The 576,716-nt window shown below is 44.7% G+C and overlaps 2 protein-coding genes across 5 annotated transcripts; one reads left to right on the forward strand and one right to left on the reverse strand.

The window, feature by feature from the left end:
• The first annotated feature begins 5,432 nt into the window (after positions 1–5,432).
• On the forward strand, positions 5,433–41,619 carry Gmpr (guanosine monophosphate reductase). Of its 2 annotated transcripts, none has more exons than XM_057786908.1 (9): positions 5,433–5,683; positions 12,640–12,759; positions 15,199–15,282; positions 18,875–19,048; positions 26,134–26,215; positions 28,791–28,897; positions 35,975–36,017; positions 38,469–38,628; positions 41,102–41,619. In XM_057786908.1, exons 1-9 carry the CDS (start codon positions 5,597–5,599, stop codon positions 41,280–41,282), a joined length of 1,038 nt encoding a protein of 345 aa, XP_057642891.1. In that variant the 5' UTR covers positions 5,433–5,596; the 3' UTR covers positions 41,283–41,619. The 2 variants fall into 2 exon arrangements, with proteins under 2 accessions (XP_057642891.1, XP_057642892.1); XM_057786909.1 differs by lacking the exon at positions 5,433–5,683 and adding an exon at positions 6,990–7,023.
• A 3,372-nt stretch (positions 41,620–44,991) lies between these two features.
• Atxn1 (ataxin 1) lies at positions 44,992–429,532 on the reverse strand. 3 transcript variants are annotated; one of them, XM_057786904.1, is made up of 8 exons: positions 429,378–429,532; positions 421,204–421,334; positions 322,084–322,205; positions 268,283–268,411; positions 216,015–216,078; positions 184,504–184,627; positions 64,202–66,209; positions 44,992–52,647 (listed from the first exon to the last, which is right to left on the reverse strand). In XM_057786904.1, exons 7-8 carry the CDS (start codon positions 66,044–66,046, stop codon positions 52,117–52,119), a joined length of 2,376 nt encoding a protein of 791 aa, XP_057642887.1. In that variant the 5' UTR covers positions 66,047–66,209; positions 184,504–184,627; positions 216,015–216,078; positions 268,283–268,411; positions 322,084–322,205; positions 421,204–421,334; positions 429,378–429,532; the 3' UTR covers positions 44,992–52,116. The 3 variants fall into 3 exon arrangements, with proteins under 3 accessions (XP_057642887.1, XP_057642888.1, XP_057642889.1); XM_057786905.1 differs by lacking the exon at positions 429,378–429,532 and adding an exon at positions 428,191–428,361; XM_057786906.1 differs by lacking the exon at positions 322,084–322,205.
• Between the last annotated feature and the right edge of the window lie 147,184 nt (positions 429,533–576,716).

Consider the following 576,716-nt stretch of genomic DNA (forward strand, 5'->3'; position numbering starts at 1 on the left):
ACCTCTGGAAGCTGAGATATCGTATGATGTCCCGTGACATAAGTCAGGGCACAAAGCTGTCCCTGACTTAGCTCTGACCTGCCCAGTTCCCTGTTTGACTTGGATGAGTTTTATAAGCCTGGGTTTTCATATCTGTATATATGATACTGATGATGACCAGGATGTTAACGGCATAGGGTTTTGTGAGGGTGAGCCAAGAAAATAGAATAAAACTCTTTGCAAGGTGCCTGTCACTCAGAGGAAGGAGCTGGTGTTAAATACGTGCCTTTGGTCCCTTGGCAGAAGTTTTGATTCATTCACAAAAGTAGCAATCTGGGCATTCTGAGGGTTTTTTTTTTACTTACTATTTAATTATAATTAATATTATAACTACTATTAATATACATTTTAAAATTTGTTTTTTGTTTAGGTTATTGCTTAAAAATTTTATTTAGGGAATGGCAGGATAGCTCAGTGGGTAGGTATACTTGCTGCCAGTCCTGAAGACCTGACTTCAATCCCAAAGCAGATTGTTCTCTGGCCTCCATTTGTACCCACCCCACTATCCCCACATACATAAAATAAATGTGATTTTAGCCAAACAGTGTTGGTGAATGCCTTAAATCCCAATACTTGGGAGGTAGAGACAGGCAGATCTCTGTGAGTTCGAGGCCAGCCTGGTCTACAGAGCAAGTTGCAGGACAGGCTCCAAAGCTACACAGGGAAACCCTGTCTTGAAAAATAAAAATAAAAAAATAAAATAAATGTGTTTTTTTAAAAAATCTTATTTAGCAAAAAGATAAGGCAAATGCAATGAAATACGGTTTCTTCCTAACATATGTGGCTCCAGCTGCTCAGTCAGTATTTATAAAAGTTAATAAATGACCCTGGACAGCCGCCTTGCTGGGAGTTTCCTGTCTTATCAAGCATAACGATCACTGAGAATCTGACAATATGCAAATTTTACTTCAGTAACTCTGGGTGGGGTCCAGGCTTTGGAACCTGTATTTTGTGTAAGTCTATAGAGAAGCTGACTCTGCCGGCCAGATAACGAACATGCTGGAGTCTGTAAAGCATTGAGGACACAGATAGAAGCAGAGTCCCTGATGGCCTGTGTCAGGGTTCTCTTCCTGGGAAGTATATGTCTAGATCCAGCTTGGTAAACCAATAAAAGACATTACTGGCCTTACATCCAGGAGTTTGGGTGACTCAAAATCAGCTGGATTGCCGGGTGGTGGTGGCGCACGCCTTTAATCCCAGCACTCGGGAGGCAGAGGCAGGCGGATCTCTGTGAGTTCGACCAGCCTGGTCTACAAGAGCCAGTTCCAGGACAGGCTCCAAAACCACAGAGAAACCCTGTCTCGAAAAACCAAAAAAAAAAAAAAAAAATCAGCTGGATTGTTGAAAAATTCCAGCCCAGAGCAGGCAAACTCAGAAGAGCCCCATGGCTCCTGTGGGACTTGCAGACAGCTATGGCACTGGGGTCCCCTTCTCCCCAGCAATTGCATGTAGCCTAAGTAACTTGGGGAGGGACCCTGACAGTCTTGTTTGTTTCCTGAGCCCCTAAACCTCTTCTCTCCAGAAGAGACTATTTCAGTCTGAAAGAATTATCTATATAACTGTGTGGGAAAGAATTAGAACCCATACAGAGTTTTTAAAGGAACAAAGAATATTCCAGAAGGAAAAGACAAGGCTTGACCTCTGTGGACGTTTGTCTTTTCAGTACCAGAGAGTACCTGAGGACAGACCCCCAGGACTTTCCTTTAAGACAGTGACCGTGACAATGAACACAAAGCACATTTGCTTTTTTGGTTTTTGTTTGTTTCGCTGGCCGACTTCCACAGTTTGTAAAAGGCCCTAAATATTTTATTGGCTGGCCCCAGTGTGGTCATTTTCATTCTCTTTGATAAGCTTGATTTCCTTCCATGAAAATGTGTGATCTTGGGGCTGGAGAGATGGCTCAGCGCTTAAGAGCATTGCCTGCTCTTCTAAAGGTCCTAAGTTCAATTCCCAGCAACCACATGGTGGCTCACAACCATCTGTAATGACGTCTGGTGCCCTCTTCTGGCCTTCAGGCATACACGCAGAAAGAATATTGTATATATATATATTATATATATAGTGTGATCTTCCTGGGGGGGCAAGATAATGAGAGCACGTGGGGTGGGCTAAGACCTCGATCATTTGTGGACACCTGTGTTAAGGCGACTATTGGGCAGCAGGGTTTTTATGGTGAGCTGGGCCACATGCTAGTTCCCAGAGAATGGGTGAGCCTGCAGAGAACAGGAAGGAAATGAAAGTGGTCCTGAGGCAGGCTAGAAAGACAGGGGAAATTATGGAAGCGGGGAAGGGAAAGGGAGCTGCTCACCCTGGAGTCTGGCTGAAGTCTCCTACCGTGTTGAGAATCAAAAATTCCAGCAGGGTGAACATTTGTTGTGGTTGTTCGGATGAGAGTGGCCCCCACAGGCTCATAAATTTCAATGCTTGGCCCCCAGTTGGAGGAACTGTTTGGGAAGGATTAGGGCCTTGGGCTTTGTTGGAGGAGGTGTGTCACTGGGGTTGGGCTCTGAGGTTTCAAATGATTCTGTTCCCAGTCTCTCTCTCTCACCTTCACCCCTCCACCCCACCTCTCCCTGCCTTGTGCTTGTGGATCAAGATCTAAGCTCTCAGTTACTGCTCCAGAGCCATGCCTTCCTGTGACCCTGCCTTGGTGGTCACGGACTCACCCTCTGACCTGTGACCCTGCCTTGGTGGTCACGGACTCACCCTCTGAAACGGTAAGCCCCAGATAAACTGTTTTCTTCTATAAGTTGCTTTGGTCACAGTGTCTTATTACAGCAACAGAAAAGAAACTCAGGATATTTCTTTAAATTGCTTTTTCTTTTCCAGCTGTGAACCTGCAATTTTCTAGGAATAACTCCTTCAGCCGCATTTCTGGTAAAAGGACACATACTGAAACAGGTTTTAGTTTTGTCTTATCAGACTGTAATCACACCCAAGGTACCCTATAACGTCACTCATTCAAAACATGGAAAAGGGAGGAGTTTCTTAGCTCCCTTTTGAGATGTCAGTCTAGCCACCAAAATGGGATATATGGTTAATGCTAAGACTTAATTGGGGCTGCTGCAAGGGACAGCGTGGTACTGTGCCTCTGTTCCTGCTATTGCTGACAAGTCCCGCCAGGTGCAGTTAGCAATCGAGGCTCTACACTATAAGGAACATGTAACTCCAAATAGCCGGTAAGGTTTTGTCCACGTGGCGCAAGCTGGAGGCACCTGGGAAGCCTCAGCTGAGGAATTGCCTCGATCAGATTGTTCTGTGAACAAGTCTGTGGGACATCTTCTTGATTGATGATTGATGTGGGAGGGCACAGACCACTGTGGGCAGGTGGCCTGGGCATAAGAAGCTAGCTGAGCTTCTCTATGGAGAGCAAGCTGGCAAAGGGAATGCCTCCCACAGTATCTATTTCAGTAACTGCCTTGGCTTTCCTGATAAGGGGCTGTAACCTGTGGGTAAAATAAACCCTGTCTCCACCACATTGCTCTCAGTCAGGGTGTTTTATCACAGCAATATAAAGTAACTAAGACAGCTAAAATTTGTCAAATAATTAATTGTATTTCTTTTTTTTTTGAAACAGGGTCTCTCCATAAAGCCCTGGTTGTCCTGGAACTCACTATATAGACCGCTATGTAGATCAGGCAGGCCTCACAGATATCTGTGATCTGCCTGCCTCTTTCTTCAGAGTACTGGGCTTAAAGGCTCGCTCCACCACCCTGCGCTAACGTTACTTTTCACCCTATGAAAACACTCAAGTTAGACTCCCTCAAGGTCACCCAACTGGAACGTAGCCAAGTTTTCAAACTAGGTAGAGGCCCCAAGACACTTCATTTACGTAAGTCTCATTTTTCTTTTTTTCTGCTCCCTCTTTCATTTCTCTGCTCCAGCTGGAACACCGGGCACGCACTTCGTCACTGAGTTACACTGCCCCGGCCCTCTGTTTTGCTAAACTCCCAGTGGCTTCTTCAGCACACTCGAGGCCTGACTCAACACGTGGTGGGCACACTGGGTATGAAATTAGGAAAGCCAAAATCCTTAACCTTTTTGTGAGTGTGCAGTAAAGAAACCGCTGAGGTGATGGGATGGCTGCCCCGTGGTTCCAGAGAAGGTTCTCGTCTTTGTCACTGTCCAATTGCTGTGAAGAGACACCTCTCATAAAAGGGTCATCAGGACAGACAGTATGGGCAGATGGGATGACACTGGGCCTGGCGTGGGCTTCAGAAACAAACCCAGTGGCCCACTTCCTCCAACAAAGCACACACATTTTAATCCTGATCCATTCAAAGGATTCCATTCTGGGTTACTAAACCTTCAGATGTATGAGCCAATGGGAGCTTTTCTTTTTCAAACCACCACAGTTTTTATTGCACATGGTGTGTGTGGGGGGGGGGGGGGAGTGAGACCAGCCAGAGGGGCATCTGAAAGAGAAAGAAAAAAGCAGACTGGCTAGGGCTAGGACTATGGAGGGGGGGGGTAAGAAATAACAGGGGGGAAAGAGAGACAGAGAGAGGGGGGGGGAGAGAGGGAAAGAGAAGAGAGAAGAGCAGCAAAAAATGCTGGGAGAGTCCTGCCCATGTTGCCTAGGAAAGAGGATGGATTAGCTGGGATGCAGCATAGTGGAGGAGGAGCTGGGAAGATGAGAAGAACCTGAAGGCTCTCGTGGGCGTCTTGGCACTCATAAGAAGTGCATGTTACTAGGGGCTGGAGCCACCTGGAGGTTAACTTATCACAGGTATACACCAAAGGAAGTGACCCTTTCTCGGGGTTTCCCCGAGGAATGCTGCATGTAAGTTTTGATTTATCTTTTTGTTTACCCTGCCAGAGTTCAGGGGGCGCTGAGCTCAGACTGTCATTTTCGACTAAGTCAGTGGGCCTGCTCTTTTTTTTTTTCCCCGCGGAGAGGGGATTGGGAGTTCCCATTGGACCTGACATTTTTGCCGTGGATAAAGGTCAGATTCTACAGCCAGGCTTGGTGACTCACGTCTTTAATCCCAGCACTCACTCAGAAGGCAGCACCACGGAGGCAAAGGCAGGCAGAACTCTATGATTTTGAGGCCATCCTGGTTTACATACTATGCCCCCCTCCCCCGGTTTCTCCTTTGGTCCCCTCAATCAGTCAGACTAGGGTACACTCTAGGGAACGGGAGATTTTGGCTCCTGTCTTCCTCTAATTCGCACGCATCTCGCAGCTCAGCCCCGGCCCAGAGAGAGGTTTTAGGGTCCTGCCGGGCAGAGTCCAGGTTCAGCTAGGTTCAGGCAGAAGGAGCTGGTTGAGCTTAGGCAGAGGGAGCTGGGCCCGGGGGAGGGGCTCAGCCAGGAGACCAGGCTATGGGCGGAGCTTAGAGGACGGGGCGGGGCGCGCCCCAGGGGCGCCTGGCTCGTGGAATAGTGCCGGGGGCTCGGAGCACACGGGCATAAGAACACCGCATACGTACCAGGCTTGCGGAGCACCGGTCTGCGCACAGCCATCCCGGCGCCGCTGTACGCACGCGCCCCGCAGCTCCTGGCTGACGCCGGCATCAGCCTCCGCCGCAGGAAGCCACCGCACACCGCCAGCACCATGCCCCGCATAGATGCAGACCTTAAACTCGACTTCAAGGATGTTCTGCTGCGACCTAAGCGGAGCAGCCTCAAGAGCCGAGCCGAGGTGGGGGCCGCTGGCATGCCGCCTTCGGGCTGGCAAGGGGAAAGTGGGTGCAGGGGATGGCACAGGGTGCCTCATTTGTGCCAGAGGCAGAGGTGTCACACCCTCTCCCCGCTCTGAGAAAGGGGAAGGCCAGTCGGTTTTCTATTACACCTGAACTGTCTTTAGGGTCAGTGACAAGGGGACTAGTTTGGGCCTGGAATTATAAATGCGTCTGTCTACCGTTGGTGGGCTTGGGGAAGTTCACACTGAGACTCAACCGCAGAGCAGCTAAGATCAACCAATCAAGTAGCCGGTGACTTTAGAAGGCATGGCTCTCAGGAGGGGCTTTCAGGGAGGAGAGGAAACGGTGAGGCTAGGATGGAAAGGAAAAGAAACTCAACTGCAGACTCTCGGGATTCGGAGCAGTGTCCCCTGGTGCTGGGACCTGGCTCTGCTGATTTAGCATTAGGTCCTGTGGTGGAATGTTGTGAACCGACAGAACAAAACAAAACAATAAAAACCGGGCGCCCCAGCACTCAAGTTTAAGATTTTTTTTTTTTTTTTTTTTTTTTTTTTTTTTGAGTTTAAATGGTCTTGCTGGTGCTGGGCTTGGGGACCTGCTTCTTGGTGTCACTCTGCGGTACCAGACAATCTGCAGTCCCAGCCCGGAGTGAGGCAAATTGACGCGCTGGGGTGAGGGTCATTCGGGCCATTTGGGAGTTAGCTGTGCGATAATAAGAGGAAAGCTTGGAAACAGGTGGAGCCGGGAGACTGCCGAGGTCAGACCTTAAAGGATACATAGTTTTCTGGAAAGGTGGAGCCAGTTGGAGAAGTATTGTTCCTGGACAGTGGCTTAGCCACTCTCAGGGGGGTGGGAAGAGGAGAGGAGGAACAACCTGAAAGGACCGGGTTTGAGTTTGGGTAAACACGGTGGAGCTAAGCCAGTTAGCCCGCCCCATCCCTCTTACTTCGCAAACAAGACCATAAATAAATCCCCTCAGCAAACAACTCGTTCAGGTGCCCAGGCTGGACTGCCATGCCTGCAGCTGCCAGCTGAGGGTTGCTACCGAATTAGGTCCGCCTCCTGCGCTAGCCAATGAACAAGTAGAACCAAGTGACTTTCCCTAAGCAGGGTCATAGGCTGCTTGGAACCAGAATTGCTCTAGACAGGAAGTGGTGGTGGTGGTGGTGTGTGTGTGTGTTGGGGGGGAGGGGGCAATGGACCCTTATCCACCCAGATTAGATGCCCCTGGGCCTGTCCTTCATCGTGTACTTTCAGGTGCCAAAGAACCAGGCAAGCCTTTGGAACAAAAATAACACTAGAGAAAACACCTGGACTGTTTTAGAGAACCTGGTAGCCAGTAAGTAACTAAACTCAGACCAGGGTGAATAATCTGGCGGCCTCAATGCTTGTTTGTTTTCTTAATGTTTGTTTAAAATTTATTTAGGTGTGAGCCACTTATTTATAAATAGATATTTATCGGCACAAAGCGAGGATCTATGCATTTTCTGAACTAGGAAGACTCTTGAGGAGAAGGTACAATATTAATATTTATGTGAACGGTATGATGTCATGCCTCACTTGGTTTTATAATTTGTGCTGATTGCGACTCTTAATGTCCACGCATGGATTGAATCTTGCAATCTGTGTATACCCGTCGCAGTGAGGTCTGGTGCCCTTGAGGATTGTCCTCACACTGTAGCTTTTGTGAGGAAGTGTTAAGTGGTGTGGCTCTTCCAGTTGTCTGTGGGCTAGCCTCCTGGGGCTGAGCACTCTTGCCTGGTGGATGAGCTCACCTAATGCGACCTGCCTGCCTGGCACTGCTCAAGGAACCACCTTAGCCTCTCTAATGTTCCATCTCGGTGTTTCTTTTGTTGTCTTGTAATTAAGCGCCACGGGATGGGTTGATTGCGTTAAGACTTTTGGATTTATCCGATACACATGGGGTTTGTGTCTTTCCGTGGGACCCAGTCCTGGCTTTAACACCCGAGCCCAGTTCTTAAAATTTTTGCTTGTGTGTACATGTTCATGTATGTGTGTGCAGACACATGTGCGTGCACTGTCCACCTTTTTTAAAATCATTTTTTATTTTTTAAAAAGATCTTGATGCAGGGTTTTTCATTGGCCTGAAACTTGCCAAGCAGTCTAGTCTGGCCAATAAGCTCCAAGTATCTCTGTTGGTTTCCACCCCCCTCTCCCCTCCCCACACCTGCCCTGGGGGTTACACGTGTGCTGCTATACCCAATTTTTTCTCTTGGGTTCTGGGGATCGAACTTGGATCCTCATGCTTGTATGGCCCGCATTTTAAAGGTTGAACCATTGCCCCAGCCAACAAGAGAATTTTGCTTGCTTTTGTTTTTAACATATTAATGTGGAATTTGAAAGCTGGATATTGGAGAGTATTCGCAGCAGAGAACCACCCTCTTGTCCTAAGACAGGGCAAATGCAAACGCCCTCCCACCTGCTAACAGCTCCATAGTGACTGCTAGACCATTAAGGAGAGATGGGGCTGGTGGTCCCCATCTGTAACAGTCTGACCCACAGGGAATAGAGAACAGGGCAGGGAGGAGAGAATATACAGAAGAAAGGAGGTTCCAGTTTTAGTCTGAGTTCTGTCACTATTTATTTTATTGCCTTGACACTGTGTCCTGGGACTGCTATAACACAGCATTACAGAAGAGGCCACTTGGTCAAGAGGCTTTATCTCCCAGCTGGGCACACTGGAAGTCCCCCAACCAAGGTGTGTCTATGCGGTAGGTTTCTCTGGAAAGCTGTTTATGAGATGGAGCGAGCATCTGCCCCACGCATTTCCCCAGCTCCTTCTGGGTTGCTGGTCACTTCTGGCTCTCCTTGGCATGTAGATGTCCCATCTAACCCTCAACCAACGTCACCTCTGTAAGCTGTCCTCCTTCAGTGCGTTTGTGTCCAAGTGTTCCCCTTTTGAGAAGAACCATTCCACACCCCACGTGACCTCATCTCAACTTGGCCACTTGCAGAGATCCTATTTCCAAATAAGGTTCCGTTCACAGGTACCAGCGTTAGGACTTCGGTGTCATTTTGGGGGAGCCACAATTCAACCCATAACTGCCTATGTAAACTTAGCTTTGTGGAATTAGAAGATTCGCCCAGATTTGTTCTTAGTCATGAATGCAGCAGATTCTCCTAGGGAGACACTCCAAAATATACAGTTTCCAACACAGAGGCTTTGATGGATGCAGCTTGGGGCAGTCTTGACATGTTTGCCGAGCTCATCAAGAGGGCTTTCTCTGTGGGAAGCACTGCCTTGACTAATGATGCGTTCTTCACTCAGAGACTGTGGCTCACACTGGTGCTGAGCTGTGTGTGCTATCTGATGCAGAAGCTGCCTGGGCCACATCAGCATCCAGAAGGCCCATTCCAGGTGTCAGCGCACTGGACGCCCCTCCCCATGAGATTTCAATCTGATCCTGTGGCCTTTGTGGACTGCTTCCCAGAATGTCTTCCCAAAGTACCCTTTGTTACCCCAAGCCAAGTGACAGTTGTTTCTGGCCATGCCTTGGTTGGTGTCTCTGGAGCTTAACATACAGGCATTGCCTTGTGTGTCCTTAAGGAATTGGGAAGGAAGTGTGGGTGGGAGGCAGGGCCGGTTCCCTGTGCTATCGTATATTGGTCCCTTCCTGTCCTGTCCAGGAGTGACTGTTTTTGTTAGGGTAGTGGCAGAGGTTAGCACATATTTCCTGAAGTGACTCCCGAAGCTTGACTCCTCTACACTGAACTGCTCAGATAGGTGGTGGTGTGTACTTTAGACCTGCAGAATGCTGGGTAATGATCAGATTGACTCACCCAAAAGGACAGAAGCTATTTTGAGGGTGAGGGAGGGGAGTTTGCTACGTTCTGAGTGGGGCTTTGGAGGTGCTGTATCTGGGGCATTCAGCCGCTGTGGTGGAGTAAAGGCCGGGGAAGCTGGAGGATAGCATTTATCTCTCTGAGCGAGTGGACTGTCTTGGGTGTGTGTGTGTTGGGTAGATAAGGTTAGGGCAGATACTTTCATTTCTCATTCTTAGAACTCAGTATTGGGAAGGTTCTGCCTTGTGTCATTTTTGGGGGAGAGAGGTTTGTTGGCAGAGCCTGGCATATGCTAAATACAAGTTCTGTTGCTGAACTCCCCACTTCCAGCCCCAAGAACCTGCCTTGTGAAGATAGGCAGCGAAGGGTTCATTGTCAAAGCTTCCCTTTTCTGTGAAGTGTGTGTGTGTGTGTGATGTAGATAGGTTTTGGTGTGCCAAGAAAAAGCCATTGCGATCTCATGGGGACAGAGGCTCTTTCCTCCAGTGCATCTTGGGAAGAATTACAAGAGTATTTGAGACCAGGAATTCTGATTGTTTTCAGTTTGGGCAAAGAGCGGGAAGGGCAGTTAATAGTGCAGAGTTGCCAGGAGGGGCCGCCCTCAGTCATCCTGCAGGGTGTCAGCAGGACCTGCTTTCCTACTGAGGACATTCTTGAAGGGGTGAACACTGCCTGGGAGGTTCATGGACTTACAACGTCTCGCTTCCTCTCGCTGACTGCTGTTTAGGGCCAGCACAGTCCTTTTATGACATCTGCTAGCCAGGAAGCCTTCCGGACTTGGAGAAGCAGGAAAACAAATAAGGCTAACGGCTCAGGGTACAGCACAGTGTGCTTCCACTTAATTCAGACTGTAAAGTGTAAGTTGGAAGGAATGGAACGAAAGAAACATTTAGGGAATACTGGTTGAAGATGGCAATTGCTGGTCCTCAGGCAACCAGGGTCCATGTAGAACTAAATTATTTTAGAAGCCTAAAGTTCAAGTTTCTCCTTTTCAGTTCACTTTGGCCACACACCTACCTCCAGGGTCCAGGTCCAGTCAAAGGAATGAATGATGCAGAATATTTCAAACAATAGATTTATTAACCCACAGTGCATGTGTGGGGTGTGTGTGTGTGTGTGTGTGTGTGCACAGACATATATGGAGTTCAGAGGACAATCTTAGGTGGTGGACCCTTAGGGTCCTTCTGTCTTTTTGTTTGAGACAAAGTCTGGGAATTGACTAAGTTTATCAGACTAGGCTGGCTTAAGAGCTTTAAGGAATCCACCGGTTCCACCTCCCATCTCCTCATGGCTGGGGATCCTGAGGCTCTCATGCTGACTGAGGCATCTCTACCCAAATTCCTCCTGATGTGACAGAGATTGGCGATAGCACCCTAGGGTGACAGTGAGTGGGCGGGGGGGATGGGCTTTGCTGGGGAAACTGGAACCAGGAGTATACACAGAGAGATCTGAAGGGGCCACAGCTGCCCTGCAGAAGCTGCCCAAAGGAGAGGGGGTTCTGGATCTCACCTTACCCTTGTCCTCCAGTATCCTCCAGTTTCTCGTTTGGTATCCACTGGTCAAACCCAGGCAGACATAAATTTGAGCAATGGAGTCTCTGGAATGGCCACTCTGATAATCTCAAGCATAAGATTGTCCCAGGTCACAGCAGGAATTCTGACTCTAACAGCTTTTTTGTTCATTTTTGTTTATTGAGACAGTTTCTCTGTGTAAAAGTCCTAGAGCTAGCTCTGTAGACCAGGCTGGCCTCAGACTCAGAGATCCGCCTGCCTCTGCCTCCCGAGTGCTGGGATTTCAGGCGTGCGCCACCACCGCCTGATTTCTGCCAGTTTTTTTTTTTTTTTTTCCGCGAGGACCCAGCTCTGGCACACCATCCTGCTAAGCCCACAGTCCTGGCTGAACATCAGAGTGGGTTCCTGACAGCTCATAGTCATGTGCGCACTGAAATTGGAGTTCCAGGAGAGTTGGTGGGCCCTCCCTGCAGCTGTCTGCACGTCAGAGGATCAAGTGTTTCTATGCAGAAACATATGGCTGCATTGTATCTCCTCCTGGCTCTCGTAATTACCAACCAGCTGCTGGAGCCTGAAAGGCGAAGGGATTAAGGGTTTGTGGCTCAGTGCTGGTAAAATTTGGAGTGTGGCTCTAGGTGAACGGTGAAATGGGAAGGGCCTGGCAGGAGTAGGAAGCAAGGTCACTGATGTTTGGGAAGAGTGGATGGATCTCCCTAGAAGAGGAATGGGCCCTTCTGCGGGCTTTTTTTTTTATTACTCTTTGGTGGCCTGCCAGCCAGCTTGTAAACATTTGGAGACTTATTCTTACTTATGAATGCCTGACCTTAACTTGTTTCTTGTTGGCTCTTCTTAAGTTATCCTGTCTACCTTTTGCCTCTGGGCTTTTACCTTTCTTTATTCTGTATACCTTTCTTCTTGCTCCATGGCTGGTTATGTGGCAGGGTGGCTGGACCCTGGCATCCTCCGGTCCTTCTCCTTTTCTCTTTCTTCCCTCTTCTCTTGAGCCTAGACTCCTCCTCCTAATTATTCTCTCTACAGCCCCACCTATCCTTTCTCCTGCCTAGCTATTGGCCATTTAGCTCTTTATTAGACCAGTCAGGTGTTTTAGACAGGCAAAGTAACACAGCTTCACAGAGTTAAACAAATGCAACATAGAAGAATGCAACAACGCATCCTTGTGTATCATTAAACAAATATTCCACAGTATAAACAAATCTAACACATCTTCAACTATTATATCCCAACACCCTCCAGTGCTTGGAAGTGGAGGAAAATAATAATGTGTCTATGTGCTCTTGGGGCCAGAGTGAGACAAGATGAGGAAGAAAGATGGCGGAGATACTGGGAGGCTGCTGAAGGAAAGATCTCACATAGGTCTTGGGATTCATAGAATATCTGGTGACTTATTTGGGTGTGTGGGGGCAGTGGGTATAGCCACTGCTTTTGTATGTGGGTATAGCCTGCTGCTTGGTTTTCTTGGGGGCTGACCTGTCCTTGGAACACCGGGCCAGAGCCCTAAGAGAATCTAGGGGCTGAGGGACAGATCCATCCTTGGTGTCCTCCCCACCCACTCTGAACACTGGGAATCCTGATGTGTTACATAAAGAGCTTACTCTCATTTCTTTCCCTTTTGCCTACAGGTGGATCTTGAGCGAACCTTTACATTTCGAAACTCAAAGCAGACCTACTCAGGGATTCCCATCATTGTGGCCAACATGGACACTGTGGGGACATTTGAGATGGCTGTGGTAATGTCACAGGTAGGAACTCAGCTACATCACTACATCCTCAGCTTTTTGGCTGTGTGTGCGTCAGGTGCCTGGAGTCATTCCTTGCTGAGTCTGATTGTTACAAGGGACATGTCTTTCCTGCTTCTGTAGTCAGAAGATAGGCCACGTATAAACTCTGTCCTCTGTGAAATGGTCTAGCTGTACCTCTGTCTCCTCTGTGAAGATACCTATGATGGTTTTAGAAATTAGGCTTTCAAAAGGAACTTAGGCAGCAGGATGAATGCCATATTGGAGAGGGCCATCCCCTTAAAACAAAGAGGGCCACTTTGCATGTAGCAGGTAATGCATTGTGTTGGGGGGTGCTTTTGTTTATGCTGTAATGTATCTCAGATCTTACCATAACTCCATGGGGGTGGCTCCTTCTGTAGATGAGGAAATTGAGGCAGACAGAGAAAGAGGGGGGACATCTCGTCCCAGGGCCTTCAGTCAAGTAGAGAGGCAGGACATCACCCCAAAGTGAGTTCACAATCTGCCAGACACATCTCTAAAATGATGGACCCCAAGGCAAGTTTAGGGTGTCTTTTGACGAGTGTCTTGGCCTCAGGAGAAATGGAGGGACCACCAGTCGTGGTATTTGCTGCCTCACAGAGCTGTGTGTTGGGGGTGAGAACCTTCCACTTCGGAGACCGGATTGTCTCCTGATGATGAGCGTGGAGATGTGTATCTGTTTCTGCTCGACATGTCTGCCAAGTGCAGAGATAAATGCAATTAGTCGGAAAAGCGTCTCCCTGTGGGTGGCAGGTCTGACTGCGGGAGGCGCTGGATTCCTTATCAAGCAGCGACGAGGAGGGAAGAGAGTCTCAAATTATAAACTCAGAAAGTGGAGGTGGAGGTCATCCACCTAACTGAGGATGTCATGTGACTGTCAGCTCTGGCAGAGAGGGGTCTGAGGCGAATGAATTAATTGCTAAAGGGATGCGGTGTTTTTCCCTCCCAATCCTTGTTTGTCTCATTAACAACTGCTTATAATGATGTTCCATGCATCCTGTGGCGGGAGCAAGTGTCCTGAAGGTCCATGTGTTAAAGGGATTTTCCCAGAGTGGTGCTTTTCTGGGGAGTAGAGCCCTCAAGAGATGGGGTCTGGCAGGAAGTCTTTAGGTCATTAGAGGAGTGGCCTTGAAAGGGAGTGTGGGTCCCCATTGTCTTCCTCTCTCGCCCTTCCTCCCTGACTGGGGATAAGGTGAATGGTTTTGGTCTGCTCTGTACTCCCACCATTATATGCTGGTATACCACAGCCCCAAGAGCAACAGACCCTTCGACAGAGCAAGCCAAAATGAAACTTTCCTCTGTGGAAGTTGATTCTCTCCGGTGCCTGGCTATAGTTATCGTTGATAGCAATTAACAGTATAAATGGGTGTGGCGCTCAGGGAGCAACACCTAAGTCTGGGTTGTCTGTGCGCTTGAGTGGTATCTGTGAATAACCTGGAGCTTGCCGTGCCCCTCCCACTTCCACTGGGAGGTTCTCCGGGAATGCCATCGCCTGCATTGGCAGAGGTCGCCGTGTGTGGGTTCTCTGAGTTTTCTATTTTTAGGATCCGCAGACAGTGTGAATTAAGGGAGTCAGACAATTTCAGAGTGAGGCATTGGAGGTGTGGGGTGACTCAGAAGTCAGAGAGGAAGCCTCAGAGGAGGGACATTTGATGTTGACTGCTAAATGAATTATTTCTTCCTCCTCTGCCCTATGCCCCTCGTCTTGCCCTATAGCTCTGACTGGTCTTCCGTTGCCACCAGACTTCCAATCTCAGCCTTCAGGGCACTGAGTGCTAGAGTTTTAGGTGTGGCCCCCTTACCCAGCTTTGCTATATATTTCTTAACTTAAGTCCCATTTCTCTAACAATAATTCTGTTCAAAGCTGTTCTGAGAATTCCATAGTGTCACCAAAGCATTGGCCCCATGGTAGTCAAGTCTGGTTCAATAGCCAAAGATGTAGGATTATCATTTACAGATCCCCCTCCCTTCCTAGCTTTCAGCAAAAAGCATTTAGGCTGTGTATTGGAGGAGGTTTTGGGTATAGGGCAAGGTCCTTTGTTTGGCTGAGCTGAAGCTTGCATTAGGATGGTCACTCTCCTGGGCTGGGGGGCCGCCTACATACATGTTCTTGACCTGCCTTGGGTGTGGGCAAAAACTAGGTGGGCCAGCTGGGTGGGAAAGCTCCTTTATTCTTGCCTCTTGGCAGACTTTTCCTGGCTGAACACACATTGTCTAAATCCTATCGGAGCCGGAGACCATTTCTGTGATTCCTTGTTTCGCCGCATGCACCTTGGTTTGCTTGCTGGCTGCTAGGAACACATTCAGAGCAAATTAGGCCTGAATGGCAGCCGCAGATGGTTTTGTCTGGGGCTTATCTCGCAGGCAGGTGGAGGGCCTCCTTTCCCTGGCTCCTTCCTGACAAGCCGTCTTGTTTCCTAGCACGCCATGTTTACAGCCGTTCACAAGCATTACTCCTTGGAAGACTGGAGACGTTTTGCAGAAAGCCACCCCGAATGCCTGCAGGTATGATGACACATTTAGTGACAAGGGCTGAGGGGAAGAAAAGTCTTCCCTGATGTCAAAAGTATTTGGAGGCTGGTGGGTCGCTGCCAGAGCGTTGCTGAGGAAACCTGCCTCGTGGGGTCTTAGCAAATACCAGGATTGCCCTGTGAGGGCAACTTCGCCTTTAAATGCATCCGTCACCACAGCCTGGGGAAGGCCTTGCTTCCTGTCAGGGGTTTCCAGGTGAATCCAATCTAAGTGCTTTTTCCTGGCTACAGACAAGGGGTCCTAATTGTAACTGCCTTTTATTTCGATACTCCATATCCCTGCCAGGATGGCTGTCATTAGAATATGAGTTATGATGATGTGGAGAAGTTGGAGTGCTCATGTGTAGTTGGCAGGCATGTACGTGCTGAGGCTGCCTTCTCAATGACCTAAAAACTCCTAGTGCTGGGTAGTTTAATGTCAGCTTCACACAAGCTAAGTCATCTGAGAGGAGGGAACGTCAATTAAGGAAATCAGGCTGTAGGCAAGCCTGTAGGACATGCTCTTAAGTAGTGATTGATGGGAGGGTCCAGCCCATTATGGGTGGTGCCATTCCTGGGCTGGTGGTCCTAGGTTCTCTTGGAAAGCTGGCTGAGCAAGCCAGGAGAAGCAAAGCTGTAAGCAGCACTCCTCCATGGCCTCTGCATCAGCTCCTGCCTCCAGGTTCCTGCCCTGCTTGAGTTCCTGCCCTGACTTCCTTCGAAGCAGAAGCCAGATAAGCCCTTTCATCTCTCAGTTGCTTTGGTCATGGCAATTCATCACAGCAATAGTAACCCTGACTACAACATTCAAGAGAGTCAGCATGAGTTACCATGTGACCCAGCGGTTCTGTTTCTAGAAGAAATGAAACCATGTATTCACACATAGACTTTTCATGAATGCTCATGATATTTACAATAGCCCAAAAGTAGGAGATGTAAACTAAGCAACTGAAATGTGTTGTTGATGAACAAATAAATGAAATATGGTCTCTCAATACGATAAGCTGTTATTCAGCCACAGAAGGCAATGAAGTACTGACTTATATTCAAGTGCGAACAAACCTTGAACATTTTGCTAAGTGCAAACCAAACACAAAAACCAACAAGAATGATTTCATTGATGCTGAGTGCCCATGGTGGGCGAATACTCAGAGACATGGTTATTTGGGCCTGGTAGCAGGAGGAAGGAATTAAAAGAGTAATGCCTAAGGTTCCTCTGGAGCCAGGCCTGGTGCTATAGCCTTTAATCTCGGCTACTTAAGAGGCTGAGGCAGGAGAAACTCAAGGTCAGGGGCAGCCTGGGCAACTTAGTAAGACCTGTCTCTGTAATAAGGAGAAGGAAGCTTGAGATGCGGTTCAGTCAGAATTTATCTGTAAGGATTCAAAAGTATATGACACCCTAGATTCAGTACCTGTTAAAAAAATTAAAATCCTTTTTGAAACCAGTAAAATGTTCTATAATAATGGTATCACTGAATATGCTAAAAATCATTGTGCACTCATGAAAATGTCTTAGTTTAAGGTTTCTTTTGGCTGTGAGAAAGCATCTTGACCAGCAGCTTGTGGAGGAATGGGTTTATTCTATCTTACAGAATGTGCATTGTGTCCTCTGTCATCTAAGGAAGTCAGTGTTGGAGCTCAAGACAGGCAGGCACTGAAGCGGAGGCCACGGAAGAGTACTGCTCACTGGCTTAGAATTTGTCTCTCTTATATCACCCAGGCCTACCAGCCCAGTGGTGGCACTGCCTAGAGTGAGCTGGGCCCTCCTGTGTCAACTGTCAATCAAGAAAATGTACCTCTGGCTTGCCTATAGGCCAGTCCGGTGAGGGCATTATTTCAACTGAGATTCCCGCTTCCGAAATGACTGTAGCGTGTGTCAAGTTGACATAAAATTAGCCAGTCTAGGTGACTTCCATGCTAGGGTTGCTATGCCTCAGTAGCCCTGCTCCTCTAAGAAAATGGGTGTTTTAAAATGATATCTATAAGCCGTCCCATAACATGACTGAGTTCCTATCCAGTGCATTCTGCTGGTTCTAAGCCAAATCCAGCAGTGAGGTCTGGGCCCGCCTCGTTGTGGGCAGATCATTTATGATGAGATAATGATTTTGAGTACTGGCATGGCTGCTGCTGCTGCTGCTGCTGTCACTATGATTTAATTAGGTGTGGGCTTCCACTACAAAAACGTTAGCTTAGGAGATAAAATAATTCTGGTTCGATATAAAGTTTTTCATTTTGCTATGTTGTTCAGAGTATCTCTCCATAGTCTTTGCATATGCCAAAGTCCTTGGTTGCTCAAGTTCTGCAGATAAATCTACATATAGCCTATACATATTCTTCTATAGGTTTAAATCACTTCTATATGACTTGTAATGGCCCATACAGTGCAAATGCTATGTAGCTAAGTATGGCATCCTACTGCTTAATAACAACAAAACAGCGAAAATCCCACATCAACCTGGGTGTAGTTTTTAAGAAAGACTTATTTTTATGTGTGTTTGCTTGCATGTGTCTGTGTGCATTACATGTAAGCCTAGTACCAACAGAGGCCAGAGGAAGGTGTTGGATCCTCTGGAACTGGTGTTACATATGGTTGTAAGCCTTCTTGTGGGATGCTGGGAACCAAACCTGGGTCCTCTGTAAGAGCAGCAAGCACTCGAAACCACTGAACTGTCTCTCCATGCCCTGGTTTTATTTACTTGTTTAAGACATGATGTTTTAGTTTCCCCCTCTATTTCTGTGATGACATACTCTGTCAAAAGCAACTTAAGGGAGCATTTAATGTGGCCCACAGTTCAAGGGTACAGACTGTCAGGCTAGGGAGGTCGAGGTGGCAGGAACTTGGAGCAGCGAGTCACATGTATTCACAGTCAGGAAGCCTAGAGTGATGAATGCTTGCTGCTGCTCGGCTCCCTTGCTCCATTTACATATATCCCAGGATGCCACAGGCCTCCCACCTCAAGTACTGCTCACAAGGTAATCTCCTAAAGGCATGCTCAAGAGGCCTGACTCCCAGGTCATTCTAGAATCTCAAGTTGACAATACTAACAATCATTTAGTATATGGTGTAGCTCAGACTGCCCTTGAGCTCAGTCGGTAGAAGAGAATTGCCTACAGCCCACTTCCAGCTGAGGCATATTCCATATCTAGCCACGTATGTCCTTAAACTGCAAATGTTGTTCTCACTTGTTCTTTCTGAAAATGTCCCATGGTGCCCTTCTGTAAGGTTTCCTCCTAGGATACGTTTGCATCAGTAGCTGCACAGCACAAAGTTCTACACAGCAAGCTTGAGAAAACGAAAGAGTAGAAGCTGAGGACAAGGTCTTGAATATTTCCGAATGTGTTTGCTGGGAGGTTTTGTTGCTGAGTCCCAGCTTCAGGGATGGGTGTAAGTCAAGGGTGGGCAGGAAAACCGGAAGTTTTGGTTGACCATGTAAGGAGCAGGTCTCCTTTTACCTCTGCTGCTGTTTGTTACTTGAACACAGCCTCTGTGTTTGCTCAGGGTAAACATCGAGGGTTGCTGGATGGAGAAGGGTCTTTCTTTGAATACAGCCATTCATGATCACTTTCTCTGCTTCACTATGCCGTAGCATGTAGCCGTGAGCTCGGGCAGTGGGCAGAATGATCTGGAGAAGATGAGCCGCATCTTGGAAGCTGTGCCGCAGGTGAAGTTCATCTGCCTGGATGTGGCCAATGGGTATTCGGAACACTTTGTGGAGTTCGTGAAACTGGTCCGATCCAAATTTCCTGAACACACCATCATGGTAGGTTTGATGGGAGATCCTCAAGGAAGCCAGGAGATGCCGTGTGCTAGGGGCGGGGCCTGTGCCTTTGCATAGCTTTTGTTGCTAGAGTAGTTGCTAATCCCCATGAAATGGAAGACCTGAAGAACCATCTTTCCTTTGAAAAAAGAATAGAGTCCTGATTAACATCATGGGTGTTGGCTCCTTAGTTTTGATAAACGGCACCTATTGTCTGTTACCAGTTGTGACCTGTAAAAAAGAGGGGGATCTTCACCACCCCTTGATAGAACGTATTTATTTTAAAATTGGAAGCACATGCCAGGCTTTCAGTTCAACATGTTGTCTTCCACCCCACCCATGCTCGTCAGTAGAAAGCTGTGGCACTAGGGCTAGACTCGGTGACCGTAATTTTATGAGAATCAATTAATGATGGTAGCTTGGCGGAGATGGCGTTATATCGAAGACCTTTGACTTTTCCATATTTTCCCAACTCTTAGTACCTTTACTCACTCAAGCTGTGTTGATTCTTTTAGGGCTAAAAGCAGGTGGAGATCACTAGAGTTACAAGTTTTTCCCCCTAAAGTCCAACTGTATTTATACCCGTCTTTCCTGGTCTTCATCAGTAGGGTATGTGGAAATGACCAGTGCCTGGTTTATCCCTGATACCTCTGTCTTTTCAAGCCCGTTTGCCTCATGTTTTCCTGTCAGGAAGTTGATAGAGAGGTATCATTTCTGCTGGTGGAGTTCAGTGTGTCTTTAGGGGCCTTTCTTTGCTAAGTTGCTTCTGGCCATGGTGTTTTATCACAACAACAGAAGATTAATACAGAAATCACCTCATTGGAAGAAAAATGGGTCAGGGTCAAGGTATCCCTTCAAAGACACGCCCTTGATGACATACTTTCTTCAGTGTGGTCTGTTTTTTATGTAGCCTGCCTCCCTGTGAACCCATTAGTGAATTAATTCACTAGTGAAGTCGGTACCCTCTTGATCCAGTCACCTCTCGGCAGTACCTCCAGCTAAGGACTGAGTCTTCAACACCTGAACCCCTTAGGGAGCCCCTTCATACCCTTGCTGGTACTTCCTGAGACAGACTTCCTAATGATCAAGCTTCCAGGAGCATCTTTCTCTGAGTCTTTGACTCGGATTCCTGACCTAGCTCCTCTTAGGTCTTACCCTCTCTTGAGACAGACTTCTCTACATCTTCTGCAGACTTTGCTGAGCTAGTAAGCCAGCCACTGTGTGGGAGTCTGTGAGCTGCTTCAGCAAATGACCTGAGAAGGAGGTCATCAAACCTTGGATTTAAAACCAAGAAAACTAGGGGCTACAGGTAGCCTACTGCTCTGGGTTGGGACTGAGCTCAGGTCTATGGTATCTGATACCATCTCCATCAGATCTGTGGGATCTGACACTATCTCCAGGTACCATCTGAACACTTAAATTGTAGGATGTTCTGCTGGGAATTCTTTAAGGCTTGGGAGGACACCCATGTGTTTGTTGCATGCAAGAGTAAGAGTTGAGCTTTCCCCTACATCCACAAGTACTCAGCCTATTTTAGGGAGATGCCAGGTTCCTCTCCTATTTCCAACATCTTGGTACAGACTAGGAACAGTTATCTCACATTTATTACAGACCAGGATCTTAAACTCTGATTTGTGAGGCTGGAGAGATGGCTGAGCACTCTTCCAGAGGACCTGGTTTCAAATCTCAGCACCCACCCACATGCAACTCAACACTGTGTCTAACTCCAAGACCTGTCATTCTCACACAGATGTACCTGCAGGCAAAGCATATACAATAAAAGATAATAAATTTAAAAACCAAAAAGCTTAGATTTGTTCTATGGTTTGGGGATTTATAATCAATGCTGCATTAACAAACAAAACTGCTTTTGAAAGGAAGCCCTGAAGGGAGAGCCCATCCGCTACGCTGCACGTTTAAACTTGGTGACATCCCCTTGTCCTTGTTAACCCGCCACCGCAGTATGGGGTGAAAGGTACACTAGTTGGGGAGACTGACTTTGGGCCTGCACTGGAGCATGGTGAAGTTGCTGTCCCTTCCTGTGCCCCAGTACCACTTGCGCACACCTGGCGCCCCTGCCCTAGCCTTTGTGGTACCTTTCTTCCAGGCCACTTGAAAGAGGGAAGAGAAACCTGCAATTCCAGAAGGACAGAAGCCCCGATCCCCAACGGGGATGTGGTGACCGTGAATAGCACTTGACAGTAAACTTAACTTTTCTGATGCCAGGTCAGACATAGAGAAATCTCAACATGTATTTGTTGGAGATTTGGTGCCCTTCGTGGCTTCCATGAGACAGGGAGAGAAGGAAGGACCCAAGGCTGCTGTGATCCGGAGGGGTCTGCAGGGGCCTGGAAGAGTCTGGAGGGGTGGGATCTACCTCCCCTGTTTTAGTTGCTCTGCAAACATGGAGGGTTAACAGCTGAGAGGCTGTTTCCCTTTACTGCCCTCATGGCATGCAGGTTGCTTACAGAGGATTAATGGGAAATGACGCAGGCTTAAGGAGGTGGCTTAGTGGTTGGTTCTGTTTCACATTTGAGGTAACTTTATAAATTATGAACAGTGCGTAAACAGGGACATTTAATAGGGAGTTATAAGCCCTATTTCAGTGACCTTACATCCAGAGGCCCCCACTCCTCACCTTAGGTTTTCCATAGTGACTGCTTCCCGCTTGGCAGCTGTCTGGTATTGGCACCTACGCATGTCTAAACAACACCGCTTGAGTCAGTCTGGTTCAAGTTTTCTATGAATGGCCAGGCCGTCTGTGTCATCTTTGGCCCCATAGTGTATTTGACACCCTCCCTGCTGTTTTCTTTGCTGGGTCTGTGATTGCCGAGACTGAAGGCCATAACTACTGCCTAGCGGCCCTTCTGGCTCCAGACTCCTGTCTCCATCTGAGAACTAGTCTATTAAACTCTCCAGTCCAGCGTCCTGTCTGACTCCATTCCGATTGCTGTCAAAATACCATACACTGGGTGACTGATAAACAGTGGAGACTTACTGGACATCCAGGACCAAGGTCTGCCACTGTCTGGTGACTCTGCTCCTGAATAGGTGATTTGTAGGTAATAGCCTAATTGCAGAAACGTCCACATGTGCTCCCTTGGTCCTCTTGAGGGAGCAGTCATCCCATTTATGAGAGCACCTTCTTGAAGGCCGCATCCCTTCAACATAGTGTCCTGAGGCTTAGGTTTCAGGATATGGCATTCAAGGGGACACAAGACATTCAGACCACAGCATTCCTGAAGTCCAAGGGCTCATGACCTGAGCCCTACAGGAAGGAGTGCTTGCCATGCAAGCATAGCGACCTGAGTTTGAGTCCCAGAAACTATGTAGAAAAAGAAAACAAAAATGGGTACATGTGACCTCAGTGCTGGGGAGGTAGAGACAGGCGAGTCCCTGGAGCTCCCTGGTAAGCCAGCCTAGCTGAATGGGAGCGTATTGGGTAAAAATAGAGATGCCCCCATCATGAAAAATAAGGTGGATAGTGTCATGAGGTTGACCTCTGGCCCTCGCCCTCACACTTAGGCACACACATGTGCGTTCTCACATACACACATACAAACACACAAAAATAAAGATAGGCCCCATTTCTCAAGATGTTGCAAGCTTAAAATGGCGGGCTGGTGGTGAGGGCCGCACTTGGTCTGTTTGCAGACTGAGGTGGACTGTGTGCCAGGCTCAAGAACAACGACCAGGGGAGACTGAGAGGACAGGAAGGATTGGGGGATGGGAAACAGGGAAAGCCCTTGCTGCAAGTGCACAGCCGGGGTTGCCAAGAGGGAGCCAGGCAGAAAGGGGTGGGTAGTAAGTTCCCAGAAGCCTCTAGGCAACCTCCAGCAGCAGGGCCTCTGCAGTGCCTGCTGGCTGGCCAGGAGGTGTTTCGTGGCTCTGCTTGGTTTCCACAGCAATGAACTGAAGACTTTGGCAAGGTAGATGTTTATTCCTAAGCTATTCACTGCCTGCACTGACCCCTGGAATCCACCGTTCATTTGGAAACCTCCAGTTGATGCTCATGCCTTTGGCTCTCTGTGGTTTGGAAAATGTTAATTTCTCTTCTCAGGCTTTCAGAGGCACTCTGGGGAGGAATTAGCATTTGCCCGGTGTTCTTGAGCTGAAGGGTACTAGGTGAATGCTGAGTGTTTTTAGAATCATTGCACAAGCAGGCGATTCCTGGCCTTGCACCAGGCCAGGGCTCCTTGCCTTGCTGTTCACCCCTGGCCAACTGGGGAAGGGAAGGCAAAGGAGCTGGCTGAGGGGAGGGGCTAACTATTCCTCTGTATTTTCCTGCTCAACATTCTAGATGCTCTTAATTGGGTTAATACAGACTCGGCATGTCTATTTTCTTTTCCTCTTTTTTCTTTTTTGATTTCGTTTTTTTGGCATTGAACCTGTGGTTTCATATGCTTAGACAGGGATGTTTTTATTCTGCCCCCCTCTCCCCTCAGCCCTGGATGGAACCCAGGGCTTTAAAAATACTAGATGAATGTTATACTAAGTTATACCCCCAGCCATCTTTGTTAATATTTATTTAGAGACAGGACCTCACTAAGCTGTCTCCACTAGCCCTAAATTTGTGATCCTATTGCATTGTCTTCCTACATTGGTTGGATTATAGGCATGTGCCACCAGGCCTGGGCATCCTAGGGCCTTGAAGCTGGAAGTTGCCTTGCTTCCCTGGGTCTATTAATCGGCTTTCCAACAAAAAACCTGAGAAAAAGTGAGGTTTGTTTTGGTTTCGGGTTTCAGAAATTGCAGGTCATGGTCACGTAGCTCTGGAGTTTCTGGGTCTGTGTCGAGGTGAACATCATGACAGGGTGTATTTGGTGGAGTAAAACCACATACCTCATAGGGAAACAGACTCGGGGATGAAGGTGCTAGGGATGAGACACACCCTAAGGACATGTCCTCAGCATGTCACTTCATCTAACCAGGCTCGGGTCTCCTGAAGTTCCCACCTCCTCCCCTCCCAAGAACTTGGGAAGTTAGGAATTCATCAATGGATGAATCTATTGATACAGTAGCACCCTCAATTCCAAGTCCCACCCGCCAATACTGCTGCATTGTAGACCTAGCATTTGTCTATGAGCTTTCGGGATATTTTGGATATCTCATGACCCTGGGGTAGTGGGGGTGCCTGACCGGAATGGCTTCCTGCCCGTCTCTGTGCCTCAGATCATGGCACATAGTCCAGGAAGTGAGCAGGCATTAAACTATCACAGTCACGGGGCGTATCATGCTTCCAATGGACTGTTACACTCTCAAGCCTGTATCCACTCCCTACACAAGGTGCTTTGTACTGACATAAAGCACACTCAATGACCCTGACTAGCCCCTCCCTGCCCATGACCAAGGGGCCACCTATGCAGAACTGGAAACTTCATGTGAAAGCCCGATTGTTATTTCTATTTCTGATATGGTCTTGTCTTCTTTTGTCTGAACTAAGTCTCGGTGATGTCCTGATGATCCATTGCTGTGGGAGAGATTCACAGTTTTTCACTTTGTGAAGGACACATCTTGGTGGCTAACTCTTTGGTCATGCTTGTGATGGTTTCATTGAGAGAGAATCTCGGAGCTCATGGAACAAGGGACGTACCCTCTTTTGTGGTCTCAATTTTTTTCCAGGAAACCTGCACTAAAAAAGACATCTCACCAGTAGTGAGAGCGTATGTGATATTTTCTTAGTATTTTATGTCTATAACCACTGATTTGATATATGAAAATCAGGCTCACACTGGCACATTAATTTTCGTTATTACTGAAGTTGAGTACACTCCCTGATTAGATCAGCGTTTTTTCTTATGGCGCTTCTGAGTTCTGCATATGTTCCAGCCGGTCATCCTTTGTCACAGCTACACGTGCTTTTCTCTAGCTGGCTCTTTGTTGGATCATCTACTCTCGTGCATTTCGTTTTTGGGTAGATGGTTCTAATTCTGTCTTTACACTCCCCAGCTGAGTTTACAGGAAAACAGCGCTACCTTTAACCCTGTCCCAGTTCCTCCTTCTGTGACATCTGCCATGCTGGGGCTTCCATTCAAGCTGGCCTCGTCACCTCTTTCTCACCTTCTTCTGTGAAGTTCAAGTTATTTTGTTTAAGTTTTAAAAAAAAAATGATGATTTCCCTCAGGGAGTTAATTTAGCGAAAGGCCACTTGGGCTTTGGGAGTACAACGAGCAAGGCTGCATTTTTGCAACATGGGACTTTGCCCGCTTGTGAACATCCAGTCAGGGCATGTTGCCAGGCATCCTGAGTACCAGCTGAAGACGCCATGGGGGCAGTGAGTTGTAATGAAAGGCCTATTTTTGCTCCCTCAAGCTCCTGCAGTCGGAGAGCTTGTACTATTTCCAGCGCAGATGCATTCTCGCGCTTGATGGATTCCGCCACTTCCTGGCTTGCGGGTCTATTCTTAGGGCCGAGGCTTCACTCCATTTGTAGACAGAGCCTGTGCCAGTGGCATATGGCCCAGCAGGGCCTGCCTGCCCTTTTCTACCTTTTCTACCAAGGTGGGAACCCCAGCCCTAGGGCCAGACACTCGGGTGTTTTCTCAATCGCGAGAAGGTCCGTTTTCTAACCGTGACTTTCTGGGTTCTGTAGAGATTCTCCAGGGCTTTCACAGATGCCAAAGTAGCTTATGCCCATTGCTAAGGGGGTTTTGATCAGCTGACTGTGTTTCATTGCTAATGGATTTGGGGTTCCCTAGAAGATTTTGATCTGACCAGTGTTGAGATGTTCCTTAAGCCTGGCCTGAACACTCTCAGATTTCCTGTTTCTAAAAATTCTGCTTTCCTGTAGCTTCGTATATCATTAGTTCACCGAGATGACTTCCCCAGAAGGGATCTCCTGGTATCAGCTTCTGTGTCGGAATTTACTCAAAGAGAAAGCCAGGAACATACTCACCGATTCTCAGACTTAAATCACCTTCAAAATTGGATGTGGTCTTTTCTTTTCGTCTCCTGGGACCCTGGTAGCCTTAATACACACATACCCTTGGGTCAGGAGTGGAACTTCCCACTGACCACCCCACGATGCCTGTACCCCACCCTCCCTCCAAGAGTCATTTCCTGTGATGGAGAACTGTGTTCTTGTCACAGGCAGGAAACGTGGTGACAGGAGAGATGGTGGAGGAGCTCATTCTCTCTGGAGCAGATATCATCAAAGTGGGAGTTGGACCGGGTAAGACCTGTTGATCTCAAGAGGGCTGTCTTTGGGGAACAGGGGACTGGGTAAGACCTGTTGACTGCAAGAGGTATCTGACTTATGGAATCACAGGAGGGCTGTCTACGGGGAGCAGGGGACTGGGTTAGACTGGTTGATCCCAGGAGGGCTGTCTATGGGAAGCAGGCTACTGAGGCTTGGGCTTCTGGAGGTGGCTACATGGGAACCATGAAAGGCACCCAGGGGCTCAGGGAACATTCTGTGGAAGATCACTGAGTGTCTCCATGAAGCAGTGTCCCCGAGCTGCTCCCTGATGACCTTCTCCATGAGCAGGCATGTGCTGTGGGATAATCTTTTTGTACACTGTGAAGACGTGTCTCTGTTTTACCTCATAATTAATAAAAAGCCTCCGTGTCATTTTTCGGGAGCTGACGGTCCAGAGAAAGTCCAGAACAGGCATGTAGCTGAGTTTTGAGGCCCTGCTTTAGCTTTCTTGTGTGGAAGAGCAGGCTGTGCAGATCCCTGAAGAGGAAGGTCTGGGTAGGGAATACATGAGGACTGTGGACGAACAAGGATGACTGGGCTCATGTGAGTGTTGGAAGGACCCCAAACATTGTAGACAGGCTCGTGACTAAGCATCGACATTTGAACATGACCTGTGGCCCACATTGACTCCCCACCTGATAACTAATCCACCTCTTAGACACTAGGGCCACCCGCAGGGCCTCTTGAACGAAGGAACCAACTAAAGTCATTTCAGCCTTCACCTGTGAGTAGCTGTTTCTCCTGGGCCTGGCTGGCATTTGTCTTCCTGTTTCCCACACCCAAGCATGCATTCTCACCGCCATGTTTTAAAATTCTGCCCTGGACACCATTATTACCCAGACACTAGCATTGGAGAGAAGAAAAAAAGAGAAGATAGACACTTTATCTGAGACTAAAAATAACAGCAGATACACTGCCCCCCCACTAAAAATAACAGCAGATACATTGCCCCCCCCACTAAAAATAACAACCTTCTACCTCCAAAAGACAATCTTAAAAAGAAAGCAGAGAGGAAGCTCCTGTAAGGGGCATGTGGGTGAGTGCTGCCATAGGCGGATGACCTCTTGTGCTGTGACCTAGCGCGTGTCAGTGTATATATTGAAAACCAGCCCCGTCTGCTCACAAAGTGTGCGGGCTTCTAACCTTCAGGAAGACTTCAAGCCCGACTGTTTTCCTGTGGTTTTCCTCACTGCATAACTTTCTGAGCAAGATAAACAGTCCCCGTCTGCCCCTCCAGCAGCACAGGGAGACCCCACAAGACATGCCGCAGGAGGTGAGCAAGCTGCAGAGCAGGAGGGTGGTGGTGACTCACTCAGTCTTGAGTCCCTGCATTCTTTCCATGCTATTTATAGCGCTCTCAGGCATGAGACTCCTTCTCCGTGTCCGGTTAGCCGAGAGGGTGAAATCTCCACAGCTTACTATCCAGCAGAGAAAACCGTCCCGGCACTCCTACACAAATAATAATTGAAGCGGGCTTCTCAAAAGACAATGCAATACGCAGCTTCCCTGGGGCAGTGACATTTCAGATGAAGTCTGACATATGAAAAAGGGTTGCCTGGACAGCAGGGAATGTTAGGTGGGCGGTGGAGGGGAGAGAGAAGAGAAGGAAGGAAGGGAGAGGAGGGGACAGGGAGGGGAGGGGAGGGAAAAACTCAAGAGTACAGAGAACCCCTGAGGTGAGAAGAACCTTGTTGAAAAGTCAGTGGTAAGCGCACAGGGAAAGGGGGCAGATAAGATGAGAGGCGGGTAGGGCACAGAGGTGGGTACTCACTTGCTTTGGGGATGAGATGAGATTAAAGTGGAAACAGGCGACATAGGATCAGGATATTGGTGTTCTCCTGGACCCAAGAGAACACAACCAGGACTGAATGGGACATCGGGACAGGAAGAGGCAAGGGAGAAGGATATCCGTGTGTTGGCATGACTACTGAAAGCCAAGCTGACCTCAGGTCTAGGCTGAGTGGGGACTCAGGCCAAGGAGATGAATGGAAGCTGGACTATGTTTGGCCCAGGTTTGAATAAATAGAAACCCTCCCGAGGGTTTGTAAAGATCAGGCCCAGGGACAAGCCCTTCTTCTCCCTAATACAAATGTGCTCCGTGATAGCCACACCAGGTAGATGTTGGATTTCCAGCCTCTTGGGCTGAGCAGTGGAGTGTGGAGAGTGGCTTGGAGAAGGCTGGGAGGATTCCCAGTGGGCTCTGGAAGTGGAATCTGTGTATGTGGAAGAGTAAAGGATGTAAGGAGGAGAGAGAGGAAGCTAGAGCCAGTGTTCCTCCATTGCAGGGGAGTAGACATTGCAGCAGAAGGGGCACTGAGGGTCATGTGAGAGATGATGACTAGGACATTGGCCAAGGACAGTGATGAAGACTTGAGGGGCGCAGGTGGCCAGTGCTGTGCTCCATAGTGAGACCTTGTAACTACAAGCACTTATCCGGCAAGCATGCTCACGGCTTCACTGGGGCAGGGTAATATGACGGTGAAGCATCATTTTATGTTGTGTTCTACTCATCCGAACCATCCCTGCATCCACCTCTCCTTCCGTGCAGGTTCTGTGTGCACTACCCGAACCAAGACAGGAGTGGGCTACCCCCAGCTGAGTGCCGTAATAGAGTGTGCTGACTCTGCCCATGGCCTCAAGGGGCACATCATCTCTGTAAGTATTAGGAGGGTCTGGAAGCTGTGGGGACCATGGGGAGAACATGACTGTGGCCCTGGCCCTCGGGGGCCATGCTGTCTTCAAAGAACCTTTTTCCAAATACTGTCACATTCTACATGTGTTAGGGATTTGGATGTCAAGATGAATTTGCATGGGGCTGACATAGGTCATCATATTTCAGATCCGGGAGTTGGGAAATGCTTTGGGAAGTGATATGAAAGGGGGGTGGTTTGTTCCAGATAAAATGGTATAAGGGAGCTGAAGAACATTTACAAAACAAGAGGACATTTAAAAAAGACCTCAAAGTCACCGTTTTGGAGTGGTGACCTGGGAGGGGGCAGAAGAATGTGTCACAAATTCCAGGGCAACTGTGGGCAAGAACTCTGGGAAACATGTGAAAAGCTGGATTTCTTCCGAGGATCATAGGAAGTCATTGAAGATGTCAGTGCGGAGGGCAAGTGGCTTGTCTTATAGCAGCTATTGGGCTCCTTTGGGAAGGATTGGGAAGGGACAGATGGGGGAGGTATCTAACTGGGAAGGTGTGATTCAGACTGGAGGTGACCAAGCTGTCCACTAAGGGCTGGGCAGAAAGTCTGCAGAGCCACACCCCAACGCGAAGGGTGTTTAGGGAATGGAACTAAGTCTTGGTAGTGGAGTTGGTATTTGTGGGGCTGGTAAAGGAGGAAGAGTCCGATTCTGCTGCATGGGCTGGTTCATAAGAATGAGAAAAAAATTCACTTTGTGTTTGTGGGTTCATGTTGATTTTTGAGGGACATGACAGGCACTGAGGAGGATTCATGGGATGGAGACCTGGCAGCTGAAGAGCCCATTGGTCTTGGGAATCTATGAATGGCTAAGGAAGCAGGAGGGTGAGCAGATGAGAGGCAGACCTCAGACCTTGCATCAGGGGCATCTGACAGGAGGAGCAAGTGAGCTGAGGTCGGTGGGTGCTTCCACCTCCGGTCACTTGTGGAGGGCATGGGAACGAAGGAGTTGAGCACGGCGCCAGCGTTCTGACAGAGCTCCTGAACAATGATGTTGCTCACCATCATTAGCCATCAAGTGTTACTAAGGACTGAGTGATTGAAAGACAAGGTGCGGTGGGTCCTTCCTTCTGTGCACCTACTCCACACCATTCCCTGAACCACCTTGCCCTGAACCACCATGCCGATCACTGGTGACAGGTATGGGAGCTGAGCTGCTCACTCTGGGCTCATGTTGTGGTGGACCATGGCACCTGCTTGTGGAGCCGAGATGGGTGGATGAGTGGATGAATAGATGATGTTGTTTTTGGTATTCTCAAGCAGTGGAGTCCAGCTCTTCTGTGGAGCACACATTTATTGACGTAGCATGTAAAACACTGACAGCATCATAAATCTGCATTTGTGAGCAAGGGCCTTTAATCTAGCTGGAGCCACCAGGGAATACCAGGCTCTAGTCTGCCCATGACTCCAAGTCCCTGTCCGGAGCTAGCTGTGAGGATGTTTCCAAGAAGCTTGTGTTTATACCTACCCATTCCTGGACTCTATAAAGTTAACTCTTCCCGAGGTTAGCCCTGTTGACTTTTCCAGGGGAGATGGGAATGAGCATCTGTTTATACCAGATTAGGTACAGACTCCAGAACAGAGAAATGATCCCATCCAAAGCCAGCTTGGTGAGCCAGTGGTTATGGGGCTTGCTTACAAGGATGTGGTTGAGGAGGATGTGTGTGTCAGAAACAGCTGCATCACTGCCAAGTGCCACCCGAATGTGAGTGACCGCCTCCCAAATGTGACTTGATGTGGCTGCAGTCCCGAGTGCAGTCAAACCTCCTAGCTCCTTTATAATCCAAAACCACATGCAGCTGGGCAGGAAGGCGTGAGTGGCTGGGCTTTCCCTCTCATCAGACCCTCCCCACCCCTTCTTTCTAGGAGGACTTGGCCTGATCTTGTAAGGGTCACACGGTCAGGTCATCACAGTTGCTCCAATGTTGCGACGTTAAGGACTGCCTTCTAGCAGAAGGATAGCCCCAAAGCCTCAGGTGTGATTGTAAGTCTCCATTACCAGTGATCATTGCCATCAGGGGTCACATGTTTTGACCTCACATCACATACAGGTCCTGAATGTCTCCTGCTGGCAATTGGGAGGAGGTTATGCCTTGTTAGTGAGTCTGTCTTAGGATTTCTATGGCTGTGATAGAACACCACGAGCAAAGGAACTTGGGGAGGAAAGGGTTTATTTCAGCTTCCAGGTCCACATCACAGTTCATCACCGAGGGAAGTCAGGGCAGGAGCTGATGCAGAGGCCATGAAGGAGCGCTGCTGACTGGCTCCTCATAGTTTGCTCAGCCTCTTTCTTATACCATCCAGGGCCAGCGACACAGGGGTGGCACCACCTACAGTGAGTTGGGCCTACCCACATTAAAAACCAATCAAGAAAATGCGCTACTGGCCTATATACAGGCAGATCTTAGGGGGACATTTTTTTCAATTGATAGTCCCTCTTCTCAGATGAGTGTAGCTCAGTCGTTCTCAACCTTCCTAAGGCTATGACCCTTTACTATATACAGTTCCTCATGTTGTGGTGACCCCGACTATGATTATTTCATTACTGCTTCATAACTGAAATTTTGCTACTATTATGAATTGTAATATTAACATCTAATATGGAGGATATCTAATAGATGATCCCATGGGGGTCGTGACCCACATGTTGAATATCATTGCAAGGTTGACATAGACCTAACCAGGACAAGGTTTTACTATAGGCTTGTGCAGACACCATCCTTATGTCTAAGAACTTCAAACTTCCCAAAGATTGGAGTATGGTGGGGTAGACATACACGTGCCTCCCAGGTGACTAAAGGGAGGTCACCCAGCTTCTGTGCATAGCATCACATCATAGTTAGCCTAACTCCGCCATTCTGCAAGGCAGTGACAGCTTGTTAGAAAGTCTTGGGCCCTACCCCAGACCTGAGCAACTAAATCAAGAGCTCAGAAGGTGAGTAAAGGATCCCTCTAGATCCTCCTCCACCTGTCCTTGACCTTGAGAACCACTGGTTTCTACAGAGGAGAGTAGGCCTCACTGCATAGTTCCAGAGCCAGGTCCTACTTGGAGTACTGGGAGCCACTTCTGTGTAGATTAGCAGTAGTGACAGCCCAGGCCTGCAGTACTGTAGCTATGTGAAGTGTGTACCTAGTAGCCTAGCCCTGTGGGGTCTGTTCAGCAGGCAGTGGAACCAACAGGCCAGGCTTCAAGTGTTTCTGTCATGGCCCACACGGGAGGAGGCAGGGAGAAGGACTCCTGATCCAGTCATGATACTTCAGGTACAAGCAAAGCTCAAGGTGTGACCAGTTAATTGTCTACTTGCATCACCATTTAGAAAGATCTAACCAAATCTATTAAATAATTAAATTTTGGGAGGCTTGGCGAATTCACCAATAAATTAGTACTTAACTCAGGAAAGTCTGAGGAATGCCAAATAAGCACAAAGAAGAAAACTAGGATCATTAGGAAGCCTGTCTTAAGGGGTTGTTTCTAATCTCATTTCTCCACTGTTACAGCTGTGGGGTGCTAGGGGTGTCAATCAGTCTCTCAGCTGTGTGGTCTTAGCAGAGCCACGGTTTCTCAGATGTTTAGTCCTAGGAGAGCCACTGTCCCTCAGCTCTGTGGTCCTAGGAGAGCCACTGAAATTCTGTCTTGTTTCTCTACCCAGTTCAAGATACCAACCTTAGAATCTTGACTTTGAGGAACTGAGTAAGTTCAGAGTAGCTTTCGACCAAGGAAAGTACTTGAGTCCTTAGTCATCATCTGTGCCCCCCCATCCGGTCCCCTGCTTGCTCTCACCATCCTTTATTTCAGAGGCCTGAGCCATGTGTGTGCTTGGGTGCGCGTGTTGCATAGGAGGTCAGAGGACAGCCGTGAGTCACAGCTCCCAGGCACTTTGTTTGGTCAGCTGTCTGGTGAGTTTCTCCAGGCTTTATCTATGGCGGTGCTGAGGGAGTATGTGTGCTGTTGCACCCAGCTTTTATACCTGAGTTCTGGGTCTTCAAACTTAGGAACCAAATGCCTCACCAACTGGGTAACTGCCTCAGTCCCTGAGCCATTCTTTTTAAGCAGAATAGGCCCACTGAAAACTTATGAACCAAATCACTTACATCCCACGATGCCTTTGTCCTTAAATATCATGTTAACCATGCTGAAAGACAAAACAAGAAACACTTGTCAGTTACTGCTTTGCAGATTTTCCCAGGGCTAGCTCTTTCTACAGTCTTCTGGCAACACACTGTCACCATGTGAAGGTGGGTACGTGTCTTAGATGGCAGGAGAGCGCCCCATGTTCAGTCTTCCTAGAGCACGGTGGGATTCTTTGAACAGGCTTGGGATTACCTGTAAAGTGTGGAAGGTGCCAGTTTCATCTCCTTGACACATGGCGTGAATTTGCACTGCACTCGGTTCTTCTTGTAGTCTGGCCTATTGGATGTGCATCACCCATTTTGTGTGTGTACCAGCAGTGTGTGAACAGATAACACTGAGTACGATTCTCTCTGTGGTGTTTTGCAACCATGTTAACCGAGGACTTTGGTCAACTTGGATATAGGCTCGTTTTTTTTTTTTTTTTTTTTAATTGTTTTGCTTCCATGTATCTATGCACCATGTCTGCCTGGTTACTGTGGAGGCCAGAAGAGGGCATCAGATCCCGCAGAACCAAAGGTACAGACAGTTGGAAACCACTGTGTGGGTTCTGGGAATTGAACCCAGGTCCTCTGGCAGAGCAGTTAGCTGAGCTCTCTCCAGCCTGAGGCATTTGAGGGCTCAGGAACACAGGTCTTCTGAGTCAGGCTACAGCACTGACCACAATCCTGTGGAATTATCAGGCACTCACATGAGAAGTTCTAGTGTAGCCCCAAGCTACTCGAATGAGCAGAGTATTCTAAAGTCACATTGCTGGAGACCTGTGCTAATGGAGGCGTGAGGTCATGTAATCCGATTATGATTAGAAATCCTGTGCACAGCTGGTTTTAAGTTTTGTTTATTTTGGGTATCTACACATCTGTGCACATGTGTAGAGGACACTTTTGGGGAGTTTCTCGTTGCTGTCGCTAGGCTGCTCCCAGGTTAGCTGAACTTCTCAGCCTGACTCTTGTGTTGGGATCACAGGGAACACCACTACACCCTGTTTTTTGTACGGGTTGCGGAGACTGGACTTGAACTTCGGTCATCAGGTTGGCATGACTCTTATCCCTGTCTGCCGAACCACCTCTCCTGTTCCAGTTCCTAGGGCTGGTTTTGATTCAAGATAAAACTCTAGAAAATGAACGGGGTAAGCAAGGGACACATGGAAAGCAAACATTTGGAAGGGACGAGGACCAAGCATAGCAGAGCTTGGATACAATCACGTGATTGCAGAGCCACAGCTGTGTTGTGGGAATCCATTCAGCCGGTTAACTTTTGGGGGACCAGTCCTTAGGGCGTGGTCTGAGGTGCTAGTGTCCACTGATAAGCTGCAAGAGAAAGCCTGCTCACTCTTGCTCTGGCACTGGCTTAGTGTGAGGGAAGACCCAGGAAGGCAGAGACGGCACGGGATCAACAGCGGCTTCTGTCTTTTCTCTGTATTTGTAAGTTCATCTTTTTCTATTACAAACCCTTAACACATCAGTTTTATTTACCTCAGTGATTATGCAATACAGCTATATCCATGTTGTCATATGGGGGGCTTGTTCAGAGAGTCTGCCTCTCAAATAGTCGGGCCTTATGGGAGCCACTCAAGAACAACACACTTGACTGAACAAATTACCGTTAGAAAACATTTGGAAAGACACAAACCAGGTCTCCCCATTGATCAGTACTGCAAGAAAAACAGTGGGACTGGAAGCATTTTTTGTGTTTTTTGATGATTTCCTATAGCCTTAGATGGCCCTGAACTCAATCTTCCTGCTTCCACCTCCTGAGCACTGGGATCGAAGACAGTGCACCAGCATGGTTGGCTAAGCAGCAGGGTCTGAATCCTTCTCCTTGGAGTGTAGGGACCAATGAAGGGATAGAGAAAGAATGATGAACAGAGGGGCATGGGGCAGGCTCCAAAGCTACAGAGAACCCTGTCTTGAAAAACCAAAAGAAAAAAAAGTGCCTTGCCTCAGTTGAGCAGTTGTCCCTCAACTTGAAATGTGTGGTTCTGCCTTGCAAACTGCTACCCAGGTTACCCCCACGTTTGCATACTGTTTTCTTCCTAACCCAAGCATCCAGCTCCACATGGCTGGCTCTTATCTTCTGGAGCTGGGCCTTTCCTTGGAGGACCATGATGAGTCTTGTGCCTCCATCCCTGTCCTTTATCCCGCCTGTCCTCATCTCTTTCTCTTTGCTTCCTGGGCTGTCCTTCCGTGTTTTCCTGACACCCCAGAGCACCATCACCCTCCTATGTATCATCCAGGCTCTGTTGGAGCTATCAGGTATCAGCCTGCGCATTTGGAGTCTGTTCATAAGGAAACATATGAGAGCCACATCTTAGGAATTTAAAACTGGGTTGCAGCTGATTCCCACTGCCCAGGAGGACAGCCTGTGTTGTGTGGGCAGAGTAGATGTTGGCAGTGAGCTCTTATTTAAGGACATGATGGACTGGAGACACAAGGCAGCTGAGAAGATAAAGAAGCCAGGTCTATGCCCTTTTCTCAGCTCTTAAAATAATCTGGCACTCAGACTAAATAAATCTCACCTTTCACCAGGCAGGGAGGGAGGAGTGGCTTCTGAGTGGGAAGGAGCAGGGACCGTGGGGTGGCTGGGCACGTTATGTAACGGTCTAGCAGAAGACAGTGGTTAGTCTGCCACACTTGGTTTTCCTCCCCAGATAAGGGTGCTTGAGCCCAGATGGAGGAGGGGCTGGCATGCCAGTCTCTAACCATCCGAGGAAGGATGTGGTTGGGGAGCTGAAATGCCAAGGGTAGTACCTTAGTTAGAAAGTCATCCTCCAGGCTGTTGGGCCATCTGCTTGGCTAGGGGTGGAAGGTGGCTCCTGGTCACTTCATTCTCATGGGTGAGGCAGGGTCTGGCTTGTCCCCTGTCCCCACCTTACTGATCCTCTCCTTCCTTTCTTTGAAGGATGGAGGCTGTACATGTCCAGGAGATGTCGCCAAAGCCTTTGGTAAGTGCCAGGGACAGCCCTGTTAGTGGAGGAGAGAGGGAAGGAGGGGCTCTGGGCAGCCCAGAAGAACCAGATGGAAGAGGGAACCCCTGAGGGGCTTCTGGGCTTATTGGGAGTTTTCTTTGCCTGGATTTCATTCCCATCTAACAAAATCCTGGTTCAGTTTTGGTTCGGGTCTGTAGCTGAGCAAGCTGGGTGTTCAGAATGGGGATCTGTGGTGAAGGCATGCCAGCCGGGAGCGGGTCAAATTGTGATGCTTTCATTGAGAATGAGAACGCCCAGGGCACCGGTGGCCCTGTGCAGTACTTGGTCTGTTGTGAAGAGACCACCAGGCAGTTTTGGCCCAACCTGAAGCAGCACCCCACTGACTGAGTCCCCACCTCATCCTGGCTGGACTCAGTCTTGGCAGGAGGCTGGTCAGCCTGCTTCCCACTAGAGGGCAGCAGTGCCCACTGTAACCCAACAGGGCTCATAGGGCCTCTGGGGTCCTGGTTTTTGCTCCACACTGTCCAATATCTCAACAAAAAGAGACAGGGTGGTAAAAGAGGACTTCCGAGCCCTGTACTGGCTGCTTAACTTTCCAGAACTAGCTGCCCAGCTCTGAAATGTTAAGTGGTACACTACACCATACATACGCACGCACACATGCCGGAAACTGTCTTAGTGATAAAAACAAAAGTTCTCTTTTTAATACTTGGATGTGCGTAGGTACCTGCACATGGATGCCAGGGGACACCTTATTGGAGCCGGTCTCTCCTTCCACCATGTGGATCTGGGGGATCAAACTCAGGTGTTTAGGCTCGGCAGCAAGTGCCTTAACCTGATGAGCCATCTCACCAGCCCCTATTCTGTCTTTAGAGAGAGTTCCTGTTGGCAGGGTTTCTTAGCAACCCCACGTATATCCTAAAAAACTCAAGTGCCCCTATGTCAGCTGTGAAGGAAACATAAACCTCTATTTCATCTTGCCTGGCTTATGGTCCAGAGGACAGAGGCCCCAGGAAAGAATGACATGGTCATAGTCCTACAATTCAGGGCAGAGAGGACTCCAGCTTTCTTGGTCATATCCTTAAGCATCACTTAGTGTGTGTGCCTTCCTTCTGGGACTTCCCAGGGACCTTAGAGGGAGCTGAACACATTTAAAAAGCCCCTTCCTTCAGAAAGGACCTTGTTCCTGACCCTGGATCTGGCCCTTTGCTCGGCTCTCCTCCGACATTCTCCCTGCTCTGTTGAAGTGCAGCCCTGCATGCCCTGAGAAGTGGGAGGGACCTTAGCTAGGAAAGGCCAATCGGAAAGCCAGTGGAATGCTGAGAAATAGAACTCCCCAGGAACCATTTAACAGTTGTGCTTAATGGAACTGTGCTCACAGTGCCGCTGCTGACTCCCTTCATCTGGAGGGCTGACCAGATCAGCCCTCCCACTGTCCCCTTAAAACCACAGCAGGGGGCTGTGGTCATCATCAGTGTCTGGGAGCTGCTGACAGTACCCTGTGGAGTCCATGCTGTGCCTACTTACCAGGGGCCAGCCCCACTCAGCATCCCTTTATAAGGGATGAAACTGAGTGGGCTGACTCCGTGCATATCCCAGGGGTAGGGCATTCCTTATAAGTGACATCAAGGCTGCTTCTCACCTGCCATTGATAACGGAGTGCTGAATAATAAAGGGGGAAGGCGCATGTCAATCAGTTTAGTTCAAGATTCCTCAGTGACTCAGGGAGAGGCATGATGGACGTTAATTTGGTTTGTGGCCGAGGAGGTTGGGATGCCCAAGAGCACAGCGTTGGCACTTGCCTGGTCCCTAGAGTGGACCTCCTTGCTGTCCCACAGCCTGATGGAGGGTATCACACGAGGGAAGAGCAAGTGTGTTTTGCAGAGCTACTGAGATCTTCATGGCTGTGGATAACTGATGACTTCCCAGAGGCCTCACTTCAGAATCCACCCTCTTAGGAAACTGGGGGTGGGGAGTTAGTTTGTGATACGTGAACTCAACTAGTGCATCATATTTGATATCCGTAGTTACCCAAGAGCAGCATATAAAGGTCACTTAAAATTCTGTTGAATTGTTTTTGGTTTGAGATGGAGTCTCATCTAGCTTAGGCTAGCGATGTAGCCAAGGCTGACCTTGAAAAATCTCCCCCTTCTGTCTCCACTTTCCAAGTGCTGGGATTATCATCAGCATGCCCTGCCTTGCCTGGTTTACACAGTGCAGTGCTCAGTGCTGGGATCAAACCCGGGGCCTCCTGAATGATAGGCAAGCGCACTGCCAACTGAGTGGCATCCCCAGAGCTGCAGTGATTGTACTGAATTCAAGTCAGACAATGCACTAAGACACATGTGATGTTTCAGGCTTTGGTGGACCTAAAGGAGAAAGACCTGTTTGGAAGGTGTCATAGCCAGTCACTAATACCTTCAAGCGCTGACTGTCTTGTCCTCTTGTCCATTCCTTGGTATGTAGGAGCAGGCGCAGACTTTGTCATGCTGGGAGGCATGTTTTCAGGCCACACCGAGTGTGCAGGAGAGGTGATCGAGAGGAACGGGCAGAAGCTGAAACTCTTCTACGGCATGAGCTCTGACACAGCCATGAAGAGACATGCGGGGGGAGTCGCTGAGTACAGGTATGGCTGCCACGTGGCGCAGGCTGCGTCCACCAGTCTGGCTGGCTACTCTGTGTAATAGTCCCGTTAAGTGGGGGGAGGGGTGCTAGAAAACACCCCCAACATCTTTGTATGCTGCACCAACTTCCATCCTACCAGCATTTGTGAAAGCAAGCGTGGGAAAGTTGGAGGTGTGATTCTAGGTCTGGGAGGGGCACATGGCTGAATGGGAGGGAGTATTGCCTTGTCCTGAAAGACTCCACTGAGAGGCAGCGGCAGTGGTGTGGGATGTTCTGGAGTATGGGAAGCTAACTGCAGTTGCCATTCCCCCTCCCCCGTCATATACAGCGCCCGGGAGAAGTGGAGCACACTCCTTACTGTTGCTTCCTGTCCCCTCCCTCCATGGTACCTGGACATTTGGCCAAAAATCTTTTTGTCTAACCAGCAGTTACCTTCCAAGGGCCATGTGGAGTCTGTGCTGGGCCGAGATGAACCTGAGCCACCCTCTGAAGTACACTTCCCCCTCTCCTAGCTGTTGCGGAAAGTTCTCGAAAGAGCAGATAGGGGAAGGCAGGGCAGGCTGCAACAATACAGATGCCAGGAGCTGAGGGAGAAGCCATCGAGGGGCAGGGCATTCAGGAAGTTCCTCAGGATGAAAGTGCCATAGAAACACCGAGCCTCGGTTCTGGAAGCGAATCCAGACCTTAGAGTTCTTCATTTAGAACGCTGCAGGACCTCCATCCACAGTTAGCCTGAGCATCACAAGCTTAGCCTACTCCTGTCTTTCTGGCACTCACCGTGACCGACCGTCCCATGAGACGACTCCCTCCTCTGACCCCACGGTTAACTATTGCCTGGTTATTAGTGCTGGGCTAGCTGCTTATGTGCGTCTTACAGATGAGCAGATTTTGGGGTCCAACTGTGAATTACTCACAAAAGATGTCACCTTAGCAAAGGGGAAAGAATCTGGGAAGGTCATGCAGTGTCTGAGAAGAACGCGGTGGCAGCTGTTATGGGCACGTGTCTGTCTCAGGTCACAGAGTTCTGAGATCTGAACCATCTTGGATGTGTCAGTGACTCTGGTTTCTTGAGCTTTCTGCTCTGTAGCAGCCACCAAGAAGCCCATCATCCAACCAATGGTTTAAGGTGCCAGAGTTCACGGAAGGTATTGGGAGTACAGATGCTAAGATAGGTTTTTGAATTCTAGACAGTCAGTTTCAGGCTGATTTTCCATTTTTCTAGTTAATGACTAGGCACAGAACGTTCAAGAATTTGGGTACTTGTTGGGATTTGCCTGGTCCGCGCCCTCTGTGATGCTGCCACGAAAACATGGGCAGACTGCATCTCCATTTTGCAGGACCAAGGTCTGACTTGTGGTACAAGCAGTTTCCTGGTGGCCTTGGGATGATGTCATTTGATGTTTGTATGTTTAAGTCCAGCCTAAATGACAAAGCCCTGCTCTCAGACTGTGGAGATGCTACCCGAAGTTCTGGGGGTTCCCCATTCACAATGCTCTCCCCTGGCTCTGAGCAGCCGGTGTGGTGATACATGGGAGCAAACGGAGCTGGTGGGCGCTAGAACCCGGCAAAGGACAGGTAGGCTGTAGGGGGTGCGGTCACTCCATCTTCAGGGCAAGACTTTTTATATGTCCTAGGCAGACCTGTGTTGTCCATGGTGAGGACATTTAGCATACACAGGGCTGGTGCTGAGAACAGAAAACCTCTGTGCTTTTTCTATCAGTGAAAAGGGATGGATGGAGCCGACCTAGTGGGTCTGTTTGCCCCAGGGAGGAATTCGGATATTGGCTGTTTGGTGGTCGGTTCCAACAGGAACCATAACAGCAGAGAGGCATTGCTAAGGAGAATGTCACTCCTGGGGACAGTGGGGGCAGGTGTCTCCATCTTTGTCTCATATTGCTGACCAAGAATCTCTTTGGTGAGTAGAGAAGTTCCTCTAGACTTTGAGGAATACACCATCTGCTAGGGACTTGGTAGGGATGGCAGAGCGGGGTCAAACACCATCCTGTGGATATACCATCGCTGTTGGCCTCAAACTCACCGAAGCTGTTGTCACTTGGATCAGACTTGCACCATGTGGGGGAAGACCTCGTGACACCCCACCTGTCTCCAAGGAGCTATAGCCAATGGTTGCTGGGGGGAGGGGCAGTCATTTTCTTCAGCGGTGTGACCACTGGTAAGGTGCCTGTGCTCTACTAAATACCCTCAACCTGGAAGGAAGGATTAAATTCAGGGGGTCACAAGCAGATCAATAAAACAACATGAAAACAGGGAGCCCTGGTGAGAAAAGAGAGGGGCTTTGGTGGGCACAGGAACAGGATAAGAGAAGATAATGGGGAGTGAAAATGACCAAAATACATCATCGGCATGTATGACGTTGTTAACAAAATAGAAGCTATAGTGGGTATAATTCTACATGGGTGATTAAAGGAAAACGAACCGGATTAACCCTTCTCCCCCTCTCCTCCCCCCTCCAGGGCCTCTGAGGGCAAGACTGTGGAAGTGCCTTACAAAGGGGATGTGGAAAACACAATTCTGGATATCCTCGGAGGACTGCGGTCTACTTGTACCTATGTAGGGGCTGCCAAACTCAAAGAGCTCAGCAGGAGGGCGACATTCATCAGGGTGACCCAGCAGCACAACACAGTGTTTGGCTAACCTCAGGGATGCAGAGATGTTGAGCTGAGTGGAAACCACCTCCCACCGTGCTTCTCCCGTCCTCCTCTTGTCTGTCCCAGCGGGCTGGCTGCGCTTCATGGTAGAACAGTGCCACCGCTGATGCCAACATCAAGTCCTTGTCCTGATCTTGCACCCAGAGGCCTTGGGGCTTGCCCTGCTGCGTGTGTGGACCCCAGAAGCAGGGTGCTTGTGGGGTCCTGGGCCAGCACCTAGAACTCATTGCCTCCTCGTTTCAACCAACCTTTGTACCCTATCCTTCCACCTTTTCTTTCTAAAGGACAATGGTTTCACTTTTAATAGAATGCTGTGGTCTTGATTGAGTGCTGGAGTTTGCATATTCAGGAGCATAGTTGTGTAGAGTCGCTAGAGTTGGGAAAGCCTCCCCAGTCAGGTAAGTGACCCTCAATTGTTAACACACAAGGCACCTGGCTGGGGAAAAGGTGTGGCATGAGCCTAAGCAACTCACACCCCACCTACTGCCTCCAGCTTTTGTTGCTAAAAAGAAAATAACGCAATGGGCAGGGTCAATGGACATGAAGAATCCTGCCCATGCTCCCGCTGAAGTCCTTCTTGGGAAGAGCTATTGTCTCCCTACCTGTTTGGAGCTGCTTGTAGCTAGCAAGCCTGTCCTGTCTTAGATTCTTGTATAGTTTTGTCATAGACTGAGACCCCTAAGTCCTAACCTGAAGGCTAGCCCCTCTTCTTTAAATAATTTAAGTGCATTGGTGTGAGGGTGTCAGATCCCCTAGAACTGGAGTTACAGACAGTTGTGAGCTGCCATGTGGATGCTGGGAATTGAACCCGGGGCCTCTGGAAGAGCATCCAGGAAGGATCTAGCTATTAGCCCAGGTTGACCCCAAACTTGCCATCCTCCTGCTTCAGCCCAGCCAGGCTGGCCCCTCTCCAAGAGCTTACAAACCATCCTGAAGTCCTACAGATATTTTATGAGACTGAAGAATTCTTGCTGAAAACCAAGTGCTCTGTAACCTAAAGGGACTTAAAGTGGGAGTTAGAGGAAGTCCCTTGTACTGATGCTGCCGAGGAAGAAGCAGGTAGCTCTGCAGCAGAGTGGTCGTTATTGGTTGGTAAGAGGGACTCTGTCTAGGGAAAAGGCTCCTCTTAGCCCCGAGAGCTGTCCTGCACTGTGTCAGAGCACTGATATCCATGGAGGTCAGGTTGTTTTGCTAACAAGGCCCATCAGCAGGCGCAGGAATGTTTTCTTGGAAAAGGCAAGTGTGACATGAGTGGGTAAGGACTGATCTTGCTGAGCGAGGGCTAGTTAATTGCCCGGTGTCAACACTACCGGATGCTGTAGGGAAGATCCAATCACACCAGTACATGGGGGATTGCCAGCCCACTTCTAGACTGGTATTTTTAAGGCTGTAAAGTTTGGGAGGTTTGCATTCTGAACCCTTCTCCAACTCCTGCTCCCAAGGCCAGAAGAGTTCTTATATCTGTAGAAATGTAAATGGTTGTACTCAGGAGGACTCTGTGATGGATGTGTTCACTACTTTTTTTTTCATCTCAATGACCTGGAAGAAGCAGCCTAGGGGAGAAAGGATTTTTTTTTTTTCTAGCATTTCTTCTAGCTCAAAGTTCAAGTGATACTGACCACCATGGTGGGCAAGGATGGGAGTGGCTGGCAACTGTGACCAGCAACACAGGCTGCTTGCTTACAAAGCAGGAAATCAGATTACTGACTACTCATGCTCCATCTGTTTCCCCCCTACACCTCCTTTATCCAGTCCAGGTCCCCAGCCCATGGTATGGTGTCTTCCCTTCTCAGTGAAGCCTTTCTGGAAACACCCTCACAGAGTGAGTGTATCTCCTTGGTGACTGTAAACAGACAGGTCGACAAGATTAACCGCCACGAAGTTGTTGCACCAGAGGCTATGCAATGCCAAGGACATGTGGCACTTGTCTAGAGGACTCTACTTCCTTTCTGTCCCACCTGGGTCAAGGGGCCACCTCGCTGGAGCACGAGTTTCATCTTTTAGCCCTGAAGTCAGTTTAATGAGCCTAGAATAAGTGAGAAGAAAAGGAACGTTTAAGTCCATTAAAATGGACTTAATGCAGCTGTAAGGAAGGTCTGCTGGACCTGTGCCTTTCTCCAAACCTCCAGTGTTGTAATGAGCTATATATCACCTGTGTTAACATTGCAGCATGTGCCACTGTGGGGGACATTGCTCTGAGGGTGCCATGCCATGTGTCCAGCATGCTCCCGCCCTGGGCTTCTGTTTTCTTCCCCCGCAGCAACCAGGCTGCTCATCTCTGTTCTCTATAAGCCTTGTTGCAGACTAATGGCCTTACACATCCAGAGGCTGGCCCCACTGCCATCTGGTTTTAGGCAGATGATGGCCAAGTTCTTGTAAAGCTCCAGATACCCAGGATCATCTTGGAGCAGAGGCCTCAGCAAAAGAACACACATTCCTTTTGCTGTAGCGGGTCCATGATGTAATGGGCCTAGAGGACTCACTATTTGAACATCATTCAGCTCAGGCACCTCCTACAACATGGACAGAGAAGTCCTGTTGCCCATGCATGTATGGGACTTCGTGCAATGGACTGAGAGGGATGGTGGCTATAAGAGCATGAGGCTGCCTGCTCACATCCCTGTAGACAGGGAAGCAGAGCAATCAATGTTGGCATTTACCTCCTAGGTGATAGATATCGGGGAGTATCTTCTTTGGAAAGGCAAGCACAACCCTGGAGTAGGGAAGCAGGAACGTGGTACTTATGGTCTCAGACTAGTGCAACGCTTCTTCGAGTTTCGAGGCATGCCTCAGTAACACAGCAAGCTGTGTGTTTTTCCTATTCAGCCTTTTGGGTTCTCCTAGCCACAAGCAGTCTGTTGTTATCATCTAATCAAGTGAGCAGAGGGCTTGCCTGCACCATACACCAGAGGAACAGCTCTTCTGGTCTGGTCCCTTGAGGCTTCCTGGCATGATAGTACCCCCTCCACCACCACACACTAAAATACAGTATGGATAACCCCAAATCCTTGTTTTGGGGGCTACATGCGGCTATGTGGTCTGGTTTGCTGGGATGAGTCCTAATTGGATAGGTCAAAGATATAACCAAGAAGAAAGTCGAAGCAAAGAGTTCCCATTCTTCCCCAGCCACGTGAGAACTCTGACCTATTTCTGGCATTCTTTCTCCCCGGTGTGAGCTCAGATTTCAATCAGAAGAAGTCCATAGGCGCGAGTGTAGATGGGAGCAGGACAGGACATACCTGGGAGTGGCTGCTCCTGGAGGCATGACTTGCCTAGGCAACCGCTGAGCCACATCTTTCCAAAACCGAGCCCAACACCAACCTGTGCACGGTCTTCTCGAGACAACCATGGAAGTGGCTTCTTGTGCCAGAAGACTTGCTCCACACGTTTCCATGAGGCACGCACCATGGGGGAAACATACTCAACTCCAGGTCACTTACCAGTTGGAGCAAAGCTGCAGAGCCTGCATTGATAATGCCACAGAAGGTGCAAAGGTGCCGGTCATTTGAGAAGAAAAACCTAGAATGGTGAGCAGATAGGAGATGCAGATTAGGGACATCCACGCCTCACATGACTGCCCGCCACCGGTCTCCCCAGGGTGAACTGAGGTGACAGGGCAGAGGCAGTGAGGAGGAACCCACAGTTTTCTCAGCCACAGTTTTTGTTAGGGACCCAAGAGAAGACAAAGACCCAGGTTTGCAATTGGCACTGTTATTTTATTATTAGTACGAGTATTATACAATAAACTTGTACTGGTATACAGACGATTTATTTAAAACAATTTTGTTCAAATTTTGAATCAAACATTGTTTTATTATAATAATGAAATAATTTCTACCTAGAAAACCTGCAAGCACCATCAAAGAAAGGGACCATAAAATTCAATAAACAGACTCGAGTGTATCCTACAAATAGACACACCACGATTAGAAAATAGAATATGAATTCTTCCATTTTTTTAATATTTGTTTTAAAAAAGCTAGTGCAAGTACAACATTTTACACTGGAATTACAGAGAATGCACGCATATGGAAAAGTTCTCCTGTCACAATAAAAGCTCTTAACTATGTATGCACTTAAAAGTTTCTTTTCAATAAGGTGCAAAAAACTTTTTCCCTAGTTCTCCACATGGTAGTACCCTCAGCCCAAGTTTTGGTGTCTGTTTCCCCTTGGCCTGTGGGAGGCAGATGAATGGAAATTGGAGGGTTTGGGAACCTGATGTGAAAACCTTCGCTGGTTCAGATCTCAGGTTCTTTAGGGCCAGGACTCTACTGGTTAGAGATGAAGACTGTCTTATTGAAAGGCCACCACAAATACTGACAGGACTCCGCTGCGACCCCTTTCAGTCAGCACCGCCCAGGATTACACTTGAGCGTGCAGGTGGGGGAGGGGCAGTAGTCACAGTAGGACCAGGACCCTGGTGGGTTGTCAGGGATATGCCTCACTGACTCAACATTTCATCCCATTCTTGGTCTAGAGAATAACTTCAGAGTAGGTGACATGGGTAAGAACCAAGAGAAACCTAGGCACCATCCGTCTTGGTAACGGATCTTTCAAGACAACAGTTCTAAGCCAGTGTCACCTTAGCTGGGTAGTCTAGGGGACAGTGCGTTATCTTGGTAAGGGTTACTGTAAACAGTGCTTCTTCCCACACAGGCCTTCAGAACGCCCATCCAGACAGCAAAGGAACAAGAAAACATTGAGTGGATGGCATCTCCAAGTGTTCTGCAGCTCAACAGTGTTAGGGAAGCTCTTATAGACTGATTTGTGTAGATGCTACCTAATGTCCAAACTCATGGCATGGGAATACAGGCGAAGCTCCTTTATGCAAGAGTCGGGATGCAAAGAGCTGAAGCTACTGTCCCCTCTTCTGCCTCTGTCAAGGAGAATGTCAGCTACAAGAACTTACACAGTACAGGAGGGGACCCAACCCCAAACTTAAGAACCAAAGCTAGGGTCTGTTTACTGCCCCTAAACTGTCCGATTTGAAGCACCCAGCTCAACTGTTGAACAGGAATCTAACTCTGACAAACCTCTCTGCCTTTCCTCTGGCCTCTGCTTGAGAAACATCCAAATGAAAGCCAGGCATTCAAATTGGAATTGATGTTTTTACCCCCATGTAAATGAGGCATGGGGTGGGAGGCAGAAGGAAAGCTCCTTTTCTTTTTGTCCCTATGTGAGTCCTGTCTTACTGGGAAGGAGGATCGCTTATAGAAACACTTCATGTTCAGGATTATATTCTTTGGGTTTATAGGAACAGGAAGTGCTGAAAATGTCAGACATCATCCAAAGAAAAGAAGTTGCAATGGCTTAAGAAGGGAACTTAGAGAAGTACTTCCGGCCTAGGAATGGACAGTATCCTCAAATAGTGGAATACAATTGCCCATTCTTCACACAAGAACCGCATGTAACAAAAACAGAACAGTAAGCATAGGTATAGTATAGTTGAAGAGCCTCTGACGTCGTAATTCTTCCAGGCCATAACCATACAAATTGGATCATCAAGACGACAAATTCCTATATACAAGAAAAATAAAACCCCAAAACATGTAACTTTCATCCCTCCTCTGTTTTGTCTTTTTTTTTTTTTACACACAAAATATGAAACTCACGGTTTCAACAGATCTGTCTCTTTCAAACACTGAATGAATCATCTCAACATTCATTTTTCTTTTGTGCAATTAAAAAAAATTATCTGTACTCCCCAAAGTGAGTGCCTCAAAAAAAAAAAAAAAACTACCATCCCCCACCCCCTTTGGCTGCTCAAATTAGGTGTACTTCAAAGAAAGAAAAAAGAAAAAACTTCTCACAAGGTATAGTGCTACAAGAAAAAAAGCCTATCAGTAAGTAAGGTAACGTTTGAAGCGAGGTCATCTATGTGAGAGGAATCTCAGCTCCAGAGTAGAAGATGTGCAAACTGTTTGGAGTTGCCATAGGAACAGAAACACAGCACTGTCCATGGAAAAGGGAGGAACCCAACACAACAGGTCATATGCATGTGCTTTATAAAAAAGTAGATTCTCTATAGTTATTATTCCATTTGTCTTTAAATTCTCTATTTCAGAAATTCTGGGTTCAAAACACAACCATGGAAGCAAAGGCCTTTGCTCCACTTTTAGAAAATAAAGTATAATTCTCTTGCCTTTCATCTCAACCACCAAAGAAACTGGATTGGGCCTTGGAGACCAAGGCCCTGCATTCCCCTGATGTCCAAGGGGACCGACTAGGAAATTTTGGAAGGGCAGAGGGTTTCCAGGAGAGAACAGACCAGTTTGTTGAGCGGCTTGTGGCTCAGGAAACAGTTGCCATGCCAACCAACACAGCTCAAAAAGTCTGGCTTTCTATCCAAAGAGCTCTGCCTCCTCACCCATGCCTGAAATAGGTGTTAGTGTCTTCAAAAGCATCTACAAAACAGGTTTCCTTAGTAGTCACAGATGTTAAAGGGTATTGTCAATTGTTTCCTTAAAAAAAAAAAAAGAAAAAAAACCCCAAAGCTACAACAAAAACAGATTTTGGCAACGTATTTCAGTAAAGATCAAACTATGTGCAAAGAGTGGATTTTCTGATCACTAGTAGCTACTGTTCATCTTGAACGCGCAGCATTATATTGCAATCTGTGCAGTAGCCAAGGAGCAATCCACACGATGCGGGGAAATCCAAACATTCCTTGAAATTGTACAACCCTACTCCAGAGCAGTCCAAAGTGCTGTTGCTGAACACGTCCGTGTTCCACACACACACCAGCCCCATCCCTGAGTAAGAGGTGTGAAAGGTTCCGCAGAGTTCCTTGCAGGGGAGCAGGAAGGACGCTGCCACTTCCTGATGGGGGTAAGGGGAGGAGGGGAGGAACCCAACAAGCTCACCTAACAGAAAACATACAAGGTCAGAATTCAGAGTTAAGGACGTTCTGCTGCCGCCACCACCATAAAAAATCAGGTCATCGCAAACTGAGCTGGAAGAATTGAGAAAAGCAAAATGTGACCAACATAGACAACTATCCTGCAAGCCCCGACCCCCCAAAAAAATGCAATTTGGATTTCCACTTCTAAAAAGATTTGAGGTAAGTGGCATCCATGGCCTTCTCTTTCCAACCCCTACCCCACCCCTGCTGACCCCAAGGTGGCCCAGACAAACTGAAATAATTCTAAAGTTAAACATCCTAAGGAACAGTCATTTTATATATTTAGAAATCCCTATAAAGAGAGGTTTTTGTTTGTTGGTTTCTTATTAGCAATATTACTATGTTTTCTTGTCGCCCTGACTAATTTCTTGGTGATTGTGTGTTCCACTGTAAACGCAAAAGGCCTGCTGTTATTTGTTTAAAAAAATGGAAAGCAGGAAGAGAGAATGAAAGACAACTGTTGGTAAAATATTGCAAAGAGGACAGGTACAGAGGCGCGTAGCTGATCCTTGTACGCCGATGGCACAGCCGTGACTGTGCTTCCTACACGGAAGGGTGACCGCAGCTGCTTCAGGAGTCTGGCGGGCCCCACCCGTGTCTGCAAACCAGAGGTGGCTCCTGCCTCTGAGTGCTCTTCCTATTTGAGGAGAAAGCTGTCACAAGGAAATGGTGGCTGTGGTTGCCAGGTGGTCCCCTCCAAAGCCACTGGTGGGCATGCTCAGAACACACGCACATTTGCACATAGGCAGTAAGTTGTTGGCGCTCAAAGGCAGAGAGCAAAGTCTCAAGGACCCGGAAGAGACTGAAAAGCGGGCTGATTGCAGCCCACACTGCTCCAGAGCGTGTTCTAGGAACCATCTGCCTCCTTGGCGCATTCCAGGTTCACTACAGAGTGAAGGGCCTTCGCAGAGTGCAGAGCGATGGGCCTTCTCAGCGAGCGCTTCCCTCCGGTCTCCTGGGATGGATGGCGCTATGTCCTGGTAACAGATACAGCTCCCCTACCCTAGTACTCTGTATCCACATTAAGGGAAAGCAAGCAGGCTCGCCTCTCCTGGCTCCTTCCCCCAGCGTTTCTCTGGTCAGCAAGGGGGAAGGAAGGTCGACCCACAGAACAAGGAAAAAGCCCAAAGGGAATGAACTTTAACTAGATAGCTCACTATTGGCACACAAAGTATTGCACATGCTAAGAGAATGAGAGAGTGAAGCAGGACAAATGCTTTAGAAGGACCAATGATTTTTAAAGTTCCTATACCTGAAATAGAACCACAAAAGTTATGATATTCCTATTGCTCTGAACTGTGTGTTTACCTATTTTAGTGTCGGTTTAGTGAATACAGTCAGTTCAATCCCCGAAGTAAGCCAGAAAGTGATGTGTTTTCTGAGCTGTTGTAATTAGTGCCACACAGCACCCCTGTGGCGGCCTCCTGTCCTTCTTACCATCAAAGATTAAAACAAGACAAACAATAAAAAAGAAAAGGAAAAAAAACCCTAATAAGTGCAAGTGCCCTGAGCAGAATATATGGAAGATTAAGCAAGGTCTCTGAAAAGAAACATTAAAAAAAAAAAAAAAATCACAGCAGCACTAACTAAGCAATGTGACTGCAAGAATGGCCTGCCCAGCTCTGCTAGGTGCTGGGAGGGTAATGAAGTTTAGGGAGAGGCCAGCTATTCTGAACTTACTCAAAGGTTTTTGGTACATCCCAGAAAAAAAACAAACAAACAAACAAAAAAAAAACCATCAGTCGCAATGAGAGCCTCTGTGTGAGTGCAGACTGGATAGCCAACATTTGGGTTGTATAAGGGAAAAGAGGTCTCTTTTCTTTCTAATTTGAGAACTAGAAGAAGTCCTTTTTGTTTTTTAATCATTAAAAGAAAAGCCAAATAAGTACTTACTTGGGTTAGTTGCAACCAAGTAAGAATATTTAAAAACTTCTATTTATAAAACATGGTTTAAAGCACTTTAAGACACACTCAGAACCTGCAAATGATATTTTGATCTCTGGGAACAAAAACTGTGACTTCATGAAACATCCTTTCTGGGTTTTTGTACCAAACATTAAATCTTGGTTTGATTTCAAATAGAAAAAAAAAATCATTCTGAAAAATAATATTAACACTTTTCCCCCAGAAATAAACAAAAACCCCACTTGCTCACATATATAAAATGTCTATATGGGAAACTCTCAGTGATTCTGAAAAAAACTCTCAGACCTGGCTTCTCATGACAGATGTGGCAGGTGACAAAATGACCCTGAAAGGAACAGAACCTTCTAAGAATGGCCTAGGGTCTAGGCAGGTTAGAAAGTAATTTTGCTACATTTATTTATGCTCATTCGACACCCCCCAACCTTTCCCACAACGTTATTGGATAAAAACTGCAGGAATATCACACAAACTAAAATCTCAAGATGTGCAAATCGCAAAGTTCTTTAGGAGCTCACCCTAAAAACACTGGACAAAAACGAGTGTCTTTTCCTCCCTGTGTTTTCCCAGTTTCTCTGCCAACTCTGCATGTGCTTTTAGCTCTTTCTCCAACACCAAAGTGACAAGTGCCTGCCGTAGTACTTGGTGGTCATCTCCTGTCACGTACTAGTTCATAATTCACATTCTTCCCTTTACACCAGACGGGAGCTTTTCTGGCTCGTGGGCAGTCCTGCAGAGCTGAAAAGTAGTTACAGTGTCGAAAAAAAAAAAAATCAAAAGCAACTTAGGTTTGTCTTTTCTTGCCAAAGAGTTTCAAGTTAGATACAGTACTCTCGCTGACTGACAGACCAAGGTGTTTGGTTAAGAAAAGTCTGCACACAGCACTTTTGACAGCTGAATAGTAACAGGTGTGCGTCTTCCAGATCTAATTCTCCACGTCACACTGGGATTGAAAAAAAAAGAAAGTGGCACCGGAGTTGTCCATAGTCATGAACTAGAAACAGTACTAGACCTAAAAGACGGAGAAGAAGCTGCCCGGCTCAGCTCCGAGAGCTGCCTGGCTCTCTTCGGAGAGGAGCTCGCATTTTCTTCCTGGGAGCAAAAGTCAATGCAAATAACCTGATTGGTTTTCCTAACACTGCACAGAAACCAGTGTGGGGTACTCCTTCTGTCCCCCAGCCCCACTGCCACCCCCTGACCAGGGGTGACCTGAGCAAGGACTTCCCTGCCCACCATGACACCTGGTGACGTCACTGAGTCACTGGACTGGTAAAGCAGAAATGAAATCCCACATGTGGCAGCTGCTTTAAAAAAAAAAAAAAAACAAAAAAACTCAGTGCAGTCAGGCCCCATGGGGGGAAATATTTATATATATATATATATAGGATTAAAAGTTGCTTTTTATTGTAAAATATGTTGGAGAGAACCACGTTCTTTGAAACTAGTTTCCTATCTGTCATCTGACGCCTCCCCATGATGCCCTGAAGCTGGGTTCCCGAGGATGACTTTGCATGTAGGAAACCCAGGTCCCCCAAACCCATGCCGAGAGTGAGCAAGCATGAGAAAGGGAGGCATAGAAAAAGAGACCGTCACTTGCCACCATGGCACCCATGCACCCCTTTCACAGGGACACACCCAGACACCCTTGCAGGTCACTTCCCACTCTTGAAACCAGTGAGAACTGATGCCCCTTGGCTCTGTGCTGCTGGAGAAGGCAGGTGCCAATCAAGCCACATTCAGGGCCACCTAGGATGCCCGGAAGCTCCATGGCCACGGTTCTAACCACCCTTTACCCTGCCAGCTCCTCAACAGACACTCACAGACAATGCAAACGCACCAGTCTCCTGCGACACACCTGTGTGACTCTAATGACAAGGTTAGAACACAAACCTAAAGTAATAGGGTAACATGTAAATACTGTGTTATTTAGCCTACAGTACAGTAATTGGGATACAGACAGCAAGGGAGGCCCAGGCCTCCGCTGCCGGCACGGTCTCTACTTGCCCACATTAGATCGGCCTTCGATGCAGATTTTAACCTCCTGAGGAATGAGCGAAGGCTTGGGAAGAGTCAAAGGTGGCTCGTCCTCCGACTTCTCCAGTTTGCGGGTCTCCGGGGCTGACCACCTCCTCTTCCTTGTGGCTGTGGGCTTGCTCGGTTCTATTTTGGTGAGGAAGGGTGCTGCAGGCAATCCAATCTTTTCTGGAAACTTCAGTTCACCATTCTCAGAGAGCACCTGGGTGCCTCCCTGATTGATTCCGTTTTCTTGCTCAGCATATCTGTGTCTGCTGCCAACCAGACTGTCCGTCTTTGCGTGCTTCAGCAGGACGCTGGCAGGGTCCACAGGCTGGCCCCTTTTAACAGAGCCATTCTTCAGGTTCTTGAGGGTGAGCGAGATGCAGACATCCCCAACTGAGAGTTTGGAGCACGGCAGATCGAAGAGCTGGCTGGTTCGCTCAGGACAGCAGGAAGACCAGCCCTGTCCAAACACAAAAAAAGGATACTCTACCAAAACTTCAACACTGACCTGTGGAGACAGAAGAGGAGGGAGAGAGAAGGAAGGAGATATTAGAAAATGGTTTGTGTGTGGGTTTTGCATGCACCCACACATTGGTGTGAGGGTGTGTGAAGGCGTGTGCACAGAGGCCAGAGTTCCTCAGACACTCACTTTTTCCTTTCGATGCTTTGTCTTGATTAAGTTCTCTTTAAAAAAATCTCTCTCTCACACACGCACATACACACACACCCACACACAACTCCCCATTTTCCCCTTCTAACCTTTCAAACTTCATGTCTTTTTAAAATCTATAACCCACTAAGACTATGTAGCATCCCCTCTATGTGCACATCCCCTGCACATAGGAAACCCACCAGTGGCCACACCCTCGATGATTCCTCCCACCACAGCAGCCGCCTGCTACCACTACCAACAACAAAAAGGTCAAAGTGCTGAGAGCAAGGGACTGAGCGGTCGGCCTTAGTCTATGTTAAGCTCCACTCCCCAAGGTTCAGGACACATCATGGTGGAGGAGGAAAGAATGTCGGAGTCGGAGGCGGGGAGGAGTGCTGGGAAATGCTAGCTTCTAGACAGGATGTTGTGATTGTAGCTGTCCACCTTTGGTTTGGTTTTGTTCTTTTGAGACGGGGTCTCTCAAAGGCCTGGAACACATCAGCGAGCCTTGAAGAACCTATTTCTGCCTCCCAGCCTCTGTCAGTATTGGGATGACAGGGGCAGGCTTCCATACTCACATAGGCCTGGGGATCACACTCAAGTCCTTGGGCTTACATGGGAAGTACTTTACCAACCAAGCCATCTCCCTAGGCCCCACTGAGGGTTTTATCTAACACAAACACTCAAGGGCCAGATGAGAATGAAAAATAAGTTTCTGTATAGCAGCCTCTCACACCTGCAGCCGTAGCCTGAAACAGGGGTGCTGACTGCTACAGCGGCTGAACTCAGCGTACTCAGACCTGGGCAGACAAGTGTAAAGTCCATTTATCAGTGAAACTATTTTACTAAATACCTGCTCTGTAGAGGGTCTGTTAAACCATTCCTGACCTACAGCCATGACAAAATACCCACTGAAGAGTTCAATTATAAGACTCGCAGGAGCCTCGGAAGCCCAGCTGTATTCATGCTAAATACTGGTCAGACTAAGATGCTAATGAGCTCCACGATGAGGGTGTGAACCTGTGTCTATTATTTGTCAAATACTCCGACTTTGCAAAAGCATTCTTTCATGCTTACAACATACTAGCAAGATGAGTAGCAGCATTTCAGCTTTTAATTTTGTAAGTAGTAAAATCATTTTCCTTATAGTATAGCAATTAGCCAGTGGAATTGAGAGTGAATCTAGATTTTAGACCAGACCCCATCCCCACAACCAACATTCCCTTTCCTCTCTGCCTCCTGATCTCGCCCTACATGAACAGTGACATTACAATATGGTAAAGAGGTGACTTAACATTTCCGTTAGAGCAGTTTCGGCTCACTGTGAGTGTGCAGTGAGCGTGTACGAGGTGTGAGAGACTGTGAAAGAGGGCTTGTATAAAGCAGAGGTCCTCGCCTTCTGGGAGACGGGCATCTTCTCAGGAGCTTATAGGCTAGATACTGGTTACTCGGTTATCTGAACATACAGCCATTTGGGTGTCTCATCAGCAGCTCAACCTCAATTATGAGAGAAACACTTTTTGCTGCTGCCTCCCTTGTTCCCTCCCATCCCTTCAAGTTGTTCAGCTCAGATCCCTGGAAATCACAGTTTCTTCTTCATCATCTTGTCCTGCCCACATCCAAGTCACAGATAAACTACCACTTCCTCCTCTAAACGCCTAGGTAACTTCTCATGACGCTCACCGCCTGAGTTTTGGCCAAGCCCAGCATGTCACGTGGAGAAAAATGTCACCGGAACGAGCCCCACAGGACTCATCTGCCACCACATCTCACCTTTTCACAGCAACCTTGCCTTCTGTCTGTGTGTGTTTCTTTAACTCCAAAGACACATGCATCCTGCCCAGTCTGTGCACTGCACTCCCTACGTTTGGGGTCCTTTTTAACTTGCTGCCTGCCCATCTCCTCAGATATTCTGTGCCGCACAGTGGCCACCCATCCCTAGCTTCCTTCCTACAGACACTGCGTCTTCCTCACAACACTTACACTTTGATGCACCCTTTTCGTACCCTTTCTTCTAGAGTCTGTTACTTGTTCCCCTACACTCCTGCCGCTATTCCCAGAGTCTAGGAAACTTTTGAAGAGATGCCTGTCTTCTAATGGAAAACACTGCAGTAGTAGAGGTGGCCAGGAGAAAGAACTGTTTAAGACAATGGACAAACTTCACTTTTCTTTTTAAAACTTATTTTAAATCACAGCCTTCACAGTGGTCCTTCCTTCAGGGTCTACGTCTGCCCCATTGGCATCTTTGTGAACTGGGTCATAGCTGTCCCTCTCAAAGTTCTTCTGCAAGCTGCTGAACTGGCCATAACTTCATGGGATGATGCTTTAATTCCCCTCCTGCTTTCCTTCTCCATCGTATCAAGGATGAGAACATTTTCTATGATGGTCTTGATTAAGCCCCTAAATACAGCAAGTCCCTTTTAGGGATTACCTCTCACTTTTAGGGGTTGATCACCCTCTACCCTCTCACCTCGCTTTCTCCGGTTCCATTCAGAACAAACACACCTACTTCATTTCTACAACCTCCTAAACCAACTCCACTGAAGACAACTCCTCCAGGTCCCCCTTCTGGATGGAGGAAGCCAGACATGGAAGCAATGAGGCCTCACTTCCAGGTTCATAGTCATGTGCCACCTTCATATTGCAGCTAAGGACTAGCTTTTACATTACATTTAGCTCTGCTATGTGAAAAACAACATAATATTCCCATAACAACTTAGTCAACAACTGCCGTATCTAAACACGATGCACACACATATAGTTAGGCTGTTTGATTGCATATTTCAATCTTAGATTAGTGCTGCATCCATACAAACACATATGGACATCTCACCAAAAGCCGGGCAGAAAGAAAACAAAACGTCTGTTGTTTAAGCGTGCCTCTCCTTCCTTCCCGAGACTCCCTGCTTTCCCAACTGCGAAGGGCTTCTGCTTTGCCAAGAGTTCCTCCCTCGCCCGAAGTTAGCACCATCTCTTAAATACAGCTTCTGCCTGGAGCTAGAAGCCATTGCGTTTCTCAGAAGTTGCTTTTTAGTAAAGGAAGTCTTGTTTGGGGGTCAGATTACTGAGCTGGGAACTCCTGATTGCTTGTGAAGTGAAATTATAGATTTTTTGTCACTGGTAGGTTCATTCTGCTCTTTTCCTCGGGGAAGGATTTGCAGGACTATGTTTCCAACGGGAAGTAAACCAGAGAACTCCACAGTTCTGCCGATGAAGGGGCAGAGAGGGAGCTACTGACTTCAGTTTTTGAAAATCACTAATAAAAATCATCCAGCTCCTCGGTGAAGTGCGAAGGGATCTGCGAACATTCTTTTTAAAGCATCTAGTCACACGACTTAGCCTTGGGCGAAAGCAATTTAGGATTGCTCAGGAAACCCACAGCCTCACATTCGGATACCTTCAAACACAAACCCTAAACCACAGATCAGGGCACGGCTCCCAGAACTCTCCAAAGGGAAGGCCCCATTAGGAGGCTCGTGGTTGGTCAAAATGGACACACAGCTGATGCTGAAGCATTCTGCACTGGTTGGCTTACACAATTTCTACCCCATGTGTCTTAACATAGGCTGGAGAGGTAGCTTGGTGATAGAGTTACCAAGTCATCAAGGTAGCTTGCTGAGCATGTATCAGGCCCTGAATGCAATCCCTAGTAAAGACAGACAGACACATGTGAATACAAATACACACACACACACAGACAGAGAGGGAGAGAGAATTAATCTATTTTTGTAGCCCACACATGCAATTCTCACTGTTGTGAAACTGCAGCAGGAGGCTCACAGCCTAGAATACACAGTGATGCCAAACTTCAAAAAACAGAACCACCATAGGAAGGTATCATGTTTAGCACTGAAACAAAAAACAAGAGTGGTCGAAGCCTCAGAAATGCATGGAGGAGCCGGGCGGTGGCGGCGCACGCCTTTAATCCCAGCACTTGGGAGGCAGAGACAGGTGGATTTCTGTGAGTTCGAGACCAGCCTGGTCTACAAGAGCTAGTTCCGGGACAGGCTCCAAAACCACAGAGAAACCCTGTCTCGAAAAAACCAAAAAAAAAAAAAAGAAATGCATGGAGGAAAACCTCAGAGGCACCTTGCTAAGTGAAAGAAGCCAGTCTGACAGGCAGCATCCTGCATAATCCCAACTGTGAGCCACTCTGGATAGGGACAAAACTAGGGACAGTAAAGACGGGTGGTTCTTAGTGCTCTGAGATGTGACACTGGGATATGGGTAAACAGGTAACGTATAAAGGATTTTTACAGGAGTAATCTCTTCTGGGTGGTACTGGAACGCTGGCTACAGGGCCCGTGTGCATTTACTAGAACTCACAGAAGGTACAGTGCAGAGTAAACTCTAATGTGAATTGTGGCTGTAGTCAACAATGGCCTGCTCATACTGGCTCAGTTGCAATAAATTTAGCACACAGTGCGAGCGTTTGTGTGTGTGTTTTTAATTGGGGCCTAGAAATATGGCTCAAAGGTTAAGAGCATGTATTGTTCTTCCAGAGGGCCTGAGTTCGATTCCCAGCACCCATGCCAGGTGGCTCACTTAGCAGCTATAACGTTAGTTCCAGGGACAGTCAATGCTCCTTCTGGCTTCTATGGGTATTGCGTTCACATGTATAAACTCATATATAAGACACACACATATACACATAATTAAAATAAATAAAATGCCAAATTTACTTTTACAACTATCTATCTCTCTATCTCTCTATCTCTCTATCTCTCTCTCTCTCTCTCTCTATCTCTCTATCTCTCTATCTATCTATCATGTGTATGTGTATATGTGGTGGTATGTGCAGAAGTCAGAGGACAACTTGGGGGAGTTGATTCTCTCCTTTTACCCTGTGAATTAGGGGGTTGAACTCACTGTGCCAGGCTGGGTGTTAAGTGCCTTTACATGCTGAGCTATCTTACCCATCCTCATTATAAGGTTGTAACAACAAAAAAAAAGTGTGAAAAGTGTGTTTTACCACACTTGACTTTCTAGGGATCAAGTTCAGGTGTGCTTGACTGTGCTATCTCCCAGCCTCTAAATAGAACACTCTACACAATAAAGTCTTGGCACTCAGGAGTCTGAGGCAGGGGGACGGTCCAGAGTTCAAGGACAATCTTGATGACTCCTTAAGACAAAATGAAATAAAGCTAAGTCATAATAACTATGGTCTAAAGCAACCTGTAATCAAGAATAAGACCATCAAGTAGAGGACACTTATATTCCATAAAAGTTGAAGAGCCACACATTTCCTCTCTTTTATTTTTGAGATGGCTCTTGCTATGATGCCCGGGCTCCTCTCAAACTTCCAGGCTCAAGCAATCGTCCTTCCCAGGTAGCTAGGACTACAGTCCAGAGCCACATGAGTCAAAAGACACATTCAAATAAGTGTGGTGACGTGGTTTCCTAGGGGAAGCCTGCTGATATCAGAACTGAGTAGTGAGATATTGCCTATCTACAACTGGTCCATAGACCTGGTGCATGGTCTTCACTGAGGCCACTGAGCATAGATGAATTTTTTTTTCTATTAGACGGAACAGTAGATATTGTTGAGTAGTTAAGGGACTGACTATTCGTTCTTATTTGCTGCTTGCAGGAGAGCCTGGACTATTTTTAGGATCCAGTTAATCCACTAAGACAGTGCTGCCAGTGACTCACAGTCCACAGCAGCCAAACTGAGAAAGAGCGGAATAAAGAAAAGCCATCAGGGCACACACAGTGAGCACAGCAGTGTAGCCCACCATAGGAACATGTGCACTCAAACTGGGAGAAGAAAACGGCAGTGAATATTAAGGAGCCAGCCGCCAAGGAAGCAAGGGAAGCAGTCAGCTCAGGAGGACCTGGGAAGTGACAGATGGCCCTAATAACATGGAGCTTAGCATCAAGGAGAGCAAAGGCCAGAGGGAAGTGGCAGGCTAGAGCACTTTACAGACAGAACACTCTATGAAGGCGCCGCTGAGCACATCCTGGGTACTCCTGAGAAACGCTGACGTCTAGGAGCATGGGACAGAGACAGGCAGGCTGCTTTCCCAATGGGACACTGCAGGACAGAAGTCAAAGGCACCCACTGGGGCGCTCTTGTGTGGTGCCACGTCTAGTAATGACACTGTTGACAACTTCTCACAGGTCCTTTATGGGTGCTCAAGCTGATGCGGAGGGCTGGGCCCCCACTCCTCGCTCATGTCCAGCTCCTACGGATGGGTGGATGCCCATGCAGGTTAGCTTGCGTCTATTTAGACTGCCTAGCAGAAGTGGGAATAATGGACTTCCTCTGCTCGGGAGCAGACACCAAGGCAGGCTCAGGGTGCCTTGCTGTGTCCACTGAGAAAGCCAGCTTTCTGACTGGGGTTGGGGAGATGGCCTTTCTTTCCATCCATTCCTGTTTAGAGCATCATATGATGCTGCATTTTCTTTTCGTAAGCAAACCTCCTCTTTCTCAGGGTTAAAGTCGCCTACAACACAGACAACATTGCGCCACAGGCCACCCAGGCTAGATGGTGGAGGGTGGGGTCAGACTGAGTCTTTTTTTATAGAGGTGCCTGTTAATGCATTTTCCCAGCAGATAACCTGCTTCCTAACCAACCACGCCATAATGTTCCTTTCCTTTTCCTTTTCTAAGACCCATGCATTACTCTGCATCCCACAGTTGAGACGTGTCCAAGGCTTATGGCTTCATACTTGAAGAACAGTACGTGGGTTACATTTGGGAGTGAACCCAAACGAAGCAATTGTTGTCCAGTGGGACTCCCAGGCTGAACCAAAGCACAGTTGGAGCAGTAACCCTGTCCCTGCCTTTGTGGGATGTGCTACCCATCCTAAAAGAGGAAAGAGGCTTGCTTCCCTCAGCAAACATGGTGAGAGGCAGCAATGCTTATAGCTTTCCTCATAATACCCACCCTCTCCAAGGGCAGAACAGTGCAGGGCACAGCAAAGCCACCGAGATGGTGGGTGATGCACAAGAACAGGGCTATCCTTCTGTCCTACTCGCTGATGGCCATGTCAGAGGAGCAGCAGGCAGCAACTGAAGTTCAAGGCAGCCCACCAGGAGGCGGCTCTCTGATGGGTCAGTCTCGGTTAGGCAATCTCTGACACCACAGACACCGGAATGAATGTGTTTTGCTTCTTTTGTGTCTTTACATGTTTGCTGCTGCTGTGTGCTTTCTCAGGTATCTGGCATGGTACAAATTGGTACCTGTAATGTAGTGTGTTTATTTCCTGGAAACACCCCATTCTACTGGGCATTTTTACCTGCGATTATAAAGATGTTTCCTCCCTAAGCTGTATTGTCTAATTGATAATAATAATGTTAGCTTATATAGTTTTGATGAATAATAATAAAAACAAGGAAATGCTACACATCAGGGGGTCTATGGGTTTCATCTAAGGAGCTGTATAGGCCAAAGCTCAAGTTAATGATTAAGGAAAACAATTGAGTCCCAGGAGACAGGCTGGCTCAGCTATTAGTGCTGAAAGATGCAGTCACAGGCTTCGGTGTACATCTTAGCCGAAACAAGACCTTACAATAACTTCAGGGTTGATAATACTTTTAGGATGAGAAACCCTAGAAAACAATCTAAAGTTCACAAGGACACATAGCTGAGTTAAAAATAAATAGAAAACAGCACAATTGTTACTCGCTGACATAGTTTCCTTGCTAGGGTTGGTTTTTGATCAAAGATGGTGATTCATTTCTTGTACCTATTCCTGCCCTCAATCTTCTGATATAAAAAATTTTTGATGTGTGGGTTATGCCCCCTAAAGGTTTAAAGTATGGCTGTTTCTTTTTCATATGTAAAAGTTTAGGTTTGTAATTTCTTTAAGATTCCTTATAAGATTACCTTTCAAGATAAGTAATAAAGTAATTAATTGGCCCTTTCTTTGTAACTGCAAAATGCAGCCCACCAATAAAAGACCTAACTGAGAAGAGCACTTTGTTTGCCCACACGGTTAAACTATAACAAGTTGTTTGGTTATGAATGTATGGGGGTTCTTGGGAATAATTTTTCACCTGTAAAAAATGTTTAATCATGTAAGGGACATGGAAAACATGCTGTTTTTATTTTACTGTTTGTTTTGTATTCATTGTAATCATTCACTTGAAAAACAGAATGTAACCACATTGTGGTTTTATATTGCCTGAAAGATAAGAAGCATATAAGCTGTAAGGGAAAGAATAGAGATAGGGTTAGAAAGACTTAAAATGGGCTACAAGAAAAACACCAAGAACGAAAGAGTTAGAAAGAAAACATCAAGAATGAGAGAAGGAATAGAGAATGCAAAAGAACAAAGAAAAGGTTTGAAGGAAACCATTAAGAGAGTGTGAGTTTTCTTCTCCTTAAGCCCCTCAGATAGAAAAGTCTAGTATACGACAACCCCATGTGTTCATTTTGAGTCCTGTGCTGTCTGGAGGCTGCCCCCAGGCAGTGGTAACTGCTACCTCATGTGAACATCAGACAGAGACAACACTGGAGGCATCTTTCCACAAGAGCAGTTAGGATTCAGCCTTCTTAAAATAGTCACCAAGGGCCTGGGGACTGACTTAGTGGGTGAGGGCACTTGCCATGCAAACAGCATGACCTGAGTTTGAGTCCCTAGCACCCACATAAAAACCCAGGGTGACTGTGTGTGCCTGTAACTCCAGCATTGGAGAGCAGACAGATTTCTGAGGCTTGGTGGCCAGCCAGCCTGGCCTAAAGGTAAGAGTCCCTATTTAAAGGTAGTAAGACAGGGAGGTAGAGAGGTAGACACCCAACATACTTCTCTGCCTCCTCATTGGGTCATTGGGCTTTGGCACCTACACACTTAAACACTCAACACACATAAACATACAGTCACCAACACAGATCCCTGCCTCAGTTCCTACTCTATGTATGTGTTGGTTAGCTGGAAGTCAGTAAGAGCTTCCCTGAATAAACTTTTAACTTTTGGTTACTGAACCAAATAAAAACAATCAAGTTTGTTCTGGAATATAGAAAAGTAAAGGCTTAAAACAAAAACAAACAAACAAACAAAAATAGCCAAGGAGGGTGAAAAGGTAAAGAAAGCTTTAGCAGTTCAATTCTTGGTGACATTTGAGGAACTAGAATCCAACACACACACACCATAGACACACGCACACACATATATATCCCAAAGACAAACATGCACACATATACATACACATATATCATAGACACACATATACACAACCCATAGACATACTCACACACTACTGAAAAACCAAAAACGGTGAAAACCCAAACAAAGCCCTACAAGCTCTAAGACTGTCCCTATGCAGCATCATTAGGCTAGCCTATTTTAGAGAAGAGAGAATATCAGCTGGGGGTTGGGGGGAGTGGGAAAAGTAACTTGGTCCCCACAAATGCACAGCTGGACTTCCAGCTGCAGAGACCTGGGCATCTGCTCAGGCTAGGGAGAAAGGTCCTTTGAGAGCTGCCCAAGAGGGAGGGCAGCCCTTGTAAGCTCAATTAAGTCTGCTGCCCTTCTCACTCCCTTACCAGGTTCCCCTGCTCTCTTCCCCTCCTCTGACTCTGTGATTCAAAACCTGTCCCTTGTGCTTGCCAGCAAGCATTGCTTGTGGAGCCCTGCCTCTGTGATGACGTCAGCCAGCCGCTGACAGGCTGATAGGCTTCTAGAATAAAGCCACAAATCACTGGTTGGGTCTGAGCCTTGCACTTTTATTTCAATGGCCTGAAACCCAAGCAGTTTCTTTAGCAGACCTCAGGCCTCTTGTCTGGCTTTGCAACAGCACTTTCCACCCCAGGAGAAAAGTGAACGTTTTGTCTGCTTTGTCATGCGGCTAGAACCTCTGCTGTCAGGCTGTGGGGAGGAGAGAGAGCAGGGTCTGACCTCACAGGGAAGCCAGTCTCTTCAGGGCTTGTGCATTAATTTTGCAGAGTTCTGAGCAGGAACAAACACACAGAGATTGTTGCCCCTCCAGACTGGGGAGGGTTGTGGGCTTACATTTTGGGCTTGTTGGTGTGTTTGGTCCTGGATGAACAATCCCTGGGTTACAGTGGCTGAATTTATTCTCTAACTGAAAGATGCTGCTAGGAAGAGAGTATTATTTTCAAAACTGTGCTGGGCCGGGCGGTGGTGGCGCACGCCTTTAATCCCAGCACTCGGGAGGCAGAGGCAGGTGGATCTCTGTGAGTTCGAGACCAGCCTGGTCTACAAGAGCTAGTTCCAGGACAGGCTCCAAAGCCACAGAGAAACCCTGTCTCGAAAAACCAAAAAAAAAAAAAAAAAAAAAAAAAAAACTGTGCTGGGAATATAGAGGTCAGTGGTCGAGTGACCACTAGCATGTGTGAGGCCCCCAGGTTCAATGACCAACAATGAAACAAGTAAACCAGTATTTTGCCTGATTCCACTTGTCATAATCACATTCTAAGGGCTAAAACTATGAGGAAGAACACATTTTGGCCTATTTACATGGTTCGCCTAGGGCCTGAGAGTCCTTTCTGCTGGCGTCACTTCACCTTGGAAGTGAGCAACGGCACATATAACACTTTAAATAAGCACACTATTATCTTCTCAGAATCAGAACTTTCTGGAAAACTTTCTTGCCCCAAATACTGAACGACCGTGGTCTCTATCCACAAAGACCATGCTAGGGAAGCAGGGTTTCAGGGAAGCAGGGCCCGTGACCTTGAGCCAGATCCCACATCTGGTTTGTCAGGGGCTGTGCCTAGACGGAGACAAGCCTGGCTGACCTCCCAGCCATGTGGTCAGTAAAACTGCCATTCCATATAAATAGGCCCTGGATTAAATGCTGGAAGATGATTTCAGAGTCTGGAAAGGAGACTGAGATGTAGCTCGATGGGTAGAGAGTCTTTGCCTAGCTAGCATGAGGCCCTGGGTTGAATTTTCAATACCGAATTAAACTGGGCACAGTGGCATATGCCTGTAACCCCCGAACTCTGGAGACAGAGGCAGGAGGACCAGAAGCTCCCAGGCACCTTTAGCTACTGTGGAGGTGAGGACACACTGGGTATCTGTGCTTTCCTACTATGTGACTTTTGGCACACGGTCTAGCTCACATGGTATTAAACTAACCCACCCCCTAAAGCCCCAATGACCAGAACCGCGCCCCATGCTGTCCTCAGGACCCATCACAATATCTGAGGTGGCTCTCTCTTCAGGAAGTTCTCCTTCAGCTCTGTAGGGTCTCTCTCTCTCTCCAGAGAGCTCCAGCATGGCTGCCTATAGCCATGATGCCCTGGCTTCCCTAACAAAGATCATCTTGAGGGTGAATCATGTTTCCTGGCTCCTGAATCACTACAAGAACCCCCCCCCCCCCCGCCATAGTACCAGCTACCAATGGGAACCCTACCTGTGAAAAGCAACCACCTTGCCAGGAGATGACAGAATCTGGGGGGTAGGGCCCCCCACCTCTATGACCCTCGGTGAGGGTTACCTGGGCTCGATGTTCACCAACAGCAAATTGTATCACGGCCACACCGGGACTGTGACTATCCTCAATCCTCTCCACCGTGCTGGAGTCGATCTTGAGGTCATTGCTAATCTCTGCACTCTGGATGAAGTCCTCTGTCTTCAGGTCCTCCACCTTTTTCAGCTCCCCATTGGCCAGTTGGATGATCGAGCCTTTCATGAAATATGGCGGCAGCGTGGGTGGCGCCGTGGCAGGGGACGCCACTGACTGCACCACCGGCAGGTGGATCTGGGCCTGCACCATGGCTGGGTAGGCGGCCTGGGTGACCAGAGCCTCGGGGTTGAAGTTCTCACTCTTGGGCAGGGCGGTGGTGACGAACGTGTGAGGCACTGCAGCAAACTGGGGCGATGATGTGACTATGGCCGAGGCTGCCCCAGGTGTGTCCATGTCAGGGCTGCCCACTGGGATGAGCAGAGGCTGGGTGCCTGGGATCACCAGGTGCTGAGGCAGGCTGCCGGCATAGGTAATTGCTTGCTGCTGGCCACTCAGGTAGCCAATGACAGGAGGTTGAGTCCCAGCATAGAAGGCTGTAGCTGGTAGGCCCACCGGGAGAGGCTCTGACGCACTGTGTGTGGTCTGAATGACCGTGTGGGGAGACAGTGCATAGGACCTGTGGCTGGCCTTCCCTAAATGCAGGCCGCTCTTGTCGTTGAGGGTGGATGGCGAGGCCTCTCGATGTGTGGCCTGCTGCGTCTCCAGGTCGGCTGAGGGGGTGTTGCTGTTGGGCAGGACCATCACAGATCCACGGACCCCAGAGGTATCACGACTGCTGTAGTCTGATGGGCTCGGGTGGACCACCACGTGCCGGGACTCATAGGGATGAGGCACTGACTTGCTGCTTGCCTTGCCTAGGCTCAGCTCCACAGAGGATGGTGCCCCATACCTCCGACTCTTCTCCATCTCCCCATTCAGGACCTCCTTGGCCTGCATAGCCTGCTGCAACCTGCTGCTTTCTGCTTTTTTGGTGGACTCTCTAGGAACAAAGTGGCCTCCAGCGTCGCTGTACTGCACGACCACCTGGGACGAGGGCCCCAGGGTGAGCGTGTGCGGGATCATCGTCTGATGGGGATGGAGGTGGACCGGGATCGGGGGAGGAGATGCTACCCGCCCAGAGCTCTGCGGAGAGCTGGAAATGTGAATGTACTGGTTCTGCTGGGTGGGTGGAGGGGACCCCGGGGTGACCAGCCCCGCAGCAGCCCTGCTGAGGTGCTGCTGCGGTGGGGGCTCAACCTTATGTCCTGGTGCCTGGCTCAGACTGCCCATGTTGGCCAGCAGGGTGGAATAGGCCTCCAGCTGGGAGCGCTGTGATGGAGTGGTGGCCCCTGCAGCTGAGGCCACTGCACTGGTGACCGGGTTGCCCGATGGGGAGATTAGCTGGGAAGGGATAAAGCCAGCATAGGGCCCACTGTATTGAGAGGAGCCAATGAACTGGAAGGTATGTGACAGGTGGGCGTACTGCACGGGAGACACCGGGGTCCCCGATTGAGGAGGCGGGTACACCGTGGGCAGCGTGGTGGCTGTGGGGACTGACCTGGGGGCACTGGGTGGGGAGTAGTCCAACCCTGCGGACAGTGCTTTATGTAAACCCATTCCTTGTAAACCAAGCTCCCCGGAAGTCCCTGCTGGCCCATGCCGCCCACCCCCGTGGCCGCGGCTGCCAGGGGTGCTGGGGAGCCATGCCACACCCTCCACGCAGTGGTTGTCGCTGGGCAGAGCGGTGGCCTTCTCCTCAGAGGGCCGGCTGGTGGCGGGGATCTCACGTTTCTTGGGAGGCAGGCATTCATTGCTCCGCTCTTGGTTGGATTTCATTTTTCGCCGTCCCCCCTCCACGGTGGCTGTTTCACTGGCTGGCTGGCTCGGATTTCAGTCTGATAAACAGAGAGTAGCATGGGATTTCTGTAGGGGATCCAGGCCCTTCATGAGGAATCATCTCCCCGTGGGGTTGCTCGGCTGGCAGTAGCAGCTCCGGATTCTGAGAAGGGGAACGGACCAGGAGTGGGGGGTGCAGGGTGGGGTGGGGGAATAAGGACAGGAAAGACAGAAGAGAGGAAGAAGAAAAGAGAAACATCAGCTCCGTGGGGAAAACTCCATCAAGCCAAACCAACCAACCAGTCAACCCACTCACCAACCAAAAAACTTATTACCAACAAGGCTAGGTGATTGATAGACCAACTGTTAAAATAGATAAAATATTAGCTAGGCTAATGAGCTAATAAGAATCAAGCTATAAGTAAGTTTAAGTGTGAACTTTTCTTAAACATTTGTTTGCTTATAATTTATCTGTGTGTGCACACGCATATGTGCGAGTTTATGTACATATGTGCCAGTGCCCACAGAGGCCAGAAGATGGCATTGGATCCCCTGGCACTGGAGGTATGGGCTGTTGTAAACCACCATGAGGATGCTGGGACCTGACCTGGGTCCCCTACAAGAACAGTACGCTTGACCTTGACCACTAGCCATCTCTTACCCAGATGTACTTTCCCTTTCTTTTTTTTAAAAATGACTTATTTATTTGCATTGGTGTTTGCCTACATGTGCATCTGTGTAAGGGTGTTGGATCCCCTGGAACTGGAATTACAGACAGTTGTGAGCCACAATTTGGGTGCTTGGAATTGAACCCAGGTCTTCTGGAAGAGCAGCCACTGCCCCCCACCCCTCCGAGTCATCTCTCCAGCTAAGATGTACTTTCTTAATAAAATAGAGTAGGCAACTCAAACATTACTCCACACCTCACACCTTTCCTCTTCCATCCCTTCCTTTTCCTTTGGAGGGTAGATAATTTTTCTTTTTTTCTCTCTCTCTCTCTCTCTTTTTTTTTTTTTCCAGACATGGCCTCTTGTTGCTCTGGCTGGCCTCAAATTGGCTGTGTAATGGAGGCTGGCCTTGAATTCACGATGTTCTTGTCTCAGTCTCCCAAGGCCTGGGATCACAGGTTTCTGGCACTCTGCCTGTGTTTTGGTAGAGGATGCATTTTGTAAATTTCTTCCGCAAAATGGTTGGTGCTATTCCTTATCACCTGAGAAACTATCTCAGTCAAATGAGATCCCAAGAGCCGAGATTTGGGAAGACACAGATTGGGAATAGAGATGCCTGATGGGTCTTCAGGCTATTTCTCCATCTCCAGTTGCCAGAACCAATATTCTTAAGATTTCATCTGGTGTCAGGCTGCACTCAACCTATGGTGGTGTCCCCTTTCCTAACAGGGCCTCCCATACACACATCCACGTACTCCAACTCAACAGTAGCAGCCCAAAATAATTCTGCTCACTGTAAGTCTCAAGAGAATTCCAAGTACAGTACTCTCTCCTATTAAGAGCACAGAGCATCATTTACACCCAGTGTTTATAAAGCCATTGCAAGGACAGCATAAAATCAAACCCCAAAGTATCAAAAGTGTTGCTACTTTTTTGCTGTCTGAAACACGGGTCCTCTGCAAAGAGCCACAGTACTCTTCACCACGGAGCTATCTCTCTAGCCCGGTTCCCACTTTCTTATAACAGCAGGCTAGGGAACATAATCATAGCTGAGAGAACTCAGAGAACTGTTCATGCGGCCTCTGCTGGCGGCACAGGTGCACTGCCCCATAAAACGCCCCAGGATTTCATTAGGGACGTGCATGCAAGAGTGATATGTCAGAATCGGAAATGAGAGCATTTGCATACAGTAGTAGGCCCAGCCAGCTAGGGAATAGGTTAATTAGCTCAAGGCAGCTTGCGGGAAGAAAACGCAGGGGGCATGAAAGTCCTTTCCAAGCCAAGTAAAATGTCAAACACATCCAAGAAGTGCTATTAGCAACAGGCAAACAGAAAGCTGTCTGAGTTATTGACTGCAGTATGCGAACCCAGCAGCTCCTATGAAGAGGTTCTCAGAGGTACAGGGGTTTATTTATTCTGCCTGTTTGATAGAGGCTGGCTGTTCAGCCCCGAACACTAACTGGGCTGAGCTTCTGCTAATGAACTAACAAGATGCATCAAATATCTATTTTTAGTACTGAGGATCAAGCCCAGCACCTTGTCAATGCCAGGCAGGCACTCTACCACTTAGCTCTAACTCCTGGTACCATGTATCGATGTTGACAAATTCAAATTTATTCTGAAAAATTATCCACCGATAAACAGTAGCACCTACGCTAGAGATTGGCTTTGTAAAACAAGGAGGGAACAAGATAGATTTAGGAGCGTCTCAGGCTGAACTGACCCAAATCTTAACCCATAATTGTCTTTTTTTTATATTTGCAAATTTTATAATTTAATATATTTATTATTGTTATTGTTATTATTTTGTGTGGGGGGGCACATGCCACAGCACACATGTGGCAATTAATGGAACTGGTTTCCTCTTTTCATTGTATGGGTCCTCGGGAATTGAACTTAGGTTGTCAGGCTTGGTGGCTTTGCTTTATCCACGGAGCTATATTTCTACTTAGAATAATAGTTTTTAACCAAGTGTTAAAAACTATTATTTTAATGGGGGAATCTTGCTATGTTGTCTGGGCTCGAGATCTTCCTGACCAAGGCTCCCAAGTTGTCACCAGTCTTAGCATTCTCCTAAATGTGGGATGTTTATCAGGCACCAGGGAAGACAGGACTCTCTAAAGTCTGGTCCTTTAGCTCTCTGTACTGTCTGCATCTTCCAGAGTGGGCCTGGATCCTGCTGGATTTTTACTAAGCCACTAGGGGGCACCATACCATGCTACTGTGTAATGAGGTTCACTGTGACATTTTCATTACATATATATTATATTTTGTTCAATTTCCCCTCTGTCCTTCTGTCCCTTCTTCTTACTGTCTCCTTCTTACCCTAAAATATTAACACTTTCTTCACACACACACACACACACACACACACATACACACACACACTTCTCTCATACAATCTATACAGAAACAGGACTCAAATTTGTAGGTATATCCAACTGTTTGACATTGTGACACAGCATTGTCATCTACACAGTCCATGCTTCAGAACTGCTCAATGAGACTTTTTCCCCCAACAAAATTTCATCTTCTCCCCCTCCCCAAAAAAAATCTAAAGATGTTTCAAATAAGCTTAAATATCAGCCACATTCATAGGTATAGGGGGCAGACTTGGTCTGCAGTTTTGACATGCCTTTATACAGGACTCAACCATGTTTTTGCCCCAATATGGCTCCGTTTTCTCTCTACTCTCCTGGTTGAGAAGTGACAGAAGAGGAACCTTCTGGGCTGGAGATGTGAGGATAGACGGCCACGGATTTTAAGACCTGGAAATAAGAAGCTGGTGCTCAGACTAGAAGGCACTTCTAGAATTTGACACAGATGCTTCTAAAAATACGTTTCAAGGGCGTCCTTGAAAGGGTGAGTGGAGAGGCTGTCCCTAGATTCTCAGCTTGAGTAAGCTGTAGGCCCTGGGTTGTACACATAGGAGGAAATGCAGACGGCTCGTCAGGGTTGGATGCAGAACACTTGTTGGCCTAAACACTTTGGATAAGGGTACTAAACTATACCAGGAAGTGAAGCACTTGACGTTAATGGCAGAGGCCACTAGGACACAGCGAGAATGCCTGAGGTTCTCACTCACCAATACCTTGCCCATCTGACTATGTCACCAGAGGAAACTCTAAGCTGGCAGGCGACCTTCAGTTTGGTGAACTTCAGAAAAGAAGCCCAACTCCAGCTTCCCTGGAGGACCCAGGAAGGAGACAGCAGTCATAATTAGATGTCTTCAGGGCCGATGGAGCAGGCTTGTCTCAAAGGAGAGCATCACTCATTCACTAAACACTATGTCATCTTCAGGCTGTTCAGAGAACCTTCGCTGCTCGGTGTCGGCATGGGGCCCAGGACAGGGCTCCGCTCTCTTCTCAGTTCTGCTCTGCTCAACATTTTATTAGTGTTTTGGTTATGGTCTTTAGAGGTAGCAGAAGGCTGCTGGAAGGGATATTTAGTATGTTGTGATTAATATGCAAATCTATCCTCAGAGGCTGGAAGTGATGGCATAGAACCAAGAAAATTAAGATTAATGAGAATAGAAATAAATGCCTGCCCTTGGTTTTAATAGCTCAATTAGCTTAGTTGGAGAGCTCTGGCTTAAGAAGAGTTTAAAGAAAGGAGTCTAGGATTTTTTTTTTTTTTTTTTTGAGAAAGGATCTCAGGGAGCCCAGAGTGGACCTCAAATATGCAATGTTGTTGACGGTGTCTTTAAATTTCTGATTCTCCTGCCTCCTCTGATTTCTGAGTGCTGAGATTACAGGTGTGTGCCACCATACCAGGTTTAAAACTCCCTAGCCCGGTGGTCTTGTATGGCTCACTCAATCGCCAGGAGCACTGCAGTGACATCGGTGTGATGGCAAAGGGTGGTCTCCACCCCCTGTGTGATAAAAGGAAAAAAATGCATAGAAATAAGTAGGGGTGAGGATGTTCAAGGAAGCCTTGCACTATATGATAGCTTTATCACTATATATTTATCACTATTTATATTTATAGTAATATATTTATCACTATAGCTTTTGTGATAAATGTCATGGGTCGGGTGACAAAAGAAGAGATATCAGGCTGTCGTTCATAGGCAAGCAACAGGGGTGCTGGTGTTCCAGACCCAGCACCCAAGCTCAGTGGGATTCAGGCCACAAGAGAGTTGAGACAGCACCTCCTGCCCCAGTGGGACACTAAGAATTGTGAGTACCAATGCTAGGCGAGCTCTGCATGTGTCAGAAAGAGCAGACTCAATTCAAGTGTGCCGGCACACACCTGTAAACTCAGCACTGTAAAAACAGAGGCTGCAGAACTGTCTTAAAACAACAGCAAAACCCTAAGACAACCAAAGAACCTGAAAGGACAAGAAGCCCTAAGTTTCGGTTTGCATCCTGCAGACTCCCCCTTCTCTGGCAGCAGCTGCACACCGCAGTGGCCTGGTTTGAGGGAAAGATGGGCTGGGAGGCACAACACAGACAGTTGCAGTCCCCAGGTCAATGCAAAGCAGAAAAAAGGCAGTGTGTGTGTGTGTGTGTGTGTGTGTATTCGAAGGCTTTTTCCCCCTTGTAATGATATGACTAAATTTAACACTTAGCATGACTAAAACATTTAAAACCTCAAAACAGCACAAGTCTCATTTGGGGTCACAGAGGCTATGGTCCGGGCAGAGTGGTTCTCTGATTAAAAGCCTTTAGGATAGCCAGCCATGGGGAGGGGTGGGGCCCTCAGGTGCTCTGGCTGTTTCGTCTTCTCTGTTTTCTTTTTGAGACTATAATTAAAACGTTTCTCTCTTCCTTTGCCTCCCTTGAAACCCCCTATATACTCCTCCTTGCTCTCTTTCAAATGCACATCCTCTTTTTTCATCAACAGTTATTGCATATGTATATCTGTATGTAAAATACATACATATTGCTAAAGATAACCTGCTCAGTCTGTGTGATGTTACATGTACGTATGTTTTCAGGGCTGACCATCTGATATAGGATATCTGATTGGTGTGCCGACTGCCTTGCCTTGATGTCCCTGAGTGGCAGGTGGCTAAGTCTTGCCCCACTTGTCCCCACTTGTCCTCCTGTGGGCCGTACTATTTACTATTATGTGTCAGCATGATGGAGGGACAGCCTTCATTAAGGCTTGGGTGAAGCTATCCTTAGGCTGCTGGCTTTTTTTCCCATGCCATTTTGGTCCATGTGGTGACAGAGGGCACTGGGAGTGTCTGGAAACATCTCAACAACTGTCATGTGACACGGGTCCAGCACACTTGTTCCTGCCTCTCGGGAGCCCAGGAACATGAGTCTGCACCAGGATGGAGGGGACGAGGCTGACATCTGGCCTGAGACATCCTTAGAAGCTGCTCCCATGGAGAATGTGGCTGCAGCTAGCTCAGTGTGCTCTGGCTGCCTGCCCACCCTGGAATTCCTGGAAAGGCTCAAGACAGGAAAATGACCATCTGGATCCAAACAGGTCCCAGGAGAACTGGAGGTTTTGAGAAAGGCTGGAAATGCCTTTCTGTCAGGACCTTCCCTGGTTTCAGTGCCAACACAAAACCCCTTCAGCTTGCCAATGTCCTCTGTACCGGAACAGCTTCCCAAGGTGCCTGCGTGGCTGGGGATGGACCACTTGGGCTGGGTGGCTGGGAATAGCTGTGGGGACCTTCAGGGTTCTCCCGTTGATGAGGAAGGACCCGAGCAGTTGCTCAGGAATAGGCTGTGGTGTAAAAACAAGGACATGGCAGACTGCGGGGTAAGGTCAAGGAGGAAAGGGCAGATTCTAACCCTAGTTTTACTCCCATTTGCATACATAATCTTTTTTTTTTCTTTTCGACTGAATGTATTTTTTGTTTGACTTGAAATTGTGCATACACCTGGTTTAAGGAGATAATCATTTAGCCAACATAGAATCTTATAATTTCTCTGTTGATAGAATAGGGAGAAATTAATTTTCCTGCCCCGCATAGTGCACGTGCTCAATCAATAGTAACCATCATAAAGAGAATCTCACAGAAATTTCCTCACTGTTTCCCAGCAATCACCCATAGTTATCTGTTGCCCGTGTCTCCTGGTCCTGTGATGATATCAATCTGACTCTTTCAAAATGCCCATCCTTCCAAACATCTGGGCCCTTACTTTTCTCATGTCTGCATAGCTGTTTAAAATTTATTGCCTTTCTTTGCTTAACAGATGGGACCTTATTTACAATTATTCACAACACAGGAGTCCATTCACACGAGAAAGCGAGAGTGATTCTACAGAGAGAAGGCTCAGGAGGACCGGATGGGAAGCACAAACACAGCGTTTCTTGGCAAGGGTTAAGCTCAAAGTTCCTGTCCCTACTCTGCTGGCTCTTCAATACTTTTTGGATGAGTAATTCCCAAAAGGCACTGCGGGGAGATGGAGACTCTTCTTCCCTCCCCCAGGGAAGGCTGCCAGCAGACTACTTACTCATACTCTCAGGGTTCCTTTGCACACCAGGAAGCTGAATACCGGAACAGCTACATCCTGCATCCTACACTATGGGCCACCAGGGGCTGGTCTTCCTGGAGTTAGGAGAGACCAACTTCTAGCAGAAGAGGATGTGAAAATCCCCATCAAGTTGGAGGAATGTCTTTTGGGAGGGTCTTAAAGTATCCTTTGCTCTTGATGTGAAACTTCCAGGCAGTTCTTAAGTTCATCTGCCATCTCTTAAGGGCATCTCACACTGCTTTCCCTTCTGTGTGGTTGTACAGTCTCTATGGTTCGCGTGCAACCTCAAGGTTCCCATTTCAGAAATGCAGCCTCTAAAGCAAAAGTGTCGTGTGATAGGATTTTTATGGTCAATGGGGAGGGCCCTGCCCTAATGAATGATTGTTGACATTATTGCAGGTATGGGTTAGTTAAGACAGGTGTGGGTGGGTTCATCAGCCAGCTTGCTGAGGAACTGACATCCACCATCCACTTAGTACAACCAATGCACCTAGAAATCTTCCACAGCCATGATGCACTGGCTATACCAATTGTCCCATACTCCAGTGACTCCATTTCTCTATAACACCTACGATGGCTAATCTTCAATGTCAACTTACTGGATCCGGGATTACCTAGGAGACACACTTTTCTCTGTGTGTGCTTCCAGAGAGGCTTGGCTGAGGAAAGAGAACCCGGGCCAAAAGTGGGCAGTCTCAAGATGAGAAGGAAAAGGGAGAGAAGGTGAGTTAAGCACCAGCATTCGTCTGGCTCAGCTTCCTGAGTGTGGACACATAACCAGCAGCCCTTGACCCTCCTGCCCCCACTACTAGCACTCCCCTGCCTTCCTTCCCATGGTGGACTGTGCTCCCAGGAGATGAGGCGGAACCACCTCTTTCTTCCTTCAGTTGCCTTTGTCAGGCGTTTCTGTCACACAACAGGAGACGTAACTAGGATGCTACCTACAAACAATCCAAGGACATCAACTCAAACAGATACTGGAGCCCAATGTTCATGGCAGCTTTGTTTATAATAGCCAGGATCAGTGTGTCAGCCCACATGTCTACCAACAGAGGGACAGACGGACAGTGGGATACACCTATAAGCCATTACTACCATCCAGTCCTCATTCTTGTCAGAGGATTGACATTCTGATATACACTGCAGCACAATGAAACCGGAGCCATCATGCCAACGGGAAGGAGCTACACCCATAAGAACACCATCTGAGTCTGCTTGTATGAAATGCCCAATACCAGGTAGCAGTAAAATTCAGTAGGGTCTGCAGAGAAGGCTCAGAGAAAGCTCAGGGTATAGGATCGCAGTCTGGAATGATGGTGGATAGACTGCCAGCATGGCAATACTTAATTAATGCCCCTCAGCTGTATACTCTGATAGTTAAAAGAATACAAGTTATTTTGTACATATTTTAATCATTAAACAGGACACATCATAGTTGTGATATTTTGTGCAAAAAAAAATGGTAATTGTTTTTAAATGACACAGCAACTTGCTCCTCCACCTCAGTTCTGCAGAGCCACCAGGTTCCCAGAATACCTGCCAGAGTTTTTCTATACCTCACCTGAACTTTGGGTGTACCATTAACCCCTTAAAACTACAACACCGGGCTGGTGAGATGGCTCAGTGGTGAAGGTGCATGCAGTACAAACATGGTGGCCAAGTCTCATCCTGGAAACCTATGTAAAAAAATCCAAGGGAGGAACTGACTCCAGGAAGTTGTCTTCTGACCTTCATATGCTTTCTGCGGCATATGTGTCCCCACATCCCACATACATGTCACACACACACACTCACTCACTAGTAGAGTCCAGTTGCTGGAGACTTAACAACGCATTCAGACCTCAACTAGGTGGCCACTGGCCATTTCTCCATGCATTTGCCACAGAGGGTCCCCTGCCTACGACATTCTTCAGGGACAGTTCCTACGCTCTTGGCAGATGTATTTCCACCTGGGCCATCCTTGGTTCTGGCTGCTCACTGCACTGTAAATTCTGCCTCAGGCACCAACCAAACGCTATGACTCCTTTCTTGTGGGTGGCCTGTTTTATCTTCTCTGGCAGGCGGGTGGGTTTGTAGGCTCTGGACGTGATGCTGCAGGTACTGGAAGACAACCTGAGCTCACGACGGGAGGACGCAGGACACTGCACCTGTGAAGAATCTGCTTTGGAAATTCTCTTTCTACCACAGACAGCAAGAGAAATAATGACCCCCCAAGACTCCCCAGATCAGGCAGTGCGGTAGACTGCCTGGAAGTGCTGTTGCTAGGGTCCTGCCATCCAGGAAGGCCTGACACCATCGTGCCCCCTTAGTACCAATCTTCAGGAACCGCTTCCGAAGCCTTTGGATTTATGGGAAGGAACAAGCTGTTACAAAGACAGCAGTTTTATCGAAAACCAGCCCAAATCAAGTGGAGAAAGGACAGCTGTAAAGATCAGCCAAGGTAAGAATTCTCGCTGAAACAAATGCTTGTTTTAGCATCAGGGGTGGGGTGGGGGGAGGCTGACTCACACTTGTGTGAATGGACGGCTGCGTTCTGACCCTCAGAAGATGAATGGTTCATTTTGAAAAGCCCAGCAAGTGCAAAAACCTACTTTCTACCTCTGTTCATTTCAGAGCGAGGCTGCAGAGTGGCGTCTGCAATGCCTGGGTCGTTCCCAATCAACCAGCAAAACCGACAATGGGCTGGCCTGCTACCTGCAGCTGTTTTCAATCAGAAAGCAGAGCAATTATGGCAGCCTCTCCCAGGGCTCACATGCAGGGCCACACGAAGCCAGGGGAACATTAAGGATGTTTGAACCAGCTCCCAGAAATCTACAATGTCGGCCTGCCAAACACTCGTCTTCTCCCTGGCTGGGCATCGGTAACTCCATTCGGTATTCGTTCAACAGTCAGAAATCTACATTTCTTCCAGGATGAATGTCGGTGTCCTCTGATCTAGCACACTGCCACACTGACTGTGGCACAGGAGATGGCCGAGCAGTTTTTCAATATTAGGTCTCATGGAAGAAGGGGATGCCCCACCCTGAAACCCTTAGCTATGCAGGGAAAGGGTGGTGGGAAGGTAGAGCCCGTCAGAGCCCAGAGGAAGAATTGCTTTGCTGAATCATTTGAAACTTGATTTTGAAACCATACTGTGTCAGCCTGAGGAACATGATGGTGGGCTGAAATACATGGCTAGCTTTGTGTTACCTAAGACCTGGGCTAGCTTCCTAAGCTGCTGGCCTTTGGCAATCGGTGACGTTAGGAGAATCATTCAGTTTTGTGAGCTTGAAGAAAACAGAGATGGGGTTGGAGAGATGGCTCAATATTTAAGAGCACTGGCTGCAGAGGACCTGTTCGGTCTCTACCATCTGGTTATAGTGAATAGCTCACATGCGTTAACTCCAGTCAGAGGTTCTGACGCCCTCTCTGGCCTCTGTGGACACCTGAATGTATGCGGTACACACACAGACAAGCAGACATGCACAATACACATTTAAAAAAATAATAAGATAAAAGATGGGCTGAGGAATTACTTAGCCAGCAAAGTGCTTGCCTTGCAAGCATGGAGACCTGAGTCTGATCTCCCAGAATTCATAGTAAAATCCTGGTGTGGTATCACATGCCTATAATCCCAGCACTAGGCAGGCAGAGGGAGGTGGGTCCTTGGGGTTCACTGGTCAGTAGGCCTAATCTACTTGGTGATTTCCAGGGCAATGAGATACTCTGCCTAAAAAAACAAGGTAGATGGCACTGGGGAAACACAGGCCCATGCACATACACACAAAGCACACAAGAGAAACACACGGAATGAGCACAGAGATAGTCATAAGCCCAAGCCTGTGAGCTGTTAGAATTCTGTGGGATGAAGCAATGCCCAGCACACAAATGGGATTTTCTGGCTATAGACTGCCTTCAGTGATCAAACATCCCAGCATTGTCACTGAGGAGGGAAGACGCTTAGGGTCAAGACCGTGTGAGCTGTTATCCTGGCTGTCTTGATCCACCTGGTGCCTGTTAGCTCATGTCTAGGTGCCTCAGTTTTCTCATCTCTAAAGTGGGAACAATACCAGTGCTAGCTTGCTGCAGCACACATAGGAGAGAGATACCAGCCAAGGTTGGAGTGTGGCAAGCCCAAGGAGGCCTTCTTTCACTCAGTTCCTGTTTTCATCTGTGTGAAAATGTCCCCATTGTCCCTTTAAGTTTTTCCCAAGGTAAAAAGGTACATCGTAGGTACCGGTCAACTCCAGATGATGCTGGGTGGAACGTTCTCTAATTACAAGGTTCCTTCCTGCCTCACCTCCTGTAATGAGGCACCTCAGAGATCCTCAGTTCAGAAGCACCCAGGTCTTCTGAACCATCTCATAGCAAACACTCCATGTGCCTATGTGTCTAGCCACATACACATACTCACATACACTCACATACAGATACACACATACATATACTCACATACAGATACATACATATACTCACATATAGATACACAGATATATATATATACTTACTGATACATACATATACACACATACATACATATACTCACATACATACATATACTCACATACATACATATACTCACATACGTACATATACTCACATACGTACATATACTCACATACGTACATATACAACACATACATATACTCACATACAGATACACAATACAGATACACAATACAGATACATACATATACTCACAGATACACACATATACTCACATACAGATATACACATACATATTTACTCACATACAGATACATACATATACTCACATACATATATAATCTCACAGATATACACATATATACATATACTCACAGATACATACATATACTCACATACAGATATATACATACATATAATCACGTACAGATACACACATACATACATATACTCACAGATACACACATACATATACTCACATACAGGTACACACACTCACATACAGATACACATATACTCACATACAGATACATAATACATACACTCACATACAGATACACACATATATACATATACTCACATACAGGTACACACACTCACATACAGATACACATATACATATACTCACATACAGATACATACATAATACATATACTCACATACAGATACACAATACATACATACACTCAGATACACATATACATACATATACTCACATACAGATACATACATTCACACAGATGCACACATACATACACTCACAGATACACACATACATATACCCACATATACACACACATGCAAACATATACTCTGCATCTCAAACTGGAATAAAACTTTGTATAACAAATACTCAGTTGCATCTGTATTCAAACACAAAATTCTAATGCGTCCATATTTTAAACCTGATTTTGTCTATACCATTACTCATTTCTGGGGGATAATTGGAAGCTTTTGGACTTATTTGACCACAGACCACAGTTTTGACACTATTACTCATGAAAAAGTAAGGCTAGCCTTTTCCTCTCTTTTCGGCTTTGGTATTGCCCACGGTCTTCTTGGAATCTCCACAAAGTGTTAGACAAGCCCAGAGTCTGGCCAGCTATCGACTGTGGTTAAAGCCTAAGAGCAAATGAAAGCTAACGGAGGATGATGCTGTGATCCAATGAGTGCAATGTGAACAGTCAATAGGGCTCAACAAATGGAAACGTAAAAAGCAACAAGTTCTGTTCACAAGGCTCATTTCCTTTATCAGTCCTGCGACCTTGGGAAACACACGGATTGGCTCATCTTGTGTTGCTATCATATACCTGATGTAGGCTACTTTTGAAAAAAAAGAGGCTCATTCAGCTCACAGCTTTGGAGGCTGAAGTCTAAGGCTAGACAGTCCCATTGATTCTGGCTGTGGTGAAGTCTTAGCAGGGGAGTGGTTTCTGGTGGGCTTGCAGCTGAGAGTTTTGGCGTGGAAGGAGACCCTATATAAGCTGCCCTGGCACAAAAAGCAGGTGAGCAATCTGGGCATTCTTGGCATTATCTGTGTCTCTGTGTGTGTTTCAATCTCTAGTCCCTTGCCCGACTTGCAAACTATACCATAGCACATAGAACAGTTGTTGCATTACAGCTCTTGTAGGCCAGGCTGGCCTGATACTCACAGAGATCTGCCTGTCTGGGATTAAAGGCATGTACCACCACTGCCCGGCCAAGACAAGCTCTTATTCCTGCAGTCCCAGTCCCTAGGACTGACCCAGGCTTGCTTCGGTTTGCTGAGGGCAGAATCCAGCTATGGTGGTTACTCAGAGGCTCCTATGCTTTGCCACACTGAGCGTCTCTGAACTGGGGTGCTAAGTAATGGTAATTCAATCATATGGAAATTTCAGTGGTAATTCGCTGTCACCTTCCCAGTCTCTCTGCGCTAAGAACACCTACTCCTGGCGGCAGGTGACTCATCCGCCACTTTTCTAGCATGCTCTTCTAAGTTAAGACACAACAAAACAGCAGTGTGTCCCTGATGCATGGACTTGGTAGGGGAGGAAAAGCTTCAACGTGGTAAGGGATAATGTTTCTTTTCCTTTTGCATCTTCTTTCCACAAAGGGCTGAACACTTCCCCCGCCCCGCTGGACCGGCCACTTGAACCGCCCTCTCTGCCTATTGGCTGTAACCACACAGAGCTGCTCCAATCACTGACTTTTGAAACTTCAGAGGAAAGGCCAGATCTGGGTGTTCCACGGACAAGGACTATTCCTAGTTCTGTGTGTGCACGTATGCAAGTGCACATGTATGTGGGCATGCACGCACATATGTGCAGAGCGTAGGACAACCCCAGCTCTTCCCTGCCTTGTTTCATTTTCCCTCTTATAGGATTTCCCACTGCCTCTGGAACTCACCCAGTAAGCCAGGCTAGCTGGCCAGTGAGCTCTAGGGATCCGCCTGTCCTCACCTCTCCGGTGTCTGCTACCATGGCCAAGTTTTTCTTTTCTTTTCCTTTTTTTTCTTTTGTTTCTCTGTGTAGCCCTGGCTGTCCTGGAACTCATTCTGTAGGCCAGCCCCACCTCAAACTCAGAGATCTGTCTGACCCTGCCTCGCGAGTGCTGGGATTAAAGATGAACACCACCACGACTAGCCAACTTTTTGCTTTTTAATGTCACATTTTAGTTACTTTTTCCTGTTGCAGCGATACTATCGAAAAAGGCAACGTCAGGGAGAAGGGCTTATTTTGACTCACAGGCAAAGGTTACAGGCTGGAGGACTATAACCTGGCAAGTGGAGTGTGAGGGAGTCTGTCACCTTGCATCCAGTCAGAAACCAGTGACTGCTGTGCCCAGAACCCAAGCGCAGGGAACGATGCCGCCCAGGTGTGAGTTGGTCTTCCCATCTCAGTTAACTTAGTCAAGGTAATGTCACACAAGCATCCCCATGTCCTTGTCTTTGGGTGATTCTAGATCCTTCCGAGTTGGTAGTCAATGTGAACCATCACAAGCAGGTTCTGAGGACAGAACTCAGGTGCGCATACTACCAGCCTCTCAGTCCTTCGCTTCCCCCTTGAAACCTAATCATTTCCAGAAGGCTCTGGACTCATCATCAGAAAGACCTCCACAAGTCAGACGCATTATCTAGAGTATTCCTCTCACTGACATTGGCACAGTTTAGCAAAACAGGTTTGAAATGCCTGTCTCTGAAGTCGTGGGGTCAATCCCCAGAAGCGACTTGCTTCTCTTCTTCCCATCTCTATTTCCTGTCCACATTGTGCAGACCGGACAGGTTTCAGACAGATGTCTTAGTGACTAAATCAGCACAGGCCATGGGTGTCTTCCTCTTTCCAACTCACACCGTGACTTAGAAAGCTCAAAGGGAAAGTTTTTCTGACCTCACTTGGCTCAAAGTGGGAGAGGAATTCATTGCTCTCTCTCACAGTGAGGTTTCAAAGCACAGGAGAAATGGACAAGGCTTTATGTCATTCTGGGCATAAGCTTATTGCTTTTGGTCATGTCTTGGCAGTAGTGATATAGTCTGTCCATTCGTGAATAAAAGTTTGAGAGGCTACAGTCAAGGCACAAATAGCTGAGAGGCTGTCGGTACTTCCCCCGCAGAATTTTAAAAGTTTTCCTCGAAGAGAAGTAGATTAAACGGCAGTCTCTCTGTTCCGCGTGTTGTAAACCAAAAGGATGGACAATCCTGGGGCTAAGAGATCTCCAGGATAAGTGAGATGACACCAGGACAATGGCCCAGCATTCTTCACAGGAAGACATCTTGTACGGAAACTTCCTTGGACTATTTGGTATTTTATTTGTATGAGTGTTTTGCCTGAATGTATGTATGCATACCACATGTGTGCCTGAGGAGGTCAAAAGAGGGTGCTGGATACCCCGGAATCGGAGCCACTTTGTAGGTTCTGGGAACTGGATCTGAGCTCACGGCCAGAGGGGTAAGTGCTGATAACCACTGTGCCATCTCTGCAGCCCCACGACCTGAGGTTTTAATTCCCAGCATTCTAACTGCTTACCAGCTTCCTTTGGATTAGATTTCTCTCCCACAGTGACTCAAGACATCAAGTTAATTTTCAAATATGACATCTGTCAGACTTTTTTTCAAGATAAGTCTTGAACAGACCAAATTTTGATTGTAATTTAGAAAAGAAGGAGAACTTTTGGATGTATATATGAAAACAAAGATCATGGAATTATATATGTGCATGTATATGTATTTATGCATATATAATTCACAGAAAGATGACACAGAGGATGTGAATGACAGGAAGAAAGAGTATAAAGCAGAAATCGATCTGAGCACAGCACCCCTTCTGTCTTTCCACCTGCCATTTTTGACCGTTTTTTCCCCAAGTCAGGGTTTACTCTAGCCTGGTTGGCCTCAAATTCAACATGTACCTGAGGCTGGTCTTGAATTCCTGATTTTTCTGCCTCCACCTCCAAAGTGCTGGGATTCCAGGCATGTGGCATCATTTAAAGACTGATTTGTTTATGGTTTTACAGGTATATGTGTGTGCCTGTAGGTGTGTAGGCACATCAAGTCAAAAGAGGGCATCCGGTCCTCTGGAACTGGAGTTGCAGGCAGTGGTGAGCCACCACTTGAGTGCTGGGAGCTGAGCCTAGGTCCTCTGCAGGAGCAGTCAGCGCTGTTAGCTGTCCCAGCATTTTGAAATACTAGTTTCAACCCAATGTGAAGAAACCTAAATCTCTTTGGAATTTATGCAAATCTTACAGAAATTCAGCTTTATTTATAGCTATTCCATTTATAAAATGAAGCATCCTATAAATGAGACCCAAGTCCAGAGAGATGATGTTTATTGCGAAGGGGCTACGGCTTGGAAGTGTTTTGAGTAAATGAATCATCGGGTCTAGACTCACTCTTTCCCACTCCCAGTTCACTCTGTGCTCTGTGCAGAGGAAGGCTAGAGTCAAACCAGCTTCAGAGGAGTTGAGACTTGGGCTGTGACAGTGAATGGGGAAGAGAGGTAGAAAGAACTAGCAAGGCAGAGGGGATGGGAGAAGGAAGCTGGGGTAAACCATGGCACCGGAGCGTCCACGTAGGGATGAGAAGGGCACAGCTATCATAGATACATAAAATGGAAAGGATGCGGTTTTGAGGAAGAGATGCCAATGAAGTTTAGGACTTCAGGGCCTGGGAAGATAGCTCACTTTGTCAAGTGCTTGCTGCACAACCATGAGGAGCTAAGCTGAGATCCCCAGAATTTGCAAGAAAACCAACCAACCAACCAGGAATGGTGGCTCTCCCATACAAGCTCCGGTAAGGCAGAGGGGTAAGAGAATCCTCAGTGCTCTGGTGCCAGCCAATCTAGCCTAATCAGTGAGGCCCAGGCTCTAACAAGAAACCTGCTTCAGAAAACAAGGTGGGCATCTCTCGACAAAGAACACTCAAGGCTGTCCTACCTCCACATGTATATATATATATACACACACACACACACAGGATGGCAGAGGTTTTTTTTAAAAAAATGTAAACCATTTATTTACTTATTTATGTGTGTATGTATATATGTATGTTTGTGTGCATGTATGTATGTATGTATGCCTGTGCATGCCATGGGTACATGTAGAGATCAGATGACAACTTTTGGGAGTGTACCCTTTCTATCCAAGTGGGTCCCCGGGATTGAACTTGGATTGTCTTGCTTGGCTGAGCCATCTCTCCAGCTGAACTTGTTTAGCTTCTGGAAGCTTTCAGTAAAGTTAGTGTCAGCACTTTTGTCTGGGGGATGGAGAGGTTCGTGAAGGGTTCACGATACAGACAGCAGCACTGGACCCAGGAGGGAAATGGAGGTGAGGTAGGAGAGACATCCCCGTGAAAGGCAACAAAAAGAAATCTACACCCCTGATGTAACTTTGGTTAGGACAGGAAAAGGGAAAAAAAAAACCCTAGGAAAAAAACCAAGGCACTGGCTACATTACATGCAGCATTAATGCATTACATGAAGAAAACAGTAACTAAGATAAGACGCTTACTAGACCCAGTGGTTCCCAACCTCCCCTGCACAGCCTCTGTGAGGTTCTGGGCCAGAATGTACATTGTTGATCACTGGATTGAGCTGTCTGGCTCGGATGACATCAGAGGATAGTTCCACAAGTCCTGCTTAGAACGGAGGGGTGGGATCTTATGGTGTCTTAGATGTGTTTTCCTGCCTCCAGGCTCAGTGCATACTTGTGTATTAGTGATGTCTAATTCTCCATTTGCATATGTCGACAAGAAATAATAGACTCCCATCTCATATTCAGCATTTGCAAATCCCCTGCCTGAGATTACATTGCTGATCCTCCTGCATCATCACACGAATGCTGGAATAAACATGCAGGCTTTATGTGAGTTCCCCAAGAGCCAGGGAACATGACCGTGTCTCGGTCTAAGCCGATTAAACCTCTCGACTTGTTTACTCCCTCTTCAACTGGTTAAGTCGAGGATTCATTTGAGAAAGCACTTAGCTCATATCAACTTCCCTGGTGGTAGCACACTTGGTGAGAAAAGGAAACCTCATAAGGTCATACGAATTATTAATAGTGTATTTGTCCCTCTGTATCCATGGTTTTAAATCCTTAGACATAATCACAGAAAATATCTGTGTGTGGGCATATACCCGTTTTCATGTATGCATGTGCACACTCAGGTCCACATGTTTATGTGTGCACATGTACACTGATGTCAGAGGAAAAGCTTAGGTGTTGTTCCTCTGGTACCACCTGCTTTTAAATTTGCTCTGAGATAAAAGGTCTCTCATTGGCCAAGTCGACTAAGCTTGCTGACTCGGGAGCCCTGGTGATCCACATGCCCCTGCCTTCCCAGCACTGAGATTAAAGCCCTCATGTTTGCACTACCAGCACTTTATCAAGCTATCTTCTTTGGTCCCCAAATAGTTTCTACTAAAATATGTGTATGTATGTCCATGTACATACAATGCAATCTAACAAGCACTAACACAGTTTTTATATGTTCAGGTATTGGAAGCCACCTACATGATATAAGACACGTGGAAGGAACATTCAGACGTTAGGTTGCATGTAAACAACACGGGTTTTTTTTTCGAGGGACTCAAGACAGCCCTACCTACCTCCGATGTCCCTGTACAACCCCAGGGCCCCCCACGAACTACATTCTAAGAATGAATACAGAGCTAGGCATTCGAAGGCACAGCATGTTTGAAAGGCAAGTAGAATCTGTGCTAGGTTTTATATAGGCGTTTGTAGCGAGAGGCATCAGCAACTGTCATAGACCCCATAGGAGCAGAGTTGGGCGGGAGGTGTGGGGAGGGAAGGATGGTAGAACTTCATGTATCATTCACGTTCTGTTTTGAAACAGGATCCAGAAGGGATACTGTACCATTTGGCATCCATGATTTTGGTTCCGGCACATGGCTAATTATTTCTACAGCGCCTGTGATCTTTTTTAAAAACAAACATGTTTTGTGCATACACACCCACTTTTAAAAATATGCCTTTCATCCTCCCTTCCTAGAGCCCTAAGTACTTGATGGATTGTCTTGAGGGCAAGTCCTCTGGAAGGAAATGTAGATTATATGCTAAAAATGTAACTTGCCACTAAAACTTGTATAAATAAATCACAGGAAAGAATGGCGCAGCATTTGGAGTATAAACAAAGTGTCTCAATTTCACATGCATATCTCTCTTTAAAAATATTTGGTAATAAATCTTAGGCCCGTAAATATACCCTGCCATCTATCTTCCTAAAGATCGCTGATGCTCCCATAGTTTCTGACTGCCACGCCCACAGATCAGCTGACTAGTTTGAATGCACTGCACCAATCCCTATATTTGATGTTTTGGTGACAGCAACCTTGAGAGATGGCAACCTTGAGTGAGGGCTTCTGGTCCTACAGGCGCTGTGTTCCCATAGCCTCAGGCATCATTAGATCTAAAGACCTTCTTGAAGCTGTGCTATGAAGCATAATGATTTGGCACGTGGTTGGTTTTCACCCATGAATCTAGGAGGTTCCAGGGGGCCTGCCTGGTCTGGTGTGTAAAGGACCTTGGTTTTCCTGGTTGGCTAGCCAAGATTGCAACAAGGTGTCTCACCACACCAGTGGGTTGTCTGTCACTGGCTCCTGCATCAATGCTGAAGTTCAACTCACCCAAGGCAAAAATCTGCAACAGAGAGACTACTCCTGCCTCCCCTTCATGGTACCCAGTCTGTGATGGAGGAGAAATAGGGTGCTTGGCTCTTTTCATGAGAAGATGGTTTTAGATGTCCAACATGGAGGAACCAGATGCAAACACCTAGAACTTCCTGCTTGAAAAGCAAACAGCTCATCTCTACTCATTAAAGGAGCTGTGTTATCCATTTTAGAGCAGGGGATTACTGGGAAGTGACCCAGAGAATATGGTGACATCTTGACACCCACACATCCCCTTCTTATCCCCACACCCCTTTCGCTGCTGCGACCACTGCCACTACGACCATCAAGCTCTCCCCATTCCATTATCACCCACTCCCGTCACAGGGAAACAAAGGAGACACGTTACCATGGTTCTGGATGCTGGAGGCACCATGGAGATGCTGCCGCCAGCTCTGTAGATAGATGGAAGGTCATGTTGGGCCAAGAAACACTTTTGAAGCCGATCAGGCAAAGCTAAATTTGCAGATCATTTTTCTGTCAGAGCATAATGTGAAAATCTTCCTCTTATTTGTACTACAGAAGGCTCTCTCTTCATATAGATTTAAGATCCAGTTTACATCCAGGCTTAAATTACAATACTTAATGTGGTATACTCACTCAATGCAATCTGCCAGCTTCTCGTTGCTAAACCTTTGCTGACCGCCCCCTATGCATTACAGGCAAACAGTAGGAAAAACAAAGAGCTAACACCTATAAGCACGTACAGCCTACTTACACGCACATCTCATTTGTGTTAGCTTTTGCAACTGCAACAGAGATATCAGAGATCATCAGTTGAAAATGAGAACAGGTTTATATTGGCTTGACACCTGCGGACTTTCCATAGCGCCATCCCGGTGAACATTCTGTCTGCCTGCCGTTGTTTTATCGGATTAAGCCAGATGACCCACAGACACAAATACCAGTCTAAACTCCTTTGTACACTTCCTTGCTCTCCCCGCCCCTTCTGCCTACTTCACTCCTAGAAGAGCTTCCTTGGAGCAATGGATGCTTACGAGATATTGGCTGGTTGGTTACAGTTTCCAAAGCCACAGGTAGAAAGACTTGGAAAACAGAATCAATGTTATACTCTGGACGAGAGTTAGGTCTCCATTCACTCCAGCCCCCAAGCCTGGTTCAGTGCCACATCCATATGTGGGAGGTGCACATGGAATATCTATCCTACAAACAATGATGTGCTACAGTATCTTCCAGTAATGGCTCAGTGTCTAGCCTTTGCTGACTGGGGTTTTCTGCTGCCTGCTCTGTTCGAAAGACACGAAACAAAATAGGGATTGATTCAGGGTTCTATTAGGAGTAAATACAGTGTGAGGTGGGACTTGGGTCACAGTATAAGTAAGTAGAAGTTGAGGCTCTTTAACACCAATTGATCTTGTCGGCCTGATCTAACCACAGGAGAAGTCGGGCTTTTCCTCCAAGCATTGATGAGCTCCCTCTGGGAGTTTTGAAGTGGAGGATTAGTGAGGCAGCCTGCCTTCTGCTTTCACCTTCACAACCCGCAGGGTTCTAATGCATCCTCCAACTTTACCCCTTTTCTGCCTCTCGAACACTCTTGTCCGTTCTAGACTTGTTCACTGTGCAATGACGTGGGGTGTGATGGCGGAGCTCAGGAGAAGGTTATGAACACTGTACCCCACCTGGGAGTAGGGAGGATTATGCTTGTTGCTTTCATCAGGGGGCTTGCTGAGATGACCACCTCACCTACCTAACTGGTGAATATCAGATCATGACGCCTTTGTTAAGTGGCTTTGAGTCCAATCCTGACCTGAGATTGCTGCCAGAAGTCACTCAGAACTCTAGAAAGTTATGAGAGCAGGTGCCAGCTTGTATCTCTTAAGCTCAGGACTTACAAGGGTCTGGTTACATAAGCTTGCCTGCTGAAGTCTGTGAATAGTAGAGACCCTGAAGGATACTTAAAGAGTAAACCCCCCCCCAACGGATTTCTTAATTTTATAGTTTATTTTGAGATAAAGGCTCACTACGTAGTACGTGCTAGTCTTGAGCTTGAGCTCCTCCTGCCCCAGCCTTTTGGGATTAGGTGTGTGGCACCGCATCCAGCCTGCTTTTTCATCTCTCTGTATCTGTCTTTTCCTCCTTCCCCCATCTCTCCCTCTGCAGTGCTGGGGGATTAAATCCAGGGCCTCATACCTGCTAGGTGAGTGATTATTCTATAACTTAGTCACATCTGCAGACGTCTCTGCCTATTACATTTTAGTTATGCTAAATATTAGCATTTGGGAAATAAATAAAACCAAGACCAGAACTTAACATCCAAAATGCTTCATTTATACCAACAAAGTCCCCAAGCTGAATTGCCTATTTTGACTAAGTGTGGGGCACCATTGCTAAAGCGATTTCATATCATAATTCTACACATTTTCAGCATGAAAGAATAAGGCATTAATAAAGACCATGGTGGCACATGTCTACAACCCCAGCACTCAGGAGGACGAGGCAGGAGTATTTTGAGTTTCATGCTAGACACAGATACATGAAATATTGTCTTTAAAAAATCAGAGTTCTCAGCTTTCCTGACGCTACAGCCCTTTAATACGGTTTCTCTTGTTGTAGTAACCCCTCAACCATAGAATTACTTTTGTTGTTACTTCATAACTGTAATCTTGCTACTGTTATGAATCATAATGTAAATATCTGTGTTTTCTGATGACCTTAGGCGATCCCTGTTGAAAGGGTCATTTCTCAATCTGTGAGGTTGAAACTCACAGTATGAGAAACACTGAGATAGAGCCTAGGGATGTAGCTCAATGAGAGAGCGTTTGCCTAGCTAGGGATCCAGGTTATCTCTACAGAAAAGCATAGGCATAAGGAGAAATGCCACATTGCTCTTTAATATAATAAAGTAATAAAAGTAGATTTAACTCCATTTTATTAAACTAAAAGTGACCCATTCATTTTGATGATTCAACAAAGATTTCTGGGTCAGGCCCAACAGCTGGTTTGTGGGTGTCTGAAGCAGAATGTGATCTGCTGGCCATCCCTACAGGTCCCCACAGGTCTCCACTGTGTTGCCCAAGCTGGCCTCAAATACTAGAGCCTGAGCAATCCTCCTGCCTCAGCCTCTGGGGTCTGCCAGGTTGCTACTATGCTTAGTGTTGGTCTGCTATTTAATCAATTTGTAACACAAGGGGTGTGTTCAAACTTGAAAACCGTTTAGAGTGTTTAAGACAACGGGAACCAGCCAGCAATGCCTTGGTTTTCCAGAACAACATTTTCTTTCCCTTCCCAGCTTTAGGAACCTGCCATTGCTCATTTACACAGAGTTATCTGTGACGACCATGACATGTTAAGCACACCTACTGATGTCCCCGCATGTCACGGATCTATTTAGAGACCCTCTATATATTTTATCCCCATCAATGTGGCATTTTCTTTTCTGTTTACTTCTTTCATCTCCCATGTTTCAACTTCTTCTGACCTCATCTTAGCTCAGGGATTATGCTTCTATCTGTAGCTCAGTCTTGGTCAGACCAACAGTCTGATGGCTACGTTTTATTACCAACAAGGTCTCTTATATATGGCAAAGGGACCTAGGTGGCAAGCTCTCTGGGCATGGCTGCCTGTGACGGGTGTAATACCATCAGTGCCTTCCTGACCACTTGAACTCCTGGCGGTGAGCTGGATACTGGCAGTCTCCTAGGATACTGGCATCACTCTGTAAACACCATATTAATTCAGGACCCACCTTCCAGCTCAACCCTAGTTTTGCTGGCCTATCCAGCTGACCCCTTAGCTATAACAAGGAACAGACATGCAGTTAAAATATAACAAAAGGGATCTGTGGATTTTTGTCAGTTGCTCAAGAATGTTGGAGACTCTTAAAAATATACACATATGAAAGAAAACAGACCCAGACCTCCTGTGAGCCGATGTGTAATATTCATGAACATCTCGCAGAAGACGTTGGCTCATAACAGACAAATCCTGGGTTTAATTGGCCCCTAAACTGGGGACCTTAAAAATCTACAAATGTGTGATTCTTTCTTCCTCTTTGTTACTCAAAACAATCTTTTACAGAGCCCAGGTTAAAGGTTTCTAACTTTTACCTTCCCTGCCCATGTCTTTCCTAACAGACAAAGCCCTGTGGCCTAATACACAGGGCCACAGATGCCAGCCTCAGTGACCCCAAGGAAGCTTTAACAAGTCCATGTAACTTCAATGCAAGTGTACACGCCCTATCTTACAATGGTTCAGCAGAGTTAGGTGCTGTGCACATGGTTCCAGAGAGGAGGGGAAGATGAGAGGAGGGGCTAGCAGCTAGAAACTGTGGAGTTAGTAGATGAATATTTCTTATGCTTTGCAATAAAAATTGCTCACACACATATAAAATCAACCTGAGAATCCTAATCTAGGCGTGAAAATACATCATAAGTTTAAACAAAAAGTAATGTAAATGTAGACATGTAAATGTTGAGGGGCTAGGCTAATTGGTGAAGTGCTTGCCTTGGAAGCACAAGGACCAGAGTTTGATCCCTAGGACCCACATTATAAACAAACAAAAAACATCAAAACACCCCAAGTATGGTGGTGCACATTGGTCATCCCAATACCAGGGAAGCAAAGACAGATGGATCTCTAGGGCTTGCTGGCCTACTTAGAGAGCTCCAGTGAGTGATGCTGTCTGAAACATTCAAAACATGAGAATGGTCAAGGTGGATTTCTGATCTCTGTAGGCAAGCACGCATGCATACACATACACACACACACACACACACACACACACACACACACCAGAGGGAGAGGGAGGGAGACAGAGTGACAGAGAGAAAGAGACACAGACTCCCCCCTCCCCGCCCAAACACACACACACATACACACACAGAGAGAGAGAGAGAGAGAGAGAGAGCGCGAGAGAGAGCTGGAAGCTCCTGATTTGAACCCATTCAAGCTCAATTGATGAGGCTACATTTTCTCAGAAATAAGGGATCAAGCTTATCCTTACTTGCCACACTATTCATTCTGTCTTTCCTTCTGAGCAGACGCCTGGAGTTGTATCCTCTCTTATAGCTAAGTATGTTGTAATTAAATTCTGGCGGATACAGTGAAAGCTGAAAATGAAGGACGGAATCTTTGGGAAGGCTGATTGACAAGGGGGCCAGGCCCATCTGCCTTTCTCCTTTCCGGAACGCTAAGGTAAGGGCTGGACAGTTGCGCTGTCTGTGTAACGGACAAACAAAGGCAGGAGACAGGCCCCTGAGCCTACGCAGATGCCCTCAGCCTGCCTACCTCTGTTTCTTGTATGTGAGGGCAAAGTAAATGTCTGTTCTATTCCTCCCCCACCCAGGTGCATGCCTGCGATCTCAGCATTTGGGAAGCAGAGTCAGAAGTACAATAAGTTCAAGGGTCTTAGCAACCCTGATGTTTTCCTTCTAACTCAGGCTGAAGGACACTGTAGCAAGAGCTGGAGGTATCTGGATCCACAGAGGAAGCAGGGAAGAGGTACAGGGGCAGGAGGGAGAGAGAGTCCAGGCTGGCTTCGAACCCCTTATGAAGTCCCTGCTTCCTAACCCTTCTTGCTGTAACATGGAACCGAATCAGCTTCTGTCAGACCTTTAAAGTCCCAGCAGACTTCATCTTTACAGATAAGGATACTAACGACTAAAGATGGACTTTGATAATGTCTCAACCGGGGAAGCACTGTTGGCAAATTATTCTTTTGCTTAATCTCCTTCTCAAGAGTAGATGGCAGAGCCTCTGTTCATGCCTTTCAATACCTGCTAAATGAATGCCGTTTGGTATTTCTCATCTGTGAGTTTCTGAACCTCTAAGGTCTTCCAGTTGGCACATCTAATCCCATGCCACACATATGCAAGGAATAAGCTATTAGATAATAAAAAAGGTAATGAATAGACCCGAGAAAATTTTCCTTCCCGCCAAGCTCCTTGGCTTTCACATGACTTTGTCTGCAGTCTCAGTACATAAATTTATGAAGCTCTATTAATTTGCACTGATGTTTTAGGAAGTGCTAAATAGGGATTTTTTTTTTCAAATTTGGGCAGTGATTCTGTGTTGGAATGTTCAAAGGTGTCTTTACTTCAGCATGTGTGTGAGAGAAACAGAACACTGAAGCCATCAAGCACACCCTAGATGTGCTTCTGTGAGCTCCCAGACACCCTAGAAACTGATGTAAATGAGCGAACCTGACAGCACACTTATTAAAACTAATTAATGGGAACATGTAAATTAGCTTTCTTTCCCTGGTGTCCCTCTGCCTTCACTCCCACAAACCTCCCGTAGTCATCCAGCAGCTGGAAGCTTTGCCTGCCTTTCTAGTATCAAGGCTGAGGTATTAATGTCCCCAAAACTCTCATGTTGAAAGGTTTTCCCTGAGCTGATAACATGATTGAGCAGCATTAGAAGCTTTAGAGGGTGGAGCCTAATGAGAGGAAGTCATGTCATTAGAGGGCGTGTCCTTAAGGGATTAATGGGACTCCCATCCCTCTCACTTCCTGGCTGCCATGAAGTGAGCAGGTTTGATTGATAACAACCTCCTCAGTTACATATTGCCTCACCATGGTCCCAAAGCTATGGGACCAAATGGCCATTGGGTTGATTTTCTTGAAGTACCTTGTCTGAGAGATAGAAGTCTAACCCAGTGACATTAAGAGACCTACTTGTCCTTTTTGGTTTGCTCTGTTTAAGACAGGGTTTCTTATTGCCCAAGTTGGTGTTGGACTTCCTGTCATGTCCTGGAGCTCTGCATCCTCCTAGTGCTAAGGAGGAAACCGAGGGCATTATGTGCACCAGACAAGAACTCTACCAACTCAGGCTCACCAACCTTATTTTCTAAAACTTCTCTTTGTTGGTCTTCATTACGACAATGGAGGGATGGGCAGATGTAGCTGTTCCATTCACCCTCCAGTGACTGCAGTTTAACCCACTCAGACAAGCAGACCTCATGTATGACAGAGGTCCAGAGGTCCTTTCCATTCTGCTATTATGCCCCAGAAGTCTGGAAGATAACTGTTAAACAAAGGGGCTGAGACTTGGAGCAGTAGAGGGGTAGCTTTATACCAAGAGATCAGGGTTGACTTGTAGCATCTACATAACCCACTACTTTTCTCTTGGATCCTGGCAAACATGTACACATGTTTAAAGACATTCAGAAAGGGGCTATTGTAATGGTCTGTCCTGTCCCTTTAAGAGACAAGGTCTGCCCACTCCCTCCCCAAATCCACCTTGGCAATGGATCTTCCAGCCTGTGAGCTTCTTCTCTTTCTGTCTCTCTCCCCTGAGGTAGCTTCTTTTCTCCTCCCCCCCTCTTTCTCTCTCTGCTTCTTTCTCCTTGTCCTCCCTTCACCCTCCCTTTCCCCTCTGCACTTCCATCTTAGACTCCCAGTACATCAACCCAATCACATAACCTTCGACCTACAGTCTGTTCTACCTTTGGGTTGTGCTTGGGTAAGTTGGCCTAGAGATTGAGGGAGTGGTCCTCCAATGGCTGGTCTAGCCTAAAATCCATGCCTGTAGAATATGCCCATCCCAACACTACCTAGAGCACCAGGACCCACAGGTGGGCAGACCTGAGATGGAACAGAACATGGCAGGAGAGGGAAATGTCAATGTAATGGTACCTAATGATATTCTGCTAGACCCATAGACTGTCGCCCTGCCTAACTCATCAGAGAGGCTTCATCTAGCAACGGAAGGAAACAGATGCAGACTCAGAGCCAAACATTAGGTAGAGTTCAGGGAATCCTGCAGAAAACGGGGAGAAAGGATTGTAGGAGACAGAGGGATCAAGGACACCACAAGAAAACCCAGAGAATCAACTATCCTGGGTTCATAGGGGCTCACAGAGTCCGAACCAACAACCAGAAAGCCTGAATGGGACTGACCTAGGCCTTCTGCATATATGTGACAGTTGTGTCGCTTCATCTGCTTGTAGGACTCCTAACAGTGGGAACAGGGACTGCTTCTGACTCCTTTACCAGCTTTTGGGACCTTACTCCTCATACTAGGTCACCTTGCCCAGCCTTAATACATGGGAGGTAGTTAGTCTTACTGCAGTTTGATATGCCATGTTTTGTCGGTACTCATGGAAGACCTGTCTTTTCCTGAACAGAAACAGAAGAGGAGTGGATTGAGGGGTGGGAACAGAGGGATTGGGGTGAGAGAGGACCCGGGAGGAGAAGAGGGAGGGGAAACTGTGGCCAGGATATAAACTAACTAATTAAATAATAAAAAACGTTAAAAGTTGGTTTTAACAGTCAAATGCAAAATAATGTTGGGATATAATAACAACATTGGCATATAAATTAATAGAACTAAATCTTCTGAGTTGCCAAATGCTGATTGAACTAAGTAACTAAACATCAAAGCAGGAGCCAGGCCCTGAGGTCTGATGGTGGGCAGACAGGATACCTACTCTTCCCTCCCCCACGAGCCCAGGGCTGGGAGCTTACACTTAAATTCAGGGCCTCGGAAATCAGGGAAAGGCAAAGCATTCTAGCAGAGCTGAGCTCCATTTGCTTTCACAGCATCTAGAGTGGTTTTTGCAAGGCAAATGAATGGTGTAGACCATACTCTAAGAATAGCATTTAATTTACTTACAGGAAGGAACATCCTAATTGCTTTAAAAATACCCAACTGCACGCAAATATTTTTGTTAATTAAAGATGAGTATCTGCTCAAACACCTATAGGCACTCCATGTGAGCTAAGGCACGGCAGCCATCAAAAACCAATGTGGCCACATTACTTCTGTGCTTTACATTTCCCTTTTGAGATGGGGTCTCTTGTAGTCCTGGCTGGTCCCTGACCTTTGTGCTGCTGATCCTACTGTTTTCAGTTTTGGACTGCTGGGATTACAGGTGTCTGTCACCCTGCAGGCCTTTGTGTACTGCTGGGATTGGAACTCAGGGCTATGTGCATGCTGGGTAAGTAGTTTACCAGTGGGGCTTCATCCCTAGCCCTCCCATGCTCTGCCATAGTCGGACCAGGCTCTCTCCTGCCTGTGAGTGAGGAAATGCTACATACCACAGGGAATATTAGGGTCTTCAGTGGTGGTTTAACTGGTATGGGTTCTGCTTCAGCTGGCTGGGTAACGAGTCCATGAGAGCTGAACACTAAAACACTAGTCTGCTTCTTGAGAAATATAAAATGGTATTTGAGCCAAGCTAATAAGTATTTTAATTTAAATTAATCCCATGGGTCTTGAAAGGACTTTGCTCATTTCTTTGAGGTCTTTCTCTATTCGACCGTGTGATATTATAAAATTTCAGTAATATATTGACGAGTTGATAAAACCGAGAGTAAATGTGAGAAAATAAGTCAGTTGTCTCTAGAGAATACTGTTGATACATACTGTTTAAACCACATCTCAGTTATAAAGGCAGAAGGAGTAATAGGAAAACAGGAGACAGAGCAACTAAATTAATTCTAAGTAGGGAGTCCATGCCAGGAGGACAGGTTGGAACCATCCTGCCTGGAATGAACACACTCTATAGATATGTTCGAGTCCTCTGCAGCTAGTTGAGGACTGAGACAGTGGATCCCAATAAAATTAGAATGTCCTCGGGCATCTCCTGCAGGAGTGGTGAAATGGCTGAAGCCCTGGAGGCAGCCAGAGGAGGAACTTGTCTCCCAGAGAAAGACAAGCTTGCTGGAGACACTGACCTTGTAAGTCCAGTCAAAGGGCTGAGGCCATGGTGGGTTGACTGTTTAGTAACACAACCTCCAAGTTTCGATTTAAACCCTGTCATCATGTCAGGAGCCTGACAAAGATGGAGCTGGAGGTGGGCAGTCACCAAATCTTTTTGGCCCCCCTTCCAGTGTGGGCACGGTGGATAAGTCTTTTTCTGTTTTTTCCTCTTAGTTTGGCTCCTTTAATTGGCTTGGTGAGGACAGTTCACCGATATAATGAGAAAGAAATGGAAGAAGGAAGGAGGAGAATGGCTTGCAGGCACAACAGATGTATGAATTGGGAAGAAAACTGTCAACTGAGTGAGGGTCTCCAGGCCTGAAGTGCAGTGACACGCCCCAGGGTCCCCAGCACAGCCAGCCTAATGAAGTGGGTTCCATCCACAAACAGCTGGCGGCAGCAACCATGGCAGAAATGTCAGGGTGTGGGTGTTTAATCAGATGACTCCTTCAGGTTGGTATGCTGAACTGGACATGGTGACAGTTAACGTTGGCTGTCTAGTTGATCGGGTCCTATTAACTAAGAGAAATCTACCTCTGGGTGGGTCTGTAGGGGTGTGCCTTTGCTATCCCATCACTGGGGAGGTGGAGAAGACATCCACCCTAGACAGAATGCCACCTTCAGGGCTGCACAGATGCGTACAAGTCCAGGGAGAGGCGGTGTGCTCGCTTTGCCGCCTGCCTTTACTCCTTCTTCTGTTCTACCACCGCTGCGGCCCTGCTTCTGCCTTTGGCCAGAATTCAGCTTCTTGGCCTTCTAATGCAGATTCAAGACTAGAGGCTCTTCAAGGATCTTTTGGACTTTTCAGTGCCAGTTTGGGACTGCTGATCCAGGCTTCTCAGACTCTCCAGAGTACAGGCAGCCATTGTTGGATTGCCTGGCCCGATGGCACAAGCCATCCTGGTGAAGCTGCTTTACAATATCCATTTATTCTATTGTTTGTGCTCCTGTAGAGGACTCTGAGCGATGCAGCTATCTGAAAATGTGGCCGTAACAAAGAGAGAGCAGGAGACATCTACGTGGCTACGTGGCAGAGGGAGTGCATGGACTGGGGGCATGAGGGTGAACAAGAGGCTCCACATGGGTCCTTGGGAAATTCTTCCTTTAGGAGGGTCAGGACATTGTCCAGTCAGTGCATAACTCTCATGTAGGTTCACTCTGTTCCCTGGAGTCTGTGACTGCTTGATGCTGTGTCATTAGGCCCTCCCTTCCAAAGGAATGAAAATTTCTGGCCTATAAATTTCTCTGTGTATAGAATCTTTACTTGTTGAATATTTTATCTGTTCCCGGTAGGGTTAAAAGGCAGTAATTTGCTGCCGAATTAAAGATAAAGACAAGCAGATCTTTTGATCTGTCCCAGCCACACTTCTTGGTGAGGGAAATGAGGCTATCCCAGGAGCAGTTTGGTGGTCCTGTCTTTACCAAGGCAACAGCATCATACCTGGGTTAATCTTCTTGGTCCTTTCTACTTCTGTATGAACCTTGTAGCCCTCTTCCTATTGCCAATAGCACAATGGCTATAGAGCAGCATATTCTATGGATGTATGGAAAGCTGACATGTGTTACATGAAGCACCCCTAGAGTAAATCACATGATCACACATGCATCACCTTTTAAAAATGAAGCAACCCCTCCATAAGCAAATTTTTTAGCATCTGCTATATCTATTTAGAATTTTGGTAGAAGCTTTTAGTTTAGGGGGGAAAATTATACCAAAGCTGGATGTGGAGGCTCAAGTCTGTAATTCCAACACTCAGGAGACCATTGCAAGAACATTGCTCTGAGTTCAAGGCCAACCTACAGAATCACGCGCTGTTAAAAAACAACGTGGGGAAATATCTCAGTTGGTAAAGTGTTTCTAATGCAAGTGTTAGGACCTGAGTTCAAGACCCAGAACACCCCCCACAAAAGCCAAGCATGGTGGTTCACACTTGTGGTCCCAGCACTGGGGGAACAAAAACAGACAGCCTGGCTTCCTTGACGAACGTCAGTGCAGTGAGAGAGCCTGCCTCCGCAAACAAGGTGAAAGACAGTTGAACAGCAAACAGCAGCCACAGCTGGCCTCTGGCCGCCACATGCCTGCGCTTATGTACCTGAACATGTACACCTGTGCACATCACACACCCCCCCACACACACACACCTTCAGACAAGAAAACAGGAGGCCGATGTAGTGGCCCTTACCTGTGATCCCAACATGTAGGAGGCAGAGGCAGGAGGATCACATCGAATTTGCATCTAGTCTGTACAACATGATTTTCCTTAGCTAGTGAGGGTTGCAATGTGAAACCTTCCTCAAGTAAGTAAATACCCCCCAAAACAAACCCTTCCAAAATAAACAATAAATACCCCCCAAAACAAACCCCTCCAAAATAAATAATACCCCCAAAACAAACCCCTCCAAAATAATACCCCCTAAAACAAATCCCTCCAAAATAAACAATAAATAAATACATTAAATTACACACACACACAAAGTTTATGATCCAATGGAAAAAAAACAAAATTGTACCATAAATTTAAAAAAAAGTGAGGGAACAAGACCATATTTAGTTATGTGTAAAATCGTATAGTATGCTCAATTAGCAAGCTGGATGGTTTATTAGAAATGAAAGTAGCTTAATAACTTAAAAAAAACTATAAAGCCATCCATAGTTCAAGCCAGTTTAAGCATCAAATCTGGTTTCCCACAACTGATTAACCTGAACATGGTTTAGTATAACACTAATCCTTTAATTTAACAATCTATAAATGCCCTCCATAACAAGTTCCTCAGCGCCCCTTCTTAGATTCGTAACGATGAGCCACATCGCCCACGCAATCCAGCATCCGTGTTAATGAGCACCTCTGGACCTTAACAGAATAGCTCTGGTCCGCGTGAGCATCAATTAGAGAGGCAGCATCTCCAAAGGTGGAAGTGGGCGATATATCTGCCGCGGCATTGCTGCCCCGGTCCACGGGGCTGAAAGGACACCTGTGGGGCCAGAGGGCTTTGCGGGCTAAGTGTGCACCCTTGGGAGCAGCAGCTCCTGGCCCTGTCTGACATGGAGCTAAGCAGAGGCCTAGGATGAAAGGAGGAAATGCCAGTACTTAATTATGACTGCAATGCTATTGGAGAGGAAATGCCAGAGGCACAGAAGTGTCTCAGAGGGACGGGGTACCTCCAGTGTAGCCTGTGTGCTTGCTGGTATTTTTCCAAGGACAAGCGTAGGGTATGGGGGGTCAACCTGAGCCCCTGACAATGTCTAATTTTGCAGCGGAGCAAAAAAAAAAAAAAAAAGAATTGTCCCGACCTACCTCGCTGCAGCAGCTGATCCCTGCTAACTTGTCTTCAGAGCTCAGCTTGGGCTGACAGAGAAAAGACGCCCACGCCCACTCACACACATAGACACCCTGGGATTCTGAGAGAAAAGAATGAGAGAGGCAGCTGCTGGATAGAGCCAACACTTCCTGCCTCTCTCCAGTTCAACAGAGCCTAGCTGAGTTCAGGCCCCATCCGCACATTAAAGGGAGAGCACCGAGTAAGAGGAAGGAGGCTGTGGTGTTACAGGGGGCAGGGGCAGGGAGTACAGTCAGAAAGACTGTATTATTGCTAGGCAGCTTCGGTTACCTTTCTTATCGCTGAGACAAAACATCAGACATTAGACATAGTTGAGGGGAAGGTGAAGGTATCCCCTCAACTGTGGGCCAAAGGTGGCAGCTGTAGAGTCAAGAAACTAGTCAGGTTGTGCTATCAAGAAGCAGAGAGCAGCAAGGGAGTGAGGGGTGGAGGGGATGGGGTGGTGTGTGGGGGGAGGCATATGCCTTTAAGCCCAGCATTCAGAGGTAGAGGCAGGTGGATCTCTGTGAGCTTGAGGTCAGCCTGGTCTACAGAGCAAGTTCCAGGACAGGCTCCAAAGCTACCCAGAGAAACTCTGTCTTGAAAAAACAAAAACAAACAAAAAAGAAGCAGAGCGCAGGGCCTCAGACAGCAGGGCGATAGGGCTCACGTTTCTGGGGTCATAGACTGAACTAGTAATCACGTGCCGAAATGGGAGGACTTCTGGCCTGAATTCTGGCCTAACTTCTGGTCTTTTATAAACGGGAGCTGGGTTAATTCCACTGATGGTAACACTACCTACCGCTCTCCTGTGCAACTGACATCAGGGTTCTCTCTGACCCCCAATTCCATTGTCTGTATCTACCAAGACTTCTTTGAGACTGCAGACAGTCTTAGCTATTTGTACTGGAAGACACCCTTCGAGTGCAAGTCTGGAGCCACCATACTTCCTGTTGCCACAGAAAAGAGATGATTGAACACGGGCAAGAGTGAGTAGGAAGCCCAGTTGTAATTGATTAGCTGTTCAATTAGCTACAGATGTTCCCTAAGGGTTTTCTTCAGAAACATCACCCCCTTTCCCACTATCGAGAACCCCTGGCGCTGGTGTCTCCCAGCTCCACAGCCTGCGCCTGCAGGAGAGCACATGGCATGCTAATAGCTCTCACTTATTCTTAGATTTTCTGCATGGTTACATAAGCCCACAAACGGGGAAAATGTAAATGATTCAAGAAGATATTCTTCATGGGGTTCTCATAAAATCTTCAATATCTCAAGACTGAAGAAGAACCCTCCTGGCAAGATACAATCAATTTTCATGCTTCATTAGGAGAGGAAAAAAAAAAAAGTCTTTTGACAATGGTAAAAGAAAATGGCTGTGGGGCCAAGAGGGGAAAATTACACTCTGCACTAAGCCAGAGCCCAGGGCACCCTGAACTAAAGTCTTTCTTTGTGTCCACGGCATATCTGAAATGAGAAGAAACGCTCTTTTGGGGTCTGTAGGGGTTGTATTAGCACCATGGTGTGCACCCACAGAATTATACCTAGAAGATCTTGCTATCAATCAGATTCAGGGTTGGTTTGTTTGGATTTCTCTTGCCTTTTTCTTTTTAAACAGTCCTGATCCATATCCCTGGCTCGTCTTGAACTTAACCAGGAGCCTAGGTTGACCTCAAACTTATGGTTTTCCTTCCTGCTTAGACCTTCCAAGTGTTCAGATGACAAACTGAACCTTCAAGCCTGAAAACCTGTGTTGTTTTTGTTTTTCTTTTTTGCATTTTGTTGTTTGTTTTTGAAATGAATTTTGATGGCTTGTAGCTTAAATGAAAGAAGGACTAAAAAACCACGGCAGTGGCTATGAGGCAACCCTGGCTGTGGTCGAGAGAAGGTGGTAGAAGCGAGTAAAAGATTAGAGACAGACCGTGCTCACACTGATGGCAGAAAGGATATTGTGTCAGCTCCAGAGTCACCTTTTAATTAAAAAAATTATCACATTTCAAAGATAGTTTCTCTTTCTAAGAACTTAGACTACAAGAAAAATCAACGTCTTAAACACATAACTTACATTTTCCTCCTGAAACTGAATAGTTGTGAGAGCTCTTAAAAACTGTTGATACCCGATTATACTTTTTGGTGTCAAAAATACCCCACTCCAGGATGGTTGAATTTCAAAGCCTTGTCATCTATAGGTGCACACACTCAAGGAAGTTTGTGTGTGAAAAGATCTGCTGCTCTTTGTAAAAGACGAGAAGCATGTGCCAAAAGATATTCAGAAGGACCCAGGGACCTCATCTGACAACTCTTTCACTCAGCACTTTGGAGCCACTGTCCTGTGGAGGTCGACAAGGTGAGGGTCAGCCTGGTCTACATAGCAAGTTCTAGGCCAGCCAGAGCTGCATAGCAAAATGCTGTCTCGAAATAAACATTTTAAGAACTACAAAAACTACTCATCCTTCCATCCATTCAAATAACAGCTTCTAGCATGCTTTTAGTATCCTCAAAAATTACATTAGAAGATCCCTGTAGCTTTAATGGGAAAAAAAAAATCCAAAGAAGTCCTACTTGTTTGGTTACTTTTCTATTGCGGTGACAAAACACCATGATCTATGACCTGGAGCAACTTACAGAAGGAAGAGCTTATTGTGGCTCATGGTTCCAGAGGGATACGAATCCACCATAGAAGGAAGACAAGGCAGCAGGGGAGGGAAACATGCACATGCTGGAAGGAGCAGGAAGCTAAGAGAATGAACACGCCCTGACCGCAAGCACAAAGCAGAGACAGTGCATTAGAAGTGGCAGGGGGGGCTTTAAACTCTAAAAGCCCATCCCCAGTGACTTCCTTCCTTCAGCAAGGCCATGCCTCTTAAACCTCTTCAAACAGTGCCGCTAACTTGGGGCGGGCTTTTTCATTTAAACCATAGCACTGTAATTTACCGTTTCTATTAGCAGACAACACTCCATCATTATCTCTGTCTGCTGCATTCTAAATTCGACCTCCACCCCAGTTCTAATCCCCAAGGGTACAGCACTGAGTTAGATCATGGAACTGGAGACCAGAGGCGTGGGATCAGTTCCTAGATAAAAGAGGCCCCATGGGGCTCTCTCGCCCCTTGTACCATCTGAACAGAGTGAGGAGGTGACATCTATGAACCAGGAAGGGACCTCATTAGACACCAGGCCTATTGCTGCCTTAGACTTCCATGAGACACACACTTCCTGTTATTTTTAAGCTGCTCAGGCTGTCATTCATTATCACAGCACAAATGGACAGACACACCATTTAAAGCTAAAACTAAGTCAGCGACAGTAGCTGGAATACATTCCGCTGGACCAAACAAGACCTACCCCTCTAAAGTCTAGACAACAGCTTCTGATAGATCATGTGACTCCAGTGTTCACCACACTGTCAGTGTGGTTCCTGATGGTGACTCAGGCGTTGCTCTTCCTACTGGCAAAGACCCAGGCCAGCCTTTCTGGGTGAATAAGACAGTTTGTGGAGAGGCTGTCTGCTTCCTCCCTCTGTTCCCTTCATCATGGAGCATGCACACAGAACAGGTTATACAAGACATAGCAGAAGCTACAGGGGCAGTGCTGAGCAGGCCTGACGGAGACCATGGCTTTCAGGAGACAGATATGCCAATGGAACCTTCATGCTACACAGGCAGAGATCTGAGCAGAACAAATATCCCTATGTGTGTGTATTAGGATCTGGCAAAGAGGGAGGCTGCTGTGGGGGGGGACAGTCCAGCACGAAGAAACCCGGAACTGAGCTGACCCTTGAGAGACGAGCAGGTACCAGCGGCTGAAGGGAAGCATTCTGAGGAATGCCGAGGAGCGTGTGTAAAACAATGAGTACGAATATGTGGGGTGGCCAGAGAATAGCGAGTGGCTTCCCGTGGCCTGAGCTCTTGCTGCAGCATTAGAACAAAATTGGATATAACATAATACACATGGAACGTGACCAGTAAGTCAGCCCTATTTTCTGAATTTGCACACCTTCTGCCTCCTCCATGCTATGCAGAACAATGCTGAGTTCCTTCTAGCGTCTTCCAACAGCTATGGGGCGTGCTCTCTGACCTTCTCACACACATGTTCCTTACTCTTACAAGCTAGGAACAGCTGTTCAGACTGTCCTCCCTCTTTCTGCCTGTCTAAGATAGCCTCATTCTCCAAAGCTCAGGCCAAGCTCTAACTCCAATGAATGCCCACTTGCCCAGCACTTCATTGACCGATCCTATTTCAGACATCACTTTCCACTATAGGAGCACCTGTGCTAATACAGAACCCTCACCCACACGGCAGTTCCTCACCTGTCACCCCCTTATGCTTCCTTCAGTAATCCTCTGAGATAAGCAAAAGGGCCCCCTTTCAGGTTAGTAAACTGAGGCTCAGATCAGGGAAGGTAAGTCCCCAACGTCACAGAACATGAGCCTATGGAGTCAGAACTGGGACTGGAATCTATCGAATCTGTCAGCAGTACTCTTTCAGTTTGGAGTCTCTATGCTTACTAAATAAATTCTTTTATAATGCAAGCAACTTGGAAGAACGATCTGAGGTCGATTCTATTTATTTGCGTCCTCTACGACACCTAAGAGCAGTGATATTATAGAATAAAACAGGCGCTCGTTCAGTCAGTCAACAACTCTGCACCAAACACTGAGTAAGTGCAGGCCAGGTTCTCCACAGGGAATTGGGAAAACGGAAGCCAGTGACTCAGATGGGACTCAGGATCATGTCAGCCACACAAAGAGGTTGTTACAACACAGTAGGCAAGGGCTCCATAAACAAAGCAGAAATGCTGGATGAAGAAAGAAGAGGCAACACCAACTTTGCCCATCAGTGTGCGGGGAGCCTCCAGATGTGCCATTCTTGACACAGGCAAGGGGAAGGAAGAGACAGGGGCCATCACTGGACTGCAGACCCCAGCTGCTCCTTCCCTGAAATCAGGCCATGCCTCCCTGGTCCTCTGGTTCTACATTCTGAAGCTCTACCAGGGACTTAAACGTTGTGCTGTCCTTCCTTAAATTAACCCTGCTTCACTGGGCAAGCAACTTTGATATTTACCTCCAAGCTGGCTTTTAGTCATGGTTAGGCTGCTCCAGCGGTGGGAAAAAGTTATGAAGTTAAGGACTTTCTCTGAAGGCAGTCTTTTGTGTCCCTTCAGGTCCTCTGTCCTGGTGCACACGCTAACTATCTTCTATTGCTCTTTCTCTTTAAGCAGTCTTCCCAATGGTCTCATATGTTTGTAATGCTCTTTCCCGTCAAGCTCCAACCATGCCTCATCCCTGCCTAACTGCTGCGAGATTCTCTCTCCTACTGAGGTTCATTCTGGGGGTATCTGGTCTCGGCTTCCTTTGACCGGGGCTGCCCAACTCTGTCTTTTTGTTATCACAGCCATAATGATGAAAGTGGGTGGGTATGGAAGGTGCTGGGTTGGGTACAGGATTTACTTCAAAGGAAGTCTACAACAGGGTGGGGTGGTGCTTCTTTGACTCCTTTCAGGATGTTACATAGGTGTGATGAATGTCACACTGATGATCAGCAGTGATCTGCCCTGTGGGAATAAGGTTCCAGAAACCAGGCAAGTATCTTTTAGAACAGAAGCCAAGAGAAGGGGAGGGACCTTTAAATCATGCCAGGGTATATGCTGTATTTGTTCACTAGACACAGTTTTATTGTTGTTTTGCTTTTTAAGATTTATTTTACATGCATGAATGTTTTGTTGGTATGTACATGGGTACACCATATAAATGCCTGGTGCCTTTGGAAGTCAGGAGAGAACATTGGATCCTCTGGAACTGGAGTTACAGTGATACTGGGAATTGAACCTAAGTCTTCTGCAAGAGCAACAAGGGTTCTAAACCATGGAGCCATTTCTCCAGCTCTTATTCACAAGCTTTTGTAGTGTCTACTCTAGGCTGTGTGAATAACAAGATCCAAGTTTAGCAATCCTTAACCATCCCCATTCTGTATGCATTTGATCCCAGGCTCTTGGAGCTAATATCCCTGTGGGTCTCTGTGTTTGGACTCATTTAGGGAGCTAGTAAAGAGCCGACACCCACGTGATGTTTTGGAGAGGCTCCTCTACCTGAAAGTGCCAGGCCTACTTCACATGTCAAATCCATTGTAGAGCGGGAGGAAGGGGCGGCTGAGCCACGCGAGGGCTCCTCGGTGGGTGGAGAAGTCTGTCTGGCTCATTGTCTTTCCTGCTCACACACATTCAAATGTTCACAGGCTCGTGGGCCATAAATAGTTCCTGGGGGAGTAGGAGATTACATCATATCCTCTAAGGGCTCTTGTTACCTGAAGTCATCTCTCCAGATAGGTCCATGGCTGAATGCACAGCTGCTAGGCACTTGCGTACTTCCCAGAATGGTTGGTCACTTAGGGGGCATTATTTAAGCATACCTCAAAGTGTATATGTAAACACATTACCCTGTGGTGCTGTCAAATGTGACCGCATTTGGAAGTGGAGTGATTTCAGATACAATCAGCTAAGATGAGGTTGCAACGTAGAAGTGTATGTCTCTAATCCAACGTGTCTGGCATCCTTATGAAAAGGAGAAATGCAGATATAGACACATGCCATGAGAGTAGCATGCGATCCAGAATGCTGCAGCTACAAGCCTGGAAACTTCTGGAAGTTAGGAGAGAAGGCTAGGGTGTATCTTTCCCTAACATCTTCAGAGGGAGCTTGACCTTGCTGACATGGTGATCTCTGCCTCCTGGCTTCTCTAATGGTGAGCCAGTTTCTGCTGTTTAAGCCACTTATGTTGAGGTGTTTGACATGGAAGCCCTAGTGATCTATTTTGGTGATGTGATGTCATTTTCCTGTGAAGGGATGGCCTGGAAGGTAGTTATGATGCAATGACAGCAATGGAGTTCAAGCTCTCTTCATCGCCTGTGGCTGCTCATTTAAACTGCACAATTCCCATGGCAAGCTAAGAAATGGAAAGAGCGTGCTCCAGTGCCCCAGGCTATCCCTCTTCCAGAATGGACCACTGTGCCAACCTGTTTATCTGCATTCTCTGCTAACTCGCAGGCAACCCAGGCATCCTCCCAACCATCACTGAGCATGTCAGCATATTGAGTCCTATTCTGCATGCCCAGGTGGATCAAAGGGTTTTAGGCATCTTATTGAATTTTCTCAATGATTCTTTGGTAGTGCAGGTTACATGGGAAACTTCAAACCCTTCCCAAACCCTTTCACTTCCAGAAAGCTGCATCTATTCTTATTCTGCCTGAGGCATATGCCTTTTCTGAATTCTCTCTACATCCATGTCAACATTCCAAAAACACACTTCCTTTGATAGTTCACACATGAGCCCACGGTTGGAGTGGGGAGAATCAAGACACAATTGTGATTAAAAATCTGAACACAGATTTCTCTGAAAACATTATCTGGCCTTCTTTGGGGTGTTGTGATCATGAGACACGGCCTTGAGAAAGTGGCACAAAAGGGACATAGACTGCAGTGTGTGACATCCCTTCATGCCCATTCCCACTTTCTTTCCTAAGATTCCACCTGTTATCCAGGTAGGGGCGCACGCCTTTAATTCCAGCACTTGCGAGGAAGAGGCAGGCGGATCTCTGTGAGTTCAAGACCAGCCTGGTCTACAAGAGCTAGTTCCAGGACAGGCTCGAAAGCTACAGAGAAACCCTGTCTCAAAAAAACAAAAACAAACAACGAAACAAAAAAGATCCCACCTGTTTAATAAGTTTCCAGTGCTCCGCCTGATATATATTAGAGGCACCACCAAATAGATCTGAAAGACAGTTACCAGTATGCAGAAACAGGAGAACAGAGTAAAACTCCTAGAGTTCCATGGATGGGAATTGAAGTCTGGCTCAGTGAAACCATAGGGAGACAGTCAAGGTCGGCTCCTTGAAGGCGAAGGCGACAGCCATATTGAATTTTGAAAAACACACAGGAATTGCTATATGAAACCGGGAAGAAAATAGCTCTAGATAGAGGATGGAGATTATGTGGAGGCATGTGGAGTCACAGAAGGGGACTGCCACATTTAAGGAAGCACAAACATGGTGTAAGGAGGGAAGGAAGTGAGTAAGTAGAGGCCCCCTCCGCCCAAGATGTCTCTCAAAGGCCATGGAGATTCTGCAGGGTTAAACGGGGCCATGTTCCCATTTAAAAGGTGGCTGAGCTCACGGGGAGGAGGAAGGGCGGGAAGTCAGGAAGGTTGCTAGGATGTATTGAGTTAGCATGAGGCATGGCCCAGGATAGGGCACTAAGGACAGTAAAGAAACAGCAGAGGGGCACTCTGGTCATACCAGGGCTACGGAGGGTTGAAGGCAGGTTCAGGGGGAGCAGGCTGTGTATGTCTGTCTTGGTTGAGACATGCAGATCTCTTCTCATTCCTCCCCTCCTCTTCCCTGTTCTCTCCCTACCTCTATTCTTCCTTTTATGCATGTGTTTGCTCACATATTTGCACAAGAATGAACACATGTATGCTCAAGAGTGTGCATGCTTGCCTGTGTGTGTACCTAAGGTCAATGCCGAGTGTTTTCTTCAATCGCTTCTCCACTTCCTTTCCTGAGGCATTTTTCCATTGAATCCAGAGCCCACCGATTCAGGCTGACCATCCATCTCCAGCGACTGGCTAGTCTCCGCCTCCCCAGGAGTGGGCTTTTAGGTGTGCACCATGCCCGGCCTTTCACATGTGCCCTGGGGATCTGAACTCTACACACACTCTACTAGCTGAGACATCTCTCCAGGCACAGCACAGCTCCTCTCTAACTCAGCGCTTTTACTTCCCGTTGTGCCTCTGGGACGGAGTTAAGAATCGTCCAGTCGAGGCTGCAGCTATTCCATTACTGCCTGTACCCTGCAGGGACCTGATTCATTCTAGCTGATGTGGCGACAGAGACACACAAAAATAACTTTCCCCATCTGACAACATATCAACATTTTCTGATTCCAGGTTTGGCGCACTCGTCTGCTGCTGCGAAAGAGAAGAAATAGCTTGTAACTTATTCAAGGAATAAGATAAGTGCCAGCATTTCTCTGATAATGTGCTAATCTCAAACACATTTTCTGCCCTGATACAAGGCTGTGGGGCATCCATCTGATTAATGCCACCAATCACTCTAGCATCTCTGGGTGTATGCCTCTGTCCTCTTCTTCACCTTCTAGGCCATGGATCCCCAACAAGATAAAGAACTCCTAAGCAGCGAGACAGATGCCTGAGGTCCTGGAAATCCAAGGGGGTAATGCTTACCCACAACACACGTTTCCAGGCACTAGAGCAGCAGCCTGCAGTACTACAGTCTGCGAAGGAGGCACAATTCAGAAATCCATGCAAAACTAATTGAGGGCAGGTTGCTCTACCAGGGCCCATCAATCACTCAGCGCTGCCATTCTGCCCCCGGTGCGATGACAGCATGTCAGCTGCTTCCAACGCTATCTACATCGGGGTCTGCGCACTGCGCTTGCTGCTGTTTGGAGATGGCTAGATAGTGGTGACAGCCTGTTAACCATGAAAAATGGGAGCTCAGGACTGGAGGGGGCTGAGTGCATCCGAATGTACTTGCAAAGGCACAAGACTGTTAGCACAGTTGTGTTGAGGACTCGAACATTTCCTCACAGATCAGACGAAGTTGTCAACCTCGGAACTTTTACATAAGAGAGAGAAGGAGGGCTGGGATGCAGGGCTGGTAGAGTATCTGCCTAGCAGGCAGGCTTCATGAAGCATTTGGGTTCAAACCTCAGCACCACATAAACCCGACAAGGTAGCATATGCAGGAAAACAAGCATGCTGCCTTACAAGTTCCCAAAAGAAGAAGTGAGAGTTGAACCCAGGACCCTCTGCCTCCCAAGTCCATGGACATGATCAGTAAGCAATGATAATGGTTTCCATTGTGGACAAAACCTAAAGCCTACTCTGCCCTGGGCGCATGAAGATCCAGAAGGGCTGGACTTAGCCTCAATCACTAGGAGAGTCTCATAAACATAAGGGTCTTGGTAGGATGCTGCCTCTTGCAGTCCTGAGAAGCATGCTTTCAGAGGGCATAGTGCCTGGCTACCAAAATGTATGTGGCTACCTTCTTGCCAGGATCTCTGTTCCTAAGATACACAACAGTGCTGAGAATACTTCTCTACCTAAAAATGCACTAAGGACTGAGGCTCTCCCTTCAGTAAGGCGATTGCCTTACAAACATGAGAACATGAGTTTGCTGGATACCCAGAATCCAGGAAAAAGCCAGCCATGGTGACACGCACTCTTAACTCGAACAGTCACAGGATAGATGGAGGATACAGGTAGATCCCGGGACTTTCCTCATGAGCTAGCCTAGCTAGCTTGGCACAGTTCCAGGCCAATGAGCAAGCCCACCTCAAACTAAAGGTGGAAGGGATGTGAGAAATGACACCAAGGCTGTCGTCTACATACATGCACCATGTGCTAATGTGCATTTGTACCCGAACATACCACACATATCACTCACATACACACACACACATACACACGCGCTCGCCTGAACAGCACTCACTAAAGTCCGCCTACCTCCACACGGATCTGTGGAGGCCATGGAGGAATGTGCTTTGCAAGGAAGTATGGAGGAAGAGATGCTAGTTCACATTAAAGACATTAAATCGGCTGATTCATCTTTTAAAGGAACTGTTTGTTGTCATAGCTGGGAACTTCACCAGTGGTTTTTGTTCAGCCTTTTATAGACCATATCAAAGAGGTGGCAGAATTTGATGGCAATCAGAGAAGCTGACTTTTGGAGAGGTTCTGGGTTCTAATTACAGTCTAACTAGTAGACAGCTTCACGACTGTCGGTAGCTCATTTTGCCATTCTATGCCACTATTTAAGAGTTAAAACTTCTTTTAAAAATTGTGTGTATGTGGCACATGAGTGTGGGTGCCTATAGAGGCCAAAGGGGGGCAGCAATCCCCTAAAACTGGAGTGATAGGTGGTTGTGAGCTTCTTGACATGGGTTCTAGGAACTAAGGTCTTCTGGAAGAGCTGTAGGTGCTCTTAACTGTTATGGTGCTCTCCTTCCAGCCCCATGGGCTAAAGTTTTAAGCCCAGGATCGTTTGCATCTGAAAGCATCTGCATCTCCTTCGTGGAGAGGGTCACAAAGGCAAATGAAATGATGCTACATATTCCACTTAGCTTTGCGCACCTGATTGGACTCAATATATCCTCATGACTGTCTTTGGATAGGACAGAGATTTTTCTATCCCACTTTGACACCTGGTCAATGCCGTCCATATACTAAACTACCTTGCATCCTTCTCTTTTCCTGTCTACATGACAAAGACAACAGCAAGCATACAGACCAGACGACTTCCTCATAAAACAGCTCCAGCAGCAACCGATAAGCCAACTAGCTGTAAATGGCGGGCGTTGTGTGCTTGGCATTTACATAGACCCGCTTCCCAATTTCCTTTGACTTCCTTCTACTTTGAGAGCCCTTAATTTTCTTGTCTCTATTAGCCTGGTGAAACTCCTGCATGAATGGAGGGGAGGCAGCAGCAGTCTGGGTTTCTGAGCTTGTCTGAAATCCTTTCACAACAGGGAAGACACCTCAGATAACGAGCGAGTGTGTCACACACCTTCTGTTCAGTTTCCATCAGGAGAAACAAGACGCGAAGGGGCCACGGGAAGGCGGTCAATGGGAAATGTCAACTGAACATTCCCAAGCCTGACAACTAACTCGGGTACTGTCGGCGGTGGGTTCATACCGCTGCCACAAACTGTGCGAGCCGTTCCTTCCCAACACAGGTGTCGTTTATAGTTGCAACTTGGTACTGAAGACTGAGCATGCTCACCTGAAAACTCTCCCATCCTCACTGCACTACAGCAACACTTTTCCCCCGCTATTCATTTGCCAAAGATAGATTTCCTTGCTGCAAGGTATGCATACAGATTAACCTGCTGGCTTTTTACAGACGAGGATGGCAAGGCTTGTTCAAGGTGATGTAAAGTGTGAGCACCTGGTGGGGGCTTCCAGGCCTTCCATTAGTGCTTGGTCTCAGTCCATACTAGCTACACCTGGCACTCTTGAGTGCCCTGACCCACAGCCACAAGCTTGCCTCACTGTCCAAGGGCTTCTGGCAATGGTAGATCTTCCCTCTGGACTCTGGTGGTCTCATCACTGTCTTCAATATCTGTTGCCCGGTCTCCTTCCTGACCAGATTGTTACCCATCATGCTCTGAAGTTTAGACTCAGAAAGCTGAGACCTCCGTCTTTAGCTTCCTGTTTAGCGTAGTTTCCACTACTTCATTTTTGCTGTATGTGTGCACATGAGAGAGAGAGAGAGAAAGGGAGGGGGGAAGGAGAGACAAGGGAGGAAAGGGGAGGGAGGAAGAGACTGAGGGAAAAGGTGAGAAGAACAGAAGGGGAGAAGGAGGGAAGGAGAGAGAATTTCTCTTATAGACTGAGTTGCTTTTTATATGACAAGAAGTTAGAAATATAATGATATCATGAAACCCCTAACTGCCCATCTCTCTGAAGCAGATGTGCCCAGGTCTTCTACCCAGCTCAGAATGCAGTCAGATAGACCTCTGGAACATGTCCTAGCTCCATGAGCAAGTTAACCCTCTGCCTCCTCACATGCCTGCATCATCCACAGGAACAGAGGGATGGTAGAGTCAAGGAACAAAAGTTCTGTCTCTCTTTCTCTCTCAGAAACGCACACATGCACACACACACACACACACACACACAGAGAGAGAGAGAGAGAGAGAGAGAGAGAGAGAGAGAGAGAGAGAGAACAACAATGGAGCATTGGAAAGTACCCCAGATAGGAAGCTATGGTTATAGTTTGATATGAATGTCCCCAAAGACTCATGTGTTAAATGCTTGGTCCCTACTACAGGACATTATTATAGGTGGTAGAACCTTTCTAAGACAGAACCTAGATAAAGGAAGTCAGATTACTGAGGCATGCCCTTGAGGGGGAAATTGAGACTCCAGGTCTTTCCTGTCTATTAGCTCCCAACTATCTTGAGATGCTCAGGTGTCCTCCTACCATCAAGGGCTGAACTGCTCAGGCCCAAAGCAAGAGGACCAGTTGGCCATGGACTGAAATCACAAGCCAACCAAACCTTTCCTTCTGCCACACTGACTGTCTTGGGTATCTTGTCAGAGTCACAGAAAACTGACCCTCAAAGAGGGACAGGCTGTAGTTCTGACCTCTGTCCCCTAACTGCATCCGAGAGACAGCATGCTGCCTCTGATCAATGGTCGGCTCCTCCCTTCCAACAGGAAAATAATTACACAAGTCTTTGGAAACAAAGAAATGCATATCAAAGCCATTCACGACAGATTCCAATTTTCTTTAGGAGACACTTCTCTGTGGCGCACACCAGGCCAGGGCTCTCTGCCAGCCAGACAGTGGGAATGCTGTCCGCTATTCCTGGGCAAGGCCATGCCGCACAATCACCAGGCACTTTTAAGGAAACACATATTCCCACATAGCACCAAGTTCCAAGGAAATTTGTATTTTCTGGGTCCAGGGCATAGTAAATGGTATCTAAAAACCCAACAACCAAACAACCAACCATGCCCCCAGGGGATCCCATTCAATTAGGTTTGGGAATTGCTCTTTAAAAAGAACACGGTTCTCCATGTTAGAGGAGATCTAAGGGTAAGTATGATTTGTGAGACTAGCATCCATTTTGCTGCAGCCTTTCAAACTCTACCAGAACCTTCGCTGGCAAGAAGAGAGAATTTCTCAGGAAGCGAGTTAGCACTGGAAGACACTGGAAGGTTCAGGGCATTGACTGTGTCTTGGACGACAGGCTTACAGCAGACTTGGCAGAGCGGTCTGTGGCAGCGATGACTGAACCCCTCCCTGTTCCCAGGATTGGTGACTGCTCTGAAATGTTTTCAGTAGGAGGAGACAGACGGAGGGGAGAGTAGAAGACTCTCTATCCTGAAGGAGAACCAGACTTATTCCCAGAGGAGACCATGAGCATGCTGGGAAGAGGCCTTGGACAGTGGTAGAAATGGGACTAGCTAGTAATCACCAATGGCATTGTTGATTTCTTCCCAAATGGCTATTCACTGTTGGGGACATTTCAGTACGGCCAGCAGAGAAGCGGCATGAGGGGGAGGGCTCTCCCCCTCCTAGGCCCACAGACCCTGAAGCAGACAAGTCCTTCCCATCCTGTGGTCCTGAGCTGGAACCCAGACGGGTAAACCAGATGAGCCTTCCTGTCCAAGCCCGAGCTTGGGAGCAGCTGTAAACCAAGTAACTTCCACTCATTTTTAAGCTGGCCTAAGTTTTCCTTCTCCTTGAAAGAAGGACCCTACATCTGCCATGGTATTAATGATCATTTTTAGCTTACTAGTTGAGTAGGCCATTTTTTAACCCACTCACTATCTCTAAAGTCATAAGTTAATGGTTTCCATAGTGTGGTCCTTGGATCAGCATCCTGTGAGCTAACATGGAAACTGGCTATGAGTCCAGATTCTCAGCACTCATTCCAGGCCTGATAAAGACACTTGGGCGTGGAGCCCAGTAGTCTGCATTAACAGGTCCCCTGGTGATGCTGATATGCTATGCTATAATGTCCCACAGTGCCCAGAGGATGTTCTGGGTTTGCTTTCTCTTGCTGTGATAAGCATGACCAAAAGCAACTCGGGGTGGAAAAGGGTTTGTCATCATCTGACTGGTTAAAGTTCATCAAGGAAGCCAGTGCCGGAGCTTGAAACCTGGAAGAAACCTGGATACAGTAACTGAAGGAATGGCCATGGAGGACTGTGGCTTATCAGCTGGCTCTTTCATGACTTGCTCAAAACCACAAAACCACATGCCCAGGCATGGCGCTGTCTACAGTGGGCTGGGCCCTCCCACACCAATTGTTAATCAAAAAATCCCCCACAGTCTCGATTACAGGCCAATTTTATGGCGGCATCTTCTCAATTCAGGTCCTCTTTCCAGATGACCCTAGCCTGTGTCAAGCTGACAAAAACCTCCTAGCTCTGATGCGAGGATGTTGTCCCATAAAGTTACCACTCACCAGAATCTTCAAAATCTTAAATATTTTCTTTATGAGCATTATGAGGAAGCTTATAACCAATATTATACTGATTTTAATGAAGACTACTTCCTTAAAATAACTAAAAGATCAACTATTCTTATAATACAAAGCAACACATAACTTATAAGTAAAATGGCAGCATCATTGTGTGGGCTTTCATTTAAGAGTCTCACACTTTACTGACTGAGCTAGCCGGGTGTCTGAGCTTTCATTTTAAATGAGACATGATGAAATTTTTTATCTGAAGATATTTTTTCCTGATCCACAATATATGACCAGAATGGGCTTAAGACACTGCTAAAAATGCACTATTTGGATTGTTTAGGTGAGTGGGCTTTAAAACAGGTCTTAAAAACACTTTAGCCAAGTGATGGTGGCGCACACCTTCAATCCCAGCACTGTACTTGGGAGGCAGAGGCAGGCAGATCTCTGAGTTCAAGGCCAGTGTGGTCTACAAATCAAGTTCAAGGACAGTTACGCAGAGAGACCCTGTCTCAAAAACCTTACAACAACAACAACAGCCCACCTTTAACCACGTGTCATATATTTTTAATGTGGGAGTCTAACAGGGAACCATCCCTTCCCTGTAATTCAGTCTGCCCTTCTCAACTCTTAACCTCTGTTTGGCCCCAATATCATGGGTTAATAAGTCTCTGTGTGGTCTTAGACATTTATTTCTTTGACTTAAACCACTTCTGAAGTATTGTTTTGTTTGTCTTTCGGGCCCTTTGACAATTTTGATTATAAAGATTGCCTGAAACTTGGCTTTGGTCTGGGTTCCCAAATAAAAGGTTTCTGAAACTCTCTATTCCTGAAATGAGGCTGCCAGTCAGACACCAGCCAGCCCATAGGTCATTTGTGATTACAAAAGTGGCCACAGGCCACGGACAGGTCTCTCTCCCAGCATCTGAATCCTGAATGCTCTACTGTGGCAATCCTGTGTTCCTCATTTTCTCTTGAACCTTTCAGAAAGAAAGAAAATAAAATCTTTTCTTTTAAAAAGCATTTTATCAAGTCCTCTAATGACCAATGAAGACATCGAATGAGCCTATGAAAAAAATCAGCTTTATCTACAGCTTCGCCATCTTCGCAGAGATGGAACAAAGCCCCCGAAGTTAGCTCCACACACCACTTTTCAGTAATCATTTCCTCATCCAAAGAAATACAGGGGAGAATGTGAAACCTCAAGCGTGTAACTTATCCAAGATCCACAGAATAAAAGACCATTCAGGACGGCCTTTCCCACGCTGGCTCTCAGGGGTGGTCCTGGGGCTGCTGATTCATGGTATGATTTTGTACATTTATGGTGCCAAAGGGAAACAGTGGCATACTGAAGGTAGCTCGCATCGGTCTGTGAGAACTGACTGTTAAATTCACAACCTGAATGCCAAACACAGCTATTACCCAAAACTAAGCTGTATAAATCTCTAACTAAATAAGTTATACTACAGCTTATCAGTTCCTGATCATTTTTACTCTACTTTGCTGTTATGTATTCAGTTGAAATTAATGTGTATAGTTGTATACACACACATACAACACATAGACAGACACACACATTAGTACTGTCCCATTGAGAGAAGTCAATTCAGAGAAATCAACTGATGTTTTATATATATATTTAATATTAACATATATTCATATTCTAATATGCATAATTAATTATATATAAATGTTTATATATAAAATAAGTTGATTTCTATTTATATGCATAAATAGAAATATTATTAACCGATAATATATATAAAACATCCCTGCTGTCCCCAAGCCAATCACTAAGCTTCTATCAGCACACCAGAGGCATCCATCCTAAATTTTTTTAGGGAGGAATCATAGAGCTAGTCAACTTCCCGTGACTATAGATCACATATCATTAAGCCATGCTGAACCAATCATGTCTACCTAATTGATCAATTGCTGATTCACACGCCCCCCCCCATTATCTGCTACTAAAATCAGTCTGACTCAGAAAAGTGTGTGCTGGCAAGAACGCTGACAAAAATACTATCTCTGAGGGAGAAAAAATAATTACTTGGCCCACAGAATCTGATGGATTACCTCATTCAGTTCTGGTAACTGCTGTTGAGTTTCCTTATTCTTCCTCAACAGATGAGGACCGGAAGGGGAGGTGCTTTGTCCAAAGCCACATGGCCGGAGAGCTGCCGAGTCAGGTTGAAATCTGAAGGCCAAGCCTTGTGTTCTTTAGCCTCCACCATAGATTACTGTTTTAGACAATCTGCTTTTAAAGTATTGATTTATTTATTTAGTTATTGTTTTAGAAGACCATCATCTAGGCTCATTTTTCTTCCTTCTTTGGTCAGCAATGCAGCCAATTCTGATGTAGCCACATCTACATTTACAGAGAGCAACCCAGCTATCTCTGCTCCTCCCTGGCCATGGGCAGAAATTATGTTCATACTGATGCAACATTTTAATATATCAGACCCTAATACTCCATCCCAGTTCCTAAGGATGCAGTAGGTATTTGGGCAGATAGGGAGAGTTAAGCACTCCACCTCAGTTCCTAAGGATGCTGTAGGTGTTTGGGCATATAGAGAAGTTAAGCGCTCCACCTCAGTTCCTAAGGATGCTGTAGGTATTTGGCATATAGAGAAAGTTATGCATTCTGGGTCTAAGTTTTTCCTGATCCAAAGAGAAACATCTAAGCTATTGAAAATAAGTTAGTAGTCACAGTGTAAAATTAAGACAGGTTTTTGACCCAAGTATTAAAAAGGTAGGTAGTTGGCACTCTGTCCTGTGCCTTCCGTCTCTACAGACTGCACATCTCTAGATTCAGTCCATCACAGATCCCTCAGGAGACCTACCCTGACCTGCAAAGAATTCCTTCTTGACGTTATTCCCTAATCAATACAATGTGACAACCATTTATATAGCCTTACACTGGAGATGGTTGGATGTGTGGAGACTGTATACAAATACCATGTCACTTATTTAAGGGATTGTGGCTTCTATTGGTTTTAGTACACATAAGGGACCATAGATATAGCCATAGATATAACTAATACTGAAGGGCAAACATAGGGATGCACACAGACAAATGTGCATGAGTGTGTATATGTGTGTGTGTGTATGGTACACATTCTCCATGAAGAAAAAACAGGTTGCACACACATTTATCAGAATACACACACACACACATGTATATACATTGAGTTTTGTTTTTTTAATATATATACTCTCCCTGAGGTGGGGAAACAAGTTATACACATATGAAGGGACATGTTGTATACACACATAAACACATATACATATATACACACATGTCTTATGTGCTTTATTTTATATACACATTCTCCATCAGGTGGGAAAATAAGGCACATACATGTAGGAACATGTGTTTTACGTTTGTGACTAGGTTGTACTTTTCCTCCTCTGGGATTCAGCAGACCCCCCACACACACACAAAAAAAAGAAAACCATGTAAAAACCCCTCATTGACCTTTGTCAGATATGTACCATTTTATCCCTGCAGCATGACTACAATGGTTTTATGACTTAACCCCAGGAAAAATGCAAAGAATGCTTGGCCGGACATGTGTTTTCTCAGTACAAACAGAGCAACGCTGTGACCTGCAGAACTTGGAGATGCCTTTTCAACGTGATGCATTTTTGTTGGAGGGAGAGACGAGAATCTGTTAGGATGCTGGTTTTCTTTGGCTCGAGGAGAAGGTCCCACTGATTGAGGGATGCCAGCTCTGTGGCCGGGGATCAACTGAGAGGACAAATGAGAGTGCTCCTACACAAAACGGGCTTTAGTCCCAAGACCCTAGCCGGGGTTAAGCCCATGAGACACCTTCTCAATATGCTAAGCAGAAATAACTGTAACCAGTGACAGAAAAGAAACCCATCTGTCCCCTGCTGAGGAATTTTGGGATGTGTCATGTGACTGATCTCAGAGCTGGGAAGTTTTTTTGGGAGACCCTGAAAGGAAAGTAAGCCACATCAGTGAAGAGCTGCTGAGGAATTCGTAGCGGTCACCAGTGCCTAGCTGAGACTCTTACCTTCAGATTAAAGGACAGCACTTCTCTCTGACCTCAGAATTCTGGTGGGTGTGCGGTGACATTTAAACTGATACTGGGTTACTTGGACAACATGTTCTTGGGAAGAATGTTCCCTGATGTTCTATTACAATTTTACATTACTGGGTCTGATTGCCAGTCTCCATGGGGACATCTTAAAAGTAATAAGGCTGTCAAATTACAACTGAGCAAATACTGTCTCTGCATTCTAAAGACAAAGTAAAGCTGGGGTATCTCTCTCTCTCTCTCTCTCTCTCTCTCTCTCTCTCTCTCTCTCTCTCTCTCTCACACACACACACACACACACACACACACACATACACACCATTAGTTACCATTTCTGCCTCATCGTTTGGGAAGATGTGAGGTAGAGCTGGTGATAGGGGGTCACGTTCAATGGTGTGCTTCTCACCCCAGGGGAAGTTTTGTTCTTTAAGGGAAATTTGGCCATACTTCAGTTTTGATGATCATGACAGCCAGATGCTACCGTTATCTAGCTGAAGGGTAAACATGCCCCTTTCTCTCCATCTCTTTGCCTTCAACAAAGAAGTATTGCTTCCAAATGTCAACGGTACTGCTGTGAGATTTTCTGCTCTAAAGGGAGGCAGAAATCACTCAGCCCAGCAGACCATTCCAGTGACATGCAAACTGGAGGCAGGACTCTTTGATGACAGACAGCCTCACAACGGTCCCGGTCCTCTTTGCCACAGCCTGTGCACCTGCCTCGTAACTGACCACCGGTCACTTTGCCAGGGATTTGGTGAGTGATGACTGACCTCAGGCCCTGTGCAGATAGGTAGAAAAGTGACTTCTTAAAAGGATACCAACTGACCCCAAACAGGTTCAACTGTCCTTCTGTCTGTCCCCCTGTCCTCCTCAGGTCTCCTGACTGTCTTCTCACTGGGCAGAGCTAGTACAAAGTATTTGTCTTCTCTTTCCCACCTCTCCTCAGAACATTCTCCCCAAGCCAGGCTTTAACCTGGCTCACGGCAGAAAGCACCTGGCCTATTAGGGTGTGGATGGCTCCAGGCCACCTCCTCGATCTGCATTCACGAGGCCTTTCTTTCCTGGCATAGATGGCCATGCCTGAACCACAGTTACTTGGTCTTGGTTTTTTAAATGTCATTTCCATGCTATTATCTGGCTTCATAGATGTTCTGGGTAGGTAGCCTCCCTCTCTCTTCCTCTCTCAGCTATGGAATTCCTCAGTGAATGCGTGCTACAAGGTTGTGAGGGTCAGAGCTTAGAGCTGTGCTTACGCATGCCTTTTGCCAAGACCCCAAGGAAGACTTGGAAAGGTGTCACTGGACTTCTCTGTTCTCTCCCGAATATGGCCACATTGAATAAATCTGCTTTTCACTATTGATTGTGCCTTTAATTGGCCTAATGAGTGTGGATGGCCGAGCCCAGCTGGTTAGGGCTGCCAGGGCTCAGGCTCTGACTCAGGCCATTGTGGTAGCGCATGCAGATGGACATTTCACACAAGGGCTCCTGGGCCACTTGACCCTTTCCTTACGGTCCCTTTTCTTCTCCTTTTACAACACGCATTCATTCGTCTACCATTAGTGGAGTGTCTCTTTGTCTCTTTTATACCTGATTCTGGGCTAAAGATTTTAAAAAGAATGTATTTCCTTGTTCTCAGAGAGCTTAGCATCTAGAAAAGTGCAAGTTTTTATATTGGCACTATAAATAGCTCCGTGGGGACCAGCATGCAGTCCCATAGGGTAGAGAAAGTTCCAGGAAAGTCAGGGGTTAGGTTTTCTTTTTTTTTTCTGGATGAGTAACTATTCTAGAAATCTAACTTTCAAACTAGACTCTAACGTTGAAAGTCTTCCCAGCCCAGGTGTGATTAAACAATGGTGTGGGATTGAGAAAGCCACTGTGTCTAGAAGGAAAGCTGCTGCCTGAAGCTCTAAGCCACACAGGACTTAGCTCCTTCCTCTTCTGTCTGCAGCAGGATCTCAGGAAGCCTAAAACTTGGGTACCACAGGACATGAAAATAACTGTTAAGTAATCAAGGAATGCATCGGTCGCTGCGCAGGAAGCTTACTTCATTAACAGTGAACTCTTGTGCGCGGGCGCCGATTCTCCTTTTATTAGCCGTGTGCAACATGTCATTCTTTGGAAGGCTGTTCTCTTCCTCCCAGCTGGTGAGGATGCTGGCTGAACTCTGTTCAGCGCTTAACACTTTACATACCGGCGTTAATCATCAGCCAGACTGCTTCCAGGATGCAACATTGGCATTTCCCAAAGCCCTCAGGAGAAGAAAGAGAATCTCTGGGAGCTTGGGGAGGGGTGCCCTCTAAACGCTTTAGTGACCAGTCCATTTCCTTCTCATCCAACTCTCGATGGAGCTTTATGACCTATAGACAAGTGTACAGCAGTGGTATGGTTTTATGCTTTTCTTCCCTAAGACATTTGACAAAAATGAGAGACGACTGGCTTATAGTAATTTTCTGGTTAACGACACACACACAGTCCACAGGGCAGGAACAACAGAAGGGCCAAGGCAGAGAGTGCATCAAATACCACTTACGAGGTCCTCCCCGTGGCTCAGAATCAGACCTATGCACACCAAGGCTTGGCGGGAACAATTCGGACAGCTGTCTCCCCTTCCAAGGGAGAATCGCAGTTTCCACTCGCAATCTGCAGGGACAGGGAAAGGCTGACGTCCCAGCCCACTCGTGCTGCACTGAGGCATGATGGGAAGACGAGGGCAACTTGGGGAGCACAGGAAAGAAAGGAAGCCTGGAGTCTGGCTGAAGTTTCTCGATAGCTGAGAGTTAAGAATCGCAGCACAGTTAACATTTATTGTGAAGCCTGCCTACATGCCAGACAACACTCCTTTTATGTGGAGATATTCCTTCGATGCTTGTGACCTATGTTTTTTTTCCAAGAAGCCTGTATGCCTATCTACTACAACCCCTTTCTCCATTAGCACCATGTTGAACCTATGTTAAAAATTGCTTCTGAGGCCACTCTAGCTCTCTTCATACCGACCTGTCCTGAAATTTGCTTCTAAAGCATAGTCAAGAATCCAGGCTTCATGCAAGTGCAGGTCTCTGAAAAAACTACAGGGGGCAGTGTGGAGCTGCATCTATCTCAGTCCCAGTTCCCGAGCTTCCCCCAGCACTGACATCATCGAGAACAGTGGATAGGGCCTCAGGAGTCCTAAACTGAATGAAATCAGGTGTGGGAGTCACTTTTGTGGCCCACGAGGCATTAGTTTTCCTCTGTAGAAGTGTCACAAGCCTCAATAATACTCGCTGGTCATCCAAATGTGGGAGATGGTGTTAGCCCAGTCTGAGTCCAAATTTGTATATTTAGAATTGAAAAGAACAAACTCAACTCTTAAATAATGCTTTGGAGTTTGAATATCTGTGGATGATACACGTGCATCCCCTGGCATCAAAGGGAAATAATTTATGAAACTCTCCCCAATTATATTCATCTCTAGATTACTTATAACACTCAATACAGTGAAAACACTATGAAAATTGTTGTTATATTAATTTCAGAATATCAAAAACAGTCTACATATGCTCAGTGCGAAGTTCTAACAGTAGCGGCTGAATTTTTAATACGGGGTCCACAAATATGGAAGGTGAGGAGATGGAGGGTCCGCTAGGTAGACATCTATCCGTGTGCAATGTGTGCATATGTACACGTGTGCCTATATCTGAACATATGTATTATATATGCGTATACACATGGACATACACAGGCACACATATAGACCACAGAAGACCGAGACGCTAGCATGAATCAGCTTCTGTTGGAGTTCAGCTTTAGCAGAGTAACTTAGACCTTGAATATGTAGTCGCCTTAACACCAAAAACAGAAGCCCTGTGATGCCGCCTCATTTGACAGCTGGTCAGAGGTGCCCATCAGAAACATCAGGCTCTTGCAGTTTCTGAGCAGACAGAGTTGTCAATCTCTTCAAGGTAAGCACTCACCTTCTGACTGTCTGTCCGTCCGTCCGTCTGTCCATCCATCCATCTTTTTTTTTTTCCAACCCAGCCCAGGCTGGCCTCAAACTCAAGAGATCCCCCTGCCTCAGGCTCTTTGGTACTATGATTAAATGGATGCCCCACCACACCCAGCTGTTTGTTTATATTTTTGAGACAGAGTCTCAAGTAGTCTAGACTGGCCTTGAACTCTTGATTTTTGCATCCACCTCTAAAGCCTTAGGATTACAGGTCTGTGCCACCGCTGAGCAACTTTTATACCACAGTCATTGCAGTGTTACTCCTCGGTGTGCCACTTTCACTGTTTCTTCGGCCTTTTCCATTCCCTCAATCCTTGTCTTAAGACAAGGACCAACCATAGGGAGTGGAGGGTTCTCTAGGTCATAGAGACACATGTGAAATTTCTGGATTTTACTCACAGTTGTGGAAGCAAAGGTAACAAGAGAAAACATTTTCCCCTTACATTCTTATAGGAAATTCTTGTGATGTTTCTTAACTTTAAATATGACAACATAGAGACACTGGGGGGAGCCCTAAACACCCATCAATGGAAACAGTACTGAAAATATATGTTCAAAAATCAAATACAGAAACTAAACTACTGCTTGGGGGAACTGTATCTTTTATTGGCCAGTTTGGATTCTAAGTAGTAGAGCCAAGGGGATCAAGGTAAGTGTTGCATACAGGGCAGTGGTGGTGGAGCAAAAAAAAAAAAAAAAAAAACACAGAACAACGACAACAAAACATCCTTAACTCGGAGCTCCTTCAGCCCCAAAGGAAGCTGATTCTTCTTGGCTCTCACACATGACCTTTGCAGAATAGGACCTGGAACACCTTTCTTGGGGAGTCATCAGAGTTTTCTTAAGCAGAAGGATTCGTGAGACAGAGTAAAGAAACAACAGACACAGAATCAGACTAAATGAACCTTGTTCAAACTGAGCACGTCACACTAAAAAGTGCTTGGCCCCCAAGAAATGATCAGCCTTCCTGTATCAAAGGTACCTAGCTGTGTCCTGTCATAGAGTCCCTACTGAAGCATAGACAGCCTGCAGGAGGAGACCTTGTGACATGCTCAGTCAGAGGACGTTTTGACTCTTGGGAACTGTCATGCTCACTTTTCTGCTTCTCTTTCAAGCCTAAACAGGCCCAGCCTTCTTTAGCCTTAGCGAATGGCCTGCTCTGGTCCCAGCCCAGCTCTCACATGGACAGGCAGTTTCTGCATCACTTCCTTGCCAGGTCACTCTTCCCTCATTCTTGGCTCACCTCTCTACTGCAGGAGGCTGACTGTGCGCAGGCATCATGGTTTGAGGGTTATCTTTCTGCTTCCTGCTGCACTCAGATCTGAGGAGGTAAGAGGTGTTAATTTCACAGCGCCACTACCATGGGGTCCCCTGCCACCATGCACCTTCCGCTGGGATGGACTTAACTCCCTGACACTGTGAGTCATAACAAGCCTTTCCTTTCGTAAGTCGTTTCTTGTCAGGTAGTTGGTCATGACAATAAGTAACGAATAACATGAGAAAACATTTAATTTTCTAGCCCAGTAACTCCCTTGAATCAGTTCACTGTGCTACCATGCACCGGATGAGAGCTGTGATCTAGGTTACAATGTTAAACTTCCTCCAGGAGTTGTAACAGAGGCAGACTGGTAAAACAGGAAGCATTTACCTTGAGACAAAGCCTTTTTCATTACATACCCTGTATTTTTCAGGCTAACCGGTCCATGAATTTACAGTCTCCCCGTCTTTGTCCTTCATTTCTCCATGGGACTGCCGGGATTATAGACACTTACGCATACTGTAACTGTACTTGCAGACTAGACAGTTCTTGCGATTACAAAGTCTCCTGTCTCTGTCCATTTCTCCATGGGACTGCCAGGATTAAAGAAGCTTACATACACTATACCTGTCCTTGGCTTCCACATGGGTTTTGGGGACCTGAATTCAGGCTGTCAGGCTTGTATGGCAAATGTTTTAGCCACTGAGCCATCTCCTCAGGCCTGATCGTCTACTCCTCTTGTGGACAGCTTGTTGTATACTTAATGCTTGGGACTTGGCTGGGCATCATGACTGTCATGTGCAAAATACAGCTAAAGTCCATTATGGAGCTCACGGAATCAGTGCCCAAATAAAGATATTCTATACAACGAGAAATAAGGCAAGTCAGAACAGAGTGAGGTGCTGGAATTAGGAGGTGTGCTTTGACGGGAGCAGCATCTCCTCTGTCCTGCTTCATCAGAGGACTGTGTCGCCTGTCCCCTAGGATCAGCTTCTCCTGCTCTGTGCTCACTGCAGAGGGAAGATGATTATCGTATTTCTAATCTGCTTTTTCTTGCTTCCACTGCAGTCACTGGTGTTCACAGTGGGGCCTGCTTAATAAAAGCTGGTAGCCAGGGTTGGAGAGATGGCTCAGTAGGCAAAGTACTTGCTGTTTAAGCATGTGTACCTGAGTTCAATTCCCCAGCATCTATGTAAAAAGCCAGTGCAGGTCTATAAAGCCCGGCATTGGGAGTAGCAGGGTAGAAAGCTCCTGATAGCTCACTGACCAGTTGGTTTGGCTGAAGTGCTGACTTGACTCAGTGAGACCTTGTCTCAACAAATAAAAGTGCAGAATGATGGAAGAAGACATCTGATTTTGACCTCTGGCCTCTATGTTCAAATGCACAGGCAAGTACACACACACACACACACACAGCCAAATATGTAAAATGGCCACAACAGATACACATATTCTATGATTTAGTCAACTAGACGGGCTCACAATGAGCCCGATTCTTCAACTGATTAAACATCCCTCAGCCATTTCATAGAACAGAAAAGGTCATTATAATCAAACGGGATCAATATTTGCTGCTAAGGAATAAATGACTCTCACTTGCTTTGACATTTCTCCAAGTCGAGCACAGCTCTTGATCTTGATCTGTGCGGGAAGGCGCCCTGTTAACAGAAGGGTGCGTTTGTCCCGTCTGGAGAAAGCACAGCAACAATAAAAGGAGCGTTTTGTTTGTTTGTTTTAAAGCAAAGTCATTATTGGTATAGGCATCTATTTTTTTCATTCTTAGTAGAAATTTGACTGGTGGTTTATAAGTTAACAGTGAGAGTTATAGAAAGTCAAGTAATTTGAAAAGTTGGTGCATCTACTTCTACGATGATCTTAAGAAAAACGTAAAGACTCTCAAGTGTGCCGAGTCCAGCCTTTCTGCTCCTTCCCTTCACATATGCTGTTGCTCTGCTTTTTATTATTTTTTTAAATACAAGTATGAAGTTTTGCCAAAGTTTCCTGAAATTCTGCTCCCCCTGCTGGCCACTCCTGGAAGCTGCCTGAGCTGACAAGATGCTGGATGTTCAAGTTAAAGCAAGGGACAACTTTATGCTGGTTGTAAAGCTTGCTGTTAGCACATAAACACAAACACTTCAAGGCTGGGATGGGACTCACTAATGGTGCTTGGTCTCCAAATATGGGAGTCACCGCTAAAAGCATATGATGAATCATGGATGTGGGTGGCTGAGAGGACCCAGGGCCAGCCTTTGCCCTAGTATCTCACTTTCTGTGACCCTGGGCAAGTTATAACTGTCACTGGCACGGCGTTGCCCTTATGGTTACCTCCAAATTTGAAATACTGACTCTACCATGAACTTAATTGACATCTCTTCCCTGAAGGGATTTATAATCTATTTGGTGATAACAGACAAGCCACCATAAGCCAATTAGAGAAGCCACGCGCTGAAAGCCTTCCTGAAAGAGGAACCTGATGTGACCTGTGGAGAGGTGGGCAGGAGGGAAGGAACATTCTTCCCGATGCCTGCAATGGGAGATCTGAGCAATACTTACCTCATCGGCGGTGGTGCACTTTCCCTCATGGTTCAGTATTTTAGAGAATATAATTTTTTACCAGCAAGCCACCTAAATATGTGTGAGGATGAACCCTGATTTCCTTCTGTTTTTTGTTTTGTCTTCTTGAGACAGGGTTTCTGTATAGTCCTGGTTACCCTGGAACTTGCTCTGTAGACCAGGTTGGCCTCAAACTCAGAGATCTACTTGCCTCTGCCCCCCCAAGTGCTGGGATTATAGGTGTGTGCCACCACACCCAGCTTCTGTTTATGTCTTTGTGTGGTATTAAGAGGTCACAATCCAAAGATGTCAAACATGGTAAATAGGTCCTCCTTTACTGAATTGTTCTTTATTATTATTTTCTAAACTTCTCACTGTTCAAATCGTGAATCTTTAGCAAACAGAGAGTTTATTAAAGTCCGATATGTTCAGGTCCTGATTTGAATGAAGTCTCTTATCTGTGCAAAAGTGTGTCTTTCAAGTGGGCATGACTGTTGTTAAAAATGGGAAGTACTGAGAAAGAAGAAGCTAAATGGTTGTTGGGTGAGATTAGCTATCAATTTACTCTCTTGCAGGAAATGCCATATTATATCATCAATAGCAACATACAACTCATTTCCAGGCATTACTGACTGTAGTGGTCATCTGTCATACTTATTAACAGCACAATATTGATACTGAAGTAAATTCAGTGATTTTCAATAAGTTAGTAAGTACTGCATGCAACAATTGGAAACTCAAGTTCCTTATTAATAGGCACTACTCAATGGAAGGAAGTTTACAAAGAATCGTGGTAACTATTTTCTGAATTCTACTATGCATCCTCTCGAGGGTAAAGAACATTATTGCAGGTTAAAGTAGGATTTAAGATTGGGCAAGGCCAGAAGAGAATGAGAAGTGAGTCAAAGACCCTTGACGATGCATAAAGATAATGCAATCCTGCCGATAACTAACTGGGTAAGAGAGGCAAGCCTCTGCAATGAGCAAGCTTTGTCTGTATGGAGGGGACCAAGTTTCCGGTCATTCAAAGCCCTGTCGAGATATGGCTCAGGCCTCTCTACGTCAACAAATGACCTGAGGTAACACTGTCATTTTCCCCATTGTATTTATGTTGTCCTCACACAGGTCCTTTAGAAGACCGTTGGTTCTTGAGGTCGACTTGAAGGCAATAAATAATTTCTTCGTTTTTAGGTATCTTGCTCACACAAGGCACCTAAGGTATATTCGCTGGATACGGGACTAAATGTGTGAAATAGAGTTTGGCTGTATCAGGGGCATAAAATGAATCTTGTAGGGAAATCCTGAGATTAGTAAGATTAATCTGTAATTAGATTAATATAACCATCAATCCCAAGCCTAGGGAAATGAGTCAACTGGCAAAGTTCTTATTGTGCAAGGATGAGAACCAAGTTCAAATTCCATGTAAAAGCCATCAGACACAGCGGCCTGCCTGCAGTCCCAGCTGCCCTAGAGATGGAGACAGTATACCCTTGGCTCAAGCTGGGTACCCAGATTAGCCAAACATTGATCTTTGTGCTCAACGAGACCATACTTCTTCAGTAAATAAGATGGAAAGTGGTCAAGAAAGATACCTGGTGTTAATCTTGAGCCTCCATACAAATGTGTGTGTATGCGCGTGCGCGCGCGCACACACACACACACACACAGATACAGACAGAGAGATAGACAGACAGACACAGACACATAAACACACACATGCTCATGAGTCTACACATATGCAGACATGCATACACACATACATAAAAGTAATATCTTTTAAAAATGTTGATCTCTTGAATTGCACACTATAAGAATATGAGCTCTATTAATAGCAGAGACTCTTGTAGGGGCATCTAGCCTTTTGACACGTGACACAGGTTGTGGTCCACACATGTACTAGGTCACCATTATAGAAATTCTGATCCACAAGCTTGAACACCCGAAACCTCCCTTTACTGGGCATGTTCTCAGGCACCCAGCTCACAGCAAACGTCCCCAAGCTCAAAAGTAGGAAACTGAACTGGAAATGAGTGTAGTCTTGACTGAGTCTATTAACATTAATTCATCTACTGCTTTAGCTGCTTGGGGATAACTGCTGGCAACCTTTGCTGTCTTATCTTGGATGCCCACGCAGCTAGGAGGCACAACCTTTTTTTTTTTTTTTTTTTTTTTTTGTCTTTTTCACTCAGAATTATCCTAAAACAAAACATAACAAAAATCCCCCAAAGAGCTAAACTAACTTAGAATGTCTGTACACTTCGGTCTATGGCAACATTTTCCACCTTGCAGAAATGTCACTCCCAGGGTCCTTTCACCTAAACAAACAACCAAAATAGCAACAGAAACAACAAACAAAACAAAACAAACCAGACCTCAGTGGTGTTGACTTTAGCCCCATCTCTCAAGGCCCTACTTAAATCTCTAAGAAATCTATACCCTAGGAAATCTGATGGATGTGTAAAACCTAAGCACAGCTCAATACCGTTAAAACAGAAGCCCTTGACACATAAAGCTTAAACCTTCAATTTTCCCCTGGCCCCATACATATACAGGGTAATAAAGCCCCAGATTTCCCAAAAGTCACGAGCTTGGCAAGGGAACATAACATCCCTGGAGTGGCAGTCCAGAGAGAGTGTGTGCCTCAGCCATTCTGTGAGACCCGGCTTCTCTGCTGGGAGCTAAAGGCGTCATGAAAGTGGATGATGGCAGAACCCTGGAGAGCTGGTGGCACTCGGGGTATCCGCAACCAGGTGTGGAGAGGCACCAAGCCAGACATCCTGACTTTGAGGCGCTGCCCTGGGGACTGTCAGTAGGGAAGTCCTGGGGCTCTCTGGCACCAGGGTGGCAAGGTTTCTACCTATTTACGGTAATAGATGAGCCAAGCCATCTCAGGCACGAGGAGCCGGGCAGGCGAGCAGCATCTGGTGACATCTTATATAAATGTGGTAATCATTGTGCTATGTGTTTTCTCCTTGATTCTCACGCCACCCCACAAGCAGAAATGATTACTTCATTTAGAAGCAAACTGAAGCTCAAAAAAAAAAAAATAAATAAAAAGACTTTTCCTCAAAATGGTAAGGAGATAGATTACAGATTCAAGACTCAAACCTGGGCCTGTCTGGATTTTAACCCATTCTTAGCACACATCATAATGCCTTCCAAAAAGGCAAAAGGCAAAACTGTTTTTAGGCCTGAAGAAGAAGATGAGGCTTCTGATCCAATCTTTGCATTCTAGGGGTGGGCTCTAAAATATATCTTAGTTGGACCCTCTGATACCATGGGGTCATGTCTGTATGGCCCAAACCATCATTTCCTGAAGTCTGTCTAGTACCTACACAACAGTGATGCTACAGTCCCTAATAGATGCTTCGTGAAGGGGTCGAGAAATATGAGTTGGTGTATGTGAGAATAAATGCTCAAGTGGATGAAAGCTAAGGCGACCGGGCTCATCCTTCGACTGGATCGCAATGTTGTTTTTTTACCCCCATCACTGTAATTTCATACCTGAGAAAATTAACTTCAACACAAGCAAATGTTTTAGTTGTCCTTGCTCTGAAGGTTCCGGTTAAAGATTAAGTGGTCTTAATAATTTAGGCTCCGGTGATGGTGGCATAAGGCATGTGGCAGAACAAACCACATACATCCTACTAACCCAGGAAGCAGAGAGGAAGAAGAGGTTCTCTGGTCCCCCTTCAAGGGCATACCCATAGTGCTCTTGGAACCCCTTTTGGATAGCACTACCTTCTGAACCAAACAGCTGGCATCTTCATTAGTTCAGCCATGATGCTGGCCAAAGATCATGACAACTGGTCTTGTTGGCTGCTGACGCTGACATTCCCTTAAAGAATGAGAGATGGGGAGGGTCACTGAACCCTTACCTGAGTTCAGCTGTTCCTCTCAGCCAGCTGTAATTGCCTTAATGGCATGTGATCTTGTAGAGGGAGGACTAGCATACAAAGGCTGGGTAAAGCTAAGGGAAGGGTTCTATCTGCACAGCTACGCATGAGGAAGTCCTATGTATGGGGAAGCCCTCCTCCATGCTGGGGGAAGGCTTTCCGTGCAGCTGCTTTGGAGGTCACCCAGCTCCCTCACACATGCTGTGTAAGTAAGCCTAGTACACTCATTGATTTCCCAGGGAGGCCTTTGGTGGAACTAAACTTTGCTTCTCACTAGGACCCAAATGAAGAGGGGGTAGATATCGCATATCCTTCCCTAGGAAGAAATTCTCTAAACCACCTCCCATTAGACCGCATCTCCGACAGGTTCCATTGCTTCGTAACACTGTGACCTTAGGGATAAAGCCTTTTATACCTACAGTTCTGGGAAACGTGCCTCCCAAGCCACCGCACCCATACTGACACCATTGGTCAATGCCAGCCTTAAAAAAAAAAAAAGAACCAGGAGGACACAGCAAATGCTAAGTTTTGAGACACTTGACATGATATTTTGGTATCTGAAGAAACAGCCTTGGTATGGGGTGGGTCTGAGCTTCTTTAGGGGCAGTGGCTCACCTAACAGGATGCTAAAAATCTGAACCCAGTCTAAAGGCAAAGATTCTGTCGGAAAGAGACAGTTCAGAGGAACAGCTACGAAAGTGGGCTTGTCTGGGCCACTGAGGGTTACTTCTCATTTCTATGGTGCAGGTTTAAAATCAAAACGTTCTCGAAGTCAGAAGCAGCAAACATTGCGGCGCTTTCCGTTTTGAAAATGAAACATTGATTGTTTGTAGAAGAGATGCTTAATTTGGGCGATAAGGAGAGAATTCCTTTCTCCTGCCTAAAGGAGCTAATTAAAAAGTGTGGAGGCAGTGATTATGTACTTAGAAGTATTGGCTAGGCCCTTCCTGTTCCACGGGCAGCTAATTACATGGCCAGCTCTCATTTACTCAACGTGTTAGACACTTGGTTCAGAACTGCGCTTCTGCCTTCCTGGCTCTCACCGTTCAGGGACTCTGGTCAATTCCTTGGTGATAAGACATCATACGATCAGCTCCATGAGGAGAGAGAGGTTACATGGCACACTGGTCACCATTAAAATCCGCTGTGACTCATTTTGGTCCTATCCCTGTAGCTCTTCGAGGCTGGCCTTCACGCCTACCACTCAGACTTCACTGCAAGCTATTATAAGGGAGCTAAACATAAAACATTGCCTGCATAATGAAACACTAATCCCAAAAGTGTGGCGCCCACGACACACACAAATGCTAGACAGAAGATAACCGAATGTCTAGACTTATTCAAACCTGCTCTGAGCCGTTCAGATTTGTACTCACTGTTCTCGCAGCCCAAGAAGCAGACGCTAGCTTGCAAACAGACCTGCACAACGGAGCAACAACAAGCTAACCCTCTGGGACCTCTTCACCCAGGTCTTTCTGAGTTTATCTATCCGCACACAGTAGCAGCCTCTAAAGTCAACACCAGCTTTCTAAAAATATACACCATTTGAAACACCCACAAGAAAATCCTTTGCCCTTCCTTCGATTCAATACGTTGGTGGGCTGCAATTTTTCTAGGGGATCCCACTCTCCAGGCTTTTCAAATTAAGTTAACAAGGTGGTATACTTTAAGGATCTGTGGATTTGTGTCTATGGCTATCGGCTAAATCATAGCTATGCGGTTCTAAAACAAACATTAGTTATAATTAGCTGAGGAGCTCTAGGTTCCCCCTCCACGGATTAACCAACAGTAGATCAAAATTATTTTGGAAAAAAAATCTAGAATCTTCCACAAAAAGCAAAACTTGAGTTTTCCTTATGCTGAGTACTGTGTCAAATCCACAAGGCTGCAGTGATATGCAAAGACAGTTAGGGAGCATTTTACGTAATCTGCATAAAATATAGCAGAAACTAGGCGGAGGCTACATTCAACGAGTACACCCCTCTTATTTTAGTGACTTGATCCACCTCAGATTTTGGTATTTATAAGTGGACATAGCTCCCCTACTCCAAGGATGTCAAAAGACAATTGTACTCCGTGGCAGGCTTTGCACAAGGAACTGTAACCTTACCCCATTTAGTTTCTATGACAACTCTCTGACATATCCAGCTCCTAGTAATGAGACCAACTACGTGCCGCGTAACCTCGGCTTCTATAGTAGATTTAGTTTAAAACATAGGAGATTGAATGAGAGAGTAGTATTAATATTATTCTGTAAAACAAGTGTCGGTTATGATTTCACCCATGAGCAACTGCTCAAGGTTTTCTCCAGGTGGTAGGAGACAAAGCTTGATACAAAGCCTGGAAGCAGTGGAGACCAGGAGTCAGAAGTGAGTCTTGAGTCTTGGAGCCCGCTTACCCAGGCTTGGGAAAGCATGCGGATGCCTCATGCCACAATTTGACATATCCAATGCTCCCGTGCTGGAGTAAATTAAGGAGCATTTTTATGGCCGGGAGGCGAGTTATAGCAAAAGCATATGCCTGACCTCACTTGCTCTGTCGATGCCAGGTTTCGTGTGTGAAGAAAGAGGTTCTGAGGGCTCCCTGCACTTCTGTTGGAGGCAAAAAATCTCAAGGCAGGGACACAAAGAGAAAATATTTAACTTTCTTTTTCTTCTTTTAAAATGGGCGACGGGAAAGGGAACTATAGGAGAGTGGAGGCAAAGGTCACAGGAAGATTGTTTCATTTATCCGTGACAACTGCCGTCAGTTCTCCCCACAAACCTTTTTGCCTGCAGTGTGCCCTACAGCCAATGTTTTCTGGTTTCTGTGGAATATTGTTGATGAATTTTAAAAATAAGTCAGTTTATATTGATTTGATTATGGTGAGGACTTGAAGTAACAGAGCTTATTTTCTGGACAAACTTCATAGTTTCATGTAAAATGACTTTTTCCTACACTGTCTAAATTGGAGAGATTTTGCTAGCTCAGTAACGAATACTGCATCTTGCATCTCCTTTCCCCCTTCTCATCTCCCTGGGGCCTTTTGAAGAAAAAAATGATTTGCAGTAACCATGGAGCACGCAATGGGGCAACCTATAATATATAAGAACAATATGTACTTTATAGGGTTGTGGTAGGGGATATCTAACAAGAACATCTAAAGAAAACACTAAACACACTCTAGAGTGTCTGGCATGCGTTCAACATACATAAATGTCAACTATAATTATTAATCCTCTTAGGTCATGAACCTAAAGCAATTTCCAACTTAGCTTGCTGGGATACCCATGTGATCCCAGCACACAATCGAGCCGTCCTTATCCCATCCCAGTTCACTGTATTGTACCTGGGTGTCCTCTCTTTCTCCCTACAGTCCAGCTATGTACATACACATTGGAATTCCTCTACTACACCATTTTCATTATCACCAGATAGCCAGTAGAATGTGGCTCACTCCTCACAATATGCAGCCTTTCATTAGTATCTATTGGACAAATACATGGATACAAGCAATACCTGTGCAAATGAGTAAATATATGATGGGATGGAATACATCCTAGAGTGGACCAGCTAGGGTATAAGAGATGCCTTCTCTACCGGGGATGTTTGTGTGTGGCATTGTGAAGATGCTGCCAGGGATCAGACCTAGGGCATTGAACATGCCAGACAAGCACCTCCGAGCCACACTCCCAGCCCTTACTATGTATTATTTTTTGTCATCTTTCCTGGAAGTAAATATGCATCCTTTTGTAAGACCCTAGTTATTTCTCTATACTTCTTTTTAAGGGTAAACTGTTAGAGGTCCAATTTATCTTGATTAATCTCTACTAATAGAAGTCTATGAACCAACCTTGGGTTCCACCCATGCTGTATACCAACAGATCATATCATGTAATGTCGGTGGATCCCAGAATAGAAACATTTCTAGGATTCCAAGGAGACTTTTGGTCACAAAGGCAAGGCTAACAGCAAGATTAATTCTAGCATTTGTATTTAATGGACAGCGAAAGGGAGGCACACTCCATTATGTTCCTACCCCAATGAGCAGAGAAAGGAAATCACAGTTTCTATAGGATACTCTGCTTTGCAACGTTTGAATATTACAACTGTCTACCAAACAATTGGTGGATGTCTGCTGGGCTTGAATAAGGAAGCCAGGATGTGTTCTCAAAGAAGGTGAATCAAAAATGATCAATGTGAAGGCTGGAGAGATAGCTCAATGGTTTAGAGCACTAACTGCATTTGCAGAAGACCCAAGTTCAGTTCCCAGCACCCACATTCCCAGTTCACAACTGACTGTGACTCCAGTTCTAGGGGATCCAATGACCTCTTTTACATTCTGTGGGTATTGATGACCAAGTACATGGTGCACATGTATACATTCTGGCAAGAGCTCTTGTAGATGAAGCTGACCTCAAACTCAGAGATCTGCCTGCCTCTGCCTCCCAAGTGCTGGGATAAAAGGTGTGTGCCACCACTGCACAGCTAAAAATTCATTTTTTATTAAAATAGAATTATATCACTTACCCCCCATTCCTTTTCTTCCCTACAGCCCCTCCCAGGTGCCCTTCCTCCAATGCCTACCATGCCCACTCCCCACCAGATCGATAGCTTCTTTTTCTTTATTATTGTTATGTGTGTGTATGTGTGTGTCTGCACAAATATATAAATAAAACTGCCGAGCCTGTTTTGTTGCTTGTGTGCATTATGGTTCAGGGCTGACCTCTTTGTGTTAGATAACCAATAAGGGGCTCTCATGCCTGAGACAGGCCATTTCTCCCTCTCCTAGCGGTCATTAGCTGCCCATAATCCTCAGTCTAGGGTTGGGACCCTGTGAAATTCTCTCCCTTCCATGTTAGCATGTCTATTAATGTTGCCTTTGTTCCAGTCTTGTTAATGGAGCCATCTCTAGGAAAGACTGCTTCGCAGCAGACTTCCTGGTGTTTTGACTCTTCCAGTCCTTCCATGGGGGCAGGCTTGGGCAGCTTGAGGACTTATTCTACTTGCGGGATGTTCTCTCTTCTTCATGCTTATGGTTTAAGATGTGAGCCCTCAGCCTGTTGCTCCAGCGTCTGCCATTCCTGTAGCTTGCTACCATTGCTTCCCTAGCATCACAGCCTCTCTCTGGAACCATGGGCTCAAATACACTTTTTTCTTCCACCAGTTTCTATGGTCTCAGTCTTTGATAACAGCAACAGAAAATGGAGACTCTTGCAGCACACGCTGAGCTCGAACTCACTCTGTAGCTGAGGATGAACTAGGGCTTCTGATCTTCCCTGCCCCTGCCTCACAAATGCTATGATTACAGGCAGGTGCCCCCATGCCTGGTTTGTGCAGTGCTGAGGCCCAATGCCCCACTGCTTTGAACACAGCAAGGCAAGCACTCTATCAACTCAGTTCCATCCCCGGCCCCAGGACAACAATTTTTTAAAACAAACTCTAGTATGTAGCTACTGTCTTCTTCCTTTAAGAGGTGGAAGATAGAGGGACTGATGAGGTAGCTCAGTGGGTTAAGGAGCTTACTACTAACCCTGGCAACCTGAGTTTGATCCCTAGGGCCCATATGGCAGGAAGAGAGTGCCAACTCCCTCACATTGCCCTTGGATGGCGACATGCACACCATGACACCATGTCATGGACCTGCAAGCGCACACACACACACACACACAAAATAAACAAACAAACAAATGTATCTTAATAAAAAAAGATTGAGGATGGAGGGGGCACAACTCGAAACATTTGCATATTCTTATTAAATATAGCTCAGATACTCTTCAATATAGAGTATCAGAAGGATCGACCTGAAGTGAAGCTGGTGTTCTGTATGTCTATACAGCCTGCGTAGAACCAAACTTCCAGAAACAATCAGATTCCTCTGCCTAAAATGGATAAAAGTCAGAATCAAATAATCTACATTTCATAGTATCCTGAAGCCAACTCTCATTTGTATTCACTGTGACAAGGCTCTACTTTCAGATATGAAGTAATTATTAGAAAGTGAGAAAACAGACATTACTTTGGGGAAGCTGGGAGACGGCTTTATAGTTTAAGTTGTCACTAGATAGAATGGCCCATAAAATAATGAGGGGGACTATTTCTTTACAACAGAACATATAAAATCTGCTCCAGTCTCCCCATCTCTCCGTCTCTATCTGTCCCTCTTCCTGTTCCTCCCTCCCTCATAATCTAATCAAATATTTAAAGCCACTAAGACACAAAAGTCCCCTCCAGTTTCACATCAGATTTCCCCTTGTGACAGTGGCTTACATGTGATGTTCACATTTCCTGGCTCAGGCAGGAAACACACTCTGCTTGTGTGTTAGCACTCTCCTTTTTGAGTCACACACGAAGCCCTAAGGTTAGTGGCTGGAGCACAGTAGATGCCAACTGAGGCTTAGCTTTTTCTTGACTTCTTAGATCCCTCCAACCCAAGATGCCCTCGCCTTTCTGTTTGAGGTTTTTCTCCAAAGCGGTGAGAGATGTGAGCTCACACGCATCTCAGAGTGAGGCTGTTTAAACCAAGACCAACCCCACTCAACCATCCAGGGTCACTTTGACAGTGCGAGGATACTGAACAGAGTCAAGAAGCATTTGTCCCCTCCCACTTTGGACCAACGATGACTAAAACATATCATTCTTAGATAGTGGGTTGCTTCAGCCCTGAGACTGGGAGCTGGAAATAAATGTAAATCTGGCTTTTTAGGCTTGAGTCTTTGCTGTTCCTGTGAATGGGCATTTAAAAAATATTTTAAATGTAGAATTAAACACTGGGCTGCCTCCTACTCCGCAGCGTTAGACCCAGGCTCAAGAGTGAGGGCGAAGACACAGGGACCCGGCGTCCCATTTGTTTGTGGGATGATGTACGTGCACACACATTTACACTTGTGGGAGGTAAGTGCAATTTCAGATAGGTGTACAGAGGGGAGTGTACAAGTGTATGTGCAGGATGAGAACACATACACACAAATATATATATATATATATAAAACATGCAAGCACAGAGAGATACATATATACACAAACATGAGGAATAGGTGCGTACACACATGGGGGCACGAGGGCACACACATGTATATGGTTATGAGTATTTTGTATGATTAGAACAAGTGTATATTTGTAGCGTACATGTGTACAAATATGTAGGCTTAATGTGCAACATATGAACATGCAGGGGTGAATATATACACATATGCACACATGAGAGAATATACACATGCATTCATGTATGCAATTGTGAATGTATTCTTATGCGTGTGGTTGAGTATGCAGCATACACATTTACAAGGTTTGAGAATATATGGGAAAGGGCAGGAATGTATATAGAAGCACATTTGGGGACCGTGGGGGGCTGTGTTCTTACAGAGTAGCTGAATACATGCAGGAACATTCCTGAATACTAAGTGGGTAGCAATCAGGACAACCTCAACTCTGACAAATGAAAATCAGGCCCAGTGAAGTCCCAAACAGATGTTTTTCTGTGAAAGTAAACACAGAAAACAATGCAGGTGGGCGGAATTCAACATTTAAGCCCATTTCATAGCTACTGCATTTTTTTTCCCTAACACACTGATCTAGCACCTAATATGCGAATATGCTAATACCAGTTGCAAAGACAGTTCTGAGAAGGAGGCTCAACTTCTGATGTCAGTATGGTGTGTACTTTGCCTTTGTCTGCTGCCAAGGGTGTCTGGAGCATCCTTTTCTGCTTCTGAGTTAGAACACGGCAGCTTTGGTGTACTGCTGAGGGCTGTCCTTTTGAAGTTCCAGAGACAGTTGGGTAGACTGCCTCAGTAAATACCAGCTGCTCTGATAGTTTAGCAACAGGACTATGTGAAGGCTTCCACCAACCCAGTTCCCAGAGGGCGATGATGGCGTGGAACCTATAGTAAGTGTGGCTCACTAAAGATTGTGCTTTCTTCTTTTCTGCCTGTCATGGTGTCATAGGAACTCCCATCCCTATCACCTCTGTGGCTTTCAAAGCCTTTGTCTGAAGAGTATATTCATTCCTGTGGCAGTTTTAGCTGTTTTTAGGTACCTTACTGCTTTTTCTCTTGACCAAAATTTGTGCTTTCTTGAAGATACTTAGACAACAAGCCTTTGGATACTCTCTGACGCTGGAAATTTTGTGATGGCGGATCCTATCCCACGCCTGCAGGAACATTTCTCTAAGGGGTTGACTGGTAGCCAGAAGAAGAAGTCCTGCCCATGGCTTAGGAACTCAACCACAAGCCTGGAATCCAGCCAGTCAGGTGTCATGTCTCTTATTATGAAGACCCTTTGGCTAGTCCTTTCTCCCAGGACAGTCTCACAGGTGGGTTAAATGTTTTCCCCAACAGACTTCCAGCAAGCCCATGGGCTCCACTGTCCAAAGTCTCTTATCTGTGTTACCTCTGTCACCTCTACCACTGCTGAAAACGTGGTCTAATTTTAGCTAGGCATTTTCACAGGTCAGAAGGCAAATAAGAATGCTGCCAATTTATTACTGAAAAGTATTTTCAATATGATGACTTGAAAAACCATGTTGCCCAAGATGGTTGCTCTGAGTCAGGACAAGGAATTCTGGAGACAGAATTACAAAATTCAGTTGAATAGAAAGTCAGCCGGGAAATGTTTGTAACCACACGCCAACCTCTAGAGATTGCAATTTGCTTGTTAGCCCTCATTCTGTACATCAAAGAGCTACATCTGGCCCGTGCCTGCTCAAGAGTGAGCTGAGTGGTCTTGAAAACCTTGTAATTTTACATCAGGCTATCTCCTACTACTTCAGTGTGCACCATCCTGCCTGGCTTTGACTAAGCAAGAGCTCATCACCCATCAGTCACGGCTCCTGCTGTTCTGAAGATGCAAACGAGACGAGGGAAGGTGCAGCCACATCTCATCCGTTCCCTTCAGCCACTGCTCTGCACACCTCCCTGACACTGCTGAGGAACTCAAGGTTCTCGTCAGTCACTCAACCAACTAACCATCCCGAACCGGATCCTCGCCAGGGCACAGGGATGTTGTTCTGGGGGGTTACTAACTAACCCCAAACACCCGAACTACCAAGGGGATTTAGGAATATTCTAGCCGGAGAGAATAGTAGTATGTATCCGCCCCCCACAGGACCCAATGTAAGGTTGAGGTACATGTGAAAATTTGTGTTCTCTTCCTGAATTCCTGACTACAATATTGCTCCTGAGGAAGGTGGAGACCCAGAGAGAATAATTTAAGGTGAGTAGGGCCTCATCTGGTCTATAAGCTCTCAAATGTGCCAGCTCAGGATAACAGGGCAGGAGAGGAGGCAGGTGATGCCTTATGACTGTACAGGCGTTCAATAGAGAGGATTCCAAACGAGAACACGGCTTGAACTGCAATGGGGAAGCTAACGGAAACCATCCCCCTGAGAGCATGCTTGAGGACAAACACCTACTGTGATAATCTGATAATAATGTGTTTTCGTGAATCATTTGTCTTCCATTTCTCTAAGTGCTGAGGATGAAACCCAGGCCTTCACACATACGAGGCAAATGCTCTCACCCTAAGTGCAGCCCAGGCTTTAATTTCTGTTTGAAGAGTCTTACTAAGTATACCAGGGCTGGCCTTAATCTCATTCTGTGGTCCAGGCAGGCTGTGCACCTGCGATCCCCCTGTCTCAGTCTAAGTAGTTGGGACTACAGGCCTGTGCCACCAGCTCCAATGGAGTCATGTTTCTTAACACAGCAGACCTAAGCAGTGGCTACCCAGCCAGACTCCTTGTCTAGACGAGCCTTGCGAGCATGCTCATTCCCGAGGCCACTGGCTACGCAGACAGCAGCTTTATAAGAACGTTATGCAAAGATACCTCCCCAAATAAATTGACATTCTTTGCATCACCTGATCCTCCAGGCAACCCAGGAGGAGCCGGGTGATACCAAGGTAAAATCAGGACAGGGGAAAGCAGTCTGTCTTAAGCGGGTAGAAAGCAGATGGCAGAGTGCAGCCTGCAACCCTGAACCGCAGCTCTGTTTCTTTTGCCATAGTTACTGCAGTGCCATCCACATGGCAGTGGGATCAGAGCTATGATTTCAAACGGAAGGAGGGCAATGGTGCTTAAGTCGGGTGCGTGCATGTATCTGGAGTGGAGCCAGCACACGCAGCATTTGGTGACGTGCAACTACAAGGTTGGAAAGTTACAGGAAAAGAGACTTTTTTTTTTTATACTGTGGGAAACCCTGCTGAGAGTCTCACTTTACTCTCTCAATTTGTCCTGGGCCACACCAGCAAAGCCTTGGCATTTAATAGTCGTATTTGCTCAACTTACTTGGCGGCACTGCCAGTATTTGCGCTGCCGGGCACAGTCATTCAGAGAAGTTCCTGTCTCATAACACAGTGGCCTTGACTGTGGGAACCAGAGTGGGGTTCTCTGTCTTGTCCCTAGCTGTGTTAGTCATTTCTACTTCAGTGTGATCACACAGCCCGATAGGCACAACTTGGGTGCGGAGGTGTTTGCTTTGGCTCATAGTTTTAGAGGTTTTCCACCGTGGTAGGATGGCATGGAGGTCACTGTGGCCCAAGGAGTGACTGCTCAGATCACAGTGGAGCAGGAAGCGGAGACTGAGAGAAGGAGTGGCAGGAATAACACACCCCGAAGGGCCCCCACGAGCCTACTTTTCCTGCTAGGCCCCAGCTACTAGTGTTTCTACAACTTTCCCAACTACTATCAATCAGTTGAGGACCAAGTGTGCGGAGCATATCCAAAGCCTACCTCCATTCTCCTTTCCATCCAGAATGGTGATTTGACGAGGAAGCTTCTGGAAGATATGGCTAGCAAGGGCTCTAACAAGGAAGCTCTGTTTGTGACCTCTGGATGGATCAGAAGCCAAGATGAAGAGAAGGGAGAAGAGGGGTTAGGGAAAAGAGGATGTACTGGGATCCGGGACTCTGAAGGAAACCTCTGGGATGGGCCTCTCAGCATCTTCAGGAGGGTTCAGAACAACTCTGGCCACTGCTAGAAACAGCCCCACTGAGAGAACAGACCTTCCGGGTCCATCTGATGGCACAAGGCCTGTGCTGGTGACACTGGAGCTTATATCAAGGAACCCATATGAATAGTTTCAGTCACCCTTGCAGACTGTTCTAGAAGGTTCCCATTGCACACACTCAGCTAATCCCAGGGTTATTTCCCAGCTGCCCCCTTTTCTCTTCTAAAATGTTACCCCATAAGGTCTCCAAATTCTTTTAGGAGGTATTGACTTCAGAGTTCTGTGAAACCGAGTGAAACAAATATCCTTGAATGTTTTATATTTCAAAATCCACCTGTAAACACTAATTTTGCATATGGGGAGAAGAGGGTCCCCATTTCATATCATAAAGCCAAGATGTTCACCCAAAGTATGAATCAGAAGTCAAGGCTTAGTAAGAGTCATTTGGAAGGGCTATGGAGGACAGGGTCCCATAGAGCCTTACTCAGCAGCTGGTCCCATGGTGCCTTAGTTGACTATGAGCACAGTTGTAACCTCCAAGTTCTCCACCTGGAGCAGACAACCCTCCGTTGCAGCATGAGTGGGTGTGTGAGGGGGTGGGGGAGGCATAGTCTGTGCACTGTATCAGAATAGTGACAGTAGATTTTGACGTCACAGCCAGCCTGGTATGAACCCCTATCTGCCACAAGCATATGGCACTAGCCAGGCCGGAGCCAATCATAAGGAAAGGCCCCATGGCATATTTGCCCACAATGCTAATGCAGACAGGACTTGGGGAGAGTGCCAGACAAGGCACTCATCCATGACTTCACCCTGGAAGAGGGATCATTTGGAGCCAAAGAAAATCTGCAGATCTATTGAAGACGGAGAAAGGATTATTGTAGAATGCTAAGGAAGGAGTTCCTTAGGGAGAAAGCAGTAGATTCTGGCATTTGCTTTGACAAGGCTTCTCAACAAAAAAAGGGTCACATGCAAGGGAATTGTGGGACAGTACAGAGGGGAGAGAGTGTGAAGCCAGTCAGGCTCACGAGAACAAGAAATCATAGTTACAGACCTTATGGAAGAGCTGCTGGTTGGTTAACTACCCTGGCCAAAGGCAAATGCTTATTGGATCGGTTTTCTAAAGGAGACACAGCTCTTCCACAGACAGATGGAGGACACATCTCTAGGAGGAGGCTATGTTGTTCATGTGTGAAGTGGTCATAGCCAAAGAGTCACAGCGCCAAGCCATGTATGTAAGCAGACACCACCTGGCATGCATGTGGTGGTGGTGGTGTGTGTGTGTGTGTGTATGTATGTATGTATGTGTGTGTGTGTTAGAAAAGCATCAGCAGCAAGTTGTTGCATTGAAAATTCAAGGCCATTCAATCACATGAGCCTTCACAATCCATCCCATCTCTCCCCGTCTCTTCTACCCAACACCTCCCGACAGAGATCAGAATAACCAAAAGCAGGAACTTTGCAGATGGCTCAGTTGGTAAAGCACTTGTGCCAGCATGGGGATCTGAATTCACATTCCTGGCACTCACATACAGAGATTGGCATGATGAAACCCCAGCACTGGGGAGGAGGAGAGAGGAAGATCCCTGGGCCTTGTTACCCAGACAGACTAGCTAAGCTCCAGGTTCAGTGTAGAGACCATGCCTCAAAAACTAAGAGGAGAATGATTGAGGAAGACACCCAGTGTCATACTCTGGCCTCCACATGGATACCACACCCACAAATGGCCAGAAGTTACCTACTTGCAGAGGTCTAAGTCAGAGCAAGCTCTTCTGGGGCCCCTATAAATCTTGCCTCTGTACACAGTCACTGTGAATGAACTAGGTTGTCCTGGGGTGAGGCATGAGTTTTGCCCAAGTGCCCAGTACAGACCCAGAAGTGGAACTGTGCACAGACAGAGAGAGCTCTCCCTAGCATACATGTGGCAGACACAGTCCCTGCCAAGAATGCTCTTTTTACATCAAGGTAAAGCAAGCTTTTCAACCTCATGATAGTGATATTTTGAGTGGAGCAGTTCTCTGTGGTGGGGTGTCCGTCCTGCAAGTCCAGGATGCTCTTATCGGGGCTCATTAGCCATCTGTGTTGAGCTCACTCCACAGCCATGACAAGCGAAAATGTCTCCAGGCACTGCTAAGGGCCCACTGTGGGTGGTGGCAAAATTCTGACCCGTGACAGAGAATCAGACAAGTTTTAATTGTGTTATCTGTTTCCAAATGGAAAACTGCCTTTGTATGCATTTTGTATGTGTGCATCTGCATGTGTGAGATACAGACAAAGCATGCTGCCTTGCAAGTTCTTTGCAACCAAGTCATGAAGGCTCTGACTTTATTCTCAGCACAGAACATTGTAATGGTCAATATGTAGCACTGGCTGTTTTACGGGCTCAACCACAAGACTGTGTTCAGGAATTTGCAGAACTATGGCCCATGGTGAAATTTTCCCGGTAAGAGGAAAATCAAGTTCATTTCTGTATCCATTTTTGTTGCCTAATTATGTACAATTTACTATACTAATGAAAAGCAATTGCAAAGATAAATTTATAAGCCCAACATTTCTTCTTGAAAGATATTATCTGTTTTTTTTCTTTTTCTTTTTAATTGATTGATTGAATGACAGGGTTTCTCTTTGTGGAGGTCAGAGGCCAGCCTTGAGTGACAGTCCTTAGTTGCTGTCCAAATTTCTGTGTTTTTTGTTTGTTTTGTTTTTGTTTTTTTTGATACAAGGTCTCTTATTGGCCTGGAATTTGCAAAGCAGGCCAGCAAGCCCCAAAGGTCTGCCTCATCCTTGCCTCCCCAGCCCTGGGATTACAGATGCCTTGTGGTGGTCACGTCTGCTGCGGATCCAGACTCAGGGCTTTCTTCACTGGCTTAACAATCTCCCCAGTCCCCTCCCTCTTGCACCTTGCATGGATGCTCACACATACCCACTCTGTCACCTTCCCCTACACTCTACCACAGAAATCCAGGATCCGGTACCCTGGTTACTGATTTCTCACGCATACATTCTTGCATTCTGCTGTAAATGCTCCTCAGGTTTGGGCAGCACATCAAAGGATCCATTGTTGCTGCATTCTGTTCTGACTCCAGGGCTTAGGACTCTAGAAGCTGAGCTGAAACTCTCTGGCAGGCGCTGCTGAGAAACAGCACTGCACACAGATGCATGCTGTATGATTGAGCCGAGCTAACCTTTTGCACCCTGAAGAGAAAGCAGACATTGAAAGACTATTGAATTACATCCCACAGGGCCCAGTAGTTTTGCAACACTCTGATTTAGAAATGCATGGAAAATTCCTCACAGACTTCCAGCAATAAGGGCGAGGCTTTGCTGTATACTGAATGATTTAGTGGACCTGAGTAAACAGATCTTCACATCAGCAAATCTACCTGATGGGGAGTTTAGTGATTAAGGCTGGGTCTTTTCTTTTGGGGGAAGGGTATTGGTTAACTAGCCCAGGCTTCGTGCACGCTGGGCAATGATTTACCACTGAGTTATAGCTATAGTACTCTCTTGCTTCTTATTTTGAGGCAGTGCCTCTCTAAGCTGTTTAGGTTCGTCTTGAACTCTAGCCCAAACTAACCTTGAACTTGTGGTCTTCCTGTATCCACCCTGAGTGGCAGGGATTACAAATCTACACCACCGGGTCTTGCTGGACTAGGTTTTTTCCCCCTATACATAAACTAGCCTTAAAAAGATAAGTAAAACATGACCTCAGCTCTCATGGAATACCTGAGCTGGTACTTACACGGTTGTAAAAACTTTACAATTGTTCAGTCCTCACTAGAGTTTTGTGTGGTGACTGTTTTCTCATGTATATTGTATTGTGTTTATGCATGTGTGTAGGCATGCATGGGTAAACATGTGTGGGTAAATGTGTACATGTGTACATCTGGCTGTGGCTACTGGTCAATATTGGATATCTTCTTTGGTGACTCTCCACTTTGTATATTGAAACGCTAGGCCTCTCACACGAACCCAGAGCTTGCTTATTGGGCTGGTCTGACTAGCTGACATCCTCAGGGAATCCCATCTCCGCTTCTACCCCACTGGGACTACAGGCAGGTCACGACATTCACCCACACTTAAGTGGTTTCTGGGGATCCCAGCTCCAGTTCAGGCTTGAGTGGCAAACTCTTTGCTCAGCTCCAACACTGCTCTTTTCATTTTTACATACAGAGTTGGGAGTTGAACCCATGCATGGGAGGCAGACACTCCACCAGCTGAACTACATTCCCCAGGCTTTGTAATGTTTTACAAAGGGGAAATAGTCACAGAAGACAGGTACCCACTCCACATGCAGAGCTTGTGAGAAGGAGGGGATCTTTTGGCAGCTGGTTCGTACCAGGTAATAAACTGTCTTATAAAAGGATGCCTTCTTCTATTACACTGCCATTCAACCACCGCCACCACCAGATAGGCTGGGATAAGTGCTAAGACAACAGATAATTGTGACTCATCACGTGTCTGGAATGCTAAGATACGTGGAAGAGGTGTGTACCTGAGAAACGAACCTGGAAGCTGATGACAGGATGGGTCAGAAGAAAGGGACATGGCTGTGCACATCTGGGCATGTTAGAACTATTAGGGACAAAGACAAAGCTGGCACACAGGCTGCCAATAGAAAAGACAGAGAAGGGGGGCTGAGTGCTGGCAGAGGTCCCCTGAAAGGTAACCTATGGGCTGAGGGTATCTCTTATCCCATAAAAATTCAAGTGTTAGGAACTTAATCCCCAAATACATGCATTAATAATAGTTCACATCTTTGGGAAGTGATTATAAGTAGATGAAGTCATGAGAATGGGGGACTACTCAAAGTGTCATTAGTGGCTTTTGATGAGTGTGCGTGTGTGCCTGCCTGTATGTGGGCATTCATAGAGTACAGAGGACACTACTGGGTGTCCTATCACTCTTCACCATACTTAGCTTTTTATACAGATTCCGGGGATTTGAACTCAGGTCTTCAGGCTTGTACAACAGGCATTCTTACCCACTAAGCCATCTCCTCAGCCACATGTTCCATCTCTATCCTATCATGATACAGCAGAAGGCCTTCCCCTGATGTTGAGCAGAGGCCAGGGCCATACCCTTGGATTTCCTGGTCTCCAGAACAAGGCCAGATAAGTGTCTTTATAAATTACCTGGTTTGGGGCATTTTGCTATGGCAACAGAAGTTGGCTTAGGTTACTTGGATGCCCGCTGCTGCATTTGTTCCAGCTGGAGAGAGCAAAGCCAGTTCTAAGGAGCTGCAGACTGAGCTGCAGCTATTGGGAACCCCCTACTTCTTTCAAACTCCTCCTCTTTACAGAGTGTTAAGACCCTACATTTCTCACCAGCCACATAAAATCCACAAAGAAAATTGACAGTAGTCAATAACAGCGTCTTCAGAGTCACTTTAACATGAGAAAGAATCGATAGCATCAGAGTTTCCTCTAACAATAAATGACAGGAGTGTAGATATCAGAAGGGTGGCAGATAACCAGGTCCCAGATCTGTAAATTTCTAGCTGGAGGCTCATTTCTAGAACATCACAGTCGTAGGGCTATGAGCTTTCAATATTTACTATGCTTGTAAAATCACAAGGTGCTTTGGAGGAGGTACAATTTGGTTCACCGGGAGGTGTTATCACTTAGTATTTTTGTCTTGGGTGTTGAGACAAAACAACGAAACTATAAGGGGATGTGCCTTCTGTCAAATCACTGGGACCCAGAAGTCCTGTTCTTTTTGTACACGTTTAAAGGAAACAGCTGGTGGGTGAAGCAGGCCAGGTTCTTCCAGGAATGTCTTAAGATGCTTACCACTGAATGTGATCCTCCAGACGGCTGCAGTCACTGGAATATCAATCCCTCTGATTTTCCCCAACAACCACCAAAAAGGATACAGAAAGAGAGAAGAGGGGCTGTAGATAGCTCAATGGGTAAAGCGCAAGGCATTGAGGTATAGCCCCAGAATCCCCATGCTTAAACCAGGCATGCGGCAGTGTTTTGTGTTTGGAACCCTAGTGCTGGTGAAATGGATCTCTGGGGTTCACTGACCAGCTAGCCTAGCCCCAGATCCCAGTGTCTCAAAAAAGCAAGGTGGACAGATCTTGAAGAATGAAACCTGAGTTGACCTCTTGCTTTTGTGAACACACACACACGAGTAAGGAGAAAAAAACCACAACTTATCATGACCACTACTTACCATCAGCCCAGCGTGCAGAATACAAGCTGATGGTTATTGCGTGTATTAGTACCAAGTGAGGTTCTGTATACACAGACTTTCTCCAGATGTGGTTCTGAAACAACGGCTTTCTCCTTCAATAACTTGTCTTGCTTTGTATTGTTCCTTAAACAGATGTCTATAATTTTTTGCATATAGCTCAGCCACAGAAGGCATTCTCCCACTTCCATTTTGGGGGGAAAGATGTACCACCGATGGAAAGGGGAAGGGAAGGCCTGACCTTTTCATCCTTTCTGGGGTGAATGCTAGGGGCAAGAGGGGCCTGTGTATGAGCAAGATTCTCTGCCCTATCTTGCCACGTGCATTTCATCTAGCTCTTTCCTGAGTCATTTCGGTAGGATTTGGGAGTAGCAGAACACTCAGGGTTTATGGAGGTTGTTGGGATAACACACTATCAAAAGCCGCTCTCTAAAAAAGGACTATTTATAGAAAAAAAAGAGGTGGGAGAAATGGATACATTCAAGATTTTTTTCCCCTTTTATTTTCTTGGCAGTCTTTACAACTCCGAACAGCAGAACCGTCTCCTGTTCCTGTGACCTTCCCTGAGGCAGCTGAGTGTAGCTTTGTTTCCTGGGGACCAGGGTCTGTCTGTGACGATGTGGGTGTTTGGGGGAAGTGGAGTGGGCATGGGAATGGGGAGGTAGATATCAGAGGGCTGGTGAGACAGACTGCAGTATGCTGGACTTTTAAGACAGAGAAACAGCTGGCTGGAGGGACATGGAGAGAGAAGAGCAAAGGAAGAAAAAATATATATACATCTCTTTTTATTGCAATTTCGCCAATTGGGAGAACATTCTGCTGGGGGGGATGTCTGCCAAGGACTTCTAATTCAGTTTGTTCCACCCATTTTATTTTTAAACCTGAGTGCAGATTTTATTCCTGGGATGTTACAGGACCAGTGTGGGCAGGAATGGGCAAACCGACTTCAGAAATCTTTACAAGTTGAAAGGGACCCTCTGAAAGTCTCCCAGTGCACTTCAGGGCTGACCTGCATTTCCTTTCCCTTAAGTGGAATGCTACCTTGGGGTAACAAAGGAGAGCATGGTTAAAGTCTGGGGGGCTGAGAGGTGACCCCACTCTCAGGCATCATCGTACACACACTCCCTCTGCTAAAGTCTACTCTTGAGTTTTGACTAAAGACCAAGAGTCAAATCTCCCAGGTTTAATCTTCACAGCTACTAAGCATCCTCACATATGGATGAGACAGTAAGGCAGGGAATCACTGGGTTCAAATCTAGTTTTTTTGTTTTGTTTTGTTTTTCGAGACAGGGTTTCTCTGTAGCATTGGTGCCTGTCCCGGAACTAGCTCTTGTAGACCAGGCTGGCCTCGAATTCACAGAGATCCGCCTGCCTCTGCCTCCCGAGTGCCGAGATTAAAGGCGTGCGCCACCACTGCCCGGCATCAAATCTAGGTTTTGACAATGTCAAAATCCCTCGTCGTCCTATGCAACTGCTCATGTTCACTGGGTCGGCCACTAGCCATACAAGCAAACAATTAAACAACTTAAACACTAGGCTACTATCTGTTGTTATAACATGCTGAGCAAAAGTAGATTCCTTGGCTTGCATCTTAGGGTAGACAAGGGTTGTTTACTGGGAAAACAGGGGACCAGTTTATGGGCAGGATTTACAGTGGGAGCACTGGGGTATCAAGGTGGTGGTGAAACTGATGTGTGGATGTACATGTATGTGTGCTATATATGTATGTGTTCATGTGTGTATGCTTGTGTTCAGAGGCCAGACGTCTACATGACATGTCTTCCTCAGTCACTCTTCACCCTATTTTTTGAGAAAAGGCCTTTCATTGGTCTGGAATTTACCTGTTGGCTAGTCTGGCTAGCCAGCAAGCTCTATGGACCCTCCTGACTCTGCCTTCCTAGACCTGGGTTATAAGTGCACGTTACTGTACTCTGCTTTCAATGCAGATGCTTGGGTCCAAACTCAGGTTCTCCTGCTTGCATAGCTAACGCTTTGCTGACTGAGCTATCTCCCAGCCCTAGTGGATGTATATTTCATTGTTGCCATTATTGTGTGTGCACTGGGAAGGGAGCCCAGAGCCTTGCAGATGCCCAACCAGGACTCCTCTGCAGACCTACCGTCAGCTCAGTACACTTTTCCTGATTTGAGCTGCATAAGATTGTGCTGAAAGGTTCCCCCCCTCTTCCAAAAGTACTTACTTCCAAAATCATTTTCCTCTGCTTCTATTTATTACTGCATTTTGCTCAGTGGTTCTGAGAAACCGCACAGAAAATCACCATGTTACACTTGCTAAATTGACCCTGCAGGGCTCTGCCACTAGTACATGCATCATCCCAAGAGAGGGGAAAAAGCGAGTGTGCCAGGCTCACGCTGAGAATATCATCACGAAACCAACAAAGATATGCAAAGTCTGTCTCTCCCATAGTTCATTTGCATGGTGTTTCTTTGGCTTTGCCGAACCTCAAACTAAAATATCAATTTTCTTTTCTCTCCTAAAGCTTATTAGCTTCATGGGCCTTACAGCTTGGAAAGCAAACAGGCTTAATAGTTAAAACATTTAAACTAGACAATTAAAAGATGGAAGGGAGAGGAAAAAAAGAGACTGTGATGTAGATCAATCATGCAAATATACTTGGGCTGTTAAAATATGTTTTCCAAGTTTGGAAAGAGGTGGCGGTGAAGGGGAGGGGGAGCTCATACATGTCTGTGCACACATAAGCACCACCGCAAATGTGCTTAACCTATTTCTGTTTTCTTTCTGTCTTTTTCTCCCCTCTTAGCAATCTAGAAAAAGAAGCGTTCTGCTTACAAACGACGAAGGGCCTGAACTTAGTCACCGAGTGCACATTTACAGTGACGTCTGAATGGAAGCTCGCCAGTGCCCGGGCTGGCATTCAAACATTCCACAACTTTCAATGTATTTTCATCTCTCAAATGAATGTTTTTAAACTCTCTGGATTTTTTTTTTTTTTTATTCCTGAGGCACGACACAGTTCAATCCTCACCTCTTAGTTCAGAGCAAATCCGTAGCAAACAGTCTGCTGGAGAGAAGAATAAAGGAGTCCCTTCACTGTGTGACCCTGAGCTTTGTCTCCGGCATCGATACAATGGACGTGTATGATAGGCTTTGTACCAAAATATTTCCCATTGTGTATCAGATTTAGGAACTTGGTAAGAACAGCAGATGGGAAAGAAACCTATTAAAAGCCCCTAACTATTGAAATATTGATTTTGTAAGCAGCAGATCATACCTTAAGGGTACACTTTCTGGAATAAGTGTGAGAAGTCTTGTATTTCAGGTGACAATCCAATCCAGCCCCACAGCTATTAGACATTGGGCCAGCAGCTCCGTTCAAGGCTGCTGGCAATCCCCTCCTTCTGAATACATCTTTGTCAGCACAATTATAGATATCCCCCCATTTACCTGGACCCCAGGAGAAAGAACTGTTCAGTGATAAATTTCCACAGGGTTGGCTTCATGGCATGTGGGTGAAGCATTGCAGAATGCTTAGGAGATTTCAGAGCTGGAAAAAGCCAGAACGCTGTACCTACAGGGAGAGGTGTTCCCCCCCAGGTTAAGCACGTCCTTGTCATGCGTGGAACGGGGTGAAGCTCTGGTAAACAGGCTTCTGAAAACTTTAAAACTGCTAGGGCTGCAGCACACCGATACCTTGATGGGGTCAGTGGTACGGCCCGTCTACACAACCATTCTCTATTAAAGCCCTCTCCTGTTGACTAATAATGAGGCACAGCAGTGAGAATCAAGGTGTGTTTGGTGGCAAGAAACTGAATAAAAGTAAGAGAAGTGCCCCAAATCAACGCAGGAACGGTAAAGACAGAGTCAGCCCGCAGACTGAGGTCTCCACAGCTCTCCCTGGTATCCCCTGCAGAACCCTGGTACGCTACTCATCTGGTGGCTCCAAGCCTCCCTTTCCCCATCTGCTGAGTCAGCATCATCACATGTCCTCAGGCCTCTGAATCAGAAGCTTTTGACAAGCACTCAGCAAACACGGATGCCAGACTATTAGCTCACCGTTCCGTAGGCCCACATCAGATGGAGACCAACGAAACCCCAAATTAATTTGCTACCATATGCCACGGGTTACAGATTCCAACAGTCTTCAAAAGTTGGCATTGGTTATAACGTCGGGACCATCCTTTCCCATGTATAGGAGCATGTGCACACATCACAGAGACCCAGCTAAGTCTTAATTATCCAGACAAAGATGATTTGAGAGTCTCATCGTCTCTCACTTCCGCTGTCGTCCATTTTATAGCCACTCTGGAGATTCCTCCATAACCCATGACAGGGAGTGACATGGAACACAAAGTACCCTTTCCTTATTGCCATTGTCCCATTTACCTGCACTCCCGCATCCCTCACAGGCCAGGACTTCCCAGCTTGAGCCAATTTGTCCTCATAGGTGGATGTAAATATTTGTGTATATATTGCATAATTGGGAAACAGTGTGTCCGAAGAAATGGATTTCATCTCTCCTCAACTTCTGAAACTTTACTTGCCACAAAGAAATCTTTGAAAGGTGTTTATTTCAACATTTATGAACTTTACTTTTAAAAATATAGAATAAACTTCACCTTTCCTTTTTTATAAAAGATTAAATATGTATGATCGCCTTGCCTACATGTATGTCTGTGGACCACGTGCCTGCTTGGCACACAGAAGAGGGCATCCGATCTCCTGAAACTGGAGTTGCAGCTGGTTGTGAGCTGCCGTGTGGGTGCTGGGAATCAAATCTGGGGCTGCCGGAAGAGCGGCCTGCCTGGGCTCCTCACTGCTGAGGCATCTCTGCAGTCCCTCATCTTGTCTCTGATGACTGAGTCTATTCTGAGGCTATTTACTCGTTAGGGTCCACTGCTCTGCGGTCCAGTGCACTTTATCTGCTCCACAGTTGTTTGATTTTTTTATTTTAATAAACCCAAATGTAATTTTATTAAAATTTACATCAAATCCAATGAAGGGAGAAATACAAATATAAAATATTAGAAATGATAAGGCAAATTCAGAGGATTATTAGATTATGAGATAAAAATTCATACATTTATATTAACGAATACATACAAATCTATATTCACTGAAAATTCACTCCCAAACAGAAAAATCCACTCCCACCAATGAACACAGAAGAATTAAAATGACTACAGATTGTAAATGGCCCTCACAATCTCATAGGGAGTGGCACTGTTAGGAGGTGTGGCTTTGTTGGAGCGGGTATAACCGTGTTGGAGGAAGTGTATCACTGTAGGGACCGGCTTTGAGGTTTCCTGTGCTCAGGATACTGCCCAGTGTCTCCATTGACTTCCTGTTTCCTGGATGATGTAGGACTCTCAGTCTGCCTGCACACTGCCATGCTCCCCATCATGACGATAATAGACTGAACCTCTAAATTGTAAGTCACCCCAATTAAGTGCTTTCCTTATAAGAGTTGCCATGGTCACGGTGTCTCTACAAAGCGATAGAACCCTAAGACACAGATTGACTCCTTTTTTATTGAAAATAGATTCTATTCTTATACAGTGCATCCTGATCATGTTTCCCCTCTCACTCTTCCTCCTAGTTCCACTCCCCTCTGGATCCACTCCCTTTCTGTCTCTCATTAGAAAAGAAGAGGAATCTAAGAAATAACAACCAATCACGTATATTGTGTTACATATATATGTGTATACACACACGCACGCACGCACACACACATATATGAAGCAAACACTTTCATATTGAAGTTGGACAGGGCAACCCAACAGGAGAAAAAGAGTCCCACAAGCAGCCAATAGAGTCCGAGACCCACTCAATCTCATAGTTAGGAGTCCTATTAACAAATACTAAGCTGAAAGCTCTAATATTGATGCAGAAAATCTGGTATAGAGCCCTAAAGGCCCGTGCTTTCTGCTTCAGTCTCTGGGAGCTCATAGGTGCCTTGCTGAGTTGATTCAGAAGGCCGTGTTCTCCATCTCTGACTCTTACAATCTTTCCTCTCTTCTTCCATAGGATTTCCTGAGCTCTGAGAGGAGAGATTTGATGGAGACTTAGACTCTTTCTCTGCATAATGTCTAGATGTGGGTCTATGTCATCTGTTCCCATCTGCTGCCGGAGGAAGTCTCTCTTAATGACTATGAGTATAGCAGAATATTAGTCATCATTTTATTGATTTTATTCTTTTTTATTTTACATTTTTTATTCATTTTACATACCAACCACAGTTCCCCCTCCCTTTTCTCCCACTCCCTCCCCACTTTTTCCTCAACCTATCCCCCATCCACTTCTTCTAAGGGTAAGGTCTCCCATGGGGATTCAAAAAGTCTGGCATATTAAATTGAGGCAAGACCAAGCACCCACCACCTCGCCCATGCATCAAGCCTGAGCAAGGCTTCCCACCATAGGAAACGGGCTTGAAAAAGCCAGCTCATGCGCCAGTGATAGATCCTGGTCCCACTGCCAGGGTTTTTAAACGCTGGTTTATTATGTGTATGTCATGGCACACATGAGGAGGTCAGAGGACAACTTACAGCCATCCCTGCTCTCCTTCTACCATGTGGGGCTTGGGAATTGAACTCGGGTCATCAGGCTTGGCTGCAAGCACCCTTACTCTCTAAGCCATCTCACCGGCCCCAGAGTTATTTTTTATTCTCCCTAGATCCCAGTCTGTCATCTGATGCATTCCGTTTGGTTTATCCACTGAAGTCACACACTCATTAGTTAGGCATTGTGTTGCTAGGAGTGAAACATTGAGGGCAGAAAACAAATTGTTCTTCATACTCAGCGAGCTTCCACTTTAGTCCAGGCAAAACTTGGGGCACGCATGTGTGAAATGTATTCTAAGACCACAGAGGATACCCAGCTTCAACTCCACCTATACTATGTATTTTTCATATACATGCACAGCTACGATAAGGTTTAACTTACAAATTATGTGCAGTAGGAGATCAGCAACTCATAATAAAATAGGATAATTGTTATACTATAATAAAAGTTATATAACTATGGTCTTTCTCTTTTGAAAGAGTGAAGATAAATATTAATCTATATTGCATTTGTACATAGGTAACTATGGAAACGAAAACATGTTCTGGCCCATAGGATGCTATGAATTCTAGTCATTTCTTCCTGAAGGCACGGGCTGTCTCTCTGTGTTTGCTAGAATTTGCCATAACCCAGGAAGTTGGTGACAGATGGTGTAATAGAAGCTTCCTGTAAGTTGAAACACTCTCTACAGACCAGAGCCAAGGTAGGGAGTGCCATGCAATTATGGCCATGCCACTAAGGTCATATGACCTTTGGTTAGGGACCAGAAACTTAATGTCTGACATCTGGATAACAAAGAAATTAGCGATCCTGTTTGAAAGACTTAAGCAGAAATGAAAAGTTCTGGGGCGGGGAGATGGCTCCGAGTCTAAGAGCACAGATTGCTTCTGCAGAGGACCAGGGACTGATTCCCAGGACCTGTGTCAGATGGTTTACAAATGTTTGGAACTCCAGCTTCAGAAGATCTGATGCCTTTGGCCTCTGAGGTCACCTGTATTCACACAAACATTCACACACACACACACACACATTAAAATTAAAAAATAAAACTTAAGGAAATGAAAATTTTTAAAAATGTATTTATTTTTATTTTATGTGCATTTATGTGAAGATGTTAGATCCCCTGGAACTGGAGTCGCAGACAGTGGTGTGCTGCCATGTAGGTGCTGGGGATTAAACTTGGATCCTCTGGAAGAGCATTCAATACTATTAACCACTGAGCCATCTCTCCAGGCCCGGAAATAAAAATTCTTGTGTGTTCTGTCTTTGATTTATCTGTCCGAAATATTGCAGGTATGGCACATTATATGATGCTGATATGGGGCACAGCACATAGCATCACCCGCTAAGCCAGATGTTCTGACAACAAGGAAGGTAAAGGCGATGCCCGCTCTCACCCATGGACAGTCATGTTTAGTTAGAATTGCAAAATTCTACAATTCACCGTCATGGCTCCACAGCGGGCAGCAAAACTGCCCCCTTTCATGACAATGAACATAGGGTTCGATGACTAGCCTCCTTACTGTGTATATTTTATCTAAGCGAGTCACACTTCGAAGTCCAGCCAGGAGGGACTAGCGAGATGGGACAGCAGTTAATAGTGCCTATTGCTCAGTGAGAAGAGACGACCGAAGCTCAGATCTCAGTGCTCGCAATGGGTGACTCATGAACACCTGTTGCCCCAGCTCCAAGGGTCCTCTGAGCCTTCTGACATGTACCTACGTACACACATACATACACAATAGGATACATCCACAATAAAGTATGTGCTGTTTAAAAGTCCAGTAAGGTTTATCTCAGAGAAATACTTATGAAATAGATGGAAATTTAATGATGGTACTTCTTAGGTTAGTAGGCAATCATTGAATTCATAAAGTCACTGAGTGCAGAAGGAAATAGAGGCTGGTGGTCCAGTCACCTGAGCCCCTCCCGCTTTGTACAGGGAAGGCGTCCAGCTAACATGGGATGGATGGTGATTTCGAAGCAGGAAGAAGCAATTCAAGGTTCTAGTCTGGAGGCTCGTGTCAGCTGGGAATCAGATCTACAGCCATTCCCAACACTCAGCAAGGAAAGCTGCCCATTGGGGACACTCAGAAGTTTCCCTTTCACGGCTGGTCCTCTGCAGATTCCAAATTAAACTACCCAGGACACAAGACTCTTGGGCAAAAGGGCCTAAAAGAATCATAACCATGTAACCATAAGCTGTGTATCTGCTGACCCTGCCTTCTGTGGCATGAGGGACCTCAAAGATTTGGAAAAGGACAACAGAAAAAGTTGACCAGTTCCTTATTTATTTATTATGCATACAATATTCTGTCTGTGTGTATGTCTGCAGGCCAGAAGAGGGGACCAGACCTCATTACAGATAGATGGTTGTGAGCCACCATGTGGTTGCCGGGAATTGAACTCAGGACCTTTGGAAGAGCAGGCAATGCTCTTAACCACTGAGTCATCTCTCCAGCCCCGACCAGTCCCTTTTTTGTCTCACCAAAGATAACAACAGAAAACAAGACGATCAGTGACTACGGACAACTACATTTTAGAAGTTACAAGATCAATTTTCAGCACTAGAGATGGCCCTGCAGTTCCTTGGGATGAAAAACATGTGGGGATGTAGGGGCCCTGACTTGTCCAAGATACAACAACACATACCAGAATGACCCCGGCTGCCATTTAGAGTTCATAGTCCAACCCAAATCTATGAGAAGACAAATGTATAATTTTCTCTTCTGTTGTTTTTATACTATATTAATTTAGAAAAGCTATGCTTTTTTGTTTGTTTGGAGATAGAGTCACTGCATGGTTGTATGGCCGAGGCTAGGCTGGAAGTCCTGGGCCCCAGGGCCTTCCAATAACCCCTGAAGTGCTAGAGCGTTACACATATGCCACCGTGTCCAGCTGGAAGTGCTTAAATGGAGAAGTAATGACTAGCAGTTGAGTGCTTTGTTTTCTTGAAGCACATTGTCCTTTTCCTGTTTTGTTTTCCCTAATAAAATATTTACTAAAAATATATGATTGAAACCAAACTTTTCACATTTGCAAGTATTTCCACTTGAATTCAGAAGGAATGGCATTTAGGGAAAGAAAACAGCTTCCCAGACCCTATTACAGGCTTTAAGCAGTGACGGGGGATGCTGGGGTACCCTTGCCAAAGGTGGAGCAGATTGCTAATTTCCCCCACTCTCCGCCCTCCTCTCAGATGAAGACATTAATGATGACGGCAGTGGCAGGAACCCAGAAACTCTGGTCACATGATCTAAAGCACCGTGGATGACAATGACACCAAAGCAGAAAGACGTGAGTGTGTGATCCATGACCCAGGAGACAGGAATGGGGACAACTGAGCGGTTTGTGGCTACAGTCAGGAGAAAGGTATCAGCGACCACGTGGAGGAAAGGGAGAGGGTACCAAAAGGCTTGGGGCCAAAGAGTCCCCCAAATCATCAGTGGTTGGTGGACAGGTTAGTGAGCAGTTTTAAGGACAGCAGCAACAAACTGGCAAATGGTCCAGGGGAAATCATCCGATGAGCCACGTGAGAGTGTTCAGGTGGACTCTTAGTCTACTTTGTACTGTTTAAACATGGCAGCAGACGCTAGATCAGGCTTAAGAACAGAGATTTATTTATTACGTCTCTTCAGGGGAAATCCCATTGCCAAGGAAACTCCTGTCTGGAGAGGAGGGAAGAGGAGAAGCAGTGAGGACATTATCAGATGACAATAGCAAACCTACGCGCCACATAACAGCCTTGTGATGGTCAGTGTTCATTGTTGACCTGACTGGACTTGGAATCATCCAGAAGACACTTTTATGGGCGTGTTCGTGAGGGTGGGCATTTGCAGAGAGCTTAACTGAGGAAGGAAAACCCACCCTGAAAGTAGGTGGCGCCATTCCATGGCTAGGGTTCCAGAGTGGGTAAAAAGGAGCTGTGGACTAGCATTCTCTTCCTGACTGCGGATGCAATGAGACCCGCTGCCTCTCACATCTGCTCCCCCAGCCTCCCTGCCATGATGGACTGGGACCCAAAGTAGACCCTTCCTTCCTTTAGTTGCTCTTGTCGGGGATTTGTCATAGCAACAAACAGGGCAGCAATAAAAGCATGAATCTACTCATGAGAGCGGAACCTTCATGGACTAATTACCTCTTAAAGATCCCACTAGCTAGCTGGACGGTGGTGGTGTACGCCTTTAATCCCAGTACTCAGAAGGTAGAGACAGGAGGATCTCTGTGGGTTCAAGGCCAGCCTGGTCTACAGAGCAAGTTCCAGGACAGGCTCCAAAGCTATGGAGAAACCCTGTCTCGAAAAACAAAACAAAAACAAACATCCTACTTCTCCATACCGTTGCACTGGTAATTACATTTCTGACATTTGAACTTTGGGGGACCCATTCACGAACCATATAGCAAGTTGAGGTGATGCACATAAACTCTCAAAACCAAAAATCTAAGTTTGCACACATAATAGAACTACTCTTAGGAGAAACTTTTTATTTTATGTGAATTCACGAGTGCCTACATATATGTGTATTGTGTGCATGCCTGATACCCATGGAAGCCAGAAGAGAACACTGAGGCCATTGGAGCTGGAATAACTGGTGGTTGGGAGCTGCCATGTGGGTGCTGGGAACTGAATTCAGGTCCTCTCCAAGCACAGCAAGTGCTCTTAACTGCTGAGCCATTCCTGGAGCACATGGAATAACTTTGGAGAGGAGAATCAAATTGTACATGATGATGATGTTATCATCAAAGGAAGGGAGGGGCAAGTTGAAAGGAGAAGCAGAGAAACAGGGGAGAACAAAGTATGAATCTTGCTCCATACCTTCACCGAAGTAACAAAGCAAGGAGCTGTGGAGTCCTGGAGCTGAAAATGGTTTCTCTGGTTCATCTGCCCCACCCCCTTCAAAGAACACAGGAAAATTCATTTAACTTAAGAATGAGTAACAAAACAGGACCATGGTCAATTTCAGTGCAGGGGAAAAAAGCTTCAGACTAACATTCTCACCACGAAGTCATGCCCACAACACAGATGGAAACTTTAATACTTCAAAAGAGCTCAGCGGAATTGAGAAAGTAGGAGCTAGGAAGGGACAGCCAACGGATTGGGGAGGCTTGGAAGTGACTGGAGAAACTCAAGATTTAGATCAAGGGAAGCAAAGCCATTGGCATAAGACTTTAAGGAAAAGAAGAAATAGAAATGATTTAAAAGAGTGAACACAAGACCAAAGTACCCTGGGGGCATTAGAGAATAGAAGGGAAAAATGATTTCATGATCAAAAAGAAACGAGGAAGGAGAAAGAAAATTTTAAGAGAAGCCTCTGAAAGATTAAATCAGGAAGAGAAAAACAAAACAGCCTTAAAGAGCCTGGAACAAACTGCAAGTCCAGAAAACAGACTGTCAAGGACCAGAAGGGAAGCTGGGTGTGGAGGTGAGTGTCTGTGATCACAGCACTTGGGAAGTGGAGTGCATCCTCAGCTTTATCTTGAGTTCAAGGGCATCCTCAGCTTTATCTTGAGTTCAAGGCCAGCCTGTGAGACTGTTTTTTAACATCAAAGACAACTAGGATTATACTAAAAGAACTCAGGGCTCCACTGACTAGGTTCCTAATGGCCAGAGCTAACATGGTTTTAAGAGTATGAAGAATAGTCCCTGCTAGGGATTCATCTGTGAGTTCACAAGAAGACTTTTAAATCACTGTGACCCAAGACAACACAATGAACCAGAGGAATGGCAAATAACAGGGAAAAAACATCAAGCATTTGTACAAAACCTGAAGCATTGACTAAACAAAGTTAAGATGGAAGGGCATTTCTTTTCATGAATTATGAATCCCACAAATAAATAAGGAACAACAGAATGTGGTTATAACCATTGTGTAACCCCTCTGCAGTTTGTGGATGTGGATCAAGGTCTCAGTGCAAAAGAAGTCACCAATAAACATTACCTCCTGTGGCAAAGACACATGCCAACCATTACCGAGACAAAGGCAGGCAAGGGAAGGAAATAAGACAAAGCTTCTAGAACTCTTAAGAAATAGCAGAGGATGAAGAAACCATCGGAACGTGGCTAGCAACACCACGTGGATGCAATTCACCAGAATCCAGATGGAGGGAAACTCATCAGATGAATAGTCTGGTTTCTCAACAGAGAGAAAAAGACAGCTGCATACAAAGATGGAGGTGGTAACAGAAGCACACAAGAGGCTTAGGAGATGGGAATGACGTTCATTTGGTTCCTTATTCAAAGAAATACCTGTGTGTGTGTGAGATATTGTTACATATTGTGTGTGCACGTGTTCATATATGTGTGGGTACATGTGTGTAGGTACGTGTGTGTGTGTGGAGGGAGTATGGGAAAAGGGAGGATAGCCTCAGGTGATGTCCCCCCCACCTTTGAGGCAGGATCTTTGACTAGCCTTAACAGGCTAGATAGGCTGGTCGGTGAACACCAGGGCTTAGCTGATATCCACCATCTCAAGTTGGAGTTACAGATGCACACCAGCATGGCTAGTTTTTTTGTTTTTTTGTTTTTTTTTTTTTTTCAGTGTGGCTTCTGTAGCTTGAACTCAGGTCCTTGTGATCTGTCAGCACTTCGCAAACAAAGCCATCTCCTCCCCAGCCCCATTCTTATTTTTATTATTATCTTTCTAACACGAAAGAAGATATTGTAGCTTTGTATCAGAGATACATCTTTGTCATTTAAGCACTAAAATATCTATAGGTGGCATGCTGCTTGAATTTAATTCAGAATGACCTCGATGCAGGCTTGGGGCAGATGGAACAATGCTGACTGGGAGGCGGCGAGGGTCAGCGGCGTGCATCTTCCAGCTCTGTGTTTGGACTTATTTCATGTGTGGTGTAAACACACGGCTCACGTTGTTCGGGATTCAGTCGTGTTTCTCAAATGTACATTCCCACAGCTGTCACCGGGGTATTTGTTAAAACTCACAGTCCCATTGTCAGCCTGCTTGGGCTACTTATTAAAATTAAAAGTCTGCTCAGCCTGCGTTTCTGAATCAGAATTGCTGGGAATGGAGCCTAGAAAACTCCATTTTATTTTAAATGCACTCCACAGGTGGGGCTTTTACACATGCTGTTTTGCTTTCTTCGGCATACAATAAATAATATCCACTTTTCAAAGTGTTTTAAACAATCTAACCCCAAATGTGTTTGCCCTACAATAGCCTAAATTATTCTCCACATGTTATTGTTTCCTTTCAGAAAAATACATCCTCACAGGCCATCTATCAGTAATTGTCATAAGTTTATTACAGGGAATCAGATGTGGCAACAGGGCAGTAAGCCCAGCTTGGGCTGTATATATAGAGACCCTGTATGAAAACCCAAACAAAAATTTTATTGTGGGAGCAGGGAATCCAAACATATTGTATAAAGCTTTCTGGGTACCTGCGGCTCACAAACAGTATCTGCATGAGATTACAGAAAATGCCTCTTGCATGGAAGGCGAGCCTGATGACAGAGAAGGTATATACTCTCCATGTCTGTCTGTTCAACAAACAATTCATGTGATCCCAGCACTTGAACAGGAGAGGCAGGATAACCAGGGCTTCCTGGTCAAGGGCATACTTATTTCTACTGTATCATTACCAGCCAGTGGTTTATAGGGGACTCAGTTTCCCCAGTTATCAAATCTAACTTACCAAGATGATGGACAACAAGACCCCAGCACCTATAACAGAGGTGCTGGTTGGAGACTTGTCAGAAGGGAACAGTTCTGGCGCCCAGTGCAAGCTTTGCCAAGGCGCTGGTCACATACTCACACCTCTTACATATAAGACTTCTAATTCCATCTGTATGAAAGTATGCAGCTTTTATACTTGTTTAAAACTCCCAGAAGACTCAGAGCCTCTGCAATTTTAAATTGAATTTTCACGACTAGCTGTCATTTCTAAAAAGCCCCGATTTTTTTTTCACATAGTAGAAAATTGCTTAATGCAGAAGTTAGTATATAAAAGTTCCTGCCCAAGTGTAGAGTGCAGGGTCAGAGACATTCCTGTGATTTTGAGATCTGGATCAGGACCAATCCATGCCCACTTAAATTCTTTTGCAGATCCTGCTGTGCTTGTGGCATTGCTTGTGCATGCGCTTGGGCTGTGTGTTAAACACGGCTGGTTCTCGTCAGGGCTGGAAAGGCGCTATGGACTCTGACGCCAACTTTCCAATGTCTCCACCTCTGACTTAACTGCCTTTACCTGTGACTTTTCAGCCACCCCGGAGATGCACAAAATGTGCTCACTTAGGTTCCGGCTCACGCAGTTTTCTCTGGTTACCACGTCAAAAAGTTCACACCTCGGTGGAGTGTGGTAGCATATGCCTTTAATTCCCCACACCTGGGAGATGGAGGTAGGCAGATCTCCACGTGTTAGAGGCCAGCCTGCTCTGAGCAGTGTGTTCTAGACTAGCAAGACCCTATCTTAGGAAAAAGAAGTGCTGTCTTCCTTTTCCTCTTGACACCTTGATTCATATCCACTGACTTTACATGGTCTGAAGACGCCAACACAGATGATGCCGCCAGTCTGATCCTTATTTATACACATCTTCATGCTTGTATAAAGATTCTTGAAGGAGGGAAGGGAGGCAAGAGACTTGATTCAGTGCCCACAGGGGTCCCACCAAGACAGCAATAAGTATTTGTTGAATGACTACAAGTCTCCCAAAATACCCATCAAGGATAGGAGTCAGGGTCTCTATTCAGTGATGATCCTGCCATCAACCCCTGAAAACCACCAGGCTAGGTCCTGGCCCAAGCGGAAAGCTTGCACCAGCCCCATGTCTGGGAGTCCAGTTCAGGTTATCTTCAGCCGCCCTGGTGGGCATGATTTGAAAGCATTCTTGCTTGCAGGAAGGGTTTCCTATATTCCATTCTGATGGCAAGTCTCTTGTTCTCTAATATTCACGAACTGACTTGTGTTATCTATGTCCTTCTGCTTCCCAAGCTATGTAGTCACCTGAGAAGTCCATGTGAGCTTCCACACTAACACCATGGTGACCAGCGATGGCCTTACAGCCAGGTTTGCTCAGATCATAACGCTTCCAAGCCATGGTCTCAGTTGCACAGAGCTGACACACCAGAACGACTGTAGCTCTGTTCCCCATTTCTCCCCCTTTATAAAATCTATGTTCATTTCTACAAACTGTCACCCTGAGTCCCTTCCCACAATACCACCATGTCCCACTCAATCACAGACTGAGGCAGCCCCCATGCTGGCCGTCAGTGGGTTTGCATGTCTAAAAATAACTCCATGTGTGGCATAAACTGGCACGACTAAATTGAATCGCTGGCATTGAGCTGCAAAGCTACCCTGCCAAAGGCAGCCAGGCATTGGTGGAGAGAACTGAAGGCCAGAACTACCCGTGCGGGGCCCAGTAAAGCAACTTGGAGAAATGATACAGATACTGAGGCCTCTTTGGCCTCTGAGCTTTTCTTTCTTAGGACATTCATGAGCATTTACTAATGTTATAATCTGAATGTTTTCTGTGTCTATGACTTATACAAGAATCTATGATGTCTCCCCTAAACTGTAGGCTTGACAATTAACAAGTGAAAATTCTTGCACCATATTAAGGATTTTGACTGACTTTTTGGGGAACATTTTCCTTCTCTTCCTTGTGTTTAGGTCCATAAGATGTAAGTAAGGGGAAAGTACAAGGTGCACCACCCGTCACTTTTCTAGAAAATCAAAACCCCCTGCTATTATCTGGAACTCCCCATTTCGCGAAAGCAAGGGTTTTTTTCCCTGTCAAGAAATTGCAACATTAAAATGACAGCAGAAGGAAAGAAATTGAGAGTTGAAGATTGTAAAGGCCACAGTTCCGTCTATGAAACTGATTTCAGATCTCTCTGCTCACCACAAGACTCATTGTCCCCCCCACATACAAATAAATAAACCGGCATTATATGTTGACATCTAACATACATTATACCAACCACATTGTCTTTTATCAATTTTGTCGTGTTGAAGTTTAGCAGAAGACTGCTTGTCAAAGGAGCCGAGGCTAAAAATATTTGTGAGCCACCAAGCAAGGCAACGGGTGATATCTGTACCCATGGGTGATCGCCATGCAGCTATATGATGTGGAAATACAAGAAATAAGTGAAAAGATAGGCCAAGCACAGTGGCTCGTACCTGTCATTCTACCATTTGGGGAGCCGTGGCAGGGCGGCTGTGAGTTTGGAGTCTGCTTGGGTGCCATAGCCTGGGCTATGGGGTCAGACCCTGTTTTAGAAAAAAAGAAGGAAGAAAAGAAGGAAGGAAGAGATGGAGGGAGGAAGGAAGGAAAGAAGGAAGGAAAAAAGAGGGAGGAAGGGAGGGAGGAAGGGAGGGAGGTAGGGAGGGAGGTAGGGAAGGAGGGAAGGAGGAAATTCATTTCTTAACCAAATTTATCTTGCAGAACTGTCTGCCACAACACCAGTTTTGTATGAAGACAGCACACTAATGACTCTGTTGACTTCCCGCTCATTTCCCCCTTATGTTTTGGGTCAAATAGGCTAAAACTGGCCTCAATATTGAGACAACAGATTTCCAGGTGATAGCAGGACTTGATAAACAGTTTCATCATCCCATCACAACAAGGCTCGACTTCCTTCCCATCTAGTTCTCTGCCTCGAAGGAAGAGGAAGGTTCCATAGTGCAGAAGATACAGGTCTATTACCCAGAGAGAGAGAGAGATGCTCACTCAGCCCTTTTACCACTAACATGTAAACAAATTGCTTCCATTCCAGCAAGCTCATCTGCTTCATGGAGATGCTAAGAGATTGTCAAGATTCCTTAATAGTTCACTAAAAACCTGAACATACAAAACTCTCCTAGCACCCCATGAGAGATAGTCAATAGATGCCCCATCCATTGCGGGTCCTGCAGACATGCTGGCCAGGCTCTTCCACTGCTAAGGACCAAACTCCCACCGCTGGGGATGGAGTTTGTGCTGAGCCCCTTTCTTACCATCACAAGACACCTACCCTGTCCTCTTTGAGCTCCAGGTTGGTGCCCCTATGTCGCAGCCATCCTTCAAGAGAGGATCAAAAGAACACAAGTGATAAAAGAATGGGCTGCAAGACACCCAGACTCTTCCCAGGCCTGATCCTCTGGAAAGCGAAATGGTGTTTGAGCCGATTGCAAGGTATGGATCATCAGACCCTCGGTAAGTGTTCTTTTCTGTGGCTCCCAGGCAATTTTTCCAGAGCATTAAATGGGAGTACCTTGTTCTCACATTGCAAAGCGAGCACTTGCCACACTTCAGCTGTACAAATTACATAGGATTGAAAATAGTATAGCTGAAAGAAACGTGAGGTTTGCAATTAGAGTTCATGCTCCCTCCTTCTCCATCATCCCCCCCCCTCCCGGGCAAATGGGAACAAGCTGAACAGCAATGTGGTTGTTTAAAAGGTCAAAAGGTTGCCACCCCCTACCATTCTATCTTTAGCCTCACTACGCTGCCTAGGATGTAAAAGATACAAATATGGGCTTCCTATATGTACAGAGCCAATTTCCAGCCAGTCCTGATGAAACAGGTCTGTGACCTGAAGCTCTTAGGCTGAGATGGGCTTGTTAGTTTAAGCCCTGCCTGGGTTATAGGGTGAGTTCAAGGCCAGTTTGGGTAGTTAGTGAGTCACGGTCTCAAAATTAAACTGAAAAATGACTACAATTTTATTGGTGTTTCTGTTTGTCTGTCTAGATACTTGGTTTTGAACCTTCCTAATGCTGTGAATTTTTAATATAGTTCCTCATGTTGTGGTGACCCCCAACCATAAAATTATTTTCATTGCTACTTCATAATTGTAATTTTGCTATTGTTATGAATTATAATGCAAATATGTGTTTTCTGATGGTCTTAGGTAAACCCCGTGAAAGGGTGATTTGATCCCAAAGGGGTCAAGACCCACAGGTTGGGAAGCACTGGACTGGAGGCAGAAAGTGGTAGCGCATGCATAAGGCCCCAGGATCAATCTCCAGTGAACAGGGAGGAAGAGGAGGAAATCAAAGTGAGGGAAACATTCTGGGTAGCACCATCCTGTTTCCGAAGGCATCCATGGGGCACCCCCCTTAGGAAAGCCCCAGTATCCAGCCACTTAGATTCCCCTTTCTCTCCCCGTTAACTCACAAGGCTGTAATGTGACTAAGACATGGGATGGAAGCTTCCATAGCAAGCAACATTCAACTACACCCCAGGGAGAAGTTTTAGACTTTGGTGGAGAAGGAAGAGGCAAGCAACAGAGCTAAGGCTGACCTGCTGAGGGCAAGGGTTACGTGCTCTCCTTGTGCTGGGTGCTGGTGCTCTCTAGATGCAAGGATGACTAGCTTACAAAATGGTGCAGATTCCAAAAGGGTTGTATCTTACAGGGAAGTGAGCTTTTCTCAGCTTTGTAGTTGGAGCAAGAATAGATTCGGGAGGCAGGCATAATGGGATAGTTTCCAAAGTCCCACCCCATGTGCCGTAATTATGTCTGTGTCTGTTGTCAGGGGGTCAGGTGGGATATCATCGCAGCACTTGTGCAAGGCCTGGGTTCTATCTCCAGAGCTATATGAAACAAACAATAAGTAAATTATAGCATATGGATATATAGCAGGAAGCCAAATGGAAGGGTGCAAAAAGGGGCAACATTGCTAATCCTCCTACTATCCCCACCAGCATAAGTTTAAAAAATTTACTACATTTTAATATGTAGGTGTCTGTGCGTGCGTGTGTGTGTGTAATGCACATGTGAGTGCACACACTTGCCAAAATGTGTGACAGTCAGATGGCAGTTTGCAGTAGTCGAGTCTCTCTTTCCGCTGTGTGGGTTCTGGCACTGAACTCAGGTCATCTATCTTGGTAGTTATCTTTACCCACTGAGACATCTCAATAGGTTCTGGCACAAGATTTTAAAAACATCTGTTCCTGTCAAAAGGATGGCATCAGGGTCAGGAGATGCTCAGTGGCTAAGTGCTTGCCGCACAAGAATGAGAACCAGAGAGTTTAAAGGGCCAGCGCCCATTAAAACCCAAGCATGGTTGAGTGTGCCTGGGACTCCAGGGCTGAAGTCACAGTGGGTGGAGACAGGAGCCATAAGGAAAAATAATCAATAGAGACAGTAAAAAAAAAAAAATCACAGGTTTAAAGATCAGGACGGGGGATGCAGAGGTGGACCATAAAGGGTTTTCCAGTAGTGAAATTCCTCTCAATGAGATAGCAGTAGAGGAGGCATGCCTTTGCACATCTGTTGAAACCACACAGCAGAAAATGAACAGATCCAAAGGTAAGCTGTGGCTTTTAGTATCAGCAGATAGGTATGGCTTCACTCATTACAACAAGAATATGCCGTAGGACTTTAATAAGGGGGGATGCTGCACGTCCTGGGAGAGGGAAGCCCGGGCTGTGGAACTCTTGGTACTTTCCAATCCACTTCCCTATAAATCTGAAATCATTCTAAAATTGTTTTTAAACTTATTGATTTAAAAAAACCCAATAGAACAACAACAAAAATAACCTGCGTTGTTAGTTGTTTCGAGTTTTTGTCCTCCCAGCTACAAGACAAAGTCAAGTGGAATTAAGCATTGATCAAGAAAGAGGCCATAACGATGAGTCCTCGCCAGGTGTAAAGATGAGAGGGGCAGGGGTTCCTGGCCATGCAATGGGAGTGTGATTCAGAGACAAGGGCCTGGACAGGTAGCATGTCCTAGGAAGTGAGGTCAGGGACACACAGCTTGACTGGCAGACAAGAGCTCCAAGAACTGACGGTACAACAGGCATGTCAAAGGAAGGCTGTGATCAGGAGTCTAAGGGGGACTCTTTAAAGGTGAGTGAGGTCATTCTAGACAACTGGGAAGGTGTGCGATGGAATCCAGACTGTTCAAACTGTGCCAAGGCCAGCGAGACAGAGAGATACCTCAGAAGCCGAGAGCCACCAGCACCAAGCGAAGGTACAGCAGGTACAGGGGGCGCTCTGGGAAAGTGACATTTCCAGGAAAAGGGATGATGGGCCAGGCATGGTGGCACAGACCTGTAATCTCAGCACCTGGGTCGTGGACACAGGAAGACCAAGTGCTTAAAGCTAGCCTAGGCTACACAATGAGCTTGAGATCAGCCTGGGCTACATAAGACCTGTCACAACCAAACAAATGAGGTATGAAAACAGATGGAATATGGCAATTCTTAAAAGTTACAAGTCTGAAGAAAGAACCCAGTTGTTAGGCCATCAGAGGGGTTCTCTAGGTTTTGTACCATTTAAGTTTCTCATTGGGTTACAACTGGAAGGTACCATACAATAGAAACCAGCAGAGCACAGAACATTGGTAAGGTGTTGGGAGAACACACACCACGAGCAAAGCTGAAAAACCTTCACTTTTATATCCAAATGCTGGAACACAAGCCACCACCAAGATTTTAAAGGCCACTTGTCAGCATCGTTGACATCTTTCAGTGTGAGGAAAGAAGGCCCAGGGAAGAGCACTGAGTGGAGTCCCATGTCGGCAAAGTTCTATGAACTCATTCGTTCATGGGCTCACGGAGAACATTCTGCACCAAATGGTGTGACTCAGGCCTGCAATACCAGCATGCAGAAAACAGAGTCAGGGGGATCTCCGTGAGTACAAGGTCAATGTGGGCTATACAGAGTTCCAGGTTGGTTTGGTTTACAGAGTGAGATCCTGCCTGCACAACAAAAAGGGAAGAGAAAGAGAGAGTGAGGGGAGAGAGGGAGAGAGAGAGAGAGAGAGAGAGAGAGAGAGAGAGAGAGAGAGAGAGAGAGAGAAAGAAGCAGGAGAGAGAGAGAGAGAAGCAGGAGAGAGAGAGAGAAGCAGGAGAGAGAGAGAGAAGCAGGAGAGAGAGAGAGAGAGAGAGAGAGAGAGAGAGAGAGAGAGAGAGAGAAGCAGGAGAGAGAGAGAGAGAAGCAGGAGAGAGAGAGAGAGAAGCAGGAGAGAGAGAGAAGCAGAAGAGAGAGAGAGAAGCAGGAGAGAGAGAGAGAGAAGCAGGAGAGAGAGAGAGAGAAGCAGGAGAGAGAGAGAAGCAAGAGAGAGAGGGGGGGAATAAGAGAGGAGATTGGGAGGGAAAGGGAAAGGAGAGCAGGGGAGAAGGGTGGCAAGTGGAGGGAGAAGAAAGGAAGAAAAGGGAAGGAGTGGAAAGAGGGAAGAAAATGAGGGAGAGGGAGTAAGAAGGAAAATAAGGGGGAGAGGGAAAAGAAATGGAGGGAGGGAGAGTCAAGAGAAACTGAGCAGGGCAGGAGGAACCTTCCAGGAGGAAGTGCACTCACATGCTAACAGTGTTGACTGTTTACTGCAGAAAACCTGGTGGCTCATTTCTAGCCCTGGTTTGCATTCCTCTAATTCCTCTTCAAGCTGTTCTGAAGTCTCCATGTGAAAGTCCGATTTCTTTGCAGGAGAACAATTTCTTTCCATCTCTACAACTCAAGTTTCCAGTAGTTTCCCCCTTGTTAGGAACAGGCTAGCTAGTGCCTGAGACCAAAGCCAAAGCCTGCCTTAGATCAGCGTGATGCAGCCTCTCATTACAGAAATGACTTCAGCAGCCGCATCCTGATGCAGAATGGGGAAAAGGCATGGAAATTCCAAACAGCTAAAGTCATCTGAAGGAAGGCACGGCTGGAACAGAAACAAAACAACCCAAGGCGAAATGTCTTGGTTAGAGAGACCAACCCCTAACACATTGCTAACCCCTATGCTCCCTGCTTCCAGGGAGATTTCTTGGTTGGTCTATTATCTAAAACATTAAATAATAGTATTCTGTCTACAAATTCCATTAAATGCACAGCTATATAGAAACGCCTCATGATGTAAACTATTCACAAAGATAATGACGTAGCATGGATTGGAGGAACTGTACACCCAGGGCCTATCTAGATGGGAGAGCAGTCCAGCTGTCTGTGTCAGGTTCTAATGCTCGATGGTATTAATCCAGCACAAAAGGCATGGTGGTCCCTGGGGTAGGGGAAGGCAGGATGGAAAAATGCTGGTCTATCAACTTCCCCCTGTAACAACCTCACCTTACAACCTGCTTCAGCCCACGGTCACCTGCTTCTAGTTCCCCCTTTTTATTAGCATAGATTCCCTTCAGCTGTTTACCATAGTTCCCCACAGCACCCCAGAACTCTCAAGTGTTATGGTTTTGCCCAGAATATGAGAAGGCCACAAGAAAAACCTTAAAAGCAGTTACTTTAAATGCTATTACTGTTTAACAACGCTGTCCAAACTGTTTAGTTGGGGAAGCAGTTGAGCTATTGCCACAAAAAGGGAGAAAGGATAGTCTGAGGAGTCCACTTATCCCTACTTTTCCTGTCTGTATAAAACATGAATGTACTCTTGGTAAAAGCGTTCAGCGTCTGCTTCCATCAACTGTCCAGTGAATATTCTGCTGCTCTTTTTTACCTTTTAAACAGGGGATTATAGCAACGATCATAAGAATGGCAGTTAAAGTAACAATAAAAGGAAGAAAATCTTGTCTGCAATTAGCCATTGCGGTAGCATCACTGAGCTGGAGGCTCACATGATAACTCAGCTCAGGACAGGTTGCTACCTCAGAAGGGAACTTACTGTCAATTGTTCTCACAGTGATGTCTGTTTCCAAGGCAGCCACTGCACTGGGGGATTGATGAGCAGCCACCAATCTAGTCCCTGGGCTATGAGCTTCTAGAAGATCATCAGGTACCCAATCACAAGCCAGCACGAAGCATTCCCTCCTCGTTCCAAGTGAGCATCCAGAAATGGTGAGCCTGATCATGGGGGCACTGACACATAGAACAATTCTGAGACTCTTCAGGGCCACAGAGAATGTTTTCTGACTTGTCACCTTCCTTTGGGACAGAAGATCACAAGCTGACCCAGTCATGCTTCTCCTGAATGGAGACAGCAAAAATGAGAGTCGATCTACACTCCTTCCGCGTGTCCCCATGCCCAGCTGCCAGGAAGCTTCTGTTCTATCAGGAGAGGCAAATTATAAACAAGTCTGATGCTGTGGGGGTATTTTCAGCCCCAGGGAGCAAGCTACCAGAACTAGAAGAGAGCAGAGGAAGCATTTAAGCTGGGTGCCACTAAACTCACTCACAACATGGTGCTCATTTCTCATCTGCGGCCTCTGTCCCAGAAGCATTTGCATTTTAATAGGAAACAAAAGATTCTGCCATATATTTGAGGACTGAATGCTGTCAGGAGCTTTTGAGGCAGCAGGCAGGGGGGGTCTGCAAAGGAGAAACTTCAAATAACTTCACTAGGTAGAAGGTCTGTCTGCTGTTCTGTCTCTAAAATTGATGTGTGCCTCCTTTAGCATCTGTGTCTTAAAAAAACACAAGACAGAAAGTTGATGAGGGGCCATGCATTACCAGGCTCACTGCAACATTGTTCACGGTAACACAAGGATGGAAGTACTTAGGTGTCCACGTAGGGATGCGGGGTCCAGGTGTCCACCTAGGGATGCGGGGTCCAGGTGTCCACCTAGGGATGTGGGGTCCAGGTGTCCACCTAGGGATGTGGGGTCCAGGTGTCCACCTAGGGATGTGGGGTCCAGGTGTCCACCTAGGGATGTGGGGTTCAGGTGTCTACCTAGGGATGTGGGGTTCAGGTGTCTACCTAGGGATGTGTGGTCCAGGTGTCCATCTAGGGATGTGGGGTTCAGGTGTCTACCTAGGGATGTGTGGTCCAGGTGTCCATCTAGGGATGTGGAGTCCAGATTTCTATATATGGATGTGGGGTCCAGGTGTCCATCTAGGGATGTGGTGTCCAGGTGTCTATATACGGATGTGGGGTCCAGGTGTCCATCTAGGGGTGTATGGTTAAGTAGAATGTGTTTAGCTATACAATGGAATACTATTTAACCTTAAAAAGGAACCTCCACCATGTTGCAACATAGGTAGAACTTGAGAACACTGTGCTACGTGAAACACACCAGTCACAGAAGGATAAATACTGAATGAGTATAATCACAGGAGGGACTTAGAGTGATCAAACTTATAAAGGCAGGAAGTGGCTGCAAGGGACTTGGAAAGGGGAGGACAGGAAGCTATTGCTGTATGGGTCCTGGTTCAGGAAGACTTTTATAAACTTTCAATTATTATTTTACATATTTGTGCGTGCCCACGCGCCATGATGCCTGTCTGAGGGTAACAGAACATGCAGGAATCAGTTCTCTCCTTCCACCACATGGGTCGCAGGGACCCAACTCAGGTTGTCAGACTTGGTGACAGACATGTTTACCCACTGAGCCAACTTGATGACCCCAGGTTCAGTTTTCAAGGAGAAAGGAGGTCTGTCCATGGACGGGTGGATGGAAGGACACACAAGTGGCTGGAAGGAAGGATTGCCACCAATGCCACGGAACTGGAGACTTAAAACGGCAGAGATAGAAACTTTCTGTAATGTGGATTCTATCACAATCTAAGACTGAGAAGGGCCAGACGTGACTAGAGGGGAGGAAGGCCATGTCCACTGAAAGGTCACTGGGGATGCCCTGAAATCAAACCTCTTTACTTTGAAACTTTCCCTCCTTCATAGACGACCTCTGGATACAAGCCTGGCTCTGTTTTCTCATCCTTGCATGCTCCCTTCTCTGTGAAAGACTCCTCGCAAGGGAACAGAATTGATAACTAAAAACTTGAAAGGGGGCTTGTCAGAGGAGAAACACATTTTCCACCGAGTAATCTAACCACAATGACATAATTTAATCACAGAAACTAATTTCGAGTTTTCAGTTTCATAAACAGAACTGTGAATAATTTAAGGGCAAGAATGAATAAATAACATAAATGGCATGGAGTCTGGAGTGTCTGTGTTGAGAGGTTAGGTTTAAAGATAAAATGTAGACAGGCAGGGAACTGCAGGCTACAGTTTCAGTAGTTGGAAGGTAGAGGCAAGAGGATCAAGAGCTCAGGGTCATCCTAGTGAGTTAGAGTCTAGCCCAGGCTACATGAGAGTATCTCAAAAAAAAATGAGCAAACAAAAATATCCAGGAAATATAATTCACTAATGATTTAAGAGGGGAAACAAGCAGACTAGATGGAGCAGATGTCAAGGTTAAAGAAAATCACAGCTCATAACTGTGCTGTTATGCCCAGATTGTAGAGCAAGACTAGAAAGCCTGCTGAATGCAAATTGTCTTGTTTACTGGAGTGCTCTCACCTGCAGCCAAAAGGGCTTCAGCAGAGCGTGTCGGGGGTATGTATGTGTGTGTGTATGTACATGGGTATGCGTGAGAGGGAGAATTTATTGTTGTCATAGCCAGAGAATTTGCATTGAAAGGGCATGCGAGCCACACGACTCTCACCAGGGCAGCTTGCTTCCTTTATAAGACAGGCAGAATCCTTAATGGGTGTTCATCGGTCTCACACCATCTGTCGGATTATGATGACGGCCCCATACACTAATCAAGGAGGCAATCGAGTGTGGCTCTGCACAAAATCTCACTCTTTCAGACTTAAATGTGTGACATGTTCTAAGGAGTAGCTGCCAGGAGGTATCTAGCAGGGTCACAGTATGGAAGGAAGTAAGGGCAGGCTAATGAGAAGGACAATTTAGCCAGAGGTGGCTGGATGTAACAATACACAGGTGGCAGAATCCACACACTGGCGCCAGGGCCCATCTTCCAATAGTGAGATTCCATTTCCCTCTGCTTAGCTCTACAGCTTCTGGAACGGATCGTCCGGCCATTAACATCAAATATGAAATGTCTCACAAGGTTATTACAAGTCTGAACAGTGACAGAAACACAGAGGTGGCGGTTTCTCCAGTCCCCTACAATGCCAAACTCATCTCTTCATCTGGCATTGGTTCCACACTGTTCTGGAAGCAAGCAGAGTGAGCATGGCAAACCCTATCTCTCTTTCAGTATAGCATACAATGAGTCAATGTTTATGCATCAGCCTGCTATTAAAGCAAACAAGCAGAACCAGGAATTCCAAGCTATGCCGTGTTTTCCTTTCCAGTTCACTTGAGTGCGAAGCGCGCCAAATTTGGGCACTTGAAATTAGGAGAGGGATTTCCCCCTTATCGCACGGTTCTTTATCAGCCCTCCACACAATGGTTTAACCGAGACTCTGATAAAAATGTTGAAAATGCTTGCTGTGTTGCTCAGCAGTAAACCACACCCAGGGGCTCTTCACTCTCTTGTGGAAGAGGCATCCTTTCTGCAAGAGGCATACAGAGGGGTCGGGCTTTCAGCCACACCCTCCCCCACCCCCAGCAGGCAGAGCAGTACCCCCCCTCCCACCCCGTGCCCATCAGCAGCCATAAGATAAAGGTGCGCCCATCTCACAAGGTGATCTTCCTAAAAGGCTGCTCAAACAAGTAGCAAAACCTGTGGATGTGAGCTAATCGTGTGGCCTGACTGATCCTAGGGGACAACATCAGTGCCTTGGGGCTCCTTTGCTCCTTCACTCTTTCAATTCCTATGTAGTCTCGGTATTTATAGGGGAAAGTGCCTTTCAAAGCACAGAGAGCAGGAACCACAAGTCATTTGCAGGGATCTCCATCCCCTCTTTTTAGGAGGAAACATAAAATCACTAAGAAAACATAGTGGGTTATGTATTTCACGCACACACAGAGGCCCTTCCCATTTTTCTCTGTGACATTTTAAATGCTGAAGTTATAACCCAGAGGACTGAGAAAAAGTCTCATTCCCACCCACCCAGCATCACACAAGTTTCAGGGGGCCAGACTGTACTTATGAAAACCACACGTTCTCTCATGCTCGCTTATTTGAATTTAGTAAAATGAAACACTAATTTCCATTTTTGTGTATTTTAAGTGCTAATGCTGAAAGGTATATTATAGGTCATATTTGGAAATGAGAGGTTAGCATTGGTCCAGTCCAAGGTCAGGGTTAGGAAGCTTTCTGAAGAGTTTTCTGACCACCTGGGGCATATCACCTATTCTGAGTTTGGGAGGGGGTGGGGGAGAGTGTGGGAAAGAAAAGGGTTGTTGGCTGGACTGACCTGTGACATTAATATGGACCGTCACATTCAGAGACCGTCTCTGAGCCAGTACTCTCCTGGGTCCTGTTGACAATCTATAGTCAACAAGAGTCTGGGGAACTTAATGAGAGCTGGTGGCAGGGGTCAAGGCCTTTGCCTGAGCTCAGCTCTTCCCCCAGGATCAGACGTGGACAGGTCCTGAGCCTGTGACTTTCTGCTGTACTCTGAGAATCCCCAAGCTCTTTCTGGTCAGAAGGTTCAAAAGCACTCGTGAGCTCTGCACCACCACTGAGTTGTGCTGGTCCTGTTTGCTCTTAGCCATCCTTGGGACATCTTTCTGGGAATGATCCTAAGTGCTTTTAGGCTTTGTGTTGCTAGGCACCCTATCAATCATGTCAACATCCCCCTTAAAAGCTTTCTGTGGCCATTCTCCCATCTTTAAGATACGCTACAAGCCAGGTGTGATGGCTCAGACCTGAGGTACTAGCACTCACGAGGCAAAGGAAGGAGTCTGGTCTACAGGGTGGAGTAGTGAGCTCTGGGCCAGCCAGGGCTACAGAGGGAGACTGTCTCAAACACACACATATACATACATACAGAATACCCTTAAAACCCCCAGAGCTTCATGAATAGAGGTCTTATGATCTAACCCCCTTTGTCATTTCATACATGCTCTTGTCTAGCCACCCCGAACTGCTGCAGTTTTCCAACACGCCATATTCTCTTAAATACGCTTGGCACGTGTTTCTGTGTGCTTAGAGCCAGAGGTTTGCTGGACCCCCTGGGTTGAACCTACTAAGCAATTTACTATTGGTGGCCAAAGAGAAATTAACACACTCATGTGAGTGAGACTTTCCATCCCTTGCTGCTCTTGGGACCCTGTGGGATTGCAGTACAGAGAGGCTCAGTCTTAGCTGAGCATGGTGCTTCACCGTGTGCCATCCTAGCACTCGAGTAGTTGAGACAGGAGGATTACTATGAGTTATGGGCTACAATGTAAGACCCTGTCTCAGAAAACAAACACACACAAGGAGGAGCAGGAAAAGGAGAGGGGGCAGAAAGGCTGATTAGCTTACTAGAGTATGAGAGATGTCTTAGGGCAGAAACAATCTGTCGAGAGTGATGATAAAAGGTTCCTCGGGCTCTTAAAACTTTCTAGCGATCATTCTAGAGGAACAAACTTAGCCCGGCTAGCACAGAACAGAATAGCCCAAGTGATTCACAGAATTATAATACAAGATGTCATTGTAAGCCACTACACGTTGGAACCACTTGTTACATGGTATATGATAACTGATAAACCCTAGTTTTATGATTAACACCTACTCATCCCTCAGGTCGAGGATGAAGACCTGATCCCAGAAGATACCACACTGATTTGCATCCACAGGATACTGTAGACACGCTGGGAGAACTCTGCTCATGCTATTAAGAGTTGCTTATTTTCTCATTTCCACCCCCACCCCCCAGTGATAGAAAGTTCCTTAGCTGTTGTGGATGCCCTGCTTTTGCAAACAGTCAGTGTTTGCTAGAATAGGACAGAAGAACGCATAGCTCTACCTTCAGGCTTTCTTCTGCCTTCCAGGTCAGAGCAGCAGTTTGAGACATTTTTTTTTCCCTCTGTTGCTACCTAAATCTGGTAACTACATCAAATGTATCATCACGTGTTTCCGTTTCATAGATCCACTCATAGCAATAGCCGCTGGGAATCTCCCTACACTTTATATAGGTGAAACCATTGCATCTTCCTAACTCTGCCTTTCGGTTTTACTAATACTAAAAATTCACCTAAAATTCCAAGGCTCCTCAGCTTAAATACACAGGTAATGACGACAGATCTATCATTCTCGGCTACTGAGATCCCATGGAATCTGATGCTGTAGAGTGGCAATGCCAACTGTCTTTGGAAGACAAGGAAATCAAGCAATGGGAGAGTAGCTTGTCCATGGTCTCAAGAGGGGTGGGAAGAGAACTAACTACCCATTCTTGGCCTGATAGCCCTGTTAGATGGAACTCAGGGGACCCCATGCCCCATTATTTAATTCATATCTATCCATGTGGTCGCTAATGAGAAGCTGAGAAAGAAGAGGCGACAGGCTTTTTCTAAGGTGGCCTCCATCTACCATGTGCAAGCTAGCTTGTGAAGTATGTGAAGTGTGAGGCTCATGAGAGCTAACTTGGCTATCACTGATCTCACCAAATTTCTTTTTAAAAAAGCAACCATCTGGTCCGGCAGATAAAGATGCTTGTTGCTGGGCTGGATAACCTAAGTTTAATCCCTGAAATCCTCATGGTAAAAAAAAAGAATGGATTCCCTCAAGATATCCTGACCTCTATGTACAGAGTGGCATGCGCACAGAGACACAGACACACACACGTGTGCGCACGTGCACAAATGTGATTTAAAAATAAAGAGCTGCCATCAACTCTGGATATTTTAGCCTTCTAGTTGAAATGTCACTCACATTCATTGTATTTCTTGATCATGTCAACACGAGGGAACCGTCTTTATGCTAGTGAGCCATTAGTGATAATGAGTACTTCTTACAAAGTATTCAATTAGGAATTATAGAATCATCCCTTAAAACCACCCCTTCTATAGTGCGAAGATGTACTTAAGAGGTATTATTATTCCAAGTACACAGAGCGTCTTCTATCATGTAAATCATTGAGAATAATAAGCAAGCAGCGCATGCTACATACTGTCTAACAAGCCGGGCTTTGACTTCTCCTTCTGTTGCTTTGAAATGGGGTCTATAGCCCAGTCTGGCCTCAAACCCACTATAGCACCAAGGACCTTGAACTTAAGATCCTCCTTCTTTCACTTCCTCAACCCTGGGATTATAGGCCTGTGCCCCCATATCCAGTTAAGTAGTGCTGGGGATAGAACTCAAGGGTTTTTACATATTAAGAAAGCACTTCACCAACCGAGCTCCCTCAGCCCCTGATTTTATTTCTTATGAAACATGTAACTGAGTTGTTAAAGTGCAAACCACTATCTCTGGGATTTCTTTTTTTCACCAAAATTATCTCTTAGTTCAAGTCCCAGGTCTTATTATTTATCCCTCTTCTGATTGCAGAAAAGGGCATGAGTAGTCATTGAACACACGAAGGATGCTAGACTTGCTAGGCGAGATCTCACCCGTGTCACCATGATGAAGAAAGTCACACACACTTGCCTCAACTTCACTGTGACCATGTAGAGGAACAAGTAACACTGCAACTCGAGAAACAGTATTAATGAAGAGACAGGTGAGGATAGGTTTTCCACATCACTGTGCATCTCAAATGCCTCAGTTAGCCTTCTCCATTTCCTTGGTTCTCCATCTCCTGGCGAGGGCCCACCTCCAGTCTCTTTGTTTAAAAAAAAAAAAAAGACAAACAAAAAAAAAAAAAAAAACGGTGCCTTGACAGCTCTAGGAGAAAATGTCACGTAAACTCACCAGCCAAGCTTGCACAAGAAATGGTTTCAGAACTTCGCAGGACTACTCAGTTTGAGACTTAAAAGCTGGCAAAACCTGGGCTAGAGATGCAGCTCTGTGGTTAAGAGCACTCGCTGCTCTTCCGAGGTTCTTAGTTCAGTTCTCAGCCCATGTCAGGAGGCTCATGACCGCCTCAAACTCCAGTTCTAGGGGATCAGGCACCTTCTGCTGACCTCTGTGGGCACTGCATGCACAGACAGATGTGCAAGCAGGCAGACAGACATACAACGCACACACAAACAATTTTTTTTTTTTTTTTTAAGTAAGCAAGGTCAAATGAGGCTACCAACTTTTAGGATTTCTATGTCTGGTTTCAAGTTAGAAAATAGCAGGAGTCATTTGATGCCAGGTCATTGTGGTATAATGGGCGGAGGGGGAGCTGGTAGAGCAGAACACAAGGTAAGCAGTGTTCGGCTTCAGGGCTGGGCCTGGAGATGAATTACCAGAGCCCTTACACTGGGAGCTTTCAGGCCAGACCAGTCAACAGGAAAAGGAGGCAAGATCAGTGGTTTTGGTGTCCCCTTCACTTTTCCTCCATCTCCTGACCTTTGCTTTGCCCAGCGCTCAGCCACAACTCTGAACACTAGGGCTAATTATCAACCGAATACTAACCCAGTTCACACGAAAAACTGATACTATCAAATGTACTGAGATCCCAAACAGCCCAGCCTCCTGTTCCCACACGTAGCTTGGATGATCCACTAGTTGGCTTGCCAGTCTCCATGGGAAGGTAGCTATGCCAAACCCTGTGGTGTTTGATCTTCAGTAAATGACACTCCCATGATACACCGAGTAAGTGACATCCTCCGCCTGGAGGCTGGCCCAGGTGAAGGAAATGGAAAATCCTCTCTGTGCCAGGTGCCTGCCAGTTCCCTTCTGACCCCCATCATCCCCAGAGGCCACCCACATCCACCACCACTCCCCGAGTTGCCTTTAGGGAGGTGCCAGCCAACAGGTTGCTAAGACAACGGGCATCAAAGCCGAAGCACAGAAATAAATCCCCAGGAGAGTTAGGAACATGAACTGCAAACCCCAATGGCAGCCCTGAGATACCCATGGCTAGTTACTCTGACCCCTAAAGAAGCACTGAAAAGGGGGCAGGAATAGACTTCCTTCAAATTCAAGATAATGACTCTATTCCAAACAAGGAGGACCAGTGGCTAAGCCATAATCCACTGCCGTTCATATGTTTCTTTTATTAGTCCCCTGAGAGTCAAGGGAAGAAAACTGTTCATAAGGACAAGTGGGAGAGCCAGAGGCAGGTAGAGAAATTGAGGTGGCTAAAGAGGGGGAGAAAATATGGTTCCACAACTAAGAAAAAGCATCCTCATTTTGAATGGCAGCATCCTGGTCTTACTGCTCCATTACTTGGAGAAGAAAGAAGAAAAGGCAAAAGAGATTTGAAAACTAGGGCTCTAAGTGATGGGAGAGAAGGACCTTGTGCCCAGCCCTTTGTTCTGCAGGCGTTTTATAGTGCTTAGAGAGGGAAGCAATTCACAGAGCCCCAGGCATGAAGAATGCCTATCACAGTCCCAGAACTTAGCCTTGGAGAAGCTTAAAAAGACAAAACAGAACAACAACAGCAACAAAAAACTTCACCCCTGTGAAAGCAACAAAGACTCCAGAAAGGGAAAAAAAAAATCAGAAAAGAGAAACCAAATAGAAACCTTTAGAAAATGATTTTAGCAAGAGGGTTTTAAGATGGGCAAAATAAAGTGTTCCAAATGTTGGTAAAGATGGCGGACATTCTGAATGAGACAGAGGCATCCTCCAGCCCAGGGACTTATGCTGGAGGCCTAACAGCCAGTTCTGCCAGCATTACCACCAAAGAAGGTAAAAGTTGGCCAAGGGCCTAACGAGCATACTCCAAATAATTTGCCCTAGTTACCAAAACAGAATATTCAGTTAAGCTGAATATGTGGGCACTTGCCTGTAATTTCAGAACTTGGCAGGAAGAGGTAGGAGGATCAGGAGTCAAGATAATTCTTGGCTTTAAAACAGCTTAAGGCCAACCCGGGCTACTGGAGACCCTGTATCGAAACAACAAACATCTGTGAGGAAAGTTCACTATGTGTATGCATCCTACCTCTATTTCAGTTTTGGTGACTGTACTGAAGGCAACTGTTTCAGGAAGACAGGCACAAATAAAGAAACAAAGACTTTAAAAGACTAATTTACTTCAAAATAGGCTTCAAAGAGTGCAGTTTTATGCCTCGCCTAAAGGGGTTCTGTACTAAAAACTGTTTTCCCAGAATCTTGTAATGTAGTGAGAGAAAATTAGCCAGTTCTTTCAATCTGAGATTCTTTGTGTACAGCCCAGTGTACAGCACTGCATCCAGCAGATTTCTGGTCCCACAAGCTTCTAACGAGAACTGCCTGGCTCTGATGGCTCACAAACCCTGACACAAAAGCACCTAACAGAAGACTTATTTTCCAGTGTTTCATCTGTCCTATCCCTTCTTGGGGCACACAGATTTATGTGTTGAGCTTCTTTCCCTGTTGGGAGGTCTAAGTCAGAGGCTCCTGGAAACTTGACTCTGAGTAATTCTGCCCAGCATCCCTTTTGAGCACCCCGGAGCACCTTGGCATATCCATCCCCAATGGGGCTCTTCTGAGATTACCTTCCAAGGACAGTGAACAGAGATGTCTCCATCCTACACCCTGGACTGAGAATTCATCCTGGTTCACAACCTTCTCTTAACAAATAGTAGTCTACACTTTGACAGGATGCACACACTTTACCTGGGCCCCGCTCAGTTAGAAGTCAGAATGGTCAGGTTGCTACTGTTCTTCTTCCCAGCCATTCCTCCCCTCCACCCCCTACCCCACCAAGCACATGAATGTGGCAGAGGTTCACAAACTCTCTTCTTCCCAAGGATTCTGTGTGATGGGTGCTCTTTCCTTTTGTGAAACTGCTGGGGGCAGTGGTGGCTTCGCACTGGGGGAAGAAGGTGCTGAGGAGAGCGAGCCTGTGCCTGTAATGGCCAGACATGGCCCACCAACGCTAGCAGCAATGTTGGAGTCTACTTTCAGAAGCAATAGCCCTCAGAAGGGTCTCAAGAAAGCTTCCTTCTCCAGGGAACATACCAAGGCCATGATCTGGAACTAACGGGATTGCCAGTCAGTGGGGCTTGAGGAAGGTGGAGGAAGAGATTCTGATGAGCAACGACTAACCCTAGTGGAAATCCTTCTGCTCCAGAGCGGGAAGCGCTAGACAGAGCCTCCTCGCCTCTGTCATGTGCAGGCCAATCTGCGATTTCAAACAAGGACTAAACACATGGAGGGAAGTCCACCCCCTAACGAGCTAATAATAAATCCCCCCTTATCTATTTCAGAATGTTTTTTATGACCATCTTATAGAAATTGGTATCACAGATGCAACTCTAGAACTCCAACCTGACAGACACATCGGGAAACCACCTACGTCTCTTCGTAGAATGTACACATGCCATTCTCTTACTCTGGAGATGAGAATCCACAGCCCATATCTCAGTGCTGTTTAAACAGGCTGCGCAGTGTTTACTTCTGTCTGTTTCTTCCCAGGCCTACTCTAAGCAGTGCTCGAGGCAGGTACTCTGGTAAGGGGTCAGATAAACACACAAGCATCTGCACACCTTTATCCCAGCCATCCTCACAGGCAGGGTGATATGTTACCTCCCTAAACTCATTTCTGGTCGCTTCCCCTCAAACACTAAGGAGAAGAAACTGGGTCTTGTATCAGCCAGCCCACCTTGTCTTTCCTCTAAGTGCTGTGTGGGAGCAGAATGCTACCCTTGACCTTCTACACAGGTAACTTCTGGTGCCATGGCCCAGTTCCACACTGGGAATAAAAGGGAACTCAAATGTTTGTGGAATGGCAAAAGAATAAGAGATTAAAAACATCACCATCCATAGGCAGGCAGTGCAGGCTGCTCACAAACAAGAGACCACAAACCACTCAGCTGGGAAAGAGGAGGAAATGGACTTTTGTGAAGAATTTTGCTTTTTAAGTATCAGGAAATCCCCAAGTTCACTGACAGTTACTCTAAAACATGATGTCTTTAAATGCTTTCCTTACCCACATTTATATCGTACATATCACTGAGATTTAGCATCTACTTCTAGGGAAAAAAATAGACTAAAGGGAGCTAGGGAGATGGCTCAGAGGATAAGACAAGGAATCTCCAACACTTACATAAAAAGCCAAGCATGGCCATGAGGATACATGTTATCCTCGAGGTTGTGGTAGGGCCATGAAGGCAGCAGGATCGCTTGGGCTTGCTAGCTGCCAGCATCCATATGTTCAGCTTGTATTTAGCCCATGATTCCAGTTGCAGGGAATTTGATACTTTCTTCTGGCTTCTGAGGACATTTGTACTGATGTACACAAACATGTACATACTTTTAAAATCTTAAAAACTATTATATTTATCTACTCATGTGTGTATGTATGTGGCTGTATATATTTGGGCAAGTATGAGATCAGAAAACAGTGTGAAGGAGTTGGTTCTCTCCTTCGACCATGTAGGGCTTGGGGATTGAACACATACTGTTAGGACAGTTGTGAGTGACTTTATCTGTTAGGCCCTCTTGACATCATAAGACTATACCTGGTGTACTAAAACCAAAGCACCAGAGAACTAGATTGTAGTGAATCATTGATGGTTTATGAGGTCAAGAGGGTAAATGAGGATCTGACCTGTTTCACAGCAGAATGATGTCCTGGTGACACTAGGCACAAATTGCTAGAACTACAGAGACCATCAATCTTGAAATGGGTCTCCAGGGCTGCTGGGGCCCGGGTTACACAGCCGCCAACAATGAATGCAAAATGTAGGTCTCTCGACTCCTCATTTGCCTTTCACTGCCTTCCTCTTGTGCGAGGCATGATGCCTCTCCACCCTCTGAGAGCCAGGTGGAGACACCTCCATGGGTAAAGGCCAGCTGCTAGGAAGAAAGCCGTGGACAGATGGGAGAGGCCCCTAATGAGATACGCAAAGGGGTAAAAGCAATGGGTAATGAGTCTGAGGCAGAGTCTGTAAGAGCTGTCGGGCCCGGGGTTCTTTGCCAATGCTGTTGCAATTACTGCTCACGCTGTACAGCACCCACGCTTAAGTCCATCTGTGTGTAAACACGCATTCCCTGAACATAACCTGTATTCCCCACTTGTCATGTTAAAAGGGTTAAAAGGGCGGAGCGCGGTTAGGAGAGGTGGCTGATACCGTGTTTACAAGTGGAGAGCTTCCCTCCTGTCTCAAGTGATGTGCTTTTGAAAACAAAGTTCTCGGCATGCTTGAGGAGCTCTCTGGAATTTCACATTTTCTTCCTCTCAGCTTCGTCTGTTTACAGAGGGACTTTCAAGTGCCCTTAAAGTTGGCCACATGGCATTTCCAAACGTAGACTTCAGGACCTTTGAGAACCTCACGTAATGCCTCAAGTCTGCCATGAGCCCTTCAGAGCAAAGGTGTGAAAGGAAAACCCACCGTGTTAGGCGCAAAGCCAGCCTTATCACAGTAACTGTTCTCATTTCAACTAAAGTTAGGCCTGAAAATGACTTTCTATAAGACACACACTTCCCGTGAAAACAGCACCTTTAAAAACATCACTATGACAACAAGCTACCTGGTGAGCACACGGGGTTTGCAGTGAAACATACTAACACTTAAAGCCCACAGAGCCCCAAATTGTTTCATGATAGTGACTAAGACTTTCATGGTAAGAGGGTTTTTTTTTTCTTTTTATGAATGTAAATATGCAAGTTTCCTCCCTTGTGTGAACCCTGAGCCAAGCTAGTGGTCCACAGCTAATGAACAAGTACCATACGGCAACCCACGGGTTTATGAAATGCCACTTTCTTTAGTGGTGCTGCCTAGAGTCGTCAATATACTCGACCTTTAATTGTGCAACTAAGAATAGAAGTCATTATCACAGAGCAAGTCACATACCTCCAGAATCGATAGGCCCACACCCACAAATGAAAACACACGAAAATAGCTGCACCTTCCATGAACTACAATGAGCCACCAAGAAAATTTGAATTTAAAGACGTAAATTTTTATATGTGTGTGTGTATGTGCATGTGTCTGTCACATGAGTGTGTCTGCCAAGCCTGATAACGTAAGTGTCCCTGAAGGTCACACAGAAGGAGAATCTGCTCCAAAGCTCTCCCCTGACCCCCACAAGTAACCTCTCCCAACACACACAATCAACGAGCATAATTAAAAAAAAAAAAAACTTAAAAAGGATCAAAATGTGTAATAAATGTGTTACAAAACGTGCAGCTACATATAGGTAATGCTCATACATTTTAGTTGAAGTTGGCTCTTTATTTCCTAAAATGTGAAGATACCATTACTCCTTTTCGCAGAGGTGTGCACTGGCCGCCCAGGACTTTCCTGTGGTCGTCCCCTTTCCTGTCACTCTCCCAGCCACTTTATCAACCCCTGGATACTAAACCTCATCAAGAGCCTTCAGCCGACTTGAAGCCCAGTTTACTAATCTCAGTATCACAGATCAGCACCCCAATAAAGACCTATTATTCAGCCAATTCTGAATCAGAGAAGAACCCCAAATAACTGTATTTCCATACAGGTCTGAGATTTTTCAAGGTCAGAAAAACAAGCAAACAAGCAAAAACCAAAAATCCAATATTCTGCTTAAGAAAAAAATAAACAAGATAAATAATGATGTTAGTTACGCACAGAAATCCAGGTCTTTAATCCTCAGCCTATTTATCATCCTAGATGAACAGCTGCGGACACTCCCCTATACATTTGATACCATCATCTATGCCAGGGACAGCGGCATAGGACCCCTGTATTCCACTTTCATTCCACAAGCTGACCATTAGCAGTGCTCCACGGAAGCCAGGGGAAAGGCAAGTTCACGGTTAACACACACAGAACCTCTGCCGAAAACAAGGACTCCACTGGGTGATCACCCAGGGCACACACTGACAGCCCCTCACACCGGGTTCACCAAGCTGTATAAGGCGAGCCTCTGCAGTGCGTTTTTCACTTACAGCATCCACTGTGCTCTGCTCCCAGGAAGCCTCCCTGAGACTTCACCATGGAAACGTCCCTCAGCTGCTGGGCCACGGGTTCTGGTGTTGTCTTTCTTCCTTTCACAGAGAAGATGAGAAATACCTGGCATGGAGACAGCCCAGAAAAAAAAAAAACAATGATAAATACATCCATCTATCACCCAATTACTTCTGCCAACAACCTGGACATCTGGTCAACCAAAGGGATAGTTCACCAACGACCATTTCCAGGACCTGTTTTCATGGTTTTTGTTTATTTTTACTTTACTAAATTTGATTTTGTTCTTGACCCAGAGAACCAATTGTGGCATAACCAATCTTTCATTTTTCCCCTCTCTCATGAAGTTGAAACCAATTCTAGGAAACTTCAACCCCAGGTGAGACACAAAATTGCTCAAAAGAAACCACTTATTTGCTGGAGTGTGTGGTGTGTGCCTGTAATCCTAGCATTGGGGAGGTAGATGTAAGAGGACTAAGTCTGAGTTACAGGAAACTATCTCAAAAAACCTGAATGAGCAAAGACAGAGAGAGGAAGTCAGAGTGAGAAACCACTGCTAGGGGAATGTCTCCAGGTACAGCACCTGGTTAGCACTCCTGAGTTCCTGGGTTTAATCCCCAGCGCTGGAAAAACACACATGATCCCAAGGAAGTCACTTGACTTTACGCTTTGAAAAGGGAAGCAAGGACTTTACGCTTTGAAAAGGGAAGCAAGGACCGCATTTTCGTACCCGTCTGTGTGGCTGGGAAGATCAGTAAGTGCTCTTGAGAAGCACTTGCAGTTCCCCAGAAGACCGGCACGATATCAAAGGCAGGTGTTATTATTGGTCACAGCCTGGTACTGAGCTCCAAGCCAGAGCATAAAAGCTAGCTTTGGCTGGGCACCAACCATCAGCTCTCTCTGGGGCACTCAAATGTCTACACGACCTCATGGTGCTGTGCTGTGCGAGAAAAGAGGGGCAGAATCAGAGACTCCTGGAATCTCCACGGAGTCATTTTCATGAAGAAAAGAAGGTGCGGGGCAGGAAGGGAAAGCTGGAAGGTGTGCAAGGTAGACTCCAGAGCCAGGCAGGGGTGTGGCTGTTTGAGCCACAGCAAAGGCTCCCCATCAACTCCAGGTCTGTACTGTTTCCTGTACCCAATGTCTGCAGGGCTGAGAAACTTTCCACTTGCCTCTCGCCACTTCTCCCCAGCGACTGTAACACTCACATAGAAAGAGGTGGCAAAAGGACAGAAAAGAACTGGCTCTGGCTGGCTGGCTGCTTTCATGCAAAGGCCTGCTCAAACCCCAGTAGAAGTCTCTAATCCTGGATTTCTTGGTTTTCCCATCTTCCTGGAAGACCCAGGAACAATTGCGTCAGTTTATGCCCTTGTGCCCCTTCGAGGAGCTATGATAGAGGGATAAGAATGAATGTTCACCAGGGGCCCTGAGTGATGACGGAAGCATAGATCACCCACTCCCGTCAGGTTTTTCTTCTCAAAGTCATGCGCACCAGTTGAACACAGGTAGAAATTGTAGTCTTAGCACAGTGGATGTAGAAAGAATTTCAGAGACAGGGAGAGAGAAAAAAAGAGTGGCCCTCTCAAATGATAATAGCAGTGGTGATAATAAAGACAAGAGTGAAATAATATCAAATCTTAGATTTGGAATTGATAACACTCATCAGCAGAACTCAAAATAAATTTTTAAAAAGGGAGAGACAAAATTAGCTCAGAAAGGGGGAAGGAGGTGTCTGTTCTCCCATGATTAATCGTGGCTCCTACAGTGGATCTGGCTTACCAAGTGCTTTCTTATTAATTAGCACATTCAGAGGACAGAATTTCACTTAATGCCACTACATCCAATCAGGGCCAGAACAGTGAACAAGAGAGCCAAGGGTTCTGCCCTTCTCGCACCAAGAGGGACAGAACATGTATAAGATTTGAAACCTAGGCAAGCATCAGGAAGAGACATTAGACACTGTGATTAGGAGTGTGGGGCCCAAGAAGGCTGCTGAGAAGCCAAAGGTGGAATTTAGCACCGGCAAAGCTGGAGGTTCAGCTCAGTGGCAGAGCCCTAGCCTAGAAACAGGCCTCAGGTTTCAGCCAGAGGAAACAAGCTGAGCGTCAATGGGCCTGATCTAGGGCTGCTTAGAGGGAATCCTGTAAGTCTCCTTGATGAAGAAATGGGTAACAACGGTCTCCAGCGACATCAAAGGATGCATTCTTCCCTCTGACTACACCACTTCAGCAAGACAGCGCCCGTAATTTCTGTCAGGGAGACCCATTCCATGTCGGTATTGCATGTGATGTGACAGGGAGGAAGGTCCTTGTTCCCTAAAGTACTGAAGGCCACCCCATCATAGCAGTGAACTGAAAAGCTATCTTGTTGAATGCAGGTCCCAGATGAAGAACATCCACTCAAAAGGGGCTAAGCCTGCAGGATGGTGTATGTCTATAACCTCAGAATTTGGGAAGCTGATTGTAGGAGGTTGATGAGTCCCAGGCCAGCCTGGGTTGCAAGGTAAGCATTAGAATTGCAGGTCAGTCAGGGCCTGTATAAAGTGAGACCCAGTCTCAGACAAAACCAATCCAAACCAAACGACAAAAATGAAAGCCACATAAAAGGGCCCAAACCTTTTGTGATATGCATATTTCTGGGGGAAGGGTTAACAAAAATCAATTTGCTTTAGATTTCAAATTTCCCCTTGACTACAGGGATACATACATACGTACAATGTATATACATATATATGCATATATACTCAGATGTGTGTCTTTGTAATTTTTTAAAAAAATATCTCTTCTCCTGTACTTAATGAGCATTTATGGCCTGCTCCAACAGCACCTACTGCTTTCCCTTCTGATTTGTAAATTGGGACTTTTTTTCTGTCTCAGTGAGGAAGGGAGCATGCGTAGAAAGATGCGAACCATAGGAAAGCTGTGTTCACGGCCACTTTTCCTTGTTCCTATCATCGCATATCTGGCTCAACTTAATTTTTCAGTTAAGAAAAAATCAGGTTTCGTATTCTCCAAACTAACAGTATCCCCAGGTAGGCTCACTCAGGCTATCTGCATGAATGGAGTCACTCTGAAATCCCACCTGAAACAAATTTGGTCAGCTGATCCCCGAGCCTCTTGCCATTTAAGACAGCCAGGATAAAGTGTGATTTTTTTTCCCACCCTACCAGCTCCTCAGAAAAACAAAAATACCAATAATACTCCACCTGCAGGCCTCAGAATATTCATCCCCGATAGTGACGACAGACCTCCGCAAACTCAGAAAGAAGAGAGAATGCCAAAGGCAAGACTCCTTGCAGCCTGCTTGTCCCGTGTCTCACCATCAGAGCTGGGGATGGACGCCAGGCTGGCAATCTCATCCCCCAGCCACAGGATAAAAAGGATACCATGCCAGCGTCTCCTTCCCTTGGATGCTCAAAGCACTTATAGTCTCTACTGCACATTCTGAGCTGAGGTAGTTTTCAAGTCAGCACTCTGGTATATTGTCTTTGTATCCTCCATCCGATTTATTGAAGCCTTGAAGGCTCAAAGACTTTATAAACTTGCTGATTGAGACCTTGCCGTGGCCTTCTTATGCAAGCTTCTAATAGCCGCTCTTGGGAAGAGCTTGAATGGAGAAGAGATGACCCACAGTCCACACCTAATCTAGAAGATTTTAACCCTTCCTGTTAAGTACTTACTCCTCCTCCAGCTATAATTTAACTCCTTCTGTGCTGAGAGTTCTCCCCCCACCCTCCCTTTCTCTAAGTGTAAGTACACTTTAATGCGGGTACGTGCGGAGGCCAGAGGACATCTTTTGGGGGACCTTCACTGGCCTGGAACTCACTAAGTAGGCCAGCTTGGATGCCCATCAGGCCCTGAAGATATACGTGTCTCAGACTCCCCAGTGCTGGGATTACAAGCTAGACTCTGTTTTTTCCTCTTTGACATGGGCTCTTACTGTGTTGCCCTGCCTGGCCTGGAACTTGCCGTGTAGACAACACTGGCCTGGCATTCACAGAGCTCTCACCTGCTTTTCCTCCTCCGTGCTGGGGTTAACATTGTGGACCGCCATGCCTGGTGTAAGCAGCCTTTCCTCTAGTAGACTCGAGAATAAATGTGGGTCCTTGTCCTTAGAAGGCAGGCACCTTACTGAAGGAGCCATCACCCCAGCTCCCCGGACGCCTTCACCTTTCTCTGCTGTCCAAGCACTTGGAGCTCTGACATTTCCCATCCCAATGAAGGTCTTCCACAGAACGGAGGAGGACAGTTACGCTTGGCTTTCTCTTTCTTGCTCATCGAATCCTCCCTTTTTATTCATTCGCGGCCTCTGAACAGCTGCTAGTTCCTTCGCAATTGTTTACCCATGCGCCGCACGTTTTTGCCAGCAGGAGCCTATATCCTTGATTCTCAGAGTTTCCAATGCCCAAGCAGCTGACACCTTATCCTGGGTGGAGTAGACCTGGAGATCCCTGAGGGGATGGAACCCACACCAGACTCTGCTGGAAGCCATCCCTAGTCCTGCTGATTAGGAAAGTCTGGGTGGAAGCCAGAGCGCCTGTAGTCCTCGTGAGTTCCCAGGTGAGGCTGATGCAGCTATTCTGGGGGCCACACTCTGAGACCCGCCCCTCTGAAGGTTTTCCCTTCCCTGGCACAGCCAGATGGAAGTGGATGACTCTTATTCTCTTTAAGACGGCTACCTTGGGAGGAAAGATGATGGCATAGTGCAACCAGATGCCAACTGATCCAAACAAACAAACAAAACCAACTCTATGCACTGTTAATGTACACATAAGATCAGGGAAACCTTTCATAAACTTCCTCCATTTGAGACCTTAATCCATCCTCCTGATAGCTCCATATCTTTCTGGGGTCAACTCTGCCCTGTATCCTTCCTTCTTTCCTTTCGGACTAGAAACACTTTTCCCCGGCCTCCAAGCATGGTGTCATTTATATTTCCTGAAAGACATCCACAGTGCCCTGGAAGGTTTCCAAAAGGCTTGCTTGCGCCTTTATCGGATTTACCAGGGAGCAGGTGGAAAGGCAGTGCGAATCTCCCGTCACTGTTTCCACACCAATATCTTACAGGCTGGGTGGGAGTCTGGTTTCTACAATGATTTTTGCAAACCATCTCTATTCTTTCAAAGGTCATCATTGCATCTGCCTCCCAAATGCAGCAACCTTTCCTTAGTTTTCATCCTAACTAGTTTATGATCGAATAGCCGGTACAGTTCGCTGGTGCTTCTTTCAATTTCCTTTTTGTTATCTGATGGACTAGCATCTCCCCTTCACCCACCACCCCTCCCCTACCTCTTTCATACACCCCTGCCCCATCTGGCACCTAAAGTTCAATTTATCCCTGGAGTTTTCAGTTGGCACGCGTGACTCTTTGCTGGCCCCCACAATTGGCCTGTCTCTGATATACCTACACATCTCCTCTTAGGAACTTTCAATGGAACAGTCCCCCTGATCTGAATGCTGTGAAGGTATTTTACATCTAATTCAGAGCCAAACCTTAAACTATAGATAGGGGTTACACATGGTGGCTAAGACCTTATTGGATAGGCCTTCCAAAGGATGGGGTTTAACATTCGAAGGGACATGTTGGGAGAGGCAAAGCCACATGGTAAACCAAGGAGACCCCAAGAAGCCAAGAATGGCACCCATTGCATAGCCAGCGACAGAACAGGAGTCGGAGCTTAACAACCCCGAGGAAATAATTTCTATAAATGATCACACGAGCTTCGGCAAGGACCCTGGGCTTCAGGTGGGAAAGCAGCTCAAGCAACACTGAAATTTTAGTCTTGAGAAAATGGGAGCAGGGGAGCTAAGGAAGCCATGGATGAGTAAAGACTGAAAGTGGTGCAAGCCATTATCTTTTTCACAAATTGTGTGTAGTCATAGAAATCAATACATACTGTACAATAGATTCTGATGAATGCATGAATCACGTTTAAGTGTTTTTGAGTGTGTGTGTGTTTTAAGTGAGACAGTATCTTATGTAGCCCAGGTCTTGAACTCCTGATCTTCCTGCCTCCACCTCCAAACGCTGGGTTTACAGGAATGTTCTACCATGTCTAGTGGGCACTTTAGCTTTTATTTGTCTACAACTTCTGATTTCTCTGAGACAGCATCACACACTGGAGGTTTGTTTTGCTTCTTTAAAGGCAGAGTCTTGCTTCGTAGCACAGATAACCTGGTCTTTAATACATAGCCTAGTCTGGCCTAGAACTCACAATAATCCTTCTGCCTCAGGCTCTTGAGTGTTGGGACTAAAGGCGTGCCCCACTGGAGTTTCTAAAATTCTGTTACTCGCCAGGCAGTGGTGGCGCACGCCTTTAATCCCAGCACTTGGGAGGCAGAGGCAGGCGGATCTCTGTGAGTTCGAGACCAGCCTGGTCTACAAGAGCTAGTTCCAGGACAGGCTCCAAAACCACAGAGAAACCCTGTCTCGAAAAACAAAATAAAACAAACAAACAAAATAAAATTCTGTTACTCCTCCTTTTCAGTTTATGTTCGTTTTCTGCATTTTACTCTTCTCCTGAGCTATATATCTCCTCCCTGAGAGTCTCAGTCACTGCTACATTGCTGTAAAGAGGCACCATGACCAAGACAATGCTTATGAAAGAAAGCATTTAATTGGGACCTGCTTGCAGTTTCCATTAGTCCATTATCATCACGGCAGAGAGATAGTGGGGAGCAGTAGCTGAGAGCTACAACCTGATCCATAGGGAAAGAGGGGGTGGGCAGGCCTGGCATGGGCTTTTGAAACTTCAAAGTCTACACTCAATGACTTCCTCCAACAAGGCCATACCTACTAGTCCTTATCATTTTTTCAAATTGTTCTACTCTCTGGTGACTAAGCATTCAAGTACACGAGCCTGTGGGCGAGCATTCTTATTCAAACCACCACACGTAGCTGTAAGCTCACTTCTTTTCCCATAATGCTTCCGGTTCACTCTGTAAACCTGTGTGCTAGACACTAGCATCCCTCCCAAGCCATCAAACATGTACGGTGCAAATCAGTTTTGCTCAAAACTTTCCACTCAGCCCTAAATCAGCTCCTACTAAGTTTCTAATTCATGCCAATGGCACTGTTATCCTGTCTTCCTCCCATGGTGTGTTGGCTGTCAGTTCCTAACCCTGTGCCCACTCTGTTCTCACAGTCACCACGCTAGTCCTGACTCCTCTCAGCAGTTCGCATTGCTCTGCATGTCTTCGGGGATTCTCTCACCAAAAGGAGTTACTCTCATGGTTTCAAACTGTCAGAAGTAGCCTGTAGGCAGTGTAGCTTCTCCCTGTCACATGCCATCTGTCATTGGTCCCTACATCTACTGGACTCTTCCAAAATCATTTTATTTGAAGGGCACAGTTTAAGACCAGTTCCCACCCTTTGGCCCAGCCTGGCTTCAAAAATTCATAGGCTCAGCCAGGCGGTGGTGGCGCACGCCTTTAATCCCAGCACTTGGGAGGCAGAGGCAGGCGGATCTCTGTGAGTTCGAGACCAGCCTGGTCTACAAGAGCTAGTTCCAGGACAGGCTCCAAAACCACAGAGAAACCCTGTCTCGAAAAACCAAAAAAAAAAAAAAAAAAAAAAAAAAAAAAAAAAAATTCATAGGCTCACAATCCTCCTGGCTCAGTCTCCCAACACCAGGGTTCTAGATCTGAGCCATCAAGACAGCCCAAATTCCCTGGCTAATGTTTTAAGGACTTCAAAAGGATTCATTTTCTATGTACATGGGGAGTACACAGGTGCCACAGAACGTGTGTATATGGAGATCAGAGGACAACTCTCAGGTGTCAATTCTCTTCTCTACCAGGTGGGTCTTAGGAGTGGAACTCGGGACATCAGGTTTGCTGGCAAGAACCATCACCAGCTGGTCCTTATGACCCACTGTGTTTAGGACTTTTATGAGCTGGTTTATCCTACGTTGTTTCTTCAGTAACGTGTTTTATTTTTTCTTTCTCCCAGTGGTGCTAGGGACAGGACCCAGAGGCTTGCCCATGCTAGACAAGGTTTTGCTGCTGAGCAGCAGCTACACAATCGAGGGTGTGTGCTCTGGGTCAGCCACATGGAATCCTGACGTCGTCTCTGAGAGTCCACCGCTGTTCTGTATATCGGAATGCAAGACATCCATTCCTCGCAAGCCCAGCTTTTCCCCATGCTTCCCTTCATCCTCCTATGCTACCAGTTCTCGATCAGAAGTGCCATGATCTTACACACGAATTCCTGCAGATTTTATTTCATTTCCTTGGAGGCAGTCATCATTTTAGTCCGTCTCTGTCTCCCAAAATAGTTGACATCTTCCTGTGCTGATGATCGTAGTGACTTCCACGAACAAGAGTCTGCACCTGTCTGCTTTTCATAAGTTTTTGAGTGCCTTTTTTTTTCTTAAAGAAATTTTCTTTTAAATCGTGTATATATTTGTGTCTGTGTGTGGCCATGTGGGCATGAGTGCAATTGCCAGGCAGGCCACAAGAGGGCATCAGATTCCCTAAAGCTGGAGTTACAGGCAGTTTTGAGTGGGCAGACTTGAGTGCTAGGAACTGACCCATGGTCTTCTTTACAGGAGAAACACACTTTTTACTGCTGAGCCATCTCACAAGCCTATGGAGGGCTCTGTAAATGCAAAGCTCTCGATAAATTCTTGCTGGCTAACTGGGCATGTTGGCATACACCTGCAATGTCAGCACCCAGGAAATGGAAGCAGGAGGATTGCTGAGTGGTTCAGGTCAGCCTGGTCTACACACATCTCATTACATGAAGGTGAAGCTTTCTGCATGTGTCCAGGTTCTGTGGGTGTGCACGTGTGTGAGTGTGTGCATGTGTGCGAGAGTGTGCATGTGTGAGTGTGTGCATGCGTGTGTGTATGTGCACTGTGCAAGTGTGTGCGTGTGTGTGAGAGTATGTGTGTATGTATGCGTGTGAGTGTTTGTGTGTACATGTGTGCGAGTGTGTGTGTATGTGCGTGTGTATGAGTGTGTGCATGTGTGCACACACATTCTGCCTGTGACTTTTTACTGGTGTGAAGCAAAGTTTGCTATGAAATATAGTGATACATCCAGAGAAAAATGGGTCTGCATGCCAAGAATAAAATGCAAATGAGATATAAATTCAATGGACAAATGCAGGGTATATGGCTGGTTCTTAGTTTATACTCTGAGGAATTACTTTAAGGACAAGACAACTTGTGTTTCTTGCTGAAAATTTACCCCTGGGCTGATTTGCTTCGCTTCCGGTCTCTTGTGGATTGCTTAGGGCCTGCAGAAGGTGGTACTGTGGTCCAGGAGACAACGAATATTGATCTAGAAGTCTGGAGACCACCCTGTGGTCTTGTGTCCTCTGGGTTACAAATCCCCTTTCTAGTGGCCGTGATCACCACACACCTTTTCTCTAGATGACAGTTTTATTCGCTTATTTTAATTTAAAACTTTTGGGTCTCAGATAGCCCAAGCAGACATGTAACTTGCTATATAACCTAGGGTGACTTTGAACTCTTGATCCTCTTGTCTCTACTTCCGAGTATTAAGGGGTTTATGGGCATGACCCACCAGCCCTGGCTTTCTGCAGTGCTGAGGGTGAACTTGTGATTGAAGTACTTGCTCCACAAACTAAACTAAGAGCCAGTCTCTTAAACCCTTTTTCAACCATCTAGGCAGACAGCTGTCTCCTTGCTTCAATATCTCTTCTGATGCAATAAAAAGCAAAGCATTGCAAGACAAAGACAGCATTCAAAACTTTTTGCCCTTTAGAAGAGGCTTAAGAAAATGATTCTGGCTTCAAAACTGAGAATTCAATAGGCTTAACTGTGAGCACCAGGTACCAGGAATGCTACTTGGCGTGGAGCCTCAGGATTACCTGTTGAAACACCAAAGGCAGGAGGACTTTGATGTGGCTTCTTAGGTGCCAGGTAAAGTACTGAGAGATGCAGTTATCCTTTCTATGAATGTGGACTTGAACTTGACACCATATTTGGACCAAATATTCATTGTTGCGAGGACTGGAGGGAGCATGGGGGAGGGGCCCTAAGTGTGAGCGCACACGTTCACAGACCAGTTTGCAGTCATTACACTTGCCACGCAAGCGAAGTGCTGTGTTCTACTCACCATACATTTTTAACTCAAAGAGGCATTGCAGCCACTACTTTCTGAGTCAAGGACCCTGACAAGATGCATTTGTACTTTGTCTGCAGAGTCAAGAAGTCCAGTTAAAAAATCTGCTAATCCTGCTTCATTGAAAGTCCCCAGAAATTTCTTTCTGCAATGAAGGTTCTATAGGTTTCTTGCTTCCTGTTTAAAGCAGAGCCTGGCAGGGTTGTCTTTAACTGCAGCAGCGCTTAGGAGGTGTAGACATGGAGACCTGGAGTTCAAGGCCATTGGCTACATACTGAATTTGAGACTAGCTTAAGCTATATATGACCCTGTCTCAAAAAAAAAAATCTTAAAACCAAGATAAATTAAAGTATTTAAAACCTTTTTAAACAAGTGACATCTGTTTACTAGCAGCTGTTTCCCGAACATGTTCTCAAGCAGGGGCACTGCCCCTGTGGGGATCACAAAAATGACTAACGAGGTTCTCCACCGTCAGGAGTTTATCCTAGCAGCAAGGCTCAGGGGATTCTCTCGCTCACAATGCTTCCCGTATCAAGAAAGGAGACAATCTCTCTCTCTCTCTCTAATTGTTTTGTAGAATAAAGCTCTCAAAAGTTCATTTTTGTTACCTTTTTCAGGCAAAATAAGAGGCCTTTTACAAAAATTCTATTGCTAAAACAATGGAATTCTCCCGGGAATGGCTTCGTTATGGAGACGCAGTGACAGATTCTTTCATGCAGCCAGGCAGAAAAGTGTGCGCTTAGAAAAGACATTCCAAGCACTCAAGTGTGTGTGGGAGGACAGAAGATGCTATTTTTAATTCCGATTGCAGCATTTCTCTCCTGCGGGCCTTTCAGCATAATCATAATCATAATAAGACTGATCTAAAAAGAAAAAAAAAAAGATTTCCATTCCTGCTGACCCCAGCAGAAAAAGAGAAAGAGAGAAAGAAAGTGGAGATTAATACAGGTTCCTTCTGCTCTGAGACTTGGCTGTGGGCTCAGAGATTCCCCCTTCAAAGCGATCAGAACTGAGACTCTGTGCCCCCCATTTCAAAGCATTGATGTTCTGATAGTAACAACCTAAAGCCCTTTCAGTCCATCCACATTTCTGTCCTTGTGACTTTCCCACTGTTTTTTGCAGGAATCTCGTGGGTCTGCTGGGAAGTAGCATGTAAGTTCCTGCATGCCTGAGAATTAACATTTGGTGATCTGAGTGAGCTAGCCTGGTGTAAAGGCCACGTGGGACTCTCACATCTAATTTCAATAAAAAGACACCAAGAGGCACCCAAGTTGACACACATGGAATGTTCTAGGTTGCTGGTAGAATGTGGAGTGATGCATGCAAGGAAGCCAAGACCGGAATGAATAGTTTTGCAAATCTGGGTCACATCGGTAGTTATATATTTAAGGAACTTGAAAACTGTTACCCAGCCTGGGTATATGATATTGAATTTACTATCAAGGTTGAAGGTTTGAGGATACTGAGGGTGTTAGCTCAGTTAGTAGGGTGTTTGCCCAGCATGCACAAGGCCCTGGTTCAATCCCCAGCAGCATGTAAACCGAGTGTGGTGGCACATACCTGTAATCAGCACTTGGCAGGTAACCTAGGAGATAAGACGTTCAAGATCATCTTCAGCTACTTAGCAAGTTTAAAGCCAAACTGTTCTACATGAGGCACTTAAGACACTTAAGATTCCCATTGGTCTACATCCTTGCTTCCTACTGTTTTTCTTACTATCAACACCCTACTGAGTGTGAACTTTGGTTTGATTTTCACTTCCCCAAATATTAAAGATACCCAGTGTCTTTTCATGTATTTCTGGACTATTTCTGTATCCACCTTTTTTTTCAATATAAAAAACTGTTTATTTGATGCTTTTATACATTTTTAAACATTGGGTAATTTATTGATTAATTTCCAAGTTGTAGGAGTTTTCTATGGATTCTACAAACTGACTTTTATCAAGCAAATGCTTCGTACATATTTTCTTCCAGTCTTTGAGTTGTCTTTTGACTTTGTCCTTTGAATTTATTTCAATGAAGTATAATCTATTTCTACTTCTGTTTCTTGCGCAAAGCATCTTAAAAATCTAATGCCAAATCCAAACCCACAAACTCCCTCCATGCTCCTTGTACCGGTCTCTGCAGTCTGAGCTCTTACATTTAAATCATTGATCTACTTTGGACTTTTGGCGCACGGCATGAATGAAGGCTCTAACTCCCTTTTGCATGTATACCATGTGTCTTTTCCAAGTGTTTCAGCTCCATAGGTTGAGAAGAAGTAAGAGCAGTTTTGAGTAGAGAGCGACTACAGTCCTGACTCCTGAGAAGAGTCTTTGGGTATGCATGTACAGACACATATACAAACATGGATATATTTATATACACAGTCACACAAACACACATGTATATGTATAGCAAATTATCTTTAACTCAGGTTTAGCCTATGGTGAGCATATAAATGTTATTTTTATCATCTCACATTTTGAAGCTCTGGCCCATTTCCTGGAACCATGACCCTCCAGTTATGAGCTTTTGGAGCAGCTAACCAGCACTTGGGTGGTTTAATTGCAAGGACTGATATTCTAAGACTATCTTGTAGTCTGAACTAGCTTTGTTTTCTAGTCTTCAAGTCCCCTTGGTTTTGTACTCCATGCCTCTTTAGTGAACTCCCCCTACCTTAGACATCTTGAGACTTGCACACAATTTATCATTCATGCCCATTAAATCTGGTTCTCAAAAGAAAACTCAGTGATCATATTCATATAAAATCATGTATGAGAAAGAGGAACAAAACAAATTGGACATGATGCCCAAGCTCTGTTTAAGAAAAATAAAGTTTAGCCTGTAGAATTTTAAGTTTCATCCACACTCAGCATCAGTATACAACCCTGGCTGCATGTTGTAGTTTCCTGGAGAGGATGAGAAAATGGTACCACCCATGCCATGGGATTTTGAAAAAGCTTTGGGTGGGGGCTCTAATTTGCAGCAAGGTGGAAAATCACAACCGAGAGAAGTCAGTCATGAGAGCTTGCTGCTTCTCTCAAAGGTAAGCCCTTTCGTGCCACCAAACACCACTTAGACGGTCAGAGCCGCCATCTTTGTTGGACACCATCTACAGATGGAAACACCTTTGTCTTTGTAAGTTTTGTTTTGGAAAACTCACAAAACTTGAAGTTACTCTATCACCTCTCATTCAATTTGCCCCCAAACCTTGCAAAAGTCGCTTACTATTTTCCTGTAACAGATGAGGCAAAAAATGAGACCAAGTGAGCAACAGCCCAGATGGCCATGTAACCCAAATGCAGCACATGGTGGGCGCACGTACAATCCTTCCCTGTGTGGTCAGACAATTTGCCACCAAGATTTGTAAAGAGAATAGCAAGGTCACATCGCAAACCCAGCATCTACTCTGTGAAAAGGGGCTGGGCATATTAGGAAGCGCTTCTGCTTACCATGGTGTTACATCCCAACAAACCCATTGAGAATGGAAAAATACCATAAATCTAGTTAACGCACAGAACCTAGGACCATTCGGTCTAGCAGGAGGTAGCCTGCACAGCGTCTGTCATTTCCCTTATTATCATAGGGCTCACTATAACTGAAGGCTCACTATTCATGTCTAGCACTGGGCTTCAAGGGAATATCTGAATTCAGGAAAACACAGTACCACTCCCATAATGTAACAAGGCTTTCAGAGATATAGAGGAAGGGGGAACTCCTTCTGATATGTGATAAAACTAGAACAGTGGGTCATGAAATTCTTATCATGATGTAAAAATAGTAAACACCGAGGAAGCCATCACTACATTTATTCATGAGTCACTCCAATGCTCATATATTGCTATGAAGCCTAATGATTGGGAAATGGCAAGACTAAAAGACACAAGGCAAAAATGCCTAGCCCTTAAAGACATAGGTTCTAGAATAAAGTAAGGCACAGCTTCCACCTTATAGCATCTTATTCTTCAAAGCAGGAGACCTGTTACCAAACTTTTATCCAATATTAAAGCTAAAACTGGCTCAATGTATCAACAGTGGCATTAGGCACTGTGAATGGAGTCAACTCACCCGGTCCTCTTCTTTCAAACTGGTGAGAGCCAACAAATGTGTAGGTGTACATACATGTGTGCGCACACACAAATGGACTACCCTGAACTGAGGGAAATGATATCTCTTCCCTTTAAGAGGTTCAGCATTTTCCTTCAGACATGGAATGGAGGGATGTGATGGAGTGGAAATGGGGTGCTTCAGCGGATATGTGTGATGAAGTGGGCGCCGTGACGGAGTGGAGGAATGTGACTGACTGGTGTCTATGATTCACCGAATAAGGTAACTGGATGAATTTCTATGTATCAGACTTAGTAGCCAGCAAGGAGGGAGGGTTTTCTGGAGGTTCACTTAGGCCAGTATCAGAAGTTGGTTGAAGGGGACAAGTTTTCACACGTGGGAGTTGTTCTTGTTTCTCTCCTAATGGGAGGGGATCTGTCAACTTCTTTCCCCCTACTGAATCAAGACTTTCCTCTTCAAAACCATTCTCTGTGCACTCAGAATTGCTGTACTTTTAAGTTAACTACTTCCTAAAGTGATGTTTAAAAATTGACATCTTCAACCATTACAGGCTCAGAATGTATCTAACTTTGCAAAGTCTCATTGGTTCCTCAAGAGTACTACTTTAAAAACCACACTTGACAGCCAATCTCGTGAACATGATTTGTTCAGAAATCGTGTTCAAATTACTTTATACCAAGACATTTAAGAGAAAAATGTGGTTTTCTTTGTAATAGGCTAAAAATAGCGCTATCCTTTATCTTCAACAGAACATGTACATATGCTGTCTAAGCTGCTACACTTAAACAAATTGGAAAACAGTAGGGTTCTGGCTATGGGCCACACAGAAACAAAACTTGCCCAGAATATCGTCTGAAACATTTAAAAAGTACAATTAACTGTTATTTTCCTCAAGGTTTCAATAGTGCATGTAGAGCTGACAGAGAGTTGGGAATTGTCAGCAAAGCCCAAGACAGCACCTCATGAAATCTGACATGACCGAAAGTGGACAGGAATGCCAGGAAGAAGCTATTTCAGTCCGGTTTTAAGTAAGGAAAAAAATAAATAGAGAGACTGAAGTAAATCATATAGTTTATATACCGAGTACTTCTTTTGGAGTTAAGGCAATATCATATTGAAACTAACCCTTCTGATAAATTTTTGTTAAATATCCATAATCATATTCCTATAATACAACGACATATTTCTATGAAGACCTACTGTGCAAAGCACTATGAGATGAAATGTAGCCATTACTTTGAACTTAGAATATTGATCCCACTGATTTTGTATGTGTGTGTGTAGTACATATCTACATGTGTGTGCAAGCATGAGGAGGCCAGAGAGCAACGTCAAGTGTCTCCCTCTATCTGTGCTCCACCTTAGTTTTTGAGACAGAGTCTTTCACAGAACTTGGGGCTCACCAATTTAGCTAGACCATCTGGTCAGCAGGCTCAGGGATGCTCCTTTTTCTACCTCTCCAAGGCTAGGATTGCAGGTACAGGTATCACCCTGTTTAGGATTACAGGCACACATGTCACCCTGTGTAGGATTACAGGTACACATATCACCCTCTCTAGGACACAGATATACATAGCACCCTGTCTAGCATCTCATGTGGGTGCTAGGGATCCAACTCATGCCCTCAAGCTTGTATGGCAAGCACATATCAACTGATCCACTTTCCTTTCCCCAGAAGTTGACTGGGGCTTGTTGATGTGGCCAGGCTGGCTGGCCCAACCGTCTCTCCAGCACTGGGGTTCCAAGAGGATGCCAATGTGCCTGACTTTTTATGTGGGTGCCAGGAATCAAACTCCGGTCCTCCTGCTTGTGTGACAAGCATTTTATCGACTGAGCTGTCTCCTCCAGCCTCATCACAACCCGTTGAAGTGCACAGTTCAGTGGCCCTAAGCACATTCACAGTGCTGTACAACCATCAACAGCATCTAGTCCAGAACTTCCCACTTGGCAAAATCTCAATTCTTGAACATAAAAGCATTTCAAAAGGTATTCCCAATAAGAATCAGGACGCGTGGTGACCAAACGTTTGCTTCCCTCTGGTCCCGCTCGATGTACATACTGTGCCTTCCACCCACACTTTGGACATCCTTTATCGAGGAATGCGGCAACTGTGGTTGAAATGTGTGGTTAATGAAACTCGCCTACTCCAGCTTCATGATTAGCTAGAAGTTTGGGTTACTCAGAGTGAGTTTTCTGTGTTGTTTTCCTAAATCCTCACTGATCACTGGTCCTGTGGATTATCAGAGTTCAAGCCTTGACCCCTGAGAATTCTTGGGCCTCCCAGAAGGCATTGCCTTTTAAGTAGCAAAACCTGTGTGAAACAGTCTCGTTGGAATGTGGCTGTTTCCTTCCAAATGAAACACTCCCTCCCAGAGGGAGAAGGCCAGCTTAGAAGACCCAGGACTTCGGGAAACCTAGGAGACATATATGGTCCCTTGGTGGGGTCTCATGAGCAGAAATAAGCTCGGGAGAAGACCCTGCTGAATCTGTCTGCGGATTGTGGGGGGACGTAAGTGATATGGCCCTAAGGAGTCATTTCTTACGCTGGGGTAGGCTGGCGTCATTCTTGTTCTGGGAGTCACACCAATGGATTCACTGGCTCACTGAGCTGGACTTGAGCAAAAGTGTATCTTTGGTCACTCACTGCTCACTGTGACCTCTCTGGAGTGCACACTCATTCATTTATTCATGTTTCCCCAGGAAAAGGCGGGCAACAGCTACTTATACAGCACACATAGCTTGTTTACTAGGTCACATGATTCACTCATTTTAGCACCGTGGAAACTAGGATTCCTTTTACATATGACAAACATATAGAAGAGGAGTAATGCCCGCCCACATGTTAGGAAACTGATCATTAAAATTCCAGTCAATCTTATCATGATTGGTGGCCCCAGAAATCAAGGAAGGCTGTCATATAGTTCTTAAGTTTGCTCACAATGATCGTGTCTTTAATCCTATGTAAACATAAAACAAAGAAGGAAAATGACCTGAAAAGGCCAGCAAATTGTTCTGGCAGAGGGAAAGACACAGGCAGAAAGAAGCAGGTGACCTGGACATCAGCAATAGATGTAATAGAAGCTGTTCCCTAAAATTTCTCTGCTGCTACCCATATTCAAAATTTCATAGGGTTAAAAAGCAAAAATCAAGCCAGCCTGTTTCTTCCTGGACCAACTAGTTATGTCCTATAGACCAGGAGAGCGTACTTCCCCGTCTTCAATGATTCAGCTTCAACTTCCCTGATTTTCATTCTATGTCTATCTTCCAGCTGAGATAATCACTTCCTAACTCACAGCAGCATGTGACCCCTGCAGGAAACCTGGGCCACTGAAGAGGGGGCCACGTTTAGCCAGACTCCACTAAAAGAAAGCTTCGGTGCTGAGGATGTAGCTTGGTTGGTAGAACGCATGCGTAAAACCCTGGTTTGATCCCCATCATTGTTCACCTGAGCAACACACACACAAAACCGAAACTGGGATGGTTGAACTAGTCGGTATCACCAGCACTTGGAGATGAAGGCAAGATGATCAGAAATTCAAGATCATCCCCACTTATATAGGGAATTCAAGGCCAACTTAGGCTACGTGAGACCCTGTCTCAAATGGACAAAGTAAATAAATTAAAACAAACTTCTGCCCCTCAGCTGTGCACACGTAGGTTAAAAATCACTCCTCCCTTCCCTGTAAGAAGCACCATGTATAGCCCAAATGCCAGACTTTCTGACTAACCTGGATTAACCAGCTAGCCCCATACACCACACTTGTTTTTAGGTACCTATTGGGTGGAGACTTTGGGCAGAGAGGCTTGGCACCAGTACTAATTTTTGCAGATTTGCTATTATGTCAGGATGTTAATCCAAACCTTAAACAGTTAATATAAAAAAGAAAGCATATAGACAGTTACTTAGGAGGTTAAGCACCCCGGCAGCCTAGTAAGAGATATGTTAAAGGCAGCAATGAGATAATCCGCTTGCAATAAAGAAGAGGGTTGATTAGCATGAACACAAGCCAGACTTTCTGAAAAAGCAGTCTTTGTCCCGACAAGTGAAAAAAAAAAAAAAAAAAAACCCACTCCAGCTGATAATTCCTCAGTATTAATTTCCTGAAATACTGTGCTGGGCGTGACTTGTGGGTATGATTAGGATATTCCTGTTCAATAGGACGCTTAAGGGGAATCTTGTGTAAATCAAGCCAGTTAAGGTTGCCATGATAAAGGTTATGGAGAATACAAGCGTGGTGGGTTTGCTTGTTTACCTTTTATCATCGTTATTTTGCAGTGTTGAGGATTGACCCAGGGCCGTATGCATGTCTAGTGAGTACTCTACTCCTGAGTGATATATATGCCAGCCCCATTTAGCTTGTTTATGTATTTAAGTGTGTGTTGACAGATGTGCAGGTGTATGTGTGTGTGTCTGTATGTTTAAGTTTGGAGGTCAGAGGAAAATTTGGATGGGTGCTGCTCCTCTGGTCCCAACCAACTTGCTTATTCTAAGATAGGGTCTCTCTATTGTTCAGAATTTGCCAAGTAGGCTAAGCTGGCCAGTCAGTGAGTACTAGGAACCAACTTGACTTTGCCTCCCTGGGACTGGGATTCTAAGCATATATCACAACACCTAGTTTTTTTATACACCAGGTCTATGGGAGCAAACAGTCCTCATGCCTATGGAGCAAGCTCTTATTTAGATGCCATTTTGTCAGCCCCCATCCAACTGATATTTGCATTGCTTCCATGCCAGACCAAATGAGTTGTAAAAACCCCTGTATCTGCAAACCCAAGGAATGGCGAACAATGCTACAATAAATAGCCCAGTGTCCCCTTTCCTCCCACAAGACACAGTTAGCTTTCTGCAGTGTCTCTTTTCTCTCCATCCGGCACCCGTTCATCCAGGAGAGACCCAGGCCAAGTGCGCTCTGGTTTCAGCGCTGAACTTGTAGAGAATCTTGGCATGTGGTTTACTAGAAACGAAGTTACACGGGAATGGGAAATCATTCACTGGAAGTCCCCCAAAGTGGGAACCATTCCTAGGGCAGCCTCAGAGATTGGGCCATTGGTGGAGCTTGTTCTCTGCAAAACCACAAGCTGTGACTCCTCACCTGGGTGACACAAAGCAGACAGCATGATTCAAGCTCATTGTCTTATTACACATTAAATCAAAGGGAGCACTTTAGAGGAGAGTCACATGAGGGAGGTCTAATGATCTGTCTCTGGTGGGATCCTATTTAATATGCTTGCATAAGCAAAGCCAAGGGACCTTCACCTCCCTCCTTCACAGTCCTCAGATCGTGTGTAGATCCAGGCACCACATCGTATTTCAGAAAAAAAGACCATCTTTGCTTTAACTCATCTCTTCACTCCTCGTTCAATCACAGTCAAGACATTTGAATTCCCTGGAAAACACAGGCTCCATTTATGTGATGAGTTCAAAGAAATTAACATCATTTCCAGAAGTGTTAGGAGAACTGATCGGTTTGTATGGGTAAATCACTTTGGGATTCCCAGGTCAAAGTCGTGAGATGGGCATTATCTTCATTGTTTCGGCGGAGGCTCCTCGAAGAACCTCGGTTTAGGGAGCCTGATTAGGACTCAGAAGCTGTTAACATCGTGGCAGAGTGGAGGAATCTGTTATACTTCCTTTTACCCAATTCTCAACCGTCCAGGAGAATTGGCTTGTTATCCTCATTATTGAAGGACTTTACTGCATTGAGGCCCCTGTTTATATTTCTCTCCCAAGACAAGATCCTTTGCTAATATATATCTCAATCGGAGATAGGGTAGCAGAAGGTTTTTATTTCCCACATGCAACCACCATAAAACCTTCATCTCCTTAATGTTTTAAGATCTTATAAAGACTATCATGTGATTTCTTGCTCTCGTAAGCATTCCATTTCGACCAACATAATACCGTTTATGGAAACTGTCTCCATTAGGTCTCATATATTTATAAAAGTTACCTAGCTGTACTGCTTATTTTTATTAAAGAAAGAAAATAAGTTTACCTAGTAATTATTTCTGAGAGTATGACTCTCACAATCACAAGTGCTTGATGTCACTATAAATAAAACAGGTATCTTTACAGCGTGCTTTCAAAAGTCACTGGTTAAGATGCACGATGCCTAAAAACATACTCAGTGTAGGCATGGTGAAGAAATTCTTAGTGATACAATTTAGTCTAATGTTATGGAGCAACCCCCTTCACTGACCATGTCTCCTGGAACTTGTGCCTATGCTAATTGTGAGAGGCAGCAACACATATCAGGGATAAATGATGAAGAGATCACTTGTGGCTTGGGAGAAAGTTTTCTTAATACCATCAAACATCAACTCAAAATACATGGTACCTCCAGCCGTTCAGATGGGAATCACGCTGATGTGCTCTGGAATGGGGTTGGGATGACCCTCAAAATGGTTCAAAGGTTGAAAAAAAGTATGGCTTTATAGCTAAGGGCCACAATTACATTGCTTCATATGAAAGTAGAATGAAGGGTGTTTCTAAAAAGGATATGTACGGTTTCAAACACATATATGTGATTAGGAAGTTTAAGTCCCACTTTGTATGTGTACGGCTGTGTATGTGTGTGTCTGTGTGAGAGTATATGTTCATGAGTGCAAGTGCCAGGGGAGGGCAGGGAGGGCAGCAGATCCCCTGGAGCTGGAGTTAAAGGTGACTGTGAGCTGCCCAAGACTGGTCCAAGTTCCTCTGAGAGAACAGAATGGGCTCTTAATTGCTAGGCCATCTCTCTAGACCCATCTACCTTGTTTTCTGAAAGACAATCTCTTTCTAGCCTGGAGCTTAAGCTGGCAGACTGTCAAGCTCCAGGGGTCTACTGGTCTCTGCCTCCCCAGTGCTGGGATTACAACTGTGCACACCCACACTGACACTGTCTACAGAGGTCCCAAGGCTCCAGTTGAAGCTCCCATGCACATACAACAAACACTTCACAGGCTGAGCTGGCAACATGGACACAATACGACACGAGCTTCCTCTTTAAAGCAGCTGTGTAACTAAAGGCAACATGGAGAAGCCTAAAAGTCCTCAGAGGGCACACTCGAGAGCTGGCCACTAGAGGTCATTAACTTGTGACTAAGATGATCTTTACCTCCCTCTTTCAAACAGAAGACACCACGCATGTGAGTGTAAAGGGCAGCCACCCCGTGTTCGCACCCTTTCATAGCCAGGCTAGAGACTCACACCTAAATCACACACTCCTTTGGGTTTTAATACAGCCGATATTTCAGGGGGAGACCTCATACCGCGGTATCTGCAGGACCAGGTGTTGACGTGGACTAATCCTTCAGCACGCTCAATTCTGATCCTTTAGACATCTACAGCCTTCGCCCTCTTTCCTCCCTGAGCACCAAGCTAGAAACAAAACCAAATGAAGGCTCTGCAGCCTCCTCCAGCTCGCCTGCTAGATTTCTCCATTCAAATAGTCAGCGCCTCCGGCGTATAAAGGGTGTTTCCCCCTCAGGAAGCAGGAGAAATAAGAACTAGGTTGAGAAGAACTAAGAACAGGATTTAGGGCTGATGAAGAGACTGATGCTCAGTTCGAAGTCACAACATTCCTTTAGTGGTTGCCTTAGCAACCAGGTGACTTGTCAGGTAGCTTGGCTCCTTCTGTACTCTAGCAGATAATGGCCGGGCTCTGATCCCACCCCGCCCATGTATTTTCCCTTACCCAGACTCTTAATCTTTGCAGGCTTTCCAGAGTTTAATAATGAGGTAGGATATCCTTAGGTAGCCAGGGGCCAAGCTGGCTGCCCTCATCTTCGCCTCACCGTGGGGATCTTCAAAGCCAATGTCCCCTTTCCCATAAAGCATCATGTCTGAGGGGGTCTGTATATAATTGCCAGAAGACACCACATTTGTTCCCATGAGTTGGAGTTACAGAATTCACTCTAAACCACATAAGTAGATGTGAAAATAGACACATCTTAGATGACACCTTCATTCAAAGAAAATAACACATATAAAATTCAAAGCAAAGCCATTATGATGTTTCCAGCACTCTCTGAAGCAGGACCCTACACCCCCAAGGCTACGTTGGCACACCAATTTTTCAAATGCTAAGTGAAAAACAAAAGGATCTGGTGTTTCCAGGGTCTAAACACTTAGGAGATTCTCTTTGATGACTTTTGCTGAGACCAGCTGAGAGCAATAAGCCGCGGTTCATACCCCCTGCTTCCTGGGCAGGAGGCAGAGTCAGAAGCAGCCTACTATACTTTAAAGACAGTGAGGGTGGCGTTAAACTGTGTCTGCCACCCTCACCCTCTGACCAGGGCTGGACACACAGCACCCTCTAGGAATTTGTGCGTGGCTGTGGTGACGTGGACTTTTTGTATTCAAGTTTCTTTTAACCCAGGATCACCCAAAAAATGTGGGTGAAGAGCCCCTAGGACTCATTGTTGAAGCCAAAGGCTTTCGAAGGGAAATATCTATTGGGGTTCTCTTCTTTTTGGAACGGGTTCTCTGATGTTTGGCAATGGCTGGGGAAACACTCGGGACATGCAGAATTCCTTCACACATGACTCCTTCATCTCTGGAGTTGAGAAGACATGTGAAACACGCAGTAACATGTTTAGTCATATTAAACAGGGGATGTTCCCTCCAGCGAAATCCGTCAGGACAGAGATGCGTGTCTCCACTAATGGGAAGTGATCAAAACCCCGTGGTTCTTTGGTTCGTTTACGCCAAAGCCTATCCCAGCTTTCCTTTCTAGGCAAAGTATATCAAACAGGCATTGCTGTTACTTGAGAGTCGAAATGTTTAACGTCTCTAGTACTAGCAAGAACTTATAGGGAGAGAGGAAGAGAACATAAAAGCTGACTTCTGCCTCTTCCCTTCCACACAATACACAACAATCTATAAATAGTTTCACCTGTTTGTTCAAATATACACCTCCTCTTCAGGAATAGAGGCCGCTGAACATCTTGTTGTTTCAAAGGAATTTTACACACACACACACACACAAACACACTAGTCAAGTGGTTTTACGGGTATGCATGAAGGACAGAAATGACCAACAATACCACTTGTCTTCCACATCAAGAAGGGTGCATGCTTTGCTGTTTGTGAAGAACAGAGCCTTCACGAATAGCAGCAGACAGAGTGAGCATGGAGGGCTGACCAACAAGGGCACCAAGGGCATTAAAGGGCAGGAAACAAAGACCTCGCAGCTGTCCTCTCTTCCAGGTGTTCTGAGGCACCTCCTTCAGACCCCATGAAGAGAGAGGGAAAACAGCCTGTAAGGAGGGCTCTTTCCAGACCATTTTCTCACACTCTCTCCTGTATCCAGGGCAAAGAGACTTTGGGGTGCACACACTTAGGATCCCAGGGAACTCAAGCATTTCCTCCAACTCCTTTGTGCCTTGTATTGGTGACAGGTACAACGTTGGCCTCTCTGATTAGACTGTCTTTTGCCACAAGGAAGAGATATCTTTAAAAGTGATATGATTACTCAGCTTCCGAGAAATAAAAATTGAGAATGTATCTATTCCTCTTCTTGACCACCAAATAATACCATGTTTTCTCCTTTCTGCCTGATCAGAACTGGCTCCAACTTGTCAGGCCCAAATGACTGCTAACTAACAGGGAAAAGCATTGCTGACTTGTAAGGTTTCACCAACTAGCAAGACATTGTCAGTCACTCCATAGAGCCATAGGGAGGTCACAGCTGATTAGAGGCCCTAGGGTAGGTCAGATCTCCTAGTGGTGGCCAGAGGGCCCTCCCACCAGTGTACAGACGCAGCAACCTCATTTGGGGTTTTAATTCCTTACTCATATAGAAGCTATCCTATCTCCACTAGAAGACCAGGATGGAGCTGGGACTTTAGACAATTCTGTTGCTGGCTTAAAATCTGGCTCTAGGCCCTAGAGTCCAGGGACTAGATGAAAATGGTCCAGCTGGTAAAGAGCTTGCTATTTAAGCATGAAGACTGGGTTCTAGATGTTCATTACCTGTGGTGTGAGACTATAACCCTGGTTCTGGGGACGTGGGAACAAGAGGATGATGGGGCTTTTTGGCCATCCCAGTCTAGCCAAATCAGTGAGTTCCAGGTTGGGCAAGATTTCTTGTTATCCCCGCAAAATGAGGTAGAGAGCAATTGAAGAAGACACTGACTTAGACCTTTGGTCTTCCACATAGATGTAGATGTACACATTAGATGCACATGCGCACACATGCACACAGACATACAGAGATAGATGGAAAGATAGACAATAGATAGATGACAGATAGATAGATAGATAGATAGATAGACAGACAGACAGATAGATGGCAGAGTTTGACCCTAATCCTTGGGAAGTTTCGGAGGAAGGAGTAAATGGAAAGACTAAGGATGAATCCTGCCTCAGTGCAAGGTGTCTTCAGATTCTTCTAGAGTGCCTCAACTACAAATGACATTGTTATAAATACAGTCTAACAACAACAACAACAACAAGATAGAACAACACTGTGATCAACGATTACATACTATTACATTCATACATCAAATAATTGATAGAGCAGCTCATAGAATTTGAGGGAATAGTTCTCTAGTTTATCACTTTTTTCTCATGTATTTGTGTGTTGTGTGACAGCTTGTACACATATATGCACATGGGTATGCATGTGTGTGGGTATACTTGTGTGCGTGTATGTGGAGGCTGATATTAGTGATCCTCCTTGATCATTCACCACTTTATTGAGCTCATAAATAAAGCTAGTGTACCTTGCCAGCTTGTTCAGCCTTCTGAGCACTAAAATTATAGGTGGACTGTCATACCTACATGACAGTCACACAGATCCTGGGGCTCTGTGCTCTGGACCTTGTGTTGGCACATCAAGCACCTTAACCACTGATACATCTCCTAAACCCATTCATTGATGTTATTTAATGAAGATATTACATAGGACCAGATGAATACATGTAAAGAGGCAGGTTATCGGGGAAGGAAGTGGAGCCTCCATGTCCATTGCGTGCAATGCACTGTTTTTCTTTCTCCCCAGGAAATCTTTGCTTTCCATGTTGACTCAAGCATTGCTCTGCACAAGCGTGGGTCCCCTCATAAAGTCTCCCCAAAAGAACTGAAGGTCCCCAGGATGCATGCAGATGTGTCAGATGACCTGATGGTGGCAGAGGTGGTGCAGTGTGAATGGAACCATGACAACATTCTGGACAACTTAACCTCACTGAATTAAGTTTCTGAAATGAGGATGATTTCTGCCTCATTCAGAAGGCGCAAGGCTCCTTCTAAAGAGAAGCTGGGAACACATAACACAAGAAGTTGAGCCTTGGACTATCTAGACATTGATGTGACCAAGGATGGAGTACAGAGGGCTAGTCCTTTATCAAGGACTTTAATTTTAAACCCAAAATTAACTTGGGTTTAATTTGCCCATGTCCTTATGATCAACGAGTCACCGTGGCTGGCTAATTAACCAACATTAGTACTTTTAGCTTTACTAAGTGTCTTTGAGCCAGGCCTCATTTTACCAAGCTCACAACTGCTATGATTCTTCTAGAAATGAGTGTCAATTCACTCCTATGTTCATCCATTCTGTCACCCTACGCATATTTCTTGAGTACCTACTGTGTGCCAGAGGACCGGCCTGGGACACAGTGAGATATCTCAAAATAGAGATTCAACGCTCAGAACACAGCAGGTGATGAGCGAACCCTCCATGCTCAGCCTTTGAATTGTGTAAACAAGTCTCCAGTTTTCGTCCCTTTCCGGTGGAAGGCCTGTAGATGGTCAGAAGAAGTATCAGCAGCACCCAGAGGACAATCATCCAGGAGCGACACCACTTAAGTGACGTGATATGAGCGAGGAATGAACCTTTGCATTGTGAAGCCACCAGGAGCTTAGGATTGACTGTTTGACACAAAACTGTATCCTTTCCTGACTAATACAATAGCTTCCATTCGCTCCATTATCATGCGTTTGGCAATGAATCTGCGCATGACACCCGGTGACACTTCTGCAATCGACTGCCTTTTATTCCTTTTCAAGCCTTTGATATTACCTGTAATCACGCCTCGCCTCTTCAACTAGTCTAAGGTGTCACGAAGGCTGTGACCTTGGCTATGACTTTCAGAGTTTGTCTCTTAGCCCTCCAACTCTCTTCCCTCCTTTTCCTTCATTTCTCCCCAAATTCAGGGGTGAGCATTGCACAGACCAACAGGCTGCTGTATACCTGTCACGGTTTAAAATACTGAGATGCGGTAGACGAGACTGACAAGGTGTTTGTGGGCGCCGAGCAGAGGATACTAACCGGCCCCCTGAACAAACACAGCAAACACAGGAACTATGAGACTGGGTGAAGGTGGTAGGCTCTCACAGGCAGGGAGGACGAGCTGGTCTGCCTTGATCGATTGGGAGGCAGAGGCTAAAATGTTCACAGAGCCATAGCACCCCACCCCCACCCATCTTATATATTTCCCTGGCCCTTTGCTCCGCCTTTTTCTTCTCCAAGGGTGAGGAGTGAGCTACCTGGCTGAATGGAACCAAATGTGGCCCCAGCCTCCACTAGATGGAAAGCAGATACCACTGGGTAGGGGGCAATCAATGCAAACTTTGACCTCTTTCTTCTTCCCACGGATAGGGCTCTGCAGACTCAAAATGGTTCCCGTTATGAATACGAAGGGCCACAGTAAGGACTGGTCACTAGGAAGGTGGTAAGTCTCTTTGGCACCCACTCTATAACTGTTATTAGCAGCATAAAAATTCTGGCTTCCACCTGTCTTATTTCCATTGACTCACAGCTCGGAAAGAAAACTCCTTTAACTCTTTTAAGATAAAAGTTTTCACATGAAAACCATCTCCTTTCCCAACAGGCCTCAAAACTAAATTAGGAATCGCTATCCTAATCTATCAAGCCTGTCACTTTAATGAAGCCTCTTCAAATCTCTGATTTAATGGCTCCAAAGACAACTGCTAGACTGAGAAATGTGGCCCCAAAGGCAAATGCTGTGACATTGAGTGTTGGGGGTGGGGTGGAAAAAAAAGACTTACCTTTGTGCCAGTGTGAGACACAGGGCAGGCCTTGTGGTCAGTTTCCACAATGGGAAGAGGGGAAGAGTGAAGTCCTTAGATGCTCCTGATTTGTGACTTTATCACCACATTTAAAAATATACACCAAGAATCTCTTAAATGGATATTTTCTTTAAAAGTGTATATGAACACACGGATATAGTTACATACATACATCACAATCTTTGGGTGACAGGATGAGACTATGATGTCATCATGAACAAATGGGATGGGATGGGTACTACCCACCAGGCTCCTTGCATTAGAAAAATTTAGAAAGAAAGCCCATGGGTGTGGGAGAGGAAGAGATGTACTGATTTTAAGATTAAAAGGCTTCCTTTCAGTCTAGAAAGATGCCCAGACATCCTGCAAAGAGATAGTAATCAAAAGAAGAAACGCAGGGTGGGTGGCAAATGGATGGCAGAGGTCTTTGAAGATGCTTTCAGAGGTTAGGGGCGATAGCACACACCTGTGACCCTAGCCCTTGGGAGGCTGACATGGGACATCCTCAGATTTGAAGTCAGTCTGCGCTACTGCAATGGTATTCATTGCTAACTAGGTAGAATATAGAACCATCTGATAGACCTTTGGGTATTCGTGTGGGGCTTTGTCTTGATTAATTGATGTGGGATGACACATCATGACTATAGATAGGACTAGTCCCGGGGCAGAAGATCCTGGGTTGTATAAAGTCAGTGGTTTTCATCCTTCTTAATGCTGAGACCCTTTAATATATTCCTCATGTTCTGCTGACCCCAACCACAATTATTACCATTGCTACTTCATAGCAATAATTTTGCTACTGTTATGACTCTTATTGTAAATATCTGACATATGACCCCTGTGAAAGGGTCGTTTGACCTCCCCAAGTGGTCAACCCACAGATTGATGAGCACTGTATGATGCGAGGGAAGCCAACGGACCATCAGAACGCGTGTGTGTGTGCACTGTCCTCTCTGATTGCAGATGGAAAGGGACCAGCTGCTGCAAGCACACAAGCCCTTGCCTTCCCTGCAGGAGGGACTATGTTTTGAACTGTGAGCTCACTTAAAGCCTTCCTTCCTTCGGTTCCTTTTGTCAGAGTTGTCTATAATGGCGATGGGAAAAGAAAATAGGACAGCTACACAGTAATCCTCACGCCAGCTTGGGCTGTAGTATGAGACACTGCTGCTTCCACAGTTTAGCAGAAGCAGCAGCCTAAACCAGTGTGTTTGCAACAGATGTGAAAGATGAAGAATATCAGAGACATTCAAAAACTCCAAGACCCAAGCAGTGATGGAACAGTTGTCAGGATCTGGGCCCCTAGCAGAACCTTCTGGAAGGAGAGGAATGGGTACCATATTTCTTTGTATAGCCCCACTATTCCTGTAACACAGGTCCACAGCATATGACATGAGCTCTCTGGATCACACATGGCTCTCTGTCAATGCTCACCTTCCAGCCAGGAGGAGTTGACTGTCATATATGGGAATCTCAGGCCTTGCCATGTCCTTATGACAGAGCTATGCTGCCTTAGAAAAGAGGCAACACACAAATTGCATGCTCTCAAGCACTAAGGCTAGGAGGTGCTCAACTCTGCTGAAGAGTGAGATCATGGGCACTGCCTTCCTCTTCACCCAGTTCCAAGCTGGATAAGGATACAGGCAAGTGTTAACAACGGAGCTAGATAACAAGGATGACAAAGTGCAGATTCCCCACACTATCAAGGGCCCCAGGAAGGGAAGAGGCAGAGGGAGATAGGCGGGGAAATGAAGGAGGCATTGCGGCAATCCTGGCTCTGCCAGGGATACACTGGCTGCTGCTGCAAGCATTGTAATTTTTTTTTTTTTTGGCTGCACAGACATGTTGCTATGGAACCAATACATGCCACTGCCATTTGGCCTTTAGCAAATAAGATCTCAGTGCTGGCAAGAGCACTCCAGTGGATTTCCCTTAAAGGGACACCATCTATGTTAAGTGCCATTATAAACTGAGCGCAGCATCGTTCCAGAGCTCCAGCCCTCTACACAGCGAGACAGAAAACTCGGCCACTCATGTTTCACAGGTGGAAGTACAAATGGGACCAGTCCCTGATCTGCTTTGGATTGTTACTTCGGTTTTTTTTTTTCATTCAAAATGTAGTTTTATTTTAGAAAAAAAAACCCAACAAAACAAAATGAAGTAAGCAAGAAAACAAACAGAATCACCTTGGGCAATGAGGAAAAGAGTTTCCAAATGTTGTGTACCACAAATGAATTAAGTATTGTCAGGAGAATTGTTACTATTATGCTTGGTGTTGGGTACATGCCCAGTACACACTACAGTACTGGGGCTACACCACAGCCTCACGCTTCTTCTTAAGTTAAAAATTCCCCCAAACCCCACAAAACTCTCATGGCTTCAGTTTGAATTTACTTTGCCTCTAATTGGCAAAGAACAAGTGGCTTATGATATTTTATTGAATGTCAAGATCAAACTACTGATGATTCCAGCGTAGGATCAAGTCATTGCAAGTGTACTGCATAAGCTCCAGGGGTCCTGCTTCTACAGGGACCTTTCTCCAGTTATTTGTTTGGTCTTTGGCCTTAGATCCTTGTCTACAATTTCATTCTTTACCCAAAGAATAATACAGAGTTTGCCATTTCTCCTCTTAGTTGTCTTTTAAGTTTAGTCTAATCAACAGTATAATTCTACAAAGATCTTTGGATCTTGCAGAGAACAACACACCTTTGTGTCCACCATACATGCATGCATACATACATACATACATACATATGTACATACATACATGCATGCTTGCATACACGTATATGCATTTTCTATGAGTATGTATTGATTGTCAACTTGACAAGATTTAGAACCAACTAGGAGACACACCTCTGAGTATATCTAGGAGAACATCTCCAGAAAGGTTTAACCGAGGAGGGAAGACCCACTTGGAATATGGGGAGTACTGTTTTATATGCTGGGTTCCCAGACTGAATATCAAGGAGACTGAGCTGAGCAATGGTATTCATCTCTCTCTACTTACAGACTGTAAATATGATGTAACCAGCTGCCTCATGCTGGCTCCTAGCTGCAAAACAGAGGTGCCAACAAGTCTCAGCACGTGACAACACGACACTACAAAGGCAGTGGTTTGGAAAGGGCACGAAGGAAGACATGCACTTATGCAGCTATTTCATCTGAGTTGAAATGGTGCCCTCAAAGTGGAGGGAGAGCGATGATACAGGAAGCTCACTAACCTTACAGGACTCACAGGCTCCTCTGCCAGATTAGATAAAGAGCAAAAACCTGCTGGGTGAGAAAGACTTTTCAGGTAGCTGGGCAGGGAGCTCTGTGGATGAAGCTTTTGTTTTGTCACCCACACTGGGGTGACTTTTTAGTGGCAGTGCTCCCAGAATCACCTATGTTTCTCTATCTACCCCTTTTCTTACCTTCCCTAACCCAACAAAGTCACTGGTCCACTTAGCTGCCTTTGTGTGGTGGATTCATTTCTTTGCTAGGTCATTGTTGCTCTCTTGAAGGCGAGTAGACATTTGTTTACATATTCCTAGGCAGAGTCGAGCAAATATGCCAGTGCCAATGAGGACCACATCCAATGGTGTCTGGAGGCACCTACTCTGCCAACCCTGCTTGGTAGCATGACAACTACAAAGCCAAACAACACCACTTCAGCATATACTTTCGGACAGCAGGCCATTATGACTGTATTAGTGCTTTAGTTAAATTAAATTATAGAAATAAATCTATCCTCTTGGAAATAAGCTGTGTGTTAAAAACACTCATCTCTCCTCAGGCCCACCAGCTAAGAGTCAAACACCATTCTCACGCTGTAGGTTCTGCTACTGTCTATGATGTCACAGGACTCTCGGAGCCTACCGGATCCCAGCTATCTCATCTGCACACAGGGACTTCCCCAGATAGCCTGGGAGGTCCCATGGACCATTCACAACCGATTGTTCTTTCTCATGGCACTCACGAGACACAGCCATGTGAATCAGACAGACAGTCTCCCCTTGCCCACGGCCTTATCTCTATGGGCCAGTCACCGAAGGAAAGACACTTTCACCGCTGACCTCTCTGCAAAATGTACAAGTGATATAACAGCCTTGAGGGCAGCTCATGAGAGGGGACTTGGGGACAGCAGGAAGCAACCAAGAAAAAGCTCTGAGAAAAACCTGATTTTCTAGGAGGGACCCAGGCAAACGAATTAGAAGAAAGAAAGAGCATCTTGACTCCAAGTTTGAGAAGACTTCCCCAGCCTGCCTGTTATCAAACGCTTGATCTTGGAACCTCACAGTATCAAACACCATTTTGACATGAACAAAAATAGATGGTACATTTAAAGGCTCACTCACCCTCTGCCAACAGCAGGTTGGTTTCTTCTCAAGAAGAAAGTTTTGGTCTAATTTCTTTGGAAAACTGAAAGAGAGAAAGGGGGGAAAATGGATTTAAAAACAACTGGGGGCCAAGTTGCTGAATCAGCACAGGTCAGTGAGCGGGGAGGACAAGGAGACTCGTGGTCAGTAGATACACATGGTGATATGAAGCTAATGATGTTTTAAAGCAATCATACACAGAAAGTCATGGTATATGTGGTTTATTTAGCATGAGTTATATGACCGTTAGGATAAGGTGCGTACATTGAGGTGTATAGGAAATATTTTGAAGTGGGTCTTTTAAAACGCCCCCACCTTCCTCATTCACTGCATTTTGTCTTTTTCTCCCAAATGCCATACCCTTAAACCTTAACCCACAGCCATCTGTAACTAGGTTTTCATGGGAACACAGACTTGGCAAGATGTGTTGGAAGCTCCTTAAGCCCACTGAGTAACGTCAGGCAGAGACCACAGCATCGCAAGTGCTGACTGGTCCAACCAGCTGCGGGAAAGAACCAAGATGATGCGAGTGTCTGGCCAGAGGAAGGCTGAATGATGGAGACAGATAGGGAGTGGGAGCAGAAGAGTTTCAGCTCCATTCCAGCTCAAGGTTGTTTGGCAAAGTCTCCAGAGACGCTGAACTAACCTCTGTGGGTCTAGAAAGGATGTGAGTCAGAGCTATCCCAGCAGGTTCCACACCATCCCCAAGTGTCTGGAGTTCATCCTAACCTCTTCCTGTTCTTTTCTCAAGAGTCAGCAGATGGTGAGAAAGGCCAAGAAGCCATGAGGCCATGTGGAGAATTTTTACTGAAGGTACCCACCACCCTAAAGGGGTCTCACACTTGGAAAGGCTTGCCTCAGTATGCCTGAGAGAAGTCGGTTCATGTTCAGGTGACACCCACGGCCTGGTGCTGTCAGAAGGTCCCAGGCTAGGCCATCTGAGATGTGACCCTGGCTGCAGAAAAGATCAAGGCCTGACTGAAAAGATGGCCAGAGACAATACAAACAGTGGACTCTGGTACCCACGAGCAACACCTCTGACGAGATCTTTTTTTTTTTTTTTTTTTTTTTTGGTTTTTTGAGACAGGGTTTCTCTGTGGTTTTGGAGCCTGTCCTGGAACTAGCTCTTGTAGACCAGGCTGGTCTCGAACTCACAGAGATCCGCCTGTCTCTGCCTCCCGAGTGCTGGGATTAAAGGCGTGCGCCACCACTGCCCGGCCTCTGACGAGATCTTTAAAAGCTGCATTCACACACAAGGAACCCTTTTATCCTCCAGCCAGAGAAAGAAGTCTACAGGAAGAAAGCTAAGGACCTCCAAAATAAAGTTCAGAGTCAGCCCACGCGTGCTTCTCAGCTTTACCATCCCTAGCTGAGTGATTCCAGCTACTGGAGCCCTCTGAGTTTTCCTCATTTGCCTAATGCCAATGATGCTACCAGCTGCTGCATGCCTCTCTGTGGGTCCTGCTGCAGCATTAGGCATGCAGGGGAGGCAATGAGAAGAACGACCTTGATTACCCTTTAGCACAACACATTCATGTATCTGCAACAGGAGGAGAGGTGGAGAGGGACTTTCAGAATTTGGATGTAAGTAGCTGCACTGCGTTGACTTCCACACCTACCTCCAATCTGATGAGACAAACAAGAACAAAATAAAACTGTCTACTATAAAATAATTACATGATATAGATGGGATGGGGCAAGTAACAGAACTCAGAAAAATTCCCACTAAGAACCAGTAATATTATTTTCACTTCCATGCTACCTAATTCCCTATGCCCACGAATACATATATGTATTTGATAAAGAAACAAACCCATGTGTACATATATAATTTAGTTTAACATGTTTTTAAGGTATTCATATCATTTTGCCAACTGATGGCTTACAGTTGATATACTGAAATCCTCTTTAGTTGTCAATAAATTGATCTACATCTATTTTTTGAAACAGGGTATCAGGTAGCCCAGGCTAGCTTCGAACTTGGTATGTAGACAAGGATGACCTAGAATTAGAGCTCCTTCTGCCTCTACCTCCAGAGCAGCGCTAGGATTATGGGCCATCACACTCAGCTTATTCAGTGCAGGATCAACCCCAGGGGCTCATGGATGCTAGGCTAGCACTCCACCAAGTGAACTACTTAACCCCCTATCAAAAAGTCAGAAAGGACTGTAAGAGTATCACTTTGGAAGAATGAGGCAATAAATATTTATTTGTTGAACATACAGAATCCAGCCATGTATCCATGTTATGAGAAATGACTGCACACCATGACAGCACACGTCTCCCCTCTCTCCTCTGTTTTCAAGACTGGGAATGGCAGATTGCTTAAATATAGTAAGTTTTAACAGCAAAAATTTGTTTGGGTTTGAGTGGGTGAGCTCAGAAGAATACAAACTGGCACATATACCATGGGAAATGAAATCATAGCTCACAATTTCCAGTGAGCAGCTAGAAGATGCTGATAGGGGACTAGAGATGACAGGCAGTTGGGCATGGTTACTAAAGTCGGAAATCCTAAGTCTAATACTAAACAAACATCCCTGTTTCTCGTCCAGTCATGCTGGAGTGGATTTATGATACAGAGAGAAGTGAATTGAATACCACAGAGTTCTGAGTGACCCTAGAAATTAATCCACATTATTTGGAGTTCAAAATCTACGAAAATCACATTGGAAGAAGCCACAAGAAGGTATAAAATGTGGGGCTATTTGTACAGTGCCAGTGTCTTTGGTATAATTTCCTTCTCATAGGGAATAGTTGATTGGATAAAACATATATGAGGTGGTTACATGCGTCACAGGCTACATGATTACCTCCTGTTATCAAGGCTGTGCCATAACTCTAACCATGATCAGTTACATTTCAGACAAAGGACAATTTTGAGAGAGGCTGGGGGAATGAATATAAGCTTACAGATGTCCAAGGGTGTGGAGACATTTCTTCTCCAGTTACAAACGCAGTAAGTCTTTTAAAAGTATTCTGACACTGGAACTATCAGCAGGCAAGACACGGGGATGAGGTCCTAGCAGGGAGAAGGATGCATACACTGAGACACTGAAATAATCTGGAGAAGCACATGAGTATGAAATAAAGTTTTATTTGTGAAACCAGAGTCCACAGGAGATGACAAGAGGAAGCCAATGGACTAAGTCCCCTTGTGTGATGATGAGATGAATGATGGATCATTCATAATGTCTACTGAACAGGTCTAAGAAATGTCATGGTGTTCCTGTGAACGACTTTCCAGGAAGGGTCAACTTGAGGGAAAGACATACCCTGCATGTGGGTGGCACCATCCTATGAGCTGAGTCCTGGATTTAATGACTGACAGGGTTAAAAATGAGAAAGCCAACCAAGGCCCCAGTTTCCCTCCTCTGCTTTCTTATCCACCCAGATATGAACAAGCAGCCTTATACTCCTGCAGCCACAACCAAACCCCTCCTCCCAGTATGCGCCTTGCCTTCCCTACTGCAATGGCTATACTCTCAAACCGTGAGCCAATATAAGCCCTTCTCCTTTAAGTTGCTTCTTGTCAGGTATTTGATCTTGGCAAAGAAAAAAGTGAATAATGTAAGATCTTCCCTCAATGGTTGATTTCAGCTTATGCAATCTGAGCAACAATTCATGGAGGCAGATCCTTCTCTCTGGGAGATCTCCACTCTGCTCAGATATGGAACCCCCAAGAGCCTTTTTCTGACAACACTCACTAGGACTTGCTGTCATGGAAAATATCTGAATTGCTTGCCACACATCTCCAATGGGTACAATCCAGGAGCTGGGAAGACGTCTATAGTGAACTTCTAATAGGGATGGAATTTTGCATTGCTCAATTGCTTTCTCAGGGACAGAGTAGCAGATGGTCAGGACCCACTGTGTATTGTATAGTATGATCCTTTTGTGCATTCAAAGTTGAGTATTACAGAGACTTAGGGTCACCTCCAAAGTGCCCTTCAAATGCTTTGAAAGGTACACAGGATGGATCATGACATATCCTATCTCTGCAGATTCAGCCAAGTAAAGCTGATGTCGAGCCTAAGATGCTCACCCGGTTACCTGTCTCTGACCAACAGGAAACTGCTGGTGTGGTGTGCTCCGCAGCTGGAGTGAGCGCTCAAGGCTGTTGACCTTTGGAAGCACCATCTTGCAAGTACAGTACTCTGGGCCTTAAATGTCCTCTAAAGGCCCTCATGTTGAAGAGTCAGTTTCCAAAATGATGCTACTGGGAAGTTATAAAGTCTTAAGAGCCAAGAACTAGAAAGAAAATCACTGGCACATACCCTAGAAGAGGACTCCAGAACCCCCCTCTTCCTTTTCCCTCACTCCTTTGCTACGAGGTGAGCAGATCAGCTCAGCCATGTCCTCACACCATGATGTTTTGAGTTGCCAAAGGACCCCCCCTTTTGGGTGACTGATCATGGGTTGATACCCTCAAAACTACGAGCCAGCCTAAACCTTCTGTCTTTATAAGTTGCTTATCTTGGATGTATGATATAGTGACAGAAAGTTGACATATTGTCTTATATCCTCTGAGAAAGCATCAGGTTCCTTACTGTTGCCTATTACCATTGGATGAGCAGCTGGTTTCTGTTGACAGTTTAACTCTCCTTTCTAGCCCAAACCAAGTCTTCCAACTAGTAAATTCTATTAACCCATTGCACAGACGAGCAAAGCAAGGCTCAAGAACACGTGACAAAGCTAAGTTTGCCAGTTTCATAAGCAAAGGTGAAAGCTCAGCTCCAAGCTCCCTGCATTATGTGTATGTGTGTGTGTGTGTGTTTTAATAGCCAAGTCTCCACACACTAGCATTCTGACAGACACAAAAAGTAAGAGCCAGCTGTCACTAAGTTGGCAGACAGTCCTTCCTCAGGTAATTATTTTGAGGGTAAGCAAACAACAGCGGCAGGGAACTTACCCAGGGTACTCAGCAAAGAGCCTTCCTTGCCTTAGCAGCCCAGTGGGTGCTAAGCAAGTGCTCTCCAGGCAGAACAACGGGGCCGAAAGTGCTGACAGTTGCATCGGCACAAAATGGAGCCCTGGCAAGGGAGTCTAACAATTACTGTGCATCACTCTGATTATGAGCCACAAGCATGCAATCAACAGCGGAGAGGCGGTCCAAACGATCCCCATCAGCATTTTACTCCAGTCATCAGAGCGAGGCGGATGAGCACACTTTCATCTGACCTAAGCGCAATGCTGAGAACCCAAACACGAAGGATACAGAAGAGCAGTGGCAGTTCGGGAACACTGGCCATGGTGCTGGCCACCTGGCATAATGGATGAATTTTAGTTCATTCAGTTCTTTCAATTCTTACCTCAGGGTAAATAAACAAACACTACTATGTATTTCTCATCTAATAAAGTCATGCATATAGGCAAACAAATTTAAATCATAGAGAGACTGAAGTCTGTTTCTACAGATCCCCTAAGCTATAGGACATGCATGGTCCTAGAAGGACTTTGATAGCTCCTACCAAATTTTGTGAGTCTTTCCTTAAATTATGGCCCAGCTCTATTAGTTTAAGGCTTAAAGTATTTGTGTCTTGATTCCTACTTCCTAGGCACTCAGTGCAGCCCTGGTGCTACATGCCGGACAATCTGCAGGAAGGCAAGCATTTCCACAGCACCGTAAATAAATAGTTGTGTGCATTCAAAGATGACTTTGAGTAAGACAAGTGACTGGCATCTCACAAGGCCACTTCCAAATTATGGAATTTGTCTCAACTGGAAAAGATGATTACAAATAAATGTGGTGATGGTGGAGATCTGTTTTTAGGGAACTGTATCTATCTGTCTGTCTCTCTCCTACAGATGCACACACATACACACACAGACATGGACACACAGATACACATAAACACTCCCATGTGCACAGGTGCACGCACACACACACACACACACACACACACACACACACACACACACCAAGATACAGTTGCTGTCCTACTGACCAAAGGAGTCCATCTTCATAGGCTTCTTGGCCACCAACACTCCATTTCCAATACTGCCATTTAAAACTCAAGCTGGAAATGGTATTTGGGGAGCATTTTTTTAAAGGAACATTAACTAAAAAGCCCATCCATGTAGCCAGCTCTGGGACAGAAATCTTGATTATTACAGTGTCATTGGAGGTCAAGTGTGTGATTCGCTATTCCTGGCATCATATCAGTGCTCAAAAGTTTTGGAAGTTGGGTATTATGAACGTGAGGCTGGGGGAATTAATTGATTGATGACACATGTTTTGAGGAGAGGGGACTGAGAAAGGCTTGTCTCCAACTCGCTGTGGTAAAAGGACTGACCTTGAACTCTTGATCCTCCTTCTCCCACCTCCTTAATTCTGAGATTGTGGGCATGCAGCAACACTGAGAACATATGCTGTGTGCATATGTATGTGTACACATGATCTTGTTATATATTTCTTTTTTTTTTTTTTTTTTTTTTTTTTTTGGTTTTTCGAGACAGGGTTTCTCTGTAGCTTTGGAGCCTGTCCTGGAACTAGCTCTGTAGACCAGGCTGGTCTTGAACTCACAGAGATCCGCCTGCCTCTGCCTCCCAAGTGCTGGGATTAAAGGCGTGCGCCACCACTGCCCAGCGTATATATTTCTTTAACATAAATGACACTCTTGATTTCTCTCTTTAATCTCTCTTACAAATAACTTCTTTTAGCAAGGGAGAGGGTGATGTCATCAGGTTATTAAGTGACAGACATTTGGCCAATGTTGATCAATTAGCAGAAGCCACCAGAGCCCAAGCCCTGGCCTCTGTAGAGCTTGGTAGTGCATTCAGACCCCCCTCACGTTATCTTTGTTGTGTGAATAGATTTCAGCACTTATACTCACCACATTCAACAAGCCCTCAGTACCTCCCTGATCAGTAGACATCTCAGCTAGAGCTCCACTTGTGACAATATTCCCTGTGCCATTCCCATGCCCTTGGGTACTTATTCTGCCTTAGATTCTTATCTTGTCTTAGCTTTTTGAGGACCTTTTCTGTCATTAATCAGTTAATTTCTTTTTACAAATGTTTTAATTAGCACACAGCACAGCCATATCTGATGGGGATGGCAGAAGTCATGGAGCCAGCACAGCTCTTGGGCAAAGATCCAGCAAAGCTGAGCCACATGGTGGCCACCATGTCACCTTTGGGTTTCATCTCCACTTGTTGCATACTTGGGAGACTTTTAATATTTGTACAATTTAGGGGTATTGGATTGATGGAAAACTACTTATGAATCATTTATGTCTTCTCCCAGGAATGCTATGTCCAAGCTTTCCCAAGACAGTCCTGAACATGCTCTTGCTCCTGCTTTAAGGAGATATCCTTGTATATCTGAAGGTTTTCCTTATGCCTTGGAGGTTGTGACACACAGAAAGAAGCCCGAGGTCTCTTTATGAGGCTATGAGACATTTTTTTGAAACATCTGTCCCTGTACTTACTCAGAAGCAAGATAATCAAAACTAGATAAATTTAAAAAGGTCAACAAGATTCGGTGGGCTGGAGGAGTTGGCCACAGATCACACTGCGAACCTCTTCCCACTGTGCACCCAGGAGATTACGTGGCACATACAGCAACAAAGTTAGACTAGCCGGAGCTACCTCTGCCCTACACAGAGACTTATGCTGATGGGCAAAGAATGATGTGGGAAGATGATAAGAGCATTTTACAAAGACATAAAATATAAATATTATACCAGCATTCGAATAATAACCGCAGCATCTTGGGCCTGAGGCTATTTCTTGGGCACTCTCACTCTGACCATTAAGAGTTAATAATACACTGCTTGGAACATGGCAGCAAGCCCGGGATGGCTTGAAGATTGTTTTGGTCAAATGTCCTTGTAGCCAAAGAAGCAACCAGCCTGAGAACAGCTTATCATATGCCTCTAGATTCTTAAAAATTGGGCTATGGAGTTAATGAGTAAAAAGGATAACTCTGTTTATCAATGATGTCGAAACGTAAGGGAAAATGATTAAAAATGGTAACTCTGTTCTGTCATAGTTTATTGATGATGACTAAAAGATGAACAGAAGGAAGGGAAATACATGTCTGAAAACAAAAATGATATGATCTATGTTTTAGACCAACATGAATGGATTCCTACTTACTAAATTCTGTAAAAATAAAGAAGCACCCTGGCTGCCAGGCAGTCAGCTTGCAAAATTCTCCTGACCATCATGGTCCTGGCAAGCACATACTAATTATAAATAAATAATGGGTTTCAATATGATATTTTCAGACATGTTGATAATATATTTTGATAGTTTTCATCTCCTTCTTTATCCTCTCTTGCCCCCTTCTCCACCTGTCAGCCCCCTCCTCTTTTTAAGCTTCTCTCCTACTTTCAAGTCTATTTTAACATTTTGATTTCTTTATTTATTGATTGATTGGTTTTGGTGACCCTGTGAATATCACTGGTGTTGCTTACAGAAGCATGGTTTATGTTTGTTGCTCTTCACTTACGATATAGCGTTTCATTCTGTAGCCCAGGCTTGCCTGGAACTTACTCCCTAGCCCAGGCTGAGTCACCCTTGCACCATGGTTTTAGCTTCAGCCTCCTGAATGCTGAGCTTACAGCCTGAGCTGCAACGCCAGGCTACTTTTCTGTTATTTATTCATGAATTTTTTTTTTCCCAGACAAGGTCTCTCTAAGAAGTCTTGACTTGCCTAGAATTGGCTATGGAAACCAGACTCTGGTCCCCCTGCCCTTGCTGCTGAGTGCTAAGATCTCAGGAATGTGCCATCATGGCTGGTTGGGCCTTTTTAGCTTTAGTGTGAAGATTTTTCTTGAGCTGGGAGTCAATTAGACAATACAGGGAAAACATGCTTCTCTTTTGATTTCAGTATTATGTTGTTATTATCCTTTTATAAAAGTCAATGCTTAGGGCTGGAGGTTCAGCTCATTGGTAGAACACTTGCTCAGTATGTCGGAAAGTCCTGGGTTCAATCCCCTTTAACCACAAAACAAAGATTAAATCTATTCAGGTCATTGTAGGGGTGCGCCGTTGGGTTTAGATACTTGACAAGTTCATTAGCACCCCAAATGCTAAAGTTGTCTTGAGTGTTCTCTTGCTATTCAATCCAGCAATGCATTGTGCTTGCCAACTGCCAGAGGATACAAGTGTTGAATTCTGCCAATATGATGCCATCCAGGGTGAAAGTCAACTCAGGCTTGCCTTAAAGAGAAGGACTCCAGTACACAAGGAATCGTATATTGGAATGATTTCATAACTGGAGTGCAACTACAGCACAGTCAAAAATCATACTTCTGATTTTAATCCAGCCTCTTCTCTCTACCTTGTCACCCTTTACCTGCAGCCCAGTAGAAGTCCGTGCCCTGAAGCTTTCGGCCTCTTCCAGCATGGATGAGGTCCAGCCAGGACGGCAGAAATGCTTCCAGAGTCCAGGGGCTTGTCTTAGAGCTGCCGGGTTGATGCAGACGAAAGGAAGAGTTCACTGTGCCTCCCAAGGCTCCTTATGAACAAGGGGTTTCATGGGCACATTTTTATCTCCTTGGTTACCTCTCTACTTCTTTAGCTCTGGCCAGGAAAAGGAAGGATGGGAAGAAGAAGGGAAGGAGAGAGGAAAAGAGGGAGGCAGAAAGTGAACAGGGAGGCAGAGGGAGGAAGGGAGGAAGGGAGGGAGGGAGGGAGGGAGGGAGGGAGGGAGGGAGGGAGGGAGGGAGGGAGGGAGGGAGGGGGCCAAGACAAAGGAAACTGGTAGACATACTGGAAAGCGGCCACTAGTTCCAAGACCCAAGTATTTCACTCTGAACTTCATACTGACAATATTATAGTCATGGTAATTTAGAGGAAAATTGGAACCTAATGAGAAAAGATAAGACAGGAGCACAGATCAAGGAACTCCTGAAAAATCAGCCCCAAATAGTGCCACCAAGACCTAGGGGTTCTCTGAGCTTATGAATACAAAGCACCTCCCACCTGCGGTGGGGGGGGGCATGTGACGTGATTGCAGTCGTTTCTTCAAAACTACCAGTCACCCTCACAGGGATTTACCTCTAAACAAGGGCATTCTGTAACCAGGGATCCAGCTATATGCTTTTGTCACCTGGGAGGCCTCAAGGTCAGCCACGAGAGTAACCGGATAAGCATGACCTCACCCACTCACTAGAGCACAGTGGTGTCACCAATCGATACAGGAGCACTGCACACCGCAGAGCCTTCTCCGGGGAGTCTCCTGCACAGAGCAGAAACAAATTACACCCTTTGAGGCAGATGACACACGAAGACAGAAGGGCGCTGTCTGCAAAGCGAGTCCCTTTGTTCTGCGTGAGGGGTGCCAATCCCACTCAGGAAAGGGGGTGAGAACTGAATCGTCCACGTGAGGGGAGCGGGGTGGGAGGGGGCTCTCTTGTCTTCCCCTGAAGCTGCCCTCATGCTTCCACTCGAGTGCCTGGGGCTTTGAGCCTCAGCACCCCACAGGCCAGGTGTGGTGGGGTATGCCTGCAATCCTAGCACGTGGGAGGTGAAGACAGGAGAATCAGAAGCTCAAGGGAACTTCCGGCTGCCTAGTTGAGTTTGAGACCGACTCTGTCTCAGAAAAAGAAAATATAGTATAAACATAAGTGACTGCCACACTGATCACTAAGAAACACCCCCATCTTAAAACTTGTCCTACAGCGGTGACCTCCATTATAAAGCAACAACATCACATATTGTAGAGTGCTTCCTATATGGCAGACTCTATTCCATGAATAAATGTGTATTGGCTAAACCTTCACAACACTCTAGGGAAACAGGCTCCATTTTTAATGCCCATTGAACAGACAGGAACACCAAGGCTCAGCAGGTAGAGTAAGCTACACCTGAAGGAGGTGCATGGAGGAGGGGCTGGAGTTGCTTTCACACTCAAGAGTCGAGACACACAATTATTAAATGTCTAGTTAACAGCAGCTGTGACCACCCGCGCAACCTTGGCGGTGAAACTTGCAGCTTTACAAGCTGTGCGTTTCTGTCTCTACTTTGTCAGCAGCTTGAAATAACCACTCTGTGCATGTAACCTCTCTCCCAGTGGAGGCTTCTGCAGAGGTCCATGTGTGCTTGCATGGGTAAACTGTCCGAAGGCCTCTGGAAACCAGCAGCCCTCGGCATGCTTGTGTGCGCTGAAGGAATGAAGGGATGAGGGGCTGCCTCTAATTCACCCCTAAATCATCCCATAAGACAGACTGGGAGCCCCAGAAGGAGATGAGGTTTCAGGAAATCACGTGACACATCGAAGGTCATGCTGCTTTGCATACAAGCTCTCCCATTACATGCCTGTGGTTTTCAAAACTGCAAAACCCATGGCATTCTTTTTTAAAAACCCTTTATATAACTGCAGCATACAACAGCACTAAATAAGAAGTTGCTCTCCTAGAGAGTCTGAGGGGGCCTGAAGCCCAAAAGCTTCTGGGGGAGGGAAAGGATTTGACTGAAGTCACTGGAGACTAGTGACAGATCCTAGGATGCTGCAGCAATGAGAAGTAGCAGAGTGGCCTTGAACCTACCTCCTCTGAGAAGGGAGGGGTAACGCCTTACTGCCTTCCTGACCCAATGGCGTGCACCAGCAGGTAGATAGGCAGCCACCCTCTAGCGATGAACAGACACTTCCAGCCTCCCTGCTCCAGCACTGGTTCCTTTCTAGGATCTGCTCTGCACCTGCTTCTTCCCAGCCCCGAGGAATTTTCCAAGCCACCTCCAGAAACACAACCTTTGGTGACCTGAATTTTCAGCAGCAGCTGGACAGAGGTCAAGGTGTAATCGAAGGTTTTGCCTGCTTCTTAATCGGGACTGGGACATTGAAGTGAGTCCGAGTTCCTTTCTAGGGATGAAAGGAAGGAAGACCGGGAAGAGAGGGCAAGTCTGCAAGGCGGACTGTACCTGAAGCTGCAAAATCCCAGCGGGCACAAAGCCATGGAGGCTAAAGAATGTCCAGAAGTGGGGACTCAGCCCCAAGAGTTTTCAGTCAACCTCTTCACTTACAGGAAATTGTGTCCCACCCAGAAGAAGTCCCTTGGCCATATAGCTGCACAATGGCATGGCTGACGCTAACGGTTTGTGACATCTTATCAGTGAGCATCCAAAACTCCAAGAAGGAGGAGGGTGTGAACCACAGGGGGAACCAAAGAAGGTTCTGGTGATGTCAAGTGATGTGAGACAGTCAAATACTCTGATTGAAACTGAAGTCATATGTGCTTCTATGTAAAACCAGCTCTTAAGGGTCTCTGGGGGGAAATCCATCACCTGGAATCACTTGAAGGCTTGTCAAGAGCTTTAAGGCTCTGCAAGGAGAGGTGTAATACTGAGAGACAGGAAAAGAGGGCTAACCTTTCCTCACAGCCTGAGTTCTGAGTTGCTTTCAGGTGTCTAGCAGGTGAGGAGGGGGGTAGGGAGTGGGTGAGGAGGGAGGGGAGTGGGTGAGGAGGGGGTAGGGTAGTGGGAGCTGCTTCTGGAAGGGAGGCCCCATGCGTGCTCATTAGCATACGCTATCGGCATTCACTCCAGATGAGATTTCATCACAGAAACCTATTTATGCATTCCTTAATATAAATCTAAATTGCTCTCTTCAAATAGCAGAGAGAGCTGCGCTTCAGCAAGGGGAAGAAGTGATGGCACTAAGAGCCGGGCTGCATTTCCAGCTTGTCTTCCATCCAGCCACTCTGTCTTGACAGCCTTAACTTACACACCTCACTGAGCTCATCCCAGGATTCAGAGTAAACAGACTTTCTCTAGAGGGGACACCAAGGAGTACTCAATGCTTGGAACCACTCGGTCGTCATTGGTGGGTCTTTGTGTACTCCCCGCAGATAGATACAGCCTATGACAGCTCGGTTGGTAAAGGGAGTGCCCTGCAAGCGTGAGGTCCTGAATTCAGTCTCCTAGAACACATGTTTCAAAAATAGCTAAGTGCGCTGGTATGTGCTTGTAATGCCAGCACTGGGGAGGCATGGCAGGAGAATCCCTGGGGCTCACTGGCCCACCAGCCTAGCCACTCAGGGTTTCAGGCCAGTGAGAGATAATTAAAAATTAAGATGAGTGATACCCTGAAAAACAACACCAGAGGGTGTCCTGACACTGTTTGATGCATACACACACACACACACACACACAAACACACATGTGCACACATTGGTAAAATGCACATATATACACATGTACATACATACAAACAAACAGGCATGCATGCACATGTACACACATAAAAATATATACATACACAGACATATACACACATACACAGGAATATAATACACACATGTACATACACATAGATGTACAAATAAACACATGCATTCACATGCATCCACATACCCACCCACATACATACATATACACACATGCATACACACATATACACACAGAGACATGCATTCACACATTCACACTTCATGCAGAGAAAGACACCAACAACACCAAGCGGCACAGCTGACACTTTGGAGGCGACACCAGGAGCTGCACAAACTCTTCCTAGGAATAAAGCATTTAAACCCACCACACTCTCAGAGGACTTGGGAACGAAAAAACAGGGAGTTAGAAATATGGGACAAGCAGGGCACATGGAAAGTCCCCAGACCACCATGTCATTCTGTGGGGGAGGAGAGGGCAGGGGGACAGCTAGAGCCCAGTGCCTGTTTCCTGATAGACGATAGCATATGTATCTTTTCCCACATGCGGAAAAAGAGCAGTGACTGTAACCCACGTTCATATGCAGAAGCAATGCTTCATTTCCTTTTCATTTGGAGTAAGACAAGCCCACCCAGCATGTTTAAAATAGTGAAAAGTTTCAACGAAAGCCCCAAAGTGCAATGTCATATCCTAAAACAAGGTCCCATGAGACTTCACAGGAAAGCAAGCCAGGAGAAAAAGAATGATCAATTAATTATGAATAAATCTTCTAGATGAGGCTTGAACCAGAGTCTTGTGGCAAGTTGTAGCTAGGCATTGATTTTGATGTGTCCTGGGCACCACTATTTCAACTGTTAGTTCTCAGATGTTCATGAGTATTTGCTTGCGTAGATGTATGGCTCACATACATGCAGTCTGAGGAAGTCACAGGAGATCACCACATCTCTTGGAACTAGATTTACGGAAGGTTGTGAGCCATCATATGGGCCATGGAAACTGAACCTGGGTCCTTGGCAAGAACAAGTGCTCTTAGCCAGGCAGTGGGGGCGCGTGCCTTCAATCCCAGCACTCTGGAGGCAGAGGCAGGCGGATCTCTGTGAGTTCAAGGCCAGTCTGGTCTACAAGGGCTAGTTCCAGGACAGGATCCAATGTTACAGAGAAACCTTGTCTAGAAAAACCAAAAAGTATAAAACCAAAACAACAACAACAATAACAACAACAAAGCAAGTGTTCTTAACTGTGAAACCATTTCTCCAGCCCCCATTTTATCTTAAATCTTTCTTTTACCTTCTTTTTTTTTTTTTTTTTTGTGGGGAGTGGGCATGCTACCACAGGTACATGGAGGTCAGAGGACAATTTGTAGCAGTCAGTTCTCTCCTTCCATCATGTATGTCTTCAACTGTGAACTCGGGTCATCAGGCTTGGGAGCAAGGGACTTTACCAGCTTAACAATTTCTCTGGTCCTCAACAAGTTTCTCAAACCCCACAACTTTCAGCATAGTCAGAACTTTCTAGAAAGTCTATGTTTTCAAGCATTACTGCCCATTGTTTTTAGAGCTTTGTCCTTGAGTTAAAGCTGGTTGCTGACTCTGGACTTGGAGCTAGAAGCCAATAACTTCCCACAAGATCACTAGAGACCTTGTATGCAGAACCAGAGGACTAGCTTGTGGCATGAAGAATCATAAGGAAATTCTGTTTTCCTGGGTATGGTGGCTCATGCCTGCAGTCCCAGCACTGAGGAGGCTGAGGCAGGAGGATCTAAAGCTTGAAGCCAGCCTGAATTATTGAATGAGACCCTGTTGTGGATTGAATATGAAATGCCTCTTGGACTCACAAGTTTGAATGCTCGCGTGAAGCTGGCACTGCTTTGGGATGCTGTGGGGCTCTAGGAGACTGGTCCTCACTGAAGGAAAAGAATCCCCAGAATCCCCAAGAGCGAGGAGACCTGGAGATTCTACAGTGCCATCCCACCCTGGTCTTCTCTCTACTTCTTGTTTTTTTTTTTGTTGTTGTTTGTTTTGTTTGTTTGTTTGTTTTTAACTAGGTATTTTATCATAGCAACCAGAGAAGTTAGTAGGGACCTTGTTCAGGCAGAGTCGAGGTCGGGGATGGGACAATCAGACCAACAATGTCTTTATTCACTATCAAGTCTGGTGTACTGAAAATGATTAGGGGCATATAGGGTATTAAGGGGCTTTGAACCTTAGCATGCCATGCTGAGTGGGTCACAGAACAGCTTTGGACCTTGCTTCCAAACAGGAGGAGTCGGGAGTCAAAGGCTTGCTCAGGACTTTTGCCTTCTCCAGACCCTGCATCCCACATTCCTCGGTTCCTCATCTTTCCTTTGCCAGCAGGGACTAGTGTCTTAGGAAGACTGTGCCTTTGAACTCTGAGGACTCTGACAATGGCCTTCCTCGCATTGTTCCCACAGTAACCAGAGCCAGCTGTCTAGGCCAGCTAGCCAAATTGTGGCTCAGGAACACACACAACAGGACCGCTGCTCGGAGAACTTCAGCTCCAGGCTCTTCCTTCCCTGGGCGGGCCTCTGTCTGCAGGTCAGCACGCGCCTGGCAAACCACCAGTGAGATCCTGGAGACTTCATGTCTAGAGTGTAGCCACAATCATCTAACACATCCTCACTAATAATGGCGGGAAGATCCAGATACCTTAATATCTCTGAACTTAGGCACATGGCTCTTGGGTGCCACGGAGGTACCCATAGCATGTACACATGAGATTTTCCCAAGCATTTTGGCACCCTTTGATACCATGGGAAGGATAATGGGGCTTGGGGCAGGGTGACCATCTCAGAAGAGAGAATGGGAAACTTGGAAAGAGCCCGCTCTGAGCAGTCAGGATAATGAAGGCTTCCTTTCACCCGCCGCTTAGCTATGCCATCCTAATAAGGGAAGCTCCTTGGGAAGCATTGCTCGTATTTTTAGCTTTTCTAAGGGAGGAAGGAGATTTTGAATGGACAAAATGGAAAGGAATGCAGGGCAAGGGTGTGGGAGCTGGGTGGGGGTGCTGGGGAAAGGGGCGGCAGGGTCAGGAAAAACTCAGACTCGGACAGATAGGCAGTTTCCTACTTTCTTGACAGATGGGCACAGCTGGCCTTCCTGATTGCGTAACCTAATGCTAAAGTCTCTTGGCCCAGACACCAAGCGAAAAAGGAATTGAAGAAGGGAGGTGCTTTCTCTGAGAAGGTGGTCGGTGAACACCTCAGATGTGTGGTTTTTGAGTTTCAGACAGGGTTTGGCTGTGTAGCCCAGGTTAGCCTTGAACTCATTATGATGTTCAAGATGGCCTCAAAAGGCAGCCTCAGCCTCTTGAGTGGTGGGATCACTTGTGTGAGCCACCACACCCAGCTCTCAAGTTCTATTCCTGAGAGAGCAAAGGAGGCCAGGCAGAGAAAGAGCTTGACAACCGAGTTTGATTTGAATGCAGCTCTAACTTTCATATCCTCCAAGAAACACCCTGTCTAGACTTACAGACATCAGAAATCAATAACAGATGAATGGATTCCTCCTAAGTGACCTTATTATGTTCCTAGCAAAGTGAAGATGCTGGCCTAGAAGAAACAAAACAAAACAAAAATTCCCTAATAAACTGAAGAATCCAATGTGTGTATTCCTCAGTTCATGGGGACTGTTAATTGCTGGAACTCTGAGTTCAGACGCCACAGGTCCTTAAGGACCTTTCAAAAACACAAACCACTTCGTCTCAAACCTATCCGCCTGCTAGTTTTTAAAACAAGACTGCAAACTATGCAAGCAAACAATCTTGTGGTGTGGTTGACACAGGCCCAGAGCCGACGAGGGAACACAGAGGCTTAGTTTCCCAACTCCAAAATAGGGCTAAAGGACTTGGTGCCTCAGGAGGAGTCGCTGTGTTTTGTTTAATGGAACTAAATCGGTGCCCATTTAAATTGTGAGCAGGTGGCACTGGGTAGCAAAGACACCCTGAAAATATTCCCATTTAGTGAATGCAGTCGTATGTATAATTAACTGTGGTTTATTTTAAAGTGCGCTCATCTTCGTGTTCTTTTGTGCAACTCAGACTGAATTTGCTATAAAAGTGCAGTCATCCATCATATTATCTGCTAGGATATAAAGATGAGGGATGGTATTGGGGGGCCTCTCAGCATCAATTAATCAGGCTTAGCCCGAAGGGAAGGGGGCTCACTTTCCTTCAGAGGAGCCAGCTGCTGTTTGTGGGCTGGACAGGGGAGTCAGGAGGCCGAGGGGACAGGGAGAACCAGAGGTGCCTTTGAGAAACCCAACGTTTGTTCCTGTGAAATTTCAAAGGCGAGCAAAGCTTCAGAATGGAATGCCAAATATGCCTTAGGCAAGCATCAGTGAAGCGCTGACTCATGACTGACTGTAGGCCTCCAAGTGAATTCCAGGCCCATCACGGAATTCCTCAGCATTTCAGTATGAAGTATACAATTTTTAACTTGCTCAGCATCCTGAGGGCTAACTCAGGTGACCCTAGGCTGTGCTTCCACACCAGGCTGAAGCCTGGTTGAGATCCAGGTCTTCTCGAAGACCCTGTGTTCCCTTCCAAGTCCACCATGTTCTTCTCCAGCCACCTGTCATGTCTCTTTTGTCCCTCTCCCCGGTCTTTGGAATTGAACCATGGTTCTCAATATTAACACAGAAAACAAGGAGAACTGAGGTTGGAAATCCTAGGTTTTGATCTTGCCTTTTTTTTCCTCCTCTTGAGGCTTCACTCTCTCTAGTGTTAAGCAAGGACATGAAATTCCCAGTCTAAGACACAATTCTTGTGTCAGAGTTATAAAAATAGTTGACTTTCAGCTTCCAGCAGATTTTCAAATGTGTTTCTGTGGACTTTACAACAAAGTCCTCAGGAGCCATAAAATGGAGGAAATGAGACACTTTCTGTGAGGTGGGATCCCATGAGTTAATGAGTTAGGGGCATACTAATTATATAACTTTTCTGTGATGACTTTGCATGACAAGTTTATTTTTTACATATAAATTAGAACCAACTATTTCAACATGCTGAACTGGAAGTTTCTTTTTTAAAAAAAAACTCAAATGTTTCTCCTTCAGAGAAAGAACATGCAAACTTAAAAAAAAAAAAAAAGCAGAAACAACATGCCCTCTCTCCTCACAGGCCTGCCAAGCCCCCAACAGAAGCAGGCTTACAATAGATCCCCAAATCCTCTCAAGAAGCATCCAAGCCTGAAGAGAGAACCAGAAAATGAAAGGTTTTGCATAAGTGATTTTTTAAAAAGTATGCTGCTCAACCGTCTCCCTCCACTCCTCAAACACATGATGGGGTAGTCTTAGGGGAACGGATGGAATGAGGTAATTATAACATGAAGAAGCCCCGTTCGAAATAAACCCCAAGGCTTGAGATTAGTCTTTAATTCATTTGCTTTCCAAAGCCAAACCACAGGAAGTATCATCGCTGGTAGTGAACACTGCCAAAAACTGCATACCGCATACAGGCTCCTCTTGTAAAACCCAAGTCCCAGGCCACGGATCAGAGGGGCAAAGTGAGGTACAGAAAATGGCCAGCCAATATGTGTTGATTTCTTTGGAGTTGGAATGAAGGGCCACCAAACTAGGTGGTTTCAACGATGGAAATTTATTGTCTAGCTGTTTTGGGAAACGGAAGTCATAATGAGAAGTCAGCAAGTCTGTTTACTATGCCCTCTCTGGGGGTGGGGAGGACTGCCTGACTGGGAGTGGGGAGAACTGACTGAGAGTGGGGAGCACTGACTGAGAGTGGGGAGCACTGACTGAGAATGGGGAGCACTGACTGAGAATGGGGAGCACTGACTGAGAGTGGGGAACACTGACTGGGAGTGGGGAGCACTGACTGGGAGTGGGGAGCACTGACTGGGAGTGGGGAGCATTGGCTGGGAGTGGGGAGCATTGATTGGGAGGAAGACTCAGTTCCCTGTCTCTTCCTAACTCCTGTGCTTTCCTTGCCATATCCAATGTTCTGAGACCCAGGCCAGCCCGATGCCTTCCTTCATGCAGCATTGTTCCTTATTGGTTTTCTCTGTGTCCAAATTTCCCATTTTAATCAGGACACCACTCATACTACAGGGGCCTCAATTTTACTTGGTGAGATGCCAACACTCTACTTCCAAATGAGACCTCATGCATGCTACAAGGGATGCTAGGGATGCTGGAGACTGGTAATCTGGCATCTTTGGGGGTATAGTTTAGGAAGGGACACCTGTTCACTCAGACTTAATTCAGGAAAGGAAAGTGAAGAAAGTCAAGCCAGCTCCCGTGGAGGTGAATGTTGTCTCATAGAGCATGGCATCGGTGTCCAAGTCATTCACCAGACCTCAGTGGTTGAACTTAAGTCATCTGGATTTATCATGACATCCAGACTCATTGATAGTGGGTCTCTCCTACATCCTTTCCCAATCTTGGCCATGTAACTAACATATAACCTACATGTCAACATGGTCCCCTCTGAACGCAGTCACCTGCTAGTTGTACATTCTCATCATAGATTGAGTTCTGTGATGAAAGGGCTCCCCTTTCCTTAGTATCTCAAGCATTTAGGGCAAGAAAAAAATCCTAAAAAAGCTCGTTTAGAAAAAAGATTCAAAATACATTTTTACCTATGTCTCTGTCTGGCAGTTATTAGCCCACAGTGGGGAGAAGTATGATGTTTATCACAAGCATGAACATTTGTAGTTTTGTTTGTACTTTTTTTTTAATAGACAGAGTTTCATGTAGCTCAGGCTAGCCTTGGACTCTTTATGTAGCTGAGAGTAACCCTAAGCTCCAGTGCCCCTGCTCCATCTCCTGTGTACTAGATGATGGCTAGCTTATGAGGTGCTGGAAATCAAACCTAGGGCTTTGAGAGTGCTAAGTCAGCACTGTACCCACTGAACTACCTCCCCAGCTTCGCTGGTAGTTTAAATCTTTTTAAGAATCCTAACTGCAGAGCGTAAGTACTTGGCTATCCCAACAGACAGCAATGTGGCTGTTTTTATTCAGCAGAGAGGATGCAGAAGCTCAAAAAGGCTAAGTCAGAAATGGCCACACAGCTGCGATCTCCAGACAGAATATAGAGTAGCTCTTTGGATATCCAGCTCTTCACATTGTTGTTTTGTGACAGAGTATCATTATGTAGCCCAGGCTAGCCTGGAACTCATGACCCTCCTACCTCAGGCTTTGGAGGCAAACACCTGACTCAAGGTCTCCATTTTAGGAGAAGTGGAGGAAAAAAAATTACAGAGACAAACTTGGCTGGAGAGGTAGCTCAGTGAAGAGCACTTGCCTAGTAAGATCCAATCTGTTAGGTCAACAAGAAGGACTGGAAGTATTTTTTTTTCTTAACTATAATCAAACATGATAGTAATAATAATCTTATGTTTATATTTTACACTTAAACTTATTTTCCAAAATGTCTTAAGTCTGGGTTTTATTTATCCTTGTAAAAGTAGGATGAGTTTTTCCCAGCTCCGTTTTCTGGATGATAAATTGGAAGGGAAGTTCCTTAACTTTCCCAAATAACTGGCTGAGTTGACAGTGGGGTTGGAGAAAGAACCACCCTAGCTTAATCCTGAAATTGCCATGGCTGTTCCAAGGGGATGGCTCAACACCGTGTCCTTGGAGACAAATAAAACTAGGAAGAAAGCAAAGTAAGTGAAGGAGAAGAAAGAGAAAATTGAGTAAGTTCCTGCATATTTCACTACAGAAAAAGACAGCAACACACATCTCCAACTTGGTTGCTTTTGAGCCCAGCCCAGCATGGGGTGGGGGGCAGCAACCAAGATGTCACAAGATGTCAAGGTGGCCTCCAATGTCCCTGAGAACCGGAAAGAAGCTGTTCTAGGAAACACCCACAAGACTCGCAACCGGTGAAGGCAACTAATATAGTTTTCTACTTCATTATAGGCCCCGGCATTCCCTCTGGTATTCCACAACGGGAGTTCAGAAAGAAGCTTCCGGACGGTCCGTGGAATCTGAGCTACTGCTGGAGGAATATCAGCTTGAGAGAATACATAACAAGCATATTTGTTCCCAGATAGTTTAGAGAGCAAAGTGGCTACGGGAGATGAAGCGGGAAAGCAAGCAGGGGTCAGATGCAGAGGCTAATGAGCGACTTCTAAGTTGTTGCTGGACAATGTTGCTAAAGGCTTGAGCAGAGCAGTGGACTTAACTGCGGCATACTACGTCCAATAACTGGCAACCCCACATGTCTAGCTCTGTGCTAGGTGACCCCTTCAAAGGGACCCTTCCATCAGAGCCAGCACTATGCTGTTTCTGCTGCTGCTGCTCCCAACGCACTCCCCATGTGTTCAACTTCCATTGGTCCTTACATTGAATTCTAGGGAAGGGCAACTTAGCCTGGGCTCTCCTAATGATATGGCTGCTCCATGCACTCCAGATAGCAGAATGTTAAGCCTCTAAAATTCCAGTGAGCCAAAAGCCTTGAGAGGCTGAGTGTTGCCGGTGTAGCTAACGGAGCAAACACCAGGACTTCAAATCTGTTTTGAGATGCTGTATAGTTTCTTTTCTCTTAGTGCATTGTCCTCCAGATGCAAGGATGCCCATTCATGGCATTTTAGAGCTAAATGATGACTGACATCTAGGTATTTATTCCAAAGCAGAAATGATTCAAAGGCTATTTTGATGACTTAGTAAAGATGTACAATAATCAATTTTTCCTTCGGCTTAAAGCATTATCTCTTTTGTGGTATTATTTTACCCCCACCGCCCAAACTGTCTGACATACATTAGTTGTTCCTGGTCTTGTTTAGGGAATTGCAGGGTCATAGTAGCCCTGCCTCGCCTCCAAAGTGAGGGTCTTGTGTCTCTCTAGATATTCCCATCATTCTGCACTTCCCTCCTGCATGATCTAGCTTAATGCATTGCAACTGGATAGCTGTGCTGTCTACTACAGTAACTGAAATGAAGTACAAGGAGCCAGCCAAATGGCTCTGCAGATAAAGGCATTTCCTGCCAAACCTGATGACCTGTGCTTCATCCCCTGGACTTGCATGCTAGAAGGAGAGAACCCAACACCTACAAGTTGTCCTCGATCTCCACACACACAAGGTGGTACCCCCATACATACATACATACATACATACATACATACATACATAATACGTGTATTTATATACACACATATATATATACACATATATTTAATCTATCTATATTTATACATAGGACAAATAAATATAAAGTTCTTATAGGCAGCAAACGTGAATCAGGACCATTTTTATCCTGTTTACTGTAGTATGTAGTACTCTGCTTGCCACACAGTGGGCTCTCAAAAATAACCTCCAAATAGACTGAAAATAAGGATTCTTGGTTCTAAGTTACTGCTCATCACTCTCTGGTCCATGATGGATGCAGTGGCCTCTCATTCCATCTGATACTCTCTCAAAGTTGAAGGATTTCTCTTGGCCCTTTGATGGCCTATGGCCACAGCTACTGATTCTGGTCATTCTAGTTAGGTACGCATCAAAATGATTCTTTCTCTGTTTGGAGGCAGTCAGAACTAAAAAGTTGTGGAGCTTTCAGAGCCAGGGGGCTTAAAAGAGCCATTAGCAAGAAAATTTCCAAAATGTAGGTAGGGCCTCAAACATCTGAGCCTGGGAAGAGCGATTCCCCATAATTTCTACCCGGAAGACGCCACTGGCAGAAACCACGGCAGCCTTGTGGAGCTGGATTTTCCAGATATGCAGAGCTCAAATCTCCAAGAGCTTTACAAAGATAAAGAGCCTTGCACAGCAAATGATACATAGATTACAGTGTGCTTATGCCATGCCTCCGCTCACTTAATCTAATTTAGTAAAAGGCCAGGGGTAACCAGCTCAACACAAGAGGGACCAATTAATGGCCCAGACAAGGGAAGCCCAGAAGAGAGTGATGGCGGAGCCACAGCTTTCGTTCAAGTCCATCAGGGTTCTGTTGATTTTTCTGAGAATCTGCTATACTTGGGGGGAATCTAGAAGGCATCATTACCTTTGCTTAAAGCTCATTTCCTCTCACAAGTCTCTAAACACACACCCCACAGGTGTCATCACTACATATACAAAATGTGAACAGGAGTTTAAATGTTTCCCACCATCAAAACACAACTCAAACAGGAATATAAGCCTACTCCATGATGTGCAGGCCGAGCCATCCTGTATTACATGCTAAAACTCTCCCTACCCTACAGCTCAGCGTCAGCCCTGAGCTGATCACTTCCAACCTGGGCTGGTTAAATTTCACTGCCAACTTGACAGGATTTAGAATTGCCTCGGCATTAAACCTCCATGTAAGCCTGTGAGGGCATCCATCTAAGGGGTTTTACCTAGGAAGGAAGACTACTCTGAATGCGGGTAGTACCATCCCACAGGCTGGCAATCCAGACTGAATGGAAAGGGGCAAGTGGATTGTGCACCAGCATTCACCTCTGGTTGACGCTAGGTGACCAGATGCTTCCCATGCCTGTCGCCATGCTTTCCCCTCCATGATGAACTGTGTCCTCAAACTGGGAGCCAGAGTGAGCCCACCCTACTGCCCTCCCACCCTCCCTTAGGTTTCTTCTGCCAGGTATTTTGTCAAAGCACTGAGAAAAGTAAGTAATACCCTGAGGTATGAAAACTCCTTCCGGCTCCAGCCTCTGAAATTGCCACTCTTTCTGCTTGGACGCTCTTCTCCAACGTATTTTGGTTGCTTGCTCTTCGTGACCAATCATCCCACCCATTTCCTATGGCCACTCCTTCATCTTTGGTCCTGACAAGATGCTCTTCTCATTTGCACATCGTGGAAGTACAAGACCCATGGAATTCTTCCTCCTACTCCCTGCCCTCCCTTCTTGCCCATCTGTGAATCCTTCCTGGGCCTCTATGAGGTTTCAGGCCAGGTACTTTGCCTGCAATCTCCCCAATAAGCACACGTGACAATATTAACTCATAGATAGTGCTCATAGATGAGTAACGAGGCTCTGGAAACTTCTGTACATTGCTCAAGTTCACACAGCCAGCAAGCGGCAGAGCCGGCTGCCTCTAGCTCCAGTCTTCGTGTTTTCCTCTGTGCTACTTTTCTAATCAATAGGATAAAATACTTCACAAAAGCAGCACAAGAAAGAAAGGCTTACAACGGTTCCTAGTTTGGAGGCATTGCCCCTTGTGCTGGCAGGCACGGTGGCAGGAGTGTGGGACAGTTGGTCACAGTGCAGTCACTGTCAGCAAGGAGGGATGAATGCTAACGTTCATCCGGCTTCCTCTCCCTTTTCCATTCATACCAGGAGCCTACTGCATTGATGGTGCCACCCACTTGCAGGCTGGGTTCTCCCTCTTTAGTGAAACCTTTCTGGAAACATGGTCATGGGCACACCCAGGCACGTTCCCATGGCAATCCTCATCTACTCAAATTGACAATGAAGATTAGTCACCACACTCCTCAGTGCACCTTCTAACGTCATACTAAACCCAGCCTTCGGGAAGATTCTCCCTGTGTACCTGCCTAGAGCACAGCAGCCCCTGAAGTGTGGAAAATAAGGTGCCAGAAGGTTTTAATATGAGACCAGGTGGTGAGGGCACAGGTGTGGGAGGCCCGTGACACATTTGCGGTCGGTTGCTTTCCGGGGATTCCTCCTCATTTTAGGTCTGTCATTTAGGTGGTTATTAGTCGTCACCAGACACCTTTTATCAATGTCTCTAATTCACAGACTCAGTCTAAATGCCTTTTGTTTTTAACTACAACACAGCGGGATCTTTATGTTAGACATTTCCAAGAAGCATCAAAGCCTCCGTGGAAGCTGTCTCTCCTTTTATTCTCCAGTTTTGCTAATGCAAGGGACAGGCTGTCCTAGTAATTATTACTAGGCTAATGCCAGGTTCAGCTTAGCACATAAAATACCTCTTCAGTGTAGCTTTCTTTACGAGAGATCAAAACAGTTTTTTAATGGCAACATCAAACAGAATCAACATGTAAACACGTTTCAATAAGAATTCTTTCCTCTCCAGTGATTTCTCAATATTTGGACCTCTTTATTAGTTTCCTGTGCTTCCAAATGGTAACAGAGCCCATTATTTTCTTCTTACCCTCTTCTGAGGCTCTTTATTGTATTCCCTGACAGTGAGTGTGTTGTGCTGTGTTTGTGACAATATTCTAAAACTGTTTAGGTTTGTCACATTCCTTGACTTTGTATGTTAGGAAGGGAAGTGGTGTACGTTTTTTAATACCATGCTATTTTTCCTCACTGCCCCTCCTTTTTTCCTGTTTTCCCTTTGAGAAAGTTTTGCTGAATGCTTTGGCACTACCCATTCCTATCATTTTCCAGTCATTTCACTTGACTGACAAAAGAAAAATGGCATGCGACTACAATACAACCGCAGGCTTTTCCTTTACAGCATTGGTGTCTCACTCCTGACTACAAGTGTAAGAAAGTTTGGACTACTATTTTTTCACCACAGGGGAACCAGCATGGCACGTTTTACCTGTTTGCCAATAATTCTACCAATAATTCTACCAGATCCGGCATTTCCAAAATGCTCTCTATTCATCAGAGGCTGCATGAAAGCCACATGAACAGGAAACGGATTGGTCCCCACAGGCTGGCCTGGTTCCTAATGCAAAGACTCCATTAAAGTCAGGAGCAAAACAAGCACACATGCCCCGAATACTGATATTTAACACTGTTCTTATGGAGTTGGCCTGTTTAAGTACATAGGAGAAAGAAAGAAGGAATATGAAAAAAATTGGGGGAGAGGCAGCAAACTTAACAGTTATCTGCAAATACTAAATGGTTAGAATCTGAGCAAGTCAGATGAACACTTTTGCCAGAGAATTCCGCAGGGGAACTGAACAAAAGTAACAGGAGAGAATCATATCCCGTTTTTAATAACATTTAAAGTACAGACACCTAGGGATACACCTAAAGAGAAATAAGTAAGAATCCGTATAAAGGTGAAACTTCACACATTGGTGATAGACAGAGAAGAGAGAAGAGCTACACAGGGGACAATCTTCCTCAGTTACTGTATAAACTGGATACAATGTTTAAACACCTCTCAGGCAGCTAATCCTGAAGTTTGCAAAAGACAAAGAATGGTCATAAAGATGATGTGAAAAGAAAGACTAGCTTTCTAGGCATTGGAAGATCCCATGTCTCTCAAAGTAAAACAGAACGCACAGGTACCACAGGGGCTGGCAGAATCGACATATCCCAGTAAATCCCCCCAAAGACTGCACCCAGTGCATAATAAAGTTGGCATTACCTTTTCTCAAGGAGAGATGGACTTCCAATGACAAAGAACGGCTATCTGGAAAATACACACGCACACACACACACACACACAGTTGGGTCCCTAGTTCTAAATAAGAACTACATCAAAATAAGAACTGGAGTACAAAGAAGAAAAAGTTCCAATGCAAACCTGACAGCATAAAAATTTGAGGAAGAGCCTGGAATGTGTCATAAAATATTGAGGAAGAGCCTGGAATGTGTTATGCAAAGTGGGAAAAGCCAGTCACATGAGGCGACACACTCTACGGTGGTTCCCTGTGTCTGAATCATCCAGAGCAGGCACAGCCACAGAGATGGAGAACAGAAGAGGAAATCCAAGGCCTGGAGGAGGAGGAAATGGGGAGTGACTGTTTAATGGCTGCAAGGTTTCTGTGGAGGGACAATGAACATGTTCTGCCATTATATTGCGGTAATGGTTGTATAACTGCAAGTAAAAAAGAGAAACCACTAAGTCAGACTAAGGAGTAAGTTATATCCCAACAATGCTATCATTTCAAAAGTACTAATAAGATGAGACAGTTTTAAAAATATAATTACCCGGTGGAGAGGACCTAAATATGTCAAAATTCATAGAGCCGAAAAGAATCTGACAACATAATTGTTAAAGAAAACCCTGCATGAAAGAAACATGAAAAGTCAAGTGAAAAAAACACACACATACAAGACAAACATTCTAATTTTCGAGCTGCTTGGTGCGTTCAAGATCCATAGGCAGGACGAACCCAACAGCCAGCAGAGGAATGGGCCAAGAATCCACATGCGCATTTCTCAGAAGAAACCAAAATACCTCTCAAACATATGGAAATGCACCCAGCATTTACTCTACTCAGAGGAGCCCATAGTAAAATCACAAGAAGTGAGTGATTTTCACCCCTCAAACTGGCAAAGATCACAGAGCTTAACAGCATCATCTACAGCGGACAGACACTCTCAAGCGGACATAGCAGGAGGCTGACTACCAGGCCTGCCAAACTGGAGGTCGATTTGGCAAGGCTGACCAAGATTGAAACTACATATCCTTTTGATCCAATAATACCGCTGGAGTAACTCCTCCTGCAGAGGGGCTTGCTGACACACCCAGAGCTATTGCTTAAGAAGTTATTTGCTTGCAGCATATTTGCGGTAGCAAATGACTTCAAACAATTCAAAACAAATGCACAAATGTAGGAATGAATACGTTCTGACAAAGCCTATACGAAAATATTATTTAGACCCTAAAAAGAGTAAAGCTGCCGTTGTCTTTGTTCTGACTAAGCAGGTTCGAGACTTGTGCAGTGATAGGGGAAAAGAACCCTGGGTAAAAGATGTAAAAAGTTACAGTTCTTTAAAAAGCAAGAAATAAACCTCTCTCTCTCTCTCTCTCTCTCTCTCTCTCTCTCTCTCTCTCTCTCTCTCTGTTGCTAGAGTTGTTTCTCTCCTACATGTGGGTCCCAGGGATTGAACTTGGATCATCAGGTTTAGCAGTACGTGCCTTTACCCTCTGAGACATAGCTCACCAGTCCCAAACCCAGGATCATTGATTACATAGTTATAAAATATCATCCAACATGCCTGCAATAAAATAATAGTGCCTGCCTTTTAGGTAAGAACAGAAATAACAGGGACATTTCTTTTTCCGCAAAAATCTCATGTGCTTTTGCATTTTTATTGATTCAAGGCAAAAGTGTTTCATAAAGAAAGAAGACGAGAACACGTGAAGGACAGTGGGATGAGTGAAGCGAATGGCCTAATTTTGGATAGTTTGCTCTTTTTAATATAGGCACATTTTAAAATGTTTATAGCTTCTCCTCCAGGGCCTCACTTTTGTTCTTGAGACAGGGTCTTATTCTGTAATGGATGTTATACATATAACATATATTAAAGAAAGGGGGGACACACATTTGAGAGGGAGTGATGGTTGAGGGTTGAGGACACGTGAGGGGTTAAGAATGGGAGGGAGAAAAGACGTAATTATATTTTAAATTAAAAAAATAAAAAATAAGAAAGCCTTTTCGCTTTATTCATTGGCCATCGCTGCAATTCTCATTGCAGCACTGGAAAGCCGAGACATGGGGTAATTACACACCGTCCCATGGGAGGAAGGGAGAATTTGATGCAGCTCTAGAAGAATCTACACACATCAGAAATGCAGACAGGGGAAGCAGGAGCAGGAATCTCTGAGGCAAAGGGAATGAAAGGTGCAAAGCTCAGCAGAAGGCTGGGAGAGCCTGTGGTCTGAGGGGTCACAGATAATCACATGTTGCTGGAGCGCAGGCTGCCAGGAGCAAGGCTAGAGAAGGAGCCTGGAGTCATCTGCCAACTGAGCCTCTAGATTCAGAAACTGCCCAGAAGAGAGGAGAGTGCACAGATGGAGCGTGCTTTCCAGGGCCAGAGGGAAGGGAACAGGAGAAGACTTGAGAGGGAAGGAGGGAAGAGGCAGAGAGACGTGAGCATAAAGGCAGGCAAAGATGCTTTCAAGAAAGAGTTAGCAGAAGCACAGCCCAGAGAGCCAGGTGAGAGCCGACTAGGGGCCTGCTGGTTTGGTCCAATCAAGAGCAAATGTGGAAAGTGGGGAGAAGAACCCCCGGAGTTCAGGAGATATACCTCCCAGCTCCTTAAACTGACTTGAGATCCACGTGGGGTGGTGCCTGTGAATGTAGGGGTGGGGGAAATTTGACAGGGGTAAAGGGGTTTCTGAACGCACGATGACAGAACAGGTCAAAAGCAAAGGCTTCATGAACCCAAGGTGTTTCTTTGGGTCATCACCAGGGTTGCGTCCCAGGACTTCACTACACCCTTGCTCTGAACACATTTTGTACAATTTGCAGTGCACGTACCTTAAGGCTACAAAACACCAACACACAATGCCTGAGATACCTCCGCTTAGGTATCCATTGCCCTTATGGATTGCTAAGTTTTTACTATCCATACAAAATGTTGCTCTTACAGAAACGTAATAGTTTCCTTATGGAAAACAAAGGCATCTCATTATTTTCCAACTGCCATGCCTCAGCATGTAAGTATGAAATTAGTTCATCTTTGGGTTGTACCATATAATATTTGATTTTAAAAACTGCGGTTTGAGTTGCTGACTTGAGTTTCATAAGAAAATCATTCATCAGAACATCTAGCAATTTCTTAAATGGCTCTACACATTCTTCTGCCATTTTTAGTGTGTATTGATGCTAAACTGTACTCTAAGCATTAATTTATACACTTAAAATAGAGATCAACTCTAAAACCCTTAAAGATATTCTGCACTTCAAAACTTCAGATACTTAGCCAATATTTCATCCTTTATGTGAAAATGATAAAACACATTTATCTCATTTGTATACAAATTTGCTTTTATCTTTAATCAATGACAAAATTGCATGTGTACCAAAGTATTGTTCTAAAATAAAATTTTATGATGTATCATCAGTAAGGTTTTGATTTGTATACATCTTTTATTTACGTATATACTCAGAGCCACTCTCTCAAGTGACAATGGTCACACTTGGAAATATTTAAGAAGATCTGGAGGGTTTGGTGACCTCAGTGGTAACACTAGTGTGGAGCAATGGGAGAGAGGCTGCACTATTTCAGAACAATTGGAAGTTAAGGAAAGAATAAAGGGACATGGTTTAGGGATGAGGTGTTTAAGGGAAGCCGTTCACTGTGTCTCAAGAGGGGACCAGTGAGTGCTTAAAGAGAAAATCGAGGTGAAAAGATAAGATACTGAAAGTCAAGAGGAAGAGAGAAACATCGTAGAGAAGACATAGGGACAGAGAAGGCGGACTTCAGACAGCCAATGGCTCGGTAAAAGGGAGACGCTATTGCACCCCGAGACTAGTGAACGGGAAGGGAACAAATGGACATCAAAGACTGTGATGTGGAAGCAATGGATTCAGCACTGGGAAGAGAAGAGAGGTGAAGGGTTTTTATCAGAGTTCCCGGGGACTGTAAAAATGAAAGAGAGGTGAGGTTCCTCTCTAGAGAGGGGGGGCGAGAATGTCTTGAAGAGACTGGCTCTGGACTTGAGTCCACGGCAAATGTCACTGATGTCAACCAGAGAAGAACAGATAGGAATGGTGAACAGCTGCGAGAAAGGACTGCATGACTCTGAATTACTAGAAAAGAACAGACACGCTTGACTCCCATGGGATCTGGACCAGCAGAATGACCCTATCCCCACCAGGTGACCTCCATTACTCACACCAGAGGGACCCACTACTCTGCTTTGTCCTTCTCTCCTCTGGAAGGAGACCCTGGGCCCGAGGGCGGGATACAGATATTCTGAATCGCATTCCTCACATTCCATCAACTGCAGTCTTGGTTTTCATAGGCGGAAGAGAAGTCTCTGAGAGTTGGGCGGGCAATGGCCTGGGGTCATGTGATTCCTTGAGAAGCTGCAGAGAGTTTAGGCCTTGCTGAGCACAAGGGATGCTGGTCGCGGTCGAGCTAGTTAGTCTACCTTTCTCCTACAGTGACTCCAGGCTTTCCGTAGCCTTTCTAGACCTCAGGCTCCTCTGAAGAGCGTGGGCAGGCTGAGAAACCGGAACCTCGCCGATCCGTGCTCAGCAGAGCGGCTGGTGCTTAGCCAAAGGTAGGGGAGGCTGTTACTCTTCTACAGCCCCAGGAAATCATTTTGGGGGACATGGGAAAGGCAAGAAGGAGCAGCTGTGAAGCAAATAAGTGTGTAAAATTGAAGGGGGGAGCATTTACTATCTTAATTTATAACTGCTTCAAAGTAGACCACACGGAGAACTGGAAACACGTCTAGATTAGTCCCATGGGGACTGGAGAGATGGCGCAGCAGTTGAGAGCGGTTGTGGCTCTTGCAGAGGACCTGGGTTCCGTTGCCTGTACTCACATAGTGCCTTATAATCATCTATATCATCAGTTCCAGGAGACGCAAGGTCTTCTTCTGGCCCTGAGGTAAGGGGGCACACACATGCCCCCCGTGTGTGAGCGTGCACACAAGCATGCACACTCACACGCACACAGGGAAACGCTCATTTTCATAAAATTAATAATAAATCTAAAACCAGAGAAACCAATCCATGAATGCTTCCACAGAAACGTTAAGAAGTGGAGACAACCTAAATATTTGCCCATCACCTAGTATCTGACTGCACCCGAGAAGGAAGGAGTGACACACGCTGCAGGTAGATTCACCTTGAGAACATTTAGCTGAGGATAAAGAAGGCAGTCACCGGAGTCCACAGAGCACAGAACGACTGCAAGAAGCAAATGTATATATAGCAAAAACAGATTCCTGGCTGCCAGGAACAGAAAGTGGTGGACTGGGAAAAAACGAGAAGGGGCAGTTAATGGGTATAGGGTTTCCCTTTAGGGGTGATGAAAGGTTCTAAAATTTACACCAAGAGTTGTACTGCACTGCACATTTTTTTATGAGCCTGACTGATCCCACCTCTTCCCATTGCCATCTACTGAATACCAAGGAAGAACATTCCCTCTTCCCTAGGAGACGAGATATACAATGTGGGATTCCAGCACTCAAGCACACCCAAAGCCGTGGCTCATCTCCCATTGCGGACAGGACATTCCCAGGTAGACAGGGAATTTGTTTTCTCCTTTCTATTGCTTTTACCAACCTCATTACTACACCTTCTTTCCCCTTATGAGCCTGGCTGTTAAATCAACCTCTGGTGGACAATGGTAAGCAAGCAGCCTAAAGCGGATGAGTCTTTCCTACCCAATTTAAAGCTGAAACTATTGTAGGGCCTTTCTAAAGCACTGATCGCTCACTTGGCTACACCGAGAGGATAGGATGAGTGGAGACAAAACCTAATCTAATAGGTGACGTCATTGTCGTCAGAGAACAAATTACAAGGAGAGTATTGAAGAGCCATTCCTTATGCTCCACCAGGGGTTTGACTTATCTGAGAAACATGCCAATAATTGCATACAAAGCACCTCTGACATGCTATTATCAGCTGAGTTCCAGGAAATCGAACTTCCTCATTAAAGCCAGCGGTGTCTTTATGGGAATGCTGACTTAAAAAAAAAAAAAGCCTACCAATTCATTACTTGAAAAAGTAATTATAATTATAAGCATCAGCAGATTAATAATTCCTACACAAACCGGTGGCTTTTGACCCCAAGAAACAGAAAGGACAATAGAAAGCTTGCAGTTTTTATTGGAAGCTTCCGGAAATTAAATTTGAAAACATTCCTTCAAGAATTTCCAGGTAAAGCATTTGATCACTCGGGGCTCATAACGGTTCTTTGAACGCTAAAGCTGCTTCATAGAGTGCTCAGCACTGGAGACCCCCAAACAGACAATAAAGCATCATGTTTTACAGCAGTTTGTGCTGGTGGTCAGCAGAGTGTCAGCGATAAAACAGAAACTCCAACAGAGGCAAAGCACATTCAGAGGCCATAAAAGAACCCACTGGGCCCAATTTCCATCAAGAGGTGTTGACTCCATTTGATGGGTGTCATCTGCGAGTGAACCGGGGCACCACTACAACTGGCAGCCCTGGGATTTGAGACAGTGGGCGGGGGCGGGGGGGGGCTTCGGAAAGAGAGACGGCAGTCTCCAAGACCAAGGAAATCAACGATTCCACATATCTCTAGATGTTAAAATAGTGATGATGATGACGATGATGATGACGATGATGGTGATGGTGATGATGATGATGAAGGCCTTGGGGCTAGAGAGTTAGCTCAGCAGTTAAGAGTACTAGCTACTCTTGAAGATGATCTGGGTTTGATTCCCAGCACCCACATGGTAGCTCACGACTATCTGTAACTCCTGCCCCAGGGGATTGACTCCTTCTTCTGGGCTCCATAGTCACCAAGAATGTATGTGGTACATAGACATAAATTCAGGGAAAACACCCATAGACACCAAACAATTAAATTTTAAAAAAAATTAAAGAAAAAAATGGCCTGGAAAGGGAAAGTTGTACACTTGAATTTGTTATAAAATATTAATCCACATGGCTTAATGATTTACATATTATTCTTAATATTTCATGTTTTTCTTGTATCTAAATATACAATACAATGCCTGGTTCTGTTTGTGTTTGAGAAGATTAAAAGAAAAGCCAATTCATGGGATTCTGAAGTGGTGCCTCTTTTCTTTTAGATGATGTATGAAGGCCAAACATGCACATCAGTGCAGTTATGTGTGCCAAGCATGAGCATGAAGGCCAAAGGAGGAGAAGGGTGCCATCTTTTCCCCTTGAGACAAGTTCGCTAACTTGGAGCTAGGTTGTTAGCCAGCAAGCCCTAGCAATCCTCCTGTCTCAGCCCAACCCACAGCCCCAGGGTTACAATAACCATGATGACATCCTGCTTTCTACTTGGTGCTTGGATTTGAACTTAGGTCCTTATGCTTATGCAGAAAACATTTGCACCCATTAAGCCATCTCTCCATCTCCCAGAGTTCCCCTTTAATTAATGAATTTTGTTGGCATTTTACACTTTTGGATCACACCTACACTGGGGTTAGTTTCAGCAGCTCTGAAAACATTATAGTCCATGTAGTTAGGAGAATATATAGGCTGTCTCGTATATGTTTTAGCATCCAGTGCTCAGGATAACATAAGCGGATTTCATTATACTACCTCACTTTGAGACAGTGGGGCTCTTCAGCTCATAAAGTCGCTTCGGTTCCTGTTCATGTATATGTATGCTTCTTTGTCTTAAGCCACACCTTCGCAATTCAATTTCTGCAAAACCCTTTGCAGAGGTATTTGCCAATTAATGAACGTTAAACACAAAGGTGACGTGGAATCTATGAAGACAGAGCTGAGAAGATGGTCGCTGAATGGGGATGGAAGAAGGCTGTTGACACTGAAATTATGCTCACAGTTCTGACAGTAACAATGAACCATCAAAAGATACAACAAAACACATCAAATTAGATGCTTCTTGCACAGACTTGCAGTATTGTTTTAAACACAGAAAGGAAAGGCCATTAAATACAACTGCTATTCAGTAGATTTTAACTACAGCAGCTTTATAGTCTGAATCTGCCAGTGCAAGTCAGAATAACAGGCCAAAAAAAAAAAAAATGTTTCTTCCCACTGCAGGGGTGCAGGAGGAGGGAGGAAACAAAGTCCTCTTTGCAACATGGAAGCGCCTCTCTCTGACAGCCTTGCTCCCTGACAAGCTTATTTCATCGCCGGCAATTCTATTTCTACCTTTTCCCAGAACCACATCAGCAACATCTGTGAGTGTACTCTGTCGGCCGCTCTACTAACAATGGGAAGTTTTGATTTGTACTTGGAGAGGAAGTTTCCTAAAGGGAACAACTCCCGAACCGAGGCTCGACACCGTTCTAGTTTACAGCCTGATGCAGGCAAGACTACTTCTCCACACAAGATGATACGTGTCCATGGAGCAGAAGTAAACAAGGTGTGTAAGGTGGAAGTTGGCTCCCAGAGACTCATGAGATGTGTAAAAACCAAGGGAAATGACCCATGACTTATGTCTCTGTGCCAACACACTATGAAATGCTCAGAACTTTTATGTTAATTAGCTGTGCTGCTTTGATGATTTGGACTAATCCTCTTCTATATGTAGAACACACATGCATGCACATACACACGTAAAGAATATAAACTTCAGAGTTCTTTAATCTTTTACAAGCCAACACAGTAACCAACTACCTTGTAAGATTTCCAGCAATATGAGAAACATGCCCTTTTTCTCTTCCTTTTTTTCAATAGAATGCCTTTTTGCTACAGCTTCTCTTTTGCCTGTGTATAAAAGCTGCTCTTAGCTGTAAGTCCTACTAAAGATAAATTGCAAGATAAAATGAAATCACTATTCCAATACATGAGAGCATTTGAAGGCCCTCCAAAAGGGAATGTTTCTCCAAACAGAAAGAGACTATTAAATTTTAAAGGCAAGGCTATCATCATCAAAATGAGGGCAGAGAAAAGTACACATAAGTCAGGTTGACAAGCCCATATTGATAAAGCACAGATAAATGCTATCTCTGAATAACATGCCTGGGACAGGCTGGCCTCGATTTATGAATGAGTCGTGTACAGGAAGTTCATTTGTGAATCAGTTACTTGGAGCTCCAAACTCATTTTGCAGGGAAACCATGCTGTAACTAGTGTTTGCTTTTATAGGAAGGTGATCAAGAGATACTTAGTGCATATGCAGGTGTTCTCCTGTACCAGTAATTCTAAAACACATTGATCCTGTGCACATTGCTCCTGCATGCACTGCTCCTGTGTGTACTGCTCCTGTGTGCACTGCTTTTGTGTGCACTGCTCCTGTGCACACTGCTTCTGTGCATGCTACTTCCGTGCACACTACTCCTGTGTACACTGCTCCTAGGCACACTGATCCTGTACACATGGCTCCTGTGCACACTGCACCTGTGTGCACTGCCTGTGTGCACTGCTCCTTGGCTGATCAGGAAGCTTGAACAAGAAGCCCTTTGTTGGATAACCACTCGTCTGTCTCTGCTTCTTACACAATCTAAATGCTTCCCCCTAGACACATAAAAGAAAAGCATGATGATAATCTTATACAGCGAACCTTCAATCTCTCTCCTCCAGGTCTATTTCCTGTGTTCAGTTGCCTGGCAAATCAAAGGCTAGTCAAGGTTCATATCAGTGAAGACTTACTGCAGTTTTGGTGGTAGACAGATGAGACTTGAGAGATTAAACTGGAGATCTTAAAGAACAGGATGCAAATGATGACGCACCACAGATGATTAGGACTAGGAAAATGGAAGGAATTCCATTGGAACATAGAGAGGGTGACTTAAGAAAAGGACCCAGCTCTTAACAGGAGGAGAAAGAAGAGAAAGAGTGTGAAGAAGAGGAAAATGAGGAGGGAGAGAAAACAAGGAACAAGAGGAGAAAGAAAAGAAGACAAAAAGGAAATGGAGGAGAGGAGGAAGAGGAACAGAGAGGTTCTTGACCAATAGGAGGCCTGGATAACAGATAGGGTTCCCCTCTAAAGCCTGGGTGCTCACAGTGGGGCATCTGTTAGTGGCAGCATTTGGAAAGTTCCTTACCTCTGTAAGTACAGCCACCATGACTACTTGCCCTTCCCTCCTCATACAGAACACTGAGGAAGGGTAGTTCATATAGATGGCTTGAAGGAAGAGGAAGCCTTGCAATATGGACTCTGTGGGCTCCTGGTGTGCCTGGACCAGAGCTGTGATGATCTGAAAATAACCGGCCAGTGGGTGTGAAGGATGCTATGTCAGGAAGTTATGTGGTCTTGACAGATGCGGGTGAGCTGTTCAACAATACAACTTCCCCCGGTTCTTTGATATACAGCTGACATTTCCCAGATTCCTGTGGCTAGCTACATCCATGTGGCCAACTTCTGCCAAATCCATTAACAAATCTCCTACGAGACTATTCATTCTCCCTTCCTCCAGCTTCAAATGCTTCCTTCACTCGTTTATCTTGTTGACTTACTCATTTAGAGACAGTGTCTAGCAATCTATCCCTCACTGGTCTGAAACTCTGTAACGACAAAGCCGGCCTCAAACCTGCAGCTATTCTGCCTCTGTGCTTGGACTGAAGGCACACACCACCACACCTGGGTTCATTTACTTTCAAGAGAAGGAGAGAGACCCAAGAAGGAAAGAAGAGAGCAAAGAAGGGAATATGGAAACTGTCCCCAGGCTTTGGTCCATAAATACGCTGCTTATATCAGCACTGAACTGTCAGAAAGCACAGTGAAAACTCGGAATTGAATTGCAATTTTAAATGGATTTAGTGTAATTCAAAGCAGCTTCTGGTATCTTCCTGCTCCTCCCACTGTGGTTTTCTGGTGTTCCCTGCCCTTATTTTATTGTTTTGTTTTGGTTTATTTTGGTTTGGTTTGGTTTTGGTTTGTTCTTTTGTTTGCTTGTTTGTTTTTTTTTTGGTATGAGTGCTCTCACCCCAGAAGAGGATATCTGATCCCAATACTGATGGTTGTGAGCTACCATGTGGTTGCTGGGATTTGAACTCAGGATCCTGGAACAGCAGCCAGTGCTCCTAACCACTGAGCCATCTCTCCAGCCCCATCATTGTCCCATCTTTAGGAACACCCAAGAGGATACATTCACCGTAATAGCGTGCCCCCATTTGGTGGCTTGGGTGCCATCTCTTTGTCAAAGGATGGGCTCAGAGGCTTTCTGATCCTTACAAGCTGGATGGAGCTACACTGTGAGGCTTCTCCAGCCTCACTAGCAAGGTCTATGGCAATAACTCCAAACCAGTCTCCTCAGCTTCAGCCTCCCCTCCTCTCCCAAGGTAACCCCAAAGCGAACAAGATATCCAGTGTGATGAATGTGCTGTGTTTGTAAGGCTCTCTGAGACACGAGGAAAACTGACAGCCTTCAGGGAACTGTGGAAAGAGCCCGCAGACAAAGTCTTTTCTATAGAAATTTTATAGGGAGCCACTGGCTGCCATTACAGTTTGAAAATATGTTCCCTATGAAAAAATACTGAACTCAATACATTAGTTTAAAAGCACATAAAGGGGCTTTATTCTGCCTGTTTCCATGTATCTGCCTCCACAGGAAGCCTAGAGGCTTGTTTTGCAATTGTCAATGTCCACTCCACAAAAGATGCGAATCCTTTTTACATTGTTCACAAAACATCAATTCATATTGTATCGCACAATGCCAGCTTGGCCACATTTTAAATACACCACAGCCAATTTGCAGCTCATGGTAACATCTCATCATTAAAAGGGTGTTTGATGTTGAAATTTGCATGTTGCAAAGGTTGAACTCAATGTTCAAATCCTAGATGGTATCAGGACTTCTCTAGCTCCGTCTATGGTCTTGACACCCTGAGTGAACCTGATCCAGGAAGCTAAGTAAGGTAAGGTCAGGCTAGGACTTGCATGGGAGAAATTGCACGATTTCTTTTTCCTTTTTTCTTTTCTTTTTTTGAGAGGATTTCTCTGTGTAGCCTTGGTTGCCCTGGAACTCGCTCTGTAGACCCTGCTGGCCTGAACTCACAAATATCTACCTGCCTCTGCCTCCCAAACGATGGGATTAAAGGCGTGCACCACCACACCCAGGGTCTCAAACTCACAGAGGTCCACCTGCCTCTGCCTCCCAAGTGCTGGGATTGAAAGTGTGCATGGTTTCATTTTAAAAATGATTTTTGTTTTCCTAAGTTGTGTATGTGTGTGTGAGTGTGTGTGTGTCTGTGTGTCTGTGTATCTGTGTATGTGGAGATATGTGCATGTGAGGGTAGGTGCCAAGGAGGCCTGAAGAGGGCATTAGATGCCCTGAAGCTGGAGTGTGGGCTATTGGATTTGAACTCAAGTCTTCTTCAAGAGCAATATGTACTTTTAACAGCTGAGTCACCCCTCGCAGACTTCATATTTTTAAGACTATCAAGCAATTTCCAGATAGAGTTAACTGCAGGAGAGGTTAATGTTCTGTTCCATTGTCTGTTGTCAACAAAATGTTTACTTAAGCGTAATGACTAATTGAAATCAAGGAAGGCCAAAAGAATTCAATTGTCACGACACAATATGATGTTGGGAACAGAGCAGAGAATCTCAGTGACTTTCCAAGACCCTCAAAATGGAAACTCAGTCATTGCAACCCAGAATCAAGGTGTTCACAAGGTCAACACACCCCTGACGCCACTCATGACCTGATGCCATTCACAGTGCCCAGCCATTAGTCCTCCAAATGAACTCTAATTGTGTTTAATAACTTCAGCTGCAGTAGCTTCTAGCTTGTCACAGAGATTAAAAATAACAATAATATTGTCATCCTTGAGCTAGCAGGAGAAACTTCTATTACGATTGCCAAAAGCAAAGGGTCAGAGCTCCAGGAAACCTTCCTTAACAACACAGAATGAGGGACATGCCAAAGAGATCAAAAGATGACACAGCTAACCTCATCCCAGACACCATTAACCAGGAATTTAACTTCTAGGGAAACACTATATGAATAAACAAACTGAAGAGTTATCACAATGCCCGAAGTGTAAGAGCCTCAGACTTAAGCCCATGTAAGTTCACATATGTTTTATTTCTTCGATTTCAAAAGCTATGGTTATAGCACTTTAATTTTCATATTTAGTATGTCTTGGGCCCTGAGACTTATATCTCTGTGTTAGAGGAATATAAGTGGGATTTTTCCAAGCAGAGAGGTGATTGATTGCAAGTGTGTGGAAAGTCCAAGAGTAGACTTGACATCTCCATTGGGGGGAAAGAAGTGTCAACTTGAAAGACAGTCTGATACAGCTCATGGCTGTTAAGTAGAATACAACAACCCTCTTCCCTTGCCTTTTATTTTGGAGGCAAGAACCCTGTAGGTCTCCCTCAGTGCCCATCCAGCCTAAACCATGAGCTTTCTCACCCATTTTTTACTAGATGTCTATCATCACTCACATTGCTCATCAGTACTGGCACTCACATATATGCTGAACAAATTAGTCTAATCACACTGGGGTCCTCATGAGGATCAGCCAGGGTTCTTAACTTCTGAGCCTCATCTCCAGCCCCACTTCACTATTTTTAAACATTGGTAGTTTAGAACATGCGTTTTCCTTCCATTTGGCTCTGTCTATATCTCCCCACCCCCAAATAGGGTCACATATATCCCAAGTTGGTCTTGAACTCTCTGTGTAGCTAAGGGTGACCTTGGATTGCTGATTCCCCTGCACCTATCTCCCAATTATTGAAATTATAGGTAGGTGCTATGGTGTTGAGAATTGAACTTAATCCAGTGTTTATGGAAGGTAAACATTTTCTCAACTGAAACACATCCTCAGCCCTGTCTGGTCTTTTCTCTTGATTCCACATTACTAGGGAGTATACAGTAAAGAGCATACATAGGCCCTTTTCTATCCTTCACAACAGTTCAGTGTGTGCTTGCGTGCGTGCGTGTGTGTGTGTGTGTGTGTGTGTGTGTGTGCGTGCGTGTGTGTTTCTCTAGTGGTGTACCTTATCCCGGAGGACCTAGTAATGGAACTGACCGTCAGGATGCCTCTCAGGGAAGGGATACATTTCACATGGTACTGGCTCTGCGTTTGAAACCCTTCCAGTGTGCTTCTCACCCATCTAATCCCCACGTACTCATCGAATTTGCCCCTCACCAGAGCTTCCTTGTGGGAATTACAACCATGGCAGATTCCGAGTGATGCTTTTTCCACTCCTTCAATCCCTTTTTAGAACTGGAATTCTTTTGTAAATAACACTTGCCCTATTTCCCCCACTTTTAGTTTTGTTTAAAAAATTTGTAGCAGTATGGGCTTAGGGACATCTATTTTTTTTCTCTCCACACTATAGTTTAATATGTATTTCATGACAGGTTATTCTGAGCCCCAGCTAGGTTCCTGGCCCCTTTACAGCAGAGGTGACCAAGTTATGTGTCTTTCTATACTGTCCCTTGTGTCTTCAATGATGAACTCATCCAATCATTTATTCCATTAACAAATCCTTTTTTGATTCTTGCCCTCAGTGTTAGAGTCAAAAACCACAAATGAAGTAATTCCTTCCTTGGGTGCTTTGCAGCTTAGTTCACAGACACTCACATGTACACACACAACTGTATAGTGATGGTCCAAATGGGAACACAGTCACCTCCATCTGGAGAAAGTGGCAAGTGCGTGCGAAAGATTTCCTTGAGACCAAATGGTTTTCTGTTCTCGTTATTCTATTGCTCGCTCTATAAAATAAGTGAGTGTGTAAAACACTTGGAGATAAATTAAGCAGCTATTTAGAGATGGATGCTACACAGGCACGTGCCACTGGTGCATCTTAAAGAATTAAGTCCTGACATCAAATGGTCACACTGTAGGAGGATTTAACGTGATAAACACAGATTCTTTACATAGTACCAAGAAAATCGGAAACAGCTAACGTCAAAAAAAAAAAAAAAGTCTGAGTAGCCATTTGTCTTAATCCACTTTCTCCAATTCAATTCCCTAGTTTTTATTCCTTCCCAGGGAATAATGGAGATCAGGTAAGAAGCACCATCCATCAGAGATGGACTCTCTGGGTGTCTCTCCTAATTCAATTTTCCTGTGCTATTTCTACTGTAATCTCCAAACACAGCTGTTTGCTTCCGAGTGTGATAGCTCAGCCCTACAGACATCCCTGGGAATCATAAGCAAACAACAGGGCACATTCTCTGCCACAAATTACACCCTGCAATGTTCTTCACCCCCGAACACTCTGAATTGCAAGCAAGCAGGAACACATCGGAAACCCGGAGCCTTCCTGCAGACTGGAGGAAGACCTACATCCGGGCATTTGAACGTGTTCACACTTCACTCCTACTACTGCTACCAGGAATGCAGACACAAGTTCCCTCTCCTGCATGGTGCCACATCATCCTTGCCATCATAGGCAATGTCACTGTTCTGATCACACCTCCTAATTAATGTCAGCCTGTCTCCCCCATGTTAATGAGAACACAGCACGCCTGTGGGTGCTCACACGCATACACACGTATTCATGACTGCATCCCCAAGACTGCGCCTGCGCACACTGCTCCGTCTCCATATTAGCACCCATTTATAAATAGAGTTTGTTCCGCCCACCCGTGCATGCAAATCTGCGCAGGCAGCATATAATCCAGTTGACTTCATTTCCTGAAAATTTCCAGGAGATTAAGAGGAAAAGCTCAGGAAAAAATAAAACCCAGGTAGATACCTGGTAGAGTCAGTGATCGGGAGGCAGAGGCTAACACGACAAATGGGCCGAGGTATAACGGGAACATGAGGACCCAGCCCACACTGGGAGATGGTGCTCCAAGCTCTACTCTCTGCCTTCCTACAGGGCTTAGAGCCTTACCGGGGACACTCTGGATCTTAGCCCTTCCCCAGCCTGTATCTTCCTACGTTAGAGCTACTGAATGAAGGAGACTCCCTTCCTCCTCAGTCTGTCCGTGGCGGTGTGTTCCTGAGGAAGGACTCACTAGCAAGTCACGTCGCCTAGAGTTCAGTGGAGGGTGAATGACCATTTGTGTAGCTTACCAGAGCCTTCAGAAAAGCTCCACAAACACAATTTCTGGGCCAGAAAAAATGAGGAGTGGAAAGAGAAGTAATTTGTGCATAGTTTATAAATTTTTTACATGATGGGTTTTTTTTTCATGTATGGATGGCTCTCTCTGTTAGTCCTGTATGTGATTACTGTCCATAAGCCTTACTCCACATCATACAAGTATACAGGATTTTTAAAAATAGCATAAACACGGGCCTCTTCAATTCACAAAACATATCTGAACACATTACATTGCTTAATCATCTCGACAACCCTGAGATAAATATGATAATTAAATCTATTTTAAGGTCAACAGGAAAAACAAACAAACAAAAATCCTCAGATTTTAATTGACTACCCTAAGGTCAGAGGGCGAACAAATTACAGAACTAAAATTCTTATTGTTTTGGCTATTTTGGCAATGCTAGAGATTAAACCTAAGGGCCTAATGCACACAAGACAAACATTCGTCCACTGAGCTCAGCTCCAGTCTCTAGGTCTGAAATTCGAAACCAGAATTTCTGATGCCCAATTTCCTTTATTTCCCAATGCATGCATCTCTTCCATTTTTTCTTGATCCACTTTGCCTCCATTTTATCACAGAACCATATTCATAATTTTATGTGAACCTTGTTTATTACCTAAAGATGTGCTTCTACATCAAATGAACCCTAAATTTCTACTGTTCCCCTTTCTGGTGAACTAACACAACCAGGATGCTCTCCTAGCATCTGCAAACACTCTGGCTGGAATCTCCCTTTGAGAAAATGTTGGTCCGACTTCTGATGGTCTGGTCATTTCTCACACCCTCTCCATCTCTCTCCCTCCACACCCCCCTATGCCCATTCCCCCCTGTGCTCAATTCTCAGTACTTGCCGCTTTAGTCCACAGTGTCTACACTCCTGTTCCAGCACTTATCCCAGGCAGCGCATCCATCCCAGAAACTCGAACAGGTTCTGACTTTTCACACAACTACAGGCACCTGCCTGCAGGGCTGGGGAGCTGGGGACTGGACACAGGGCCTCTTATACGTTAAACCTGTGCAGCACCACCGAGCGGCACCCCCAGTCACAGGGTATTTTCAGGAATCGTCTTCCCTGTCATTGTTACTATCAAGGTCCTTGAATTAAGAAAAGGGTTTTCATCCCTGCAGAGCGGGCCCCAACATGCTACCTTCCATTTAGCGCATTGCAATCTACAGATGCGTCACTATGGCAGTCTCCCGCACCGGGGCCAAAGGGGGAGGGGCTTTAAAACAACAGATCTAGGACTGGAGAGGTGATTTGTCTCCCAAGTGTGAGAACCTGAGTTCAGATCCCCAGAAACCACATAAAGCCTAGTGTGGTGCACATTTGTAATCGCGGCGTTCCCGGGGTGGAATGGGAAGCCGGAACAGAATCTGCATCACAGCCCTGGATCGTCTTTCCTGGTGTCGGCAGTGGCAAACAGCAAGACACCATCTCTCCAAAGAGGTGGACGGTAAAGAACAATACCTAGACTTGTCCTCTCACTGCCATCCACACTTAGTGGCATACATATGCTCACACTTAGAAGCACATATGTATGTATGACTTCACAAATTCACACATGCACACATGCACTTAATAAAAATAAATCAACGAGTGCGTTAACTCAGCCTGATAATTAGACCTCTGGGAAAAGAGAAAGAGAGCCCGAGGTGGGAGCTCAACAAGACATCAGATGAGCGCGGGATGTGTCGGGGCTTTCTGGGCTATCTTTTCTAGCGGTAACCTAGGCTGGCACGCATGCGCGTGTGTAGGGGGGGACTGGTATTCAAGTCCGCACTACATCAACAGCGCAGAGTCAGGCTCTGGGGCCGATGCTCTTGCCTTCATGTTGCCCAACTGTGCTCTGCCTGCTGTTTTAATTGGATTATTTTGAAATCTGCTATTTCTGTCTCACTCTTTTTCTCCAAACTGTCATATCAGCCCTGCAGTTTGGCTATGACACAGCTGCCAAATTTCACTCCCGAGACGGCTTCATTGCAACGTCAAGCAAAGTGATGGTCCCTCTGCTCTATCCGGAGACCTGCTGAAGGAGCTAAACATCTGGAAGGGGCTTGCCTCCATGTCTGAACAGACTTTCCACTTCCTGTTCTTTGATGGTGTTTTACCATCATCCCCGGAGGAGCAGGGAGGTCATTAGCTCCACCTGATCACAAAGGAGGACACAAACCAAAGAAACCACTAAAATGTACCAGGACTGGATAGACAGAGACTGTGGCTTTTCATAAGACACTTTCTACATCGACTTCAAAGTCACGGAGCACCAAAGATTGGAGGTGACACTTTTTCAGACGTGGAGGAAGCCTCAGAATGCAACCCACTCATGTTCCAAGTGGGAGCATACAGGCACAGCACCACTGAGCACCTTTGAAAAGCTCTCCTGGTTCTCAAGCCCAAGGGCATTCCACTTGAATCTGGGCTCCTTTGCAGACACAGGGGATGATCACATCTCTGTCAGGGAGGCCAAATTTAGCCCCAGCTTCTAAAGCATGGGATACCAGCAAGGACAATTGCCCTTCATTCAGCTACACTTACTTGTTTTAGACACTCAACCCAATGACCACCAGGAAAAAGAAGTGTGAAGCAAAAAAAATAAAGGGCGTAGCAAAAGCACTAGCAACTGGTGTTTAAAGAGCATTAGCTGTGTGTCGGGCTAGCTAAGACTGTCAATCTTAAGACTGCCAAGTATGCAGTGGCCTGTTTTCTTCACTGTGAAGAGAAGGGAAGGAATGATAGACAATAAAGGGTATTTCTGAGAAGATAAAGGGCCAGACTATCACCGCCAAGTCACAAGAACCCCGCCCCCAGTTTCAACAAACTATTTATTGAAAACCTAAATAAGTAGCAACAATACACTTCTCACTAAACCTAAGGCGATAACACATTTTTATGCTACAGATTTGCTGTTTGCTAATATCAAAGGATACTTTACGCACACACATGCTCATTTTTTTTATTTCACTTTTGCTTTTGTATTGTTTTTAATTGAGATATTCTTATAGTCTAGCCCAGAATCGTCCAGGTTCTCTATGTAGTTCAGGCTGACCCAAAATTCTTCATAATCCTCATGCCTCATCCTCCCAAATGCTGACAGGCCACCATACTGGGTGCCAAGATGCTTTTTACATTCTCTTCAAATCTTATAAAAATTTCAACATATAAACACTTCCTACAGGACATGGATTAAGTGAAAGGGGTAAATGATACTGAGTTCAGACGAGAGTGGTTAAATGGTCAGTATGTTCCTTTCCATCTCTACTGGTGCATCAAAAGCTGGAATTTTTCCCTTTCTGTGACTTAGAAAATATATTTAAAGGTTTCATTTCACTTGATGACATCTAAGAAGAAGAGTAAACATTAAGTCGGAAAAGACCAGAAAAGGGCGCCATGTTGCTTATGCCTCGACTTTCACTGTTTAGTTCTACTGGGAAGAAGCCGTTTCTCAGCACCAGCAGCATCACAGGCGTCCTGGGGTGAAGTCTCTAGAGCATTGGGGTTCCTGTGTGGAAATACACAATGGTGAGCTCTGGAATTAAGCCCTTTCTTAATGGGTTTCCTCTATCAGGTACCAGAAAACCCTGCTGTATTTCGTCCACACTATCACAACTATGTGAATGTCTCTAACACCATAAGATGCATTATTTATAAAACTTATAAAGAATAAAATGCTTCATACAGAAGGCTGGAAATCATTTTAGAAAGTCTAATGTGCTCAAAAACAGCCTTAAAAAGCTGTGCAGACACATAAAACACCATGTACTTTTGAGTCTCTGACCGTACGTGTTTTTCCTTTTGCCAGGAAAAACATCATTAAGTGTCTCAAAATGCTGCCTTCTCCCCAACAATGTATGAATTATGGATACTACCTCCAGATAGAAAGGAATGTAGTCAAAAGGAGGAGAATATGTTTATGATGAGGGATAACATTGAGGGAGATCTCTATTTTAAATATTTAATAAACAACAAAAATGGTCTCCTTTGTCGAAGAAATATATGGACATGTGCATTATAGATCTAAGTAGAAAGTGGGCCTATGTCCCAGAATGCATTTTGTGTTTGTGCGCGCGCACACACACACACACACACACACATACACACATGTGTGCATGCGTCTAGTAGTGAAATCGACAGCTAGACTGGGCTTCTTGAAGAGAGCCCAAACAAAGAAGATTATGTTTTATGCTGGATGCTTGCACCTCATTAAAGACAAGAGGTTGAGGTTGAAGGATAGTGAAAAGGTACCTGTCAATGGAAATCAATTTTAAACCAAAAATGAAGGATCTTTAGCCCATTAAAGGGTAAAGGAAAGGAATCCTTGAGTAGATGTAATTACATAAGAGACTGTTACAAGCGTTCCTCGGGGATGTAGACAAGTCGGGGAGAAGAACCCCAAGCCCATAAATTATGCTGAGAAGGAAGACATTGATCACTAAAATTACCAATATATGACAACTCATTTTGACCTAGAAACTTCATTAATCAGTCATACATGGATGTGTGTGTTTGTGTGTGTGGTGGAATGAATCAGGATTAATACCACTTTTTAAGGTAGTGGATGGACAAAATAGAAAAGAGCTAGGGCTAGAGAAATGGTCCAGTCAGTAAGTACATCATTTACTGAGGAATCATGAGGACATGAGTTTGAATCCCCAGTCCCCACATAGAATCCAGGTGTGGTGGTGTACATCTGCTGTTCCAGTGCTGAGGGGGTGAAGGCAGACAGAACCATGGCCAGACAGTTCAGTGGGAGATGATGTCTCAAAGACAGTGACTTAAGATAGTGATGAAAGAAGATAATGTCCATCAAACTCTAGCCTCTAAACACACACACATGCGCGCGTGCACACACACACACACACAGCTATAGCTCATAAAAGAATAAGATAAATGCATCCTGGTGAAGCAATCACTTTCATTCTTCATTATTAAAGAAAGAAATTAAAAAGAAAATTCTGGAAACACATAATTGACAAATTCTGAAAAGCATCCTGAAACCGCATGCTGTCTCCCTCTTTCCTAGCTGTAACATGAAGCATCCCTTTGCCTTGTGTGTTCAGGTGGTATTTGCTACCCTCTTGTTAGTAACTCAGCAGCCACCTTGGTTTTCAGATCCAGTGTCATGGTTTTGCAGTTGCTTATGTTGAAGAATCCTATTTTACTGAAGCAGGGCAACAAAGCACTCATGTTCATTGTAAGAAATTGTCATAACTTAAATTTTCAGTATGATTGTGCATGATTTATAAGATAACTTTTATCACATATGTGCATATATAGAAAAGATGTAGTATTCATTACCTTCAGAACTATTTGCTTGTGTAGATTGTGCCTTTAAGAATCTCCTGCGAGAATGAGGAAGGACCAGGGTATTAGCATGCACCAAGACAGCTTTCAAGCTTTTAACATGTATACACTCAGAGGAATGAGAAGATCCACTGCCCAGTTTCTCAGTGACATGCACTGTTTAAGTCACTTCCATTGAGAGATAAGTAAATGCACACCACTTATGACCCAGACACGGGTCCCCTGAAGGGAAGTCTCACAGTACACTCCTGTCCCTGTCCCTATCCTCATCACTTTCCTATCTGGAGTTGTAGCCAAAGGCACTCACTCCATCTCCAGTCCCATCTATTCTCCGGTCCTTTCTGCTTCATACCCTCCTCACTCACAGGTCTTCCTTCCGTTTCTCTACCTTCTCACTCTAGAGCCCCCCTTATCAACAAACCAGCTCATGTCTCCGTTCACTCCAGCCACTCGGTATGCTTTTGATAGTACCAACCTTAGTTTTGAAAGCTCCATGAGGGCCAGCCCTTGATCTCTTCCATGTCTACAATGCCTAACACCGTGTGCACAAATCATTTGTCAAATAAGTGAATGTGTGGGGAGTGATTGAAAGAGGATGACTTCCAGTAGGAAGGCACAGTCTTTATTTCTCAAAGTCCAAAAGCCATGGCTTCATTCTGGACTGGCCACACCCTAGGGTACCCTCAGTTCCATGGGAAACTCTGAGAATTAACTTTTCAGCCACACTCTGATGATTGTAAAGATATTCTTCCACAGGGCTATGGGGGGGGAATGGTTTGCATAACGATACCTAAGGACCAGAGAACAGAGGCAGGATGTCAGCTCTGAGTTACCACCTCATTAGAATGATTAAAATAACATTCCCCGCTCCCCTGCCTTTCTAGAGGTATTTATTCTGGCATTTATTTATTCTGCACAGCAGCTCAGGAGTCACAGCTAACGGCTCCTTCTTCCTCCCTCTTTCAGCCTCCATTGATTGTGTCACTGAGGAGACTAAGTGCTATCCAAACACCATAAGTTGCCAACTGTGTGTCAGCTACACACAGCCTTTCTACCTATACACCTAAGGTGCCTCATCTGAGTCTGGCAGAATGCAGCAAACATTTTATAAAGTGTACTTGTCAACACATTATTTTTTGGTCCTCACTCCCTTGAACAAGGCTTTATTTCCTTTTAACCAATATACACATTTGCCTAAAATACATGTTTTGTTGCCTTACGCATCCTCACCATTACCTATGAGAGATTCACTCATGACATTCAAGAGGCAGTCTTCAGCAAAAGAAAAATGCCTTAATTAGGAATTCAGATGTTCCTTTCTGCTAAATGCGAAGCTGGCAGAATGAGACTGGAAATTAAAGCCCTGGTGAATACAATACCAAGACACACAAACCAGCTGTAGAAGACCCAGTGAAAGGCAGTGGCTGAAGCCATCCAAATGGCTCTGTCTTTGTCTCACTTGATGAAAAATCACTTTTGGCCCTCTTTCCTCCCACTTTTCAGTCTTAATATGTGGCTACGGGGTGGAGTGGCTCAGAACCCAGCTTTCCTTTTTTTTTTTCTTTAGGTTTTATATATTTTCACGTTATGTGTATAGGTGTTTTGCCCAAATGTGTATCTCTGTGTAGCAAGTATGTGCAGTGTCTGAGGAGGCCAGAAGAGGGTACCAGATCTCCTGGGATTGGAGTTATATTCTATCCTGAGCTACCATGAGGGTACTGGGAGTTGAACTCAGGTCCGCGGAGGAAAAGCCAGTGCTCAGCTGTTGAACCACCTTTCCACCTTGTCTAGCTTTTCCTTTTGCATCTGTAGGCCAGAGCACATATTGACAAGAACTAAGGGGGAGAAAATTCTTCCCCCACCGTTTCACTCATTCAGTTCATAAAATGAGGCTTGGTTAGTGGGAGGAGAAGGACAAGAGGCAAATGGACCAGTTCACCTTTGGCTCCAGAATGTTAGGCACTCTGCCTATATGGCTCACAAAAGACCTGAAGCCTTCTTAGACTGAGATGCTCTCTATACCATGGTGAGGCAGCCTGGTAGGAATAAGAATCCGTTACACCAGACTAGCCCAAGGCAACCTGACACCACTGATACTTGGGTGTCCTAGCCAGTAGGTGGGGTAGTAACTTTAAATCCTGCAGAAGATGGGTCTTTTCCTTGAAGATATTCAGTGGAGTCTCTCCTGGACAGTAACGACTTGGTACATGCTCATAAACCCATGGAGTTCCTTCAGATACCAAAGGATGAACCAGAGGAAGAAGAGAAAGAATGGAAGAATAATTTCATAAAGTAGTGTTCCATGATGGTTAGCACATATGTTATGTGTGTTTAGTTCTCTCACCTATCACGATCATTTTCTCTGTTAAGGGACTTATTTGTTAGTATGTGTTTCTGTGTAAGTACACGTGTGTGTGCAGGTAAATGTGGGTTTGTACCCACAGACGCCAGCAGAGGGTGTCGTGTGTCTTCTGTCACTCTACACCTGTTCCTTTCAGGCAGGGTCTCTCCCTGAACCCGGGCTTTGCATCTTGACTTGGCTGGAATCCTGTCTCAACTCCTCAGAACTCATACTATAGGCATTTTCTAGAATGCTTGGTTTATTATACAAATTTTGAGATCTGAACATTGGTTCCCATGATGGTGGGACAAGCACTCTTAACTGCTGAGATAACCTCTACAGCCCCCATTTTCTGCAGGGGAGGGGGGCTGTTGTTGTTTCTGCTTTCTTGAGATATGGTCTCATGTGATGCAACCTGACCTTGAATTCCTGATCCTCTTACCACCGCGTGCTGGAATCATAGGGTGTGCCAGCAGACTTGACCCAAAGTCCATCCTTTTTTAGTATCAACACACCCTCCCTCAACACGAGACTTTAAAGAGAATAAGCTTGTCACATACATACAGTCATATGAGTATCACCTCATGCAATGGGCACGATTTTCTCTACATTTTTCAAATGTGAACTTAAAACAGCATCCCTGAGAAAACAGCAGAGCTGTCCTCTGAACCCCAATAGTGGACCTCAGGATGAGAAGTCTCTGTCCTTTAAGGCAACCAACTTCCTGATACATGCATGCTAGATGGACACATACACATTCCTAGTAATGAGAAGTCCATCTTCAGATTGCTTGGCCTGAAGGCTGTTTATGAACTATCTCCGCATAGTTTGTAAGCATTGAAAAACTTCACTTTTCTCTGGAAAATGCTGGCTATTCCGTGATTTCACAATTGTCTAAAAATACTTGGCTGGAAAGAAAGATCTCACAGTTCCCCGGGGCTCTTACAGTCCTCCTTGATTTAGTATTATTTCTCAAATGTCCAAATCTGGCAAGTTTTGAGTGTGCTTCTGTCTGCAGAATTCGAGTTCTAGAAAGCAACATGATCTGCAAGTGAATGTCCCTCTCCTCTGTGAGCACACGTGTGCCCTCACACACCGCACACGGACACACACTGGTCATTTTTCACCATCAATTGGCAAGCACCCTTTCTGCTTCCAGAGCTTTTGGCATCCGGGATTTTGAGGGCAGAGATCCTCTTGCATGTCTCTTCTCGACATAGAACCTACTACCGTGTGACTGGAAAGTAGTTTACAAACATGTACTGAAACTCTTCAAACCTGAAAGCTCTTCTATTCAGTAGTTCACCAATAGGCAATTATCCAGCCATTAACATTGGGAACTGCTACATTACAAGAGCTTTCTGATCATATGAAAGTTAAAAAGTATATAAACAATTCAATTCCAGCTGAAGAGAATCAAGACAATGAGATATCAATGTTTCTGCTTGCTGGGAAATTATATAACCAGGGAATGTTACATTGTAAAAACGATATTGCCACTGAATGATGTTGACTGTCACAAGGAACAAATATTGGATGACGTATATTATATTGTACTACTGCCTGACAGTTGTCTCTACAGCTGAATGTCATCACCAGAGTTAGCCCTTACTCATCATTGTCTTGCCACACATCTTATCAGTCACCTCAAAATAGGCAAAAATTATTTTTTCTCCTAAAAAAGTAAGAAAAACAAAACGGGCTTAACAGAGCTCAGTAGCTAAAGCACTTTTTGTGCACGGATAAAGAATCGGGGTTCAGATCCCCTGACCTACACAAAAGGCAGGTGGGAATGGTAACCCACTTGTGATTCCAACAGAAGGGAGGTTCCCCTGAGCAAGCTGGCCGGCTGCGCTAGTCATATTAGTTCTGGATTCAATTGAGAGACAATGCATGAATACACAAGGTAGAGAGTGATTGCGGGAGAATTCCAACATCAAGTCCTGAGCTCTACATGCACACAAACATGCGCACTGCACTTCTACGTGAGCATGCCTAGACACATGCCTAGACACCATACTTTTACATATATGCGCATAAAAGCAACAATTCGCTTTCATAAAAAGACTCCAAAAAATAAGTAGAAGAATAATTCATAGATATGTATACATATTATTCCTGGGTGTGTGCAAGTGTATGTGTGTGTGCCTGTGTTTGCGTGCACTTGTGTGTGCATGTTCACATGTGGGTCTTCGTGAAGAGCTACTAATGCACACTCCACTAGCATCTTGGGATTTCAAGGCTAAATGGCCATGACTTTGGCCACAGGCTTTAGCCTCACTCACCTGTACCATTTGCTTTCATTACAGTGCAAAGCCACAGGCGGCCGCTCCCTTCCCAGCAGATCTGTCCTTGAAGAGTTTGCTTGAGTAGAAAGAGTGGCAGCAGAGAAATTCAGTGTAAGAGGCCCGGACCTGCGAACAGAAAAACAAGACTGGTGGTGATGCGGTTTCATGGCCCTAATTAACACAATCTGAAGTCACCAAAAAGATAGATACCCCCCCCACACACACACACACCACTATAATTTTTTAAGATAAAAGGGTTTTTTTAATAAAAAGAATTAGATAAACAAATAGGTCTGGACTCTGATATTTCAGGGAAATCCAAGACTGTCAGAAGCTGTCAGGACCAGGCTGAGTCAAAGCTTTCTGATCAAAATTCTTTCTTTTCCTTTAGAGATTTATTGATTTTTATTTAGTGTCTGAGTGTTTTGCCTGCATGTGTGTCTGTGCAGTGTGTGTGTGCCTGGTGCCTGCAGAAGCCAGAAGAGGGCACTGCATACCCTGTGAGCTGGCATACAGGGTGTGTGTGGGAAACCAATCCAAGCTGGCCCTCCCTTCAGACTCTGGTCCACATTTCGGGCAGTCAGCATCCCCAGCTCTGCCTCCCATCTCCGGTTTATTGTAACTTTCCTTCCTACATGCCCTGAGTTCTCACATACCCACCTTGAACTTCCCAAGACTGAAGTGTGTGACTATTGCCGGGGTACCTGTGATATCACTGCACAGAGACCACCTCCTGCCTCACTGGCTCCAAAGGCCACATGTTGCTCAAAAAAAGAACAGTGGGCTGCCAAGGAAAAAGCTTTTCATAATCACGTCTTTGGCAAATGACCCACCGCAGATGCCTTAGTCACTGTTGGGACAATAAATACAGATCTTCTGAGAGGTCACAGAACCTGCTCTGAGGGATTTTCTTTCATCCACGTTGCAAGATTTCTAGGCTTTTCAGCGGGAATGAAGGCAACGCCTCTGTCCTATGCAACCCACTCCACCGAGCTCCTAATGTCAGCCTCTCCTTGTGACCTCTTCCCAGCAATGAACCTGGAGACATCACCGAGGAGCCACAGCCTCCAACCACTTTGGTGTGATCTCCAGACACTCTGAACAGAGATGAAGAGGGCAAGCTCGGTTGTTGTGCAATTGCAGGAGGAGTTAAAGTTACACCCTCAGAGACCACATTTTTAAAGAAACCATGTATGGTTCATGATTATAATCCCAGTACTGGAGAAGTGGAGGCCAACAGCTCCTTGGGGCTTGGTAGCCAAGCAGCCTGCCCTAGTTGGCTACTGCTGCACTAATGGCCACTTTCTCAAAAAACAAGGTTGATAACTTCTGGAGAGCAACCCTGGGAGTTAATCTCTGTCCTCCACAGACACATGCACACATATGTACCCAAACATGTACACATGCAAAAAGAAAGGGATTATCACATGTAATGGGCAGAAAGTGGGAGCAAAAAGGGAGAACTCTGACCCATGCTATAGCTTTAAAAATATTTGCACTGGGGCCGGGCGGTGGTGGCGCACGCCTTTAATCCCAGCACTTGGGAGGCAGAGGCAGGCGGATCTCTGTGAGTTCGAGACCAGCCTGGTCTACAGAGCTAGTTCCAGGACAGGCTCCAAAACCACAGAGAAACCCTGTCTCGAAAAACCAAAAAAAAAAAAAAAAAAAAAAATTTGCACTGCACAAAATTTGAAGCAGTATCACTTTTGAAGCCCAACTCTCAAGACTGCCAGGCCCCTGACCACCCTGATGGTGGGAATATCCCACATATTGCTTCTTCCCTAAAGTATTCTATTGCTTCTCTCACAAATAAACTTTTTCCCTTTGCTTTTTATTCATTGTTCCCTAAAATGTGTGGTTTTAAAGGTTTTTTTTTTTAATTAAAGAAGGTTCTCATATAGCCCAGACTGACCCTAGCTTACGACATGAACATCCCCATCCTTGCCATTGTCAAGCTCCTGCCTCTACCTCCTGAGAGCTGAGAGAACAGGAACACCCCAGAACATCTGGATTATCTGATGCTGGGGATTGAACCCAGAGCTTCATGCCTGTTAGGCAAGAACTCCACCAACTGAGGGACACTTTTGGATTACAAAACGCATTAAGTAATTCTGTCATGTTGCATACGGTCTCTGGGAACTAGAGCCCTACAGTGTTTTTTGCTACGATTGACCAAGTTTGTTTTAGGTGACTTGAGTTGTTTCCACGATATAACATTCCACTGTGTTGCTAAACTGAATCAGTTTGGCTTAAAATTGGCTTTGTACCCGGGTGGTAAAATCTGGCCCAACACAGCCTTTGCACATGGTACAACTATGTCCTAACTTGGCGTATAAACAAGTTATAATATCATCTCAGCATAGAGTATAGGAATAGAACCAAGCAACTAAGTCTCAGCCAATCACAAGTGTCAAAGTTTTAGCCAATCACAGGCTGCCAACTGATCAGACCATGTCTACCGAAGCCCAATGGCAACTGTGGCCAATCAAGTCCTGTCTGCAAGTCACTTCCTTTTCTTCGGCTATAAATATAACCTGTAAGTGTGGTAGGGTGGAGCGTTCCAAACCCTCTTTGTTCTGGAATGCTGCCCAGTTCTAGAACCTTTTTTCCTTGCTTAAGTAAACTTTGTTAAATTTAACTCATGTCAGTTTTTCTTTTAACAGTTTTGCAGTGTGAATATATATATATATACATACACATACATATATATATATATATATATATATATATATATATATATATATATATATATTTTCCTTCTATTGACGGACTTCCACGTTTTTCCAGCTTCCATTTTTTCCCCTTGCTAGAAACATGCTGTGTCTATTAGAGGCAATACGCATAAGCACACATTTCCTGGGGTTCAGCCCAGGAATATATGAATATACACTTTTGCACAATAACATCAGACTGGTTTCCAAAATGAATCTATCAATCTACATTCCTGCCAGCAGTATGTCCCATATGTTTCCAAACTGACCAGTCATTTTAGAATCAAGAAGACGGGTGCCATCTGAAGCTCGTGTATTTGTTTTGCAGAGGGGAAGTTTTAAATACATACTCTCCTCCCCCCCACACACACATTAGTGAGTTTACATTTCATTCACCAGTAACAAATGAGTGACTTGCTGGGGTAGGTTTATTTTCCCACTTTGGAAAGTGACATTAACTAATTACTTGGATTGAAGTGAGAGGGAAAACTTTGAAGGTACCATGTAGGTTTATTTCTCAGCCATTCAATTCCTAAGGTGGTGCCAACGCATATTCTAATAAGCTCAGAAGGATGGCACGGCCGTGGAACCCCAGCACACAGAAGGCAGAGGCAGGGAGATCAGAACTTTAATGACATCTTAGCTTATGTCACAAGTTCCAGGTCAACCTGGGGCATATGGGATGCTATTTTAATGCCCCCAAACAACATCCCCAAAATAAACAAATGAAAGGAATAAAAATCAAAAAATTGCTAAGATGAATGAAGTTCTGGGACCAACACTTCCCACTGGGAATGGGAAACTAAATAAAATGTAAATACACCAGAACGATGAAAACTTGAAGCAGTCTTTTCTGTTCCCGTTGTTGTAAAGAAGCCGAACAGTAAGCCAAACTAGATGAGAAAAACACTTCAGCCTTTATTTTAGAAAAGCAAAAATTAAAGACCCTGTAATTACATTTTTCTGGGCATAGGCTTTGTGAGGAAATCTTCCCTCTGCACAAGACCAAGGTCAGAGCATAAGGCTCCTTTGATGCAGCTTTAAAGAGCGATCCCAGATAGGCTACTTACAGGCTCCCCCAGGGATGTCGTGACCCTGGCTGGGTCTGAGTGTGGAAGTGGTGGGTAAAAAGCTTAGAGAGACAAAAGATGGACTGATGGTCACGAGTCACCAAACCTCTCTCTCTCTCTTTTTTTTTTTTTTTTTTTTATTTTCGAGACAGGGTTTCTCCGTAGCTTTTTTTTTGGTTCCTGTCCTGGAACTACCTCTTGTAGACCAGGCTGGCCTCGAACTCACAGAGATCCGCCTGACTCTGCCTCGCCACTACCACCCAGCCTTTTTTTTTTTTTTTTTTTTTTTTTTTTTTTTTTTAATTTACCAAACCTCTCTTAACAGAAGTCTTTGACTCCCATCAGGGCCCCAGCCAGGAAGCATGGTCAGCATTGACCAGTATCTTTTCCATCACTGAACATACCTTCCTTCCTGTTCTCCATCTACACTGCCATACGGTAAATGGTCTTCCCTGGGGTTTGAGCCCCTTTCTCCACCCTGGTCTCTTTTTAATGGGTACCCTAATCTGGCAGGGAAATGCCTGAAGGGTATGTGGCAACAGGAGAAATGGGTAGTTAAGAATTTTGCAGGAATGGATGTTTCTGGAAAACTGAGTGTTGAGAGAAAATAAGGAAAGCAAGTTATATTATCAAACGGTTTTGCGTTGCCTGCTTGGGATTCCCACCGGTTACAATGGTGTTGCTTCTATGTGGGCTCTCATGCTGTATCATGTTAAGAAAAAGCCTTATTTTTATTGTTGCTTAAAATTCACAAACTAACTAATTAATTTATTGTTTTAGCTTGTGTGCCTATAAGCGGAGTTCAGAGGAGAGTTTGTAGTAGTTGGTTCTCTCCTTCTACCACATGGGTTTCTGGAACCGAACTTCGGTAGCCAGGCTTGGCAAAAGACATGCTCACCTGCTGAGCCATTTTGCTGGACCACAATCTTTATTTTGTTCACACTTCATAGGCTAGTGAGCTGGTGGCCAGGCAGGCATTATCTGGTGAGCTCTTCCTTCCTGGTGAGGGAACGCTTTAATTGCCTTGTTTATTTTTTTTTTATTAAAACTATGATTTTTTAAAAAGCCACCCTGGGGCAGAGGATGTAATTTATTTGGCAGAGTGCTCACCTAACTTATACAAAACTCTGGGTTTAATCCCCAGTACCACTCGAACCAGCCACAGGGATGCACCTGCCGAGTTTCCCAGCACCTGGGAGGTGGAGGCAGGAGGATGAGAAAATCAAGATCATCCATGACTATATAGTGGCCAGCCTGGGATACATGATACCCTGTCTTAAAAGAAATGGAAGAAGAGGAGGAGGAGGAGGAGGAGGAGGAGGAGGAGGAGGAGGAGGAGAAAGGAGGGGAAGGGGGAGGGGGAGAAGAGGAAGAGGAAGAAATGAAAGCCACCTTACCTGAGATCTAGTGTCTGGTACTAGTGTACGCAGCCATGTTGAGGAAGGAGAGTCTGTGATTTTAGGTGAATAGCTAGCTAGCTTTCATGGTCAGCGACATTAAAATTGCCGTACTGAAAAGGAGCCTTGTAACAATGGTATGTGAAGATCCTATTTAAATAAACCTACTTTCAGTGAGTACAAACATCTATTGACAAGTGTCTTTGATGTCTAATGTGATGTTCATCAAGTATGTTTGACTTTTTATACAGTGACGAGACTGTCTTTTGGGGAGAATTTTGGGAGCTTATTGATGTGCTTACTGAGTCCTCCTCTCTCCTCATCTAATCTCAAGGTAAATGAGGACGGAACCCATTTCCTACCCAAAGCACCATTTGGAGACTGCAGCAAATCCACCAGCAACCTTTGTAACAAGAGATCGTTTTGTCAAGGCAATACAGGTCTAAGCATTCTTCAGTAAGGGCTCGACTTTCCACAGGCTCGCCCGGCTCACCCAAAAGCTCTTGCAAGGGAGCTGTCTGAACAAGCTGAGCCACCCAGTCAAGTCTCAGTGACATCAGACTGCCCTCTCCCTGAATGGCTGGCTGCCTTCACCCATCTGTAGGGGCTGGGTGGCAAATCCGTGGCTCTGTGACATCCCACCTCCTACCCCAGTCTTGCCTACAGAAGAAGAGAACAACCTCTCTGGCAGCAGCCTGACAGGCATGGAGCTTGTGTTCTTCTCTGCTAGAGTCAAGGGGAGCAAGTTGGAGCCTACAAGCACCTCCAAGTGGAAGGAAGAGAATTCCCTTAGGCCTTGCAAGAAAGATTGTCAGCTATGTGTGTGTCCAAGGAGAAAGACATACTTAAACATCACGCTCTCCTAAGACTTGCCAAGTATGCACAGATCACCCCCTTTTCCCAGGCATCATTGTGGCAGCAATGCCCATCCGGGAAAACATTATCTTACATGCTTAAAGAATGTTTACTACCTTGGAGAACACTGTAAGTCCGCAACAAACTGCACAGAACCATTCAACACAAGGGGAAGCATGTCCCCGAATGCTACCAGTAGCATTGTGAAGAAGGCCATATGGGTGTTATTTGATTAAGTGGGAAGGGGCACATCTCTGGCCAGGGATGGCAAACAGAAGCTGCTGAATCCTGAGCTGTGCTGGAAGTAGAATTGAGTAGCCTAGGATTGCATAGACACAGTTGAGCTAGGAAGACCTGTTCACGCATGTCCTGGAGGTCATCACAGGTTAGAGGAACTGGGGGCCACAGTGGCATATTTACAAGACCACAGCCTTCCAATGGTTCAGGCTACCTGGAACTCCATAGTGAGATGCTGCCATTGCCTTTCAAGATTCTCCCTTCCTCCTCTCCTCTCCCTTATTTGCTTCTCTCCTTCCCTTTTCTCCTTTCTCTCTTGAGCTTCTTCTTGCAATACCCCCCATCCTGTTTCTCAGAATGGAAAATTCAAATATTCAGAATAAATACACGAGTTCTTTTAAGGGAGGTAGCTGCTGGCTGGTTTGATTCTCAGGCTCATTAGGTATAAAAGGAGACACCGACACGGGCCAAGAAGGTTAGCATCGAGCTGGGTTCAATTATATAAATGAGAGAACATCCATGGTCCTAAGGACTCATGTAGCATTCAGGAAACCCCAAGTTCCATCTCCAGTACCATAGAAACTGTATAAGACAGCACATGGCAAGAATCCCAGCACTGGGAAGTTCAAGATCATCTTTGGCTTCACAGACTGGCCAAGAGATCCTGTCTCAAAATAAAATACTATAATAAAACAAAACAAGCATGCATGGCCAGCCCTGTTCTCATCTAGCCACTCAGACATTGGTTTCCCCTCCCTTGTTACAGAGTAGATTTAAATAGGACATCAGTTAAGGGCTAAACAAAGCCGATGGCTTCCTAAAAGGGCAACAAAATGGGGCCCCAAGATAGTATCAGTTCACAAACAAGGTGGGGTAAGCGCTACTGAATGCCAATATTTGGCTGCAAGGTTATCCTGCAGAGAAACTGGCCTCTCCTCCAGAGCCACACACACAGCCCCTTGCTCTCTGTCCACCTGACAAGGAGAAGGTATCTAGGTGTGTCAGCACGGCTGTGGCAGAGCTGTGCCGTAGGTACAGCTACCGTAGGGGGCGCGGGCAGCAGGCAAAGCTCTGAGGAGCAGATGACTGCTGGGCTGTCCAGGAGACAGCAATGATCGAGTCGCCACACACCTATGCCCAACCAGAGGCCAGAGATTCCAAAGTGTTCACCCGCCTAACAAGACTGACCCAAACACAAAGCCAAAGGTCGGTGACACATTTACACGGCCACACTTCCCTAGCTTTTAACAGCCAGTCATCATGGCCTATCAAGGCTCTAAGCAGGCAATCTCACCAATCACTTGGCAGGAGGGCCCACAGGGGAGGATGGAGTGAAGCGGGAGCGAAAGGCCCTCGTGGTTGGCTGGTGCAGAAATGTGCTCTAACACTCAGAAGACCCAACATGGGGAAAAACTCCTATTTGAAGCTCCCAGGGCCCTGTTATGTCAGAAACAAGCTGAGGGTCCGGAGAGCTAGCTCGGCTGGTAATGCGCTTGGTAGACAATCGTGAGACCCTGAGTTTGCTCTCCATCACCCACAAAAAGCTGAGCATGGTGGCACACAAGCTGGGGTAGCAGGAAAGGGTGGATCCTGAGGGCTCACTGCCAACCAGGTTGGCCTAATCAGCAAGCCCCAGGCACCAATGAGAGACCTTGTCTCAAAAATCAAGCTGTACAGCTCCTGAGGAACAACACCGGAGGTTTGTCTTTGGCTTCTACATACATATACACATGTGCACACATGTGTGAACACACACACACACACAAAAGCTCAATTGATAAAGGACAGCAGGTGTGTTTTAATAATAAACAGAAATGAACATCACAATGAAAGATGGCATTATTTAGATTTATGGGTATGTCCAGATACCAGCCCTTCTCTTCCCCCATGACTTTCCACAGGGGACACATTTTGGGGAATCACTAAACTGACAGTGTTCATTGTTAAATGTCACAGGAGTGGTAAATAAGCAGATTTGCTTTTAGGAGATGTTAGAGGAGCGTGGGAACACATGCCTGTAATCCCTTGGAAGGCTGAGGCAGGAGGACAGCTGAGAGTTTAAGGGCACTTGGAGATGTGTACTAAGACCTGTTTCAAATGCAAAATAACCTTAAAACGAATAACATGTCATACACGGATTATCTTGGATGTGATGGTATGACTTGGTCTTCGTACTTATAAAGTTGTAGTGAATTTGTCATTCTTATTTCCTACCAATCTTGGTTAATAGGGCTGGAGGGAGAAAGAGAGGTCAGTTTGTAAAATATTTACATTGCAAGCATGAGACTCTGTGTTCCATCTCCAGAACCTATGCTTGAAAGATGATTTTAGACCCAAGAGGGATGGTGCCCTTACAACCCCAACACTGGGATGACTCGAAGACTAGCCAGCCTAGACTGATCAGCAACTTTCCACGCCACAGACAGACACTGTCTCCAAAAATGACATGGATGGTGTCCTGAGGAATGCTACCTGAAGTCACCCTCCACACGTATGCACACACACACACACACACACACGCATGCATATGCACAATACTAACAACGTACATATATATATAAACCATGAGTAGCCTTGAGGTGTCTTATGTTGTGTGTCATCGGCAATAAATCTTAGAATGCCAGCTGACTCTTCCTATCCTGTCTACTTTCTTTCTATGTGCACTGTGCCCACCAAGAATGCAATGCAATTTAATATCGAAGCAAAACCACGCAAAAGAACCCAAAGCGGCATACAGTGCTCCCCAAAGACAAAGGAAACGATCCTGGAGTATACACACCACTGATTACGCCACATTAGCACAGATAATTCAAAGTTGCCTGTCTGGTAATATTGAGCAGCAGACACAACTTTTAGAAAATTTCTCCCTGGTATTAGCTATGCTAAAAACCCCCAAGTGAATGTTCCTCCCAAGTCAAATCCATCTCTCCTAAGAGTGGGTATAATGAATGGGTGGCCTAAAAGGAAGGCTTTGAACAGAACGTCTCACTATTGTCTGATTATTCTAAATTTAAAACTCCAACAAAGGCAGGGATTATTCTCCTAGAGGTTTCAAGATTCACGAGAGTTTGCTAATGAAGTTCCTTTAGGAGCACAAATCAAAAAATTGCTATCTGCAAGCTGCCAGCATTTTATGCTTGGGTGGTGTTTTTAAATCAAAGTCACCATTCATTCAACAACAAATGTTTGTCTGGAATAAATGAATGAGAGTAATGGCCTTGAAGTGCTTCACGAGCTTAATCACCTCTAAGCTATGAATCAGGAAACGGCTTCCATCCAGCCTGAATGCACACGCCAATCAGAGTGAAATGGCAGCCGTCGTTCCGAGGGATGAAGTGAGACCTGCAGACTGAAGTCATAGCTTTTGATTCTTATAGATGACCCATCTAGGGGTCTACCGGCCCCTGTATTTGCCTTTCTTTACAATCTCCATACAATTTGGAAGCTGAAAATCTAGGCCAGATGAGATAAGATTAAAGCACACACAAAAAAAATCTTTTGCTTGTTTGTGAGATTACTCTGGGAGGTGAAAGAGGGCCCAACACCCCTCCACCTTAATATGTAAGCAGAATGTTAATAGTCCACCTTAAGGAGGAGGATCAGGGAGCAAATGACTAACCCAGAAGCATCATGACACCAACAGTAAGGAAGACATGTGCCGCAGGACACAGGATGAAAGGTGGGGCAGGATTCCCTGGTGTTTCCGGTTTAACCCTAGTCTTCCAACAATATAGCCAATAGCCATCACCCCATTCCTCCGTTCCCCCCCTCCCCAGTTCCCATTCTAACCTTAGAACAGGATAAAGCCAGAGAACTGGCTTAATACCTACCTATCTGCAACTCAAGGAAAATGCCAGTAGAACGTTGTTTGGTTTTGTGTTTTCAGGTGGAATCTAGTCAGCGAGTGGCAAATCCTTCTCCATTCCAGGGTCCTCAAATTGTTCAGTTTTCCCCAGTCTATGCCAAGGGAGTTAAAGCACTGCTATCCCCATTGGAAAATACCTTGTGTGTGCTCAGCTTTGGCAATGAACAACAGGCCTCCCACGTCTCTATTTGGGCCCCAGTGGATGGATGGGCACTCTTTGTCTTTTGCAGACTAACAGGGAAAGTAAAGTTTACCTAGGATTGCTCCCTCGCCCTTTCCCCAAAGAGGCCTCCTTAAGCCCCAGAAGTCTGTTCCTTAATTTCTCTCCATCTCTGCCTCAAAAAAAAAAAACAAAAAACAAAAACAAACAAACAAAAAAAAACCCTACTTTTAAACTTTGTAATTTTTAAAGCAAAGCATCAAATCCTTCACTTGGCATCAGGCAGCCGTGGCTGTTCTGAGTGGGTAAACACGGAAAGCCGCGCTCTCCCTCCTTTGAAAAAGCCTGTTTCAGAGCATGTCAAAGCCTGTCAGGAAGATGGAAGGACTTAGAAATCGCCGACCGGGTTCATGTTCCAGACAGCGCCCTCTCGAGCGTGCTGCGTTACTCACTTACAAATTAGAAGCGATGTGGATGTGGTGTGATGTGGTTGGTACACTACTTCCGAGATAATGATACATCCTGGCCAGCCGCATGTTCTTAAGGACCACTCTCGGGACACAGAAGAGCCCAAAGGCGGGGAATCATAGCTGGCCAAGGACACACTGACCTCTCTGAGGAGCAGCAGCCCTACTACAGCAGTCCTTGAATGCTTGAGGCATTGGGCCCACCCCAGAGCCATGTGCCCCTACAGGCAGTTCTGAGTATTATCCTTCTGCTAAATTTGGGGCACTAATCCTACCTAAAATCCTAAGGCTCCTGCCATTCTCCTCCCCACCCCTTGCCTGAGGGTGGCTCAACATGGGATACAGTGCCATCCATTCATCCCAGTACCCACTTTGAGCCAGTTACAAATTTTCAAGCAGCAACCGCCAATGATCACACGGTAGGGTATGCAAAGCCTTAATTAACGCTGACTGCCAGAAAGGAGTGGGAAACACATTTCCTTGATCATGGCGTCTCCCCTGCCAGGTAAGGAAAGAAGGAAGGAAGGAACATTGTATAAGGGAGAGCAGGTGTTGAGATAAGCAGGTGACCAAGAAGGGAGAGAGAGAAGGACATGGCTCCCCCAGTCCCTACTATAAGAGGGGTAGTTTGTAAAAACCTAGGGCTGACCCAGGCTTCATTCAGAGGTTGAATATTAAAAACCAAATGTAAATGAGACAGGGGTGGTGGCTCACATCAGTAATCTGAATACTCCCGGAGCTAAAGAGGGAGGAGGATGATTGTGGGTGGTTCAGGGTCAGTCTGGACCACACAGTGAGTTTTAAGTCAGCCTGGGCTAGATTGAGACCCTCCCTACCTCAAAAGGCCTCACCCCCTCTAAAAATCAAATAGACAAGCCATGGCTACAGTTTCGACAGGCAGTGGGAAGGTTTTAAAGAGATCTGAGCATGGCTATTGAGCAATAGGGACCAGAGCAAGCTGTTCCCAGACCTTCTCCAAAGGCAGGGGGTGTCACCGCATGGTAAGACACTTGCATATGTAAGACCCAGGCTTGGGCCCCCAACACTGAAGGAAAAGAGCACATCCTGAAGAGAGAGAGAGAAAACACTAAGAATAGAAACCCTTTGCACCCCACTTGTTACTAACAGGAAAAGTCCAATTCTTAGACATGTGTGTATCATATGTGAGCTGAAATATATGTACATGTGTATGATACATATCGGGGGAAGTAAGAAAAAAATATGCACATACTCTAACTGCAGATCCGGCAAACAAACCAGAGCACAGCAATGAATGTGCTGTATCTGTGTAAGCGTAACAGAAATTAGACTCCCTTACACAAACTGCTCCCACTAAAGCCCAATTACCAGGCGGCATGCTATCAATTAAGTGTTTCATGAACTGTGTGTCCGATTAACTCACTCGTGTCCCTTATTCTCTAGGACAACAATACAGTCTATTTCAAATGTTCATGTTTCCCATCTTACGATTCATATTACTACAGAACCCAGGATATGCAACCGACCTTAGGGAGGAGACTTTTCATGTCACGGCCACAGAAAGGATGACTTTCCCACAGCTGCAGGAAGTCTAATTTCTGATATGGCTGAGCATATAACACATTTGCCCAGGGATGCATGCTCGCACTGTAGCTGGACTTAAAGGCTACTGAGCCTACAGTCCTTCCTCCTTTGTATTAGATTATTTGCTCCCAGTTCAGAAGTGCTCAGTAAGCATGGGGCACAGGGAAGATGCCCCATGGGAAGTGGTGAACTTGGGGAGGCGGTTGCTGTAGCTTTTGATTAGACACCTTGCCAAGGATAGGATTTATAAAAGTATAATCTCTTGGGCTGAGGATGTGACTCGGTCAGTGGAGTGCTTGCCTAGCGAGCACTGGGTTCAAGCCCCCAGCACTGCATGCACTAGGCATGGTGGCATATGCCTGTACTCTCAGTACTTAGGAGGGGGAGCCAGGGAAATCAGAAGTTCAAGGTCATCCTCAGAAAACAAAACGGCACCTACTCTGTCTCTCAGTAAAAAGCCTGGTAGGGAGGCCAGAAGGACACCCAAAGTACAGTCCTAAACAAAACGTCTCCAAAATTGTACCCCTTATTTTTTTTATAATGTGGTCATGACAGTGATATTTATTCAACGTGCCCTGAATTATCTGACATCACATATCCCAGACACCTGATACAGCGGATTGGGTGAGTCACTATTAATAAGAAGTATATGCATTTTTTTTTTACCCTTTACCTAGTACCACCAAGAAAACTTTACCTTTGAGCGCAAGTGATAGGCAGCCAGCAGGCAAAGCTATTCCTAAGAATAGCCATTATTTCATGGGCAATCACCTAGCGAGGCGACACTTACGCACACTATCAAAACAATGTCAGCGTAAAGTGTAACACAAGCCAGAGGAGCCTCTCCATCTTCTACCAGCATCTCGAACACCTGCCAGGGTGCCCTCCTGCCTCAACAACCGAGCTCACCTTCCAGGAGTCAACTCTTGATGTCTGCTGAATGTACAGTCAGGAACAAGGGCACCTTCAGACAGGAGTTCTCGCCCAGCTACGCCTTTCCTCTCTTAAGAAGACTTTTTCTCATTCTTCACTTCAGCCTCTAAACACTAGATCACAGGTGTCAGACTGGTTAGTCACGGGTATGCAGCTCGCAGAACTTGTTTCTGGATCACCCATGCCTCGTTCTAAATGCTCACAGTCTCAGAAGACAGAAGCCACCTGTATCTGGACAACAGACCTCAACCCATGGCAATACTGTTGACGTCCACATGTGTCATCCTGCCAGAGCCATTCTTCACCATATAACGATGCCACTCAATGGGACACTGCCAGGGGAACTGTCCTCAGTTGATGGTGGCATTGTATTAGTTTTATTTTATTGTTCTTATTTTGGTTCTCTGAGATAGGGTCTCTTACAGTCCAGATAGGTCTCAATCTTGCTATATTATATATCTGAGGATGAACTCAATCCCTGATTCCCCTATTGCCACCTCCTAAGTGCTGGAATTACAGTTGTGCCTCACCACTCCTGGCTAGGAAGGCTCTACATCACACCAAAGTGTATGATCTGAAACCACTCTGTGCAGAATAAGAACTACCGACTTCACCTACCAACCAAGCATCTGTTCTAAAACAATCCGGACTTTGCCACAAACACACAAATCGGCATACGCCCTCCCCCGCCCCGACTTACACAAACATGGAATGGACATCATGTACTCTAAACCATCTCTTATTCTAAATCACTTTTGTTGACAATAATTGCCCCTTGACCAGTGAGAAAGGAGAAAGCACAGTACACTGACTAAGCCCTTTCTGGGTTCATTAAGCCTATGACCCTCCCACTGTCTGCATACACTTGACCTCTGTCTTGTTTTTTCGTTTGACTGCATTGTGTTTGGATGTGGAGAGAGCTGCTTTGTTCTTTCTTACTCAAAGCCATGTGATACTATTGTTCTTTGTCTCCTTAAAAATATGTTGTCACTCTTGCTGTCCCCAGGAAGAGAAGGGCCTGAGAGGTTTGCTGAAGCTTCTGGGCTGAAGCAATTATCTGCTGAACAACCAGAACCCAGCTGCAAAGGCCACAAGGAAAAGTGCAAAGGGTGAATCAGGCCACACTTTGAATCATAAACATTATTGCAGGCAGAGCAGTTTGCTGCTGGCTGGCATGCTTTCGCACCTAATTGGGCCGGGTGGCGTGACACTCCTGGGGACCATTTCAGAGTTACAGGTGTGACTTCTGTGCGTAAAAGCTGTGTGTCTAGCAATCTGGACATGAGCCTACCTCCCATAAACTACTTTGCATACTAAATGCTCCGGGGGAGTTCATTATTCAAGAGGGTTGTATTGAGGGTTTTGTGAACTCCCAAGTCTCTGGCGTTGTGTTTCATGAACGCCTCGCTCGCAGCTTTGAGTCCAGCCTCTAACGGTATTTCAGAACCCCAAAGATATAAGAAACAATTTTGCTGCATAGCCCAGAGAAGTAACCACACAAAAGGCAAGGGCAGAAATGCAACTCTTGATTCTCTGTCTTAAAGAGGAGAATAAAAAGAATGCCATCCCCATCTGGAAGAGTGGAGGCTGGCGGAGAGGAAGGTTGAGAAGCAAGAGGGATTCTGGGCCATCAGTATTTGAGTGGCTCAAGTTTGAGAATCGAGTCTAAGTACTAAGCACTTAGTACTGGGGCTATCTCGGAGGATGGGAGTGACTTTTTAAATAGTAGGGTTGTGTGTCAAAGGAATGAATTCACAGCTCCTCAGGCAGCAAGCCATGACGCCTTGAGCTGAATCAGAAGGCTGTCTCTTGTATGGTGATCTCACCCAACAGAGAAGGTCAAAGGTGGCCCAGTACCCCAGCTTCCCCCTGGACTGTCTGGCTGTTGGTTCCTGCACAGGCCTTAGTACCAAGCCTCCACTTGAGACCAAGAGATGTGGTCTAATCATCACTTGAAGGTACAGAGATCATTTGAGAATGAATTGCACGCCAAGGAATCCTTCTCATTGCTTAGTCATAAGTGCATCCAGAACAGGTCACATGGGGACACGTACACGTTGGTGACAAAGGAACAATTCCAAGAAATGAAGAGGGTGGTTCCTGAAAGGTCTTATGACTCAAGGAGATCGTCTGAGTTTTTGAAACTGAAGGAGAAGAAAGCTCAGACTCCGACATGAACAGCAAGCCAAGAGAGCAAAGGCAAACTGACTGGATCACAGAATCAGAGCGGGAAGACAAAGTTCACACAAATAATGGGAAGTGCAAAAATGTGCACAAGAATATGACAAAAGGTGGGCCCTCGGTGTATCTAAACCCCAAAGGTCTCTGACTAGGTAGTCTAATGGTGCAGACAAACTAACTGAAAGAGTGGAATAAAAGCACACATTTTGCTTTTTAGTAAGGAGTTTCGTTCAAAGTACCATTGTGAGTCGCCTGACTGGTGCTAACCTGAAGACCAGTGGGAAGAGTAGAGATGGTCATGTGCAAAGTCATATTGACAATGTAAGAAACAAACTTGATAATGATTCTAAATGGAGTGGAGGGGAGACGTCAGACAGGTCATAATGCAGGAGAAGACAATGTAGGGAAACAGCACCCAGATCTCGGTGGTTCCATGGCATAATGGAAATGTATATCAAAGAAACAGTCATATATATATATATATATATATATATATATATATATATATATATGAATGAATATGAAGGCCAGGCAGTGGTGACACATGCCCAGCACTTGGGAGACTGAGGCAGGCAGACCTCTGGGTTTGAGGCCAGCCTGGTCTACAGAGTAAGTTTCAGGACAGCCAGGGCTACAGAGAGAAACCATGTCTTAAAAATCAAACAACAACAAGATGTAAATACAGAAAACTTTTCTGAAGTGAAAGGGCACTTTATTACAGTCCTGCAAACAAATAAATAAAAACTTCAGTCTATATAAGGAAAAATAATAATATGTGCATACATATGGAAGATAATAAATGAATGGAAAAATGGTGTGTTTATTTCCTGAGAAAACTTGAATTTTAAGCTAGGAGAAAGACTGTCATTCGCATTCAGTCAGGAAGGGCATGAAAGTGGCTGAGCCGGGCACTACGAGGGGAGCCGAGGAGACTAGGAGCCGAGGAGAACACCCCAGGCAAGAAAGGATAAGTAAATGTGCATCTCTGGAGACACAGCTAGACAGAAAGGTTACAGTCATGTTTCTGATAAAGAACGAGATCTAGAAAATGAAAATCACAGAGGCTCTAAAGGACAGAGAACTTCACAAAAAATTCATGTGAAACATTTCTCTAATTAAACAAAATTTAATTTAAAAATATAAAAATGAAATAGTGCTTTAAGATATTTTTAATATGCAATGGAGTCATAAATATAAGAAACTGTATAAAAAGAACATGGGTTATCTAGACTATTGTGGACAATGTCTGCTTTTTAACATTATAAAATTTATTCTTTGATAATTTCAGACACGTGTGTGTGTGTGTATACAACAAAGTATCTTATCATATCCAGTCCCTAATTCTTTCCTGTTTCCCCAATGCCCTCAACACATCTCCCTCCCTACTCCACATGTTCTCTCTCTCTTTCTTTTTAAATAACCCACTCAGATTTTTTTCTTAAATAACTTACTCAGCTCGTGATACCCATATACACACGGGTGTGGTGTCATCCCCTGGGGTATGGAGAAACCCATCAGCTGAAGTCCTTGTAAAGAAAAATGACTTCCTCCCTGGCAGCTATCAGCTGCCAATAACTCCCCAGCTAAGGGTGAGGCCAAAGGTGTCCCACCCCCATCCATGCTGGAATTTTAACTGGCTTAATTTTGTTCAAAGTGCTGAGAACAAGCAACTGTGTATGCTCAGCCATAGATGGGCCATCCACATCAACCCTCCCCCTCGAAGGCTCAGGAAACATCTGGTAGGGGGAAGAAAGAATGTAAGATGGAGGATGGGGAGGAGAGCTATGAAAAGCTGTGCCCTAGACATAACATGGCCATTGAACTCATGAACTCAGAGCAGCTGTGGTTCCCGGCACAAAGTCTGCGAAAGAGCTGGACAATTCTTAAGGAAAAGTTGTGCATCTACGTCTGTCATTACAGAGGAAAGGGGAGTTCTAGAAAGGAATGAAAATGTGGTAATCTTATCTTACAGTAGGAGTGGCCACAGTCTGCATTGTCTGTGACATTGTTCACGCAGATATGCAGGTCATTTAAGAAGACAGTTACAAGATGAAATGCAATGTACACTGTGACTATTGTTACAAAATAAAACACACACACACACACACACACACACACACACACACACACACCCTAAGTAGAAAACGCTGGAGAGACCAAGGGTCCACAAAGCATAGAGAATGCTAGGCTGCCAACACACAGCAAGTCAACTAATGCAGAAGCTAGGTATTAATTCTCTTTTAAGAAGTGACAGACTTCCAGATGGAGTCATAAATCAAGAATGGCCTTATGACATCTTTGAGAAGCACACAAAAGTTAAAAGAAGAAAGACTGGGGCAAAGGGATACTAGGAAACTTCACACTTGCAGGTGACAGCTACAATGTTAATTTAAAATCAGAATAAAGTAGCTAAAGCATTTAACAGAGGTAAACCTCTTACAAAGGACACCTTGCAAAGAAAAGCAAAGGTCTGACTTGAGGACAGCGTAGCTTGACATACACTAAGGAAAATAAGACCAGGTACAGAAAAAGGAAGATCTTTGCTGTATGCTCTTAATCGTTGGGAAAGTAGTCACAAAAACTTTAATGAGGTTCTAGGTGAGGTCACGCTATAAACATGGCTGCCGTGATGACAGAAACCTGACCCTTGCAGTATTCTTCCTTGGTATGGGAGCTCATGCAAGATCATCAGAAACTGCACTGGGAGTCTGGAAAGTTGTGTCACATCCCAGCACCACGTGAATGATCCCAGCACAGCACAACTCCCCAACGACCAGCCATGTTATTAGAATCAATTTATATATTTTAAAAGTCTTCAAAACACAGGAAAGGTCTAATAAGGTTTTTTGTTTTGCAACTCAAGAAATTAGGAGAGGAACGAGAAATAAAACAGGAACAGAACACACACATAAAATATGCTACACACAAAAAATACACATGGAAAACAATTTGAAAGATGGGCCTTGACACATAAAAAAATAAAATATGATGGGTACCTAGGCTTATGATCCAAATTCACCTTAAAAGGAATGGGAAAAAGCCACAAATATCAAAGATAAGCTTTAGTTTTAAAAATATGTGGACTGGCAAGATGGCTTAGTAAGTAAAGGCACCTGCCACCAAGCCTAACGACCCGAGTTGGACCCAGGACCCACCTGGTGGAAGATGAGAACCTACCCCCAGAGGCTATCCCTGACCTCCCATACGTGCAATGGTGTGCACACCCCCTCCACTCCCACCACTCACACAGAAAATGTTTTTAAAAAGAATACCCTATGCTTGATACCATGTCAGCAAAACTTAAAATATAGGTGGCAGATTTTCTAAAAAGGACAAATATTTTCTGTTAAATAAAAATCTGGATCAAAAAATTATTACATAAAGAGATTTTCAGGACAGGTATGGTGACACACACCTGTACTTTAAGCACTATGTAGGCTGAGGGAGGAGGATAATGGGTTCAGGGCTTTGCTGGACTAACTAGTGAGATCTTATCTCCAAAAAATGGAGGAAAAATTTCACCCCAGTGGAGTATCAGGGGTCTTCCTCTCTCCACCTCCCAAGCACTGGGATTATAAGCATATTTCACTTTTCACCACACCTGGCTTTTTCACCGGGTTCTGGAAATCAAACTCATGCTTGCATGGCAAACACTTTACCAACTGAGGTATATTTCCAGCCCGTCCCTGAGGATTTCTAGTTTCCTCTTGGGCATTAGACTCAAGGTACCCAATATAGAAGAAGACTCCCCCTTCCTGGTATGAGAAATCAATGAAGAGCTGAGGAAAAAGGCCACAGCAGAAATTATCAGTGTAGAGTCCCCAGGGAAAGATCATGGCCTTACTTCTTATTTATTGAAGCCTTATTAATAAATGGAATTGGTAATTCAAAAATATCAACTATAGGTAGATGTTAGCAGTGGACAATAGATAGATAGACAGATACTACCTTGATTTTAAACTTTTAAAGTAGAAAGAATTCAAGGTTTATTTAATTGCCAGTTGAAAGTAGAAGTTTCCAAAGGCTGTAGGTGCAAAGTATTAAACAATTTTTTTAATTCATAACACACACACACACACACCTGCCAAGATGGAGACCGTCATGTCTTAGGATCCTAGCATCCTGAGAAGTATAGGCAGCATAGCCAGGCATGGTAGCTCACACTTGTCATCCCTGAACTTGTGATTCTGAGACTTAGAAGTCTGAGGCAGGAGGATTGCCACAAGTTTAATGAAAGCCTGAAATATGTAGTGATCTCAAGGCCAGCCTGGGATAGAGTGAAGAAATGGTTTGTAAGCAAATAAGGGAGGCTGGAGATGTGGCTCAGCAGTTAAGAGCGCTTGCCGCTCTTTCAAAGGACCCAAATTTGATTCACAGCACCCATATGGAACCTTGTCACTGTCTGTAATTCCAGTTCCAGGGCATCTGATGCCTTCTTTTGGCCATCATGGGCACTGTACTGCGGTGATACTCAGTCATGAAGGCAAAATATCCTTACGAATAAAATAAAATAAACAAAACAGGAGCGAAGTGGGCAGGAGGAGAAAAGCAGAAGACAGCATGAAGCCTTTTATAGAGACCCCTGGATACTGTTCAGTCAGGCCAGGTCCAAAGAGGCAACTGATAAAGAAGTCAGGTAAGTTCAGCGAGTATGGAGTGCCTAGCCAATTGGCTAGGAGCTATAAGGTTTTCAGCATGCAGGGACTAAAGGCTTTACAGCTAGGTGAACAAGATCTGAAGGAAGACTAACGGGCTAACAAAAATGGGCTGAGTCTGGGTTAAGGCTAAGCGCTGTCAGACTTGCCCAGCTTGTGTGAGTCCCTGGGTCTTACCCTCGGCACCAAAACAAAACAAGCCATGAAGGCAGTTGGCACACCTCAGTGAAGGACTCCCAGCATTTACCCGGCCCACTGACCAGCCTTGCAGGCATTCCGGCAGGACTCTCCTAGTGACTCATCGGGACCTGACGCTCTACTCTAAAGGGTGACCACCTCAGCTTCTAACAATAGCTGGTTTATTTTTAACTTCAAAGCCGGCCCTTGTAGCCCAGAACAAACAAAAGAGAATTCAAGAGCCAATGCCTCTTGAATTTCTGTTTCCAGACATCCGGGAGAGGCCCGCTGCCTCTCCCTCATCCCTGTTCTTTCATGATATCTAGCAATACAGAGAGTGACAAATGAGCAGGGGTCATGAGGCAGCACCTGGTCAGGACCCAAGGTCGTTAGATGCCATAGAAGTGGCATGATGCTGCATGCGTTGCAGAGATAATGCTGCTCCACGGGTCACCTGGAAATGCTTCCTACTTGAAGCCTGCTCTGCAGTTTTCACATTCCGCCAGGGCTTCTGAACCTAGACAATGCCCGGAGCCAGCCAGCCAGCGGGAGCTATAGAGGGCTGACATCAGCTCAGTCTGAAGTGGGGGGAGGTCTTGGCATATGCAAACGATAATTGATCCTAAATGAGACCTAATTATGTGCTATAAAGGTGAATTCAAGGAATTCAACAAATGATGATTTGATAGTATGAAAAGAAGATTCACTATGCAAAAAAAAAAAAAGCCACATGAGACTATCAGAATCAGCAGCAAATGACAGATAGCAAAATGGAGCTGTTGGACAAATAACCTTAATGTCAGGCATGATGACTTTGAATTCTAGTCCCTATCACTCACATGCTGAGTAAATAGGGGCGACTTATTTAGTACACCGAGCCTCCGTTGTTTAAATGTGGAAATTTGATAGTATTATCACAAAGAGTCACAGAGCCAAATTAGCTGGGCATACACTCAATGTATAATTATTGCGCTTTCAGACGTACGAGGTCTAATTCCAGACACTAGAGACACATGCGTGAAAGACGAGGTACAGCCTTGCTTACAAGGACGGCTACGCTTCTCTCAAATGAAGGGAGACAACCGAGTGAGTACCTGTTCGTGCAGCAAGGAAGAACACAACCAGGAGAAAGAGTTGAGGTGATGGAAATCAGCCATGGTTGACGTTAGAGTAAGTCAGAGGCCCCGTGGCAGGAACATGGGTCCCTTGAGTGGAATATTCACACAGACAGGACCCAGGAAGGCATGTGCTTCAGGTGGTGGTGGTGCTGGTATCTTGATACTGCTGGTGGTGAGGCTGACTGATGTGATGTTGATGGTAATGGTGCTGATAATGATAGTGGTAATGATGGTGGCGGTGATGGTGATGGTGGTGGCAGTACTGGAAGTGACAGTGGCAATGGTGGGGGTGATGCCGATGGACTCATCATGGTAACCCAAGAAGCAAATAGTACAAGAGTATAGGAAGAGGCGTAGCCCATATTCACTAAAGCTTTGAGTGACGGGATCAGTACTGAGCCCATAGAGCACTGATTAGGACCCTAATTTTCATTTATTAAAGCTTGCAGGTCTAATTTTAGATACAGCCTTCAATCTACCATCATTCAAGAAAAGCTTCTCTCCAAATATGCTATTTCAGGAATGAATGTAATTTCTTTTAAAGATAAAAATATTCTGCGTGCACGAGTTCCTTTCTACCCAGCCATCTTTCTGTTGCTCTGCAGCCTGCCAGCAGTGTGCATGTGATATTCCAGAGACTTTCTGTGCAGGGCTCTTAGAAAGCACACATGAACACTGAAGCGGCAGAAATGGCTGGAAGCTTTCATTTCCATAGACACTCGTAAAACAGAGGGATATGAATTTTCATGGAAGTCTAAGCTTCCAGCCTTTTCTTACCTGTCTTAGTAGAATGTGATTTGTTTAGTTACATGTATGTATATTCATAGCGTAAAGGTTTTTTTTTTCTTGTAACTTGCTTCTTTGTGGCTTAATATCTGCTCCCTGAGATTTCTCTGAATTGCTAGTTAAAGATTATCCATTGTTGGTATTGTAGAGTATGCTACTATGTTTCCTTATTGATTCTGTGTGTATGTACACAGATGCAAACATGCCACACACAGAGGACAACTTGTGGCAACCACTTCTCTCTTGGGAACTGAATGCAGGTCTTTGACTTGGTAGCAAGTGCCCTTAGTTGCTGAACTATCTTGAGGGCCGCATAATTTGTTTACTTTTGTCTACTCTGCTAAACATTCGGGTGGTTTGGGCCTGAATTTTTAAGTGACTAACATAGTTGATACTATAATGAGTATCCTACATGCCTTATGGCACATAATAATAATGATTTTTCAAAAGAAAAGCCTACAAGGGAAACTATATAGTCATAGATATAGATATAGGTATAGGTACAGTTATATAGATATAGATGGATATATTCCAAATGCATATGTGCACATTTATTTTTCATGGATAATGCCCATTTTTTGCACTAATAAATATTGTTCTAAGCAGCAAGGAGACATAAAAAGTCATTTTTCTTCTCTTTTAAAATTATTGTTTTAAGTGTTTGTCTGCTTTGGATTTTTGAGACAAGGTCTCATTATGTAGCCCAGGCCTCCTGCCTCTACCTTACAAATACTTGGTTACAGGTGTGGGCCACCCCTCCTGTACCCCACCAAGGATCATTAGAATCATTTTTCAAACATAGATCTGTTTATTTTCTGAGAGTTACAGTTCTCAAATAACTCAAGTGCCAGCTGGGCCAATAGTTCAATCAATTCATGTCAGAGGCATGGAGGCCCTGGTGCTCGAGATAAGCACTGGGGGAACCAGGAGTGTTAACACACAGAGCTGTCTCTTCAAAGGCAGAGATGTAGAACCTGTTTTCTGCCCAGGAGGCTGGAAGCAGATGTGATTAATAGCTTGATGACCTCTGTACTATCTGTGTGGCCAGGCCATGTTGGATCCTCCTCCAGACCCTTATCTTGAGCTCATTTGTCTCAGTCAATCTATAGAACCGTCTTTATGGAAGATGTCACTTGTATTTTCTAATAGTTTTTGTGTAGTCATACCTTAAGTTTTTCTGTGCACACAGGATTCACTTAATTATTACCAGGAAACTTTTTCCCCAAAATTATGCTGTGCTTAAATATGCCTAAAATAAACTACTGGAGGTCAGACTCTTGAAGTTTGAAGCAACACCAGCTACTCAGCCGCGGTGGACTGAACTGCCTTTTTGCTTCTCATGGATCAACATTCTGCTACGCATGGTGTTTGCAGAGCCCCTGCAAATTCAAAATTCATCCTTGTGGATGAGTTCCCAGAGCTCACTGGCCAGCCAGTCCAGCCAGACGGTGAGTGCTGGGTTCACTATCAAAAGACAGAGAACATTCCAGAGGTCCCCTGACAACCAATGGCCTCCGCATCACATGACCCATGTACACATACACTTATGCACTCACAATCACATGAGCACATATATACACTACACATGCACAAACGCATCGCATAGCCACTCCAGGCCATAGAAAGTTCATTGCTGTTGATTTTCTAGCACATCAGAATGAGTTGCAAGCAGACAACATCATCACAAGAACAGGAAATAATCACACACTGTGGGCCATAGGGAGGAAGATGAAGCTGCTTCAAATAAAGGAAATGTGAACAAAATATGGTGGGGCTCCCTGAACTGACTGGAATAATGTAAGCACAGTCTAGGCATTTCCCCAACCTCCCACTCCTATTTATTTCACAGCATTTTTCTAACTGGACCTGCCAGATAATAACCACGTGTACAGGGGATGGGGAAATGGCTCAATGGGTAAGAGTGTTTGCTGAGAAAAAACAGCATCCACATAAAAAGTCAGATACAATCCTCTGCATACTTGCAATCTTATATATAACACTAGCAGTCTAGATTCAAGCTCAATGAGAAACTCTGTCTCAAGGGAATAGGGTTCAAAGTGAGAAAGCAGGACACTTGGCATCCTCCTCTGGCTTCTGTGCACCCACAAACACCTAGCTTACACAACACACACACACACACACAAAGGGGGGGGAAGGGAGAAAGAGAGAGGGAGGGAGAGAACGAGAGAGAAAGCACATACATAAACACAATTTTTTTAAGTTTAAATTAAAGTAAAAGAAATGTATGTTCATATGTTTTTGGAGACTACAGAAAAACGATTTAAATTTACTAAGAAAACATTTTACTTTTAGTGGTTTCTAAGCTATCTCCTAATAAAGCTAGTACTAAAAATATAGCAGCTAAGAAAAATAAGCCAGGCTGAAATGACAAAACTGTGTGCCATGACAATTTATTTATTTATTTACTGTGTGTGTCCACGCACAGCCATGGAGGTCAAAGAACAGTTTGCAGGAGCGGGCTCTCTCCTTGCACCACCCGGATTCCAGCTGTCATCCTGTGATCAAGCACCTTGTCCTTCAGCCACATCTCAGGCCACTTAATTCTCTCTGTATGTGTGGTTCATGTCACAGAGGCAGAAAGTGGAACAGGACAAATACACATTGGTTATCTAAAATATAGTTTGATTTTGCAAAATAAAAATAGTTCTTGCCTTCCTTTCTTTTTCTGTTGCCTTGATACAGCACCCTGACAGAAGCAACTTAAGGCACAAAGGTTCTATCCTGGTCCACAGCTCAGGGTACAGTTCACCGCGGCAGCGGATCCCTGGCAGCAAGAGCTTGAAGTAGCTGGTCACATCAGATCCACAGACAGGAAGCAGAGGGCGATGAAAGACTGTACTCAACTCACTTCGTATACATCCTTTGTATACATCCAAGTTCTCAGCCCAGGGAACGGTGCCACCCACAGTGGAAGGGTCTTCTTCCCTTGATTAACCAAATGGAGATAATGCCCCACAGGCGTGCATGAGGCCCATCTCCCACGTGAGTCTAAATCTCATCAAAGTTGAGATATTATAGGATCAGCTGTTCTGGGGATGGTGGTGGTGATGGCTGTACAGAAGTCGGACGCCTTTATATCACGGAGCAGTTTAAAGACTGATGTGATGGCAAATTCCACGGCACTTATAGACCGGCCGAAAGCGGAAGTCACTGTTCTGTGTTTGTGTGAAGCCATTCGCCGGCAGGCACCTCCCTTCACGTCTTGCAGCTTCTGCACCACGGCTGCAGTGCGACAGAGTTTTCATCTTTATAACAATATCGACACACTTTATGTTTATAACAATACAAACGCTTTAGCAGTCTACACGGCGAGTGAGACCACGGAAGTCAGGAAAGCCGAAAGTTACTGCTCACGTGGCGACCTTTACAGGAAAACAAGGGCTTAAATTTAACACAGGCTGTCATAAATTCAGAACACGCTACGACAGTGTACCCTAGGGGACTGAGGCGCCTTCACCATTTAACTCTCAATCCTGAATTTTTTGACTCCTGTATATTTAAATTCCCTTCACGTTGGGCCTGCCAGCTTCGCTTCTGCTGCTGGTCACAGAGCTCATCTCTTATCGTCTGGCGACACCTCTCCCATGAAATACTTGCTTTCTGAGCAGCCCGAGGTGTCGAGGACACTTTTAAAAGTGCTAAACAATAAAACCTGCCAACGAGCGCTGGAAACGGAGAACCAGCCAAGCCTCTTTGATGCTGTCTTTTATGCCTGGAACAACCTTCCCACACCCACTCCCACATCCATCACGCAGGCTCCATCTCTCCCTTCACAGTTCACCTTAAGTCACTTCTCAGTGACTCCATAACGAAGGCAGCGGTGGAGCGGCGGGGAGGAAACAGAGAGTACTCCCCACCCCGCCTCGGGAGCAAGGCCTGGGGGATCATTTATGATCGGGACCCCAGTTATTACCTTCATTCCACAGTTTTCCCATCCTGCCGGATGAGCTAGTGGTGCTTTCCAACGCACAACGACGTATTAACCTGGGTCTGCTGTTTCCATTTTCATGCAACGTCCCCAGTGGTCCAGGCATGACTGACTCCTGAATGGGCTAGGGATTTAGGGACCACACTGAGTCAGCTGGGCCAAGTGTGATTCACAGACTTCCTGCTGAGAAACCTCTTCTTGGAGAGGCACGGCGGCAGCGTTTGTCACAGAGAACACGCAGGAGTCCTCTCCACCAGCACACGTAATTCAGCAAATATTTACCAAAGACCTACTAAATGCCAGGCAGGCATAATGCCAGACACTGGGGACAAAAATATGCCTAAGACACGGACCTGGAGAAGAAACAGTCGGGGCTGCCTATAGCAACCACATTCTCAAGGAGTCATCAGAAAGCTACTTAGGGGGTAAAAATAGCAGCTTTCCCCATTAAAAAAAAAAATTGCAGAGTACACATACGTCAGCCAGCTCCAGAGCAGGCATTACACACTGAAGGGAAGATTTGTAACAAGCCCGGTGCCATCTTTGAAGACGTTCCTCTTCAGAACTCCAGTTACCACACACTCCAGCCACACCAATGTCCCAATATCCCCTAAGAGACAAAGATCAACTTGAACTGATGCACGGGAGCTTCTGAGTTCCACGTGGATATCTGAGAAGTAAGCCTCGTGATCTGCTACCACACACCTGGCACTAACCCATGCACGAGGTGCGGCAAATCTGCCAGGAGGCACCTCTCCTTTGCAGAGGTTACCCCAGTGCCGAGCACAATGCTTGGCATATAACAAGCAGTTAGGAACATTTCCATTGCTAGAATCGTGATTGAGCCGCCTGGGTACTACAGCAAAAACAACCGCCGAGTCTGTTACAGCTCATTTGAAGAACCAGCAGCATCTGTAATAAACCAATATTTACAGCAACTGTTCTGTGTCTCATTCTGAGGACACAACCCTGACTCCTGGTCCCTTGGAATGTGACCATGCTGTCCCCCTTTGGGATCTGTAAAATATGGGTTCTGGCCCCTTGTTCCACAGAGCCTAATACCTTCGGTGTCCAAATATTTTCTGTAAAAATGACATAGGATTTGCATAGAATCTATATACACCTTCCCATATTCTTTAAGTCACTTCTCAATGACTTACAATACCTAAGACAATGTAAATACTGTTTAAATTGCTGCTGCATTATATTGATGAAGGAATAATTGCATGAATCAAGCTTACAATGTTGATTAAGGATACTATTTTGTACGGTGTATGTAGTCATATATCTGTGCCTCTGTGTGTATGCATGAGTGTGGCCCAATGTGGAAGTGAGATTATCTTCTTCAATAACTCTTCACTAGATATACTGAGGTGGGGTCTCTTACAGAACCCAGAATTCACCATTTTGGCTGTTCTGGCTAGCCACTTGCTCACTGGGTTAAAGACAGGCCATAAAATCCATCTGGCTTTTGCATGGGTTCCGAGTCATTATGCTTTCATGACAGGCACCTATAGGCCAGCTTACAACTGTCTGGAACTCTGGCTCGGGGAGATCTGGTACCTCTTCTGACTTCTGTGCATTCCTGCACACACATGGTACACATACAAACACTCCGATACAAGCACATACACATGTAAAAAGACATTTTTTAAAAATGCCAAAATATTTTCAAACTTCAATCGGTTGAATCGGCATACGCAGTACCAAAAGATAAAGCAGGACAATCACATCTACAGGACCCGTCAAGAGGGAGTTAAGGTAAACTGAGGCTGTAGGGTGGTCCCTCCCTGTAGAAAGAGATTGGGACAAAAACACCAGAGAAGATGACATGAGGACAAGTCCAGAAGAAAAATCCTAGAAGAACCTGGTTCTGCTGACCTTTGACCCGAGACACCTCACCTCTACAATTGCAGGAACAAATGCCTCTCCTTCCAGCCATTTTCTGGGGCATCTTGCTATAGCAGCCCTAGAAAACTGACACAGATACCAAGTCCTTGTTGAGGACTGAGGTCTGGACTAGGAAATGCTCCCTTTAGAAAGTCAGAGGTGGGGCAGCAAAAAAGGGTTGGAGGCAGAGTGAAGACATCTGGCTACTTCTGGTTCAAATTTGACCTCTCGGTCAAGCCTGTTTGTCACTTCTCTGTACCCATTTTCTCCTTCCAATGCAGACATTGGATCATAAGGATTGCTGGGGCTGGGTGACCTGAGGCTTTCTATCATTCTATGGAATGATCTCACGGCTTCCTTGTAGAATGTTGGGAAATAGCTGCCTTTCTCCGGCTACAGTGAGTCACCACAAGAGGCTCCCCACTCTTCCCATGAACATCCTCCAACAACATCCTAGGAAAGAGGATCTTCCATCAGCATCTCCTATCACGTGGGCATAAACCCACAACTCAGCTCCACTGGGCTGACACAGCACTGAGGGACCTTATCTAGGGGACAGCAAGCAGATGCAGGGTAAAAAACAAACAAGAACAGCCTGGCGATTGATTCTATGTATTGTGTGACTTCAACATCTTTCAATCAGAAAAGGGCTACTCCAAGGTCCAGCAAACGGAAATGACCACAACCACACATTAGAATAATGAAGATTTCCTCCAGTGATTTCAGCACTAATGATTACAAAACCTTCACCATCAGTCCGAGGAAAGAGAAATCAAGCACACACTCCTGGTCCAACTTCTGCAGAGATGCCCAGTGGATTCAGGCCTCATTAGCCTGAAAATTGTCTATTCATGTGGGTGGATGCTGTGGAATAATCCTTCTGTGTACTGTGTAAATTATGCCGTAATTGGTATAATAAAGAAACTGATTGGCCAATAGCTGGAAAGGATAAGGTTTGGTGTGAAAATCAGAGCAAGGATACTGGGACGAAGGGAGGAGTCAGAGGAGTCTCTAGCAGACCCAAAGAGAAGCAAGATAGGCATGCTGTACTGAGAAAAGGTACAAAGCCAAGTAGCAAACCATAGATAAAAATATGGGTTAATTTTAATAAAAGAGTTAGCTAGTAAAAAATATGAGCTATTGGCCTAGCATTTATAATTAATATTAAGACTCTGTGTGGCTACTAGGGAGCGACTTGCAGGACAGAAACTTCATCCTACAGGCGGAAGTATACACAATCATACAACAGAGCTTGCTGTAGTTTGGACTTAGAACGTGGCCACAAAGAACTCTGTATTGACTTGGTTGTTAGTCTAGCACTTTGGAGAAGTTACAGAACAATGGAGAGATGGAACCTAGTAGGCGTTCCTCGGGGCATTTGGGCCATACCCTGGAAGGGGATTGTGTGACTGATGCCTCCTCTTCTTCCTCACTGTCCTTATTGGTTATGAGCTGAGCGAATCTTTCTGTACCACAGGACCCTGTTACGATATGCTGTGACAGGCCAAAGACAACGGGGACAACCGATTAGTCTATAAAAACTCTGAAACAGCAAGCCAACCCTTTTTCTTTAGAAGTTGATTTTCACATGTATTTTTCCAGTGGTGAGGAAAACTGATTAACAAATGACCCTAACACCAGCAATACCAGACACTTTTAATTTTGATTTTTGGGGTTGTTTTCTTGCTTTGGCTTTGTCATTCATAACCTGAGGTTCAACTGCTCTCCTAAAATTATGGATTTTATCAATATTCCTCAGAAGTTAGCTCTAGTGGGATTCATTGACTGGTGGCAGTCCATAGTCATTACAAAAACCATATTTCAAAAACAGAAATATTGTAAGATTGTCTTTATTTAATTTACATATTATTTTAGCTGGCTCTGGTGGCACAGACCTATGGGTACGTGGGAATGCTTGGTGGGATGGAAGAGAAGGGTAAAGTGATTTAATTACATTGTCATTTCAAAAATAAAAAAAATTAAAAAGTTAAAATGAGAAAGTTTCCTCAAAAAGTGGGTTTTTTTGTGTGCTTGCCTCTCACCCCTTCCCCCCTCGTGTGTGTGTGTGTGTGTGTGTGTGTGTATCACACTTCCTCTTCCCAGTTTGTCCTCTGGCTTCCACATGAACAAGATGACAGAATGGCATGGCATGTATTGTATGATCTCTCTCTCTCTCTCTCTCTCTCTCTCTCTCTCTCTCTCTCTCTGTGTGTGTGTGTGTGTGTGTGTGTGTGTGTGTATCTTCCATCTAGGTCATATCTGCATAGACAGGATCATAGAGCTAGCATGGCTTTTAGAATACACCTCCAAGAAAGCCTCAATCACCCCAATGGCCTCCTTTTATCCTGATGCTATAAGTCCTCAGACCCCTCTTTATGACTGACTCACTTGATGGACATCCCAGACAAGCAGGGAAGACCTCCTTGCACTCCACTGAGAGGCTGATGCAAACCACGATGTTGCTATGCTTACACCAGTGGGTCTGTTTACCAGTTTACCCCTCCCAACAATAGAGTCACACTCCCTTAGGAAATCCAAGGACGGAGGGAGTGGATAAGCACAGAGGGCACATGTATGTACAGCCCCATGCTGACATACTCGGTGGGCTGATTCTCAGTGGCCCTGTTTGCACAAAATCTAAGCCGAGTGACCCCTTTTGCGCAAAAGATGCCAGCAGAGCGCACTGGCTTAGAGAACTCAGTTCTGCAAGGTCCACGCAGAACAGATACTGCCTGCTCAGCTGTGACGCCACATGGGAGAAAAATAAGACATGTCTTTCCTCCCCAACCTTGACATAACAATGATGCGTTCTTCAGAAGAGGAGTTCTTAGGCTGCAAATGAACACGTTAAGAAGCTGCGGAATCATAAACACTTGAATATGATGTAAGGAGATGATGATACTTGGCAGCAGTTATTAAGAAATGGCAATAAAAGGGGCCTGCTCATGGAGAGAACGAGTCTAATACAAAATGGTCAGATTGATACTTCGAAGGCTGGCTATTAATAGAAAGAATCATAGAGAGGTTTCATTATGGAAATGGCTCATATGCCTGCCAGAAATGTACCCGTAATCATTTGCATTTCCAAGGTATCTCACATCGGACTGTGAGGGTGTAGCATGGCTTTTATCACACAGTGAGAAGGTTTATCTCTGCTCTTCACTGATCATTAGAATAAGTCATTAGGTACTTGGATGCACCAGGCACAGTGTTGGCTATTTTCAATACAGCATTCCTTTGAAGTTGGATTATTCTCCACATTGTACCATTCAGAACTCAGAGGATGAAATCAACTTGCTTGGGATCTTACACACTACAGGGAGCAGAGGCTGGATTTGAACTCATGTCTGTTGGACACCAAGCCCATCATACATGTTACATCTCACTGAGGCATTATTGGAGTGGCCTAGTACCCCAAACACAATGCTTCCTTCAGACAGTCTACGGTGATCTTAGGAGTCGGGATGGGCTTAGAAAAATGGGAACTTTGAGTCACCCATGGGCACAAATCTTAATATTAAATGATATCGTCTTGTATGATATCTTCTTGGATAGTAAGTGTCATATTTTGATCAACCCTAAATCTGTTACAAGGAATTGGCATGACACAGGTGTCACGAGTCTAAATCCTATAACCCTCCAATGATAGTGTAAAAGTGACCCAATGCACCTGAAGTCTCGTGTACATTTAATATCTGTGTGTGTATGTATGTGTGTGTGATGCACATGTGTGTAACAGTGTACACTGAGGCCACAGTACAACCCAGGCTTCATTCTCTATACTTCCACCTTGAGCTTCCTCCCCAGCCTGGAGTGCTGTGAGTAGGCTAATTTGGATATTCAGCCACATCCCCCATACCCCCCAAATCAGCCTGTCTTGACCTTCCCAGCACTGGGGTTACAAAGCACATACACCCACATGACACTTTATTCACATGTGTCCTGAGGGTTGACCTGGGTCCTCATGCTTGCACAACAAACTCTTTCCTGAGCTCTCTCCCCAGATCCCACTCTTCCATTCCTAAAGTCTCCAGGACACTGGCCTCACCACATGTCTTTCCAGGCTTCGGTTTCATTACCCACGTCTCTCCAGGACTCTCTTTTCTTTAGTTTTAAGCGACTAAGCTGATGTCCCCAAATCCCCAGGTGATTTCAAGCCTCTCACCCAGCCATAGGGCATCCCCAGAATGGCTAGCCACTGACCATTCTGTTTCAGGATCCCTGTACTATATGCTCCGCCCCATATATCCTTGAGGAGGATGTTTTAACAGGCAAACTACAAGCCAAGCATCTAAAGGACCATAAGAAAGCCAAGACTGGCTCCTGGCTCCTGGTTCCAGGCCCACACTTGAAAATGAGCATGGGCTTTATTACTGTATCCACCAAACAGTAATGTATGCTCCCAGTGAGTCTCTTCCTTTGGTCGCACCCTCTTTTTTACCAATGAAGAACGGCTGTGCACACGATCTCTATTCCCATTCATTGTTCTTTTCCCACAGAAGTGCCTGCCCCTGGCACCACAAGCCCTTGGTGTCCCGTGGGGATAGCACAGTGGGAGAGGGACTGAGCATCATGCTCATCCTCGGGCAGCCTCCACAGTGCTCACTGACAGACAGCACCGCACAGCAGCTATAAGGACCACTTCTGAGAATTGTGTGCACGTGTCTGGCAAGTCCGTAGTGGTACTGTGCCCTAAGACTTGAAGAAAGAAGGAAAAGACTGCTCACCAATGTTCTCATTTGAATTCCTATGGACTAGCTTTTTCCCAGTGACCAAGAACCTATCTTAATCTTTCATTTAGCCTAGCATAGCGGTACTAGATCATAGGGACTCTTAGAACGGGGATGTCGTGATTGTAGAGACTTTCACTCCTGTGCTCCCCACGGTCGGGGAACCTTAATAAAGAGAAAATAACAACATAAGACTTGCTAGGCTAGCATGCTAAGGCTAGAGTCTCACACATAGCAATCTCTATGGGAACATCTGAAAATGAGAAAGTGTTTGCCAATTTTAAATTTAACAATAACAGCAAAAAACACATTTTAAAAGTGGAAAATAGGTGATCAACAGTCATTTCATTTTTGGATTTTTTTTTCTGTCTTTTGTTTCTTTTTCTTTTCCTTCCTTCCTTTTTTTTCTTCTCTTTTCTTTTTTCTCTTTCTTTTCTTTTCTTTTGTTTTTTTAACCAACAGCCACTCAGGAGGCTGATGTAGGAGGAGTCAAAGCTCACAGTGTTTCTGGGCTACAGAATGAGCTGAAGGCTAGCCTGGGCAACTTAGCAAGACCCTATCTCAAAAAATAAACTTAGGCCTGAGGATGCAACCACAAGAGAGTTCTATAACACAAAGAAAGACCTGGGTTCAACTTGACTAGAGAACAGTCAGCAAAGCCAACAAAGAAATCCTCATAGTTCCAAAATTAAGATGCACATTCTATAAGATTCTCATTTGATAGACTGTAGATCTAAGATGTTGCCGTATTCCAAACAAAGAGCATCATATGAAGAATAATCAGAGCGGGAGAAATGACTCGGCAATTAAGAGTACTGGAGACTTCTGCAGAGGGCACACAGCTGATTCCCAGCACCCACAAGGCAGTTTACAGCGGTCTCTAACTCCAGTTCGGGGCATCTGCTGCCCTCTTCTGGCCTCCTTGGGCACTGCATGCATACAGTGCATGCAAAACGTACATGCGCATAAAATAAAATGAAAATAAAAAATAAAATTTAGAGCCAGACAGCAGAATACAACTGCAATTTAACACTTCTGTAACTGAGGCAGGAGCATTGCTGGGAAGTTCTAGGCTAGCCTGAGCTACATAGCAAGGACCAGGCCAGCCAGTGCAGTCTGGAGAAATCTCTCTGGGGTTTCACTTTCCTTTTCCTGTTTTGGAAGGGAGAGTCCTAGAAACAAAATGCAACTACCTACGTTCTTCTTCCCTGAAATAGTTTTCACTGCACACACCGAGGTCCTGTCCGTGTGTGTCTACCTCTGGTCTAAGTCAAGTCTCTTACCTGGTTGTGGATCATCTGCCATTATTGCACACACGTGTCTGCCAACATGCACCATCAACCTCTCCTCGTCCCAGAGGCTCCTTCCTTGTGTGATAGGTGCTGCCAGGGCAAGGCAGACAATGTACAGGGAAAAGTGCTTTTATTTCCCAAGCTGTCCAGAAGGGCTGGCACCACACAAGCCCGGAGCTCTTCCCACTGAGGACAGACCAAGTATCAGGGCTGTAAGCTGGTGACAGCTCAGAGGAGGCGGTGAAGCTCCTGTCACTCAGGGAAGGTCACCCAAAGAGAAGTGGCCTCAGGGTAGGCCACCGGAGTGACACTTTATTTACTTTGCAGACTAAGGCATTAAAATGCATCTTCACTTTCTGGTGAGATTTTTCTAAGGTTCTAACTTGCTACTAATTCCAGCAAGGAGCTAAGGAATAATCTGTTACTCTTCCCTTTCTACTGCCTGGGCATCAGAGGCAGGGACACTCCTCAGCCCTAGGGAACAAACCTGCAGGTGGGATGGGGTGGGGGAGGTGACTGATCTGGGACAGGTGGCTCTTGGTGTTTAGCACTCACAGCTTAAACATAACTCCTGTTCCAAAGGCCCTTTGGTCATCTTCATGCAACTAGCTTTTCATCCTCCTTTGTTACATTTGTGAGGGAGGGTCTGCTTAATGTGGTCCAGGCTAGCCTTGATCTCCTTGCTTCCACCTCCTGCTGGCTAGGATTACAGGTATGTGAACTACGCCCGCTTTATGCTCTGCTGGGGCTAGAACCCAAGACTTCACGCATGCTAGACAAGGACTCTGTTAACTAAACTATATCCTGCCCTGGTTCTTTCTTCTTACAAAAATAATCTTATTCCTTAATCCCATCCAAACCCACCCCATGTAGTTCTGGGCTGGACATCATAGTAGATAGGGTTCTCAGTTAACACCAGTTTGGATTCCTCTATAGGATAAAACTCAGTCCTCATGGGCCTCATGCAGAAGCCTGAGCAAACAGCTTCTCTGTTCTGGACCTCAGTTTCCTCATCTGTAATGGAGGGCAATGAACTCTCTTGAGATTAGCTATCTGACATGTGTGTGACACACACACGATAAGTGTACATTATACACTCAGCACAGTACACAGATGCTAAGCACACAGAAAATACCTGCTATCAAGAGCTCAGCACAATACCTGGATGTGTACTTAGCATTCAAAGGAATCTAGCGCTTTTCTAACCACTAGTATTAACACTATTGCTCTACCACTTGACTTTAGAGTACCCTTGGTTGCCATCACTTATCATTAAACTCTAGGGACATGGGGCTACTCTAACACACTGCCTAGAAACGGAGGTCAGTGGGAAGTAAGTTATGTCAGGCTAAGACTCCAAGTTCAACCTCAACCCCTGCGACCGATGACAGCCCTCATTCAGCTGTGCAGAGCTCCGGGAAAAACAAATCTAAGGTGGCTGATTCTTCATGCAGGACCTTGACAAGATAAATGACTGTGCCTGAATCCGCAAGAGAAGTCAACTCAACGGGACTTCAAGGTGACAGAGACAATCGACCGAGCCGCTGGGCTTCCAGAAACATCTGGAAGACATGAGCAGGTGTGGAGTGGGAAGCAGAAAACCAAGAAACACAGAGGACAGATTCAAAGCTAAGACTCTGGAGAAGGAGTAAGGACACGGTTGTGGTCGGAAAATATGGTTTCTAGGGAAGTGTTGTCAAGATGCAAGCAGAGCTCAGACTGGTTTTCTCCTAAAAGACGTTGTATCACAGAGAAAATACCCTGAGGTACAGCTTGTGAGGGTTTTTTAAAAGAATAATGTGTGTATCTAGGGGGATGCAAGCATGTTTGGGTGCGTATGTGTGTGCATGGATGTAGACCCTTCTACCTTATTGTGGAGGGGGATGAGTGTCTCCTTGGGAGCCAGAATTCATTGATTCAGCTAGGCTGGCTGGCCAGCCATCAAGCCCCAGAGATGCACCTAGATCCATCGCCCTAGCACTTGGCTTTATGGGAATGTGTCACCACTCCTGGGTTTTTTAAAAGAGGGTGTTGGGAATTGAACTCATGCCTTCATGCTTGCATGGCAAGCATTTTGCCATCTCCTCCATCTTGCCACCCACACCATCACCGTGGCCCCACTTCTAGCGGTATTTATACCCTGCTTTCGTCTCCCACATGAATCTGCTGTCTCTTTTACCTGAGACACCAGAAATTCCTTTCTTGAAGGGACCCTCCAAGCATGGCCTGGAGACCTCGGCCTTCTTCTGAGGGAGGAAACAGATCCCAGGGAGAGGAGCAGCTTTCCCCAGCTCACAGTGTTAGTAGTGAAGACTCAGGAACCGAAACCCACACTGTTAACCAGCTTCTTCCTCCCAAGCCATCAGGTTCCCCATTCCCCATCAGCTTTTCCCTGCTTGTTGGTCTCATTCCCCAACCCTGTGTGACTGCTAAGTCATGGAGATGCTTTCTGCTGCCAAGCAGGCCACTGGGGCAGACATAACCTGGGCTGAACAAAGCACATGAACAGTTCTCTTGGCAGAAACCCTGCTCCCCGTCACACATGGGGACCTGCTGCCCGCACACCCTGTCAATCCCTCTCACAGCAACAACACCACGTCAGCCTGGCATATACATATCCATCATCAGAAAAAGAGCCAGGCTTCCGGACCCGATGCTTATAAAGTTAGGTGGTAAAGAGTCCTGGGTGGAGGAGGTCTTAGGAGGCGACAAAATGGCCATAAAATCCCTGCAATTAGCTACCATAACATTTAATTGACTGATAAATTGTACTACCAAATGCTTGATTCCATCTTTTAAAAAACAGGTTTATATTTTCAGAGTCTTTTCTCTCCCAGAGTTGTTCCTGTAGGAAGTATCACTTCTTGGTTATTGGGTACATTAAAAAAAAAAAACCTAAATTAAATTAGCTTTTCTACTAAATAACAGACTATAAACGTTAAACTAACTCTTTGGGGAAAAAAGAAAGAAAGAAAACACCAACTGTGCACACTAGAAATCAACAACCCTTCCACAACAGGCCTTTGGAACAAGCGATTTCCTAGCAGGGAAAGCCACGTTCAAGTTACCACCTCGAGTGGAAGAAAAACCAGTGCCTCACACAAGAGCAATGAAATGACCCTTCATGGAGGTGGAGCGGGACGAGCTAAGGAGCCATCCGGTTCAGTTGTGCGCAGCTCATAAGCAAGCCCTGCTATCCTATACCGACTCGAACTGAGGAGAAAGTCAGATGGGGGGATTCCCTGGAAAACGGGAGTCATGCTGATGATTCACCAGGTTGGAAAATTCAGAACACAATCGCGATGAGTTAACAGAAGCTCCTTATTTGCTAAGTACCTTAGATCTATGTTTCCTTGTAAACACCTGGTGGAGGGAGACACCACGTAGCTCTTTTAATTTCCTATTTTGCAGGCTGGCAGGATTTTTTTTCCTTTGCTTTCTTTCTTTTCTTTTCTTTTTTTTTTTTAAGTTTCACAAACTAGTATGAAAGAAAGTTGAATACATCTAATTAGCATATGCGTAGGCACGGCTCATGCATATTCATCACCAGGGAAGGCTTCAGTCTAGCAGGCCTGAAGCTTACTTATAAAGTTAGGCAAGGGGTTGGAGGGCGCTGGGTAGAGTCAGTCTTTATGGTAACAGCTTACCACATTATCATAAACATCAGCACAGGGTTTCCAAAGGGCTGTGCAAGGCTTTGGGGCTGGAAGAACCCCAACTTCAAGATTCAGCCCAGCCTATCACACATGCACAGAGCTGCATAATCTCAAGGACAAAGATTCCTGTCAGCTGCCAAGATCTTATTACCATTAGTGTCCTGCCACCGCTTAGTTACCGTAATGTCTTCAGTACACATTTTTGCTGACCTCAAGTGGCCAAACAGAAGTGTTTACCTGCTGTGTTTTAGCTAAGCTGTTAATGAATGCCATGTGTAACTTGCTTGCCTATCAAGCAAACCTGTACTCCCCTGCCATTCCTTACACAGCAAAGTAGAGTTTGTGGAGACCCATCTTCAGGGCCCTGGGAGAGTACTTCGGATGAACACTGTGGTGTAACTAAGGCTAGTGGCTATAACCAAAAGCAGAAGTGATAATGACGTACGTGGTAGCCCTGCAACTGGTCCAAGGAGAGGAGAAAGCCCTTCAGGACACTCTGCTGTTTCTGCATCTTTATCTAATGCCTAAAATCCAATCCACTTAGAACATCCTAGTGCATTTTGTTCCGCAGTGCTGGGGATCCGATCCAGCACCTTGCACAACCGAAGCAGGTGCTCTACCACTGAGTTATGTCCCTCCCCTTCCAGCACCTCTCAGTAGCGACTAGAGCACAAAGCAAACCTCAAAGTCTACCGACTTCAAATCCAGCCAGACTACCCTTTTCCCAGAGGGACAGCATGCATATTAAAGACACTTGGAAAACCACAGGCTGCGGGGAGTCGAGTTGAAGCTCTGCCTTGGTGTTGCCTTAAGTCATTCCAGACTCAGTTCGTTTTCAGGAAGTAGAAAAGACCCTTCTGGGTTCTTTTTCTTAGTGGTTTTTAGATCTTCGGTGTAAGGGAAGTGCAGCTCCAACCAGTGATGCTATCTGCTCTCAGGGACTTCTGAAAACAGCACATTTATTCTGATGTATCGCACCAACTCACACTACTTTTAATTATGGCTCATAGGAGATGCAAATAGAAGACCGGTGTTCACCTCTACTACAGATGCTCTTCTGCTCTGGCAGGGGAATGCGTCTGCTTTGAGTCACATAGGCACCCGTGGGCAAGGCTATGATTCACTCATTTTCAAAGGTAAAATCACGCGTCGCTGCCCATTGCCAGATAGAGGCAGGTAGACAGACAGCAGGATTAGTTAGGAAATGAACACAAAGGAGAAGAAATGCATGTCCCATGGAAGCCAGTCCCTGTAGAGCTCTGAACACTTCCTAGCAGGCATTGCAGAAATGCAAGCCGGATCGGAGAATGTTTCAAATAATTCAGGCCAAATAGGGGTTGAAAGATGAAAGGAAAACAGAGCCAACGAGGAAGGTGAAACGCCACAGCAAAAGCAGGGCAAGCTTTTGTTTGACAACTGCTATTTTCTTCAGCTAACAAGAAGAAATGTTGAGGCCCTTCTCCCTCTATTAGATTCTATTAGAGCCTAGTTTCTGATATTATAATGGGATTCATAATATATTGGTTATTATTTATACTATCTTGTATTGATAGCAAACGCTTCCTAAAATAAAACCCTATTCCAAATGTTGCATTAAAAACACTGTATTAAACAAGTAAGCTCAAAATCAGTAAGAGTGGTCAATGATTGTAATTCTAGCACTCAAGAAGCAGAGGCAGGAGAATCTGAGTTCAAGACCAGCCTGTGATATACTGTGAGTTCTAGGCTTGCTCATGTTTTTTTTGGGGGGGAGGGGGGTTTCGAGACAGGGTTTCTCTGTAGCTTTGGTACCTGTCCTGGAACTAGCTCTTGTAGACCAGGCTGGTCTCGAACTCACAGAGATCCGCCTGCCTCTGCCTCCCGAGTGCTGGGATTAAAGGCGTGCGCCACCACCACCTGGCAAGGCTTGCTCCTGTTACTCAATATGACCCTGAATTAAAGAAAACAAGCAAACAAACAAATAAAACAACAGAAAGCCAACAATAACAAAAGTTAGGAGCCAGACCAAAAAAAAAAAAAAAAAAAAGACAGATATTGTATGATTTTGAGTGGTATCTTTAAAAGCCAAATACATAGAAACAGAAAGTTGAATAGGGGAGTCAGGTACCTTTAACCTCAGCTCTCTTCATGAAGAGGCAAGTGGAGCTCTGTGAGTTCCAGGCCAGCCGGATCTGCATAGTTCCAACCCAGTCTGGTCTATAGAGTGAGTTCCTGTCTCAAACAAACAAAGAAAATAGGAAAAAGAAAAAGAGAAGGAAAGAAGAGTAGAGGTCTGTAGGGACTGGAGGAGGGAAGAGTAGGAAATTCATGGTCCCACAGCTACAGTTTTGTGTTTGGAATAATGAAAGTCTCAAAAATGGACTGCAGATGATGGATGTCCCACACTAGAAATGCATACAATGCTACCAAACTTATAAGACTTATACTTATCAATGGTCTGAACAGTATGAAGGTTTGTACACACATGTTGTATGTGTGTGTGTGTGTGTGTGTGTGTGTGTGTATGGTTTGTTGGTGGTTTTCTGTATCCATGATGTCTGCGTCTGCCTCCATATATTTAACCAACAGCAGACAGAAAATATCTATGAAAAAGTTCACAACTATTGTTTCAACATAGAGGTGTTTTTCTTGTCATTATTCTCCTAACAATACTAAATAGCAACTGTTTTCATAAGAGTAACATTGTTTTAAATATTGTAAGTAATCTAGAGATGCATTAAAGTATATGAGGGATATGCCTATATGTGTATGTACATATATAATGGAAATGTAACGCAATGACAGAACACTGACCTAGCACGCATGAAGACTTGGTATGGTATGTGGTGGCACATGCTTATGATTGAAGTCTAAGGTTACGCTTGGCAATATAGCAAGCTCATATCGACTGGGCTATAATGAGGCTACTCTAAAATAAAAGTACATATGTATGCAGTGATATTTTGCTTGTGTTTTAACAAATAAATCTTGCCTGAAAATCAAAGTGCAGAGCTATCTACTAGAGGCCAGGGAGTGGTGGCACACACCTTAAATCCAAGGACTCAGGAGACAGAGGCAGTGGGATCTCTGTTAGCTCAAGGCTACCCTGGGCTATGTGAGATTGAATCTGTCTAAAAGAGAAACAAAATTCACCAAAGGTGATCCCAGATCTTGGGATCTCATGTCTTTAAGCACTAAGGAGGTAGAGACAGGAGTCTGGGCAGAGAGAAGAATATAAGGCAGCAAGATACAGAAGTTCAGTGTAGTCTGAGATTTGGTGGAGACAGTTGCAATCTGAGGAGGCAGTCTGAGGACAGGATTGCCCTTTGGTCTAAGGATTCTGTAGAGGTAAAAGTTCTCTCTAGTGGTTGGCCACTCTATGTTCCTGTTCTTCAACATTAACCCTAATAACTGACTCTGGGTGTTTAAGAACAATTAGAATTTGTGCTAAATATGTGTATATATGTATACACAAAAATATAGATAGATTATATGGGATGTCCTTCTGTGTATGTGTTGCTTTTATTGAATAATGAATAAAGCTCTTTTGACCAATGGCTTATCAGAGTATATCCAGGTGGGAAATCCGAATAGAGATATATAGAGAGAGTAAACAGAGTCAAAGAGACACCATGTAGCTGCTGAAGGAGAAGAATAAGCTGGAACCTTACCCAGTAGACCACAACCTTGTGGCAATACAGAATAATAGAAACTGGTTAATTTAAGATACAAGAGTTAGACATATGCCTAAGCTATTGGCTAAACAGTGTTGTAATTAATATAGTTTCTGTGTGATTTTTCGGGTCTGAGCTGTTGAGAAATGAAGAACAGTCTCTATTTATACATGGCGCCCACTATGGGGCAACCATGTCCACATAAAGCTTTAAAAAGCTTTAAAAAAGGTGCTTCTAAGCCTGCAAAAACAGGAGCAAAGTTCAGCTTCTTGGTAGTTACAGAGGTACATTGCCTTTAAAAAATGGCTTCCTGATTCATACCGGCACAAACAACTCTGGCTGTTTAAGGAGGTCTGACTATGGAGCACTTAAATGGGGTTACAAGTTGCTTAATGGTGATATAGACCTGATATGTCCTTGAAACTGGGGCAGTGAGCATGGTTAACAGAGCAGGTAGTGAAATACCTCCACCATGTTGTACGGGGCAGTGCCAAAAGCCAAAGCAGATTTAGTCCTAGCCAGCTTAGCATTTTAAAACATGTTGCTGGTCAGCAAAGGATTTTAGATACACAATTGGAGAGATTCTGACATAAAAGACCTCTAAACGAGACACAGTGTATTTTAAAATGTACATAGTCTTGGGAGAGAGGGGAAAAAGAGTATATACAGTTATAAATAAAGTCTTTAAAGAGACAGTGAACATATGTAAAAGAGTACAGACAGTCATAGATTGAAGGAGTAAAAATAATAAAATAAATATTAAACTTTTAGAAAAAGTAGAATAAAAAATAAGTCACATGAAGATGGAAAATACACAGTCTGGATTATATATACTATTATGCTTTCTTTGAATTTTTTGACTGGAATGAGCAAACTACAGAAAAACATTACATTTTACAGGCTGCTAAGCTAAACCAACATAAATATTTTAAAGGTATCTTGACTTCAAAATTTGAGTTTTTAAGGACATAATACTTTGGAAAAGAGGTTCTGCTTTTGTTTCTACAGAGGATTGGAATCTGTAGACTCCTTCCAGGCTAATGTGATTTGTTGGAACAAGACCCCACAAAAGGTCTCTGAGAATCTTAAAATACTTTGCCCAATGAACTGTAAAAAGCAGTTTGGAGAAAACTATGCCCAAATTCTCAAAATGATTGTTTATAAATGCTCGTTTTCATTTAAAGGGGGTTGATTATAAGTGATTAATGGTCACAGTCAAATTTTTTTTAAAAAAATAAGGGGGATATAATATAGAAATAATACTTTATGCTGATACCAACTTTGGCCTATTGATACAGATTTAAGGTCATTATGTAACACTGTATAGATGTATTTCTCCCCTTGTTTAAGATATTATCTTTGTGCAGCTCATTTAAAAAATGTAATGTGTGATTAAAATTACAGATTAACAGATAGTCATTTATAATAGTCAAACTTGTAATTATGTTAGTTAGGTTTTCTAGAGGTACAGAGATATATTTCAGATAGATATGTATTCTTCAAACCTTTCAAAGACTTACAGAATATGGCATTTAAAATGTTTTAAGAATTCAGTGAGACATGTTTGCTTTTGGCAGCACCAAATACTTTAGAGAGGTTGATGGGCACTAAAAAAACATGTTATGGAATTTGCCTTCAATATGACAAGGCTAGTCATTTGGGCAAGAAACTGCTCTTTCCTAGACTGCCTAATGGTATGCTGTAGGAACTAGACATGCAGCACCCACAGAAAAGTGACTACTGAACATTCCAAAAGATGGGATGGTCCTTCAGGGTTCCTGCTTCACAGAAGAAACTGCCAGACATTCTGCAGGATACAAAAGAAAGAGACTGACAAATTGCCAAGGCAGGTGAAACAGCCTTTCAAATTTCCTGTTTCATGGAAAAATCTTCCAGATACTATGGGCCTGTATGCTGAAGATGGATGCCCCAATGGTACAGAAGAAGTACGGGTGACTGTTCCAGGCAGCAAGATGTCTCTGCCAATCCTAACGTTTTGGAAGCTGCTTACAATGCACTTCCTGTTTACTTAGGTAATATTATATCCTTCTGGGATCTTTGAAGAGCTGAAGAAAGATAGTTCTACTTTTCCTTAGTTATGATAAAGGATTACTTAGATATGAAACTTTAAACACACAAAGATAAAAATGGATGATAGTATATTTTCTTTAATTTTGCCAAATACAACTAGACTAAATATTGTAACTGTAATTCTTGCTTGAACCTGTTTTATTATATGTAATTTTATATGTTAAAGTTAAAACCTTACTTTTTATTTAGACAGAAAAGGAGAGATAATATGGGATATCCTTCTATACATGTGTTGCTTTTATTGGATAATGAATAAAGCTCTTTCAGCCAATGGCTTAGCAGAGCCAAGCCAGGAGGGAAATCTGAACAGATATATATATAGAGAGAGAGAGTAAAAGAAGTCAAAGAGATGCCATGTGGCTGCTGAAGGAGAAGGATATGCAGGAACCTTTCCTGGTAGGCCATAGCCTCGTGGCAATACAGAATAATAGAAATGGGTTAATTTAAGATATAAGAGTTAGGCAGAAATATGCCTAAGCTCCTGGCAAAGCAGTGCTGTAATTAATATAGTTTCTGGATGATTATTTGGGTCTTAGCAGTCAAGAAATTAAAGAACAGTCTCCGTTTACAGACAGACAGACAAATAGAAAGAAAATGAAACGACCAAGTTAAAGACATTTGAAAGTAGTGTGTCTGAAGTGTCAACTGGGTCCCTACAATGCTTTTAGCTCACTGTCCCTCCTGAGAAGATGAAATCAGGCAAGTTCCAGGTATGGTTGGAGATGACACGAGTGTGACCAGTCAGTAGTAAGGTGGAGGTAGCTGTGTGCATTCCTACAACGTGGGTATAGCTGTGGATAAGCTAAGCACCTGCAAACCTGCACCAGCTGGGTTATGAAACATACCCTCAAGTGAAATACACTCAAAGGGCTTGATATTTTAGCAAATTTTACAGCAGATTGATGTCACAGCACAGACGACTCAAAAATTTGCCTAGTAGAATATAATACAAACCTAGTATAGCTTTAGGTCAAGTTTCTATAATAATATCTTGTTGCTTCACTGGCCATGAATTTTGATAGTGTGAGCTAAGCTTCCTCTTTGAACCAGGCAGCCTTGGGAAGCCATCACTGCATTGCTTGTTGCTATGCATCTCAGCGCTATAATGAATTTGGATTCAATTGGACGGAAGAAGCAAAGTGCTTGCCTTAAATATCCAGGGCTCCTGCTAGGCACTCACTCCCAAATCTATTTACTGTGAAGGGCAGGCTCACTTTGCAGGCTCAGGCTAGGATGCTGGGCTCATACCAGTGGCTAATTTGACTGCCTCCTGCCAATGGCCACCTGCCAGCAGCATCACTTAGACTAACGCTGGTCCTGAGGACAGTTGAAAACATTTTCTTTCCCATCAGCCCCTGCAAAGGCGATCACGTCCTTGTGGGGCTTCAGTGGAAAGCAAGGGGCTATCTGCTTAGCAACAAGAGCTTAAGCCAGGAGAAGAAATCATTGTGTAGAGACTGAGAACACTGTGCAGACTAGGGCTTGGGGTTTGAATCCTAGCTTCACGAGCTACAAGCTGGGTCACACTCTCCAGTCCCAATGGCCCCTTTCATTATACTAATGTATAACTTAAATGTAAAAGTTACAGACCTGTTTTTAAGACATTCAATGAGGATATAAGATAAGACATGTACAAGAGCAACTTAATATAATAACTGGGCAGGAAAACGTACAAAGGGCATTTTCCAAAGATTTGCTGTGGATGTTCTGGGGGAAGGCTTTTCCAGTTTTTGATATTGTTGTAAGAAGCCATTACTTACATTTTCAGAAGGAACCCAAATAAACTCAATGGTTCACTAAGTTAGACTTAAATGAAATAGTTTCTTTGGATAGTTATAGGTGTTCTCTCTGGGTGAACAGACATTTTCCCACATCTCCCCAGGAAAAGCCATGCAATGGTTTCTTGCACTATCTCCCAGTGCCCTCATCAGACCAGACTAATTACCCACAGGTCTGCTTCCTCTTATCTAGTGGGGCTCACCCACTCCTTTCCCTGAGTGAGTACTGAACTACATTTGAAAGGAGATGCTCAGAACAAAGTGGAAATCTTTATTATGAAGCAACTAACCAAACACTGTGAAAATGTTCAATAACAACAACAATAAAAACTCCAACATGGATTTTACAGCTCTGGGAGGTAATATCTTCTTTTCCTTATCTGGGATGGATAAGCTGAGGCTCAAAGAGGCTAATGACTTGCTCAACATGATGCATTAAAGTACTCTGTCTGTACACAGGCTGTACAATTAATCTTGGTGGACAGTTTAACAGGAACCGGAGTCACCTAGGAGACACACTTCTGGGCATGTCTGTGAGGGTGTTTCCAGAGGAACTTAAATGAGGTGGGAAGACACCCTCCCCTGGGAACATGGGTGATATCCTCCCATGGGCCGGGGTCCCCTGCAGAATAAAAAGGAGAGAGTGGACTGCCAGAAGTCATCTCTGCTTCCTGGACACAGTCATACTCCTGTCACCCCCGCTTTGAGCTTCTCTGGCTGCCAGGACGTATTCATCATGACGGGCTGTTCCCTCAATCCATGAGCCAAAATAAGCCCTTTCATCCTTGCTGGCTTTGTCAGGTCATCTGCCACAGCCGTGAGGACAGCAACTCATCCACAGATCCTAGTTCCTTTTTCTTTCACACGTTCCCTAATCAAAGCTACTATACCAGACATTTTAGGGGTGGAGTTAACTGGAGATGGAAATCAGGGTCTTATCCTACTCACAGACACTTCTGCCCATGCTAACAAAAATCAGGCATCCCTGGATCAGCTGTAGCCACAATATCACCATACGGATTGATTTAGACAGTCTGCAGAGGGCAGTTTTGGATGAGAGCCTACTCTCTTGGGAAGCAGCTGAAGCTGTCATGAAAATGGCAGGAATCTGTTGCCTTCCTGAGTGTTTGTCACTAGGTGTTTGGGATAACAGAAGAGTAATAGAAGAATCAGTGCCTCCTCGGAAATGATACATGGTAACAGATGGCTCAGCAGATAAGTGTTTGCTGCCAAGGCTGACTACATGAGTTCGAGCCCCAGGACCTATATGGTTGTAGGAGAGTGCTAACTCCTGCAAGTTATTTTCTGACCTCCACTCTGGAGCTCGCGTACAACCATACACGTGCCCGCACAAAATAAACAAACTCATCAAAATACCGAGAAAAGAAAGCGAAAACCGTGAGTTTTAGTGCTTCGACGGTGTGAAACAAACAGGCATCAAATTCTACGAAATGCTATGAAATGATGTGATGTTTAATGTGTCTGAGCCAGTCTGTAATCAGCACAGGAGGACTGGCTCCTTAATTCCTCCAGGCACAGATCACAAGGAGACGGGAGGCTGTAGCAGAATGTCACCCGGGCAGATTTCAAGGTGAAAATTATCCTTTCCGACTCACTGATGCAAACTGAAGAACCAACAGGAAAAATCTGCTGTATGTATCTGTTGTACATAGAATTGAGCACACACATACACACACACATATGAAAATATATCTTAAAAGATATGTAACTGGAGGCTGGAGAGATGGCCCAGTAGTTAAGACCCCTTCCTGTTCTTCCAGAAAACTAGAGTTCAGTTCCCAGCACCTGTATTGGGGTGGGGGTGTGGCTCACAATTCTCTGTAGCTCTAGCCCCACAGGCAACATACACATAAGTAAAAATAATAACATTTTTAAAATGCATATAATATGCCTCACAGACTCACTGTCAAAAAATACAAACACCTTGTTTACAATACAAAATGTGAGTTTTTTGAGTGGCATTTTTTGATGTGATATTTAAAAAAAACAGTCCTACTTCTTTCATAAAGAAACTCTTGTAGAATAAAAATTAATTTTGGAGAAGACCTTTCATTTACTTAAGCCAAGATTTTTTTTCCTCCTTTGGTATTTTAGCCAAATAGAATTCTTAGAAATGGGGAGGAGAAAAAAAAAAAAAAAAAGCAACAAGCACACTCCTAGAGCAGGGTAGCCTTTCAAAACTGAAAATGTTACGTCAACCTTTTTAATGCTATCCAGTCTTGACTTTTTAAATTCCCTTTAAAAAAATCCCACAGTCACAATGCAGCCAGCACAGCACGTACCCTTAGTCTAGATCCTTGGTTAGGTAGATTGTCATCATGCATGTCACAGAATGCTACAAAGGTAGCTCTGGGTAACTTCACAAAGATGCTTGCAATAGGGTAGAATCGTTTCTATCTGCTGTTAACTTTTTATAGTACCAATGGTTTGACTTAGGTTGTTTGGTTTAAATAATTTAACACTAAATCCAAGCATTTTCATAAAATTATTTAGTTGAAAGCAAATTTTTACAGTTTTTGAGAAATGGTAACAGGCATTGGGAAATCTGGCCAGTGGTCGAGTGCCTGCCTAGTGTGTAGGGAGTTCTGGGCTTAACCCTTAACCCTGCCTAAAGTCCAGACATAGGCACACACCTGTAATCCCAGAGTTTGACAAATGGCAGCAGAATGATCAAAAGTTCAATATCATACTTCACACTATCAAGATGGAGGGCAGCCTGGGCTTCATGAGCCCCCAGTCTCAAAAATCACCAGCAGCACCAGAGAATACTTTTGAAGGTGCCATAGGCGTCCAGGCTAGTGATGCTGAAGCCTAAGAGAGAACAAAGCCAGGGAGCAGAAGAGATGGAACATCTCCAGGAAAAACCACAGCCCTGTGAATGGAGGAAGAACAGGAAGAGGATGAAGAGGATGTGCCCAGCAGTGGACAGGGTTCAAGTTGCCCATGGAGTCTGTGTCTCTGAATGAAAAGTCCACAGAAGCAGATGGGATAACCTCAACTTCAGATTTAGTCTCAAGTTCAAAGGGTCCATGTGATTTCTGATTGGAGCCATATGAAGGGGATCTGTAAATAACTGAGTTTGGAATCTGAAGAGATGGAAATGTTAATGATATTCACTGGCACAGAGTGGACACACACATACACACACACATACACACATCAAGGAAAGCATGCAAAGTAACAGGACGTGGTTTTCTCATTTCTTTCAGTGATATCTGCACAGGCAGCAGCAGTTAAAATTCTAATTTATTTTTGGTGCACAGAAAATACCTCCCTTCAAAGCTCTCAGATTGTCACTAAAGAAGAGGATGCATCAAGTCAGTCTATACATGCATCACTGATCTAAGAAAACCCATTGCATTTCCTGGACTGGTATGGTTTCACTCAAAGCGAGATGTAACGACACAGCTTCTTGGGACGACTTCTGCTCTTAGGAGCTTGCTATGACATCAGCTAGAAGAGTGAGTTCTAACACATCTATCAGCGAGCAGTCTGGGTCCTGGTTTACAGAATACTGGCTTGGGTATGTGAGAGGCCACACTCCTCTAAGCTGAAACACATCTAGAATGTTCTAAGGATGCCCGCAGTAAGAGCAGTGCGTTTGCTGGCTCCTGTTTTGAGTTTTGGGTTTCTTACTTCTCAGCCTAAACTAGCCTTAAACTCATTATGAAGCCCAGGCTGGGTCCAAACTCAATGGCAATCCTCCTGCTTCAGTCTCCCAAATGCTGAGATTATGGGCATGTGTGGCTCTCAGGGGGTCTTTTCCTACTTATGCCTGCTTACTGGTTTTCCCAAACCAGTACCTAGAATGAGTGTTCCTTTGGAAATCAGGCCACTATCAAGGCCACCCAATGTTAAGTGGCCCAGAGCCACATGGGTTCTCAGTTTGTAAGACTGGCTTTTCTTTTGCCCACTTGTGAGAAAATATGGATTCTAAGAAGGAAATACTCCATGTCCTATTAAAGACCCCCAAATCAGAAATGTTAGACCAGATGTAGTGGTGCACACCTGCAATTCCATCCCATGAGTCAGGTGGAGAAGGGTCACTGCGAGTTTGAGGCCCGCATGCTTTACATAACGAGTTCTAGGCCACTCATGGCTATACAGCCAGACTTTGTCATCTGTTACGTGACTAAAACCTCAAGTTTTAACTTTTCTTTAATTGGCTATTCCTCTGCCCAAGGGCCTTTTAAGAAAGGCTCAGATATACATGTGCAACCAACTGTTCATTCCTATTCTGCAACTGACAACCGGGACACGTCTCTTCTGCGTCACGGAACATCTCTCACACCTACCCCAACTTGAATGAAAAAAAAATACCACTCGGGGAAATCCACCAGCTCTCCATGAATCTCATGTTCAAGAGTCTCATGTGCCCTTGGTCTTGCTTTAGGAACCCACGCTTGTTTGTCCGTGCTTAGCTGAGAATGAGAAGAATCTAGCTGGTTAGACCTTTTCTCTTCCTAATCTCCTAAACAGAATGAATAGACAAAATGTGTATCCCAGCCATGGAGTGCCTGTTTAACACGCACACGGCCACTGGCTCTGTTCCAACCATCAAACCTAAAACTGTAACGGACACTTGGGAGAATATGCTTTTCCAGCATGCTACTTGAGTGTGTCTTCTCACGCATTATTCATGAACAGCATGACTTCTATGGACAAACCTGTGGCTAAGTAATAGATGAAAAATGCAAAGAATACAAAAAAAATTTCAAACCTGATCTTAACTACATATCCCAGGCTATCCTCTGTCTCAGTCTCCTAAACACGGGGATTATGGGTATGTAGCACAACACCAGCATCAAAATAAATAATAAATAAACGGATAGATAGATAAACTGGTAGATAGATAGATAGATAGATAGATAGATAGATAGATAGATAGATAGATGCATTTGGACATTATGATATTGTGAAATATATATTTGCTGTTTGTCTCCATTTCCTGGCTTACAACTTTTAAAATTCTTGGAAGTAATAAGTCTCCTTCGATACTGGGATTAACTGACTGATCCTAGATATCCCACAGCTTCAGTACAGAACATACTGAGGTGAGATTTGAGGGTTAGGTCAGTTAGCTTCTCCCCGACTCTCTGGGAGGAGGAAGAGAAGACTGAGTTGATCATCTGATGCCAGTGAGTTTACCGAGTGTTCTCAGGCAGTAAGGCTTCCTTAAAAACTCAAAGAGGCAGAGTCTGTGGAGCATTGAGACATTAGGAGGATCCCGAAGATTAGCCTGCCCAGAGAATGTTGAGGCTCTGCCCCTTACTCTTTCACCAGACACCATACAGCTCTTCGTCCTGCTGTCCGCCTGTATCCTTTGCCACGCCACTTACAACATGCCAGTATGATTCAGCAGTGGCATACGGTAGCGCTATAGCTGTAAAGAAGTATTTGCTTGAATTCTGTGTGTCAGTCTAGTAAATTCATTCAAACCTGGGGAGGAAGTCCAAGGAACCCCCCGCCACACACACACACACACCTTACATCTGGTGGGCCAGCAATTAAATAATCCACTGTAATTTAAGCATCACTACAGGACTGAGCCCTCACCTCCAGGATCTTATCCGTGTATTCCTCACAGATGTGTTCTGTATTGTAACAGATGGCAGGAGAATCAGAGTTTGCTTTTCTCTATACCTGCTCAGCAATGGTTATCTCAACAGGTATATCCATCCTGATGGCCCCAACTCATCCCTTCCTACAATAAGGAGACCATTATGTGTTCTTCTGTAAGATATACCCACCAGGGCTGCATGAAGACTGCTGGGGAGTTCTGCCAGAAGCACGGATAGCACAGATTTCTTTGGAATCAACCCAAGTCAAGTTAACTGCCCCCATGGTTCCAGAATGGGGGGCAGAGCAGGTGGAAGAGGGACAGAGGAGTCAAATGTCACCACCGCAATCTGTTAACATGCGATTCAAACCCAGAGTCTGCCGAGTCTGCCACTACTCCGTGGAGCTTTGATGTGTGGCCACTAAGGCTTAACTTTGTCCTTTCCAGTGACAGGGTACCTCTCCCGCCACCCAAACTGACCACTTGCAAGTTCCAACAGCTGAAAGAAATGACACTTGGAATAAACTGCCAAGGGCAGCAGATGTGGCCTTGGGAGCTGGCTGGTCTTTTGTGGCTTTCCTCCAGCTGCCCAGCACAGAGCCAATGTCCCCTATATCAGACCTCAGTCGAAGCTGTTGCCATTTCAAGGGACAGAGGAAAAAGACATTGAAGAGCCTCTGGCCTGGAAAAGAGGGCGCTTTGTGTGTTTAGCTGGAACTGGCTTCTGAGAGTTCATAGACAATGATGACTTTCCATGCCCCAAAGGTGAGGCAATCAAAGTAAATGTGAATCTCAAGGTGGTTGCTGCCTACATCCATAAGAGAGCATTTCCTAGGAACCTTCCTTGTACTCAGACCCTGCATCCTTTGCTGTGGGCAAGAGGCCAAGGACAATGTTCACAGTTAGTCTCTAGACAGTTGTTCTAAACTTCATAGGCAAAGAGGTGGGATGAGCCTTCTGAGCTCTGCATCCCCCAGAGACTCTGATTCCTTAGGCCTGGTGGCACTGTGTCTATGACAACCACATCCTGGCGAATCGGATGCAGGAGGCCCTGAGATGAGACCACCATTGAGAAACATTGGAGTATGATCTGGGTGCTGTCCTATAGCAGAAGTCGGAAACCCAAGTGGGGTGACAGCAAACACATAGCTCTAATGCAGCACCTGTGAGTGTCAAAGACACTCCTCAAGAGGGCAGGTACACTGAGTCGAGACCTGAGAACTTATGAGGAGAGCTTGGATTTCTGATAGGCAAGCTTTGTTTATAGAGAGCCCCCAGCTATGTCTTTAGCGGGTTTGTGATTCACCATAGCCCATACACACAGTAGACATATGCAGAAAGAGATAGGGGCTAGGGTACCCCAGCAGACAGGAAGGCCACATGCTCTCTGGAACACTCATAACCTAGAATCCCCAGATCACACCGAGTTTGCAGTGTCACTCCGCTGAATTCATGTGGTTTCCTGCATCTCATATCTTAACATTTGTTAGAGAGAGAAAACGATGCTCTGAAACCCAAATACACTGTGCCGCTTGCTCGGAGGCAGACAGCTGTTAACGAGAGTGACATGTGACCATCATTTAAACTGCTGTGCACAGCTCAGCTCAGGAAGGAGATGTTTAGTAAGAAAGAAAGCCAATACATTCTTCTCAATGGAAAACAAAGTTTGGGGCTCCACGGAGTGAAGGATCTTGTACTCAGTCAGTTACAGAGAGATAATAATCTAGGGCCTCGATAGGGGGAAAAAACAGACAAGAATGTAAAAGAACCTAGTCTTGCTTTATTTTAATATAAAATTCATGAAACACTCCTTTATTAATGTCACAAGGGAATTAAATTATTAACTGTAGAATCTGAAAGTCCTGCTTCACCAAAAGGCAATGGAGATAAAAGTCCCCCAGAGGGCTGGACCTTTTCTTCCACCTTGGCTAGTCAAATGACCTCCCTCACTGCAAATGATAGTTTGCCCCAGGCACACAGTAAATTCCACTGAAGAGAACTGAAGACTACTGATTATTTAATGGTACTAGATTGAGCTTTCAATTTGCAGGAGTCCCGGGAAATCATCCTGGCACATACACTTCTACAAGCCAGTCATAACAAGTGGTACATTCTCCTGATGCCCTTGACCACACGTGAGGATGAACAGGGCTTGCATTTGAGGATTGTTTCCAGGAAATACCATTAATCAAGTCAAGAAGACATCCTGAGAAATCTGTATTCGTTCAGAATATAATTTGTATTTTTTTTAAAATCATGTATTTAAAGTTTGAAATGTTTGGGCTGTAACTCTTAGACAAAGCTTGTCACTTAGGGGACCAAGACCACCAATAAGCAGAAGGACTAAGGTGTATCAGGAGGGCCACCATATTCCACAACAACTTATTATAAATTCTAGAGAGAACTGGAAAAGGTAGCCAACATGAAAACCAACCAGAGTTTTTGAAGACAATACTAACTATCCTGATTGTAATTTACGCACTATGTATTTCTTTCAAATGACTACATTGTGCCACATTTAAAACAATTACTCAATAAGCGTTTGTTGAAAATGATCTGGAAACTCCCGGTAACTCCACCTTGCCTGCTCCAATACTGGTTACAGATTAAGAGTCTCACCAGATAGCTAGACCTCCTCTGTCTGACTCATGAATCCCTTACGCAGTCAGCTAAATGGAACCCATGGACCACAGAGACCATTCATTGTGTGGACATTTGTGGTTATGCTGCTACTATTGTTTTTTATTGGTTTGTTTCATTTTCCCTAATGACAAACGCCTTCCCCTGAGGTCTTACGATCCTGCAAAGTTCAGAAATAAACATATTAAGCTAATCTGGCTACTTTCTTGGCTCTTTCTCACGAAAACAAAATTTTCAGGTTTGTCTTAATGCCTGAGCTATGGGGAAATGCACCTTACTCACTAAAATATCCCAGCATGCCAAATAAAGACTGCCACACGAAACTGAAAACATGCAAATGCCAAGTCCATTGGGATGCCTTACCCCAAACCATTCCTGTTTCAAGCTCATTTGCGCAGGCTGGAGTCCACTCTGGTTTGCTCAGGGTCTATAGGAACCCTACTTCTGAAGCTTCTACACAGATTCTTTCATGCTCCTCCAGTATGCTGCAGTTTAACAAAACCAAACACCAAGTCAGAGTGGAAATTGCCACTTCAAGCAGTTAGTGAATATGCAGGGGAAATCCCTGGGCTTTCTCAATGTCGATCTTCTAATGTCACACAAGCATGTCACTCACCCAAAAGAAGCTATCGCACATCGCATCTACATTGGTACCCTAAAATACTGGAAAGACAGACAGACAGACAGAAAGAAAGAAAAAAATGAAGAAAAGAAAGAAACGAAGAAAAGAAAAAAAGGAAGGAAGGAAAAAAGAAATAGAAAGAAAGAAAGAAAGAAAGAAAGAAAGAAAGAAAGAAAGAAAGAAAGAAAGAAAGAAAGACAGACGTACAGGAGAAGATGATATTTTCCAGTAGGCATGTGCTTGCAAAATTTCAAGTTTACCCACTGTATGAAGGAAAGGAAGACTTCTTCAGGTTTGAATAACTAGAAAGTAGAGGAAGTTTAGTTTTTTAAAAAATTACTCATTCTGCCTGTTAAAGTCTAAGACGGCCTAGTGTGACGTTGTACACCTGCAATGCCAGTACCCAGGAGGTAGAGGCAGGAGGATCAGGAGTTTGAGGCCAGCTTGAGCTACACGGTGAGATTCTGTATTTAAAAACAAAAAATACCATCTGGTTGTTGAGAAAATATTGTTTTCTTTTACATATAGAGTTTTAAGAATAGAAAAAAAATGATAGCATGAAAGAGAAAGGAAATTTCCATTTTGTACTACAAATGGGTAGTTGCTGGGTTTCCCCCACCTGCCTCTAGATAAACCTGATAAATACCATCTCCTCCCAGGGTGGAAAGCGCCAGGTACTGTACACAGTAGATATGAAACCAATGGTAAAGGTGTGCACGCCTCTTCATCTGCCTCTGAACAGCTGATGCTGTCTATACGAGAGTGGCAGCCATTCTGAAAAGTTCTTTTCCTGCCTTAGTTGCATTAATGTTTTCTTGTCCCCAGCTCTCCAGTTTCTCTTGAATCATAGTTAAACCCCACTGCTTTGCATTTTGACAGTGGCCACTTGAGAGTTTGGAGGCCAACTTCAAAGGAGTCTGCACCCTGGTTTGTATGTTTTAGCTTTGGAGAGTAGGTTGTTCTCTATCTACTTTGAAAGTCTGCTGGAGGGTTGTCACCCACTGGGGAGGATGATCGCATAATACTACAACTGTAATCCCTGGGGTCAGAGGAGAGATCCTGAGGACAGATGCTGTGCCCCTCCCTTCTGCTCTGAGACTGCCTCCCCTCTGCCCTGCTCTTTGCACTTCTAGAGTTAGTGTGTTCAGCCAGCATGTAGACAGGCATCAGAGCTGAAGATGGTCCCCAAAGCAAAGACACAAAGACCATGCACAGTGGTGCATGGCTGTAGTCCCCACAGCCGAAAGATGACCACAAATTCAAGGCTCGTCTAGTCTACACTGCAAGTTGAGAGTGGCCAGGTGTGTATAACAATAGCCTACCTCAAAACAGCAATAACAGCAACGGGGGTGGGGGGTGGGGGAGAGAAAAAGAAAAAGAAAGGAGGCTCTCAATGACCCATATCTTTGCCTGGAACTTGAATAACAGATGGTCTTAACACAGAATGGAGGCAACCTGGGACCTAGGTCCCCAACCATCACATGAAAGGGCTCCCTTACCATGTTTCAGCTCTCATGTTTTGGTCTTTATATCATGGCTCTCCACGGGCATAGTATGGATAAAATTAGTTCTTCCCTAGCCAAAGAGTTGGCTGTCGTGTAAACAGATCTGCCTTCCATGATCAGTTTCCTATGTAGAATATTAGTAAGCTGAAGCAATCAATGCCTAGCCACCTCATGTAATATTAAACTCTACAATCTCGGGTTCTAGAATGATCAACATAGCTGTCGTTGCATGGCCCACTTATAAGCGAGGTAACCTTTCACGCATCCCTAAGTCATTGGGATAGTTAATATTTTTGTTTATTTTCTTGAGACAGGGCCTCCAGTATTCCTTGAACATACTAGGTAGCTAAGGGTGACCTTGAACTTCTGATTACCCCCCGCCTCCACCTCCCTAGTGCTGGGATTGCAGCTCTGTACCACCTTGCTCAGCCTATGCCACACCAGGGACAAACACATTGTGCCTCGCATGCTAAGCAAGCCCTCCACCAAGCTACGCCCTGGATCCATCACTGACCCTTTGAAAGACTCAGCAAGTTATTGCTTTATGGAACAGTCAATGTTTTCTAAGAGGACTTCTGGGGGGATTGTGGGTTAATTCAAGCAGACAATTCCTACCGTTGAGAAGCAGACAGTGTGGGATTTTTGGTAAACGTTCCATCAAGTGAATAGAGTTTAGTACCATATAGTGTTCAGTCTGGACATGCATCTGCTGGGGAACGAAAGTGTCCTTTTGTTTTCTAGATGATATGAACGCCCACAAAAAGTGGGGTTAAAAGGGTGCCATTCATTTTCTGAGCAGCTTTCATGAACGATATCTCACCCCCACCTTGATATGTAGTACTAACAGTGACACAAATCAAGATAAGCCTGCAAATTCAAAGAAAAACTGTCTTGGTAAAACAGAATTTGGAGGGGAAAGGAGGGTTTTGGTCTCTTGGTAAGTTATTAGCTGATAGCAAACTTTTTCCCCCTTGAAACTAAAAAGAGCTCCCTGTTCTTGTCTTCACTGCTCCCAGCTTTCTCTCTGGCTCTTAGAGAACTGGACAAGATGTCTGCAGCTTCATTTGACTTCTACAGAGCATCTGCCATCCGGCCTGGAGAAAGCCATATACATCTTAAAGATACACAGGAAGTGAGTCAGAACTATGACTAGACTTGGGGTTGAACTACTTATGTCAATTGACTCTGTTTTTTATTTTTATTTTATCTTATTTTGAGACATAGCTTGGCCTTATAGTCCAGGCTAGCCCCGATCTTCTCCTGTAGCCCAGTATGTCTCCTGAGGGCTGGCATTACAGTGATGCTGTGCTCCCCTCGGCGCTCTTTGACCTCCGAAGGATATCAATCACTTAATGTAATAGGAAGTGGCTTTGAACCAGAGAAGCTTACCAGAAGCCTCGCATTTCTATTAATGCAGAGAGCTCAACATTCAGATTTGCTTTTGTCCTTAACAAAGAAGTTCATTTCCAGATTACGTTCCTGTCACCTGTCTATGAACAAAATAGGGGAGGTGGTTGGGGATTGGGGTAGTGTAAGGAGATATTCTCTGGCTGCTGAAACCACATGTCTGGAGACTGGTGAAGCAGTGCTCATGTATTTACAGAGAGAGAGAGAGAGAGAGAGAGAGAGAGAGAGAGAGAGAGAGAGAGAGAGAGAGAGAGAGAACTCATCCAAGGGGACAACAATTTCCATTTTTCCTCATCCCAGGGCGCATAGAGTTAAAAATGACTCATTTCATGACTCCCATTTGGTCCTCAGTTACAGCCACTGGGGTAGGTAGTAAAAGAAAACTACCAGCTGGACAAGGGGCCCATACCTATAGTCCCAGAAAGCACTAGAGAGGCGGAGGCAGTGGGATGCTGTGAGTTCCACTTAGCTCCACCAGGGCTACCTAGTGAGCACCAAGCCAGTTAGGGTGTTACTATAAATAGTAACACCTTGTCTTACAAAAAAAAAAAAATCAAAACGAAACTTATACAGACACAAAAACAACTCTGAAAACTTTATAAATCTCCTTTGAAGCAAAAATTTCCTAAGTCAGGGCTGAGTGGTCATAGATGGAGGAGGCTCCGTCCCCTATCCTCAGCACAGTGTCTCTAAGAAAAAAAGGTGTGTTTGTATCGCTAGGGCTGCGATCTGAGGCTTTATGCATGCTGGTGAGTGCTCCAACATGTAGCCATGCCCCCAGTCCTAAGACAAAGGAAATTTCATCTGCTTCCTTTCTTCATCACACCCTGCGCTAACCCTGCCAACAAGAAGCAGGCTTGACTCTAACCTCGCTGGCAATGTGTTCTTGTCTGCTGGCTGGTGGCACTGTCAGGACAAAATAAAAGGGCTGAACCACAAGCCTGGTTAGTTCATTGCTTGCCCAGCATACTCGAAGCCCCGGGTTCTGTCCCCAGCAGTGCAGAAACTGAATACGGTGGCACATGCATGCAGTTCCAGCACTCAGAAGATAGAGGCAGGAGGAGCAGAGTTCAAGGTCATCTTTGACTACAAATGATTCTGAAGTTGAGCTATGACACATGAGGTTCTTTCAAGAAAATAAAGAAAGCCAGCAACAAAACAGAAAAAAAAAAATATAGCCAGAGTCCCAAGACTGGAGGTGGGGATGGGGGAAGAAGCAACATCAGCAGGCATATTTGAGTGGGTGACTAGAGACTGAGTATGTAAAGGGCTCTACAGAATGCTTTCCAATTCCATAGGCATTTGGGGGATACTTTTCTGGAGGGTCATAGCCAGGGGGTGCCATGGCAATATAAGCCAAGCACAAAAAACTTGCTATTGTGAGGCTTGTTTGTCAACCTTGGTTTGGCTAGATGGATTTTTCAAATAAAGTAGTCCCAGCCTCCTAAGTAGAATTGGTTCCTAATGTATCAGTAAAATTCCCTAAAATTAACTGTTACTTGTAATTCGGGTTGTTTTGCATATATTTAAATATTCTAATGGGAACATGATCTCTACAAATGCAACTGTTGTCTTCTGTGATCTAGCTGAAGTTTTAGGAACTCTCTTTATAACAACTAGACATAGACAACAACAACAACAACAGAAAGAAATTAAGAGTTCCCATGGTGGAATCTCTCTCCTCAGTGGTGAAGGGGTAGTTCATTCAATGAATGTTACTGGGAAAAGTAGCTCTTCAATTGGAAAGAGCAAAACACTTGATTATATAAGAATAGAGAATAAATTCTAAAGCTGGTATGCTGGCGCCAACCAACAATCCCAGCAATTGGGAAACGGAGGCAAGAGGACAAAGAGGTAGAGGGCCAGTAGGAGCTATCTAATGAGACTGTATTTCAAAAAATAAAAATTAAAAATAAAGCTAAGAGGATGGAGCGATAGCTCAGCAGTTAAGAGTTCCTCCTGCCGTTCCAGAGGACCAAGTTTTATTTCCAGCATCCATGGGGGTGGGAGGGGCTCACAACTCCAGCTGCAGGGGATTGGATGCTCTCTTCTGAGCTCATTCGGTACCCACACACAGTATACATTCACACAAACACGAAAATAAATATTTAAGTAAAAGAAATAACCAAATTCGAGATGAAGCACAAAACACACATACACGCTACCACAGAGATGCGCACATGCGTGATTTCCAGCCCGCGCAAATACTTCACAAAACTGAAACAACAGAAATTATTGTACCAGTGTAAAAAGCTTCATAGGCTATGGCAAATATGTTAAGTTTTACTTTAAAGCGACAAGAGAGTGGAGACTTTGAATGGCGTGATCTGATGATTTGTCCTTTGTATTCAAGATAATTCTGTTTCTTAGGGGAGGGGCAGTCATAACACAAGGCTGACCACAGAGCCACTTACTACTAAGAGCCACGTGAGAGCTCTGTCTGGGGGGTACAGACCTAGAATACCAGCTATTTGGGGAGCTAGAGTTTCTTAATGGGAGCCCATCTCCAAATTTAAAAGTGGGGTGGGCTGGACTGGAGTTGCATCTCAGTCAGAGCACGTGCAAGACTTGGAAGACCCAGCGTGTGCAAGGTCTTGTGTCTTGAGTTGGTGGGGTTCTAGATGCGTTTGCAAAGTCACGTTGATAAGGTGTGTGGGAGGAAGAATCAAAGGCTCTTCCTAGTTCCTGGTCTAGTCACCTCTGAGAACCCAGCTGCCTGGAAGCAAGGAGGGAAAGGCCATGGGAGACCAGGGAGACTGGCGGGTATGCACATTCCGAATCCATGGACACAGGATGGGAGACACAAATCACAGCATGGGGGCTGTCAGAAGCAGCCTTCAAGGGGCCTCCGGTGGCTCTATGTCTTGACAGTCACATCTTGGTGACACTTGAGCGCAGATTAGAGTTAGTGACTTGCTTCTGAAACATAGAGAGGAACAAAAGTCATGGGACACCATATCCAAGCTGGGCGCTATGGTTTGGGTCTGAAATAGACCCCATACGTGTGTGTGCGTGTGTGTGTGTGTTTGTACACTCCCTCCCCTGCTGGTGGCACTGTTTTGGGAAGTCGTGGACTCTTAGGAGGAGATCTTGCTGACAGGTGGAAGATAATCTTATCTATTATCTAGGAGGCACATGCTTGGAGTTTTGACTTCCCTCTATGGAGAGTGCCGCTAACTCATCCTTAGCACAAGGGATGAGCGAGCTACACACATCTCTATCAACCTTCCCCTGACCTCCGTATTTCTTCAGAGACATCCCCAAATGAAGACAATTGTCTGTGGAACTGCCAAAGAAGGTGGAGGGAACTAGCCTGCTATTGAAGAAAATCCTTAACCTAATCCTTATCAGTCTTCATTTACTTTACCTGGCTGATAGAAAACACTGCAAACTCTCTGCTGTGTTCCTACAGGTGAAATGTCCCCTTTACATGGAAAGGTTGTCCTTTAAGCTGGAGTAATGGAACTGAGAGTTGGCTGAGTCTCTAAAGTACTTGACTTGCAAGCAGGAAAGCCTGAGTCTAATTCATTCCCTAGAATCAATTTAAAAAATGCCGGGCAGTGGTGGCGCACGCCTTTAATCCCAGCACTCGGGAGGCAGAGGCAGGCGGATCTTTGTGAGTTCGAGGCCAGCCTGGTCTAGAAGAGCTAGTTCCAGGTCAGGAACCAAAAGCCACGGAGAAACCCTGTCTCAAAAAATCCAAAAAAAAAAAAAAAAAAAGAAAAAAAAAGAAAAAGAAAAAAAAAATGCAGGCATGGAAGTATGGTGATATAATCCCAGTGCTGGGGAGGAAGGCAGGAGAGTCCCAGGGTTCATTCCCACATCGTCTAGCTTACTTGGCAAGTGCCAAGCCAGTGAAAAATCTTGCATCTCAAAGCCACAAAAAGTTAGCAAGTGCCCTCAAGAAATGACAGAGGAGGTTGTGCTGTGGCCTCTACATGCATGTGCATACAAGTATATATACCCCACACACATATCTGCATGAACATGGATAGACACACGTTTGTGTGCATGCACACACACACATTCGCATGAGCACACAGACACACATGCAAGCTCCCATTTATCTGCAAAGGCCCCGTTCCATGAAACCCATTGGATGCCTGAAACTGTACACAGCAGAGACCCTTATATGTGGCTCTTCTTATGCATAAGTATCCATGTGTCCTATTTTCTTTGTCTGTGGTTGTATTTAATCACTGTGACAAAAACAGCCTAATGAGAAAAAGGGTTTATTCAGATCATGGGTCAGGTATAAGCCACCATCATGGGGAAGTCAGAGCAGCAAAAGCTGAAAGTAGGTGAGCACATATTTCCACAGTCAGAGGGAGAAAGCAATGGGTACGGGCTGCAGCTCAGTCCCCTCTTGTCCCAGGGAGTGATCTTTGCCATAATTAAGACGGGTCTTCCCATATCAGTTAGTGTAGTGAAGATAATCCCTCACGAGATGCTCAGCAGCTCATCTCCCGGGTAATACTAGCTTCTGTGAAATGGACAGTAAACTAGCCAGCATGGGATGATAATCTGAATGTATGAATTAGGAGCAGCGAGAAATTAGCAATGACTAATAATGCAATAGAACAGCATACTACAATAAAGCTTGTTGGAAACTTTGAGCTATTTACTTCTGGAATTTTCCATTTAATCTTTTTGGGGGGGAGGAATTCTGTTGACCGTAAGTAACTAAATCGCAGAGGACAAAATTGAAGCAGGGTAGGGTCTGCTGTACTAGGAGAGGGGGAAAAGATCAATTATCAAGTGAAAAGGCCACCATGATTTGTTTGTTTGTTTGTTTTCAGAATAATGGCAGAAAAACAATCTTCAGCTGGCAATAGAGAGCCAGGGAGGATTCAGACAACATGGCTTCAGTTAAAACCTAGGGAGACCAAATTGTTTTCAAAGCCTTTGGATTCTACAAAATGCAAAGCCTATTGTGCCTCTAGCTATTGAAATGAATTAAGACATCACCATTGCTGCCTGGCACAGCCATACGGAATATGAAAGGTAGAGGAACCATCTCTAACTTGTGCCTCAATTCAAGTCCAGAGCAGTCTCCCATCAGAAGGAAGGTGTATCTGGTTTAAAGGATCACAGTTCTGACACTTAGTAGGGTGAAGCCCATCACAAAACAACCAACACGGTTTTGATCCACATTAGCAGAATTCAGCCCAGCATCTGTGGGGCTCTGTGTTCATGGATTCAGCTAAAAGAGGATCAAAAAATAGGCAGGTAGGAGCTGAGGAGACAGCTCAGCTAGTAAAGAGCTCTCCATGTAAGCAAGCAAAAGGATCAAGTTTCGATGGCCAGTGCCCCTGTAAAAACTTAGGCATGGTGAAATACTCTCATAACTCTGTGCTGGGGAGGCTCAGACAAGAGGATCAGGATCACTGGGGGCTCAATAGCTATCCAATCTAGCCAAACCCACAAGCCCCCATTCCAGCAAAGGAGCCCATCTCAAACAAATATCTGTACACGCATGAGCAGGCACATGTGTGCACATGCAGACACACAGGCACACAGACACGCACATGCACACAGGCAGAAACTCTTCATACTGAACATTTACAGGTTTTTTTTTTTCTGCCACTATTCCTAAGCAATACGGCTCAACAGATTAAGGAGCGTTCACACTGCGTTAGGCAGTATGAGCAATCTCAAGATGATGCGAGGCACAGGACAGGAACTGTGTGGGTTTATGCAAACACTGTGCTATTTTAGTAATAGGACTTGGGCTTTGGGGATTTTGGTATCTCTAGAGGTCCTGGGACCTATCCCTGCAGACACTTAGAAACAGATTGAATTTCTCATGTCTTAACTGTTGGGTTTGCACTCATAGTCAGAAGGAACTAGAATCGGGGAGGGAGGAGAAAAAAAAGAATTAAGAAAAAAATGCAAGAAACTCACGGCCATTTATAAATCTTTCACAACCAAAAGCGACTAAGCTCTCCAAAGTACATGAAGCCCCAAGGAAGAGGTGTGTGGTTGCCATTTAAAAATAAGCAACGGTAGCATTAGCTCAGGCAGCAAGGCTGCTACCACTTAACCTGCAATTTGGACACTTTGTATAAGGAGGAAACCATGTTGTCTTATGACATAAGGAGCAGATGCTACTAATTAACACACAAAAATGTCTAAAACAGAGTTAGGAAAACATATGAGTTTGGAAACATAAGTAGAAACAGCTTCGGAGAGTAACAGCCAGACAGGATACTATGACGGAGGATAAGGGTTGGATTTTTTTTTTAAGACAGTCAATCAAGCTGGTAAGCTTGCATAAGCCTTCCTGTAAATAAAGTATGGGCTTAAAGGAAAGTGCCTGATAAATATTGCTTCTTATTTTTTAAAAACAGGGAGAAGCATGCACCATATATAAGCCCAAGTGTTCACTGGGAGGCTATATTCCATTATAGAAGACTGTTATGCTAGAATTGAAAAGGATTTAAAAGGCTGGGGTAAATTTAGGAAACACCCTTTGAGGTATTGACCAGAAATTACAAGACCACACTTGCTAGAATGACTTAGTTATAATCTGGGCCGAAGCTGGCTATGTAGCACAGTTGATAAGGTGCCTGGCATGCATGACATTGGTTTGATCCCCAACACCACATGAACCAGGCATGGTGGTGCATGACTGACACCCAGAGCTAGGGAGGCAGAGATAGGAGGGGGAGCAACCAAGATCATCCTTGCTACATTGGAAGTTCTAGGCTAGCCTGGAGTACATGAGACCCTGTCTCAATAAAAAAAAAAAAAAAAAAAAAAAAAAAAAAAGGAGTGCAGGCCAGTAGTCCTCAAAATCTCTGATCTTAAGTCTAGTCCACTCATCCTATTTCTCTCAATACATGCAAGCACACACACACACATACACACTACAATGAAGTCTGTGCTTCTGAATGCGCAGTAGGTACTCAGCTCTGCATGGTTGCCCTATAGCCCCTTTTCATACTCCTTAAGGTTGTCAAGAATCTCAAAAGATTTTTGATTAGGTAGATTATATTTAACAACAATGCATTAGAAATTAAAATGGAATTGTAAAACACTTGGCAATCCCTTTTATGCCCATGTTTGTGTGGGTGGCATAGGAGCTGGTGTGCTTGCACATTGGCATGTGTGTGAGCACACTCTGCAAGTCCACTGGCGGACATGTGAGTACAGAAACTGGAGGTTAATGGTGAGGGTCTTCTTTGATGGCTTTCTACCTTATTCTTTGAAGTGAGGCTTCTCAATCAAACCCAGAGCTTGTTGATACAAGTATACAAGTAGCTAGGAATCTCACTGTGCCTTCTGAGCACTAGAATTAGAGGCAGCCCCCCCCCGGACCCACCTAGAATTTGCATGTATTCTGGGGATCTGAACTCTGGTACTAACACTTGTACAGCAAGAGCTTTACCCACTGAGCAATCCCCCAGTCTCACTCAAGAACCACACTTCCTGGATGTGGTGAAGCGCAACCTTTTGATTCTTCAAAGGTCAGGAGGCCAGAACACTGATACGGATGTTATATAAATGCAATCCAGAGTACCCTCACCACCCGCATCCCTGTCTCTCCCACTGACAGAGCATTCATGAAACAAGGTCAGCAAAAATGCCAGGCACCAAGGCACAGTTTCCAGTGCTTTCCAGACTCTCTGCTCCCTCCGGTCAGCTGGTTCAGCATTCTCTATCAGCTATCTCAGTCCTCCTGCCTTTCTTATCTCTCACCTCACATGCCTTTCCTTGCACTAGCCCAGAGCCATTAAAGATAAATTGGATACTTCTCAGATGATTCTTAATTATCATCCAGTTCCATTTCCAAACATTTTCTATTTCGGTCTACTCCATCTCTCCTTTTCCTTCCAAGTGTTTCTAGCAGGGACCCCATCAATGTGGCCTCACCTGTGTACCCTCTAAGTGTCACAAGACTTCCTTTGTTTGGGTTTGTCTCTCAAAACTACATGCAGATAACTAACGTCTTTACAATTTCTGGTGAGCCTCTTGGTTTATGGCAGTGCTGAACCCACAAAAACAGGCTTGCTTCCATTTTCCTCTGATGGATCGCTGACTGAGAACACAGTCCTAAAGGGAGAGAATAGAGCTAAGTTAAAGAGTGTGTGTTTAACATGAGTGAGATCCCAGGTTCAGCGAAGAGAAGAGGGGAACCAGAGGACAAAGAGGATCCAGAAAGAAAGGCAGGGGAGAGGTCAGAAGAACTGGGAGAGGAAGAGAGGCCAGGGAAGGACAAGCTGGAGGAGGAACAGGAGAAGCCAGGTGAGGAAGAAGCAGAAGAGAGGAAAACAGAAAATGAGGGCACACTTTTTAAATGTGGATTTTCTTTTTAAACGTCTTTCCCTTCGGTCCCAAGATTAAACAGATTAGCTATGTAATTCTTCCAAACGTTTCAGAGTAGGGAGAGTAGCATTCTCTGCAGCGCAGCCAGCAGTATTCTGTGAGTTGGTCCATGCCAGCTTTTCTGGAACATTCTCAGAAGGAGAATTAGTTCTTTCCTAATGTGAGCTAACATTAGGAAAAAGTAGGGCAGTGCATTAATGTCTGGCACAAAGAACCTGAGGCTGGGGTGCATCCAGCAATCTATTGCTTATATCTTGCCCATTCTAAATCTGCAGTCATCCATAGTGCCCCTCCATCACCAGCAGTCCCACGGTTACGCGATGCTTCTATCTCCATCTCTGCTTTCCACAGGACTGCCACCAACCAGCATGGATCTCTTTAATGAATATCACCATTTGGACCACAGCATATAGGATACAGATCCAGAAGCCTCCTATTTCCTTGGCTTTCTAATTATTCTTTGGAAATCATGCTACACTTTTTTTTTATTTAAACTGGCACAATGTACATTTAGTAGTAGCAGTCTCTCCAGGGTACATCATATTCAGGAGGCCTTCTGTTCTCCTCCAAATCCTCCTTTCTCTTAGACAGAGCAAGTAAGTTGAAGGCATGTGAGCGTGCAATAAAAGCATAGCCAAGAACAGACTTCTGACTATCCCAAGCACCTATGGGGTCATAAAGTTAGGAGAGGTTCTCTAACAGCCCCCATCTCGTGACTGTGATAAACTTCCCTACCTGATTTTTGTCTTCTTGCCTAGAGACTCCATCACTTGAGTGACAGAGTTGTACACAATGCTTGCCTGAGACCTAACCCCCCAACTCTCAGGCTTCTTTGCATGAATCATTCTCAGTGGAGACGGTCCATCACCACAAAGGTGGGGGTAAGGGTGTGGCACAGCTGACCTCTTGGTCCCATTTCCTGACTTTGCCATTTTAGTCTTTTGCAGATATTTCCTTTTGGCAACGCTAGTTAATCACAGTTTGCAAGGCCTGGTTCTGTTTCAGTTACAGTGGACCTCCTCCGTGGGCAGCACCACGAAAGGCTGCTTTTCCAGCCTCTGCCCCTAATCAGAAAGGTAACGCTGTCCCAATTTGGTGAACACCAAACTCTTCCCATTGTTTTAAAAATTCCAAATGAGCAATCTTAGGTCAGTGAAGCATATTAAGCTGCTACTTGCAGTACCCACGTCAGGACCGGGCTATACTAAAGCTGTCCCTTTGTTGCCCAATTTTGTGCCAGCGCCTTAGGGATCTTGGACTCACTCGTGACCCCCAGACACTCCAGAGTACCCCAAACTAACTGAGGGAGGTTCCTGGCTATGATTCCTAACACAAGAAGGGGGAAGCTCTAGGGTCATTAGCAGAGCAATGGCAGCTTCAGTGGGTACAGTCGACCTGGTCCTTAGACCATCACATCACTGAACGATGCAACTCAACACACCAGTGTGACTCCCGCTGTCTTCTCCAGAGTCTCTCAAATGAGCTAGCACCAAACCCTATCAATTCCATTTCCTGGTTTTACCATCTGAATATCTCCCCCTTCCTGACTCTCCAGTGTCACTGTGCCTTTCCTGATAGAGGTCTGGCCATTCCCATGTTCCCCCATCAACTCTCCACAACGCCACCAAGTCTGGCTCTAGAAAGACCTGGTTTCTGTGTAATAGAGCATCTTGTACCCCGTGTTTCTACAGTTCCAGTTACGTGAAGTCAACCCTGACCCACAAATATTGATGGGAAAAATTCCACAAATGAGCAATTCTTAAGTTTCGATTTGCACACCATTCTGAGGATGGCAATTAAATGCCACGCTGTCCCACTCCAGTCAGAGTACGAGAGCAGCAATGTCTGGAGAAGCCAGAGAGAAAAGAGCAAAAGTGACAAACAGCGAGACTTCCCAACCTCATAAAGAAAGGCGAGCATATGCCAGGGCTGCTCAGATCCTCAGAACAGCAAGAGACCCCGAGTGAGTGAGTCACGTAACATCTCTAAAGAATTGGATTATAGCTCTTCTGTGTTACCAGTAGCTACTGTTGCTAATGCCTTCCAGTACATAACTTCTAAATTAAACTTCACCGGACAGATAATGTCAATGGAAAACCCAGATATGTAAAACTTGGTCCTCTCGGCTGTCAGACATCTACTAGAGGTCTTGGAATGTGTCCTTTGGTGATAAATATGGACAAATGTGTCCCTAAAACTAAAGTTGTAGGTGACAGTGGGTCAGTGGTACACTGTTTAAATGATCACTTACTGAGAAAGGGGTTCTGTCCCAAATGCTGGGGGTGGGAAAAATGTCCCACTCAGCATTGCCAAGTTGCTGGGAAATATTTCACGCCTGCTTAAAAGGCCACATATTTAAAACAAGATTAAAAGTCAAGCTAAAGAAAATAAAATGACTTGGGATAATTTTTTAGGCAGTTAGGAAAACAGAAACAAATGTTATTTTTAATCTTTGGCTCCCTATAAACTGACAAGACATGAATATGAATCTGATCAGGCAATGCGTAACTGCTGCCGCTCACCCCGGCCCCACGCCAGCAACTTCGCTCCGTGCTTTCTTCCAAGGTTACACGTGGAACCTATCATCTCCCTCCCAAACTGTCCTCATTAAAGCAAATTTACTGGAGCTGCTTCTTGAGGGGGATGACATCATAATGACTCACAAAAGTGTAGTAAATAACCCTTCCCCAATGAGCTGTCACAGATGTCCTTGTGAAGTTTTACACATCTCCGAGGACGCTCTGGTCGCTTCTCCAACACAGAGAGCACAGCTCTGGAGAGAAATCCTACCAGCTACCTGTCCATAGGAAGAGGGTACTATGAGTGGGATCCTCTATAAGTCTGCACTCCGTCCAGAGAGTGGGGGGATCTCTCAGAAGCTGTGGAATAGCACAGGAGGAAACACGCAGTGTGTAAGAGAGCCTCAGGTTTCTCTAAAGAAAATGGGCCCCAAGCACCACAAGGAGGGGATTTCTGAACTCCTTCTGTCCCCAAAATGAAACTAAAGAGTTTTGTTTCTAGAATTACATTTATTGAACAACTATGCTGTATTTCAGTGCTCATAGGTACATTTCTAGACCCAGAAAGTCTATTAATTTGCCCACAGGTCTTTACTTATCCACAGACATTAGGAAGCCAGAAGTCCCCTTCGTATCAACAAGAATTAATCACAGAGAGTAGATGCCGTTGTTATAAAGGACCCATCAGGAGCCAAACCCATTAGATCTTAAATGTGAACATGGCTAAGCATGGCAAGGGTTTGCATCTACCAGGACTCGATTCTTACAGAGATAGAAGATAATATCAAGAACAGAAGTATATGTTTATTCAGAGTCTAACATCAGCATTATACAGCAGTTTCATTTTAAGTTATTGAAATGTAGCTCTGCTTTAAAAATAGGGATTCATAAGCCAATTAGATGGTTTAGCAAATAAGGGTCCCAGTATGGCAACTTAAGTTTGATCCCTGGGACCCACATGGTGGAAGAAGAAAACCAACTCCCACAAGCTGTCCTCTGACTTCTGCGCATGCTGTGGCATATCCATGCCCAACCCCACATATATGTGCACACACACACAAATAAATAAATGTAATATTTTTCAAAATAATATATATTTCACATTTCTACAGCAATATATCTTGAATGTTACACCAAGCTTGTTATGCAAAATATATCACAGTAGGGCACTCATGCCATATAAAGTCCTAGGGGTAGAGGTACAACCCAGTGGTAGCTATGTTTAACATCCAAAGTCTAAGCCATTGACCTATCAGTCCCCCAAATCCAGCCCCACCCTTGACCTACTTGATGTGGCTTTTGGGGCTCAGAAATCTGACTTTTCACCAAGCCGCTTCTTCTCACCCAAGTGAGGACTAATCTGTCTGTCCAAGCGTTAGAATCCACTGCCTGTGTTTTCTCCCATTTCCTGCTCTCTCTTGCCTTCTCCTTTTCTGAAATGTAACAGCTACTTGTCATCATCCTGCGAGTGTTTTCTGTCATTCTCCACAAACTACATAAAACATCCTTCTGAAACACTAAATAGAGACTTTTTTAAAAAACCACAATTTAAACAATTTTTCTCAAGTTAGTGAAAAGTAGCACTAGGTAAGCACCTTAGAAACTGGGGTAGGAAGAATAATACTTCTCCTCCCCACAAAAAGATGTCCATATCTGAATATCTGGAACACATCAATGCCTTCCCTGGTAAAGCTGATTTTGCATTAGTGATCTTGAGGGGAAAGGTGTCCTACACACGTGGGATTAAGGTAATCACAAAGGTTTGAAAATGGAGGAATGGGAAAGAACTGGCAAAGAAGTTAACAACAGACAACAGGTCCAGCTAGAATGCTGGCTTTAATGATGAAGGGAGATGCCACACAGCTTAGAGTACATATTACCTCCAGGAACTGGAAGAGATTATGAATTTTCCTCTAGAGCCCTGCTATCAATACAGTACACTCAAATCAGTCTTGGGTTTGTGATCTAAAGAGCCTTAAGTCAAGACAGTGTGTCATTTGAAGCCACCAGGTTTGGGGAAAGCTGTTACAGCAGCGATAGAAGACCTGAAGAATATAAACTCATGAGTCAGTTCTAACGCACAGGCCACGGTTCAGTAGCCCACACTTTTTGGTCTCCTCCCAAATGCATAACAACAAAATCTAAGATATCTGGTTCAAATGGTGCATGGCCTAGTCTAGTTTGATCCTCAGTTACTGTATTAAATAATAATAATATAATAATAATAATAATAATAATAACTGACCAAATGGAACATAGCAGGGAAAAGTGTCTATTTGGCTTATTGTTTCTAGTCCATCATCAAAGAGCACTGTTAGGACAAGAACTCAGAGAAGAAGCTCAAGGTAGGAACCTACAGGTAAGAGCTGTTGCAAAGACCATGAACAAACACTACTTAACTGGCTTGCTTCTTCCTGCTTGTGTTTAGCCCAGCTTTCTTATATAACCTGGGACTACCTGCCCAATGGTGGCACCACCCACAGTGAGCTGGGTCCTTCTACAGCCCCCACAGACACCAATCTGACAGAGGGAATTCCTTAATCGAGGTTCTCTATTCCCAGGTGTGTCAGGGTGACAACAAAGATTAGCCACCACAAGTTCACCCTTTGTCACCTTGACACCACATATCGCGTGCCGGTATCATAACATAAAATACGGTGCAACTTTGAAAAGTTGCATAGTCTTTTTAAAATTTCCAATTATTTGGAAATTTCCAAGTTCTCTTTAAAATTCTAAAGTGGGATCCTATAAAATCATAAACAAGCTATATACTTTCTTAGTCCAATACAGAAGAACCAGGGCATAAGTACAATTCTATCAAAGCAAAACAAAAACGTGAGCCACATCATTCATTTTTCAAGCAATACTGCACTTCTCCTCTCTCTCTTAGTCCTCTACTTTATCTTACACTAAACCAAACTGGTTACTGCTTTGGAAATGACGGAAGGGAGAAGGTTGAAAGGAGGGCTCTTAGTTCCAGACTTACTGGCATTTAGGGCTAGGTACTTGGTAGTAGCAGACTATTCTTTGTTCTGGCAGGTGTTTGGTGACATCCCAGTCCTTTATTTGGTTACCAGATTTGATACTCCCTGTCCTCAATGATGCTTATCAAAAATGTCTCCAGATGCCTTTGTTGAGATCCCTGGGTCTAAAACTGTGCCGTCTCATCTGGCTCCCAGCAGGAAATGATAGCTTCAGCATGTATACAATGGCTGACCATTCTGAATAAGAAACTTTGGAAATACAAGTGATCCAGGTTTAGGAGTTTTAAGATTCATATAAATAAACTGGATATTTATTGGGTTAGAGCTGAAGATCTGAACATAAGAGCAAAATTTATTTACGGTTCATGTACAAATTGTGCACCTAGCCCGAATGTCATTTTATATAATATTTTAAGCAATTTTCTTCATGAAATAGACTTCAGTGGGATTTTCTACTGTGGCAGGCTGATGCTCAAAAAGCTTCAAATTTGGGGATATTTCAGATTTTCACAGTAGGGATACATATATACACTCCTAAGTTACAGCTGGTCTCATTCAAATGAGTTTCCCAAGAATTCAGGCTGTTTGGCATTTCAAAACAGCGTTAAATCAAAAATTCAACCACAGACTTTTTTTTTTTTTTTTTAAAGGCCCCAGTACAGTTACTCCCAGCCAGAGACAGTGGAAACACAGCCTTTCTGCAGCAAGCCTCACGTAGCCCAAGCCTGTGCACAAGCTCAACATCCATGCTGCTGACATGGTCACAGGATGGGGGTGGGGGTCAGAGGGCAACATTTCCGGAGCACTAACGCAATAGCTCACTACAACTTTCTCGCCTTGCTGTCATTAGTTAAACCCCCTTCAGTCAAAAGTTTTAGCGCAGCGGAGGGAGCACAGATGCAGAGGCAGAAGATGGGCAGGGGCCTGGCTCTGGTTACAGACAGATGTCCTGGATCCCATCCTGGGAAATGGCTGCTGTCCTGGAGCTGGAAGTCAACACTACTAAAGAAACAGATAATTTCCTCAATGAGTTCTCTCCAAGAAAATGGCTTGAAACTGCTAAGAGAGCCTGTCTTGAGTAGTTCTGAATTCTGCCCCGGCTTTCAGTTTCAATTTCAAAATGACAAAGCAGGAAAGAAGATAATGGAAACATTAGCTCCTATTTTTACTGAGATCTCAAGCCAAGCTACAGTTTCCAAGGCTGAATGTGGTTTACAGGCACATGATGAGTCCGGGGGAGAGCCACAACTGACCAGAGTCGAGATGGGTCTTGAAGACAGTGCCTGGGGACTTACAAAGATTGGTGACTGTGCAGAATGTTTTTCCAAAAATGTCTGCCCACATCCTTGGTAACTCGAAATAACCAATGGCCTTTCAACACAGCAACCGTACTGCATCCTTTGGATTAACCCTCAGTCAACTGTGGCCATGTTGACCAACGCTAAGACGATAGCCACATGTTTTCTCAGAGGCTTTTCTCCACTGACACGGTCGGAAAAAGAATGTCTCCGGACTATGAAGAACTAAGGGCAGAGGTCACTAATCAAAGGTATTACAGATCCTCCTCCCTTTCATTCCTTCGGATATCTTACAGTTAAAATGAAAGCACGATATTTGTGGCAGTCAACTTTTATCACATGCATGAGGGTAGAAAGGAAAGAGGCTCTCAGAGCTCAGCAAGTGGACAAGGATGCTGGCTGCCGGCTGCTATAACTAACGACATGAGATAGATGCCGGAAGCACCCACAAAGAGAGAACCAACTCACGTAAATTGTCCTCTGACCCCGCCCCCACATACAAACACTCACACACTAAATCACAATAAATAAATCAAATGTAATATCAAAGATTGTCTTAAAGTAGTTCTCAGGGAAGAATAGGAGGAATGTTACAGATTGAAGTTGGGGTACAAAGGACTCCTGGTGAAGAGGATGACAGAGGTGAGCATAGGTGGAAAACCACATACATCATCGGCCATGTCTCCCAGCAGTCAAAGTCCCCAATTCTCAAGTGTTGCCCAGTGGTGTGCTAACATCACCAAACCCATCTCCAACCAGGCTGCCTGCCTTAGCACCAGGGTGATACATTAACATTGCGGAGACAAGCGTGGGTGAGTGCGATTTGGTGAAAGAACATGCAAGCTAAGATTTCTAACTGATGTTTAACCAACCTATACTTGCTCCTTGCAGGTGGTTGGTTGAAAAGAATAAGAACATAGCCTTACATGGCAATACTGAGCTGCAGGAGTTACGTCCGCTCCTTGCAGGACTGAATATCCTATAGCTTTTGAATTGGAAAGTGACTCGTGCCTGCGACATCCTTGCATAAGGTAATGGGCAAAGTAGCGCCTTATTGAAAAATCTAGCACTGCTAGCGACTGAAACCCAACGCATACTTTTCTCAGCTGCGGGAGAAACTGAAGTATGTTACATTTTTTTTTTCATTATTTGCCGACTATCACCCAGGCTCAGAAGATGCACATGAATAAAATATGGCCCCTGCACTTTCTGTCTAGGGGACAATACATAAACAAGACCACAGCAGGGCTAGCGAAGAGGAAGCCCATACACACGGGAAAGGGGATACCTTTCAAAAGTTCCTGAATTTGATAACCGACTCACAAACTGTGCCTGGTTGTTTGTGGTCCCTGAAGAATTTCACCAGGCTGATTGCAGGTTGAAAAGATCCCTTGACATCCCTCACTACAAAACTGGTCCCTGCTCCAGAATGCTTCACTGACAGGGAAATTCTGTACAAGCATCAGTAACCGATTTTATCCTTTCCCGCCACAGGACGTGGAATATCATAGTGTTCATGTTCTCCCAAGTGCTATGCACTCTTTACAATATTTTGCATTCATTTATATCTGTAGGTTTGTCCTATTTTAAAACTTTTTTGGTCTCACAAGCATTTATTTGTTTTTTAAGACAGGGTTTTATTTAAACAGGCTGATCTCGAACTCAGTAACTCCTAGGATCTTGAACTCACAGTCCTGCTGGCTCCCCCTCCCAAGTGCTGAGATTATAGATGAGGCCTGTTTTATCTGGTTCTGAGAACCAAACCCAGGACTTTTGACACCCTAGGTAAGCACTTTACCAAATGAACTATACCCTTAGCCCCCTTGTAATTCGAAATAAAACTTTCAAGTTAGAAATGAAGCTATAGGCTAATTTATGCCGTTTTTATATGTGATTTTATACTTTGTACTAACGAATGATGTCTACAGCCACAGTGAGCAAAGCAGCACAGGAAATGTTAAAAGGAACAGGACGCTGCTGTCCTTGACAGTACTTTCTAAACATAGTCAGGGAGACACAAATAAACCAAGCCGCGTGAATCAAGGGCAGTGTAGATAGAAACAGGGATTGGGCTCAGAGGCAGAGAGAGCTCTGGTGGAAGACAGGCTTTAAGTCTCTGTGATGGGGGAGGGGAACTTTCTGTTTTCACCCCACCCACTCCAGAATGAGTACAATCTTAAAACTCTATCTAGATAAGGGGCGGATGTATATTAAGCTTAACCATGCTATTTTTTAAACAACTGAATACATTACCGGGCCTCTTGTTTAAAATCTACAACTGTCGTTGGTTTGTGTGCCAGGGGTTTGTGCACGCCTCACGGCGAGGGTGTGGCAATCAGAGGAAGTCAGTTCTCTCAGTGAGTTCCAAGGACTGAACTCAGCTCAGCAGGCTTGGAAGAGAGTACTTTCATCCTTTGAGGCATCTTGCTGTTCCCAGTCCCCTGCCCATGTTTTTTCAGTCCTTGGCCTATTTTTTTTTCTTTGTTTATTCTTAGGTCCTACACTTGTTTTCTCATCATTTCTACCCCGAGAAATGAGGGTACCAAATCACATCCACTTGGCCTGTGTGGCTTGGGTCTCACCTTGCTCGCATGAGCGATGGACCATTTATGCAGCGGTCTGGGGAAGATCGCCCTTCGTGTAATTTTAATATGAGTGTTCATCCTTTCAAGTTGCTGCTTCCTTTGAAGCACCTGAAGACTCACCTACGTTTCCTTTTCCTTAGATGACTGTTAAGGTAAGCAAGATACAGTGGACGGAAAGACCTGTCCACAGCTTTCTGTTACCGTTCTCGATCCATTCCTTCTCTGTTCACCGTCACACCTGCTCTCTGTGGGTGTCAGACATTTTTGCCGCACACTTTTTTTAAACTGGTCATTTACAAAGCACTTATTTCAGAGGATTGAGATTTTTTTTTCCTTTTGACTTTTGTCAGAGACTGTATGCCCAAGAAAACCTGTTACTCTAGTTCAAGAATATCTGTTTCTCTAGCTAATCTTATTTTTTTTGCTCTAAATTCTAACAATAATTTCAGGTGCATTTTCCTTTTGCCACGCAGCTTTAACAAGAGGGAAGAATGCTTCCTTTATTGAAGGGAATCACTGAATTTGCCAGTCAGAGACCGTGCATAGAGGCCATGGAGTAAAATTGCAGCGTAGCGTAGAGGAGTGCGGCAGCTGACGTCATAGTCAGGATTCTCAGTTCTAGTCTTTTCCAAATGCTTAGATATCGAGTTAATGTTTTTGACCTAGAGGTAACACACATGCATCTATCAATATGAAATCCCTAGGCTGATGACATGGTTTAGAAGATGGGTAGGGTGAAGGCAGCACAGGCAAGAAGACCCGAATTCAGATTCACCAGAACCCAGAGGCAGTAGTGCACATCTGTATCCAGGCACCCCTACAATAGGGCATATCTCTAGGCCCAGCACCCCTACAGTAGTGTGTATCTCACTGTATCTTGCACTGAGATGGAGGCAAAGAATGGAGAATCCATAGAAGCTGGTTGGCTGGCTAGCCTGGTATACACAGTAGCAAACAAGAAAGACCCAATCTCAAACAATGTGGGAGGTGAAGACTCACACTGCAGGTTGGCTCTGGAAGTTCCACACGTGCCCACACTCTCACACTCCAACAGGCACATTGAATGCACACACATACACACACAAAAACAAACACAAAACATAAAGAACTCGTAACCAACAACTGAGTATCTTTTTAGGCGAATCTTACTTCAAACACTTTCAGCCAATGCCATGTGCTCTGCTACAACAGCCGCTGTTGTAACGCTATCTTAGACTGCCTTCTACGGCAAACAGGCTTCTTTCTTCTTTACAGATGGTTGGATGGGCTGTGCTCAGAACCTGGCTGTCTTTTGCCTGGTGTTCTTTCCCAGCTCAAAGTGAAAAACCAAAGATAGAAAACTGAACAGGAGCCTAGACTAAGGGATTCAGAAAGATCAAAGAATACTTTATTTTTATAAAGAGAGTTATAAAGTTATACACTAGAAATTTTCTTATTTGATTATAAGTAGACTCCACTACTTCACACACACACACACACACACACACCTAAGGAAGCAAAGTGATATCTGGCTTGTAATTGCAGCACAAGGGAAGCAGAAGCAATAAGATCACAAGATCACAAGTTCAAGGCCAGCCTGGTCTACTTATTAAATTCCAGGCCTACTAGGGATGCATAGTGAGACCTGCCTCAAAACAAAAAAATAACCAATGCTGGTAAAGATGTGTGGAAAGAGGAACCCTTATCTGATGATGGGGGGAGTATAAACTAGTGCAGCCACTATGAAAATCAGTGTGGAATGTCTAGAAGAAAAATAAGAAAAAAAAAAAACAATTAGAATCTACTGTATGACTCAACTATACCATAACTCCTGGGCCTATGCCCAAAAGGTCTTGTACCTTTTCACAGAGATACAATTCACACTTACTGCTGTTCTATCCTTAATAACAAGGAAATAATACTAGCCCAGTTGTCTATCAACAGCTTAAATAGGAAAAAAAAAGTAGTTCATTGTGCACAACACAATTTTATTCTGCCATAAAGAAAACTTGAATTGATAGAAATATGTATGGAATTGGAAAATATTTTATTGTGAGGTGACCCAGGCTCTAAAGGACAAATGCCACATGTTCTCTCTCGTATGTTTTTCCTAGCCTCCAGTTTTTATAGATGGGCCTTTATGTGGGCATGAACACGGGAACAGGTCATGAAACTTGAAGGGACCTGTGGGAGGGCAAAAGAAGCTTTCAGGCATGGGTGTGGGGGTGACAGAACAGGTCTGATATGAAAATGAAACAGAGAATACTGGGGGCAGAAGGTGCAAGCAGGGATGAGACCGGAAATGGGGGAGGGAAGGTGTGGGTCCATAGGAAAATGCCAAGAGGAAACTCATCACTTCAAATGCTAATGAAAAGTTAAGAACCATTCTACCAAAAGGAAAAGGAAGAAACCAGAAGGGAAAGAAGATGGATGAATGGAGAATGGAACAAAAGAAAGAACAGAAAATAAGGAAAGAAAAGAGGGACAAAGTAAGGAAAATAGGAAAGAAGGGGAGGGGGAGGAAAAGGAAGAAGAAATGAGGGAGGGTAAGGGAGAGGTGAGAAGCAAGGGGGACGAAGGGAAGGTGGAAGAAGGGAGGGGAAGGAAGGAAGAAAGGAGAAAAGAGGGATGTGAAGGGGGGCTAAGTGGGGAAGGGGATAGACGGGTAGAATGGGGGGACTGGGGAACAAATAAAGCTAAGGATGCTTGTGCTTGAAATTTCATATAAAAACCATTTTATAAGACACACACACACAGTTCAATTTAAGTTAATCCTACAAAAGTTTAGAATTATGAACCAGAGGTTGCAGCTGCTAGAAAACGGGCAGTTTCAAGAACAAGAATTAAATTCATGGTCTAGCTAAGGGATGGGAAATCATGGAAAACAAAGGATCTAACGGACAGGATGCAGGACTTAGGGGCTTTCTAAGAAATTCCAGAAAAGGAGCAAGAGTTATTTCCTCTCCTGCCTGGGCGCTGCTCCAGGGAGGGATCCTGGATCCTTTTCTGGATACTCCTCCCTATCGTCACATTAAACCTCTGCTTCTCAGCCTGACAGTTTAGAAGGAAAAGTGCTGCCATGGAGGAGAGATTAAGAATCCTGTCAATCAACGATGCCCCCAAAGTAAGACGAGCAGCCCTATTTTCCAGTCTCTACGAGAGCTCCATCCTAAGAATCTAGGACACAGGACCAGAGCCATGACACAGCAGTGCAGCACGGGGTGATGAAGAGCCACCCATCTGGTCAGTGTCCTGTCCTGGTCAGTATTTATAAGAAAGGGGGAATGGAAGGTGACATAATACATGAAACATGTACATTAAGGAAGGCCAAGTATGAGCTAAGGCTGCCTTTGGGTACTCCTGTTTCATGTATACGAGGATGAATCTGTCATTGATGAGCAATCTAGCATGGGGCTTGTGGAACACACTTATTTCAACACATCAGAACTGCTCCTGCACACCTCCCTCTAGCTCGGCCTTGTCAGGACAGGAGGAGCTAGGCGAATCAATTGCCTGTGTTGAATATTTTGAAGTCCTGATTAGGCCATCAGTCTCTGAGAAGACTGCTTGACAAATGAAAGGAACCGACATTATATAACTGCCCCAGAACATACGAAGAGCATTGACAGGGAGGCTCCAGCGCCGGCAAGACAAGCAGCAGAGGTTGTCAACAACAAATAAAATGTACGTGTATGGTGGTAGATGCAGAAGCAGACAGGGTGTGTGTGTGTGGGGGGAGATCTATGATCAAGTTCAGGCCAGCCAGGGCTACATAGACAAAAACAAAGTATGAATATCTAACCTGAACAGAGCAGAACCCTGGAAGACTAAAAGTTCCCGTGCAACCAGTAACTGTCATAGACCAGTTGTTGGCATCACCAACATCTGCAAGAGCCTTGGTAGAAGGCAGAGAGCTGGGGCAGCAGCACCAGAAGTCAATCCCGAGCCTTCTGGGGTAGCAGCTGTTCCCTGCCGAGCCTACCCCACGCCTGCCAACATCTGCATCTAAACACAGCTCGTGTTGGGTCTGCTTGAAAAATCCACTCTTCTCTTTTCTGTGACTCTCATTTTTTCAGCTCTGAGACCAGAAAAATAATGTATCATAGAGTTGAGGGTTTCCCATCGAAGGTAATGAAGAACGTTCACGAGAAAATGGGGTGGGAAAGCATTGAGACAGCACCCAGGGTGAAAGCATTTGCCACTCAAACCCGAGCACCTAGGCTCAATCCACATAAAGGGGGAAGAGAACCAGCTTCACAACGCTGTTCCCCGACCTCCACAGCAGCAGGCTGTGGCAAGTGCACGTGCTTTTAAAAGTCAGAACACCTAAGTTTCATTTCTTTTCTCAGGATTTTAAGCTAATTTATAAGGCTGCCTATGATAAAGTAATGGCTCATACAAGTGGGTTTTGTTGTTTTGTTTCACTTAAGAAAATTTGCAAGGATTCAGTTAGCCGAAACCTCCAGTGGGGAAATGAGAAATGACAGCCCACCGGGATATAGATCAAAGTCTCCCTGGGTACCATAAAGTGTTAACCTGGCCAAGAGCCCGCTAGGGAGCCTTTGAAAGGATTTTTCATGGCATGACTGTTACATTTTAGTCTGTTAATCCTCACTTTCCAACGTCTAATCATATGCTTTATGCTATTTATTTGTTAAGTTATATATTTTAGCTGAACCTGAAATAGTTATTTTTAGGAGGTTGCCAACCTGGGTCAGAAGAGCCTTAGAAACTTGGCTCACAGCCCTACTGGCACAGGGAGCCTGGACAGCCGAGAGCAAGAAGCAGATCGACTTCCCAAAACACACAGAGGAATCATCTTTTGCTTTCAAAAAAAATAAAAAGAGTTACTTGCTTTATGTGCTGAAGAGTACTATCTTTCTAACAAGCATCCACTTCCCTGTTTGCTGAGCATACAAATGGAGCCACCTCAGGGCCCATCAAGCTTACAGAAGGTGGGGTTCTTCACCTTGGATTAGGTCTGGGTTTGGAGGGAAGGAATAGAAAAAGGGGGAAAGGGAGAAAGATGGAGAGGAGGGAGTCAGGGAGAGACACCCCCACGGGCCAGCACCCAGAAACATTCCACACAGCTGCTAGGCCTGAGTCTTTCTCCATTGACTGTCTTCCGAAGCTAATTGTGCCCGCGAGGAGAAAGAGAGCAGTTTCTCAGCGTCAGTGCCTTTCAGGTTATTTCAGCTTTCCACCTCTGTTAACTTCCCCGCAGGAACCTTTGGCCCAGAGCCCTCCTTCATGTTCACAAGGCAGAGATGCTCAGAAGACAAATGTCCGAGCCCCCTTTAAAGGGTTGGCATCGTGGGAGTCCTCTGTCCTTCACATTTTGGAGATTGTAAAGAAGGGGCTTAGGAAGTCACCTCAGAGTGTTTCGTGACAGACAGATGCTTGGATTTCGACTGGGCCTAAATCCACCTTTCCCACATGAGGTCTAAACACAGGCAGTGCTCTGTCTGAATTTCTGAACCCCGTTCTAGTACAAACATGTTTGGCAATTAGTGCCCGAAGGCTCACCAGTGTTCTCGGCTTGGCAGACGGTTCTGCTGCCACCACGGGAATTACCATTTCAGGATTTCCACAATTTCCCTTTCGTCCTCTGCTGTGTTCTCCTCTCCACTGTGATGCTATGTGGGCTGGGGCTGGAGGGGCCAGGCGAAGCCTGGGGATGCCAGGGAGCTGTCAGTGTTTCTGCCAAAGGCAAGGTTCATGCTTCAGGCTCCTCCTTTGGCTGGTGACAGAAAATAGTCACTTCCTTCATCATTTGCTTGGTATTCAGAGGCAAGCCACAGAGCCAATGGGTCCAGCCACAGATCATAGCTTAAAGGTGTAGGAACGGTAACAAAAAATCCCCTAAGTACGGCAAGGACTTCCAACTGCCCCCACAGAAAAAAAAAGAACAATGTTGCAAGTTTTATTTCCATTCATTGGAACAATTTAGACTTGTCTGACTGGGAACAAGCAGTAGCCCATGGAGAGAGGGTCACCCCACCCAGCTCCTCTCATTTGATAGTTTTCCATACTGATTTCCATATGGAAGATCCATCCCCTTACTGTATCACTTCCTACTGCCCAAAGCCCAAAGAGAACTTTCTGTAACAAACTTAAGATAAAGAAATGACCTTCACAATATCACAGGAGTAAAAATGACTATCACGAGAAACACTGAGCATCCTTTATCCCATACACTGAGCATCCTTTATCCCAGATTTTGGAATACTCTGCACGATGAGGTATGGTGGAGAAAGAACTCAGGTCTACTGATGAAATTCATCTGGGTCGCATGCTTATGTGACACAGACAGCCTAGAGATGACATGGTAAAATATGTCCAGGGCATCAGTGCTCTTAGACCCGTGCCATTCATCAGTGGAAATTTCTGCTTGTGTCGTGTTGGTCTCAGAAAGTTCCAGACTCTGTACCACTTCACATTTGGGGATTTGGAATTCAGGGTGACTCGGCTTATCCTGATTCCCAGGTCTCCATGCCAGTCTCTACACTGCTCAAGCCCTGAACTGACTCCATAGAGACCTGCTGGAAGATAGGGAGCACTCCTGGGGATTCTGAAGCCACATTTGAAAAACCACCGGTAAAAGCCTACTTCCTCATTTTCCTGATGTTGAGAAATCATAGGTTATCTGCCCAAAGACACCTGACTGCAGTCATGTGATTCAGCATAGCCCCATGGGCCAGCCAGGAGTCTTCTTCACCTCTGTTTATTACTGAGAATTTCCGGGGAGAAATAATTCAATATCCAACAACAGAGAGAATATATTCTTAAGAAATCTGAAATTCATTTTTTTCCCAAATTTATTACATAAGCTGCACATTTTAGATGAAGTCTCTCTTCCTAAATTAGGAGTGGGTAATTTTGTAAGGAATTTTCGAAGTATTCATTTATTCACCTGACATTCTAAGAGTGGTGGAGGTGTAATAGGAAACAAACCAGAAACATCAATGAATGACATCTGCCTTAGGAAAACAGATAAAGGAAACGGTCAATGAACTGACATATTAACGTTTGCAAACAACACATGTATACACACACACACACACACACACACACACACATCCCTCAACTTCTGGCCCCAGGATTGATAGTTTTGTGTGGGAAGGACTGTAATTTGCATTACAAATTCATGGGTATGCTGTAATATTTTGTATTGGGACTCTTGTCCCGTTTTGACCATGAGCGCCACTTATGCATTGGCTCGCTATGTACACTGATGATAAAGTAATACACCTGCATGGTGTCCAGTATCAAACAGCAAAGTTTCTGCTAAGATCTCCCCAGCCTCCACACACCATGCTGGGTTTTCCCTTGCCGGAGAGGAACAAGGGAATGAGTAAGTGGGGAGGGCACCTTAGGTGGTTCCCCCACCCACAGACCATGAGGCATCTTGTGCACTTTGAAAGAAAGCACAATATTGCTGCTGTACCCACGCCACACACACACACACACGCCATGCGTGTGCACACACACACACACGTGCGCGCTCACTCACACACATAACAGCACATTCTGAAAGACTTTTTTATATCAAATCCAGTAATACTCCCTCTTACAATCTGAGTAGAAGACACTATTCACTATTTTTTCTCCTGGCATTTCAAGGCAATAGCTTTGTTCAGTTGAATTTATAGAGCTCACATGAAATGTTTAGAGGTCATACAAAAGAGGTTGGCACCTACTCTGAGACACAAGACCTGGGAAAAAGCAGTCATCACTTAGTCTTTAAACTGTGAACTTGAAAGCATCATGATCAAGCAAAAAAATATGACACGTAAGATGAATCTCTCAATAAAGTATTTTAAAAACATGACAAATTTATTTTATTTTCACAATACATTTACTTATTATCCTCCTCGAACACACAACCTTTTGTTAGTTTAGTTTTGCAAAGGAGCCTCACTATCCCACCTCGGTGGGTCTGGAACTTGCTAGGTTGGAATTTGCTATGTAGACCAGGCTGACCTCAAACTCTCAGAGATCCCCACAGCCTTGGCCTCCTGAGTGCTAGGATTAAAGACATGTGCCACTGCACCTGGCTCCACAAGGCAGGACATTGCCAGGAACAAAAATCCTAAGTAGTGTGTGATCAATGTGTTTCACATATTTAAAAATCATGGTAAGTGAATTTTTTTTCTCTTGGACAATTTCATAAATGTATATAAGCCATTTTGATTGGTCTCATTCCTTAAGGTCTTCTGTCAACTTCCCTCCACCTCTGTCCATCAATACCCCTTCTTCCCTGCAGGGCCATTTCCAGTGTTCACGGCCTTTTTGCTTTGTTTTGTGTTGTAGCATACCACAATTAATTAGGGCCATTTGTGGGGCAATAAACACCTCGGGCTTGGTGGGCTCACCAGTGGGTACAGAATCTGAAGACAATGATGCCCCTCTCCAGGCCAGTCGGTAGTCACTCCTTCAGGGGACTCCCCAATATGTGACTGGCTTGGACAGGGCCAGTCTTATGCAACACTAGTCAAAACGTCTTGATGTATAATCTCCTTTATGAAAATATTCATGGTACTTTAGAATTGTTGGATTTTTTGTTATGTTTTGTTTTTGTGGGTTTTTGAGTCAGGATTTCTCTGCATAGCCGTAGCTGCCCTGGAACTTGTTCATGGGTTTCTCAGTGTATCTTTGGCTGTCCTGGAACTCACTCTGTAGAGCGGGCTAGCCTCAGACTCAGAGATCCGCCTGCCTCTGCCTCCCAAGTGCGGGAAATATAGGTGTGTGGCACCACACCACCAGACATTGAAAAGTATTTTTAAATTATTCTTTGAAAGAGAAATTGTTTAAATAATAATTTAATGTATTAAAAGTCATCTCATAAAATTTCCCAGAACTCAATGACAAAAATAGCAACTCAAACATTACATGTGAAATATAAGCCATGATTGACAGAATTAAGACATAGATGGAAGCTCTCCACATTTCGTAACCATGGTTACAATGTTTACATTGAAGTTCTTGAATATCAGTACTGATATTTTTTTCCTCACTTGTGAATCTTTAATGAGTGATTGTTTTTGTTTTGTAGTTTTTGTTTTATTTGACTCATTTTTCCAATATGTTTTTAATTGAAATAAAATTCCATGACACTTCTTCCTCCCCTTCCTTCCTCTAGGCCCTCCTGAGGGCTTTATTTTTATTTTCATGTGTCTGAATGCTTTGCCCACATGTATGTATGTGTACCACATGCATGTCTGATACCCACAGAGATCAGAGCAGGTACTAGATCCCCTAGAACTGGGGTCCTAGGCAACTCTGATCCATTATATGGGTACTGGGAATTGAACTCTGGTCTTCTGTAGGAGCAACAAGTGCTCTTAATCACTGAACCATCTCCCTAGTCCTGAAAGTGTCATGTTCTTTTAAAAAAAATCTCTACACATGCATTTAAATTCACACATGAAATAAAAATCCACAAGTAATTACTTGAGTTACATTGACTATCTGGTGTTCTATACTGAATCTTTCAGGGCATGTGGCCTGGGGCAATACGTTTCCAGAACCATCTTGTCACACAGAATCTATATAACCACACTAGATATGAGTCTAAGCTCTCGGGGTCATCTCAGGCTCTGAGACAGGCAGTATTCGCTCTGAGGTAGCAGACCAGTAGGGAGAAAAGCAGCTGGTTTCTGTCAGCGTCCCTGTGGGTTCTCATGGATTTGCATGTGATGCTCAAACAGCAAACTTGGGTGAAGCTCCTCAGAAGTCACCCTCCCTCAACCTCGCCACCCACCTTGTTTTTCTGAGACAGAGTCTTTCAGTGAACCTGTAGCTAACCACATAGCTCTCCCTGGGGACCCCCTTTCTCTGCCTCCCCAGGCACCCTGATTTCAAGTGCCACACCTGGCTTTCTTTCTATCAGTTCTGGAGATCAAACCCAGGCCCCCTGCTTACATGGAACGCAGTATTTCAACTGAGCCTTGCCCTGAGTCCCCTGGAGCCCATTTCAAAGCTGGTCATGCACCCCGAGTTACTGGATCATCCTGCAGTAGCTTTCCTGGGACGGACAATAACAAAGGCATTCAGCCAATATTCTGGCAGACCACCCACCGCGCTGGCTGTGAAGTTATTCACCTCAGAGGAGTCCATCCCAAAGGCCTGCGACACAGACATCTCAGGATTATCTTGAAACAAGTTACTAACAGATGGGATTATTTATTTAGAACATAGTACTTGGAGTTCCCTGACATAAAGCCACTAAATATTATACTCTTGGCTAGAAACAGAAAACTTTAAATAATAGGCTTGGTCGAGAAACCAATTATTTCATCAACAACAAGCAGGAAGGAAAGGTTGAATTGTTTGAGAGGTTTTTTTTTTAATGTCCTACAAATAGTTAAAGACAATTACTACAGATATTTTTAAAAACAGCTTTTTAAAGATATAAATAATGTCATTCAAATAAATAAAACATAGTTACTGATAGAACATCCCCATTGTCTTAGTGTGTGGGTACACCCCTCGCGGTCCTGAGTTCCTTGCTCGTGCTCTGTCTCCTGCTCTTGATTTGGACCTTGAGATTTCAGTCCGGTGCTCCAATGTGGGTCTTTGTCTCTGTCTCCTTTCATCGCCTAAATGTTTTTCTTTGGGTTCACCTTCTTAATTAGCTTCTCTAGGATCACGCATAATAGGCTCAACGTCCCCTATTCATGTGTACTGGATTTGTGGGAGCCTAGGCAATTTGGATGCTCACCTTACTAGACCTGGATGGAGGTGGGTGGTCCTTGGACTTCTCACAGGGCAGGGAACCCGGATTACTCTTAGGGATGATGAGGGAGGTGGACTTGCTGGGGGAGGGGGAGGGAAATGGGAGGTGGTGGCGGGGAGAAGGCAGAAATCTTTAATTAATTAATTAATTAATTAATTAATTAATTAAAAACATAGTTACTGAGATCCTCCTATGTGGCCTGGGTGAGGTTTCTCAGTCCCGTGAACTTTCTGTAGATTTATTAACTAAATAAAGTATTTCAATAAAGAATGCGGGCTCCCACAATGTCCATGGAGCTGTAATTCCATCCAGCTTCTACGATACGGCAAACCTTGGATGGGATACAAGCTTAACGTGGACAATCAGGGTATGCTACCTAACTCGCCAGAGGACCCATGGGTTAAATCAGGAAGGAGAAGCACAGAGTCATTAGCATAGACGTACAACCAGGAAGCTGTCTGCTGCATGAGAAGTGTTCAATGAAAATATCATCTAATCTGTCGTACACCTGTCAGAATGGCCAAGATCAAAAACACTGCTGACAACTTATGCTGGAGGGTTTGTAGGGTAAAGGGAACACTTCTGCATTGCTGGTGGGAGTGCAAGCTGGTACAGCCACTTTGGAAATCAGTATGGCGATTTCTCAGAAAATTAGGAAACAACCTTCCTCAAGACCCAGCAATACCACTTTTGGGTTTATACCCAAAGGATGCTTAATCGTACTACAAGGACATGTGCTGAACTATGTTCATAGGAGCATTGTTTGTCATAGCCAAAATCTGGAAACAACCTAAATGCCTTTGAACTGAAGAATGGATAAGGAAAATGGGGTACCTTTACACAATGAGTACTACATAGCAGAAAAAAAAATAACGACAGCTTGAAATTTGCAGGCAAATGGATGGATCTAGAAAACATCACATTGAGTGAGGTAACCCAGACACAGAAAGACAATTATCATATGTACTCACTCATAAGTGGTTTTCAAACAAAAAGCAAAGAAAACCAGCCTACAAATCACAATCCAAGAGAACCAAGACAACAATGAGGACCCTAAGAGAGACATACATGGATTTAATCTACATGGGAAATAGAAAACAACAAGATCTCCTGAGTAAATTGGGAGCATGGTGGGGGGGTACCATGGGAGAGGGCTGAAGGGGAGGGAAGAGCCAGGGAGGGGAGCAGAGAAAAATATAGAGCTCAATAAAATCAATAAAAAAAGAAAATACCTTAGATAACTGTAGTATAACTGACTTAATAGAGGTGAAGTTTTTTCTAAGTCTCCAAAATTAAACTTTTGGTTTTATTTTTTAAAAAGAATTTTTGTATATGTGTGTGTGTGTGTGTGTGTGTGTGTATGAGCACGAGTTTGCACGCATGTGGAAGGTCTCTGATATGTGTAGGTGCAAGTGTGTGTGCCGGTGGTCATGCTTGTGGAGGCTTGACATCGGGAGTCATCCTAAGTTGCTCTTTGCCTTCTTTCTTGAGCTAAGGTCTCTCACATGAAGCCTTACCTTCCATGCTTCTAATCTGTCTAGCCAGCTCACTCCAGGTATCCCTTCTCTGTTTTCTAAACTCTGGAATTACCCACAGACTCCCCCACTCACCTGGCATTTATGTAGGTTCTGGGGGTCAGAACTCTGGTCCTCGGGATTATAGAGCAAGCACTGCACCCACTCAGCCATCTCCCCTCCACCCCCTCAACTTGCTATTTTCGTAATGAGAGAATTTTCCCAAGATTCTGCCTATAATTACACAGGTGATCCAATGATGACATGATTATCTGGATGTTCTCTGAACAACCTGAGCATCTTTTAGTGCCTTTGTACTAGAACATATAAAGAACCAGGGAAAAAAAGTGTTGGAGAGTTCTATGCCATTACTGACATTTCTTTGAATTTATTAGGACAAGTCTGACTTTTATTAGAATGAAATAAAGCAACACATGTGTATAAGAGAAACACATCAAGATTTATGTAGAGACACTAAATTCAAGGTGGTTATAAAAAATTACCTTAGCTATACTGAGAATTCCCCACAAAAGTAGAAGTCAATGATACTATGAATCAGCATTTTCCTACACGTAGCCTGAAATAAAAAAGCATGCAAGCATGCACATATACACACATACACACAGAGAGATGCAAACAGACTCACACATGCACACATGCATGTGTGTACACACACACACTCTCACAAACACCATAACAAATGAAGACAAAAACACATAGATTATTAATCTATGAGTTTATATTTAACACCTAAGTGGCTTCTGTGGCCTTTTAGCATATCTAACTATTCCTTACAGAAGTTCTCCAAAGCTCTGTGAAATCATTACTGTTGTCTTGGCAACCACCACACCCCCATGTGCGCACACACACAGCAGAAATCCTCATCAAATGGAAGGCTAGCTATAGAGACATCACATCTCCTAAGGCCATTTTAACAGCACCAGAGCTCTGTCCCAGGACAAGGTATGAAGCAGTCTCTGAACACAGGGAGAGAGCTCCTGGGATTATGTATCACTGAGTTCTTGAAGTATCTAGAATGGCGGGGGTACTTCGGGCATTGACTATTTAGGGCATGGTCAAGCTTTGAGCACTTGCATGCACTGTAAGTAGTGGGCACCCACAGTAAAAAGGTGAACTGGCGCTAGGAATGGCCAATGAGCGGTACTGATAAACTTCCAGCACTCCGAGAGATGCCAGCTAGGCTTTCCTTAGACATTTTCTCCCTAAATAGACAGCGAAGGATTGCTAAAATGTTGATCTTGGGGTCTACTTCCTGCGATGATTGCACACACTCCCTACCAAGAAATAAGTAAGATTTCTGAGAGCTCTGAGGTTATAGGAGGGAAATAAGAAAAAGTCGCACTCAGCTCCAGAGTTCAAGGCTCCTAGCTGAGGGTCTCCAGCCCAGTGGTTCACAAAACTGTGGACCTGTGAGTTCAGCGCAGTTGGAGAGCTTTCCACAGTTTGTGGCTCACACGGATATGGCTCAGCACAACCTTGCAAATGATAGAAAGGTAACAATGAGCCTGGGAATTCTTCCCTTTCCACAGGGAATTCTGGATGACATCTGGCCTGCCTTTTTCCTACTTATATTTCTATCAGGGCCACCTAAAACTCAACAGCATTCTAACACTGCTAATGAACCACTGCGAAAAATCAAGTTAGTTTCCAGAGATTTCTGCCTATCACATCCCTTAGCAACCACCAAAAGCTGTTAGATCAGCTCACTAATAATGTCTAAGCCTAAATGTGTATAGGTATACATGTACTTGGAGTGCATACTTTTCCTTCTGTATATCATGTATATCTGTGCTCTGAATATGAATATTGTATATATGTGTTAGGTAGGTAATACCTATAATTACATATATGTATGCACTGGGTTGGTTTTATATGTAAGTATGTGAAATATACATGTGTGTGTATTTATAACATCGGTGTTTTGAATCTGTGTGTAAGGTGTGTAGGTGCGTGTATATATACAGTATATTCACATATACAGAACAGTGTTTATGTATGCGTGCATGCTGTGTGCACACATGCATATTAAGACACATTTCCTGCCATGCTGTGGTGACGCACACCTTTAATCCTAGCACTCAGGAGGCAGAGGCAGGCGGATCTCTGAGTTCAAGGCCAGCCTGGTCTACAGAGCTAGTGCCAGGACAGGCTTCAAAGCTACTCAGAAAAACCCTGTCTCGGAAAAAAAAAAAGACACATTTTCTATTCCCATTCCATTCCTATTTGCAGCTGGAATTTCTTGTCTGGTGAATCCTAGACCACGACAACATTCTTCAAGTCTGAACTGATACTGATGAATCTACATGTATGAGAACTATAATGTATGAGAACTGTGTGTCTAAGAACTATATGTATGAGAAATACATGTATGAGAACTAGATGTCTGAATTTTCCAGAGTCATAAGGCACGCAAATTTAGGGCACAGAGCCTCATCCACCTGACAGAGGGCTTTTTAATCTAAATGTTTGCTTTTAATTGACAAATGAAAACAGTATTACTTATGGTTATAATGGAATGCATTGAGATGCTAATACACACACACTGTGAGATAATTGTGCTAAGCTAGCTGACTTATCCATTACCCCATGTACTAGTTGTTGATAGTGAGAACATAAAAGTGTATTCTCTTAGCAATGTTGTTTTTATAAACCATGGTTACTAATAAGCAATAATCATCAAGCAGTTTGAGTGATCTCAAAAACACATCCCCCTACTAGAAATGTCAGACAAACCAAGATGGACTTAGTGAATAAACAACTTTTTTGTTTTTTGTTGGTTGTTTTTGCTTTGCTATGTTTTGTTTCTGTTTCTGGGTTTTTTGGTTTTTTTTTTTTTTTTTTTTTGGTTCTTGTTTTTGTTTTTTACATAACACTTCACCCAGTCTTTTCTTTAGTGTTTTACCTACTATAGGAAACGGAGATCAAACCCATGAACAAACAAGCCAAATTACTCTGCAACCCCAAGGGGCCATTAAGGAGATGGGGGTTTTCTATTTTGTTTTTGTTTTTCCCCCGTTCAGTATTGTTTGGGGTCTGACTGGTAAACTCTGGAAGAGGACTGTTGTTCTGAGGGCGACTGAGGGTCTTCATGTGTGCTTCTGCAGCAGCCTGGCCTTCTCTAGTCTACGTGGCCCCATTTAGAAACTAGATATGCATGAGCCAGGTATTCATGTGCCAAAGGAGCTAATGTCAAAGTTCTCCCAAAGCTCACACAGCCCCCACGCAATGGTCTCCCTTTCTTCCCAGGTCATTCATGGAAGGCTTGGAACAGCTATAGTGTTAGAGTTCCTTGCACACTGAGAGTACGTCCTAACCCAAGGGGAGAGGACAGTTAGAAACAACTTCAGGCTTCCTGGCAAACATATTTCTATTTATCAAAACCAAAAAAGCCCACACTCAAGTTTTCAGGAGTATGTGAATCAGAGACCCTTAGACCTGGTAGCAACCTTGTGAAGCTCTACTTGAGCTTCTTTGACTAATTCTGAGAAAATGGATAGAGAATGGCTTGTCAAGTCATGGTTATTCACCAACCACAATATAGTCACTGTCCCCAACGTGAGATCTGCCCACCAGCGGGGTATGTGCTCTCCTCTGAGGCCTTTCAGAAATCATGTGGGCGTATTTCAAATACACTCTGTGCCCTATTGTCCTTAGATCATTCTAGAAAAGGATCGGGAAATACTGAATTCTGGAAACTGAAAATGAGATCAAAGAAAAGGGGGCGAGAAAAAGAGAGTCAAGAAACATCAAATGGCGTTGGCAGTCTCTCCTGGGCTTTCGATTCCGTTTCTTTAGCTACCTACTTATTTTTGGTTATTTGCTTTGCAGTGCTCAATCTTGAACCCAGAGTCTCACCTGTGCTAGCCAACTCTTCGGCCAGGAGTTAAAGCTCCTGCCCGCCCACCTGGCTTTGAAATGTATGACATAACACAACATGACCTCAATGAATCCTGTACTAGCAATGATGGTTTCCTCTTGGAATTCCATCCCAGAAATTCATTCCAAGAAAGACCACCTTACCGTCAGGTCCCAAATCATCATTTCCTCCTCTGGCTAATGCCACCCTATGTATGACACTGGCAGCGTCCCTTCCCACAGGGGGACTTGGCTTCTTTGTTACCATCCAAATCCTTTGTTACCAGGGTCCTCTAGCCCTGGAATAACCTGGTAGATGTTACTGAGTGAGTGAGGGCAAGTTCTGTGAGGAATGAGAAGAAATTTTCATAGCTTAAATATGCATGTCCTGCATTGGGCAGAATGGCTCAGGGGGTCCATGGCAGCCTGGAGTGTAGCCTTCAGGGCCCTCACGGTAGAAGACAACAGACTCCACCCACGAATGCATACACAAATGTAATTTTTAAATTTACAAAAAAATGAAATGCATATATACAATACAGTATACTTTTCTATATGGCAAAAATAAAGAAGGACCTACCTAAAATATAATAGCTCTTTTCTATTTACAAAACTGCAAGCCACGTGAACAGGTAAAGTATCCATGAAGGAGTTACGAACTATGTCATCTACCAAGCAGGAACCCTTGACGAGAGTAAGCGAGTTCCTGGTTTATAAGGAATGTGTAGCCCAAGGCACGAAGTCGAGGAAATGTCTTTAAGGGTGATGAAGATTCTGTGAAGACATCCTGAAGAAACAACAGAGGGTGAGGTGACGACTTGGTTGGTGTGGTGTTTACTGAATAAGCAGAAGGACCTACATCTGCGTCTCGCAACCATGGAGAAAGGCAGAAATAAGTATTATGAAACTTATACCCTACGGCTCAGATGACTGGTCTCAGGTCACATATAACTTGATAACTGCTTAATGAGATAAAAATCTTATCAATTGAGTATAGGGAGGATTAAGGATTTCGAAAATGTAATTAATAAGTCCTTCCCATTTTGAAGCATCAAGCCCTTCGACTGTGTGAGGAGGACCCATGAGAAGATGGCACTTTTGAATGACCTACTTAATACCACACATTCATGAAAAGGGTGCAAATACCTAATTGTTGGGAAGTTTTCCAGTAGCGTGGCTCACTATGAATGTATGATAACAATACAAACAGTAATGATAGCAACTTCTTTCAAAATTAGAAGCTAAAGATACAGTGTTATATTAGGGGCCTGATGTGGGTCTCACCATGTTCTCACAAGAACATTAGATATCGCTGGGTAGTGGTTTCACACGCCTTTAATCCAGCACTCAGGAGGCAGAGGTAGGCGGATCTCTGAGTTTGAGGCTAGCCTGGTCTACAAGAGCTAGTTCCAGGACAGCTAAGGCTATTACACAGAGAAATCCTGTCTCGAAAAAAATAAAAAATAAAACATAAAAAGAAAAAATGAAAAAGAGAGAACATTAGATATTCTATATTGTCATATTTGAAATCTGGAAACTGAGGCTCAGGGGATGAGCAATAAATAGGTCTAAGATCTCAAATCGAAAAATCTAAGTTCCACATCTCAGACAAAATGATCACAGGCAGAAAGATCTTTGCAGACCGGAAGCTACTACATACAGACACATCTTTCTCAATGAACTTAACTTGTATGTGTACGCTCAGAGCCCTGGGCTCCTTGGTCAAGAATGCAGGTTTGGGGTTCTGAGGCCCTGGGCTCATATTTTAGCTTTTCCACTCACTCGGGTATGCCTTAACTTCTGTACCTCAGTGTCCTCATTCCTAAATACAAAGTCACAAGAAGTGAAAATGCTCCACTCAGGGAGCAGCTGTGAGGACAGAATCCGTAAGTCTATAGCCCAGAGAACACGAGGTGCGTTGATAAACTTTATAACGCAAGGCAAGCAAAAGCCCAGCCCATTGGAGCTCTGTGGCGTCTGTCACTTATGGCTCGTGATTTAGGCGAGTGACTCAGTTTTCCGCTTCACCTCCTTTCTAGGAAAGGACTAAGAAGAAATGATGTGTGAAAGGCTCCCCAGCGTACAAAGGGCCATGTGGTGCGGCTGACACACGAGCCATCATCAGCCTCTTGAAGTCAAAGAAGTTGCCTGCATTCCGTTCACTCCTGTGTGACGACTTGGAGCCTCGGTCCCCACTGGACTCTGTTTAATAACAGAACAAGTGTCCAGTCACTCAGGATTCCATCAAACAGAACAGTGTTAATTCCTTCCTCCTGCACAACACCCACCACGAGAAGATAATTGTTGTGCACCATGACCTCAAGCACTCTGAGACTCTCAAGTACCTTCAGGGAAATAGTAAATTAATGTTCAGCCTAGTTTATGAAGAAGTGTATTTAATTTATACTGAAATTCTTGGAGAACGCATGACCTAGGACAAGTAGGAGGAGGAAGTCACAGACTACCCTCTCCCCAATCACCTTTGTCAGAGTTAAGTAACCCTAGAGCAGGGAGACACGGGAATCCAAACCGCTAATTACATAAGTCAAAAAGTTTGCCCTGCGCAATCCTTAAAGACCACTCTGTGGGGAAATAGTTAAGCCAAAACACTGAAGGGATGAAAATGTTAAATAATGCAATGTGCCCATAGAAGAAAGACGGATGCCAGAAGGCAGATACTGCCTGTTTCATCTTGTATACAGAGTCTAGAGAGAGAAAGGGCCATGAAAGTATAGACAGCAAGTGCTCAGCCATAAATGGGACAGATTTGTCGTTCCTCTGCCTCTTCAAGGGTTAGGAAACATCTTGGAAGATGGGAGGGGAAGACTGAATGAGCCAGAGTCAGGGAGAACCTGGGAAAAGTAGTGCCCTTTGCCCAAGGACCAATATGCTCATTAATTCATCATCGCTGTGGTCGCCTGTACATGATCAAGGCAGTCAGCATTAGCGTGAGTCACCAGTGCCTGTCCCTAGTGAGGAACTAAGGGCAGCTGGCAGCTGTGAGGGCCGTGGGGCTAGCCAGTCTTCCTTAACAGTGTGGTGTCTGGTATGTGGACCTTGCTCCAGTGTGTGGTCCCACACCTATCTGCGTACAAACAACAATAACTGGACTTAACAGGTTATTAAAAGGGGGGGGTGTGTGCTATGAGATTGTTCAGCTGGTAAAAGTGATGACCAAATCTGAGCACTTGAGTTTGGACCTCAGAGCTGACATGGTAAAAGGACAGAACTGACTGAAAGAGAGACCTGGTGAGCTCTGAGCTCCATGGACTTGCTGTGGTGCAGGCAAGTAAGCCACAGAGAAGAAACAAATGTAAGAGAGGAGAGAGAGGGAGAGAGAGAGAGAGAGAGAGAGAGAGAGAGAGAGAGAGAGAGAGAGAGAATATGACATCGGGGGATGGGTCCAGGAGGAGTTGCAGGGTGGAACTGAACATGATGAAATACAGTGTATACCCATAGACAATTTTCAAAGAGTAAGAAATACAGTATTTTTAAAGGGGGCGGGCGAATGAAAAACCTAAGAATCAGGGAGTGGGAGAGAGGGTAAGAGAGGGAACGAGGGCCGGTTATGAGCAAAGCACATAATAGACACACATGGAAATATCATGAGAGTCACAATTTAGTACAGCTAATATATGTCAATAAAAAGTAGAAACAATATGTAAAGATGCCAGCAAGCTTTGAATAAAAATTATTTCTTATGCTGATAATGCATTTCCAATTTTGAACAAGGAATAACCTAAATACATCACTGAGTACCTTATCACTGAGACTTGAAAGAATTAAAAACAGACCTTAACTTTATGCTCCTTGGGTAGAAAAACAACATTGGGTGGACTGAGTTTAAAGAATTATGTACATGCAGATAAAGAATACAATAATATATAAAAAAGTTCCACTCTACTAGTGCTGGAAAGTTTGGCCACTTATCTTTGTTTAAACCATTCCAGAGCTATTAAATTATCTTTATTAGTTTTTAAAGTCATCCTTCCAGGGGTACATAGGAGGTCAGAGGACCTGGGATGGCTGTTCTCACCTTCTACCTATTTGAGACAGATCTCCTGTTTGCTACTAGGCTAGCTAGTCATCCAGCTTCTGAAGATTCTCCTGCCTCTGCCTCCTAGCCTACTGCAGGAGCCCAGGGATTACAAATGCAGGTAACAGTGTCTGGCTTTGGGTTCTAGGGAGTGTTTTACTTTCCTAAACCACCTCCTCAGCTCTCTATATTGAGTTTTTCAGTTAAAAACGTGGAAGGATAGAAATCCCCATCAGGACATGCCACTGCGAGGAGAAACAGGAATTAGCACCGATGCAGAATTTTTCTGTGCAGCTCACAGTTCCTTGCACCAGCCTCTTTCCAACCCTCTTGTGTGTCCTGAGTGACAGTACTTCCATTAACAGATGATCAGCTTCTTCAGCTTTGAGACAGCCCTGATTGAAGGAGTAGCTTTCCTCAAGTGAAGTCTTACCCTAATTATAGTTAGCTTACCCCCCTCGTTCTTAGACAAGTCCTCTGGGACCAATTTTACAACTGACTTCATGTCCCATCGGGGGTTTTGTGGGTGTCTCTCGTTTTATCAGATGACAATCCACTTCCACTCACGTTTTTTCACGGTTAGTCCCTCCACCACAATGACCGTCCTTCATAGCACCCCACCCCCACCCGCTGAAGTGGCTCATAGGTGACCTGGCTTCATGGAGAACCAAGTAGGCATGGTCCTAAGATCATGATAGACATTCACGTGGACTTTTTTGGAACCTAACCATAAAATACAATCTCTATGAGATTTATGTTCTTAGTTTCAAAGGTCAGATTTCAAATCTTTCTCAAAAGAACCCATCCATAAATCAGTCATTTGGGGAGGGGGAAATAAGTTTTAATAATCATGGATAAATAATAATTTATCACTCCATTTCTCCCCAGTCTTTTGAGTCAAGTGTTTGGTGTGTGTGTGTGTGTGCATAAAAGCTGGGCAGTTCTTCCTCCTTGGCTAAAGCAATCCACAACAGCAAACCAGGACCCATTTCGCCCAGATCAGCAGCTCTGCTGCTTCCTGGATAAGCAGAGCAGAGGAGACAGGAGACTGACTCTCCAGAGTCACAGGGCTCCGTCTCCCACAAGCAAATGAACCAGGCATGCGGGAGCAGCTCTAGACCCCCAGGCCCAGCTTGGGAATCAGAAGGGTCTGAAAACCCACTTCCCTAACAACTTTCCTTTCTTCTTTGCTGTGTAAACACCAAAGTCCCACACATAAAATGCTTTATTGGTTGGGCATAGTTATTCAGAAGAGCATATTTATTTGTATTGTTTTCTCTGCTGCCTATCCGGGCTATTGCAAATTTAAAAATGCTGAACGCACTGAGAGCCCTTACTTTCTATACTAGTACCCTAATGAGCCCTGGAAGGGCCCTCCTCAAATCCCACTCTCTGCTCCCCACACCACAGCCATGAAAACCACGGACAATGGGGAGAGGGGAAGAGGCTGAGGCATCAGAATGGATGTGTAAAGGTCGGCTTCATGGTGGCTTCACGGCTTTTGTTATCTGCCTCGATTTCCTTTGTGTTTATATATACCAGGCAGGTACAGGGGCACCCTTAAAACCCACAAGCAAAGAAAGTGGGTCTCAAAAGTGTGACTGCATCAAAAGGGTTGAGTTTCTGAGACAGAGTGGCTCCATTACATCAACATCCCAGTATCACGGTGACAGCAATGGCCGTCCATGAGAGAGTGCACGTTGTTCTGTTCCATTTAGGAAAGGGGAAACTGAATGTTACAAGTATTTCTGGCCACAAAAGCTGAGTGCTTAAAGAAAAAAAATCTCTCCGTAATATTATCAGCATGTGTTGCATTTAAATATTCTAAGTAATGAGGTGTGGGGGAAGATGGAGGCAGGAGGATCAGGAGCTCTCGATAAGTTTAGGCTGCATAAAACTTGGCCTCAGGAGAATAAGTCTTAGGGTTCTAAATATGACCCAGGCATCTAGACCTGGGGTATAACTGAGTGGTGGAGTGTCTGTCCACTTTGCATGTGACCCTTGGTCCAATCACCGGTCAGTACCAGAAAAAAAAAAAAAAAAAAAACTAGTAAAGACTCTCTGAAGGCAGTTCATTCCAAATATATTCAGAAGTAAATATTGAATACTTTTCTAGAAGAACAAAAGTGGTTAATCATTGAGAAAGCCTCAGGAATGAAGGTTTGAATGAGATTTATTCTCTGACCTATTGGCCAGTGGTCCGTTGCCATAATGCTCTGATGGGCAGAGAATTTCTTTGTCTTTTTCATCTGCATAGCAGACAAAGCTTGCCTTTTTGTTCCCAAAGAAAGATAGCTAAGAAGAAAAACAAACAAAAGCAAAAACTGGGAACATCTTTTAAACTGCACCTAAGAAACTCTTCTTTCTCAAATACCCTTGCTTTGGGGACCTGGCCCTTCTGACAGTAGCTGTTTCAGGGGGGTCCGGAAAAGTCTGTTTACATCTGCAGACCACCGCACTGCCCTCCCACACCTGAACCCCATCACATAAAGACGAAACACCTCAGCAGAACAGTTCACAGTGTGACGCAGAATTCCTCTGAAGAAGCTGCAGTGTGTCAACATCCGATCCTACACGGGCTGCATGATTGGCCACAATTTCTCTGATTGCGAAGAGGTTGGAGTATTGAAAGTCCAAAACCAGCTTATTTGGGACTATCCTGGTCCCCTGAATAGCCATTTATCCACCATCTCTCTGTGCAATCTAATATTCTACAACTATTAGATATATCCTCTGGGATACAGGAATAGGCCCTAGCTACCACACTAGCCCAAAAGCGAGGAGAGTCACCGGAGACTGTGAGGCCCTCTGCAGAGACTTCTGGCTCTGTTCTAACTTGCCTGGTGTTTCTACCAGTGTTTTTAGAAAGTATCTTGGTTTATAACTTTCCTTGTTATTTTACCATTTGAAAAAAAATCATAAAATCTTTATCTTGTTGGGACATAGAGTTGGGTTAACCTACATCCGTATTCCTTGACCATGGTCACTCAACTTTGGCTCCAGATTCACTTCCTCTTATTCTTTTGAGGCGAGAGCTGTGTTTTTAACATTGGCAACAGCGTGATCTTGCAATAATGGAACTAAGACACACATTGGTGTGGGTTAAGTACATTTCAGCAGCAGGACAATATTTTGTTTTAGCTTTTGAACTGGATAACTTCCTAGCATACAATTAAAACATTTAATTAAAGATGAACAAAAATCTATGTCCAAGTAAAACTGTTGACAGTGCATCATATTTCCCTCTTCACTCACCTCTCACCCACCATTTTTTTTTTGGGGGGGGGGCGGAGTCTTGCTACATTGTCCAGGGTAGCCTGCATCCTAATGCAAGGCTGGAATAGCAGGCATGTGCCGCCATGTTCATCTCCATCTCTACTCCTTTAAATTGTTGTTTATGCTTTTGCCCTTGAATTTGTCTAAGATCTTTCTCTGGCCTTCTTCTCTCCCCTCTGAATCCTATTTCTAAGGAAGCTATTTAGAGGGTGGTATTGGGGCTAAGGACAGGGATTAGTGGTAGAACACTTGCCTGGTACATGTGAAGCCGGAGGTTCAACTCTCAACAAAAAGAAAAAGTCAGTAAGTTAGAATTCAGTGTTGGTTCAGTTCTAACAGCATGGTTCCCTTTTCTTCTCTTCAGTATACAAAAAAATTGAAAAAAAAGAGAGAGAGAGAGAGAAGCAGCTTGCTTCATTTTTCCTTTTCTTAAATTTTTATCTAGGATGTTTTATTTGCCTGTGGTTTATTTTCTTCCCCGCAAATTTCTCATAAAAGGGACAATACTCTCACTAAGGCTCACTGCTCAAATGTTTTACATTTAATTATTTGGTATTATTCTTTCTAACTAAAGGGCCAACATGCCTTCCCAAAAGGACCAAACATATCTGCCTTCCAAACTTAACATTTCTCCAAAGCCAAATACAGATTAAACAGCATTGACTAAGTCTCCTTACCATGTCTAAACACAAATAAACAATAAAGTCCCAGTAACCAAAGGGAGTCCGAGAGGGTTTTACCAGTCTGGAGTCATGCCACCCCTTTGCTCCATTCAAGGAACAGACACACCCACGTACACTTAAAGGAAGCTCTGCCCTCGGGAGCTGAACAAGGGCCCCTCCCGAGACCGCTGGCATGCCATTCTGCATAGACCCCTCATTAGCAATGCTTTCACACCACTGGAAGCATCAGGAACATGTATGTGTCTCTTCTGCTCACCCCCTCCACAGACACAACAAGAGATGACAGAGGAAACAGGACCCTGGGCAGGGAGAAGCTTGGCAACGCCAATGTGTTCCAGGTCTCAGCAGTTAACTTTTCACCTGCACGGCAATTTAACCATGCTTCCTATTGATTGGAGAGCAGCACCTGAAGATGCTTCATGTCTAAACACATCACTCCATCATTAGTGGTGCTACTGCAGATGGGCTTCACAGGCATCTAGCTCTCAGCATGGGAATAGGCTGATGGGAACTGACTTGGTGCTGTCTAAGTAGCAAACACTCACCCTCTCACCCCTTCTTCTGATGCTTCATTGTTCCCAGATCATATTGAACTTGGCGTTGGGCTTTCCATCCACAAATAAACCTGTCTAGGAAGTGGATCAGAACCTCTAAATTGCCATGGACATTTGTCGTCATGACAGACTGTTCAACATTGATGGATACAGGCTGGAGGCAACTGGGTTTAGCTTAAGGATATGTACTGCTTTTTTGAGACATAGGAAAACTAAAGTTGAAATACTCAATGTTCAAGGCAAACTGATCTCTAAAAGAATCCCAAATATTCTAAAAAGATCCTAATTGAAGCTCTGTTCAATATAGAAGCACTAAATCAGGACCCAGAGATCTGGTGTTCAGCCTCAGCCTACCAGACGAGGGGCCCGTGCGCTGTCAGGTTTGCCATTTCACCTCACTGGACCTCGGACTTCTCATCTACAAAACTAGAGCCTCCTAAGATACCACAACTTGGCATCGTTTCCAGACTTAAAGAGGTTACTTTGTGCAGTGGGTGGGTATCAGTCAATATAGAACCCATAATTGGTCAGAGTGCAGAGAATGAGTGTCGGTGGAGTTGCTCAGATGAAACATCTTTATCACCATCCCTGGACACAAGGCTCAGGGACTGTAGTGGAAAAGCCAGAGACCAGAGGGGACAGGAGTGAAGCAATGTCTTCTGGGCGTACAAGACAGCTGCCACAAAAAGCTTACCACAGCTGTCCCTGCCTACATAAGATCAAGCCATTTCAGTTCAACACTGGGGGACTGGGGAGCTAGTGAGGAGCTACTGGTGGTTGATGGCTTCTGAGAGACAAGAAAGTCAATATTCTTTTTTTTACAATTTATTTTTATTATTTTTAATTATTTGTAGGTGTATGTGTTTGTCTGCATATGCTCTCGGAGGCCAGAGACTCGGATCCCCTGAAGCTGGAGGTACAGAAAGTTTTGTTTTCCTGAGGTGGGTGCTGGGAATGAAACATGAGTCCCCTGAAGGAACAGCAAACACGCTCAATCACAGAGACCTATCTCCAGGCACCAGGATCCAGTTGCCCTTAGTAAATGTGGCCCCTGGGAGACCAACCAAGTGCCAGTGGATGCCCAACAATCGTTAGTATATGGGTAGCACAAATCGGATAAGGTAAACTATAAAAAATAAATTAATCCATTAAAACCAGAAGAGGATAGGAAGTTGAGAAGGGGTCAGGCAGTGGGAAATGGACCAGGGAGGAGTTAGAGCAGGGGTTCTCAACCTCCCTAATGCTGAGACCCTTTAACACAGTTCCTCTTGTTATGGTGACCCCCAACCATAAAATTACTTTATTGCGACTTCAGAACTATAATTTTGTTACTGTTACGAATTGTATTGCAAATATCTGATGTTCAGGATATTTGATATGCAATTCCTGTGAAAGGGTCACCCTAACCTCCTAGGGGTCATAACCTACTGAGTTAGAGGTTTGAATTAGGGATGAATCTAATAAAAATACATAATGTGCATGTACAAAATACAAAGAACAAATGTAAATACTATATATAAATTGGAACATTAGGATATTTCAAATGTGGTTGGGCTCTGAAATTCTTGTATTTCGGGTCTTCTGTCTGTGCAAGTGCATAAAATAATCTGTATGTAACTGTAAGATTTTTTTTTTCAACTAGACTACCCTTCTAACAGACAGCCAAGTCGGGCAAGGTGGCTCACACTTGCGGTTTCAGCACTCTGGAGATTTAGGTAAGAGACTATAGAAAGTTCAGACCAGCCTAGGCTGTTAACGTAAAACCTTGTCTCAAAAAGAGAAAGAAGAAAATTTTTAAAAGAAAAAAAAAACAAAGGCAGAAATCACTCCAGCATCAGGAAAGAGAAATGTTTATATTCAGAAAGGAATATAAAAAAATATTCACTTGTGCAACAAATAGCATATCTAGAAGACTTTTATTTCCAGGAAAAAAAAAATGTATTATTTTGTCTTCTGTTTTTCTGTGTTCAGTGTGTCCCTAGACAAATCCTACTATGTTCCACTGAAGTTCATTTCTGCTGTTGGTTTGCTCAGTCCAAGGACTCAGCAGCTCCACAGCAGAAGTGACTGTGACTCACTCTTCAACCACGTTTGAAAAACCAACAAAAACAGCTCAGAAAGAGGCAAGCAAACCTTGCCGTAAACTGTTGCAAAATTCAGGCTAATCTCAGCATCTGTGACCACACCACCAAAGCTTTACACATTGAGTAATTATTTCCCTGTCTCCTTAGCACCCAAAGAAGGAGGATGGGGATGGGGGGGTGGGGACGGCGGATGGAAGGCAACCAAAGATGAGCGGGATGCTAAGGCTGGCAATATGTGAGCCAACTGGGTTTGAAAGAGGAGCAACTGTGCTTAGCTGACTTCACAGCCAGGTTTCCAAGTGGGTTTTGGGGACACAGATAGCTGAAGTTGGGCAAGAGCGACTACTGTCCCCCATCCCCCATTTGTTTATTCATGGTTTTACCTTGGACTCAGCAGAGCGAACTCTGAATACTGTTTGGAGGTCATGGTAAGAGTGTTCAGAGGCACGTTGTGACTCCCAGAGAGACACAGCCACACACCACGATGCGTGAGCTTACAGAGCAGATACCCGAGGGTGATAAGAAAGGGGCCACTTGTTTTTCTTAACAGAAACCCTCACCAACTTCCGGAGACTTCCCCAAAATGAAATGCCAGCCCCAGGGGAGTCTGAATAAGAGTCATTTCGCCCCTTAGAAAGAGTGACCTTCAAACCTCAGTACCCATGATAGGTTATTCTCCGAACCAAAGAGATTTTTAACTGTCAACATTAAAAAAGGTGCCTTCCCTAGTAGGGAACTCTAGAATATAAAATCTGCAATCTGTTAGGGATAAAATAACAGCTTCAGATAAGCAGAAAAGGCACTGAGGTTGAAGGGAAAAGTTATCCCAAGTGGCAAAATAAACTATTATTAAACTACAGAGGCTCACTCTGTATCTTGCTCCCATTTTCAGTGACATTTCATGAAACGCATGTGGTAGGCTGTTTGTGCTTTTCAAAACCAGAAAGAAAGAAAGGGTAGAAAACCTTTCAAATAATGCAATTATCACACAAAACGCTTCAGGGATTTGCCTCTCTTGCTAGAGAGACTGGCAATTTTGGAGGCTTTCTGAGGCACCATGCTCAAACCCTGGGTGACTGGGAAAAATATGGCAGGGGGTGTGTCTGAGAATACAAGAGCACGCTGCCTGTTCTGCTTCTGCTGGAACACCTTGAGCTGGGTTCCGGATCCCCTGTCCCACCCACTACCAGCTCTGGGGTTGACAAGGTGATTGCAGGAGGAAGGCTTGAAGAACCACGCTTAGAAGATCACGTGACCCAACCAATGATCCTGAGAGAAGGCTGAAATCCTGGCCATTTACAGAGCCACCAAAACTAGGCTTGCTCTCTCACTGTTGGAGTTGCCATGGCCAACGCAAACACTGTGCCCCATCCTCCACTCTGCAACTTCTCAGCCACCACCCACAGACCTCTCAAAGCTGGCAGTGCAAACTGCACACTGACAGGAATTGAGGAGCTGGCCATAGGGAAGGAATGGAGGCGGGGTACAGAAGAGCCCCCCAGGGTGCAGAGTCCAGCACAGATGGCTGTTTGTGGCTACCAGTCTTTGCTTTTAGGAGTCTGGGAGTCTTCAGTTCATTTCCAAGTGAAATAGGAAAAGAAGCGACTGAGTCCTCACTTCAGGCAAACGAGCTTCGCCTTTAAACTTTGGCTCTCAAACACTCTGGCAAGTGAATGCTGAGGTGGGAAAGTAACATATTGAATATAGTAATATCTGAACAGAGATAGGACTTTGAGGGAGCTTCAGCACAAGAGTAATAAACCCAGAAACAGTTTCAGTGCTGAGACTTTCTGGTTTAAAACAAAAGCAAAAGCCAAAAAAAAAAAAAAAAAAAGCCCACTCGTGTTTTAAGACACTATTTATTTTCTGAAAATCCATATATAAAAACCATGCAAAGAAAGATAAAAATGAAAGAGTCACCTAAAAATAAACTAGCAGTTAATTTTGTATGTGCTTTGGAACCACTAACAAATAAGCCCAGTAAAGTGAGACCCCTAAATAGTGGACTGAGACGCGCCAAGTGTCTCCTAGGTACACCACTACCCCCTTTTAAAGGCTGTTGATTTGAACATAGTGACCCATGTTTAAATTCTCTTGCAACTCTAAAATTCTCATTGTGGTCTATGAATGGTAAGGTAACATGGTTTGAAGCAAAGCCATATATATATAAACAAAAGAAAACATCGTGTCTTTGTCCTAATAGTGACTATGCTGGGCTGCAAGGGCAAAGGCCTCCATTTGTTCAATTGCAATATGACCTGTAATAAAAGACCTATCTAATCTACATGGGAGTAAAAAATGGTGGCATGACATTTTTAATGTACTAATGACAGTGAAAGGTGCAAACAAAATGAAAATGGTTGTGACAGGGCCTGTTGTGTTAGAGACCCACTGCCTCCAAAATATCTAATCTATAAAGGTGGCGCGTGGAGAAGCAAGTATTTGAGTATTCCCGAACACTAAGCTAAAAATATAAATTCTGGAGTTAATTTTCATTTGCTATAAACTCTGTGTGTGTGTGTGCAGTGTGTGTGTGTGTGAGAGAGAGAGAGAGAGACAGACAGACAGACAGACAGACAGACAGACAGACAGAGATTTGGGGGTACACATGGGTGGACACACATACATATATGTGCATGCATGTGGAATGTGGAATGTCATTGTCACTCAACAGGAGCTGTCCAGTGTGTGTGTGTGTGTGTGTGTGTGTGTGTGAGGGTCTCTGAAGAGCTTGCTGCTCATTTGGCCATCGCAGGCACCCACCATCCTCAGTCTCCCCAGCAATGTTACAGCGTGCACCTCCCACCACACCTGGCTTGTTCTACATGTGTTCTGGAGATGAAACTCGGATCCTCGTTTCCATAAGTCAAGCACTTTGCCGGAACTCATCACCTCTCAGCCCTGCCATCTGCTTCCACTTTGGGCCTAGGGCCGCCTAGGCACAGTTTCCACAACTACACAGGTCGGAGGGAAATGGGTGAAGCACCCTCACAAAGCAATGTCTGAGGCTTCTCTGCATGGCTCTCCCCTCCCCCACACAAACTGGCTGTCACTCTACAAGACCAGCCAAGTGCTACAAATCAGTCCCCGAAGCTGCAGCATGGGGCTTTCTCTAAGAATCTGCACGGATTAAAAAAAAAAAAAACAAAACAAAACTAAACTCAAGTGTTTACCCGCCTGAGACTGCCATGATTTGAGGTTGTCGCATCTTTGAAAGAACACAGACCAGATTCTCTGGGCTGATGGAAGAACGTGTCCTTAAGACGTCTCTTTGCCCCACTTGGAAATGTTACGGGGAGAAACACTTCCCACGCTGTGGAGTTATCTCAGCGCTTGCTACTGCTTCTTTGAAGTCACAGTGCTGTGGATTCTCCACCGGGGGTAAAATGGCAGGCACCTGACAGCCTTCAGAGGACACCCTAAGCAAGGGGCTGCTCCAGCTGAAGGCTGACACCCAAAGACCCAGGGTCCCCGCATCGGAGCAAAGGTATCCTCTTTCTTCTCTACAAAGTGAGACCTTTGTACGAAGTCTCCGAGTTACAAACATGGGCTCAATCATTTCCAAACTTCTGCAGCAATAGACAGCTAGGAGCCTTGCTTAGCCCTGCTCCCTCAGCAAGTTGGTGCGTGAGTCACAGGGAGGGAGGCACGGGTGTAAACAAGGCCAGATCAGGTCTCAACCAAACTGACCATCAATCTGCATGCCACACCACTCTCCAAGTCGGTGTCTGTCGTCTGGGAGTACAGTTCTGGTCCAAGGATCCCAAATTTCTTGCCAATTGAGGCATGCTCTGTGATCACGTGATAGGAATTCTGAGAGCAAGCCAAAACAGAGACTGAGCCCATAGTGGGACTGGAGAGTAAGGGAAGGCAGATACCAGCAGGCAGGTACTGAAAGAAACCAGTGGCCATCTGTTTTAGATCTACCTACAATGAATCATAACATCCCTGGTTCATCCGAGCCCACTACTGCAAATAAAATTAATAATAATAGTGACATGGAGACCACCAAAGATCCCATTGACTCTACCAGATAACATTACAAACAACTTAGATTCTCTTTTCTTTCTTTCTTTCCTCCTTTTTTTCTTTCTTTCATTCTTCTTTTTATTTTAATAGAAAGCATAGGCTGTCAAGATGGCTCAGTGGAGAAAGGTGCTTGCTGGAAAGTGAGGACCTGAGTTCTAACGCCAGGAAGCATGATTGAGAGAAACTAACACATAACAGAGCTTATATTTTAGGTAAGGAAGGTAGGGGTTGGAGGGTAGAGGAGGAATAGGAAAAAGTTGAAATAAAGAAGTAGATACGAAAGGAACATGCTAAATAGTTCCATTGTGTGAAACGCAAGAACAAGTCAAAACTCATTTAGGATGAAAGAAATCCGGTCAGTAGTTGATTATGAAGAGGTGGGAACTGTCAGGGAGCACAGGCCTCTCTTTGTGATCCAAAGTGCCCTCCATCTTGATTAAAGGGCTTCATAGACAGCCATCGAAATAAACCGAGCTGTATGCTTAAGATCCATGTGTTCATCGTGTGAATTTTCCCTGAAGAGAAATTGAAACTCATTAAGGGAAAGCCACGCTTTCCTCCTGCGGGGTCTCTTAGGGACAAGTCCTAATCTGTACAAAGGATCAGTGATCATTCTGGGGAGACAGAGGTCCTACACTGGAGATGACAAGTGGCCAAGGTCCCAGGAGAGGAAGGAATGTGGCCTGGGACAGTGAGAGAAGAAACAGCACTGACAAGCATCGGAAGAGGAAGGTACCTGCAAACAGGAAGAGGAAGGTACCGGCAAACAGGAAGAGGAAGGTACCGGCAAACAGGAAGAGGAAGGAACCGGCAAACAGGAAGAGGAAGGAACCGGCAAACAGGAAGATGTGAGGGAACCAAACGCTGAGAAGGAGCAAACAAGAAACCAAAAATTACGATCCAAGTCACCCAGCTGCACATTGTCACGCCCCCAGAAAGCAGCAGTGGTGCTCGATTTGGGGACTGTCTTCCCTTAACACCTGTAGATCAACCTGGAAGCCAGGACAAAGGCATCCAGTGGTGTTTTTAACTGCTGAGAACTGAACCCAGAGCCTTGGGTTTGCTAGTTGAAAATACTACCTCTGAGTTAAATGTCTGACCCTTGAAGTTTTGCTTAGTTTTTTATTTTTAGTATTGAGGTCTACACCCAAGATCTCCTGTAGCCTAGGCAAGTCAGTGCATCACTCACTCCTGGGTCACAGCCCATTTTTTAGCTATTAATCAACCACCTTGATACAGTTCTCTCCTAGGGCTAATGCCCTGACTGTGGCATCTGAGGAAATGCTAAGTTATGAGATAATGGAAATTTGTCATTTCTACACTTACACACACATGCATGCACACACACACACACACACACACACACACAGATATGAGGTTCACAATTTATTCATGCTCAGTCACAAGCCCCTGAGAAGAGGCATCTAGGCAACAAGGCTCAGTCTGCCTTCAGGAACTAGCACCCTCTTTGCAATTGAATCACTAAGACAAGCAGGAGATGACTCACAAGAAGTTGATGAAGCAATTAATGCCAGCTCTCCCTTTCTTCGACACTCCCTCCAGTGAGAGAATCAAATTGAATCATGTAAAGTCATAACCAACACACACACATACACACACTCATACATATACACATCACAGGGGGTAGTGCAGAGACAGTGAGGGCACACTCAGCTTTAGCAAATGATGGAGCTGGGTTCTTGTCCACATCCTGAACTCAGACAGACCAGGGTAAGTTTCGGTAAGGCTGTGCTCATCAGCCCCGCTTCCTCTATTTTAATTTACAAAGACTGGGTTTACAGGAATGGCTTTAAGAGACATTCCTATAAAACTAGCTTACTCATTGAATTTTTTTAAAAGGAGAACAAAGCCAGAAACCACTGTCAGCCTCTGTCACCTGTGTGTGAACAAGCTGGTGCCAGTGTCGCTGGTCTCAGGTCGACCTGCTGCACCTGAGGATGATGCCCTGTCACTATTGGCCAAAGTATGAAGACAAACATTTCCAGTCTGGTGACTTCAACGTGTGGGGCATGTGTACAAAAAAAAAAAAAAAAAAATCAGCTGGGTTCTTCCTCCTCATACTTAAAATTCTCCGCCTGCCTCCAAGCAATCCTTCAAATGCGGTCTCGTGTTAACAGCGAGCATGTTCTATAGAGGTCTGCTATAAATTCAGATTCTCAGGAAGCGGTGGGTAAAGAGCTGGCCACCCTAGCATGAGGACCTGTGTTCAGATGGCCAGAAGTCACAAAAGCCAGGCACTGTGGGGAGTCTATAATTCTGACACGGGGAAAACAGAGACAGGCAAGGAAGTCTAGCTCAAGGTTCAGTGAAAAACTACCTCAAAACGTATCTGCTATCATCAACCTCTGACCGCCATGTGCACATGAATGAATACACATAGGGGAGGGGGAAGGAGAAGGAGGGGGAAGGAGAGATGGGGAGACAGGGGAGAGATGCAGAGAGATACTGAGGTTTATTCTCAAGCTCCACCCCAGATTTATGAAGCCAGAATGCTGGGCACAGCCTCAAGCACCTGAGTTTTAACAAGATGGATTCCTAATGATTTAACATTACAGCCACAGATCCGTGTGTCTCTCAACCATCATCTGAGAAGCTGCTATTGGCAGTAGATGGTGATTAACATAGACTCGCAACTGGACAGTGTGGTGTGCAGAGACTAAGAGACTGTAAAGTTCTCAGCTCGTGTGTACATACATACGTACATACATACATACATGCATACATATATGCATGCATGCATATGTATCATATCATTCACCCAAGGCTCAGTGATCAGAAGAGGGGGTGTAATGACTTAATAAACAACCTGAGGTTGTGGATGAATACAAGGAAACACCTGATACATCAGGGCAGCAGCACACACACGCACAGTGCTCGTGACAGCACGCCCTAAACCCATGCAAACTCGAGACAGAACAAATTTCAGAATGGAAAGGGAGCTGGGTACACAGTCATAGCCCTAATAATGAAAGTCTAATTGGTAGCTGCTGAGAAAGAAAGGACCAACTTTCTCATGGAGTGTAACCCCTGGTAAGCTGACCACACTACAGTGGAAGATCTCACAGACAAGATTTTGGGCAGCACGAATTCATCCAGAAGGTTTTGTTTTGTTTTAAGAGCACAGCTGGATGGATAGGAAAGATGGAGGGTGAAGACTTGAGGTGGATATGGCCAAATAATACGTATGTCACTCTCAAAGAGCTAATGAAAACTTACACGCACACACACACACACACAATAACAACAGACTCCACAGGACTCCCAGGTAATTCTCCACATCCCTGTCTGGAAACCAGAATGCTCACCTTCCTCCAGTTTCTAAGGCTCAGGTCACATGGAGTAAGCAAAGAGTTAATTAAGTTTCACCTGTCTGGTCACTCTAATTCTGGGGTCCAGGAAGCTGTCACTGTTCCATAATCACCATAGGGAACAGGACTGGAGCTGGCATTAAACAACAGCCTCCTAGGCATAGTATTTCATAACCCATGATGGACTTGTGCAGGAACCCTCTGAGGTTGGCAGAACTCTGATTACCCCGACCTCAGACGCGGAAAGCTGGAGTCAGGAATGTGAAAAACCATGGAACAGACCAAAGACCCGCCTGTCATTTCCCATTCCCACATCTGCCTTCTGTCTCTGCCTCCAGGTGTGAGGCAACACCTCAGAGTGTATGGGTGTAGATTTGCATGGGAGAAGTGATGATAAATTACTCGAATCGTGTGTCACAGTCTTAGCCCAGGCTCAAACAATTAAACATCCAGTAAAACCCACCCAATGACAACCCTGTATGTGCTTAAGACTGCCGCTGTCATTTCTCACTTTGCCCCCTGTCCATGAGCCAGTCCTCACCTCACTAGGCTAAGAAGGGCACCAGCTAAAGTGTCACTAGATGGGTAGAGCAGAGGGCAACCATCAGTGTCTGTGTCACAGTGCCCCCACAGGAGGGCACATTCCATCCAGCATGCCAAGTTCATTCTTATTTCCTTAGTGTTAAGACTTCTAAAACAATATAGAGGGTTGCAGATGAGACTCAGGGGTAGAGTACTTACCAATCGTGTTTTAATGCCCTGGGTTTCGTCACTGGTACCACACAAGTAGACACATACATGCATACATACATGTATACATACATACACAAACACAGAAATATATGTCGTATAAGCATAGGTATATATATGCATTTTGAAAACCACATAAGTAAAAAAGAAAATAAAATATCTCACTTGGTTTTTACTGTCTAAGCACAGATACATGAATATTTAATAACATGCATATTACATAATGTTTTAAAGTCTGGGGTATGGTAAATGTTGTAGCGGTATTTCTCTTTAAAGCTCCATGGTACTGTGCTCACAACAGTAAGGTCCTATAAATATATATATAAAAGAGGTCTCACGTGTGTGTAGTAACTTGTTTTCGTGGGTTTTAATTTTATGTGCATAAGTGTTCGCCTGCACGTAAGTGCACCATGTACATGCCTGGTATCCTAGGAGGCCAGAGAAATGCTTGGAGTCCCCCAGAGCTAGAATTATCGACAGCTGTAAGCCTCTACATGGGTGCTGGCAACTGAATTCAAATCTTCTGTAAGAGCTCTCAGCCCCTGAGCTATCTCTCTCTAGCCCTATTTTTATGTGTTTTGAAAGAGATATTATTAATTCATTAAATTAATTTATAAGGTGTACCCTGGGCACATTCTAATCTATGGCTAACTTTAAAAACGATGAGCTATGAAATTTTCCAGTATCCGTGTATTCTATGCCAGGAAAAATGATGACAGAGGCAGATTTTACTAAGTTAACCTGTCTTCCTGCTCTAGCATGCCTGGAATATGGACTCTTCAGTTTCCTAGATCTTTATCTGAAAAGATCTTTCTCTCTGCCCAAAGGCTGACCCCTATGTTCCTCGCATAGATAACAACAGGTTGTGTAATCCTCCAATCTGAACTCGCGTTCCTCAGTTTCTGTTCTAAAACATGCCTGTATTAGCCAAAGTGAATGACAGTAGCCTAGTGGGCCATCCCCATTCCCTCTGCTCCCCCCACACACATGCATACACACACACTGGGCATCTGCCCATGCACGCTACATGCTATTCATAAATTAGTATATTTTTATAACAATCATAAGAAGAAATGTCATTCTTTTACTCTCTAGCTTAGAGACAGAAAATAACATATTCGAATTTATACACGTAGTAAAAGGTGGAGCCCTTCAAGTCCAAAAGTTAATCATCTGTGCTCTCAAAACAACAGCGACAAATCAGCGTGGCTGCCAGCCAAAGCAATAGTTCTCAACGGTTTTGTTTTGAATAAAAATTATTGCAGACTTGGGGCAATAGATATTGTCCCGTTGGCATTGGATGATTAAGAAGATAAACAATGGTCACAGAGATAGCATTACTTTAGCAGCTTTAAAAGGTTTTGGTTGATGAATCACGGTGTCGTTCAGCTGTGTGTCTGACAGCTCTTACTTCAGTCAGAATGTGTATGTGGTGAAGGTCTGTAATCCAAGCACTCCATGGGCAGAGGCAGGAGGGTCAGAAGTTCAAGAACAGTCTGAACTACACAGTGGGTTCAAAGTCTGCCTGGGCTGTATGAGAACCTGTCCTGACAACCCAATCCCCTGAAAAGAGTTAGGAATGCAGCTTGGTCATAGATCCCTCACCTGCCACCAACAAAGCCCTAGGTTCCACAAAGCTCCTATTTCTGCATGGCTGATACTGTCTACTCCACCCACACAGGATGCTTAGCATGCATACACACATGCGGGCTTGCTCTTGTGAGGTCTGTCTTCTGCAACCCACAGCACAGAGTCCCTAAGACTATAACTGCAGTCCGTACTTCTTAGCAGCAAATGCCCTGGCTCCCATCCGGTCGTCCGTTTCCTGTTATCTCTTCCCCATGTACCCTTTGCCCTACTTCTGCTTGAATTTCCCAATTACTAGACACCCTGCCTAGTCAGAGGACCAGTCAGTACAGCTGCAGTTCCTATTCCTGAAATACTCCAGCTTCCTTGGGAACGCTATTCCTTCCCAACTCTGAGGAGCCACTTCCTGGCTCACACCTCCACAGCAGGGCTGCACTGAACCAGCCTTCTTTATGTATGATTGCTACTTTGGAAGGGAAGAGGGAGTTGAAATAGGGTCTTGCTAGCCTTCTGCCTCAGCTCGCTGAGGAGGGCTGAGACGACAGGTAAAACTCACCGCGTCCAGCTTGACCACTGAAGCTTATATATGCCCACGTGATGGCATGTAACCCAGTGCCAGGAAAATAGCATGTGGCGCTTTGCCAGCTTGTCTAGTCCATATTTGTGAGATAAGGGTCCTGGTCCCCAGTCTGGGCACAAGGCAGGTGATGTTCATCTGGCAAATGAGTGAGGGCTGGAGGGGAACACACTTGCTGTGTCATTTTAAGAACCTGAGTTGGAAGTCCCAGAGCCCATGGAAAAGCTGGATGTGCGGCAAGAGGGTTAGTTATTCCAGACGCCCTAGGGAGAGACAAGAGAATCCTCAAAAGTGCTTGGGCTTAGTTAGTTTGACCTATGAGGCAGCGAACAAGAGACCCTGTCTCAAAGTAGGTGGAAGGTGAAGGCACCTGAGTTTATCCTCTGACCTCCTCAGGCAGGGCATGGCACACGTGTGACCCGCCCCATGGGCACATACACCCTGAATATGTGAGAATGGGTACCAAGCTGGCTGCTGGTGCTGGCCTGGGGAAGGCAGTTTACAAACCATCCCTACCATGGAAAGAAGTTGTATTTCAGTCTGGTGTCGCGGCTGGCCGTCTGTAAACCATAAGGCTCACAACACCCCTCTGCCAGCATCAGGGGGAGGAACACAAAAGGAGCCAGAAAGCAGGTCCTGCTTTCCAGCTAACCAGCTCTGTGATTTTGGCAGTTCATGTTCCTTCTGGGATGCCCCCTTTGTTTACTAAGTTGAGGCACTGGGTAGGGGACTTCTCTGTGCACATTAGTGACTTACAAGGGTGAGCATTTGCTTGACAAGGATCGGCTATTACATGAGCTTTGTTGGACCACAGCCTATTCTGCAATGACTCAATTTAATACAGCCAAAGGTGGTATGAAAATAGCTGCAATGTGAAACAAAGCTGTGTTCTAATAAAACTTTATTTATATTAAAAAAAAGGCAACAGGCTGAACTGGGTCAGTGGAATTTGATGGGCTGTTCCTGCTGTAGATGGAATCTTCCATATTGCTCTGCAGTCCACACAGCTTGGTGCAGGAATTACCATGATATATGTTCCTCAAAGCTTCCAAGGGACCAATCAAGAGTATGGTGAGAATTATATGCCCTCAACCGGAAACTGGGAGATGATAGTGCTTACTCAGAGGCCTATGGAAATGAATGTACAGGCTAACTGATGAAAGATAATTACCACACCCCTGCCGCAGTCAGCTCCTGAGGAAATATGTTCATATTTGCTTTGTTCTGTTATGAAACAGAGTCTCATGCCACGCAGGCTGGATTTGAATGTGCTATGTAGTCAAGGATGCTCTTTAACTTCTGATCCTCCTGGTTGCACCTCCTAAGTGCTAAGACAGATATGTACCGCCATGGTATACACCACGGCTTCATGCATGCAGGCAAGCACTCTACAAACCGAGCAACATCTCCAGCCCTATACTGATATATTTAAGAGAAGACTGCCTTCAAAAGGAGGCAGAGAGTGCCCCAGCCTGGTTCATGCAGTACAGAGGCAGACAGTATCGAGGCTAGCAGGGGAAGGGGTGGGTGCTCACAAGGTCACACTAAAAAGATGACTGGGTGGGGTGACAGCCAATGGTCAAAGTTTTTCCCATTTGGTTAGAAAACCCAACCCTCTCTTGATCCAAACAGAGCAGCAGGCTACGACAGTCCACTCCCACTCACTGAGGCCAATTCCCTGATCACCAGGCAACTGCCTGACTCCACACAGACACTTCTCAGGGAGCACGGGCACTGTGACAACTACTGAGATCTTCAGCCAACATGCAACTGTCTCTCAAAGAAAATCAATAGAGGAGTTTTCCAGCCACGAAGTCCATTCCCCTGCTGCTTGGCACAAAGAGAACAGGCAGAAGGAGCCCCAAAAAACTGCTTGTGATGTTTCCAGGCAGATTTAATACCCCATCATTATGGCGTCCACGCAAGCCCCTCTGTCACTTAGCTCCGAATCAGCATGGAAAGCCTTGAAAACAGACCTGAAGCCACCCTCTGGGCTCCTAAGCAGGGAATGAGGGTAGCAGGCATGTATGGCTCAAGCCAACCCTCTGACGTCACTGTTCGCAGGGCATACACCACAAGCTCTACTCGTTTCTGACTCATCTCTGCATTGCTTTACTATGGGCAGGGAGTGAACGGGACTCTGCAGGACAGTGTTGCAGTTTACCTCCAGGTGCATGCAGAGGATGGAAGCCGGCACCAGCTACAACCCAAACACCAGAGTAAGCAGAGAAGAGCAAGAGTCAAAGACCCAGGGTAACAAGTAGTGCCCCATAGTTACCACAACAAAGTACGGTAAACAGTGAAGGGACTTAAGAAAACTAAATGGGGGGGGGAGCCAGTGTTATCCAGAAAACACTAAATCCTTTGCCCTATTGAGCTCCAACACAAAAGCTCAATATAAAAGTCAAAAAACTTTTACACACATACACACACAAACACACACACACACAAACACACATATGCCCCCACACACACACAGCAATGAATGATGCCTATTAATAATAGGCTTGGGATAAAATAAAAGACTATTCCAGAAAGTCAGGGCCTGCTTCCCTAAATTCTGCCAGGATATGCAAGGCCAAATCTCCCAAACCAAGAAAGGAAAACAAAACCTACTGCAGAGGAACAGGGTGGCCAGCACCTCCTTTCCCACTAAGTCCATGTCCCCCCAAGACCCAGTGGCGCTGCGGTTGCTGAGGAGAAAGGTGGCTTTCACATCTGTGCTGCTTCTCACTGGGGACGCTGAGTTCAGTTGCACAACCCAGCCAGGAAGTCAATATTCCAGGCTCTCTGGTAAGTTACCAACATGTAAACCAACAGCTATGGTGGAGACCATCTGAACTGCCTGCCAACATCCCAGCACCGTCGCTCAGTGAGAGACATTCCTCCTTGCTGTTTCGCCTCAGCCTGGCTCTTCCTTGCCTGTGTCGTGCTCACAGATGCACGCAAAGACCACTGTGTCCTTTCGTTCATAGGTTTTTGCATGTGTGTGGAATTTCCACATGCAAGTCTCAATGGCAGATAGGTAGCAAGGCAAAATTGTCCTTTTTTGTTTGTTTAATTTTTCTACCCACCAGAATTTGGAGGGTGGCTTTCTTACTCCGGTCACGTGACTTCTTCAGTTTTCCCATAGCAGCGCACGGCTGTGTATACAAGGACTCAATGAACATATGTCTAATGACAACTGATCTCCATGATTTTAATCCCAATTTAAAAGAAATCTGACCTTAATAGCATAAATACAATTTTACCTACCTAGAAGAAAAAAAAATACAAAGATCTGTAGTCCTGAATACCCTTGCATAGAAAACTGTGAAGTACCTCTGAGTTTAAATTCTCTCAGGGCAAAATAAACATGCCCATTTTTCTAGATATCCCCAAGCACAGGAAGGCAAGGACGATTTCACTTCATTTGTGCAAATTGATAGATCACCTTTTGAATTCATGCTAAACAGCTAAATGTAGCAGCAGACTGTCAAAAACTGTCAAGTGGAATAATTATTGATCGGAGCATTGAAATTAAAAATGAATGTAGGTTAATAAATGAAGATGGCTTTGAAGAAAAAGGATATAATCTAAACCAAGGAAACTCAGACAGCGGATCTGCCAATCAGGCCTTTGGGGCTGAGCATGGAAGACTGAAAGAAAACCAATGATAGTGAAACAAAAACGAATCACACACAGGTTTCTGTGAGAGCCCATGACAGCTGAGGCTAGCTGGTTTTCCTAGTGTCTGCATCCCCACACACTTGCCTTTCCCGCTTCTGACATAAATGCCAACCAAGGGCCAGGAATGAGACCGATAAGTGGGTGCCAGCTCAGTGCCCTGCACAGCAATGGAGAACGAGAGGTGAGGGGTTGGCACTGTCAGGGAAGTGACCGCAACACGAGACTAAGGACCAAAGTTCCGATCCTCAGAGCCTAGGTGGAAAGCCAGTCTCGGGGGTGCATGTGGAACATGGGCAATTGGGAAACAAGAGACTATAGGATTCCCCAAGTTCACTGACTAGTCAGCCTGGCCAAATCTATGAGTTCAGGTTCAATCAGAGACTCTGTCTCAAAACACAAAGCTGATTGGCCTAAGAGGCCTCTACATTCGCCCACACACGTTCAGGAGAATACACAGGCAAATGTGTACACACCAACACTAGCCAGTAAGGATGCCAACGCACAAAGCAGAAGAAAGAGGAGGAGGAGGGAGATGACAATGAAAACAGCATCAAGAGCCACAGTCCGTCTCACTGGAGCCCAGAGCTGCCTACTCGCCTTACTTTCCCTGCTCCCACCAGACAAGGGTCCAGGCTCCTAGCTCTACCGCCAACATCACCAAGTTGACAACACTTAAGAGTATGTAGCCATCGACCTGCAGATCCGTCCATCTGAACTTAAGCCTGACATCCCTTCTTTCCAGGGCTCACATGGACATCACCACCATTGCCCCAGCTGCCCCCCAATTTCTCCTTCATCAAAGAGCATGGTCACCCACCTAGCAACATCCCATGTTTTCTCAGAGTTTTTTTTCTTTTCTTTCTTTCTTTCTTTTTCTTTTTTTGTTTCATTTTTTAATCTGCTACTCTGAACCCAGCCAATCCTACTGCTGCATTTGCCAGACAGACTACAGTTTGCCCGCCTCTCCATCTCTCTTCCGGTCTCCACTACAACAGCCTCCCAGATGATCTCCCGGTTTCAGGACCTCTTTGCAACATGGCACCACAGACATCTTTCCAAAGCACACGAGATGCTCCCATTCTCCCTCCTTCCTCCAGTGAGTTGAATGGTGGCTCCCTGCAAACCATATCCACATCCCAGAAGCTGTGAATGTGATCGCAGATTGAACAAAGAATCTCTGCAAAGCTGATTCAGGACCACAAGATAAACTCATCCTGATTATCCGTATGGGCCCTGTATCAGGTACTTCTTTGTCACCGGGACAAAGGCAACTCAGGGAAGGGAGGGTGCATTAAGGCTGGAGGTTTGAGAGGATATGGTCCATCATCCATCCTGATGAGGAAGAAAGAGTGGAAGGAGCTTAAGGCAGCTACTCTCATTGCATTTGCAGTCAGGGGACAGAGAGAGAAATGCGGGTGTGGGTGCCGGCTTTTTTGCTTGTCCCCCCCCCTTTTCACTCTGTCTAGTCACCAAGCCCATGGGGTGGTGCTGCCCACAGTCAGGGTGGGGTCTTTCCTCTTCAGTTACACCTCTCCACAAACATCTCACAAACATGCCCAGACCTGTCTCCACAGGGATTCCAAGTGCAGCCAAGTTGACGATGACCGATGAACATCACAGCCCTTACCCTTCTTTCTACCCCTGCTGTGCTCTTCCCCCAATTTCCATCGAAACATGTAAAAATCTAGCTTCTTCTACACCTGTTATTTGGGCGACGTGCAGGTACTCAGAGGACAGGCCTAAATCCTTCACCACCTGGCACGTGACCTAAGGTAAATAATTGTTGCCTTACAGCTGTAGAGAAGAATAACAGAACTTGCTTTGTAGGCATCTGAAAGGCTTCCGGGAAAGCAAGCTGAGACAACACATTCAACAAATAGGTTCTCAGGAACTTATGCAGGCCAGACACTGGGCCCGCAGTGCCTAGACCAGTCCCTGATACCACGGCCTGGTTCTGCAAATGCCCAGTATTTTGCTGAGGCTAGGAACTCGACCACCTGAGGGATAACCACCTCATTTCTAAGTGGGCACTTCTCTGCAAGCCTCTTCATTCCAATGCAAAGCAGATGGCTGCTCCTCTCCACGCCTTTCCTCACATTTCCTCCCCATCTTGTGCCTTACCACCTCTAATACAAATAAAAAGCAGGAGCTGCCACCAGCTACAGCATCTCGCCACTCCAAATTGTGGGTAACGGACACCCTCAAATTATTCTATTCACTCTTCCAAAATAATGTTTTCAGTATGCACCAGGTATGCTTACAATGTCTACCTGAGTAGTTCATAACAAGGCCTGACCATGGACCACTTTTAATTGAACACAGGTGGCTGATGGCTTACTTCCTGTGCTTAGGCCTGCACTGGCTTCCCTGTCTCTTGGTTCTAAGTGATTGGCTCTTAGAGGCTATTTGAGAAAATCCTTTGTGGATCTTATTGCAATGACAACCTTCTCCTCAGAAAAATCATTTATAGGTAGGCTGTCATGGTGAAATACAGTTGCCAGGGATCTTGGGACCTTGTGGAGAACTTGCGTGACTACCACCAAGTGTAGCCGTACATGCCTGTTATCGCAGTACTTGGAAGGCAGAGGTCAAAGATCACAAAGTCAAGGCAAGGCTAGGGTAGATGGTGACAACCTGCCTCGAACAAACACAAGGTACACTGATCAGAAGTAAAGAGCTCCAAGCCTCTTTCTAAGAGCACCAATCAGCAGCATGCACTGTTGCTGCTTACCAGAACACAGCACATGCTCCATCTCCCAGCCAGCCTGCGCCACGAGGCACCAGCAGTCAGCTTCTCCGGCACCAGCAGGGCAAGCTGATGCATGCCTACAATCCTAGAACTTAGGAGGTTGGGGAAGAAGTACCGGGAGTTCGAGGTCAGTCCTTGCAACCTAGCAAATCAAGAATTCAAGGCATGTCTGAGCAACTTAGACACTCCTTCTCCTTGCGTCTGTCTCATGTGTGTGTGTGTGTGTCTGTATATGAGATGCTTTGGTTTTACAGAAATTTCTTGCTTTTAATTTGAAATGTGTTTGCATGCACAGAATTGTGTCAAGCTACAAAGACAAGGAGTTATTTAAATGACCAGAAGACAATGGAAGGGTTTATCAAAAACATTCTAATATAAATGACAAGGTTCTCCTTCCCCATTTAACACAGATCTGCTGAGGCTCAGGAGACACTTCAGTCGGCAAGTCACTTGTGGTGCAAGTGTAAGAACCTAGATTTGAACCCCAAGAATCCAAGGAAAAGTCAAGCGGACGTGGTGGCCCATGTAATCCCAGGGAGCTGGAGGCAGACAGGGAATCCCCAGAGCGAGCTGGCTAGCCAGACTCTCTGAAAGAACGAGTGCAGGGTTTAGTAAAGGAGCCTTCCTCCTTGATATATTCAGAAGAGAGAGCAAGGAAGACACCTTACATGAGCTTGAGGCACCCTTGGACACACACAGAGAGGCACATGCACACACACACACATGCACACACACACATGCACACATAAGCACATGCACACACATGCACACATACGCATACACACACCTTACTTGTGGGTATGTAATCCTTAAAATACTCTAGGCTACATTCTTACCCACACTAGTGCAAATGCCTTAGGAAGAAGGGAGAATTATACTAAGGACTACAAGTCATTGCTGTGCGTTCCATTGAATTTCAACTACAGACCCTGAGCTTTGAATTCCGGCAAGGCTATTTTTCATAAGAGAGCAGTTCCTTCCAAAGGCAACGGCATACACTATTATTGTCTTGGCTCTTGCTTTAAGAATCCAGGTACTCCATCTCGAGACATTTACGTGCTATAAAAAATGATTGTTATCATCTTTTTTTTTCCCCGAACAACCTTCCTTGTACAGTTGAAATGAGTTCAATTTCATACAGTCAGCTTGCCTATAACTTAATACTATAAATCAAACACAAGAAGTGAGCCGCAATTATGATTTAATCCTAAAAGGAGAATGACGAGACCAAATGCAAACACCATCTTTCATAGATAAAATAGAATTGCGCTATTTATCACCCCTGCAGCTGAACCTTTTACTTAGAAGTCGAGCAAATCGCAGTGCGTAGGCTAAATTTCCTTAAGCTTTTCTGGACAAATTCCCTGCATTCAACAGCATATGTTCCAAAGTTTAGTCACAAAAGAACCTCTTCAAAGCATTAAGATGATTACACAATTTTAACTTCTAAGTATATATGTATTTTTTTAAATTAATAACAGTGCACTGCCTTCCTTAGAAGGAAATGTGAATTACAAAGAAGCTCCAACTTTTCAGAATTCCTGAACCCCAAAGCCGTTTTAAAAGGGCCCCTGAGCCAAGTAGCTTCACTAAATATTTATCACAGAATGACGCTTCTACCATCTGAGAGTTTCTGGCAATGGTCCAAACTCAAGTTCCTTACCATTCTTTCTCCCCTCCCCCCCCAAAGCGTGTTGGAGCTCATCAAAGAGCCTCCGAGGACAGTTCCAAGGAACCTGGAGCATGGTGACTTCATGTTCAAAAGAGTCTCCTCGTGTTAGTAACATTTAAGGCTCTGACTCACAAGCCTCCGCTGGAGGTTTTGCTCCATCAGCTCTTCCCGGCAGGTGAGCAAAGAGCTCCATTGTCTTTAATACAGTGGGGCAGTTTGTCTAAATATGGACAGACTTCATGAGACACTGAAATGGGGGGGGGTGACAGCATCCAGTTCCTCCGCATAAATTGAAAGAAAGAAAATCATGAAATCTGCGAGAGTTGTTTAACTCGTGTGTGTGTGTGTGCCTGCGCGCGCGCGTGTACGTGCATGTATGCGTGTGGAGATGCACGTAAGGCCAGGGATCAGTGTCCAGCACATTGCTCTGCACCCTGCACCCTTTATTTTTCACTTGCTGATTTTGAGGCTCTGATTCAGCTAGACTGGCTGGCCAGAAAACCCCAGGAATCCTCCTATCTCCTCTTCCCCAGAAGTGGGATTACAGGCACATACATTAGCCAGATTTTTTTTATTTTTACAAGAGGTTTAGGGGGCCAAACTCAGGTCCTCATGCTTGCATGGCAAGCACTTGACTGACTGAGCCATCTCCCCGCCCTGTAGATGTTCTTCATTAGTAGAACTACTAAGACCCAGGGACTTTCTGCCAAAATTGCACACTGGGAGGAGCTACACCTTCCAGGACAGTAGTCTGTCATCTTGTCCATTCCCGAGTGACAAAGCACTCGGCCAGAGCAAGCAAGCCCTTGAACAGAGCAGAAAAACAGGGGCCTCTCCATCTGCCACCTTCTCGTTTACAAATTCCCACAGGACATCTATACACACCCTGACCACAGGCAGACTGCAGACACTAGCCTTGCACAGACTTCAGTGATTGGGCAAACATCAGTCACAGAGCTGGGGAATCCTACCAAGGCCTCGCCTAGTTCCTGGGTCTCCAGAGAAACATGGGAAGTTCAGAAGTTCACACTAACATGAGATTCCCAAAGAAACAACACATCTTATTTTAATATCATACATGCTACCTAAATTATAGTACATTTGCAGACAGGTGGGTCAGATGGATGGCTAAGAAAGCATCTATGTTGTTTTACAATGAGGTCACCTGGCGAGCGACAATGAGAAAAGTAGGAGTATTCCTTCTCTCCCCAAAACCATTTTCCCTGTCCTTTAATTGGTGCATCTTGCTTGGATCTATTGGGCTCAGCCAGACTCCTCCATAGCCTTCCCAAGTCTGAGAGCTGGGTTTTCTGTTGACTCAGGATTCTAACATCTTCTATTTTTTACTCTATTTGCATCCCAGAGGAGTGTGACTCCTCATCAGCTCCTGTGAGTTTCTTAAGGAGTCAAAGCAGCCAGGGAAAAGCTCAAACTACACCGAGCAAGAAAGGGTAGAAAACGCTTCAATAGCACGGGCAATGACTCACTGCTGAAGAGATGGAGGCTCCAGGAATCCCTTTCCCATTCAAGCCAGGGCAAATACGTACGGGTGAAACCAACCGCCCCAGAAAAGCTCACTTCAGTTTGCATCAGAAGCCAAATTTCAACAATCACCTTATTGAAATATCAGGAATAGTTTTCAAAATTTCCTCCCTTTCTTGAGTGGCTGAGATCGAGAATGACTTGCACTTAGCTAGAATCCACTGCTCATTCCCTCACACAACAGCATCTACGCCCACGTATGAGAAACCATTTTCCCGCAAGTTGCCCGTAGCTATTCCGACTTGTCCCTGGACTAGTTTAACAGACAAGAGGTGGAAGGGCATTTTAGTAAAACTCAAACAGTTTCAAGAGGGAGGACTCAATGAATACAGATATTTTCAATTTCCTCAGAGCCAAGAACATGAGAACAAAACACATGGTGGGAAGGACTGGCGAAGAGAAGCGAGCTGGTATTTCTCTGCACACCTCACTCCACACTCCCCTCGGCACCGGTTAGGGTTCTGTTGCTGTGCTAAAAACACTGACCAAAAGTGACTGGGGAGGAAAGGATTGATTCAGCTTCCACTTCCATGTCACAGTCCAGCCAGGGAAGGCGCTCAAGGAAGGAACCAGCAGGAGAAACTGAAGCAGAGAGAACAGAGGAATTCTGCTTCCTCTGGTTTCTTTAGCTATAGCTCTTACACTACCCAGACCCAGCGGCCTAGGGATGGTACTGCCCATGGGGGCGCTGGGCCGTCCAACACCAGTTAGGAGGTAAGAAAATGCCCCCACAGATGCATACGCCAGCCAATCAGTGGAAGCAATTTCTCAGCTGAGGTTGACTCTTCCCCAGGTGGCTAGTTCTTGCTATTGCTGAAAATGAATCAGCACCTCCTTTTTAAAATACAGACATACCGTTCCCTTCTGGTCATAATATGGAATTCATATTAAGCTGAAGCCTGCAGAAGAAGGAGAGGCTTATATTCTGAATGTTAAAAAGTTGATCAGGAAATCACAGTTAAATCCACTGATTCTGAAAGCTCTTAATATCTATCTTAATGACACTGAGGCCGAATTCATCTTGTGCTTGTGTGTGTGTGTGTGTGTGTGTGTCTGTGAGTTAACATGTGTCAGGGTGCACACGTACATGTGTGCACATGGGTGTGCAGGCCATAGGTCGGCCTCAGGTAGCCTCCTCAATCACTGTCCCCCTTATTTTTTGAGACAGGGTCTCTCACGGAACCTGCCACTCATTGATTCAGCTAGGTTGGCCAGTCAAAGGCTTCCGGAGCTCCTCCTGTACTGCGGCTGCGCAGGGGCTAAGATGGCGGGCACATGCTTCCAGGCCTGTCTAGTGGGTGCCAGGAATCCAAAGCTGGTCTTAAAGCTTACACGGCAGTCACTGTACCCACTGAGGTATCTCCCCAGCCCCTCAGTCATCATTTAAAAATGCAAATTGTTAGGACCTCCTCAATAACAAAATAACGTCTTAACAGAGTCCCACTTCGGACCAGTTTCCCGGGAGTTCAAGTCATATGGGGTGCAATTAGATCTTCCCTCCTAAGTCTAGGCAGCTAAACATCATGGATATCTTTTATTTTCAGAAAATAAGAACAGAATGGAAAGCACAGTGACGTATTATTAAAACTCCTCTTCAGCTGCCAAGTTGCTGCTCTGAGGTTATATTGTGCACAAAAAAGGTTGTAAGTAAATAAACGCCTTATGTCTGCCCCGCCCAGGTCCCCAGAAAGTTAAGTAAATTGTACTCAGTAAATTCAATCCTTTGTAATTGTTTAACTTTTCCATTTGACAGGAAAGAAGGAGCACTTAAATTGGAGTTCAATTATAGGTATATGTAATTATATTGTAAGAACAATCAATGAAATTCATAAATAATTCCAAAGTGATATGTATGCTAAAATAGTCAATGGCTATTTCTTGAAATCTCCTTAACATAAAAAATAATATCTTCTCAGTAAATGAGGTTCAAAAAGACACCTAATATGGACAAGAAAACAGTTCCAAATTGTGAAATTTTAAGAACCATAGTTTTAATTTTCTTTTGAGAGAGAGAGAGAGAGAGAGAGAGAGAGAGAGAAAGAGAGAGAGAGAGAGATAGGGGGAGAGAGAGGCAGAGAGAGAAAGAGGGCACATGCAGGTGCCCACAGAGGCCAGAAGAGGGCGTGGGTCTCTCCATCTCGAGCTGGAGTCACAGGCGGCTGTGAGCTCTTGATGTGGCTGCAGGGAGCTGAGCCAGAGCCCTCTACAAGAGCAACGAGCACTCTTAACCTCTGAGACCTCTATTCAGTCCTCAATAAGAAAAATAGTATTAAATACTTATAGAAAACTTTCAATGTGAACAACAACTTAGTTAATGAATAAACTAAAAGAACTCATATAGTTACTTTATATTATTCTGTGTTAGAATACAGAAGATGATACATGAAACGACTCTAAAGGGCTTTTAAAAACACATTTTTCCTGCGCTAAACATTTATTTTTCTGTGATAGTATTTGTATCTCCTTTTAGCTTATATTTATTAGAAAATGACTGGTGTAAATATTAATGAGGACAATTCAGCACACGTAGAGTTAAATCAGCAAGCTTTGTGTCCACTGAAAGCGAAAGATGCATCCCTTAGACCATTCCTTCCATTCACCACACAAAAATAATTGAAACCATATATGAACCACTTGAGATTATCCATCCACCCATCCATTCATCCATCCCTCCATCCATTCATCCATCCTTCCATCCATCCATCCATCCTATTCATTCATTCATGAAGCTCATGTTTACCTATCATCTACCATTGTATAAGGAAGTTACAAAGGCCTTCACCCTCATTTTGGCTAAGAAGGCATTGGAGTTTTTGGAGCACTCTAACTTTCTCAAAGAGGAAAGAAAGATGAAAAAGCCATTAATTTCTTTTGGCACTTGCTCTTTTGGACATGCCTCCCCAGTGACTAAGGAAAGTAGAAACCTGGAATCACTAGAAGTCTACCTGAGGCATGAGATCTGTGAGTGACGAGATCAGACACTGAATGGCTTGCTAACACAAGCTGTGCAGACAAGGGCTTGGGAAGGGGGTGAGGCAAGGACAGAGGCTCATCTGGGCTTTGTGCTCTAGAAAAGAAGGGGTTCATGGTGGCATGGAGAGAGGGAAATAATATGGACAAGCAAACATGAGGATTGAACGAGGGCTCAGCAGTTGCCCAGAAGACCTGAGTTCAATTTCTAGCACCACATTGTGGGTCACAGCTGTCTGTAACTCTGGCTCAGAGTATCTGGTGCCCTCTTCTGGTCTCCATGAGTACTGCATGTTCACAGCGAGCAACGTACATTCAAGCAAAAGCATGGATACCCACAAAGTAATTTTTGAAAAACTTAAGAGGTAAGTCTGAGAGTTATACCAGCCAATCCTGGTTTTCAGAAAAAAAGCATGGTGTGTGCAGGCAAAATCTGAGAGCTAGGGAGGAAAGCGGGAGCTGCTTCTTTTACTACCGACTGCCTTCCTCTCACCCCTCTGCTTCCCTCCCATCCCTCCAAACCACCATCATCCCAGTGAATGGTATCTTCCTCTGCATGCTACACAGGTATATCAGAAAACCAGGAAATGTGAGTTACACCTACAACAAACCCACCATTCTTGTATATAAATTTTATTGATTCCTTAAAAGGATGATCATTTCTGCTTTCAGATGACACCAAAGCACAGAGACTAGTGACGTGGTCATGACTGTGAGGAGTAATGCCATCCATAGACACTAGTGACGTGGTCATGACTGTGAGGAGTAAGGCCATCCATAGACACAAGTGACATCATAATCTTGGGACAGCCAAGACAAATGAACACACAGCACCACCTTCCAACAAGGCTGCGCTCCAACTTTGGAGAAGCATGGAGACCCATTCCCATCATCTGGATTTCATCCATTTCTGGTCTTCTGAAGACTTCATCCTAACCGTTAAAGATCCTTCCTCTTCTAAAACTATATCTAGGACTGTGGTGGTACATACCTGTAGTCCCAATACACACACACACACACACACACACACACACACGAGGATGGGAAATCTTAAGGCCAGCCTGAACTACACTGTGTAATCCAATCTCAACAACAGCAACAACAATAACAACAACAACAATAATGATAATAACACACTGTTGTTATATCAGCGCTGGGTTGATGATGCACGCCTAATCCCAGCACTTAGGAGCCAGAGGCTGAAAGATCCAGAGTCAGTGTCAGGCTTAGCTATACAGGGAGCTCAAAGTCACCATGGGCTACACGGAACCCTGTCTTGGAAACAACAATATCAATGTTAATAACAACAACAACAAATATTTGTTTTAAATAGACATAATAAGTGCACATGTTGGTGGGGTACATGTGACATCTCTATATACATAATTGCTAAAGATTCTCAAACCTTCGAGCTTACTTCTAAAGCTGGTTATAGAAATCTAACTTCCAAGGCTGGTTAGAATCTCATCAATTCCAACTGATGAGAATTCCAGTGCTTAGAAACCCTGGGACAGAGCCTTCTACAGAATGATAGCTACCTCTAGACAATTGAGGATGGATTTTTTGTTTTTTTGTTTTGTTTTGTTTTGTTTTGTTTTTGCACCTACCCTTATACAAAGCACCTGGCCATAAGAGTTTATTATCAGCTACAGCGTGGCTAAAAATTGTGCCTTCTATCTTTTCCCTCCTTTCCCCCTCATCCTCCCAGGGTACACACGCAGATGTCTTGCAGAGTAGCCAAAGGGACCTTCACGCAGAGCCTTCCTGTGGGGTTAGCAATGAATGAAGACCGGCCGACGTAGGGAGCAAAGAGAACGTGGATCAAGGATATTGCATTTAATATGTAAACTTTCTCTGAAATGTTTGCACATCCAAAGTCAGCTTTCTGATTACACGCAGCTGGAACTCAGAGCCAAACACACAATACCATGGAAAGCCAATATTCTTTGGCTGAAATTGGAGTCATGGCAGCTTATGCTTGTGTCTCTCTCACAACCAGGAAACCTCAGTGAGGCAATAGCTGAATTGCCCTAAGCAGGGAGAGGTGGTGTAGCCGTGGTTTACAAGCTTCAGGAGGTTGCCAGCCCAAAGGGCCCCTCCAGCACTGGGTCTACGAAGATCTGGAAACCCACAGCTATGAGGTAGCACTTTAGCTACTGCTATATTAAAGGCTCTCCTTTCGACTCTCTGTAGCGTGAGGCATATTTCATCTTCTCCCATATCCTGGTTCTTGTGGCTAAGCAATAGGGAAGCAGGAAGCAGACTCTCTAACCGAAATCACTGAAGACATGTGCCCAGCACACAGTAGGTTCTTCACAAACGTTGGATACTTTTCTTCCTTCTCCTCAGATGAATTGAAAACAAACAACAGCAAACAATGACAGCGAACATAGGAGGTCAGGAAGGTAGCCACAGAGCAAAAAGAAACTTTTCAAATACCTCAGAAGTCCCTTCGTATGATAAAATTGAATGTCCAAATAATAAATGGAACTTGGTACTGTTTAACAGCAATTTTTTAAAGATTTATTTATTTAACTTATGTGTAAATAGATAAAAACAATCAAACACATGTTCTGGTGCCCAGGGAGGTCAGAAGAGGGCATAGGGTCTACGGGAGCTGGAGGTACAGGCAGTTTGGAGCAGAAAGTACTCTTAATGTTGAGCCATGCCTCCAGCTCTCCTGACTGCAGTTTAAACAGTAATAATAGAAATAAAAATCCCTTTTTAGGGATGTGTGATCACACAACTTACTGAAGTTAAAGGTAAGCCAATATACACAAAACGTATATTAAATATAAAACAATGCAAGTAAAAATATATTTTATTCTATAAAACATAGTAAGAACTGGGGATATAGTTCAATTAGTAGAGTTCTGCCCTGGAATATGTGAGGCCCTGGGTTCAACCTGTGCCCTTCCCCTCAGAAAAAAAAAATCACACCCAGATTATGTTGGTAAAATCCCTACTCTCCCTTGGATCTATGTGTGGTGAGACTTAGCCAGAGCAGGGCCCTGCGCGAGGACTGTGCTCATGCCTACAGCTCTATTCTAGTAAGAAAGTTCTCCTTCACGTACTCCCTCTGTTGTGAACTTCAGTTCTTCCCCTCCCACAGCCACACATATCTTCCCGGAGCTAATTTCACAAAGCTCAGAGAGGTTTAAGATGATTCATTCAAAGTCAACTCCCAAGCCAGTGGAAAAGCTATAAATACAGCCTCTCCTCCACTTGGGGTTTCTAGCATTGGGCCAATCTATGAGGGAGTTTCAATGATCTCTTGGGTATTCCAAAGCATCTTGGGTTTGACAAGATAGACGACAGAGGCTTTCAAACAAATTTTATTAACATTGCACAATTTCACATTCCTGGACCTCTAACATGTGCCAATTAGCTTTTAACATATACATTTAAAATTCACTGGGTAATCTATTCAAAACTGCCCTCAAAGGCAAGAGGGCTTTGTAGCCTAGGACTCACTAACCTCAGAAATCAGATTAGACCCAATTTCTACCATGTTAAATGCTACTGAATCACAAGGCATGTTTAAAAAGGGGGGGGGCTCTCCATTTCAGAGCTGCCTCTCCTGCCCGAGCCCCATTCTGGGATAAGACCCACAGAAACAGCGTCTGGGAAAGCAGGGAGAAGTTGGGACAGAACAGGAGATGCATTGGAAGTGGGAGTAGGAGAACCAATATTGAAAGCACTGAGTTGCACTTAAAATAAGGGTACTAGGGGCTGGAGAGAGAACTCAGCAGTTAAGAACACTGGCTGCTCTTCTAGGAGACCCAGACTTGATTCCCAGCACCTGCATGGTGGCTAACAACCATCTGAAACTCAGGCCCAAAGAGATCTGATGCCCTCTTCTGGACTCCTCAGGTACTTCAGGCATGTGGTACACAGACACACCTGTGGGCGAAACACTCATGTACATAAAATAAACACTGAGAGGAAAGAAGTATGTAGCTCAAAAAAAAATAAAAAAATAACAAACAAATACAAAAGTAAGTAAATAAATAACTCACTAACTGAGGGCGCTGGAGCCCTTCACCCTGCCACATAAACACAAAAGCATGTGTAGACAAGGCAGATAACAGGCTCTATTTAAAAATGAAGAAATAAATAAATAAGTAGGTCATTCATCCTGTTTTGAAGACCTTGAAACCCCAACCAGAGCAGCCAACAGCTCCAAGGCTCTGACAGCCCTGGTGAAGACGGCCTCCAGCCATGGAAACCTAATCCAAGGGAGTTGTTTGTGCTTTTGCCCTCTGCCTTCAGCCGCCACCCTCCAAAGCTGCTTGATCAAACAAGCGGTCATTTATTTCCCTGGCATCTCCGTATTCTGACAAACTCCATTTACCATTTGACGGCGACTGAATCATGGTGGCTGTTTTCTCTCTCTTCTGCTCATATCTACCCCCGCCCCACCCACCCAGGCATTCTCTGTGGTCAAAGAATGTTTCAGTATTAGTGTTCAATACAGCAAATGTCAAGTAAACACTCGACACGTTTCCTGAGCTATTTAAAGCAGCCCCAGCCCTTATTTTCTCTGAAGAACGAAACTGTACATTTTCTTCACTGGCGCCAGTCCCTGTAGTGATCGCTGTCAGGGAGCAGTCCTTAGAACATTCCCAGGCACTTTTAGAGTGCCTCTGCCAAGAGTTTCCTACTTTCCACATTTTTATGGCATGGTTTTGGGACAATGGACAGGCGGCAACAAATTGTCATCTGTGGGTCTGTGGTTCTCCTCCCCACCCCCCGTCTTTAAAGGTTAATACGCACATTGTCTCAACACAAATTGAAGAGGAAGTGGACACAGTAAAATCTTATTATATAACTACTTATTATTCCAGACCAAAATCATGACCATTCAACACACCCATATGAGAAAATTCAAAATCATAGAGTTGGGGTCGAGGGTGGTGACACACTTTTTTAATGCCAGCACTTGTTGGGGGGTGGCAGAGGCAGGCAGAGATCTTTGTGAGTTCAAGGCCAGCCTGGTCTGCATAGCAAGTCCAGGCTGACCAGCCAAGAGCTAGATTGTGAGACCCTGTCTTAAAAAAAAAAAAAAAAAAGACAGAAATAAAAAAGAAGAGAAGGAAGGAAGACAGAAAGGTAGAAAGTCAAATAAACAGTTGGTTCATAAAAGTATCCTCCAAGAGCAGCTGATAAAAGACATACACTATATTTACACATAGAAATGCAGACAGCTCCAGAAAATAGTGAGCCAATGCAAGCATACATTTGTAAATGTGTACATAAAATGTCTTGTACACATACATATTTATATGCAGAAGACCTTATAAGCACTTGAATGATCTGCTAAGACATCCTTCTTCATCCTTTGAAATCTATGACATATTCTGGGGTCAGCGAGGTGGCTCGGTAAGAAAAGACACTTCTCACAGACTTGAATACTTGAGTTCAATTTCCAGGACTCGTGTGGCAGAAGGAGAGAAGTGACTCATGACTTCTGAATTTGCATTGTGGCATCCATGTCTATCTGTTCTCCCCCACCCGACCCTGCTCTCTCTCTCTCTCTCTCTCTCTCACACACACACACACACACACACAATTAGTCTAAAAAATAAAATAAACCCATTAAATATTTATAAATATATGTAAGTAATGTAAGAACAATATAGTTCTAAATTCTAAATACCAAATCATTAAGACAGAGTTGTTTAAAACCAAAAGACCTCTTTTGAACAACAGCTTAGAGAATTATTCAAATATGTTCTCCAGTTAATGAAAGAATGCTGTCATTCTTGCCATGGTCAGAATCTATTTCATTTTATACATGTGCACACACACACACACACACCACTGCTTGCTAAATGGCTGCATTGAAATATTAAGAGACAACAAGGCCGTGTTATCTTAACATGCTCCATTCAAGGGTTTTTGATTGTGCTACGCAGAGCCCTTACACTGCTTCTGAAAAATGCATCGCTATTTTAAGTCACTATTAAAAAGCACATCTATAGAGCTAATGTTGGCGAATTATAACCTGACAAGCCTGTGAGAGTGCTGTCAGCACAGTCAACTTAAATAACGCATCGCACTTGGCCCCTTTGTTACAGCCCCTTGGCTGCACACCTTACATGGAAGAGGACAGAGCCCTTCAGACAAGCATAAGAACGTGTCGCCTCGCTCAGAATCCCCAGGGACAGTCACTGTAAGGGGCCTGAATATGACACTGGGGCATTCTCAGTGATGTTCTAAATCAGAGCTAACACTGTTCTTTTTGTTCTTTTGTTTGTTTGTTTCTGATAATTATGACAGTAAAAAGGGAAGATGAGGGGATCTGGTATATGTAAGGGAAGACAGAAGGAGAAATGACCCAGCAAGGGTGGACTTTTGCAGTGTGTGTGTGTGTGTGTGTGTGTGTGTGTGTGTGTGTGTGTGTGTGTGTAATATTTTTCTATAATGGCTCCCTCTAACCTCACCTCATTCCTGGTGCTAGAGATTCAGCCCAGGGCCCTGTGCATGCTAAGCAAACAGTCTACCACTGAACTACAGTCCCAGCCCTTTACAGTGCCTTAATTTAAGATGAAAGGCGTCAAGATCAGAGAGTACCACACAGGAGCATCAAGTTTGTGGCCATTTAAAAATCTGGGTAGAGAGTCAAAATGAGAGTTTACCGAATGACTCGCATTTATCTTGTAGATAGGCCTTTCTGCATATGTGATATTTAGTAAAAAGAATTTTGCAAAGGGCTTCTGTGTCAGCAATGCAAAGTGATGAAGTATCGCTCATTACCAGCCTGGGGGCTGAGGTCAAGATGGTGTGAGCTGAACCTTCATACTGTTATTTACCAATTCCATGACCTTGGGCAATCTACTAACCCACTGACCTTATCTGTGAAGTGGTGATAATGACAACGTGTGTAGGTTTACCATGAGGATTAAATGATTAGCAGGGTGACTAACTCCTCCTAAATCCCCTGGCATGCTGGCTAGCCAGGAAAAAAAAAAGAAAGAAAGAAAGAAAGAAAAAGAAAACCCCAGGCTCTGTGTATTGGGGCTTGAGCATCATATGTATTTCTCCCTGTGTTGCCAACCACAAATCTGAAAAGCAAATAATTACTACCAATGTCTTTTTAAGTGAAACTATCAACAAACAAGTCCTGCTCTTTCAACTGTAATTCTATCCGTATGTCTGAAGACTAGGCCACGTAACTGAAAGAGACAAAACTAACAGCTCCATAATAAATGTGTGAAGCCAGCAAGCACCAGGTGCCTGGTCAGAGGCTGTCATTAAGCATTCATATCAGTGGTCTTCTCGAAGAGAACAAAATTCTGTCATGGGACATGATATAAGCCTAACTTAAAATATGACAGGAACTACTAAACCAGACATGGTGGGACACAGCTGTAATCCCAGAATGTGGGAAATTGAGGCAGGACCCATAAACATGAGTGTGAGGCCAGCCAGGAATATCCAGCAAGCCTGTGTCTCAAAAACAAAACAAACAAAAACAACTGTTGTTTCTATCTATTCAATTTACCAAAATATATTGAAGTCTAATATCTTACACATTGACAAAGAATAATAATTGAAAATTGAACTTATCTCCTTGTGGTGGTTGAATAGGAAGAGCCCCCTATAGACTCCTGTATTTCAACACTTGTTCCCCAATCAGGGGTGCCATTTGGGGAGGCTATGGTACTTTTAGGAAGTGGAGCCTTGCTAGATGAAGTATGTTACTGGGGGAAGGCTTCGAGGGCTTATAGGTTCACCCTACTTCCTGTTGCTCTCTCTGCTTCTTGCATGTGAATGGAGGTGTGACCAGCTGTTCTGCCTCGTGCCAGGCCCTCCCTGCCATAATGGACTCTGGAACTGTAAGCTAAACTAAACCTTTCTTCCTTGAGTTGCTTTGATCATCATGATCTTTTTTTTCAATCACAGATACAGAAAAGTAACTAATACACTTTTATTAAAAGCTGTCCCTTAAGTACCATAGAAAAAGAAATCGAAGATTAACCCATCTGAAACTACACATTACACTTCCTCAACATTAGTGTTCTCTAAGCAAAGCATCCAACAAACAGCAGGCTTACGAGAAATTAGACGATGATTTTGAATGTCCACAAAGTTAAACAAAAAGATGCTTAAACATTCTTCTTACCTGAAATATCATGAGTGAATAAAAAACTACTAAATAATCACAGCAGCATGGATACTTCAAACTTAAGGATGCACTGCTCTGTGAGTGAGGAAATTGATCCAAGTTACTTCTTGGTGATTAATTTCAATTACTGCAGCAAGTTCAAGTCACAGCTCTTAATTTTAGTGTTTCTACTATTAACTCATAATACTAACATATAACCCCAATAATATGAGAAACACATATCTAATTTTTACATGCCCAGGGATGCAAATATAAGGCTTCTTTTTCTTCGCTAATCCCTCATCTCCGGGTTTGAGACGTAGTGGTAGACTGCTTGCCTGGCCTCATTGAGCCCCAGCAGAAGCAAATAAATAAACATAAATCTTAACCTCCCTTCACTTTGCTAGTTGAGCATTAATTATTAGCTTAATACAACGGTTGTTCTGGGAGAAAGAAAACAACCTCAAAACAAGCCTTCTCCAAGGATACAAAGAGCCACTCCAATTGCAACATCAACAAAATGTCAGGAAGCAATAGGCTTTATATCATATGTAAATTTAGAGTTTATGACCAACTAAATATTTTAAAGTCATGCTGTAGCTCTAGAACTGGCCCAAAGTAGGTGTATATAGTACAATCCCAACTACAAGTAAGCCCAAAGGAAAGTCCAATTTGAAGGATCAAATTCTCCAACCCAGCTACTGACATGTCTACACTGATGCCACACTGCATTGGAGTCTGACATATATTCCAGGCATAAATCCCATTACACTCTAAATTGAACAAACTCACCAGTATTTCGTGTCAATCACTAGAGCTCCAAAAAGCCATTAATTAGCAAAGATAACTTGTGAGCAGAAAATCCAAAGACATAAAGATTTCCAATTCCCAAAAACAGTCAGTTAAAGAGAAAAACATGAGTGAAACCATTGCTTCTCCATAGAAAGGGCTGGAGAGATGGCTTATCAAGTAAATGCTGGCCTTGCAAGCAGGAGGACAGGAGTTTGATCCCCAGAATCCCACCTTAAGAGAAAAAATAAAATAAGGTGGATATGGTGGTGCTTGCTTATAACCTCAGTGAGGGAGAACAGGGACACAGGGGCTAACTGGCCAGCCTGTCTATTCTTCTTGGCGATCTGGACCAGTGAGAGACCTTGTCTCAAAAACAAGAAGGAAGGAGAGAAAAATAAAAAGCAAAAAGCTGGCTGTATCTGGCTCATGCCTCTAACCCAGCATTTGGGAGGTGGAGAGGGGAGGCTTGCCAAGTGTTTGAGGCCAGCCTGGACTATATGCCGAGATTCTATTTTAAAACACTTGCATTTGTTTTCTTACACACACACACACACACACACGGTTAACTGACAGTCAAATAGCATTCAGGGAAAGGAATTACACACACACACACACCTCAGAGAGCCAATCTGATGTTATTTAAATATCATGAACTATTTCCCTAACCACGCACAGATGTAACTACGGACTCTTCTGCCAACTGCCTAGTTCAGAAACTTCGGTCTATTTTTAATTATTTGGTTCAGAGGACCCATTTGTGATTAACTACTGTGTTGGATGGCTAGGCAGGTCAAGTTCCTGACCCACAGCAAAGAACACACAGAGAAGCTTAATCATTTTTTAAATAGCGAGAGCAATGTCATAAACCATGTGTAGGAACAACCGATTCCCCAAAGTCTTGCTCACAGTAGTTACAGTTAGAAGCTGGGACGTGTATCTGCAGTGAGAAAACAGAGGACTCTAAGAGATCTAGAGGAAGCGACACCAAAATGAACTTCTTAATAACAAGGAGATTTTCCTCCATGGAAATAAAGGAACAAGAAATAGGAAGAGATGAACGGTGTTGTAAGGACTGATGTCAGTCCGGTCAGGGAGCAGAGTGCTGAACAGAAAGCCAACAGTTTAAACCTCAGATGCAATGAGAAGCTGAACAGGAAATGCAAACCCTCACCCTCAGAGCAAGGCGAAATCCTAGAACAGAAGTGCAGAGAAGCCATGGTTGGGCACTAAGACAGAAAAGACAGCAGAGATAAAAAAAAAAAAAATGAGCAAATCGAAACTCGTAGTTCAATGGGAATTAATTTTAAAAATGTTATATTTATTGTGTGTGGACATGGGATAGGGGTACATGTCACCAAGCATGTGGCAAGGTCAGAGGACTGCTTTGTGGAGTCAGTTCTTCCTTCTACCTTTACAGAGATAACAGGACCCTAATTCAAGATGCCAGGCTTGAGCAGCAAGCAATGATAGCCACAGAGCCATCTCACCAGCTCTCCATGTGAATTGGGTTGGGTTGTGTTTTATGTTCTGAAATAGGGTATCACTCTATAACCCAGGCTACCTTGGAATTCACCATGTAGCCAGGTGTGCTTCCTGCCTCAGCCTCCCAGATACTGGGATTCCCAGCAGGAGCCACTATACCTGGCAAATTTGTTTTGTTTTAAAAATAGTTTCTGCTGCCTGTGGTGTGATGATTCACAGGTGGAGGCGGTGGCAGGAGGAGCGGGACTTCAAGGCTAGCCTGGATTATGTGCGACTAAGTCTCGAAACAACGTCAAAGTAACAGAGGAATAATAATCAAATATTTTCAAAACAAGAAAACCACAAACAGAAGGATAATTTAACACAATGAAAAAAATTGAAATTAAATGTAAGATACTCAGAGCCTACAAATTAAAACACGGATAAAACCTAGCTGATGTTACTGCTACCACAGCGTGGCCCACAACCCTAAATATTTTAAGTTATCCTTTATCTAAATCCTCAAACCCCCTGAGAAGCCTCAGAGTCTCCAGCATCCCAGGCCACGGAACTTTCAGGAGTGGTATCTAATAGCAGCAATCACACTTGCACTAGGTCAATGTCAGTGGGATCTGGGGTTTCAAAACCCAGCGTAGAACAATAGACTGTCTGCTCCTAGGATGGAAAGTGGAGCTTTAACTTGAGGCAGACAGAGCTCTTACTTCTAAAGGGCAGCTCCATCAGCCACGAGTACTGGCTACAAGCCCTCTGCAGGATAGGTCAACATGGAAAAGTCACATTTGTGGGTAATTATGAAATTTCCACAGTCATAAACAATTCCAGATGTTATTATGGGGGGGGGAGCTAATCTGCTGCAGAAAAAAACAAAAAAGAAAACAAAATAAAGTTGACTTCTACAATTATGCATACATATGAATATATATTCATATTCGTCCCCTATTATGCACAAATAAAAATGGATGTTGGCAAGAGATTAGAATTTTCTTTTCAAATAGATTTCTACACTTAAAAAGAAGCACACCTACAACTGAATTATAACTACAAATGGTTTCATATCACCAACTCGTATCATTACTGTGGACTCCGGCTGGGGCTCAGAAACACTTGTATTTCGTTTTAGAGATGTTTCTCTCTGTTGTAGCTGAAGCCAGTGTGGTACGATTTGACCCGTGCCTTTGTCCATAAAACAATCCTCTCAGATATGTAAACAGGGATTTGATTTTTTTTTTCCTTAAATCAAAGAAAGCCAACAATATGGTTGTCAGAACAAGCACCTCTTTCTGTGGGATCCTCTCATGAAATGAAAGCCATTCAAGTTCAATCAACTGCTGTCTCCATCCTCCACCACACAGCAGATTTATGTTTGAGAAGGTTTTGACCGAGAACAAAATGTAACTGAAATATCTCCGCCATTCCTTTTGTCCTACAGAACATTCCATGGGCTGACTTCCCAACAAGGGGCATGGGTTTGTCAGTTACTGTCTGCACTTCTCCAGCCTAGCCTGTTTCTGCTGCAGAGTGCCAGTGTTTACCCTTTCCTGCCCAGACAGAAATAGACACCTTTTGAGATATGTTGCAGCTTGTCACAAAGAGAAACAAAACCCATGGCTTTTATTCTGTGCCACCTTCGAGCCTTCACGGCTTTAAAACTAAGTAAGCCCTGTTGTTTAATTCAGTGATAGGACATTTTGTTAAATACTTATATGCTTATGCAAACAACAGAAAACCAGAGCGAGAATTCTTCTAACAGTTCACACACACGTGTCTACGCACAACCTATCACTGGTGTATTTGAAGGCTCAACTTGTGGTAAGAGACAGTTCAGAACCAGTAGGAACAAGTCTGGGCAAGATGAATTTAGCCTTGACTCCAAGTTATGCTGGTGGGACAATGCCAACCCAGAGAGAGTGGATGCATGCACTGTGTCTAGCAAAGGAATAAGTGGTGTTGGCACAATGGTACCCTAAAACTGAAGAGAGACTGGAAGCCCTAGGGAAAACATAGGGCAAGCGGTGTAGCATTCAGCTGGGTATGACCATCAGTGACTAAGCCTAGTTCAAAATGAGTAGGAGGCCAACTCCAGACAATGGGATGGCTAACACACTGGCTGCCAGGGACGATGTCCAAGGGGAGGTCTCTGAAGCTGGGTATCATCCATTAGGGTGGCCCAGAATAAAAATGGTGATACATTATGCCTCCTGGCAAGTTCATTAAAGACACCAAGTCCTGAGGACTCCCAACGAAGATCCTGGGGGCAACAAGTGACGTCCACCAGCATTGTCTGTTCTGGAACCTGTTAGAGAGAAACATCCTTAGCTACTCCATTACCAAGTTAAGTTCCCTGCAAGACAAATCACCTTGACTTCTGTGGGGGGGAAGAAAGACTCTAAAGAGATAGTGGGGGGGTGGTCAGGTAGAGAAGTACATCCAATTCTAAGTGTTTCTGCACCTAAGAGCGTGGTAGCCTGCCACCAGATGACATCTGCAAAGATGGGAGAGATTGTGTTACAGTTAGGACACACGCTTCGGGGCTATGGAGATGGACAGTAATTAACCACACACACAAAAAAAGATGTCAATACATAATCATCACAAAAGCAATTCATGATCCTGAAGATTCGCCTGTCTTTGCATCTGCAACAAGCACCATGCAGATTCACGGGCAGTGGGACACACTTTGCTAACCTCTCCTGCAATGACCAAGAGCAAAACAGCAGGAACCTACGGACAGGAAGTTGGCCTGGCTCCATCTTCCCACCCACCCACCCAGGAAGGGACTTCTCTCAGAATTCCAAATGCCAGATCAATTTGAATTCCTGGTGTTTCTGACCTTGCCAACAGGACTGCAGTAAAGGAGAGACAGCTCAGCCATGAAAGTATAGTGGCTGTAAAAGGAGACCCTTTCTCCCTAGCCCTCAGTTCATCAGGACTTGGGCACTCCGGACACATCTAACATATAAATGTACAAAGGAACATTCCAGGACTGGAGAGAAACTCAGTGTTTTAAAGTGCTTGCTGGGGGGCTGGAGAGATGGCTCAGAGGTTAAGAGCACTGCCTGCTCTTCCAAAGGTCCTGAGTTCAATTCCCAGCAACCACATGGTGGCCCACAACCATCTGTAATGAGATCTGATGCCCTCTTCTGGCCTGCAGGCATACACGCAGACAGAATATTGTATACATAATAAATAAATAAATAAATATTTAAAAAAAAAATAAAAAAAATAAAGTGCTTGCTGCTCTTACAGAAAACTGGCATTCAATGCCCAGCACCACGCTGATGGGCTCACGGCCACTTGCAACTCCAGCTCCAGGGGATTCAACACCCTCTTATGGCCTCCACAGGCACCTGAATACACATGCACACACACAAGCACACATACAAGCACACACACGCTCACATGCATAAAATAAATCTTAAAATGTCTCAAAGAGTATCAAAGGTTTGCTCATATTCAAAAGGCTGAATTCTTCTATATTTTACCAGGTCCATCTCCAAACTTCTCTGTTGAACCAACTTGATAAAATAAGGACATATCCTTTAGTATTATGAATTCAGAAGCCTACCTGCATAAAGCCCAGGGGAATCTTGGTTGGTTGTACCGGGGGATGGAGGAGTGAGAAAGACTAAAGGTCAGAAAACCCAGACCATAGATCTAAGGATCTAGTTATACAATAAATTATCTTTTTCCCCCCTGCTGTAACCTAATACCTGACAAGAAACAAATTCACAGGGGAATAAGGGTTTACTTGGGCTCGTACTTGAGAGGAAGCTATGGTGCAACACCTTGAAGGTCTCTGGGCTGTGGCCGCAGAAGCATGAGGCTGCTTGTTCACATCTAGGTAGGACAGGGAACAGAGGGAAGGCCACAAAGCATTTTCATGGTTTTCTCTTTGGTTCCTTTGTAGTTCGTAGCATGTGCCACCATATCCTATGTGGGTCCTTCCTCCTTAATGGATCCTCTCTGGAGACTCCCAGAATTGTCTCCTATGGGATTCCAAATCCAGTCAAGTGACAATGAAGATAAACTGTGATACCACAGGGGCCCCATCAGGTGGTGTCAGAACTGCCAGGTTCAGTTGTTACTGTTGCTGTCTCAGGTGATGACTAGACTCCACACAAGGAGACATCCTGACTCTCCACTGAGGCCATTTACCCATGGTACTTGGATTCGTGTGACACATTGTAATCAAGGAAGGCAGACCTATGACACACCAGCCACCATAATACTATGCATAGCTGTGGGTGTTAAGGCTGGGGTTTCTCAATCAGACTCTCCGAGTAAAGTACCAAGAGATAAGGGGAGCTCTGAGTCATTTTGCAGAGAAGCAGGAAGCATAGGACTTCCATGCCTCTGAAGTCTTGGGAGACCCTGGACATTTAAAAAGGGAAAACTTTAAATAATGACGGTGATGATGATGATGATGATGATGATGATATGATTTTCAAAGACTTTAGGGCAAAGAGCCTCCATTTAGTGCATCAGTCAAAGGAACTTAGAGAACAGTCACAGTCAGGTCATATGACATTCTCTGCCCAGCAGCACAGCTCAGCCTGTTCATCTCTCCTTTCCAAAGACTGGCTGCCTTCCTCTCAGCTTCACATAGGATATGAACTCTGACTCCTAGAGCTTGGTCTGGAGTAGGCGAGAGAAGTTTTGGTCTGGGGAGGCCCAAGTTTCACAAAATGTATTTTCTGCTATGTTAATGTTGCCCCAGCTCACATTTGCCTATGCGAATGTGCAGGGTAACTGAAATAGCTCCACAGTGTGCCTGCTGGTGTCTCTCCTCTTTTTTATGTTTATTCGGATTGTTAAAATAATACTGTTCACCTGGGCGGTTCCAAGATGGAAGAAGAATACAGCCCATGCCTCCTGAAGAGTAAAGGACAAAGGGTTGCAGGGGCTTAAGTAGAGCAGGGCAGCCAAAATAAAACACCACAGTGGGCTTCGACGCCATTACTACATCTCCTTCAGATTCCATACAGCGCAACGTTGTAATCCATTTGACAATTTCATGTATATAATGTGTTCGGTTATTCCCACCCTAGCAGCATCTCCCCTTCCTCTCTTTTTCCAGATGACCCCCTTTCTTCTTCTCAAAATATCAAAATATCGCCCTCCACTCTCATGTCTTTTGCTTTGTGAGCCGCCAAGTAGAGATTAATTACTGGAGCATGGGCAAATTACCAGTGTCCATACCACCGAAGAATTGGACTGCCCTCCACTAGCAATCAATAATGCCCTCCTTAGGAATGGATAGGGCCTCATAAGCCCCTCTCCTATTCATAGAAGGCCAAAAACTAGATAAAATAAAATAAAATAAAATAAAATAAAATAAAAAAGAATTAAATAGTGTTCTAGTTTTGTTTTCTGTTTTTGAGACAGGGTCATCCTATGCAGCCAGGGCTGGCCTCAAACTAACAACCCTCCTGCACCCCCTTTCAGGGTGCTGGAATTGTAAGCATGCAGCACTATACTTGATTCGATGTTTAAGTTAATAATAGAATCATCTTTGCTTCTGTCGACACAGTAATTATATGCTTATCTTCTGAGACTCTGAACATATGAAGGGCAAAACTGAGCTGAATTTCACATTTCTGTTGTTAAGTCAAGGTCTCCCTCTGTAACCCAGGCTGATCTGGAACTCACTGTAACCCTCCTGCCTCAGCCTCCTGCATGCTAGAGCTACAGGCATGAATCAGTGCCCAGTTTCTAAAGAGAATCAAGTCAAGCAGCAAAGATACATTGGTGGCAGGAAGCCCCACTGCCAGGTCCTTATGTGAAGGGCATCTCCCCAGAAAAAAGTGTATATAGATGTGTACTTCTCTATGTCCTGGGTTCAACAACCCAGGAGACCTGAAACATGGCAAGAGAATTTAGAACTGCCACCCAAAATTTCTTCTACCCCAATTGGAATCACCCAGAGCAGTATAAGATAGGGTGACTTGTGGATCCCTGTGTGACTGTGTGGAGTCCAAGGGACCAGAGTCTTGGTTCCTGGTATTAAGACCCCATTTCCATCTGATGTACAATCTAGTGCATAGCTCCTCACCCCAACTACCAGATAGGGAAACCATCTACCTGCCAAAAGTATCTTTATCTACCCCAGCAGGGCATCTCCTAGATAAACCATATGCAAGAAGGAGGTGACTGGGCCACCCAATGAAAGAGGCCCAGATGCCACCTTCTGATCCTGTTTCTACCCCCACCCAGTATCATTCCTGTTGAGTCTTGTTATATATACAAAGGACTGCTTCATTGCCCCCACCCCAGCTCGGTCACATGGCTCCCAAATCCATACTATGTCTCCTCCAAACCCGAGCAACCTGACTCAGAACTCCCTTCCAGATAGACTTAAGCCTGGTGTTCATCTGAGTTGGCAGACAGGGTCTACAGACCATGTACGAAAGACTGACTAAAACCAGGGGACTGAGTTAGGACAACTGAACCTCACTCGCATGCATTCAGTCCTCCAACACAACAGTTATGCCTTTAGGAATCATCAGGAAGCCAAAACTCAACAGGATTTTTTTTCCTACACAAAGACAGTTTTCGACATTCAGAGAGTTCCTTTGCCTGAGTTGAATGTGTAATACTGTTAGGACTCAAAACTGAGCAAAGCCAGCATTCTATTGCACGGAGCTTTCGTTCCAGAAGATTGGGCCCTTCTGTATCCTTTCTGTCTTTTGGTCACAGCCCTCTGGCACATCCTCATTACTTTGTCACCCACTTGCATGGTGCCCGATGTTAGTCTAACAGATGTCACCATTTTTCCTCTGCTGTGGCCCATCACAGACAGAGTGGATCCAGGTCACAATTCTGTTGCCTTGGCCCACGTAAATAGAAGGACTCATACTCAGTTTGTAACATAAAGACTCAAGTCATAGGGAAGTACCTGTATACGCTGCATGCTTACGTACGTCAAATTTTAAGCCCAGGGCAGCAGGGAAGACCCTCTGAGCTAGAAAAATGTTTTTTAAAATGGATACAGAAGTATTGGATGTGGTGGTTCACACGTGTAATCTCAGTGGCCATGAGGCCGAGAGAGAGGAAGATTGCTACATGTTCAAAATTAGCCTGCTCTACAAAGTGAGTCCAAAGCTAGACAGAGCCACATAGTTTGTCCAAACAAGTGTTACAGAGGAAGAAAGGGGCTGTGAGAGTTCAAACAGTCTCAGCTAGCCTAGCCCAAGCGCTCCCTTAGGAAGGGACAAAAAACTGAAATTTTAAGAACAAGGGGAAATTAGTCAGACAGAAGCAAAAGGGTGCTGGTCCTAAGGAAGGTGGCCCAAAGCATTTGGGGTCTCCAACAGAAGAGAAGACTCAGAAGGAAGCACTCAGTGACTGAGACAGCTACATGGGTGTCCCAGCTGGAGTGACAAGGGACATCCCAAGCTAGGGAACCCGATTAAAGATGCTGAACTTCATTCTACTCCTGTAAGAACCTAGATAAGGGGCAGGGAGAACATTAGCGCAAACAAAGATACAAACAGATTTCTAATATTCAGAAATGTCTGCTCATACTTCAGCGGGTAGAATGGGTAGGACTGGAACAAGAATGTGTGCAGTCAGGTGTACTGGCACATATTTGTCTGAAGCCCGAGACTGGGGAGGTGGAAAGAGAAGGATCACTGGCAGTTAGAAGCTAGCAGCCAGGAATATACAGAACAATCCTGTTTCCAAAGAAACCCCAACCACTTAATTGGGGAGTAAAGCACATTTTGAAGGATGTACATTTTCCCCATATATATACTATAAATATATGACCCTCTGTCTCCAGAGTTACATTCAAGATCAACTCAAACTCCAGCTTTTGTCTTGAACAACAGAAAGAGAAACATCTATATAGAAAGTCCATTCAGTAGACATTTTGCATGCCAAGCCATTCCAGCCTGGCTGAGGCATAAGCTTTTCAGATCCTGAAACTTACTTTTGCCTTTAACTCGATACCCAGGAAACTGTGCCAACCTTTCTTTCCAGAGAGTTATCTACAAGGGAGAGCTACACCAGGCAGGGAGGGATGCCCAAGTTGTCTATCCTCCAGCCTGATGTGGGAGCCGGACCACCCCTGCAGGTCAAGTCTTCAATCAACCAGCATCTTGGACAACTGGTACACTTTGATATTCCTGCTTCATCCCTTGAGGCCAAAGGGAGGGAGGAAAGCGGACATATTATTACCCACATTCCCAGGACAGGAAACACAGGTCAGCCACATAGAGCAGGGGATCCAATGCAGAGCAGAAGAAATGTGACAGCCAGGGTGGTGGCCTAGAGTGAGTAAGGGGTCAAGGAGAAGAGCAGACGGGAAGAGAAGAAAAGGGGGCAGGGGGACTTTGAGCATATGCAACATAGGTCTTTAAGAGGAAACCATTTTCAAGAGAAAAAGGAGAGAGAGAATGAATGAATGAATGAATGAATGAATGAATTATCCCAGGAAGAGCCAGATAGTCGGCTGGTCTAGTACAGAGCTCAGAGGAGCTCAGATGTCCCTCTGATCTTGTCTTCCTTCCAAGAGGGTCCACAATAGAAACTAAAGAAATGAACAACCCATCATGCCTTGAACTTTTCTGTGTAACACAAAGGCATTGTCAGGGACTGGAGAGATTGCTCGCTCAGTGGTTAGCGTGTGCTGCTCTAACAATGAATCCAAGTTCAGTTCCAATCCAGTTGTGTCAGGTGACACAACCTCGAGTAATGAGCTCCAGAGGCTGCAGCACTCTCTCCAGGCTCTGAAGATATATGTACTCAAGTGCACACACTCATACGCAGACATGCATACATACACTAATTAAAATTTTAAATAAATATTAAAAAGCATTGCCACTGGAACTTTAAAATTGGAGTGTGCAATAGATACAGTAGAAAGGATTTTTCCAAAAAGAGTCCCATCTAGAACACAGGAAGGGCTTGTTTTCACAGATCAGCATACATAGAAACTCTCTGCTGACTGACAGAAGGACAATTAGTAAGTCAACACAGAGTTGTGCTATCTGGAGTGAGATCAAAGCAGTGCAAATCTGAAAACCCAGGGGCCAGTTGAGCTCGCCAAAGAAATAAGATGGATGAACCTCACACCCTAAGTCAGGTTGGAGCAAGACCTGTTTCTCCATCATTAGCAGCAACAGAGGTCGGGAAATGTTCTGGAAGCGATTCAGGACAAACCCCTTCTCACTCAGCAGTCAGCCTCCGGATCTGTACCCTGAGCAAAAACTACTTCTGAGGGCAAAGATACTCATCTTGGCTTCATGCTAAAAAGCAGCAGAAACAGGCCGAGTACCCCAGTGATATGCACCTTCACATGGAACGATTGATAGACTGCTGCGTATTCCAGGAGACGACAGTTTTATTGTCTAGGGAGCAAATCAGGCTGTTAAACATAAATGGGGAAAACCAAACGTTAAAAAAATAAAAAAAAAAGGTACATCTTAATTTGTCAAAATCTAGAACAGAGCAGACAAAGCGGCTTGCTGGCAAGCCTTAGGATCTGAGTTTGATCCCTAGAATCCGCATGGTGAAAGGAGAGAGCCTTCTCATGTGAGTTGTCCTCAGACCTACAAACACACACATAACACACGCACACACACATACACACAAACACACACACATAACACATGCACACAAACACGCACACACATACACACAAACACACACACATAACACATGCACACAAACACACACACATAACACATGCATACAAACATGCACACACACACACCACACTAAACAGATAAACAAGGTGAACATGGCTTAAGGACTTGAATGGCAAATCCACAAAAGAGCCGTGCTAGCACTATATCTAGCTGAAGGCCGTGTTTCCACCCCTCAAGGGGCAGCAGATACTCTTCCATGGGCCATCCCACCTGCTGATGACATCACTTCCACACAAGGGAAGTGAGTCTGGTCCTCTCCAAGTTTCAAAGATCAAATTAGGGTTCACAGTTCTGTCCTCAAAGACCCAAGGGCACCCCCTTATCCCTGAAACATAGCCTTGCAGTTACTTCTGCTTCCTTCCCTCACGTCTAGAATACTGTGCCTTCAACGTTTGTGCATTTACTTCTGTAAGTGTGAGATTCCACCCTGAGGTGATACGGTCAGGGTATGTGTACTAGTTGGATTTTATGTCAACTTGACACAAGCTAGAGTCATTTGGGAAAAGGGAAAATGTCCCTATCAAACTGACCTGTGGGCAAGCCTGTGGTCTGGACTGTTGATTGGTGAGGGAGGGCCCAGCTCACTGTGAGTGGTGCCTCCCTCTGGGCTGGTGGTTTGGGTGCAAAATAAAAAGAAGAAAGGAAAAGGAAGAGAGGAAGGAAGGAAGGAAGGAAGGAAGGAAGGAAGGAAGGAAGGAAGGAAGGAAGGAAGGAAGAAAAAAGAAAAAAATATTGGGAGCAAGTCAGTAAGCACCAATCCTCCATGGTCTCTACTTCAGTTCCTGCCTCCAGGCTTTGAATTCCTGCCCTGACTTCCCTCAGTGATAGAGTATGTGACCAGAGAGTTGTGAGTGGCATAAACCTTTTCCTCCCCAAGTTGCTTTGTCATGCTGTGTTATCATAGCAACAGAAACCCTAACTAAGCCAGCATGCTTATCAAGCCAACAATCCCGAGACAGCCATTTCTTCCCCATTCAACAGATGAGGGACCTGGGGGTCACAGACTTAAGAGATGTGGGCAGGGCCACTCAACCACGGAGTCCCAGTCAAAATCAAAAAAAAAAAAAAAAAAAAAAAAAACAGCTTCTACACAGGCGCAGGTAGGTATTCCAAAAGCTCCCAAATGTCATCTCTTCCATTCGCACACACCCGCCTAAAGAAACTATTAATAATTGCGATACATCTCGAGGCATCTGCACGAGCTGCTTATAAATGAACTGAAAACACAAGGGTGCATTGCACATGCTAATTGGAAGAGTTGAGGCAGAAGAGCAAAAGAATTACCTGGGAACTCCCACCTGCACCTGCAGGTAAAACCAAATGAAATAATTATAATAAAAAAAATGTCTACTCACAAATGAAAAGCGGGGTATATGACCCTAGATACTGACACTCAGATCTAAGTTCCAGTGCGCCTCTTGCAAGAAATAATGCCACAGTTAGCTGGAAGATTCCTCCTAGTTATAACACGCTCCCCCTCCTGAGAGGGCTCTTGTTTGGGGCTATGATACCAAGAACAGTAAAAACACACACACACAGGAAGCTACTGCGGTATGAAACTAATATAGATGTGTTGATAAATGAATGTCGGTACCACTTCTGACTTACTCTCTAAATAATGACATAATAATAGGCAAAATATAAACTCTAATTAAATACCAAACCTAACAAAGTCAAACAACAGCAAATGATGCTTGACAGAAGCAAAGGTCTTAGGGGAGGTGAGGGGAAGAATTAGAATGAAATCACAGAACTTGGCTGGGGACAGAGATGGCTCAGTCGGTAAAGTGCCTGAGGCGTAAGCGTGAGGACCTTCGTTACCCACATCAAAATCAAAACCAACCAACCAACAAACAAGAAAAGAGAAACTTGATATTACGGTGTAACTCTAGAGCTGAGCAGATATGTGTGTGTGTGTGTGTGTGTGTGTGTGTGTGAGAGAGAGAGAGAGAGAGAGAGAGAGAGAGAGATGCAGGTGGATCTCCAAAGTTTGCAGACTAGCTTATCTAGCTGACAGATAAGAGACTGCCTCCAGAATTAAGAAACACAAAAGGACACTCAATGTTGACCTCTGGCCACCACACACAGAATCAGAAAACTATACAAAGTCAGTAAGGGAAAAGGCCCATGACATCATTTTTTTCCATCACTTAGAGATGGGGAAACTGAGGCCCAGCAAGGCTTAAAGGCAAGCATTCCCTCTGATCTAGCAATAAGGCAAAACAGAGACTGGGTTTCCAGGCTAGCAGCTGAACCGACCCCCTCCTCCGAACTCTGTGTGTTGGAAAGCTATTGCACTCTGAGTCGTATTTTTAAAACAGCATTAAACATTCTATAAATATTAAATTCCTTTTTAATAATTTTCTAATGCACAGGGGCATATTTGAAGAAAGGGGGCCTGGTTTTGATTCCTTTTGGAAAACAGTACAGTGCCCGGGAGTTTAACCTAGTATTGAGTGAAATATTAACAGGCCATATAATGGTTTCAGTGTTTCTTCAGGAAAGCCAAACAGAATTCAAAAGGCATATCCCCCGGGGCCTTTGGCGGTCGTGCTTCTGGGGCGCGCAGTCAACTCTACGGTCTACTCCACAAGCCCATCACTGTTAAGTAACTCATCAGCAAATAGAGGAAATTACCAAAGGGGATTTGCCAAGCAATTAGTCCTCTGAAGCAGATGACATACAACTGTTCTGGGGAGGAGCTTCCCAGCCAGTCATATGTCAGACTCGGAGCCTAGTAATCTGTAAATAAAATGCATGGCGCGCGATTGCAACTGTGATGGAGCTGCCAGCCAAGCTCATCACCAGTCAATCTCAGGCCCTTTCCCCTTCTCCGCACGTCTGTACAGGGAGGGGCATTGCCACTGAAGAGAAAAGAAAGTCGTGGTAAATTTCACCCAGTGTGCAGAAGACACTCAGGCTACCTACACAGCACCTGGACACAAACTAGCTAAGAGTCACTGGCGGGGGGGGGGGGGGGGGGGGGGGGGGGGGGACGGGACGGACGGACGGATGGACGACACCGCACACAGGCGAGGGCAGGAAAGGCAATGGTGCAGACCACCGTGAACCCTGCACTCCTCAGTGCTACCTGGCTACAGTTGACCGCCTCTGGCTGCACGTTTTGTTCTTAGAGTGTGCCCCAGTGAAGCTCGGCATCTATCGCGCTGGAGAGATAGATCGCTCCTATCTGCCAAGTCGTGGAAGCTGAGCAATGACCCAGAGAAGCTCTCTGGAGTCAAAAGTTCAGCAGCTCCCTGGGACTCCGTGTTGAACAACATCTGGAGCCAACTTCAGCCAGTCCCCCAAAGCAGATAAGCAGAGTGCTGCTGTCATCATTTTCTTCCATTAATAATTATCAAACGTGCGTAGGAATCTTGGGGCCGCACGGGGAAGAAGAGGAAGAATTGTTACGAAGACAGCACCTGAATCAGAAGCTCATGGGAGTCTCTGATCAAAGGCTCAGGCGTAGAAATGGGAAGTTCGGGGGCCCCAGAACCGTCCCCCATCTTGGTTTCTGAGCATCCACTGTGTCTGAGTTATGGCTCACTTATCATTCTTGGCAGACTTTGCCTTCTGTATCTAAGTGTGAGCTTCTTAATATAGATAGGACTCGGGGCTTGAGGCTAATTCAGAGCCACAGTGAGGAGTCTGAGCTACGGTCAGTTAATTCCTGGCAAAAGTGGGCAAGTTGCCTACCCACTGTTGTCCTCCAGTATCTACATCCCATGGCCTAGATACAACCACAGTGTCTGCCAGATATGAGCGTAACGAAGATTAAATGACTTTGTGTTCAAAAAAGCAACTGTATACTGCTCATCACTGTTTTCCCGCTAGGGTCTCTTCTTCCACCCTAGATACTCATTAAAGGTTTCCAGGCAGCCTGAGACAGCTCAGTCAGCAGAGCAAATCCCCAGAATATGTGTGAAAAAGTCAGGGGTGGTGGCACACACTTCAACCCCAATGCTGGAGAAGGCCCAATGGAAGGATCCCTGGGGCTCACTGACTGGCCAGCCTCACTGATCAGCCAGAATCCCTATCTCGGAGAACAAGATGGACGGCACCTGAGGAAGAACATCTAGGGTTGACCTCTTGGACACATATAGACATGCACAGAAGTCATGCTTTTAATATTATTATTTATGTATTCATATTTTCATGCTTAGCCACTTGAGGGCAATGCAAAGAGTTCATAAACAACTCAGTAAAATAACAAAACAAAATAAAAACTTGAAGCACTCCTCAGGTTTTCCCTAATTTTGTGTAATAAGCTACTCACTAACACCACTGTGTACCGTGGACTCTTAGGCTAACTCCCCCCCACCCCAGAACTAAGGCTTAACAATGATATTTATTTCAATGGGATCTCAAGTAGCCCAAGCTTGTTCAAACTTACTAGGTAGCTGTGGCTGGCCTTGAACTTCTGACCTCCCTGCTTCAGGCTCCTAAGTGCTAGGCCTACAGGAATACACAGCCATATTCAGCTCAGTTATATAAATCTCTATCTCCTATAGGGTATTAAGTGAGAAGCCAATTTGTTAAAGAGCTGTGTCTGGAATCTTAGAATTTTCATAAACAAAGATTCATGACTATCTATCTCTTTATATATGTATTTTTCTCGCATTGACAAGAACCTATAGAAAGCCTCCAGGAAATCCTCCAAAGTTATGAAGCACACCCATACTAATACGATTATCAAAAGTACAGTAGCTGAATTGCCACAAATGAACAATGGCTAAGTTGTTAAGTGGCTGACACAATGAAGATACACGCCTGTCACATGAGAAGAATCAATCAACAGTAGCAAAGATCAAAGACACGCTGGGATTGCTGCTGGCAGGAGCAGGGGCACCATCGAAAGTCTCGGGAAATCGCTTAGCGGAAAGCAAAGGAAGCATTTGTTTTAAGTGGAGAGAGAGACACCGCATGGGCTGCGTGTCAAAAGCGGCCTTCGTTTTCTTACACATGCATATTAGAGCTAGCTAAAATTAGCTCCAGTTCCTATTTTATAAAGGAATAACTGTTTCAACAAGATTTCATGGCATTCAGTTGAACACAGACTTTCTAGGGTTCCAGAGCTCTCACAGAAGAAGCCCCCCTCCACGACCCACCCCTGTAACAACCCAATCCCTCCTACCACCCCAGCTTTTGAAAAACTGGCAAACAAAGGCTGTGCCACCATTCAAGCTCCCCTTCTTGCTGCCTCTTACCTTCACCCTACGCATTCACTGCCAGCTCCTGTGTCCTTAGATCCAGTCATGCCTTTTGTGTGTCCACCCCTTTGCCAGGCACAAGACCCCAAAGGCCAAATTCAAAACCCTTTTTATGCCAGCGATGCTTCCAAACTGCTCTTCGGACGGACTTCTCAGCTATTCCCATACCCCTGCCAGTCTCCTTGACTTCTGCAACTCAGAACACCCCTCCCCACACCTTCAGCCACAGTTGCCCAGCCTACATACGACATACAAGCAAGCTTTTGCTTGTTGTCCCAGCAGCTTGCAAGACTTTCCTCTGTCTCTCTCCATCTCTTCCCACAGAAGTGCAATCCCAGCCTTCAGAGACCAAATCACATGATCCTCCTCCTCACAGTCTTTCCTGAGCTCCCACCACCCTTTTAAATTCCTTCCGGGTCAGAATGTACCCCTCAGTAAGTACAGCCCAACCCTTTCAGCTTTGTTAGCTATTCCAGCACATTCCTCCTTTCTCAAGCCTGGTCACGAAGAATGTATAATCTCCTGTAGCTCTTACTCACTTGCATGTCCACGGCACCATGCAGTAGTTAAAAGAAAAATACCCAGTGAATGTATGAATGAATCACTTCTTTACATAGATAGTAACTGTGAATAAGTTAGGTCATAACTTGTTTAGCTGCATCATCTTTATAAAATAACCAGCGCCAGAAATAATAGCCCAGACTTTCATTTAGAAGAATAACATGAATGTATCAGAATACAACATGATATTCTCTCCCTGCCCACAGACAGCCGTCAGTTGTGAGGACCATAATGAGGCCATTATGTATGCAAAATGCTTAGAGAAAGTGTAGACGTTTCTTTCCTGCGCAAGCACAGAAAATATCAACAGCCTAATGTTCCAGGTGAGATTGCACTATTTTGTCAGCAAGGCCGTGAATATCACGACACTTAACCGAGTGGTTATGAGACCAGAAACCCCTGCATCTTAACAAGCAGGCCATGCTGCCCAAGATAAGGCTCCTGGCAGCCTGTCTTGTTCATAAGAAAATTCTTGAGATTGTTTGGTTATAGATAATGTCTCTCTTCAAATACCACAGGTTTTAAAAAGAAAAGAACACCTCATCCCACATACTCCTGAAACATATCTCCTGAAAGGTCAGTGCAAGGACCATCTATCTGCCTGGCAAAATACACGTATTAAGCAGGTTCCCCCAAAGAGGGAAGGCAAGAGTGTGCCACCCCACCCTGCCCATTAGCAGACACCTGCAGATCTTAAGAGGCTTGCCCTGCCAGTAGCTAGACATCACTTACTACCATTTAAATGGAGTTTCTCAAATCCACAGTCAATACAATAGAAAGAATCCATTTGCATAATTCAAAAGAACACAATGCTTGTGGCCTGGTAACTACCCCCATTCTCTGCTTTGCCCCACAGAGGACTCTTAGATTTTTTTCTTTCTGTCTTTCTGTCTGTCTGTCCATCTGACTTGGGAATTGAACCCAGAGCTTCACACATGCTAGGCAAGTGCTTTCCCACTGAGCTGTGTTTCCAGACTTCCAGCTATTCTTTCTAAGGCTTAAACATAATTATTAGTCAGTCCTTTTATTATTATTATTATTCAAACAAACTACAAATAACTCTATTGATGCAAGCTATTCATCAGTTTATCTTACAGCGCAAAAAAAGATATGCATCCTATCACAGTATGAGTTAAGATAAGTTCAGAATTTAAAATTCAGAAAAATAAATAGAACTCTTATTGGCTTTGTAGAGCCACAAATGCCTACAGGGTTGGTCCAAAGGCCAAGGTCTGGGTATATTTACTTGTTCTTAGTCATGTATGGTCCAGGAGCAGCCATGGAAAAAGAAGAGATTTACATTCCCCCTCCCTGTCTAGAGATAAGCTATGTGCTAACAATGATAGCTTATGAGAACAGGTCATACCTAAGCCATATGCCCGGCACACTCAAGCCACACACATGCATTTTTTTTTTCAGTCCATCCTCACAGTAGCCCTCTGTTGTCCTCATCTTGCAAGAAGAAGCCGAGACATGAACAGTATACAGGCATGTGCACAATCAAAGTAGCATCTTGATATTTGAAATCCAAATACTCTGGCCAATGTCAGAGCTCCGAGCTGTTATCTCGGAGGTCATGGAGCTTGTATTTAGCTTAAGATAAACTGGTTCTGTGGCATACACACAGAAAACTGTGAATTTTCTTTGGAGTTTGATTTTGTTTTGCTTTTTGAGAAGGGTCTCAGGCTGTATCCCAAGCTATTCTCAAGCTCACTGCATAGCTGCTGTTAGCCTCAGACTCTGGCCCATCCTCCTTCTGCCTCAGCTCTTCCTATCAAGTGCTGTGATCACACACATGAGCCACCATGACCGGTTCCACTAGGCCATTCTGTAAATGAACACTTGGTAAAGCTAGTATCTACCTCTTGCTGAGTAGATTTTGATGTCCTCGATTTGGGGTGTGTGGTTTGGTAAAAGCGCCTTTTGCTTCTTACCAAGAAAGGAAACAGGAAAGTTCCAGAAACACTTCCTTCATTCCAGAAGACCAGCGAGGAACATTCTGATTCAGGAGGTCTAGGGTGGAGCCCCAAACTCTGTTTGAAACTCTCGAAGTGAGTCTGTTGCCCAGCCAGCCTTTGGAACTTCTGATGTTGCCTGGCTTCACGGCTTCAAGCAGAACTACTCTCAAGGCAGCTAGAAACCAATCTTTTATTTTCTATTCCACAACCCCCTCCCTCGCCTGGTTGTGTACACTAGTGTCCCCAAGCCCTTTCAGTCCCACGTCCTAGCTGAATTCCATTCTCTCTGGATTTCATAGAAGGGCACTGGCCTCCTGTCTGCTCTTTAACAGAGAACCCTGGGTCAACAGTCCTTGCTTACACGCTGTTTCGAGACTCTCTCAGCCAGAAAAATTTACTGTATGTGAGGAAATCAGGAAGTTGTAAAATCCAAACAGACACAAAGAGACTCGAGATTCAACAACTTCTGGCAGCCACCGACCCAACAAACAGTTTTCTGCTTCCCTGCAAACGTATCATACTACAGTTAGAACCTAAAACGGCAGAACCAGTCTCAGGGGAGATGGCAGCTTAGTGTTCTTAATTGACTTAAGGAAAGGTGACATGTAAAATGAACAGGCACAAGCCTCAGGCAGCAGGCATCGATCAAGACAAATTCAATGCAGATTTCTTCGTGAACCAAATAGACCACAACCATAGATGCTTTTATCCAGTTTTTATACACACACATACACACACACTGGGCAATTTTCCATATACTGCAGTTATGAAGAAAGTTATATTTCACAGTTTACAGAGTGCATGGCTGATGAGCAACCATCCCAAGTCAGATAGAAAACATGGTAAACCTCTCACCTGGCACGGGATGCATTCCCTGCAGAAGGAGGTGATGCAAGAGGATGAAGAGACTCTTGGACAAGGATGGCAGACAGATCTGTAGCTTGAACGGACTGCCCTGATGACTTGTTTCAGGGAGCACGACGCTTCTACAGTGGTCCAGGAAGTGCAGGAGAAGAAATCCAAGGTGAAAGGCCAAAAAAAAAAAACAGAGAAACAAAAAAAGAATAAACTGCTTTTAAAAAGATATCTACCTTAAGACGTAGGCACTGAAACACAAGTCTCAAGAAGAAAAATTTGAATTTTGTTCTAAAAGAGTTACACAGATAGCAGCCAGCTTAAGACAGGTCTGGTTTTATTCCACAGGGCTCAGGGGATCCAACATATGAAATCTAGGCCACCTCTTGAGCCAAATGAAAACCTTGGTTCCGCGTTTATGGCAGCCACTGTCATTTTCCTCAAACAGCCAACACACAAGCCCATGCTAGTCATCACAAATAACATCACGTAGAAAAGGGCATGGATGAAATAGTAATTTAGTCAAAAGCCTAATTTGAATTGGGTATATATTAACCTATCCACATGTAACTTGAAAGACAACCATGACAGAATATTAACACACTAGCCCAAAGGTAAGGGAGGAATCAAATGCAGAAGAAAATAAGGATGCATTTTGAGAAAAAGTCTCATGTAGCTCAGGCTGATCCCAAACTTGCTGTGTAGCTCAGGATGACCCAGAACTTCAGATCACAAGTGCTGGGAATACAGCCATGTGCCACCATGCCCAGTTTATGCAATGCGAGGGCATCAAACTTACAGCTTTGTGCATGGTAGACGGGCACCTTTGCCAACTGGGATACTTGCCCAGCCCTAAATTTTAAATCATTTCATTGTTGAACGGATACTGTCTTCACTTTCATTTTGCCCCAAGAGTCAATCAAGGTTACCCACTATATGAGGAATTCGTGAATGGATAAATGAAAGAAGAAATGAATGAATCTTCATGGATTTTGGTGCTCCTGAGATAATTTTGTGAATTAAAGATGTGTGCACAGACCCAGAAGTAGACAACTTGAACGGCTAGCAGACTTTTTAGCCTTAGCCATTAAAATCATATCCTGAAGTGCTGGGGATACACAATTAACCAGATTAAACCAAAAAAAAAAAAAAAAACAAAACAAAAAAAAAACAGCCATGCTGGTGGGATAAAAAAAAAATCCCCTCAACTAAGTGAATGCTGAACTGGTTTTCAGTCAGATCGCTGGAGCCGAGCTGTGTGTGTTTAAAATTTTAAATTTAGTCTGGATTTCCTACGCTCACGCCAGGTAACAGTAGGAAGGAGAAGGCCCAGAATTATATTGGGTGTCAGAAAGAAACTATTCTGGAACTATGAATATGATCTCCAGTGTGAGTACTCTGTAAACAGGTGAAGAAGCCAATTATCCCCGGGTCCACGGTAGCTCATCTCAGGAGTCATAATTATTTTCAACCATACACACTCGCTATTTTTAAGAGCACAGCCCAGCTGGAAAGGGAAATAACTCCCATTTCTTTCCAGCACTTTGCAAAGTAATGAATAGTAGCCAAAGCATTCTTCCTTCTAACGAATCCATTCACCACCAATTTATCTAAGCATCTATTAGGAGCCAGGGGCTGCTCTGCAAAAGGACTTTTTAACAGTCTTCGGTTTCCCTGTGTGCAGTCTGTGTGTAGAGAGAAAAGCTCAAGTGGGCTATATTGTCCTTACAAAAAGAAAATAAGACACCATCTTTCCACGGAGAAGGTTACTGGGTTACAGGCGGTGACCAAGTTCAACAGGAGTTCACCAAATTCTATTTCATCTTAGCGCAGCATTTATTTTAAGGGCAAGGGAAGTCTTGATTTTTATCTGGTAACATTTCAGAGGACGCTCAAAATACTTCATAATCCCTTTCCCAGAAGCTGCAGGTACCGGGGACTTGGGCTTGCTTGTATGTGGATTTGTGTGCACACAGGGCCTTGTTTACACATCGCCCGGCAGATAAGACTTGTTAGAGTCCAAATTACAGTCTCCTCCCATTCTGCTGAAGTGCACAGAACAGTCAAATGTGATGTAAATGCTGTCAAATATTAATTTACTCTAGCATCGGCATGCTTCCTTCTTTCGAAAAGCATTTGTCCTGCCATCCTTGCCAGAGTAAGAGAGAGTTGTTTACTTGTGTATTCATCACAGGAAAAAAATACAAGAATCAAGTCAAGGCCACGTGAACTCACTTAAGGACACACAATAAGCAAGACAGTAAATGACGGAACATTATAGACGATGACACACACTAAAATTGGAATCTTTAATATTTTAAGAGCACATATCAGAGAAACACAGTACTACGAATAGTGGAGGATTCCCAAGCCAGATGGCCCAAATAACTAAACATGCGATGGTATACAAACACCAGGAGGTAACACTGGTCAGGACCAGGGCCCAGGGCACAAAAAGAGAAAGTTTGCTCTCCACAGTGGCAAGAAAAGGCCTTCTCTTTCTGCAAGAAACACATATGCTTACAGGTCGGCAGCTGTAATCACCACTAAAAATACCTGATAAATACATTGTTCTAAATCTGTCCCCTTAAGGCACTTTGGTGGAAGCAGGATGAGTCCTTGTGATACCAAATGATGCCCTGCAGTCAGGGGAGCACCTACCCTCTAAGCCCGACATCTTATTACACCATGAGTTTTCTGAAAAGGGATTTTCAAGTAGAGTACATTTTTTTTTTGTTTACAGGATGGCAATTATCATTGCATTTTCATTATCCCACAAATGGTGTGCATTAAGAGTTATAGAAAAATCAATGAAGCACGTCTGCTAACATCAAATATGCCAAACAAAGGGGTGCGTGAGTGGCCTTGTTTGTCTACAATAGCTCAAAACATGTTTTAGTTCATGCGTGATAGTAGTAACAGGTAGCATAAGCGTTTCTAGTCAATTATCCTGAAGGGTTCAGGGTTAGAAGGATCATAAAATACGCTATTGCACTGATTAAAGTCAAAAATACTTATAAATAAAATTGGGCAAGGAAAATAAAAACACCATTTCCACAAATAAAGATAAATTACCACACAACATGCCTTTTCCTCCATAGTTTTAAGTATTTATTTTTTTAAGAAGCCTCAATCCAATTATAACTCTTTCAGCCAATATCTTTTCAATTATGTAAAGCAAGCATCCTATATATGCATCATCATGGTACTGCTCACAGAAAATTGGAATGAGTAAATTTATTTTACTAAACCAAATTAAATGCAACTAAAATAGTATTACTGATGACTCAGATATTCAAATCTTAAACAACAAACAAAAGAAAAACTGTATGTTAGCCCTTGGGCAGAAATTGTGGCCTCCACTGCTATTCCCATAATTTGTTGTTTTTAACAAACATTTAGGAAAATCAGAAGGGCTGCCTCTGTTTTCAGGTTGGAAGTATGGCCAAAAGGATCAAAATCTGTTCTTTGAAGCAATTAAATTGCACAAACGTAACTCTCTCTAAACCAATCGTGCAGATTTGCCTGCTACTCTGAAAATGCAGAGCCTGGATGTCAGGGACCCCAACCCCCTAAAAAAATAGCGACAGACTGTCTTTCGAGAAGGCTCTTTTCATATGCAAGTATTTAATCTTTTCTGAGTCTAAATGATGTGTTGTCTTCAGACCACTAGAGTTCAAAGAAATGAACATTCACTGCGACATTCAAGTGCTTGCACAAGCTCTGCCTTTTAGTAAAGTATATTTATTGACTATCTCCTAATAGGAAGCACAGTGAGCTGCCACAGTCTATTAGTCAGTAGAAGCTGCCAGGTCAAGGTATGTGCTGGAGCAAAATGCTCTTGACATTTCAGGATGGGAGAGAAAACAAGGTCACCTTATACAAAAGGAATGTGAATCCTTGAACTCTCTAAGGACATCGGGAGCCATAGGAGTGCTGACTAACGTTTTAGCAATCTCTTCACCCTGGAGGTTCCTGGGACTCGGGGCAGTGGAAACTTTTGACCATCTCCAGCTATTTGATATGTAATCTGATGGCTCAAGAGTTTTTCTTTAATCTCTCGCTCAAAGCCACCTGAGAGGCCTGAAGTCTCTCCATGCTATTTCTAACAAAATACCATGGCTGGCCAAACCCTCTTAAGACGAAATCGGGCGGGGAGAGGGTGGTACCTTCTCCAGCTCTCAATTAAGTTCAATACACTTCTCATATTTATTTTAGCAAGGGTTTATTTGTACACTGAAAAATACATGCACACATTTAATTGCAAATCAAGCCCTTCTCTGTCTGTTGCAAAATAGAACCAAGAACCTCCAAGGATTGTGTAAAACTTAAAATGTCTGTCTTTGGTTTTAGATCCTGTCTTCACATGAATTCACCTCTCAGAAATAATAGCTCATTTTAACCACAGTGATGCTTCACCGGACCAGGCCACAATAATGTAGCAACCACATAAACTCTGTAACCAGGGGAAACTCATAAACCCCCTGTGAGGAGAAGTGAGTAACTTTCCCAATTTTGGCCCTGGAGAGGTGGGAGACTGTGTGTGTGTGTGTGTGTGTGTGTGTGTGTGTGTGTGTGTGTGTGCTGGGGGGATTCTCTATGTGTGTTTTTCTTCCTTTCTTCTATTTTAACTGATTTGGCTACTTGGCCTTGAAACTATAAACTGACTGGCAGGGTCACAACTAAATTATGACACACTCATAGTTACTAAAACATTTCCCTTCATTTGGGCTATCTGATCAGTGCCAAGCTCCAGTAGCTAAAGCTGCTTTTCTGTTGTCTTTTCTGTCATAATATAATTTTTATGGCCTTAGCAGGCTTATGGTGGTACCAGAATGCAAACACTGGTCTGCAGCTCTCTAGATGTTCACTAAATTATATCCTAAAGTACCATATACACTGTTTACTGGGCAAAGCTCCATGCGTGATACCGGCTTGTAGCGTCTCTCACTCAGCTGCAAAAAATATCTTCAGTTATTACTGAAGATCATCAAAGATCAAGAGCAACAGATCCAAATTAAGAAAGATAGCATTCAGAATGCCTGCCTACTGTCAGCATCCCTTTTAATATCATGGTCTGTGAAGTTTTAAAATGTGGCAGTGGGGAGTATACTTTCCGAAGAAGCCATCTCCTCTCAGTGAACTACCTAGAAAGCCAGCCAGCACTGCCAGCAATTTCATTTCTCAAACAAGGCTGTGCTTGCCTCTCACACTTGAAAGGGTTAAGTGCTGGCAAGGCCAAAGGCTCCAGACTGCAGAAGCTTTGAAAGGTTTCTAGCAAGTATCAAATACTTGTTGATCTGCTCACAATAAACACCAGTAGGATTGTCAGCCCTTTTCACTGTCTGGGGAGGTGCATCTACACACTGCACCCAGTAGGAGCAGCGTGTTGGTATCCTTTAGAAAAGCTGAGTAGCTAGAATCTGCCTCATTCAGTGTCTCTGGTTCAGATGACTGAAAGGAGATGAGATGCAATTGAAATGGCAAAGCCTCTCCTCTCTGGTTCAGGCAGCTCAAATACTGGGCATAAAACACTTGGAGCAGTTCAGGCAAACCCACCTGAATGGACCAAGCAACACTGTCTGTTGCCATGGCAGCCTGATCTAATTACAGGAGTGATCAGGGGCAGAGTAAGTGTACAGAAAACTAACACCACCGACAGTATCTGTATGATGAGAGAGGCAGACAGGCTTTTCAGCCTCGGCTTTATGTGGAAGGTGGCATTCAAGCCCATTTATTTGCAAAGCTGCTAAAATATTGACTGATGCACGGCCAGTTAGAGGACAATCAGAGGAGATTAAATGCCACAGCTAAACTGCTCTGGTGCAATCCCTTTTCAAGAGTTTGTGCGCATATTTTTCTTCTCTTTGGAGGCTACCTCTAGCTTCCGCTGGCATAAACTCCATTCAAAAATAAAATAAAAATAAACCCTGGGCTATCAAACTGTCTTAGCTACCCACCCATCATCAAGAAACCAGAGGGTGGGCTTAACTAGGGCTTCTAGGAATTGCAGGGCTCTTCAAAAAGCCAAACAAATAGCTTAGCGAACAATATTGAAAAAGTAAGCAGCTGCGCTGAAAATAACCAGCATGTAACTACCTTATTGTGTACAACCTAGAGCAATGATGTTTAAATATTAAGAAGAGCTTGCATTATAAAGCAGAAATGTCATTGAGATGAGACTACTAGATTGCTACAGGGAAACACTGCACACACACACACACACACACACACACACATTCCCCTGCATGCTGGGCAGGATGTGAGGCGAGAACTCGACTCTAAGGCATTACTTTTTATTCTGTAGGTGGTGTGGGGTCTTCTAATTTTACTAATTGTAGTCTGTGGCTCTCTCTGAGAAGCTAAAAAACCTCTCCGGGGACAGAAGCAGTTTGGAGGAGTTCCTACTGCACAGCATACGGTAAACAAAAATAGCTTGCCTTTCTTGTTAGCCACACAGCGCATTATATAACCAGCTTCCGACTGGCTTTTTTTTTCCGCCCTTACTACTCTTCAGCAATTTCCCAACCTTCCCAAGTATTTATATTACCCTCTTATCTGTAGGATTATACAGAAAGACAGCAAAACAAAACAGGACAGCCACGGGATCGAACTTAACTCCACCGTCTTAAAACCTTTTTTTTTTTTTCTGGCGGAGTCTAGATCACCATCCTACCTCCCCCCACCCCCCCAACTAAGGTCTTTGCTCAATCTCCCTAGAAAACCTGAATTGTTTCACCGCTTCCAGTCAGCTCTCTACGTGGTCTGAAATAAAATGAAAGCGCACAAGCCACAGAGTTGAAGGAGGTGGCTAAGGAGAGGTCAAAGCGATGTAGTCAGTCAAGGGACCACCGCGGGGACCCCCTCACCATCGCGATGGCTCTGGCCCCCGCCCGACGCGCGAACACACACACACACACACACACACACTCGCAAGCACCTACACATTCATTTGCACTCACTCCCTCCTCTCCGAACCCGCCTCACCTCTCGCTCCGCCCGTCCGGCCCCTTCCCTGCCCCCTGCGGGACCGGCCTGTGCGCTCCGCTGAAACCACGTAGGAGGCAGCGGCGGCTGCAGCCCAGGCAGTGGCGGCGTCTCGGGCTCCGAGTGAACGAGCCGCGGGGCTCCGGGGCGCATCCCAATCCCCGCTGCGCCTCCTCCGCCGCCGCCTCCTCCTTCCCCTCCTCCCATCTTCATTCACCCTCCCTGCCGCCGCGCAGCCGAGCAGTCCCGGCGCAGGGCAGAGCCCGCAGCTCCTCCGCTGCTGCCTCGGGCGCCGGCGGGGACGCCGGGCCGGGCTGGGGCGCTCGCGGGCTCCCGGCTCGGGCAGCAGTGGCGGTGGCGGCTGCTCTGGATCAGGAAGCGACCGCACCAACAGGGCGGCGGTGGCGGCTGCAGCCAGAGCCCTTCCCCGCCGCCACTCCCGCTGCGCTCCGATAGCCTGCGCGCCCCTGCCCCCTGCGCCGCCACCTCTCTGCTCCCCTAGGCCATGCGCAAAGTCCCCGGCCCTGAGAGGCTGGCCTAGGCGTGGAGACCCCCGTCTTGGAGTGGCCTCTCTCAAGCTAGGCGACCCCTAGGCTGTGAAGCCTAGCCCTCCCTCGAGCCCCAGCGGCGCTCACCACCCCCTGCCGGGAGGGAGAATTTGCAAGAGCGAAGAGGGCAGCTCGACCCTCAACCGCTACCGCCTCCCTCTGCGCCACCAGGAGGGAGGAGGACAGGGCTCTCTACGCTCGCCGTCGCCGGGCCAGCAGCAGCCTGAGCGGGGCGCCGTCGCTCTCCCCACCCGCGCCCCTCGCCCTGGCGCGCCCCCTCTTCTTGGGGCCGCCCACCCGGCCCCTGGCTTCTCCCCTTGCCCGCCGCTCCTGCGCCCAGAGTGGGGTCCCCAACCCGGCACGGGTGTATGTACACACACACACACTCACACACGCGCGCGCGCACACGTACACACACACACACACACACCCCAGGACGCGTCGGTTCCCTTCGCTCCTCTTCCAGCTGTTTTCCTTGCAGCCCATTGAGACTGGGGGAGGGGGTGTATGCTGGATGTTCTTTGGCCCCTCTCTGGAGAGAGCGGATTGGGGTGAGGGAGGGGGTGATTTTAATCTAAATGGGGGGGATGGGGGAGGGGGAGAGAAAGAATCAGAGGAGGAAAAAAAATAGCCACTTACTGTAAAGTGTAAATGGATCTGGGGTTGCGTGGGGAAGGGGGGACAGAGGGAGAGACACAGTGTCCTGCGGCTGCTGTAGCTCTAGCTGCGGCTCCACAGGGCTTGTTTTGGATCCCCCTGCAGTGAAACAGGTCCTGTACGGCTCCGCCACTGTAGTAGAAATGATGTCTGCGGTATACTCTGCTTTCTCCTCCTCCTCCCCCCTCCCCTCCCTCCTCCCTCCGCCCGCCCTCCCTCCCTCGCGCTCTCTCTCGCGCTCGCTCGCTCGCTCCAGTATGTAAATGTGTAATAGAAGCCAAATATGGAGCAGTTGGCTGCCGCCGCCACAGCTCAAGGATCCGACTTCATGGGGGGGGGGGGGCACCCTCTGGCAGGCGGCCCGGCGAGCCGCACAGAGCACGGCGAGCGCACGGCGCGGCTGCCGGCCCGCGCCCTTAACCCTTGTGTGCACCGGGCTGGAGCAGCGGTCCCTCCAGCGGAGGCCCGGTGCCTCTTCCTAACTGCGGCTCCCGATCCCGGACGTCGGCCTGAGGGAACTGTGCCTTCCAGGTTTGAGAAAGGGGCGGGGAAGTTGGGGCGATGAGGTCATTGGAGTGGTGACCGATCGGTGCTCTCGCGCCTCTTCGGCTCCTTGCAACCTGGTTGGAGGGGCCAAGGCGAGTGCAGTGTGCAACTCCGGTAACCTGGAGTACTCACCGCAACGGGTGTCAGGCTTCGGCTCCCACCTGGTAAAATAACCAAGGATGCGGGGAACTCGGCTGATTCTAATCTTGAAGTGACCTTGGTGCCCCCAACCCCCAACCCCCAACCCCGGTGCGCGTCTAAGAGGACTCAAAGTATCCACGCTGTTAACCCTCCTGCCCGTGAGCCCTGAGCAACCCGACTCCGGGCCCGCGCCTTGGCTTGCAACTCGGGAAAGTTCTCAGGCTTCCTCAGTTTGCACTGGCGCCGTCACCTTTCCTGCCCGGACAAGCTGGCGACCTCCCGGCCTCCTTTCTAATTCTGCAGGTCTAGAAATCTGCAGCAGGAATGGGATGTCTCGGGTCTAGCCCTGCTAGCCGACCTGCTCACTCCTCTCGCAGCTAACTGGGGATCATTCATTTCATCGGAAGTGAGGTAACTGGTGCATCGAGCTTTCTATGGCCATTCTCGGGAGTCCATGGCGAAGGAACTTCCCCTGGTCCCGCTGGCTAAACACAGACATGGAGTCCTCAAGTCCTCACCCCCCCCCCCCCGCTACACCGCTGCCAGGTGTGAGCTCGGTAGGAAGGAATCTTCCCCGGAGGAGTGCACCTTGCCAACAGGTGTGGCACCCAGAGGAAGAGCGGGCACAACCCTACAAGGGTCTCTCAGTGCCGCGTTCTCTTTGCTGCAGATAATTCTAGAAGACCAGTAGGTGTCAGGCCAGCATCTGACCTCTTTCAGGTGCTTAGAACTCAGAGTCTAGAAACTCGATCCCTTGGTCTTGTAGGAAGCCTCTATTATTGACTAAAAGCGGGATTTGAGAGACCTTTTGGCTCCGTTTACTTTAGGACCTAACAGTCAGTATCTGAAGCAGCGTACAGAATCACCAAGAGAAACCTGTGAGCTTTCTAAACTACTGTACTGTGGAGTCAGCACTTCATTAAAATTTTAAAAAAGTCATGGGGGGAGGCTACATATCTATTCTCAGGTTTGAAATACCGTGCACACGTCCGCAGCTACTCAAATAGAACTACGACTGTTCCCTCCCACCCCGCTCCGTAACTTGTGTTGCTGTTCACTTAAAGATCCCTTATTGTTAGACTTCATACGCTAAAGTGACATCGTTGGTCTCATTACAGCCTCTAGTGGACGGTTAACAGGAGTTGCCTGTCAAGGCTCTGACCAGTTTTGTTTTCCCTCCTGAGCTTTATCCAGGTGAAGGTTAATAGTTCAGAGCTTAATCGGGTGCTTTCTTTCGGTGCTCTTGGGAAAGCTGTCTTTGAACAGGAGCGGAAGCTTGCCGGCTTCGCGTGGAACAGGCGTAAGCTTTGCACTACAGGTATTGTTGCTGCTGGCCCATGAATCGACAAAGCTTCTGCTCTTCGCTTCAGTTGCAGACAGCTTTCATAAAAAAAAAAAAAATCCATCTAAAATATTTTTATAACAGAAAATATTGGTTGCCATGTTTCTGGCGTAACTGAGATGTTTTCATTCCAGCTCATAATCTGCAAACTGTCCAATCCACCTCCACTCTATTTTTAGACATCTTACATTTAGAGAATTTTCAAGGGAAAAACTAATATTGTAATTATTACGTTGGTGCAAGCAGTTAATTTGCATTATTTTAACAACCTTAAACATATTAAAACACATAATTCATATTAGACTTAGTCAATTAATTTAAATGTTCCCTGAAGAAAGCTAAATATGTGCATTACCCACACAGTAAAAATAATTAATAAGAAATGTGCTGTTTACTCTCCTAGCCGTTACGATTAAAGCCATAAACTGTCACACTGTCTTCTCCTTTCCTCTCTCTCTCTCTCTCTCTCTCTCTCTCTCTCTCTCTCTCACACACACACACACACACACACACACACACGCACACACACACCCTCCAGCTATTGCTTGCTGCAAGGTCCAACACAAACATAATACCCACGATGCAGCTTCATAACTCGAGTGCTGATACATTTTCTTTCCAGATGACAGAGCATCAAATGCACCATCAGAGGTAACAGGACAGGTTCTTTAAAAGCAAAAGATCTCACACAAATGAAAACTCGGTGGTAACAGAGCAGTTTCCAAGGTGGCAGACGACAGCTGTATAGCACCGTTCCCCTGAACCCAAATCTGATATTATATTTATACAAGACTCGGTCGAGCTTTGAAATGGAGTCAAATTGAGGAGGAAGGCCCGCTGAGCCTTACTCCTAATCTGTGTTATGAATGACTTAAACAACGTGAAAAGAAATGTTAGTACCCTTCATTTGTTTTTCTAAAGATTTGCTCAGTGTGTGGATGTGCGTGTGCATGCGTGCACGAGTGTGTCCTGACACTTTCCGAGTACTCCTTTGAGATGGGGTCTTTACCTGAACCTGACGATCATCTCTTCTCCACTAGGCTAGAAGCCAGCAAACCTAGCCACTGCCTCTTGCCTCTTGCCTCTTCCCTCTCCACGCTGAGGTAAAGGCATGTGGGATGCCAGACTCCTTTGATAAGTGTTGGAGTCCACACTCAGGGTCACACTGTCCTGCAGCAAGTGCTCTCAAGACCCAAGTCATGTCTCCAGCCCACCTTTTAATGTTTTTGTCCCATCTACTTTTGAAAGTTTAAAATGGACTGGCTACTGTATATTAAGTCACAAGACTTTTATATATTACATTTCTGCGTTTAAAATTGGAGTCCAAAATGTCACGGCGCCTACCATAGCACCACCGTCTGGAGGAGTTTAGACTTCAGAATCAAGGCTCCTACCCCATGATATGCAGTCAGAGTCTGCCTTTGAACTAGCTACTTGCCGAAGACTGGGCGCATCCCAGCCTGAAGAACACTGATCTTCATGGGCTCTGTCTGGGCACATTTGGCCATGATACAGAACTTAATCCACCAATGAATTACCTTTATGTTAATTATTTTAACCATGGGAAAAAATAACACATTGCTCCTGGACCTCTGCATCCCCAAACTTAAGCAGTTTATAGTAGAAAACAAAATATTTTTAAAAGCCATCTGCACTGAATACCTGTAGACTTACCCCTCATCATGCTCCACGCAGAATACAGAATAACAAGTCTTTCCACCACACCAGGGTGCTATCAGTAATCTAGAGATTCCTTAGAACTTAAAGTTATACTGTAAATTTAAATTACTGATTATGTTAAAGCATTAAGAGGATGTTAATACATGGTATGTAAACATTATATAAAACACTTGTACAATCTAAGATTTGGGTATTTAAGAGGAACCCTAAAACTAGCCCCCGCGTTTGAGGGGTGACTATATATGTGTGAAGGAAATAGCACTCCTCCAAGAGCCCCAGTTCATCAATGAAAGAAACTGGCTTGCAATGAGTGTGCTGGGGTCTTCACTAGGAATGTGTTCTCTGAGGCAGTAGAGGGAGCACAAGAGTGCTTAGGACAGCCATTGTACACAGGGTGCTTCAAAGCATGACAGATTTTTAAACTGTAGTATATGTTTGCATTGGAAGTAGCCTGTTACGCCATTCCAAACAAAACAAAACGAAAAAGCTAACAAACACACTGCCTACCCTATTACAGCAACTAAATAATTGAACAGATTGCAAATTACATAAAATAAAAGATACAAGATACACTCATTTCAAGTTCTAGGCTTGCATTCTTCCAGTGGACTTCAAGAATTCTGCTTAGGAAAGGTACCTTATTGCCAAGAATGCACAAAACCCCGGTTTGATGCCCAGCACCACACTGGGTGTGGCTGGCACTCACCTGTAATTTCGGCAGGAGTCTGGGGAATTACTAATCGTTGTCCTTGAACTATGTAGCAAGTTCAAGGACAGTCTAGGATAGGTGGGATGTTGTCTTAGGAAAAAAAAAAAAAAAGGAAAAAGCCTTCCTGACCTCGTGACCTACCTCAAAGGTTAAAAGAACTTACCACCAAGCCTGAGGACCCAGGTTCAGTCCCTGAATCCACACGGTGAAAGGACAGACCAAGTCCTGCAAGGTATCCTCTGACTTCCACGGCAGCACTTCGGTGTGAGTGACCCCCCCCCACACATACACCCTCACAGTAAGTAAATGCACATGATAAAATTTAGTTAATAAAAGGAAAAGATGCATTGGTTTTCTCTAGTCAAAAATAATGTTAATTTTTCAGAATAGAAAACCCTGAGAGAAACTAAGATGTATAACTAAGAAGGGAGTTAGTTCTTCAATATTATACTCAATAAATTGATTTTGAGTGAAACGCATTGGTTAAAAAGTAGATGATTTTTGTAATACTTTCAAAAATGTCTCATTTTTGGACTGTTTCGACTGCTTGCCATGATTACTATCAATTTGATTATATTTATATAGTTTTTCATGCTGTTCACATTTCTCCTATGTCATACCCTTAAACACTTCCCTCAGGTGGCTAGGGCACATAGAAAATGCCAAGATTGAATCAGGAAGCTACACAGTGAGATCTAGTTGACATTTAGTAAGTATCTATTTATTTATTTATTGTAGGTAGATTTCATGATGTAGCCCAGGCTGGCCTAGAACCTCCAGTCCTCCTATCAGAACCACAGGAGTGCTGGGATGACAGCCTAGAATGTTCTCCAGCTGATAAGCGTGCATTCAGTAAGAGAAGAAGAATAGAGCACCAGGCCTGGAGCCTTGGACCTAGGGTCTAGCATTCGGGAAGTGGAGACAGAGAAATCTAGAGCCCAAAGCCAACCTCAGCTACATGGTGAGTTGCAGACTACATGGGACCTTATAATTAGAACCTGTGTCTTAATTCTCAAGCTGTTCTTTCTGTCCTTGTTCCTCAACCACTACTTGTTTTGCAGCTAGTACACAGTACACAGGGCCCCCAAGAACACACACTGAGGAAAATGGACTAGCCAACAAAGAGTTTACCAACCCTACCTTTCTAAGAATGTGTATCTTCAGCAGGGTGAGGAGGCTCACAGCTGGCCGACCAGTGCCTCTCAGAAACACACAGGCAGTCCTGGAAGCACTGAAAATCCAAATGGCACTCACTGAAATGTTGGGGTGGGGGTAGGAGAACAGTTGTATAACTCTTGAGCAAGGTTAGGCTTACAAGCTCCTATTAGCCTTTCAACTTTTAAACCAGACCAAATGTGAAGACAAAATACGTCTTATCTAAGTGCACCTCCTATCAAAGATCATCGAAGTTGAAGTAGTAAACATTTATTTATTCTTATCTCTTTAGAATTGTTAACCGTCTTTCCTCCCACAGTAGAGAAGTACTTGCCAAGTTTCTGCCTGGAACAATTTGTTATGGCTATGCAATAATCCTGGAAACTTTGAATTTTTAATGGAAATACTGAGGCCAGCTCTTTAACCATGCTTTTGCAAAAAGGGGTTTATCCTATATGTCATCTTAAAAACAGAGCAAGCTGCGGTAGTTACAAAACAAATACACTTTGCTTAGATTGTACTCCTAAAGAAGCCTGTGGGGAAATAAACCAGAATAATGAAGCAAACTAGAAACAAAAGTGAAAGCTGCCCATTCAATAGACTCTGGTATCCGTGGGCTACACCCTAGCTGATGTCCGGAGGCTCTACTTACAGACCTGAGTCCCGAGGCTGTGTGCAGCCTACAGACTTCCAGACCTGAGTCCCCAGCCTGGGTACAGCCTACAGACTCTTACAGACCTGAGTCCCCAGCCTGGGTACAGCCTACAGACTCTTACAGACCTGAGTCCCCAGCCTGGGTACAGCCTACAGACTCTTACAGACCTGAGTCCCCAGCCTGGGTACAGCCTACAGACTCTTACAGGCCTGCTTAAGAACCATGTCTTTGATCTCTTATAAACTACAGCAGTGCAGGCTTCTTGATCATGAAATGACATCACTAATATTCAAGAGTGGAATGAGGACTTGGAGTATAGCATCAGCAAGACCCTGGGTTCTATTCCCCAGAGCCACAGAAAAAGGGTTGGCTAAAAGTCCTTGCATTATAGTATCTGCTGCCAGTTTATGATTCAAGAATACACATATCTAACTAAACTAAACAAAATAGCAATTTTAAAAACAACCACACAAATATTTTAATATAGAGCCTCGCTCTCCAGTACAGTCTTTGAGCTCTTGAAACTTGGCTAGTTTAAATTGAAATGTACTGTAAGCATGAAATATGCTTCAAAATGTAAAGACTTACTTAGATATCTGTGTATATGAATGATACAAATATGTATATTCAGTATCTCAATAATTTTTTTGTTTGTTTTGCGAGACAGGGTTTCTCTGTAGTTTTTTAGCCTGTCCTGGAACTAGCTCTTGTAGACCAGGCTGGCCTCGAACTCACAGAGATCCTCCTACCTCTGCCTCCCGAGTGCTGGGATTAAAGGTGTGCGCCACCACCGCCCGGCTCCTCAATAATTTCTTATTGATTAAATGTTGAAATGAAAATATGTACATTCACCATTCACTGGGATAAATGAAACATATTGGTAACACATATAAAAGCATAAACATATATGAAATAAATATATCCATGCGCTTGTATGCAGACATGTATACACATGAATATACAAGTGATCATATACACACAAATACACATTTATATTTATATTTAAGTATATATCTTTTTCTTTGTTTACTTACTGGGTAAAGTGATTGAGCCCAGAGCTTCAACATGTCAGGCAAGTCCTCTACTCTTTCAGCTCCATAATTCAACATTTTCCACAGTCAGCTATCAAGCAATCAAGGGATGAGATTGGCAAAACAGGATTAGCCTCAAAGAGCTGGACACCTCTGGATCCTGGATGGCTTCTTGCAAGCATGCAACAGATATTAGCTGATGCTTGCCCTTCTTCATCTGAGTGTCCTCTTTCTCCATGTGACATGGACTGTCCTCTGAATGTCATCTGTCTGAATGCATTGTCCCATTGGTAGATACGCTGCAGGCCTGTGAAGCAAAAGCTATTAGGCTCATCTGTGACTGAGTCTTGCTGGAGGATGCTCAGACTCTGGTCACTTGAATTGCTGAAAAGCCGACATGTGTGCTAGAAGGCAATAACGTTCTAGCATTGTAGCTGGTTTGGGAGGGTTGCTGTTTGTGGCTAAATAGTGTGGCATTGATACCTTTTAGGAACAAATGGCTTTAGGTATTAATAATGGAAATTATATTTTGGGGGGGCTTGGGATATTAGTTAGTGCATCCTTGCTTCAAAGTGTGAGAACTGGAGTTGTGATCCTCAGCACCCATGTAAAAAGTTGGGTGTGCTGGCACGCCAGTAAACCCAGCGCTGGGGAAGTGGAGACAGGAGGATCCCTGGGATTTGCTGGCCAGCCAGTCTAGCTGGAAACATGAACTCCAGGTTCAGTAAAAAGTCGTCCCTGTCTCGAAAATAAGGCTGTAGGTCAGAAAGATGGAATTCCTGGTATCTACCAAGTGGAAAGGAAGAGCCACTAGCTGATTTCTTTGCCCACGTATGCACTTACAGTGTTACACTGAAACACATACACACATACACACACACACACACACACACACACCAATAAAAAATTAGTATGATGAAGGAAGGTAAAGAAAAGACTGGACACTGATCTGGCATACACACATACACACAGACATACTCACTCATACATACACATACATGCACACGCTTATGCACATGTGCACACACGCGCACACACACATACACACACAGAAAGATACATAATAAATAATGTTTGAAAATTAAGATGTAGAGTGACTATGGAAAATACCAAACATTGACCTCTGACCTACACAAATGCATAGGTACACATGCACACATTCATACCCACACATGAAAATTATACACTTTGCTGTTTAACAAGAAAACATACCAAGTCTATTGAAAAGAAATCTGTTTTTTAGTGTATAATAAATTCAGCCCAATGGGATAATTCTAAAGGAAATGAGATGCTTTTTGAAAAATTTTTAACCATTATTAATTTGTCAGCAAGCCAGAGATCATTTGTCATCGAGGCCACTCTAACCAAGATTGAGTTTGAAAAAATGGGCCTGTTAAATATCATAGTTTGTTACTCCAATCATCTAATAAGCTCAACTCTTTTTAAGTGAGAAGAAGACAGGCAACATTTTAAGGCTGAGAGTATGTGAGTTAAACCTTGCTTGGTATTGGCTGGAAACTTTTGGGACTCTATTTTTAGTGTTTCATTAACAACTTGGCATTTTTTTTTCCTCAAAAGAAGTCCATTTTCTAAATTAAAATCCAAGCCAGAGGCACCGGCATGTGATTGTAAGACAGTGGCACTTGCTGGGTTGCACTTGTCAGACACAGGGTGCTTCCAAAGCGAGGCGTGGACCATAGCAGGCTGCAGAGATAAACATCGGATCCTTACGGGAGGTCCGGGAGACTTCCCTGTCCTTCTAGCTTCGTGACATGAGAAAACATGACTGCAAGCTCTCTCTTAGCTACTTTATTTTTTCTTGAATAAATATTGGCCAGGACAAGCTGGTCTGAATAAGAGTCATAGTTTAAGAACATCCTTTTGTGAGGAATTTACCCAGCTTGCCCCCAAAGAGGAAGCAGCGCAGAAAAAAAAAATGCATTGGCAAAATTTCCTTTTTTTTTAACATAAATAACTAGAGTTCATAGAAGAAACTGTCCAGTCAGGGTTTCAGAGGGGATTGGCAGGTGGTTTGAAGCCTCCACAAAGACCTGGAAGTGGGGCTGGGAGCTGGGGCAGGGAGTGGGCGGTATCTAAGAGCCTCCAACTGGAGGTTCTCGTTTTTGCTTTGCCCCTCCTGCCACAGATGCCTTCTGCCAGGGCAGGGATAATAGCACCCAACTAAAACTATAAATTACAAACACTCTCCTTAACTACAGAATGAACATGCAGAATAGAAGACCCTGTCAGCCCGAGTGCCAGCCAATCAAACAGAAGAAGACAAATTACTCACTCATCCCCCTGGCAGCCAAAATCTTATTCTGCCAGCTACATGGCTGGGGGAGATCTTTGCTTTTTTTTTTTTTTTTCCTGTCAGATACGAAGAGAAATTAATACTTGGCAATTGTAATAAATACACAGGCATGGAATCCATTCTACTGCAATAGGCAACCTAGTTATGAGTTCTGCTTCTCATTCCGACCCCCTCTCTGCTTTAATGCTGGTGCTTAAATACCAATAGTAAGAGCATAGGATCCCAACACTCCCAGGACTAGCTTTTCCTGCAGTCAATTTTATAATTGCATGGCTCCACCCCCTCCTGCTCAGTACTTCCTTTCCCTCAATACCCTTTCTCCCCCACCCAACCATGAATCATCTTGCCTTTAAAGAGACTGCTATGACCCCGTGTGAACTTTGCTGGCATCCTGTATATCCCTGTATATGCCAAAAAAAACAGGGCAGTAGTTCTGGGACAGAAACCGGGTCAGACCCTGATTCAGGCTCTGAGGCAACAAGCTGGGGGGTTACTTTTCCTAGATCCTGGAGAGGATTCTGAATCTCGTATCTTGGTTCACAATCGGGTTCATAAGAATCCAGTTTGGCCCTTTGTGCAGAATGAAATATATCAGAGGGGAAAAAAAATGTTGGCTGATCTTTCTCTGCAGTCAGGGCAGAAGAATTTCTACCACATTCGGCTCTTTGATTTCTCCAGATCTTGCTGAGAGTGGGGTTTCCATATTTGTGTTTTGGCAAATGTGTCCGATAGCTGATTCCTCCTGATATGAGTTCCTAGTGTTATCATTTTCTTATGTGCGCATTCATTGAAACCAGAAACAGGCTTGATCTTCCTCCCTTCCCCCTGCAATAATGGAAGTGGAAGAAACCCAGGGCCCCGTGATCTCTAGGCAGGTGCTCAACCACTGGGCTACACCTCCAGCCTTGCTTCCTCCTCCTCCTCCTCCTCCTCCTCCTCCTCCTCCTCCTCTTCTTCCTCCTCCTCCTCTTCTTTCTCTTCTTCCTCTTCCTCTTCTTCTTTTTAATATTTGAAAACAGCACATAAAATTGACAGTACAGGCCTTGAGATGTGACACCCTCCTAAAGGAGGTGCAGTGTGTCAGCAAATTAACTTCATACCTTGGTGAACACTTTTCTCTTTGTACATAAAGCCCCTGCCTACCTACCTTTCTCCTCCCCTGCCCCCCTACCCTCAGCCCCACCTTCTGAACCTAGAGACCTACTCCTCATCTTTCAAGATTTGGCTTAAGCATCAGCACATCAGGGAAGTCCTCCTTGATAATCACAAGAGTCTGTGGCTCTGCCCAGTGTGTGAGTCAGAGCAGTGCTATTTTCTAATTCTTTATTTATACAATATTTTTTAAGCCAGTAACAGAAGATAAAAAAAAGAACTTTCAGGGCCACAAGCACAGATGGAGAGAGTATCCTGTTTGAGGAGGAGAGCCGCTCTTATCTGAAGGCTTCCTGTGGCACCCAAACACGTGTGGCCTTCGCTAGTTCCAGCTGTGAGCATGTCTCCTTTCTTCAGTACTCCGGCTAAGGGACTCTGTCTCGCCTGATACATCACCCCCGGCATTCCCCACCACACTCTGTTGAGAGTCAAATTCAGTCCACTCAAAAGTACATTGAAATCCTAATCCCAGCAGCCACGTGACCAGATTTGGGAGTAGGGTTTGCAGATTTGCTTAGTTAGGAGGTCTTCCTGGATGAGAGTGGACTCTAAATCCAGAAAGAATGTCACTTTCATAAGAACATAAAACATCAACTCAGAGGCAACCCGGGACCCTGAGAAGATGGTGACAGAGATGGGAAAGACACCGCTACATGCCAAGATTGCCGAGCCTTTCCAACAAACATCAGAAGCTGCAAGCAGAAGCAAGCTTTCTTCCTCACAGCCTTCCCACTGAGGCTGACCCGAAGATGCTGATTCCAGACTTCTGACCTCCATAGCTAGGAGACCAAAGCTTTCTCATGCTTCAAGCAAACCTGTCTGGTCACTTGTTTCAACGGGCCTAGATAGAAAATCTATCCTACTTCTGGACCTGAGATTCAAAGACTTTTTTTCTTGTTATTTGCATATATAGCCCCATCTCTTTTCTCTTTAGATATTTATTGATAACCTGTTTTGAGTGTATATTTGATCTGGCTTCCATGACAACATCAGAAAACAAAAAGGTGACATGGAACAGAAGAGTTACCCAGAGTCACGGCCCTAGCCTCATCTTTCCAGAAGAGACGATTGTTGACTCTGACCTGAGGCACAGGCTACCTGGTCTGCATGGACTGTTGAGTCCTCAGAGAACATAGCATGATCCTGCCAGGCCTGAGGCCAGGTCTAAGAACAAGGGCTTCCACAGGGCTTCTCAGCTCCCTCTGTTGGGCACCAACACACACAGCAGCTGCCCCCCCCCCACAAGTGTCATAGCTGAAGATGCAGAGTAGCCAAACAATAAACTAATCAGACATGTAACCAATCAACCTGAGGCAAGAAACAAACAAACCTGTTCTCGATAGCGGATATCTACACCATCAGAGCGGAGAAATTTATACCACATCCCGGCCTTGGACTTCTCCGGATTTGGCCAAGTGTTGAAGGTTTTTTGTCTTTCTTCCTAGGTTCTAGAGATTGAACCTAGGGCCTTATGTATAAAAGGCAAGCGCTCTACTACTGAGCCATATCTCCAGCATTGATTCCCATCTCTCAAGGAGCAGCTGCGTACGCCCTGCCTCACCTCCGAGCAGGAGATCTTACCCTCAGGCCCCCCGATCCTGAGGAAGCTACCATGTTGGAATAACTGTGACATGTTTGGCAACATTCTCACATCTCAGGAAATGGCAGCTATACCCTTTCAGTCTTCAGCCCCAAGGCCATTGGCATTATCTATCTGCTCTCTCATTGGTACTCACGTCCAAGCTCTCCATTGGATGGAGCTAGCTGGACCTTCAAAATATGTCCAGACGCTAGTCATTTCTCCCCACTGAGATTGCCACCATCAGAGCTAACCCACCATCAGCAACGTTGCAATAGCTGCTTCCAGTCTCTTTGATGTCTCTGCTACTTGGTTCATTCTTGGTCTACATCTTGGTCCACTGTGTGGAGCTGGTGAATCTGGGCTGCCTTTGTAGGTGCTTCTTTATACTCAGAGGCAGGCCACAGCACTCCCATGTCTGCTAGACTCTCCATGATCTCAGCTCCTCTGACCTCCTATGCCACCATCATTGCCCCAACACCTTTAGCCCCTTGGCTCTACGATGAAACCAGGCATACTCTGCCATGGGCCCAGGCTCTCTGCTCTGTCCCTGGTTCTGGAATGCTTTGCCCTTAGACAGTCAAAGCTGCCATGGCTCCACCTCTGTAGTCCTTTTTTGTCCCTGAGGAGCCACCATCAGTGTGGCATGTTTAAACCACCACACACTAGTTGCATTCTTTCTGCTTCCTTGAGTGCTTACTGCATGGATGTGTTATCCCATGATACCAAATAAGTATTGGTTACTTGTTTTTTTGGGGGATGGATTTTTGTCAGTATCAGCTGGGATTGTTCTTGGCTAATGATAGATATCCAAATAAATATTCACTGATTCTTCAATGAATTCATGAATCAGTAAGTAATATTTTCCAGGACCTACTATGGGCAGTCATCAGCCAATACCGAGGAATGATTGCATCATTAGAAGCAGATCCAGGACTAGATCTGTAGCTCAGTGGTAGAGCTCTTGCCTGGCATATGTGAGATCCTGGATTTGATATCCAGTTCCACCCAAACAACAAAAACTAAGCCAAAACAAACCTACTCTGCCCAGGCTGTTTGCTGGCTCTTTGACTTAGTTACGTCAAGTAATATGGTGAGATGGATCCTAGGCGCAGAAACCAGTTTATAAAGACATTTTAGAAGAATCAAAGTTCAAAGCCAGGATCTGGGCAAGGATTTATCTTAGTCTTTAATTTGGCATTGAAAAAATCTGTCTTCTATTCCTGAACACCCAGGAAGCCAGGCATAAGGGTTACAATCTCCTGTAATGCCAACACTCAGAAAATGGAGGCGAGAGAATGAGTCATCCTCTGCTACAAAGTAAGTCTGGGGCCATACCTGGATACGTGAGACCTGTCTCAAAACAAAGCAAAGCAAAAGTCCAAGACAATATATAATTATAACTGTAAAAGTTTCTATTGACCAAGTTCTTGTGTGGTGACAGACTCCCTGCTGGGGGCTTTGCAGGTACCATTTCATTTAATCTCCCACAACCCAGTGAGGTGGAGGTCATAATCCTCATTTCCTAGAGTTTAAAAGATTGCTCAAGGCTCAATGTTTTTAGGGTAAAGTAGGTACCGTAAAAGCTTGAGAGTTTTTAATGTGCCATTACCTGAATGAACTAGGACTCTGAAAATGATAAAAATACTTCATTGCAATGTTTTGGCCAAGGGATCATTCCCATGCCCTGTTAGGACTTGAATGTAACGTGTCCCACCTGTGGGCTCATTTGTTTGAACACTCAGTCCCCAGCTAATGACACTGTTTAGAAGGTTGTGGAACCTTCAGGAGATGTGACTTTCCCCAGACGAAGTGGGTTGCTGAGGGTGGCTGGGTCTTGAAATTTTCATAGCTCAATCCAGTTTCAGTCTGCTCTTGACTTCCGGATCCACCAAGCTGTGTACCCAGCTGCCTCCACTTTAGACGGACCTCCCTGGGTGCCATGCCTTCCATGCCATGACCACCTGCGCCCTCTGAACCCAGGGGCAAAGAGAGTCTTTCCTCCGTGAACTGGTTTCTGCCAAATACTTTGTCGCAACAATGAGGAAAGCACCTAATACAATATTTCCTTTGTTTGTCTTTGAAATCAAGACTCAGACTGTGGCCTAAACTAACTTTGAACTCATGGTGATTCCCCTGCCTGCATCACCTGCTGGGATTACAGGTGGGAATTACCATCACAATGAGCTGGGCTTATTTTAAGTGACTGACTCGTGTATTTCAGAAAGGAAAACTAGAGGCTCTCGGTGAGGAGGGAAATATTTGTCCAGATCAACCTGCATCGCGTCCCAACTAACAAAACTAAATAACAGCTTTTGATTTTTGCCTGTGGGTAGAAATGGCTCACACCTGAAGTTTCTGCTTCCTTCTGGAGGATTCTCTCCCAGTGTAAATGATGTGTTTTATCAGACCAGTCCTCTGTAATGAGGACTGAGTACATTGTAGTGGGGCCAGTGTGAGTTTCCAAGCCTCATTTCGATGTACAGTTCCATTTAAGTTGACTTTGTTCCACCCCAAGCTTTACAGAGTCCTCAGGAACTGGAACGAAGCAGAGGGTCTTGAAGTTACCTAGGTATAAAACACTATACAGTTTTCGTGTACTCTTTCAATTTTTATGTGTATGGGTATTTGGCCTCCATGAACAGATATGTGCACCACACACATACCTGGTGCCATGAATCCCTTAGAGTTGGAATTATAGACAGTTGTGAGCTGCCATGTGGGTGCTGGGAATTGAAAATGAGTCCACTACAGGAACAGCCAATGCTCTTAATCACTGAGCCATCTCCCTAGCCTGACTCTTTCCAAGTTATACTTAAAAGATACGGTTATAGAAGCTGGAATTGGTCCAGAGTTCAACAGTCTTGGACAGAGGAAGAAGAGAAGGAGGCAGGGGAGGGGGAGGAGGAGGAGAAGGAGAAGGCAGAGGAAAAGGAGGAGGAGGAAGCCAGCCCTGCAATTTTAGAGAGCCCAGCTTTCTGAAGTCGGAAGGAAATGCAAAGACCCTATTTGTGGCTGCAGGAGAGGAAAAGAAGAGTCCCACAAGGAAACGACCAACAGATGGTAAATACATTTTTAATTCTTCTGTCATACTGTGTGGACTTGTGCACATTTGTCCTGCTGTGTTAGGCGCCTGAAATAGCTGCCACGGACCTGCAAAAGAGAGAGTGCCTCAGCCATCAGAGATTCGGGAAGCCCTGAGAGCTGACAAGCAGGAAGGGTTAATAGAACAGGTGAGTTTGCTCCCAGTCGGTTCCTCTTCAAGGTGCTTGCTGACAGTCTCAGTGCAGAACATCCTCTGGTATGTCGGGTCTCAAGGGTGATGTTTCAAAACATGCTCTCTCAAACCGTTCTCCGGGCCCTGCTTACAATGATTACATGTTGACACTATTCATTTAATGACTCCCAAAGTAACAGGGAGCAAGGACCATTGATTGACAGATCCTAAGTACTCAAGGGGCTGTCACCAATACCCATAGTCTAGACTTCATCTCACCCTCTTCCAGCTCTTAATGGGATAGCATGTTCCCATGGGACACGGTAGAAATTTCAGTTCCGGAGCAAGGAGCCATTTGATCGTGGATTTCCAGGCAAAGAACCTGAAAAGGTAACACTCCAACTTCCTGTCTGTGGACTCTATTTCTAAGAGATGATGGGAGACCATCACCAGGAGGGAGACATCTCCTGACGTCATTTCCCGTGGTGCAGCAGTGGAAAGGAGATGTGGTGAGGCACTCCACTGGAGGAAGAGCAATGAAGGAGGTTGACGACCTCATCCTAGGCTGAGGGACTGAACACAATACTGTACCATTAAGACTGTATCCCTAGAGGACCCAATTTTGTTTGGTTTGGTTTTTTTTTTTTTATAGGCATAAATCTGGGACAAAGAGATGCAGGAAATTGGGAAAGACCTTGCAATTAGTGGCATACTGATGAATTCATCAGTAGAACCCAAGACACTTCTGTCTCCCGACACGTGTTTTATCTCCTCAAGGAAGGTTGGCACGGCTGTGACACCCTTTATCTGAGGTTAGGTGACCTTGGTTGTGGCATCTTTTGTAGTTGGGTTTTTGTAAATCAGGATGAAGGAGTCTGTGGTTGCTTTGGGAAATTGATGATAATTCTTTATCAGTAAGGTTTCAAGCTGAAATGCATTTGTTAATTTTTGTCCTAACCCCCTGTGGATTGTGTCTGGGTTATACAGCTATGACAGTATTGGGCACAGCTGGGCCCCTCTTTTCATGAAGTGGCAGAGAATATTACTAGATAAGAATTAAAGGCATTGCTGAAGGGACTCCGACACTTGCACACTGGCTTCCCAGCAGGGCATGGCTGATGGGAGAACTTCTCCCTCCTCCTGTCGGGTGCAGAAATGACAGGCACTTACTGTCTTAGTCACAGAAAACACAGCAAGATCTCTCAGGCTCTGTTCAGTCAGAGGAAATCTTGGTCCATATAGTACAAGTTTCTGTAAGACTAAGCAAGTTGTCACACAGATGATTTTACATCTTCATATTCCCTGAGTAAAGTCTCTTCTTAGTTGACGATGATTGTCCCACATAGCTAATTTAGAAACAGAGAGCTCCGAGTTCTTGCAATTCTACCCTAAATGCTGAGTTTGTCTTTTCTGCATATGATAGCTACAGTATTTTCTCTTGGTTCCATGCTGAAATCTTTTAATCTGCCTTGTTTGCTGTAGAGCATCGGTGTGACCTTTTGGGTACACCTCTTACATGTATTGAGCAGTACCATGTCCACGTGACAGATCTGGGGCTGAGGGAGGGTGACCACCATTTTGACTGAGTTATTTTCAGTTGAACAGTAATGAAGGCACACTTTAAATTATTTCATCCCTGTGATCCAGATTTGATTATCTAGTTAATATCACTAGGGACAATTGAAGCTTTAATAATTACACTCAGGGTCTTTAAAAAAGGAAAAGAAAATAGTGTATAGTACATTTATTCATTCATACACAGCCTTGGAGCCTTAGCCTCCGAGAGCCTTTCTGGCTGCCTGAGAAATGATCCTAAGATTCCATCTTGAGATCCAGTTCAGTTGAAACTATTTCAAATGAAACAAAAGCTAGCTATAAAATATTGTTTCTTTTAGAAGGGTGGAACAGTTCTTATTGGAATATTTGAAAGTGTAAAAAGCACAGACTGTAGTTGTTTTTTAGTTTGTTTTTTTTCTAATTATTATTATTTTTTGGGGCCTACCACACAGCTCCCAAAAAATACACAGAGACTTATTCTTACTTATGAATGCCTGGCCTTAGCTTGACTTGTTTCTAACTATTCTACATTTTGCCTCCAGGCTTGTTACCTTTCTTTATTCTACATGTCTTTCTTTCCTTCTTATTCGGTGACTGGTTGTGTGTCTGTGTGTCTGGCTCTGGCATCCTCCTCTCTTTCTCGTTTTCTCATTCCTCCTCGTTTCTCTTTCCCTACTTATTCTCTCTGCTTGGCAGCCCTCCCTGTCCCTCTCCTGCATAGGTATTGGTTGTTTAGCTCTTTATTAGACCAACCAGGCGTTTTAAGCAGGCAAAGTAACACGGCTTTACAGACCTAAACAAAAGCAACATAAAAGAATGCAGCATGGTCAGGTGGTGGTAGCATTCGCCTTTAATCCCAGCACTGGAGAGGCAGAGGCAGGCAGATCTCTGTGAGTTCAAGGCCAGCCTGGTCTACAAGAGCTAGTCCAGGACAGGCTCCAAAACTACAGGGAGACCCTGTCTCAAAAAACAACAAATAAATAAATAATAAGTAAAAGGAAAGCAGAACACCTTTGCATCATTAAACAAATATCCCACAGCATAAACAAACACAACACATCTGAAACTAATAGTCCCCACAACAGGGTGTTGGCTTCACCTTTGCTTGTGGAAGAGAGCTTTAGAACTACTCCCTTGCAAAGATCTGAGGGCAGGATTCTTCCTCCCAGTATGGGCTCCAGTATGAAACAACACCGTTTTGAAGTTGCCCTGCATTGTAGGCCAAGGACTCGTCCTGTGGCCAAATGCCATATATATATCCATGGATTTCCATATCCTCAGAAACAAATCAACTTCCCAGAGAAGCTCAAATCCTCCAACAGCTCTGATTTACACACATAAATGCAGTCTAAGGATGTGCTATTGCTTAGCATTCTGGGTAGCAAATGGGGAAGAAGAAACTCAATTGGAAACCACAGTTCTATCAGAGTGAGATACATCATCTATCACAGATACATGTCATGACACATGACCTTGCCTAGGGGTTCCACACAGTCTGTGAGTTCCAAAAAGAAGTAAATGAGTTTCCTCACTCCAGGCTTTGCTTCAAGAAAGTAAGCAAACTACCGCTCAGGGCAGCACGGATAACCCTCCCAGTGTTGGAGGACCCGAGACTGGATGTAAGGTATCACTGGCTACATGGTTCCCAATGGTTTTAAAAGAAAAAGTCCAAAAGCTTACAAAACTCTCAGGGGAGAGTATGCTGTGTGTCTTTTCCTGGGGAGACCTAGCAAACATCTGTTCATACCAGATGGCAGCAAGGCGAACCAGAGACAATTATATCCAAGTCTAGCTGGGGGAACTTAGGAAGTTTATTGGGGTTACTTATGAGAGTGTGGGTGACTCAAAAGCGGTTGTATTACCTGAAAATAAAAACCCACCCCAGCATGAGTGATAGTTCACAAACCTGCAGCCCTGGAGCGCCTTGTACAACGTGCAGTTGGGTCCATGCAAGAGAGCCTCTTCCTCCAGTCAAATGCTGCCTACACATAAAAGGCTTGCATGAGTACAGGAACGGGCGTGCTAATCGTGGAACTTTCCCCAAGCCTCTGTAAGTCTCTGAAGCATTCTGTGGATTATGTGCCTCCCTTCTCCTCCAGAAGAGAGTGTTTCGGTTGGGAAGAAATGGCTGTTCAACAAAGACTAACCATTTTCCTTTGCTGACAAAGTAAATTGTGATTGGAAGGCTGTTCAGTGCTGGCAAGTTCTATTCTGATCTGTGGGTGGTTACCCAGGGGTACCCACTGTGTGATAACCTATTAAGCCATGTATGTGTGATTCATATACATTTTCCACAGAGTGATTTGCTTCAATTAAAAGGTTTAAAATGAATACCCCCTCAATGGACAATATAATTCTTAAAAAGTGTTAGAGTAGCATTTTTCTTAATTAAATAAATTGATATTTATTAAAGAGAGAAACAGGACATTTGGATAAAAAGAAGAAAGCTAGAGAAAGGTGATACTCATCCTCGTTATAAAACAATGGGAACTCTCAGGCCTGGGAACTGCTACCATCTCTTGGTGAACTGTTAGGTATTACCTACTAAAACAAAAGATACCCATATCTAGCGCCCGAGATGTGAACCCGAGGATGGGAACCCACCACAGGAAGAGTGTTTCCTTTCATAACAGCCAAGCACTGGAGACAAGGGGAAACATTCATCAGCAGTAAATATCATAAAATGTCGTTTATCCAGCTTAGGAATACCTTATAGCACCATAAATCAGTGGAGAGGGAGAGAAAAGAAATTCATATTTTCTTTCCTTTTCTATCTTTCTTCTTTTTCTTTTTTTAAAGGGAACTGGGATCTGGTTCAGTAGGTTACAGCACTTGCCACTCAGTCATGAGGACCTGAGTTCTCATCCCCAGAACTCACATAAATCCTGGGTCTATGCACATCTGCCATCTTCTGTAGTTGACTGTTTTTGATTCTTTACTCTTTTTATTCTTTGACTCTTTTGGGGACCCCACCACCTAGCTCCCAAATAAATCACTTACACAAAAGTTTATTCTTACTTGTGAATGCCCAGCCTTAGCTTGGCTTATTTCTAGCCAGCTTTTCTTAACTTAAATTATCCCATCTATCTTTTGCCTCCGAGCTTTTACCTTTCTCTATTTCTGTATATCTTTACTTCTTACTCAGTGGCTGGCTGGGTTGCTGGTGGCTGGTCCTTTCTTTTCTCATTCCTTGATCTCTCTCTTCTCAAATTTCTCCTATTTTTTCTCTCTGCCTGCCAGCCAGGCCTACCCTTTCTCCTGCCTTACAATGGGCTGTTCAGCTCTTTATTAGACGAATCAGGTGTCTTAGACAAAGTAACACAGCTTCACAGAGTTAAACAAATGCAGCATAAAAGAATGCAACACATCTTTACGTCATTAAACAATGTTCCACAGAATAAACAAATGTAACACAGCTTAAGATAATATTCCACAACAATCTTCACATTCCTGTGGGGCAATGGAAAGCACAGACAAGAGAGTCCCATAGCACAGTGGAAGAACGGTAGAAGACCCTGTTTCAAAGAAGGCAGAAGGCAGGTAGTGACAACTGGAGTTGTCCCCTAACTCCTATGTAGGAGGACTTGCATGCATGTACATTTAAACACATATAAATTTTCTAAAAATTTAAAAGTATTCTCTACCAATGCATACTTAAGTAGCAAAACTATAATGCAAAAAGAAAGAAAAATGCGGTAGGAAGAGTAGTTTAAAAATAGGCAAGGGTGTCCCTGGGTCATGGGAGTGGGAGAACTGGCCCTGCCTCTCACCAGCTGCAGCGCTCAGGAGAGCAGCCCTGCACCCCTGGGGCAGCATAGTAGAGTTGGTCCTGCTGGTATGGGTGCAGGTGAGCCAGCCCTGAGGGCACGAGGGCATGAGGACTGGCACTGCCCTTTGCTGTCTGAGGTACCAGGTGAGCTGGGGGGCAGTGCTGACCACCCCAGCTACCACCCAGGCCCAGAACGAGGGTTATGAGTTAGCCCATCAACACCCACCCCATCCATGATCTTCAGGAACACATGAAGGGGACAAACCTACAGATCCAAAGCTGCAGGATCTGCAGTGCACAGGGCAACAACAAAATATCCAAGACGAGTCCCAGAGAGGGCCCGATATCAGTAGTGTAGCAGAAGCCAGAAGCCCCAAACCAGATCAATGACTCATTGCAATGAGCGCTTGCAAGTAAAGACGCATGGACTAAAGAGGACACCTTGTGACTCACTGTGACACACTACAGCTTCCACGGCAAGATGTTTTCTTTCTTTTAAATTTTATTTTATTTTTTTGGTGGGGGAGTTTGCAAGGGCAGATAGGAAGGGATGGGGAGATGAGTGGATCAGGGTGTGTGATGTGAAATCCACAAAGAATCAATAAAAAGTTTTAAAAAATAGGGGATGGTGGATCATTATCAAAAAAGGTTGGGCAGAAGGCTTTGGGGTTGGGTTTCATTTACTCTGTAATCACCCAAATATGCAGTTTATATAATTGATTAAGTTGGACTTTCTGTGTGTATCACTGTTTTCTCACATGTGCATTTCACCAAAAAGGTCTGTAAAAAAGCCACACGAAACTCCAGGACATGAAGGGAGTTAGCACTGTAACACTTCACTTCAGCCACACTGCCAGGCCTCCTTTACTGCCCACATTTCTTTCTAGCCTTTCATTTTTCTCCGTGTTAATGGCATGTCTTCCCAGACGAGTTCCTCTTCCAGTTTTTTCTTTTTGTTCCCCATTCCTATTTGATTTTAACTAAGAGGAAAAGACCATACAAGCTTTATGCCTCTCTGGAAGCCCAAAGCCATAGAATGGCTTTCAGGAAATTAGGTTGCTTTAGCCTAAGCTACAGTGATTCACAAACCAATCTGCAGGATTTTGCCATAGCTCATGGGAGACGTTTCCTTCTCCGTTAATAATGCAGCTGCTTAAAGATGAAAGGGGTGGGGGTGGGGGTCGCCTTCCCACCTCATCGGGTGCAGCAGCCTCAGAAGGAAAGGCCAGGCAGGGAGGGAGGGAGACTGGCAGGGTGGTGGCCCGGGGGCTTGAGGGAAAGGCACAGCTCAGAGTGGTGTTCCCATCTGCCCAGTTCATGTCACCTGGATGTCAGACCCAGCCTCTTCCAGCAAGTACCCTGGAACAGATTTCCAAACTGATTTGGGACTTTAAAAAAATTCCTGTAACGGTTCATACTGATCACCAACTTGATAGGAGAAAAACGGGGCATGTCTGCGAGGGGGTTTCTAGATTGCTTTAACCAGAGTGAGAAGACTCCCCTGAAGGCAGACAGCACTGTCTCTGGGCTGGCGTCGGGAACTGAGTAAAAAGGAGAGAGTGAGCTGAGAACCAGCAGGCATCCTTTAAGCATCCTGGTTGTGGGCACAATCTGGTTAGTTGTTGCACGCTCCTGCTGCCGTGACTTGCCGGGGATGCTAAACTGCCCTCTCAAGCTCTGAGCCAATAGAAACCCTTTTCTCCTTAAGTTACACTTGTCAAGTGTTCCACCGCAACAAGAAAAGTAACAGCAACAGCCGAGACAACCTAAAGTAGTTCTGTTGCTTGTCTTTGGTGCACCACGGTGCTTCCTTCTGCCCTGAACAGGTCAAGACACTTGATAAAGGAGCACACAGTTTGGGTTTGGCCATCTTGCTCTGTCTACTCTCTGAATCTAAGTTCTCTCCCCCCCCTCCCCACCCTGCTCATTCTGGAAGGAAAACAGAAAGCAATCATACAAAGGCACAGGAAAAAGAGAGAAAGGTCAGATGTGATGCTGGCGGGACTGGAGAGACGGGACTGGATAGAGGACAAAGGTGTGGGGCCGCTGCAGTGAGAGCGAGTGGTGCGTCTCAGAACCCTCTATATTAGGACACCACAGACATCGGCATCAGGGCAGGATCCTGTGAGAATGGCATAATTCAAACATACCCAGTCAGAGCCTGCATTTGAATAGGAGTTTCAGAAATTCTTGTGTGTGGTTGTGCCAGGGCCAGATCTGATTGGCATCACTATCCTTGGGCATATTAATAGAGGGAACTGGTTTGGCTGCTGGGGGACCAGGCAATCCCATTACCAGATGACCCCCACTTTCCATTCTCGCTAGCACTCCAGAGCAGCCTGTGGTCCTGCCTGCTAGTTCTCTGTTCTCTACAGAGAGCCAAGACATTGCAGTCTTGCTCCGAGTCTTCCTTCTCTCTAAACTGCTGATGTGACCTTCTCCACCTTTAGGGACAGGCCAGCCACTTCTGAACTATTAGCCTGAAGCAATGCCTGATTTTGCTGTTATTAGCTGGCTTCATCCAGCAGTGTACCCATCTACAGATAGGATTCCAAATCACCAAGTCACATGGTCCACCCCCACTTCAACAGGTTTCTAACCACTGCACATTGGCCTACCCAGCTGTCCCAGGGGATGCTCAGTGTATCAGGCTCTTTGGGTCACTGTGATAGGGCACTTGATAGGTAAGTCTAGGAAAGATTGGTTTCTTCTGAGTCAGAGGAATTTTAACCCACCATGATGACAGAGGGACACATGGTGGCAGAAGCAGCTCTGTTTTTAGAGGCGAGAGCCTTGAGTTGGTGATTGGAGATCAGAAGACAGAGAGTGCAGCACTGAACCAGAAGCAAGGATAACTTGTTCAAGATCCCAAACGGTCCACGGTGTCGTAAACAACACTGTCAGCTGAGGGCCAACAGTTCAAACATGTGGTCCCATGGGGTGTACACTTCACATTCACACCAGAACCGCCAGTGCCCCTTTTGGTGGCTGAATATTAGCTTTGTCCCCTTCCCACCGGCAGGTGCTACTCTTGACCCTGCAGGCTCTGCACTCCTTCTCTCCTACAAAAGAGGAAGAGACCAGCAGAAGCCAATACAAACAGGCCACACCTTCTCTCTTAGCATCAGTGACTCCAGGACCTGGTGTGCCTGTTTCTGCAAGACCATGAAAGCCCAAAGATTGTCTTTTTTGCCCTGTAAGTTAAAGGCAGCTTAAAAAGGAAAGATTACATAAAACCAGCCCGATAATTTTGCATAACTGCTGTATGGCTCCCCCCCACTGAGGACTTTGTTGCCTGATGTATGTTATAAAAGCAGTCCAATTCGCGCAGAAGCTCCATAATTTCTCTGGTTGCTATACAGCTATTGCGCTCTGACTGCTGATATTTACCTCCCGCCACGCTCAATTTATAGCAGTCAGTAAATGACTTCAAGCACGGTGCATCTGCAACTGCGGTTTAAGCCAGGACAAAATGGCATGAGAGGTTCCATCAGGCTGGCTGTCAGTTATGGGAGGGTCAGGTTCCAAATGGCTGTGACTCCCCACTAATGAGTGATAATATACTTGCTGTATTGTTATGTGTATGCAGGCATGTGCGTATGTGTGCTCCTGTGTATGTTGGATCACCTGTGTGTAGGTAGGTGCACACTTGGCATGCCAACATCTGTGGAGGCCTGAAACTTATATCAGGCATCTTCCCTGACCCTGATGACCCTTCCACCTTACTCTTTGAGGCAGGATCTCCCAATCAAACCCAGAGCTCGATGACTCAGCTGGTCTGTCTGGCCAGCTTGCCGCAGGGATCCTCCATCTCTACCTTTCAAGGCTAGAACTATGGGCCAGCGTGCTGACCCAGCATTTATATAGATCCCTGAGACCCGAACTCTGGACCTTCTGCTTGCATGCCAAGCACTTGCTCTACTGAGCCATCTTCCCGCAGTCTGACTTACTGTGTCTTTAAGAATGTTTTATCATTCCTATTCCTAGGAACTATTCTGGTGATTTGGAAGAAAAAAAAAAAGGAAGAGAAAGCAAACAGAAGTGTGGCAGCACCCCAGTAGCAAAGCAATGGTGTGGGTGTTGTTTCTATTACATACATACATAACACTTTTCACAGACTCCAAATGTCTTACAAAAGAAAACACAACACAAATTCCAATAAAGACGTGGCAACACGGTGAGCGACGAAGAAAACAATTACCCAAGGAAATGTAAATCTGGCAGAAATCATTTGCAGAGAAAGAATGGGTGAGTACCCATCGACTCAGCCTGCGTGGACAGACGTATTCATGGGGCAGCACCGGCATGTTTGGAAAAGAAGTACAGCCAGCCAGCCAGCCAGCCCAGGGTATCTGTGAGATCCACATTTCTGTACCCAACCAAGCAAAACTACAGTCGCACCTGTGTTGATCATGTTCAGACTTTTGTCTTCTTGTTACTCCTTAAACAACATAGTGGAACAGCTTGCACAACATTTACATCGTGTGGGGGGTTGTGAGACTCAAGGGATGGTGCGGCGTATCCGGGAGGAAGGACACGATGCTATGCAAGTGTGAAATAATGTCACATCAGGGACATTGAACATCTGCACAATTTGCTACGGGTGGGGTCTTAGAACCAATGCCCCACTGATACCAAGGAAGGGTTATAATGTCAAGACAGAGGTAAAATGTAGGAACTCAATTACCCATGCCTAAAGTTCTTTGAACAAGAGCTACATGCTGTGTGATGAGCTTACTTCAGTTGCTCAAGTTGCAGATGAACTCACTAAATTAGGAGATTAGCAAATGTGTGTGTGCGTGCACATGTGTATATGTGCGTGCGTGCGTGTGTGTGTGTGTGTGTGTGCAGGCGCATATAGCTGACATACATAGAATTTTCCAAAAGATACTCTTGACTGAGCAAAATCAAAGGCCCTGCAAAGGAAGAGCCCCAGACTGGAAGAACTAAGTGGAAAGCGAACACCTTGTTTTTATTCGCATGTCATCTGCGCTGTACTTTTCTTCAGGTCTAAGTTCAGGACAGACAGTAGCTGCAAATGAAAAAGAAACTATGTTTGAAGTAGGTAAAAATCGCAGATTTTGGGGAGGGTTATTGTGACGGCTCACCTTTGGTTGCTTTCAATTCTCAGTGTGCGCCTACATCATTTGAGTAAGCCTCCATCCAACCATTCAAGCTTTTCGAAAAGGGACTTCTACTATGAGATGCTCCCAGGACAATTACAAAAACGTTAAAGAAGCTTAAGACGTCATCATTTTGTAGAGTAATGCTGCAGGTGCTACTACAATGCTAAAGATTTATTTTATATACATGTGAGTTCCTTATATCACGTGCATGCCTAATAATACCTGCAGAGGCCAGGTGAGGGTGTTGGATCCCTGGAATTGGAGTTATAAGCAGTTACAAGCTGCCTGATGTGGGTGCTGGGAACCAAACCTGGCTCTTCTTGAAGAGCAGCGTGTGTTCTTAAGTAGCGAGCCACTACAGCTTTAGGGTGCATGGCAGTCGCCAAAGTACTCAGAATTATGATGTCATGTGTCTTCTTTGTTTCACAAGCCACACGGTACAATCAGCACATTGGTGCTCTGAGGATTCAGCAGTGGAAGAAAGCACCAACTCCCTCCTCTCGAGAGCAGCTATTATTAGCTGGCTCTGATCCCCTCATAGGCTGCATAGCCATGCTCACTAACCTGCACACTCCCTCTGTCATATCCACCCACGAATGAGTGCTGCTATGCTCTGTGCAGGTGCCCATCGCCACGAGCCCTTCCAAAATTAAAGGGACAGAAACATTAGAACATTATTTGGGTAGAATGGCATGCACTTTCATATTTGCAAAGACAGCAAACCTTTATATACAGAAAACGTTGTGATGCCTAAACTGGACCTCTCTCACCCCCCACCAAAATGCATTCCAAATGAGCACCTGCACTTATGCCCTTATTTGGAAAGAGAGCCTTTGTACCTATACAGCTAAGGTGATGTCATACTGAATATGGGTAAGAGCTAAATCAGTATTATAAATACAGTGGTGTATTTATAGTAGGACTCTGTAGAAACACACAGGGGAAGATTGGCAGGGGAAGAGAGACAGAAATTAGAATGGCCTGGAGAGGTGATTGGTAAAGAGCTTACTATGCAAGCAAGAGGACCTGAGATTGAATGTTCAACATTTATGTTTGATTTCTGTTGTTGTTGAACCCCAGCACTTGGGTGGCAGAGGGACAGATTGTTAGACCTTGCTGGCCCACTCGCCTAGGCAAGTCAGTGAGCTCTAGGTTCAAGAAGAGACCCTGTCTCAAAAAATAAAGTGGAGGGGGTTGGAGAGATGGCTCAGTGGTTGAGAGCACTGACTGCTCTTCCCGAAGACCCAGGTTCAATTCCCAGCACCCTCCTGGAAGCTCATGGCTGTCTGTGGCTCCAGTTCCAGGGGACCTAACACCCTTACACAGACATATGTGCAGGCAGAACACCAATGCACATAAAATAAATTATTTTTTAAAAAGAGGAGAGCACTAATGTCAACCTTTGACTTTTACATACATGTACTATGAACATGTGAACATTTATACGTACACACTAAAAGAAAAAAAATTGGACTGATAACAATCACAAACAATTCAGTGGGTGATAATGTTATGTCAACACTTATGTTAGTGTTTTCCTAAAATTAGTATGTTAAAATCTTAACTTTCTGAATGAAATAATATAAGGATGGAAGGCCACTGGAAGGAATTTACATCATGACAGGGTGACTCTCATGAAAAAAATCAGTTCCAGTATTAGAAGTGACCTAAGGGAGAGTATTTTTATCTTCTTCATGTAATGATACAAGAAGATAGTCAGTTGCAAACCAGGAAGCAGGTATTGGTCACCCCCTGGCCTGGTAGACCTTGGACCCTAAGCTTCCAGAACCTTGAGAATCAGTGTTTGTTGCCCAAACCACCTGGTCTATAATATTCTGCTTTCCTGAGGCTGGGACAGTGTTGAAACAGTGTCAGTTTGGGCCCCCCAGGAAGTGTGACCCTAATTCCAGATTCCTGTTTCTAGAGTTTGGAAAAAATAAAGTCTTGTTATCTTAAGCTTGCTGGTTTGTAGTATGTTATACCCGTTCTGGAAACAAAAGCAATGTCCAGTATCGAGACATGAAAGTAAATACCACTTAGTGGGTGGTGCAGGCCTATATTTAGAGCTATTTGGGAAACTGAGGCAGGAAGATAGCAAGCTCAAAACCAGACTGGGTTACAGAGTAAGTCCAAGGATAAACTGGATAACTTAATGGGACCATGTCTCAATTAAAGAGTAAAAAGAAAGCTGGGGATACAGCTCTGTATTGGAGGGGTTGCCTAATACATGAAAGATCCTAGATTCAGCCTCCAGTACTACCAAAACCAAACTGAAACAAAAACGCCAGAGACCTGATACCATCATTCCCTTAGACTACAAAACACAAGAAGGAAAAGCCTACTTGCCACCAAGACATGTCAATCATGTGCCAAAGCTGATTAGAAATGGGTCATTCTGTCCCAAGAAGGCAGGAATGAAGGTTCAGTCAAAGTGTAAAGATTCACCTCCTCTTTGTTTCGCCTATTTATTTGTTCATCTGAGGTAGGGTCTTACTATGGAACCTAGGCTGGCCAAGATTCCTGCTCCCTTGCCTAAGGCTTCCCAAGTAGTGGCATTGTAGGTATAAATCACCATATCTAGCCTCAGGCATCACGCTTTAGAGTAACATATGAGACCCTCACTCTAAAAGATTTGCAAAGGAACAAGCTGGGGCTGGAAGTACAGCTCAGTGGTAGAAAGTGTGCCTAGTACGCATGCATTCCCAGGTTCAATCCCAGCACACGCCCCCAGCAAATGCAAAGGAGATTGTCAAAATCTGATTCCGTGCCATTCACAGCCCTTACATAAACCAAACATGCATTAAAATGTGAGAACTAGATGAGAGGGTAGTGTTGATTTCTAGAAATAGCACATATTTGGGGTATTTCTCTTTTCAAGATTACTAGGGGCAAAGAGAGCATGGAGTAGACAGTTTGGCTCAGACAAGGGTTACCTGGATAGAGGGAACAGAACTCAAAAAGCAGAGGTTTGAGGTGGTAGACAGTCCAGAAGGCTGAGGAAAAGGCCAATGACCAGTCACATGAAGACATTCTCACACCCTCATAGGAAAACAGACATGAAAAATGCCCCACCCTCAAGTGCTTCCAAAGACCACCAATGAGAGAGGAGCTTTGAAATACCAACCAAGGCCAGAGAACAGCGAAGCTCTCCATAGGCCCAGCGGGCAGGTAAGCAGTGGCCTGCTTCTCTTCTCCCTCCATCCCCGCTCAAGAAAATATGAAGTCCCCACCCCCAAGAGCTAAAGGACAAGACATACGGGGAGGAGAGAGAAGCCACCTCTCTCCAAAACCGAGCTGATGCTGTATTATCACATGGAGCTTTGCACCTCAGCTTCTGACATTTTGCTTAAGACATCTCATTACCTGCAAGTGACCGGAAGAACAAATTTTATTCTAAATTTCCTTTAAGAGCCGAGCGAGTGTTGAGTCCATAGATTGAATCGGATGGGCTGCTCTGTGATTGATTGCATCCTCTGGGTCATGCTTCTTCAATGGAGTAGTTACATAACTACATCTAAGTGCATTTGGGGGAACAGTCCTTGTCCCTTCTATATATTTTTCTTTATGAACACGCCGTTTCTGTCTGAGCTCTGGAAAATTATGTCAAATTATGGAGAACTTCATCCCTTTACTTCCTGTTTATCAACACCTAGGATATATCTAAAATGAAAGCCATTTGGGGCTCATTGCACATCCGGTGATCAATAATTATTGAGCTCATCAGCAAATAAGTGATCAGTGAACAGAAATACAAATTGCATAAAGTCTTTATAAATCTGGCCATTCCCAAATCCTTCTCTGCTAGAATAAGTAATACCCCATGTTTGTGATTTAGAAGACTTTTCTATCAGACCCTTTATACACGAAACTATAAAATCCTAGTGTCAGATATTTAGGGAGTGCTTTAGAAGCATCTCTTATTTTCATTTAGGAAGGCAGCATTTATGACTTATTGTCGCTGTAACAAGACACCTGAGAGAAATTACCTTAAGGACAGGTTGATTTGGGCTCAGTTTTGGGAGATACTGTCTGTTGTAGTAGGAAGGCCCAGCAGAGTTGGAGGAGGCCTGTCACATTCAGAGGGAAGGGAACAATGAATGTTGACACCCAGTTCACTTTCCTCACTTTATTTATCTAGAACTCCATGGAAAGATGTCACCTATCTCAGGGTAGGGTTTCCAACCTCTTAACCCAATGTAGAAACTCCTTCACAGACATGCTCAGTGGTTTGTCTCCTAGACAATGCTAGATCCTGCCCAGATAGTAACTATCACAAAGACCATAAGAAGCTTAGTAATTTGACTAAATTCACCCCTTTTTGTAGTAGTGTGGGGCCTGGAAAGCCGGGCTTGACTCACTGGTACAAACATGTTCTGCTTTCTGGGCTCCTTACTGACTTGGCTTTGAGTGACAGCGTAGGTTCTCCCTACTAGTTTTCCCATCGCTAAGTAAAGAAACTACAAAAGTTGGCTCTACCTAATAATCACAAAGAACCTTCCCATGCTAAGAATGAAACCCTGCGCTCTGAGAAAAAGAAGAGTTGGGACCAGCTATTGCTCTCGGAGAGCCTGTGGCCAGGTTCAGAAACAGGCACTAGAAAGGAAAAAAAATAAATAAAGTTACAATAAGGCTACATGGTTGGAAAAGACAGCTGGCAACATCTAAAAAAGATACCTGTTAAGGCCTCAAGGGCCATGGAGGGCTTGTTAGCGAAGGCAATGTCTCAGTTGAATCACAAGAATGAGGAACGTTTAGTAAGCATTTTGGATTCAACAAAATCTAAAGGATAAACTAAAGAAGGCATCGCTGAACACAAGGGGGCAGGAGAAGAGATCAGTCTTGAAGTCCAGACGAGCAGGAGGTTTTTTTGCTGTGCTCAGGCATCTAGACTTAATACAGTCAGTCAGAATACAGACTAATGACCTGACTCAATGTCAATCAGGGACTTCTGAAGTATCTTTTACAAGACAATGATAGCAAGTCCTGCTACATTGTGGATAATGGTTGTGCTAGGGACACTGAGTCCATTTGGGAAAGAATTGAATTAATTCATGTAAGAAAAACGGCAGTGGAGGTGAAAAAGTCATAAGAATTTCAGAGAAGTGTATTATAGACTATTGAGCTATTTCATGTTACAGACTCATATATTCAAGAAAGCCCTACTAGTGAATGTATTTCCAATGGGCCTTTGGAGCTGATTAGATTTTTGATGAAAGCAGATGCTCTCATGATGGCGTTACTGTCCTAAGAAGAGACATCACAAGGCTTACTGTCCGTGACAATTTTTACTGTCGGTTTGACACAATCCAGAACCACCTGGGAAGAGTCTCAGTGAAGGATTGTCTAGATTAGGCGGGCCTACCAGCATACCTCGGTTACCTACACTGAGATGGGAAGACCCGAGGCCTGTGGAACTGTGGGCGGCACCATTCTGCGAAGGAGATCTTGGATTGTATAGGTATACAGAAGGTAAGACGAACACTAACATGAATATATTAACTCACTGCTCTCTGCTCATGACTACGGCTGCGGGGCAACCAGTTGCTTCATGTTCCTGGATCCTTGACTTCCCCACAACAATGGGCTATAGCATGATACCATGAGTCAAATAAATTCTTTTACTCTCAAGTTGCTTTTGTTTGGGCAACCAAAACACAAAACTGAACCATCTCTTTGTTTCCTTGTTACGAAAGGCTATGCCCACAGGTCATCTATCTACAAGCCAGGAGGAAAGCTCACATCAGAAACCAACCACTCTGGGTTCTTGACCTTGTGCTTCTAGCACCAGAACCATGAGGAAATATGCTGTTTTTAAACTAGATAACTGTGGCGCTTTACTGTGGAACCATACACTGAGAAACAGTGAACGTGGAGTGGGACTGTGGTCTATTAGACAGGGAGGAAACGAAAGGAGGAGTCAAGGATGGGATGGATGTGTGCTGGTTGATTAGTCAGGGCTATTGTTCAATCATGCCCTCGTTTCCATTCCAGATGCTCAGGGATGCAATACTCTGCAGGAAACCCTTAGGGAAGAAAGAAGTTTATTTCAGCTCATGGTTCTGAGCCCTACTCCATCATGGATGGCAGGGAAGTCACAGGGGCTGGAGGGTTGATCAGCTAATTACATCGATAGCCCAGTCCAGAGAGAAGGAGTGAATCCATGCTGCCTACTCAGCTCCCTTTGCCTACTCTTACACAGTCTATGACTCAAATCTCAGAAACGCTGCATCCTTCATGGGCTGGGTCTTCCCCACATCAATGAATGTAATCAAGACAATCTGCCACAGACGTGTCCACGAGCTAAGTAATCTAGACATCTCCTCATGTAAGACACTCTCCACAGGTGAGTCTAGAGTGCGCTAAACTGACAGCTAAAACTAACCCCATCTCAAGCTCCATCTCAAACTGGCTTGCCCTTCATGGCTTTCTCAGCCTGTTTTCTTATAGCATCCAGGACCAGGAGCCCAGGGCTTTTACTACCATATACCAAGAAAATATGCCATATACTAAGAAAACATACTGGTACTACAATATACCATATACCAAGAACATATACCATAGACTTTGCCTGGATCCAGACAGGTAGAAGAATTTCCTCAGTTGGGGTTTTCTCTCCCCAAATGTCTCCAGTTTGTGTTACATTGACATAAAATTAGCCAGCATAGGGCTGTTCATAGTCTACTGTAATTGAACTGTCAGAAACAATTGCATTAAAGACTATGAGGGTTATTATAATACAATAATCACTGCAAAATTCATAGATTTCTTTTCCAAAAATTCTACAAATGAATAAAAGAATAATTCTAAAAGAATGTTACATAACCAGGAAAAGGGCAGAAAAATAGAAAGTTAATAGACAAGTCAATTAGAAAACAAAATAAAACAAGGCTCTAATGTATCAGTAACTACACTAACTATAAATGAAATTAGTATCAGTTGGTATAGCAGATTAAACCCATAACCAGACCACATACTATCTATGAAAAACCCGCTTCAAAATGAAAGTAAAAGATAGGAACGTTAATCAAATGAAAGAAGAAATGGTATAACGATATCAGGTAATCTAGAGTTCAGAATAAAAAATAGAGAAAATTATATAAGACTGAGAGCCCCTTCAGTTGTATTCTTAGCTCATCAAATAAGTTTACATTTTCACAAGCTAAAGATTTTCATGGCAGACACTTGCTGTGGAGATATGTCTCTTATTCCTCCGGAGCAAAGTGGGGTCTTCCCTTTCTCAGTCAAAGCTTCTTGTTCAGCTTGTGCCTTGGGTGCAAACGAATTTGCTCAAGATGTTTTCTCTCTCAATGAACTGTGCATCTTTTATATCCTTTTGCTCAATATCTTCAGTATGTTTCACTGTGAACATGGATAAGTGCAATAAATCATCCACGACACAGCTGGAGTACTCCTGCTTGGAGATCTCCCTGCCAAAGTGGTCCACTGTTTTAAATTCAGTTTCACTCAAGTTCTCAGGCTATGGGCAGAATGAAGTCAGATTTGGAGACAAAATATTGCACAGGTGGTCCCTTGCTTGGTTCCTGATAGAGTCCTTATTCTCCTTTGGACACATCGCATCTGTAGGTAGAAGCAGGGGAAGGTGAACCCCAATTCTTGGCTGCATTCGCTTCTTAGAATGCAAGTCAGGACCCCAGCACAGGGAAGCTGCCCTCTGTATTTATAGCGTGGGCCTTGCAACTTCTTCAGTTGATGTCATCAGTACAGCCACTCACACACCGTCCCAAAGGCTTGTTTCTTTGCTGGCTCCAGATCCCGGCAGATTGACAACCAATATTAAGAAAGTTTGGAGGAGGAAGAGAAGCTGACATGCTATAGAAATGCCATCATGAGGGATCCTGGGGTGATGGGAATCTGTTTTGATTGTAAAGAAACTCTTGGTTTTGATAATGCACTATTGTTTTGCAAAATATGAGAACTTAGGGGAATAAGCATGGTTTCTTTGGCTCACAGTTTCAGAGGGTATCATCTGTCCTGGCAGAAAAGGGGTGCTAAGTGTGAGTATGGGGTGACTGATCACATTGCCATCCCATCCACAGCCAACAAGCAGAGAGCAATGGATGCGGGTGCTCATATGCCTCTCACCTTTCCATCCCCACCCTTTAGACAGTGCCACCCACATTCAGGGTGAGTCTTCCCACTTCAGCCAAAGGTCCCTGGAAGCACCATCAACGATATGCGGAGGAGTTTGGTTCCTGGGTGATTCCAAATCCCATCACACTGACAAGATTTTACCCTCTTAACTCTTACTTTCCCATTGCAGCTTATCATGACAATGCCTTCAGTGTGATAAAATAAAAGGAGCATGAAGCACCAGGGCCCTCAAGATGGTCCATCAGATCAGGGCAAAGGGGTCAAGCCTGATGACTTGAGTTGATGCCTGGGACCACATGTGGAAGGGGAGAACCAGTTCCCACAAATTGCCCTCTGACCTCTACAGGCACATAATGACACACACATGCATAGCCTCTCCTACCTTGGCCATGGATGCATGAGTCAATCTGTGCCTCCACTTCTTATCTGGGAAATGACAAATGGGCTTTTCAAAAAAGTCTAGTTTTCCTCTAGGACATCAGTTCTCAACCTGTGGGTCATGACCCCCAAGGGGGACTCATATCCTGCGTATCAGATATTTACATTACAATTCTGTTAGGAAATTAGTAGCAAAATTACAGTTAGGAAGTAGCAATGAAATAATTTTATGGTCAGGGTCACCACGACAGGAGGAGCTGTATTAAGGGGTTGCAGCATTAGGAAAGTTGAGAACCATTGCTCTGAGTGTTACCTCACCCTGTTCTCTTCATTCTCTCTCTTCCACCCTGCGTCTTTCCCCATTCAATTATTCCCATCACTGAAAGCCAAGCTCCTTGTTTCCATTATGATCAACAGGCACAGCTTTCTGAGTCACAATTGCTGTTACAGGCACTGAAGGCATAGGGTTGCAGTCTGGCTACATGTGCATCTTAAAAGTGAACAAAAGTCTTTGCTGTTTTTAAAAAATGCCTTAGGCATCCCGCCTGAATATCCTGCACTCTCCCATGTTAAAGCTATGGCTTCTCTTCCTGGGAAGGCTGGAGATGCATACAAATTCATGTCTCATTGCTATGATAAAAGAACAGACACCAACTGACCTTACTTCTCAAATGAGTTCATTTTGCCTCTAGCTTTACAGAGGAAAATCCAACATCAGCATTTGCTGGAGTTCCAGCAGTTGATGACATCACAGGGGAGCCCACAGAGAGAGGGAGAAGTCACACTGTCGAACAGGAAGCTGAGAACCATTCAGGGATTAGACCCACTAAATGACAACCTGATGTCATGAGAGCTACTGAATCACTTCCCAGAGTAGCGCCACCTCCCTTGCATTAGGCTCTTTCTCTTCATTATTATTTTTTTAATATAGTAGTATATTTCATTGTGCCTTTCCCATACGTACTTTTGTTTTTATCCTGTGTTCTCCTCCCTTATCTCCCTGTCCCACTCTTGCTGGCTCCCTTCTTTCCTCCATTCGCCCCTCTTCTGTTCTCATGTCATGTGTGTTCTTACTCTCTTTTGTTCTTTTTTCCCTTCCTAGGCTCCCCTAAAACCTCTTTTCTGCTCCCACAGTCCCCTTACTAGTTGGGTACGTGACCTGTATCATGCACCCATCCAAAGAATAAGAACCTTTGGCCTCTGGTGAACAAGCATAGATCCATAGATATACATACATATATATGATTTTTGAAAATTGTGTTTGTGTGTGTGTGTACGTGTACTTTCACGCATGCACATGCTTGCCTACTCCTGGCATTGGATCCTTTGGAGCAGGATTTACCTGCTCTTGGGAATCCAGCTTAGGTCTTTTGCAAGAGCACCAAGCACTCTTAACCATTGAGCCATCTCTATATCCCAAGCTTAACCTCTTTAAATTTACTCTTATACACATATAAAAAAATGAAAATCTAGGGTCCACAAATGAAAGAAAACATGTGGCTCATTTTTCTTACCAGAATTATATCAACTTGCATCCATTTCCTTCTATATGCTATGGGCTCATTTTTCTTTATGGCTGAATAACATTCTATTGTGTGTATGTACCACATTCTCCTTATCCATGCCGCTGTAGGCAGACATCTAGGCTGATCCCAGCTGATTTCTTAGCTGCTCTGAGTAGAGCGGCCATGAACATGGATGTGCAAGTGTCTCTGTGGTAGCATACTCAGTCCCCTGGGACTGCGCTCAGGAGTAGGATAGCTGGGCCATATGGTGGTTCTGTTTCCTCTTAAAGGTACCTGCGCCTCTCAGCATTACCTCATTTCCATGTTCCCAACACACGACCTTTGAAGGATATAGTCAAACCATATCAGGGGAGTACTGACGGTTCCAGAGAGTCTAAAGCTGGCATCTGGGCCAGACTTCCTAAGCCTGGCTAACATCTGTCTTGCATGCCCCCCTTCCCTCTACCACCTTCTCCAGGAAACTATGATGTGTCTCTCTAACTCCCAGTCCACCCACGACACCACACTCTAACCAAGCTTTGTAAGACATTTATGCTGCATGCCATAATTTATATATATTTGCATATCTGCTTGACACTTCTAGCAGCTAGCACACTCTTTGGAGACTCTGGCCTTATGATGCCAGACGTAGTGAGTGCTCATCAGGAATTTAATAAATGGAGCTTGCTCTCCTCTGCCTTGCTTCTTGGTTCTCCTTGAGCCTTTCGGTGGGATGAGTCATCCCCTTGATACACACTGCAAGTAGTAATAACAATGAATATAAATATCAAGAGCGTTTCTCTGGAAGGCCTGCAAGTCGGGAAGCATCCACACGTGACTGGGTGGGGCGAGGGGGCAGCTTAACTACTAGTTCTTTCGCAGTGTTTTCTAGTGATGAAGATTCATACGGCATCTACTTTCATCCCCCCCAAATTGTACAGCTGTCCCGGGGAAAACCGTGTGAGCAAACTTTAACCTCACAACTTCTATTGTTTGGGAATAAAAGGCTTACAGCATAATGTGGGCTTTTTTTAGATACGAAGTTCTGTGTGAGCGGTGTGTTGTCAATTTCATATTCATGCAGGGTGCTGGCAGAAGTCAGCACAAATCTAAAGGAAAGCAGCATGCCGTTCGAGTATCTGGTGACCAAGTGTGAGCTCCTTTCTCTTCTCTCCAAGGAGTGAGCATCCCTCCCTGCTAATAATGCACTCAGTATAGATCTCTGCTGCTCCAAACCACCGACAAACCTGATTCTCTGCTAAGCCAGGGCTCTCTTGCCTGTGCACATGAACTCTCTACTGAGCATTAGTTGATATTTGACTCTCCCATCCCTCATTCTCCCTGTAAAGGAGCCCTCCCAAGGTGGACATGCTTCCCCACCCATATGCGCTGATTCTAGCTTGCTGCCGTAGCTGATTCATAGCCCTGGGGAGGCAGACATCATGGGGTATTATTGCTGTACATCCCTGTAAAAGGTTGACAGCATTAGGCTCTCTGCACTAATAAGCGTCCTTCTATGGAAGACCACAAATCAAAACTGAATCCCGGCATGTTCAGTGTTCTCCTATTGCTGGGTGAGGCTTTCATGGAATTATGCTGTAGATATTAATTTAGAATCATTTTTTTTCTTACCATGGTGTTTTATTGGAATAGAAGCCTGCCATGAGGGTTGGCAAGGTGACCTTTTCTGGGACCTGCACTTATCCAATTACTACGGTCCCTGATGATAATAGTGGCTGTTCCATGGGTGTCTTGTTGCGAGAATTAATCCTTTGTTTTTTGGGTATGGCGGTGTCATGTGTTCGTGAGCAGGTATGTGCACACATGTGGAGTCCAAAGATGGCTGCCAGATGTCTGCATCTAATCCTCACCACCTTGCTTTCTGAGGCAGGGTCTCTCCCTCAACCTGGAACCTACAATTGGCTCAACTGGCTGGCCGGTGAGCTGGAGGATCCTCCTGGCTTTTCTGTGTGCGTGCTGGAGGGCCAGATGCAGATCTTCCCACTTGCATGGAAAGCGATTTGCCCACTGAGTCATCACTCCAGCCCTGAATATGATTCTTTAAATAGATGGTGTGAGGGACAGAGATGGTGAAGGACACCAGAGAAGCAGAGCAACAGGCCCCACGGATTGCCAATGACCCTCCAGCCCTGCTTCAAGACAGGGAGAAAAGCAGAAGAATGGGTGGTAGTAAGGATGGGGGTGAGGCAGGGGTTGTCTTTTCATCAGGAAAAGGGTGGGTGTATGATGGATCAAGCATGGCTCCCAATCTTTTCCCTCCTTTGCATCCATTATTCTCCTGAGTAATTGTACAATAGTGAAAGCAAACCCTCTTAATGGAAATGTGCATATAAGGCTTCACTGGGGACAGGAGGAAGAAGAGGTAGCTCAACCATGAATGGCATGACTTTCTCCCCCTTGTTGATTTTGACAAATTCCATTAGAACTGCCCACCTCTTTTGAGGGACACATCGTACAGTTTTGTATGCATCCAGAAGTTGGTGAGCCTCAGCAAACACACAAAGCCTACAGCATGTGCTGAGCCTAGAAAACTGAGACAGCAGGCGTCATGGTTTGGATATGGAGGATCTCTCCAAAAGGCTCACATGGCTAAGGCATGAGCTTCAATGCTTGATTAGCTCCTGAGTGATCTGACCTAAGCAATGGATTATCCCATTGACAGCACAAAATCCGATGGCATCATAAAGAGGTAATGAGACCTATGCCAAGGAAGTAGGTCGCTGGGGGAGATTCATCTTGCCTCCAGCCCCTTTGCTGTCTTTCTGCTTCCTGGCCACCAGGAAGGAAGTATCTCTGCTCTTCTCTTCTGCCCCTGTGTTGTGCTTCATCACAAGTTGAAAATGACAAATTTTACCCACTATGGACCAAAACCTCTAAAACCATGAGCCAAAGCAAACTTTTCTTCCTGTAAGTTATTCTTCTTAGGTAATTAATTTGTCATGGCAACACAAAGATGGTTGACGCAGAGGGCTCTTTGGAGGAAACATGATTTTTTTTTCTTAGCTACAGTCCCTTTCCTATCCCACCTAGTTGTGCATCCTACAGAGCCTTGTCTGCTGTGATGACTAATGCCCAGTTTGGTACATCGGCAGACACATGCACTGCTAACTGCCATTCATGACTGGTTCTTTTTACTTTACTAAACTAGCTGACTTCTTAGTTGTCGTTACTCCTCTAGCCAAAAGGCTATTCCCTTCCTGGGCCTGGTTCTCCTCTCCTTTGTTGCTTCCTAAGAGGCATTTGGGTCTTTCTGTTGGTGTTCATAGGTCTTAGACACAACAGCCTTCGCTCAGTTGTTGAGTTGTTGCTGTGTGTGTATGCATGCATTAATGTGTGCGTGTGCACACGTGTGTGAGTGCTTATTTATTCACCTGTGCACACATGTGGAGGTCAGGGGTCACTTTTGGTTGCTGTCTTCTATTGTTCTACACCTTATGAGGCAGAGTTTCTCACCCAACCCGGAGCCATTTCAGCTAAATTGCCAGCCAATTGTCTCTCAGTATCTTCCTGTTGCCACCCTACTCAGTTCTAGGATTGTAAGTGTGCTCCACCCCACACAGCCTTGTTAGTGGATGCTGAGGATCTGAACTCTGCTATCTAGGCTCACTCAGCGAGCACTTTACCCAAGGAGCCATCCTCTCAGGCCCCCATTCAACTTTCTAAATTGAAGCCAGTTGCCAGGGGCAGATGTGCAAGAGATCCTACTGCTATAAATTGTTGGCTCCAGGGTTGCCTCCATTCTGACATCTGTTAGCCAGAAAGTTGTAGGACTCTGGGTTGGAAAAAAAAAAAAGAAGAATAAGAAAGAAATACTGGTTTGCCAAAGATGACGCAAAGGTCTGGATCAGCCCGTATCGCTGAGTACAGCCAAGAACTGCTGTGCGCGGAGCTCGTGCTGTGACCCCCCCCCATCCCTCTCCTCTTCCTCTCTTTGCCTCCTGTAATTTATCTGGGGAAGCAGCGGGGTCGGTGGTCAATGATACTGAGCTGCTGTCCCATGGACGAGATCCCACACAGCTCTTCACGGATACCATGATCTGTTCCTGTGTCCACATTATTGCCCGCATTCACTAACGCTACCAACCGCGACTCGGTGTGAAACACAACATCAAATTTCAGGGTGACCATGCCATACTCAACAATCCGTTGGGTCTCTCTCTCTCTCTCTCTCTCTCTCTCTCTCTCCCTCTCTCTCTCTCTCAGACAGCTTTCTATGGTTCTCAAAATGATCGTATTCCACAGGCCAGGAGCTGAAGATGATCAGAACCTAGGACTGGAAATGAGAGGGGTTTCATAGGAGTCCTTGTCAACAGAAAGGAAGCTGGGGTGGACACCCATGAAAATCTCATTTAAGTCTCAAAGACCCAAACAAACACTGAGATGTTCTCTGAGCAGTAAAAGTCACATGTGCAGTGTCTATTTTTTAAGTGAGTCTTTCAGTCGAATTTTGAACATTCTATTTTAGACTCAAACATGAGCGAAAATATAATCACCCTTTTCCTTCATATTTGATAACAGGGCCAAACGGCTACTACTGTCACTATTATTATTTCAGAGCTGGGGCTGAACTGGTAGCCTTGTATATGCTTGAATATATAATATATATATATATATATATATATATATATATATATATATATACTCTACCATTGAGCTACACCCTCATTCCAGGCCAAACAGATCCAGCAGGCAGGGGTTAGCATACAAGATACAGCAGGCAGGGATTACTGTCCCAGGGAGAAACCTGACAGGCCCTCTTCTCTTCTCCTGGAGCTTGGATAAGCAAATACTGCACCCTGGGAAGAATCAGATGCTAGAGACTGAAAATCGTACCTGTTCCAAATTCAGTGCAGTTGCTCCAGGAAAGAGTCACTTAAAAGTCCATGTAAAAGTTCAGATATTCCCCTGGACTCAAAGCTGACTTCCTTTTAAGGTAGGCAGGCCCTGACGATAGGGAGGAAAGGGTTATCTAGGCTCACCGTGACCTACAGTACAAGCGTCATGTGATTTCCAATATTTCTGCCCTCCTCCTCCTCCCTTCTCCCTTCTCCCTTCCTCACTCCCATGGACATCCATGTGGGTTTTGAAACCTAGGCGTGGGAGACACATGAGCTGGGCAGAAGCCAGGTTCCCGAAGGCTGCATGTGAGAGCCAGGGACAGGCTTGGTCAAGGGTGGCTGATCTGGAATTTGGCTCTGTTGCCCTCCCCACTTCTCTCTGGAAAGAGCACTCTAGGATGGCCACTGGGAGCTCAGACTGCAACCTCTCCTTCCCAAGCATTCATTACTTCTTCAGAGGTTTCCACGGGGAGACAGGGCAGACTCCTGCTCTGATTGGCTGCCTTTCTCTGACTTAAAGGCTCACTCCAGCAAATCAATAGCTGGGACTCCAAGAGCAGAAGGATGAATTGAAACCAGCAAGACTCTTGCGGGTACGGATGAGGGGAGACAAAAGGAAAAACAGGGTGAGCACAGCCAAGACAAAAACCATGCACACAGCTTGAGCAGGGACCCACAGGGAGCCCGGTGTCTTCTACCAGGAGCCCTCTGGGCAGGCACCATAGCAGCCTCGACTCCTTGGCATTTAGCCAAGCTCAAACCATTTGCAAAGTAGGTCAATGGAAGTCACATCAGGCAGAGGAGGGGCAGGATGTCAGGACGGACCTACAGAGCTGGAGGAGGCCCAGTCCCTGCAGTGGAGGAACTGGGTACAGAAAGAGACAGCTGATGCCAGGGGCCCCTTAAGTGACAGCCTGTAGCAGATCCAGTTTGGAGGCATCCAGAGCTGGTCAGTAGATCAACTGCGCTGCCCAAGGCTCCAGCAGGACTTGGATGATAACCTTGAATGAACATGCACTCTAAGGAAGCTGACGTCATCTTTATTCAGCTTTTTGCTCTGTGTGTTCAGAAAGCCCATTTCATTAATGAGGGTTTGCTAGTGAGGCATACCGGCTCTCTGCCCTCACCTGAAGCACGCAATTAAAGCTACCTAGGTGCATAGGAAATTGCCCTAAAAAAATAAAAAGAGGACTACATACAAAACAAATCATATGCCTACCTGCTCTCAAACATAAGCCTCGCACTATCAGTGTTCATGCACATGTCAGCCAAAATGGAAATTCAATTTCTTGATTAAGGAGACGCAAAGACATAAGTGAAATAAATCCTTGAAAAAGACATGTCTTAAATACAGCCTGCCTACGAGAGTCCTATAGAAGTGGCCTTTGCCATACTGCTTTTACCCCCAGACTCTTATAGCCTCTTTCTCTTCTGGTACAACCTAGTCACCTTCCAAGAGTCCTCTTAGCTTTTCCCTCTTGGAAACCACATCTGGCTCCCTGTTCTCAGCGGTCATCTCTCCAGTCAGATCCCCACAGAAGGAAGAGCAGCCAGTGGTACACACCCCGGAGTAGTTTTCTTAGGAAGTGGCTGCCTCCGTGCTGTTGTACAATAGCTCCTGGAAAGCACAGGCTCCGTCTTGTGTCTCAGGCTTCAAGCATCCATCACACATAGTTAGCCCGACATATTGCTTTAAGGACAGCGGGAGAAACAAAGGAGAGAGAAAGGAAAGAAAATAAACCTTTACTGAATGCCTACCAGGTAGGATCTGAGCTACTGTGCCAAGTTTTCTATTGATTTTTTTCTTTTTTAATTTAAAACTCATAACAGCTCTGGGATAGAAGATTTGCTCTCCGCTGTCTTAAAGATAAGGAAACAGGGTTAGGACGGTTACATAACTCACCCCAAAGCAAACACTCTATGTCTGGTTCTCTGCTGTTGTCAGCTTTGCCTGGTGAGGTTTTTTAAAGTGTCCAGTGCAGGGCTGGGGGACGCGGCTCAGTAGATAAATCGCTTGCCACAAAAGCATGAAGAGCCAAGTTTGGATCACCAGCACCAACTTTAAATGCCAGATGTGGCGTTATGTCTGTATTCCCAGATGTGGCGTTATGTCTGTAATCCAAGCCCTGGGAAGGCTGAGACAGGAGGACCCCTCAGGTTTGCTGGCCATGCAGTCTAGCTGAATTGGCAAGTTCCAGGTTTAGTTAAATCCTGTCTTAAAATATAGTAAGGTGGAAATGATGGAGGGACCACACCTGATGTCAATCTTTGGCCTCCACACATGCTCAAACACATACATGGAAATACACGCATGCCTACACCTATGTGTAAAATATATATGAACACACAAACACGCACACATGGATGCACATACTAACCAATGCCAGTCAGGTGTGATGGTGCATGCCCAGAATCCCAGCACTCAAGGGACAGATGCAGGAGGATCACCATGAGTTCAAGATAGCCTCATCTACATATCAATTTCCAGGCCAGCCAGGGCTACATACTGAGATCTTAACACAAGACAACACAAAACACCTCTAATTCTAAGTTTTACCCTTGAAGAGTTTGATTCAGGTTTCGAAGCTCAGAGGATCAGAAAGTATTCATTGTATTAACTGCTCTGTTGTGGACCAGGCCATGCCTAGAATAATTGCCAGTATTGTGAGACAAGTAAATGACTTCAGTCTGTTTAGTACAGTGTTTCTCGGGCCCAGCTCTGCGTTAGAGTCCCCTGGACAGGCAATTCAGCAGTCAGTGCCTCTCTCTGCCCCTGCCTACAGAGACCCTGATACAGTTGGTTTTGGGGTGGAGCTTCCTGACAGGGAGCCCAGCTTGCAGAAACTCCCCTCGCCATCCACATGGGTAGTTCCTGCCCGGACCATCTGTCCAGAGTGAGGTCAGACAGCATCTGCAATCCCAAAAGCTCCACACAGGTGATGCTGTGCAGCAGGGCTGAGAACAACCGCCTACGCCATGTCGCCTCTCTCTGAGCTTTACAAATGGGGAAGCATCGCTTTCTAAAAATAATCCCATCAACAAGGATGGGAATGATCAGCCGTGCACAGCAGTGCAGGCTTTGGTTTGGGGGGTGGGGGATGCATTACAGAGGAAACAATAGGGCTGCTGTCGCCTCTTGTGATCTTAATCGGTTCCGTGGCAACTTGTTCTTTGATTTGTGTCTGTCAGGGGCTGCTTGGAAAATGATTTATGAATCTCGCAGATGAGGACCTTGTTTTGCAGCTTGGGGGAAGAGAACAGGCATCCTAACTAGAGAGCTAAAGCGTATCTTTGAACCTCCAAGAGCGTCGGCGATAAATGCACGCGAATGTTCGAACACCTGTGGTGAGCATGTCCCGTTATGGGGACAGGAGAGTGAGTAGGGAAGAGCACAGGAGAAATGCTTCCAGAGAGGGGCGAGAGGGAGGGATAACGAGGATGCCTGTAGATGCACCTCACATATGTTTAGTCATGCTTCTAATGATGTGGAAAACAAAGACAATTACACACGATAGGCTTTTGTGTTCCTAGCCTTAAACGCTTTCAAAAGTACATTACCCTGACTGTATCAGAAAGCAGTTTAATATTAATGAGACAGGTTCTTATTATTCTGTGTAATAAGCCCAACCAAGAGCCCATGCAAGAGACATTTCCTTCAGAATCATGTTGGCGTTACATAATTATTATGAACCCATAAACATCAGCCACTGTTATGAACCAAGAAATGGGATTGCTTTAAAGAGAAAATCATTTCAGGCTTAAGGGGGGGAGGGAGCCCCTTTTCTATGCTCCATGACATTTGTATGTAATTAAAAAATAGCGACATTTGCTGAGTGTTAATTCTATGCCTGGGAAGCCTTTGACATGCTTTTTCTGTATTCCTATTTCATTCCCCAAACCACAACACAGGCTCGAATTAAGTGCTATCTTATATTCTCCCTCTACATAGCAAAGTGGGGCACAGAGGGACCAAGTGACTTGCCTAAGGACACGCAGCTACGAGCTAGTGTGGGCTGATATTCATCCAGGCTGGTTTCACAGCTCATCCTTCGAACTCAGACAAACCAGAAACAATGTTTGCTCTGTACTGATGTGATGTTGTTCTGAGTAATTTCATCTTTTTATTTCACATGCCCTGGCAGATGGCAATCAGAAAAAAAAAAAAAAAACAGATTTCTGGAGGGAAAGCAACCATCACTTCATCCCAAATTTAACTCTGCATCCGCTCCCTTGGTGTTTGTGAGTAAATCCGAGTTCTGAGATGCCTGTCTTCTGGGATGCAGAAGAGCAACGTGGAAAACATTGGTTGAGTGTGTGTGCCACTCAGGCTCGGGAAATGGGAAAACCACCTTCGTCTGTAACATTCCTTTGATGGGCAGGGGGATGACTAGGGGGAAACTGCTGGCTATGCAAGCATGAGGATCTGAGTTCAAGCCTAGGACTCACCTTAAAAAAATCAAATATGGTGATGTTTGCTTGTAATCTTAGGACTTGAGAGGAAGAGAAAGGTGCATCTCTGGAGTTCACTGGCCAGCCAGTTTAGCCTACTCAGTGATCTTCAGGCTAGTGAGGGGTCTTGCCTCAAATTCATGAGGCAGATGGTGCCTGGGGAATGATGCCTAAGACTGTCCTCTGGTCTCCACATATACTCACATACACACACACACACACACACACACACACACACCTGGAAACATTGCGGACAGAAGTTGGCATTCTCATGAAAAACCTGCCATGACTTCCTTTCTTCTTCTTAGTAGCTAGCTAGCTATCAGTAGGTTTGAACATCATTGGAGACAGACCCCCTCCCTCGTAAACAGGAACTGAAAATGCATGACTTTGATTAGTGGTCAGAAGAATGAGATCTGAGCCTCTGGAGGCCACAGGCATTGCCAACCCCAAGGTCTTTAATAGATAGTTATCTGAACTTGATGCATGACAAGCCTACTGGAGGCTTTCTCGCAAAGCATAAGGACATGCCATTTTCTCCTCCTGTGTGAGTCATACATATGAGCCTGACCACTGGACAGGAGGAAGGTTCCGAAGTGTCATAAAGCTCACTGGAGTGCAGATGGACGAAAAGGATCCCTTTAACCACTGTCCACTCCTCTTATCCCCTAAGAGTGTCTCGCTTTCTTTTGTAGTAAACTCACCTGTCTTCTACCCCATGCTCTTAGTGTGCACGCTGTGAAATTTTTCACAAGGATGCTGGGAGTTCAGAGTGAGATCCTGGTGAGAAACTGGTTCCAGATCCCCATCCCTGAAGGTGAGAATGGGCATTACCCTGAAGACTAGGACCACGCCCCTCCCTCCAGTCAGGTGAGCTTTGGTCTTCCTGAGCCTCTCCTAAAGCAGCCCATGCTTCCAGTCCCTTGCAGACGAATCTTCCCGTGCACTCTTCCTAATGCCTCACCCAAGGTCCTCCCTGCCTGCCTCCCCTGCAGTTGAAAATTCCCCTGCATGCTTACAGGGACCTCAGCCCAAGTAGCCCTCCCTCTGGAAATCCCTTCCTGGTCAGCAGAGGCAGTAGGCTGCGGAATCCCTCACAGACTCTGGTTTGTCTGCCTGTGATACCTACTTGTGCTCTTGTTTGTTTGTTCAGGGTTGTGTCTCCCATCTGTCCACCAGATCCCCATGGAAGAAGGAGAGCGGCTCCTACGCCATTCTGTGTACCCAAAGTGGGCTATTCTATGACATAGCAGCATCCCAATATCTGTTTTAAGATCCATCCCAATATTTACATAGCATCTGTCCTAGGTTCCAGGGTGGGAATGGCCCTGTTGCAGTGGGTGCAAGGACTTAGCTCATGCTTTATTTTTCCTCCACCAGTCCTCAAGTTAGCCTGATTTTCACGTATCACCTGTGTCCTACTGTGACTTAACATGTGTGTGTGTGTGTTGAAACCAAAAGAAAAAGAAAGGAAAGAAGTGGTTTCAAACAAAGGCATAGAGAGAACTGAATATTCTTAACACTCATTTGAATATTTTCATCTAAATTCCTAAATATCACAACGGCTAAACATTTGCTTAAAAACAAAATGCATATTTGAGGAGTCAACTGCTATTAAGGAAGTTATACATTATTAGGTGATTTAAAAGGATAATTTGGTCCACGTGAAACAGGCTCCAAATTAATCCTCACCAAAGCAGACAGCTCAGTGGTCCAAAAACATCTGAGTTCCTCCCACATCCCTGCTCCTATGACATCTCTCTCCTCCTGCGCCCCTCCTTCCTGCATCTATTTCCCTGTGTCCCTGCTCCCATGGCATCGTTCTCACCCCGCATCCTCCTCCAGCATCACTTCCCAGCTTCATATCCCTCCCCTACCAGGAGAGCAAAGAAGGACTGGACGGTGGTATTGGACCATTCGCCAGCGGCATTCATCAGTCTGAGATGCTGCTGAGAACGCTGGAAGAGGGGCAGATATGGACAAGGTCTTCTGACTTTTGGAAGGATATTGATCTTTACTATAGACAGAAACCCAGTCATTCATATGCCCAAGAATTAATATGTCTGCCACCTGAGAGGCTTTTGGGAGGTGGCTTTAGGTTTCCTTGTAAACAAATTCACAGTAAGAGTCAAAAGACGCCATTTTCCTCTCATACCTCATAAAGACTGAAGGGGAAAAAAGATAAGACAATGAAACATGTTCTTCCTTAAAGCAACAGACCTTATTTGTTGACAATCCAGGCGGACAAGAATCTTAACTCAAAGCCTTGGCAGGCCTGCAGGCTCTAGAAAACAGCCCTCCTCTGGCTGTCTCAGAATCTGGTGGCTTCTAGCCATCAGTGGCATTTCTTGGCTTGTAGACGCTTCCCTCTGGTTTCAGCTACTGTTATCACGAGGCCTTCTACCTTCTATGTGTGTCTACCGTCTTCAGTTATCTCCTTACAAGGATGTCACACATTGGACTGGGAACATTAACTCATCTACCAGGGCCTCCTTTTGCCCGGTTATTTTTGCGTATAGCCTATACGGCAACACGGTCATTTTGAGAGATAATAAGGGTTTTGACTTCCTGACAAGTTTTTCTGTGACATTTGATATATATATATATAAGTGTGTGTGTTATTCTTTTTTAGAATCAGTTATTATTCTTTTTGTATTTTTTCTATTCCGTTTAAAGAATGTAAGAGCCAGAGAAGGTGGATTACTCCAAGAAAAATGTCTTCCAGACACAGTAGTTCTGATACACATGTGAACTCACAGAGACTGTGACCGCCCATACAAGACCTAGACAGGTTTGAGCCAGACGAGGTCCCAGCAGTGAGAAAGGGAAGTGGACACAAAGTCCTGTTCTTAACCAAGAAGGTATTTTTCAATTGTAACTAAAGATATTTTCAATCTAAAACTAAAATGTAAATATGTTTATCTGCTGGAAAAGAGAAAAATCGGTTTTCTTCAGTGGGGTGTCAGAATGTACATCAACCACATGCTAGTGCAGCCCCCATGCCAAGGAGCAGCTGACTAACACAAAATGGACTCCATGGTTTTTGTGTGTGAATTTTTTTTGGTCTTTGTTAAATGTGTGTGTGTTACTTGGTTTTTTGAACGAGAGAGAGAATATGAAGTTGGATGAGTAGGGAGGTAGTGGGGATCTGGAAGAAGTTGGGAGAGAGGAAACAATATAATCAAAATATATTACATAAAATGTAATTAATTCTAAAAAGAATATAGATGGCTGATCAAGTCCTCTCTCTTTGTCTTGTGCAATCTAACTCTAAGTCTACTGCTGTGGGACAATGCTCTTGTACACTGTAAAGATTTGCCACTATTGCTGGTTTAATAAAACACTGATTGGCCAGTAGCCACCAGGAAGTATAGGCAGAACAACCAGACTAGAATTCTGAGAAGAGAAAAGGCAGAGACACAGTCACTCTCTGGATACAGAGGAAGCAAGATGAGAATGCCTCACTGAGAAAAGATACCAAGCCATGTGACTAAACATAAACAATAATTATGGATTAATTTAAGTTGTAAGAGCTAGTTAATAATAATCCTAAACTAATAGGCCAAACAGTTTATAATTAATATAAGCCTCTGTGTATTTCCTTGGGACTTAATGACTGCAGAACCAGGTGGGACAGAAACTTCTGTCTACAGTCTACCCATTTTGTTTGACTGTTAAACTTATAACTTGGTTTTGAACATTACAGACTATCTGCTGGAGACCATGAGTAAATAGTGCAGAATGAATACCTCCCAGCTGGGACAGGTGAATTTTGTGTCCTCTTTTAGAGACAAAGGTCAAGGCCAACCCCATGTTCTTAGTGTTTAAATAACCACAGGCTCTTTCCTTTGCATTTTAGTCTTGGAAGTGTTCATGGATGTGTCATCAAGCTGACTGGTTCTTTCTACAGTTGAGTGTGGATTACTCATAAGTCCATCAAAGGCCTTCTTCATTTCTGTCATGGTGTTTTTGATTTCCATATTCCCTCTGATTCTTTCTTCCAGTTTCCACTTGTCTGCTATGGCAGAGTTATATTTGAAGGCTGGGTCCGGTCGTTCTCAGGGCTCTGTCACCTGTAAGTCTGATCCTAGGTTGGCCTTGTGTCTTCAGACCGTGCATATTGCATTTTGCCATGCCTTATTATTTCTTCAGAGAAGGCTGGGCCATTGAAAGACAATTAAGCATTAAAGCCTTTGGTGTGAGGTCTGTGTTTACCCATACTTAAAGAGATGACAGAAAGAGCACAAAAGCCAGAGGATTCTGGGAAATGCTGTCTTCTGGACCACAGCAGCTGTGGATGGTTGCCTTTACAAGGCCTGCACAAGACCACACCAACAGGATCAGGCTGCAGCATTGCCCCAGCACTAATGGGATTCAGTGGGTCATAGCCCCCACGCAAAGACATGAAGGTGGAAGGGGACATGTCAAGGGGTGTCTAGGGAAGTGGAAAGGGGAATTGGGCTCCAATCTGATCAAGTTATATTATACACAGCTACCAAACTGTCAAAGAATTAATAAAAGATAATTTTTTAAAAAGCGGGACAATAAAAGTAAGAAACACTGAACATTGACCTCTGATTTGTAGTCACAGAAATGGGCCTCCCCACCACACACATACAATGAGTTTTGGATATTACTCACAACCCATTTATTTTCTGTTCTCATCAAGCCACATCTCAGGGCGTCTCCCCTTTAATTCACTCGACCCCCCAGGTTCCAGACCACCCAACTGTAAGCTTCAGCCCTATTGTCTTTTTATATTATTCTTGGGGACCTGATTTTGACATCACACCCTCTCTTCCCCTAAGATGCCTTCTTTAACCCTTTACTTTGTAGGCAGAATTAACCACTCCATCTTTTGTGTGTTGTTTGTGAGGTTCTCATACAATAACCCACTACAAACCTGACTACAGAGCAGCTGTATTGGAGTCCCCATCTCCTTTCAGGTCTGAGCGCTGAGAGCAGGAACCATACTGGCCTCCTCTACCCAACTCCTTTTCTCCTCCAAGCTCAAGCAAACAGTATGAATCCAGCATTTACTATTTAAAGAATCACTCTTCGTTCAAGCCCACTTAGAGCTCTATACATTTCTGGAGGCAACTGCTGAGCTGATTAGGGAGTGGAACATTTTGTTATTGTTATCATCACATCCTTCTGGCAGTTTCTGTGATGGTCTTGCACCAGGGCATAGCCAGTGCGCTTCTTAGTTAAGATGACAATCCACTCACTGCAGGCTATATATAAGCATATTGAACAATGGAAATGCCGAGATGGAGGGGTCCTTCCTTGGAGGAGGACCACTGGAGTCTTTCATTTTACATACCAGGAAGACTGGGAGGTTGATCGTCTTGGTCAAAGAGGATGAAGGGAGGAGCAGTACTCTGAGCTCAGTCAGGAGCCCCTCATTAAATCAGAGCTTTGAAATTCCGAAGCTGTGATTAAGACTGCTGTTGATTTAAATTAAGTCTTTTTCTCAGGTAGTGGAATTAAGGAGCTGTGTTGCTACTGAATTTGTTTCTGTTAGCTTTTGCAAGTTGTTTTAGAATACACTGACCCACTCAAGTTCAGGGGAAAACAGATGCAAGGATGGTGTTTTACCGCCTGTTAGCCAAGGATTCTGGCAGCCCACACAGATGAAGCAGGGGTCCCTGATGCTGGGATAGCAAGGTGAGACACACAGTTCTCACCGTCCACTTGTCTGGCTTTAGGAGCACCGTGGAAATACACCTCTGGGTATTTCTGCCAGGTTATTTCCAGAAAGTTTTAGCCGTGGAGGGAAGACGTGAGTATGGGTAGCATGGTCACCTGGACTGGTCGGGCAGGTCTGGACTAATACAAAGGAGACCAGCAGAATACAGAGGATCATCAGCCTTCATCTAGCATTGGTTTCTCTCTGCCTCTGAGCGCAGATACAAGGTGATTGTCGTAAGCCAGCTGCCTCGGGCTTCCAGTCCAGGATGTTTCCAATTTGCTAAACTGTACACACACACACACACACACACACACACATACACGCCCGTGTACACGCGAACATGGACACACATGTAAAAACAGAGTGAAGGAATGAGTCCATTGGTCAATACAAACCTTCTGGGCATGGAATAGTTATACAAATTTCATGATGTTTTATGATAGAATAACCCTCTAAGGCTAAGGCATACAGGTTCGTGCCAATAGCTAGAGTGGCCGGGGGTGGGTGGGGAGGAAACATCTTTTAGACAGCTAACTACAGAAAAATTTCCCTTGCAAAGGGTTCAGTTTATCAAAATTATTACAGCTGTTCTTAAACAGGGCCTTTGGGGGTGATTTCCAGAGGCCTTAACTGAGGTTGCAGCTTCACACTAGAACCTTCTTTCTTGACGTTGGTGGTCTCTAAACAAGAAAAAAAAAAAAAGACCTCTGCTTTGCAAGAGATTTCCTGTATCATTTTTCTAACTTGGGTCCTATGACACCATTGCACAGTCATATTAAATATTTTAAGTGTGTTTATGTAATTTATGAAATATAAAGCCAACAAATTATGATTCTCTGCTTCTTGCTATTGCCAATAGTTTATTGAAGAGTAGAAACATCTATCTGAACACAGATAATCTTATCTCCAAATGATCTGAATGGCTTATTTAATAATATAGCTATAATATATACATAAAATTTATATACATAAAACGCATATAAGTATGTTGTGCATGTGTGTGCACATGCATGCATGTGTGCGCATGTGTGTGTATGTGTGTGTGTATGTGCGTAATAGTTAATCTCACTTGCCAACTTGATGAGATTTGGAATCCCTAGGGAGACAAGTCTTCAGGCTTTGCCACGAGGAATTGTTTGTTAGGTTAAATGAGTAGGAAGACTGGTCTACCTTGGGCATCCAGCGCTGTTCCCTAGGCTTTGGCCTTGAACTTCATAAAAAGACAAAAGCCAACTAAACAGCAGCATTCCTTGTTCACTGTCCCTTGACTGCAAATGCAGCTTGACCAGTTGTCCTAAGCTCCCTCTGCCAGGACTCACCCACCATGACAGACTCCCCAAACCACAAGCCCCCACTAAGAGATAAAACTTCCTTCCTTAAGTTGATTTTGTCAGAGAATCTTATCACAGCAGCAGAAAACATAACAAGTCAGTGTGTATCGCAAATACGGCCCCTTTGAAAGACAGTTCCAGAATCTCAGTATACCGCTATTCTGGGCACCTGAAGACAGCATTATAGCAGGTTCCAGGAGAAAGGGAGGAAAGCATGGAGGCTGTGAAAAGAACGAAGTGTTTCATAGAGAGGAAAGATTCCCCGAAGCTAAAAGCCCACTGGCATCTCTTTCAAGTTCAGGATGGCCATCTTTGTAGACACAAGATTTGGGAAATTCACTGCACTTCTCTAATCACCATTTTTATCCCAACAATACAATATTAAGATATAGTTCCCTCTTATCGTGCTGAGACCTGTGACACCCAACTACAGGAATACCGTTGTGGGGCTGAATGTTCCACAACAAGAAGGCATTTAAAAAAATTAAAAAATAACCTAACAGTTTAGGAACATATGCTGAGTGTCAGGGGTCAGTCTGAGTGCTTTGTGTATGTCCCTCCTCACAGCACTGGTTCGTACAGTACAGGCCCCCCACATCTGTGGTTCCGCACTTGCAGATTCAAGGACAATGGATTAAAAACATTTGGAAAACAACTTGCATCTATAAGAAACATGAACAAATCTTTTCTCATTGTCCCTGGCACAATGCTGCATTATCAAATTTGTTTACACAGCACTTATGTTGTATTAGAAATAATACACAGATTCTGTGTGTGTGTGTGCGCGCGCGTGCGTGCGTGTTGTGCCTGTATGTGTTTAGCCAGCAGCTATATCTTTGCTTCACTCACGGAGGTCGGAGGCAGATGCTATCTGTTGTCCTGCTCCACTTCCCTCCACCGTATTCCTTTAAGACAGGGCCTTTCAGTGAACTTGGAGCTAGAGTGGTGACCACCAAGTCCCAGAAATCCTCCTTTCTCTGATTCCGATAGCCCTGGGATTACAGGCATGTAACAGGAGGAGCGGGCTGCTTGTCATCCCGTCCGCCCAGCTAGCTTATACCCGAAATAACCACACCGAAATTTTATTAATTAAGACACTGCTTAGCCATTAGCTCTAGCCTCCTATTGGCTAACTCTCACATCTTAATTCAACCCATTTCTAATAATCTGTGTATCACTACGAGGTGGTGGCTTACCGGGAAAGATTCAGCATGTTTGACCTGGCAGCTCCATGGCGGCTCTCCCTCTGCCCTTCTTCCCAGCATTCAGTTCTGTTTACTCCGCCTACCTAAGTGATGCCCTATCAAAAGGCCAAGGCAGTTTCTTTATTCAACCAATGAAAGCAACACATAGACAGAAGAACACCACAGGCATGTGTGGCCTCCCTACTTTTTACATGGGTACAGGGGGTTTGAAACCAGCTCCTCAGGCTTCTTCAGCAAGTGAGTGGTGTTATTTGATAAGCTATCTCTCTAGCCCCATAAACTACGGATGTTTTAAGGTATATGAGAGTTGGTTTAGTGGGTAAAGAAGCCTGCCCCTAAGCCTGAGCACCCAAGTTTGGTTCCCAGGACCCACTTGGTAGAAGGAGAAAACTGACTGCCCTGAGTTGTCCTCTGACTTCCCCACACTGACTGCGGTACACCCTCACCCACCCCCACCCACCCAAATGCACAAAGTAAATAAAACAAAAAGTGAAGCTTATGAGAGAATGTGCCTAGAAAATATGCAAATATTGCATATTCCATTTGCATAAAAGAGCTGAGCATCTGTGGATTTGGGGATCCACTGGTGTCGTGGAGCCGGTTCCCCACCCCCACTCTCTGGCTACACACATGGAATACGGGCACCTTCCCCTTGCGTTTCTCCAGCTTTCCTGGGCCTGCCTGATGCCTGGTAAAGCCATCCCAGTCCTCGGATCTCAGCTTCCAGGCTGCTAAGGTGGCTTGCGAAAACATCAACCACCTTTGCACTTAGCTTTCTTTCTCCCATCTCGGTGGCACTGTGCACATAGTGGCTTGGCAGCCACACAGTGAAAAAAAAATCGAGCTAATCTTTAACTTTTTTTTTTTTTATCTCGTACTCTCCTCAGATGTGCTAGACAATGAGAACAGACCGTGACCTCTTTGTGAAAACCCGGAGTGACACCACTCCCAGCCAGTCACCCGAAGGGCTGTATGTTAGTGGGGTTCTCCTGTAGTATGTTGCCCAGTCCTCCTCAGGGTGCTTTTCTCTTTTGCTTGGTTGAATCTTTCTTGCAGAGGAAACTCTTCCTGAGCCATTCGAACAAGGCTTGGTTGGAGCCCGTGTTTGGACATTCTCACACTGCTTCAGCCAACTCAGAATCTGGACTAGAGTTTGTTCCGAGTATTCTTCTGTCCGTATCGATCGGATCAAAGGGAGATTCATCTGGAACCCAGCTGAAGTTCTTCCAGATGGTAAGTTTGCTTCCAGATGGCGTGTTTAATAGGGGAGGAGAGAGAGAGAGAGAGAGAGAGAGAGAGAGAGAGAGAGAGAGAGAGAGAGAGAGAGAGAAAGAGAGAGAGAGAGAGAGAGAGAGAGAGAAGGGAAGAGAAGCTTCTGCATACCAGCCTCATGCTAAACAAGGCCCTGTGACCTTATTTCCCCTGGCCTCTTCCGAATGCAGAATGAGCTCAGGTGCTGTAGGTTTTCATGAAAATTCTTTCCCCCAATTTCGTTATGAAATTAGGAGGCCTCTGGTTAGCTTGAGTGTTGTTTAAAGCCAAATACTAATCATCCTAGATCACATGCCAGCCCATGGTGGCACGGTTTTTCTTCTTTTTGAGGTTGAGATGAGTTAACATCCCCCCTGAAGCTCCAAGAGATGTTCAAGAGCCATCTAGGAGTCACCTCCCAGATGCTGTAGGTGGCTTTCAGCAAACCTGAGCTGCTCTTCCAGTGTCATAGAACTGAAAAGCAATCAGTGCCCCCTACGACATAAATAGACCTGGCAAGCATCGCATTACTGTGGGGTCCGAGGAGAAACATAGTGGGCTACCTCTTGGATGATGGGTGGACACTGGGTATGTGGCATGTGAACTCAGGGGCAAACTTCCCTACAAATACAAACTTCCCTATGTACTTTCTCTATGTTACCTTTGCAAATGCCCTTTGGCCTAGACTTCTCAATACATGCCTTTGTGTGCTCTAGACTTTTCTATTTGCTCAACACGTCACTATTCATTCTTTCCTTCGCTCTTCCGCGTTATCAAGGGCTTTCCTAAATGCAATTCCTGAGCTTGAAGTCAGGGACACAGAGTGGCAGCAGTGAGCAAACCTTTGGCGGAGCCCAGACCTTTCAGCCCAGTGTCCCTTCTCCAGGACACTTCTCTGGGTCAGCAGGAATCACAGGATGACACTTGAACCCCCGCCCTGTGCTTATCTGTGCTACCCGCAAACCCCGGGCCTGACAGTACAAAGGTCATTTTGGGACAACCCCAGTTGACTATACCAGCTACGTGCCTGTGCTAACAACCCACTGGCTGCCAACCAACCCAGCAACCAGGAATGAAAGACCTGGACCTCGCCTAAAGTTCCTGCAGGCATTGCTCCATAGTCGATGCCAGTGGTTCAGTCGGGTTTGTTTGCTTTCCTCGTGGTCAGTTTGATTACAGGGATGCGTTAGGAGCTCAGCGGCCAGTTGCACTCTGGTTGGGGTGAAGGGGTAGTGAGTAAGAGGTCGTAGATAAATTAGACCCCTCCACAGACTGGAAGTCCCCGGCCTCAGCATTCTTGGAGAGTGTCTAGTATAGGGACCTACAGCCTGTAGGAATGCAGAATGGAGAAAATGGAGTAGAGATTGCTGGAACTTGGATAGGATTGAAGTTTGCATTTGAAATATCTTTGAAGATATTTCTTCAAATGATAGGCAGCGCTGTGCTTGTCCAAAAGCAGGGGAACCCCAAACTGATGAAAACATGCCTATCGATGAAGAGAATACAAGCTTCCAAAAACTAGGGACCCTCTGTCAACACCTACTCAACTGTACACAGTGAACAATCGTTTTCATCTATTTCTTTCTCTTTTTCAGACTTTTAGGGCAGTCTCCCTATGTTACCCTAGATGCCCCCAAACTCACTATATAGATCAGGCTGGTTTAGAACTCACTGGCTGTACTTCTGCCTCTGCCTCCTGAATACTGGAATTATAGGCATGTGCTACTCTGCCTACCTTTATTCCCATTTCTTTACACGTGGCTTTCTCTTCTTTCTTCCTTTCCCTGACTCCTAAATTTGGTCATGCGTATTTGTGTGCAGAAGTGGTAACGGTCTTTTTAGACTTAACCTCAAATTCCTGAGCCTTCTGCTTCAGCCTCCTGAGTGTGCTGCCACATCTTCCTGTAGATTTTCAAGCAGATATCTCATAAAGACTTAAGGTTATTTAAATTCCTTCTCCCTAACAGGGTTGGCTTTGGTGTTCTGGTTGCAATAAAGCCTGCCTCTTCCTTAATTCACATGGGCTCTGCCGCTAACTCCTGCCCTATTATTCTGAAATTGATGAGCCTGTTCCGTCGTCATGGAGAATCAGAGCGTTGGAAGGTGCTCTGAGGTCATGTAGCCTCTGGGCAGAGCTGTACTTAAAGCCATCTTAGATTCATGGTGGCTGATACTGTTATGCTGTACCCCTATCATCATTCCCATTAAGCAATGCCGCCCTACACATATCATGCTTTATTTCTGCCAGGTTCCTTGACCCTCACTTAAGTTACGCCCTCCATGGTCCTCACAGGGTGACCTCCTGCTATCCTGCGAGGAGTCAGAGGCGCCCCGAGGCCTTGATTGGCCGATGCTTCGGCAGCTACTCACTGTAAAGTGGGAATGGAAGCTGCTCCATGCAGCTCACATGAAAAGGTGCCCAGATTCTTTTCCTGGCTGAAACCGCCTGTTCACAGGCGCTTGAGAGGCAGTTTCTGCCTCTCCTGTGCGTAAGACTTGGGAGCCCGAGCCTTAGGTTCCTGAAGATGCCCCAGTTTCCGGAACTGCAGACGCCCCCTACTGTTGACATGGAAAACTCCAAGCAAGGTGGGGGAAAGAGCCTGGAGGAAGAGAAATGCAGGAGGAAGCCTTGCTTGTCTGATGCCCTTGTTCCTGCAGAATCCTGGCAGGTGCTGTCCTTAGACATCCGCTTCACCGTCCACTCAGACCCAGACCAACAAAGCACTGGGCAATTACTTCAGCGGAGCGGTGCGCTGGTATAGAAAATAGCAAAGCCAATTCTTGTGTGATTGTTAAATAGGCAACACGCTGGGCACCATCCCTTTTCATCTGCGCACAAACCATGGAGGTCAATCATATTACTCTTTCCAAACTGTGGGGAAAGAACTGAAATGGGAAAGATAGAAGTCACTTGCTTCAGTTCTCGTGGTCCACGCGCTGTCTGCCTCCAGATCTAGCCCCGCAACATGGTTCTGAACTGCCTCTCCCATGATCTCGGGAGCAATGCAGCAAGAGATTCGGCTTCCCAGCCCAGGGCAGAGCATGGCCTACTGATCTTGACATGCGCAAGTCCACAGTGTGTTCGAGGCAGGCACTTCAGCACTGAGCTAACGCCAGCTGACTGAGATCATGGTGGCTATCCCAATGTCACGTCTGAGCCGTTGGCACTGTTTGTAGTTTTAAGTCTTTGCTTTATTTAGGACAGAACACTTATTTGTCTAAAAAGCCCAAAGCCTTAGATGGGCATGTTGCATAATTCCTGGGAACTCTTTTGACATGTCTCTTGGCAGGACATCGAATCACGAATTTCATGATCTGAAAAGAGTGTCAAAGTCCAGTGCTTAAAGGAGTGAAAAACCACTTCCTCTTGAGGTTTTATCCATGTTCTCACAAAGGACTGTCACAAGAGCACAAACTCGGGGTTAGTTAAGTGCTGCGCAGTAGACATGGACAGGTACATCATGGTTTGGTCCTTGTCTCTCAGAACTTGCCATCAAGGACAGGGGTTGGTAAGTGATAGCCTCTGTTTTGTGAATAAAACTTTATTGAAAAAGAGCCGTATTTATTCATTTGCATTTTGCCTATGGAAACAGAGTTGAGTAGCATTGGCAGGGATCATATGGGCTGTGAGGTCTAAAATATTGACTTTCTGGCCCTTTACGAAGAAAGTTTGTTGATAACTCTCTTAGTGAGACAGATCAGATGTATGCCTTCCTAGGTCATGGGGACAGAGGTTAAACACTATTAAATATTCTTGGTCACTAGTAAATGTTGTTGAGAGTGCCGGTTGGGTTATGTATTACTCTTTTTCTTTGACTAAAGCTGTTGGAATAGATCTTTGACAGATCACTCTTCTGCCTGGAAGCCCTGAGGTTAGCTTTCATCCCTGGAGTGACTGGCTAGACTATCACAACTACAGGCCAGCCGTTTCCCCATGGACACCTTAGGAGACTCCGGGTGCAAGGAATTGTGAAGCTAAAGCCGCAGTCATGACTACTCCAGACAGCCCATCTCAGCGTTGGAAGGCAGCTGTCTAGGCAAGACTCCAGATGACCCTACAGATCTGCTCAGTCACTCTGTCACCTCCCCAGTAACTCAGCAGTGACTGGTGCTATGCAGGACTTGCTATTGGTCCCTCTGTGCGGCCCGTCATTGGTGGAATTGTAACTGTGCTTTCACTGATGCAAATGCAATCCTCCCTTTGCATACCACACCCATCCCCCCCCCCCCATTATGTAACCAGGCTGTTGAATTCACTTTCTGAACCAGCTAGACAATAGCTCTCACGTGGTGCCCTCCAGTGGGGTAACATTAAGCCCTGCAAAAGCTTTTTCAGGATGGTCTTCCCTTGCCTGCTTGAGGTTTCTGTTATGAGTAGTTACCAAAGCTGGTGATAAAAAGAGGAGGTGGGGGTGGAGTCAGCAGAGGAGACAGCAACAGCTGTCTGGATGGTGCAGCAGCCTTGGTAGCCAGGAGATGGCCGCTGAAGGGCAGAGAGCCAAGCAGAAGGAATTGAGATGCTGAAACAAGGTGAGAGGAAGCAGGAAGTCAAAGCTACGGAAAGCTCTGAAGAGCTGAGGACAAGAAGCTGCAGCTTTAGGCCCACTGAAGGGCTGCAGGAAGCTGCCTAGACCTAAGAGCCATAAGAGTCAACGGTCAAGACACCCAAGGTATGGGAATTGGAATGGCTCCACTTTTAGGAGCTAAGGGTCTTTATATACAGCAAACCTTCTGAGTCTACAAAGAGGTATGGGCGCCTGAGCAGCCAGTCTCACCGCCTTATGGCATCCAGTTCAGGACCCTGAGTCACAAGCCTTTGGTCTAGCCCATGTATGAGTCCTTAACACTCAAGAGCCCAGAATCACTGACTTTAATTCAAACAGGCTTCGTCTATTTGCAGTTCCCACCTTGATAGTGCCAAAGACTCTCCAGTCAGATGATTGGTCAAACTCGAGTCATCTTTACTAAGGCTGGGCGGGAGATATGGCTCAGTGAGTAAGGAGCTTATTTAACATACACAAAGCTCTGGGTTTGATCCCTAGCGTGGCACAACTAGAATGTGGTGGTGCCCTCCTGTGAGACCAGAGCCTTGGAAGAACAGGAAAATCATGAGATCAAGGCCATTGTAGATACATAGGGATTTCAATGCCATCCTGAGATAGATGAGGCTCTCTCTAAAACAAAGTAGGTACGTGTGATTATTCCCAAACTGGTCAGCCATGATGGATTCTTCATTATAGGAATAAAGTCACCATTAACATTTACTGGGTGTTTACTACTTACCAGATAGTGATCCACACACTGCCCATGCATTAATACAGTTTATACCATAACCATGCCTGTGTAACCAGTATGTTCTCTACATCTTATTTAGTTTTATTGATTTGGGATGCTGGAAGTTCATCCCAGGGCCTCACACACGCTCTACAAGTGAGCTACGCTCCCACTTGCCAATATTCTCATTTTGTAGCTAAAGTCTGGTTGAGCAAGCTGAGTGCCACAGCCCTGGTAACCTGGTTTGTGCTCTTCTCTACTACTCGGAGCTGGAAAAGACAGCAGGGTGTGGGCTGTGCAGAGAGAGGGGAGGGAAATCCACCCAGGAAGTGACCAGGCAGTGTGGGCCTAGCGTCTGCTGGGCCTATTTTTAGCATTAAGAAAATCCTGGAGGTTGGATCTCTGATGAGGAAAGGATGGAGCTGCTACACTTGGCGCTTTAGGTCTCCCTGAAATGAAAGAGCTTCTCGGATGCAGATGCATCCAGCATCACCATCAAGACTGAGAAGTGGAAGATGCTTTGGAACTCAGTGGGGGTGATGAGAAAAAGCATGGGTTCACTTTGTCAGAAAGAACTGGCATGAACAAAGACCCTCCTTGGGGCTGATTCCCACACCATTTCTCAAAGATTTCCAAGTTCCTAAAAGGATATATTTCTTTCTGTCTACACCACCCCTTGGCCTACATCCCCCTTTCAACCCCACATCTAGCACGTTATCTCCCCTTCCCTAACAAGTTCTTTATAGGAAACTGGAGGCCTTTCATGGGACCCTTGGTTGTATTGGCATATGTTAGATGTTTCTTGGGTCCATCCACCTTGATTTCTTTTTGCGGGATAGGGGTTTGTGGGGGAAGGGATATGGTCTCTCACTGACCTGGAGTTCTCCAAGTAGGCAAGGCTGGCTGGCCATCGAACTCACCCACCTTGCTCCTCCCCTCCCCTAGCTTTCATATTACAAGCTCAAAACACCCAGATTTTATAGATATATACGGGGTGATCCAACCCAAGCCCTCATGCTTGCAAGGCAAGAACTTTACAAACTGAAATATCTCCCCTGCCTTCTCTTGGGACTCTTGGTACATACATTTTTGTTTGTTTGCTTGTTTGTTGAGACAGGGTTTCTCTGTGTAACAGCCTTAGCTGTTCTGGAACTAGCCCTTTTAGACCAGGCTGGCCTAGAAAATTCACAGAGATCTGTTTGCATCTGCATCACAAGTGTTGGGATTAAAGGCATGTACCGTCACCACCTGGCCCTTGGTACATAATGCTAAGACCAGGAAATGGTAGCTGAGTAAACCTCATTGCTCAGCAGGTTGGTGGTTTACTACATTTAAAAGCAAGAGATAAAAGCACAGAAAGCTTTTCACTTACCATGAAGACTTTCTTATGGATCTGCCATTAGCTTACAACCATCTGGGAAGATTGGCTTGCACTATGGCTGTCCATGTAGCACCATTGGTTCTATCTATAGGAACTCGTAGACCTGCATTTTACCATAAGATTGTGCTAAGGTTCTTCTCTGCACCTCCCATGCATCTGGTCAGCTGGGAAATGACAAATGGCGATGGATGATATGGGAACTCAAAGCCATGTATGGAGGCTGCCTCCCTGTGGGAGTTGGCATTACTGAAGGCTTCTCTGAACATGGCTTTCTGTATCTACTATTCCTTGTAACCAAAGCCCTGCACTACAGGTATACGAGCACCATAAGTTTTCTGGCATATACTTCTTGTTTCAGAGGTCAGCCTGAGCCCTTGCTGCAACCTTGACAGAACATTTGCCTAAGAAACGAATGTTCAGAACCTCTGATTGTGGTATGGGATTGCGACAAAGCCAGAGGCACAAGCTACTCACCCCATACCGTGCTGTACACACTGCAACTCCCACCACCCTGGAAAATCTTTGGGAGGCATTGAGTTTTCATCCAGAAGCACTCAGCGTGGTAATTGTGGAATACCTAAATAGCCTGCCTCTATAGAATTAGCTAGACAGACAGGACTGGAGAACTTCAGAGCTAATTATACCTCCCGTAAAATGAAGCTTTGCTCCAAGGAGGGAGAGTGCCAGGTGTAGGTTTTTTTTTTTCCCTTCATGCCTTGTCTGTCTCATGCCAAGACACATTCCAAGCTGCCCCTTTGTTCAAGTTTCTCTTTCATGAAAATGGCTTTGTTCTCTCGCAGCTCACTGGTAACTTTCACATGAAAGTACAGAGTTAAGGAGAGAGATGGGTCTTCAGTTAAGAGCACACACTGCTCTTGTGGAGGACTTGAGTTCTGTTCCCAGCACCTACCTTGGGCAGCTTGTAATGCCTGCAGCTCTAGCTGCAGCAGACCCAACGCTCTCTTCCACCCTCTAGGTCACTTGCATTCACATTATTCACACCCACTTAAGAATAAAATTATAAACATACATATGTATATATGAATATATATGTATGTGAATACAGATATAGATAAATAAAGAGATTTATGTAATATCCACCAAGGTTTTATTTGGAGCTTGGACATATATACACAAAGAATTTTTCAAAAACATAATGGTTTTATGATCTGTCTTTTATCTTCTCCCTTTTTTTTTTTTTTTTTTTTTGAGACAGGGTCTCACGCATGTTTTCTAGGCTTGCCCAGAAATACTATGTAGCCTAAGCTAGACTTGAACTCCATACTCTCTTGCCTTAGCTTCCTGAGTGCTGGGATTAGAGGCATGAATATTATGTCTGGCTTCCTTTTTTTATTTAATACTCAAAATTAGCAAACTAACAGATAGAAATGATTCTGATTTTCTAGTCCGAATGCATGCCGAATTGATTTAAAGTTAACGTACCTTTGAAAGGGCTGTCTAATTAGGTCTTGCAGCTCTCTGGCTATTGAGTAGTGCTGTTTCAGATTTCTACTACCCTATTAAGGTTTGCTGGGGTTTTCTGTTTTGTTTTTAGAAACCAAGGCACCAGTAAACAAGGAGGCAGAAGAAAAGGAAGGAAAAAAGAATTCGAAGATGAATTAAATGCCATTTATGTAGTATCTTCAGCACTAGGCACTTCTGGCCTGAGGTGACAGCTCAGTGGCCAAGAACACTTGCTGTGAAAACATGACAATTCAGATTTGAAACCCAAGCACTGAAACAAAAACCCAGGCATGACTATGTGAGTCTGTAACCCCAGCACTAGGGCATGGAGAAGGCTGGATCCCAGGAATTTGTTGGCTAGCCAACTTGCTGAGTGGCTTGCTTTCAGTTCAGTGAGTGACCCCGTCTCAAGGCAATAAAGTAGAGAGCTATAGAGGAAGAGGCTGACATGCTATTCTGACCTTTTTATGTGCAGGCGCGCGCGCGCGCGCGCACACACACACACACACACACACACACGGGATTCCATATGGTGAGTATGAAGTAAGGGGATCAAAGTACAGAAACATACACCTGCCTTTCTAGCACTTAGGAGTCGGAGTCAGTAGGCCAGCCTGGGCTAGAGAGTGAATTCAGGTCAGTAGGCCAGCCTGGGCTAGAGAGTGAATTCAGGTCAGCCTGCACTACAGACTGAGACCCTATCCCAAAAAACAAACAAAAACAAAAACAAAGGAGAAGAAAGGGAGGGAGGAAGGAAGAAAAGAAGAAAGAAATATAGGTATTTTCAAGTTTAAGCACAACACAAAGAACTGGCTTCAGAGGGGGAAACAGGGTGGGCCAGTTGGGGAGGGACCTTCCAGAAGCTGTGGGCTGAGTTCACTATAACTTCATAGAAGGGCTCCTTTCTGAGCATGTGTGTCCTCCAGTTACAGCTTAAATATGAAAACATCCTTTACACCATGTGTTCAAGATTGTATTGCCAGATGAGAGCTAGTGACAGGTGATTGGCTCCAGCTGAGAGCTAGTGACAAATGATTGACTCCAACCGAGGGCTAGTGACAAGTGATTGGCTCCTGTAAACTTTAACTTCTTCAACTTGCCCACTGGTGAGTTCATAGCTGGACAGATTATCTGGATGTGAGATCCAGTGGAGGAAGTTGGTCCCTGGAGGTGGGATTTTGAAGGGTCTGTCTTGCCTCTAGCCTCTCTCTCTCTCTCTCTCTCTCTCTCTCTCTCTCTCTCTCTCTCTCTCTCTCTCTCTCTCTCTCTCTCCACTTCCTGCTGCTCTCATCGAACAGCTCCAAGACTTTCAATCTCAATTCAGGTCCCAAAGCAATGGATCAGCTGGCTATCAATGCAAAGGAAGCGTGGGCTGAAACTTCTTCCTTTAACTTGTTGCCTTGGGTATTTGGTCACATCAACAAAAAGGTTGACTAAAACCTAACTACCGTTCATCTTCTGAGGTCACATGGATTGGGGAAGGAGAATATCCAGAAACCCTTAAATTGGCCCCACACAGAAAAGAGACCCTCAGGGTGACCGTGTCAACCGTAAATAAAGGTACTAGCACTTCAAGGTACTATTGCCAGCAGAGGGAATGTCAGAAGCACACAGAATTGATCAGTTTTTGCTATTGCCCTGAGTGAAAACCATACCCAGTGCCCAGGCCTGAGTTAAGTACTGGCCACCCACACAGTTCATTATAGTAAGTACCAAGCATCAACATTCACAGAGAGGCTGGAAAATGGTTGAAATTCCCAAGTTATGCAGACTAGGGGTGAAGGCCATAACAAAGCAAGTCTGTCATTACTCCCAAAAATTTTCAGCCCTTTCTGGGAAACAAGATGCTTCAGCCCATATTGTGGATGCAATTAAGTCAAATTTATGGAAATAGAATTCTCTCTAAAACATACCCAGAGGAGTTATTATTTAAAGGCAAAACTTCATAGTTATTAAAAGGACTAATTTTCTTTCATCAGAATTCTTCAATAGAAAATCTTTCTTGAGTATCAGCTTTCTCTAGCTGCTTGGGAGAACTCAAGATGCTTATGAGTTTCTAGATGTCCAGTACATGTGTTTGTGGGTGCCTCAACTATTTTCATCCCTCTTTCCAGCTTCTCCCCTCAATATGCCTTTCCTGATCTATAATCCTGTGTGTGTGCAAGTGTCTGTGTGTGAGTGCATGAGTGTGTGAGTATGTGAGTGCCTGCATGTGTTTATGGGTGTGTGTGTAAGAGAATGAGTGTGTGTATGTGTGTATCCTTCTTAGGGCTTTTGCTGCTGTGAAGAGATACAGTGACCACGACAACTCTTAAAAAGGAAAACATTTAATTGGATGGCTTACAGTTCAGAGGTTCAGTTCATTACCATCATGGTGGGTCATGGTGCCATGTAAGCAGACATGGTGCTGGAGAAATAGATGAAAGGCCTACATCTCTCAGGCAACAGGAGGTGATCTGTCTCACCGGCATAGTTTGAGCATATATAAGACCTCAGAGCCTGCCTCCACAGTGACACACTTCCTCTAACCCACAAGACCAAACCTACTCCAATAAAGCCACATCTCCCAATAATGCAACTCCTTTTGGGGGCCATTTTCTTTCAAATCACCACAGTGTATGGGTGAGTGTTTGTTTTTAAGAATGTATGTGTGTGTGTGATGGGCCGAGAAAGAAATAAGAGAAACATCACCCTTCACAATAGCCATAAGCAGCATAAAATATCTCAGAGTAACTCTAATCAAACAAGTGGAAGACTTGTATGACAAGAACTTTAAATCTTTGAAGAAAGAAATTGAAAAAGACACCAGAAAGTGGAAACATCTCCCATGCTCTTGGGTAGGTAGAATTAACATAGTAAAAATGGCAATCTTACCAAAAATAATCTACAGATTTAATGCAATGTCCATCAAAATCCCAGCAAAATTCTTCACAGACCTCAAAAGAATGGTACTCAACTTCATATGGAAAAGCAAAAAACCCAGGATAACCAAAACAATCCTGTTCAATAAAGAACTTCTGGAGGCATCAAAATCCCTGACTTCAAACTCTACTATAGAGCTACAGTATTGAAAACAGCCTGGTATTAGCATAAAAACAGACAGGAGGACCAATGGAACCAAATCGAAGACCACAATGTTAATCCACACAACTTTGAACACCTGAGTTTTGATAAAGAAGAAAAAAATATCAAATGGAAAAAAGAAAGCATATTTAACAACTGATGCTGGCATAACTGGATATCAACATGTAAAAGAATGAAATTAGGTTCATATCTATCACCATGTACAAAACTCAAGTCCAAATGGATCAAAGACCTCAACTTAAAGCCAGCCACACTGAACCTCATAGAAGAGAAAGTGGGAAGTACACTTGAACGCATTGGCACAGGAGACCACTTCCTAAATAAAACCCCAGTAGCATAGACACTGAGAGAAACAATTAATAAATGGGACCTCCTAAAACTGAAAAGCTTCCATAAAGCAAAGGACACAGTCAACAAGACAAAACAACAGCCTACAGAATGGGAAAAGATCTTCACTAACCCCCACATCAAACAGAGGTCTGATCTCCAAAATATACAAAGAACTCAAGAAATTGGTCATCAAAAGAACAAATAACCCAATAAAAAAATTGGAGTACAAACCTAAACAGAGAACTCTCAACAAAGGAATCTAATATGGCTGAAAGACACTTAAGGAAATGCTCATCATCCTTAGTAATCAGAGAAATTCAAATCGAAAAAACTCTGAGATTCCATCTTACACCTGTAAGAATGGCCAAGATCAAAAACACTGATGACAACTTGTGCTGGAGAGGTTGTGAGGAAAAGGGAACACTTCTGCATTGCTGGTGGGAATGCAAGCTGGTACGACCCCTTTGGATGTCAGTGTGACAATTTCTCAGAAAGTTAGGAAATAACCTTTCTCAAGACCCAGTAGCCGGGCAGTGGTGGCGCACGCCTTTAATCCCAGCACTCGGGAGGCAGAGGCAGGCGGATCTCTGTGAGTTCAAGACCAGCCTGGTCTACAAGAGCTAGTTCCAGGACAGGCTCCAAAACCACAGAGAAACCCTGTCTCGAAAAACCAAAAAAAAGTAAGACCCAGTAATAGCACTTTTGGGTATATATCCAAAGGATGCTCAATCGTGCCACAAGGACATGTGCTCAACTATGTTCATAGCAGCATTGTTTGTCATAGTCAGAACCTGGAAACAACTTAAATGCCCTTCAACTGAAGAATGGATAAGGAAAATGTGGTACATTTACACAATGGAGTGCTACACAGCAGAAAAAAATAATGACATCTTGAAATTTGCAGGCAAATAGATGGAGCTAGAAAATGCCATTTTGAGTGAGGTAACCCAGTCCCAGAAAGACAATTATCATATGTACTCACTCATAAGTGGTTTTTAAACATAAAGCAAAGAAAAACAGCCTACAAATTACAATCCCAGAGAACTTAGACAACAATGAGGACACTAAGAGGGACATACATAGATATAATCTACATGGGAAGTAGAAAAGGACAAGATCTCTTGAGTAAATTGGGAGCATGGAGACCAAGCGAGAGGACTGAAAGGGAGGGGAGAGGCAACAAGGGGAGCAGAGGAAAATGTAGAGCTCAATAAAAATCAATAAAAAAATCAAAATCAAAAAAAGAATGTGTGATTGTGGAGTGTGTGTTTTTAAGGGTGTGTGTACATGTGTGTTGTGTTGCATGTCCATGTCCGTGAGTATATGTGCGTACATGTGCATGTGTGCATACCCACTTGTAGCAGTCAGAGATTGATTTCCCGAGGCTTCCTCAGTTACTCTTCACCTTAGTTTTGGGAACAGATTGGGAACAGATTCTCTCCCAGACGCTGGAGTTTAACCCACTGGCTAGAGGAGCTGGTCAGAGAGCATTAGTGGTCATCATTCTCTTCCTTGACAAGGACTAGGTTGATGAGAATGCCTCCGTGCCTGGATTTTATGGATCCAAAGTAAGGCCCTATGTGTCCATGGTAAGCAGGTTCCCAGCTGAGCTGCATCATCACTTCTCTGGTCTGTGCAAATCCTACACACAAAACCCAAAGCTAAAAACAAGAATTTGCCATTCTGAATCCTGAATCGCTTAATGTTCTTTGTACAGGCACTAAGAGTGTGTAGAGAATTAAGAATTTAAAAACAAACAAACATTAGATAAAGGCTTAGGGTCATCTGATACATTCATGCCCCACAAAATGTTTCTAGTAGTCTATAGTAGAGGGTTGGGAGAAACTTTAGTTTGGGGTGTTTTCTGAGATGTTCAGTACCCCTTTAACCCCTTGCTTTGCCCTTGGCCTGCATAGCTATTGGAGAATTTGCAACCATGCGTGCATTTCTGTTACTATGACAACAACCTTTAGACAATGAACTTATAAAGAAGAAAGGATTATTTTGGAGGTTCTATTTCCTAATGACTTGCTGGCCCCAAGATTTTAGACCTGTGAATGAGGCAGAGGGATCACATGATAGAGCAAACTGGAGGTCTTGGGAGAGGCTAGGAACCCACAATTCTCTCAAGAGTGAACTCCTAATGACTACAAGATCTCCAGTAGGTCCCACTTCCTAAAGCCTTCTCCATCTGCAGGCACCGCAATCCTGGGGCCAAGCCTTTAGTATAGGCCTTTTGGGGCCAACCGAGATCTAAGCTGTGGTCTACGTTGAGCAGATTCTCTGTCTAGACACTTCTGATCTGCCCTAAGCCCCACCATGAAAGCATTTCAGAGAAAAGCAGTGTTCCCAGTATTGGAAAACAGAAGAAAAAGTTAAATGCACCAAGCTTCCTGAGACTATAGAAAAGAATAATAGAGAGGGAAGAGCTCCAGGAGTTTGAACCATGTCCAGCACAACATCCGTCTGGTAGAAATGGTCACATCTGAACGGAAATTAGCCACAGGAGCCGAGCGCACAGCAACAGGGAAAACTATTCTATCAATACGTGTTATTTCACTCAACAGCTCTGAAATGTTTTTTCAATATAAAGTCAACTAAAATGATTTTAATGAGAGTTTATATTCGTTTTAATTTTTCTTTTTCTTCTGTAATTACACTGTGTGTATGTGTGTGTGTGTGTGTGTGTGTGTGTATGACTAACACAGTGTACAAGTGGTGATCAGAGGCATGTTATGAGAACCAGTTCTCTCTCTACAGTATGCAGGTTCCAGGCCCCAAACTTAGGTACTTATTCTTAGACGAAAACACCTCCACCTGTTGAGCAACCTCCTTGGCCCTCTGTTCCCTTTTCAATTACATTTATACTAACTATTTTATATTTATATTTATAAATTGATGCTATGTTTATACTAAATTAGTGTTTATTTGCTATTGAATGGGCATTTTGAATTGGACAGCTGACCTGAGGGGTCAGGCAGGGAATACAAGAAGAAACTTAAGTTGAGTTGTGACAGTTTTGAGAAAAAGCAATGAAGGCTTGGATCATCTCCTTAGAGCCTTCCAGAGTAGTCTGAGCATGGGCATGGACTTTGATGTTTTTATAAAACTCCCAGAAGCTTTAGGAAGGGCTGGCATCTCCTGTGTCCAAGTGTCAGAACAGAAAGGAATTTATATCATGGACTCCTGTTTGCCTTATACATCATGGAAGTCCAGGATTGGGTACTCCCAAGAAGACCCTGGCCTCACAGAAGACAGTGCTTTCTTGTTTATGTTGTTTATGTCCCTAAGTCCTCCTCTCTCCCCTTCCATCTATTTATATTCTCTCTCTCTCTCTCTCTCTCTCTCTCTCTCTCTCTCTTCCTCCCTCCCTCCCTCCCTCCCTCCCTCCCCCCCCCGACAGACACACCAACACACACTTTAATAACCACAGAGGACTCACAACCATGAAGAAAACTGAATCACCCTCCTCTAGCAGCCATCAACTGCCATCAGATAGGGGTGGGGCGGGACTTCACAAGCCCCTCCCCAATACGTGCTAGGGCTTTAGACAGCTTGATCTTGTGCAGGTCTTGTGCATTCGGTCCCAGCCACTGAGTTCATGTGTGCAACTGTGTGTCAGCAAACACTGTCCGTCTACAAGCGTCCACTCCTCCTGGCTCCCTCTGGCTCCCTCTGGCTCCCCCTGGATCCCCCTGTCTCCCCCTGGCTCCCTCTGGCTCTCTCATCTTTTCTTAGTACCGAAGGGATCTGCAAACACATCTCAGCCTGGGTTGAACTTGGGAGAAGGTGCTGAGGAGTCCCATGCCCCACCTAGATACCTCTGCACTGTGAGGAGCCATGGGGTGCTTGGAATGGGGAGTCCTGGTCTCTGATAACCCTGATTTCATTGCTGCTTAGGGAGCTTTCCCAAATCCCCATTCAAGACCATTCTTCCACTTTCCTTAAGGTAGGAAAGGATTTAGATCTGTGGGCAGGATTTCTGGCCCTCACTGCTGGACTACTGTATTTCCATGATTTTTTTTTTCTCATGCTCTTGACACTACACTGCATAGTTTCTGGCAAAAGAAAAGTTAAATGTTTCAAACTGATGAGTCAGCAAGATAGCTCAGTCAAGGTGCCTGGATGCATAAGCCTGACAAGAGTTCAATTCCCAGAGCCCATGAAAAGGTGGAAGAAGAGAAAGTTGACCTCTGAACTCCACACTTGCACAGAGGCCTACCCATACCCTCTCTCCTCCCTATACAATAACAATAAATAAAATAAAGTTTAAAGACAAGAAATGCAAAGGAATCCTCCACTGAAAACCAGAGCAATCTGGTACAGGGGGCATCTGGAGTCTACGGCTCTCTGCAGAATCTCAGAAAGGGTTGAGTCACAAACAACAGTGCATTGTGTGACAAGAACAGGAGACACACTGTTATCCCACCTAGGATGATGCAACCCCACCGCCCCAGGAACTGAGGGAGCAACTTTCTCCCGTTCCATACCTAGACCCCCTCAGCGCTCCACACATGACCTGAAGGCATTCTCTCTTGCCTGCTTTTGTTTCCAAAAGTGGGTCACTCTCCAGCTTGCCTTTCAGTTCCGGGGGAATGTCGCTTGCCTTCTATACTCTTGCTTAGCAGCTTAGGTCAAAGAGAACAAAAGAGACGGAGCCTGGCTTCTTAGGTCATAGAGCGAGCATGCTGGAGTATTGTCCTTTGCGCCTTAAGGCTTTGAAACGGGTTTCTATGGGGCCAGGCTTGCTCCAGAAGGGCCCAGGAATAGCTCATTGTTTCTCTTATATTCCCTGATTCTAATGGGTCTATTAACTAAGAATCTTCTCTAAACTCTGAAAGAAAACCCCAAAGCAGCAGTAATTACTATGTGGAGCCCCTTCCTGGGCATCCGAGAGGAGGCCGACTGCTGATCAATGCTGGAACCCTGGAACAGAACAAATTGGTCCCACAAGCTGCGAGTGACAGCGTCTCTGAATACAGCTGCTTTCTTCATTAGGCGCCTAAAAATAGCCCCATCCTCACAGGCTGGTTTTGCTATGAGCCTTCTGCCACATCCATTTGTCTGTTTCATTCAGAGTTTCTGTATGTCTGTGACACCCTGGTACTATTTCAGACTAAAAGTGCATTGAAGCCGCGTTTCCCTGCCTCCCTCCCACACACACACTCTCTCCGGCTCTTCACGACTGTCCCGCGGCTTCCTTTGCTGGGGAGACTCAGCAAATCTTCCTGCACCTTTGCCATCCCCATCTGCTTCAGTCGTTTGAACACCATCCGCGTCGCTAGCCAGGATCTACAATTATTACTCTTTTTTCCACCAAGGAAATGTTCATTACACATGTCCTTTTCTTTCTTTTTCATGGATGGCTCATGAAAAATCGAGCACTACTCCCCTTTCCAGATGCCTTGGGGTTTTACTAAGTTTTCCACCCCAACTTCAGGAGGGAGAAACACACGCACCGTCTTTTCCCTGCAACGGTTGGCTTTCTTTGTCCTATTTCTGTGCCAACAACTAAATATGATACAGGGACTGGGGAGATGACTCAGTGTCTAAAGCACTTGCCTTGAAAATGTAAGGACCCGAGTTCGAATTTCCAGAAGCCCTGTTGTAGAAAGAAACCAACAAAGAAATAAATAACAAGATGCAGTAACGTGGACATGTAATCCTTGTCCTCCTCTGGGGAGATGGGAGGTGGAGACAGAGATCCCTGGGAGCTCATAGGCCCACTAGCCTGGTGTCCAACAAGAAAGTTCCGGCCTCAAACAAGGTGGTAAATTGACCTGTGGTTGGTCTTTGATCTCCAGGCGTGTGCTGCGGCACCTGTGCATGCCTCCAAACACATCACATGTGTGTGCATCCACACGTGTGGTCATGCTCACAAACCCACACCCTACATATTACTAGACACATACACAAGACTTTCTATAAAGTGATGCAGATGCCCAGTGTAGACTCAGCTATACAACTGTGCCACCCTACAGCCATCTCTGCCTTTCCCAGCTTGCCTCGTGGGAAAACCGGCTTTGTATATTCTCAGAGGTAGCACCATGAATTACTCAGCAAGGTGGCTTTCTCAGGTAGGTCATAGCAGCTACATCATTATCCTTCTCACTTTCAGAATCCAGGGTAGTGAGGAAATGGAGCATAAAGGGAGAAAATCAAGAGGAGGACAAAATAAACCAACCTGGTACTTTATACTACTCATTTGTCCAAGGCTCCTCCCCCTGACCCCATGACAGGCATACCCACCCACAATTACTTATAATTAAAACATGGAAAGTAAACTTCCGCCTCAAGTTCAGCCACACTGTGTGCACACTGGTATACATAACTGTCTGAATTTAATGCCTTTAATAGGACTGAAAATCCTCAAGATGAGAGCTGATGTTGCTATGGAAACGGTGCATGCCTTGACTGCAGGACTCAATTTAAATTTGCAAACTTCGTACCACATTAGCTTTTTTCATATTGGGTTTCTGGTTGATCTTTTCAGAAGATAAAAGAAGAAAAACAACATGTCTTGCTATTTGTTCTTGTTACACTCACAGCCAAAGGAGAAAGATACACATACACACACACACACATATACATATATATACACATGTTTTTATATATATTACCCATATATGATATATTATATATTTCCTACACAAATTACCCATATGATATACTTTACCCATATATATGCACATATAATATACACACACACATATATATATATATATTACCCATATACACACACATAAACACACACATACACCTATGCACACATACACACACGCAGAAGCCTCCACAAAGAGATTATGTAAGAGCTAAGCAGGGTGAAAATTTTGTAGCCAAACAAGATTAATTCAGTTCCAAGTTTTTCAAAATCCCCATGATTTCTTGTTCTCACAGAATTACATGTCCAAAGCTTGTCTCCATCACTAATGGCTCTTGCATTCAAAACTATTAATTTTACAGAGCTCAAAGCCTTTAAAAAAGCAGAAAGGCAGGAGAGCAGAGAACTCCAATGCCTGGGGTTGCCTGCAGCACTGTGCTCACTCACGGACACCATGTGCTCTCCTAAAGTCAAAATTGGGACCTGCAGAGAGGCAACAAGGAGAGAATGCCATTTGGGAAATCGCTGAAGTTATGCTGCAGGAGTGTTACTGTCCCCACCCCTTCTCCAGCCATCCCCTGCTGCTGCTGGCGGTCTGGCTCGCAGTAAGCGTTATCAGTTCTAACAAAAAATGATCTTCAGGCTTTGGACTCAGGTGGGTCTGGTTCATATTAATAACACGGACCTTTCATGTTCTCACTAAGTAGAGACAGCCAAGCTCACAGCACATGAATCTTGCAAGAAATGATTGAGCAGGTACATGCTAACCCCTGAGGACTCTGCCCAGAAACAAGAGGTACCTCAACGAATCATGTTTTTCTGCAGGTGGAAAATGTGCACTGTCAGGAGTCTTTGGGGACACTGGAGAGGTGCAGTGGATTTGACATGTGGCCACTGAGTCTTTGGGGACACTGGAGAGGTGCGGTGGATTTGATATGTGGCCACTGAGTCTTTGGGGACACGGGGGAGGTGCAGTGGATTTGGTTTGTATCCACTGAGTTTTTGCTCTTTCTCTTCTCATCTCCCTTGTATGGTTTTGCTTAAATTGTCCCTACTTTATTTAGTCAGTCAACTATTTGTTCTGAATGTCTTGGCTTTTTTTTTCTCCTACCATCTTTGTTGCTACCACAGATAAGATAATATCACACATACTTAAGGGGCGCAAGAGTGAGATGTAGGGGTGAGAGGCTTGCATAATTTTGTAGTCTCTGTTTAAATTTTTCTTAGAATTTAATACAAAATTCTGTACAGAGCTTAGCAGGGGCAATTGGCATCCCGAAGGCCAAACTTCAGGGGTTTTAGATTACACTCAGTTTTATCTGGGGAAGTGAGCAGAACCCTGAGTCATTGCTAATGAACATTAGCCTGCCCTTTACTGTGACCTTGGGCTGAACTAGCTTCAGTCTGTGGTTCGGTCCTGCACCCATGTTCAAGTCCTGTGCTAATTTACCTTAGATCTGCTACTTGAGATATGGAGCACCTCAAGAAGCCATTGCTCCCGCAAGGTGTGTCCAGACAGTGTGGAATGGTACATAAGGAAACTTTTCACGTTGTAGGAAAAGCCTAGAACCTAAGTTTTATCAGTAACGATCTATCCGTTTGTCTTCTGAGGCTGTGATAACCAAATTTCACAGCCTGGCTGGTTTAAAAATCATTTACTCATTTCCCAGCGTTCTCGAGGCTTGGAAGTGTAAGATCTGTGGCCAATTTCTCCTGGTGTCCTCAGGCACCCTTTATTCTGTAAGCCCAACATTGGAAAGATCACTTTCTGTCCCTCTTCTTTTAAGGTCACTAGCCTTATGGATCAGGGCCCTACCAACTCTGTGACCCCATTTCATATTGTTTACATTCAAATGACCTGCTGTTCAAATAGTTTCACTTGAGCTTAGGAAGCCGAGTCTACTGCAAGGAATTGGCTTCCCAGCCCTCTTTCCCTCCCTTCCTCTCTTCCTCCCTCCCTCCCTCCCTCCCTCCCTCCCTCCCTCCCTCCCTCCCTCCCTCCCTCCATCCATCTCCTCTCCTTCCTTCTTTCCCTTTCTCAACCTCACTTTGCTTCTCTGTTTGCTTCCTTCCTTCTTCCCTCCCCCTCTCACCGGACTCTTCTCTTCCTCTCCCTTCTCCCCCCCCCATACATTTCCCTCCCCGATCTCCCTTCCACTTTTCCCTTCTCCACCTTCAATGGGATACTTAGACACAGGGGTTCCTCCCTGATCCTCTTAATGCATTGTCTGCATTTGGTTTTCACTAATTAAAAGGGCTGACTCATGGGATTAAGAACAGGAGAGCAAAGAGGGCAGACTCAACTGGGGAGGGGTGTTGGTGAGGAGGTGCGGGTCTCTTCACTGCGGGACAAGAGACATGGTGTGTTCCACTACCGTGGGGAAGCATAGTATCCTCCTCATTGGATTAGAGCCCTGCCTATGTAGAGTAAGAAGTGCCCCATGTAATATTGTTTCATCTCAATTTTCTCATCAGCTTTAAAAAAAAGGGGAGGGGGTGGAGGAAGCAGAGAAACCTCAGGGTGCTCCCACTCTCTGACGTCCCGAGTCCTTGGTGCCTCCTTCTACATTACCTTACCGGGAAGCGACATTACTAACTAAAATCCTTTCCAAGCCTTGTTAGAAAAATCATCAAGTAAATTGAAAGTATTGTTCAAATTAATTCTAATGAGGTTCAGGGGGAGGGAGGAAAACAAGAAGCAACCAAAACTCTTTAATAAAGTGTTCTAAAAAGAAAAAAAAAAAAGAATCATCGCCCACTTCTGCACTTCCTGCTTTTGGCAGGGACTAGGAGTGGAAGTCTGAAAACACTGTGAGACAGTCTGTTCTCATGGTATTTCTAGCTGAGAACAGGAAGGAGGGGAACTCTCTCCGAGTGAGAGAGCCTGTTTTGCAGTGATTAGCAGGCCAGAGAAGTTTCCCTGGGCACCCAAGCTTGACGACACCTCGGAAATCTTCACCTTTATTGGGTCAGCCCAAGAAATTTTTCTTTCTTTCTTTTTTTTTTTTTTTTTTTTATTGCCAGAAGCCTCAGCAAAACGATCACCAAGGAGACAAGCAGCACAGGACACTGCTCCTAGGTGGCCACCTCCCTCTAACCCAAGTTATGCACCAGGGACGGAGACAGAACCCATGTGGCCCCTACCCTTCTGGAGCATATGAGGGAGCTGGAAGGATAAGGCATCCATAAATGAAAAGTATTTGGAAATCGAAACAGTGCGAGCTCTGGGATCCCTAACGGCGCAGACAACACTAGGTAGGCACCTTCCAAACGAGCTGTTCAAAACTCCTCACTGGCTGGCATTTGTTCCCCACCCCACCTGGGCCCTCTCATCACTGGCCCGCTGGAAATTCTGCACCTTCAGGCAAAGCTCGTTTCTCAACTAGTTCTCCTGCCCATCTCCAGTCACAACAGACTTCCCTGTGTGTGATGCCGATGAGTCACGGAGGCTGAATCACGTTAGCAATAAGCATGGAATGATTAATGCCTATTGATTGGCTGGGCGTGCTGGAACCAGAATGAATCCGAAGTCTAGACTAGTTCATATTGTCCCCTAATTACCTGCAGACGGTTATGTGCTCTGGTTGTCTACCGCGGCAGCAGGCATTCCAGGGAACGCCCTTGGTCACCTTCGCTCCAATTAGATGGTGTAAATCCCCTGCAGGCATGTTCCAATGAGGTCTTCACAGGCAAGACCAATCCAGGGCTCAGAGAGAGGTCAGCTGGAGACCACACTCTTCTTCCTTCTGAGGGAAGGAGATGGGATTCCCCATTTCTGAGAGTAAGTCTTTCATTTATCAACTGAGAAAACTTCCTAAGAAAACATTTTATTTGATATATCCCTTTGATGAAATGTAATGATAAGGATAGTCTTCTAACAAAGGACTCACATTCCGTGATTGATTGAAAGGACCGGTGCTATGCTTAATTATTTAAACCCAGGCAGTATGCTTACACAGTGAGAAAGACGGCGTTAATTTGCTAAGGGCATGTCAGTTAGCCTGGTCCGCTGGGGACCTGTCACATTGAACTTACTATGACTTTTGGTTTTGGGGGGGTTATTCTTGCTGTTGTTTGTTTTTAGATAGTCCCCTACATAGCCAAGAATGGCCTGTTGATCCTCCTGCCTCTGCCTCCTTAGTGTTGGGTTTATAGGTGTGTACTACCACATCCGGTTTATGAAGATATTTTGACGATCATGGCTATTTAATATACCCAACCAGATGGGAGGATGAGGAATGGGTTCAGGGTGAGCATAGACAGGATATGTCTAGGCTGACATTTTCCCGGATCTCTGGGTAAACCTAGGATGGTTTTATGACTTTTTATCTCTTTCATACTGGGTATATGTATATGGAAGCTAAGAAGAAATGCACATGGAAGCACCATGCCTGTGCTGGGCAGTAAAGCAAGCAATGACCAAATGGTACAGCAGGGTGAGAGGCACTGGACAGTCTCTGTAGAGTGGGCCATGAATAGAAAACCCAGCAGTCTTTTGCAGCCCAGATCAGAATGCTCATAACAGGCACTGGCTGGCTTCTTTGGTTGGTTTGGTTTGCTGTCTTAGAGTACCATACTTTCTTTTTAAATTACGTGTTCATTGTAGTAAGTATAAAGCAGAGACAGGCACCAAGGTGAATGTCGATGTCTCTTAGATGTGACTCAGCGATGCCGCTGGGACCCATTGCTCTTGATCCCTGAAGGTGATCCTTGAGCACCCTATGAATGTAAAAGGATCCCTTTGTATAGTCGGTATTCAGAATCTGTGGGTTTGCATCAACAGATTTCACCGACCCTGGAAGGAAGTTTTGGGAAAGAAATCCTGTTGGCACACTGAACATGAACAGACCTCCCCCCACCCCCCCACCCCCGCCACCCTTGTCATCACTAAACAATGTAGTATGACAAGTGTTTGTATAGCATTTACATTGTATTAGCTATTGTGTGAAACTTAGAGATTAGCTAACATCCATGGAAGGGCTAGGAATACGGTTCAGGGCAGAACATTTACCTAGGACATGGGACCCTGGGTTTGATCCCCAGCAACACACACACACACACACACACTGGAGGGCTAGGAATACAGTTCAGGGCAGAACATTTACCTAGGATGTTTGGGACCCTGGGTTTGATCCCCAGCAACACACACGCACACACACATACACAGACGTGCGTACGCGCGGAAGCCTTCAATTAAATGTTTTCTTTTATAAGAGTGGCTTTGGTCATGATGTCTCTTCATAGCAATCGAATATTGACTAAGACAATGGAGGTGTGGTAAATTATATTAAAAAACACTGTGTCATTTTATATAAGGGACTTGAGCATCTGTCCATTTTGGTATCTGGGGGGTCTCATCAGACTTAACCTCCTCTAGAGATGGAGAGATCTACAGCTGTACTCGTTTACAAACCATTCTTTTTGTTAAACAGTATGCAGTGAGATGCCCTGTGATTCTTGCCCTACATAATTTGAAGTCCTTCTGTGACTTGCCTTTCAATGGTGTCATAATGTGCTGTCCGGTGGCTACGCCACATTGCACTTGCTCAGTCTCCGAGAACAGGATGCTAGAACTGTTTTCGGTATTCTACTAATATGTACGACGTTGGGATAAATATAATTTATTTCAATATTTGCATATATCCCTGATTATTTCCTTAGAAAGTGCAACATTATTGGCATGGCTACCCAAGATAGGTAAATGAGAAAGTGACCTACGTATTTAAGCAATGCTTATGATTTGGTTAAGAGGTTTTTATACTATGTAAACATTGACACTAGAGATAAAGTATCCAGCTCTTTGAATCTGGCAACAGAAAGTCTTTCTAGATTTTGGCTGCCATTTTGTAAACACCAGGAAACTTACTCTGAAGGGGGCAGGCCCGGTGACAGAGAGTCTTACTTCTCTCTAAGACACACAGATCTTCGCTTACCTTGAATTCATAGCCTCTCAGTTCCTTACTGTACTATTCTTTCACAGAGTCAGAATTATAATTCAGGGCTGATATCAGGTCAAACTAAAGAGCAAATAGTGAATTTGATCATAGAGTCAGTTTGATGCTCTTGGTGACTCCTGGTCATCTTTGATCCAAAATATGGAAAATTTCAGAAACTAAGGATTCGTGTTTCAACTTTCAACCATTCTTGGTAACATGATGAGATTATGCATGATTAACTGTATCCTACCTGGGACAGGAGGCATCGTCTTTGCCTTGATTATCCACACGATATGTCTTTGAGTCGCTTAGTAGGCCTCCTCAACTGTCAAGAGAAACCATCATAGTATCACAATGATGGCATTCAAGTAGCCCTTACCTGGTTTGATATGGTCTTGAAGTGGACCAGTACTGATGATGGTGATGTGGATGCCTTGATGTGCTTCCTCTAGGTGAAGATGAAAGCACTCAATAAAGCAAACACATTGTATATGTATACAGCACAGCTAACTATTTTGCAAGAGACCACATCATTTTCCTTTATTACTTGTTATGGGAGGGGGTACCTGAAGAGAAAAAAATCCAAAAAAGTGTAAGTAGGTAGAGTGGAGACTTTATAACCGCCAGCAAGACTGTCCCAAGTAGCCTCAACCTCCAGTTGATTCGAGTTGTTAAGGGCAAAGAACACAAGTGTGATGTGTACAGAAAAGCAGCTCTGGACAGCTACAGAAAGCAAAGCATTGCTTAGAGAAACTGAAAGATAGCAGTCACATAGTCGGGAGCTAGCCTTTAGCTCAGGGTCACATTGTAGAGGAATTTGTGACTGGTCCAGAGACCAGTTTACCGTAGGACTTCATGACTGTTCTATAGTGTTCTTAGGAATACACCAACGAGATGGTCTAACTATATTTCAGTATCCCACTAAATAATAGCTATTGTTGACTTATTACTGTGTCTAGTTCTTGATTGAGCTTTATCAGGAGTTTGTATTTAGAATAAAACAAAGCAGATAAGGGAGTCAATACCAGCTGTATGTTTCAGGCCTCAACTGGGGACTTGGGAAGCACCCCACATAGAGAAGGGGGTCTGTTTTATATCTAATGTGCCAAGATATGCTTTCTCTCAGCTATAGACAAGGTATATTGCCTTTAAAATGTGAGTGACAACTTCCACTAGAACTTTCCATCTTAGAAGTCATATTTAGGGTTAAATTGTCACCTGATTGTCAACTGAGGACACTTAGATTTCCATAAATGTACCAGGAAGTTTGCCTCTGAAATGACATGGCCTGGTCCTAGGACTGTTCATTCATCCTGCCCCTCGACAACTAGCTACTGTGTGTCTGTTCCATGCTTAGAACACGATGGGTCCAGTACCCTCAAGGCTCAGAGTGTATTGCAGGAAGAACAAAAATGAAGGCTTCATTAACAAGCATGTTGACCATTATGGCAAAAGTAAAACACACGAGAGGTTTGGTCCTTTTTAAAAGCCTTCTATCCCTATCCTTTTCCTTCCTCCACATCAGAATTTCCAGGAAAAGGCCCAGGTTAAGGACAAAATGCCAGTGGAGGGATTCTTGGGACTGCACCGCCTGGAGAGGCTGTCTATGGTAACTACTCCTAGGGATAGTAGATTCAATACAAAGCACACACTGAGGCCACTTATCATTGCCTGAAATAGACAAAAGGCATAAATCAAATTAATAAACAATAAAGTGAAAATATAGCTTTAAATGGACTAAGTTTAAAACTGTGCAAAGCCATGGGTTGATGTAATGGTAAATGATGGGGAAGCTCAGCCAATTACATTCTGTCTTGGGGGTGCGCTCCCCACTTCCTCTTTGGCTTCCTGCACTCCTGGCTTTCGTGGGATCTTTGGTGGTGTAAGTTTTCCCTCAATTATTAAAATCTTTGTATTGAGCTGTTCCGGTTATTTATCAATCAACCACACCCCTACAGGTAAATTGAAAGACTATCAAGCAGTGCGCTGTAATGATTGGTCACATATAGGGTTTCCTGGATGAGCTAGGTAAGGGTGGAGAAGGAAGAAATGGCATACACACCTGCTCCAGGGAATATAGGGACGGTCTCTGGGAATTGTGTCCGGTGGCATAGGAGTCTTTTACCCTTTGATTAGATAACTTTTTTTAAAAAAAATGATGGCATTATGTAATTTTATATTCAATGATCTGACTTTCTGTTTTTCAAATTTCTAAACTAATCACTCATTGCTTAGGTAATTTGAATGAAAATTAACTAGAAAGAAAGAAGACCAGAAGACAGCTTTAGAATTAGAATGTGTCCTGTCAGTGGGACTTCTAGGAAAAGATTATGGTTAATAATTTTAAAGTCTACATGAACATGTTGTGCAAAGTTAAAGACCTGACTGAAGTTCACCTCAGAAACTTGAGGAGGGACCAGCAAACCACTCAGCTACCATAACAATTATGATACCGCAAGTAGGGAAGTGGTGGTTTAAACAGGGAACATGTCCAGTCATAGATGTCATCTGGCCACTTTAGGCCTAGCTTGACAGGAAATCTAATATTTATTTTTCAATGACCTTGACATTTAAGAATCTGGATTATATCTATAATAAGAGATGAGTCCCATTATTTAAAATGCTTCTTGTCAACTCCCTCTCTTTATCTTTATAGAGGTCTCAGAAGACGTCCTCTGGTCTTCCAGATAAAGAAAACAAGGCTTCCAGAACTGAGATGGCTCACTTGTCACACACTTGTCACACACTTGTTGTATACACTGATGGAGCAAAGATCCAAGCTTCCTTTTCTTGGCTCTCTGTCCTGTTCCCTCACTATGACTCCATGCACACAACGAATTTTTTCAATGTCCATTCAATCTCAGAAAACTTTGTTTCCAGTGGTTTTCAATATCTTAAAATTTACTCTCTCTCTCTCTCTCTCTCTCTCTCTCTCTCTCTCTCTCTCTCTGTGTGTGTGTGTGTGTGTGTGTGTGTGAGAGAGAGAGAGAGAGAGAGAGAGAGAGAAAGAGATCTTTAAAAGGCAGCTAAAAGTTCTGGATGAACCTTTAAAGAATACCCAGGACCCTTTAAAAAATGCTCAACCCCTTAATAAGTAATCCACAGGCCAAGATCTTTGTAGAAATGGTTAATTGCTTCTAACGACCATTAGCGATACCCCCTTGGCTAATATCCAAGGGTGTACCAAATGGGGAGGAACCGGTGATAACAGTCCCCTCAGGGACTTCACTGCTTCTCTGTGCTGATTATGGACTACACTGCTTAAAATATACATAAACACTGTGTTCCTCTTATGGTAAGCATTTAGCTTATCAGTGTTTCCAGTCGCCAGCATTATGTAATAATGTAATAGTCAACAATTTGCACAGACTATAGAAAAAGTAAACTTGGTAAAGGTAGTTTGAATTTTTGACAATATGTATACTTTACACATAAATCCTTTTAACTCTCAGAATACTGTAGTTTAAAATGCAGTTTCTCCACTGGGGCTGGAGCAATGGACAAGCAATTAACAACAGCACCTGTACTTAGTCATGAGGACTGGAGTTTGGATCCCACCCCACCATCCACACCTGGCAGATCACAACTGCCCGTAACCCCTACACACACACACACACACCACACACACACTCACACACACTTTTCAGCATGTTTCTAGCTATTTATTGTGAGTTTAGTAAGCTACAGAGAGAGTAAAAGCCTAATGACTTCCCACCCAGAACCTCCAACACACAGGTCAACAGCCATGGGGACTTGAAGCTGTCCTGTCCATGGCCAGTAAAGAAGATTCACTATGACTTAAAATGAGAAGACAAAAGCAAAAATTGGATTTAAATATGGTATAACCTATTCATGAATTGAAATATCACCTGATAGCTATAAATGTGTGTGCAGTTTAGGTGGCCTGCACTGGCCAAAATAATATAAGCTTAATTGCAACCCCCCTTCATTGCACATGTGTAGATGGAGATTGCTTGTTCGTTTCCTGGCCGCTCAGACCCAAATAATAACACAGAAACTACCTTAATTACACCATTGTTTGACCAATGACTCTAGCGTATTCCTAGCTAGTTCTTACATCTTAAATTAACCCATTTCTATTAATATGTGTATCACCACGAGGCTGTGACCTACCAGTAAGTTTCTGGCTGGCAGCTCATATCTTTCTCCTTCAGAAGTTACATGGTGGCTTCCTGACTCTGCCTACTTTCTCTCTATATCTCTGTTCGGATTTCCTGCCTGGCTTTACTCTACTAAGCCACTGGCCAAAACAGCTTCTTTAAACCAGTGGTAATAAAACATATTCATAGCATTCAAAGAAGAATCTTGATGGAGGAAGGTCATTGGCTAATAAAGAAACTGCCTTGGCCCATTTGGCCAGCCTTTAGGTGGGTGGAGTAAACAGAACAGAATGCTGGGAGGAAGAGGAAGTGAGCGCAGACGCCATTTCCTCTCCTCTCTGGGGCAGATGCCATGCCGCTGTGCTCCAGGGCAGATGTGATGAAGCTTCGACCCAGGATGGACGTAGTCTATAATCTTCCCGGTAAGCACACCTTGGGGTGCTACACACATTATTAGAAATGGGCTAGTCCAGGTGCGAGAGTTAGCCGAGAAGAGGCTAGATATAATGGGCCAAGCAGTGTTTAAAAGAATACAGTTTGTGTGTTGTTATTTCGGGGCATAAGCTAGCCAGGCGACCAGGAGCTGGGGCAGCAGGAACACAGCCCGCAGCTCCCCACTACAGAATCTCACATCACACATGCATCACTGTTGTTCAATAACAACATGCCTGAAAACCTGGAGCTTCATGCAAAAGCTTTTGCTCGGTTAAAAAACAAAACAAGCAGCAGCATAAACCCTGCTTCTTCAGAATATTCAATTAAACTATTAAGCCTCCAAGTCAACATCTGCTTTGATTTACTTAGAAGAGAAATGCCTTTGACCCAACACTTAGATCCATCACTGAGCTATTTTATCTTTAATAAAGCAGAAAAAAATTGAAGAATGAAAGATATTGTTTCCTTCTTGCAGGCCTTTAACAATTTCATGGATGAAATTTTAAGATCCAAAGATTCTTCAGTCATGGCGGAACTGTGGGCCAGTAAGAATCTGTATGCTTTCAGCCTTACCTGCTTCAGCAAGTGACATCCTGATGTCCTGATGTCCTGAAAAACCCAACTGCTGGTATGACCTCACAGCTCTGTTGTCTGCTGAATTCAGCTTCCTAGTGGTTACTGCCTCTCCTGGTCTTAAGGTCACTGTTGAGTCACAAGGAAGATACACAGGATGAAGAGCAAAGATGTCAGAGAAAGTGATTGAGTGGCATGTCTCATCATGAAGACACGGAAGGATGTAGAAGTAGGTGGTACCTACTGTGTTGCTGGAGAATTGCCTGAACATTTGTACCTCCATTCAGAGAGTTGGAATCACCTGAGTGAGGTCAAGGTGAGTGCTGGCGTCTCTAGAATACAGATACTTACTCGCCTCTGTCTACAATCTCAGCAAGAAGGCGTCTGCATCCTACTGTTTGAGAACAGGATCACTTTGATCCATCCACACTCCATGTTCTGTGTGGCGGCTCTAGGCTGGGGCACAGGCTGTGTGCTCTTGGAGGATGATGAGAGAGAGACCAAAAGGATGACTGAAAAACTCACACCCTTGAAGCCCTCCTACTTTACAAAGGTTTCTCTGACCTTTTCTGCAGTAGGGGAATACTAACTCAGTATTGGCTTTGTCTCAGTCTCCTTTGACTGAGACATTCTGGGGTACACATACGCCCTCTGTCTGTTTAGAAGATGAACAGTATCTTAGCATCACGATATCACCTTACCGTTGCCATGGTTGGAGATTTAAAAAGCACAGACATCCGACCTTTTCCTCTCAAGGGCCAACCCCTACGGTGTCATAGGCAAAGATATTTTCCCCTTGCCCATTTCTTTCCTTCTCACCTTTGGCATAGTTATGTTGATGCACTAAGGTAATTAACCTGTCCCCATGGAGAAATGAGCAGATGCCTTGTATTGAGATAAAAAGGAAGGCCTCCCTCCCTCTTTCCACCGCCCTCAACCACAGCAGCAAAATAATTGTAGCAAAAAGCTGGCAGCAGATCTTAGCATTCACAGCAGTGGGTTCTAACTTAACCAGAACTGGTAAGGCTCGTGACAGGGTTCCTTTGCAAAGTGTTGACTTCGCAAGCGTGGGGACCAGAGTTTAATCCCCAATGACAAGTCAACAGTCAGTGTAGTGACACATGTTTGTAATTCTAGTACTGGGGAGATGGAGACAGGGGAAATTCCTGGCCAGCTAACCTAGCCTAATCTGTAAGCCCCAGGTTTCAGTGAGGGACCTGGACTCAAAATAATAATAATAATAATAATAATAATAATAATAATAATAATAATAATAATAATGTGGAAGGCTCCTGAGGAAAGATGCCCAGGGTTGACCTCTGGTATTTATGCACATGCATGTGAACATGCCCGCATATACACACACACACCCCTCTAAAGAAATCTAATGTTAGCTTTCCACTGCAGTCTTTGTGTATCACTGCAGAGATATTAATGCATCTGTCACTTTAACTAGGCACCAGTCACTCAGCCAGCTAAAGGCAGCTATCTATATCTGAATCTTTGAAAGTTTTCTTAGCCATTGACTCATGTTTAATTCTCGCAGTTGATGGCAACCTAACTTTTAGCCACACAAACAACACACTGAGGTGCGTAAACAAAATTGGTCGCTATCGTTTTTAAAGTTGAAGGATATATTTAACAAAATCTATAAATTTCCACAGGCATAAATCACTAAGCTCCACATTTGGGCTGTTTAAAAAAAAATCTAATAGCACTGGAGTGACTTCTCAGAGCAGGCTGTCAAGCCAGGCACAGTCATTTGGACAGAACAGGTACAGTCTGCAGTATCATTTGGGCAGAACAGGTACAGTCTGCAGTATCATCTAAGCACAATTATGGCTCACAACTGTCAGCAAATAACACAGCACCCTACTCCCTTAGCCAGGAAATTTGAATTTCAGGTGTTGAAGTTCACTAGGGAGCCACTGCACCTGCTAGCCTTGCAGAGTATAAACAGGCTTGTCAGTGCTTCGTCCCTGTGTTCTAGAATGTCTGTGTAGCTGCTTCCCACATTTAACTGGGGGGCCTGATAGCAGCACAACCTGGCAGAAAAGGGGGCATGTTTTTGATTGCCTGTGAACATGCAGGGCATCTTTCCTGGCCTGGTGGGAGGGGCTTCATTCCCCCTCCCCATCTTAGGTGAGTGACAAATGCTTATTATGCAAACGAAGAGCACAAGGTCTCCTCCTGGCTCTGCAGCTCCACAACCCCACCCACAAAGGTGTTCCCTGGCTGCAACTCTGGGCAGATGACCTGAGCCTTAACCTCCTCTTCGAACTTCCTAATGACGTACAGCCACAGGATAAGCTAGATCCAGCCATATCCTATGCACTAGTCAGAGGTGAAATCTAATTTTAAATTATTAATTCATCTGAGCTGTGAAGTTTGCATGCGGGAGGATGGAGAACAGAGCCTCGCCTTTGAAGGGGCTCGACACCATTTATTCTAGAAACGAATTGTGTGCAAGCTGTGTGCAACTGTAGTGGGGTTGAAACTCACAGACTCATCCTCCAGGAGTTCCCAGGCTATTGCAGGAGAAGGAAGGAATTCTAAGGCTTTTTTTTTTTTTTTTTTGGCAGAGTTAAGGGAAGTTCCTTGGAAAATGCCTTTTTACCTATGTTGAGGATTATGCAGACCGATTAAAATTAGTGACTACGGGAAGTTGGGCAGTTGCAGATAAAGAACCAAGATTATCATGGGCTATCTTTAGTCTCCTTAATTTATCACCTACCTAACCACCTGACCTGACATCCTATGGAAAGTGTTAACTTAGGAGAGAGAAGATTAACTTCAGCTAACCCAAATCTCAGAAATGTCAATAGCTTGCACCTGAAACCGATAGTAGAGATTCCCCAGCTCTGCTAGACTTCTGCCCAATGTCCTTACCCACACATTTGCCAAGCACCTTGATTTCTAACTTCAGTTTGTCCCATGACTGTAAAACTTGTGTAACAGCTTTGCCGGGGGAGTATGTCACTGGGCTGAATACGCGCACCCTAGCCACAGTTACTCATATTCTGCTCAGAATTAACTCTCTTACTCCTTTTGAGCAAGAGCTGTGTTTTGTGTCAAAAACAAGAAACAAAAAAATAAAGAAGGAATAAAGCTAGAGTATCAGACCCAAGGGCTACACAGTCAGGCGTATCAGGCATATAGAGCCTGGGAGAACTTCCAGGGAAGCCTCCAGAAGCCAGATCCCGAAGCATGTGTAGATATTGTCAATGAGTTAGGTGTGTGGGAAATATTCCAGATAGAGCAACGTGTGGACTTGGAGGTCAATGTCATCCAAGCCACAACCACAAAGGGCATTGCAAAGTCAAGAACACAGGACTTGGCCTTATACTAATGAGCATTAAGGGCCAAGGAGATTCCAGATCAGTGACAGAGCCCAGGGTGAACCTGCTGCTATTGCTCTGATATTAGTAGCCCTCTGGCCTCTTCATTCGCGTTTCTGTGTCCTTAGGCTAATGCAGTCCTCAGACCCCATCAGAGAAGATTCTTTGCTCAGTGGATGGTGGTTAAGGCAGGCCCACAACTGGTCAAAACGTGAAGAGTAAGTGTGAATGGGGGGTATGCAGTCCCAAATGGGCCGTCTGTATCACGCCCACTCTCCAAGGTTCAGGGGCCATATCAGAAGAGTGAACAGAGATATGGTGAGAGCCAGAAGAGGGAAGGGAGCAGTGTCCTCTGGACATGACAGGACTGCTGTCCCCGTGAATTCACACAGCTGTGGTCACCTGCACAAGACCAAGCTAGCAGACATTCCAGCATGGAGTGGGAGGGGTCAAAAGCCCCCACCCCTAACTGGGGAGCTGTGAAGAGCTGATGCCTTCTGAGGGAGGGAGAGTCCGTTTTAAGGGTGAGCGAGATTCCTGGATGTTGACCCCAGTAGATGACCCTGCATCCAGAAGGGTATGGCAGCACAAATTGAAGCCCATGGGTTCGTAAATTCTTAAAATGTATGTGTGTGTGTGGGGGGGTAGGGAGGTGTTTGTGTGTGTTTTAAGAGAACTCAACGATGGGGTGGGTAGGGAGATGGGGTAGATCTGGGAAGAATCGGGGGAGAAGTTGGTGGTGAATATGATATGTATTTACACATCGTAAGACATCCTCAAAGAATTAGCAAAAATGCTTTTTAAGGGGCTGGAGAGATGGCCTAGTGGTTGAGAGCATTGGCTGCTCTTCCAGAGGACCTGGGTTCAATTCCCAGCATCCATATGGCAGCTCACACTTGTCTGTAAACTCCAGTTCCAGGAGACCTGATGCCAGTGCACATAAAATAAAGTTAAATAAATGTTTAAAAAGTGCTTTTTAAAAAGGTCAGTGAGTGATGGAGTCTGAACTTCTAAACCATTCTGCACTCAGAGCTAACTTCCCACAGATGTGAACTGCCTTCCATTGGCAAAGCATGGCCGCCCTGAATGGGTGCATTGCTGTCTTTCTCACTGTACGAATACCACTGCTTCTAATATGCCAAGGCATACTGTCCCGTTTTAAGTACCCACAATGCCTACGAAATGATAATGACAACAGCAAACACACAGAAACAGAGTACTTGCTGGAGACAAGAACCAGTTAAGCTTTGAAAAAAATCAATCTAGCTTAACCTCTTTGAAATAATCCCTACACCACCCAAAAAGGTGCAATTCCTCTCTCCAGGCCTGCAGGAAGAAGAGTCCTCTCAAGATTGCAGTCTTGACAACTGTTCTCCTCACCAGAGATACAATATATGATCCCGTGTACCACAGATCCACCTCTGAAGAACAGCTCTCAAGGCCACCCTGCTGTGGGATAATCCTTTTGTAACCCTGTGAAGATGGGTGCTCTCATTGTTAATAAAAAGCTGATTGGCTGATGGTTAGGCAGGACTTGGGGGGCAGAGAGAACACGGGGAGAAGAAGGGCAGAGTGAGAGAGAACTCCATGAAATGCAGAGTGAGTGAGATGGGAAGTAAGTATACGAGGTAAACAGGCCTTGGGACGGCACATAGATCAATAGAAATAGATTCGTCTAAGCTGCAAGAGTTAGCTAAAAACAAACCCAAGCTATCATCTGAGCAGTAAGTCTCCACGTGGTTATTTGGGGAGCAGCTGGCAGGACAGAGCTACTCAGCAGTCTAGATGGAAAACCCGGGCTACACCACTCTTTTTTTTTTTTGCAACCCCTCTGCCACTTTCAGACAGAAAAAGTAAATCAGAAATATTCCTCCGAATTAACTGTGAAGCGTTTTCACCAGCATGATTGATTTGGTTTTCAAAAAAGTTTGTTTGCATCAGCTAAGCCATTACAGTTTAAGCTTGGTTGTGGACACCGTGAGCCAATCTGGATGAACAGAGCAAGTGGACACCAAGTTTGTCCCTGGCCGAATGGGTCAATGTCATATTTTGGTGCAATGGCTTCAGGAACTTCAACTCCAGGAAGTGCTAGTCAGACTCTAGAAGCAGAGATACTGGAATGTCTTCATCTTAACAAGACTAGGAAAGAGTGAGCCAAAGCTGGATGGGAGAGCACTGGGCTTCACAGCACGGGGCACAACAATAATTTTCTAGGCCCTTTCCAAGACCTCTAGATGCCTGGGCCATGGACATAGCTGACCTATGCAACACTATCAAAAAAAGAAATGGAATTGTGTTCTTGCTAAACAACCAGATTTGTTTCTTCAATGCCTACTACCTCCCTTAAGTAGATTTTACCACTGCGCATTCTCACTGGGAGGATGACCTGTCTCCCTAAGCTCATGTGTGACAGAGGGCGAGAGGGAGATAACACTGAGCAATCATTAACTGCCTGTCTTTTCAGGCTGACATTTCTAAGCCCGTGCAGAGAGCCCAAAACTTTTGGTTTAAGACTACGTCAGCCCAACTCCCTGAGTACATAACCGTCGACACACTAAATGACAGGGCTGAGTCACTCTTTACCTTGGAACCAAGGCTGCATTCTTAGCTGGTGCTTTAAGGCCTGGGTGTCCTTAAGACGAATCTACCTCTTCCTGAACTCCTGGGAGCATCTCCATCCTGTCCCTCCGGAATCTGGACAGCTGCTCCATCTCCACAACTGAAAATGGTGCGTGGCTGTATTGGCATCAGAAGCCCAGGAGGCTAAAGAAAGCAGAGCTCCTCCTTGATAATGTTGAATCTTACTCATGGGACAGACTTGAGCTGGCAGAGGAAGGGACGCTGGCTTGTGCCCAGAGGCCAGCCCCACCTGCTGCAGCCAGCTAACTGGAATCACCACCGGTCCTGCTGTTGGTGGCTAGGCATCCGGTCTCCACCTCTCCCCTCTTCACCTTGGGTTGGAGTCCAGGTGGCAAAGACATGGCTAACATTTAAGCACATCTGGTGCACAGAGAGAAAGAAGCACAAAGGGCAATGGGGGACATTTCAAACCAAATTTCAGGACAGAGCTGGTAAGAGCGGACCCCATCGGCAGGGCTGCGTTCCTAGGCCTCACTGGGAAGAGACATCTGAGCAGCATGAGAGGAAAGGATCGCATGGTAACTCCAGACTGAAGCATTTCCTTGCCCAGTTGGTCTGTAGGTAATGTGTGAGCCAGGCCGGCCATCATCTTTCCTCACTTAGAAGAGTCTGTCCTCTGAGGCTTTAATTACACAGATTCAAAATCCCATCTTTATTAGGCCTAAGAGTTGGGGCTGGGGGTGTAGCTCATTGGTAGAGCACATGCCTGACATTCAGGAGGTTCCAGATTCCATTTCCCAGCAAGGCAAAATGAATGAATGAATGAATGAATGAATGAATGAATGAATGAAACCAAGTAAAGAATCGTGGCCCCAGCTTCTGTTCTTTTGTAAAAGTTCATGACTTCCTTCTAACTGCTTTTGCCACTGCCTAGAGGCTGGGCTAGGACCAGGATTTATTTTTTTAATCATCATTTGTGTGCAAAAACAAAAAACAAAAACAAAAACAAAACTCCTGCTCATATTCATTTTCTGAGAAGCCCTTTACATTTTTTATGGCACAGGAAGAGGGATGTCCCTTCAGGATGCCGTTATAGATGATCACTCCCATTGTTTAACAAGCTTTTCATTGTTTGTGATTTTCATTTCCCTCTATAGTTCAGGGCACTTTGGAAAAAAATAATTCTATTCAGCACTTTTTTGCTCATAATTCAAGCAAAAAGAGTCACGCGGCATAATAAGGACAATTAGCGAGACTGAAAATAATAAGCCTGGCATGGCAGAGGCCCCTCGCGCACACTGTATCCATTCATCGTTTCTGTGTACGCTCCGTCAAGGCTAATTACCACTCCTGTAATTAGTAACCTGTTGAAGGAACAAAAGAAAATGCAAGGCTGTCCTTAAGTAAATAGTGTCATTTCTTCCCGTATCATCTCAACGAAACCCATCTGGAGCAGCGTCCGTCCTCACAGTCACACAGCGAACTGCTGTGGTTCATCCTCCAAAACATAATTAGCTCTCAGAAGAACGATATTCAGTGTGCAGGCACAGGAAGAGGGAGAAGTTCTCTAATAAAGACAGCCGGGAGCGATGATCTCATGTTTAATAAGGCTCAACATTTATACCGCGCTCTTCCTTTTCATTAATTTGTTAACCATGGCTCAGTGTGGGAGCGGGCGCGGTGTAAATGACCGTATGCTTCCCCTGCTAATGTCTTTTAATCCAGACCAGCAGACATCCTCTCCCTTCTCAGAGGAGAGATCTGCTGATTACACCCAGCCAGAGCGCAGAAAATAGATCTAGTTACCTTTCTTTCCTGGGGGTGACGCGATGCATGCTGGGAAGGATTCAAACAGGTTCCGGTTGTCATCCGTGTAATTGTTTATTCAGCTACCTGTGGCTGCTGTGGAGTTTGCTTGCTCTAGGCCTCAACTCTACCTGATTATTTGGACCAAAAGAACAAGGTGGTGGATTCTGAGTTCTCAAGATCATAAACTGCCGCCATAACACCCATCTATAAAATGAATTCTGGTGCCTCAGAAATAACGGGCTTACAGAGAGGAGGGTTCACACCAGGCACAGACGCCCTACAAGTGCTGGGAGATGGAATCGAGGTTCCACCACTAAGTACACCCCTACCCTGTTTTGTTTTGTGACAAAGTCTGGTGGGACATCCAGGCTGGCCTCAAAATAGCATCCTTCTGCTTCAGCCTCACAAGTAGTTGGAATTTCATGGCTTGGCCACCAGGCCCAGTGATTTTTAGCTCTGTTAGCAGCAGTGAGGTAAAGGCCATAGCAGCGCCTTGCTGCCATCTATAGCAGCCAGAGTAGTTCTTTTATGAGACTTTTGTTGCAGAGGTTTGAGTGAAAAATGTTCCCCGTAGTCTCCAGCATTTGAATAAGTGGTCCCCAGTGAGTGGCAGCATTTGAATATGTGGTCCCCAGTAAGTGGTGCTGTTTAGGGAGGTTTCCATGGTACAGCCTTGCTGGATGAAGTGTGTCACTGGGGGTCTGCAGGAGTTAAGTTGCACTTTTGCTACAGATGAAGTTTGTGAGACTCCCAGGAGATCACAGGTTTTCAAATGAGCAAGGCTTGAAGCCATATATCTGCTTCGGCATAAGCATCCACTGCTGTTTGTCATTCTTATTTAAATCTCTTTGCGGGAAAAAAAAAAAGAATATTGTCTCCATGCAGGCAAATGTTAATCAAGCTGGAATTCTTGCTGAGAGACTTCACCTTGGTTCCTGTCCTCTTAATGTCCCATTTCGCTTTGATTGGGGTGGTTCATCTTTTATCAGGAAAGAGGAAAGAAAGAAAGAAAGAAAGAAAGAAAGAAAGAAAGAAAGAAAGAAGGAAGGAAGGAAGGAAGGAAGGAAGGAAGGAAGGAAGGAAGAAGAAGAAAGAAAGAAAGAAAGAAAGAAAGAAAGAAAGAAAGAAAGAAAGAAAGAAAGAAATCCTGGGGGAGACATTGCTGAGTCATTGTTGGGAATCTGTAGAGAACAAGGAAGTTGCTCCAAACTCTGATTATCAGATGGCTGAAGTTGAGTCCTGGCCCAGAGGCTAGAATCGCTTATAGCTGTGAGGATGAAATTTCAACAAGGGCCACTGAGGGCCAGTCCTGTTTGCCCAACCCCCACATATCAGAGGTCCCCCAAGACCGGATTCTATTACACTCTTGCCCTGTCACGCTGATTATGAATTGGCTAATCACGTCATACTGTGAGATTAAGTTAGTTCCGTCAGTGGGGAAAGACAGTCATGAAAGCAGATGGACTTACAGCCTAGTGTGTTTGCTGGGCCAGTTGGGGTCAGTGCACAGTCTTCTTCCAGAAACAGAAGTTGTCTTGGTGAGATAGTTTCCTTTTGCTTGTGTCTCTGTGTGTCATATCCATGACTTTCTTTCTCAAATAGTTACACAGAAAAATGATGACGTGACAGAACTCGTCCTGGTTCGCGAGAAAAAGTCATGACAGACACACTTCCTTTCTTTCCCTGGCAGTTACCACGGTTACAGACTCGAAAAGAATCTAGACCTTGGACCTTTGCTCTTAGTTTGCATTTGGGCTTTGATTAAGAGTCTCACAAGGTGGGACTGGAGAGATGGTTTGACAGTTAAAGAGTATCTGTCTCCCCTGCAGAGGACCAGGGCTCGGTTCCCAGCACCCACACAGGGGCTCACAACCATACAGTTTCAGGGGATCCCGGTGCCTTCTTAGGACCACTTATGGACACTGCATTCTCACGATACATAGACATATATGCAGGCAAAATAGTTATGCGCATAAAATAAATAAATCTGAAATAAAAAACAAAGTTACCTCTAATATCCTTGTGGGAAAGACTGTAAATTATTTGCAGAGACTAAATACTAGGCACTGGTATTAATTATTAACTAGAAATGTTCAGAGAGGGAGAAAGAGCGTGATGAGTTGATAGACATTGGCATGCTATGAGAAACGATAGAAAAGATGGTTTGGTCTAAAATATTTCTGTAAATAGTTATGTAATCACTATGTGGAAGGGGGATTGGACTTCTAAATGGAAACAGAGGGTGGCATTTGGGTCAGAGAGGGGCAAGTGAGAGGGGCTTAGCTCCCAACACTGCCATGGTAATTCAGAGGTATAATGAGCTCCTTGGAAGACAACTGAACCCCTCTCTGCTGAATAAACTGTAAAGAGCATTTAAGCACCATAAGGGTGATTGGCTGATATGACTTTTGTGAGATATACTTCACAATAGAACAGAATTTTATACTTGATGCAGTCTTCCCAATTCTTGTCTTGAATATTTCCTGACCTTCTGAAATTGAGGCTCAGTCTCTCCCTCAGAGGAACCCTTGGTGAAGGGGCTGGGCACACTGTGGATGGATGTGATCTAGGGATCTTGGGGAGGGATCTAAAAGGGAAGTAGATACTATATTCTTGTTTTAAATAAATCTTGAGGGTTTCTAAAATTATCTGGGAAAGATCCTGTTGAAAGAGGAGGCAGAGGGACAGCGAAAGCCTTATCAAAGGCAATCTGTAGCTGAGCCTGAGTCGTCACAGAGTAAGGGGGCTGCAGGGGTGGACAGAGGCCTGCCATCTGGGACTCTAGGGAGAGCACTCATACCTTCATTTTTCAGAAGAGAAACTTGGGGCCCAGAGAGGTGTCCCACAGTTCCCACCAATCAGGCTTAGGGCAGGCTCACCTGTACATCACTTTGGCCTTCTGTCTCCCAGGGGCATCAACAGACCTCGGTATATATATAAACACAAACACATAAATTATTGTCAGGGAAGTGTGTACTCTGTATAAGACACTGGCAACCTCTGTACTCCCTTCCCATTGCCCTGGTTCCCATAATCCTTGAGCGGCAGGTATTTTGAACTCTATGGGCTTTCCCTTTAACTTGTCTGTATACCTCCCATTTACTATAAGTTTGAGACAGAGTTAATTCTTTTCTTTTTCTTTGATTTTATTTCAAGACCATGCTAGATGGCTCATGAGTATTGTCATGGCCTGTCTGTCAGAGGGCAAAGAGACTCATAAGAATCCACATTCATTTTTTACCAGCCTATGGCAATGCTTGGAACTTAGTACAGACAACAGGATCTATACATATAAACTCACAGACTACATGGGCTCACGCAGTCAAGGAAAGTCTTCCTTAAAGACAAGAATTGAACTGAGCCACTGCTAAGAGGTCATACAGAAGGCAGACCCAAGAAAGGTATTCCTGAGTGGCTTGTGAACCCAGCACACTCAAAATACAGCCATTTAGTTGCAAAATGGCACAGCCCAGCAGTCCTGTGCTTTGTTTATGGCGCATATTCAGCTGTCTTTGTTGCTCCTCTGTGGCCCACTACACGGAAATGGACCCGTTTTGTATAAATGAGAATTGGCTATAATTGTAGGTGGCTTCCAGTGGGGAAGTCAAAGCCAGGTGAATCAAAGTGAAATAGAAACATTGACGAGAAAGGAAATGTGGAGGCAGTTGAGGTGTTTAGCATCCCACAAAGTCAGAAAACAGAAGGGGGAGAATGACACTCCCTGCTTTGAGAATTAGCAATCTTGTAACTATGAGATGATGGGCAGCCAGACACCTTAGAGCAGAGTTCATCTTCCACAGACCACATATGGACTTCAGGGTGGACTAGAGCCTAGGAAGAGCTGGATTATCCAAGTTATAAAATAGAGATCTGCAAGCCATGCTGGAGAGGAAGCAGAATTGGCCCCTGGAGCTGCGGTTCTTGCTTCCATGAGCTTGATAAACTGCAGCTGGAAATACTTGGGGGTTTGGAAAGATGGCTCCATGTGTGGACTGCTAACGCTGCTTACAGTGTTTAGTGTGTGGGATCAGTTGGGTTTGGTTCCCAGCACCTCAACCACTTGTCACTGCCATTTCAGGGATTTACTGCCCTCTTGTGGTCTCTGTGGGCTCCTGCACACATATGGCATGGAAAAACCCATACAAGTGCACCCAGATATTTATTAAAAGGGCAGGATAAAATATTTGGAAGAATATGTCTGCCCTGAATATATCTGAATAATGGATTTTTATTACTAGATAACACAGTACAATAACTATTTACATAGATTTTACATTGGAAATTATAAGTGATCAAGCAAGGATGGGCCTTGTGAAAATTCTAAATCATTTCCTACAAGAAACTTTCATTTCCTAAGGACTCAAGGACAATTGTGACAAGATTATAATGAGATCCACGGGTGTGACGCTGGAGCAGCGTCTCCGCTGTAAGAGCACTTCCTGCTCTTATAAAGATTTGGGGTTTGATTCATAATTCCCACATGGTGGCTCACAACAGAATAACTCTAGTTCTAAAGGATCCATCCAATGCACTCTTCTGGGCTCCAAGAGCACTGAACACACATAGCACGCTGAAGGCGTATGTCATAAACAATCCCACACCGGTTCGTAATTATGATTAATAGAATAGTTATTTATTTAAAGGGGAAAACTTACAGATCACCGTCGGGCTGCACAATCAGGAAAGGAGCCTAGTCCTGGAAGCGGAGCCAGAAGCAAGAGAGCCAGCGGAGGGCAGTTGCGGATTTTTTAAAGAGAGAGAGACCACGCCCCAATGGGCTGGTATCTCAGCGGCTATTGGCTGAAGAAGCGGAAGGAGCTCCCGCAACAGCACACATGCATACATGCAGGCAAGCACTCATATGCATAACAGAAAAAATATTAACGTTAAAAAAGGAAATACTTCAAGGTTGGTGGTTGGAACAATGGCCCAGTGTATTAAACACTTGCCTCGAGAAAGTGAGGCCCCCCCGAGGTGGATCTCCATAAAACTGGGTGTGGCCTGCTGCATCTGTAATGCCAGTGTTCCTATAACCAGACAGGGGAGTCAGCAAAGCTCTCAAGCTGCTAGCCTAGCACACAGCACTGAGACCTTGTCTCATAGGACGGACACCTGAAGTTGTTCTCTAACCTCTCCACATTCCCTGCGCTATGCGGTGCTCACACACATGCACAGACACAGATAAGCACACACACACACACACACATACACACACGTACACACACGTACACACAACATCGCACGCACACACACATTATTCTTTTAATAAGAAATAAGTCCTATCTAGTCTTTCTATTGAGTGTGATTTTAAATAGAACATTGTTTGCCTAGTAAAATTTCAGATGGCAGAGCTGGAAAACACATGATTCATCTTGTTTGAAACTTGGCTTAGGTCGGGAGGACTCGGTCCTACTGGTCCCAAGGAAGGAGCTTGCTTAGAGTGCTGGGCCTTGATCTAATTAACACAAAGGCCCCCTAGAATTTCCAGGTCAACTTTCCTCATGACTCTAATTGTTGCCTACATCGTCTCGGTGCAGACAAGCTTGTGATTTTCCACGAACATGCTCATAGAAGACCTTTAAAAACCAAGACCTGTGTGTTCTTCATGAAAATGCAAGAGCCCCTGACATTTAGGGTAACAGAAGGAGTTGCTCTGATATTCTTTGCTAAATTTACAAGATTTGGCTGAAGCCCCACGCGTCTGTCCTATCCCAGCGAGCATTAGTCAGCCTTACAGCTTTCTTTAGCTTACTGTACTCTGGGCTCTGTGTTAAATGCCATGAACTATGCGACTGGCAAGCAGAGAAAACACCCAGACACAAGGAACTTTTCACAAATTGTTTTCTCTTGTTGCATGAGTGTTTTGCCTGCATGTATGTCTGTGCACCACATGGGTGCTTTGTGCCCATGGAAGCCAGAAGTGGGTGTTGGATTCCCTGGAATATGAGTTATAGGTGGCTATGAGCTGCCATGTGGGTGCTAGGAACTGAAGCCTGGTCTCTGTAAAATCACCATGATGGAAGCAAGCCATCTCTTCGGCCACCCAAGTATCCCCTTTTCTGTTTACTTATTGACGATGTGAAGTCTTTGAGGCAATCTGCTGTGAGAGCTGGATGTCCAGACATCCTTTGTGTGAGGACAGCAAGATTTGGGGAGATAAAGGGAGAGGAACCCCACGGCCATTTGAGTTAGAACAGTCTTTTAAAGATGTTACACTGTAACATGCTCAGAACATTTTCCTGCTAGTTCTGAGAGGTGCCAATATACCACCAGAATATAGTTTCTGAGATCAAATAACTTGGAAGACAGCAAGTTAAGCTGAGACAAACTGTCTCTACCCAAAGCTTTGCAGCGACTTCTGTACCTGACTTTGAGTTAAGACTTGAGACCCTTGGCTTAACTCACCAAGGCCTGTTTCTCATCTCATAGACAAGGCATTCTGAGAAGGAAGGAAGAGAGATCCAGAGCAGGGAAAGGATTAAGGTAAGGAAGCTGCCATAGTTAAGTAGGGGATCCTTTTCCTGTGAGGGCGCCCCACAGTGCTCCAGGGCCATTCAGGGAATCTGAAAAGAGTACTGGGTTCCTCAAATCTTGCTCAGATTTGAGGCTGTGTTTTGCTTGTTTGGTTTTTGGTTTTGCTTTTTATACAGGGTCTCATGCATCCAAGTTTGGTCTCAGACTTACTGTGTAACCAAGGTTGACCTTGAATTTATGATCTGCCTGCTTCTACTTCCTGAAGGCTGGGATTACAGATGCATCACACCAAGCCCAATTGGATATGGTGCTGGGGCTCAAGCTTAGGGATTTGCACACGGGCAAGCAGTCTGCTAACTAAGCTAGGTCTCTAGCTCCAGATTTGAGGTTTTGAGGTGCATTTGACAAAGAGGCATGGAAACACAACAGAGCGCCATGAGCACACTGGATCAGGATGTGGGACCTGCCGGGCCATACTGATCCCCCAGCCACTAGAGAATGTTGACATCTGTCATCTTCCTATACTGATGATCCTCCCACAGGCAGGTTGGTTCCCCAGAAGGACAATTGTGAGGACCTTCAGTTAAAGCATCGCCTCCCATAGTGAACCTTTCTGCTGGTTTATCCCATTTCTGGGAAATACAGGACATGGTGTGCATAAATAATACATTTTTGTTTGCTTTAATATTTGGGTTTGGATATTTTCTGAGCACATTTGTAAAAACTCTGTTAGAGGGACTTCGCTTTCCATTAATAATTTTAGGAAGCAAAGCTTATAGTAGGATTTGTGACCCACAGATCCTCAAGTGTTGCATAAATAATCCAGGAAACTGCAAAATGGTCTCATGTAAAGTCACTCCACAAACGCATGTTTAATTAGCACCTACTAATGCACCAGATGCATGGGAAATAAGCTAGGGAGACATGTGCTATTCTGAACAATACAGTATCAGCTCGGAGGGGCTAAGGGCATGTAACGTAACCTGTTTTTAATTGAGCAACTTGTCACCCAACAAAATAAGAGACAGCTTGTGTTTTATATGTTTCGGTAGTACACCATTACCCAACAATAATGCAAAAATAATTTAACAAAAAAAAACCTCTCCAATTTTTCAACAGGAAGCAAAAATTTAAAGGCACAGTTTTCTTCAACTTTAGCTGCTGGAAGATTTAATATGAAAAGGGGTGGACCTATACTATGCTGGTTATTTCAGAAGCAAAATTTTAGCGTTAAAAAAATACTACTCACAGTATTTGTGGTGTATGTATGTGTGTATGTGTGTGCTGTATGCATGCAAGTGTGTGGTTGTGTTCATGTTTGTGTAACTATGCAAGCATGGGGCATGTGGAACAGGACCTCTGGTGTCCTCCCCTGCCACTCTCTTCTATCTTGTCTTGGGTTAGAAGCTCTCTGTTTTCAATAGGCTGGGTGACCTGCAAGGTCTTGGCATCCTACCTTCTCTGCCTCCTCCCCCATAACCACATTATGTTTGATAGAAGAATTCTCTCTGAAGGATAGCTCAGAGAATTGAAAGCTATAAATCTAAACTTTAGAATTTATTTTACTTTTGTAAAATTACAACGTAGAAGCTTGCTTTAGCCCAAATCTACTACTGTTCACACACACACACACACACACACACACATGCACGCATGCACACACATACACATAAACACACACACAGGATTAGCTGTAAATTATTGAGAAAAAATAGCAAAAAGACAGAGTAAGAAAGACTGCCAAAGGAAGTTGGAAAGTTTCTATGTCTGAGATGCCCTGGGATCCCCCAGTGAGTGGCAGGTTATTCATCTTTAGCATCCAAAACTCTGGTGATTAAAGGGATGCCAAGGGCAGTCTTGCAAAGAAATCTCTCTGCTTGGGAGATAAATACAGAAAGAGCAAAGGTCAAACAGTCCTTCTCTTTGCCTGGAGCCCATTCCAGGTCCCTGTATGGATATCATTTATTGAGTTTGTCTGACCCTCATGTATTTAATTTCAGGACCAGCTGCGTCGCCTCCATGTCATCCAGGATTCTGTATCTTCTTTTTGCCCCATCTCTCTGTCCTCTCAGCTTGCCTGTCCACTTCTATACTGCCTGGGGCACCCAACCACAGCTTCAGTATGGGCCCTGAAGCCACTCTGTTGATTAAATCTGTATGAATTCAGAATCAATAAGGAATTTTGTTTATTTGGAATCAATGAGGAATTTGTTCAACCAATAAAGGATTTGTTCAATAAGGAATTTGCTCATTTCTTTCCGTGAGCAAGATTCAGAACATGCAACCAGTCAAATAAGCATGCACCTTTGGAAATAGTTGAATTCTGGCCTGGTTGCAGAATACTCTGTCTTCTCCAGTTGGATCTAAATCCTTTCTCATGTTGTGTGTGTGCTCATCCACACATGTATGCATGCATGTGGAGACCAGAGGACAACCTTGGGCATCAGTCTTCAGTCAACAACCACCACACAGAATAGGCTGACTGCTGGTGTGCCCCCAGGGACCTTCACTTGCCTCTGCCTCTCCAGTGCTTAAATTGCAAATGTGCGTCACCACGCCCAACTTTTCTACATGGGTTCTGGGGATCGAACCCAGGTCTTTATGCTTGAGAGATGAACACTTCTCTAAAGCTGAACTAGCTCCCAGAACCCTCTATGTCTCTGACAGACTACCTGGAGTCGAGTTGCTGATGTCATATCCTCACATGGCAATTGCACACTCACATATCACACAACAGAAAATATTTATTTGTGCTCTTATAGCCGGGAGGTTGGAAAGTGCTCCATTTAGCAAATCTGAATCTGGAGTTTATCTATGACAGCATGCGTATATTCTAAATGCAAGAGCCCCACCACTTAAAGGAATATAATGATGAATTGTTTTGTAAACTGAAAAATACATTTGAAATGTAAATGTCAGCCTCCTAAGTTCTCTGCCTTCAAAGTCCAGATTTGTGTATGTTTGGTTCTATAAAATATGATATACACATGCATATTTCATAGAGGAAAAAATCCTAGGACTGGCTTACGACTTTGCTTGCATCTTGAATTCCACAGAATCTTGAGATGTGTTACTCATTTTCTTTTGCCTTTAGCTTTCTCACTTAGTTCAGTGAGAAACTTACTTCTTACATACCAAGTCTCAGTCTAAGTTGCCCTAAGTCCTTTCTCTAACTAGATAGCATACCAGTTCATACATAAAACATACACCACACATCATATCTCTGGGATGTCACCTTCATGTTAGTATACTATTCCAGATGACAAAGAATCCTGTTTAATTCCATTAAAAGATTTATACCATGCAGGTTGATTGTAGTGCACACCTTTAATCCCAGCATTTGGGAGGCAGAGGCAAGCGGATCTCTGTGAGTTCAAGGCCAGCCTGGTCTACAAGAGCAAGTTCCAGGACAAACTCCAAAGCTACAGAGAAACCTTGTCTAGAAAAAACAAATTCAAAAAAGAGATGCATACCATAAAATATTTGCACTGTTAAAAACATTCACTAGCTGAGTGCCAGTCGGGCTTTGCTTTACAATTGATTAGAAATACCTTCTCTTAAAGACCAAAGCTCCTTGTGACCCTAAGAAACCGGACACTAGAATTGGAGAAGTGACTCAGCAGTTAAGAATACTCATTGTGGCACACGCCTTTAATCCCAGCACTCGGGAGGCAGAGGTAGGCGGATCTCTGTGAGTTCGAGGCCAGCCTGGTCTACAAAAGCTAGTTCCAGGACAGGAACCAAAAGGTACGGAGAAACCCTGTCTCGAAAATAAAAAAATAAAATAAATAAATAAATAAAAAGTTTTGAAAAAAAAAAAAAAGAATACTCATTGTGCCGGGCGGTGGTGTTGCACACTCAGAAGGCAGAGACAGGCGAATCTCTGTGAGTTCGAGACCAGTCTGGTCTACAAGAGCTAGTTCCAGGACAGGTTCCAAAGCTACCCAGAGAAACCCTGTCTCAAAAAGCAATCAACCAAACAAAGAATACTCATTGCTCTTGCCAAGGACCAGATTTGGTTTCCAGCTCCCACATGAAGCTATCTGTAACCCCAGTTCCAGGGCATTTGATGTCTTCTTCTGGCCTTCATGGTTACTAGAAAACATACATGTTATAAGATATACACACGTGTAAAGCAAAAAAAAAAAATTTAAGGGCACTTATTGTTGTTCTTGAAGGCTCAGTTAGCATGTTCTACTGGAAGACTGTCTCTGTTGTAATTTCTAATGATTATAGAACGAAGGACAATCTAAGCCGCCAGCTCTGTAGCCTCCTAGAACACCAGAGGCCGGAAAAACAGCATTCTCAAGCCTTACACACATCAACAGAATAAAATATTTTGAAGATACACTCGTCACATATGGTTATCCCAGAATATCACCATCCACGAATATGGGTGTTATTGTGTTTTTGTTCTGCATGAGCACTTCACACAGTCTTTCACAGATATGCCAAGTATAGCCTGACTCATGATGCATTCATAATGGATACTGTGAGCTGAACACAGGAACTGCCTGCAAAGTAGTTAACCATGTTTTCTTTGCCGTTGACAAAATCAGAAGCATTTTCTTTGCCTCGAAGTGAAAATCAGGACATTTAGCTGGTAGTCGGGAAAGTTCGGGGAAATTTGAAGCTGGCGGAGCCATGTAAAAAGTGACTCCATTCTGTGTTTTATCTCAGTGACCCTTCAGTTAAAAAGTCCAGTGGTAGAACCCATGCCTACCCTCCTGCGCCTGTGGACTAGTTAGGCTGTCTCAGACAATGAAAATGCTGTGTAAATAGGCATCATATTGCATGGCTTTGGGAAAACATTATAAAGAAAAATTTGTAGATTTCTAGGTCAGACACCATCTTTCCCTTAAATGCTTTTCAGCCATAGTTGGTTGACCCCAGCAATGTGGAGCTGAAGGTAGAGGACTTCTGGGGCCAGTTTTTTCTTTTAACAATTTCACCTCCATTGGAATGTGAACGATGAAGGAGGGAGGCACAATCTAAAGACAAAACAATAAAACCATTTTATAAACTACATGTAATTTAAAACATACATCTATATCTAGCAGTTGTCTATCATCTATTTTTCTACCTCTATCTATCCATCCATCTATCATCTATCGTCTGTTGCCTTCCTATCATCATCATTTATGCATCAGTGTATGTATGTATGTATATACATATCTATCATCTATCTATCTTCTATCATCTCTATCTTTTATCTGTTATTTATATCTGTATGCATATCTATCTATATCTGCCATCTATCTCTATTATCTATTTCTCTTTGTCTATTTATCATCTTTTTATCTAATCACCATCTGTATCTATTGCTCATCATGTTTATCTACCTATCTATCCATCCATCATGTATCTATCCATCCATCTATCATCTATCTATCTATCTATCTATCTATCTATCTATCTATCCTATCCATCTACTATTGTAATTCAGAAAACTCAAAAGTCTGATTCCCAGTCTCCATTCTGCCCTTACTCAGCTGACAGCCATTGCTCACCTGGACTTCAGATGACCTTTGTCTCGAGTCTGGTCCTCTAGTTCATTCATCCCAATTTTTAGTACGTGTTCAAGACAGTGTCGCCAAGTAGAGGATCCATTTGCTAGAATCCCAGCCCCCTTTGAACTTATGGTCAGTAAATAAGAACAGAAAGATATAATAATAGATGAGGGTTTGGAATTCTTCACAAAGCTCTTTTGGCAGCTTTCCCTGACTTGGAGATCCTATTTAAACTTTATTCTATTGAGACAGCTGTTTTATTCTTTCTCACCGGCTGTCTTCAGAAACAGTGAGTAGATGGATCCAATTAGGAATGAGGTGTGCCAGTGAATCCTACAAACTGTTCGATAGAGCTGAGAGGAGGTTAATAGGAAATGACATTAGGTTTCCAAGAGGGGAAGGGAGCAGGGCTGGGAAGTGCTGCCCACCATCAAGGTAAATGTGAGAACACGGATCTAAGACTGCAAAACAGCCAGGTGCTGGCTGTGGTGATATTTTGTTTGTGCTTTAACAAATAAATCTTGCCTGAAGATCAGAGAAGCAGAACAGCCAGCCACCAGGTCTTACCTCTACTAAATCCTCAGACGAAAGGGGCGATCCTATCCCATCCTCAGACTGGATGCTGTCTCCACGAAACCTCAGACTGAATCCTGAGTTCCTGTCTCCTTCTGCCTTATATTCCTCTCTTCCCAGCCATATCACTCCTGTCTCCACTTTCCTAGAGTTAGGATTAAAGGTGTGAGCCACCACCATTTTGCTCTATTTCTCTTTTAGATCAATTCAGTCTCATGTAGCTCAGGATGGCCATGAACTCACAGGGACCTATCTGCCTTTGTCTCCCAAGTGCTGGAATTAAAGGTGTGTGCCACCACTGCCTGACCTCTATTGTTAACTAGTGTGGCTAACTCCACGCTCTCATCTTCAGGTAAGCTTGATTTGTTAAAGCACAAACAAAATATCACCACAGTTGGCTATGGTTGGAAAATTCCAAGCAGAGAAGACAAGCAGTTGCCGTGGATAAAGGTTATCCAGAGCAATCAGGTTCGTAGATTCAGAAAAGGGAGAAAGGACAGAGAATTTGTAGCCATGGCTTTTGCTCTGGGAAAGGAAGACATCGAGACCCATAATCCTGACATTTGGTTTTCCACCATATCCAGGAATACCACACCTGTAGCTTCAATCAACCTCAGATCAAAGGTATTTGGAAAATTTACACCTGTTTTGAACAGGTATATTCTTGTTGCTATTCTATAACTAATTCAGGATAACAGTTTACACAGCCTTTAATATTAGATATTAGAAGTCATCTAGATATTAAATTGTACAGAAGGACAAGCAAAGGTTATATGCAAATCCTTTTCTATACATTTTTTTTATAGAATAGTCTTGAGTATCTTTGGGTTTTGATATAGCTGGGCTGGAGGTGTCTTGACATAGACCCCAGAAGACACCAAGCACAGAGAGTTCATCCCATTAGGAAGTTAGGAGCTAGGACAAGGGGCAAATCTGGACTGAAACAGAAACAAATGCATGATGAGAGTAGAAGCAAAACTGATGTGAGGGCAGACACCAGGCTGTTTTCCAGATGGGCTCAAGTCTCTCTGTGTAAACAGTGATGGTGTTTGGGAGGTGAAGACAAAGCAGAGTTGGGGTGGGATGAGAGGAAGAAAAAGGGCTCGGGCTCCGTCGGGAGGAGAATTCAGAGACAAGAAACCAGATGAAGGCCACTGTTGATAGAACAGGTTCCCTCAGGCATGATAGGGCATCTCTCCAGGGATGCATGACAATCCTAAATATGGCAAGGAGAAACCCGCCATCACGTGGGAGTTGGACCTCTGAAGCTTCTTCCAACTCTGAAATCCTATGCTTCCATGAGCTGTATTTCTGCTTCATAAACTCTGTGCTGATAGAGTAAAATTTGGTCCTACATACTTGCAGAGCTCTGAGATGGCCTCTTTAACATTTATAGCATCTTTTTGAGGTCAGGCATTCTGATTCTCATCCCCCCACCAGGTGTGCACCCTAATAGGTTTGAGACAGCCATTGTAATTCCATTCATATACAGCATTCATTAAGATGGGGGTATTGAAGGGGCTCATGACCCATTTAAGCTCATGAGAATGCTATTGGGGGTTCCAGGTCTTTCTCTGTGCTCAACAGAGAGGGGCAGAAGACAGCATTCTCTTGCTCTGGACCTTTTAGAGGACAGAGCGAAGACCCAGTAGCATCATTTCTTTTCACTGTCAGCTTAAGGAGGAAGAATAGGGGAGAGGCTGGAGAAAATGGAGACATAGAAAGGGGTGAGAGAAGCCTTAACCCCACGGACATGCCTCTAGTGTTCAACTTCCTTTAACTAGACCCCAACTTCCTGCTTCTCAGTACTCTCACAATAATGATAATAAGTAATCCATTTGTTAGATTATAGTCCTCACAGTCTGATTGTCTCTGGAAACACTATCATCGACATGACCAGAGGAGCTCCACCAATGCCATCATGATTTCGTCACTAGCAACCCAGAGTACAAGTCACAGTTGATCGGAGACAATTCTCAATGATACTGAGCCCACTTACGTTTTGAGGCAGTGTAGAAGAGTGATGGGCCCCGCTTGGCTTTGAGCACTGTCTGAGCTATTCATTTTCTGCCTATTAATGGGAAATCTACTTGGCTTCTTTCCAATTACATGCTGCTGTTAAAAATCAAATGCAATCCAACAAAACTAGAGACAGCACTTGCCTGCCAGTTATTGTCCTAGTCCCTAGTGATGGAACATTAAGGCATGGATCCTGATGTGTTGAAGCTACTCCATCCAGAGCAGCTAAACTGAGTGATGGATGAACACGGGGACCAACTATAAGGGCTGGTCCTGATGCTTTGTGCATGAGGCCTGACTGAAATTCTTAGGGTTTCTTGGTTTGAGTAGACGAAATGAGAGGGTGATTTACCTAGAGAAAGTAAATGCATACCATATACAGGTAAAGAGTTCCTCGCTCCACCCCTAAATTCTTTTTTTTTTTTTTTTTGGTTTTTTTCGAGACAGGGTTTCTCTGTGGTTTTGGAGCCTGTCCTGGAACTAGCTCTTGTAGACCAGGCTGGTCTCGAACTCACAGAGATCCGCCTGCCTCTGCCTCCCGAGTGCTGGGATTAAAGGCGTGCGCCACCACCGCCCGGCTCACCCCTAAATTCTTAAAGCTCAAAATAACAAACTTCAGAATAAACCATTACTTCATCCACCACATTGGGTGAAATAATTTCTTTGATCTGTCATTGGTTCCTTCTCTAGAATGAATATACATTTAATCATTTAATATATGTAATCATGTCTCCCCAGGTAAAGTCACACACCATTCTTATTTACCGAATAATTATTATTCACTTTTGAAACAGTCTTTCTATGTAGCCAAGGTTGAACGAGAACTTATTGTGTGGCCCAGCTTCACCTCAAAATTATAGTTGTCTTGTCTCAACCTCCAGCATAGGAAGAGATTCTTTGCCTTTCTTCTTTGCATTTTCTCTGCCTAAGATACCAGACAACAAGAAGCCTGTGGTTAATGACTTTGCTTCCCTTATCCCTAAATGGCACAGAGTGTTGGGAAATCTCTCAGCCAAAGCGCCCATAGCTCTTAAAGGGGGTCCCAGAATCTATGGGGTTCTCATCTCTTAGCCCACAGGAGTGTTCAGCCCTGAGTACTCTGGTTTGACTCAGTTGCCATGTGTGGGCAACTTCAAGATGCAAGAGTACTTAAAACATTTTCTCTTGAATTCTATGGCTCTTGCCTCTGCTGGGCACACCAAAGGTTTCCCGTGAGACACACCCAGATGTGATAGAAATAACACAAACATGGAATACAACTAGCTTGAATTCCTGTGCACTATATGATTTATGGCAACTTGGGAACTCAATTATATACCAATGGTCTTTTGTCTACCTCCTTGACTTTTGCACCCATGAATCCAGACACTCATAGACTGAAAAGAACCGAGAAGATTGCTTCTATACTGAATATGTACAGATTTTCTTCTCATTTCATTATTCTGACCTAAAAATAGATGACAGCCATTTCCAGGGCCCATGCACTGTTGTGGATGTGGCAAGTCTTCTAGAGATGGTTTAGAGAACACAGATGATGTGTGCAATTGATTAGCAAGCAGTCAGCAACTTACCATGGGGACTTGGACAGCCTTGGGTTTTGGTAATTGTTAGAGAGGCCCTAGAACCGAGCCCCATGGAAACCAGGGGATTATGACATAGAATTTGTAAAATATAAAGTGTTCCCATTATGAAAAAAGTGACTAATAAATTCTGTCTCCTTTCTTCCTTTCTTTAACCCTTCTTTCTACCTGATCAGTTGGAAATCATTGAGCCCCAATTTGGTCACTGACTGCTGTATTTCCCAGAGAAAAGTCTCTGATGTGTGTTCTTGTGGGAAACTGATCTTCTCAAAAAAAGTTCATGAAATGGATTCTGAAAGCTCTATTTGGAAATCAAACCTAGGGGACAATTTATGGTTTTTTTCTCCCTTGTTTTATCTACTGCTTCCTCCTGTTCCTTCGCTTTCTTCCACCTTCTCTCCACCCTCCACCTTCTTCTCCTTCATCTTCATCTTCATCATTTTCATAGTACCTTTTGCCCAAGGAGTCAGTGACACTGATAAAAGACATTTCTCAAGACCTACTTGATTCTCCAGAGACATAGGCTATAACTCGAGTTTAATGGTGAGCTGTCTAGACTTAGGTCACAGTAATACAAGGAATACTAAGTTGACATCAAAGCTGCATTCACAGAGTAACACAGGATACAACATGACTATAAAATAGTCTCTCAATATACAAAGTTACCAAGAGACTATAAGATATTTCAAGAAATTTCCCAACCTTTGAGATTGAAAAAGAGAGCTGCCCATTTATTTCCTTAATTAAAGCAGAAATAGCACAAATAGTGGTCTGCACCAGTGTGGCGAAGCTAATGTTTTCATCTATTGATTTTATTCGAGCGTTTGTCAGAATTATATTACATGACCCAGTGTATTGTAGTATCTGTCTTCTGCTACAGAGCCACAGAAATGGATACTATTGTCAAGGAATTACAAAGCAAATGGTATTTAAAACGAAGCAGGCTTTCCTGGAACGTTGGTATTCTGTCAGGCTTTTTGGAAGTCTTTCTAGTGAATGACATTTTGGACCGGTAATGGCGTCATTCAGCTCACTACAATTCTACAACCTGCAGGTGCTTCTGCTTTTCCACATTTAAAGTAAGAACAAAATAGTGAGGCGTTAAGTGCTAGAACTCAGGGTGTTGTGTGTGTGTGGTGGGGGCTGACGTGATCCCACTGAGAAACACAAAGCCCCTCCACCATTATTTTGTGGCACAAAGGAACATATTTCACAGGCAGACACATTGTCCCCAGCACCTGTGACTACAGAGAAAGCCCTAGTGAAGAAATAGCCTGAAGCATGGGACTAAGAGTTGACAGGCTGGCATATCGTAAGATAAAAATACTGGAAGGAAAACCAAATTGAAAGAGAAATGGAAATGATGAAATACTGAATTTATCTTGCCCTTTGCTGCAGAGCTATTGGCAGTTGATGGCTGCTAAGGGAGGAAGTGTCAGTGTTCTTCAGGGCTGTGGCTCCTGGTGGGTGGTCTGTGCTCCAGCGAATGGTCACACACACACACAAGTGTACAGGCACATGCACACATGTGTGCACACATAGCACTAATTGAACTCAGTGGGTTAAAAATAAAGAACACGAAGTTGGCACAGGGATCTAGTAGGAGGAGCTTGGGAGGAGTTGGAGGATGGAGCAGGAGGTGGATTTGATCATATACATGTACACAATCCTCAAGAAAGATATAAAAATACACTAAAAATGTCATTGAACGTAACAGTTCTGCCCGTGCCCCCACAAGTTGAAATAGAGATTCTACTGAGATATACTCACCTGGAACAATTAAGGGTGGTAAATTTCTACCCACTGGGCATCTCTAATTCAGGGCAGGAATTTGGAAGATGAAATAAGAAGCTACAAAAAAAAAATAAATAAAAAATCATGGCTTCCTCTCCCTGCTTTAAGCTCTGACCTCAGACTGTGAGAGATATTTCCTATAGTTTTGGTCTTAAATGTCCCTGCCAGAGGCATGTGTTGAAGACTTGGTCACTAACTTGGTGGTTTAGGGAAGATGGACCATTTTTAAGGAGTGAGGTTTAGGAAAAGGAAGTTGGGTCAGTGGGTACCTGGTTTGAAAGGGATAACAAATCTTTTCTTTTTTTTTTTTTTTTTTTGCATCTCGATTATCTTAAGTGACCAGATCGCCCCTGCCACATACTCTAGTCATGGACTACTTGCTACCACAGGCCCAAAGTAACAGGCCAATGGCCAGAAGCTGAGAGCCGGAATAAATCTTTATTCTTTTATGTTAATTGCCTCAGGTACTTGTGTGCATAGTTTTCTGTCAGCTCTCAAATAACCACCCAGAGACTTATTATTAATTATAAATGTTCAGCCAATAGCTTAGGCTTGTTACTAACTAGCATTACAACTTAAATTAATCCATATTTCTTACCTATGTCCTACCATGTGGCTCAGCACCTTTTTTCAACACAATATATTCATCTTGCTTTTCCTTGTATCTCCCCGTGACTCTGCCCTTCATCCCAGTGCTTTCGCCCTGTCCGCATGTCCTGCCCAACCATTTCCTGCTTAGCTACTGGCCATTTAGCTCTTTATTAAACCAATGAGAGCAACGCATCTTCACAGTGCACAAAAGGATTATTCCTCAGCCGGCATTTTGTCACAGAAACAGAAAGTTAGTGTTTATTCTTTATTCCCATTAGTCATTAGGGCGTAAGTCAGAAGAAATTAAAACACAACAGCAACCAAACCAGTCCAAAGCAACCAACCAACACACTTCCCTGAAAAGCGCTTCTCCTCCTACCACTGCATCTATCTTTCTTGTGGCTGAAACACCTACTCATCCCCACGCTAGCAGGGAGAGAATCATGGCAGAGTGGTGGGGATGACAGAAGCAGGCGTGGCTTTTTTCCTACCATGAATGGTAGAGAGGGATGCGACACAATGGGAAGTCTGTCTTCAACAGCCAGAAATAGAAACCCCTCATCTTAGTGCAAATCATATCGCACCTGACTTCTTGGGGAAGACCCTTGTGGTAGAGCCTGACATTTTCCAGTTCTGCAGAGTGAAATTAGCTTATCATGTATAAAGCTTCATAGAGGCCTTTGTAACCTGCAGACGCTGGAAGGAGGGGGTGGTGGGGAGCCATGTATTCCCCTGGTTTATCTGTTCTTTGTTTTGGTTCTTAACTGGGTCATCGTACTGGCAGGGGGCCTTGGCTTCAAACTGTGTCTTTTCACAGTTTCTAGTCGTTTCCATTGAAGGAGAAACTTCCTTCCTTAATGAAGGCTGCCACAACCTGTTATAAGGAAGAAATCTTAGTTAGAAATGGGTCATCCTTAGAAAGAATTGGGGGGGGGAAGCAGGTTCAGAGAGTGAAGGAGTCTCTAAAAGGAGGTCACTTTATACCGTTAACAATCAAAGTCCCAGTGACTAGAGAGCTGGCTTGTCTCCAAGAATCCTTCTTTGCTCCCTGACACAATTGTCATCACGCCAGTCCCAGCCACTGTGACATAGAGACCTGTAATATCACCATCGACACCCGAAACAAGCTGGCGTGCATGCTGAAATATTTCCTAAAATCAGAACCATCACTGTGTAGAGGGTACCTCTATGAGTTGCTCTTCTCGTTATTGTAACCAAGTACCGGACAAAGCAACCTACGGGAGTTGGTTCACTGTGAGGTGTGCAGCCCACCAGGGAAGGCAAGGCAGGGCAGCAAGTGCCTCCATGGTGGCAGGAGCATGCAATTGGCTCGTTCCATCTCCTTCTGTCTTGACAGAACAAGGAACAGCAATGGAGTGAGCTGTAAACCTCAAGGCTCACCTCTACAGACCCTGGCAAGGCTCCTCCTCCTGAAAGTTCTACAGCCCTCCCCAGACAGTTCCACCCTCTGGGGACCACGTGTTCAAACTCATGAACCCAAAGAGAACATTTCCCACCAAAACCACAGCAGTGTCCCATCCATCACACAACAATGATGAAGTCGGGGTGTGGGGGGGTAAGCAACAGACTCACTTGATATGGAAGCTCAGCAATGGTCACCAGGCTGGACATGGTGTTGCTCTGGAAGGAAGGACCGAGATGGTGGCTTCCTGGAGGAGAAAGTGGCTGAGGATGAACAGGCATCTGGGGTCTTCTACCTCACCTCGTTTCACTTCCGCCTATCCGTGTGCTTTGTCTTGTCCAGCAGCTTCTTTTTTCTCATGGTCTGACACTCTGTCCCCTTTCCTGGCTCACAATTCTCACACCTGCTGTCCCCTTGCCTAGCCTATGCCTTGATTGGCTTCTTTCATTTTCTTCCACTTCATTGGACTTCATTGGGACTGCCTCTTTAGAGAAGCCTTTTCTGATCTCTGCTAACACTGTGTCTGTTAGGGTGGCTAGACCGTGTTGAACAATGGCTTAGGTATTATGAAGTTTATGTATCACCCATGGAAGCCCAACATGCCATCTTCTTAGGCTTCGTTGCTGCCTTATCTAGCTGGAACACCTATGTCTTCAACATTCCAACCCACCAACTGCTCAGATTCCCTTAGTCAGAACACACTTGTGTGGGAGCAGAAAGAGGTGGAGAAATGTAGAGAAAAATATAGTTCAATAACAAATGAAAAAAGAAAAACTATAATGAAAATAGAAAATTTATAGTGAATATGAATAAAAACTGGAGCTGGGTCTTTGCAAGAAAAACCAGAATTAACAAAGAGGAAAGAGAAAAGAAAGTGATCAGAATCTGAAATGAAAGAGGGACCATGACCACCAACATAACAGGATAAAAAATGCTATAAAACAATGAGCAATTATATAGCAAATTACATATTATTAAATAATTTACATCAATTGGAAAAATTCCCAAAATGATACAAACTTTTAAAACTTAAGAGAAAAGGGGTGCCAATGAACTTAAAATAAGCAAAAATAATAATTAGCAATCAAATTCTATCCACAAAGAAGTCTACACCAAGATGTCTTCATGGGTTCATTTTCCAAGTGTTTCATTAAAATTTTATAGCAGTCCACTAGGGAAATTCCCCAAACTCAAAAGAGAAACATCACTTTGCAATTGCCTATGAGACGAAATTACCAATGCCAGACAAAGCTAGTTCAAAAAAAGTCAACCACATATGTCTATGACTCAGAACTCAACAATCCTTACCTAAATTCTAGCAACCCAAATCCAACAGGATATAAAAAGGGCTACACACCACAACCCAGCAGGATTTATTTCCAATACAAGATGGGTTATATGGTGGTTTGAATGAGAATGGCCCCATTAGGTTAATATATTTTAATATCTGGTTCCTAATTGTTGAACTGTTTGGGAAGGATTGGGAAGTGTGGCCTTGTTGGAGGAGATATTTCACTTGGGGATGTACTTTGAGGTTTCAAAAGCCCATACCGAGCAAGACTAGCTTTCTTTCTGCCTCTTACCTGCAGATATGGATACAATCTTTCGGCTACTGCTCCGAAACATGCCTGTCTGCTGTTTTGCCCCTCACCATGATGGTCGTGGACTTACCCTCTGAAATTGTAAGCAAGCCCCTAACTAAGTGCTCTTTCTTATAATGTGCCTTGTTCATGGTGTCTCTTCACAGTAACAGAACAGTAACAACATCAGGTTCTATTTCCCCAAACCAATGAGGATAATGAACCCCATTCAAATAATAGAAAACTAAAACCATGTGTATCTCAAAAGATACATCAAAAGCATTTGCTAAAATGCAACACCTGTTTATATAACAACAAACAAACAAAAACAACAACAACAATAATGTCTTTCCAAGCAAGAACTATAGAGAATGGAATTTAAAGAGTGGGATGATTGTGGGCATGTTGGCAGATATTACCATGTAGTTATGCTGCTATCATGACTGAGTAATAATTATTGATGACTGCTTTTAAGCAGTTTGTTGTTTGTTTGTGTTATGTAAGCATAAAGCAACAGACATTGCATTTGGTCTTAATTCTTGTTCCCTTGAACTTGAGTGAAATTTGAGTTTCCTTTGAAAGCCTTAAAACAACACTGTGGCAACATGAATGGGGCCATTACCTAGACTCTACAACAATTCTCTTTCTATCCATTGGATTAGGACTGTCAGGGGTGACAAGTGGGTGTATGGCCCACTAGACTCTTTCTCCACCTGTGACACATACTTCGTAGACTTCAGTTGGAAGGAAATGGCTCTCCACTCTGCTGTAACATTTGTGCAATTACCCATGTTTATCATCGGGCTGGGTGTATGTCAAGAATAAGGACTCTGTCTTACACGACCTTGAATCTGCCACATCTGCCGCACAGCTGGGAAATAAAGGACTTAACAGACTATACCTACTGTCCTGTGCTGTTGGATATGTGGTACGATTTTGTTAAATGAGTGCATGATGTCAGAGCAGAGGTCTAAGACATAGTCTTCACTCCAAGGAAGTAAAAAGTTGTCAGTGAGATCAATTGCCAGGGAAATAAGAAAGTTATAGGAGAGTCTATATGTGTGTGCTTTATTTATTTTTATTTGTTTAATCAACATTAGATATTTAATGCCGGGTGGTGGTGGCGCACGCCTTTAATCCTAGCACTTGGGAGGCAGAGGCAGGCGGATCTCTGTGAGTTTGAGGCCAGCCTGGTCTACAAGAGCTAGTTCCAGGACAGGAACCAAAAAGCTACAGAGAAACCCTGTCTCAAAAACAAACAACCAAACAAACAAACAAAAAAACATTAGATATTTAAAAGAAATTCCAAGGAAGAAGAAGAGGTGATTGGGAATGGAGTAAATAAACAAAGTCTAGGAGAGCGAGTGATGGGAAAGGCAGCTAAAATACACATAATGTGAGAAGGGAAAGAGGTGGGAAGTGAGGGAATTCACACGAGGAATGTTGGAAGATAGAAAGTCAGGGAAAACCACAGTGTGAACGTAATGTTCAATGGAGCCATGTAAGATCCTCAGAGCACACTGCAAAAGAGAAGAACCTCTCCAGGCCTTTAAGGCAAGAGAATTAGTGCTGGAAAGGACTCAGAGGTTAAGAAAACATATTGTCTTTACAGAGGACCTTTTAGTTCCTAGGACACACATAGCAGGTCTTTTCCTGCCTGTAACTCCTGCTCTAGGGGATCCAAAACCATCTTCTGGTTGCTGTGGGCACCTGCACATTCACACACACACACACACACACACATATACACAAACACACACACAGGAGAGAGAGAGAGATCATTTTTTTAAATGCATAGACAGTATAGAACTAAAATTAAAGATGAAATTTTGGGAGAGACAAAGGTTTAATGCCTCCCTGTTTCCATGATGTTGTTAACAACCACCCCCTCACTCAAAGGTTGCTAGCCAATGTTGACAATTTTGCTCACACACTATGGCATTTTCTCCCTCTATGTCATTGTGAAAAATTCTCCCTGTTAGGGATGGGGAGGTAGTTCAGTGGATAAAGCTCTAACTGGATAGATGTGAGGATGAGAGTTCAGATCCTCAGTCCCCACATACAAGCCAGACAGGTGTGGCATCCCCATGGAATCTCAGCCCTCAACTCTACTTATGAGACAGAGACAGGGATACTAGGGGAAGCTGGCTAGCTAAACCTGATGACTGTGAATTCTGAGTTCAGGGAGAGACCCTGCCTCACTAAATAAGTGAAGGACAACTGAGAAAGATATCTGATGTCAACTTATGGCCTCTATACGTATATGCACGCACACACACACACACCTGAATGTGCACCTAAATACACATATGCACATACTCATATGTTTGGGTGTTGCATGAATTCTAATTGTTTTTAATAATAAAAACCTGGTTTAGATATTAAGGAGAGAAAGTTTCAGGATCAGAGAAGCAGAGCAGCCAGCCACTAGAGAGTTCTTCCCTCTACCAATGCTTAGACCAAATGGGAGAGATCTTATCTCCATGAAACCTCAGCCTGCCATCTCAGACTGCATCCGAGCTCCTGTCTCCTCCTGCCTTATTATAGTCCTCTCTCCACGCAGCCACATCACTTCTATCTCCACCTCCCTAGTGCTGGGACTAAAGGCATGGGACCCCAAGTGTTGGGATCACCTTTATGTGAGCTCCGTTTCTCGTGTCACCCAGGGTGGCCCTGAACTTACAGAGATATATTTATCGTTGAATTTAAATTATGCTTTCGGTAAACTACATGTTGTGAAATTTTGTAGTTTCTAGTCTCTGTAACAACCTCTGCTTTTAATAGAATCATTTAATTAAATTGATGGCCCTTTAGTTTATATTTTTATAGTTCTCATACCACTTTTCACATCTCTTCTCTCTTTAGCTGGTCCCTTTTGGGTTAAGTAAATATTTTGCAATTTAACACTTTAATCCCTAGTAGTTCTTTCACTCTGCATTATTTCCTTCTGCTTCCTTCAAACCTTTCTATTTGAATCTAAACTTGGCCAAATCAGCTTGAAATTCAAATTAACTTAATACAATTGGGTTATAAAAATATGATTCCTACATATTTCTATTTCCTTCCCTCACTTTTAATGTATTACTATTGACATAGCATGTCTAGAAATGCTGTACAGTCAGACACACTTTGCTATAATGATTGCTTTGCATAGTCTTATATCCTTTAAAGAAGTTAAGAAAATCAAAGATAACAATTACGTGGTTGTGGTTTCTTCAATATTAAGCATCTTATTTATAATTTCTGATTCTTTTCATTTGCTCCTGTGGATTCAAGTTACCATCTGGCACCGTTTCCTTAGCCCAATGTAGTTTTGTTTCCACCCACATCCTTTTTGCTCTTATTGGCAAAGTTAATACATTCCAGTAATGATGAAGGCCCAGCAAGGCCTTATATACTGTGCCGGGCAACTGCTTTTAAACCAGTGGAGAGAAGAAAAGAGACCTTTGCAATCCTCGTGTTTGTCTTTGCAAATACGCTGCTACCTTTACTTGAGATTTTGTTTATTGGTAAGAACTTGAGTTATTTTCTGGGGTCACCCGCTTTCAACCTGCAGCAATTTCTTTCGTACGCTTTCCTCTTGTACAAAATGAACACTAAACTGCTTTCGCTGTTTTGCTCGCTGGAAAAACCTATTTCCATGTTTGTTCATTTCAGAATTTCTTCGCCTTCCATTTCATTTTGAAATGAGAACTTTGCTGATTATAGAATTTTTTATTCTTTCCCTCTCTCACACATATTAATATGTATGTATATATGCATGCATGCATGTCGAGACGGAGTCTTTCTGTGCAACCTGGGTTGGCCTTGAACTCTGAACTCTGGGTCTCTAACCTCTGCTCTCTATCTCCTGGGAACATAGATGTGCACCACCACACCCAGCAGCAAACTTTTACTTGGTCCATTTTGGTTCTCTCACCTCGTTTCGCTGGATCATCCATTGATCTCATTGGGGTTCCTTGATAAGAAATAAGCCATTTGCTCTGCTGCTCTAGAGAGTCATCTGTGTTTAGTTTTCAGCATTCCAGTATGACATATATTTGTGGATCGCATGGTATTTGTGCTACCAGGAGGCTGTCAATTTTCCTGAGTATATAGAAAACAACTTTTTAAAAACACATTTGAGAGATATTAGGCCATTTTCTCAGGTACACACTTTTCATTTGACTATTTAATTTTCCATCTCTTTACCAATATTCTATATTCTTTGTGATTTCATATTTACATATTCCTCTAATTTCTTTCACAATGAGTATTGGAAGCCTTTGTTAACCCCAACAATTCATTGCTCTTAAAGCATGTTTCTGTTGCCCATGAATTTCTCTAGTCTATGGTTCATGAGTTACTATTTCTTTACAGATCTAATGACTTTTTGTTGATGAACTGGATATCTTAGATAATACATCTCACCAGTGAAGTTGTGATATTGTCTTCTCGTTTCCAGATTTTATTTTTTTAATCGTGCCTATTTTTCTGGTAACGAGCATCATTCATCATTCCAGTGACTTCTATTCTCCTCCCCTAAAGCAAAAGCTGCTGTGTCATATTTCATGGGGTGCAGCTAAATGGGGTGTTCTAAAATGGTGGCCTGGGACTGTCTGATAGGCTTGGCTGGGTGGTCATCAAGCCCCAGAGTTCCTCTAGTCACTGTCACCTCAGTGCTGGGATTATAAAAATGACCTACCACATTTGTTTCCTTTCTGTGGGTTCTGGGGCTCGAACTCAGGTCCTTCTGAGCTATCTCCTCCATTTTAGTTTTTTCTTCTTAAGGTGACTCTCTTTTAAAATGAGACCTTCCTTGGTTACCCAAGTAAAACCAGTCAAAATAACATCCTCATTCTTCACCTCAACGCTGTATTCAAACAAGTTCAGTTAAAGTATACAGACATTATAGATGAGTTATCTGTGGCAAAGACACATTAGGTTCTGTGTCTAGATAATACTTCTTGAGAATTAAGTCAGTTTGGGTTTAAATCTTTGGAGGAAATGGCAGTTGAGAGTGGCATTTTATTGTTATGAACCTCTGGAAATACAAGTCTCTGTTGAATAATTTTTCATCAGCATTAACATGCTGGCTTCCTGCTCCCTCTCTGCTTTGTATTGTATTCACGTGGACCCTATTATCTGATCCTACAGAGATCTTGTTTATAGTATACAAAACTCCCCTGGAGGGCTTTCCACTTAAAGGGGAGGGAGAAGAGCAGATCAACAGTACTCCAGGGCAAACTCTAGCAAAATATAGAGCCTACCATTGAGGTCCTGTGTGCGTGCGTGCGTGCGTGCGTGCGTGCGTGCGTGCGTGTGTGTGTGTGTGTGTGTGTCAGGTGATATTCATCTGCTTTCCAGTCTCAGTTCAGAACCAGTAGCAAGGCAAAGTGGAGAGCAGGGACTTGCCTTGTGAGTACACCAGGGAAATAACAGCCTTTGCCCGACCATCTATTTTCTGCCCGTTTTTTTTAACACTAAAGGCTTAGACAGAGAACTGACAACATTTTCAATGCGAAGCTTATTCAACATTTTAGTGTTGCCGCAATTAGGCATCTCAGAAGCATGTGTTGCCTTCTATTCAAACCCCAGCGTCCGCTCTGACAGGTCACAGACTAAAAACCAGGATAATGACATTCTATCTTGATCGCAGGATCCAGACGCACCAGTCTGGTGTAGATCAAAAAAAGAAAACAACAACTTAAGTGCTGATTTAATTTCCTTTTCCTCAAATATTGAGTTCATATTGAAACAGTATACCCAGTGTGGATTTTGTTAAGATTGTAGCTTTTTAGCAGTCTCTGAAACCTACAAAAAGTTTTAAGAACTGTAAAGTCTTAATACATGTTCACTTGCTCGAATACACTGTAGATATTTTTTATCTAAGAGGATTGTAGATGGAAGTTTCTGTCCCGCTCTGTCCCGCAATCATTCAGTCCTAAAGAAACACACAGAGGCTTACATTAATTACAAACTGTTTGGCCTATTGCTCAGGTTTATTACTAACTAGCTCTTACAACTCACATCAACCCATAATTCTTATCTATGTTTAGTCACATGGCTTAGTACCTTTTCTACGTAAGCCATTCTCATCTTGCTTCCTCTGTGTCTGGCTTGAGACTGTGTCTCTGCCTTTCCTCTTCCCAGAATTCTTCTAGTCTGGTTGCCCCACCTATACTTCCTTCCTGGCTACTGGCCAATCAGCATTTTATTAAACCAATATGCGTGACAAATCTTTACAGCATACAGGAGCATTATCCCACAGCAGAAGATAGAAAAGGAAATCTGAATAATTTAGAATTTCAAATGGCTTCTATGTATCCAGGAAATTGTGGGGAAAACGATGTAAGTTTTCAAAATGTCTGTGTAGGTGCGCATGTGTGCAGGTGCCTGTGGGGATCAGAAGAGGGCATCAGATCCCCTGGATCTGGTGTTACAGGCAACTGTGAATGATCCAGTATAGGTGCTGGGAATTCTTTAGGAGTATGGTCCTGACCAGGAGAACTATACACTTCTAAGCACTGAGCCATCTCTCCAGCGCTGGATGTATTTTGACTGGCATACAGGCTCCATTTGCTTGTTAATCCTCTTATCTCCATTGCTGTTACCCTCTGAAGTTATCAGTTACCTAGGTCTTAAGAGCAGCATTGTGTATTTAGTGAGCCCACTGAGCTTTCCCTCTGGGACTGAAAGACTACTACTCTCTTCTCAAGCACAGAGCTCTGTCTTCTTACTATTTCGACACTTTCCTCACGTTCAACAACTCTTTCGTAGACACAGAAGCGTGGGAGATGTGTCTAGCATGTTTTTTCACTGGCCACCAGCACACAAATAACAACAAAGAGATTTCTTATTAATTATAAGAGTTTGGCTATTAGCTTAGGCTGGTCCCACTTAAATCAACCCATTTATATGAATCTATGTTCTGCCATGTCACATTACCTCTCTTCCATCCTGCACCTCCTGTTTTTTCTCTGTGTCTGTATGGCAACTCCACCTTTCTTCTTCTCAGGGTCCTCTCTGTCCCCAGAAGTCCCACCTAACCTCTTCCTGCCTAGCTATTGGCCATTCAGTTCTTTATAAAGCTACTTACAGTGACACATCTTCACACAGTGTAATAAAATATTCTGAAAGAGATGTGTCAATCAAGAAGCCACTTCCATTTTTCAGTCAGTTTTTCTGCTTTGAAGTCTTGTCCCTTCTCTGTATAAGGTACATTATTTTGGTAAATCATCGAATGCTGTTTTAAGGTTGTTGAAAGTGGATTTGAGGAGTAAAGAGGCCCCCACTTGCCTTTGCCGAAAGTCCCTGACTTTAAGCAGGCTGGCACCCTAACTCTGTAACAAGGAGAAGGGAAGACAGCAAACTGCTAAGAGTATTGAAATTATTTGAGAACAACTAGAAGGTGAATGATTTCTAACCTAGATGTTGGAATTTTATTCCAAAATATAAGAATTCGTGCAGTAAAGCAGAAACCTGAAAGTCATGTCATGGTGCTCTCATCCATGGAAAGAAAGCTCAACTAGGAACCTCAGCTCGACCTCTCTGGTTTGTGCTATGGAACAATCCTTCTGTATGCTGTGAATATCCATTATTCTATTGATTAATTTAAAAGAAAAGCTGATTGTGCTATAGCAAGGCAGATTAAGGCTAGACAGGAAAGCCAAACTGAAAATGCCAGGGAGAAGAAGGGCCAAGTCAGGGAGATGCCAGCCAGTCGCTGAGCAAGCAGGACATGCAGAAAATGAGGTAACAAGCCATGAGTCATATGACAAAGTATAAATAGAAATATGTGTTAATTTAAGTGTAAGGGTTAGCTAATAGCAAGTCTGAGTTATCAGCCAAACATTCATAATTCATATTCCCCCTCTGAGTTAGTTATTTGGGACCGGGCAGTTGGGATAGGAAACACCACTCTACAGGTTGGTTTCTGATGGACATCATGGGTGCCTGATTTGATGATGTCATCTATCTGCTGCCATTTGTTCTTTCCCCTGGAAGCAGCATGGAGGGAGGGAGGCACTCTGCCGACTTCTTCAGTGGGACTTCCCTGGTGGATCTCTTCTAGAAATTGGTACCCCAGCCCTGATGTAAACAGAGGTTTCTCTGTCTCGCCCTGTCCCATGGCTGCTTCTAAATAATCACTCAGAGGTGTAACATTAATTACAAACTGTTTGGCTTATAACGCAGGCCTACTACTAACTAGCTCTTACAACTTAAATGAACCCATTTCTACAAATCTATGTTTTGCCACATGTCCAGTGGCTTTACCTGTGTTCTGATATGTCTTGTTCTTCAGTAGCTGGCTGGCATCTCCAGACTCTGCCCTTCTCCGTCTCAGCATTCTTAGTTTGGTTGTCTTACCTATACTTCCTGCCTAGCTACTGGCTAATCGCCATTTTATTAAACTAATTTGGGTGGCAAATTTTACAATGTACAAGGGGATTATACGACCACTTTCCCCCCTTTTCTCTAATTAAAAAGGAAGGTTTTGACCTTAATATAGTAAAACTATATACAACAAAAGATACTAAGCAGGAATTGCAGCAACAATATCTAATCCAATTTTGCACTTGGCAAAATTAGAGAAAAGACTTGATTTTTTTTCTTATCTTGTTGAGTCTAAGGTTTGTATCTAATTTACTTTCTATTATACTAAAGAAAACTATAATTATGACTATTTAGTCTTCAACTCCATCAAAGACCCAAGAAGGGTGAAATGTTACCTAATGATAGGGACCTCAAGCTGTCTAGGAAGTCACCCAAAGTTCCTCTGCAATGTTCAAGCACCTAACTATGGCCTACAGCCCTGGAATATCTGAAAGACTTTCCTACGAAAGTGGGAATTTTGCAGGACTGTCCTACCTTGTCTTGGCTAAGTTCAGTAGTCATATTTCTTGCATCCTGTTGGTCCAGTTTAGAGAGTAACTGTCAGCAATTGAGGCAGGGACAATTTCTTTACCTACATGGCTAGCTTTTGCCATAAAGAAAACAAACTCTATACGGAGGTTTTTTCTCTGACCATCATTTTCTTTGAAGTAATTGATGCTGCCAGGAGCAGAAGTGTCTCACTGTCAAGAAAAGTCTAAGTTCTTAAAACATTTCAAATGCCATATTCTGTAGGTATTTGAAGTAAGTGTTTGAAGATTTCCTATCTACCTGGAATACATTTCTATATGACCTTGAAAAACCTAACTAACATAACTATAGGTCTTCTCTTATAGATGACTAGTAATACGGATTTCTTAGTTATACATTACATTTTTGGGGGGGGGGGTTGAGACAGGGTTTCTCTGCGGTTTTGGAGCCTGTCCTGGAGCTAGCTCTGTAGACCAGGCTGGTCTCGAACTCACAGAGATCCGCCTGCCTCTGCCTCCCAAGTGCTGGGATTAAAGGCTATACATTACATTTTTAAATGAACTGCATAAGCACAGTACCCTAAACAAGAGTAGAAATGTATATACAGTATATCAAAATTAACTTTAAAATTGTATCAATAAACCAAAATCCATTCCAATATAAAATATATAAGATTAATAGTTGTTTTTTAGATTAAAATAGTTCAGTAACCTATTCTTTTCTCCACCATTTCTACATCACCCTGGTTTGATGGTACCCTTTGCCTACTTGCTCAGCTGAGCTGCTCCAGTCACCTCTGCTGCATGTTGTAGGATGCTGGTTTTTCAGAGCACCTGGTTTGAGATGCTTTCTGTCTCTTGGCTTCTGTCTGTTACCCATTCTGTAACTTTAGCTGACTATACCCTTAAAGAGTATAATGACTATACTCTTTAATTGGACTAGAGTGTTGTCTTAGGGTCACTACTGCTGTGCTGAAACATCATAACCAAAGTAAGCTGGGGAGGAAAGGGTTTATTTGGCTTACACTTCCACATCATAGTACATCATTGAAGTCAGGACAAGAATTCCATCAAATAGGGCAGGAACCTGGAGGCAGGAGCTGATGCAGAAGCCGTAGAGGGATGCTGCTTACTGGCTTGCTATTCATGATTTGCTCAACCCACTTTCTTATAAAACCCAGGATCACCAACCTAGGGGTAACACTTCCCATAGGGTTAGGTTCTCTCTTATAAATCCTAATTAAGAAAATACATTACAGTCAGATCTTATGAAAGCATTTTCTTAATTGAGGTTTCTGTCTCTCAAATGGCACTTGCTTGTGTCAAATTTACACAAAGCTATCCAGCACATGTGTCAATCAGCTTTCTAAAACTGTACTTACAGTTTTACGTCATATGCATTTTTTTCTGGGAAATGATCCATATGAGCCACTGAAAGTGATCTATGATCTCAGCATTGGAAATGTCAATCTCAATTTCCTGCTTTATCCCCAGCAGAGTGTGATGGAGATAAAGAAAGAAAAGGGTGAAAAAGAGAAGAGTTGCTGTCCTTTTTTTGTGACATGAGGAGGAGGCTGGGTGAGGTTTCCTCTAAGATGGCGTTCCTCTGTGCCCTTTAGACACTGTTCTTCCTTACCCGTACAAAGCCTAGTCCTCAGAGGAATGCCATAGTTACCAATCAGTTTACTGAGCAGGGGTCTGAGGGATTCTGCTGCACTCTCTGCTGTGCTGGATACGGTGGCATTGAGGCTAACAGGGTACATGAGTGGTGTCCATGAGGACCTAGCTTCCCCCAGTTTTTCCATGACCATAGATTATATCTTGACCAGCACATGGGGTTTAAAGGCATCTACCAGAGAGGTAGAGCCTCGCTCTGTGACTGTAAGGATGTGGGCAGAAGAGGTAGTGTTTCCTGTCTGATTATCATATGAGCTGTTAGCAGTATCCTCTCATGAGCAAAGAGGGAAAGATAAGCCATAGTGAACCAGGGCGCAGAACTGTATAGAGACTGTTGTTATCAGTGTGTGAGTACATGCGTGTGTGCATGAGTGTGCATGTGTGTGTATACACGTGTGTGCATATATGTGCATGTATGTGCAGTTGCTGGTAAAGGCCAGAAGACAGAAGATCCTCAGGAGCTAGAGTTCCAGACAGTTATGAGCATAGAGCTAACACCTGCACTCAGGGCCTCTGCAAGAATAGTGCATGCTAAGTCATCTCTCCAGCCCCTGACTAGCTTCCGTCTGAATAGTGTGTGCTAAGTCATCTCTCCAGCCCCTGGCTAGCTTCCGTCTGAAACAGTGTCAGCAGCAACCCAGCTGTAGCTTGCTTTCAAGAAAGCTGTAAGTGTAAAAGAAACTGAATGTGTTTTGTTTGCTGAACAAACTAGAAGAGAAACCATAACAATGATTCGAAAGTACATATAAAGACAAGGCAGTTGCCAAGGCCTCTCCTATCAATGCTGTGTCACTCCTTTGTACCATATTTTAGATATTCAGAACTGGTAGTCCCTTCCGCCTAGCCTCAGGGAGATCAGGGGACTAAGGAAATGGCAGGTTCAGGCACAAAACCCAACTCCTCTGACTCTGAGTTCAGCCATTGCCTTGCCCCAGCACCTACAAGGTTTCTCTCTCCAGCAAAGAGATTTCAAGCAGAAGCTGTGATGCCTGGCACTAATACCTTATTTGCTTTTTGGAAGGTAAGGGATGAAACAGTCCCCTCATTATCTTTTAATATATATATATATATATATATATATATATATATATATATATATTATGTATACAATATTCTGTCTGTGTGTGTGCCTGCAGGCCAGAAGAGGGCACCAGACCTCATTACAGATGGTTGTGAGCCACCATGTGGTTGCTGGGAATTGAACTCAGAACCTTTGGAAGAGCAGGTAACGCTCTTAACCGCTGAGCCATCTCTTTAGCCCCTCCTTTTTCCCCTCTCATTATCTTTTCCATTTATGAAATGTTTACTCAACGCCATCTCTGGGTAGATGAGCCATGATTGACAGTGTTAGAATATTCAAGTCATCTAGGTAAGTGCTCAGTTGAAGCAAGCTACCTTTTTCTTTGCCTGTGAAGGCCTTAGGATAAAAAGGGTAATGTTTTCTGAAATAGTTTTGCCTTTAGGTGTTAGTTTAAACCCTAGAAACAACGTGTCTTGTATATTTATATTTCTCTCAAATTGCACACATGTACAATTATTTACACAATTGCATCTATAATTGTATAATTAATATATGATTATATATAATTGTAAAACATATATCATTTGTGTAATTCAAACACAATCTATGTAATATATGTCCAATTATACAAGGCAAAAGAAGGCAATGATAAAGTTCCCTAGAGCTCCACGGAACATGAATAAGCATATGGACTGTTCCCTTACACCTACTCCGCAAGTTTGAGTATTGAAGATTTATATAGTTAGAGACTATGTGGTGTAAATATGTATAAATTTATATTGTGCTAATTTATGGCATGTGGTACAGAAGGCTGCTTGCAAGTTGCAGCGTATTTCTTCCCACGTTTCTGCTGAAATATTCATCTCTGGGTCCCTTCCTCATGCTTGCCTTTGTCTCCCCGCAGATGTTTGGAGCAGCTTGTTTTCAGGGGAGTGGAAGGATGCTTCCCGGATGCAATTCAGGTGAAGAATGCACCATCCCAGCTAGGAGGCAACTGAAGGGGGTCCTCCTCACCTTCAGTCCTGCCAGCTTCTGTTTGGAGCAGTTGCTTCCAAGGAGCAGCGTCCTTTGTATCTGCTATCTCCTGTCCTATAGACATGAGAGCGTCTTGTCATCTACGTATTAGAACTCCAGTGGATATGGGAAGCCTCAGATTGTACACACACATACACACACACACAAAACCTATACACACCCTCCACATGCACACACCTACACACATGCACACACACCTACACACACATACACACACACATACATACACACATACACACCTACTCACACACAGAAGTAGCGAGAAGGTTGACTTATGTTAGAGGCACTCTGGTCTGGTCCATGCCTAGTTATCTGTGGCTGTAGCAAAGGGGAAAAGATGGCCGGAGATGAGAAATTCACAGTGGGCTCACAGACCACACTCCACTTAGCCCACTCTTACATCCGTGTAGGGTGCTTCTGAAAGTCCTTCGATTGACCTGCTTGAGTTAATCAATCTATGCTTTCCTGGTGCCTCTACCTGGTGGCATGTTCATGGGAAGCGGGGTGACCAAGAAGGAGGCCGTGGGCAGGAAGAGGAAGAAAACCAGAGCCCCAAATTGATTCAACAGACCCCAGATGACCACCAGATCACTGGGGATGGCGAAAGCTTTCAACCACCCACAGCTCCCGGCAGCCCAGAGACTCCCTTCCTGGGTCAGATCTGCCTCTCTCGACACAGGGAAATTAGTGAGTGGCTATTTTTAGATTGTTTACTTTTCATCTCCTGTTAGAGCTCTGCTGCCGGAGCCGTTTGAGAAGAGATGTATTTGTGGTGGTAATGGAGACTTCTATTGATCGCACAAGGATTCGAGAATCAGGTCGACTTTGCAGGTCTTGCAAGTACCATGAATTTGCTAGTCCCCTCACAGTGTTCCACCAAGACGAGCTAACATTTGCACAACTCTTCAACATTTTGGAACCTTTTTAAAGATGCATGTTGCCACGTGAGCATTTCTCGATTGCCTCGTCAATTTGAAAGTTTTTGCAGTGAAAGAAAAGAAATTGCTAAGTGTTTATAAGGGAGAGTCTTGGAGCCACTCAGCCGGGAAATGTCACAGACATAACACAGCCATCGTCAGCCTTTCCAGGAGAAGAGGGATAAGCCTGTCTACTTGGCCACCCTGGGTTGACTAAAACAAATAAACCCAAAAAAATCTTGCATCTGAAATACTTACTGACATGCAAGGCTGGCTAACCTTTCTGGCACTCCTGTCTGATTTCTTCATTGTCAGGAGCTTTCTGGATTTTGCCGTTCCATGCTGACGACACCCAGTGAGAAAGCAAACACCTGTACTCAACTAAAAAAGGAAGTCCATACTGAGGAGAAATAAGTGGAAAAATGTGTTTGTCTGGATTGTAAGGTCCTGGTAAGTAGACTGTGAACTTTAGGAAGTTGCAGGACCATAGGAACACTGTGTTAAGTAAAGGACTATTGCTGAGGGTTTATGGCCTGATGTTCTTCCTGAACTATCCTTCGTCTTTCTTATGGCCTCTCAAGGAAGGTGAGATGTCACTATTCCGTTATTATTTTTCAGGCTTGAAGAAGGTGTGATTTTGCTATCCTGAGTATTCTCAATGACAAAACCAAACCTCTGATTCAAGTAGTACATGGTTGTGATGGTTAGCATTGGTTTTCAATTCAGCAGGATCTGAAATCAGCAAGGAGTCAGGTCCCCAGGCCCACTTGTGAGAGAGGATTTAGATCAGTTCAGTGTCTGGGCAAGCCTAGGAAGGGGTTTCCTTGATGAAGTTAATGGAGATGAGAAGGGCCATGGTAAAATTGGGCTTGTGTCCTGGACAGCACAGCACAGAGAAGGAAGCGTGGATAGTCACCACCCTGACTGTAGATTCAGCACAGCCTCAAGCTCCCGCCAGCAGCATTCCCACACCAACGCGGACTGTACCTTTCAACTTTGAACCAAAATCAACCTTTCTCCCTTAAAGTGCCTTTCCTGGGATATTTTATCGCAGTGACAGGAATAGAAATGAATCTAGTGGTGTTTGCAGAAACCTGATCGAGAAGTGGCTTGAAGAATCTTAGTGTATTCAAAGAAGGGGGATTCGTCAGCAGCACCTGAAAAAACCCCTGCCGTGGATTTTAAAGATAGACATCTGAGAATATTAACTCTCAGGACAACGCTTTGATTTGTTATGATTCTCAGTGGGACGGGAGGGAGGAGATGGTGCCTGGATCTAAAAGCAGGTGCATGCCTCCACGGGAGGGGGGGGGCCTTCTCCTCCTCTGACAGATCCATGAGTAATTGACTTCATTTACCAAACAGGCTGAGAACAACGTAAAATTATGCTACTCATCTGAACTGAAAAATCTCCTCTGTCTTCCAGCACAGTCTCAGAGCACCATGTGCGAGAGAACATGACAGAATAGAAACTGATTATGCAAAACGAGCGAAAGGGAACTGCGTCTCTTGGTGGCATGTGGCAGCCTTGTGGGGAAGGCAGAGCCCAGGGACACTGGGTGCTATCTCTGACAACCATGTGTCACAAGCTGAATGGCAGGATGGGGCTAAGGTATGGGTTTGTATGTCCTTGTACACAGCTCTTTGAGACACGCGTGCATTACACACACATTACTGACACATTCAAAAAGGTGCCCTGAACGGTCACCAATGACAACGCGCACATGGAGGTAAAGAGGAAAACAGCATTTTTTTTTTTTTTTCAGTTTCTATGTGTTATCCCAGGGTCTCCACTCTGGTCTTTACAGATCCCTCTAGAGAATTGAATCGCCTTTGAGAGCTGCACCCCCTCAGCACAGTAACTACAAAAGCCCTGAAAAGGATGGAAATGATTGCTTGCTTATAGAGAGAGGTAAGACGGAGGTGAGGGGGATAAAGGCTTGTTAGTACTCCGAGACTCTAGACAGAAGGGATCAAAGTGCCATTCTAAAGTCAAGGTTGGTTGCTCAGTGAGCCTAGGAGCTCTCCAGGGTCCTGGGTCCCTACTACAATAATAAATAGATCACGCTCTACTTTCAGATTACCTGAGCCCTCCCCAGAGTTTGTCCATAGATATGCATATACTTATGGCTGAATCCAGACCCTAATGACACTCAGTGTATAAAAGCATGTGTCCTCGAGGGGTCATTGAAGACCTATGTAATTAACTCTGTATACTGCAATTGCCTAATTGCAATCCTGGCTATACACGTACTGTGAGAAAATGACATCATTTGGAGGCTGGGTTTGACAACAGACATTTGATTCTGTGCCGCTTTGTCATCTTGGAAATGGGCAGCAGGATTCCAAGGACAGCACCTCGGAGCAGAGGGGCATGCTCTATTCAGATCTTGGGAAATCTGAATAAGAAATTAAAGCAAAGTGACAGATCACAAATCACTAGAGAAAGATTACAAAAGCTTGGGTCCAGGCTGATCCTAAGTGGAAAAGTGATTGAAAGAGAAAAAAGCATTCATGCTCATAGCCACGTCTTCACGACCAATCGGCAAATTCCAGAAAATCATGGTTTTGTAAGCATTATGGTGCAGACTGGAACAGACTAGAAGTGTCGCTGAATGCTAAATCTCATAGGAAACTTCAAAAAGGAGGCTATTCTCATGCTTTCAAAGTGTGCATGTGTGGGAAGGAGAGTTTTCTGAACTACAAAACTGTTGGCTGACAGCAGCGGGGAGCAGGTTGGCCGTACTGGGCCTGAGGGAAAACTGGGTCGGCCCCAGACTCCGTCTTCACGCTCTTAAAATACAGGCGCTATTGGAAGCAACAGTAAAGGCTGTAGAGAGGATGGTGATTCATGAATTCTATATGAAGCCAGATCATTGTTCTGTGAAGGGAACAGAATGCAATTTTTTTAAGCTGCACAATGACTTAAAAAACATACAACTCATGTATTCTTTTTGACAGCTACTCTGGGCACCTGAGTGACTGACTGAAGGCAAGCAAGCCCTCAAGAATGCAGACATTCTTGGCACGAAAGTCCTCGAGTGAGCCTTCAAACTTCTTAAACAAGAGTTTCTCTATCCCTTTGAAGTGTTTTTGAGGGGATTGAATGTAAGGTGTCATCAATGCGTCCTAAAATATCCTCAGCATGAAATAACATTTGTAGCACCAATACCATTTTTAAACTATGACATAAAATTCCATATTAAGTCACAAAAATGAAGTTTAAGGGGAAGGGGATGAGAAAGTATATATGAATCACAGCATTTGGTGGGGAGGTTACAGGAGTCACAGATTTGACGGGAAGGAGATAGTTCACTACAGTGCTGTAACTCGTGAGAGTTTGAAGCTGTGCTTGGGGTCACATGGAACCCACTAAAATATGACGAGGCACTCTTGACATGGTCACAACAGATAACTGCAGCTAACCCCTAGACCTTAAATCCGTGATTCTCAACCTCCCGAATGCAGCAACCCTTCAGCGCTATAGTTCCTCATGTTGTGGTGACCCCCTCAACTATAAAATTATTTTCATTGCTACTTCATAACTGTAATTTTGTGACAATTATGAATCATAATATAAATTTCTGATATGTGACCCTTGCAAAGGGGTCTTTCAAACACACAGGGGTCGTGGCCCACAGGTTGAGAACCACTGTTCTCCAGGAAGAAGGGAGGAATTTTGTAATATGGGAGCAATGGTTACAGCCACAGATGCACTAGAGCACCCCCATTCGGAGCCATCTTTAGGGGAAGAATACGGTACTACACACTCGGGATCCTTCAGGAAGTGGAACAGAAAGTGGTCACGCTGAGCTCCCATTTTTCACATTCTCCATCTTCTGCCACAGCCTGTCGGTGGCTAGACGCAAGGGGAACCTGTGATTAGAGAAGCCCTATTGACATCCCTGGAGGTCAGTCTCTGGGCCATAAGGACCTCAGGAGTAACCACAGGACATCCAGCACCAACAACAGATTCCTCCATTTAGGGTGACTGTCTCCCTAAAGGTTCAGAGGAAATGAGGCAGATCAATTTGACATGTGGTGTGTTTCCTACATTCGGAGCCTACTATTCATCCGTACTGGACAAAATGCAAGAACTATCGTGTAAGATCCACTTACCCTGATTCATCCTGAATGTCTAGAATGTATTTCATGGTAGAATTTGTCCTGAATGAGAGCTCTTCAAAACCATGGAACTTGGGGGAATATGATATTAACAGGTTCAAGACAGCGCTTTCCACTTTACAAATCACAACTAGCGAAAATTCATAAAGCAAAAAATCATATCAAAGGAGTCTCTAAAATTAGAAAGCTCCATAGTTAGTTAAGTCAAAATATAAAGGACACAGCTCCCTACAGAAAGACAAAAGATGCTAAAAATCAATTCCAAAATAATACTGTTAATAAGAACCATATTTCAAATTATTTTAAAAAATAAAATTTTAGAAATAGCATGTAAATGATTACATTTGGTAGTATACCAAATGCTCCTTGCTTTGGAATTTGTTTTTGCCTGGGCATTAAGATGATTGAGGAGATATGAAAAGGCAATTGTTGAAATGAAAGAGAAAAATTAATGCTGAATTTCTAACATTTGCGTGTAGAAATCTTTGCTATATTGCCAGGAAAAAGTGAAGGTCAGAGTGCAGAGCTAAGCCACTAGAGGCCAGGCAGTGGTGGCACACACCTTTAATCCCAGGACTTGTGAGACAGGCAAATCTCCGTGAGTTCAAGGCCACCGTGGGCTACATGAAATTTATCCAGTCTAAAAGAGAAACAGCTCACACAAAGGTGATCCCAGCACTTGAGATCACACGCCTTTAATCCCAGCACTAGGGAGGTGGAGACAGGAACAATATGGCTGGGCAGAGAGAGGAATATAAGGTTGAAGGAGACAGGAGCTCAGTGCAGTCTGAGGCAGTCAGTCTGAGGACCAGAATCGCCTAACCCTTTGGTCTGAGCATTGGTAGAGGTAAGAACTCTCTAATGGCTGACCACTCTGTTTCTCTGATCCTTAAGCTTCCACCCCCTGATAGATGACTCTGAGTTTTTATTGTTATTAATACTAATTAGAATTTGTGCTACAGAATAGTATTGCACTGTCTTTATAAATCTCCTTCCTAAACCCAACAAAGATTAGAGCTGGTGGGTCATTTTTACACTGTGCATAGAACCCAAAGAAGAAGCACTCAACACAGAGGGATTGCAAAACAAAATAGTCACCCCTCTCATTTCCCCAAGATGGAGAAAAAATAAGGGTGGTGGAGAGGGGAGAGATGGGTGGTACAACTGTGTCCTGATTCCCAGGCTGATTACTGAGATGGAGAGCGCTTGATAAGGGGTTAGGGACTGAGATTGTGTCTCCATAACAAGCCAAAGGAGACCCGTGAAACTGAAGTCAGACACATTGTATGGGTAAGCAAACGAAGGGACTTAGTTCAGCTGTATAAAAGTTCATATGTTATGGACAGACTAAGGAATTTCCAACATTCCCTAGGGAGAAATGTCATGGGTAGCTAAGAGTATTGTCTAAGCAACCTGCCTTGCAGGGTCTTTCTGTGTGCAGTGGCCTGCTCTTGAGGGGTCTAAGGCTAATGGCTAATCCTGAAGAAAGAATGGGGGTCCCTATCAGAACCCTTAGTCTTCTTGGGCCAATAGGAGTTAAAGCCCCACCATTAAGGCCAGGTGGGCATAGTGTTTCAGCCATAGCAGTATCCAGGAGACATCACCGGGGTCATTGGTCACTAGCCCTGACCAGTGATAATTCACAAGACACCTGATTCTTACTCAGCCTTTATATTCATGAGGATGTGAAGGACAGAGTATAAACTCAGACAATGTCTTAGAGTGGACTTGGAAGGATACAGTGACCAACTGTCCCCATGTGCCTGGCACTGAGTCATGGTCAGGATGTGGGAATTTTAGTGCCCATACTAAGACACATGCACACACCAGCCTATCACCTACATGGATAGCCAAACTGAAAGGCTGGATGCTATTTTCTTATCCAGGCTCGGCTTGAGTTGCTTGAAGACCATTTAAACTAATATATTGCAGTGATTCATCCAAATTGAGCTAGAATTTACTTACAGGTCTTTCCCTTCTTCCTCAGCTCATCAGTACCAGAAGATCATAGCAATTTCAGAGCAGTGTCATCACACAACTGAAAGTAATGAGAGAGAGCATGCGGAAGAAAACAGTCCCCACAATAGCAAAACTCAATAAATAGCAGGGCACAAAGTTTCCGAAGGAGGTATTTGTAAAGATGTCCTCATCCACCATGGCCAATAGAAATTCCTCAGCTAAGGTGAGGCGGAAGAACTGGTTTTAGAAGTTGAGCTACTGGGAGTATCAGACTGTGGCCTGCCTCCCTAGAGCACAGATGTAAATGAGTCCCGTGGGTTCTGAAGTTTATATCCTGGAGCGGTTCACTGGCCAGAATACAGGAGGGGAAACGCAGCCCAACCCAGCAGTTCTCTTGAGAAAACCAAAGGTTAGAGACTAGGGATGACAAGGCGGATGCAATTTATGGGATGGATGATAAAAGAGAGGTTTTCTAATTTGATTTCTTGTGCGAGACAAAGCACTCTGACCACAAGCAACCTGGGGAGGAAAGGGTTTATGTCATCTTAACATTTCTGGGTTACAGTCCATGGCTGAGGGAAGTGGGAAGGGGACCATGAAGTAGAAATCACAAAGGAACACTGCTGACTGCCTCCCTCCTCCTGCATTGTCCTGCAACCAGGAATACTTACCTAGGGATGGTGCTTCTCATGGTGGGCATGGTCCTCCTACATCAATTAGAAATCATAAAGATGCCCCACGGACATGCCCATAAGGCAATCCGATCTAGGCAATTCTCCAATTGGGATTCTTCCTCCCAGGTGACTCTAAGTTGAATGATATTAGCTATACAAACCAGCAAGGATGGGAAAAGACAGATATCCAGAGAAATTCCCCTAATTCAGTAGTTATTAACCTTCCTAATGCTGTAATCCTTTAATACAGTTCCTCGTGTTGTGACCTCCAGCCATAAAACTATTTTCCTTGCTACTTCATAACTAATTTTGCTACTGTTATGAATCATAATGTAAATATCTGATATGCAATCCCTTTGTTAGATCCTCCAAAGGGGTCGCAACCTACAGGTTGGGAACCATGAGCTTAATGTCAGCAGGAAGGGAAATGGGAAGAAATACAAGGAAGAAGGATAAAAATTTTCTGAGCTCATATAGAACTGGAAACAGCACATTTCCAGCTGTAAGACGGGAGCAATGCTGTAATGAATGAGCATATGATCAGAAGGAGTTCGCCCCTGGCAGTGAGAATACAGCATCTCTGGGTTTGGCCCAGCAAGGCTAAAACCAAGGCTTCTAAAGGATCAAACTGAACTGAAGTCACTTAACCTCATGCCACAGCATGGAATGAATACAGTCTGGTATCCGGAAATATAAAGTTCGCAGTGCCCCGTATCGCATAAAAATATCAATAAGGATTCAAAGTTCCAGGGAACCATGTCCCTTAACAAGAAGAAAATGTCATTCATAGAAAGAGCTATAGAAATTACAGGTGGTGGGATTACTGGAAAAAGACATAAAGCCACTATTAATATGTGAGTTTTATACATATGGGCAAGTATCTTAAGGACATTCTGTCCAAGATGAAGAGAGAAAGGAAAAGTTTAAGAGTAAGAAAATAAACCCTATAGAAAGACTCTAGGAAAAAATAACTAGATGTGAGTTGGGTTAAAGCAGAATAAACATGGCAGTGTTTGGAATCATAGCGAGAGAAATTCCTCCAGATAAAACATAGGCATTTTTATAAGCCCAAAGAAAGTGGGCAGAGAAGCAGTAACCTGGGGGAAATTATCAAGAAGTTTGACATACATGTAATTGAGCTCAAAGGAAGAGGGAAGAAAGAATATTGATTCCTCTGAAATTACAGGGGATTTCTATCACAATAAATGCCTCTAGAAGTTAAAACTATCATTAGTTCTGAAGTGTATTTGATCCAATCCTACTGAACATCATATCTGATCCCACAGTGTAGTGTGGTATCAGCTGTTTCCCTTGTGTTTACATTTCTGATTGGAGCTGTGTGTCACAGTGGCTGTCAGTCCTGAAATGGCATTGCCCTGCGTATCACTAGCATTGAAAGACTCTAAATTCAAAACTTGAAGTCTAGTTTCTACCTAATGCCAATTGCTTTTACACTATTCACCTGTGAGCAGAGGTAGAAACAATAAATGGGAATCTGACTACTTAGCTGGCTTGACACCATCAGACTTTATTAGATAAAACAGTATACAGCTCTCTAAGAAGGAAGGGTGGAGAATTCCACATGCATATGAAAACACAGGCATGCCTTTATTTGTGGGGTTACATCCCAATAATTTATCATAAATTAAAATATGTAAGTCAAAAATGTGTGTATGTGCCTAGATAACTCAAACCGTAGCTTAGCAATACAGCATGCTGTAGTGTCAATTTTTTAATTCTTGTGAGCACATGGAAATCTATGACTTACTACTTCTGTTTAGCATCAAGAAGAAGAATTGGAGAATATGTTGCTAACCCAGCAAAGGTCCTAATTCAAAGTCTGGATCACCGTTTCTGAATAATACATGTGGACTTTGTGATGGGAAAGCCCCATCCTTAAATCATCATGGTGGTTGGCAGTTGTGGGCATAAGCCCATAATTTGGGAGACAGAACCTCTTGGTTCTTTCAATAAATTGAGTATTAATACCATGAGTGTGAGAACTTACCCAAGCTGTGGTCCAAGAAGTGGATGGGACCTCTTATTTTATGTTTCAAAGTTTGATATCTGCTTCTTTTCTCATTCAGCATCACAGAAGGATTCTATCTGCAGTCCTATGTGCCTATACTTCCATGGCTGAGTCAGTTACTGCTCTCAGAAACAATCTGTGTTCTTTTACACTGTTTAATTGTTATCAGGAAGTTGTTTGCCTGCCTACCCATGGCCCACATGTTCCAGACTCTTTGAATTTCTTGTTGAGTTGAAATATTTGGATTCTTCAGAGTAAGATGTGAAAAAGCCAAGTAAATTGGAATCTCAAGTGGTACCCTCCACACTTGCCTTCAGTGTGCTGGATGCTCTCTCAGGACTCTGGTGGCAAGAGAGAGCCATGCTATGGAAGTAGCCCATGTTCCTGGCTCGTCTTGGTGGAAAATCTTCACATCTTCTAGAAAAGCCATTATTAGACTGGCCAGTGGCTAGCAACTGCTCCTGCTGAGTTAAGCCATGCCACGTTACAGTTTGCTTATGGTTCCAACTCCATGGTAGTTTCATCCCACATAGCTGCTGAAGGAGAAAGATGTTGGAACCTTACAGGTACGCCACAGACTCATGGTGATTCAGAGATTAATAGAAATTTGTTAATTTAAGATGTAAGAGTTAGCTAGGAATATGTGTAAGCTATTGGCCAAACAGTATTGTAATTAATATAGTTTCTGTGTGATTATTTGGGTCTTGGTGACTGGGAAACAAACAAGTGGTCTCTGGTTACAAAATGGTGCCTAACATGGGCCATGGATCCACATAAGACCTAAAGAAAGCTTTAAAAGGAAGGGGGGGGATTTTTCTAGACTCACAGAAACAGGAGTCAGTTTGAGCTTCTTGGTAGCCGTATATTTTTAGATAGGCTCTGATTGCTGGCAGTTCCTTTTAAAAAAAGGTGTCCTGACTCAGCATTAGCAGCAAAACATGCATGGCTCCTCTAAGAGATAGCTTCCTGGTTCATGCTGGTGGCATAAATGGCTCTGGATCTTTTGGGAGGTCCTGTTATGGAGCATTTGAATGCGGTTTGTGGGCAGCATGCTGCAAGTTACTTGGTGACAGCATGGACCAACTGCTTCCCAGAGTTGAGGTGGTGAGCGTTACTCCCAACCAGAGGTCCCAGAGCTGGTGATAAACATATCTCTGTCATATTGAAAGACCAAGAGAAGCAGAGCCAGCATCCAGGGCACCTGAAACCACACTGCTTGCCATTTTAAAATGCTCCTTGTCAGAAAAGAAGTACAAAAGGATAGATTCAGACTTAAAAGATCTCTAAACAAGACACAGTGTGTTGATAGAGGTTTCTGTCCTGCCTGGTCCTGCAGTCATTCAGTCCCAAAGAAACACACAAAGACCTACATTGATTATCAACTGGTTAGCCTGTTAGTTCAGAATTCTTATTAACTAACTTTTACATCTTAAATTAAACCATAATTCTTGACTGTGTTTGTCATGTGGCTTGGTACCTTTAATTAGTGAGGTGTTCTCATCTTGCTTCCTCTGCATCTGGGTGATGACTGCAGATTGAGCCCTTCCACTTCCCAGAATTCTACCAGTCTTGTCGCCTCACCTATATTTGCTGACTGGCTACCGGCCAATCAGAATTTTATTAAACCAGTACAAGTGACAAATATTATGGGGATGGTGTGGGAGGTCCTTCTGTCTATCTGTTGCTTTTATTGGTTAATGAGTAAAGAAACTGCCTTGGCCTGTTGATAGAGCAGAACTTCGGTAGGTGGGGAAACTGGACTGAATTCTGGGAGAAGGAAGGTTGAGAGAGATGCCATGGGGCCGCCAGAGTCAGACATGCTGAAACTTTGACAGTAAGCCCACTGGAGACAGACACTGGGACCTTTAGCTGGTAAGCCATAGCCATGTGGCTATACAGAGATTAATAGAAATAGGTTAAAATGTAAGAGTTAGCCAATAAGAAGTTAGAGCTAATGACCAAGCAGTGATTTAATTAATACAGTTTCTGTGTAATTATTTCAAGGCTAAGTGGCTGGGAACCAACAAGCGGCCTCCCTCCTACACCAGTATACTTCAAGAGGTTGATGCATGAAGAAACTCATGGAATTTGCTTTCAATGTTACAAGGCCAGCCATTTGGGCAAGAAACTGCTCTTGCTTGATGGTATGCTCTATAAACTGGACATGCAGGACCCACAGAAAAATGACCACTGTACTTGCCGAAAGATGATGAGATAATCCTTCAGGGTTTCTGCTTCATCAAAGAGTCTGCCAGACATTCTGCAGGACACAGAAGAAAGTGATTGACAAACTGCCAGTATAGGCAAAACAGTCTTTCAAATTTCCCACTTTGTGGAAAAGTCTGACAGATACTATGAACCTTTAGTCTGAAGATGGATGCCCCAACTTGACAGAAAAAACTTTGGGTGACTGTCCAGGCAATAAGATATTTCTGTCAATTCTAGTATTTGAAGTTGCTTACATGACACTTCCTGTTTACTTAGGTAAAATTATATCCTTCTGGGGTTTTTGATGGAGTTGTAAACAGGTAGTTATAGCTTTCTTTAGTTATGATAAAAATAAATGATATGAAATTTTAGACTCACAAAAATATTATAACTAATTCTTGCTTGATACCTGTTTTGTTATATGTAATTTTACTAAAGTTAAAAATCTTCCTTTTTATTTAGACAGAAAAGTGGATATGATGTGGGATTCCTTTCTGTATGTTGTGAATATGGTTTTTTAACCATTGGTCAATAAAAATTTGCTTTGGCCTATGGCAGGGCAGAATATAGTTAGGTGGGAAATCCAAGTAGAGATAAAAGAGGAAAGAAGGCAGAGTCAGAGAGGCACATGTAGAAGGAGAAAGATGCTGGAATTTACTGGTAGGTCACAGCCTCATGGTGATACAAAGATCAATAGAAATGGGTTAATTTAACATGTAAGAATTAGCTAGAAGTATACCTAAGTTATTGACCAAATAGTGTTGTAATTAATAGAGTTTCTGTGTGATTATTTGGGTCTGGGTGGCCAGGAAACGAGCAAGCATCTCTGATTACACTTGTTTTCTTAGTGTCCTTCATCTTCTCTGACTCCCACACTCTTTTTACCTCTTCTTCCGCAGGATTCCCTGAGTTCTAAGGGGAGAGATTTGATGGAGACACTCCATTTAAGGCTGAGTGTTCCAAGGTCTCTCACTCTCTGCATACTGTCTGATTGTGAGTCTCTATATTTGTTCCCATCTTTTGCAGGAAGATGCTTCTTTGATTATGAACAAGGTGTTGGTATAGGGGGTCACTTGCAATTGTGTTTTTGGTTATTATTTGTTTTTTATAGTAATAGTATTTAATTTTACCCTAGGTCCATGGGTTGTCTAGTCTCTGGTTTTTGGTCACCCAAGCAGGATCATGTATAGGTCCCATTTCACGGAATAACCCTTATGTAAAGTCACTTATTGATTGGTTATTCCAACAAGCTTGGTACCAAAATTGCCCTAATATATCTTGCAGGTAGGATACAACTGTTGATCAAAGGGTCTATGGCTTGTCATTTACATCTCTCTTTTGGTAGCATGTGGAGTACCTTCTAATACCAAAGATAATAAAACATACAGTTGAAGGCTCTATGTAGGAAAGAGCTTAACTTCTTTGTGTTCAAAAAGTTGTGTGAGTGTTATCAGTTGTTGAGAACAAACTATTGTTCTGGCAATAGCCTGGGTTGTCTAGAGATTCCTATGGCATTTCTTTGGCTAACAACTCACTTAGATGTAATCTAATCCAGGTACTGAAAGCTGTCTTTGGTGACTAGAGAGGCCAGGTGAGACTGTCTCCCTCATTATTTGGAAATTTCATTTAGATCACCTTTATAAAAGTATAAATTTTAAGAAGTGTCTACTGTATTAAGTCTCCATTCTACACCTCAAAAGGCCCATAATCCCATATTCCCTTCCTCAATCTCCTTCCACTTCCCCACTTGGTCCTTCCATTCAGCCCCTCCCCATCCATTCATCCATTCATAATTATAGAATAGGTGATAGAAAACTTTGGCTTGTAAAGGTCAGTAGTGAACTGCCAAGCAGAGGTTGGGAATGAGCATCGCCACCGCATTTCTGAGTCATTTCACAGACTGATACCCAGTTTAAAGGAAATTTACCATGTAATTGACAGGAAGTGGCCTGGAAAGAAAAGAGGGGCAGAGCTGCACAGTGAAGAGGGATGAAGCCAGGGGCTTTTCCTCTTGTGCTGCCCAAGGGTCCAAGGTTAGCTCTGACTGTTCTCAGGGCAAATGGTCACATCCTATGCTTCATTGCCATTTCTTCATTCTTTCATCCATGTAATAAATGTTCATAGCCCTTTGGGTACACGCAAAATTGGAGTTTCAGATATGAAATAAATGGGATTAAGGCATTGCCCTATGGAGCTGAGTGTCCTACTCTCCCTATATAAACAGTTGTGACCTCAGAGAGAGCACATTAAAAGTGTGAAAGCCAGTTGTTTGCAACCAAAAATACATTTACATTAAAAATAACACTATTGAACTGGCTGTAATATAAAGTCTGTTGAACCCAATTGCAACTAAAACTGAAGAGGAGGATTCTCCACTTAACTTTTTTTGTTGCTGTTTTATATCTAACTGTCTTTTTGAAGTTCATAAAAGATTAGAATATGGGTAGTCTGTTGCAGGAGAATTGTCTGTATTCTGTCAATCATGTTTTAAATAAACACTGATTGGCCATTAGCCAGGCAGGATGTATAGGTGGGACAACCAGACAGGAAGTAGAGGTGGAGCAAGGAGAATAGGAGAATTCTGGGAAGCAGGAAGCTCCCTCGGGAGTCCTGCCCAGACCACTGAAGAAGCAGGATGTGACCTGCCCTACTGAAAAACATACCGAGCAATGTGGCTAACATAGATAAGAATAATGGGCTAATATAAGTTATAAGAGTAAATAAGAAGCCCAAACTAATGGGCCAATCAGTTTATAATTAATGCAGACTGATTTTCTTTGGGGTTTACCGGCTGTGGGAACTGGGCAGGATGGAAACCCCAACAAGCCGGCCCTCATGTTACAGTAGTAAGTCCCAAGTAATCTGTCTTCTGGCTGCATTTATTTATTTTGGTTTTTAAACTGTTTTCATTTATCTACTTATTTTTAAAAGTTTTTTACTTTCTAACCAAGGCTGGTCTACTCACTCTGAATTCCAGACTATCTTCGAATTCATGACAATCCTCCTGCCTCATCCTTTTACATGAAATGGGATTTTTAAGTATTAAGTCTCTATGCTCACCTCACTCAAATTAAAGTAAGATAATTTAATTTTATCTCATACTGTATGAGATAAAAGTATGTCCGTTGTTTCTCTTATGTCGTCATATAAGGTGTTGTAAAGAGCTAGTCACATTCTTCATCCAGTCATACTAGACTTCATGAGGGTAAGGGGGGTGGACACACTAGTGGATAGCATAGCGTGGAGCCTAGCCATTTAGAAATGGGTCTTTAGGTGCCTTTGAGGTCAGGTGTCTGAAGTCCTGTGTTCTCTCAGCTGGCCCAGTGAGATGGTTGTGAGCAACTATGTCCTTTAGGTTTCCCGCAGAAAGCAGATGGCACCCTTAAGAGGGGTCTGGAGGATTTTTATGGAGGGAGGGTCTGTTTACTGTTGTATTGCTGATGCGGTGAGAGGCAACATGGGATCAACTTGCAGGCTGTCAACAGTGGGAAGCTGTTGCCACCTCCATGTCTAAAGGCCATGAAAGGATGTGGTCATCACACACCTCCAAAAACACAATATAAACACATGCACACACGTGAGTGTGTAAGTGTGTCTGTGTCTATGTGTATATGTCAGACCCATTGGTTAGGATTTCTCTAACTTGTCCTATGTCCCTGACATTTGTTCTTCTGCCTGGTTAGGCCCCTGGGGATGTTTTCTATTGCGTTTCATTTGGTTTGTTGAGTATCATTTCTATTGCTTTTCCCAACTCAAATTCCTTTGCTGCAACTTTGTTCTATCTTTCTAGCATTTTCATCCATTTTGCTGACATTTCCACCCCACACTGCTGACTTTCCTCTCTAGGGTCTGGATTGAAATGATGATCATTCTCTGTCCTCTTTGAGGTCTTTGGTCATTTTTACTAGTAAGCCTTTGAAATATTCATCTGGGGCTTTACTTATTTTGAACTCAGTAGTGATAGAGATTGTTTGCAGGACTTGCTTTCCTTGTCTTTCCAGAGCTCTTGGACTTCAGTGATGCAGCATGCATATCTGCTGCTTGAATGTCTCTTCTTGTTTTATTTGGAGATCTTTTATTTAGCAACCTATTCTTGAGGCTTCAATCCCAACCACCACTTAGTGAGGCAAAAACAAATGCCACAACAGCAGGCCCTCCGAAGCCCAAAGATGTGGAAGTCCACTCAGAACTGACTAAAGCCACCAATGGCCATAAGCCAGACACTGGGAAGCTAGTGCAAAATGTGACATGAAATTTAAAATTATGTCGGGTAAATATGGAACTAAAGGAAAGAGGCAGAGAAAAGGGAAATGGAGAGGACAAAAAGTTGAATAGAGTAAAAGAGTAGAGAACCATGTTAGGGGAAGGGATAGCAAGAGATTTAAAAAGACATTTTTAAAATGAAAAAGAGATTTTCCAGTAATGATAAAGTCCAAAAAAATAAATAAACATTAAAAAGGGAAATTAAAAATAAACCACAAAATTGTATTTTGTGAACATCAAGTTGAAAAGCAAATTTATTTATAAACTCATTCCAGTAAGCTGAAATACCATTAAACATATGGGAGAAATAAAGACAGACAGGAGGGGAGAACCCAGAGACACAAGCAAAAATAATTAAAAAAATAATAATCACTCAATAATGAATGGTGTAAACAAAATTAGAGAAATTTATGAAAGGGAAGTAAAAATTAAAATATGATTTTTAAGCACAATATACTATAATATGCTGCCAAAAATTTCTAAGGATGGGTGAGCATAAGAGGCAAAAATAAATGAAACTGTAGAGTAGGTTCTTTCTTAGCTAAAAAAAAAATAAACCTTCAGTATATGCTTTGGAGAAGGGTAGCAGGTGATGGTTGAACCTGCCGACTTTTGTAATCTTTCCTGTGGTACTGCTGTTAACCTTGTATTAAGCATGTGTGTGACATCCATCTGAGCTTGACTTCAGTCATTTTTTTTTCTTTTCATTCCAGGGGCCTCTGCTGGCCAAGTTTTGCTATGTAGTTCATGAGCTGGGCATGTTCATGCTCTTGCATCTCCTTGGTGGTACCCACTGAGGTGGCTAATCTCTAGCTGGGGTTGGGTGTTTTCCAAGTGTCTTGGGTGTATGGGAAGCAGTCATAGCACTGAGTTGCATGCAGGTGGAGAGCCGTCTTCATACTTTCAAGATTGAAACACCTGTCACCTTGCTGATGGACACAGCCATAGGGGTCAAGTTGGCAACTAGAGATGGAGTGTACCGGCGCCCTAGCAGTAGATGGTACATGGGTGGACTCAGAGGTGAGTTTCTTCGTCCATCATCTCTCAGGACCATCAAACTCCAGGGTATGTCTCTGTTGATGAGATCTGCTCCTGGCAATGGCGCATGGGCTTGGACTTTCCTGTATATCACTGCCTAAACAGAAATTCTCTGTGCCTTTTGACTTGACAAAATCTGCCCCCAACTTCCACCTCCTCCCGCAAAAATCTCTCAGTGCTCTACCTCACCCCGAGGCTGCAGCAAGGTAAATTCAGTCTCCCTGCCTTGTAATTTTTTTCCTATTCTCAGGCCCCCAATGGCTCATTTCCAAACAATAGGTCCTTTCTAAAGATGGTCCCCAGCCTGTGCTCACCATGGGTGATTCCATATGGGAGACTAATGGGATCGCTGTGCACTGTTGACCCCATCCAAACCTCACTGAGGGAATGATTGTCTCATCAAAACTTCAAACTGGTTTTAAGGTTTGTGAGCTCTGTAAGGTGGTCCCTGGGGGTAAGATTGCCTGTTTCTGTTCACCAACGCTACCTGCTTGCTCTTAAGAGGTATCTCCCATAACCTGCTTCCCTGTTGGGAAGCCACACAGCTCTAGTAACATTCAGCCCAGGTTCTTTTCTATGCATGGCCCATCTTTTACTCTGCTTTCCAGGGGTTTATTGCTGCTTTCAGGAATTTCTGAATCAGTCCCTCTGTCTCTGTTTCCCTCTATCTTTCTGTCTCTCTGAGTCTCTGTCTCTCTCTGTGCCTGTCTCTGTCTCTGTCTCCATCTTTATCTCTTTCTCCCCCCTCTCTCTCATGCATGTGCATGGTGTGTGTGTGGTGTTTGTGTGCACATGCATGCTCACGCTCATGTGTAACAAAGACTATTTTTTTTATTCTTTTTTTTTTTTTTTTTTTTTGATTTTTCGAGACAGGGTCTCTCCGCAGCTTTTGGCTCCTATCCTGGAACTAGCTCTTGTAGACCTGGCTGGCCTCGAACTCACAGAGATCCACCTGCCTCTGCCTCCCGAGTGCTGGGATTAAAGGCGTCCACCACCGCCTGGCTTATTTTTTTTTTTATTCTGAACATCCGCCTCTACTCTCAGCCTTACCCAGAAGTCATTACCTGAAATATTAATCTTACTAAGGAAACCTCACATGCTGAGACCCTGTGCTGAGTGGTCGAAATTGAATCTAAGTAATGATTGACTCCATGTCTAAGTAACTGTAGCCTAATAAAGTTGACGCCTAAAATTAGTCAAGCCTCACGTGACCTGAGAGGCAGGTCCTGGGAAAGAATCTGTAGTTAAGAAGGAAAAGCTGTGCGTGGTGTGCAGATCTATGATCCTAGCACTAGGGAGGCAGACAGAGGAGGGTCACTGTAAGTCTAAGTCTAGCCTGGGCTACAGGGCAACAGGGATACCCACTAAGACTGTCTGAAAAAGAAAGAAAAAAGAATACAAGCCATGTACAGTGGCTCAAACCATGTGGGAATCCAAGGCAGAAGGACTCATGAGCTTGAAGGCATCCTAAGCTACAGAGTGAGTTCCAGCCAGCATAGATTATAGGAGGAGTCCCTATGTTTAAAAGGGTTAAGGAGATTCAGTGACAAAAGAAGAAAAAATAAATACTCTCCATCTCTGCACTCCTTTCCCACCTCCGACCCTGTAGTCTTAGCATTTAACAACATTAAGCATAGACTCATCTCATAAACATTTGGGACATGTCAGTTGCGTGTAGATTCCTTATTAGAGATTAAAAAAATTCTGAAGATTACATATATCGTCAATAGTCCAGTGATACATGGGCATGGTAGATGGTGCATAAGTATTTGTTGAAGAACCATTTCGGTCTTTTACCTTTGAACCTGGTAGGAACGGATAAAATGCAATATAAAAAACAAGAAAAGTCTCATAGGGGTCAAGTGGAATCGCATAAGATTTTTTAGAATAGCAGGTAAAAAATGTAACTAAAAGCTTATTCATTCAACAAATGTCTGTAAGGTCTACATTTTGACACTGGGCTAAGAGACTCTTGAGATGGAAATTACCTTTTGATAATAATTTTTTTAGGGAAAAATGTATTATATATAGGAAGCATGAACTGCTCAGTTTTATGACATCCAACCAGTTACTATACAACTGGTAAGAATAGAGACAGACATAGGCTTATGTAGCCTAGGCTAGGGGAGAGCTCACTACATACTCAAAGATCTTGAACCCAGGTCTCCCTCCTTCTATCTCCTAAGTGCTGAGATTATAAGTGTGTGTCACCATGTCCAACAGCCTATAAAGGTGTGAATCAGCTAGATCAATTCTGAGATTCTCTAATCTATTACATGAAACATCCTTCATTTTGTGACGGGTATACCCCACTAGTGCTGAGTACACTCTGGTGAAATGTGGGCTTTCAAGTTATGCAGCCAGTGAAGCTGAGTGCTGCACCTCATTCTCAGAAGTACTGTATCCAGGGCCCAGTGGGCAGAAATCCTTGTGGTTGAAGCATCCAGAAAAGTAGCAAACCACAGGGTTATTGGGGTTTTCTTCAGCCGTGTTACATGTCTGCACACCTTTAGAAGAAACATATTGCACGTCTGCAGACAGTGGCCCTGCCCTCCCAGTGCTTTCTGCTAGCCTTTTCTTCTGTACCTTGCCTCTCCCATGATTGTCAAATTGGCTATTGACTTGAGTGGGTTTTGTTTTGATTTTTAAGAATAAAGACAGCAGCCTTGTCTTTCGACTTTTCTAGAACCCCACATTGCCTACTCTACAATGCAAAGAAGTAGATCTAGGCTCCTGCTGTTTGTGTCAAATACCAATTATTTTATGTTGTTCCATTATAAATATTGTTTGTACATTTTTAGTCAAAACTGTGAAATATCTGTTCTTGTCTTGACATTTTCCATTCTCTTACTGGATTTAAAATGTGAATAATCTTCTATGTGACCTTGGTTAGAAGATTATTTTTCAAAGCCAGGGTAAAAGGCAAGGGTGTGATTTCCTCACAGAAGCTATGGTAGTAGCTGAACACCCCAAGTGCTTTTTAAAATCAGCTTTATTTGATCTCAACATTGTAATAAGAATATATATATATATATATATATATATATATATATATATCTTCCAAAACTAAATTTTATGTCCTGTCCATCATGGGCTCTAAGATATATTAGAATCACTCAACCAGTTTCAATCAAAGATTTATCTGAGTTGAGTCAATATGGATAGCAAATTTGTTGATTGTGAGCATATGGCCACTAGCAATATTTTAAAATTAATTTGCTGATCTCACTAAATGAATTTCTGGTTTAGAAATTAAAATAGTAGTGATAAAGCTTTTTCTTCTCTTCTTTTAAAATTTGTTGACTTGAATAACACGGGTTTTGTTTTCTAGATACTTATTCATGAATTGGTAGATTATAAACTTTTAAACTGACAAATGTATTTGTTTCTCACCCCATGAACAGCCTACATATAGTAAGTAACATTTGATAAACGCCTCATAAACATTTGTAGAATTGAATTGGATTGAATAGCTTTGGAAATGATATTAAAGAACTAAAATATGGAATAAAAATACATTTGGAAAAGTAAATATGGAAAGTAAATTTGAGTAAACCTCTCAGAGTGGATCATAAAGAACATAAATATGTAAATAAAGAGAAAAATTACATTTAAAGAGCAAAAACATTCTAGTAATAAAGGGAAAACAAGAGAAATAAATGGGATGCATTGCCAATTGAGTTGTACAAGAAAAAATGTTAAATATCAAAGAATATATATCTTCAGGCTAAAAAGACCCATTGAGAGGGGGAGAAACACACATCAAATCAAATTACTTTGAAATCTCAGAACTTGATTAGAGAGTGAACTTCTAGAGAGCAGGCAAAGCCGAACAGTGGGGACGTCTGTACTCTCACGGAGCTGAGCAAAACTAAAAGCTAGGTACAACACGATGACACCTAACAGGTCTGAGGAAGGATTGGTTCAGCCTAGAATCCCAGAGAATGAAGCTATTGTTGATCAAGTTGCAAAAGAAATAGACCCTTGGGGATAGGCAAATTCTCACGGTCTACTTTTGTGTATTTCCTGTAACGGCGCTACAAGATGTGGTCATTCTGGATAAGAGAGTAAACCAATGTAGAACAGTTCAGTCATCCAGGCCAGGACTGCAGTGGCTCCAGGCCAAAAAGTTCAACACAGAACAGAAAGTTTATGATGCCAGCATGATCATGAGGTAGAGACAACCCCAGATAGAAGCTGCGCTAGGGCTTAAGAGGCCTGAAGTTCAGATCCAATCAGGAAGAAGGGGACTTTCAAAAGCAATTGCTCCAAGAAAAACAATGGGTTGATAGTAATTCCTTATAGTT

The sequence above is a fragment of the Chionomys nivalis genome, chromosome 13 (genome assembly GCF_950005125.1).
Source record: "Chionomys nivalis chromosome 13, mChiNiv1.1, whole genome shotgun sequence".
NCBI lineage: Eukaryota > Metazoa > Chordata > Mammalia > Rodentia > Cricetidae > Chionomys > Chionomys nivalis.

Coding starts and splice junctions, on each gene's coding strand:
- Gmpr (XM_057786908.1), top strand. CDS start 5,597: ATGCCCCGCATAGATGCAGACCTTAAACTCGACTTCAAGGATGTTCTG. Junction 12,760..15,198: donor TGGCTGTGGTAATGTCACAG/GTAGGAACTCAG, acceptor CTTGTTTCCTAG/CACGCCATGTTTACAGCCGT. Junction 36,018..38,468: donor AGATGTCGCCAAAGCCTTTG/GTAAGTGCCAGG, acceptor CTTGGTATGTAG/GAGCAGGCGCAGACTTTGTC.
- Atxn1 (XM_057786906.1), bottom strand. CDS start 66,046: ATGAAATCCAACCAAGAGCGGAGCAATGAATGCCTGCCTCCCAAGAAA. Junction 52,648..64,201: donor TTGGTGAACATCGAGCCCAG/GTAACCCTCACC, acceptor CTGTCTCCACAG/GTCAGTGTTGAAGTTTTGGT.